This window comes from Canis lupus, chromosome 27 (assembly GCF_003254725.2).
Source record: "Canis lupus dingo isolate Sandy chromosome 27, ASM325472v2, whole genome shotgun sequence".
NCBI classification, from domain to species: Eukaryota; Metazoa; Chordata; class Mammalia; order Carnivora; family Canidae; genus Canis; species Canis lupus.
Genome location: NC_064269.1, coordinates 38740001 through 39196175, shown reverse-complemented (window position 1 = coordinate 39196175; position 456175 = coordinate 38740001). Strand labels below are relative to the sequence as shown.

At 46.7% G+C, this 456175-nt stretch overlaps 9 protein-coding genes and 3 long non-coding RNA genes across 20 annotated transcripts; 6 read left to right on the top strand and 6 right to left on the bottom strand.

The window, feature by feature from the left end:
* Positions 1–507: 507 nt before the first annotated feature.
* On the bottom strand, positions 508–137845 carry VWF (von Willebrand factor). Its single transcript, XM_035707072.2, is given in 53 exon segments — positions 508–844; positions 1290–1387; positions 5493–5532; positions 6043–6171; positions 6840–6938; positions 13087–13203; positions 13786–13826; positions 14545–14725; positions 15643–15753; positions 21238–21387; positions 23613–23818; positions 24820–24924; positions 26206–26280; positions 26713–26815; positions 32673–32872; positions 34661–35002; positions 35170–35362; positions 36564–36784; positions 41258–41435; positions 41963–42006; positions 42957–43121; positions 45931–46074; positions 46339–46479; positions 46578–46694; positions 48854–49859; positions 49861–50233; positions 52217–52352; positions 53032–53190; positions 54227–54383; positions 55837–55950; positions 56166–56306; positions 57416–57562; positions 59673–59807; positions 62158–62296; positions 63551–63654; positions 70926–71086; positions 74884–74978; positions 80766–81006; positions 84756–84971; positions 85660–85855; positions 89600–89700; positions 90775–90913; positions 91389–91525; positions 100045–100091; positions 100893–101004; positions 101876–101998; positions 103898–104114; positions 116889–117013; positions 124241–124449; positions 124736–124838; positions 135067–135231; positions 136715–136769; positions 137572–137845. Coding segments are annotated over 53 exon segments (8454 nt in total). The 5' UTR covers positions 137584–137845; the 3' UTR covers positions 508–655.
* Positions 137846–149047: 11202 nt separating this feature from the next.
* Positions 149048–199954, bottom strand: LOC112669076 (uncharacterized). Of its 4 annotated transcripts, none has more exons than XR_007406352.1 (7): positions 199853–199954; positions 179378–180771; positions 175945–176934; positions 157272–157319; positions 156704–156768; positions 152246–152314; positions 149048–151601 (listed from the first exon to the last, which is right to left on the bottom strand). It is a non-coding gene; the product is annotated as an uncharacterized LOC112669076 (long non-coding RNA). The 4 variants fall into 4 exon arrangements; XR_007406353.1 differs by having other exon boundaries at positions 179664–180771; XR_007406350.1 differs by having other exon boundaries at positions 150051–151601; positions 175945–180771.
* CD9 (CD9 molecule) lies at positions 198369–229762 on the top strand. The gene is made up of 8 exons (XM_025461924.3): positions 198369–198548; positions 217421–217523; positions 224388–224485; positions 225170–225244; positions 226930–227028; positions 227183–227272; positions 227928–228011; positions 229184–229762. Exons 1-8 carry the CDS (start codon positions 198483–198485, stop codon positions 229247–229249), a joined length of 681 nt encoding a protein of 226 aa, XP_025317709.1. The 5' UTR covers positions 198369–198482; the 3' UTR covers positions 229250–229762.
* Positions 225939–273983, bottom strand: LOC125753792 (uncharacterized). The gene is made up of 3 exons (XR_007406355.1): positions 273841–273983; positions 272050–272142; positions 225939–226163 (listed from the first exon to the last, which is right to left on the bottom strand). It is a non-coding gene; the product is annotated as an uncharacterized LOC125753792 (long non-coding RNA).
* On the top strand, positions 268504–272060 carry LOC118352571 (uncharacterized). The gene is made up of 3 exons (XR_004809853.2): positions 268504–269012; positions 269312–269383; positions 271274–272060. It is a non-coding gene; the product is annotated as an uncharacterized LOC118352571 (long non-coding RNA).
* Positions 273984–301499: 27516 nt separating the features above from the next.
* PLEKHG6 (pleckstrin homology and RhoGEF domain containing G6) lies at positions 301500–317418 on the top strand. Its single transcript, XM_025461925.3, is given in 18 exon segments — positions 301500–301621; positions 301926–302092; positions 302802–303008; positions 304309–304464; positions 304981–305145; positions 305477–305572; positions 305855–305905; positions 306294–306443; positions 307343–307406; positions 307409–307452; positions 307609–307758; positions 307954–308091; positions 308399–308518; positions 308915–309047; positions 309164–309279; positions 315427–315593; positions 316283–316975; positions 317184–317418. Coding segments are annotated over 16 exon segments (2370 nt in total). The 5' UTR covers positions 301500–301621; positions 301926–302092; positions 302802–302891; the 3' UTR covers positions 317194–317418.
* Positions 317419–317604: 186 nt separating this feature from the next.
* On the bottom strand, positions 317605–330485 carry TNFRSF1A (TNF receptor superfamily member 1A). 3 transcript variants are annotated; one of them, XM_025461927.3, is made up of 10 exons: positions 330165–330483; positions 322641–322794; positions 322251–322379; positions 321895–322044; positions 321574–321652; positions 319569–319642; positions 319331–319441; positions 318996–319024; positions 318561–318837; positions 317605–318450 (listed from the first exon to the last, which is right to left on the bottom strand). In XM_025461927.3, the coding sequence occupies exons 1-10, from the start codon at positions 330201–330203 to the stop codon at positions 318134–318136; spliced, it is 1359 nt and encodes a 452-aa protein (XP_025317712.3). In that variant the 5' UTR covers positions 330204–330483; the 3' UTR covers positions 317605–318133. The 3 variants fall into 3 exon arrangements, with proteins under 3 accessions (XP_025317712.3, XP_025317711.3, XP_048958922.1); XM_025461926.3 differs by lacking the exon at positions 330165–330483 and adding an exon at positions 329707–329879; XM_049102965.1 differs by lacking the exon at positions 321895–322044 and having other exon boundaries at positions 330165–330485.
* A 3616-nt stretch (positions 330486–334101) lies between these two features.
* Positions 334102–367317, bottom strand: SCNN1A (sodium channel epithelial 1 subunit alpha). The gene is given in 16 exon segments (XM_035707100.2): positions 334102–335518; positions 335860–335935; positions 336083–336138; positions 336309–336366; positions 336497–336575; positions 339864–339981; positions 340190–340288; positions 340715–340878; positions 341265–341368; positions 345348–345481; positions 345483–345539; positions 346601–346868; positions 357434–357793; positions 359985–360146; positions 364725–364834; positions 367159–367317. Coding segments are annotated over 13 exon segments (1950 nt in total). The 5' UTR covers positions 357790–357793; positions 359985–360146; positions 364725–364834; positions 367159–367317; the 3' UTR covers positions 334102–335137.
* LTBR (lymphotoxin beta receptor) lies at positions 366486–373633 on the top strand. The gene is made up of 10 exons (XM_035707101.2): positions 366486–366859; positions 366999–367095; positions 367317–367442; positions 367522–367674; positions 368045–368141; positions 368302–368393; positions 371286–371393; positions 371737–371762; positions 372321–372549; positions 372714–373633. The coding sequence occupies exons 1-10, from the start codon at positions 366764–366766 to the stop codon at positions 372953–372955; spliced, it is 1266 nt and encodes a 421-aa protein (XP_035562994.2). The 5' UTR covers positions 366486–366763; the 3' UTR covers positions 372956–373633.
* A 63007-nt stretch (positions 373634–436640) lies between these two features.
* On the top strand, positions 436641–439841 carry CD27 (CD27 molecule). Of its 2 annotated transcripts, none has more exons than XM_049102503.1 (6): positions 436641–437073; positions 437223–437354; positions 438238–438489; positions 438605–438694; positions 438951–439070; positions 439328–439841. In XM_049102503.1, exons 1-6 carry the CDS (start codon positions 436938–436940, stop codon positions 439450–439452), a joined length of 855 nt encoding a protein of 284 aa, XP_048958460.1. In that variant the 5' UTR covers positions 436641–436937; the 3' UTR covers positions 439453–439841. The 2 variants fall into 2 exon arrangements, with proteins under 2 accessions (XP_048958460.1, XP_048958461.1); XM_049102504.1 differs by having other exon boundaries at positions 436649–437073; positions 438238–438450.
* Positions 439829–448243, top strand: TAPBPL (TAP binding protein like). Of its 2 annotated transcripts, none has more exons than XM_025471874.3 (7): positions 439829–440519; positions 441293–441508; positions 441651–441908; positions 444109–444447; positions 445240–445542; positions 446743–446826; positions 447012–448243. In XM_025471874.3, the coding sequence occupies exons 1-6, from the start codon at positions 439979–439981 to the stop codon at positions 446820–446822; spliced, it is 1737 nt and encodes a 578-aa protein (XP_025327659.1). In that variant the 5' UTR covers positions 439829–439978; the 3' UTR covers positions 446823–446826; positions 447012–448243. The 2 variants fall into 2 exon arrangements, with proteins under 2 accessions (XP_025327659.1, XP_025327658.1); XM_025471873.3 differs by having other exon boundaries at positions 441290–441508.
* VAMP1 (vesicle associated membrane protein 1) lies at positions 448182–455357 on the bottom strand. Of its 2 annotated transcripts, none has more exons than XM_025471876.3 (5): positions 455174–455357; positions 451910–452036; positions 451546–451704; positions 450791–450842; positions 448182–450378 (listed from the first exon to the last, which is right to left on the bottom strand). In XM_025471876.3, the coding sequence occupies exons 1-5, from the start codon at positions 455197–455199 to the stop codon at positions 450362–450364; spliced, it is 381 nt and encodes a 126-aa protein (XP_025327661.1). In that variant the 5' UTR covers positions 455200–455357; the 3' UTR covers positions 448182–450361. The 2 variants fall into 2 exon arrangements, with proteins under 2 accessions (XP_025327661.1, XP_035563158.1); XM_035707265.2 differs by having other exon boundaries at positions 448182–448928.
* Between the last annotated feature and the right edge of the window lie 818 nt (positions 455358–456175).

Sequence of the window (456175 nt, the reverse complement as noted above, 5' to 3'; positions counted from 1 at the left end):
CTGGATGGGATGCTGGTCCTGCACCTGCCAGCACCTCATTTCCAGTTCCCTCAGTCCTCGGTACCTTACTTTCCCGTAGGGGCCACCAAGAGTACAGAGGAACTTAGGGAGCCCACGGCTCAGAGAAACCCTTGCACACCTGCTCAAGGTCACCACAAGGTCAGTCATGCTGGCAATAACCATGTCTGTCTTGGCAGGAGCCTGGCTCCAGGACCCACCCCTCTGCTCTGTTCAGAAGCCCCTCAATCCAGAGCTTGGAGAACCTTGTGTTCCTGAGCAAATCCCTTTCACTTTAGGAACTTGGGCTGACTTCAGAGGAGGCCTGCCCCACACAATGTGCTCCTCACCCCACGGAGGCAGACACCACTATTTCCCAGAGGTTGGCCATGTCTGGGGCTGGAGTTCTTTCAGAAAGAGCCTGTGCCTACTCCCTCAGAATCAGGTTTGGAACTCAGGCCCAAACTACCACTGTCACCTCAGCCTAGAAGACACAGAGAACCATCAGCCTTTTGCAAGGTGAAAGATTGACCTTTATTGTGGGATCAGGAAGCACAAGAGCAGAGCAGGAGGAGGACTGAGGAGGACTGAGCAGCACTCTGGCCAGTCCAGTGAGGTCGGGTAAGGCAGGCGACAGTAGGCATCCAGGGCAGTGGCCTCACTTGCTGCACTTCCTGGGGGAACACCTGCATTGCATGGCATTGAGGATCTCATGGTAGATGAGGGAGCCATTGGTGCAGCGCAGGGGCACCTGCATGGGCTCCGTCTGGGTGGGCGAGCAGCAGGAGCACTGGTCCTGCACATCCTCCATGTGGATGGAGTACACGGCTTTGCTGGCACATTTACCCTGTGACAGAGCATAGAGAGGTGGGGCATTGCCATGCTGAAGAATCCTGCTTGACAATTTGTAAAGCTAGATCTTAGGAAAGTCTGACTTATCCACTATCCTTATGGTCCTATTACACCCAAATCCTGCTAGCTGCAATTTCTATGCATGTTTGATCAGGAAACATAGTTCCCATCTTCCATTAAACGCTCTCCATTCTCTTTAAATGACTTGAATCTTTCTATGTTTTTTTCTTCTGCAGTCAAAAGGTCCCAGCACCTCACCCTCCCATAGGGTATTTTTTATATTAAAATTTTTTTTATTTGCTTAAAAAAATATGCTTCAAGTTCCTATCACTTCTCTCTGTGAATTTTCCAGGTGCTTCTAACATGTAACTAGAGGTGTGTCCAAGCAAGGAGACTCACCCGTCCCCACCCAGACCTCACTGAAGCCAGGGCCCCCTTACCTCACAGTAATGAATGTCCACCTCCTCTTCAGACTTACAGTCTCCCACTTTGACACGCTGCAGCTTGGCAATGATATCCTTGCATTCTGGCTCCTCACCTACAGGACAGGTGAGAGATGGGAACTGGGGCCTGGGTGAGATGCTATAGAATCCTCTCTGGCCCATTTCCCTCATTTTACTGGAAAAAGGTCAGTTTCGCAGTAACCAAATCACCAAAGCCAGCTTCGAGGAGGGGAGTTATCTTGGTTCACCTCAGATCCAGAGATACAGTTATAGCTGGATTTAACTCACTTAATGATACAGTTTTAATTGCAGGAGGAGCCTAGATCCGCTGTGCTTTGGTGATGGAGATCGATGAGACTTGCTTTTATGTAATTGTAGATTCTAAAGACCATAATGACTGGAGCAATCTCCTTAGACTTATAACTATATCCGGAAGCTAATGGACAATGAGGTAGCCAATAAATATAATTAATATCTATCTATCTTTGCCTTTGGAAAAGAGGAAAGGCAAATGTCATGGCCACACAAAGGGCTAAAAGGATCCCTAAAAGCCCTTATGGGGTTCTTCCTTTGGGAATAGTGGCCTCCAGACTCTGGCATGGCAGGGATTAGTGGCATTCAGATCTGAACCTCGACTTGGGCCACTGATAATTCTAAGATTTAATGCCAGCTCACCATTCGCCATCTGAACATTGGAAGTTTTCCATTTTTGAATGGCTCCCAGACTAAATCAACTCTAACTGCATATTAGCCTGCCTCCCAACTTTCAAATAACTTCATTTTACAGTGAAAGCCTGCCAACCACAAGAATGAATAAGGAAAACATATTTAGGCCAACATACTATATTCTTCTGCTGTAGGTTTAAATCCCTGAGCCTGGCTTCCTCTCCTTAGGAAGGGTCTCCACCTCCCAAAAGTACTGACCAACAAAGGCCCCTGGTTGCTTCCCTGCCAGTTTTGCAGATAACAGTCTCTTGACCAAATTCTGTGTGCAAAGTGCGCCCAGAGAGCATTCATCTCCTCTGACAGTTTCCTGACGTCACATTCTTAAACTTATGCAGACAGGAATCACAGAAAGAGTAGCCTTGGGAGCACGTCTCCTTAATCTGCCACCTGGTTACAGCAATTGCAAGGATTCTCAGATTGAGCCATCAGGAAAAGAATGAATGTCTGAGCACCAAAGGTATTCACGCTTTCACTCTTCCTTTCTTTATCCAATACCAAACATGGGCCCATGAACCCAAAATAAAGCAAGAACCAAAACACTAGACTCAAAACAAAACAAACAAAAAAAAAATATTAGCCCAGGCAAGTAATTCTAGATCTAGAGAACACAGCACAAACACTAGAAATCTGCAAGTTACTTGCACTCATGAACTCAAGAATGTGGGGTCAGACTGTTGTCAAATGGGCAGCCTTGTAGAGCTCTGGCCCCAAAAACACTGCTGTGAGCTCCCAGGGCCAACCAGCATAACATAATTGCAAGGCCACAAGGGGCCAAGACTGAAGAAGGGGAAGTTAATCAATGTAGATCAGTCTTCTGAACCCTTGAGAAGACTGTGTGTTCTCTGCATCTACAGCCCTCATGGCCCACGGGGGGAGCTGAAGTTAGCCAGCTGGTGGCTTCTCTTTCTCTGGAAGGTGGCTGTCTGACCATCAAAGAATACATGTATTCTTTGTGTATTGAGTGCCTGCTCTGTCAAGATTATCGATCAAGTGTGCCTTTTTTTCAAGGAGCTCTGGTTGGAAAAAGAAGATATTCTTTCACAGGACCATGAGCCACCCTCGCCTCTAGAAGGGGAGAAACAAGAGTTTGGAAAAAGCGAAGAGACTGCTTCATGGGGATTTGAATGGCAATTTGAGTAGAGGGCAGTCTAAGAACATTCAGGAAGGATGGCAGTCCCCTGCAGAGCTAAACTTAGTGACTGGTCAATGGTTAAGAACTATCTTTCCAGATCTATACTCTAAAAACTACAGAACACTTCTGAAAGAAATTGAGGAAGACAAAGAGATGGAAAAATATTCCATGCTCATGGATTGGAAGAATTAATATTGTAAAAATGTCTGTGCTACCCAGGGCAATTTACACGTTCAATGCAATCCCTATCAAAATACCATGGACTTTCTTCAGAGAGTTGGAACAAATAAGATTTGTATGGAATCAGAAAAGACCCCGAATAGCCAGGGGAATATTGAAAAAGAAAACCAGAGCCGGGGGCATCACAATGCCGGATTTCAAGTTGTACTACAAAGCTGTGATCATCAAGACAGTGTGGTACTGGCACAAGAACAGACACATAGATCAATGGAACAGAATAAAGAATCCAGAAATGGGCCCTCAACTCTATGGTCAACTAGTATTCGACAAAGCAGGGAAGACTATCCACTAGAAAAAGGACAGTCTCTTCAATAAATGGTGCTGGGAAAATTGGACAGCCACATGCAGAAGAATGAAACTGGACAATTCTCTTACACCAGACACAAAGATAAACTCAAAACGGTTGAAAGATCTAAACGTGAGACAAGAATCCATCATAATCCTAGAGGAGAACACAAGCAACACCCTTTTTGAACTTGGCCACAGCAACTTCTTGCAAGATACATCCATGAAGGCAAGGGAAACAAAAGCAAAAATGAACTATTGGGACTTAATCAGGATAAAAAGCTTCTGCACAGCACAGGAAGCAGTCAACAAAACTAAAAGACAACCTACAGAATGGGAGAAGATATTTGGAAATGACATATCAGATAAAGGGCTAGTATCCAAGATCTATAAAGAACTTATTATTGGGATCCCTGGGTAGCTCCATGGTTTAGCTCCTGCCTTCAGCCCAGGGCCTGATCCTGGAGTCCCGGGATCAAGTCCCACATCGGGCTCCCTGCATGGAGCCTGCTTCTCCCTCTGCCTGTGTCTGCCTCTCTCTGTGTGTCTCTCATGAATAAATAAATAAAATCTTTTTTTAAAAAAAAAGAACTTATTAATCTCAACAGCAAAGAAACAATCCAATCATGAAATGAGCAAAAGACATGAACAGAAAGTTCCCCAAAGAAGATATACACATGGCCAACAAGCACATGAGAAAATGTTCCGCATCACTTGCTATCAGGGAAATACAAATCAAAACCACCATGAGATACCACCTCACACCAGTGAGAATGGGGAAAATTAACAAGACAGGAAACAACAAATGTTGGAGTGTATGTGGAGAAGGGGGAACCCTCTTGCACTGTTGGTGGGAATGTGAATTGGTGCAGCCACTCTGGAAAAGTGTGTGGAGGTTCCTCAAAGAGTTAAAAATAGAGCTACCTTATGACCCAGCAATTGCACTGCTGTAGATTTACCCCAAAGATACAGATGCAGTGAAACACCAGGACACTGCACCCCAGTGTTTATAGCAGCAGTGTCCCCAGTAGCCAAACTGTGGAAGGAGCCTCAGTGTCCATAACAGATGAATGGATAAAGAAGATGTGGTCTATATATACGATGGAATATGACTCAGCCATCAGAAAAGACGAATACCCACCATTTGCTTCGACGTGGATGGAACCGGAGGGTATTACGCTGAGTGAAGTAAGTCAATCAGAAAAGGACAAACATATGGTTTCACTCATACGGGGGAATATAAAAAATAGTGAAAAGGATTAAAGGGGAAAGGAGAGAAAATGAGTGGGAAATATCAGAGAGGGTGACAAAACATGAGAGACTCCTAACTCTGGGAAATGAACAAGGGGTAGTGGAAGGGGAGGTGGACAGGAGGATGGGGTGACTGGGTGACAGACACTGAGCAGGGCACTTGATGGGATGAGTACTGGGTGTTATACTGTATCTTGGCAAATCGAACTCCAATAAAAAAATATACAGGGATCCCTGGATGGCTCAGCAGTTTAGTGCCTGCCTTCGACCCAGGGTGCAATCCTGGAGACCTGGAATCGAGTCCCACGTCAGGCTCCTTTCATGGAGCCTGCTTCTCCCTCTGCCTGTGTCTCTGCCTCTCTCTCTCTCTCTCTCTCTCTCTGTGTGTGTGTGTGTGTGTGTGTGTGTGTGTGTGTGTCTCATGAATACATAAATAAAATCTTTTTTAAAGATAACAAAATAAAAGAAAGATAGAACTATCTTTCCAGAACAAGCTTCCTCCAAAGGATAGTTCCTGGACTTGATCTGATGGATTTCAAAGGACAAGCTATTGGTAATATACTTACATGTGTCACAGCAGGTGCCTGGAATTTTCATGATTTTCCCCTAAGAAAACAGCAAAGTCCCAGATTAGTCACAGAAAAATATACAGCAGACAGCTTTTGGGTCACTCCAGGCTATTTCCTGGCTCTGGACTCACAGCGCCGAGCTTTGGTCCCCAGACATAAACTGTGGATTGCCATCACAAATGTGAACAGGCTGACCACCCTACCTGACCAAGCTGGAACAATTCTGATTATTCTGGATTCTCTCTCAGTTGTGTCACCAGGAGACTAGAAATCATTTGATCTCTCACCTTCCCATTCGAGGATCACAGATTCAGTCTCCCCCAAGGAAAGGTTTATCCATTGAAAACATCACATAGCACAGGGTTTTTGTCTCTCCAACAAGCTTTGATTTTGAAACCTCATTGATTTTTAAACTAGGTCAGGGGGCTCCCTTTGACACTGGAACATCATGTCAGAGAAGACTGCCTGCTGTTTCAGAGGACTCTGTTCTTAAAGTCAAAGATGAAGCTGTGAAGAGGAAAGTAGGGCCTGAGCTCCAACTACTCACTCCCTCAGCCAGACACTTGTGTTCATCGAAAGGTGGGCAACCCGTGACTCTCTTCTCCCAGATGTACTCTCCTCTTTCATTGACCTTGCAGAAGTGACTGTCACAGCCATCCTGGATAGTCTCATCACGCTGAAAACAAAGAGGGGGAATGGGTAGAGCAAATCTGAAGGCATTTTTTGGGTTGCAAAGACACTTCAAGCCACGACCCTGACTCCTTGAAGTTATTGAAACAATCTGGAGGACTACGAAACACAAATGAGACTGTATCTATAGTCTCCACACCCAGAGCACACAATGGAAGTGGAGTCTCCGTTTTACAACTTATTTTCTGTGAATAGGGCTGCATAAATGCAGAGAATCCCCCAAACTCTTCTGACCACCTAGAATCTTAAAAAATTAAGACATACTGAGGGTAAACTAGCACATCAATAACTGAACCAGAGATGAACCAGGGAGCCACCACCCAGCTAACAACTAATTTTCATTCTCATAGATCAGACTCAGTTTCACCCCGATTGCCCTTACAGTCTTATAGACAGTTGAGGCTGGAAAAAATCCTAAAAATCAATCAACTCCAAATCATGGACCTTATACCCACTCCACTCTTGTCAAGAAGAGTGAAAAAAAATAATAAATCAAAGAGAAAATTCTGTATCTTCTATAGGCTATCCATCTCTTGTCTGTAAAATCAGAAATAGGAGAGAATCTAATATTGACCCAAACTCGGTTCCTCTTTCTTGAAGAAGAGATGCCAATATAGGAAATCAGGTGGTGACATGAGTTCAACTTGCTCCCACCTTCAGTGTCATGATCTGTCCTCCTCTTAGCTGAATGGTGCAAGCTATAGGCAGACATCTCCCACAGCATTCACCTTGGTTCTTCTCTTCCTTATAACCCTGTATCCAGGAGAAAAATCAGCCTTGGTTAACCCCCCTGCCCAGAACACCCCAATCATACGTAGGCTTACTTTCCCAGCTTCTCATCTTTCCATCCAGCAGTTTTACCCAAAATTCACAAAGTTAACATTCAACTCTTGGCTAACCTTTGTCAGTTCTCAGTTCCCTAGATGGCATTCCTTCCCTCCACACATGTACATCTTGCTTATGTTCTAGTAATCAGAACTATTAAATTAGACCTCTCCCTTGAGCTCCAGACTTACAAATTCAATTGTTTGCTTGACAATTATCTTATCTATCCAAGACTTATACACAAAATGCAACTTGATTTTTGTCCCAAATTTCATCCTTCTCCTGTCCTGCCTTATCTTAGTAAATGGCTTCATTACCCAGTTGCTCAAAACCAGAAATCTGGGAGTCATCCTTGACTTCTTTCTTTTTCTCTTTCCCCCACCCCCATCATCAAATCATGCCAAAAATGTCTCTTTAACTCATCTTCTGCTTGTCATGACCAATGTCCTCTGTCATCATCATATCTATCATCATATACCACTAGACTCTGGTAATAGTCTTAATTTGTCTTCCTCCCTCCATTCTTGCCCTTGTACTGCTGGTCTCCACACATCTTCTAGAGTGACTTTCATATGAGTCTAGTCATGTCACTCCCTTGCTTAAAAACCATCCATGGAATTCTGGTTCCAGTAATGGCAGAGTAGCTTATATTGGACTGACCCTCTGTAGACAGAGATGATAAATTCTTGACAAAATATTTTAAACAATTGTGGAAAGGCACTGGATGACAAAAATAACATGAGTTTATCTCTAATGTAGAAGTAAACTATTTGACAACAGTAGCACAAATTATTGGGGGAGAGTATATCCTACATGAAATGTATATTATCAAACCAAGGTAGATTATGATAAATCAAGGATGTATATTGCAATCTCTAGAGTAACTTCTATTATCTCTGGCAAAATATTTTCTATCTTCATCTGTGATTTCTTCTTTGATTCACGGATTATTTTAATATATTTTATTTAAGTTCCAAATCAGATGGAGGGAATGTTTCTAAATACCTTCTTGTTACTAATTTCAATCAAATTTCATTGTGGGGGGCAGCCCGGGTGGCTCAGCAGTTCAGTGCCGCCTTCAGCCCAGGACGTGATCCTGGAGACCCAGGATGGAGTCCCACGTCGGGCTCCCTGCATGGAGCCTGCTTCTCCCTCTGCCTGTGTCTCTGCCTCTCTCTCTCTCTTCTCTGTGTATTCTCATGAATAAATAAAAATAAAATCTTTAAAAAATTTCATTGTGGTCTATAGAATATACTCTAAATGATTTCAAAATTTTTACATTTATTGATCTTTTTATGGCCCAGAATTTGGTCCAGATAAGTGAAAATTCCATATGTATTTGAGAAGAATGTGTGCTCTGCACTTTAGGAGCATAGTAGTTTATTAATTTAAATTAGGTCAAGTTGGTGTATACAGTTTTCCAAATCTTTTCTATCTATACTGATTTTTTTCTATTTGTTCTATCAATTACTGAGAAAAATCACATTAAAATTATGAAATAAGGTTATAGATAAGCCTATTTCTCCCTCTAGTTCTGTCAATTTGTGTTTCATATATTGGAAACTCTGGTACCAGATGCAAACATATTTAGGATTCTTGTGTCTTCATGATGAATCTACTCTTTTATAATTGTGAAATAACCTTCTTTATTTTTGGTAACATTCCTCATCTTACAGTCTATTTTGTTTGGTATTAATATATTCATCTTAGCATTCCTATTCTTAGCATTGACTGGTGTATCTTTTTCCACCCTTTTATTTTTAATCTCTCCATCTCTTTAAATTGAAAATGTATCTTGGGGGACTTGGCTGGCACAGTGGGTGGAGCATGTGATTCTTGATCTGAGGGTCATGAGTTCAAGCCCCATGCTGGGGGTAGAGCTTACTTTAAAAAATAACAATAATAAATAAATAAAATTAAAAGCACACTTCTTGTAAACAGCATACTAATTGGATCTTGTTTTTTTATCTAAGCCTGACAATCTCCATTTTTTATTGGGATTTTGTTTTGCTCATTTACATTTAATGTAATTATCGATATGGTTGGGTTTAAATCTACCATTTTGCTATTCATTTCACTTGTCTTCTCTGTTATTCATCCTTTTGTTGATTAATTTCTATATTATTTTGGGTTGTTTGTTTAAAATTTCATTTTCTCTCCCCTATTGGCCTTTTAGCTGCATTTTTTCATATTACTATTTTAGTGGTTACATAGGCTTATCCATTTGTCAAACTTCATCAAACTATATACTTAACATCCGTCCATTTTATTACAGGTAATCTATCCCCATTTTAAGAAATAATAATTTTACAAAAATTTTAAAAATAAAGTCACCAACTTGTTAACTCGTCATACTATAAAGGGGCAGCTGGGAGGGGGGACCAGCTCTCTATGGCATCCCACTGCATTTAGGATAAAATCCAATCTTCTTAGCATGTTCTACAATGCCCTGTATGTATGATTCTTTCCTAATTTTATGACCTTATCTTCTACCACCATACCCTGGCTTTTGACAATCTACCCGTGTGCACCTTCTAGGACCATGAACATGCCAACCTCCTCAACTGAGAGTCTTTGTGTATGTTATCCCTCCATCTGGAATGCTCTTCCCCATGCTTCATATAGCTAGTTCTTTCTCATTCTTCAGTAATCATTTCAAATACCATTCCTCAAAGAGGTCTTGCAAGATACCACACACACACACACACAAACATTCTTCATAACACTTAACACAATCTGAAATTTTCATTTGTTCTCCCTGAGAAGCATGTAAATTCAAACTAAATCTATGCTGTTGTCATTGTAGCCCCACACCTGGCTCTAAGTAGGCCTCCTACACTCACTGAGATGAGTTGAGCTGGGAACTCCTTGACTATGGCTTTAAGTGACAGCCCTTCATTTACATCTACACTGGAAAAAGCAACAGCTTCCAGACAATAAGATTTCACTGTCTTGCAAAAATGTCCCCAAAGAGACAACCGAGGGTGACCAACTTTTATCTTGCAAAGTAAGAGTATTTTCAACAATGTTAATAAAATAAAAACCAAAAAGCTACCATCAGCTGCTTCATCACTGCAGCTAAATTAAAGCTCTTTTAATGCAACCCAGCACTTTGGGAAAAAAAAAAAAAGAACATAATCTCACAACATTTTTAAAAAATAAGTTGAATTATATGAGAAACCAACTACAATGTCATTGTTTTTCTCATTTTGCCACATTTAGTAATAACCACTTAGAGACTCATTCATTCGGGTCCTGAGGTTTTCCTAACATGAATCTCTAGTCAGTCAGTTTGAAGCCTTCAGACAGAAAATGTGGGCTTCTCCGCCTTGCTCCTATGTTCATTGCACATGGGCTGAACACTCCTAACTCCTAATTGGCAGACAAGGTTAGGAGTCAGCTTGCTCAGAATGAATTTAAACAACTGGCTGCTCATAAACCAAGCTTCTGAACTCAATATATCGTCAGGCAGTAGGCTGTGTAGAAAGCACATGAGTGCAGAATCAGCACAGAATCAGGGATCCTGGGTCCCCACCACAGGTTCAATCTGGGAAGGACACTGCTGGAGTTTGAGGCCATCAGGTTGTTTTCACTGATGAGCTTTAAACTGTGTTTTCAAAAATGTACGATTCATGAAAGGTGTGGGGCTGAAGTAAAGGGGACAAAAAGAAAAGGATGGAATAACAGTATGAGTGAGTGTGGGTGGTTACAGTCAGGAGGAGGAAATTAAACAGGGCTTAAATCAGGCAGGATTTTTGTGGGAATGGAGATCTGGGTGTTTTTCTTTTCAGGGAAGTGTCAGAAGAAGAGACCTGGAAACACCCTTTGCTCAGCAGGCCCAAGGGGAGGGAAGTGGACAAAATCTTTACAAGGAAAAGCAAGTGGGCAGGGGACAAAGGGAGGAACAGGCTGCTAAGTGAAGCAGTGGAGACAAAACCCACATGCCAGAGAGGCAGAGCGCACAATTAAGCCATGAAAAAGGAAAGGCAGAGGGTGTTGTGGAGGGAGAAAGAACAGAAGAAAAAGAAGAGAGGGTGGAAGGTAATAGAGAGGGGCGATGATTTTGGAGTTGGGAACAAGGGAGGGGAGCAGAGGGGGAGCATGGCAGGACCCACTTGCTGGAGTAAACAAAGAAAACAGACCCTCTGCACATCCACTGCCCTACAAGGCCAGAATGCAGCTGCACCAGGTAAGAGGGCTTGTCTGAGCCACTGGTGGCCTAGTAAGATGCTGCTTAATGGGCTTTCCTCAGAACATCCAATCAGGAGCAGCCACTTCCTCTGCCTGCCAGTCAAGTTCCCTGCCTCACCTGTGTAGGTCTGAGCAGCCCAGTCAGTCTTGCTCATGTCCCATCCCACCCCTAACACTGCCCTGCCTGTGTCTCATAGCCCTTTTAGGTATAAGCACGGTCTCCCCTGGGAGGAAATGGGGACTCACCTGTCTAGTGACACTAACACTTTAGTCTGATGAGGCAGTTCAAGCAGACCTACCTAAGCTCAATTCACCACAGCTCCTCACCTGCAGGAGACCCCTCTGACCATCACAGCAGAGGAGCGTGGCAAGACCAGTTAAGGGTGCTGATCTAGAATGGAGACAACTGAGGCAGTTTTCAGCAAAAGTTGGGAGATACATGGAAGGAGGACGAATCTAGCAGTTCTCAAGAGGTAGGAAGTGGAGACACTGCCATGGGGGATATCATAATTTTTGGAGGAAAGGAGGGAGAATACCAAAAAGGGCCATGGATTTAAAAATACTGAAACCTAGATGTAGACTGGATTGATTCTAAGGCTGGATTTCTATGGTTGCAAGAGGAGCTTACGGTGCTACCTTCTGGGCACTAGAGGGCACTGTTAGAGAGGTAGCAGCCTGCCCTCCAGAAAGCGTTCCTTCCAGAGGCTGCTGGTGGGGACTTTTTCCTGCACTGATTGTAGTTCAGTGGGCATCCAAGGTGAAAAAGATGCCACAAACTCCACACAGCATTATTTCATTCTGTATTCAAGCCTAGATGTATTCTAGGGGAGCTGTTACATGCACATACACCATCCAAAACCCTAAAGCACCAACTGGGATTTAAAAAAATAAAAAAGCATGTATTGGCTTCGTTCTAATTGAGGCAGGAATGTTCTCTTGGAATCATTCTGTAAGAAATCGCTGTGTCTCCCATAGACCCATTCACTCCATATATATTTTATTAAGCCCCTACTTTGAGAGTGACTCTGCCAAGTGCCAGAAAGAACACACATGTAGAACACTCCATACGAAGGACCTGCTCAAGTGTTCTTCATCACAATCCTCCTGAAGTCCCCTCCTGCTCTGATTGACTTTGCTCCTACTCATATGAAGGACTCTTCCCAGATTCCGCCCCAGAGCCGACCTGCTCTCTGGCAAAGTTGAGGGGGAAAGCCTTCCATTTGCACCATCTAAAAGAGCTATTACTGTATTCTGTGCCTCTAGCTCCCGAGAAGCTCATCTGACCAATTGTGTTTTCAAGAAAAGCAGGAGCCCCCAACAAAGATGGGGATTTGAGGAAGAAGCATTGGTCCAGCTCTGTGGGGTGGGGCTGAGTCAGAATTTAAAACAGTGAAATGCAGTTTTAATCTATCCAACTAGAAATGACGATTCCACTTCTCAGAATCCACCCTCAGGAGGCTTTCAGAGTGAACATAGTCATTGTGGCCTGGCAGAAACAGGGTGAAAGATTTTAAGCCACCTCCATGCCCAATAATGAAAGTATAGGTTGAGGTACATCTGTCCCAAGGAATATTGCATAGAATTTTACACATAATAAGTGTCTGATAAATATTTGTTAACTAATTAATTTTTAAAGTTATCACAGAATGTAGTGATGCTTCTTAAAATGTAGTATAAAAAAATAAAGATCTATAAAAATGGTACTATAAGCCTTGTGTTTATTCTTTGAATTTACAAAGTAAGACTCTTCATGATAGTTGTTAAATATTGTCCACAATCAGAAAATAACAAAAGCTTTATTGATAGATCCTAGTGAGGTCCCAGTGCTTGGATCCCCCAAGTATCCTGGTACCTAGGGATCCTAGGTCCCTGACAACCCTCTTACCAGGGGGCATGCCTCACAGGTGGTCTTCCTGCACTCCAGCTTGAATCCAGAGATGACTCCCACCTGGACGGTGCAGCGGCAGGTTGTACACACATCAATCATCAGACTTTTCCCCGGCTGAAACCAGAGGCACCAGGGTCAGGCCTCCCAGAACCCTGACCCCCTGACCCTCCCACTCACCTCAGCAGTATACCTGAGGAGAAAGGAGGCCTGGCTGCCCACAGCCAAGATGAGCTACCACCCTGAAGCTCCTCCTGTGTCCAGTGGCCCACTCCCTTCCTGCCCTCCCACCTCAAGTATGGCAATAGTAAGTCAGAGCTTTTATGCCAGCAAGGGAGCCTGAGCAGGGGGAGAAGAGGATGGATTGAAGGGTGTGTCACACCATCAGAGTGCTCTTCTGCACACAGAAGAGATGCCGATGAGCCCGAGTAGGAGGCAGAAGGTGAGTCCCTAGAGAGTCAGCAAGACAGCAGGAGCCTGGGCACCAGGATGCCAGGGAAGCCAGGAGCCAATGGAAAGTGGAAAACATAATAATAAAAAAAAATAAGTAAATAAATAAATAATAAAAAAATAAAAAGGAAAATGGAGGGTAGGGCTCCCTGTTTCCTTTCCTTTCCACTTCAGAATGACTGAGCTGCCTGCCCTTCCCACAATGCCCCGAGGCCTCCCCCACAACTCGCCCAGTAGAAGAAGGCTTACCCCAATGATGGTACCATTGAGCAAGCAGGCCTCCAGGGGCTCTAGGGGAGAGACAAAAGTGCAGGGCTGATCCCTCAGGGTCTCCTCCTCCCCACCTGTGCCCCTCTCCTACATCTGCAGTCCCTCACCCCGCCCCACCCCCAGGAGCCGTGGGTCCTACTGCCAGGGCTACAGTGGCCATGCTTCCCCAGGCCTGCCAAGCAAGGGCAGACTGCCTGTGTCCTGCCACCCAGCCCACACTGAGACCTTTCTCCCCTGGTCCTCAAGGCAACAGCCTTGTTTCATGGTCCACACTTCAGGAGTGATGGGGAGGGCACTTGGGCTTCTGAAAGAGTGAACTCTGCTCTGGAAACTTCAAGTCCCAGAATCAAATCACACTAAGAACTCACAGCAGGTGGTAGAGAGAGTCGCTATTTTGTTGGTTGATTTGTTGGCAGGGTTGAGGTGGAAAGTTGGGAGTACCCCTTCCCAGTAGAGGCAATACAGTGAATGATCAAGAAGTCTGGAGTTGGTGAGTCTGCTACTCACTAACTCGCAGGAGCAAATGGAAGTAAAATGGTAGACAGTCACTGAGCACAGTGATGACCTTCAGGAGCCTGTGATTTTCTCTCATCTTATTTGCTTTCCCACAAAACCATTAGGAGCAGAAAGGAGAATTTGGATCCTGCCCATTTCCCTAGTTGCTTAAAAGGCAAAGAATTCAGGAGCCCTTGGTGGACAGATAGGCTTAGATGTAGGGCCCCTGGACACACGCCTTACCGCAGTGACAGGTGGGACAACACTCTGAGGTCTTACAGCTCAGCTGGAAGCCCGTGGGGCAGGTGGGGACATTCAGCTGGGGGCAGGAGACATTCCTCTGTTGCACAAAGACCTCTTCCTTCACTCGGACACACTCATTGATGAGGCAGGGGTTGTCAGGGGAGGCCCAGTGAGAGCCAACCTGTGGTTAGAGCACTGGAGTTGAGTAAGGCTGGGGCCGAGGGCCCAATGGGAGTGTGCTGTTCTCTCAGGGAGCCAATCTGGGCTCTGGGGATGAGCCCCAGCTTAACATCTAAGTACCACACATAGGGTAAGACCCACAGAGGGAATGAATGGGGCACATCCCAAGTCCTTCAGTGAGTCTGGGTCAAAGTCACCCTGACCACGATCCTAGCTCAGAGCCATGAGTTCTACAGACACTGTCTTCACAACTTTAGGGAAGCCTGGGGACACTCCCCTCCATCCTGGGCACTGGCTGTGAACTGAGTTCAGAGGCTCTAGGGCACTCTGACCAAGAAGCAGCAGCATGGGCTAACATAGAAGAGGTGTGGAAGGGAAACTCCACCCATTTCCCAGCCAGGGGCTACTTCCCACCTACTCTTCAAGGGGCTAGGGATGATGCCATCTGACCCCTACAGCCCAGCAATCTGTCCCTGGGGCTTCTGGGCCTGTGGATGAGTGGCCCAACACAGGGCACAACTGTACTTAGAGCCCATGGAGCTTTGGAACAGTGGTAGGCCTACAATGCCTGCAGGATGGTGAGGCCACCACCCCACACCAACCCCTCAGGGAAACCAGACCTCAGATTCGAAGGTAAACAGGAGGACACAAATCCCCCAGGAGTTCAGAGAACTCTTAGAGCAGGAACTGGACCTCTCCCCACATCTACCAAATGGGAAGTCTGAGACAATCTCAACTGTTCCTAAGGGGCAAAGTAATCCCAGGGGACATCTGGATAGTACCACAGCCAGATGCACTCCCTGTGGGGAAACCAAAAGGTGGGGAAAACGGTCAAAGCCAACACTGGACCACAGAATGGACAGCCACCCTGGTAAGGTCACTACCTTTCTTCCCACCCTGCCTGGGTCCCAGACGTACATTCTTCCAGTGAGACTGGGCGTCGCCCCGTGGTGAACCGATGACCACCTCACAGGCAGATGGCAGACACCTTCCACAGCACTCGCCTTCATGAAGGACATAAGTGAAGCCCTGAAAAATAAAAGGGACAAAGAGGAAGGACAGCCCAGCAACAAAGGCACAGGTGTTCTTATCTGCTCCATATGTGTCCTGAGCCTTGGGGCTTTGCAGACTGTTTGGAGTCAACACTTTCATCCCTGTCATCCACCAGTTTCAGGATCATGCTAAGAAGTGGTCAGGAGGCACCAACCCCTAAGTCTTATGCTAGCTGAAGAGACATAACCCTACTCTCTGAGAGCTTCCACTCTCAGACCAAGATCTAGCCCATGGGAGTATTAAAGACAGCCCAGAACTCACTCAGAAGCAGCTAGCTGGCATGATGTTTATCATGACAAATCTAGGGCTCCTCGCTGACTGGGGAAGAACAATCAGGATGCCTAGGATCTAGTCTCTGCTCTAATAGGGATAAACACCTATACAAGTTGAGCTTCTTGACCTCTCACCAATGTGCAGAGCTGGGTTTGCCCTGACTATTGCTTGATATTACCTAGTGGTTTATGGGGCATAGTAAGATAAGAAAGTACACAGATGGATATTTCCCAGAAATCCTGCCAGGGAGACCAGCATCCTATAAATAGGCCAGCCCCTCTTGCCTCTTGGAGGTTCCTCCCATCTGGCCAAAGCATTAGGCACTTGGACTGAAATCCTCCACAGAAACTCCGAAGCAATATACAAAGAACAGCCAAAACACTGCTGTGTGCATTCGTCCCAGGAGCCACAGAAAGAGAATCCAGAATCATGCTTCATCTTGGAGCTCTATCCTTGAGAGAGAAGGAATGACAGCAGCTGTTCAGGATGGGCGTGGATGCCAAGCCTGCTCTGTTCCACAGGAACACTCAAGAGCAGGGCCGAGTCAGGAGATGCACACAACGCTGGTGCCTCTCTCTGGGGAGAATGCAAGCACTCCAGAGACTTGGCTCAACTTTGCACCATCTACATGGGACCTACTTATATCCCCACCTGCGTCACAGCAGTGCCCACTGAGCCATCCCCAGTCTTTTATCAGCTGAGATTCTAGTCGTTTATTGTGCATCTATGATGTACTGGGGTACTTTGGAGGAGCCAACAAATTAGAAAAAAAAAATCTAGACACCCTCCACTACAAGCAGAATATACAAAGTGCCATAAAAGAAGCAACGTTTCAAGGGATCACAGAAGTGAGTCATTAATCCCTTTAAGGACCTAGTCAGTCTTGTGTGTCTCTCTCAGAGTGCTGGGTCATCTGGATTCGCATAATCTTCCTGTTTGCTGCTGCCTCCCTCCCCCATCACAGGCAAACATGTCCGTATGTTGCCTGACTCCCAGACCAGAGGCCTTGTTCCCAAAACCCCACCAACTTTGCATGCTCAAGTACTCTTAGCCATGCCTCCACTCCAAATTTCCTGGCTGCCATCTTTCTAAGATTACTTCCACACTTCCAATATCCCCATCTTCTTGCTGTGCAACCAAGGTTCATCCTGTATGTCATCTCTCCTTCTTTTCCCATACTCCTCCAAATCCTCTAGCTTATACCTGTTCAAAGTCTACATCTCACACCTTCTCCTTACTCTTCTCCAACCTGTTTCCTCTGGTTCTGCAATTTAAAACAGAACTAAGTAGGGGCAACTGGGTGGAACAGTCAGTTGAGCATCCACCTCTTGGTTTTGGTTTTGGTTTTGGCTCAGGTTGTGATCTCAGGGTTGTGGGATAAAGCCCCATGTCAGGCTCCATGCTCAGTGAGGAGTCTGCTTGGGATTCTCTCTCCTTCTCCCTCTGCCTCCCCTGCTCATTCTCTCTCTCTCTCTTAAATAAATAAATAAATAAATATTTGCAAAAAAGAATGGAACTAAGTACATCTAATATACACCTAATCTGAAGGCAGATGCCCCTGAGAATAAATTCCTGATGTGCCTAGTAACATAATCCTTGAAGCAATTGTCATAGCTGAAATGGAGGTAGGAGGCATAGGACTCTGGTCCCTTGTCTCTCGGCTGGATCAGACTGGTCCTTGCAATGCTGGTGTTGCCAGTATACTAGCCTATCAGAATGGGCACGGGGCCAGTAGTCAGGACACTCCCTGTCTACTGACTTCAAATGAGCTGTCATCCACCAGCTTGATCTCAAGCTTCATTGCCTGTGCTAGTCCTCTGCATCCTTTCTGGCAAGTGGGAAGACCAGCCCTACTTCCTCTTCCTTCTGGAAGAGAATCATGAAGATAAATGAAATGAAATGCATTTTATTCAGTCCCTCAGAACACAGTTCCTAAAATTCCATGAAGTAGTCTGATTCTGGAGTCTAAGAGTAGAGAATCTGGTGGTCATAAGCCTTCAAAGAAAAACTCCTCCAAGATTTATACAAAGGAGTGGGAATTTCTCGTTGTCAACATGAAAGCAAGGCCATATGCACAAAAGTCCACCTATAAAACTCCATGGGAAGCCAGCATTGCCCCTCTCTAGCTTTACATTTTTCTGACATGAAAAGCTGAGAACCACGGAGTTGGTTGGGGAAAGTCTATTTCTGCAGACTATGGCTTCAGAAAAGAAGAATCATAGGGCTGTGGTAATGTTATTCTTTTGGGGTAATGCTGTCCTATGTTTGCTTGATGTCACAACCTAGACAGTAAATGAATTCAGACATTGGGTAAGTGAGCCCAAATGTCTCTGGAGTCGGACCAGAGCTGATACTACCCTCTCTGAAGAATGAAGTCTGAAGCCATCTCTTCACTTCTCTTCAGCTTCACTGAAGCTCCCACCTCAACTCAACACATCATGGTACAGCCTCCCACATCCCTTCAGCTTTTATTAAAGCACTAGGCCCCCTTCTTCCCAGAAGGTGTAAATATTCAGTCTCTAAGATCAGCATGTCTCTAAAATAATTCCCTGGAGCAATCATGTAGTCAAGAGATCTAGACATGGTGCCACCTCCATCCATTCCCCTGACCTCCATACCCATAGTTTTTGTGAAATTGTCTCCAGCACCACCTCTAGACAGGTAGGTTTATAGCACAAGACCTGCACCCTCCCTAATAGTTGACTGGGACAGATGAGGACTGGACAGAGGACCCAATCCAGAGGCTGAGCTGAGCCCATCAATTTTCTTCCTGAGAAGTTACTCTATGGAATACAAAGATTGAGGAAGTCAGATTATACAGGGATGAACCCTGATCTGCAAAGCCATATTGAGTGGAAGCCAGATTCAATAAAGCCATGTGCAAATGAAATTTACGAGAAAACAAGACTTCCTCCCACCAGCAGTTGGCCTGTAGAGAAGCTGGAACAGATGGGCAGAGAGAAGCAGAGACAGGGGCTCATGGGATAAATGAAAAGAAATGTTCTATGATTGTGGTGCCCATTCACATCTCCTGCATTTCATATCTGAGACATTCTCTTTTTCATAAATCCCCTTTTGATTTTAGTTAGCTTGAGTGGAGTCTGTTCTTTGCAATCAAAACTTCCTACTGATACACAAAATATATTGGGTGCTGGGGCACCTGGTTGGTTCAGTTGGTTAAGTGTCCAACTTTTAATTTTGACTCAGGTCATGATCTCAAGGTTGTGAGATCGAGTCATGTGTCAGGCTCCGCACTCAACATGGTATCTGCTTGAGATTCTTTCCTTTTCCATCTGCCCCTCCACCCATTTGCTCTCATGCTCTCTCTCTCTCTCTCTCTCTCTCTCTCAAATAAATAAATAAATAAATAAAATCTTGGGGCGCCTGGGTGGCTCAGCTAGTTAAGCATCTGCCTTCGGCTCAGGTCATGATCCCAGGGTCCTGGGATCAAGCTCCATATTAGGTTCCCAGCTCAGTGGGGAGCCTGCTTCTCCCTCTCCTCCCTATTCTTGCTCTCTCTCACTATCTCTGTCTGTCTCTCTCTCAAATAAATAAATAAAATCTTTAAAAATAAATAAATAGATAAATAAAATATTTAAAAATATAGAGAGAGGGGGCTAGTTTTACAAAAATGACCTCTAAGCAGCACTCCCTTGCTTGATAGCAAGTTATTTCCATCACCTTCCATGGCCTGTGGGAGGAGATGCAGACCAACGGGTTTCCAAAACTTAGTGTTCCCAGTGGACATACCTGGATACCACTGCATCATCCTCTCCCAAGGGTGCCTCACAATTCCACTCCTCCTCAGTCACAGCAAGGCAGGTAGAGAGCAGATGAATTAAGCAGAGGCTCCCACTTCAAGATTCATAATTGGGCCCCCACTTCCATCAACAAACCACCCACTTCCAAACCAGCATCAAGAGCATTAGCTCCACTACTGTTATGAAGACAAGCACAAGATATATGTACTTGTCTGTCCTGGCTACTCCTCTTTTATCTTTTATCATCCTGATAACACTGAAGGAATAATAATAATAATAGTACTAAACCAGAATCTGACCCCAATTCTCCCTGTACATCATCACGCCCTTTTTTCTAGGATCCAATTATTTTATTTTATTTTATTTTATTTTATTTTATTTATTTATTTTATTTATATTTTATTTTATTTTATTTTATTTATTTTATTTTTTTATTTTATTTTTTTTATTATTTTATTTTATTTTATTTTATTTTATTTTTTTATTTTATTTTATTTTATGAGAAACAGCATGAGCCAGGAGGAGGAGCAGAAGCAGAGGGAGAAGCAGATACCCCGCTGAGCCGGGAGCTGGACTCCAACTCTAGCTCAATCCCAGGACTCTGGGATTGTGAACTTAGCCGAAGGCAGACACTTAACCGACAGAGGCACCCAAGCACCCCAAGGGTCTGATCAGTCTTAAATGTGCAAGAATAGGGATGGTTGGGTGGCTCAGCGGTTGAGCATCTGCCTTTGGTTCAGGGTGTGATCCTGGAGTTCCAGGATTGAGTCCCACATCAGTCTCCCTGCATGGAGCCTGCTTCTCCCTCTGCCTGTGTCTCTGCCTCTCTCTGTGTGTGTCTCTCATGAATAAATAAATAAAATCTTTTTTAAAAAATGTGCAAGAATAGAATGCCCCAGAACACACAGGGGCCTTAGGGGCAGGTACCACAAGAATTAGAGTTGAATTGAGCTATAGCAGTGATCATGTTTCCTGTCCCGCAAATTATTAATGTGGTCTGAAAAATCACCAATTTGTGTAGATACATTATAGGACATTGAAACTGGGGGAACCTCAGAAAAGTAAAAACATGTGTCTGTTCTAGGGGCAGGTTGAGGTGATATCTGAGGAGGAAGATATGGGGAAAAATCAGGTCCTCCTTTCTAGGTGTTATATCCAATTTCTGCTCAAACCAACTCCACAGCCCTCTGGACTCAAGACCATACAACAGACATGGCCATTGGCCAAGGACAGACTCACAGAAAGATAGAACAGCAATCCTCCCCTAATGCTGCCTTTCACCCAACCTCAGTCCTCTCCTTCCCCTCATCTCTGGCCCTGAACCAGAAATTACTCAAGGGGTCTCTTGCCCCTTCCCAGAACCCCCACTCCCCCACTCTCTCCCTTGCCTGCTCCAGGCAGTGCCCAGCCCCTCTGCTCCCCTTACCGACAGGCAGTTGTCCTCACAGGGCTTCTGGGAGCACTGGGCCACACGCAGGCCCATCACAGAGTCCTCCAAGTCCGTGCAGGTGCACACGTCACAGGCCTCCTCCCAGAACTGGCCCACAGGGTAGATGGTGCCTCGGTGGACACACACCTACAAACACAAGATTTCCATGAGCAAACTTATTCCAGTCATTGAAACAATAAGTAAGTGCCTACTATGTGTGGAACTTGCTTTAGGTGCTGAGAATACAGCAGTACATAAAACTAACATGGTCTCTGCCCACCTGGAGGGATGCTTATGAAGGAGATTTTGCCCTCTTCCCTTCCTTGCCCACCAGCCTTAGAGAGCCATTGCTGGTGTGTGCTGGTGAGTCCTTCTTGGACCACAGGCTCAGGAATAACTCACTTGGTGGCCTTAATCCAGGCTCATCGCTGTCTTAATTGCATTTAACTCCCTCCCATATCACACAGAAAACTGTTCCCTAGTCTTTAGACCCAGTAAAGTTCCTGGACTTAGCACCCATCCACACATAATGGGCTGAAGGTGAGTGGGGTCTATGAATAGGAGCCCCCCAGAAGCCTGCAGATGACAGGGAGCATAACAAGGAAAGACTCTGGGGCACAGAGAATGGGATATGTTTAAGAGACAAGGGGTCCTACTTGGAAGAACTGTAGGCTATAGAAGGGATATGGGAAATGGAGCTACAAAGGTTGATTGGGATCAGAATATGTAAAGCCTGGTATGCACATGGTACACAATACTCAGACTTTATTCTGTAGGAATGAGGCAGTAAGGAAGCTGTTTGATCAGGACACTTAATGACAGTTTTGACATTAATCCTGAATCTGCCCTCTGAAGCTGTGAACAGGTCTCCACTCTCATTCACATCATAGGAGTATAAGTATTTATAAGCCATTATCCTTTATCTGTTGGGTCTTCCAGCTGCTATATAATGACCTTACTAAATGAGACCCCTTGTTCTTCTATTAAGAAGACTGCTAGAAAAAAAAAAAAGAAGAAGAAGAAGAAGCCTGCTAGAAAATGTTACCAACCAGAATCTTACTTCTAGGAATCTATCTCAAAAGACAAATTTCCCAAACTACAAAATGACAGATGTATGAGGCTATTTGTTACAGCATTATTAGTAACTATATTACTATGCCACGATATGTTTCATGTACAAAAATAGTAAATTAAAAAGGAAGTAAAAGCAATCCCTAAAAATGTAAAACAAACCAAAATATCTGATTAACTAGATCAAAGCAGTGGCAAAATAACACAAGAAAAATAGTTATTTCAAATAACTTTAAAACTCAGGATTTTGGCCATATATCCCTAATGGGTTATATTTCTACACTAAAGAACTGCAAATAAATCTTAAACCTCTCTCAGTTGCCTTAAATTGTTGGCAATAATATTGGCATTGTTATTTTTGAGACTACTCTAGGCATGTTGTAATATAAAACAAATAACTAATTGTGTCAATTATGTTAAGAAACCAGTATTTACAACTTAGAAAAATAGTAGAAGTATAAGTCAAAGAAGTTAAGTAAAACCTTATAATTGAATTTGAATCCAAAATATTACTATGAGTGCATGAGCTTTGTTCTCTCTAAAAATATATTTCCAAGCTCTATTCACCAAAAAGGTCTGGAGGCAATGATAGCCTGCAAGCAGCAAGCATCCAGGGAAAGATAACCATGGCTCCTCCCTGTCATTCATTCCAGGGCTCACCATCAATCATGCCCAGGTCTTCCTGCTGCAATTCTGGCTCACGATAGGTCATCTTGGTGGATCTCTCCCCCAGAAGACGGCTATTTGCACATACCAGCTGTACTATCCCTTGACACTTTATTGTATTCTATTTATAGGCAATTGTCTTCCATATACTATCAAGATCATAAGTAGTCTGCATCTTACATTTCTCCCATAACACCTAACAAAGTCCCAGCTCTGCTAGAATATAGTTGTTACTCAGTAAACATTGGATGGATGGATGGATGGATGGATGAAAGGATGGATAGATGGATGGTTACATCGATGAGTTGATAGCAATAAACAAATGAATAAACTATTAACCAGTCGCTAAATAATTCATGCAATCTCATTAGTTCCTCAACTAACCTACAAAATAAGCTCTTTAATGGTAGGGCCCAGGTCTCATAGCTTGCTTGTAACCCTAGCACCTAGCCATGCCAAGAACATAGTATGTTCTCTCTAAATACCTCCCAAGCTAATTAGGCTGTGGTGAATGCTGACTGCTCAGCCACCATTAAAGTATTCGGGTTGGGCAGGAGGGGAAGGTTAGGTAGGCAAATATTTCATGAGAAGCAAATGTTTGGCCATCTTCCCAACCAGAACTAAGCAGCCCCCACCTTGTCAGGGAAGCAGGTTGTTGTGGTGCAGCCACAGTCGTTGGTGACAGCCGAGGCCAGGTACCCCAGCGGGCAGCTCACCGTGGAGTTGACACAGTTGCATGCACACTCATACTCATCACAGCACTGAGTCTTCCGAAGGGCCAGCGTCCGGTGCGGGGGACAAGAGGGCGGGGACTCCCGTCTGCATTCATCCTTCCTGCAGGCTGAGGGGCAGCACCAGGTGATGCCTCAGTCCAGCCACACTGGGCAGTGCATTCAGCCAGGGCTCATAAGTATTCAGCTATGATAATAAGATCCCAGGGAACTCCAGACCCAGAATATTAAATCAGAAATGCCCAAGAGCTGAGCTCAAGGACTATGGGATTTTCAATCATACCAAAAAGCAATTCGTCTGCAGAAAAAATAAGAACATCCATCAAAAGGAAAAATGTGAAGCTAGGACTTCTAGTAGAGGAGAAGTGAAGGCTGCCTGGTCTTCGCTCTATGAAGAAGGAAAGTCCTTCCAGCTGTGGATTCTCAGAGACCTCAAACAGAATCTCTAAGATCCAGATAAGCCTGGGCATGTGTGGGCAAGTATGCTTACAAGCTGGTAGCTTTTGTGATCCTATCCCCAGCTCAGTACCTAGAACAATACCCTATAGTTTTAGGTCCTCCAACAATGTTGAATGAAAGAATGCTAGCAACTCTGTCAAATCCACAGTATCATTTTACAAATGGCAATCCCATTCCTGTGTCCTTTCCCTCTTCCCAACTTCCTTCAAATACAAAGAGATCTCCTCTTACCCTCTAGGCCTTATATCTAGGAGCTCAAGTGAGACTCTAAATCAATAGGATAGGAACTCCACTTGATGTAAGGTGGGTATTCTCAAAGGCTGCATATGCAATTCTGTTCCTTGCCATTGTCTTACTTTTAGTCCAACTTATGCTGGCACTATACCCTTTGGTGGCTCAATAGTTAAACATAACGGAGGCAGGGGGCACCTACAGATTTGTATCCACTGATACAAATCAAGTAATCCGCACCTGGTACGCCTGCAGCAACATGTGGCTAGGAGGGCTCAATCCAGGTGTAATCTTACCACCCCCACCCCTGAATTCCAGATGTATGCAAAACCTAGACTTCAATGAATTATAATACAAGACACCTTCCCCAGGCTAGGAGAGAATGGTCGCGCCACCCTCTCCGCATCCACAGAGGCTTTACCACAGGTGAAGTTGGGTCTGCACTCGCCAGGATTGGTCAGGGTCATCTGGAGGCCATCTTCGCAGGGAGGCACCGGGGGCAGGTCACAGCTCACCAGGTCACACACTGAGGCCAGGAAAGAGAGATGCCCACTCAGAGGTCAGCAAGGGTACTATTGTGACCCAACATTCCTATTCCTATTCCTATTCCTATTCCTATTCCTATTCCTATTCCTATTCCTATTCCTATTCCTCCAGACTTCTACTGTTTTAGGTACATGGTAGGGATGAGATGAAGTTAGAGGTGGAGGTAGAGAAGGGGAGGAGTGATAGGTAGGTAGATAGACAGACAGATAAAGATAGATCCGATTCCTATGATAAGCTCGTGTTGATTACTCTTGTCACTGCTGGGATTTTCAGATCTCAGCCAAATCACTTGAACTCTCTGGGCCTCGGTCTCATCTTCTGCAAGGTGGGAAGGTCTACCTTCCAGGCTCAGTCTCAGGGTGTCATGAAATAATGGAGGCAAAGTGTCTGGCACATTGTAGAAGTTTAATCCCTTCTATAAAATGAGGGGCCTGAGGTAAATAATGCCCCCAGTTCTCTCTATTGTTAGCATGCTAAGACCTATTTTCCACAAGTTTTTCTCAAGCCACATCTCCTTCTATGTGGGACTTTATTCATGCCTTATAAATTTCATCAGCATACATAAATTTCTAGATGATTTCATTCTTTTTTAGACCCTGTAGACTATCCCTTGATCTATTTGCTCTCCCTCAAAGATTTGCATCACTGCCAACTTGACACGCCTGTGCTTTATGTCTCCATCCGTACAATTAATAAACACATTGGACAGGACAGCAACGGGGCACTGGAGATTTCCTCTCCTGTTAACCATAATTCCATCAGCTCTGGATTCATCTCATTACACTATTTATTCAGCCCATTACTCACCATGGAGTTTGCAAGCCTATAATGAAACCTTTTGACGAATAACTTGCTGAAATCAAGGTGCCCTGTGTGTGGCCTTCTCTATATCTAGTCTACTCTGAATTTATTGAAAAGGCACATGGGTTACTTTGGCATGGCTTTTTCTTCAGTAAATCTCTGCACTACTGCCCACCAGAGATTACCCCCATTCTTTTTGTTTGTTTGTTTGTTTAATGCTCTCAAACCTTACATTTAATAATTCACTGCAGAAGTTTCCTAGGAAGCAAATCCTACTTTCCAAAGGTGACTCTTGCTATTTGGTGGGGTAGGGCGGGGAGAGAGAGTCAGCCCTTACCCACCTCCTTTTGAGCACCCTGTGCCTGAGCCCACCCACACCTTTCTGCACCTGCCGCATGGGTCACCTGGGGCCAGGGCCAGGGTCAGGACCCTGGAGAAATGCCCAGGGCGGGACACATACCACACTCGTACTCCGGGCAGCACTGCTCTGCGTTCTGGCGGAGGCGGGCCACTTCACACGGGCCACAGGTGGGAGCTGACGGAGAATGCCACAGAAGGCAGAGAGATCAATAATGCTGCAGCATGCAGCCTGTAAAATGTTGCAGAATACCAGCACATGCCCTGCATGGGAGGCCTGCCAAGAATCAGGCCCAGGGGCCTCTGACAAATGAATCTCCTTGGTGTGTCCCGGTGGCCCCTCAAATGTGCCCTCCAGAAGACTCTGAGTCTGAAGGCCAAGCTGGGGTTGGAGAGGGGAGCAGGATGAACCTCTAATAGTGTCTACCCCCCAGGTACAGAAAAGGGGACCCCAAGTCCAGTAGGAAGGCTGGGGCAGCAGTGATGGAGGAAAAGATGTTTGTATCTGGCCCACCAGGTATGCAGACAGGATGGCCAGGGCCTCAAGGGATCCTTCTTCCTCCAAGAGCAGCAGGGAGAGGGGGTGAGGGGTGGCGGTTGGGGGGCTCACCTCTGGCTGTGGGGCAGGGCTGCAACGTACAGTTGACCTTCCGCCCACTGAGGCACGTGCAGATCTGGCAAGGCTGGTGGGCTGGGACCCAGGTTTCCAGGAACTGAAGGAAAACAAGGCTCAGGGAGGGCCCATGCCACCAGGGACACAAAGCCTAAGAGGTCATGGGGGTCATGCCCCCATCTCTGGCTCGGTCTCCCCTCAGGAGACACAAACCCCAATCCAGGCCTCCATCAGTCTCACATACAGGCTGAACACATACAGGCTGAAAGCAGTGTGAGGCTCTGAGAGCAAAGAGTCAGAGAAGCATCAGGGGTGCCCAGAGAGGTGGCCCCACTGCTTTGTAACCTCGGGGAATGACAAGCTATAGGCTGTAGAGGACCCTCCCTGCAGGAGGGCCATGAAGTCAGGGAGACCTGAACTCCAGTGTGGGGCGTCACTCCCCCTGGGACCAGTTTCCTCACCCACAAAGGGAGTGCACTGGGACCTGCCTTGTCCTGTAGACTGTGACCAGCACAGATGCGGGCTGCAGAGCCAGGACCCGGGATCCCTCTACACTCGGTGAGTCAAACGCAGAGTTAAAATTAAATTCACATTTAAATTGCCTGTCTCTGAATAAACGCATTCTTGTCCAGTAGCTCAAAGGCTTCTAAAATGTTCCCAGGTCAAAAGAGTCTTATTTATTCCGTCTGTTTCCACGGTCAGCAGTCAGCTGAGAAGAAAGGAGGTCAGAGGTCTCCAAGGAAATCACCCTTCCCCCACGCTGCTGGTCCTCCTCTGACCTCTCCCCCTTGACACCTTCCCAGCGCTCAGTATATAATACCAGCCAATCTCTAAAGAGCATAGGCTATGTACCACTGTTCTATGAGGGTTTTTTTTTCAAGATTTTATTTATTTGAGAGAGAGAGAGAGCAGAAGCTGGAGGGTATGGGGGCCATGGGGCAGAAGGAGAGGGAGAAGCAGGCTCCTCGCTGAACAGGGAGCAGGATGCAGACTTGATCCCAGTATCCCAGGATCACAACCTGAGCTGAAGGTACCCCCTTAATTGACTGAGCCACCGGGTGCCCCTGTTCTATGGGTTTTATACAAATGACTTGTTTAATTCTCATTGCAGCCCTCTGGTAAGGATATCTGTATTACTCCCACTTGTCAAATGAGAATGCTGAGGCCTCTGTTTAGGTCTCACCATCACAGCAGGCAGAGCCACCATACAAACACACAATCCATCTTTTTGACACCATGCTCCACTGCCTCCCAGCAATAACTGGCATTAAATATGTTCAAGATATCTTTCTAAGGGCTTTGCATTTATTCACTTTCTACCCTTACAATAACCATACCGGGGAGATATGGTGTCATTATCTATGCTTACAAATGCTGAATAGAGATACAGACAAGGAACGTGGTGACCAGGCAGTAAGTACATCCCAGGATTTGGACCTGGCAGTCCTGGCTCCAGACACCACGTGTTCTCTGTATGACAGCTGCCTCTTGTGGGTAATCACAGCATCTGCCATGGGCAGGTCACACTGCCAGTGCTGCGGGGGGTGGGGGGGGGAGGTTGTTCAGAATACTCAGTCCCAGCCCTCAACAGCTGCTGTTCATTGAGGAAATAAGACTCCTCGATGAAAAGTGGAATGAGACAAATGAATTGTGATCCATTTGCAGCAGGGCATATTACTCAGCCATGAAAACAAACTATGAAAACATGCAACATGGGGGAATCTCAAAAGCATTATGCAGAGTGAAAGAAGACAGGCAAAAATGGAGTACACACAGCCTGATCCCATTTATAGAAGACTCTAAAAAATGTAATACATCTCTAGTGTCAGGAAGCAAAGCAGCAGTTGCCTGGGGGTGGGAGATGGGGGCTAGGGATGCATTAAAAAGAGGCAACCTTGGCAGTTGCCAAGGAAATATTTGTTATCTCGACTGTGATGACAGCTTTATGGGTATGTGCATATGTCAAAATACATCAAATCTTACCCTTAAAAAGGTGCTGTTTACTGTATGGAAACTAGAGCTCAATAAAGCATTTTTTAAAAATGAAAAATACAAGAGCCACAGCAGGCGCACAAGAAATGTTCACAGGGGCTGGAGTGCTCCAAAAAGGCCTCACCAAGGTACACCTGTGCTGGAAGGGAAGGACTCAGGCAGAAGAAAAAAGAAATGGGAACAGAGGATGAAAAGTCCTGTGGACATCTAGATGATTCTAGAGGCCTTCTCTGTCAGCTTCGGGAGCTGGCGTTTAATATGGTAGGCAAAGAGCAGCCCTGAAGCTTTGTAAGCAGTACCCTGCCTCAAAGAGAGGAGTGTTGGATTAGGACATCCCTGGTGAGAGTGAGCAGGCTGGAGAAGACAGGAGCCAGCACCGGGAGATCAGTGCTCTCCTAGCGGCTGGGAAGGCCAGGGAGGGCACAGGGCGCAGGCCTCAGAGGAAGAAGAAGGGGGACACCTCACATCTCCGTAGGCCTCTCTCTGTCCTGCCTCTCTCCTGCTTTCTGCAAGGATGGTGATGCCAAGAAAATGGCAAATCAAGGGTTCTATATTTAGACCTTTAAATGGCAAACGTGATGGGATGTCAAAGGAGAGGATCATATTCTTTATATGTTTTGGGGGGATTTTGTGTCTTTTTAAATGTGAACTTTAGATATCTAAATTCAAGAAAAAATAATACAACTTTCCCACCATCCTGAGAGTGGACAATACCACAATAATGACCAAAATTAGGTATTAAGCCTCCCTTTCCTAGGGATTTTCATTTTTTTAGGAAGCTTTAAGGAGGCATGCCTGAGGCAAGGGACAGAATCTATGATCCCTGTAAAGGCCCTTTTGGCCTAATGCTAAGCTACAAGCACCAGCGGCCAGCTCTGCAGCCGCATCACCTGTCTAGTTATGCAGCAAGCACACCAGCAGGTGGCACCCCTGCACCAGGACAGGCCAATTCCAGCCAGTCCTGAATGGCCCACTGGGCTCCCGGCCAGCAGGGAGTATTTCCAGGGCAGAACAGGTATGAGACCTGGCGGGAGTTCTAAATTAAATGAAGACGACAAAATAACAGCCTACAGAGAATCTGAAAGGGAAAACTGAAGTCTTCAAAGCCCCAGGTCAGAGAAGGGACACAGCTAACGACCAAGCACCACCCACCACAGCCAAGGATCTGAGGGCAGATGCAGGAAAATGTAATTCCTGGGCCGCCACGGAACAGCAGAGACCAGGGAGGAAGCTCAGGCTCCAGGTGCTCCGTCCTGGGTGATGGAGGCGGTCCCTGCTGCCCACACAAGCCCCCAACCCAGAGAGGGACAGCCAGCCCGCAGCCCTGGATCCCCCCTGAGCCCGCCACAGAGGCTCATATGTTTACACTGCATTCTGTAAAGTAAACAAGGGCTATGGAAACCGGTAAATATTTTGCCCTTCCAAAGTTACCACCAGAGATTTATACTCTGGATTATTTCCCTGAAGAAAAGTTGTCTCAGCTTTATTTTTCAGTTAAGGAAATTTCATTTAATGGAAATGTTCTTCATGTTAGATTTTTATTCCTTTTCTGCTGTGAATGGGAAAGCTGAAATTGCAGGTGGCTGATAAGATGTCTATTTTCATCCATTTAAACCATATTTTCTGAAGTAAACTAAAACTGTGTTTGTTCCCTTCACAGTTTTTGATTAATTTTACTGTCACTTGGTTCTGAAATACGTTTATAAGACTGTCTCTATGTCCAAAATATTGCACTACTCAGAAGCACTCTCCACACAACTCAAATGCATATTCCAATGGGTTGGATGGAAGGTGAGGGGAGTGGGGAAGGAAAGTCGAGTTAGAGGGGGCAGGTGGAGACACGAAGATAAAATTCACAAGCTTCCAACTCTCAGCACCCTGCAGCCAAATGATACTCCTGGAGCCAGAAACATTTTACAAGCTCAAGCTTTCTTCTCATCGCAGAATGCCAAAGAAGAGGGCAGAGACCATTTCTGCCTCCCTCTGAGAGCACCTAGCACTACCAGCAAATGCAGGCTGAAATCACCACTGGGTGCTGGCACCACACATAAATAGTACCTACCCTTCAAGCCTATAGGAAGGGACCCCAAGAGCTGTGCAGATCAGAGAGAGTGATGTATGGTTTTATGGACTCGTTTTTGGAGAATATTACAGTACAGGCAGTTACTTCATTTGGCAATTGAAATACAGCAGTAGAGTGTGACTAGTCTTCCCTCCTAATTCATCTACTCCACAGTGAGAACAAATGGGGTCCACTGGGATAAAGCCCAATAACAAAACAGAGCAGATGAGAACCATCCAGTAATAACTGGATGAACGCCCATGCTTCCATGAATACGCAGCTCAAAGTTTAGCTCACAGTTCCATTGGGATTGAAGGCAGGGCTAGGACACTGTGGGATGCCCTGGTGTCATGGATAGGAACCACAGTTTTATCACCTCCTGCCATTCGAGCCTCAGTTTCCACTCAATGGCACATGTAATAACGACCCCACAGAGTTTGAGGGAGAATCAAAGGAAACAGTCCATTGCATGGCCTACGTTGTTCAGGACAGAATAGTGTAGTTACGGGAATAACTGTTTCCATCATTATCTAGATTGGTTAGCTAGCTTTACCTTGAGTCCTGCCAGTGTGATTAAATATAATGAGTCACTTCACCTGGTTCGCTTAGTGACAAAAGTCCTCCCTGGTGATAATGGAGATGTTAGGTCTGGGGTGTAGCCCCTGATCATAGAATACACTCACTCTCTTTTGCTAGAAGCCAAATCTGTTCTCCCTCTATCAGGTTCTGTAGCGTCACTGTCAAAGAGGAAGGGACAGGAGCACTGCACACATTCACGTGTGCACACACACTGCCCAGCTACTACAAATGTACATGTTGTCAACTTTGAAGCTATGATTGCCATCTTAGGCCAAGATGGGGGAGAGTCTGGTAAATATCCTTTCAAAATGTACTCAAAAACCTGTAAAGGGCTACAAAAATTGTTGACTCCACGATTCCCATGAAAATCAGCTCAAAGAACACCTAGCAAAAAGGCATTTTCACACATCAGAAAGAGCACATTCCAAAAAAAGAGAGAAAAAGAAAAAAAGAGAGAAAAAGAAAGAAAGAAAGAAAGAAAGAAAGAAAGAAAGAAAGAAAGAAAGAAGAAAGAAAGAACACGTTCTTTGGAGTTAGAGCCTTAAATATTGAGTCCAATTCGCAATTCTATCACTTAACAAACCATGTCCATGGGCAAAGTAAGCTGTCTAAGCTTTGGTTTTGTCTTAAAGATTTTTTTAAGTATTTATTAAAATGACATAAAACATCCTACTCTGTTCTGTAGAACCCTAGTCCAAGGGCATGCTACATATACATTCACTCACTCCACCACACATACAAGTCCCATGGTTAGATAAGTTTGAGAAGCAAAAACCCTCTTACACACTTGCACCACACATTAGCGCATTAAAAGCTCTAAAGAATCCTGCAATAAAGGAACTTGTCTAGCTAATGTTCTTTAACCTTTCTTGACCACAGGTAACTGTCAATATCCTGCAAAACAAACTTCCAAAAAATGTTGAGATAATGAATATATAATGCTTAGTACAATGCAAGGTACATAATATATTGTAATAATACTAGACACCACTATTAATATATTCTTTTCCTATCCCCTTCTGGGTTCCTGCAGCCTTCTATTTACATTAATATAATGATGGTAATAGAAGTAGTGGTAGTCATAATGTGTTATTAATACTTTGGTGTTTGCTTACATAGCTAATATATGACAGACCCAGGATTTGAACCAAGATGTGTCTGGCTCCAGAGTCATTATGCCTTATGCTTCCCTATTCTTCAGTGATCTCCTTAAGAGTTAACCCTGGCTGCCACAGTTGGAGGGGGCCAATCACTAGTGAACACTTCACCCTACTGACCTGAGAGAGAAGCAGCTCCATAGCAGGTGAAAGGCCAAGGCTCCTACCTGGTGCCGGACTCCATCCTCGCTGATGCACTGGGTACAGGCCTCCTCGGGGACACAGCTACCTTCCAGCATGACTTGGTTTGGGGGGCAGAAGCAGCCTTCCGAGGGTTGGTCCCCACAGGAGCTTGTATTGCCTTCACAGAGCCGAGGGCAGCCATGCTCACAGTGGTTGTACACCAGGGATGGTGGACATGACATAGCTACAGACAGAGAACAAGGTCACACTCAGTTCACACCAACCAGAGAGAAACAGAGGCATAGCTGCTTCAATGAGGTTAATCATTGAACAAACTTGCTCGGGCAGAAATGGCCAATTTCTACTAAATTTTATTCCTTCCATTTTCCATGGAAATAGACCTTTAAGCTAGGCACCTGACCACAAACTACAGACTACATTTCCCAACCTCCCCTGCAGCTAACTATAGTCACATGACTATAGTTCTGACCAAATAACTGTAGGTGCAAATGTAGACTCCAATAGCAGTTTCCAGAATTCTTTTTTTCAAGGACAGCTGTGCATGTCCTTTGTCCCTTCCCCTTTTTCCTCCATGCTGCTGTTTGGAACCTGGATGTAAGGATGAGAGCTCCATCTTAAACCATGAGAAAAAAAGCACACCCAAGTGAGAATGAGCAAAAACCTAGAATCCAGTTTGAAACCCAGACACAGCTGGAGCCACCTCCCTCTGACCAACTGTGTAACAGAGAATTTTACTTCTCTGTTACTTGAGCCAAATTTAATCCTAACTGATAATGTGATCCTGTGTGTCCTTAGGAAGTTTTATGGGTCTTTCTTTTGAATACAGGTGTATTAAATCCTTTAAAAATCGTCTTAAATTAAATAAGAAATCCACAGCTATGAAGAGTTGCATGAAGAAAAGCTACAAGATAATTCTCTTGTCCCACTCTGCCCACTCATGGTGCCAAGGCAGCCGGCAAGAACGTCTAAGGATTTAAAGCACCAAGCATTTCCCTGTAAATGCACAGTAAGTGGCCAGGGATAGACAAAAGATGGGAGTATCTAAGGATTTAAAGCACCAAGCATTTCCCGTAAATGCACAATAAGTAGCCAGGGGTAGACAAAGAAATTACTAAGTATAGAAGGACTGTGGGTAATTCAGGAAATTATCATTTGCCCCTTGATCAGTAGGCAGGTTGAAAAGGAGGTACTTCCATCTAATGGACTCAGAACACCAGAGCTGGAAGGAACCTAGGAGCTATCTAGTCCAACGATCTCATTCTGAGATGCAGAAAGCAAGGTCCAGATAGAAAATAGCTGATCAGACCCTAAGCTGAGACCAGAGTGCCCAAGTCCTCCAGCCATAAGTTAGAGCTGTGACAGCTGTATGATAATAAATTTTGAGACTCCAAGAGCTTGGAATTATTGACTTTCCTCCAGAGAACATCAGGGGTTATATTCAGTAATTGGGGGTGCTGAAGTTCAGTGCTCTTTTCGTGCCAGTGCCCTCTGAGGCAGGCATCACATCTGATTCACTGTGGTATCCCCTATACGTTGAATGATAAATAAATGCCAAGTCCAAATAGGGGAGCTGACCTTGGGCAGGTACCCCCACTAGTGATCCTATGGTATTTGTCATTAAGATGCTGCTTGGTATGTCAGAGGAAAATCCCACTCACACTTCAAAATCCTTCTCAGGCATGGCTTACTCTGAGCCTTTGCTAAACTTGGGGGAATGTCAAATTCAGAAATGTGACTGGTCATTCCGTACTTTGCTGATGCCTATGTGTGTACAATACATTAAAATAACATTTGTCTGAACTATTGAAATGCTCTTGTTTACACAGAAATTCCACACTCAAGTCACTGAGACATCTACCATCTTATTTTATCTTAACTGGGATCCTAGGTAATAGGGAAAGCAGGGATTTTATGCTTTACCACCCAGAAAAAGAATATGAGGCCCAAGAGGTTGAGCAAGCCCAATACTTTGTTGGTCTTCACACTGTAAGGGATGCATATGGAGACTCACCACAGAAATTGGCCCTCCTCCAGTCCACACAGACCCCTTTGGTCCGACAGAGGTGGGCATACAAGGCAATCGCCTCACACACTTTCTTCGGGTGGCAACTGTCGGGCTGGCACATGGCATAAAAGGTGGCTGGAGCGAGGACCTTGTGGCACTCGGCAAACAATTCTGAGAGGAGGACCTGGCAGTGGGAACTGCTGGAGACAGGACACTGCTCCTCAGGGACAGGCTGGCATGTCTTCCCAAGCTGCTGTACGGTCCATTCCTGGATGAGTGCCTTCCAGTCTGTGGTGACTGTCCCATCCCTCAGAATGAAGTCATTGGCTCCGTTCTCATCACAGATCCCTAGACAAATGAGGAAAGGCAAGATCAGTAGCCCCGGGTGCCTTCATATTGATGCAGGAGACCTGGCCAGTCTCCATCCCCACCAGTGTCTGAACCTTACAACCAACCGGACCCAGGAATATAAGCTGCCAAGAGTCCTGAGACTAGAGGAAAGGAGAATTTCTCACCACAGAGACCATATGTCTTCGAAGCAAAGGTCCTGGGGCTGAGCTGCAGCTGGAACTCATTGTTTTGGGGGGTGAATGTGAAGATGTGGCCAAGATGGTTGAATCTGACCTCATACATGATGGTCCCATAAACATTGACTTCCATGTCTCCACCCACATATGGGATGGAGACTAGTCTCCCATTCACTGTCATCTGCCCAAAGAAGAAAATGCCTCATCAGTAGTCATAGCAATAAGGAATCCTAGAATTTCACTCTTAGCTTCTCCCTGAGGTTACTGAAAGTCCCTCCACTTCTGCCACACTCAACTCCAGTGTCATCCACAAACTCTGATATTTGGCAGGAGCTCTTCTAAGATAAAGGGCTTTGCAGAGCTTGACAGAACAGATTATCAGAATCCTAAACAGATGGCCATGCTCCTGGAACCTGAAAGCCAAGGGGTTAAAGCTAGCCCTGAGTCTGTGTGCATTCAACAGGGAAGGACAACCCCTCCCGGAGAGGCTGTGAAAGCTGCTTTTTGCCAACTCAGGGCAATGTCTCCTGGAGCATCTCGTGGGACTATATTAAGTCCATTTATGGATGGATGGATGAATGGATGGATGGATGGATGGATGGATGGATGGATTTTTGGTCACTAGCTCTTTGGTGGCCCTACTATACATCATATCAAACATATTAAAAGATAATCATGTACCACAAGGAACATAATTTTTAATATTAAAAATTTTAGAAGGTTTTTTATTATTATTTTGAAGTTTTTGATTATGAGTTGCTCATTTAATATAGGCCTAGCTATGATTTTTTAGGAATTAGTGTGCATATATTCAGGAATTCTGATAAAATGAGAAGAGCTAACCTACAAGTTCTTTTCACATAATGAAATACTTAAGATTTCTAAACAAATAAAGAAGTTGGCATAATGTAACCTTTTGTAAACATTTAGTCAAACATTTATTTTTACCAGTTTTGCAGTTTTCTTTTTGAATTCTGGAGCCATACATCTCATTTAGGCCCTAAATATTTTCAAAAGCCCTAATTTAGGCCTAAAAATTTCTCCTTTGGAAAGTTCACATGCCTTAGGCACGGGGCTCAAAATGCCTGCTGGGTAAACAGCACTGGTGCCAAGCCTAATTTTCTTCCAGCATCAGAAACCAGCACTATGTCTGTGATTTGATGCTACCTAAAATTGATCCTTTCTTCCAAGTCTGGGCCCAGGACAACAAGAAATCGTGCCACGGGGGAGATGGAAATAAGTACTTCCTAAGAAAATTGGTACTCTGCTAATGAGGCAGAAGGCAGAGTCCCTAACAGACACATCTAAAACCAGCTGCCAGTAGAGGCTTCTTCGAGGTCCTGGTCCTGCTATGCATGGGACCTATAGAAAGTACTTCTCACCTGCATGTCACTGTGGAGCTCAACTGAGAGGCCGTCATGCTTCACCTCAATGGATTTCATGCAGGTCTCCTTCGCCCCAGGGCTGCAGGCACCATTATGGAGAATCACCTCCAGGTCCTGCTCCTTGTTTTGAAATAGGACATACGAACAGCTGCCAGTCAGCTTGAAATTCTGCCCATCAAAGGTCACGATGTGCCGGGTAGAGCTGCCCATGCACACACCTGGACAGGAGAGAGCAAAGCTTGGATGTGATGTGATCCAAACTCCCATACATGCAAAGAGGCCAATGTTATCAAGCTACCCGCAGAAAAATAGAGCTGAGAGCTGAATGGGCCTTTTGAGATCATGTAGTCTAACTTCCTCCTTTTTACACATTAGGAAACAAATTCCAAGAGATAGAGAGAGTAGCTTAGGTAATAACACTTGGCCAGTAAATATTTTTCTACAGAAGGTTTAGAAGGACAAGTATCACACAAAAACATGCAAAATTATAGAACCATACTTCTAAAAAATTTTAGTGTGCAAAGTGAATGATCTCCTCTACAGGGATGCCTTGGCCCAGGAAACAAAGTTAAGTTTCAGGGTTGTTATAACTTGATGAAATCATGAGGAGCTAAGCATATCATGAGCTTATGAGCTCATTGTAAAGAAAGTTCACCTAAAGACACATGTGTCCTCTTGGCTGCCAAGTTTCTAACGGTACAAGAGGCCATGTTGACTTGATCCTTTAAGAGATCACACAAGAGAAATATTTCTGACGCCAAAACAAATGATTGGGTCTCAGCACTTCCTTATTTGCCACTCATTCTTTCACATGATCAGCAAATTCTCGAGGTTCCTATTAAAACAGCACTTGGGAATACTAATCATCTTGCATCTGCATAAGATGATTCTGTAAAAATCCCCCCATGGAAGGTAGCACCACCATGTGTGATTTGAAAGCTAATCTTGGACCAAAATGAAGTTGGAGATAAGCTTTCTAGAGCAATCATGACCACAGCTGCGGTGGTAGGTAAATAAAAGCCCAAGAGGGCAGACTCAGTGGGTCAGTGGGAACACAAAAATGTCCCTCATTCATACCATGTCTAGACATCCTCCACCTACACGAGTGACCTGTAGGTCAGGCAGCATGGCCACTAACAAATGAAGGGGGCTGGAGGCACCAGTTTTCAGAGCTGAACCGCCTGCCAGGAGCTCGTCCCCTCAAAATCCTGAGTCCTGGAATAGTCAGTCACTTCCAAGTGGCAATACTGAACCCATGCAGCAAGTGGCCCCAACAATCCAGCTGTATAGAGCGTCAGGTCTTAAGGAGATCAGCCCCAACTGCTGTGAGGGTGTAACAAGTCACAGGCAAAGAAATGGGGTTAGCTCATGTGTGCAAGCCAGCAAGAGCAGCTCTGCCCACCATCGCATTGCCTTCCACAGGTAGTGAAGAGGCTACTTCAGAGCCAGGGAAACTCCAGATTGCATTCTGCTCAACCCCTTGCTGGTACTGTGATCTTGGATAAATGACTTCACTTCTGTGATCCTCTCCAATCTCCCCTGCTGTCTTTGAACTAACAGAAAGGATTTCTGGGCTACGTTTTTAAGCAAAAAAAGGCAAAGCTCATTTGTGAAGAAGGAGAAGCCTGAAATGAATGAGACTGGTTGCCTGCATGAACATAGGTGGAAATGAGTAGAAAGGATGGAGGAAAGGGGACACTGGAGTGATATCTGAGTAAACCTTTCTGTACATTCTCACATTTGGATCCATGTTAGACATTCACATACTGAAAACAAACAAATGAATAAAATCAGCAAGGATGGGAATGAGGGAAACCCAAAACAGGATACAGACAGAAACAAATTAAACTCATAGTAATGAAGAACATAACTGCACTGTAGGGAGGGGAGAAACTATCCTAAATAACTTTGGGGAGAAATGTATTATGTACTCAAAGACACATGTCAAAAAGAATTGTATCTGAATATCCCACTCTAGTTAGTGGATTTGTTTTCCATCCAAGCATTGGTTAGCAATTCTGAAACTACTTTATGTATATTCTGGGATTAAGCCAACAGAGAAATACATTGTGGATAATGAGAGCCAGGCTCTCCACTGTGTGAAAGATGGAGCTGAGGATGTCAAAAGAACCCTAGTCAAATTGAAAGGACTCCTAGTAGCCAAATCCAGGACCATCTGACCAAGATAACAAATAATGCCAGTAATTGATCACACTCCATAAAATAAAATAACCGATGAGTCTATTCATTGATACAAATAATTAACTGAATTAATAAATGACAGAAAAGGAAAAAGCTCTTCCTTTCAGTAGAATTCTAACTAGCAAATGTGGAGGAAAAGAAGGAAATAAAAAATCACTACTTGGCAAACACCACAATAAATATTGTTTCTGGTAGGGATCGTCAATGCATGGTAAACTTAATGGGTAAAAGCATATTTCCATAGCTCCAAAATATCTCTGTACATAATCATTATTCACTGCAAGGAGGAAAATAGTAACTTTACAGTGGGAAAATCTGGTAAATACCACCTAAACCAAGTCATCAAACTTAATATTACCTGTAATGAGGCAAATTGATACCATGTACCTGCTCTCGATAAACCAAAAAAGACAAGGTATGTCTTCTGGGGTATTCTTGGCAACATATATAACCTGAATCTAACCCAAATTGAGGGCTGTTCTACAAAATTACTAGCCAGAACTCTTCAAAAAAGGTCAAGGTCATAAAAATCAAAGAAATACTAAGGATCTGTTGCAGGTTTAAGGAGAATACAGAGACAAGAAAACATAATGTCACGTGTGATTCTGGGTTGAATCCTACCTCTGAACAAAGGACATTAGTGGGACAACTGAAAAAAAACTAAATAAGATTGTTATGGATGTATTTTATGGATGTTAATTCCTGATTTTAGTCATTACACTGTGATTATGTAAAATACCACAATCTGGGTAAAGATATACAGGAATTCTTGGTGCTATCTGTGCAACTTTTTTTGCAAATCTGAAATTATTCCAAATAAAAAGTTTTAAATGTTTTTAAATTTTTCAATCCTTAAAAATAGTCTAAATCTCATCCTCTGCTTCTGATAGAAGAGAATATAGAGAGTCAAGGGTATAAAAGGAGTCAAGAAGCATATTGAGGGACTGGATTTAAGAAGAAATTTGTTAGCATAGAGCTCCTATTGTGTTGTGAGTTTCACACCTCTAGTGCCCCACTGGGGACAAATGGGACACCCAAGCTTTATGAACATGACTTTCAAGAGGCCACTCCCAGAGATGGGTTTGCATCCCGTTTAGTTACAGAGAACCCTGGACCAGTGTCTGAAACATATCTGAAGAATGTAAAATAAAGAAGCTATTGCCATTGCCCAGAAGTGGCCAGACAGCAGGAGAGCAACTGCTGCAGTTTGGGGAAGCAGGTGCACTCTACTCCCAAGGTGGGGCTAAAGTGCCTGAGTCCTGGGGGTGGGGGTTGGGGGGAGAGATAGCACCTATGGAAGGAATTATGACCTGCCATTGTTCTAAAAGTGACCCTAAGAGACCTTCTACCTTAGGGTCAGGAGGACCCCAAAGAGAGAGAGAGAGCCTAAGAGGGATCGGATACAAAAAACCAGAAGCATGGCTAGAAGAAGGAGCCAGCCCAAGGATACATACTCCTTCTGCACCCCAAGAGTGAGTATCAGAGGAATATAGCAGGGGAACCTGTGAGACCTGCAAGGTAAAGCAGTTGCTCTAAATACCTGCCAGGCAAGGGGCACAGAGCTCTCTCACAGAAGCCCCAGTCCCACGAGAACCTTCGAAACGCCCTTCCATCCTCCCTGCTCATGCCCAAAACTGAAAGAGAAGCAGAACTCACCCCTGTCCTGGTGGCAGGCAGCCCAAATGGGGATTAGAGAGCTGTTTTGACCCTAACTGAAACTTTAGACTTTGATTATTACACAGGAGTAGGCACCTAATTAACAAGTTGAGACTTTGTTTTATAACTTACAGTAACCATAGAACTCTTTATGAATAAACAAAAATGACATGAGGTCTGGTAGCATTCTCATCCAGTCCAGGGAGATAATTTCTCCCATGAAATAAACTGTCAAGGGAGGGTGGGGCATAAAATACAGCTCTGCTTTTATCTCACTGGTTGTGTCCTTTCAACACAGTAATAATGCTGAGTAGGTATTGCCCGACGCAGCTATTTCTCCCAACCATAGGCAGAGAACTAACCTGCCCCCATGGATGAATGCCCTCCACACATCTGCACAAGATGGAGTTGACTACATCCTTCTCTTAAACCAGGCCACTGTGTTGATGTACCATGGCACCCAACTCCTATACAGCTCTAGGTATGAGAGGAGAGTTTTCTGGGGGTGTCACTCTCACTGCTATACTTTTCTAGCATAGACTCCTAAAGGTTGACTTGCTAACAGCCAGGCTGAGCACTGACCTCAGAAAATCAATTTTTCCTTCTGGTTATGTATTATCTGGGGAAGTGCTTTCCAAAGACACAGGAGGAGACAGCGATCCCTGGGACTAAATGAAAATACATCCAAGGACACAAGAGGGAGGGAAAGTGGATGAAGTAGCACTTTGCAGCTAGTGAGGAGAGAAAGGACCTCTTGGTCTACCACTCTGCACAGCCATGCTAAAAGCACTGCCCCTGCAACACCAACCAGGCTGGTGAAGCAATGGACTCACAGGGACAGGTCCAGCGGCAGCCACAGGTCTCCTCTACCCTGAGAGGGGGCTGGCCATTGGGGCACGAAGGCCTTGGCCCCCGGTCACAGTTGACCCGATGACTCTTCAGCAAGGTCTGGCCATCTGGCAGGCAAGTCACTGTGTGGCACTGGTCTGGCAAGGTCCAGACATCCCCGGGCTGCAAAAGAAAGAAGCAGATTCAGGCAGGCAGAGGCTGAGCCAGGCCAGCCTGAAGCCCATCAACTGGGCAACTGATCCCCTCCGAGGACACAGAGACTAGGATTTGGACATGGGCCCAAGCAGCAAGGATGCAGAGCACAAGATTTACAGGTGGAAACCATGCCCCCCTGGGCCCCCTCATACACAAAAGCACGATATAGTGGTAAGAGGGAGAACTGAACCAAGACCAAAAGAGGAACAAGGGGGAACAAGCACCCCAAATACTCATTTCTGATCTTTCCTTCAAAGTCAGCTGAGGGGTGCATGGGTGGTTCAGTCAGTTAAGCCTGAGCCTTCGGCTCAGGTCATGATCCCAGGGCCCTGGGATCAAGCCCTATATCGGGCCCCCTCTTCAGTGGGGAGCCTACTTCTCCCCCTCCTCCCCCAATCATGCTCTCTCGCTGTCTCTGTCTCTCTCTCTAATAAATAAATAAAATATTTTTAAAAATTATTTTATAAAAACAAAGTCAGCCAAAAGGAACTCACCCTCTTCTCATTCCCATCCTCATCCACGCAAACTCTATCAAACCCTGAAAGAGACACATATAAGATCTGAGGTCTCACCCATTAGGCAGAAGCTCCAAGCCCTTCACAATGTCTGCCTCAGGCTCATCCGTGAAGTGGACTTCACTCTGCAAAGGCTCTGTGGGAATTTAACCATGTGGATGCAGGTCCACCAGGTTAAGAGGTGGCCATTCTGTGGTTCTCCCCACATGTGCTTTGTGGTTCTTAAAAATTATGGTAATAACAACAATAAGAACACAGAAATCTCTCCAGTGCATGAAGCCTCTCATGGTCAGTATTTCCTTTTCCCATTTCATACATTGAATAGTGCCTAATGAGGGGAAGGGGGAGGAAATGAGGCAAGATCCCCCAAATTTGAAAGAGATCTTTAAGAGTCCCACCAGGAGAGCTATCTTCCAGCAGAAAAGGGCAATAGCTCTGTAGTAGGTTTTGACTCACAGCTAGTTACTTTAGGAAAATAAATAAAAACAGATAAAAAAAAAATCCTATGTGGTAAAAAAAAAAAAAAATTTCTCACTAAGTCAATTTAAACTCTGGTACTCTGATATCAGATTCTATGTTACTGGCTTTCTAAGGCCCTGTATCTGCATGCTAAGGGTGAATATATGACACAGGGAAGAAGACCATGGTCTGCAGCATGCTGGGGTTCCCTACTGCTGTCTTCCACTTCTTCATCCCAGATCACTCTGCAGGAGTAAGCATGGGTGCCTCTGCTAAAGTCTTGATGGACAGACAGGATGGAAGGAGAGCTATACACAAAGAACTTTCTGGTAGTCCCTTGAATGTTTGTAGTACAAATTTTCCATGAGCAGAAACCCGAAGGTCCTAGTCTATGTAACAATCTTCATCAAGGTCATAGTTTGTGCATGGCCACCCTCCAGTCTCTAGAATGAGTTTTGTTCTTGGGTTTTGTTTTTGTTTTTGGAGAGGGTAAGAAAGACATGATGAGACTCACCAGAGCACAGCTTGTGGAAGAAGGAATTTCCCAGGGTGGCCACGGTGGGGAGGTCTTCAATTCGCTGGAGCCTTACCATATTGGAGCCAGCCTTTGGGCCTGCCAAGCTGCTCAGCTGGGCCTCACTGTACCGATCCCCGATTCCAATGGGGAACACTGTCACTCCTAGAGTTAGCAGAGGAATTAGAAAGGGTCTGTGTCAGCCTGCTTTGGTCAGGTAGGCCCTCAATGGACAGGCCTGAAGCTGTACCCAGCATCTGCATAGAGCCTCATGTTTTCCAGATGGGTCTCATAAACCGACCCTGTGAGCAAGATATTAGTCAACCAATGTTAATGACACTGCTCTGTGTCAGATACTATTCTAAGCAACGGGGATACAGTGAGCTGAGCAGATGAAATCCTGTCTTTATGGACTTCGCATGGGCAGAGACAGACAAAAAACATAGAAATAAGTAAATGTCTAGTATTTCAAATGTGCATGAGGGCTTAGGAAAAAACAAAATGGGCTATGAGGATGGGAGTGCCCAGGGGTAGGAGTGGGAGTTACTGTTTCATGCAAGGGGACTGGAGAAGCATTTGATGAAGAGATGGTATCTGAGCAGAGGCCTGCAGTAAGGATTGAAGGAGCCATAAGGATATCCCAAGCAGAGGAAACAGTCTTGAGCACAAGCGCCCAAGCAAAAGTATCAGTGCTTGCTCCAGGGTGGTGGGAGCAGAGCAAACAAGAGAGGAGGGGGACACAGACCATGCAAAGCTTCATAGGCCATATAAAGACATAAAATGTATTCTGAATGAAGTGGGAAGCCAGCTAAGACTATAGAGCAGAAGAGTGACATGGGCTAATTTTTTTAAAGCTTTGTTTATTTATTTTAGTGGGGAAGGGACAGAGAGAGGGAGAGAGAATCCTCAAGCAGACTCTGCACTGGGCATGGAACCTGACACAGGGCTCTATCCCACGACCCTGAGATCATGACCTGAGCTGAAATTAAGAGTCAGGTCCTTAAACTAAGCCAACCACGTGCCCCTGGGCTGATCAATTTTTAAAGGGTCACTATAGCTGCCATGTTGATTATGAACTACAGGGGACAAAGGTGGCAGCTGGTCTACCTGGTTCCATCAGAAAGCTATTACAATGGTCCAGGTGGGAGACAAGTGTGGCCCTGGTGGACATGGTATGGCATGGTGGGATTCTCAATATATTCTGAAGATGGAGCAGTAGTCTGTTGATAGTTTGGACAGAGGCCTGAGAAAGAAAGAGGAATCACAGATGCCTTTGGCCTGAGCAACTGGAAGGATGGAACTGCCATTGTCTAAGATGGGAACAATTACGGAAGGAGATTCAGGTGTGAATTTGATTTACATTGAATTTATCTTTAGAACATCGAGGTGGAGCAGAAGCGAGAGATCCAGGCTGGAGAATTGGAATATTGTCAGTGGTGTATGAATGGATTTAGACCCATGACACTGAATGAGACCATCCAGGGGGTGAGTGTAAGTAGAGAAGAGAAAATGTCATAGGCCTGAGCCCAGAGAATGTACGTGCCCATTAGTAGATGAGAAACTGAGGCTTTGAACCATCAAATGACTTGCCCTAGGGCACATCTGTTTCCCCCAGACTGCAACTACTTCCCTTCCAGATGAAAGTCTTTCTTTGAACTCATGATACTGAAGAAGCATCTCCATCCTGAAATCCCACAATTCAGTTCTCTGGAAAGTTCTAGGAATGTGCAATTTGCCTAAGGTTAGAGCTGATTTTCTACCAGCAACTTTTCAGTTCTTGTAAGCTCATTGTATCATCCAAATGTATGTCTTTTCCCTTTTAGGGTCCTTTTCCCTAAAATAATCGATTTCATATACATGTCTCCTTCATTCATTCAGCAAATATTAGATGGCCACCTCTTTCATGCATCATGCACAGATGACATGAAAATAAGCAAGATGTTGCCCCTGCTCTCAAAGATCCTCAAGTTCTGCAAGATACTGCAAGATACAGAAACGTAACAAATAAATACAAGGGGACTTGCACATTTGGAGTTGTTCAGACATGATACAGAAAAGGGAGTGAATAACTCTCTTAGGAAGACATCACAGCAAAGACAACTCCAGAGCAGAGTTCTGAAGGATGAACAAGTCTCCAGGCGGCCATGCAGGGACTTAACATTGTTAAGCCCTCCCTGGGCATAATGCCACCTGCCCTCCCTGGGCATGATGCCACCCCCCCAGCTCACATTCTGTTGCTATTCACAGAACATGGGGTGCCATGTTTATTGGCATGCTTGGTCATGCCCACACTCATTCCTTTCCTAAAGCTGCATCCTTTCTCTTGTCCAATCTGCACCCCTCACCCATTAGGCCATTACCGGGAGAGGGCTCTGCACATGTGGAGGTCTGATGGTTCCCACAACCCTATACTGAGTCACTCTGTCCTCAGACGTGGTGAGAGCAGGGACAGAGCAAGAAAACCACCTCAGAAAGGAAAGGTGTAGGGATCCCTGGGTGGCGCAGCGGTTTGGCGCCTGCCTTTGGCCCAGGGTGCGATCCTGGAGACCCAGGATCGAATCCCACATCGGGCTCCCGGTGCATGGAGCCTGCTTCTCCCTCTGCCTGTGTCTCTGCATCTCTCTCTCTCTCTGTGACTATCATGAATAAATAAATAAAATCTTTAAAAAAAAAAAAAAAAGAAAGAAAGGAAAGGTGTAGAGGTCTGACCCACCCAGAACACAAAGGGAAAATGGGGAGAGATTACAGGCGACAGTTGAAAGCATGCAGACAAATGAAGGACAAACGTGTTTGGTTTGGTTTGGTTTCTAAGTAACACATGATTAGGCCACTCCCTGCTGTTTGAAACCAGGCCACAGGGGACTCTGAGGCATTCACTGCCATCCAAGCCACCCAAAAGCACCCCCCCCCACCCTCCCACTTTCAGTCCTCCAGTGGTTACAGAGAGTCTCGGGATCATATACTGCACACTTACGGTTGGATCTGGCGGCCTCGGCTGCAGCATCCACTGAATCCACGGAGACATCTGTGACTAGGATAACCACCGCTTTCGAGGCTCCGGGCCTGGCACCATGGACTTCTGAGGTGACATATCGCACGGCAAAGCTCAAAGCATCCCCTGAGAATGGAGAACAGACCACACCAAGTCAGTCCTAACTGCAGGAATGTTGGGCAGCCCGTCTCAGAAGAGATCCTTAGGTCATCTAAATGTAATGATTCAGAGACAGAGATACACACAGGTGAGATCCAGATGGAGCGTCTGGGCCCACACTTTACAGGAAAGGAAAGCAGCCCAAGGAACAAAGTGACTGGCCGAGGTTACTCAGTCAAGCATGCCAATAATTAAGACCTGACAAGGCTCCCGCTCATAGCACCAGGTTACCAATTTGGCTGGGGCCTCCCTCCTGCTGCATGAGGTCCACAAGGCTCAGTAAATGGACTTTCTCATAGGCTACATTCCAAGGCACATCGATAGTGGTGATGCTTCCATATTGCAGCACCGACACTTGAGTGAGCCGGGGCCCTAATGGGGGAGAAAGAACATGAGAATCCCACTCTGGATCAAGTGGAGCCCCCAGAAAGCATTCCTTCTCAACTTGCTCCTTCAAGTATATCACTCACCTATATTAGCTCTTGAAATGAAAGCCTTGGTGAAGCTCTTCATTTCATCAAAGTAAGAAGCTGGAATGCTGGAAGAGCCATCCAGGAGGAGGACCACATCCAGGGGCTGGCTGCAATCTGCAAATAGACCAGGAGAGTGAGCACACAGGTGCTGGCAGGGGGGCTGACCGCCAGGCCCACTGCAGCAGACACTGCATCCGAGGGTGAGCAGGAGGCTGCCGCAAAGGGGAGGATGTCTCCACTGGTCCTGCCTGGTGGTGACATGGGCCAGGGAGGAGCGACAGGGGCCCATGAGTGCCCCAGGTTTGGAGACATTGGGAAGACTCAGAATCCATCCAAAGGCTGCTTAAATGCCTACAGATGAAAGCAAGAGGCACCTGCTCCCTCAGTAACTGGAGGCTGCAACTCTTCTAGAATTGAGCAAAATATCAGAGTGACACAGCAGAGAGATAGGTGGCTAAAGGAGATGGAGTGGCAGCCGAGGGCTGGAGGACGAGCTCATGTGCTCTCACATCTTAGGGTGCTTAACGTGCCATGCATGATGGGTACTCATGGTAATGTTTGGGCAGAGTCCTGATCACAGCACAGAAACAACCTCTGGCCCAAAGACCATTCTGAGATTTGATAAGATGATGCTATTACTGCTGTCCTCAGCAGAAGCATCACAAAAATGTAAATCTGTGGCTCTGGTTAAAACAAAAACAAAGAAACAAATGCACTTAAAACAAGTGTGAGAATCAGGAGACATTAACAGAAAGTTAGTTATTCTGGTGTGTTAGTGTTTCATTTTCTCTGGGTAAGTACCCACTAGTGGAATAACTGGATTATATGGCAATTCTATTTTTAATTTTTTGAGTAACCTCCAATAGTCTTTTCCACCAGGTTGCCTTCCTGCCAACAGTACACAATGGTTCCTTTCTTCCTACGTCCTCTAAAAGATATATGCACTCCTATGTTTATTGCAGCATTATTTACAATAGCCAAGACATGGAAGCAGCCCAAGCGTCCATCCATAGATGAATGGATAAAGAAGAGGTGGTGTGTATATATACATACACAGACACACACAATGTACTATTACTCAGCCATAAAAAACAATGAAGTATTGCCATTTGCAACAACATGGATAGAGCTGAAGGGCAGACCTAATGCTAAGTGAAATAAGTCAGAGAAAGACAAATACCATGTGATTTTACTCATAAGTGGAATTTAAGAAACAAAAAATGAACAAAGAGAAAAGACACAAATGAAAAGAACAGACTCTTAACTATAAAGAGCACACTGGTGGTTGCCAAAGGAGAAGTGGGAGGGATGGGTGAAATAGGTGAAGAGGATTAAGAGAACACTTACCGTGATAAGCACTGAGAAATGTATATACAATTATTGAATCTCTATGTTGTACACCTGAAACTAATGTAACACTGTGTATTAATTACACTTTAGTGAAAAAAAAAATACAGCTCTTTGGGGAAAAGAAAAGTTATTCTGGGATGGTCCCAAACACACCAAGGAATTTCTTGAACAGGCCTATGCTCAAGAACTAAGACCTGATTGGACATTAGGATCAGTTAAGAAGGCAGTCACAGGAGCACTGGTGACAACCAGTTTTCGAGCACTTGGCTATGTGCTGAGTACTGTTCTAAACATTTTACAAGTACTACTGTTATCTCCATTTGGCAGAGGAGCAGAGATCTACACAGAAGTACTCACTCAAAATCACCCCAAAATTATTACCAAAAATAAATTGCTCCAAATTACCCAGGTAGTATGTGGCAGAGTTGAATTTCAAACTAAGGCAGTCCGGCTCCAGAATCTGAAGACTAACTCCACTACCTGTCACCTAACTTCCTGGCCTTGCCCCAAAGATCAACAGCTACTTAGAGTGATTTTATCTGCCCAGCATGGTCAGAGCTGAGAGTCACCAAATTTAACAGACTACCTCCAAAGCAAGGAGTGGGACTGGGTGGGGACGAGGCTGTGTGATAAAGCAGGACTTGTACTTTTCACTCTATATCCTTGGTATTGTTTACATTTTAACAATAGTCTTGCATAACCTTTGAATTTACAAGCCCATTCAATAAGAAAAGATCCTTTCCCTCATCTCCCACTCCTGCAAAGGATCATGGATGCATCTCCCTGGCTAGGAGGTGAGAAAACAAGGCACTCTAAAGACCGGGGTTTGACTAAAGGCAGAGCAGGGAAGCAGGATTAGAATCCAAGAACTGGATCTCTGCCAGCCACCAGCAGCCCTCACATCCGGCCAGGTGCCTGCATACCTGGGGTGGGGGAGAGGGTGGGGATCTGCAGCCCCTCTCCAGAGCAGCACCTCTGTAGCACCAGATCAGGAGCCTCTCGAGGGAGCATCTCAAAGTCATGGATGAGGATGGGGGCATTGGGCCAGCCAATCTTCTCCAGCTCCTGCACATTGGCATGTGGACCCACCCCGATGGGCACCACCTGGATGTCTCCAGGCATCCGCTTGATCTCATCAGAAGCGGGGTTTCCTGTGACCATGTAGACCAGGTTAGGTACCTGCTCCCGGTCCCCCTGGCTGACCGAGAAGCTGTGTTCGGACAGGTATTGCAGGGCCAGTCCAGTGTTGGTCCTGTTGCCACCCCGGTATCGGATATCCCGCACCTGCTGTAGGACCTCGCCCTTGGACTGCGCCTCGCTGAAGGTGTACTCCACGGTCACCATGTACGAGTACTGCAGCACTGTGACGTGGATCCTGTCCTGGCCCACGTCCATCCGCTGAATCACCTCCTCCATGAACTCCCTGCTTTTGTTAAAGTTGGCCTCACCAATTTTGTCTGACCCTTCCAGGACAAACACCACATCCAGGACCATGGAGTTCCTTTTGGGTCCTGGAGATGAAACCCCCAACAGCTCCGAACCCACCGTGACCTGGGCCATTGGGGGGTGCTGAGTAGGGGCAGGTGCTTCGGGGGCAAGGTCACAGAGGTAGTTGATAATCTCATCCCTTCGCTGCTCCAACTCATCCACACCACTGAACACAAAGGCCTTGTTCTCAGGGGCCTGCTTCTCTATGAGGTGGATCTGCTTAAGGCTGGCGTGGGGCCCGATGCCCACAGGGATGACAATGACTTTCTTCTTCTTCAGGCCCTGCACATAGCGGACCAAATTCCGGGCCAGCCTTGAGGGCTCCTGGCTGGCCATCAGGAGCAGGGCAATGCGAGACGCTTCCGGGCGGTCGATCTTGCCAAAGATCTGGAACAGCGTGTACTTTAAGACCTCACTGGTGGAGGCCACCTCGCTGCCCGCAGTACTTCACCTGGCTGGTGATGCGCCGCAGCTCTGAGGGTCGCTTCCGGTCCTTGAGCTCGATGTAGGCGTGGGAGCCGTCGTGGTACTCCACCACAGCCACGCGGATCCGCTTCTGGGAGATGTGCAGATGCTCCATCATACCCACCACAAAGACCTTCAGCACTTCAAACTCGTCCTCAGACAGCTTGGAGGAGCCATCCAGCAGGAAAACCAGGTCCAGAAGCCTGCTGCAGTGGAAGTCATGGAGGGGCGGCTCCGGCGTGTCCTCCACATACGAGGTGGTAGAGCCAATGGGGCCTTCTGTGGGGGGCACCACAAGACTTCCGGGTTCTCTGCAGGCCTGACAGGTGAAGTTGACACCATCACAATGACTGCAGTAGAGAGAGAAAACCAGAAATAGTTCAGAAAGAACCTCTGGGTGCATCTTGGCCTTATCTAGAACCATTCCACAGATTCCCATAGAACTGCCTGCCAGGTCTACCTAAACTGAGCTCTCATGGGTTACTTCCCACCCAAGGGACACATCATTTTTTAGCATATGTCCCCAGTTAGCACCCCTACTCATGCAGCAAAGGTCTCCCTTTATTCTAGAAGTCATAGTTCTAACCCATCGCAGCACCTGAGGAGAATCTCTCTTGCTTCTAAGCCCTCCACATAGCCTTTCAAAGTCAATGTCTTTTCAACCTACATCTCAGCAGCACACATATTTAATTATAATCCAAACTTTCTCCCAAGTGTCTCCAAAAATAAATATTGCTCTAAAATGTTGATGCTGACCAAGGCATTTGAATGTCCTATTGAAGATAAATGCTTTACCATATTTATTATACCAGAATTGAAGCTGAATACATTTTATATCATGTTTAATACATTGGGCCTTAAGGAAAGGAGAAAAAAAGTGGAGTGGAAACATTTTGTAAAGATGAACAAAGATTCAAAATCCCAATTTTATCCCAGAACAGAGTTGGAAACAGTATTCAGGAGGGTGCAAGATGTTAGGGCAAAAGACACTGGCTTGTTCATTCATTCCTCCAACAACCATGTGGTAAACACCTGTCTTCTGCCAGAGAGAGTCTAGGCCCTACACCCAACCCCAAGCACCCACCCCAAGTCTGTAGCAGAGCCCCTGCCCTCCTACAAATTCTGGCACTACCAGGCCAAGTTTCCAGTCCCTTCTGGTCACTCCACACCAGTGTCCTGGAAATGACAAAGTATGTCAGACCAGAGGTGAAATCAACTTGCCCTATGGTAGAGAGCCATAGAGCCTGGGACCTTCTCCTATTCGTATGCTCTGCCTTTGAAGCAACTTGCCTTCAGCACCCCCAGTAAAGCCAGGAAGCCATAGTGCCCTAAGGCCTGAGAAGTGTCCTCTGTGGCTTGCCTCCCAATCAACGTCCCCAGCCTGGAGTTACTGTCCACAGCTATCTGAAGCCATGGTATATACCCTGGTAGCTGCCCCTCCCCATGTGCCAGCAGGGGGAGATTGGGAGAGGGCTTTAAGCTCTCATGCCTGTGTGGCTCAGAATCCCAAGCCAGTGTTGGATTCACCTCTCTTAATTCCTTACAGTCTCTGTTTCAACATAGGGTAGGCAGGCAGGATCTTACTGGGAAGTTAATTTCTACTTCCCCATAGTCCACACGATTTATTGCTTCAATCCTTGGTTAACAATGCGTGAGTGACATACTTTCTAGTTTCCTGTGTTTGCTAGAAAATTTACCCCAGGCAGTGTTCCCCTTGTTTGTACAGATGGTGGCGGTGGGATCTGATGCTGGCAGCTGTGGCCACAGCCCTTCCCCAGAAAATTTAAGTTCTCAAGTTCAAGTTCCCATAAGGCTTGATCAGTGTCAGGGTGTGGTGTTAAACACGTCAACGTCTGAATATATGTTCCTTATTTGGGAGCAGAGCTTCAGAAAGCTCAGAGCTCACCCTTAGGACTCCTTCTCACCTCCTCAAAGGTCACCTCCCCAAAGGCCAGCTCCCAGATGCAATCCAGGGGAGAGCCCAGGGATGCAGCGATGAGTGTCTTCCCTCCCAATTATGAAAGTCCTGTCCTGGGACCTCAGTTGCGGCCTCAAGGTGTCTATGTCACACTGAGGAGTCAGAGTTCTGAGCAAAAAGGAAATTTGACTTCCAGAGGTACCTGTCCTAGACTAGATGCCATCTCCAGGGACAGTAAGAGATCACCTCCTTCCTTAAGTGAGAAAAGGCTAAAAACCTTGACCTCAAAAAAAAAAAAAAAAAAAAAAAAAAACCTGACCTCTTAAGAGGTGTTTTCTGAGGAAGCAATACACCTCTGAGCAGGACCCAGAGAAGATAGGATTTATCACTTTAAACACCAGGGGGCCTGTTTTACCAAATTTGGCAGTGCTCAGGGTCACTGGGGTTCAAGATGATTTTCTTTCCTGGGGCCAAGCGACGACCAGCCACCTCACACACAGGACAGTCTTCAGGGTCGATGCAGGTCTGCAAAAGCTCATCCAGGATTTTCCCTGCATGATAAATCCTCGTTAGGAAGCAAAACTCTCACCTTTGACACAAGGAAGGCTCGGTTTTAACTAACGGGACCTATCCCAGAATCTAGTCTGCCAGCCTCTCTCAAGGACCACCTCACCACTAAGGGAGCAATGTTCCTTCTTTGGGCTTGACTTATCCCTCAGCAAGACCGAGAGGGGGCTTTCCTTCACCCTACTTCACCACACCCGAGCCTCAGGACAGAGGAAATCTTATCTCCAGGGGTCTTTTCATGTTGCCCCAAGAATATATTTGATTACTCTCCATCTGTGCTATCCCACAGAGTAGCCAGTAACCACAGGTGACTAGTTAAATTTAAATGTGAACAGACACAAAACAAAATTGAAAATTCAATTCCTCAGACACGTGAACCACATTTCAGCAGAACGTTCCCATCCCTGTAGAAAGTTCTATCAGAAAGTGTTCCCAGTGATAAGCCCAAAATAGGCGAACACAAGCATCGTCCAGGAGCTCAACTTGACAAAATCACAGCTGGCCTGGCTTGGATGAAAGGGCACCTTGAAGCAGAGCCCAGGGTGGCAGAGATGGGAACAGAGCACCGCAGGGCAAGGCTGAAGTGGAGCACCAGAGGGAAGCACCCTTCCTGACACCCAGCCTAGCCCCCAGCCTGTCCTGCCCCAGGGGCAGGTGCCTTACCTGGAGGGCAGTGCGCATGGCAACCTTCAACACACTGTACAGGGCATGCCAGTGGCTCGGGGTGCTGGCACGTGATGGGACAGGCAGGGGCACAGCTGTTATAGCGCCACTCACACTCATACCCATTCTCGTGGAGATTCCGCTCCTCGCAATTCTGGGCTGTGTAGACAGAACACAACCAAGCTGTGCAACCCGAGAAGCCAGGACTGCACCAAAGTCCCCCCAAAGAGATGGTGGTGAGCCCCTTGGTGGTGATGGCCCTGGGGGAGGTGACGGTGATGGCAGGGAACTAAAGAGCTATGGGAATCACCAGTATTCGAGGCTGCCAGGGTTTTAAAGCACCTCACCAGGAACTGAATGGTTCTGAATCAGTTTTCCATATAAAAACAATCAGCTGGGGTGTCTGGGTGGCTCAGTTGGTTAAGCATCTGCCTTGAGACCAGTCGTGATCTCGGGGTCCTGGAATTGAGCCCTGCATCGGGCTCCCTGCTCAGTGGGGAGACTGCTTCTCCCTCTGCCCCTGCCCCCGCTCATGCTCTCTCGCTTGCTCTCTCTCTCTCCCAAATAAATAAATAAAACTTTTTAAAAATAAATAAATTGGGATGCCTGGGTAGGTCAGCGGTTGAGCATCTGCCTTTGGCTCAGGGCATGATCCCGGGATCCGGGATGGAGTCCCACATCGGGCTCCCTGCGAGGAGCCTGCTTCTCCCTCTGCCTGTGTCTCTGCCTCTCTCTCTGTGTCTCTCATGAATAGATAAATAAAATCTTTAAAAAATAAATTAATTTAATTAATTAACTAATTTTTAAAAAAACAATCATCTGCTCACAGCCAAGGAAGAAAGACTCCATAGAAAGGTATGCATTGCTCACTCACATTGGCAAATATAATAGTATCTAATTAAAGATACTGAATTTAATGAATATATTGACTTCCTTCTTCTCTTCATCACTGTTCTATCTTCTCCCTCTTCTGGAACTTCTCTACATATCAATGTCTTTAATCGCTGTCCCCTGTCCTTCCTCATTCATATCAATGTCCTAACTCCTTTCAGCTCTCAGCCATCCATCCCCACATAGAAGCTTTGCCTTCTTTCCCATGAAGGAATCCTCCTGCACTTCACTTTGAGGTCTTTAGGTCTAACTTCATGAAGGATGAGGGAGGGTGTCTGAGACCATGAGGGACATCAGGACTCACGACAGAATGTGGCTGTCCTCCAGGCTACCACCTTGCCATGCTGGGCACAGACATGGGCGTAAGCAGCAATGGTGTCACAGAAGCAGGTGCAGTCCCCAATGGACTCACAGGAGCAAGTGTCGTAGATGCAAATGTCCAGGAATGGCTCAGGGTCCACCTGCAAGGGAACCTCAGGGTGGCCTAGGCCTGGGCAGAACTTAGGAACTCTGGCTTTTGATCTGAGTGAAAATATTCTGGTGGTCAAAGTAGGGCAATGGGGGCCCCAGCATGGGAGGGGAAATGCTGGTCAGCAGCCCAAACAGGGAGTGGATACAAAGGCATAATTTCTAGGTTCTAATTTGGATTCCAATAAGAAAAGTTTAATAAAGGAGTGCCGCCGGCCTTTCACAGAAAGTAATGTGTCTTAGAATTTTCCAGAACCTTCTCTTTTATCCATCTTTCCACATACCTGCTCAGCCAGCCAGCCATCCCCATAACCCACTCCCAACCTCATGGGTGTTTCAATGTTTCTACATAAAGCAAACAGACATACATGCTGGTCACTTTCCTCCCTTGCCTCAATTCAGCAAAACAGAGGAGGAAAGGCATCAGGACTGCTCCTATTGCCTCACTGAAGGGCTGTGGGGCTATTCCACTGGCCAGCCTGGCCAGCCTGGGCCCTGCCCCTCAAGCTGACCCACCCACCACCCACATTCAACTATAGTAACCACTGCCCACCTTCCCCACCCTGACACATGCTGCTGCCCCCACTGGCCATTTCCAAGGTGGTTGTGGTAGGAATGAATCCAGACGTTAGGCAGATCATTGTTCCCAAGACATTCCAACAATCCTGATTTCCCTGGCTGCCTTGCTATCTGCATTCCTCCAACTCAGATGCCCAGGGTTTCCACCAAACCAGGCAATCCTGTGTAGTCTTCTGGACTAACCTCAGGGATTAAAAGTCATTGCATGGAGAGAAGGAGCCCTGAGGTACAGGAATTCATCCAGTCTCTTCCACATGTGGTGCTACAGAGCAGCGCATGTGTGTAGGTGGCTGGGTGCATGTACGTATAGAAATATATACATGTTGCCACACACACCCATACGTGTAGATATATTCATACAGAGATAGACAGAAAATGAATTGAACGTTGGGGAACTTTCTGTCACCATTTGAGATAAAGACCCAAAAAGAAGTCCCACAATGAGGATTCAAAATCCCTATAGAGTATAGGCTGAAAAAGAGTATCTGTCAGACAAGAACCTGGAGTTGAAGGGTTTTGTGAGAGCAGAGGGTGCTCAGGTCAGCATGCGGCAGTAACTGGAAGATGAGATCCCTGGCTCTGGTGTGGGAGGTGAGATAATCTGCGGGGGAAAGAGCCCTAACACTGAGGCCCAAAGAGAAGTGCTGGCAGATGGCCAGAAGAGCTACACCTTGCATAGAAGAAAAAATGATTCACCAGGCACTGCTCTCCTCATACCCTGTCCATTATGCTTTCTGTTTCCCAGCCCGAAGCCAAGGAAGGGAGTAAAGGGGTGACTTGATATAGATTCTTTCCCAGCCTCCAAGGTAGTATCCATTGGGCCAGCCCTTAGCACCTCTTCTGCCCCGTCTGCCCCACAGCCCTCACCAGCCTGTTGCAGTCCTGGAAAATATCACTGGTGAGGATCCTGCAGGAGGAATCCACCATCGTCTGCTTCATGATGTTGTTGTGGCAGACGGCAGGAGAGGAGTCCAGTGGTACCTGGGGAACAGAGCAAGAGGACACAGAAGGACCCCCCGACCAGTCAACCCAGAAGAATCCAAGAGACCCTCCTCGAGAGCCCTGCCACCACTGCAGTTCATACCACCTGACATCCCACACCGCACCCCACCCCTCCAGCCCCCATGAGACTGGTAGGGATGTTCCAGGAAGCAGACCTCCTGCTGGTTTGGGCTACATGGAGACCCCAGACATACTTTCTTGGTGTCGGCACACTGCGGGTTCACTTTCCAGGAATTCCCAAAGTCCACAGGGTCTTCTTCTATTTGGAGGCTGCTGCTGGTGAAATCATTGTTCTGGATGCCATCAAAATTCCCACACAGGCCACACACCTGCTCCTGACAGACAAGATGAGATCATGAGCATTGTAAACCTAGGGCCAAACTCTCTGATTCAGGGAAAGGAAGGTTCTGGGCGGCTGAGGATGCAGGCTCGTCAGAGGAAGGGGAGGCCAGGAAAGGGATGAAGATGGAGACCCAGAAACAGACCAGGGTCCCTGCCAAATTTTCTCCCAGGCTTCCTCACACATCCATCTTAAAGTTAAACAGAGGGCACTCACAAAGACAGGCAACCTGCCCATGTCCCACAATCCACCAAGGGCAGAGGTGGCAATCAGGCAGCCTTGGCCCTAGTAGCTCCAGGGCTCTATCTACCCAGTGACAAGCTGAGCAGAGAGAGGAGCTGCTTCAACATGACATCAGTAAGACTGTACAGGTCCAAAGAGAGAATGTTCTGATCCTACTTTACTGTGGACAGGCAAGCCCATTATCTGAACAAATGCAGCCTGTCCAGAACAGGCTGGCCAGCATTCTGCTGGATACTGAATGCCACCAAAGTTGACATAATATCCTATTTGTCCCTGTGTTCACTTACCACACATTCAACAAGCACTCATGTGCAGCTACAGGTCCTGAACACTGGCCTCCTTGCTCAAATACTCCAAACACCATCCACCAGAGGGCCTTTGCACATGCTCTGCCACCTGCCTAAATTCTCTTGTCTGGATATTTACATGCCTCCCTCTCTCCCTTCCCTGAAGACTCTGTTCATGCCCACTTTCCCGATGTGAGATTCATCGGACCAACCAATCTAAAATAACAGCCCCACTAGAATATGATCTCCACAGGGTTGCGGTGGGCAACACCACAGCTCCCCCAAAGATGTCCATGCCTTGATCCACACATGGCAAAAGGAACTGTTTGCAGGGTTGGGAGTGGGCCCCTGCCACCATCCTTCCTACATGCAGCTACTTTCAGGAAACCACCAAAGCTGACTCCATGCCTTGAATCCATAGTCTTATTTGTGTGGAGAGGGAGACCAGACTGGGACCACTCACCTTCCTCTGCAACTGTGGGCACAGGGCAGTGGGCTGTTTCTCAGGGAGCTGAAGAAGGTGGAAACAGCAAGTCACAGGCAAGATGAAGAGGAGACAGAGAAAACCACTTACCTGGTATGTCCGCTTCAGGGTCACAGAGATGCTCAGGCGGTGGTCCCAGACCACAGAGAGTGCCTTGCCCAGCAGCAGAATGACGTACTGACCAGACTCTACCACCTCAAAGTGAGTCTCATCCTTCATGGGTTTCTTCACATTCACCTGAAGGATGACAAAGCACAAGAAGAGGGAGAGTGCAGGGCAGGCATGCGTGATCAGCTCCTCCCTCTACCCCAAACCCCTGCCTGCCGCCACAGCCTTCCGGAACCACAGGTTATTTGCTTCCCCTGGTCAGAGCATGTCCCTTCGGGGCCAGGACCCTGTCTGGACATTTCTGGGTCCATCTTGCCTATCACTGGCCAAGAATCCTATGAGTAAGGGATGACCGCAGAGATGGCAGCAAAATCATAATTGTGAGATTCGAAGTACAGTGAGGCCAACTAGCCGAAGATAGCCATCACCTTACAAAAAGGATTTTTTGATACTTAATCATTAAATGCATGTGGTCCCCTAAATAATTTTAACATGAATACGATTTAAAGCCTACAACCTCTAGGCAATTCATTTAAAATCTGTTTATATAAATGAGTACTCTTCCCTTTCCTTCCCCCATCCCCTGCTCTCCAGAGTCCCTGTCATCAGGCGTCACAACTGACAGAACAGGAAGACTGAGGAACTTGGCCCTGGTGGCAGGAATCACGGATTTCAATTTCTAGAAAGACTCTGACCTGAGCCCTTGAATTGTCACCAGCACCTAACACTCGGAGCCCCCTTCTGCATGTTTGGCTGACTAATTTGTAAAATTGAAGTTGCTAAGAGCCTGTCATCCCCTCATAAAGATTCTCTCCTTAGTGACATACCACATGCAGAGCCAATCATAAGTGCACACCTCCTATTCGACATCACTACTGTCATCTGTCCTTTGAAATAGAGTTGACACTGCTGACTGACAGTCAATAATGGGGAATTCGCCCCATTATTCGCCTCATGCGGGCTGAGACCATGAGACAAAATGAAGATACCAGAACAGGTTTGAGCCCAGACCCTGGTCTCCCTAGTACAAGATGCTCAGACCAGCAGAAGCGAAACTATGGTGTCCAGACTATGTGATCCTCCAGATGCAGATTCTGGGGTCCCAGCCAGACCTGTGAGTCAGAATCCCAAGGTGGACCCCAGGATCAGAATCATTTTTTTTCCAGGATCAGAATCTTAAACAAGAGGCTAAGTGGTTCTCCTGTACCCTTCTGAGAACACTTCATAAACTCTTAGCATATAAGGACTAAATCTGTTTACTTTTCTTTTGAGCTCTTTTAAAAAGATTTTATCTGAAAAGAAAAACATAGAGTAAAAATCTCCCAAAACACCCTTACTTCCCAAAATAAATGTTTTTGTGTTACATATAATGTATATGTATGTATTTGTGTATATATTATATATGTATATATGTGTGTGTATAGATGATGGATATGTGTATATGTATATTTATTACATGTATATAACACATGTACATATGTATATATGTATACATGTACATATATATTTGTATATGATAGATAAGTATACATGTATATATGATATATGTGTGTACATATGTTTATATTATGTGTATATGTATGTGGTGTATGATATATACATGCTTTTATCTATTATATATGTTGTACACATACATATGGATATATGTATATCTGGTATATATCTGTATATTACATGTATATGTGATATATGCACATGCATGTATAAACGTGTGTATATGTCTATATTATATGTGTATGTGTATATAGAGAGATATATTATGCTGTGGTACATACACATATATGTATGTATGATACTGTGTGTATCATATATGTACATGTGTGCTGATGTGTGCATATATGTATATTTATATATGTATTGGATATAGATAGATATAGATATAGATATAGATATAGATATAGATATAGATATATGAAAGGGAAGGGCCTCCTGCCCTCCAATCCCCACTCCACCCTCCAGAGGTAAGCACTACGCTTTTACAGATAGTTACACACTTTTCTCCACATACCTCTCTGCACTTTATTTCACTAAAATGGGAATCCATCATCCATAGCCATCTGCAACTTGTTCTTCTCATAGAACATGTCAAGGTCAGATGATACAGCTGTACCTCATGCTCTTTAATGGCTGTACAATATTCCATCACACAAGTTCTAAACAACACTCAATGCCTGCTCTTAATCAGCTGACAGAAGAACAAAGGAGGTATGAGGGTGGAGGGAATAAGGCTGGCACTCACCTCCCCATCAAACAGTTCAATCTCTCCTCCTTCCACCAGGATGGTGACCCGCTTCTTGCATTTCACTGAGGGGTAGCTGCACCCCTCGTTCCCCACCAGGATCCGGAAGGTCCCAGGGTTACTGCCACAGTAATCCTGCGGAAAGGGGGTGCCAGGAGAGAAATATTATCCCTGCTACCTCTCCCCAGATCAGAAGATAAGCATCTCATCATCTCAGACCATTGAAGGATATGCGTTAAAGGATGTTACCATGTCCAGGCACATGTGTATACATGTGCATGTGTCTGTGTGAGACAGAGAGAATGAAATTGAGAGAGAAAGAGAATGAGATGAGGGTGGGGGGAGAAAGGACAGGTGTGTCATCTTCAGCCATTACATATGAACCATTGTCAGTGAGCACGAGGTAGAGAAGGAGGGAGAGAGGCAAAAGGGGAAAGGCCTGTGGTATGCTTTGCTAAACACAGCAGCCTAAAGACCCCCACCCAGACCTGTTAGTGCTCAGTCTTACCCAGCTAAGGACAGTCTGACCACATGGCACTCTGTGGCTCTCAATTCTGGTTGAATCCTTCTGGACTGCTGGCCCAGAAATATAACCAGAAGTCATTCAACACAGCTCTATGGGTGCTGAGCTGTTTGGGAATAGAGGATGAGGGAGTTCTGGTCCGTCTTGATCAATTGCATGGAAAATTAAGATAAAGGGGACACATTTCTAGCAAATATCTCTCCATGGTGGCTATTGCTGTGGTATGATAGGAGAAAAAAAAGACACTCAAAAAAAAAGTGTGAGCCTTGGCTCTGCCATTTATTGGCTACATTGAGCAAGTCACTGACACCCCCCCACACACACACACACACATACACACATACAATCTGCCCCTCTAAAAGACAGGATCAGCGAACTTAGTGGGATTTAGAGGTTAAATGGGTCTGTGTTGAGTTAATGGGATTGTGAAGGATAAATGAGGGAACAAAGGTATAGGAGCTTTATAAATGGTTCTTGTCATCAACTGAGATTTGGCTAAAAAAGATTCAAATCTTGATAATATCTCCTAAAGGAAGAAGGGAGAAAGGGGAGGATCCAGGGAAGAGTATCAGTAGGGCACAACAGGACTGGCTGTGAAGGAAAACGAGCAACCACAAAGAAGCACAATTTGAAAGGGACTCTAAAACTGGCCCACTTGGGAAAGCGTTGGCTGGGCAGGGGGAAAGCTGGAGAGCAGCAGATCTGACCAGCTCCTTTTCATTGCGCTAAATCAGTCTAGTCATGTTTTCTGGGTGCTCACATTTAAAATTGGCTGGATGGTTGGGCCCCAGGACTGGTGTCACCTCATCTTTTGCTACCAAGATTGGGAGGCAGATAATCAAAAGACGGGCTGCCACACATAATATGTACGAAAGCTCTAAAAGGGGGTACACACCACGTTCATAAGTGTCAGTAAAACCATGTCATGATGTGCATGACTTGTCTGTCTCCCCAGAATGCTGCATGCCTCTCTGGGGCCACACTGGGATATGGGAGATAGAGGCTTGGTTAGTGCCGATGCTCACTCCCAGCATGCTCTGTGCACAGCTGTTCAGTGCTGTCACTGATCCTGCCCCACTCCCAGCATGCTCTGCATACATGCATGCTCAGACACTCTCACTGCCTGACTCATGGAGCCCCTCAGCTCTGTCTCTGGGGCTGAGGCTTCTATGGGTTTGCGGTCCTCCCTTCAGACCATGCCAAGCCCCTGCCCCTCCTCCCGAGAATGGAGACAGAGAGACCACATTTGTTTTAAAGCTTCACAGAGTCAAGTTGTCTCACCCCCATAAGAAAAGCACTCATACCTCCTTGCTTACTCACTTTGGTGTCAACGAGCAAGAAAAGTTTACAGGAATCCACACAGTGGGGAGAGGAAGGCAGAGGGACTGGGGTCCTCACTCACCGGTTAGGATTTCCTGGGCAGTATGACTCCTCCCCCGCCCCGCCTTCTGAATTGTACTAGGTTAGGAATGGAAATGGTGGACGACAGGATCATAGGGCGGGAAGCCAACTCCAGGGACTATTCCCAGTGTCCCTTCGTCCTGGGCCACACACCAGGGCACTAGCAGGGAGGGTGAGGGGGCTCAGTCCAGTCCAGCCCTGGCTCCCCTCCCCACTGTGCATCCTGACTGATGCTGTGTCTGCCAAAAGCAACCAGTGTGTTTATCTAAGTCCATGTCAGTGCTAACTTGGGCTGATGATAGCCGGGCCCCTACACACGGCCCGGTCAACAAATGAGCTTCCACCCTGTAAGTCTCCATGTCAGCTGAAGGAAGACAGACCATAGCTCTGAGTTTCAGGCACCTCTTTTAGGAGCTGGAAAATTGCTCCAGTAGAAATGAGCTCCAGAGCTGTTTCTACAGAAGGAATAGCAGAATCTGACCCAGAAACCCCCAAAGGGCAGTCAGCACCTCCCAGTCCCACAGAGAGACAAACAGCACCCCTGCCCTCCATCCCTCTCACCTGCACCAGAACATACTGGCACTCCCCAGGGAACAGGTACTTGAGTCCGTCGAAGGTGAGGTAGTGCGCCATGCCGATGGCAGAGCAAGTGGCATCACACACATGGTCTGTGCAGTTCCACTTCCGGTCCCGACAGACACTAGGAACAGTAATGGCCAGGATGACCAGATGGGTAACATGAGGTGAGGGCTCTTCTGGGCATGGGGGAACGAGAGACAATGAAGGAATGCAGACCACTCTGGGGTGCCACCAGAGTGGCACCCTTCAGGAAGCCTCTAGAAGTGTAGGATGCCACCACCTATAGGGTGTGGATGGGGGGGGGCAGTTTGCAGTCATAAACTGTCACATTTTTAGAGCATAGGGTGAAGAAGGAGAGAGGGAAGCCACACTGCTCTCCTGTTCCAAGGGGGGAAGGGAGGCAATGAAGCAAACAGGTCACCCAAGGGGATCGGGCAGCCAGGAGAAGAGGTCCAGATCCTCTGAAGACCACCCACTATGGATTTGCTAAAGTTCAGCCTCCCTGGAAATTGCCTGAGTGGCCATGGGGTCTCTACAGAACAGAGACACTGAGGCTGAGAGCCTTCTAAGGTTAATGGGGAGAACAAGACACAACACCAGCAAAGTTCTGAGCTGGAAAAATAGTGATTAACCAGCAACTTCTGCCAGGAGAGATTTTGTGTGTACACAGCTATGTTTATTTTTTTTCACAGCTATGTTTAAATCTACAGTGATTTGCCCACTACCACAGCACCCCATCCCCCCCCCACCAGTCTGTAACCAGAGCTGACATCAGGAAGCCCACTCTGTGCGTCAGAAGTGGTAAGCTCAGACCTCAGGCCTGAGAGACAGCGAAGCCCCTTCCAGTTCCCAGCCCTTCCTGCCTCTGTCCACGTGCGCCTCTCCCTAAAGCTGTGCGCAACCCAGAAGTCACAGCATGGTGCGTGAGCAGAGCAAAAGGCCAATGAAGAGTAGCCACGGAGAAGGAAGGAGAAAACCAACCACCTGCAGAAGGTCCTTTTCAAACCATGCTGTGACAAGCACACTTGCAGTATGCTTAGGGGGCAGCAGAAGGCCAGAGAGGGACCCTTCAAAGCCTGTGCCTCTTGGCAGTTTGGCCGCATGTGTATTGATCAATACGGGCCAAGGTCCTTCTTGGAAACACTACTCTCCGGGAGAGTGTCTATGCAGGGTGAGCACAGGTGAGGACAAAGATTCTCCCCACTTTACAGATAGAGAAACAGAGGCACAGAGAAAAGGAAAGAATAACCACATTCCCACAGGGTGCTGGAGGCAAGTGTCAGAGGTCCTGTGGCCATGTTGGCCCCCGCATCCCCACTCCGGCTCACTCCACCCCAACGGCTCGGTCCCCAGGAAAGCCTCTCTCAGGCCTCACCAAGTGTTGCAGTCAATTTTCACGGTTTCTCCTGGGGCGTACTCTTGGCCTTGGTGGAAGCAGGGACATCTTTCCAGCGCCACACACCTGTTTTCATGCCGGACCTAAAGGAAAGGAATCCAAATGTCCTGGGGGCCACAGTGAGTGATCTGAAGCCCTGCTGGGAAGACAGCAGGTCATGATCCCAGGATCCGGGGATCAAGTTCCACATCAGGCTCCTCCCCACACAGAGCCTGCTTCTCTCTCTGCCTATGTCTCTGCCTCTCTCTGTGCATCTCTCATGAATAAATAAAATATTTTTTTAAATGCTGTGAGAAATACTGACCCTGTTTACAACAGGGAAAAACTGTATATACATATGGTCCCAATTATAGAACTATATATGTACCAAAACTATATACATATATATACATATATATACATATATGTCAAAAAAAGACTAGAAGGAAATACAGAAGTTCCAACCAACTGGAAGGGTGAAATAGAAGAAAAAGAGAATGTTAGTTTCTTCTTTGGTTTTTAAAATTGTTTTCCAAATGCTCATCAATGAGCATGTGTTGTTTACAATAAAAAAGATGGACAATATATTTTGTAAAATTTAAGTGCATTTAGTACAGTGGAGGTGAAGGTCGCATACTGGCCATAGGTAGGGATAGACCAAAGGGGAGTCTGGGGCATAGTCAAGCCCCACAAGCCCACTCCTCACCCCATCCCCTGAGATTCTGACACCCCCTCCACTGGGGTATGCTCTGCTTCCCTGCCCTCCACCCACGAAGGACGTGAGCATGTCACATTCCTCAGGTCTGTAGGGGCCAGGGGAAAAAAGAACTAAGACCCACCGGCCCTAGTAGGCTCAGCAAGAGCTATCCAAACCCACTCTGACCCTAGCATGTAAATATGCTTCTGTCCCAACTTCAGAAGGCAGCCCTGGACGTCCGCTCTGGGGATGGCCTAATGGTGGTCATCTAAAAGAGCTCTGGGTCACCTTCACGTGAACAGACCTTGGTTCCAGAGCTATCCAAGGAGTGAGAAGCTCCTGGTCTGTATGTCAGGATCTGTGTGCTCCAGTCACTCCCCAGACAAGTGTGAGTTCCCAGGGCTTGGAACTGGATAGAGCCCTGGGAACAGGGCAGGGACCATAGGCAAAAGTCGTGTGTGTGTGTGTGTGTGTGTGTGTGTGTGTGTGTGTGTGTTGGAAGGGGATGGGAAGAATAACCTCCGCTATGGTAACCACCACCTTCAGTCAACCCTAAGTCCTCAACTCCTAAGTGAAGGGGGAGGGTAGGAGACAGAATGAGGAAGAGGGGCAGGTCAGCCGGGCCCTGTTCTTCTAAGAAGGACCCAGTAGGGAAGATGGCAGCTTGGGAGGAACAGGGAGGGGGCGGCGAAGGTCTCCCTACCACAGCCTTCAGCAGCTGTTACAACTGGGGTTCATTTCCACATATCCACCCCCCATGCCAAGCTTCATCAGCTCTGACATGAGTCTGAGGCCTGCCACCTAGTGGCTAAGTAGTAAGAATGATGGATGCATCCGCTGGGGAAGCTTGTGCTCTCCAATGCCCACACCTCCAGCTGATGGAGACCAGGCTAGAAGTCTCCTTACTGGAAACATTATGTGAGACAAAAGTGATGCATGGGGATGGATTCCAGGAAACAGAGCCTTGCTAACCTCACCTGTCCTTAGCAGAACATGCACCACCCCTTCCCCTCCGGGCAGCCTGGTTGGAGGCTCCCACACCTCCTGGTCTGCACGCTGGATGTTTTTATACCTCTCTTTAGGATATTCAGCCTATTGACAAAAAGTCCTGCACACCCATAGCTCACATAGCCCTTCTCCTGGCCCAGAGGTGCGTCCCAGCTCTCCTCCAATGGACATAAATTTAAATCCCAGCATGATCGTGAGATAATGCCACCACTGCCACAGCTGCCACTTGCTATTTCTGCGCTCTCACTGATAAACTATATGGCTCCTCTCTGCCCTGACTTACTGATGGATTACAGTATTAAATTAGGACCTTGGTTCTGGATGAGGACTGCTATAAAGACAGGAGGGGTGTAGAGTTAAATCCATAAGCCAGAACTGGAGAGGGGACAAAGCATAACCTTTAAATGAAAAAAGAAGGTTTCCAGGCCATACCTTATTACCAGCTCTGACTTGGGAGAGAAGATCAAATAACACCAGCCCAGCCAAAAACACCCAGAGAGTCCTCAAGCATTAAAAAAAATCCCTGGAGATAAAAAGGATAAAGGTACAACACAGGGCATGAACAGGATCTAGATGAAGACTGGTCAGACACATAGGGTAAGCCAGGATAGCAGTCCCTACCTGGAGTTTGTGGAAAATCACTTAAACATCATGTTTAAAATGAAGAGAACCATCTCTGCCTAATGTTTGTCCCTTTGAGACATGAGAAGGATAAGATAAAGTTGATGAATGCCTTTCTAAGACTTCAGAAAAAACAGGCAGAAAGCATTGTCACTATTCATCAACTAGGGACATCTTGAGTTCATGTCAAGAACATGGTACTAGGTCTTGGGGCAGCCCCAAGAAAAATTATGAAACAGAAAAAAAATTTACTTTGTTACTCTTCTCTGAAAAGGCCCCATCCTCCCCCACCGCCCCCATACACGAACACCATACTGCCCCATTCTCCAAAATCTTTTTTGCCTTCCAACTATCATGTGTTCTCTCTACCCATCAATACTTCCAGCTCAATACAGCTGATTTCAACTAGATGTTTGCTAAGGTAGAAAGACACTGATTAAATAACTCATACTAAGCTGTGAATGACTTGCTATGAGGATTTATAAGGCTGTAGTCTTCTCTAAAACTCCTGCTTGTTAACCAAAATGAATTTGTGCTCATTATATGTCAGTAAGCCTGAGTAGGTGACAAATATTTATTATACTTTTGAGACAGAATGGCTTTTTGGGCCTTTTAAAATTACATCTCTTGGGATTTACAGTGCCCACATGGGAGGCCCACCCTGGATGGGCCCTGGAGCCCCGAACTCTACATTTCAAAAAGCAGTGCCAGAGTCTTTTTAGTCTTCATACTGGGCCAGTGAGAAAACTAGGCATCAAAGTACCAGAGAAAGGAACAGGTTTCCCAGTTGCCAAAGGCTTCCTAATAGTAACAGAACTGGATACCAGCTAGGAAAGTGTCACTACAAGATTTCAGAGGGTAAGTGAGCATCTCCCAGACAGGGGTACCACATTTTCCAAGACCACCTCAAGGAAGGGAGGGAGGCAAATAGGGATGAAGGAGCCCAGTCTGGGACTCAGGAAACCAGGGTTTCCACTATATCACTATGTAGCCTTGAGTGGTTCTGGTTCCTATCTTTCCTCAGACTCTTGTGTGAATAGAAGGGGTTGAAATCATGAGCCTTGGGGCACCAGGGTGGCTCAGTGGTTGAGCGTCTGCCTTTGGCTCAGTTCGTGATCCCAGGGTCCTGGGATCAAGTCCCACATCAGGCTCCCCGGAGAGAGCCTGCTTTTCCCTCTGCCTATGTCTCTGCCTCTCCTGAATAAATAAGTAAAATCTTTTAAAAAGAGAGAGAGAAATCATGAGTCTTTAGGGCTCTTACTCCACCACTGGATGATGCTCCTTCAGAATTAACACGGTGGCTGGATGAGCAAGCTGGGCAGTGGGTTGTGCTTTGCTGTCACCTTGTGGTGAAAGTGGGTAATATTCCAACAAAGGCAAATCCACTCCAGAATTTTTGTATTGAAGAAAAAGTCGGAAATTTTTCCGAAGCAACTCCCTTATTTTATTGGTCTCCTGGGCCTCTGAATGTGGACACTGAGGTCTTAAAATTGCTCCCAGCATGTGCTAATTTCCTATAGCATCTCTCCTTTCACAATATGATTCATGGTTTTCCTCCACAAGCTTCTAACAGCAGTCATCAAAGTACCACTTACTAAGCAACTCCCATGACCCTGCCACTGTCATCTCCCGTCCTCCCAACCACCCTTCTAACCCAGTTTTACAGATCAGAAAAGTCAGAGTCAAAGATTTTAAGCAACTTGCCACTCTGTTAAGTAAATGTCAGGAGCCAGGAGTCATACCTGAAAGGATGGGACTCCAACTCAATGCCTTTTCCATGCAGCTTCTTTTCCTGATAAACCAACCATTTATCAGGGCATCAACCCCTTATCAAACGTATTCCCCTACTGTGTTTCATGCAAGGAGACCTTTGCACCAGTGGTAGGAGCAGATGACGTGGCCAGAAAACCCCAGCTCTAAGCAGGTGCCAAGCCTAGCATAAACTGCAGAGAGGGGGGGACTCCCAATCTATTCCCAATGCTTTCAGGCAGATGCTGCTGTTGGCCTTGCAGTGGATGCCCAGAGATGCCTTGTACGGAGAGAGGCAATCCTCAACCAAGAGCAGCGCTGCTCAAAGCGTGGTCCACTACACCAGTGCCGATCTGTGATGATGTGAGGACACAAATGGAATAAGGCCTGGGAAAATCATACGGCAATTCGCCTGAGTCATACATCACATCTGTTAAATCTAATAAAAATAGGGCGGAGGTGAGCTCATATTTTGTATGTCTTTGCTTTTTTATTTCTTTTTTCTGATCATTCATTTCTATTGTATTTATAAAAGCTTTGGCTAAGACAGATTGAAATTTTAAGAAAACAGGCCCTGCACAGATCTCTCCTGGGGACCAGAGGAGAAGGAGGAGGTCAGCAGAGTCTCTGAGACTGAGCTTCGATTACTGATGAAAAGAATCAAAGCTATCCCTAAGATACTGTAAGCACTTTCACCTACAACCCCTTTGGGCCCACAGCCAACGCTGCAGGAATTATGAACAGGAATTATCCACCCATGACACAGATAAGGCAATCAAGGCTCAGAGAAAGAAGGTACGCTCACCCAAGGGCAAGTGAAGCCTGAACAGAGAGTGTAGCCCTGCCCTGTTCCTACTCAGGTGCTCTTTCTGCTCTCCTAGATCTGCCCCCAGCAAGAGCTCCTGCCCCACCCCACACCCACACCCACCCCGGCCCCCTTTCAAGTCCCCAGAATGCAGAATCCCCAACCTCTTCCCCCAAACCCTCAGGCCCGTGCCACGTCCTCACACCTCCCACAGGGGACAGGCTACACGGAGAAACACCCCTGGGTAGGATGTCTACAGCATCACACAGGCCCACACAGCTCCTTTGTCTTTGCATTGCGGCCAGGAACACGTGTCCGGTACAGCAGCCAGCACACTGCGCACTTCATAAATCACCAACTTTTCTGCTCTGCCGAATTTGGCCTCAACGATCAGCATCGTCATGAAGCAGTTGTGAAAATAATCCAATCTCTTAGACTCCAAGCTCTTGAGTTTAGAATCCCCTGCAGTTGAGGTTAGAGTCAGCTCATTGTGTGACAGATACCCAAAGACTGTCCTCAGAGTGTGTGCCAGAGGCTTCGGGATGCCAGTGAGCTCCCGACAGTGTGTCCACATCCTATGCATGGGGTTTCTCTCTCCACTGGGGATTTGGGACCGTGATGCAACTGTTGTGGTTATTGTCTAAGATGATCTGTACTGTTTGCTTCACTGGGGGGAAGAAAAAGGTTTATTTAAAAGAGTCTCTGATGTTGACATAATTCCCTGAGTGAAGCCCCTTTTCTTACCAGAGACTTGTCTGATGTCTGGAGAATTTCTCCTCCAGGTACAGTGAAAGGACAGTCAAATAAGAGCAATATAGAAGCTTCCTCTCCCCTATCTTATTTCTTGCCTCTCCCCAGCTCTGAGTCTCCCCTCCTTCTTTAGCATCCTTGAATAGCCACCTTCTGCAAACGCACCAAACAAGACCTTCCAGGTTGGGGGTGCTCCATGGCCAATCTCTAGTTCTCCCAGTAGAAAAGACAGTTCAGAATCATCAGAGGCAAAGGCAGAGGAGAACACCTCAGGGAAAGTGAACAGCTGGTCTCTCTATCCTTGAGGAAGGGTGGAAGAAAGGAGATAAATCACCTGCCCTGCACATACTCCAATGCACAGCCTGCCTGAGGGCCACCAGTGATAGGTCCCAGTTCCCCCCAGAGGATACGGGCAGCACCCACGGCCCAGGACCCCGCCCCCCAAGCCAAGGCCTGGACATCACTGACACCCTATAGGGTTGTGTGAGAGCCATCCTACTCCCTCCCATTTTGACCTCTACAACTCCTGCCCCAGCCCCACCCTACTCATTTTGGGTATGGAAAATCACAGGGAAAGCAAGAAGACATGATGCTTTTGAAAGATAAAAACCCAGAAGTTATAACCTGCAGTATAACAAGAATAACAACATGTATGCAGCAGTCGCAGAGTACCGAGCCCCCACATATACTGTTTCATCCCCTATATGCACACACCTATGATAAAGTTTAATTTACAAATCAGGCACAGTAAGAGATGAAGAGCAATAACTAAAAATAAAACAATTATAGGACTATAATAAGTTATATGACTGTGGTCTAAGTAGCTTACTGTATGGTACCCACTCACGCTTCTTCTGGTGCTGATGTGAGATGATAACATGCCTTTGTGATGAGATGATGTGAGAATAAGATGCCTTCGTTATGAGACAACAGAAGATGACTGAGACAAAGCGTTAGGCTATGACAGGTGTCTGCCTCTGGACCACAGTTGACGGTAGGTAGCTAGCCACGGGTAGGGGGACTGCTGTAATGTATTTAAACATAACCAGCCTACAAGCAGACTTGGGAGGGAGGCTAGGAGCCTGGGCACACTCAGATCACTGCCACCAGCAGCAATCCATAGCCGGGTGGTGGCAAACCGGCCTGTCTTGAACAATGCAAGGCACTCGGGGAGCTGCTGGCCACAGGCTGCATGTCAGCAGCCCCAGCCCCAGAATCACTGGATGTTAAGAGCTGGCCAAGACCTCTTGACTCACTTTATGGTTGAGGAAAAGAAGTCTCAAGAAGAGGAAGGGGAAAAAAAAAAAAAAGAAGAGGAAGGGACTTGGGGCTGGCCTTTATATGCAAATAATATGCAAATATGTGCCTGTGCCCTCTCCTCTTCCTGCATGTTCTTGGGAAAATCCCAGGGGAAATGCCTGTCTCCAGTTGTAAGTATTTTCTGGAAATAACACACTTTGCTTCCTATGGCACCTCTGTGCACTAAGTTCCTGTGTTTTTGTCAGACCACATCAGGTGGACTCCAGACACCTTCCCACCACCTCCCTTTCCAGCTCTGTCAGCTGAGTCAGCCCCAGGAGACTCCCCCCAACCCCTGCCCCCATCACCACCTCCACCAGCCACCACCCCCACCCCCTTACCATTCCTGGTTTTTCCTCTCTCTGCTCCAGAACCACCATATCCAAGTTGTGCCCGCAGGAAAATGCAAAGCTGCCCACCCCCACCCCGTGGCAGAGATGGCTTACCATGCCCTGCGGGCAGAGGCAGCCAGAGACACAGCCTGTGCTCATGCACTGCAGGTCATAGTTCTGGCAGGTTTTGGCACACTCCAGTCCTTCAGCCCTCGGGTTATCAGCGGGACACACCAACTTGACCATGGGGGGCCGACAGGACAGGCTCCTTTTGCCTTGTGGGTAGGAAAAAGTAAAGGAGTGAATGGATCTCCCTTCCACTCTCCTAGGTACCCCCACACCCACCCCATTGCAGTCAATCACTTCCAGAGACCCAGCTTCCCCCTTCCCTGGGATTAGGTGCTCCCCACCTCCCCGTGAGGCTGGATGGCCACCTCATCTACTCAACTGAGCCCCTGACCTTTGCCAATATTGAAGGCGCCTCTCCTGCTCTCCGCATCCCTATGTCAGCCCACGCTCCTCATGCCCCTTGAACCCACCGTAGCAGGTTGCATGGAATCAGGATGCACTGTGGGAATGTCCAGGCCTAGGCTTTAAAGGACCTGCATTGGGTGCTCAAAAGGAACCTCTGTGGCCCCAAATGGACTATTCATAAAATGGTCACAACTAATTTAGCCACAAAATCTTTAAGGGGGACTTTGCTCCCATGGCTCCCATCCTCTGTCCAGCCTCTAGCCACCCATCACTCTTTTTAAATTTGCTATACTCTGTCCCTTGGCACTCCTCCTTGCCCTCCCTGCTTTGTCATCCTCCATCTGATCTCCTCTATCGCCACTCTCTGATATGCTATCTATTTTACTTACTTGTTGATTGCCCGCACCCCTCTTCCCCCACACTAGAATATCAGAATATCTGTTCCATGAAAACAGAGGTTCTATCTCCTTTGTTCACAGACATATCATATTTCCTGACAATCAGGTATTGACAGCTGATTGAGTAAATGATGACAGCAGATGACTGATACAATACTTTCCTTTCAAAAACTTGGATTTAGAGAAATAAATGCACCTCACGGCATTTATATCTTACCATATAGAGCACTTATTATCTCCTGTGGACAAGCTCTAGCCTTATTTTTATACAGAAACTTTTGTTAGGAAAACGAAACCCTAAAAGACTAAGTGGATCTTCCAAATTGCACAAAAATTTTGGAGCTTCCTAACTTCAAAAATCAGCACCTTCCAGAGACCACAGGCTAGAAAACACCCAAAAGGATGGGGACACGAGCAACCACCAGGGAGAGGAGCAGAGGGACTAGGTGACCCTTGTGCCTGCTATGGACTGAATGTCCCTCCCCCAAAAATCATACTCTGACCCCAAAAGTAGTGGTGATAGGAAGTGAGCCCTTTGGGAAGTAAGAGGGCCATAAGGGTAGAGCTTTCACAGATGGGGCTAGGGCCCTAATGAAGACAGTCCCCCACAAGCTCATCAGCCCCTCTTGCCCTCTGAGGACACAGGAGAAGCCTGCAACCTACACCTGATCTTGCCGGCACCCTGAGCTTAGACTTCCAGCCTCTACAACTGCAAGACATTTACACTAAGAACACAGAAATACATTTCTGTATTTCTCACAGTGAAGCCACCTAGTCTGTGGTGTCTTGCTACGGCAGCCTGAATAGAAAAAGACAAGATTTTAAGTTCTGATTTCAATGTCTGAGCCACCCATGTGCTTGGGATCTCACCCCGGCTCAAGGCTGAGAGATGCTCCCCAATCAGTCACATAAGCAGCCTGACTTCTTACCTGGGCCAAACTGGAGAACGAATGTATAGCACACATATGGGTCACTGGGAGAGGTGGGGTGTTGAGAGAAGTGAAAGGCAGAGAGAAGTGGTCAAGCTGGAGGTTGAAATTGGCCCATTTATCTGCCTAAAGTCATCCCTCTCCTTCTGGGACAGTCCTTTCGAGGCACGGATCCCTCTGGAAGCCAATTAGTTCTCTCTGATTCATAAGCATGAATATGGTCCCATCAGTGCCAGGTCAGCCCCTTCTCCCTTCTGTGCCTTGTCCTTAACCAGTGTAGCTACTATTAGGACCTTAAACTGAGAACCAAGAGTCTCAACTCCCTTCTTTCAAATCCATCTGAAAAGCTTTCTAACCAGGTGTCCTTCTTGAAAGGAGTGGTCAATAAATTGATTCCAGACAGTGTCAGAAAAGATCTAGAAAAGACTTGTCAGTCTATTTACCCACTCCATGATATCTTTGTTAGAAAAGCAAAAATGTTGAAGAAGCCCAAGTTTGAATTGGGAAAGCTCCTAGAGCTTCATGGTGAAGGTAGTAGTTTTTCTGGAAAAACTACTGGGAATGAGACCGGTGCTAAAGTTGAATGAGCTGATGGATATAGCCACCAGTCCAAGAATCGGTTTAAAATTAAGACAGTTAATGGTGACAAATAAAAAATCTTATTTGTGATGTTTAAAAATAAATCATCAAATAAATAAATAAAAATCAACAGGTGTCCTTATCATTAAAGACCTAAATATGAGACCTGAAAGCATAAAAATACTTGAAGAGAGCACAGGCAGTGATCTCTCTGACATTGGCTGTAGTCACTTTTTTCTAGATATGTCCCCTGAGGCAAGAGAAACAAAAGTCAAAATAAACTATTGGGACTACATCAAAATAAAAAGCTCCTGCACAGTGAAGTAAACAATCAGCAAAAGTAAAAGGCAACCTATGGAATAGGAGAAGATATTTGCAAATGGCATATCTGATGAAGGGTTCGTATCCAAAATATATAAAGAGCTGACATAACTCAACACCCCAAAAAAACAAATAATCCAATTAAAATATGGACAGAAGACTTTTCTCCAAAAAAGACATCCAAATGCCCAACACACACATGAAAAGGTGCTCAACATCACTCATCGCCAGGGAAATACAAATCAAAACTCCAATGAGATATCACCTCCGCACACCAGTCAGAGTGGCTAAAATCAACAACATAAGAAACAACAAGTGTTGGTGGGGATGTGGAGAAAAAGGAACCCTCGTGCACTGTTGGTGGGAATTCAAACTGGTGAAGCCACTCTGGAAAACAGTATGGAAGTTCTTCAAAAAATTAAAAATAGAATTCCCATACAATCCAATAATTCCACTACATGGTATTTACCCAATGAATATGAAAGTGCTATTTCAAAAGGATACATGCACCCCTACATTTACTGCAGCATTATTTACAGTAGACTATGGTAACAGCCCACATGTCCATCCATAGATGAATGGATAAAGAAGCGGTGGTATATATGTACAATGGAATATTAGTCAGTCATAAAAAGAATGAAATCTAGCCATTTGCAACAACTCAGATGGAGCTAGAGAGTATAATGCCAAGCAAAATATGTTAGAGAAAGACAAATACCATATGATCTCACTCATATGTGAAATTTAAGAAAAAAAGGCAAAGGAGAAAAGAGAGAGACAAACCAAGAAACAGGCTCTTAACTATAGAGAACAAACAGCTGGTTACCAGAGGGGAAGGGGTGGGGATACAGGGAAAATAGTGGATGGGGATTAAAGAGTACATTTATCATGATGAAGAAAAATACATAAATTAAAATGATTAGATAGGTAAGTAGGTAGATGATAGATAGATAGACAGATAGATAGATGTCCTTATCAGCATGTCCCTGAGTAAAAAAGAGGCCAGTGAAGGAGGTGGTCTTCTCCACAATCAAGGAGACCAACTTACAGCTGCTCATTAGGTTAAGGTCACCATGGGCAAAACAGGAGTCTCACTGAGTCCATCTTGCAGATAACTTGATCTTTCTGCCTAAAATTCCTCCTTGCCTCAGTAATTTGGATATACACATGCCAAGGCATGTCAAGGCCTGAAAGTCACTCACACAAACACAAAAGTTGTGTCAATCCTGACCCAAGCCCAAATGCACGTGCACATCAGACAGAGCAGCTCCCCCCAACCCCCCCCAAAAAAAGACAAGAGCAACCCAGCTGGGAGATGAAGAAGAGTCCTTGCAGGGGGCGGGGGTGGGGGGGAGGGCGGGTAGTACTCACTGCGGTGAGACCGGGGGCTGCTGAGCACCGGGTTGGGCAGCAGGCTTCCCAGGCCTCCACTTGTGGTACAGTGCATGAAGCCATCCTCACAGTAGCTGCAGAGAGGAGGTCAGAGCCCAGCTTTGCAAGAGCAGTGACACTTGCCAGCTCTTTTTCCTCACCTCCCACTAACTCTCTGCCCCCTCCAACTTGGGGAAGTCCCATAACTCATTGAAAACACTGCCTGCTAAGGTTGCCAATGACCTCCATGTTACCGAACCTAATGGAATTTCTTCAGTTCTTTTCTCACCTGATCCCTTCCCACAGTATTCATCACTGTGACTCTTCTGTTCTTCTAGGGAAAGAAAAAAATCTTTCCTGGTTTTCTCCTACGTTCCTAGTTGTTCCTTCAAGCCCACCCCTCTGCTGGCTCCACACTCGGCTCTCTTTTGTCACTCCGTGCTGTCATCCACATCCCCAGCTGCTTTGACAGAGACGACTTGCACATTCACATTAGCAGCTGGGATCTCTCCCTTGAACCTGAGATCCATATATTCAAGCACTTACATGACAGCCATCTTGGTGTCTCAAAGACTCCAAACCCCGTATGTCCAAAACTGAAGTCATGACCACCCCACCACCACCACCAAAGCCAGTGCTCCTTCAGGGTCTGATACACTGCATAATACCACCATACATCCGGTTTCACAAACCAGCAAACGAGGGGTCAGCCTGATACCGCCTTCTCCCCACCCGCTATATCTGCCCATCACCCAGCCCTTGGACTTCATCTCCAAAATATCTCTATCTCCACTGCCATGAGCCACTCCACCTCTGACCTGGACAAGGCAAAAACTCCTAATGGATGATGTCCCTGCAACTATTATTGTACAAAACACACTTCTCTTGGAAGCCCAAATACCTTTTCAAAACCTAAAGCTGATTATGTCACATCCCTGCTCGGATTCCTTCAATAGCTTCCCCTCAGGAGGCCTTAGGATAGAGACCAAATCCCTAAGATGGCCTTCCAGGCCCCATGCACTCAAGCCCCTGCCTACTCTTCCTCTAGCCCATTTCAAGCACTCATAGACCATGTACTTCTCTCTTCCTCCCACCCTTGTGACTTTGCATGTATTAGAATTAATATTTAGTTAAGACCTTTTTCTGTCACTGGACTATAAAATCTAAGAGGGTAGAAGCCATGACTGGTCTTGCTCATTTTCTCCTCAGCAGACAGCTGCAAAAGGCTTTGCATAAAGTATTCAATATATTGCTAATCCCTATCCCCTTCCCTAACATGAGCAACTATTTTTATGATATCTGATCTCCTAAATGGCCCCCAGTGACCTCCTGGTGTTCACACTCTTGTGTCAACTATTGCACCAAGGTTGGTCTGTGTGACCAACAGTATGTGGCAACAGTGACATACCATATGTCACTTAAGATTAGGTTATGAAAGGCTACAGCTTCTGTCTTGGTGCTCTCTCTTGGATTATTCAGTCTAGGAAAACCAGTTCATGAGCAGCCCAATGGAGAGGTCCATGGGGCAAGAAACTGAATTAAGCCTTCTGCCGAGAGCCGTAAGAATGATCTGGGAATGCACCTTCCAGCACCAGTCAAGTCTCCAGATGACTGCAGCCCTAGCCAACAGTTTGACTACAACCTTATGAGCCAACCTGAGCTGAACCACCTGGCCACACTGCTCCTGGAGTCCTGACCTTTAGAAACTGGGTGAGATTATACATGTTCATTGTTTTAAGCTGCTAAATTTGGGGTTAATTTTTTATGCAGCAATAAATAAAGAAAACTAATATAATTTTATTCTGTTTCATGTATCTCTGCCTGAATATATTCTTATAAAATATGTGTTTATTTTGCACATGTGTATGTTTAAATTCTATAAGCAGTATTGTCTATCACACTCTGTTCTTCTGTTTTCTTTAGCAGCGTGTTTTAATATTCAGTCCTGCTGGGGCATTTGGGTGGCCCAGTCAGCTAAGCATCTGACTCTAGATTTCAGCTCAGGTGATGTCTCAGGGTCATGAGATTGAGCCCTGTGTTAGGCTCTGTGCTGAGCATGGAGTCTGCTTAAGATTCTCTCTCTCTCTCTCCCTCTGCCTCTCTACCTCCCATTCTCTCTCTCTCTCAAAAAAAAAAAAATTTCAATCCTGCGAATACATACCTACTTGCCTGGTGCTTCTAAGGCTGGATAACCCTCTATAGTATGCATCCATTACATTTTACATACATACCCTCCCAGGGATGGGCACGGATTGTCACCTGCTCCTCACCACTACAAACAAAACTGTGATTAACATCTTCAAACGTTGGGACTCCTGGGTGGCTCAGCGCTTGAGCATCTGTCTTTGGCTCAGGACATAATCCCAGAGTTCCAGGATCAAGTCCCACATCAGGCTCCCTGCAAGGCACCTGCTTCTCCCTCTCCCTATGTCTCTGCCTTCTCTCTGTCTCTCATGAATAAGTTAATAAAATCTTTTTAAAAAATCTTCAAACATGTGCTCTTAAGAGTCTGTGTGAGCATTTTTAAAAAACATTTTAGTTCTTTATTTGAGAGAGAGACCATGAGTGGAGTGGAGGGGCACAGGGAGAGGGAGAAGCTCAGCAGGGAACCTAATGCAGGGCTCTATTCCAGAACCCTGGAATCATGACCTGAGTAGATGCTTAATGACTGAGCCACTCAGGCGCCCCAGAGAATTTCTTTAGTATACATGCCCCAGAGCAGAGCTGTGGGAATAGCAAGTATGGATATCTAATTTAGTTTATACTGTGCCAATTGCTCTCTGGGGTGCAACTGACCTTCCCTTGAAGGAAGAGATGTCCCTTCCACATGAAAGAAAGCCAGGGGACTGGAGAGGGGAGAGGTAGACAGGGGCTTGAGTGCATGGGGCCTGGAAGGCCATCTTAGGGATTTGGTCTCTATCCTAAAGCTTCCTGAAGGGAAGGATATTAAGGATTCCAAGCAGGGGTATGTTATGTCATCATATGTGATTATGATCAGATTTAGGTTTTGGAAAGATACTGAGTTATCTGAACAAATATCTGTCCTACCAGCAGCAGACTGGGGGCCTCATATTCTGCAGCCCTGTCAACACTTGGCATTATCCAGATTTCAAATTTTTCCACTCTAATAGATATGAAGTAACATGCATAGTTTTAATTTGTATTTCTCTGATATAACGATTTTGAATATTTTTAATGTGGCTGCTGCTCAATCAAAATTTATTGAATGAGCAAGAGAATCAGCCCTTCCCTCTCTGGACACATGTAGAAGTTGTGCCCTCTGGTTTCTAATTAAAACATGATTTAAAGATATCCTCCCCCAAATGTCACAGTCTGTCTGTCATTTGGGCATAACCCAAAAGCTTGATTTTATTTTTAGAAAGAAAAAAAAGAAAATCCTTGCAGGTAGGTGTATAATCAACTTCTGACCCAGACCTTGGCTTGCAATAAAGCAGGCACTCTACTGTGATGCCTGTTTGATGACCAGACAACTGGCCTGAAGACACCTCATCTCCAACCTTTCCTGTGCCTCTGATATGCCTCCTGCCCTCCAAGTCACCCCAGCCTCGTATCCTCTGGCTTCCTTCCTCACCATACTACTTCAACATGAGGTCCACCATGACCATCTGATCACCAAATTCAACAGCCTCCTCTCCATGTAATGTGAAGAGTTCAAGAATCCCTGGGTTCACTTGCTAGGTGATTTAGGAAAGTGGTCATCTCTCTAAGCTTCAAATTCTTTACTAAAAAAGCAATGCTTGCCTCCTAACAGTGTTGTTTTAAGATCCCAGAAAGAAACACCCCAAAAATCACAGCTGGACAACTGCAGTAAAATGACCACTGGGCTGAGGCCCAACGCTCAAACCAAATGATGTTATTAATCCCCTGCTTCCTTCACTTCGACCATATGGCTCTGCCCTAGTTATGCCTTTTTGCTGGCCTTTTTCCTTTGGCCTCTCTCATAGGATCCTCTTTCTCTTCTCCTGGCCCTCTGATCATCCCCCAAGCTCTGGACTCAGTCTCCTTTTCTGCTCCTCGGCCCACACCCTTGGAGAGCTCTCTACTCTCATGACTATACCCACAAATCTTGTCCAGCATCAAGTTCCAACTGCACCCATCATTCTAGCAACCGTTTCCGTTGCTCACCAATATGCCCTCTTGGTAACTCAGTCATCTCAGCTAAGACCAAACTCATTATCTTCCCTCTACCAACAAGCAAGCAAGAGCCCTCTTGCTTTTCTGGTCCTCCCTTGCATACCAGTTCAGAGCCTCAGGGCCATCTTCAGCAACCTTCATTTCCCCCTGACCCTCTCCCCCCACACACACATGCCTCCAGACTGTTTACTTTCTCTCTGTTTAAAACCTCTCAAGTCCTCACCCTATCTTTCAAGGACCCTCAACATCCCTCCAGGCTTCTCTTCTCTTCCCACAACACACGCTCCCCCAGAGGACTTACCATGGGGACGAGTGAGGGAAGACTCCCTGTGTGCTTTAGCTCTGGGGCCTCAGCTCCACCCCAAAGCCCCCATCCCATGGGACTACCCCACACCCACTGCTAGAATCTTCCTCAAATCCCAAGCTACCTCCTGCACTGTCTTCTCCAGTTCCTTCCAATTGGAAGCAATCTGCCCACTTCAAATGAGTAGAGATTTTTAGGTCTACAAAATGGAAAATCTACCAAACAATAGTTATTTCATCTCAGCAAACATTAATTGTACTTATTTTCTGCCAGAAGAGTGTCAGGTGCTGGGAACCAGGGCCTAAGATATGGTTTCTACTCTTAGGGGAGGCCACAGTCCAGATGGGAGATAAAACACATTTTGCCAACATCCAAGTCCAATGACAACCACTATTTTACTCCAGGTGTCATCAACTCGCTTTGGGTACCAGAGATTGGGAAGGACTACAAATTCATCTCACTAAGTGAGGAGGAAAAGCTTCATGCCAAATGTGCAGACCTTGTTGGGACTTTGATTTGAACAAACCAATTATATATAAAAAGACATTTTGAGACAGTCAGGGAAAAGTGGAGATGGATGGAATATTAGGTGTTATCAGGAATTGTTGTAAATACTTAGCTTAATAATGATATTACTGTTAGGTTTGGTTTTTTTCAGTGCTTATCTGTTAGAAATACATAATGAAATATTTTCAAAGAAATGACATAATATCTGAGATTTTCTTTATTCCAGCCAAAGAGGGGAGAAGGGGATAAATAAGCATGGAAGAGTGTTAATAATCACTGAAGCTGGGGATGGATGCCTTAGGGCTTGTCACACTATTCTCTCTACTTTTATGACTGAAATAGTCCATAATCAGGTCTCCCTAATAGACTATCATCTTCCTTGGGACCCACACTGTGTCTTGTTCACCTTTAGATCACCACCCTCTAGGCTAGCACCCAGGGCAGAGCACATGCCAAGGAAGCATTTGCCCAACAAAACATGTTACCCATTTCTCCTGTGACCGTGACAGACCGTGAAACCAACTTGACCGGCAAAGGACCACACGAAGCATGTGGGATTGGAGCTGTTTTTCAGGGAAGTGCACGAAGCAGGTCAGGATAGCAATGCACCAGTAAGGCAAACCTGCTGTGGTCTGTTTTCACTGCCAGGAAGCCAAAGGGGAGGGGACAGGGAGCCCTCCCATTTACTGTTCTGGAAAGGGAAACTGAGACCTAGCACAGGCAAATGGGAAATCCTACTGGCAGTCTGCTCTAGTTTCCAGCGATGTAAGGAAATCATTCGAGCTGTGCAACTCAGGGCAAGTCACTTCCCTTCCTGGGCCTCAGTTTCCCAACCGTGAAATGAAGGACCCAGAAGACCATTTTCCTTACAAGCTCCGCCATTCCTGAGGTCCCTGGTCATGCTGCTCGCACTTACCACATGGTGTGATGGTCTGAGAAGATGTCTTCGGGCTGAAAGATCTCACCATCATAGTAACAGGGACACTGAGCCTTGGGCACACAATCTCCCCTCTCATCCAGGTACAGCCCTGGGGGGCAGAAGCAGCCTTCCAAGCAGACCTCATTGCAGTCCTCCTCCGGGTAAGAGAGGGAGCGACAGGTCATGTTGCAGGGGGTCCCACACTGCAGGTACACCTGGCCCTGGGGGCAGCTCAGCGCTATAAGAGAGGGTAGAGGAAGGAGGGCTTCAGTGGAAGCATGGAAACACGCCAATGCCAAGGACTGTGGTTCTAGGATTCGGGCTGCCACCCCCTGCAGCTGTGACCCCAATTATATCTCTATGATCACCACCTTTCTTTCCCACTATGAGCAAAACTGGATTTCATGCTCGCGGATGTCTATGATAATAATGGATGCACACAGTTTCCCCTCTGCTGAGCCAGAGGGCTCCTGCCTTAGCCATCTCTGAATCCTTAAAGCCTGGGATATGTAGAAATAGGGAGGATTTTGACACTATGAGTATTAAAAAGAACTGAGAGTGGCAGGCAAGGGCACTTCTCCCAGGATGAAGATAATTAATTTAGCACCTGCTGTATACCCTGCTCTTCACACAGCTTGTATACCTTTTATGCCTTTCATTGAGCTAGATCTCATAGCCCCCTTCCTAGAGGGAAGAAAATGCAAACATAAACTAAGTGACTGTCAAGATCATGCCTCCCAGGCAGAAGCAGAGGCAGGATGTGAACCCAGTTTTCCATGACCCAAAAGCTCATGCTCTCCACCATTATGCTCTAAAAAGGAAACCACCCCTTAGGAGCCATGCTTTCAAGGACAGCCACAGAGAGCAGAGCCACCCTTGTACCTGAGCTAGCAAAGTAGGCCACCCCGCCTCCCCACTAACCTCCCTCTCCCCCCTCCCCTCCTCTGGCGTCCCACAGAGAAATAGCACAGCACACACCAGCCAAGAGGATGGGTGGCAAACAGCAACACAGGGAAGCCAATGGGCTCTGTCTCCCAAATTCCTGGGTCCAAGCCCCAGTTCTGCCATTAGTTACAAAGTGACCTAGAGCAGTTTCCTTGCTGGACCAGACTAAAACCCACCCGGGGTTGTTGTGAAGGTTCAGTGCACCAACCAGGTCTGAGTAATGCCCAGCATGTGGCAAATCCTCCCTGCTACTTTATCGTGATGATGACTGGGGAAATAGTCCCAGCTCAGTGGGCTCCAGAAGGGAGGGATGGGCCAGAGACTGGGTCTTCCAGTGCCTACGAAGACCTGGCACTCCTGGATCCTGGTCTATTCCCATAGGCACCCCAAGGATGAAATTCCTTACGGGGGAGGTGGGGTGCAGGAAGCACTTTGCCCTTTCTGAAGGCTTTCCCATCGCTAATCAGCTGCTGTCCGAGAAGTGAGAACCTCACTCTGAGGACACTGTTCCTAAGACCACTGGAATCCTTCTGCTCTCTATTGGAATCCAGTTTTACAGTAGAAACCCAATGGCAGCACGTGTCATGGAAGCTGTAAAAGGAAGCTCAGGCCAGGAACCCCGGACACAGGGGTGGGAACATCTGGGAAGCCCCTGCAGCTCCCGGCCTCCTGCAACTGGTTCTGTGTTTGAGGGCAGCTGAGAAGAGAGGGGGCTCTGTAGCCATATTAGACATGGATTTTTCTCTGAACCAGCAGAGAGGTTGGGCGCAGTGAATGGGTATTCAGAGCAGGGTGGATTAAGATGGGGTGTGCTGGGCAATAAAGATGCAACTCACTTTTGATCCATCAAACCTATGAGAATAAGGTCACATTTAACCCATTAAGGAGCAGCTGGAGCTGAGAGATTTTTTTATCTGACAGACTGTCGTCCCTAGAGCTGGCTTAGAGCCATACTGGATTTCTCCTTTGGCCTTCTTCCCCAGAAGCAGCGGTGCACACCTCAGTTTAACAGGTGTTTATTGTGTGCCCACTGAGTCCTAGGGGCTGTGCTAGGCTCACAGATGCAGCAATGGTAAGACTTGGTGCCAGCCTGCAAGGAGCCCATGGTCTCGTCATGTTACAAGAAAAAAAATGTGTGTGCCTCTGCCTCATCGCCTCACAGCATCCCACAAAGTAGCTGCATGATCAGCCTTCACTCTGTGAGCATCCCCAGTTGGTATGACCTCTCCTTAAGGATGGAGTTAGTGGGTTAGGGAGCTCTGTTCATTTTTAAAGAGGAAAATGCCCACCTTCCTCGGGTTCAGGCAACTGGGGCCATCTGGGCAGCCTTTCTCTAGTTCACCTCCACAGAAGCCCATAGAGACAAAAATGCCTTCCCAGGATCCCCACAGTTTCTGCCTCCCTAACCAACTCCCAGTCCCTGTTCTCTCTTGTTCTGCTCCCAGTGGAGGTGAAGGAGGGCGGCTCTTTTGAGATTACAGAATATGTCAGTAAGCCCTCAGCTTCTGGGGGACAATGTCCTAAATTAGGAAACCCTTCAGATGCCCTAGCACACTGATAATGAAGATTCCCTAATACAGGTGGACAACCACCATAATATGGCAGACGACCATATTCATGAACAGTGTGCCATTCCTCCTCATTACTTTGCCCAATTTCTAAACAGCAAACCCCAATGAGGAAGCTAAATTGTGGAGGGCGAGATGAAGAGTTCAAGGCCATAGAGCTGGGAAGTCACAGTTCCAGCAAGGCCTCAGACTCCACTCCTCCAGCTGCTGGCCATGACACTGTGGCGTCCTGGACCCAGAGGGACAGGGAGGCACAACTGCATGCGTGCATAGACATGGTATGGACACTTTTGTCCTTACTTCTGCCTCTGCTCCTCTTGTTATGACATTGTTTAGACTCCAAACATGAGTTGGCTCATTGGGCCCCAACAGTGACACTTCTAGAGCCCTCGTCCTTTCTTTTCAAATACATGATATATTATAGACTTTCACCATTTCTCATAGCTCCTATTTTCCTGCTTCTGCTGGGATCACTAACATTTTCATTTCTGACCACATCTACTTCACCCTAAAAATCAGAGTATTTGTGATACCTCATCCCAGAATATCCTAATTTCCATCACTACCATTGTCTCACCATAGAACAGCTCTTTTCTGCCAAGATGGTGCCTTTTTAAAGCCCGGTCAAGTACACTGCCTCCAGAAAGCCTTCCTTGGTTGCCCCTGCATTAATCTAATTATCCTTTTATTGGGTGTGACAGCACCTAGTAGAGAAGCAGTTTCTACCTATGCCTCAAAATGGTAGAGGGTTCAGGCTCTACACCACTGGCTTTGCCTGACCATACTGGGCCACCCAGCACATGTTCCCAGAGCAGCAGCACCAACATCAAAGTGAGTGCCATGTAGCCGCTCAAGGGGCCAGAATGTTGAGCAGATACCAGCTCTGGTGGCAGAAATCTAACATGGCAGAGTGAGACTCCAAAGTCGGCTGTGGACAATGATGTCATCCAACTTGACATAACTTCATCAATGCCAAAGATTTGGGCCGGAAGTCCTCTGATGGTTGGCCTGGAGTTACAAGCGAAGGATTGGTAAGTGCGTTCCCCCACTGCCTTGGTGAGACCCTCCTGCGTGCAGAGGCCCTTGGGGATCTGGGACCCATTCACCCTGCAACCGGGCCAGACACGTATCGAACGCTAGGTGGCAGCAGCCACAGGCAATCTCTGCTTGCAGCGGCTGCTAGGTCCTTGGCGTCCAGGTAGGGGGGTGCTACTCGCGCTGCCAGAACAAGCCAGAAGAATCACACTGTCCTGTAGGGGAGCCAGTCCCCACCACCGTGTCCTGCTGGAGATGGGAGGGGAAAGTGGCTGCACATGGACAGTCCTCGTGACCCAGGCGCTCGGGCCCGGTTCCGAATGCACTAATGCAGAGACAGTGCTTAGAAAAGGACGAGCCGTGTGCAAGGGACCCGAGGAGGGCTCGGCTGGGCCGGGGTGGGGGGGGGGGGGTGCTGGCGGCCAGGGAGGGCACCCACCACAGAAGCCGGGCTCCCGCCACGCGATGTGCACGCCCCTCCGGGCACAGGCTGCGGCGTAGTTGGCCACGGCGCTGCAAAGACAGTCTCTGCCGTCGGAGCAGGAGCAGACGTCGTAGCGGCAGTTCTGCACGTAGGGCTGAGGACCCACCGCTCGGTGGCAGGGCTCGAACTTCGAGGACGTCAGCAGCGCGCACGCCTCCTCCGCAAACCTGGCTGTGGCGGGACAGAGCAGTGCGCAGGCGTGGCGGGGCGCACGCCCCGAGCCCCGCACCGGGCCCCGCCCTCGCCCCCCACCTGCCCCCGAGGGCCCCACGCGCCCCGCAGTGCCCCCACCGGCTCCTGCCTGGGCTGCGCTCCCTGCCAATCTGCCTGCCCCGTGCCTCTGGAAATCACCATGATTTTTCTTCTGCAGCCAATAAACTTTTCTAATTACGTTTGGCTTAAATGCAAATAAACTGCATTTCCAGAGCACCACAACGGCTGACAGAAAGGAGACCTAGTTCCAGGATGGGCTGAGTAAGGGGAGGAAATTAATGCGGAACTGAAATGCTGCTCCCGATACATCTGCAAATGGCCACCCCAGTGCATTTGTCTAACGATAATTTAATTCTGGGGCTGTGTGGCTGCTGCTCCAACAGACTGAGAAGATCCAGGGACAGGAAACACGGATCATTCTCCTTTCCCAGGGTTCAGCCCCCGGGGGGGGTGGGGGGCGGGATGCGCAGTCGAGGTACTTTGAAGCATAAATGATCCAGAGGCAGATCATCAAATGCTGACGGTAAAAGCGAAGTGCCCCTGTGCCCCCAACGTCGGTGCACCGTGCCTTGGGTCGCGCTGGAAGCCGGGAGACCTCGGGACGGAGGGGGCTCGGCGAGGTCCCCCTCCCCCCGGGCTTACGTACCCTGGCGCGGGTTGAGGCTGCAGGGATCGCGGTGCTGCTTCTGCAGGTTCTCGCAGGCCCCGAGCAGCTTCCAGGCGTTCCCGAAGTCCTCCACCAGGGGCTCCGCCAGGCCTGCGGGCGTCACGAAGTCGTCCCCCCGGTTGCCGTTGTAGTTCCCGCACAGGCCGCACGTCTTCCCCGCGTAGGCCGGGGACAGCTGCGGGGAGAGGCAGACCACCGTGGGGCCGCCGCCGAGGCAGCCGCAGCTTCCTGTCGCTAATGAGATGGTTTTAATAATAATAATAAAAAAAAAAAACCTCCCTGGGTGAAAAATAAAGACGAATTTAATAAACCGCAGCTAAGCCCAAGGCTGCAGGGCAGAGGGAGCTTACTGGGGTGTAAGCTTAGCATTAGAAACATGAGGCTCTTGTCATTAATTAAGAGTCAGAGAGCAGGGGCGTCTGGGTGGCTCGGTGGTTGAGCCTCTGCCCTCAGCTCAGGTCGTGATCCTGGGGACCTGGGATGGAGTCCCACATCCAGCTCCCCAGGGAACCGCTTCTCCCTCTGCCTGTGTCTCTCTGCCTCTCCCTGTGTCTCTGCCTCTCTGTGTCTCTTAGGAGTAAATAAATAAAATCTTAAAAAAAAAAAAAAATCAAAGAGCAGTCCTGCCAGAAGGGTGTGAGAGATCATGTAGCCTCTTACAGATAGGGACACAGATGGGGACACTGAGTCCCAGAGAGGGAAAGTGCCTGGCCTACGGTCACAGAGCAGGTGGCAGAGCTGGGACCAGCAGCCAGGTTGAGTCTCAGCCCAGCATGCTCTGTACCACCCTCACCTGTCAGGGAGATGCTGGAGCCTACCAGCTTTGCCACCCATGAGAATCAAGTGTGATGTCAGCACCTCTTGACCCCTTTACTGAACACTTGTATCTGTCACACATGCGGTTGTGTAGCAGCCTAAGTCCATGATAGTCCAAGTCTCAGAGCTCACATTTGGAGACAAAGGACAACACTTTCCCAGCTGGAGTTGACTCAGCCACTATAAGTCATTGGAGAGAAAAGACCATGAGCCAAGGAGGACTCTAGAGGGTGTGATCGTGATCGGAGGAGCCAGGGTCAGCAAGGTGTCTGGGGCAGCCTCCTGTGGGTGACCAAGACGGTTCCGAGGATCCAACTCCAGGCCACCAGCATCTGGTTTGTTCTCCATCATTCTGATCCCAAAGTGCACACTCACGGACAGCTTGGGGCATCAAACCTGCCTTTCACACTCTACAGCTGGGCCCCTCCACCTGTTTCTATTGAGAGGGCCCTGATCCAAAGATGGAGTCAGGGCTGGGACCCCAGAGTCCTAACTCCTGCTCTGCCGGTGATGAACATGGCCGGATGGCCTCCCGGGCTTGACACCATTGTGCACTAGGACTGGGCTCCGCATGGTCATCTCTAGGAGCCCCTTCCAGCTTCCAGCTATGACTTCACAGGATGCAGGATGAACCATCTAGTGGAAGGTTCTGGATCCATATAAAAATGCACCCAAGGAAATACCAATAAAAGAAAGAGAATAGGGCAGCCCAGGTGGCTCAGTGGTTTAGCGCCTGCCTTGGGCCCAGGGCGTGATCCTGGAGACCCAGGATCGAGTCCCACGTCGGGCTCCCGGCATGGAGCCTGCTTCCCCCTCTGCCTGTATCTCTGCCTCTCTCTCTATATATATATATCTGTGTGTGTGTGTGTGTGTGTGTGTGTGTGTGTGTCTCATGAATAAGTAAATAAAAATCTTTTTAAAAAGAGAGAATAATGTTTCCTTGTTTGCTTTACAAATTTCAGGTGTTGCCACACTAGGCCCTGAGGCCTTCCCTGCTGTCACTGTTTAAAATGTAAAAATGGGTGGCTCAGTGGTTGAGCACCTGATCAAGTCCCACATCAGGCTCCCCAGGCGCCCCACAGGGAGCCTACTTCTCCCTCTGCCTATGTCTCTGCCTCTCTCTCTCTGTGTCTCTCATGAATAAATAAAATCTTTAAAATAAATAAAATAAAATGTAAATCCTCTGACCCTGACACTTCTTATCGCTTTCGCTGCTTTATTTATCTCCTCAGGATTTATTACCTTCTAATATATGATATAATTTACTGGTTGGTTTTGCTTACTGTCTGTCTCCCCCAAGGGGAATGTAAGTGAAGCGAGGCAAGGATTCTTATCTGTTTTGTTTCACAGTTGTAACCTAGGCCTCTCAAATGGTGCCTGCAGACGTTCGCTAGATGTATGTTGAGTGAATGACTGAACGAATGATTAAGTTCATGAATGAATGACGTTCTCCTGAGGACACAGGCTGAAAGGTAATGCCAGAGGTCAAGGTCAGGCCCCAGCTGAGCAGTGAAATCCATGATGTCTTCCCTCTCCTCATCCATGCCTCAGCGCCCTCTTTTCTGCCCTCATTCCCAGACTGTGAGTGACCTCATGGCCCCCAAAGTCCCTCTGGTCACCCCTGGGGCCTGCTGTCACACTATCCTCCACTAAGATGTATCTTCCCCCATCCCTTCAGTCCCCTTGGCTTGACTCAAGAGCAACCTCAGCCTTCAGATCAAGAGCACCCTTTCTGTGATATGGGAAGTTACAGAGAAGGTGGAATGGATGATGGCAGGGTAGGGGGCACCCTCCCTGAAGACCAGGGCACAGCAGGTGAGGGAGTCAGAAGACCTAGTTCTGGTCCCCACTCTGTAAGCAAATGACCATGAGACCCAGGGTGAGTTCTTTCTTGCTTCAGAAAGGGATTTTATTTCTAATTGCAAATGAGGGGCTAACAAGAAACTCTCCCAAAATCTTCCTGCTGTGTGGTCTGTGGTCATAAGGTTGATTTTTTTCAGATAAGAGAGGAAAGTCACTAATATGGAACTCTCTCCAGGACTCTATGACAAGGGAAAGAATATGGTGTCATGAGGCAGAAGAAACCAGGATCTCATCAGGAATGCCCAGATGCCCACCACAGGATTATACCAAGGACTTATGGCACACAGGACCTGGGGCACCAGAGGGGATTCCCCAGAGATCCTAGGAATGATCTAGGGCAGCAGTTCTCCAAGTGTGGACTTGGGACCCATTGGGGTAGAGGGTGGACACCTTCTCAAGGTGTCCATGAGGCCAAAACTATTTTCCTAATCACACAACAACGTTATTTGACTTTTCCCCTCTCATTCTCTTATAAGTGTGCAGTGGAATTTTTGAGAGGCTACATGACACATGATGTTGCAAAGGATTGAACGCAGAAGTAGACGTGAGACTCCAGCTGTCTTCTATTAAGCCAGCCATTAAAGAAATTGGCAGACATGTAAAACAATGGTATTCTTCTCACTACTTGTTTTTGTTTCAGAAAACACGGCTATTTTTCAAGAAAAAATTCTGTTTATATTAACATGTAGTGGGTTTTTTATTGTCATTTTTTGCTTAGGGTTTTTTATTGCAGTGTCATTGACATATATTATTATATTAGTTTCAGGTGCAATAGGTTATCATTGTAATTTTAAGTGAATTCATAAATTTCATATATTAAGTCTCTGATTTAATTTCTAATATGATAAATACTGACAGCTATAACCTTCGTAAAAGATTGGGGTCTTCAGTAATTTTTAAGCATACCACGGCGTCTGAAGACCAAAACATGAGAGGCACTGGTCTAGCAGGAAAGGCCCTGCCCAGAGAGCTGGCCCGGCTCTGCTGCTCTGTCCACCCAGCCTGGAAGCCCCTGAGGTCCCGGAGCCCCAGAAGCCAGAAGCCCCGGGGCAAACCAGGGTCCTAGAGACAACAAACACCAGTCTTTCCGAAACAAGAGAGGCCTGTTCCTCCCTCTGGGGGCGCAGGGCCCAGGGAGGGAGGAATTCTTCTCCCACCACATAAAGCCACTCTGCCAGAGCACAAGAGGCACTTTGTAAGGCCCAGGCGGCAGGGAGGCAGCGTTTGGGAGGGCACCTACCGTCACCAGCAGCCTGCCCCGGCCGTCCCAATCCATCTGCAGGTCCTCCCCGTAGCTGAGGCGCACGGAGGCCATCACGGTGTGCTGGATGCGGAGGTCACCTGGAACAGGGCAGGGACAGGGTGTAGGCCCCGAAGCGAGAGGGCACGGTGGTGACAGGCCCATGTATCGTGGGGAGAGACGGAGTCTCTCACAAAGGACTGTAACAATGAAATCAAGGAGCTGGGGACAGATAGGGATGTCCATGAGACATAAGGGGGTTTCAGAAGGAAGGATAATCCAGGTGAGTTTAGTACAAACAGCCTTCCCTAGAAAGGAGCCCCGGTATCCCAGCTGTGCCTTGCCATTCACTCTACTGGCACAAGAGGGCGGCAGAGGCTCCTCTGCATCCTTGGTTTAGGAGCTGGCCCCCCACTGAAGCCCATTCCCCACCCCTGCCGCCCTTGCACACCACTTCTAGGCTGCACCATGCTGCATGCAGAGCTGAATGCAGCAGTTCTCACTGGAGACGAGGTAGGAGACATACCTCTTGCCCTGGAGGAAGGTACCTCCTGGGGAGACACACACAGCATTAAACACAAGTGGACCTGCTATGTGTAATGCCAGGATAATGGGCCACACGGTCCACGGAGGTCACAGGCAAGAAGGCAGAGGGCTCTGAGAGCCACTTTGAAGGTGAAGGTGGCAATTATGCTACCAAAAGGGTGTGGGGCTACCCAGCAAATTCACTGGATAGGTTTTTCCCACAGGTCACAGGGGTCGCCTGGCTTTGCCCCATGACAGGCTCTGGTCTGACCCACCACCAGCCACCCTCTAACTTCCCCGCATCAGCTTCTGCTCCTCTCCCACCTCAAAGCAGAACCAGAACTGTTGTGCCCAACCCTCAACTCATCCCTTTGGCTCAAACCAAATCTTCTTGGTCCCCTTTGCCCCTCTACCCTCTCTCCCTGGCCTGGAGCAAAGCTCCCTTGCCTCCAGACAGTTCCTCCACTCCCCCTCCTCCTTCAGGAAGCTTTCCTTCTTTGCAAGGATGCATGTTGAGAATAACCATCCCTCCACAGATAGCTCTCCTCACAGAAGAGGTGGGCAGTTAGCATGGCTGAGGGGCAGGGGCGGGGGCTCTGTGGGGTGAGTTTGACCAGCCCCAGGCCCCAGTGGCGGAGGAGGGAACGCACCTTGCAGGAGAGGAATCTGGATATCCTGGCCATCCATGGAGACTCCTCCCCCATGCTTCAGCTTCACAAGGCTGTTGTGATGTCCAGGCAGGCGGACGGTGACCGAGCGGGTGCAGACAGCATCCAGGTCATCGGCACACTGCCAAGAGGGGCGCCCAGGGTGATGTTACCACAAACCCCCTGCCCAGCGCCCCAGCCTGGGACCCACTTACTCAGAGAAAGAACACAAGCCCAGACAGCCCGAGGCCTCATTAGGAGAAACAATTCTATTCTCCCAGAATGGTCTCAGTGAGTAGGCCCCCCTGGAGGCATCCCACGACAAAGCCCTAAGCCCCACATCCCCAAGCCCTGCAGCTCCCCACACCCTTTCCCTAGCCAGGCCTGGTCTTTATTCTAGGCCTCTGGCTATCTTCCTGTTGCTTGGGCCAGTGGTTCCAAAGCAACACTAGGACTTCAATCCTCAAGGGGAGCCGTGTGCACCCTAGATTTCTCCCTCCTCGCTCCAGTCTCTGGAGGAGCGAGGTCTAGCACATAGCACAGCAGCTCATAAAGGAGCTAGGACCACCTTGCCCCCACCCCATCCCCACCTCCTGACTGGTGGCAGTCAAGCTCACCTGGACAGTCTCTATGACAACAGAGAAGGTGTGGTCCTGGCAGTCCTGGGCCAGCAGGTAGTGGCAGACCCCACTGAAGGTGAAGTACCTGTTGTCGAAGCTCTTGAAGTGGGACTGTCCTGTGACCAGACACTCGCCTGGAGGGACACAGAGGAAGGCGGTAAGCACAGGAGGAGGGGAAGGGCTCCCCTTGGGGTGGCAAAGGAGGGATGCATGGGCACACCGGGCACCTCCTGTGGAACGCCACAGGCATCCTTCCCCACACCAGTCTGAAAACAAGTTCGACGGGGGGACTCTAACTCAGGTCCCAGACCTCACACCACAAGAGCCCAGAGGTGGATCTTCAGCTCAATGCCTCACTTACCAAAAGGACAACCAAGAGAAGTGACAGCCACACACACAAGCCGCAGCTTGAGCTCCCAGTTCAGGGTGGCTCCCAGTCCTTCCCCACCGCCACCCCACAGGTTCTGGCTCTTGGGGGGAGGCCTTTCTCTGCACTGCTGTTGTGGGGGGCTCTGGGGCATGGCCTGACCCAGGAGAGGCCTCTGAGGCAAGCAGGCAGAAAGGCCAGCCCAGATGGAGAACTGGGTGGGGGGGGGGGTGAGACAGGCATTCTCCAGGCTCAGCAGGGCAGGGGCCAGGGCGCCATCCTCGCCCCGCAGCCGAGGGGTGGCTCTAAGGCCTTCTCATGGGCAAGTCAATGTTGTGACTTCAGTTGGGGCCAATGGGGGGCCAGGAGGCCATCTGCCCATGATCTCACCACCACCCAAGCCAGTTCCCTAGCTCAGGCTGACACATTCTGTGGGTGGGTACGAGGACTCCCCTTCATCATTCCCCATTGCAGAGCCCTCAGCTCACCCTCCACCTGACCCTGTTCCGTCCTCCCCCAGACCACAACCCAGCCGTGCGGCTGGCCCTGTGCACTTCCAACCAGTGACCACACATCCTGGAGAGTGTCCATGTGGGGTGGGGTGGGGGACCTCTGCCAAGGTCTCCAGGGATCCCCTATAGGCCCCACCCCAGCTCAGGGCAATCCCATCTCCAGAGACTACAATAGGCCCATTGAAGCTGAAGCGGGCATCTGGATCCCTTCCCAAACTCCTTCTATGTATTTCCTCCCATCTGGGCCTTCTACGTTTTAGAAAAATAAATATAGACACACACCATGGCCATTCTGTAAAAGTAGGGGGCCCTCCTTCCCACCCAGTCACCCTTGACCTCCAAACTGCAGACACCTGTTCTCCACAGCACTAATCCCGTCTAAACCTCAAGTTCCGCCTGAGAGGGTATTATAGCCAGTGCCACCTGGGCCCACCCCCCAGGGCTGATCAGGGGGTTCTCAGAGGCAGCAGAGAGATTCCAGCCGCTCATCTATCAAAGATAAGCTCCACAGGCCCCCTCCACCTGCCGCCTTAGGCCCACACTAGCACTGAAGGGCACGGCAGGCATAGCTTTGCATCCAGGTGTGGTCCTGCCTTCGGTGTGTGCTGGAAGGCAGGGCCAGGGAGAGGAGCCTCAGCGTACTATGAGTGTCCTCTGACTGTCCCCCCAGGGCAGCTGACCTCTTCCTGGGACAGGAAGCTACACTCAGCCCAGAAGAAATTAGGAGAAATTAGGGAGGCCCCAGATCATTGTCAGCATCACCCTCTGTGATAATAAAAAATATAGTCTTTATTCCTGGTTCCTGACACAGAGCTCCTAAAACCCTTGGAATATCCTGGGTGATAGGAGCATCTTTTGCTCTAATGAAACCACTCTTGGTGGGCCCCTGGGTAGTAGCTTCAGGGGGGCTTGCTCACCAGAAAGACCCAGGCAAGATGAGAGTTGGAACTTTCAGCACCCCGTGCCCCTCCCCCCAGCCTCCAGGGACAGGAGAGAGGCTGAGGATTGATGATCCATCATGCCTGTGTAATAAAACCTCCATTAAAACCCCTAAAGAAGAGGACTTGGCAAGCTTCTGGGTTCGTCAATGTATCCACAAGCAGGAGGGTGGCCACACCCCAGTTCCACAGGGACAGAAGCTCCTGTGCTCAGGACACTTCTGGTCTTTGCCCCATGCATCTCTTCATCTGGCTTTTGATTTGTATCCCTTATAATATCCTTCATAGCAAACCAGTAATAATAAGTAAAATGCCTGAGTTTTGTGAGCCACTCTCACAAATTACTGACCCTGAATCAGGCATTGTGGGAACCCCCAACTGGTAGCCAAGCCAGACAGATGGGGGCACCCTGAGAACCCTGTACTTATGATCAGCATCTGAAGTCAGGCTGTCTGAGGGGATCGAGCCCTTAACCTGCTGGGTCTGCACTGATTCCTGGTCGTTAGTGTCAGAATTGAACCATAGGACACCCAGTTGGTTTCCAGAAAGTCGAAGATTTGGTTAGCTTGGGGAAAAATCACACACATTTGGTGTCAGAAGTGTTGAAGTAGGAACAGCTTGTGTCTTCCCACTGTGTTGCCCCCAAAGGGGAGCAAGAGTGAGGAGTCACCATCCATGGAAGGCAGAGTAGCACAGGCAGGAAGGTGGGGGCAAGGGTCATCCCAGCTGATTGTAAATGTGCTGAAATTCCAAATCCATGGGGTCACAGGAAAGCCTTTCTAAAACAGCGACTTCTCAGAACCCACCATCATCCTGCAAACAGAGTGGGGTGGCCCTTTGTGTCTAATGTCTTGACCCGATGGCAATAAAGTGGGTGGGAATTCTTCCCCTGACCTTTCTCTGTTTTCTCAGGAGCGCTCTTATCTGAGTATGAAAGTGGACCTGCATCAGTTCTGACAAGGCCTAGGAAAAGATGGGTCAATGTACAAACATGTACAAACAAACATTCACAAGCAAAACTTTCAGAGCTAGAATCTAATTGTCTGATCTGATTTCCTGCTCTGACCCCCACTGACCTGTGTTCTGAAGTGCCTCAGGAATCAAGTCTAAATACTACATTTAGCTTATTGACTTGGTATAACTAAGGACGAAACTGAGAGCACAGGAAACCCAAGAACACAGATGGGGAAGTTGCTGGGCTAGGAGTTGGCCCCAGGAGCTAGAATTGACCAGAATAAAAGCTACAGGGCAAGTCACGCAGCCTCTGCCCGGAGCACGACAGTCAGGACATTCCCAGTTGGATAGTTGGTCAACCAGCAAAAGGCAGCTCCCCACAAACAGCTGGCCCACCACCCAATGGAGAAAGTGGGCAATGGAAGTGTGGTGAATCACTGAAGAGGTGATTCTTAAAATAGCATAAAAAGCAGAACAGGGGCAACTGGGTGTGTGGCTTAGTGGTTGAGGGTCTGCCTTTGGCTCAGGTCATGATCCCAGAGTCCTAGGATCAAGCCCCTCCTTCTTGCAGAGAGCCTGCCTCTCCCTCTGCCTATGTCTCTGCGTCTCTCTGTGTCTCTCATGAATAAATAAATAAAATCTTTAAAAATAAATAAATAAAAATAAAAGCAGAACAGCTAGAAATTAAAGCAGACCCAATAAGTGAATAAAGATCCGTCGTCTTGAAGAAAATGGAAAGAAATCTCTCATCTGATGGAAACACACTACCTCTTCTAAAATAAACCCTTTTGTTTGCAGTAAGTGAGTCCTCCACGGAGCTTCTCTGTTCAGCCCATCTGCTTCCATCCTGTTCTGGCAGCCTACAGAAATGCCAACCCCCAGGCCCTTAGCAAAGCAACACAGACTCCCCCAACGTAAGTTTGCACCAAAGCCTGCCTCTAAATCACAATAACATGATCTCCACCAAATGTGCAAGACTTTTTTTTTAAGATTGTATTTATTTATTGGACAGAGAGAAAGAGAGTCAGAGAACACGAGAGGGAGACGGGCAGAGGGAGAGGGAGAAGCAGGCTCCCTGCTGAGTAGGGAGTCTGATGTGGGACTCCGTCACGAGTCCTAAGATCATGACCTGAGCCAAAGTCAGACGCTTAACTGACTGAGCCATGCAGGTGCTTGCAAGGTGCATTTCTAAGTGCTTCATGAGTACATCTTGTTTACTGCTTCCATGAAGCAGTCATCATTACCCTTAGTTCACAGATGAGGAAAGTAAAACACAGAGGAAAACTCACCCAAAGGCTCAAGGTCCTCAGATACGGATTTGCATGTGGGCATTCTGTCTGGCTTCAGAGCCCAAAGCACTTGAGACCACCCAACACTGCCTCATGGGTTGGCTCCTGCAGTTTCTCATAAGCCTGATTTTGTGAGGGCCCAGCCTGAGTCATTCTGAGCCTTGGCATACACAGGCCTATTGCAAGGGGCATCTGTACAGCTGAGTCTGGATATAGAGACTGAGTGGAGAAAAGCCCTGGCTTCCTCTACTTCTATTTTTTTTTTTTTAAGATTCGTTTATTTATTTGAAAGAGAAATGGGGAGAGGGGCAAAGAGAGGGAGAGAGAATCTCAAGCAGACACCCTCCTGAGTGCAGAGCCTGGCACGGAGCTTGATCTCATGACTGTGAGATCATAACCGAGCCAAAACCAAGAGTCAGACTCGCAACCAACTGAGCCACCCAGATGCCTTTAAAAAATAATAATAATAAATTTATTTATTGAAGAGCCCTGGCTTCTAAAGGTGGTACACTGGCTTGTCCTGAAGGAGGACTGGTGTGACTCCAAAAAACCCAGTACTGGCTGGGGCAGGCTCCAGGAGAGTTTCCATGAACTTGGGCACTCAGATTCCCCAGGTGAGCCCAGCTACCTAGGAGTGCCTGCTCTCACTGGACAGGCATTGGCCCTGCTCATATAGCCAGTGTGCAAGTCTGTCTTCCCGAAGGCTTCAGAACAGACAGCTTAAATCCTAAAGGTGAATCACAGGGCTGGGTTAGAATGCATCAGAAGTTATCCAGAACCAGATGAGTAATAAGTTACACCAAGGCTCTCCCCTGCCCCACGGCCAAGCCTAAGGCAGGTCCAGACTCTGACTCTCCTGCCTGCCCCGATAGCCCCAGCCACACCACGTGCCCCACCAGCCCTCCCCATGCCAGACTCTTTTGGGTGCCTGCCTGTGTCTCAGTCCTTCCCTGATCCTGCTGAATGAGGCTGCAGGGGCTGCGGGGATGAAGACAGGCTAATGTTTATTGAGTGCTTACTTTGTGTCAGGTAACAGCTTCCTCCAGATGAAGCCGTTGTTATCACCCCTGTGTTACAGATTAGGAAACTGAGGCTGCAAATGATCAGACGGTTTGCTAGAAGTCACTTAGCTGGGCAATGGGACTGGAATTCCAGCCAGGCTGAGCAAGTCCACCGCCCAGGCCCCCAGGCCTCTGCTACGCCACCTGTCCATGTGCATAAGATGGGCAAATGAGAAACCCTCCACTCACACCTTTCCAGCTGCAGAAGAGAACCTTCCACACTCTTCCATCAGGAGTTTGAAATACTAACCAGGGCTTTATTTATTCGAGGAATAGTCCCTGTGGATAAGCATGATCCTCCCTCGTTGACCCTGCCCAAACATTTACAGTTCGATGGGAACCAAATTGGCAGAACTTTTCTGGGAAGTATGTGTTGCAGAGGAAAGGAAGAGGAAGAGAAGCTTGGGGTTACAGAAAGGGAAGTTTGGGGTAAACCACAGCTTTGCTTGGAGCTGCCCTAACTCCTAACAGGAACAGAGGAATACAGAGGGCAGTGAAGGCCTAAGGAGTATTTAAGCTCTAGCCCTCCCCATATATGCTCCATATCCTCCCCCTGATGCTCTTTTGGGCAATTTCTCTTCCCTCCCACTCCCCATCCACCACACTCCCTGAGCCAGGAAGCCTCTAAGATGCTCCCCACCATGGTCCCACCTCTTGTATTCATGACGTCGTGTGATCCCCTCACCTTGAACATGGACTGGATACTTTGACTTATTTCTAGTAGATATAATACAGCAGAAGTGAAGGATGTCATTTCAGAGATTGGGTTTTTAAAAGACCATGGCTTCTGTCTTGGCTGCTCTCCCTCACTCTCTCTGAGGTCACTCACGCTAGAAGAAGCTAGCTATCATGTCACGAGGCATCCCTTCACAAGAGGTCCACAAGGTGAGGCGCCAGGGCCTGCCAACCATCACATGACTGAGCTTCAAAGTCGCAACAGAGCCTTCAGATAAGACCACAGTGCAAGCCAAAGACTTGACTGCAACTTCATGAGAAATCTTGGGCCAGACTCAGCCATACCCAGGTTCCTGACATACAGAAACTGTAAGATAATGAATGTTTGCTGTTTGCTAAGTTTGAGGTAATTTGTTCCACAACAATAGACGACCAGTACACTCTCATCTTACTCCAGAGAATCAAAACCCCTCTCTATTTCTAAGATTCACAATATCAGCTCTTGCAGGGATTGTGGGCAAACCATAGCTTGCTCTTTGCTATGCTAGCAGAGTCAAGCATATCCCCTTCTAGAACCTTCCCATCAGAAGCTCTACCAGCAATTGTCACACTGGGGGCATAAGACAGCCCCCCTTACAACTGAATCACGGCAAGTTATGGAAATATGTCTATGTGCTACACGTAGAAATGGAGTGGGAGATGACCAACTAAACTCCAGAACTAGAAAAAGAGGGTCAGAGCTGAGGCTTTGAATATACAGAGGAAGAGCTTAGTGATTGTGTTGGCAAAATATCAAACCACTCAGTAGACTGCAGTAGAGTTGGAACTGGTTATATTTCCATCAAGGCATCGAGAAAATTTCTTACATCCTCGGCAAAACTATCTTCTAGGTTTTGAACTGAATACCAGAGGATTGTATTGTCTGCCCCAGACCAAGCATTCCATCATATGCATAGTGAGTGTTCAAATCATTGTTGGATGGATGGTTAGAAGAGCAATGGATGGACAGATAGAGGTTTGCATGGATGGCTGGTTGGTTGGTTGGTTGGTTGGTTGGTTGGTTGGACAGATAGATGGATAGGTAGAAGATACTCCATATAGAAAGTAGTTATTAAGAATTCCTAATCTGGGAGTGCCTTAGTTGTTTGAGTGCCTTAGTTGGTTGAACATTGGACTCATGATTTTGGCTCAGATCATGATCTCATGGGTTGTGGGATCATGCCCCAAACAGGGATCTGTGCTTGGTGGGGAGTCTGCTTGAGATTCTCTCTCTCCCTCTCCCTCTGCCTTTTCCCTACTCTCTCTCTGTCTCTCAAATAAATACATATCTTAAAAAAAAAAGAAAAGAAAAGAAAAGAAAGAATTCCTAATCTGGTAGTCTAACAAAAGACAATAAACAAATTCCTAATTCCATCCATTGTGGCTCACAGATCTTATACAATGAATGCTTATTATTTAGACATTAACTTTTTTTTAAGTCATTGGCAGCAACTTCATGTCTTTCGAAGGGTTGCTTAGGTTTTTCACAGGGTGGGATGATGTTAAATTGGAACATTAATATCCCTTGGAAGAACAATCTTTTGTTCTTCATGCTTCCTTTAAGAATTGCATAGAAGGTAAACTGGCTGGTAGACTAATTGACCTAGCCCTAATGCCCACTTTCCATCTAGTTCCAGAATTTTCCCAATGTGGTGAGCACTACGCAAGGTCCTAAGTGACCCTCCAGCCAACAGGCCCCAAATATGATCCCAGTACCCATGTTCAAGCCCCATCAGCCCACCAAAGCCAAATGGCCTCTTGGGGCTAAAGGGAGGGGAGCCCTTTAGCCGGCTGTTTGCCTTGCAGCTTTTTTATTGCACTCTATAACCCATGGGAACTCAAAAAATAGTATCCTGCATAAGAGCTGAGGCTGAGCTGGCCTTTAACTAAACATGGGACCTCTCCAGAGCCCATGAAGGATGGCAAAGACATACCTACAAAGGAATAGATCAAGGAAAGAGAGTAAACATAAGGGCAAAAGCAGCAATCAGATAGTTGTGAGTTTGAGTCCTGTCATTGTCTCTTACCAGCTGTGTGACATTGAGCAAGTTATGTAATCTCTGGCTCTGCTTCTTCTTTTGTAAACCTAGAATAAACTGTACCTGCCTCATAGGCCATGTGTAAAGTGTTTCCACAGAGCCTAACACATAGCAAACACCGTGTGAGTGATCACAAAGAGGAAAATTATCAGGAGAAGAGCCAGGGTTATTGGAGGGTGAGGCAGAAGGGAGCCTCAAATGGGCAAAGTTTGCAGCAAACAGAATAGATTTGGGGCCAAACAGAAGACCAAGTAAAGGGCAGAGATTATAAAGCAACTTTTCCTAAGAGATTTCCGGGGAGGGAGGGAGGTAGAAGAAATCATTTGGAGGTCTGATTTTCTTAGCTCGTAGGCCATTCTAAGATCTTCCTGTCAGACATTCCAGAAACTTCTCACTTTGAACATAAAGAATCACCTGGCCCTTCTTCCTCTTAATTTCCAAAGGATTTGCATCATCTTTGTTTAGTAGACTGTGACCCTCTGGTTCTTACAGCTCACTGAACCATAATCCTTTGAGCAAACAGGTGAGAAGAAAAGGACAATAAAACCTGAGCCCAGGTGCATTCTCGCCTTTCAGCTATGCAGGGTGTCCCTCTGCTGGCCCGTGAGGCGGGTAGCAGAGCTGGGATCCAAAGCCAGAGCTGTGGTCAGGGGGTTGTATCCAGCCTGTGCAGAGGCCGCCTTCTCTTTGCCTTGAGATTCGGCCCACCCAGTCTAGCAAGGGCAACATACCGTTAGTTCCCTTCCGAGAAGGGAGGAGAAGAGCGGAAGGTGGCCTACCTGGGCATTCTTCATTGCTGCAGATCCACAGGCTATTTCGGCAAATGCTATTGGGGAGAGAAGCACAGGTCATGGGTCATCGTGCAAACACAAGGGCACATGAACAGATCTAGAGCCCATCACAGATCCTACAGCCCCCAAAGGGAGAGATCTGGGGAAAAAAAGGAGCTGGTACTAGGGGGATCTTTATGAGGCTGAAGGTGAAGAGCACAGGGCTGTGGCCAGAGGGGTCTTGGAGCTAAGGCCAAGGGGAGAAACCCTGATGGAGAGATGAGAGGAAAACCTAGAGGACCCAATGTTCCTGAAAATCCACCCAGCCCCTGAGCAATGAAATTCCTACCCCCCCAGCTGCCCTCCCCACCTCCAACCCCCCACCTCACCCCCTATACAGCTAGGAGAAGAGAGGACTGCTGAAAGGTGTACCATGCAGACCCCCCACTGGGCAGCCCATGGAGGCTCCTGGAAGACAGCCCAGCAGGAAAAGACAGCAAAGGGAAGAGGCCTGGAGATGGAACAAGAGCACTTATGTCTTCAAGGAGAGAACGGCCTGTGGTGTGGTGGCTGTCATATAGCCCTTCTTCAGAAAGACGCATTAATTAAAGCGTAGTTTGGAGGGAAGCTAGAGACAATGTTTGCATGTAAATGGTCCTTTCCTCCCCGCCCCCTCCTCTCAGCCCATCCTTCCTCCTCCTCATTGATTGCCCCACCCTGGCATCTCAAACTCTTCTCCCTCCTGTCCCTCTGCCCAGACTGATCCTGTTGCACCTGCACCTGCCTCTCCTGCCATCCTCTTCTTATCCGCCCCCCACCGCAGTCCCTCCCAGACCACACAGCGCAGCCCCAGGTACCAGGTGTGGCAGTCCTGTAAGAGGGAGGCGCCCGGAGGGTACCGTTGCCCAGCATGCACACAGGAACACTCAGCACTTCCCACGCAGTGGCCTTCATCCAGGAGCTGGCCCTCTGGGTTCAAGGGCATCAAGACAAAGACTCAACTTATCATCATTACTCATCTCACAGCTACAGAATCCTTGTGGGTGATCACAGCTTTGGGCTTCTGCAGGAAGCTCAAAGAACCTGTTCTGTGATGTAGCTCCTTCCCATTAGTGGGGGAGGGGGATTATTCATCTCTCTTTTGGCAAAGAACTGGGGGAAAGAGCCTTGCCCAAGGTCCACCAGTGATGAAGGCATGAGCCTAGGCCGAGAGCTTCTCCCAGCACGCTTGAAGAACTTGTTGTATGACTCTTACCTTTCACATTAATGCAATGAAAAAGACAGCATTATTAATCTCCTGGCACAGATGACGAAAGGAGGCAAGAGTTGTGTTCAAGATCTTCCAGTGGGGAAGCCATTAGTCAAAACACACAGGCCTCACTCTCAGTAATTAAACAGCATTTTCCACCAAAGCCCACATGGCCCCTCCTGAGAAAAACTTTCTAGTGCAAAGTTCTTTTTCAGCTGAGGTCACATGGCAAACCCAGGAGACATTTTAAAATATCTTTCGCCCAGACCGGTTCCCTGACACTCAACTGAGGATTTGTTTCTGCTCAGATCAGGTCACGTGCTCCCCAAACAAAGTCACTGTCGGAGCCCAGCCTGTCCTTCTGTTTCCTAGACACATGCGCTTTCATGGATATAGTACAACGGGAAAACAGAAATTAAAAATAAACACCAGCTCCATCCCGATCAGTCGGTACAAAGACTTCTTAAAAATAAATAAAAGGCTTCTGATTTCAGCAATGGGCAACAAACACAAGTGGCCTTCATCTGGCTTCCCCAAGCCAAGGGCACTGAAAAGGTCTCGGATTTGTGAATAAAGTGAGAAGTTTGTTACCGGGGCAGCTGCAGCCATCTACACATTGCTCCTGACACACTTCTTTGACATGAAGGCTCTGGCAAGTTCTGGTGCAAGGGGACACGCACTCCTTGTACTCCATGCCAGCAGGGCATGCTGGTCCTGAAACGAAAGACCCAAGAATCTCCCAAGAGCAGCTCCTTCCCAGAGAGCACCTCATAAGCCACACCATACTCAGACCCTCTATGCTCTTTCGTCTAACCCCTTCTGTCTTCAGGGCTCCAGGGACCATCTCCACCCCAATGGCAACCCAATGGCCGACGTGCCCTCCAAGACCACAGTGCAACCACCCCTCCCTGAAGGAACATCTTCCTTCTTGTAGGGCTAAGACTCAGCAGGGTCACCTGGGACCACCCCTTCCCCCAGGTCATCTGTTTTCCACTAAAGGCTTGGTATTTTGTTGTTGTTGTTCCCCTATGCTCTGTCCTTTCACCTAAAACCCCCTCGAGGTAATACCAAACTCCTCTGGGTTAAAATAAATGTCCTCTTGGGGCCAAGCAAAGGGTAAGTGGTATCTTCCATCACATCCCTCCTCTGAAGGCTCCCCTTCCTCATAAAATTGGCCTCAGTCAAAGGCCCCAGCCCAGCACAGGGTACACACCATCCATGCCCACTTTCCCTGCATGGGTGACATGTTCCATATTTATTTTCTACTGTGCTGCAGGACTATCTTCAGAACCTTATCACCTAGGTGTCTGTCCTCCCACCGCTGGACCCAGCACCTCCTGGGCAAGAACTGGTTCCCCTCCTTTGTGTCTCAACCCTATGGCTGATTGATGCTTAGAGCAGCTCATGAACCGCAACATACCGATGATCTTTCCTGAGCTTCACAACATCAAACCATTGCTCTAAACCTCTTCTTCTCCAGGATGCCACCAGGCATCTCCCCCCACCCTATCTTCAAAGACCTAGAAAAACCAACAGCCACTCCATCTTACAGAGGAGAAACCAGCTGCTAATAGCCACCTTCTCACACCCCCACAGCAAAGATAAAAGCTCTAATTTATAAGCTGAAAAAACACACACTGAAAAACATGTGTGTGGTGTAAATATTTGGCTGGCTGTTCTGTCTCCATCAGCCAGAATGACCTGTGTAATTATTCCAGATTGTCCCTCTGCATGGCTTGTGATCCATGGAAAGTTTGGGGAGAGAGGAGTGTCCTTACAAGATAACCACCGAAGATCCTACATAATTACGATAATTTGGGTATGGTGACAGTGACTAGGGACCTAGGAAGATTGGGAGATCCAAACCACAGGTGTCACGAGGTCAGGTGGAGGTAAAGGAGAGCACTGCACTACCAGGAGGAGAAAAGGCTGGTTTAATAAAAGGGAAGGGCTCATATACTGAGAGCCCGCCAAGCTCTGCAAGATCACGCCGCCAGGGACAGTGTGGACAACTCCCTGCTCCTCATCAATTCAGACTAGCAGGCGGTGAAGACGTGACTTGAAATCAGGACAATTGAGATCTCCCCCAAAGGCAGGGAAAGGTTTTCCGAGTCCAGGGAATAGATTTCTGGAGGGAGTCACGGATGCTGAGGGAGGCTTGGCTTAGAACAGAGGCTAGTGGGGACACCTGGGTAGCTCAGCAGTGAGCATCTGCCTTCTGCCCAGGGCGTGATCCCCAGGGGCCTGGGATTGAGTCCCACACCAGGCTCCCTGCTGGGGAGCCTGCTTCTCCCTCTGCCTGTGTCTCTGCCTCTCTCTGTGTGTCTCTCATGAATAAATAAATAAAAATGAAATAAATAAAATTTAAAAAAGAACAGAGGCTGTTGGACAGGCCCAGGAAGGCCTTCCCAGCTATAGCCTTTAAGGGAAGGGATGCCCCCTGTGGGCCAGCCGTCCGTGATCAGGTGGCCCAGGCACAATCGGCCCTGTAGGCACTGGCCAGTTGGGGTGTGGCAAAGGTCCAGGATGGTGACACAGCCCAAGGGCTTCCCTGGGGACACCCCAGGACAGACAGCACTCAGCCCCAGCTGGGAGCGTGGGCCACTGACTTACGGCAGACGCTGTGGTCGGTCCAGCCGTACAAGACAATCCCCTGCTGGGCACAGGCCCGGGCGTACTCCAGGAGGACCGCACAAGGGCACTCCATCCCCTGGACACAGGTGCACAGAGTCCTTTCACACAGGGCGACAAAAGGCTCAGGGTCCACCAGCGGGTGGCAGCGGGCAAACACCGAGGCACTCTTCAGGAGCTGGCACTGCTCCCACAGGACCTGCAGGAACGAGAAGCCAGGCAGTGAGGACAGCACCCATGCAGCCCTGGCTCGACAGTGCGTTGGATTAGTGCCCTCCTGAATGTGGCTCCGTGGAGAGCCAGCCCCGCCAGGAAAACCAGGGAAGCTCCATCACATAGGCACCGGGTAGGTGCTTGTCAACATTTGTCAAATTAAACAGCTGTATCCATCAAAGCACAGATGTTGAACTCATGCTACAAGAAGTGGCTGGAGACTAAAGTTACTTCCCAGACTGAGCCCTGAACATGCAGAGCCCAGGGTCTCTGGACAGCAGCAGCAGGGGGGATCCTAGGCAAGCACAGAGCAGAAAGGTGCTGGGCACCGACCCAGGCCATCAAGGAATGGCCATCGGTGTCTGCTTCCCACTGACCTAGCCTCCTCTTCTCCCCGACTGGGTCTTCCCCACCATACAGGAGGAAATGGTACAAGGAGTTTCATAAAGCAAACACTGCTGAAATTCAAATTCAGTGTATCTGGGGTGGAGTTCAGGGATAGGTTTTCCAAATGTTCATTAGGTGATTCCTGGTGGCAGACGGGATCAGTTCTCATCAGCAAACACAAGCTAGGATTCTCAGAAATGTCCTGGAGATCCTCTGCCAGGTAAACACTCCTACATATTGTACTTGTAAACATCTCTGCATTCTGTGTTTTAATGATTCTAAATGCACATTTACTTTTTCTTTTTTTGCAATTTAAAATCTCTGAAGTTGGGAGTCACAGTTTTGGAAGTCATTCCCTGTGATCTCCTTATTTGCTGCAAATAAAAGTTTTCTTTACGTAACAAAATAAATCTCTGAAGTTGGAGTGCATCTTCCAACTGATATTACACTTCAATTGGCAGCAGCTGTTTTTCTTCTAGACTTGAGAATGGATTCTGGAATCCCCTCCTACAGATTTTTATTCAGCCACTTTAATAACCTGTAAGCCATCTAGCTGCTATAATAAATCCTTTTTATTCCAATTGTCTAAAGTGGAATCTCTTCTCTGCATCAGAATATTGACCAATACAAAACCCCAAAGAGAATCTATAGAATGCATAAAAGGATTAGTTTTTAATTTGTTTACTATATTTTTACAGGAAATCAGGTCACTGAGTTGAATAATCACTGACCCTGATAATAGGCCTCCTGCTGTGATTTCTCTCCCTCTCTCTCCATTATTTTCTGCTTTCTTCTCTCTGTTCCTCAGCTTTTCTTAGTGGCAGATGGAACAATGACATGTCTGGGACTTGACACAGTACAGTATTGTCACCACAGGTCCCCCCCCCGCCCACTGGGGCATCAGCCCTTTTATGCATAGACATGCTCCCTGAGCAGAGAGGTAGTGAACAGACTTCAAACCTTCAGTTAAGGGGGTGCCTGGCTGACTCAGTCCATAGAGCACGTGACTCTTGATCTCAGGGTCGTGAGTTTGAGCTGCACGATGGACATGGAGCCTACTTTTAAAAGTAAGTAAGTAAATAATAAAAACTTAAAAAAAAAAAAAAAAAACCTTCAGCCAAAAAGAAAGAAGTAGAAAGAAGTGCAAGAGCATTTAAATGGAAGGCTGAAAAAAATAAATAAAATAAAATAAAATTTAAAAATAAAATAAAATAAATGGAAGGCTGAGCCTTGAAGGATAAATCAGAGTAAATCAGTGTGAGTAAAGGGGACAGTAAAAAGGAGGGAAGAAACGATCTGTTTCGAAGGGAAGGAAATCGATCTGCTCAAACCGTACAGAAGGATGGCCAGAGCAACCAAGAGCCAGGGGTCAGGACTGAGGGGCTCTTTTGCATGGAGGGACCATGGAAAGCCCAGAGGGACAGCGGTCTGCTCCAGTGCGGCTCACCACCCACAAGAAGCGCCCTGGCCACACCAGGGATAAGCTGCGTCCTCGGGAAAATCCACGCCCTGCCCACAGGGACTCAGAGTCTGGCATCAGCACTAGGAAGCAGGCAGAATGTCACAGCTGCCCCAGTCCACAGCAGGCCTGGGTGTGGGGGCCTCAGAAGGAGGCCCAGGGCCCCGCGGGGTGCCCAAGCAGTCAGGTGTGGCTGCACCTGTCAGAAAAGCCACAGCAGCCTGGGCTGGGGGATTACAGACCTGCGGGCAAAGACCACAGCGAGCAGCTCCTCATCTCGGAAGCCAGCAGCTGAGAGCGGCTGCTCCCTCCACGACTCCACCTTTCTGGCTTACCTGCCATCAGGTTGGACACTCCACAGCCACCGCAGGCTGAAGCCCGGCCTGCCACCTCCTGGCGATGGGGACTGAGGCAAATCTCCGCACCTCGCTGGAGAGGGGTGTCCTTGAGTAACATGGGAATGATCCCAACAGGCACTTCGTGCCCTGAGCAAGCCATTGATGAATGAAGACCCACTGTAGTGGACCAGGGGACCCTGGCCACCGAGGTCTTGCCGTTTGCCACCCCGGGTATTTTACACAGGCGAACCCGAGGTTTCTGAAGAGCGTGCCAAGAAGAGTCCTGCCCTGGACTTATTATAACTTCACGGCTCCAGATCTGAGTTTTGCCTCTTCCACCTGTGTGACCTTGGGCTATTTTCTTAAGCCCTGCTCCTCTGTCAAATAGGGATGACAGTTCCTACATGATGAGATGGTAGAGTGGAGATTGAATGAAATCATACGGATAAAGGTTTCACCAAAAAAATGATGACTCCGTATCATATCATCACCGAGGATCTCCTGGCCACCAGAGAGGTCCCTCCCACTGTCCCTTCTGCAGTAGGCTTGTCCTCCAGAATGGCAGGCAGCTCAGCAGCAGGACAGAGGGCATCTTTGTCCTGTCCCCCTGTATCCGCCTGGGGGAGACTGGGCTAAATAGGGACAAATGGTTGCCATGATAACATGATCACTTTACTAGTATCTTAAGGACATTGCAGTGAACAGAGGGGCTGCTCTCATTAATCTTTTATTTGAGAGGCTCACACTGCTCCCAACCAAAGTGGGTTTCTTTCCAGCGGGGGGATGGAGGAGGGACCCACTCTTCTTTGCGATAGGCAGGTCTCAGACTCTCCTAAGGCTCAGAGGAGGACGCTGAGGCCTATGTCCAGTTCTTTCCATTCTGCTACATTGCCTACCCCATGAGATATGCCCCTTAGAAAGTGATGTTCCTGGACTCTGAAAGGGCATCCAAGAGTGTCCCCGGAGAGGGCCAGATGCTCAGGCCCTTGCCTACCTTTCTCTTTACTCACAACTTGGAACAAAAAAAAACAAAAAAAACAAAAAGCCAAAAAGGCAACACATGAGTTTTTTCTAGTGATGCTGCCATCACCTGGGCTGTAGGACAGTGGTCTGGCCATATCACAGGACACTCCCACAGGGACAGGGACCAGGCATCTAGGGTTCTCACCAGCACAGCACACCGTCAACCAGAGAAAAGAAGAGACCCAGGAATCCAGGCATCCCCTTCCACTTTGAGAGCACTATGGGGCAGAGTCCAGCATGGCCCATCTCCAGCTGGCCCAAATCTGTCTGTTCCCTGCTCAGAGGAAAAGTGGGACCAGTGCTCCAGCACATTTCCTGGGAGGTCCCTTGAGATATTAAATGGTTTACAGAAAGCTATAGCAAGAAGGGTGTTTTCTGCTTATTCGCCTGCAGGATGGGAGTGGATTTCTGCAGAAACAGCCACCTCCCTCCTTAGAACAATGCCTTTGGCCTTTATTTGTGCACCTGATAATCTGGCTAGGATTTCTTTCTCAACAGAGACAAACGGAAAAGTCTGTCTTCCCGTCTTGCTCTCTGGTCTTCCTCTGCTCTGCTCTGGCCTGAAATTGGCTTGTTGGGGTAACCACAGTCTGAGGGCCTCACGGTGGAGCATGGTGGCACATCTAGCTTGCTACCTCTGCCTCCCGGCCTTCCCTGCTCCACCGCAGGTAGCCCCGCAAGGCCAGGCCAGGTCCTGAGACAAATAAGTCTGAGATGGGGCCCACATCATGTCCTCTCAGACCCTGGGGAGAGATGTTGGCAGGTAGGAGGCAACCAAACCTTCACTCAACAAACACTGGACATGTGGCCTCAAGGTCTCTAGCATGTGCCCAAGTTAGTAAATAAGGCAAATCTGACTGTTCCCACCTCAGCTTAAAGGGCAAACTTCTAGCTCCTTAGATAGGCTGCAGGGCCAGCGTCTTCCAGGATCTGATCCTGCTACTCTCCAGCTCATCCCTCCACCCCTGCTCCCCATCTCACACATCATCAATGTCCCCAGAGCAAATGAAGTTGTTTCAGAACCACCTCGGCACCCGCTCCCACACACTGGCCCTGCATAAGCCTGCAACACCTTCAGAGAACATACAGCTCCTCAGAGAAAGGCAAGATAAACAGTCTTTCAGATTGGGAAACTGAGGCATGGAGAGAGGAAAGCATTCCTAGATCAGTAGTTCACAAAGTGTGGTTGGTCCAGAAAACCCCTATAGACTCCCAAAATCCTTCCAGGGCTCCAGAAGATCAAAACTATTTTTATAATAATACTAAGATGTTATTTGGCCTTTGGGCTCTCACTCTTTCATGAGTACACAGTGGAATTATCCAGAGGCTCCATGATGATAAGTGATCACACCACAGACTGACTACAGACACTGATGTGGGACTCCAGCTGATGTCTCTTAAGCAAGATAGCAAAGATATTTGCAAAACTGTGAAACAATGCCATTCTTCTCTCTACCCAATTTTCTGTTTGGAATTTTTACTTGCTTTTATTTAAAAGATACCATCTTGTTAAATATAATGTGTTCATTATTTTTAAATGAGTATGTTGTAAATGTCTCAGTTTTATGATCTAATATAGTACATATCAGAAGATAATCCAAATCCATCATCAATAGGTAATCCATAGAGAAATCTCTTTCACATCTTCTATTATTTTTAAGAGTGTCAGGGGGTCATCAGACTACGTAGTTCACAAACTACTGTAGAGAGGAGGGTTCGAAGCCTGATTCCAACCCACACGCCAGTCACCTGTCACCAGACCACAATTTACATGGTTTTCCTCCCTGCCCCCATCCTCCCCATCTGTTGGCTCACACCAGATTAGACAACTGTAATACAGCAGATAGAGCACAGGTTTTAGAAGCGTGGTTGTACTACAGTCCCAACCCCATCACTTCCAAGGTGTGTGTCTGCATTTCTGTTTCCTCCCCTATAAAGAAGCCAGCTGGGAGTAGCCACAACTAAGTTTTGCCCAGTAGGATATAAGCAGAAGGATCATGGGGTACGTTCCAGGCCACATCCCCTAAAGGACAGGGTACTTCTTTTTCAGCCCCTTCTCTTCCCACTGTTGGGATACGGTTGTGATGCCTGGGGCATGAGCTGCCATCTTGGGCCATGAAGTGGAAGCTCCATGCCAACAACAACAACAACAGAGAAACAAGACCAAAGGACCCTGGATCTGACACCAAGGCTTCCTGTGCTGGCCCTGGATGTCCCACCCGAGCTTCTTTAAACCAAGAGAGAAATGAACTTCTATGTCACGTAAGCCGTTGTTACTGTAGGTGGCCGGTCATTCACGGCAGGACCTAACCCTAACACAGACAGTGATACCTACAGAAGCTGGTTGCTGCAAAATAAAACTAAATGACCTGATACAAGAAAGGCAATCTAGGGCTTATAGTGATTGTCACTGGCCTGTTGTCAACAGCAGCCACACAGCTCGAGAATGGCTTCTCCTCAGTTCTCTGCTATACTGTTTGTGCAGGGACACGAGCGCCAGTCAGCTCATGTGCACCCTTCCAGCATGTCCCTGACTCCAGGGCCCAGCATCAGCTGCTTCTATCTTCCTTCATCTCTGTCTGTGCTGCCAGAGGCTGGCAGGAGGGTCCAGCCCCAGCTCTGTCACCCCATGACTTCACCCTGCCTGGGTGGCTGTGCAGACCCAACTGCAGCCCAACTTAATCACATTTGCAGTTCATTAAAGAAGTCCAGGCCTCTCCCCTGGAGATGCTGAGCTGGTTCGAAGGGGGTGGGAAGAGAAAAGCAGCACATATCCCCAGCCGCAGAGGGGCCAGGGGCCGGGGAGGAGAAAAAGCAGTGGCAGGAGATCTAAAGCTTAGCTATTGTGTTTGTTCCCAAACAGCTGACAAAGGAGAAGGGAGGGGGCATTCCTAGAACTGAAGTGAACAAAGGAAGGAGAAGCTAATATATAAAGTGCAAGATTGTTCATCCAAGCCCTGATCTTTCCAGCCCTGGGGTGGGTGCCCTGCTACTGCTACTGGAGGAGGTCTGGAGGCGCCTGGCGCCCGAACAGGTCCAGAGTGGTGGGTTTAAGAATTCATCCTCGTGGCAGGGCAAAGTTTGTCATTGGTCAGCCAGCAAAGGATGGATGGGGGAGGGCTGCTGATTCTATTTATATCTTCTGGCTGGCCTGGGACTCCCACCCACATTCCAAGATCTGGCTTACAAAGCCCCTGTGAAACTGGTCGATAGATTTCCACCAAATGGGTGTGGGGTTTTTTTTGGCAGAGTTAGACATTCCTCTATCTGAGATGATTGGGGTACAGCCCTCATGAGAAGTAGGGTAATAGTAGATGTGTCACAGAAGTCAGTCCCCATATCCCAAAGGAATTTCCTTACCCTCTACCCGGTCTCCTGGGAGCTATCTGAGCAATTGTCAGGGATCAGGGCAGGTCTCAGCAGGCTGGCAAGACAAGGGCCAAGCACCATCCCCAGACACTCTGGGCTCTGTCCAAGCCCTGAGATGGAACCACTCCACTCATCCTGTTCCCAGGAAGGAAAGATCCATCAGCTCCATGCTAGTAGCTGATCCCTTGAGCCACTATACCACTCACCATTCTTTTGGCAATTCTACTGACCCAGGATGGCATTTATGTTGTTCTTTTTCATGGCTGTTTAGCTTCCCATAGGTGTTTGTCCCTTGAACAAGACTGCAGGTCCAACCTGTGCAGTTTAGTGTCACCCAAGCCCCACAGAATGTCTCAATAAACACGTACGAATGGGCACTATTGGATTCTTGCCTCACCAGGGGGAAGGAAAAGGGAAAGAGAGCCACTTAAGGAATATTTTGTTAAAGGATTGTGAAATTGTTATGTTAGGAAGGCATTTGAACCGAAAGCTTGAGTACTAGGACCTCATCTGATCCTCCTCAAGGGTTTGTCAGATAAGTACTACTTGATGGGAGGGAGGGGGCAGGGGGAGATCTCTGAAACCCTGTGGCAGCCCCTGATCTCTGCTATAAGGCTAGATCCTGAAAGCACACTGGTCAAGGTCACCCCCATCCCACCACAAGCACACAGGCTCACTGCCCCTCTGAGTTATTATAAGCCTATGATTCCTGACATCGATGAATCATAGATGCAGACACCTGCCTGAGGCTGTTGCTGCCACTGGGCAATTGACCACTGGACGGCCGAATGATCAGTGGCATCCTCAGTCTTCTTAAGAAAGACTGGTCATCTTGAGGACCAACTCTGGGGAGGCATACAGAGACAATTCTTGGGCCTAGAGGCCTAAAAGTGGCCTCACATTCAGATTGCAACAGCAAAAGCAGGAGATGACCTTCCCAGTCAGGGTGGGAGCGGGGAGGTGATCCTGGCGGGGAGGATGGCTGCAGCAGTAGCATTTCCCAGTGGAAGCGAAGTCAAGGTCCTGGCCACTGAGAATAGGTCTGCAGGGGATCCCTGGGTGGCTCAGCTGTTTAGCACCTGCCTTCGGCCCAGGGTGTGATCTTGGAGTCCTGGGATCGAGTCCCAGGTCGGGCCCCTTGCATGGAGCCTGCTTCTCCCTCTGCCTGTGTCTCTGCCTCTCTCTCTGTGTCTATCATGAATAAATAAATAAAATCTTAAAAAAAAAAAAAAGAGTAGGTCTGCAGGTCACTCCAGTGCATGGTGGCAACATGTGGAGAGGTTATCCTTCCCACTGTAGACACCACACACGTATATGTACACTCTATGCACATGTCTAATGTTTATTATGGTAATTTTCCAACAGGCAGTGGTAAAGTGCCTTGAGGAAGAGGCATCTTTTTCTAATTAGCAAGAGCATTGGATGGACTAGCTGCAGCCTTGGGCTTCCTGTTGTAGTGAAGACTGAGGACAAGGACAGGATCCAGGATCCCTTTATAAAGTTCAGTCAGTATCCAGACCAACAGAATGGGAATTTAAAAAGAAAAAATATATAAGGCAACCTAAGAATCTTCTTAAAATGTTCATTGTGTAGTAGAGTTACTTGCAAATTAACATCAATTATCTGAGCATTTGGAGCTTGGGGCTTTTTATTACTAGGTCTGCACCCTGAGGTCCAGACTCCAGCAGTCCTGCCCTCTGTTTCAAAAGCTGGGGGGAAAAAAACCCCTGTAAATCTGCGTGCAATCAAACAAGCCATTATTTAGTCCCAGGAGAGAGGCTCAGGGGAGTTTTGTTGGCATAACAAGGAAACATTCATCCCCTAGGTATAAGTAATATGACCTGGATCAGAATAAGCTGACTCCTTGCTACCAGCTTGGAAAGAAGGGAAAGCACCAGAGAGTGGGGGCATAGATTTCTCTCAAGAAAGTTCTTAGGTCAATGTCATCTTCCCCCCAGAACCCTCTGCCACTGCAAATGGTCCTTCGAGCCACAAGGACAAGCACTTGTGAGTGCTGCCCATTTGCCAGACCTGACTTCTGAACCCTGGGGGAGCCCTGGGGACCCAGCAGGCCTCTGAACAGTTCCACTAATCACCTCCCAGGAGATGAGTCCTTGTGCTTCCTGGCCAATGAGCGCCGCTCCGGGCTTGGGTGAACACAACCCGATTGGCTGAGACAAAGCCAGGTCTGTCTGCTGAGGTAAACAACCTGACACTAGTTCTGAGCTTAAAGAAGCCCATGCCTTGGGAGGTCTGGGGTGCTGGCGGGTGTCAGCCCAGGCACTAAGAACTTGGTAACCAGTTTCTCAGGTTGCTCCCAGGACACTGGTTAGTAAGGACTTCATCGCACCCAGGAGACAAAGTGAGTAGCAAGCCTGCAGCTGGAGCCTCCTGCAAGTGCCCCTGGAGACAAACCAGGCTTCTCTCATGGATTCTTAGCCCCCACCCTGTTGTCTCCCTCCCCAAATGGGCCAGCCTGTATCAGGTTCTCCTTTGAAAATCCCCTCTTCCCCTCCCACGTCTTACAGATAAGTGAGGGGAGCCCTTTGTACTCCGAGGGCGGGGAGAATACTTGTCCAGCACTTACCCTGCGTGGTCTGCATTTGCAAAATACAGTGAGACAAAGCCCAGGCCCTCAGAAAGTCGATTCAGTATGAGAGGGCCTGGTGTGACCCGCAACCCCACCTCACCGTGGAGGCACCCCTGTCTTGAACCCTGCTCCTGCCTGAGAACACTGGAGGCCAGGACAGGGTGAACCACCTGCCAGCTGCAAAACAGTGAGTTAGGAAATAAAGACAGAAATGATCAAAATCTCTCTTCCTGCCCCTCACTGCATGTGATTCCTGGAGGACACTCAGTCTGAAATTCGCTTGGGTTACCAAGCAGCTCCAGAAGAAAATTTGGCTTCCCTCACCCACCCCTCAGCGTGGATGTGAGTAGGAACTTTCTCTCCTGGGATGCCTGGGGAGCTCAGTGGTTGAGTGTCTGCCTTTGGCTCAGGGCATGATCCTGGGGTCTGGGGACCGAGTCCCACATTGGGCTCCCTGCACAGAGCCTGCTTCTCCCTCTGCCTGTGTGTGTGTGTGTGTGTCTCATGAATAAATAAATAAAAGCTAAAAAAAAAACTTCTCTCCTTCTAACTTCATGCATGTGTCACTATCATGACAGCAGGAGGATGCCAGGAGTCAATAAATAATAATAATAATTAATAATAACAAGAACAGCTTATGCAATTGAGCCCGACCGCACCAAACACTCTACACATACTCTCCTTCTCTGATCCTTACAGTGACTCTGCATAGCAGTTACTCTCCCTATGTCTGTTGTGCGTATGGAGAAACTGAGCCTTAGACAAGGTAAGTGTCTCGCCCAGAGTTACAAAGCCAGGAAATGGCCTGATCCCAAACCCATATCCTTAGCATAATGCCAAGGCCCACAGATGAGAAAAAATCAAGGGGCAAGCACCAGATATTTCAAAAGTTTTCCTGGAAAGAAGAGTAAACTCCTCTTCCACACAACAACACCCTCCTCCCGGGTGTTAGAACTTGGTCGGCCTTAGCCGGTTGCCAGTACCGGGCTACATTCCAGGTGACACAGATGTTTACAGACAAGCCAGAAACCTAGTACCACTAAAATCTTGGAAACCCAAGAAAAAGAGGCATTTGGAATGTGCTTGTTTATGAACTGGAAATTGTGTTTACCATCTAGGCAGCTGGACTAAACATCAAGCTAGAATATTTTCCAATGCCTAACAAAGCCCTTGGTTTAGAAGATCAGATTGTTCCACGAAAATGGAAAACACGGCACAAATAACCAGCTAGTAAAGAAGGTCTCTTGTGCTAAGGTAGGAGAGAGTGTGTGTGTGTGTGTGTGTGTACACTTGTGTGTGTTATTTTGCTCCTGGAGGAGGAGAGGGCTAGAGTTTCTCTACTTCCCTGCAGAGCTGGGTAAATCGGACTTCTGAAAGCAGCTGATGGGGGATGGATACCATGGGGATAGTCCTAACCCCCAGACACATAACACCACTGACTCGGCATTTATCCATCCACTGAACGCTTATTAAGACTTACTGGAAACTGTCTCTCTAGCCCAATCCACTGAAACACACAGAGTTCTAGAGCTGAAAGGAACCCTAAGAATCCTGGAAACCATCTCCTGAGGGAAAACTCAAGGACCACAGGCAAAGATAATGAGTAGTCCGAGGCAAGGTGGCCAGAACAGCAGATAAGGGGGAGCCAGAGACGGAATTGATTCTGCTGCTTCTTAGCTGGTGACTCTGGGCAGGTACTTAGCCTCCTATGGTTTGGTTTTGCCATCTCTCTGCAGAACTGTAGAGGCCCACTGTGGCCTGTAGACGCCCATCAGGGCTGACACCCGTGGGCTGACCAGTGTGCTTGCTCCCTGGGTGGGGGCTGGGAGGTAGAGCTGCTCAGAAGCTGCTGGCTCGCAGGGGATATCTGAGCGGAATGGATGCCCTTCTAAGCCAAGGACTCACCCCCTCATGGTGAAGAGCGCTGGCTGGCAGGGGCTCGCAGCTGAGTCACTCTGCAGGCATTGCCCTCAGTCCAAGAGAACTGTCCCACTTCCCTACCCAAAGGAAGCCTACATCCAAAGTCTAACTGGTCAACCATTCAGGCTTGCCTAGCGGGGCCACTCTGACTTTCAGAGCTCCCTGAAGGATTGGCTGAGACCTCAGTTGTAAGTACATGGCCATTCATCTTCTCCACTGCCCAGCACTGCCTCTCTCACTCCCTTACAGACACTGCTCCTGATAGGTCCCCAGTTACTCCCTGCACAAGGGTGCTGACTTATAACACCTCCAAGAAACCTTATCCCCCAGGCAGTGAGTCACTACACACTGCCTCAGTAGGGCAATCCCTATGCTGACAGGGACCTAACTTCACCCTGGAGCCATGCTGCTTCTCCTCTCTCAGCCCCAACAGCCAGATCCCAAGGGGGAGAGGGGTCATCCACTGAGTGAGGTCTTTCCCCACCTAAAGCATCATCCTCTCAACACCCCACCCACCATGGCACAAGGCCTCTCCTACAGAAGATAGAGGTGGTGGGCAGTCCTGCCCCCTCCTCTCCAAGGGGAAGGTTCTGGTAGTGGGATGGTAAGGGGCAACTCTGTAGGGGAAGAAGCTGCTCATGAGCCACCGTGTGGTTAGAAATAGGGACCATGGGGTACCTGGGTGGCTCAGTGGTTGAGCATCTGCCATCAGCCCAGGTCATGATCCCAAGGTCCTGGAATCCAGTCCCACATTGGGCTCCCTGCAAGGAGCTTGCTTCTCCCTCTGCCTGTGTCTCTGCCTCTCCCTCTGTGTCTCTCATGAATAAATCAATAAAATCTTTTTTAAAGAAAGAAAGAGTCTCAGGACAGAGGCACACGCAGATGAGAAGGAGGCTATGTGACCACAGAGGTAGCAACTGGATTGATGTGGCCACAAGCCAAGGTATGACACAGTCACTAGGAGCTGGAAAAGGAAAGATTTTCCCCTAGAGCCTCCGGAGGGAGAGCAGCCCTACTGACATTTTGATTGTGGTACAGGGAAACTAAATTCAGACTTCTGGCCCCAGAACCATGAAAGAATATGTTTCCATTGTTGTAAGCCACTTACTTGAGACAAAGTGCCACCACAGCCTTGGGAAAGTGTTACCATGCCTGAGTTGAACACCTCAGGTCCACCCTGCCCATTTTTCCTCCTCAGCTTCTCCGACTATAAAGCAACCTTCTTCCTGCTGACATGCTGGTAAGACCTTGGGGCCTCACCCTCCTATTTACACTTTATAACAACCCTTCTTGAACTCCTTAAAAGTAATAGTTTCCTACTACAGAATTTCAGACAGCTAGCAGGAGATGATGGAGATATTTGGAGACTAGAGAGGGCACTAGAGTGTAAAACAGAAAATTCTAGTCGCTCACTATACCAACTCATTAGACAGACCCACTTTCAGAGTTCCAGGCCCAGAACAGCATTAGATTAGAGCCAACCAGACTCTGGCCATACTTGGTTTTCAGGAGAAAAGGGGCATGTGGGAACCCTTCTTTGAAGAACCAGAGGGACCCACAGAAAGTAGGCCCACTCTGTGCCTTGATGGAGGATCTGAGACTAGATGACATTCTATCTCTTGATCCTAGAAATCCCACTCCATTCAGACCACACCCAGCCTAGGCCCTACCCACCTGCTGCACTTCATCAGAGGAGACATTGCATGGGCTGCTGGGAGGGGACACCCGTTTGCACCGTTGTTCCCCACTGCTCAGGGCCCAGGAGTTGGCAAAGTCATAGGGGTCCGAAGTCAACGTCCCTGTGGAGAAAGTTTCAGGAATGAAATTAAGCCTGACCCAGGGTTTCTGAGTGAAAACTCTAGGTCTATCATCACCCAAATCAACCTTCCATTAGATTGGTACCTAGGTGTCTGGGGTGGGGAGTACCTTTCATGCAACCCTCAGCATAATACCACAGGACACAGGCATCAGAGCTCAGCCAGTGTGTGGCAAGGGGCAGCTGGATGGGTGGGCAGAGCGAGGAGACAACATGAAAGACAATGAGGAGCATGCCCATCCATGTGGTCTCCATGTCCTTGCATATCTTTCCCATCTAGACAGAATGTTCTCCACCACCTATTACCTTGACTATTTCCACTCATCTCATTCTTTGAGGTGCAGCTCCAGAGCTGCCGCTTCCAGGAAGCCCTCCTGAACTAGTCCTGAACTAGTTCTATTCCCTTCCCACTTCCCCAACCTGTGTTCCCTCAGCAACACCCCCCTATCTTTCCATCAAGACTCTTATTGTGTTAGTATTCTTTTTGTTTATATTCGTACTCCCTTCAACAGTGAGCTCCCTAATTCAGGCTGCAGGCTGTGTCTCTTATCTGTGACTTCTTATCTGGTGCTTTGTGGACACTCAAAATGTTTTTATAAGAATGGAAGCCGAGCCCCCAGTCACTGCATCCCCCACCCCCACCCCCCATCCCCAACCCTGTGCTCTCACAACATCTGTGCCTTAGGCCTATACCCTTCATGCCACTGTCAGCTCCCATAACAAAGGGAGGGCCTGCAGGCTTACATGCCAAAGGAGATTCTTTTTTTTTTTTTGCAAAGGAAATTCCTTTTTTTTTTTTTTTTAAGATTTTATTTATTTATTCATGAGAGACAGAGAGAGAGAGAGGCAGAGACACAGGCATAGGGAGAAACCATGCAAAGGAAATTCCTAATACCACTTTCTGAGTCTTCACTGCAAAGGGACTCATGGAGCATTCAGGCATATATATAGTCCTTTTGCATAACCAGGTCTAGAAGAGTGAAGCATGTTTCAAGGTCACATAATGTACTTGAGAATAGAAAACCAACTATCCTTGGGGAATATTTTGGATTACCTAAGTGGGCCTTCGATGCAATCACACATATCCTTATAAGAGGGAAGCAGGGGGAGGAGAGACAGAGACACACACAGAAAAGATGATGTGGTAACAGGCAGAGATGGGGATGATGCAACCATAAACCAAGGACTGTTTGCAGTAGTTGGAAAAGGCAAGGAACAGGTTCTCTCGTAGGGCCTCAGGAGGGGGTGCAGCCCTACCAACACCTCAATTTTAGACTTTTGGCCATGGGAGAAGCCAAAAGGAATTTAAATGTATGGAGTTTCTACTGTGTGCCAGGCATTATAATAAGTGCTCTCCGGGTTCTTAGTCACCATGCCACACAGGCTTGTCCACTTTCTAATATACCATGAGAACTCCAAAAACTTCAGATAATACCATCTTTGTATAGAGGCCATAAAACAAATATACTTAAAACTATTGTTAAAAAGAAGAAATTGAAACCTGATAAAAGGACAAGAAAATAAGAAAAAAACAATAGAGTTGAAGAAGGACCAGATTTACATTCTAAAGTTACAAATATAGTCAAGGAAATAGAAAATTCAATTGATGGGTTAGACATCATCTGGAGATTAGAGAGAGTTGAGGGAATTAGGGAGCTAGAAGATAGATCTAAGTAATGATATGCTGATGAGCCAGCTGCTGGAAAAAAGCAAAGTCCTGATTTTTAGGATTTGCTGATTTCAAACTACCAACAGGACAGTACTCGAATGTAGACATGGAAAAGACACACATAATCAGTTCTCACCAGCCAGCATGAACACACCACCCAAAAAGCAACAAACAGGAGTAGAGAGAAAAACATAAGTAAGGTAATGAGGAGGGAAAAGGGGATGGAATAAAAATATCCAACATATGTCTAACAGAAGGAGAGAAAATGACTGAAATTTTTCTAAATCTGATGGAAGATAGGAGTCCTCAGATTCAGGAATCACAGTCTCAGGCAAGATACTGAAATTAAAACCAGGGCACCTGGGTGGCTCAGTTGGTTGAGCATCTGCCTTCTACTTTAAGGTTTAAGTCATGATCCAAAGGTCCTGGAATCGAGCCCCTCATTGGGCCCCCTGCTCAGTGGGGTGTTTGCTTCTCCCTCCCCCCTGCCCTCCCCACTTGTGCTCTCTCTCTCTCTTCTCTCAAATACATAAGTAAAGTATTTTAAAAATATATAATAAAAATAAAACCAGGGCACCTAAGTGGCTCAGTGGTTGAGCATCTGCCTTTGGCTCAGGTCATGATCCCAGGATCCTGGGATCAAGTCCCAGCATTGGGCTCCCTCTAGGGAGCCGATTCTCCCTCTACCTATGTCTCTGCCTCTCTCTCCATGTCTCTCATGAATAAATAAATAAAATCTTTTTAAAAAGATATTTAAATAAAAATAAAACCTACATATAGATACAACATAGTAAAATTTCAGACTATCAAGAACAAAGAGGTGACTTGTATACAAAGCTAAAAGATATTATCTGCAATGAAATAACAACTGGACTGACAACCTACTTCTCAAGAGCAACAAGTACATCCTCAAAGTATGGTGAGAAATAACTGATGTCCTGGAATTCCATACCTAGCTAAAGTATCATATAAGAATGAGGGGGTATTAGTTCCAGTTATCACTATTACCACTACCAGACCCTGAATGAAGGGAGTACTGAGGGATGTTTTTTAGGAAAACAGAAATTGAACCTAGAAAAAAGAATAAGATACAAGGAAAAATCATGGGCAAAGAACCTATAAACATGAAGATGTATCTAAAGAAGCACTGATTGTGTAAAGCTATAATAAAAATGCTAAATTTAGTGGTATTCAAAGTGGAGGGGTCAGTGAGGTCCTGAGGAAAGAAGTAACATTTTAGGGACAACTGGGTGGCTCAGTTGGTTGGGCATCTATCTGCCTTTGGCTCAGGTCATGATTACAGGCTCCTGGGTTCGAGCCCCAAATCAGGCTCCCTGGTTGGTGGGAAGTCTGCCTCTCTCACTGCCTCTGCCCACCACTCTCCCTACTCATGCTCGCTCTCTCTCCCTCTGTCAAATACATAAATAAAATCTTTAAAAAAAAAAAAAAAGGAACACTTTAAAAGGGAGTAATAGTAAAAAGCACAAAATAAGATGGGTAATAGAAATCCAAATATATCAACACCACAACTGAATATAAAATGAATGAAAAGAGGCAAAACTTCCCAGTAAGAGGACAGGAAAGATTAGGTTACATTAAAATAACAAGGATGAGATATAGTGAGCTACTACTACACATCTATTAAAATCACTAAGACAAATGGTGTCAATGAATCAGAGCAACTGGAACTCATACATTGCTGGAAGAAATGCAGATGACACAGCCAACTTGAGAAACAGTTGGGAAGTTTATTACAAAATTAAACATATGCTTGGCATACCACCCACTAATACCACTCCTAACTATTTATCAGAGAAATTAAAGTATATGTCTACACAAAAGGCTGTACACAAATACCACCTCATATTTATTTACTATGATGGCAACTATTAACAAAAAACAAAAACAAAAAACAGAAAATAACAAATACTGATGAGGTTGTGAGAAACTGGAACCCTTGTGCCCTGTAGGTAGAATGTGAAATGGCAGAGCCACCATGGAAAGCAGTATGGGAGCTCCTCAAAGAACTAAGAATAGAATTGCCACATGATCCAGCAATTCCTCCTCTGGGTATCTACCCAAAAGAAGGCAAGGTCTTGAAAAAATATCTGTAACCCTCAGTTTGTTGCATTATTATTCACTCTGCCTAACATGAAAACAACTCAGGTGTCCATTACAATACAAATGGATAAGCAAAACATGATAGACACGTACAGCATACACTCGGGCTTAAAAATGAAGGAAATTCTGAGCTAAATGGGAGTAAGAGGTATGAACTAACGTTAAAAATAAATCAATCACAGAGATGAAAAGTACAGCATGGAGAAGAGTATAGTTAATAAGATTATAAAAGGTGGTTAGGTGACAGATGGGGACTACACTTATCTTTTTTTTTTTTTAAGATTTTATTTATTTATTCATGAGAGACACAGAAACAGAAGTAGAGACACAGGCAGAGGGAGCAGTTTCCATGCAGGAAGCCCCATGTGGGACTCTATCCCGGGTCTCCAGGATCACGCCCTGGGCCGAAGGTGGTGCTAAACTGCTGAGCCACCCGGGCTGCCCTACACTTATCTTGATGAGCACTGAGTAATTAATGTAAGGAAGTGTTGAATCACTATGTTGTCCACCTGAAACTAATATAATGCTGGATGTTAATTGTACTGCAATAAAAAAGAGACTTTCTTCCTAAGAGTTTATTGTTAATAATAGTGATAGTACTTCAGAATACCCCACTTACATGTACAATGTAAATAGGTAATATTTTACTTTCCAAGCAAATTTGTGAGCGTATGACCATTTACTTTGTGCCCCTTTGTGACTGGCACATCTGTGCCTCTGAAACAAAAGGCCTTAAGCACTTTTGTTAAATTGTTGACAAATAATCCCTTTATGCTGTTGTTCTCAAACCTGTTCTCTAGATGCTGGCATGTGTTATAAAATAAGGTGCAAATTTAGAACAATGCCTGTGTTGAAAGAAATGATTTAAACACCAAAAGAAAAAGGAAATTCTGACATATGCCATAACATAAGGATGGATTGTAAAGACATTATGCTAAGTGAGATAAGCCAGGCCCTTAAAGACAAATCCTCTATGATTCCACTAACATGAGGTACTTGGAGTTGTCAGAAGCATAGAGAAAGAACATAGAATGGTGGTGGCCAGGGGCTGGGGAAGAGGAGGGAAAAGGGGAAGTTATTGCTTAATGGGTATAGAGTTTCAGTTTTGCAAAAGAAAAAGAGTTCTGGAGACAGACACCGAAATTGGTTGCACCGTGGCATGAATATACTTAATGCCACTCAAGTGTGCGCCGAAAAATGAGTAAGATAGTAAATATTATTTTATGTGTGTTTACCACAATTTTTAAATTGGAGGGGGGAAAATGATTTTTTTAGAGGGAGGGAAGGGCAGAGGGAGAAGGAGAGAGAGAATCTAAAGCAGGCTGCCCCCAGCTCTCACAACCCTGAGATCATGACCTGAGCTAAAAATCAAGAGTTGGACTCTTAACCGACTAAGCCACCTAGGCACCCCCTACATGCATGTTTATACCAGCTTTATCCTTAATTGCCAAAGACTAGACACGACAAAACGTCCTTCAGCCAGTGAGTGGGTAAACACGTTGTTGTAGTTCTCCTCAACAACAAACAGGAACAATCTCCTGATACCTGCAACAACACAGATGTTGCCTGGTGGGTGATGTTCAATGAAAGAAGTCAGACCTAGAAGGCAAAATACTCTAAGTATGGCATGAATACAGTTACATGAATTTGGTGGAAAAAGAAAAAAAAAGAAAGCTATAGGAAAAGAGAAAAGGTCACTGGCTACCAAGACTAGAGGCTTGGGGAAAATTCACCTACAAAGGAGCACAAAACTCTCGAAAGAGGACACTGCCCCATAGTCTGTGGTGGTTACATGGCTCTCCACTTTTGTGGAGGCTCTTAGACCTGGAAGGGTGGCCTTTACTGTATGTAAATTACACCTCGATAAATCTGACTTTTAAAAATAATAATGAAAGCCAGCTATGTGCTTCTTTCATGCAGTATATCTGAAACAAACCCAACACGGACCGGTTGAGAATGTGAAAGAAGATACAATGAGCAAACACTAACCTGAAAACGGTGAGGTGCCTAAATATTAATGTCAGATTTTAAGGCATAAGGCATTGTTAAAAATGACCAGTCATTACCTAAAAGGAACAGTTCACTAAGATTCAACATTTCTAAAATCTAATTGCAACGGCTCAAAATAAAGCAAAACTGGATAGCTTTACATGAAGAAATTAACAAATTCATCCCCACTATAGAAAAATGTAATACAATTCTCTTAGTAATGGGTAGTTGAAGCCGACAAAAAGAAGTAAGTATATAGAATATTTGCATAGCACAATTAACGAACTTTTGAATTAAGTGTATATAGAACCCTGTACCAATCAGAGAATATATTATTTTGGAGCCTATGTAGAATTGCAAAACAGATCATGTAGGAGGCCAGAAACAAATCTCCCCAAATTTCTAAATTGGAAATCAAGGGGCACCTGGGTGGCTCAGTGGTTGAACGTCTGCCTTTGGCTCAAGGTGTGATCCTGGGGTCCTGGGATCGAGTCCCGCATCAGACTCCCTGCAGACAGCCTGCTTCTCCCTCTGCCTGTGTCTCTGCCTCCCTTTCTGTGTCTCTCATGAATAAATAAATAAAATCTTTAAACAAATAAGTAAATTGGAAATCAATGTAGTTACAAAAGATAACCAGAAATTCTAAACATCTGGAAATTTTGAACACACTTTGATAGGTTAAGAAAGAATTCCATGGAAAGTAGAAAATCCAAAGAACTAAATGAAAATGAAAATATCAAAATTGGTGTGGCTAAGACAGCATTTAGAGGAAAATTATGGCTTCAAAAATGTACATATCAGTCAATAAAAAGTTTGAGAAATCAGTGCTGGTGAAGACAAAAACAAATGATCTTACTATTTCTCAACATATACAGGGAAATGAAAGGAATGGCCAACCATTTCTCTAGATGCTTTGCCCCTTAATCAGAGGGTCTATTCGGTCATAAGGAAGAAGAATACCTCATGTACAGATGTTCAGCGTTGGTAAGGGAGCCTTGTTAACTAAATGTTTATGTAATTGAAATTATCCAAAGAAAATTAAAGATGAGTCGTGGTTTCACATTGTCCATATTACCTTCATGAGTACACACATAAACTGGCCTTTTTGGACAGTGTACCACCCTGTATAGGCTTCATCCATGAAGTTCTCTTGTTCTCAAGCAGGATGATCTGTTCAAACCATCCACCATCTACCAACCATCTACCCTGCCTAAGCTGCTAGGGTGAATTCAAAATTGAACCAAGTCAGCTTTGAGGGGCTCTAAAGTGTGGTTTGCCAGGGGGTCTAGGCAGTAGGGTGAAGTGCTAAGAGTTAAGGTTGGCAGGATAAACGTGACATGCCAGGGGGAGGAATGTCAGCAAAGGTTTGTAAGCAGTGAAATTATTAGCATAACCACAACTTTAGGGCAACGGCATCCCAGAACAGCCTACCTTCTTGAGTCCTGAAGTCATCCTCAGCAAAGATATTAAAGTTGCCACACAGCCCACAGGTCTTGTTGAAGTATCTGTCTGACAGCAGGACTTGAAAGTTGCCATTGCCATCAATTCTGGCCACAAAGCCGTAGGCCTCACTGGACAGCTTGTAGTAGCCAGCCTCGGCCTCTAGATACAGCCCATTGGAGGCGTAGGGCATGGAGATGCTGGAGGGACAAGGAGGAGCTCAGGAAGCGTGCTTCTCATGCATTTCCTCCATGTCCCTCCACCTTCCAACCCCAACCCCATGCTCCAGGGCTGGGACCTTGGTGCAAAGTCTCCTTGACCAGGAGTCGGGATATGGGGCTTTCACCCAGTCCTGCCACTCACTTTCCCTGGGCACATTTACTTCCTGTCTCTGGGCCCCGGCTCCCTCATCTGAAAAAACAAGGGGGGTTGCAAAGTGATCCCCAGGGTCCATATTAACCTGAACATTCTGGGCTTCTGACTTACCTTTGGGTCCCCTGCAGCATGGTACCATTGACAAACAAATGAATGTCGAAAAATTCTCCGAGATACACGGAGAGGCTCACTCTTTTGCCATTTTGGAAACCCCCTGAAAGAGAAAAGAGTCAGTAACTATGATTATTACCAAAAAAGCCGGGATATTTACCTCTAATCATCTGATGTACATCATTAATCCCATCTCATGGAGAACTCTCCCCAAGGACGTAACAAATGAACAACAACAAAAAAATCTTCCCCAAAATATAATTTACTCACTCATTTTTCCCTTCATCTAAAAATACTTATTGCACGCCTTCTGGATACATAGTCCACTAATAGTCTCTTCTATTTCTCAAAAGAAAACTGTAATAGCATGATCCCTGGGACGCTCAGTAGTTGAGCATCTGCCTTTGGATCAGGTCATGATTCTGGGGTCCTGGGATCGAGTCCCACATCAGGCTCCCCACAGGGACCCTGCTTCAACCTCTGCTTATGTCTCTGCCTCTCTCTCTGTCTTTCATGAATAAATAAATAAAATCTTTAAAAAAAAAGCATGACCCCTTCTTCTGGGAGCTTACCATCTAAGTAAGAGAAGGAGGCAGCAATTGACCATACTGTAAGGCAGTGAATAAAAGCAACATTGTGAATTAGCGGTAACAGGTACCCCAGGATAGAGTTATTTAATATGTCCTCTTAGGACAACCCAAATCAGAATCCCTGGGCTCTTGTTTAAAATGGAGACTCGTGAGTTCTGTCTCAGTTTACTGAATTTGATTCTCTAGGAGACGGTTAGAGATCCTGCGGGCAAAGTGCCTTGATCCACATGGGAAACTCAGGAAGGAGGCAATAAATGATTGATATTGCCATGAGATATGTGTGAATAGGCGAACACAAGAGAAAATCGTCTCTGAACAAGGGTTCAGCTGTGAGAGGCAAACCCAGAGGCCTGCAGAGGCCAGGGTGGGAGCAGTGACCTAAAAGCAGGGAAGCAAGCAGGAGCCCCATTTGGCACAGCACCATGGAGATTCATCCCACTGCGGGTCCCTGAGAACTGGAATCTCTAAAGATAACCGACTGGCCACAGAGAGTGAAGGAGCCAGAGGGAACAATGTAGAGTCTGAGTCTTAAGCCTCAGAGCTGGGAAGTTGCTAAAAATGAGAAAGAAAGATGAGGGGCAGCAGCAGACACAGAGATGGAAGATGCTGGAGAAGAGGGAGTCAAATATGGAGTTCGACGCCTGAGGGTCCTGCAGAAACGGGGCAAAGAACCCAGGCAAAAAGATAGGCTTGAAAATGAGGAAATATTCCCTCTCCTAGAAGAGTGTAGGCTCCAGTGGCTCAGCAAAAGAAGAGGCAAGAATGTCTGTGGAACTGGGGGCACCTCGGTGGCTCAGGTCATGATCCCAAGGTCCTGGGATTAAGCCCCACATCGGGCTCCCTGCTTGGCAAAGAGACTCCTTCTCCTTTTGCCCCCCTTCCTCGTGTGCTCTCTCTCTCTCTCTGAAATAAATTAAGTAATAATAATAATAATAATAATAATAATAATGGAATGTGGAACTAAGTGCAGGAGGTGGGAAGGTATGTTTGCATTAGATGGGCTGCTGCCATGGCTTGGGCCACTGACCAAATCAGAGAGAAAGAGTTCCCCAGCTGAGGCTTGAGCTGGACAGAGCTGCCGGAGGACAGCGATGAGCTATTGTAATGCACACGTGCACACACGCACACACACGTGCACATGCACCCATGCACTCACATATACACATGCACGCACGCACACACACATACACAAGCACGCACGCATACATGCGCGCACACATACACATGCACGCACGCACGCATGTACACATACACGTGCACGCAAGCACACACGCACGCACACACCAACCAGAAAATACAGTCGCTTCTGCTGAGATCTCGGTGAGGGAGTCACGGGTAAATAACTGGCCCATTCTAAGAGTAGATTCCTGAATGATCCACAGCCGCTCAGGGGCCCCCAGAGAAGGCCCCCAGACCACCTGCAGCCCACAAACCACGGTCTGCAGAGCTCCAGGCCACATTAAAGAGGGTGTTGTCCTGTTTCCCCGACGAGCTTGCCGGCTCTGCATTTTCACTTAGAACAGTTTTGCAGCAAGCAAATCTTTGAATAGTTAAGCAAACTTTCTGACGGCAAGAAATTAGCCAAAGATAAACAAACACAACCACCCAGAGAGGTGATCCGACAAAGGGAGCAAAGCACTAATGGCAGAATCTGAGCAGTGGGCATATGGATGGATGGTCGCCGTCTCAGTCTTTCAATGTTTCTACATGTTTGGACATTTCCAAGGTAAAATCTCGAGAAAACAAGCAAATGGGACAGCCTGGTGACAACCCTCCCCAGAGCCTTCCATGCCCCTGGGCCTTCGCAGTGGACCGAAGACCAGCTCCCTTCCCGGGCCTCCTCTGGAGCCGAGCCTACCCGACAGGGCACGGCTCCGTCTACCTCCTGCCTGCAGGAGAGGGTGCATGATGAGCCCAGGAAGCCGGAGGCTCTGGGTCCCTTATGACCGTAGAACCTGTCTCCTTATCAATGTGATTTTCCTTGCCCTCCATGGCCAGTGTCACAGAGCAGATGGACAGGCAGTCCTGTCCCTGCTTCACCGGGTTAACTTCAGCCAATATGTTGCCTCTGAGCCAAAGGCATCTCCTTCCTAGAAATGAGAGGAATCCCCATGTGCCTCTCCTGCAGGCTCTCCCATCCTCTCACGAGGATTCCAAAAGGCTCTGGAGAGCAAGTCAGCCAGGGAGCATGTAGCTGGAGGGTGGGTAGGAGACGCTCTGGATGCAACCAGGCAGCTTGGGGTGAGCCACCACCCTGCAGCTGTCAGAGCTTTCGAGGGTGTAGAATCACCCAAATAGTCGCTTGCTCCATGGAGGGCAGGTGCCCTAGGAAAGCCGAGCTCACTATCCCTGTAAGGGTGAAAGGCTCCCACTGTGTGGGGGTGCATGGGAGCCCCCACTCTTTGCAAATAAATAATAAAGGCAGCCTGTCCCCACTGATAGTGGGACTTGGATCCACCCAGGTGGCTACCCTCGGGATAACTTGCCCATCGTCACAGAGCCAGTGAATGGTGAGACAGTTGGGACTCTCAGACCAGGCGCTGGTTTAAGTATTTGAAGAGCTGGCTCTATGTGCCCAGGAAAGATCAACATTGGGAAGCCAGGGAGCATTGCTGAACAGAGACTGTGTGAGGCTGCGCCTGTCAGGGGAAGGGGGTGGCTGGCTGCCCAGGATCATCACTTGTCCAGGGGACAGTGCGAAGGGGGCGGGCACTACACTGTGAAGAGCCTGCAGGATTCCTGACACTGGACATCAGAGGGAGGCCCTAAGAGCAGTCACTCCACACCCAAAGCAGGTGGGCAGCAAGGAGATTTTTGGAAATGTGACCTGGAGAAGACTTCAATACAGAAAAACACACCATGGGGGTACCTGGCTGGCTCAGTTGGTAGAGCATGCAACTCCGGATCTGAGGGTCATGGGTTCAAGCTCCATGCTGGGTGTAGAGTTTACTTAAACATAAAAATCTTTAAGAGAGAGAGAGAGAGAAACAGTATGGCAGCAGGAAAACTCTTGGGGGATGGTCTAAACAGGTGGCTTTAAAAACCTTCTTGCTTATTCTCCCCTGGGTGGCTCAGTTGGTTAAGCAACCACTGAGGACAGGGTCCCAAGATCGACTCCTGCATCGGGCTGCCTGCTCAATGGGGAGCCTATTTCTCCTTCTTCCTCTGCCAACCCCCTGCTTGCGCTCTCCTACTCTATCTCTCTGTCAAATAAAAGCTTTTAAAAAAATAAAAAGACAAAACGTTTTTGCCCAGGAAGCAAAGTAAAAACGCAGTTTACTTCATGACCCAATATGCACACACCCATATGTTTCACATCCCTTACCCTTTCATGTGCCGTGCCCTCTGACACCTAAGGTTTTCTATTCTATTCCATTTAATTTCTTTAAATGCTGGTTACATCCATTAATTTTAAATCCATATGTTATGACTCACTTTGAAAAACACTGATGTAAAAAAAAAAAAAGAAAAGAAAAACACTGATGTAGAGATAGAGAAACTGAAGCCTAAATTGACAACATGGTTTGTCCACCCCAGCAAGAGTGACATTTGTGGCCAGGCACCTCTGTGTGGTGGGGCCTTCTGGTGTATGGCAGGCTAATTAGCAGGAACACCGACCTCCAGCCACTCAATGACAATAGCATCCACCCCCAAATTGTGACAATCCAAAATGTCTCCAGATCCTGCCAAATGTCCTCTAGGAGAAAAATCAACCAGGTTGAGAACCATTGGTTTATGCTGTTAACACGAGGCAGAGCCCATCCCCAGGTTTCCTGACTCCAAGTCTAAATCTCCTTTCGAAACACAAAGCTGCCTAACGGGGCCTCTGAGTGCTCTGGATTGAGTTAACCACTAATACAGGAGGGAACTCCGGATTAGCCTTATATTTTATTTGCTTCCTTCCCTCCCTGCAGAACGCAGGGGAGGATCTGATGATGTACAGCCATCAGGACAACGAGCTTATAAATTGCCAGTGAGCCCAGGAGGGACTCTGTAGACAAACAGGTTAGCGCTTCCTATAACCATTGAGAGAAATGGGCTGGGTGTCCCCCACAAGAGGCCAGAGCAAACCAGGGAAGTTCTCCCCATGGTGCTGTCTCTCGTCTGGCCTCATGAACTCAGTGACCGAGGGGACTAAGTGAGGGAGCAAGGCTTTCCCCCACATGTTGGATGGGACATGTACTGGGTAGCGAGCTGGCAGCTAGAACCAGGGTCAGATCTGGTGCTTTCCTGGACTTTAGAACGCGAAAATCACTAATGTGCATTTCTAACAAACACTCTACCTCCACGCCTGTGATTCTAATGCAGGTGATCATGTTACAAATGCCAAAAAACAGGGATCTGGTCTAATAGCGTCATTTACTAATATGGAAACTAAGGGTCCTCTGGGTAAGTGACTCAACACGGGTTGGTTGTTCTACGGCTCTCTCTGGGCTGGCTTGGAACCAGATCCTACAGCTTGCCTTGGGAAGAGCAGTCTCTGAGCAGTGGGCATCAGGACTCCAGTGGTCCCTGTGCCTGGTTCCTGGACCTGTGGGCCGCGGGACCTGTGGCCGTGGCCTGCCTGGACCTGCCCCGACCAAGAGCCAGGATCAAGGAAAGGCTCTTTCCCTTTGCACCAGGTGGTCCTTCATGCTTAGACATAAACACTTTACCCAGGATGTGAACAAGGTCCACAAGCCCTCTAGAGGAATGGAAATCTGTGATTTGGAAGCAAGGAAACAGGATGTCATTGGAGAACAATGGGGCAGAGGTGTATGTGAGGACAGACATGCACGTGTAAATTGGAAGTGTCATGTTAAGCGTGCCTGACCCTGGTGCCTGGTGCCTCGGGCCCTGGAAGCAGAAGTGCCAACCCACCCTCCCCAGCCCCAGCCTCCTCAGATTACTCCTCTCTTCCCAACACTCTCACCACCAGCAGCACCAAAAATACAAAAGTAACCACCCATTCTCTCTGATGTTAGCAGCATGAATTTTGGTGGGAATTAAATGAATCTGCGTTAAAGTGTGATTAACCCAGGACTGCCTGGGTGGCTTAGTCTGCTAAGTGGCTGCCTTTGGCTCAGGTCATGATCCCTGGGTCCTGGGATCGAGGCCCACATCAGACTCTCTGCTCCGTGGGGACTCTGTTTCTCCCTCTCCCTCTGCCCCTCTCCCTCACTCATGCTCTCTTGAACCATCTCTTTCTCAAATAGATAAATAAAATCTTTGAAGATTTGAAGCCTGCTTTAGGCCAATTACCTGCCAGAAAACTGACAGCTGACAAGTTGTTTTAAGAACAACACAGGGGCTCCTGGGTGGCTCAGAGGGTGAAGTGTCCACCTTCAGCTCAGGTCAGGACCCCAGGATCCTGGGATCGAGCCCTGCAGCTGGCTCCCTGCTCAGCAGAGGGTCTGCTTCTCCCTCTGCCTCTCCCCCTGCTTGTGCTCTCTCTCTCTCTGAAACCCCAAAAAGGATGGGCAGAAACGCCAGGCCTCAGACACAAACCCAAGCTAATGTCCCCCTGACCTTGACAGACACAGCCTCCAGGGCCCCGTGGCCCCATGGCCCACCATGTTCACGTCCAACAATTGGACACCCTGTGTTAAGGTGGCTACTTTCAATCACTAATATTGGGGTAACACTTCACACTTTCTCTCCCTTGATTCTCACAGTATCTCCATCTTAAAGATGAGGTGGTGGGAGCTAGGATGCATGCCCACTTCCCTAAGGACTCAGTGAACAGGGGGAGCCAAGACCAGTGCATGGTTTTCTGACTGTAACTGTGGCTCTTTCTAAGCTTCCTTTTCCACTGGGGGCAGAGCCACCACCTGCTAGGGGATGGAAAACAATCGGTCCCCACCCCCACGAGTGGTTGAGCCCAGAGCTGGACTGAGCCAGAGTGGTCAGGGGGCTTCCTGGAGGAGGTGACAGTGACAGCCTAAGTTTCCCTGCCTGTGAGGCGTACCCTGAATGGGGAGGGGTCCGGAGTGGGGTTTTAGATTTCATTACACCTTGTTTCAAATCCACCTCCAGGATAAGGAGTCCGCCGCTGGAGTCAAGACAGCAACCCCTAGTGTCTCCATATAGTCCCCCTTCCCAGAAAGTCTCCTGAAGCCAGAAGCCGCACAGTGGAGAGGGTGTCACTTGTCCTTCAAAATCTTTTCTCCTGTCACTCCTAATCCTCTATTCCCACTGATAGCCCAGACTCATCTTAGAGAAGGGGTCTTATGTAAGAGGCCTGTATGGAACCCCTCTATGATTTTTTTAAGATGTGTGGAACTAAGAACACATAGAAAGATCAGAAGATGGTTTCAATGTCAATTTCCTAGTTGTGATATTTGAGTATAGTTTTGCACAATGTTACCAATGAAGGGTAAACTGTTGTTGTGTTTTGTTTTTATAACTGCATTGAATCCACAATTAGCTGAAAATAAAAATGTTAATTTTTAAAAATAAATTAATCTTAGATATTATCTCCAGGACCTTTTGGATATTTTATGGAGATACAAGAAGCCACTCTGGGTTGTGGGTTGTGTTTTTTTTTTTTTTTTAATAGGGAAATTAAAAAGGAAGAAATGGTGTTTGCCTTGTGATGAGAACTTTTAAGACTTGCTCCCTTAGGAGCTTTGTACACCACATGGCAGTGTTAGCCCTGGTCATCATGTTGTACATCCCATCTCCAGGACTTATCTTAAAAATGGAGGGTTGTATTTTTTGACCACCTGTATCCAATCCCCCTTCACCCATTACCTGCCTCTGATAACCACAAATCTGATGTCTTCTTCTAAGAGTCTGGGTTTTGTTTTTCTTTTCTTTTCTAGATGCCACATAGAAGTGAGATCATACAGTATTTTTCTCTTATTTCATTTAGCATCATGCCCTGAAGATCATGTTGCTGTAACTACACTATGATTTTGAAGGTACAGAAATCCACTTAAAATAAACATTGGGGCCACCTGAGGCAGGAGGGGCTTGGTCCTGAGCCTCCCAGGGAAGGTGAGGGGTTGCTTTTTCTCCACAATTGCTCTCTTGAGTCACTACCCAGTTGCTGCCTCTAAAGCAAGGGGTGGGTGGAGGGTAAGTTCAGTATTCTGAATGACTTTCTCCATTTGTCGTGCGCTAAGGATATCTGTGGTCCTTTTCACATTCCTTGCCTGGTTATCATGGCCAAGACCACCCTACCTATTGCCTTTCTCACTTTCTGGACCATATTTGGCAAAGTAGCCTTTCCCTCTTCACTAGACTAGCTCCTCACTGCTGCTGAATCGAGGAACAAACTCCCTATCAGGCCGTCAGTCTCACCCCCTGACCCAGCCTTTCTTCCTGCTATTCCCCAGCCCCATGCTTCTCAAAGTCTCGTCCCCAAATCAGCAGCAGCAGCAGCAGGCAACTGGGAACTTATTGGAAATAAGCATTTCGGGATCCCTGGGTGGCGCAGCGGTTTGGCGCCTGCCTTTGGCCCAGGGCGCGATCCTGGAGACCCGGGATCGAATCCCACATCGGGCTCCGGTGCATGGAGCCTGCTTCTCCCTCTGCCTGTGTCTCTGCCTCTCTCTCTCTCTCTGTGACTATCATGAATAAATAAATAAAATCTTTAAAAAAAAAAAAAAAGGAAATAAGCATTTCAGGGGCACCTGGGCAGCTCAGTGGTTGAGCGTCTGCCTTTGGCTCAGGTCATGATCCCAGAGTCCTGAGATTGGGTCCGGCATCAGGCTCCCCATAGGGAGCCTGCTTCTCCCTCTGCCTATGTCTCTGCCTCTCTCTCTGAATAAATAAATAAAATCTTAAAAAAGAAAGAAATGAACATTTCAGTCCCTACTCCAGATCCACTGACTCAAAAACTCTGGTGATGGAGCCCAGCAACCTGTTTCTCACCAGCTCTTGCAGCGATCCTGACACAGGTTGTTTGAGAACCTGGTGCAAGCCACACTCACCTCCCCGTGGGGCTGCCGGGCTGCCGTGAGAGGTCATCCACCCCTCCAGCCTCCTCCCTGCACTCAGGCTGTCACCCCTGCATGCAGCACACACACACACACCCTGCTCTGTCCTTTCTGCCCAACAGAACCCCTCCCCCAAGGCTCCTCCCATGCCATGCTTTTCATGAAATCAGGGAGGCTCTTCAATACAACACGGCACCGGGCTTTGTGAACCCCCATGGTCAGGGCTGCCAGAGACCCCAGTGAGCCAAGCACCAGGAAACAAAGATGAGTGGGACATGGTCCTTCCTCCTCCTCATGGTGGAGGAGGAACAATTGCAGCCTAGTGAATTTGGGGCCACTGAATTCACACTGAGACAGAGTTTCTAGCAGAGGTAGGGCAGGTGGCGAAGGCATAAGGAGCAGCCAGAGAAGCAGGGGAGCCTCCTAGTTACAGCAGCTGTCAGACCACGCAGCAACCAGACAGCCCACCGTGCACTGAGCACCGAGGGCTGCATCCAGCCTGGGAGACCAGTGCAGTGACCGCCCCTAGAGCCCTCCTGCCTGCATCTGGGTAAGGGTCTGAGTGTTGACAAAAACATACCTTGACCAAACCTGAATTGGGCTCCTCTGAGCCCACCTCTCAGTTAGGTCCCCACCTTAGGCTTTGTCCTTGGTCTGATTAGTTCAGTTTAGTAAGAATCTTGCTGGGTCAGTTTATCAAAAATCCCTCATCCTTAATATCTGACCAGTTCCTCACACCCCTCCTCAATATCTTATCACCCCAGCCCGCCTTCAGCAAGAACCCTATCAGGCGGGCTTATCCAGATGTTTTCCCCGATGTGTTCCCCTTTGATTTTCCATCCACTGACACCACCACCACCACCACCCCGCCGCACCCAGCTCCTTGGCTGTAAGTCCCCACGTGGTCTTGTTATATTTGGAGTGGAGCCCTCATGTCTCTCCCCTACTGCACCCCCCTCATGGCAATGGCCCCTCCTGAATAAAGCCTTCCTGACTCTCTTTACCAACAGTCATGAAAAACTGCTTTAACAACATGGGTCTTCCATTGCCACATCATCTCCCCGAGGCTGCAGACTCTGTCTTTGCTAGGTTCTGCAGCATCCTCACTCACACGTCACACACATCTGATCCATTCCCAGTGTGAAGATCACTAAACCACAATCTTCCACCACCACCTCCAGCCCCACTCCTAGCCCTGGAGAGCACCCTCTCTCCTTAGTGCAGAAGAACATTGATGCATCCTGACAAGTGCAGATCAAAATCCAGCTCTTGCTTTTTTTAACTGTCAACCCTTGGCAGGATCATGCCACCTCCTCAGGCTGGACTTTTCATTTGTAAAACAGGGGGCTGCACCCATATGCACATCTCAGAACCACCGTGGGGTGCAGAGGTAATGCAGACACCATACCAGCACTCCTCCAGGAGCACATGAGGTGCTCAATCAACATCGCTAGGTACCCTGAATTCCACCAAGAATGTGGCAATGACCCCTCCCAAGTGCCAGGAACTCTGTGTGTTATGGAGCATCTTCTGGTTCATCGTTTTTCTTGATGTTTTACAGCTCCCAGAGCACCAGCTGGACACAAAGCAATGGACACAACCACTGGAAAGACATGAAGACTCTCTCCACCCCACCAGGCTCCCAAGAGAGAGACCTGGAGGGAAGCTCTAGGTTATAGAAAGGCCATTCCCGTCTGTGCTTCTGCAGGAATCTGCAAGCTCAGGCGCTGTCATCAGAATACCCCCACAGCCCTCGCCCTAGGGTTGAGCTTAGCTGACACCTGCTCTGGATCCCCCCACTTGAGTGCCCCGGACTCACCGATAAGTGAGATGGAGTGTTCCTGGCAGTCCCCAGCCAGGAGGTAACTGCAATCTCCCGCAAAGCTGTACATGCTCTCATCAAAGGTGTTGATGAAGTCACCTCCGAAGAGGCTACATCGGGCCATCGATGACCTTCCAACAGTCCCTTTTGTACAAAGTTTCCCTGGAGGGAGAGACTGCAGGTGAGCACATCTGGGATCATCAGCCCAACCCACTCCCGCCTTATAGAAATCAGGCTGTGTCGGATAAAAATTGGGCTGTAGGGAAGTACTTTCCATCCTAAACAAGACTAAAGTTGTTGCTTTAGGCCCTCAAAAATCACCGAGGAATCATAGCAATAATAAAGTAACAGCTCTACAGGATATCTATTTATTTTAAGACATTTAGTTACTGATTTAAAATGTTAATACATGCTTATCAGAGAAAACTTGAAGAATACAGAAGAAAAATACAAATAGGATAAAGTTATGTTACCAACATTCAGCAATAACTAGAGGTAACATATTAGTTTTCTCTTTCTATCTCACAGCATATATACAATTACAGATTTTTTACTTATTTGTAATTATCCCATACAAACTGTATAACCCGTCTGTTTCTCAATGGATTGTAAAGAATTTGTCATACCATTTTTGTATACTTGCAAAACATGATTTGTAGTGACTATAGTATATTTTGCATCTAAATATATACAGTGTGACTTCCTACTGTTAGCATTTTTCCAAATTTTTTTAACATAAGTAGATTGTAATGAGCATCCTTATACATAAATCTTCTAGTATATCTTGAACAGTTTATATTCAAATAAATTAGTATGTGTGTTCAACTCATAGAATCTATGAAGTGTTAGCTCCCTTAGGGCCACATGCTAACTCCCAGGAGTTAGCCACTCCTCCTGCCACTTCCCCACCGGCTGTGTGTGTGTGTGTGTGTGTGTGTGTGTTGTCATCAGGTATGGCACCAAAGAATAAATTTCTAAGTTTTCTGGATCCACTGGCAGAGGACTCCCCTAGTCAGAAGATGTAGAAGTTATGAAAAATGTACATTTTTCTCCACTCTACATTGTGAGCAGCAGGCTGGATGTTGCTGGCCCTGAGTGGTCTAAGTGGGGACAGAGAAGGGTCCCTCTTGCCATTCACAGACTCAGTATCTCAGCAAGGGAAATAAGGCAGTGTAGTCCAGTGAAAGAGTAGTGGCCTGGGACCAAGGAGAACTGACCTCTTAACTTTGCTTTATGTGACTTTGGAGCATTTGTTTTTCCTCTCTGACCCTCAGTCTCTTTGTCTGTACTCTGAGAGGTTCAACTAGATGACCTCAGCAATCTCTATCCAAGTCTTAGATTCCTTCTTCCCCAGCCTGCAGCCCCGTCATAGAGGACTGTTCTTGTGTGGCCCTTGTGCTTCTTAATTGTCCAATCAGAGTAGGCATTTGCAGGGACCTGCTCCTTGGGGAAAACAAGCCAGGGGCAGGGGGCTCTGAAGAAGCTTCAAGAGAGGAGTTAACCAGTGACTCTGGCAGGCCCAACACAAGCCTAACCCAGGGTGGCCACACAGGTGAGCTCCAGACACACCTGCTGATTCCTGAAAGGGAGTTATTCCAAATGGCCCTGAGACAGGAGTAAAGAATGGAAGCAATTTGGTACCTACCTGGCAAGATGAGGGCCAGAGCCAGCAGCACCCTCACAAGTCTGGTAGGACTCATCTGCCACGAAGCAGGAGAAATGATTAGTGATCACCGTCCTCGCAGAGAGCTACTGGTATGTACTACTGTCCGTGTGCAAAGTGGGAAGAATTTTTTTTTTTAAAAAGCAAGAAAAAAGATTGATCCTCACTGGCCCCTGTTTGCCCTTGAACATGGAGTGCTGGTCCCAAAAAAAAGCTCCCAGCCAGGACCAGGCCCAAGAATAAGAATCACTGTGAGCCAGATCCCAGATGCCTTTCCCCAAACCGTAGTCCCAGAGCCCAGACAGAGGAGGAAATCTCTGCCTCTCCTCTCTATGCCTCCAGGCCAGCCTAGCCCCTCATTACCCCGCACTCCTGCACCAGCTAGGAGCTGACACGCACCTAATTCCCTCCTGCCTCTTCATCCTTCCACGCCTGGCAGCAAACTGGAGAGAAGGAGCTATCTCATGCTTCTGCTCCCACCACAGGCACCCACACATGGAGAACGCTCAACAACCAGATTTGCGGGTCAGTCCCCAGCGCTATACCATGAGCACGTGGCCTAGTGCCAGCCCGGAGGAGCGGCTCAGGCAATGAGCTGATGAATGAACAGGAGTCTGGTAGCCCCAGGCCCAGGCAAGGCCCCCCATAGCGTGCCCCTCTCCGGAGAGAGACCGTTGACCCTGGCTGCAGAGCACACTCCAACCCCTTAGCGCCCCTGCCACAGCCCTCTCCTCTTGAAAACGTTGTTAAATGGGTACAGAATCTATCACCTGAGATTTGCTGGGCCGGGGTTCCTTTCCTACCCAATTCCTCATCCAACCAACCAAAAAGAGACAAACCCGATCTGTCATTCGCCTGTGAGAGGAACACTTCAACGTCAGGGATAGTCACGTCGTGGCCTCAGAGCAGGTGACCCTCTACAACCTCCCAACACACAGGTAGATCAAGCTGCTCCCAGAAGACACCCAGACGTGAGAGCAAAACCCATTCCAGGCTTGCCACATCAAGTATCACAAGCGGTAAGCCGGGCATGCACGGAAGCAGCCACAGGACACCCCAATGACAAGTGAAGAGCCGGCCTAAGGGTGGTCCCTGGCTTTGGATCACCCTCCAAACAAGCCCTTCCAGCCCCGGGACAGAGGACACCCCTTCTTCCCCAGGGGCTGAGACCAGTCCTGATCTTCCTCCCCCAACTCAGCCAGTCCTGCTCCCAAAAGACCAGACCTTTCCCTGCAAGCGGGGCCAACAGGTATCTCGAAGGTCCGCTGGGAAGGTGGCCGCACGACAGCGCCACCGGCCTAGGCCATGCTCCCAGCAGCTGAGGCCGACCCGGACGCTGCGCCTCTGGCCTGTCCCGCTGCTAAGTGACCCAGGGGCTGCACGCCCGCGGCCAGGGGAGATAAAGCCCAGTGGTGACGTCCACCAACCCCCTCCTTCCCCACCACAATAGCCCTGGGCCGCCACCGCAGGGATTGGCCTCCTGCTAATTACTAACAGGAAACAATGAACGGAAACGGTATTAGGAATACCTCCAAGCCGATAAGGCTTTGAAAAGTTTGGTGGGAGACCTCGGACAGCTGCCATAATGAGGGGCCTCGGCCTCCCCACGCCCCCCCGCACCCCAACCCTGGTCCTCCCCACGCAGAGACGTCCACACGCAGGGGATGACCGGGAAGGCTGGCTGTCCCCGGGGCAGGGGGAGAACCCGGACCCCCTCCAACGGCTCCTGGATCCGGCTTCCAAGGCCAGACACCGGGGAAGTTTGGAAAAACACCTCAACCTGAGCCAAATTAGCCGCTGTGTTTGCAGAGAGAAGAGAAATAATGCTTCCTGCCCATGCTGAGGTATGAATGATGCAGTCCTGGCCCTGACGAAAACAGGCCCTCCGCGTCCTGGTGGCCATTCGCCGCCGACTCCGTGAGGGGCCTGCTCCCAAGCCCAGGCCTTTGGAAAATGATGGCCCGGCGGGCTTCGTTCTCGTCCTCCCCGCAGACGCTTCCTCCCGCTGCTGGTGCCTGACTCCTCCTGGCCTCCCGCACACCCCCCACACACCGCCGCCCCACGCGCACGTGCACATACCAGACAGCCACCACACCCCACATGCACATACACATATGTGCATACCGCATATACACATATCACGTGCACGTATTTACACACACCACACCGCACGTGACACACCACATGCATAGCCACACATCACATACATACCACGTACACTACCTACACCACACACACATCACACACTCACACCATGTACACCACACGTGCACACACACCACATACATGCCTATCACACACATACCACATATATGCACATGCCACATACATACGCACTACATGCACATACCACATGTACCACACATACCACATATGCCACCCATACACATAGAGCATACACACAACACATACACCACACCCATACCCACATGACATCACATACACACTGCATACATACACTACCCACACCACACAAACACACATACCACCATATGCATATACACACAGCACACATACAACAAACATACACACATCATACACATACACCACATTACCACATACATACACGCACCCCACAGAATGCACACATAGCACATGCACATACACATACCATCCATACATATCACACACGCCATACACATATACACCACACACGCACACGCCACGCACACACACGCTATATGCACACATATATCATACATACCACACCACACATACCAGACATACCACACCCACATGTACCACACACTACATACATTACCCATACTTCACAAACACCCACACAACACCACACACAACACCACATGCACATATATACACATACCACATACATACATGTGCCACATACATACCACACACACATATACACCAATCTCCCATTTGTAAGAGCCTAATCTGCTAAACTCATTCCTGCTAAAAGAGGTAGCTGATAAAATAGAGGAGGAAGGTGACTCTCTCAGGGTGGGGATCCAGGCACTGTGACAGGCCGACTCAGAAACACTCAACAAAGGAGGCCCACCTCACTGCTTCTCATGTGTGGTTACCACTTACCCTAAGACTCTGGGGACCACCCATCCCCAAACACCCCCCTCCCCACACACGTGCCTCACACTCCACCACTCCCTCTACCACCCAGGAGAGGAGGATGAATGTTCCTGAGGAAGAAAATGGTGGTAGAGGTAGAATTCGTATGATAGAGTGGAAAAGATACTGAAGGATTTCCACTTCCAGCTGGGTTTTTTTTTTTTTTTTTTTTTTTTTTGGCTAGATAAACCTGGAAATCTGCCCACTGTGAAATATCTTTAAACATTGTGTTACATATGACAAATACTTTTTTAAAAATATTTTATTTACTCATGAGAAACACAGAGGGGGGGCAGATACAGGAGAAGCAGGCTCCACACAAGGACCCTGATGCAGGACTTGATCCCAGAACCCCAGATCACACCCTGAACCAAAGGCAGATGCTGAACCACTGAGCCACCCAGACATCCAGAAAAATACTTTTTAAAAAAATATTTATTTATTTATTCATGAGAGACACACAGAGAGAGGCAGAGACACAGGCAGAGGGAGAAGCAGGCTCCATGCAGGGAGCCTGATGTAGAACTCGATCCCAGGACCCCAGGATCATGAGCCGAAGGCAGGTGCTCAACCACTGAGCCACCCAGGCGCCTCCAAATACTTTTTAAACACACAGCTAACCTGGGAGCAGAATAATGGATATCTCCAAAGATCAAGGATCCCCATGAGCAGGAAATGGTACCAGTCTACAAGGTTAGTGAGTCCAGGTACCATCCAGGCTTGAGGCTAAGCTCTGCAAGAATACAAAATGAGGGATCCCTGGGTGGCACAGCGGTTTAGCGCCTGCCTTTGGCCCAGGGCGCGATCCTGGAGACCCGGGATCGAATCCCACGTCGGGCCCCCAGTGCATGGCTGCTTCTCCCTCTGCCTGTGTCTCTGCCTCTCTCTCTCTCTCTCTCTCTCTCTCTCTCTGTGTGACTATCATAAATAAATAAAAAATTAAAAAAAAAAAAAAAAAAGAATACAAAATGAGGCTCTGGGCCTGACCCAGGTAGAGCTCTGGGCAAGACCCCGGCATAAAACTGATATTTGAAAGGGAATCTTCCAAAGGATGGATCAGGAAAAGTCCCTGCCACCAACATGGAAAAGGATCTTGTCTATCTCCATTGGTTTTAGTGATGGGAAAATAAAGTCTTTCTCCAGAATCTGTAGCCATGGGCCCACACTCATGGAGTTTTTGGGTTCAAATTGTCATCACCACACAGTCCTGGAACTCCCGAGTTGAGAAGTTGACACAGAAGTAAGTCTTGGACCAATACCAGGGGCTCCCAGCAGAAACAAATAAATTAAATCTATCTAAAAATATAATCCTTTTCCCAGGTCCCATACGATATCCAGAGATAAAGCTCTCCAGAGGATTAACTCAAAATCACAACTGTTAAAACACTTGAGAAAACAATCCACCATGAGCAAGAATAGACAGTCACAACCAAAAGCAGGATTAGATCCACCAAGAACCTCAGATAATAAAATGATCAAACAGAGATGGAAAAAATCAAAGTGGTTAAAACTGTCATAGGCTAAAGATCAGGAATTGAACACATAAAGGAATCAAATTTGATACGAAGACAAAAGGAAGATTTGAGAAAGAACTTTTAGAAATGAGAATACATAGTAGATTCACTGAAAAATCAAAATACATTTCTGAAGAAAAAAACTGATGGAAGATAGAGCTGAGAAAATTATTCAAAAAGACAAATAGATGAACAAATGAGAGATGGGTTAAGAAACATAATAGAAAAAAAAAAAGAAGCATAATAGAATAAGAAAATCCAGAGAAGTGCTGAGAAACTGTCCTTTGGTATAGATGTCTATATGTCACGCCTTAGCTTGAATGCACCGCAGAAGCCAGTCCTGAGAGTGTTAGTGCAGATAATGTATCTGGGGAAAAAGAAACACCAGCAGGGAAGTGGGGACGTGACATGAGGAAGGGAGGCCAGGCAATAAAAGATATTTATTGAACAGCCATCATGTGGGCCATTTAACTTAATCCTGTGATAAAAGTATGGAGAAAGGGTGAGTCTCATGCTCAGAATTATCCCACTCCTGGATCAAGAGAGCAGGGGTATTTGTACACCTACCCACATCACTAATTGTCAGGGGCTGCTCCTGGATGGTATTAACCCCCCAGATTTGTGGCCCTCAGGCACAGTGGTGCAGACACTGGTGGGCTAGAAGAATCACACAAAGTTCAGGAGAGGCACTGCAGCATCTGTCCTGCCTAATTAAATTATCATTCAGAGTTAGCGGAAAGCAGAAACATTTTTCAGAAAAATGACAGTGTGTTTAACATTAGGTGACCTTTCTGAGAGAACTACTAAAGAAAGTGCTTCAGGAGGAAGGAAATTAAACCCAGAAAGAAAATGTCAGAAAAAAAAAAAGAAGAAAGAAAAAGAAAATGTCAGAAAAAAGGCAAATCAAGAAACTGGTAATACAGAGGTATATCTGAGCAGGCAGTGATTGCATAAAACATTAACAATAACAACGATTACTTAAAGAGTTAAAAAAAAAAAAAAAACGATAGAACCAAACTACCAGATAGCAATAGCACCTAAGACAAGGAGTGGGTGATGGGAGTGAAAGCATATCAAGATCCTTGAATTGCTCAGGAGACAGAAAGGGATAATAACTGTAGGCTTGGTTAAGGCTACCATGCATACTGGAATTTTAAGAGAGGCTACTAAAAATAGAATTAAATGTAAGTTTTCCAAACCAAGGAGGAAAAAACAGGAAATAAAACTAGATTGACCGGGGTGGGGGGGTGGGGGGACACATGAAAAGGGCAGGGCAAACAGCATGAATTAAGATAGCACAAAACATCCAAACATGGTTAATTAGCAGTAAAGAGAAGGATTATCATATTGGATTTTTTTTTAAAGGTTCACAACTCAGCAACATTCAAAAGACCTAAACCATAAAGACACAAAGACAGCAAGAAAAAAAGGCAAAAGATCATTGGTAACCAAGAGAAAGCTGGCTATACTACCATCAGGCAAAATTGACCTAGGATAAAAGTCATCTTTAGACATAAAGAGTATAAAAAGTTGGTAAAAAGTTGGTAAAAAGTTGAACTCATCAGGAAGAGATAATAATTATAGATTCACGTGCACTTCATAATATAAGCTCCAAATGCATTTTTTTAAATTATTGAATTATAAGGCAAAGTGAAAAAAAGCTTCAGGTAAAAGTAAACAATATTCACTTATACAAAACAAGTAATCAAAAACATCTTAGTAAGGGGCACCTGGATGGCTCAGTAAGTTAAGTGTCTGACCTTTGGTTTCAGCTCAGGTCATGATTTCAGGGTCATATCAGCCCCACATCTGGCTCTGTGCTCAGTGCAGAATCTGCTTATGATTCTCTGTCTCTCTGTCTCTCTCCCCTGCCCCGCACTGTCTGCCTCTCCTGCTCGTGTTCTCTCACATGTGCACTCTAAAATACATAAATTTTTTTAAATTCTTAGTAAACTGCTAAAAGAAGGGAATATTCTTGACCTAAGAAAGATAGTAAACTTCACAATTATGATACATTATAAGCCACTTTCCCTTTAACAACTGGAATATAAAGATGCCCAGTATCATTACTGCTTTCAACATTGGATCAGACGTTCAGGCCAGTACACTAAAAGAACTCAAGGATATATATGACTTTGAAGGGAAGAAGCAAAATAGTTATTATTTGAAGACATCACTGTCTGCATAGAAAAATTCCAAAGAGGACACCTGGGTGGCTCAGTGTTTGAGCATCTGCCTTCAGCTAAGGTCGTGATACTGGGGTCCTGGGATCGAGTTCTGCATCAGGCTCCCTGCATTTTCTCCCTCTGCCTATGTCTCTACCTCTCTCTGTGTGTCTCTCATGAATAAATAAAATCTAAAAAAAAAAAAAAGAATTCAGCAGTTTGCTGAAACAAGATGAATTTTCAAAACCTATTATGTTCCAATATAATTATAAAATGGAATTTTTAAAATGACTCTATCAGGAAAACAAACACTGTAAGGCACTTAAGAATGAATTCCAGGAAAAAAAATGAATGAATTCCAGGGGCACTTGGCCAATTGGTGGAGGATGCTACTCTCATGCAACTCTTAATCCCTAGGTCATGAGGTGAAGCCCCACGTTGGGTGTAGAGATTACTAAAAAAAAAAATAAACTTTTTAAAAAAAAAAAGAAAAACTAAAAAAAAAACTTTGAAAGAAAATAAAAGTAAACAATATAAGAAATAGATTGTTATTTTAAAAAAAGAAATTCCATAAAATATGTACCTTTATGCAGAAAATCATAAACTGTGTTACAAGACATAAAAGAAAAGGCAACAGGGAGACACACTGTGTTCATACTTATTAAGTCACAATAATGTAAAGATACCAGTTATCCTCAAATGAGTCTGTAAATTAAATGCAATTCCAATCAAAATGCAGCAAGATTTTTCATGAAATTGTACAAGCTGATCAAAATCCATATGGAAAGGAAAGATTAAGAATAATTCAGACAACTTCAAATTTAAAATTGTCAATAGTAAAAGAATAGGCTGGTATCAAAAAGATAAGATATAACAGGAGTTGGCGAGAATGAGGAGAGAGGAGACCCCTCCTGTGCTGTTGGTGGGAATGTAAATTGGTGCAACCACTATGGAAAACAGCAGAGAAGTTCTTCAAAAACCTATTAAAAAAGGGGGGGGGGGAAGAAATACCATATGATCCAGCAATCTCACTTGTAGGCATTTATTTGAAGGAAATGAAAACACAAATTCAAAAATAGATATGCGTATTCATTGCATCATTATTTACAATAGTCAAACCATGGAAGCAATCTAGTGTCCACTGATGAATGAATGGATAAAGAAGATGTGATATATATACACAAAGGAATATTTCTCATCCATGAGAGAGAAGGAAACCCTGTCTGTGACAGGGCATTATGCCAAGTGACATAAATCAGAGAAAGACAAATACTTTATGATCTCACATATGGATTCTAAAAGAAAACCTAATTTAAAAAGCAAGCTCAGGGGCACCTATGTGGCTCAGTCAGTTAAATGTCTGCCTTCGGCTCAGGTCATGATCCCAGGGTCCTGGGATCTAGCCCCACGTTTGGGCTCCCTGCTCAGCAGGGAGTCTGCTTCCCCCTCTCGGTCTGCTCCTCTCCCTGATCATGCTCACATGCTCTCTCTCTTTTTCTCTCTCTCTCTCTTAAATAAATAAATAAAATCTTAAAAAAAAAAAAAAAGGCAATCTGATAGATACAGAGAACAGACTGGTGATAGCCAGGTACAAAAGATGGGGGTGGGCAAAATGGGTGAAAGAGATCAAAAGATTTGAGTTTCCAGTTATTAAAAAATCATTAAGTCAAGGGGTATAATGTACAACATGGTGATTATAGTTAAGAATAGTGTATTGGGGGGACACCTGGGTGGCTCAATGGTTTAGCACCTGCCTTCAGCTCAGGGCATGATCCTGGAGTCCCAGGATCAAGTCCCACATCAGGCTCCCTGCATGGAGCCTGCTTCTCCCTCTGCCTGTGTCTCTGCCTCTCTCTCTCTCTCTGTCTCTCATGAATAAATAAATAAAATCAAAAAAAAAAAAAAGGAATACTGTATTGGATATTTGAAAGTTGCTGAAAGGGTAGATCTTAAAAGTTCTCATCACCAGAAAAAAAAAAAATTGTAACTATGGGCAATGTCAGATGTTAACTAGACTTATTGTGGTGATCATGTCATAATATATACAAATATCAAATCATTATATTGCATACTAGAACTAATATAATTGTATATGTCAATTATTTCTCAATTCTTTTTTTTTTTTTCTCAATTCTTTTAAAGTAAAAAAAAAAAAAGAAATAGACAAACGACCCAGGGGCACTCAGCAAGTAATACAGAAAGACAATTCACAGGAAAGGAAGAAACCCGTTTGGCCAGTAAACAGATGAAAAATCATTCAACACCGCTGGTCATCAGGAAAATCCAAAATAATACCACAATTAGTTATCTACCCATCAGATTGGCAAGGATGTGAGGCTACTGGAACTCCTATTTGCTGTTGTTAGGACAAATGGTGTATCACTTTGGAGAGAAATGTGGAAATAGCTATTATATTTAAAGATGCTCTCCCCTGTGACCCAGCAATTATACTCCTAAGCATATCCCCCGGAGAAACTTTCATCCAAGTGCACAAAGCAACTTGCACAGAATGCTTCCCTGCATCACTGAATGTAATCACAAAAATGTGTAAACAACCTAAACACACTTTAACAGCATGAATAAATAAACTGTGGTACATTCATCCTATGAAATGCCAAACAGCAGTCAACATCTTGATCTCAGGGATTCCTGGGTGGCGCAGCAGTTTAGCGCCTGCCTTCGGCCCGGGGCGTGATCCTGGCATCCCAGGATTGAGTCTCATGTCGGGCTCCCTGCATGGAGCCTGCTTCTCCCTCTGCCTGTGTCTCTGCCTCTGTGTGTCTCTCATGAATAAAAAAATAAAATCTTTAAAAAAAAAAAAAGAAAGAAAGAAAACAAAAATCTTGATCTCAGCTTAAGTCTTGACCTCAAGGTTGTGAGTTCAGCCCCATATCGGGGTCCACGCTGGGTGTGGAGCCTACTTTAAAAAAAATTATCTAGGCTGCGTGTACCAACATGTATAAATTCCAAAATAATGGTGAGCAAGAAATAAAAGCAGATATCCAAGGATCTCTACAGGATGATGACATATATGTAAAACTAAAGACCATGTAAAATAAAACTGTATACTATTGCTTATAAATATGTTTAATCACCAGTAAAGTACACATACATATTTATGGTGTGTTAACCAGTAAATTCAGGGTAGTGGCTGCGTCTAGGGAGAACAAAGATGGGATCCAGAGAGCAATACGTAAAGGGCTGTCCCTCTTTGTATATGTTTTATTTATTTAATCATTTCAAAAATATGAGACAAGTATGGAGCCATGTAGAGATCAAACCAAGCTGGCTGTATTATCAATGTATCCATTCTACTATATTATCCTTTCCAGTTTTCTGTATGGTTGAAATTTGCATTTCAAAGATAAAGCCCTGGGAGCCTGGGTGGCTCAGTCAGTTAAGAATCTGCCTTGGGCAGCCCCTGTGGCCCAGCGGTTTAGCGCCGCCTGCAGCCCAGGGCGTGATCCTGGAGACCCGGAATCGAGTCCCGTGTTGGACTCCCTGCATGGAGCCTGCTTCTCCCTCTGCCTGTGTCTCCGCCTCTCTCTCTCTGTGTGTGTGTCTCTATGAATAAATAAATAAAATCTTAAAAAAAAAAAAAAGAATCTGCCTTCAGCTCAGGTCATGATCTGGGGTCCTGGGATCAAGCCCCTTATCAGGCTACCTGCTCAGTGGCGAGTCTGCTTCTCCCTCTCCCTTTGCCTCTCCCCCTGCTTGTGTGCTCTCTCTCTCTCAAATAAATAAATAACTTTTAAAAAAATTCTTTTAAAAAAATAAAATAAAAAGATAAAGCCCTGAAGCCAGGAACCTTGGCATGTGGCTTTGCCCTTACAAGCAGCACAGTGACTGGCATCCTTGTACACACATTTTTGCACATGTGGCCTATTACCTTAAAAAAAATTCATAGCAGTAAAAAAAAAAATTGCTGGGTCAAAAGGCACAAAAATTGTTAAGATTTTTATGTATTCTGCCAAAAATTATACTAATTTACCCTTTCAAAACATCTTATTATTATTATTATGATCTGAATATATGTCCCCCAATATTCATATGTTGAAGCCCTCCCTACCACTGTGATGATATTGGGAGGTGGGCCCTTCAGTAGTTAGGGTTAAATGAGACCATGAAGTTGGGGCCCTTGATGACATTAGTGCTTATAAGAGAAGAAGAAGAGACACCTGAGTTTTCTCTCTCTGACATGTAAGGACACAGTGAGAAGGCAACTGCAAGACAGGATGCAGACCCTCACCAAGAACTGAATCCACTGGCAGCCTGATCTTGGACTTTCAGCCTCCAGAACCATGAGAAATAAGTATCTGTTGTTAAGGCCACCCACTCTGTTGGATTTTGTTATATCAAAGTACCATTAAAGAGTCAGGAGCCCGGGGCACCTTAGGTGGCTCAGTTGATTAAGCGTCACACTCTTGATTTCAGCTCAGGTCACCATCTCAAGATTGTGAGATCGAGCCCCTCATCAGGCTCTGCACTCAGCAAGGAGTCTGCTTGGGGTTCTCTCTCTCCCTCTTCCTCTGCCCCTCCCACCACTCTAAAAAAATAAATAAAATCTTTTTTAAAAAAGTCAGTAACCTGAGCTAAGGCAATTCTTTTTTATTATTTGGTCATTTAACTGGCAAAAATTGGTATAAGATTATTGTTTTAACATTATTCCTTCATTTTGGGGAAATATTCTTTCTTTTTTAAAAAGATTTTATTTATTTGAGAGAGAGAGAGCATGAGCAGAGGGTGAGGGGCAGAGGGAAAGAGAGAAGCAGACTCCCTGCTAAGTGCCATGCAGGGCTTGATCCCAGGACCCCAGGATCATGACCTGAGCAAGGCAGACAATGCTTAACCAGCCTTCTCAGGTACCCCAGGAAATATTTTCTAATATTCTTCATTTGTATTTCCTCCTTTGTGAATTTCTTGCGTCTTCAGCTCATTTTCAACTGAGTTGTTTGTCTTCTTGCTGATTTATTTAAGCTCTTTGTAGAGTAAGAATATTATTCTTGTTCTCATTAAATATTATGTTTAATGGTTTTTTGGTGGGGGAAGGGGGTGCTAGGTAACATAGTTCCAAAGTAAAAGTATAAAACAAAGTGTTGGAAAGGCTGCACCGTGAAAAATCAAACCTCCCTTCTTGCCAGTTGGATGATAATTGTCACTCTTTGCTGTGAACTGAGGGACTTTAGGACATGGGATTTTCGTTACTTAAAACCGGGACAGTTCTCACCAAACTGGGACAGTTGGTCACCTTACCAGCCCCATAGTTTCCTTCTCTGAGGCATTACTGCTACCAGTGACTTCGGTAGCCAAGAAATTCCAAAAATAGGACAAAGTTGTAAACATCTATCTTCTGGGGCACCTGGGTGGCTCAGTGGTTGAGCATTACCTTTGGCTAAGGTCATGATCCCAAGGTCTTGGAATCAAGTCCCACATCGGGAGCCTGCTTCTTCCTCTGCCTATATCTCTGCCTCTCCCTCTGTATCTCTCATGAATAAACAAATAAATAAATCTAGGGAAAAAAACACATTTATCTTCCAATCTTTCATGGGTACTATAATCTTAGTCCGCAAATGTGCATTCACAAGATATGCCACATCATTTTATTTTCTATAAATCAAGTTAAATGCAATGTTCTTTACAGGCAGGGTGATGTGAGAATCCAGGGGGTGCCATATGCTCAGAAAGCAAAGTCAAGGTTCTCAGATCTTAGCCCATCCCCTTGCACTTCCTCCTTCACAAGCCCACACAATCCCTTTAAAGACTAGCAGCCCAGCAACTTCCAGGCACTGTTAGCATGACCTCTGACTCCCCTGGCTACTGCTTAGCTCCGTCCTGAACCCCAAGTGTAGGCAAGGCAGGAGCAGCCATAGTGCAGGGACAGCAGCAGGGGAAGGTGGCAGGGTGAGCTCTAAAGCCCCTCCCTCCTCCCTTTCTGGAGGACACTCCTTCTGGGGCCTCATGCCCCCAGTCCGGCACACTTAACTGCCTCCTGAGCGCCCTCACTGTGCACCTGCCCACACTGGCGTCACTCCTAGACACCTCCTGTGCTCAGCTCACTCAGTCCCACTGACCGAAAGACCTTCCTCTCATCCCACTCCTCTTGCCTGCTATAGTCCTTCCACATCCCTCCCCTGGGGAGAAAGGATTTGTCATTTGGTGAACACCTCCCTAGTGCGGGCACTCTGCTTGGTGCTTCATACACACTCTTATACTTAATCCTCCTGTATTGGTTTCCTGGGGCTGCGGTGACAAATTGCCACAACTGCATGGCCTAAAAACAACAGAAATGAATTCTTTCATGGTTCTGTAGAAGTCTGAAGTCAAGGTGTCAGCAGGGCCACACTCCCTCTGAAGGCTCCCAGAGAGAGAACTTCCTTGCGTCTCAAAGCTTCTGGTGGTTCCAGACGTTTCTTCACTTGTGGCTGCCCCACATGGCCTTTGACTCTTCTTTCTGCCTGCCTCCCCTCTGTGTCTCTTGCCAGGACTCTTGTCATCACATCTAGGGCCCACATAAGTAACCTAGAATTATCTCATCTTGGGAACCCTAACCTAATTACATCTGCAAAGATATCTTTTTCTTTTCTTTTCTTTTCTTTTCTTTTTTTTTAAGATTTTTATTTTTAAGCTATCGCTACACACAGTGTGGGGCTTGAACCCACAACCCCGAGATCAAGAGTCACATTCTCTATCGACTGAGCCAGCCTGGAGCTCTGACCCTTTTCCCAAATAAGGTCGCATTCACAGGTTCAAGGAGTGAGAATGTGGACATACCTTTTGGGGAGCACCATACACTCCTATAAACCACTCCTCTTACCAAAGAGGATGCTAAGTAACTTGCAAAGGATCACGCTGCTTGGGGTATCTGAACCCACTTCCAGCTGATGCAAAGTCCTTGTTTCTTTGGCTACACCTGTAACTCTTCCAGGAGCTGATTTACCTTTCCTCACTCCCTCATCCCCCACTTTCCCAACTAGAAACCACTTTCCTGCCTTTGAGCCCCTTGACATTTCCAGTGGGACTCATCTTGTCGTGCACGTTCATCTTCAAGCCTTATCTTCTCCAGTCTTCGCTCTCCTAGAACAAGGACCATGCCTAACTCATCCTGGTGTCTCCTAGAGTGCTAGGCACGGAGCATGGCACATAGTAAGCACTCCATAAATGTTTGTTGAACTCCCCATGGTGTTTAATTTGCATATAATATTAAAAAGTAGCTTCAGAGCTGAAACTGCAGAGCGTTACTCAGTATCTGAGGAAGTTCTGAGCTGCTCTCCCATTTGTTAGCACAGAGGTTAAAAAAGAAAGCACTCACCACTCTGGCCAAAGGAAATTACACAAGGAAAGTCACATGATTGCTCTGCAACAGGACAGTCACATCAGACCAGGGTCATGCAATCATCTGGCATTCTGTGGCCATAACTGATAGGACACTCAGCACCGCCTATTTCTAAAATGACACTGGAATGTCTATTTTATGACACTCTCGACTGGAACACTAAAGACTATTTTCTCCAACCCAGGGGGAGCATAGTTGAATGCAGCAGGGACTCCTGATCTGCCCCACGGAGGGCTGTATAAACCGCCCTGGCATGGGGGGTAGGCCGCCAGAGTGAGGAGAACACTGGGGGCTGCCCCCCAACCCCTGACTCCACATAGCATCCCTAGAATTGGGCCATTCACTACAAGGACCATTACCTAAGGAAATCCCAAGTCAGAGGCCATGCCACCAAGTTTTACATGTGACAGTACAAGCCCTGTGATTTTACTAGGTATTTTACATAGTAAATGCAATTGATCAGTTAATAAATTTAAAAATTGTCTGGCTTTTCTGAGTTAATATTTCCAGTGAGGCTGTGGATTTTCCTGGGATCCTATAAATTCGATAAATTGTGCTTTTATACACAAGGATTCTAAAAATTCTTCCTGTATAAAAGTACATTATTTGAAATGAAAGGGATGCCTGGGTGACTCTGTGGTTGAGCGTCTGCCTTCGGCTCAGGGCGTAATCCTGGAGTCCTGGGACCAAGTCCTATATTGGGCTCCTTGCATAGAGACTTCTTCTCCTGTCTCTGCTTCTCTCTATGTCTCTCATGAATAAGTAAATAAAATCTAAAAAAAAAAGAAAGAAAAATTAAATGAGAGCTTTAGACCTAAGCCGACAGTCCTCAGTTATATGTTTGAGATACCTTCATATACAGTCCAGGGTTCTAACCACATTGGCCTAATGTTTCCACAGCCCAGAGCATGTCTCTCTGCCATGACTGTGTGACCTCTCCTTCCTCTGCCCTCATACTGTTCACGAGATATCTGTTGGCAATTTTTGTATTTTTTTTTTATAAAGTGTGATGTGTTGGTGCCTTATCTCGCTAATCAGACCATCAGTTCCATGAGAACAGGAATGGAATTTGGAAAGCAGCCTGCCTTCCAAGACTCCACCCTACCTCCAAACACAGGAGCATAACCCTTAACAAAAGTGACCCTCCAAATCACTAGCTCCAGTCACCCTGCCTCGCGTCATGGCTGTGTGCGAGGGGGTGTGGTATATGGGATGCACAAGTATCCCTCTCCGGGAGTGCTCTCTCTCCAGCAGTGCTCCCTAGGACAAAGAGCAGCCCTGAGGCTTTATACCACAGCAATAGAATTTATACCACAACTCCCAGAGGTTGCCCTGTAGCAATTTCTTAAATAAAAATATAGGAAGTGTGCTAAGAGCTTAGAAACCATGCTGGAGAGCCAAAGGAAAGAGCACTCACCTTATCCAGGATGATGGCCAAGGGAGACCAACACCTTCCCTAGCAGGAAGGGATGGAGTTTGAACTGACCTGGGTAGGGTAGGTAGAGATATTTTAACAACTTTAATCACTTACTTATTATTATAAAAGTAGCATGTGGCTAAGGTAGAAAAAAAAACAATGGACAAATAAAGATAAGAAAATAAAAATTGTCCATAATCCTTTGCAATGATGCGGATGGAACTAGAGGGTATTATGTTAACCAAAATGAGTCAGTGAAAGGTAAATACCATAGAATTTCACTCATATGTGGAATTTAAGAAACAAAACAGATGATCATAGGGGAAAGGAAGGAAAAATAAAATAAGATGAAAACAGAGAGGGAGACAAACCATAAGAGACTTTTAACTATAAGAAACAAACGGAGGGTCACTGGAGGGGCGGGGGTGGAGGGATGGGGCAGCGGGGTGATGGGCATTAAGGAGGGCATGTAATGAGCACTAGGTGCCATATGCAAGTGATGAATCACTAAACTCTACCTCAGAAACTAATAATACACTATATAATAATTAAAAGGAATTTAAATTTAATTTTTTTTAAAATCGTCCATTATCCTACTACACAGAATCATCATCAAGAGTTTAGCCTGTTGGGACTTCTGGATGGTTCAGCAGTTGAGCATCCACCTTCAGCTCAGGCCGTGATCATCAGTTGTGGGGATCAGGGATCGAGTCCCTCAAGGAACTGCCTATAGGGGATCTGCTTCTCCCTCTGCCTATGTCTGTGCCTCTCTCTCTGTGTCTCTCATGAACAAACAAATAAAATCTTTAAGAAAAAAAAAGAGTTTAGCATGTTACTTTCCTTTTTGAAAAATATATACATATAATTGTTAAATAAAATCTCTTCATACAGATAGTTTTGTAATCTGGTTTTTTGTTTTTGAATATCTCACGAATATTCAACTCATTAACATTTTGGGGTGTTTTGTTTTTGTTTTTGTTCCCTGAATAGTGTTTCACTTCACTTCCACAATTTATGTAACCAATTCCATATTGTTGGATATCTATTTAGGTTGGTTCAGCTTTTTCTTTTTATTAACAATGCTGCAGTGAGCAACTTTGAACCTGTATCTATGCATAAGCCTCAGGACTATTTCCATTGTATGAGATTCCCATGGAATTTCTGGTCAGTGGTCATCTACATTTTAAGGTCTTTGATGATAAGGCCAAACAAGACGTTGATAGATGGAAATGAGGTAAATGGGGATTTCAGATGCACAGGAAGAAATAAAAGCACAGAAGCAGGAAAGTTCTGTGCATGTTAAAATAAATAAATTGCTAAATAGGCTGGTAATTCGAGCAAGTAAAGGAGACTAGGAGGAGATAAGCCAAGAAAAAGTGGGAAGACAATCTGTCGAGAACCTTGAGCCAGGGTCAGAGGTTTGTGTTTATCCAGTAACCTCTGGGTGAGACACAGGAGCTGCAGTGGACATGGATTTTAGAGAAGCCAGATAAACAGACCTGTAAGGTGGCCAATGGACTCTTCCAGAAGATCCACAGTGAGAGCCAAAAGGGGGCCACAGGGCTTGAGCAGATACAGCCAGAGCAGTAGAGTAATGGCCCAAAGGTGTCCTCATCCTAATCCCCCAAACCTGTGAATGTCACCTTACATGGCAAAAAGGACTTTGCAGATGTGATTAAGTTTATGGTTTTGAGATGGGGAGATTATCCCGGATTGCCTGGTGAGCCCAATCTAATGGAAAAGGTTCTTACTCGAGAACCCAATAGGGTCAGAGTCAGGGAAGGAGATGTGATCACAGAAAGAGTTTGGAGTGGTAAGGGGCTGCAAGCCAAGGAAAGTAGGTAGACTCTGGAAGCCAGACAAGGCAAGGAACAGATTCTCCCCTAGAAACTATAGAAAGAACACAGCTCTGCTGTCTCCTTGATTTTGACCCACCTCAGACTTCTGACTTCCAGAACTATTTAAAAAAAAAAAAAAGTGTTATTTTAAGCCACTAAGTTTGTGACGATTTGTTACAACAGCAATATGAAACTTGGGCAGAGACCACAGGCTGTACAGCCCTGCTCTCATGAGATGTGTCTCAAGGCAGCCTTGCCCAATTAGTGTTGAGAGGACAACAAGGGCTATGAGGCTCCAGGAAGAGTAATCCCTGAAAGATGAACCAATGCAAATAGAGAATAGCACACATGAGGGACGCCTGGGTGGCTCAGTGGTTGAGCATCTGCCTTTGGCTCAGGTCGTGATCCTGGGGTCCTGGGATCGAGTCCTGTATCAGGCTCCCCACAGGAAGCCTAATTCTCCCTCTGCCTATGTCTCTGCCTCTCTCTCTCTCTCTCTGTGTCTCTCATAAATAAATAAAATCTTAAAAGAGAGAGAGAGAGAGAATAACACATGGGAAGCTGTGGCTGTTGGAGGAACTTCAGGCAATGCTATCCAGAGGTGGGGGGATACATGAGTCTACCTCTGCCTGCTTGCAAAGTAAATTCTCTAGAGTGTAACTGATACAAATGCAAAAGAACCTCAAGAGAGGAAAGACTTCCTATCAGGGCTCATATTCACCTTTTCTTTGTATATTTGGAGCATCTCTTCTGCCATGCAAACTCCTCAGGTAAGAGAACTTTCTCAGCAGTCCACTCCAAACAAACAAACACACCAGATTTTTCAAGCCAGGCTCCCAGCTCTCAGCATAAACTGCCAGCACCTGAAGGGAAGGCATCCTCCTCTACTTCCTTTTTCCTAGGGTTTCTGTGGGCAAAATAGTATGCTCACTTCCTTCCTCCATAGACATTATGATGGTGATGACGTGCTTGCAGCACAAGGTCAAAAAAATGGCATCAATTCAGACTAATCTTCTTGTGTTCTTGGTAACTATGACATGACATTATTATTTCCATAGAGTTTCAGAGACTTGAAGCACTGCATCTGGTGGAGTTTCTGGTTCTAGCAGTACAGGAGGATTCTTGAACCCAGAACCACTATCCCAGGCCCTGAAGTTCTCACTTGACAGGCAGAAAATTATACCAATTCTAAACCTGTATGCATCTTATAAAATACCTTCAAAAATACATAAGTCACTATGTCAAGCTCAGAGTCTTTCTCAATTATCTACAGGTCAAGTAGATCAAACTGGTAAAATGGAAAAAAATTTTTAAACAGATGTTAAACACATTAATTGCCCTCTTAGGCATTTATGCAGGAGAAATGGAAACAGGTTCACACTAAGTTCTAGACATGAATGTTCCAACAGCTTTATTTATAATAGACAAAAACTGGAAACAATCCAGATGTCCTTCATTGGGTTAATAAACACATGGTGGTCCATCCATACATGAAACACTGCTCAGCAATAAGGAAGAACAAACTATTGATATATACACAACATGTAAGTGAAAAAAGTCAACCCCAAAAGTTGACACACTATGTAATTCCATTTATATGAATAACAGAAACAGAGGATTAGGGGCAGAAGAGAAGTGTGGAAGGGGGTACATAAGGGAGGTGCCTGTGGTTCAAAGAGCAATGAGACAGATTTTTGTTGTGATGGCCTTACAATGACATGATGGTGGAGACACAAACCTACACATAATATAACTATACAGAACTAAATACACACATACACACACACACACACACACACACACAAATGAATACAAGTAAAATTAGTAAAGTCTGAAAAAAATGGGCGAATCATATCCACTTCAGTTTCCTGGAGCTAATATTCTACTATAGTTTTGCAAGATGTTACCACCAAGGGAAATTGCAAAGGATACAATGGATCTCTCCATATTATTCCTTACAATTACATACGAATCTATAATCTTCTCAAAATAAAAGTTAAAAATTAAAATTGTTTTTTAAAAAACACTACATAAGTTTGATCTAGGGGCATCGGGGTAGCTCAATTGGTCAAGAATCCAACTCTTGATTTCAGCTCAGGTCATGGTCTCAGGGTCGTGAGTTCAAGCCCCACATTGGCCTCCACACTGGGCATAGAGCCTACTTAAGAAAAGAATAAGAGAGAGAAAGAGACATTTTTAAATACTTAAAACCAAACAATATGAAGATACTCCGTATTAAGCAATATTCAAAGTGGATGCAGATGCAATGAAATGTGTTCTTTCATGCTTTCAGCTTGTAAAGCTAGTAGGAGTGTAGAAATGGCAACTTGGCAACACATGATGTACCAGACTCCTGTAACATGTTCATACTCCTGATCCAGTTAACTCCACTTCTAGGAATTAATTTAAGGAAACTACCTACAATGAGGAAAGAGATCTCCATCTCAGATAGTCACTGCAGCATTGTTTCTAATTGTCAAAATAAAATTGTAATCATCCTACATGTCCCAGTTTAGGAGATTAGTTGAATAACTTTTGGCACACACATGGGATGAATTATCACGTAGCCAGGAAAAACAGTATTGAAGAATAGTTATAAATGACATAGCAAGATACTTACAGACTAAAGTCAAGTGAAAGGAGATATGAATGTGCATATTCCGTATAATCTCAACCATGTAAAATCTATGGAGAAGAAAACACTGTAAAGAAATATCCTAACATGGAGCCCCTGACTGGCTTAGTCAGTAGAGCAACTGATCTACTGAAACTCTTGACCTTGGGTTCATGAGTTTGAGCCCCACATTGGGTGTGGAGATTGCTTAGGGATAAAGTCTTTTTTAAAAAATATGCTAATACATTTGCAGTTATCTCTGGGTGGCAAGAGGTTGTCATTTTCTTATTTAAATTTCTCCATATTGGAGCACCTAGGTGGCTCAGTGGTTCAGCATCTGCCTTCAGATCAGGGCGTGATCCCAGGATCCTGAGATCAAGTCCCACATCGGGCTCCCCACAGGGAGTTTGCTTCTCCCTCTGCCTGTGTCTCTGCCTCTCTCTGTAGGTCTCTCATGAATAAATACATAAAATCTATAAATACATAAATACATACAATGATCTTTACTTTTTTAGTGTTAAAAAAGGGAGCAAGGGAAAAGAAAACACAGAAAGTTAGTGAGAATTCAGCTTACCAAGTAACGTTGCAGATGAGAGGAGGAAGGCGAAGTCATCTGTGAATTCTGAGGAAAAAGGATAGGGCTCTTTATTCACCTAGATTCTCACTTCCCTAAAAAAAATGATTTTGGAAAAAAAAAAAAACTAAAAAATAAAGCACAGTGAAAAATTGCTTGATTTACTTTTTAATACCTCTTTACAACAAATCAAACCTATCAATGCTTCTGTTGGTAATAACCCCAAACTGGAAACAACCCAGATGTCCATCAACAGTAGAACAGATAAATACATTGTGTTTTGTTCACACAAGGGGTTATTATATAGCAGTGAAAATGATTTCCAACCACACCCTACAGTGTAGATGAATTTCACAACTCTAATGTTGAATGAAAAGACCCAGGTTCAATAAAGTACTCACTGGATATTCCATTTACATAGAATACAAACACTGGCAGAACTAGTCTAGGCTGTCAGAAGTTAGGAGAGTGGTTCCCCTTGGAGGAGCGGGTAGTGACTGGAAGGCAGGATGAGGGGACTTTCTGGAGGGCTGGTGATGTTCAATTTCTTAACCTAGATGCTGATGATGACACAAAGTGTCTAGTTTGTGATAAAGTACTGAACTGTGTACTTATAATCTGTGGATTTTCTTTATGAATATTGTACATCAATATGAGGTTTTCAAAATGAAAAAAAAAGTTATGGTGCTTGAAAGCATACTTGGAATTAATCTTCCCTTAATTGGATAAAAGTTCCTGAAAAGCTAGCAGGCTTCCTAGAATTTTTATTAATAATTCAAGTCTCCCGAGCAGTGTTCCAGACAGAGCAGCATCTTGGGCTCCTTGTTCCGAAACCCACTTCTTGCTCTGGCTGGCTGTTCTGTGGACCCAGATCTACTTACCTCTCCTGATGGACACAGAGGCATCCTCTACCTTATCGTTAATAAATTAGTTGCCATAATTTGATGTATAGAATATATATGGACATCAATAGGACATCACAAAGTGAGGCACAGCTTGGCTCAAAGGGAGGGGAAGAAAAGGTGCAAACATAGAGCTTATTCAGGCTGTTAAGAGGAAACAGCCCTTACTACTGGTTTCTCCTTGTTTGAGGATCCTAACCCTGGCACCTAAACCCAAAATCCCTGCTAACCTACCCTCCTGAACCCTACTCCACAATCACTAATATTTATTTGGTATCTGGGTGAGGCTCTGTGAAGACAAAGATGAGCAAAAACATGTCATTCTCTGACCTCATGGAGCTTATGGTCTAGGAAAAAGATTGACATGAATCTAAACAAATTAGGACTATAAACAGTGATAAGAGTTGTGTTGGTAAGATAGTGGTGATGGAGGCACACCTGTAATAGAGAATCCCAACCTAAACTGATGGGGGCAGAGGGTAGAGTGTTTGCAAATTGAGCTGAGCTGTAGGTTGAGTAGGAGTAAAACCAAGCAAAGGAGCTCTTTGGGCCATGGAACCAGAATGTGCAAAGGCCCAGTGACAGGGGGGAGCTTCCTACAAAGAAACTGAAAGACAGTTTGCATGGCTGGAACACAGAACACAAGGGGAAACATGGTAGGCAAAAGGTCTGGAGGGGTACAAATGTGCTGGATGTAATGTGAATCCTTTCTGTGGTCCTTTTTGGTTTTCAGAGCACTTTCACAGCATGACCTCCTCAGAGCCTTATACCACCACCACGAGTTAGAAAACAGGCAATACTGTTCCCAATTTGCAGATGAGGAAGTAAATTCTCAGTAAAGTGACTTGCCACCAGCTACACGGTGAGGAAGTGGAAAAGCCCATGTCCACTCCTTTCCCTCTGACTCTTGGTCCAGTGCTCTCTGCCCTACACCATCACTGCCTTCCCCTCTGCTTAGTCCAAGCTGAGACTTCTTCATGGCTCAGCCCTCAAATCCAAAAGCAAAGGCATCAGGTAAGGATGAGGATCTCAGGGATGGGCATTTTCGCTCAGACTCTCCCAACTGGCGCTGGCATCTGGACAGAGCTGAAGGGACCCAGAATGTCTGGCTGAGCCCTCCCTGGTTTATTATGAAACAGGCTGGAATCCTCTCAGCTCAGACTTCATTGATGGGAAAGAGCTTTGGGATGAGATGATTTGACCGGACCAAGCAATTCCTGCTTTTAATTCATTTAGTCTACATGTCCTAGCATTCTTTTGGAGACACAGAACATGCCTCTCCAGACCAGGCCATGCCCTCTCATAGGAGGCTTTTACCCACACATTCCTGAACCCTGGGAACTTGCCTTTGAGGTTTCCTGGAACACAATCATTACCTATACAAAGGGCTTCTCCCATACTACAAAGCATTTGTTGATTTAGAGAGAGAGAAAAAAAAAAAAAAAAAAAACAGGTCTCTTTTTACTTCCTCAAACTCTTCCTTCTGTCCTAAGTTTTTGACTTCTCTCTTTCTGTGAAACTAAATTACCTGCTATATTTGTGTAAACAACTTGATGTATCCTCAACTGTGGGCCTTGAACAAGCTGCAACCTCCCCCGCCCCCACCACACACACAAACACCCAAGTCATTCAAGGAGGATGGAGCCTCTTGCTCAAAGCAAAGACCACAGACATTTAGGATACTGCCCTTGTAGCAAGCAGACAGTGGGATCAAACCACATCCTTGATTTGAATGAATAACTGCTTATACTTAATCACAGAATTTCTGAAATGGAAGAAGCCACAGAGTCTCCACCTGCTCAGTACCCAGCCCTGAGAAAGTGATTAACCTTCTTGGCCCTCACTTTTCCCAAAGTAGTCAGACACGTGTGCATATGATTCTGTGTGTTTCATTTCCATGTGTGTTTCTAAATTTTTGGCCAATGTTAAAAATTCAGGATCTTTTACACTAAAATGTGGATTTCTAGTGTCAGTTGGAATGGAAGACTGGCAGGTTTTACATCACCGGGCCACATTCTCATAAGGGAAAAATCAGCTGGAAAGGAGCAATTTTTCCAAGTGAGCTTGGAAAAATTTAAGCACACTACCAACTCATGGATCAAAGAAGAAATCATCATGAAAAAAGTAAAGTTCAGTCTGTTATGATGCAATCCATGTTAATCCATTTATTAGTTATTATTATTACTATTAGTTTAATACAAAAGTTGCATCAGTTTCAGGCCAGGTCATGATATCAAGGTTGTGAGATCGAGGCCTCCATCAAGGTCTGTACCGGGCATGGAGACTGTTTAAGATTCTCTCTTTCCCTCTGCCCCTAACCCCCATGCTCTCTTTCTCTCGGGGGGGGGGGGGGGGGGGTGCTGAGTTTCAATAAAACAAGAGACCATATTTTTTTGGATGCTGAGAAATATTTCTTTGCATTCAGCTAGCTTCTCTCAGGGGTTCTAGCTCAGGGTCTCTCAGATGCTGGAGAGTCTGCTTTCCAGATGGCTCACCCACAATGCTAGTAAGTTGAATACTGTTTGTTGTCTGAAGGTCCCAGTGTCTTGTTGTGTTAACCTCTCCATAGGGATGATGAAATGTCCTCATGATATGATGATTGGCTTTCTCCAGTGCAAGTGATCCAAGAGAAAGCAAAATGAAAGACACATTGTCTTTTATGGCCTAACATTGACAGTCAAACTTTGTTATTTCCATAATATCTTATCAGTTACACAGGTCAGCCCCATTCAGTGGAGTAGACTATACAAGGGATGTGAACAGTGGGGGACAAGACTCATAAGAGGTCTATCTTGGAAGCTGGATACCATATAATTCTATGATGTTTATGAGAGACATACCTAAAACTATGGACATGGAAATATTTGAGGTTGGGGTGGCTGTATTAATATCAGACAAAATGAACTTTTGGAAAAAAAAAGCATTATTACAGATAGAGAATGAGATTAAATAATTATAAAAAGCTCAATTTATTAAGAAGATATGATTATTATTAACCTAGTAAAATAAACCATTAAATAGGCCCAAAATATATAAAATACAAAATTAATAGAACTCAGGGAGAGATTGACAAATTCTTTATCATGGAGAGATGTCAACATACCTCTCTCTGTTTCTGTTAGATCAAAAAGACAAAAAATTAGGAAAAAAAAGAAATTTGAACAATACAATCAATAAGTTTGATTTATCAGACGTATACTGAATTCTATACCCAACAATTAGGGATGACACATTTAGAACATTAACAACAATTGACCAAGTACTAAACTACAAAACAAGTCTCAACAAATTTTGAAGACTCAATATCAAGGTGTTTCTCAGCATAATACAATTAATTAGAAGTAAATAACAAAATATAATTATTTTTAAATTTCCATATGCTTGGAAAAATTTAAGCACACTACCAACTCATGGATCAAAGAAGAAATCATCATGAAAAAAGTAAAGTTCAGTCTGTTATGATGCAATCCATGTTAATCCATTTATTAGTTATTATTATTACTATTAGTTTAATACAAAAGTTGCATCAGTTCATATATTTAGAAGCAAACTTTCTTGCCATCAAAGAAAAAGTCTTTAAAGATATCTGTAAAAGCTGAAAAAAAATGTTTCATAATTGACATCCTTTCATGTGAATAGTTGCTAGTTTAGTGACTTCAAAACCTGATATTTTTTTCCCACTATGTTAAGGTATCTAGGGAAGCTGCAAATGTAAATCAAGGAGCAATGAAGACATTTCTTTAATCCTACCCCAATGTAGAAAAATACACATTAAAAAGTCTATATGCCATATCACATTTTTAGTTTTAATGAAACTAGTCACTATTAGAAACAAATGCCCTCAAGGACCTATTTCTCAACGCAGGACACAAATCCCAGTGGTCAATGCTATAGAGAAGTGACTTACTATGGTGTCAATAAAAGAGATAGTGCCAAAATTTAATCATATACGGGACTATAAGGGAAGCTAGGAAATAAAATATTTAGTTATGTGGCCAACTAAAAGTTGGTGCTCTGTTCAAGAAAGACTCAATCACTATTAGAGAATCATCAGTCAACTCCTCCATGAGGACCATAATAATATGACTCAATCACTATTAGAGAATCATCAGTCAACTCCTCCATGAGGACCTCCATAATATGACCTTGATACCAACACCAGACATGAGAAATGAAAAATGAGAAAAGAAAATCACTGGCCAGATTACTCATGAACATAGAGTAAAAAGTAAATGTAAAAAGTCCTAAACAAAACATTAGCAACTGAATCCAATAGTATATAAAAAAGATAATATAGTATGACCAAGTTTTACTTATTCCAGAAATTTAGGGGTGGTTTAGTATTTTAAAAATCCATTATTATGACACACAACACTAGCAAACTAAAGGATGAAAATAATAAAAATTCTGTAATTATGTATGGTGACAGATGTTAACTAGGCTTATTGTGGTAATCATTTCACAACATATATATATATATATATATATGTATATATATATATTAAATCATTTATTTTGTATACCTGAAACAATACATAACGTTGTATGTTAATTATATCTCAATATAAAATAATGAATTAATTAAGATGAGCATCTCCATTGATGCAGAAAAAGCATTTGGCAAATTTACTCAGCAATCTGGAAATAGAAGGAAATACCTTAAATTAAGAGTAACAGAAACCTCATCATTCTGATAAAAATATATAAGAATTATAAAATCATCCCCTTGAAAATAACAAACAAGATAGAATGCCCATTCTTAACTGCTTCTGTTTAAACTACACTGGGGAAATGCCTGGGTGGCTCAGTGGTTGGGCATCTGCCTTCGGCTCAGGTCGCGATCCCTGGGTCCTGGGATTGAGTCCAGCACTGGGCTCCCCGCAGGGAGCCTGCTTCTCCCTCTGTCTATGTCTCTGCCTCTCTCTCTATGTCTCTCATGAATAAAAAAATAAATAAGTATTTTAAATAAATAAATAAACTATACTGGAAATCCTGGCCAATGCAACAAAACAAGCAAAGTAAATTCAAGTCATCAAAAGCAAAAATAAAGAAACAATCCTATCATTAATCACATACGATGTAATTGTCTCAAAAGTATCTACAGACAAAATATTACAAATCCTTTGCAAGGCAACCAAATATGAGATCAATATTTGAAAATCTACTGCATTTATATACACTAGCAACAGAAAACACAGTTGTAAAAAAAGAAACTCATTTAACATAATTCAGGACTATAAGAACATAGTAACCGATTAAACAAAAGATATTTGATACATGTAGGGAAAAATAACTAAATATTACTAGAAGACATTAATTAAGACTTAAATAATTTGAGTTCTATCATGAATATTTAGATTCAATATCACAACAATATTAGTTCTCCCCAATTGAGATGTAGACCCAATACAATGCCAGTCAAAATCTCAATAAGCTTTTTGAGAACCTGAACATGCGGATCTATCTATTGATTGATCAATAGACTGCAATGGGCCAAAAATAATCAACATACTCCTTAAGAAAAAGAATGGAATGAGAGAGCTTACACTACATGATATAAAGACTCGTTATAAATCAATAGCATGTTAGACTGAATGGTGTTAATGTGGGTACAGACAAATTGATCAGAATACTTCTGTCAAGAGCCAAGAAACAGACTCACAGATATATAGAAATTTCATATTTGACAAAGGTTACATCCTAGATCAATTGGATGAAGTTGGACCTTTCAATGAGTATTGAAATAATCAGTTATGGATATGGAAGAGAAAATGAAATTGGATTCCTATCTCACACCATACTTAATAATCAATTCCCAATAGATTAAATATGAAAGATGAAACTTTAAATTTTTCAGAGTAGATCTATTAAGCATGTAAAAATACTAATCATAAGACAATTGATGTATTTAGCTATATTAAAATTCAAAAATTTTGTTTATCAAAAAACGAGATAGAAACTAGGAGAAAATATCTGTAAAGCGTATAACCAATATAGATCCAGTACCCAGAATATAAAGACCTTCTAAAATCATTAAGATAAATAACCCAGTTGCACAATGGCCAAAAGATAAAAATTAGGTGTTCCAAGGAAAAGAAAACCCAACTGATGAATGGAAAAGATGCTCAGCTTTATTGATAATTAAAGAAATGAGCTAATAAAATCCCCTTTTACATTAACTAGTTTGACAAAAATTTAAGTCTGCTATTACTAAGTGGTTGTTATAATGTAGACCAATGTGGACTTGTATATACTGCTTGTAGGATTGTAAATTGGCATAATCACTCCAAACACCATTTTCTTTTATGAACAACAATATTATTTATAACACAAAACTATGTACATACATTATGACTCCATTTTCAAAAGGTTTGAAAATAAGGAAAAGTAAATATTAAGTTTGTGGATACACACATATGTGATAAAGCTACTCTTAAAGACAAGGCAATAATAAACACAAAATTCAGGATAGTGGGAGGTAGGCAGATGCAACCATATTAATCATGTTCTAATTCTTGGGTGAGGCAGTGTGTTCAAAGATGTTCCTTTTGTTAATATGTTTCATAATATATTTTTTACATTTACTTTTTATACATAAAATTCTAAAAAAAAACAAACAAATATCCTTTAAAGAGAACACCACTTTATTAAGGAACAGATAAGGCCTTGTTACAAAAGGTAAAAGACTTAAGTTCTTTTTTTTTTTTTTTAAGATTTTATTTATTTATTCATGAGAGACACAGAGAGAGAGAGAGGCAGAGGGAGAAACAGACTCCATGCAGGGAGGATCACACCCTGGGCCGAAGGCAGCACTAAACCCCGGAGCCCCCAGGGCTGCCCCAAGACTTAAGTTCTTGAAGCAAAAATTTCAAAATTTGACTTGGGCTGTTAGAATGCGCTGGGAGCCTGGGCTGGCAAGACATGAAAGTGACTCAAGCCAGTGGGTGGAGGGTCATTCTGTACCCTGGGAAGTAGCAAAAGCTGGAGCTATCCTGGTGCCACATGGCTCACTGATTGAGTCTCAGGACTCAGGCACCCACTGGCAAAGTGTGAGGAACTGAGGGGGGAAGACGTGACAAGTGATGTGTAGACCGAGCTGTCCAGCCAGGCGAGGCTTGGGGTTGTAGCCAGCTCTGGACTGCATCCCAGAACTGATCACAGCCTGATTCCTGCTACAGCAAAGGAACAGGAACTAGCCAGAGCCACTGCACAGGCCTGAGCCTCAGGCAGGAACCAACTAGAATGTCCATCATTTTTGGATCAGGCTTCCTAGAAATACAGGAGCCCGGGACTAGACCAGGAGAAAAAAAAAGGATGAAGGAAAAAAATCTCACGGCAGGCTGGACATGACGGTTGCATGCCCTGCACCAGTTTAAAAGCACTCCCTGGCCGCTGGCGCTCTCTTCTCACTCACTCTATAAGCCTAAGGCTGACAGTACCATCTCATGTGTCTTACGATGCTATTTGAGGGCCCTGGACAAACGAACACTTCCCCACTTGTTGGTCAGTGCCTCTAATGCCATCAGTTTCTTAATTAAGATTTTCTCCCTCTATGTTCTTACAGCACCAAAGCTGCTTGTAACTGTCCTGTCTCCAACACATGTGATGATATAGTGATATAATTAAAAATATGTATTTCATCTTCATCTCAATTCCAGACAAGATCCTAAAATGCTTCTAATTTCGTGAGCGAGAGGATGATAGGAACACCTTTTGTTTTAATATTTGGTCTTAGTCCTTGGTTCCTGACACAAGAGCTTCTAAGACCCTTGGATTCTCCAGGGTGATAGCAATGCCTTTTGTATGCTAATGAGATTATTGTGGCTGGGGTCCCTACCTAGCTTTAGGACAGGGTGGAGGGAGTGGGGTTGGGAATGCTGGTTATAGAAAGACCCAGACCCTGGCATGACTGGAGGGTTAGAACTTTCGATCCCTGCCCCTAGGGAGGAGAGAGGGGTCAGAGGCTGAGTTAACTACCAGTGGCTGATGATTTAACCAGTCATGTCTGTGTAACGGAATTCCCATAAGAACTCTTAACAGTAGAGGTGAGAGAACCTACAGGTTGGCAAACAAACATGTCAAGCTGTGGGAGTGGCATACCCAGAGGGCATGGAAGCTTCCCCATACCTACCCTATGCATCTCTTCCATCTGGCTGTTCCTGAGTTATATCCTTTATAATAAATTGATAAATGCAAGTAAAGTGTTTTCCTGGATTCTGTGAAGCATGATAGCAAATTATCAAGCCAGAGGACAGGATTGGTCATGGGAACCTCCAATTTATAGCCTTTTGGTGAGAAGTACAGAAAGCCTGCAACTTGCAATTGACATCTAATGCAGGGTCATTTTTGTGAGGTTGAGTCCTTTAACTTGTGTGATCTCTTGCTAACTCTGTGTCACAGTGTAGTTAAATTGTAGGACACTCAAAAAAAGAAAAATTGTAAGACATTCAGTTGGTGTCAGAGAATTAGTTAATGTGGGGGGAAGAAATCCACCTACTTGGTATCAGAAGTGTTCTGTGGGTAGAAATAATCATAGTATATGTTCTACCTCATTTTAGGACTATATGTCTATAGATTACATTCCATTTTCTAAGCCATCAGCATTTTAAGATTGAGCTATATCTGACTTCTTCATATTCCCTGTTAGCTTCCTTACAAACTTATGTGTGAATATCTCAAGAAATATTGATAAATTTTAACTAAGCTTTTAAAATCTGATAAAGAAGGAAGATACTTGCAACTATTATTTTCAGCTTCTAACCCTTTAGTATAAATTAGTTTTCAGGATTTTTTTTATTAAGGTAGATTTTGATGAAGAAATTGAGACAAAGTTAAGCGGAAAAGATTTAATGAAGAGGTTTCTTGAAGCAAAAGGGAAAAACAATATGTGTACCCTCAGAGCCTCAGAGAGATAATTTTTTTAAAGATTTTATTTATTTATTCATGAGAGACACACAGAGAGAGAAAGGCAGAGATACAGGCAGAGGGAGAAGCAGGCTCCCTGCAGGGAAGCTGATATGTGACTAGATCCCAGGACCCTGGGATCACAACTTTAGCAGAAGGCAGACCCTCAACCACTGAGCCACTCAGGCAAAAATCAACTCTCGATGATTTAAAAAAAAAAAAAACATGATTCATTCAGGCCCTAAAATATTGTGGAGAGCTTAAAAATAACTAGCTCTCTATAGACTGATGTGGAAAGTTAACAGATATATTAAGTGGGAAAAAAACTTGCAAAAACACTTACATTGTGACTCTTATTTTTATTCAAACACAAAACAAAATAATTATATGCATCTGTTTGGAGCAATGAAACTATTCTGTATGATGCTGCAATGGTAGATACACGTTATAAACTTGTCAAAACCCATCAAGAAGGTATACACCAAGAATGAACCCTAATGTAAATTATGGACACTGGGTGATAAGATTGTGTCTGCATAGGCTTATCATTCATAGCAAATGTACTATTCTGCTGGGGGATGTTGATACTGGGGAAGGCTATATATATATATATATGAACAGGGAATCTATGGGAAATCTCTGTACCTTCTGCTCAATTTTGCTGTGAACTTAAAACTGCTCTAAAAAATAATGTCTGTTTTAAAAATGTTTAAAGAAAGAGCCAGAAAAACATCATAGAAAATTATATGCATCTTTGTTGTGAAAAAGGTTCTAAAAGATACAAAATCCTAAACAGTGATTATCTCTATGGCCACATTTCTCAACTCTAAGACCCAGATGACTCGAGGACATTGTCAAAAGTGTTAAAATTCCTACTGCGATGCAGTAGATTTGGTGTGACCTCTAAGATTTGGCATCTCAGACAAGCTCCCAGGCAGTGATAAGCTGGCTTGCGAGAGCTGATTGTTACATTTTCGGGAATTTTGCGACTCAATTATTAAATACAATCATTATTCAAAATTAAATTATAAAAGCTTATAATTAAATTATATTTCACAGAGACAGTAACTACTCACAACTCACTCCCTAATCATATTTTGTGTTTTACTCTTATCTATGCTCTTGAGGTTATACAGACAGACAGACTGCTGTATCTGCATGGCAGACATGCTTTACAATCTACTCTGGGCTACTCTGCCCAATTTTGCATTCAGTGACATCACAGTGGCAACATGAAAATGTAGCCATGTGTAGCCATGTGAGAGTATTTACACCACCATTAATCAGGTACAGATCAGGGCTATTTTTCCCAGAGAGTCAAATACTAACCATTTACCAGCATACCATTGCTGTCAGGCATACGGCACCAGTCTAGGGCATGGAACTGATGTGGAAGAGAAGTTTCAAGAGCAAGAGGAGGAAAAGGTACAGAACAAGGAGACCATGAACATTGTACACAAATTTTGGCACACTAAGGTTTCTTGTATTCCCAGCTTGTTCCTGGCATGTGGTGCTCAACCAGGCTTTGCCAGCTATAGGAACGAATGAACACCATGAACAAGAGTTTCTCCTGGGAAACACGGGATGACCCACTTCACTTCTCACAGGGCTGGGGATGAATGAGCTGGGTGTGTGCTCGTGGGGGCCTCTAGCAGGGGAAGCCCACAACTGGTCCTCCCACTACCTCCCACCTCAACATTTCCTGTATGATGTTAGTTCCCCGATCTGGTAGCCAGTATTTACTTAACTCTGCCTCTGGAGTTTAGCAATAACCATTCAGCAAGGAAAGGCCGAGGCTGCCCAAAGTACTGGCCAAGTGAACACCCAGCCAGGCCTGGGAGTGGACAGTGGGCGCCACAGGGGACTCCAGCAGCCATGGTCTGGAAGAGGCTGGTCCCACACGTGCATCCCTTCAGTCTGCCCTCCCACCACCACCCATGCCTCCCGGCCCTCCCCTGCCACCAGAACCCTCTCTCTAATCCCAGCTATCCCTCCTGCCCCTACCCCACCCTCTGACCACCCTGGACAAAGCTCCTGAGTAATGGAACCATCTATCCCTCCAACTCCTGCCTGACAGCTCCCTCCTCCCCAAACCAACTCTCCAGAACAGAGGGCAGAGCAGTGGCATGGCTACCCTGGTGTACCATCTGAGCAGACTGAGGCCAAGCACTCCGTCCTGGTCATCCTCCAAGTCCCAGGTCCAGTTACGTTCTCTGGACCCCTGGAGGAGGCAGCTCTGCCTCTGTGCTCTGTTAGAGCAACCCGTCCCGCACTCCCACTCCCCACCCAGTGAACATGCTAAGCCCCAGCTGTGCACTGGCATTGTTGTAGGCGACAGAGATCCAGAGTGCCAGACAGTCCTCCCAAAGAGCTTATACCTAGTGGCAGGAGGAAGTCAACGAGCAAGTGCCATGGACTGAATGTATGCTCCTAACACTCATAGGTTGAAACCCTAACCCCCAGGGTGATGGCATTTGGAGGTGGAGCCTTTGAAAGTAATTAGGCTTAAGATGGATCATAGAGTGGGGCCCTCAAGGTCAGACAGCACCTTTAGGAGCAGAGGAGGAGACACAAGATCTCCACGTCTGTGTGATACCAAGGAGCCCAAGGGAGGCTACAGAGAAGGCAAACCAGGAAGACAGCCCTCTCCATGAACTCAACCTACTGGCACCTAAAACAAATATAAATTGGTAATAAATGTCAGGAGGCAAACAAAGTAGGATAAGGCAGGTAGCAAGTGATGAGGCAAGTGATAGTTGTGGAGGGTAGTCAGGAGGTGCTCTCAGAGAAGGTGATGTGGGAGCAGAGAGCTGTGTGAGGGACAAGCCATGGAAAAAGTTCAGGAAAAAGTAGTCAAGGCCAAGAGAGCTACACACAAATGCCCTGAGGTGGAAGATGCCAGCTTTGCTGATGGCAGCCCCATGTGACCTGAGCAAGGGGCAGCGTGGTAGGAGCTGAGGCCAGAGACTTGAGGGCCCAGTCATATAGGGTTTTAGGGACCAATGAAAGGAACATAAGGTTTACTCTGAAAGAGATGAGGAACTTCTGGAAACTTTCGAGCAGAGAAATGACACGATCTGATTTATGGCCTAAGAAGGCCCTTCTGGGTGCTCCACTGAGAACAGACTATGGGTAAGAGGGTGAGGGTAAAAGCATACAAACTAGCTAGGAACTTTGGGTGGTGGCTTAGACCAGGAGACTAGGAATGCAAGGGTGGATTCTGGGTCTATTTTGAAAGTAGGTCTGACCAGTCGTGCTGATGAATTCTTTATAGGGTGTGAGAGAGGGGTTGAGGATGACTCCTGAGGCTTGTGACTTAAGTGGATTAAGTCTGCATTATATCATGCCTTGATATAGGGAACTGTCTTTTTCTTCCTCACTGTGTTCTCAGAGATATAGAGTGGGAGTGGATACAGTGCCTGGCCAGTTGATAAGGGAGAGAGGAAGGGAGGCAGGAAGAGAAGGGGATGTGAGGGAACGGGTAGACGCAGGAAGAGTATGTGTGCCATTAAGATCTCTAACGTCCTGCCTGGTAGTCAACAGTTCCCAGAATGACCCAAAGATGTCTGGCAACTTGCTGGGCCCTTCTCAAAGGTATTCTTTTTTTTTTTTTTTTTTTGTAACTCTCCGCCCTCTGTTCTTCATGTATTTATTTCACACACACACACACACACACACACACACACACACACACAAAACACAAGAAGGGGGAGCAGGAGAGGGAGAAGCAGGCTGCCTGCTGAGCAGGGAGCCAGACATGGGACTCCATCCCAGGACCCTGGGATCATGACCTGAGCCCAAAGCAGACACTTAACTGACTGAGCCATCCCTCAAGTGTATTCTTATAGCCACCTGCCCTCCCAAATTCCCAGCCCAACCCCTATCCTTAAATAAAAGCAATGCATTGGCAACTAGCCTGTTGAGACCTGCTTTTACTTCACCTTCGAGTTCACCTTCACATGGTTAAGCAGCAGATCTGACTGCTGTAACAGGCAATCCAAACAACCATGCTGCAAACGAGATAAAAAGCATTTCTCCCTCATGCATTACTCTCTACATAGTAGTTCAGGCTGCTACAGCAGCTCTGCACGGTGGAGACCCGGCACCATCCATGTTTGCTCTGCCAACCCGGGGGAATGGGACAGGGTTTGGAGGGGAGGTTACTGGCCATATCTCATGGTCTCAGACAGCTTGTCACCACATCCGGGCTCTGGAAGGAAGAGGAAGGAGTGGGGAGAGGAGGGGGCCAGAGAAGAGAGTGCTACCCTTTAAGAACATGTCTAGAAGTTACACCCAACACTTCTTTTTTTCTTCTTATTTTTTCATTTTTTAAATAAAGATTTATTTATTTATTTAAGAGAGAATGAGAGTGTGGGCAGGAAGAGGGGCAGAGGGAGAGGGAGAGAGAGAATCTTTAAGCAGACACCCTGCTGAGCATGGAGCCCCACGTAGGGCTCAATCCCAGGACCTTGAGATCATGACCTGAGCCAAAACCAAGAGCTGGTTGCTCAACCAACTGAGCCACCCAAGTGCCCAACTCCCATCACTTCTGCTCATACACCATTGGCCAGAATTTGGCTGAGTGGCTAAAAGGAGTCTGGGAAATAAAGACTTTATTCTGGGAAGTCATGTTTCCAAATAAAACCCAATGACTATGAAAGAAGGGAAGGAGAATGTGGGGCCAAGTAGCACTTCTGCTTTGTAGGTCTCCAAAGCAGTTCCATCTGACCTAAATATCAAGCTCCTGCTCCCTGCGTAAGCCTCTTGGGATAGGACCCAGGTCAACTCTTTTCATTTTTTTGTGCGGAATTTTTCAACATATGACCCATGCCCACCTGTAAAGCTGTACTCCATCTTTACAACACCCAGTGAGGTGGACATATAAAAGAACTGGAGGTAGACAAGCAGGAGTACTTGCACCAGGTCATGGGCTGATGAACATCTGGGGTCCGAGGTCAGACCATCTCTCCAGATTCCATGCTCTCACATCTCACTAACAGGGCACTTACTGGATAATTACTGTGATGTGAGGGAGAGGTGAGCCCTACCACTAATCCCATCACTACTGTAATAGTCCAGGAAAGGCACCTGCTAAAGATTTGTGTGACTTGATAGAACACAGACAAGGGTACCATTTTTGCTGAAGAAGAAAAATCCACCCACCTCTGTGCATCTGGGTATGTGACAAGAGACAGAGGAGGTAGAGCTAAGCAGCCAGGACAGATCCTGGGACTAGGCAGGATTCAGCCAACATCCCCAGTGTGGACAATCTCCTTGTCTACAACATCTGGGGTGATTGGTTAGTGGCTGAGCCACATAATCATTGACTATGTTTAATATCATTCCTCACGAGATCTGTTCTTGGTCAGTCCCAAAGTGTCATGTCACCTTGGAGAGCTCTCTCTGCCTCAAGTTACAGTTCTGCAAAAGAGAATGAGCCTATCATACTCCCACCAGCCACCCCCAGTCAGCTCTGAGGACACTGCTACAGCAGGAGAGGTGACAGCCCAGATTCTCCCCAGGCTCCTCTGGGACACCACCCAAGCCCACAGCATCTTCCACCCCAGCATGCTCCCTCCCATGCCCACAGCTCCTGCACCCCAATTTCCACTCCTGAAGCTACAACTCCCCACCCACTGGCCCACAGACCCAGATCACTACTACAATGCAGAGCAAGCTCAGAAGAACTGAGGGAAAATCACAGGCCTTAGAATAGTCTAAGAGACCTTCAGATGGTCTCTCAAGGCCTTTCTGCCACAATGGCGCTGGGTGGCAGAGCCTTGATGAGCACACAATGTGTGGAGCACTGCCTAAGTCTCTCAGCACGTCACTTAACCTAACTCAGAAGTCACTGGCTGGCCTTGGTGTCCCCTAGAGCTGTATGGCTTCAGCCAATCTCTGTGTCTCCATGTTCTCATCAGCAAAATGATGATAATTTTAGCCCTAATAGATTGGTTGTGATGATGAAATGAGTTACTACAGTTGATTCTTGGTATTCAAGGTAGTGATGTTCTGTGAAGTTGCTGAACATCAAATTGGCAAATATTCAACCGCTGCCCCTCGGGAAGTACAGGAAGGTTAGGCGCCTGTGAGCAGTCGCATTTCTATCAGCCCTTCAGTACATAACCTGGCTTTATGGGTTTCCGTTTGAAAATACATGATTTGACATCTGTTGTAGATTCTTTCCCGTGACCTCATAGCCGACAATACTACTACTCATGCCCAGATGAAGCTTTTCTAACACGCCTACTTTCCTCGTCAGGCAGGTTATAGCCTTTTGGAGCTTACCAGCCCTAGACAGCGCTTCAGCACTACACTTGGCAGACGTTTTTGTTGTTCTTTTTTTCATTTATTGAACTGTAATTGGTGTGCACTGTTATACTAGTTTCAGGTGCACTACGTGCTGATTCCATAAAATTCTGTACATTACTCAAGGGCGTACTGCGAGAAGTGCAGCCACCATATGTCACCGTACATTATTGCAATATTGTTGACTCTATTCCCAATGCTGGACTTTTCATCTCCATGACATTTATTTTGTAACTGGAAGTTTGTACCTCTTAATCCCTCTTCTCTGTGTCACCCATCCCCACTCACCCAGCTCCTCTCTGCAAACACCACTTTGTATTTAAGAGTCTGTTTGGTCTGTTTATTCATTTGTTTTGTTTTTAGATTCCACATATAAGTGAAATCATGTAATATTTGTCTTTCTCTGTCTGACTTATTTTACTTAGCCTACTACCCTCTAGATCCATCCATGTTGTTGCAAATAACAAAGTCTCATTTTTGGGTATATGGTATATTCCATTGTATGTATACACCACCTCTTCTTTATCCATTCAGCTACCAATGGATACTTGGGCTGCTTCCATACTTGGCAATTGTAAATAATGCTTCAGTGAACGTAGACTGTACATATCCTTTGGAATTAGTGTTTTCATTTTCTTTGGGCAAATATTCAGTAGTGGAATCACTGGCTCATATGGTAATCCTATTTTTATTTTTTTTATGAAACTCCATACTGTCTTTCACAGTGGCTGCTCTAGTTCACATTCCCACCAACAGTGCATGAGAGTTTCCCTTTCTCTACATCCTCTCCAACACTGTTATTTCTGGTCTTTTTTATTCCAGACATTCTGACAAGTGTGAAGTGATATCTCATTGTGGTTTTGATTTTCATTTCCCTGATGATGAGTGATGTTGAACATCTTTTCATATATCTGTTGGCCAGCTGGATTTCTTCTTTGGAAAAATAGTCTATTTAGGTCCTTTGTCCATTTTTAAATCAAATTGTTTGTTTGTTTTTTTAATATTGAGTTGTATAGGGTCTTTCTATATTGTGGATTTTAACCCCTTTATTGGCTATATCATTTACAAATATATTCTCCCATTCAGCAGGTTGCCTTTTTATTTTGCTGATGTTTTCCTTCTCTGTCCAAAGGCTTTTTATTTTAGTGTAGACTCAGTAGTTTGTGTTTTTGTTTCCTCTGTCCTGCAGAGATATATCTAGGAAAATGTTGCTAAGGCTAAGCTAATGCCAAACAGATTACTGCCTATGTTTTCTTTTAAGAGTTTTATGGTTTCAGGTCTCACATTCAGATTTTTTTTTCACATTCAGATTTTTAATTCCTTTTGAGTTTGTTCTGGTGTATGGTGTAAGACAGTGGTCAGTTTCATTCTTTTGCATGTAGCTGTCCAGTTTTCCCAACATTGAGGAGCATGTTAAACCATGAAATCACCAACAAAAAGCACAAAAACAAGAACAACATGGCACCATATAGGCCATGAAAAGGACAATAGGACCTGAAACAAGAGGGGAGAGCATTGCCTTGTTCAACCTCAGCTAGCAGCTCAAATGTCTCACTGCTAGGACTGTGAAATGACTGAAAACATCACTGAGTGTTGATTTGGGGGCTACACATAAATGTTAGTAAGTAGGTGAATTTGCAAAGATGGAATCCACAAGTAGTGAGGATAAACTATATAGAGAAAGTCTTTAGTATAGTGCCTGGTGTGTAGGAAGCATTTCATGAACAGTGTTACTTTCTACACTTTACAATGCCTGCTGAGACAAATATTGCTACTCTTATTTTATAGATGAGGAGAGAGAGTATCTGAGAGTTTGAAGGACTGACCCAAGCCACAGAGTTGGCAGTGATGGTGTCAGAACTTGAACCCAGGTGTATGCCCAGCCTAACTATTTTCTATGCTGCCTAGAACCGGGGGCCCCTGCTCCTTCCAGCCAGCCTCTGCACCAGCATACAGGCACTGGCTGAATATGATACACATGCAAGGCAGGCCCCTCCCACACAAACAGAATGCCTCATGTTTACACAAGAGCTTCCTTTCCCAAACCTCCTTAACTCTGAGATGCCTTAGGAACAAAGAGGTTGCTAAGCTTCCTGCCCTTCTGGCTGTGGCTCTCCCATGCCTTTTCTCCTCCCTGCCTCAGCACCTCCCACCGCACGCCAGCCACCAAGGCAGCCTGGCAGAAAAGCTTAGGGATGGGTAACTGGTTAAAGATCTTACCTGACCAAGAGCAGAAGTCCCAGGAGAAAGGAAAGCAAGAGAAGGTGATGTGGAGGTTGAGAGGCCTGGGCTCAGTGACCACCACAAGGCTCTCCACGGAATAGGGAGCAGAGTGGAGGCGGGGCAGGCAGAGGGGCAGGTGTGAGGGGCGTGACGGGCCAGCAGAACAGGCAATGAGAAAGGCCCCAGAGCCCACATCCCAGTGGGTCTTCAGCGAACCAGCACCCATCTGGACCAGTCAGATAACCCTGCCACCCTCCTGGGCCCAGGATTCTCTGAGTGGGCTTCAGATTCCCTCTGAAACCTGGAAGGGCATACCATCCTGCATTTCCATTTACCTGTTATGAGGGGTCGGGAAGCCATGGCCTGTCAGCCAAATCCAGCCTGTTTGTGTTCCACTCATGAGCTAAGAATGGTTTTGACACTCTTCAAAGTTTAAAGAGAGGGAGGAGGAAGAGGACAAGACATCATATGGCACCCACAAAGCCTAAAATATTTACTTTTTTGTAGGAAAAGTTTGCCAGCCCCGAACCAGATTGACCTAGCCATGGGGGGCCCTACACCCACCCCTCCCTAGCAGGTGGCATTGGGTATGTCATCTGAGCTCTATAAAGCTCAGCTTCCCCATCTGTAAAGTGGAGTCAGTAACCCTATGTCCCAGGGCTGTGAGAATTCAATCAGGCATAATCTGTGCTGTGCCCTCAGCCCAGAGCTCCTGAGCTCATAGTGTATGAGAGCTGATGGTGGCCATGGCAACAGTGGTGTGTGACACAGTGTGTGGTGGGAAAATGGGGGAAAGTGTCTCCCCCTGACCGACCTGGATTGTCCCCATGTCACAGACAAGTGGAGAAACTAGAACATGGGACAGTGATTCATCTGAGACCAAACAGCCATAAATAGGATGTCACCAGGACAGCTTTCCACAGACTCATGAATGCTCTTGCGGCCTCCTTCCACTGCTCCACTGCCCCTCCTCGTGCCTCCCACACCTTGTGCTTTGCAGCCCTGCCTGCCACCTTTCTCCAGTCTTCTGCCCTGGGTCCCTCTCTCGCAGGACTCCACTCTTCTCACTCTTCTCCACTCTCCCTTTCATTTAACAGGTAACTCCAGACCCCCAAGTATCCACAGATATTTATCTCTAATTGTGTAATGTCGGCACAGTGACAGGCATTGGGAGTTATGCTGAAAATCACAGATGGCCACTTCTGTCCAAAGCATCCTTTTATTTTCTCACGTTCCTCCCAACGTTGGGACCACAGTGTGGCAAGCCAGGGCCTTGGCTCTCAGATCAACTATGTAAATCCAGTCTCACATGCTCAGCTCATGACCTGGAACAGACAGATGAGTGTAAGTAAGCACATGACATGCTCACAGAATTCAGAGAAGCTCTGATCCAGCTGGCCCTCCAAGTCCTCTGAGTGTGGGGTTCACCTTTTCCCAGCCCCTGATGCCAAAAGAGGTCTGGTCTGTCAGTGTTCCCATAAGGGGGCCCAGGCCAATGCCATCTTTTATGACTACCAGTACCTATATTTTATAAAATGAGAAAGTGTCCAAACAAGGTTATGAAACTTGTGATCTATTTTAAATATTTACGCTGCAAAATTTACACTTTCATCTGAATAATGCAATCTTGTGGTGCTAATGTACAAAATAATTTCAGGATTTATAACAAATATTTACTTATCCTGAACTCTTAACACCAAATTGTCCAATGGCAAGATAGATAGCAGTTTTTTTTTAAGATTTTATTTATTTATTTATTTATTTATTTATTTATTTATTTATTCATAGAGACACACAGAGAGAGACAGAGAGGCAGAGACACAGGCAGAGGGAGAAGCAGGCTCCATGCAGGGAGCCTGACATGGGACTCGATCCAGGGTCCCCAGGATCACACCCCAGGCTTGCAGGTGGCACCGAACCGCTGCACCACCGGGGCTGCCCTAGATAGCAGTTTAAAGCTGAACAGCATGTACCTTTTTTGTTGTTCTGTCACCGTGTCTCTGTGTCTGCATCACTTATTGAGAGAGGAGGTCCTTGAAAATGAGAGCCACGCCACCCAAGCTCTTGCCTGTTTCTCTGGGAAATGCCTAGGTGGCTCTCCTACCACTGGGCCATGCTGAGTGGCTGCTCCAGTCCCAGTCCTGAACCTCTATTCTTCTCTTGCATCAAGCCTGCCTCAAAGGCTGTCGGCTTCCCCTTCTGGCCACATGCAAGTTCTTTTTCTGATGTAGGAGACCTGCCCCCACTCTGTTCTGCCCTCCTTCTCCTCCCCTTGCTTGTAGGAGAGTCGGCAGCTTCATCTCCTCTTAGTGCTCAAAAAATAACTCTTAAGTACAGTATTGGAAAGGGAGATTAAGTCTACAACAGAAAACAGTACCTCAGCCAGGTGATCAAGGTCAACACCAACAGTCACAGGTCATGTTGATAGTATATACCCTTCATATGTAGTAAACCAACAGTGACAGGTCATGTTGATAGCATGTATTCTTGCTACATAATGCAAAGGGCACTTTACCTCTGTGATCGTCCTCTCTAAAAGCCATAACCCCAGCCTAATCATGAGAAAAATATCAGATAAATTCTAATTTAGGAACATTCTACAAAATTCCTGACCGTACTCCTCAAAACTGTCATGGTCATCAAAAACAAGAAAAGTCTGAGAAACTGTCACAGCCAAAAGCAGCCTAAGGAGACATGACAGCTGAATGTAATGTGGCATCCTGGAGCAGAAAAGGGACATTAGGAAAAAAAAAGAAAGAAAGAAAGAAAGAAAGAAAGAAAGAAAGAAAGAAAGAAAGAAAGAAAGAAAGAAAGAAAGAAAGAAAGAAAGAAAGAAATCTGAATAGACTATGAAATTTACTTAATGATAATGTATGGATATTGGTTTTTTGATAGTGATGTATGTGCCCTACTAATACAGGAGGTCTGTAACAGAACAGGAGAGTACACAGGAATTCTCTGTACTACCTCTGCACAACAATTCTATAAATCTAGAAATGTTCTAAAATAAAAAGCTTTTTTAATAATAAGGGGGCACCTAGGCGGCTAAGTGGTTGAGCATCTGCCTTCTACTCGGAATGATCCCGGGGTCCTGGGACCAAGTCTTGCATTGGGCTCCCAGCAGGGAGCCTGCTTCTCCCTCTGCCTATGTCTCTGCTCTCTCTCTCTCTCTCTCTCTCTGTCTCTCATGAATAAATAAAATGAAATATTTTAAATAAAAAATAATAATAATAAAAGACTTCTATGTTTCAGTTGCCTTCTTAACAGGAAAGGGGCGATAACCATATCTATCTCATGGAACTATTGACAAAATTAGTATGTAAAGCTCTTAAGCAGAGCCTGAATTAGAAAATGTTTGCTATGACATTATTTTGTGGGGCCAAGAGATAATTTCTGGAAGGAGGGCTGCCCAACATGGGGAGAACTGCATGGTCAGAGGCCCTCCCACACGCCCCAGGTCACACCATGGAGATGGCCATCGCGTCCTCAAGAGGATGGAGTCCAGGAGAGGAAGGGGAAGCCGGCGTCTGGGAGACCTCCCATAAGTGACCAGGCTGGGGAGCCTCCTTGGAATGCGGGGCGGGAAGTACAGGGTGTTGCTGTGACTGCTACAAAGGCATCCGGGTCTCTGTGTTCATGACCCGGGGCACCTGTGAGCACAATGTCCGGAAGAGCTATTCCCGGCCCAGCCAACACACAGTGCCGCCTCCCTCGCCACCCACGTCACCCATGAGAGCTGCGCAACCGAACCCTGCTGAAGCACCCCACCTCCACCAGGAATGGTGGACTCAGCGAGGCCCCCAGATAAACCACTGGGTAACCTGGGCCTCCAGCGCCCCCACCAGCCAGGCCGCAGCAAGGCCCTCTCACGGGGCCAGAGCAGCAGGCCCTTCCTCTGAGCATTTATGGAGCACCCGCGGAGCAAGTCCCCAGGGGCACTGGCTTTCCCGACAGGTGGCGCAGAGCCCTGTGCAGGGCCTGAACTGGAAGTCGCAAGAGCTGGATGTGAATTCACCCTCATCTCAGATTAGCTGGAGGGCCTTCAGCGAGTCACCTCACTTCTCAGTGCCTTGGCTTCTTCTCTGTCTCTGTCGCTGGAAGAAATACCACCTGCCAGGAATGTTTCCGAGCCTGGGAGAAGCGCAGGAAATCGTGTGGAGGGAGGCGCTCCGTTAGCCCCAAAGCATGTGGCACTTTTGCCGACGCTGCACCTGCACCTGCAGAGCAGGACCTGCAGCTCTGAGTGTCTGCACTGGGAGCAGGAAGGGAGCAAGGTGTTTTGTACTTCCGAGGACTTGCACCTAGGGGGCGCACGGAGGGCTCAGGCCGTAGAACACGTGACTCTTGATCTCAGTGTGGTGTGTTGAGCCCTATGCTAGATGTGGAGGTTGCTTAAAAATAAAATCTTTAGGGCAGCCTGGTGGCTCAGCGGTTTAGTGCCTGCCTTCAGCCTAGGGCGTGATCCTGGAGACCCAGGGTCGAGTCCTGCATCGGGCTCCCTGCATGGAGCCTGCTTCTCCCTCTGCCTATCTCTCTATGTCTCATGAATAAATAAATAAAACCTTAAAAAAAAATAAGATAAAATCTTTAAAAACAAACAAAAACAGGAGCCCCTGAGTGGCTCATTCGGTTAAGCATCTGCCCTTGGATTCAGGTCATGAATTTGGGGTCCTGCATCCTGCTCCCTGCACAGCAGGGAGTCTGCTTCTCCCTTTCTCTCTCTCTCTCTCTCTCTCTCTCTCAGATGAATAAATAGAATCTTTAAACAAACAAAAACACAAAAACAAAAGAGAATTTGCACCTAGAAACCACTGGGGCTTACATGTGAGGACTGCCCTATTTGAATGATGACAAAACACAGGCCCAGAGTGCTGACGTGATTCACCCAAAGTCACAGGCTAGTGACACAGCAGCCATGGGATCCACTTTTCTTCTGATGTCGCCTCATCTCAGAGAGATAGGGTTTTGCTGTTGGCCTCCACTGCGCTCAGAGACAGGTTTCCTGAGTCTGCTCCTGGCATGTGGCTTGCTCGTTTGTCTCTCTGTGACTCCCGTTTTCCTCACCCGTAGTCTGGAGAGAATGAGCAAGAAGAACATTCGGTTCCACTGGAACAAAGCTCTATGGACCACCTGCTTTGTGTGTGAGGCACACCAATCAGTCTCTGCGGTACATACAAAAACAGAAAACACCTTAGTGCCTGCCCACAAGGAGGGCAATAATTAAATAGCAGTAATTAGTTATAGCAGTAGTTAAAACTTGGAAAACACCTTAGAGTTGTTTTTTCTTTTTCTCATTTTGCCTTCAAAATAGGCAGGTGTCACTGGCAGTGTTTCACAAACATGGACCTGAGATGGAAGGAGCTAGTTCAAGTGAGAAATTTTAATGTTCTCACCAAATCCCATTATACTTACCAAGAGGCACTATCTCTACATTTTTTTTGGAGGTTCCACGCCCAGTGTTCAAGCCCTCACATCCCTAAGATCAAGACCTGAGCTGAGATCAAAAGTCAGATGCTTCAGCTTCATCGTCTGAGCCACCCAGGTGCCCCAGAGGCACTATCTCTAAAAAACTAGGATCTAAAACAAAATTTGATGAGGGCTATTGTTTCATCTAGGACTTTCTCAGCTGCAAAGGACCAAAAAAGACAAAGAAAAAGTCAGAAACCCAATATGAGCTCACAAACTGAAACGCACAAGAGCAGGACTGGGCTGTTGGCAGTGTAGTCTGACTGGGGTTTATGTGACCACAAAACCCTGGTTTCTCTCCCTGTTTCAGCTCTGCTTTGATCTCCTCCCTGAGCTGGTGTCTTCTCAGGCCACCTACCAGGACAAAATGAAGACTGCAGACAGCAGTTGTAGTTGATGCTTCCAGGCTTAAGCCTGTGGGGGAGGAGCCCCCACTTTCTTCCAGACAGTCTCATTGGCTCCATTTGGAGTCCAGGCCCCTCCCACTCATAGCTAAGGCCTTGAAGACTGATGGTGCTTTGGCCAAGCCCACACAAAGCTTAAGTGCCAGGATAGGGAGAGGGTGGTTCTTAAAGCACAAGGGAGGTGCACAAAAGGATGAATGAACGGATGCTTAGTGGCCTATCGATGCACACATTAAAAGTGCATGAAACCCTGTCACCGACCTTAACTTGATTCAATGTCTTTGTCTCTGGTTCTTCCAACTGCCTCTGGTTGGATAACAGTTGCCCTCTTGGTATCTAAACAACAGCCTCCAAGATACTTACGTGTTTTCAAGATAGGAGAGGGTAAGCAAACACTCTAGAGTCCTGAATTTGGATTGGAAATAGCAGATTTTATGGCTTATTGTGCAGCAACTGTAGACCGAGATTTCCTATCTTCCAAGCAGGTCTCGGGACTCCATCCTTCCCTTCTGCTCACCTCCCCCATCTACCCAGGAAGTCACCAAAACTTGACTGTTCCGATTCAGAAATGCCTCCCAGTTCTGGCCTCTTCTCTCCATCCCACAGCCAGTGCCTCAATATCTGCCCAGCATCTCTCCCCTGGACTTGAAGTGTCTTAACCAGAAGCACTTGGGTAGCTCAGTCAGTGGAGTGTCTTTTTAAAAAAAATAAAATAAAATAAAGATTTATTTATGATAGAGAGAGAGAGAGGCAGAGACACAGGCAGAGGGAGAAGCAGACTCCATGCCGGGAGCTCGATGCGGGACTCTATCCCAGGACTCCAGGATCGCGCCCGGGCCAAAGGCAGGCACCAAACCACTGAGCCACCCAGGGATCCCCAGTCAGTGGAGTGTCTTGATTTGGGCTCTTGATTTGGGCTCAGGTCATGATCTCAGAGTATTCCCCACACCCACTCAGGCACATGCACATTCTCTCTCTCTCTCAAAAAAAAAAAAAAAAAGTGTCTTAACCAGCGCCCTTGACTCCATCTCTCCCCACCCTGGTCTTCACCATCACCAGGGCTATTTCCCCATCAAATGCTAGCTAAGCCAAACCCCTACTGCATCAGGTAGGCTGCTGGACAGAAGCAGAAGGAACACCCAAAGGGGTTTCTTTTCTTTTTTTTTTTTTTTTAAGATTTTACTTATTTATTCGTTTGAGACATAGAGAGAGAGAGAGAGAGAGGCAGACACAGGCAGACGGACAAGCAGGCTCCATGCAGGGAGCCCGACGTGGGACTCGATCCCAGGTCTCCAGGATCAGGCCCTGAGCAGAAGGCGGCGCTAAACCGCTGAGCCACCCAGGCTGCCCCCAAAGGGGTTTCTAAAGAGAGTTTAATGCAGGGTGAAGTGAACTGATCAGGGTGGAGATGCACCTGGGGACTAGCTGCCATGGGAAGCTTCCACTTTCTGGGCCTGAGGGGCAAAGAGAGGAAAGCCATGTACCAGAGCCAAGGAAAGCCAGAGCTATGGCCACTGCCTGAAATGTGACAAGGCGACGGGGGCGGGGAGGGGGGGTTAGGGGAAATAAGTACCCCAACCTATCACTCTTCCTGTCTTCCAACCACAGGGCCAGGGAGCCTAGGTGAAGCAGTGTATGGAGGAGAACAGGGTAGAGGATGACTGGACTAACAGGAAGTGGGGAAGAGAAGATAGCCAGCACACACACATGCAACCTAGATCCACTCCTTCTCCGTCTCAGGAGCAAGCCCAAGTTCGTGAGTCCTGTACACCAGGCACTCTGGCCACACTCTCTCCCTACAACAGCGGTTCCCATTAGTGCCTCCCACCACCCCCACGCCCAAGCTTATTACCCCAGACCTACAGTCCTTTCATGACTTCCCACCTTGCCAGGTGCTATTCCCTCTGCTCATCTTACACCTTCCCCACTTCCTACCCTCTCCCCTTTTTTACATGTCAAACTCCCATTCATCCTTCAAGACCTTCTCTGATGGCACCTCCTTCATGCAGCCTTTACCAAGTCCCACACTCAGAGTATCTCCTCAGCTCCCACATAGACTCCATCAGGGCAGTCATGGCCTTGTTCTGGGACAGTTTGCTTGTCTATCTCCTTGTTCAGGCCATGAGCTCCTTGAGGTTGGGGATTGAGTCTACTCATCTCTCCATCCTTGACTTAAACACAGCCCATAAATATTCATCGAATCTATGAATAAAAGATGAGGAGAGGCCTTCTGTTTCCTTCTAATTCTCACCCCCACCCCTCTTATTTTGCTCCCACAGCAGAGAGGCAGAGCAGGGCAGGAGTAAGAAAGAGAAAAGGAAATGTTTACTCCAATATCCACCCAGGGGTTTTCTCTCCCAATCGGGCTCCAGGCTCGGCCTGACATAATATGGGAAGTCTTTCTCCTTGGCCTTTCTATTACTGGACAAGTGCTAGGTTTGAGTTGAGTGGACCTAAGGGAACAGCTCTGTCTACCAGGCCCCTGCCTTACCCCCAGGACATTCTGTGGTAGCATCCACCCCACCAGGAGAGGCCCAACCATCCACTGTGGTCACAAAAGGGACTCTACTGCCCCTGTTCATTATAAGCACAGACATTTTGTCAAAGCATGTCTGACTGGGCCCAGGAGGTAGCAGGGTGGTGAAGCAACAAGGCTCATTCCTTCCCATTCTACAGAATTCATCCATTTACAATGTGTACTGAGTGCTCCAAAGAGCCAGGCACTGAGGACACAGCCCTGAATGAACACAAAAGGTCCCTGCCTCCTGGACCTACAGACTAGTAGGGGGGGAGAAGATGGGGGAGAAGATGTTGAACAAGTAACTGTTGAGACATTGTATGGGGACTATAGAGCAGGGGAGGAGGCAGCAGAGGAAAGGAGCAACCAAGAGAATAAATAGAATGAAAAAAAGCCAGAACCAGAAGAATCCTCACAAACCAGCTCCTCTTCTCCCTTCTCCCTAAATTCCAGAACTCAAGGGACGTGGAGAGGAAGCATTACTGGCCAGGAGTGGTATTGTATCCGTTTCCTGGGGCTGCCAGAACCTACCACAGAGGGGGGTGTGGGGTTGAGGAGGGTGCTAAACAGCAGGAACATATTGTGTCATGGCCCCAGGGGCCAGAAGTCTGAGATGAAGATGTGAGCAGGGCTGGTTCTTATGGACATTGTGAGGGACAGCGTCTCAGCCTCTCCCCCAGCCTCTGGTGGTCTGTGGGCCATCACTGCTGCTCCTTGGTCTGTAGGTGGTGTTCTCCCTGTGTCTTCACAATGTCTTCCCTTTGTCCGTGTCTCTTTCTCTTCACAGGGCCTTCATGAGTGTGTGTGTGTGTGTGTGTGTGTGTGTGTGTGTGTGTGAGAGAGAGAGAGAGAGAGAGAGAGAAATATATGCTAAAAAAATTTACCATTTCAAGATGCCTGGGTAGCTCAGTGGTTGAGCATCTGCCTTCGGCTTAGGTCATGATCCCAGGGTCCTGAGATCAAGTCCCACGTGGGGCTCCCGGCAGGGAGACTATCTCTCCCTCTGCCTGTGTCCCTGCCTCTCTCTGTGTCTTTCATAAATTAAAAAAAAAAAATCTTAAAAAAAAAAATTTACCATTTCAACCATTTTGAAGCATAGAGTTCAGTGGCATTAGGCACATTCACAATGTTGGGCAACCATCACTATCATCCATCCCAGAACTTTTGCATCTTCCCGAACTGAAACTGTCTGCATTAAACACTAACTCCCCATTCCCCACTCCCCTGGCCCCTGGGAGCCCCACTCTGTGGGCTGTCTCTATGGGTCTGACTGTTCTAGGTGCCTCATAAGTGGAATCATATGTTTGTCCTTTTGTGTCTGGCTGATTGCACTTAGCATGACATCTTTCAAATTCATCCATATCAGGACACCTGGGTGGCTCAGCAATTGAGCAGCTGCCTTGGGCTCAGGTCATGATCCCAGGGTCCTGGAATCAAATGCTGCATTGGACTCCCTGCAGGGAGCCTGCTTTTCCCTCTGCCTATGTCTCTGCCTCTCTGTGTGTGTCTCTCATGAATAAATAAAATCATAAAAAAAAAAGATTCATCCAAATCTGCATGGCATTCTTTTTAGGACAACACAATCATAGTGGATTAGACCACACTCTGCTCTAGTATCATCTTATTTTAACTTGACTGATTAATTGGCCTTATTGCCAATTGCAGTCACATTCTGAGGTACCTCAACATATGACTTGAAGGGGGGTGGGGGGACAATCAACCCATAGTAGGTATGCACTGACCAAGACAGAGATGGGGAATACAGAACAGGCATCTCTGACGGGCAGAGTGGGAGGGGTGGATGAGCAAGGTCTTTGTTTTGTTGACCTCTAACCCTCTATACTCCCTACTGGGGCCAGTTCCCTGGCTCATTTCCCCAGGCTGGCTGACTCACTACACAGGAAGGGATGGGCAGGAACAGCTGGCTGGTGAGCCAGGGACCTCTCACCTCTGGCCAGGCCTAGCAGGGCCTCCTGGGGAGTCCCACACACCAGCCCTCCCCACTCTGGGTCCCACCTGGATGGCGGGTGACCACTTAACCCTCAGAGGGAGGCCAAGGAGGCCCCTTTCTCCCTTGACAATGTCCTTATCCAGGGGCCCAGCTGTCCTAGCCCAGAGGCTTCTGCTGCAAGTCACATGCATCCACACATATTAAGCACTCCCTTCCTTTTCAACAAATATGTATTAAAACTCACTGAAGGCCTGGTATAGGCCCTAGAGATAGAATGGCAAATAAAAGGAACAGCTATTTTCCCTGTGAAGTTTACATTCAAGTGGAAGGAGACAAAGACAACAAATCAACCGTAGACTGAGGCAGGTGGTGAGGAGGGTGATGGAGGTAACAAAGCAGGGGAGGAGGGAACAGGTGGGCTGGGCTGGGCTGAGTCATTTGTAAAGTTGAGAAGCCATCCACTAGCAGAGATCCAAAAGAAGGAGGGATCCTGGGCATGAGATCCAGGCCCAGGCCTAGGGAAGAGCAAGTGCCCTTCCAGGCCCCAGGAGGAGTGCACCTGTTGACTCTTGAAACAGCCCAGAGTCTGGGGAGTGGGGACCTAGGGTGTTGGGAGAAGTACTCCATAGTCTGTGGGCCTTCAGGAATTGGGTTTTACCCTGAGGATGTAGGGATGAAAAAGCAATAAGAACAAACTGTCCCATGCCTTCAGGGAACTTCCAGTCTAGGTTTGGAAGTGGAGCATTCCCCAGACTTGAAGCTTGCCTTGAGAGGCTGGAATGCGGTCTGCCCAGTGGGTGCGGGGGGGGTGGGGGTGGAGTATGGGAAACACCGCAGGTCTCAATTTAGAAGCCTGGTTTTCTGTGTCATTGTTGGTTTAAGACTCTGTTCAGAAGGGGGTTGTTTGTTCATTTTAAATTTAAATTGGGAGGGAAAGTGCAGTAATCTCTGGGTTAACCACTTTGGCCTCTCCAGCCACAGCTAACCCTATGCCATGCAAGGCAGGACACAGCATGTGTGTCTGTGTGTGCGTGCATGCACACGCACGCATGCACGGGGGCAGCGTACAACACCCTCCCCAGCCAGCCCCTTGGGCCAAAAAGGAGATGGTATCTTCCTCTCATCATCTTCCCTTGTCCCCTCCAGCTTTAGTTTCCTGGGACTCTTCCTTTCTGCTGGAGGGAGAGACAGGGCAGGTACATGAGATGGAGGAAGGAGCTGGGGAGACACTTTTGGGCGTGTGTGTGCCAAAAACAGATGTGTACAAGCAAACAAGGTGATTGGGAGAGAGGAGTGTGGGCAGAGTCCTGGCAATGCTGTATGACCAGAGCACATTCCTGCGACGCCACAAATTTGGGAAAACAACTCGCAGATCTGGACAAGTTCACTTGGAGCGGGGAGCTGTGGCATGGCCCAGGGCCAGAGCTAAAAATAAGGAAGTATTTCCATGCTGAGTAAAAGCATTAGCATCTGTGGGTTCGTGTGGCATGGAGAGGAGTTTTGTCTGCCACCAGGCACTGTGAGGCCAGAGAAGAGGGGAGGGCTGGGCCCAGGGGGTGGGGAGGCTGCAACAGTGAGCAGGACAGTGCTTCCCCTAAGGAGAAAGAGAGTGCTCCCACTGAGAAGATTCTGGAGGCTGGCCCTAGGTCAGCACCCTGTACTCCCCAGTAGCCAGAGGGAGTGCAACAGTTAAGGAACCCAGAAGGTGTGGCCTGGAGCAGGAGAGAAGGGAGGCAGAATTTCTTGGACTTTACTATGTGTGGGATATTTTCTGTAGGGTTCCACAGTGATCCCAAAATGTAGGTGAGGGGGTGAGCTCACACAGCCTGACTCCTGGGTCATCAAGAGGGATCCCCAAAGTCCCCATCCCTCAGAGAAGCCACGCCGCATGCAAGTGAAATGGGAACCCACCAGGGTCCCATCATGCCCTCAACCCACCTTTCATGCAGGAAGCAGGGAACCTCAACTTTGGAAAAAGTGGGAGAGCAGTGGTGGGCACCACTCCCCTGGAGTACCCAGGGAAAGATCCTTGTTATAAATATTTATGTTAATAGTATAATTTTTTATATGTTTTTTTTTTTTTTTGGAGTTCGTTTTGCCAACATATCGTATATCACCCAGTGCTTATTAACAACTGTCCTTTTTTTGTGTAGGTTTACTGTTGCCAGGCACTGGGCTCAATGTTTTACATGTGCTATTGATTTAACCCTCAGAGCAACCCTATGAGATTAAGTGCTCTCATTACTTCCTTTTTACAGATAAGGAGACAGGCTCAGAGAGGCAATGGAACTTGCCCAAAATTGCACAGCGTGTATGTGGCAGAGCCAGGACTCCAGCCAGATCTGTCAGACTTCAGAGCCAGTGTGTAATGTGAGAAACTAATGCTGTTACGACCTGTCCTGATACAGAAATATCTCCAAGATATACAGTAGTAGTTTTCCATTGTTGCTGTAACAAATTACTACAGATTTAAACACACAGTTATTCTTTTGCATTTTCTAGAGGTCAGAAGTCTGACACATGGGTTTCACTGGGCTGAAAATCAAGGAGCCAGCAGGGCAGCATTCCTATTTCTGGGAGCTTTCAGGGAAAATTTGTTCCTTTGCTTTTTCCAGCTGCTAGAGGCCACCCTCATTCCTTGGCTGGTGGTTCCTTTCCTTCAGCATTAAAGCCAGCACTGTCCGGTCTTCCTGACATTTTGTCACATCTCCCTCAGACCACAGCCAGGACCACAGCTCTGATTTTAAGGATCCACGTGATGAGATGGGGTGCACTTGTATAATTGAAGATAAGCTCCCCATCTCAAAGCTCTTAACCTTAATCACACCTACAAAGTCCCTTTTGCCATGTAAAGTCACACATGCATGGGTTCTGGGGATTAGGACGTGGACATTTGAGGGAGGAGGCATTATTCTGCCTACTGCATATGATAAAGATGGAAAAAGGCAGGGATGCCTAGGTGGCTCAGCAGTTGAGCACCTGCCTTCGGGTCAGGGCCTGGTCCCGCATCAGGCTCCCTGTGAGGAGTCTGCTTCTCCCTCTTTCTGTGTCTCTGCCTCTCTCTGTGTCTCTCATGAATAAATAAATAAATAAATAGATAATCTAAAAAAAAAAAAAAGATGGGAAAAGGCAAATGCTCCAATAGCAAGGTGCCAAAAAATGGTGGGGAAAGGGAGTGAGTAATAATACATATCACTATTTGCATTAAAAAAAAAAGCCATAAAAACCAGTAGTGGTTATTGGGGAAGGACTAGAATGAAAGGGGATGGAGTGGTCAGATGGAGATGTATTTTGTCATTATGGAAGTGTTCAAACATACACTAGAGTATGGAGAGAACTATAATGAACCCATATGCCCATCACCGTCCATTAACAATTACCACCATTTTCCCATTCTTACATCATTTGCTTTCCCTCACTTTTGGGGAAGGGGCTGCTGAGGTGTTTAAAGCAAGCCCTAGACACCAGATTATTCTAGCCTTAAAATTTTTCAGGATGAATCTCTAATAAGAGAGAGGATTTTTCAAAAATATACTGCAACACCATCATCCTCCTAAAAAAATTAACAATATTTCCTTAATACCAATATTTCCTTAGTCAATAAATATCCCCAATCGCCTACAAATTATTTTCTTTTTCTTTTTTTTTCTTTTTTTTCTTTTTTTTTTTTTTAGTAATTGATCTGATTGAAGGAGGATTCCAACCAGGTCCACATGTTGCCCTTGGTTGATATGATTCCTTAATCTTTTTCTTTTTAATCAAAGGATTTGTTTTTTAGATTTTTATTTATTTATTCATGAGAGACACAGAAAGAGAGGCAGAGACATAGGCCCAGGGAGAAGCAGGCTCCCTGCGGGGAGCCCAACACCAGACTCATCGATTCCAGGACCCCGGGATCATGACCTGGGCCGAAGGCAGACACTCAACCGCTGAACCCACCGAGGTGTCCCAGTATGACTCCTTAATCTTAATCTAGAACAATTTCCAGCAGGGACACTTCTCCCTCTCTACTCTTTTGTATTTTTATTTTTTTCAATCATGTAAATGTTAAATTTTAGATGTTAAATCATCTAAAGTAAAATGTAGAGGGAAATACCAACCTAGTGCTCTGTGGAGTTAGCTCAAGCAGTGGGGACACAAGGGTAAAGGAGATGGTTGGGGGCGGCAAAGGACCCCCAAAGTTCCAGGTGGTAGATGGAGTCAGGGAACCCAGGAGTCTGGCGTTCTGGTGGGTTTCCTTCCTTGCTCGGTAGAGGTGGGGGTGGAGGGACACCAACTACACTCTAGCCTGGAGTAACCTGAGGAAAGCCCCTGAAGCCAAAGATGATACAATCATTCTAAATATGCATGGTGGTGAGAAACCACAGGAAGTCCACCATCCACCAAACTCAGCCAAGTGTTGTACCAAAGCATACCCAGACTGGGCAACTGTGGAGACAGGCAAAGCATGAAGCATAGACACAGCCAAATGAAACTGGAACTCAGATAAATGAGTTCAGGTCCTCCCTGGCCACCAGCCACCTGCACTGTCCTATGAAACTTGCCTGTGGACTTTGAGGAACCACAGCTGGGGGGGGCAGGAGAGTGGGTAGTAATATATTTTAGCATTTGTGTGCATTTACATAAAGGACCCATAAAATCCAACTGAGAGTCAAATGAGATCCTGGATGTGGAAGGAAGAGTGGCAATTTCCCCAGTTAATATTGCTCAACAGCCAGATCTCCAAATCCCACTCCTCCCCAGTTCCCCACATTATTTCTGACTCAACAGAGGGATTGCTGCAGGATGAATAAGAGTTTGCCATGAATAGGAAAGTTATCGGAGACAAAGGAAATGAATGACAGGGTCAAAGGCAACTGGACAGGAAGGAGGCAAGCAAATTCAGAGAATTAAAAGGAATGCAAAACACTAAATCATTGTGGGATCTTGGACTGGATACTGGAACAGGAAATGGACATTAGTGGAAAAATTGGTGAGATCAGAATAAAATCTGCAGTTCAGTTAATAGTGCTATACTCATATTAAGGTCTTCGTTTTGACAAATATACCATGGTCATGTAAGAGGTTAATATTAGGGGGAAGCTGTACTATTTTGGCAAATTATCTGTAAACTCAAAGACACTCTGGAATTTAAAAAAAAAAAAAAGCTATTAAGAAAGAGAAAGGAAAAAAAAGAAAAGTAGGGCAAAATGGCTAGAGCGTATAAGGTACTGGAAGTAGGGAAATGGGTGAGAGACATCAACACAGCCAGATTGCTGGGGGGCCTCCTATATCATGCAGTGGTATCCAGACTTTACAGTCTGCAGGCAGTGGCTCTGTGGCAACATTCTCCCGCTCTGAACCCTTCTCAGGTGGACACTTGTGAAAGCTTCTTACTGCCAGGTTCACCTTAACTATAATTCACCTGTCCATACCTGCCTGAACCCACGTACTAAGGTCCCATGTCTTACACACACACACACACACACACATACACTGCCACTCCAGGAAGAGCCTGTGTCCAGCCTCTGATCCTCCTCCTGAATCTAGAACTACCACTCAGAACAGAAGTCAGCAGCCATCCCCGCTCAGTATGGTAGAGAAAAAGCAGTAAGTCTCCTAGCTCCACAGCTGTGGCAAGGGAGGTTCAGAAAGACAGGCCAAGGTGCAAATACCACCTGTGGTCATCCCCTAAGATGCAGAGAGTCAGCTTGCTCTGAGGCATGAGGCACGTTCAAGATGAGGCCACCATGAGGCATCACATGCAGCCCCTTCACCCTCCTCTCCTGTGGAGAGGCAGGTTAGCACATGTACCCTGGAGCTGGGCTGCCTGAGTTCAAATCCTGCCTCTGCTGCTTCCTAGCAAGTTAATTAACCAACTCGTGCCTCAGTTTACCTGTTTGTAAAATAAAAATCGTAAGACTATCAACCTTATGATAGCTCATCTGTGAGCTAAATGAGTTTATATAGCAGGTAGAAGAACCCCTGGCACATCATATGTGCCCACCCAAGTGTTATTCTTTGGACTATTTTTTCACTGAGTATCCCTGGAATACCTACAGTGGGTACCACAGGAGCTGATAATCTCGTTGGGGAGATTTTTATTTTTTTAAGATGCATGAAGTGTGATATGATCATGCAGGACAATGTTTGAATAGTCTAGTGGATGATTCAGAAAGAAATCTCTTTTTTTTTAAGATTTTATTTATTTATTCATAGAGACAGAGAGAGAGAGAGGCAGAGACACAGGCAGAGGGAGAAGCAGGCATCATACAGAGAGCCTGACGTGGGACTCGATCCAGGGTCTCCAGGATCACGCCCTGGGCTGCAGGCGGCGCTAAACCACTGCGCCACCAGGGCTGCCCCAGAAAGAAATCTCTACAAGAGTACAGGAAGGGGGGAGAGCAGACTGAGGTGACCAAGGGTACCAGGGAATGGGGGGGCCCCACTGTCCTCAAAGCCCAATCAGCAGCATCCAGGGGAGGAGAGGAAGATGGGCCTGGGCCTGGAGCTGGGAGCTGGGGCTGAGGATGGTGGAAGTGGGAAATTAGACATAGATGCGTAGATGCAGGAGCACACACAGTACCCCAGATGTGTAAATATCCATCAGTTAAGACAAGAGGGCTTTTGTGATGATTTTAGAACTGGAGCATTAGCTTTGCATACGTTCAATCGATACATATTTATCAAGCACCTACTGTGTGTCAGGCACTGTTCAAGTAACATGGGACACATCTGCAAACAGGGCAGTCCAAACCACCCACTCCAGTAGAGTTTAAATTCCAGCAGGAGGAAGCAGACCATAGATGGGAAAAGTCTCCCCTGTGTTAGAAGATGAAAGTGCTAAGGAAAATGGTGTAAATGCAAAGGGAGTTGGGAGGTTTGGGAGCAGGAAACATGAGCAGGAAAGAAGAAAGCAAAGCTTTAGGAGTAAGACAAAAATATATTAAATATTCATTACCTCCAACTCCTTCCCACTCCCTAGTCTCTAAACAGGACAGATCCTGAGAAATACTTGACGCTTTACTGAGCTGCGGGAGTGGAATTAGAGTATACAAACTGGAAATGCCAAGTGAGGGCTCCACCATTCCATAGGGACAGAAGGCTTGGACACAAAGGGAGGAAGAAGCTGGGGCAGGGGACAAAGGCAGGGGTGGCTGTCACAGAAAGGGAGCTTGCAGAAAGATTCATTCAGAAAGGGTTTTTAATATTTATTTATTTATTTATTTATTTATGATTTTATTTATTTATTTGAGAGAGAGCATGCACACAAGCAGGGTGGAGGGGCAGTGAGAGAGGGAGAAGCAGACTCCCTGCTGAGCAGGGATTCCCAAAGCAGGGCTCGATCCCAGGACCCTAAGATCACGCACAACCAGAGCCAACTGAACCACCCAGGCGCTCCCACAAAGGGTTTTTAGAATGGCGTGCTCTGGCCTGCAACCTCTCTCTTCTCATCCAGCGCCCCATGGCATCCTCATGAACTGCCCACTATACGTGGGTGATCCCACGTTGACTATTCGTGTTTAATGCAGTGGAAAGGTACGGCTGGAGTAGAGCAACCCAGGGCAGCCCAAGCCCAGAGACAGTGCAAGGCAATGGGTGGAGCGATGTGTGCAGAGTGGACAAGTGAAGACAGGGGGTCAGGACAAGGGTAGGACAGTTGTTTGGGCTTAGGAAGAGTTCTGAGGGCCTGGCCTACAGGGGGGGAGGAATGAAGGCTGAGAAACCCACTGGGAGCTGGAAGCAGAAGACCTGAAGCCTTGATCTTTGGCTGTAAGTCACTATCTCCTGCCTTATGCTTGTTTCCTTATCTCTAAATTGGACAACTCTGCAGTCACGGCCAGGAGTGGTACAAGAGATACTTCACATTCGTGAAGCAGGTATGGGATTGGAGGGAGAAGCGGTCACAGGTGATGTGAATTTTGGAGCTAGTGGGTGAAAAGCATGGCTTCTGGAGCAGAGAGGCCCTCAAAGTCATGAACTCTGATCTGGATATTTATTTTGAAATTCCAATTGCTTCTGTAACAAGTTACCACACATTTAGTGGCTTAACATAACACATTATTTTACAGTCCTGAAGGCCTGAAGTCTAAAATGAGTTGTTCTGGGGCACCTGGGGGCTCAGCCAGTTAAGCATCTGCCTTCAGCTCAGGTCATGATCCCCAGGTCCTGGGATTGAGCCCCACTTTGGGCTCCCTGCTTGGAGGGAGCCTGCTTCTCCCTCTCCCTCTGCTGCTCCCTCTGCTTGTGCTAGTTTTCATACTCTCTCTCTCTCTTTCTCTCTCTCTCTAGTCAAATAAATAAAATCTTTAAATGAGTTGTTCTTTCAGGTAGCTTTAGGAGAAAATCAGGTTCCTTGTTGCTGCCAGCTTCTGGAAGCAGCTGCCTGCATTCCTTGGCACATGGCCGCATATCACTCAGACCTCTGCTTCTACCTTCACATTTCCTTCTCTACCTCTGACCTACCTGTCTCTTCTCATAAGGACTCCCAGGATCACACCTGCCCCACCTGCATAATCCAGGATAACCCCTCTATCTCACAATCCTTAACTTGACCACATGCATGAAATGCCCTCTGGTGTACAAGGTGACACATCCTCACACATTTGGGGGATTGGGATGTGAAGGGCCATTAAAGGAGAAATGCCTAATAGGCCCTCGGATAACACGATGAGTTTAGAGAGAGGCAGCTCCAAAGAGAAATGATGAGAGGGAGGGAGTGCCCACGGAGAGCTGAGAGGAGAGCACATGGCAGGGAGCAAAGCTTGAGGAAGGCCCACTCCTCCAGTTTTTCCACACAGGTTTTGGGGAGCGGGTCGGGGAGGGGGGGCGCTGACCCGCCAGCAAGGGATTGGCTGCTTCGGAGAACACAGAAGTTCATCAGGTGAAGTATACCTTAGAGGAGCTCACCACCAAAAGGAGAACACACAAGAGAACATGAGGAAAGTCAAGAGTCACACGTGAGGGAGATGCAAACAAGGTAATCCACGGAGGAAAAGACCGGGGCGTTCAAGGAAGGCTTCATGAAGGGACGGCATTTGAACTTAGTAAGAGAAGCAGGGAAGAAGTTTCTAGAAGTGAAGGGAGTGAACCAACATGGTACAGCACTGGGAAGGCGGAGGGAGAACTGTCTAGAAAGAAGGGATGGTCGGCAGGGTAAAATGCTGCAGCAGCAGGAGCAGGGAGAAAGCGAACCCCCAGAATGACCCCTGGTGGGGTGGCCAGGAGGGCGTTGGGGGCCAGTGAGAGTGCGGGTCCTGCGGTTGCCTCCCGCGGCTAGAGGGATGAGCACTCCCGGGGAGATGGGTGTGGCATTAGCCCGCCTGGCCCCCGACGGTTCAAATCTTACCACCAGGGGGCGCACAAAAGCCAAAGTGGACCCGCAGCCTGAATCCGGGTTTTTCCAGAAACAGGATGCCCTGAGGGAAGGGAGGGACCGTTCCCCACTCCCAGCACCACAAAGTCTGGAAGCCCTCTCTGCCTCCATGTGATCTCTGACTCAGGGGCTTACCCAGATTTTCCCCTTCCAGCTAAAGCAAACCATATTTTTTCCATCTCTCCCCTTCCTGGTTGTCTGTAGAACTAACTGCCTGTAATAAACACACTTTGGCTCAGAGGCACCATAGATCGTCAGAATGGACGGGACCCTGCCATCTCCTAATCCAAAATGCTCGTTCTACAGGTGAGGAGCTTGATGCCCAGAGAGAGGAAGCGACTTGTCCAAAATAAACCCATGGGTCGGATCAAGAATTCAGATCTCCACACTCACATTATAGGGACTCCCTTGATTGCTTGTAATTTGGAATTTAACTATAGCCCCCTCCATTATTTCTGGAGTATAAATAGGAACAGTAATAGTAACAATAGCTAACATTTCTAGCACACTTGTGTGTCAGGCACTGTACTAAGCCGTCTCAGTGGATTACCTCATTCAATATGCACATTACCCTAAGAAGTAGTTTCTATCATAAGCTTAAATATTTACTGAACTCCTCTCACCTATGTTGGTGAAAGGGCAGGGTGGGAGGAGTAGAGGAGAGAAGAATATAAAAAGATAAAATCCTCTTTCCTTAGATTCTAGATAGGCGGCCTCTGCCTGAGAGCAGCACAATGGGACATTGTCTGATTTTTCTACCACTCCCACACGCTGCCTGCCCCCACCATCCTCAGTGGACACTAGATTAGGGTGAGTGACAAAGCACTACCAAAATTCCTCCACTTGGCCACTCTTGGTATTATGCAACACGGAGGGGAACCCTGGTCTCTCTGCTTCTCCTTACTCATCACAGTAGGCTCCCAAGAAGCATTAGAACACGTGAATGGAGTTCCCCAGAATCCAGCTCCTGCTGTTCTGGCTGGGATCTCTCCTCCCCACCAACCCCTGCCCACACACACACACACACACACAGACACACACACTGTCCTCTCTTCTGGTTTGGCTGCACTCTCTAGCCTACACCCCCTCACCCCATCCTCTTCACTCTGTCTCTCACCTGACCCATTTTAGAGCCTCCTAACTACTCTCCACATGTCCTCACCTCACCTTTTGTGTCCCATGCTCCCCTCACACTACTCAGTTGTAGGGCCCCTGACATCACGTGACACCCGTCACCTTCCATGTAATCCCTCAAAGCTCTGTGCCAAGGTCTCAACAGACAAACAATCATCCTTATCCAAGGGGCTTGCCGCCTGCACCTCCTGCCCTCCCCCCACGCAACTACCTAAAATACAGGTAGCCATCAACCTAAATCACACAGCAGATGGAACTCGCTCCCTACCTGAACCCCTCAGGGGCCCCAGACCTCAGAGTGCAAAGTGTGCGAGGGGAGGCTCCCCGTCATGTCATCAGCTGGGTCTCCACCTCTACTTCCCACGGATCTCCCCCAACTATGAGCTCCAGCCCCAAGCTTTGCCCAAGATTCTCCTGTGAAGCGACTTTTCCTTTGGCTCAGCAGCATCACTTTCCAACCTGTGCCAGAGGCCCCTCCTTTGAGCTCCCTCAGCCCCAGCTCTATCTCTGTGACCCCGAACAGTACTCTCTCCCATTGTCTGGCTGCCTGAATCCCTCCACCAGTGGACACCCAGCTCCTGCCCCTAATGATGCCCCTTATGAACAGATGCTGAACAATGTTTTTGAATGAATCAATGAGACAACCGAGAGTGGTCATAAGCATTAATATAAGAGCCACAAAGTGCGACACCCTCCATTTCTGGTGGGTGAAATTTGAGTTATGTTCTTTTTTTGCTTCTTGGTATTTTCTGATGTTTCTTGCTTTTGTAAAGGAAACTTCATTTTGAAAAAAAAAAAAGATACAAAGGGGCTTGGGGACTTCAAAAGAAGAGGGAATCGTTTCATCCTTTGGTGAGAAACAGGAAAGGAATGTTTGAGGAGCCTCATAGTTTCTACAACTGAAGAGGGTAGGGCCAGGCAGCCAGAGGGCACACACCACATGCCACAGCGAGGGCTAGGCCACGCAGAGTCAGAGTCGGGGAGCTGAGGAGGGCGGCGTGGTCCAGGTAGAGCGGTGCTGGGCACGGACACAAGACAAAGGACAGAATGCAAGATGGGCAGTTTCGCCTTGGGTCATTGAACACTGGGGAGTTACAGAAAGTTGTTGAGCTGAGGAGAGCCGAGCTCAGAACTCAGCATCCAGAGGTGTAGAGCTCAGCATCGGAGGCCAAGGGGCAAGAGGGAGGGTGCTGTGGAGTAGAGGCAAGAGCAGGAGCCGGAGCCCGGCTACAAACGCTCTCTCCCCTCCGGGCACGCACACCCCAAGGCCCCGGAGCTCTCCAGGACCACCCGACACTCCCAGCCCTGTTACTGTTGGGTAATCACATTTGAAAAATTACTCCTACAAGCCTCCAACCCCTCTTCCCACCTGGACTGCCAGCTTCTGATTCCTGCTCCCCCGCACGACGTGCGAGCAAGGGTGGGCTCCGCCAAGCAAGTTTGCAAGGAGCCGCCTCAGGGAGGGGCAAGGCCAGGCGGCGTCCCTTCACGGGCAGCTCGGAGCACGGGGTCCCCATCCCGCGGCCAGCCTGCCTTGAGTGGGGGGACTGGACCCCAGTGACCCCGAGGGAGGGCTCCCAACGTGGGGGGCTCGGGCGGGAAGCCCAGAATCCGCAAGGCCCGCACCGAAGGGCGAGGCGCCCCAGAGCTCTTAGGTGAAGGCGGGGGGAGGGGAGCCCGGAGCGATCCCGGGGCGGCTGGGAGGAGGGGTCGGGCCGGCGGGGGGGGGGGGGGCGGAGGGGGTGGGGGGCCGGGCCGGCGGGGCGGGGGGGGGCCGGGCGGGAGTCGGGAGCCCCGGAAGCCGGGCGGGAGCGGCCTGGGGGCCGGGGCGGGGCAGGTGGGGCCGGGCCGGGCCGGCCGGGGGCGGGGTCCGCGGCACATGCGCACCGCGGCGGGCGCGCGCAGCGAGGAGGGCACTTTTTAAAAGTGCAGCCCCGAGGCCCGCCCGCAGCCGCCGCCGCCGCCGCCTCGGCCCCGAGTGTGGTGCCGCTCGTCCGCCGCGTCCCGGTCCCACGCCAGCCCGGCCCAGCCAGCCCGCCCGCGCCATGCCGGTCAAAGGAGGCACCAAGTGCATCAAATACCTGCTCTTCGGCTTTAACTTCGTCTTCTGGGTGAGTGAGGGCGAGCGGCCCGCGCGCTCCTCGGCGCCACCTGTCCGTCGGGGACCTGGCCGCGCCGGGGGACGCCGAGCGGGGGACACGGGGCGCCGCGGCCGCAGCTGCGCCCTCCCCGGGGCCGGGCCGGGCGGGGCGGGGCGGGCGGGGCGCGGGGCGGGGGGGGGCGCGGACCCCGTCTCGCTGAGGCTCTGCGCTGCGGCCCGCGGCTGCCCCTCGCCTCCCAGCCCCTCCGAGTGCAGGCGGGGGAAGGCGGCGGGAGAAGCGGAGCCCCTCGGGGCGGGGGGGGCAGGACGGCTCGAGACCTGGTGGGGTCCCGCGAGGGGGCGATGCGGGCGCTGGCGGGGAGGGTTCAGCCCAGAGCTGATGGCACGTCTGCAGGACCGAGGCCTGGGACCCCGACCTGAGTGAGAGTCGGGGACCCCCTCGACGGTCGAGGAGGTGCTTGCAGGCCGGGTTCTGAGCCGCCGTGGGAAAGTCGGAACTCCCTCGAAACTACCTGAAAGACTAGCTTGTCTGGATTTTTTTTTTTTTCCCCCAAAGGCGATAAGTATCTGAAGCGGAGAGAGCTCAGAGTTGGGGAGAGGCGAGGCAGCTGCCCGTTGGCGCTTTCAGTCCTGTGTTTCTCCATTTCCGGGGGGAAGATCAGGTGCCCTCGGCCCCCTGGCAGCCCGGGCCCTCCCGCCTCGCGGACACCCCCAGGCCAGCCCACCTAGGGGCTAGGCGCGGCCTGGGAGAGTGGCGGTTCCCCCGGAGAGGACGCCAGGCCAGGCCGGGAGCTGCCCGACTCCCACTGCTGGCCGTGCTCACCCCTCTCTGCAAATGCAAAGTCTGATGGAGGCAGTGCCAAAGGGGATGCCCCCTCGGCGCCTTCTCTTGGGGGGATTAAGAGACCACCCTGAGACAGAAAGAAGCAAGGAACAGGGGACCTGTGTGTCCTGAGTCTGAGGGCCACATCCCCTGCACACAGATGGACAGTGTTTGTTCCTCTGCAGTCAGGGAGTTTGGAATGGTAGCCCAGCCCCTATGCCACCAGGGAGATGGCTCTAGAAACGGGCATGCCACCAGAGCCTTGTAACAAAAACTATACGGTACTTGCTCCCCTGGCGCTGGTCACTGGGGTCCCCAGGAACCTCGGAGCAAACCTCTTGAGATTTTAATTCTCTCTCAGGAGCTGCCAGTAAGAGACTGACCTGCCCTTGCAAGAGTCACCATACACAACACGTGTTCTAGTGAGGATGGCACATAGACGTGCCCCTGCCCAACACTTGGCCTGTTTTAAGGAACCCACCCACCCCTACCTTGCCTCAGCGGTGGGCATTCTTTCCTCCTGGTGTTCCCACAAGCAGCCAGCCAGCCAGCTCACTCCCAGGCTTGGCTTCCTCCCCTCACCAACCTCTGGCACCAGAAAAGAATGTGAGAAGGCGGATAAGCCCCACCCCACCCCTGTCCTTTGGGGAGTCTTCTTCCTCTCTCCTCCCCAGCACAATCTCACCCACCAGTCTGTTGCATCGTCCTCATCTATCTGCCTAGGCTGCATCAGGCTTTCAGGCGGGGAAGGAACCACAGACTCCCATAGGCCCTCATACCCAACCCTCCACCCCCATCTGCCCTGTGGCACAGGCAACAGTCTGTTGGGAAGTTCCAGGGCTCCTCTGGTGTCTGCTCAGTCTTTTATTGTCTCCAGCCTACCACCCCACCCATACTCAAAGCTACCCCTGCCTGGGCTAGGCGCTGCTGGTCAGCTATGTCATCTAAAACGGACATGACTGAATCTGGAAATGTTTGGGTCCAGAATTAGGAATGACTTTAGTGATCATCCAGTCCGCCCCTCGTATCCACAGTGAGGAAACGGAGAACCAAAGAGGGGCCCAGAATCACAGAGACCGAACCACACTTGAGTCCCGCCCTCTTCGGTCTCCATCATGAAATCAACAAGGGGACCTGGTAATGGGCTGGTGTTGGGGAAGGAAGCTACGTTTTTCTGAAGTAACGATTGTTCAGTAGTCCTGTGTCAAGGTCCTTGTAGAAATGATAGAATAAAGGAGATAAGGATCCACTTGTGCAGCGTTTTACAGTCTGCAAAGGCCTTTTCCAAGTCCCATGATACAAGCCAGAGCTAGAAGCATTATCCCCATGGTACTGATGACCAGGAAACTAGTCGCCAGAGAGGTAAAGTGACTTATCCAGGGACATGTGGCAGGATAGCATCAGAAGTTTGAAGGGAGGTCTTACTAGCTTAAAGTCCAGTGTACTTCCCCTCCAGCCTGCTGCCATGGTCAGCTGGGTAGAAACAAGCTCTCAAAAATATCTTTAAAGGGAACCTGGTTGGATTGTTATGATGGCACCAGTTACCTTTTTCTCCCAAGACCAGGAATTTATACACTTGGCATTTGGGATCTGATGTGGGCCTTGAAAAACAGGAGTTGTGAGGCCAGTGGCTCATGAACAAAGGATGCTGAGATGGGTGGCCTAGCAGGACCCAGAGAGAAGAAGCCTACCTCAGTGGTAGTGGGATGATCAGGATGGAAAGATGGTATACCTCTGCCCCAGCCCTGGCCTCAGCCCTATGGGACCCTGGGTGACAGCTAAACCTACCCTCTCTGGCCTCCCCAAGTAGGGCCTCTGATGCTCACAGCCAGACCAGCAACCAGTCTATTCATCCAACATCCCCACAACTCTAACTTCCTGGCTCTCCGTTGTTTCTGTATTTTCTTCTAGACTGCCCTACCTACTCCACTGCCCACGCCCCCGCTCCCAAAAAACACAGTGGAAATCTGGACAAGAACCTGAGTATTGGTCTACCTCTGTCCTCTTGTCACTTGAACACCTTGGGGAGGTGGTTTGTGTGCTCCAGACCTCAGTTTGCTGATCTGTAAAACCAACGGGTTGAAACAAATGGTCGCAAACCGTCCCTTTCGGGACTTTGCCACACAATCCAAAATCTGAGTCAGGAGATGGGAATGCACAGGGGTTGTTACCAAGACTTGTCCTCAGAGCCTGGCATCATTGGGCCTTTACCTCCGGGGCCTGATTCTTGGTCTCTCTCCTGTGAACTTCACATTTCCCTCTGTCGCCCTGGGTGGGGCTGCTCTGGATGCAGCCTCCCCATCACCAGGCTGGAGCTGGTGTCTACCCCATGGAGCTGCTGTGGGTTAAATGACAGAGTGTGTGTGATGCCCTTGGCACAGTAGCCTCGCCCCAGACACCATAAACTTCCAGCTGTGGCCGATGTTACTCCACAGCTGGAAGTACATTTAGGCAGTGGGGAGGGTGGGAGCACTTCCCAGAGGAGGGTAGAAATTGAAACCAGGGATGTAGGCAGGAATCCACACTCCACACACATCCTCCTACCCCTTCCTTTGCTCCTCTTCCTGAATCGCTGCCAGCCTCATGATCCCCACCCTACCTCCGGGATTCCCACTTCAGGACACCCTCTCCATTTTATGTGTGGTACCATGTTTTGACAGTGGGGCAGCCCCACTTATGAAAATAAGCCACAGCGCAGAGAGACCCCAAGACCTCAGGCTCTGGGGTCAGGGCAGAGGATGTCCCCAGGGAAGTGGCAGGGGCTGCTTTCTCCAGAAGCTCTTGGCCTTGGTGGTTGGGCTGAGCCAGCAGTTGGGACTGTTGCCTAAAATGGCTCTCCACCTTTAGCACACAGACAGCAGGAGCCCTGGTAAAGCTGGCCGTGTTTGTACTGAGGCCGGCAGGTCTGGGGACAGGTGGGGTGAGGCGAGGCCAGGTGTCTACATCTGCTAAGGAAAATAGGACTGCTCCCCTCCCCAGAATCTTGATGGCTTGCCCCTCACTTTGTTCTGTAATGGTTGTCAACAACAAAGCTCTGACTCCTGATTTTGTGGGGAGTGGGGTTCCTCACTCTACCCCTTTCCTTTCAGAGTGGCCCATGGCACCATTCTGGACCTTACTCTTCTGTACTCAAAGGAAGAGGCCCTGGCATTTGAACCACTTTAGTAAGCAGCCCCACGGAGGGCCTTCCTTGCCAGAGCACCCAACTCAGCTAAATGAGTCGGTCTGTGGCTTCAGACCTCAGTCGGCCTCCGCACACCCTTCTGTATTAGATGTGAATCTTCTCTGTTAGACACAGAGCTGTGTGTCCCATGTTTGACTTGTGTGTTTGTTTTCCGGTACGATTCAATTTTATAAGGAGGTGTGGCTTTGGGTCGCACCGTTTGGAATTTCATAGTTACACTATGAACCTGCAAAAGCACCTTTTCTTCTAGAAAACAGGAGCCTTAACTGTTCTTTCCTGGGTATGGGTGCACCTGGCTGTGGGTCAGGATAAGGGACCTGAGGCCATGGGTTATCGTGACTTCTGTGGCCTGTTGTCCCGTTGGTAGACAAGGAGGATTCTCAACAGACCTGTGTCCGTTCAGCCAGGAAAAGAGTGATGTTTGAGGAGGTGTGTGCTTTTGTTCTGCGTTCCCCACTCTCCAGGTGGGGGGGGGTCAGTGGGACTGCTGTTGCCCCCCCCCCTCCCCCCCCGCAGGTCTTTTCCACCACAGAGGTGCAGAAGCAGTCTTTTCCATCTCTTCCATACTTCCTTGTTCCAGGGTTTTGAAACTCTGGGTAAGAGCCTGTTGGCCCCATGTTCTCAACTCCTCGGAAATGTCCTCTGCAACGGACAGATGGAAATCAGGAGACCAGAAGGGCTAATCTCAACAATACTTTTTTTTTTTTTTTTTTAATTTATGGTTTTGAAGTCTGACTGCAGATCACTTGCCTGTTGCATTCTGTGGAAAAAGTAATGCTGGTCCCGGGACATTTTCATTTTCCATCAAGTGATGGCATGCAGCTGTGGAAAGCAGTATCCTGTCTCCAGATGAGATAATTTTATAATAATTACATCTATCCGGTAATTCCAGCTCCCCTCCTCTACTGCCCCAACCACCTCCACCACCCCGAAAAAGTACTTAGTTCTGAATAGGTTTTTAAGTACTGTGTGCCATCGTCCTAGACTCATGGACCTTAACTTACTTTTTAAGGGAATTCTACAAAATCAGTAAGACCTGCCTCCAGAAAAATGATATGCCTTTTTTTTTTTTTTTTTTGGCTTTTTTCTGAAGGCCAATGAACACCTCATATTAGTTTTTCTCTCTTGGTCTCCAGGCAGCCTCTTCTCTGTTCTGAATCCCATGTTTCAGCCATGAGCAGTGGGTTGCCTCGCCACTACCCAGAGACTGGGGGTGATTTGAGAAAAGCTAAGTTCCCTGATGATCAAGAGCAGCCTAGCCTGGAGAGCTAGCCTCCCCACCCATACTTGCTCTGACTCTCAGCTTAATCATTGCCCAAGGAGTGGCTTTGACTCTCGATTAATTTAATGAGTGTTCTGTATTTCCAGTCCACATGAAGAATCTGACTTTATGAGCTTCTAGCTAAGTTTTGCTTCTTGGGTTAGGGTTTTCCCATAGCTTGGGTGATTTGTTTTTGTTTAGGAAGAACTGAGTTCTGACTTTCCCTCCGCCTCTTTCCCTACCAAATAGAGGCTAAAATCAGCCAACCTCTCCTGGCCTTCCCCTTGAGAACTTTAGAAAGGGAGGGGGGAGGTGTGGATTGTTTAGGGATTTGGGCTCCTGAGGAGATGATATTCAGTTTGATTGAGTAGCAAGGGTAGGTGAAGCCCTCTGATGGAGAGGGGCCTGGATTCATTTGATCCTAGCAAAGATCCCTGGGTAGAGAGGTATGAGGACTATTGATTTGGAGAAAAATCAGATATCTGGGTTTTTTGGTTTTTGTTTTTGAAGATCTGAATTTATTTATTTGAGAGAGAGGGAGAGCCAGTGAGAGAGCTCTGGGAGGGATAAGCAGGCTCCCTACTGGGAGCCGGATGCAGGCCTCTTAACAGACTAAGCCACCCAGGTACCCCAGAAATCTGGGTTTTAAAGGTCCTTCTTGTTCAGTCCACATGCCGGGCATTGTACAGGGATGCTGAAACAGTGACTTTTGCTGGCTCTGTTAGGAAAGTCAGCCTTCAAAGCTTAATCATGTTACTATTATGTTCAGTGTGTATTCCAGGCTCCAGTGAACACCTCTCAGGCCATCTTCTGGTCCTACTTTCCCCACTCCCACCATATTCTAGCTCTGACTCCCTAAGACAGATAATCCCTAAGAGACCTAGAAAGCTTATTTCAAACAAATTAGCTCCTCTCCTAGTGCTGAGGAGGGCCCACCTGTTAGTATGAGAAGCTGGCATTATCCTCTGGGGGCAGGTGGCTCCCAGGACTCCATAGCCGGGGCTCTAACACAGGCTTATGGTCATGCCCTTCACTGGCAGGATGGTGCTATGGGGAAAGGGCAGAGGTTCTGGCCTTCCCCTTGGGGCCATTCCTACAGGGGACACGAGGACGGTGGCCATTGGGCAGCCAGACTTGCACCAGTAGCTAAGATGGGATGAGAAGAAGATATGTTAAGTTACTCTGGGGAATCTGTTTCCCAGAACAGTGCTTGTGTCCACACTGACTTTCTGGCCAACGCAGCAAGGGTGTGGATGAGGTTCTTGGGCCAGAGGCCAGCAGGAAGAAATGCATTTTCAGTCTATCTCTGTCTGTCTGTCTGTCTCTCTCTCAACTCTCTCAACTCTGTCTGTCATGCAGCCGGGCTCAGAGAGAGACCAGGGTCAGGTTACACCTCCAGGCCAGGTGGCCATTGCAGGTGCCTTCCCAACCTGAGAAGGTAGAGCCCTCTGCTATTCCAGGTGGGCTCTCCTGGGACCTTTAAGAATAGAAGGTACAGTTTTGAAATGAGATCAGATATGGCCGGGAAGGAGACAGGACAAAAGTACAAAATTCTGACTCTGAAATTAACGACACTGATCAAAAAGACAGTTTAGCAGAGAGAAACTGGGCTTTGCAATCATACTGTCCGGGGTTCAAGTTCTTGCTCAGCTGTTTATTTGCTACGTGATCTCAGATGAGCTGCTGCTGTGTCCAAGTCTTCCCATCTAAAAGATGGAAGTAAATATTGCCTACTTTGTGGGTCTATTGTGAAAAAGAGTACAAGTGAAATGCTGCAGGCAGGGTGTGGGACATAGCAAGTATCAAAGTGCTGGCTGCCCAGGAGCACACAGTTAACCCTCGAACAGTGCACCAATCCCCACTCACTCAAAAATCTCTTTATAACTTCTGACTTCCCAAAAACTTAACTACTGATAGCCTACTGTTGACCAGAAGCCTTACCAATAACATAAACTGTCAATTAACACATACTCTGTATACTGTATTATATGCTACATTTTTACAATAAAGCAATCCAGAGAAATAAAAATGTTATTAAGAAAATCATAAGAGAAAACACATTTACAGGACTGTACTAAATTTATCCCCAAAATCTGCATATAAGTTGAAACCCGCCTTGTGCAAATGGCAGCTATAATTAAGAGACCTGAAATGAAGACAGAGATCATGGCAAAGGGATACGATAGATTATAGGTTGGACACAGCAGTTGGGAGACCTCAGCTCTTGCCCCTCCCCTGGCTTTGTGCTCAGAACACCCCATGATGGGGAAGGAGGGCCATTGAACTGAGCCGTGCTGGCTGTGCCTATTGCGAACACTGCCAATCCACACACCACATGGCATTGCTTAAAAGATATAAACAAAGGGGCATCTCCCACCACTCAGGGCCATGCAAGCAAGTGGTAACCAATCCCACAGATGGAATGAAAGCTAGCTGGTCCACATGGCTAAAGTGTATAAACAAAAGAGATAGAGAAAGCGTGTGTGTGTGTGTATGTGTGTGTGTATGTGTGTGTGTGTGTGTTTGTAATCGCCAGGCATCTTAGGCATACACAATGGAAAACAAATGTGTGGTATTCTGGAATTTAAAGGAAAACATCCCCAAAACAATCCCCCACATCAGATGATTTTGGTTAAGATCAAAATGCCTGTTTTCAGCAGAAAACAGATTTATGGGCTGGCTGATGTGTGCTCCATGTCTGGCAAGCAGGCCATGGAAACTTGCAATGAGTTTTCTTGTTTAGAAAGAGGTTATCTTGGGCAGAGGCCCTCCCTCTGGATCCTTCATCCCCAAACTACTTAATTCTAACATACCATATTAGCTAAAACTTTTCTCCTCTCTTGGTCAGAATAAGGGCTCTGGTGTTTTTTTTTTTTTTTTTTTTAAATTTTTATTTATTTATGATAGTCACACAGAGAGAGAGAGAGGCAGAGACACAGGCAGAGGGAGAAGCAGGCTCCATGCACCGGGAGCCCGACGTGGGATTCGATCCCGGGTCTTCAGGATCGCGCCCTGGGCCAAAGGCAGGCGCCAAACCGCTGCGCCACCCAGGGATCCCAGGGCTCTGGTTTTTAAATGATGCTGACTTTGTCTTTGGAAGGGAGGATTTCTCAACTCTTGAACTTGTTCAGACCAGGTCGCGGCCTCATTACCATAAAGGTGTGCTGAAAAAAAGCTTACAAGGCCCTTCATCCCTTGCCACACCCCAGAGAGGGGACCTCGCTAGCTCCCTTCCACCAAGAATGTGACAGGCAGTCAAATAACTGACCTCTGTGTGGCCAGTGCTATGCATGTGACAGAAGGAGAGAGCTGATGGCTAAGTTGCTCCATACCTGCTCTGTGACCTTGGGTAAGTTATTTTACCTCTCTGAGACCATTTCCTCATCTCCAACTGGGATGATCATAACTATTTCAAGAGATGATCATAACTATTTCAGTTCAGCCAGCCCTCTTAGATTCAGAAGGGGCAGCAGGACCTTACCATAGAAATCTAGCTCAAAAAAAAAAAAAAAAGAAATCTAGCTCCCTCATATTCCTCTTCTCCCTGGGAAATCCCACTGTTGCTCCTATAGAGCAGGTTCCCCTCTTAGCCGTACACCAGCCTGAGGCCAGGCTGGAATACATGTTGGCCCCAAAGAGCCACGCTTAGCAAACTGATGGCACTCATATGCTATAGCTGTTGAACCCCTCCACCCTGGAGCCCCTCCCCCGACACCCCCCCCCCCAAAGTACACAGAATCCCCAGAAAGTGAATCTCTGCAAGGTCAGCAGGCAACCTAAGCAGGTGCTCAGGACATTAGCAATGCAGGTATGCCCAAGCTTCATGGGAAAGACCAGCACTTTTTTTAACTTCTTCATATTTATTTTATGATTCTGATTTTTTTTTAATATTGAATTGTATAGGGGATGGGATAGGTGTCATCATTTTCTCAGTATTGAGGGCAGTAAGTGGTCGCAGGAGGCAGAAGTGTGCCTGCCCAGGGGCCTGGCTTCTCAGGGATGGTTGGGTTTGCTGTTGACCTCCTGGAGGGTCCACCCTGACGTATGGTAGAAGAGCAGCACATGGTGGCAGGGCGCTTTATGATGACCCAGGTGGTGGTTGGGGATGGGAGGAGTTGACTTGTCCTAAATGCAGATTCCTGGGGGAGGCAGCAAATGTTGACTCTGCTTATGCCTCACTTTCCTTATCTGATCAGTGAAGGTAATACCACCGAAGTCATTGGGTTGTTAAAAATTATGGCATTTTTTAAGATTATTTATGAGAAAGAGAGCATGTGGGGTGGGGAAGCAGGCTCCCCACTGAGCAGGGATCCCAGTGCCGGGTTCAATCCCAGGACCCTGAGATCATGACCTGAGCCTAAGGCAGAGGCTTAACTGACTGAGCCCCCCAGGTGCCCCAATGATGGCATATTTAATATCAAGCATATCACAGTGCCTGGCTCAGAGCAAGAGCTCAGACGTTCCTTTCGGCGGTTATGGCTGTTAGTTACTGTTACTACTGCCTCTCAGAACATTTCAGGGATTGAAGTGTCCTAAACACTCACATTCCCCCATGTCTCCTTGCTTCCGTTGCATCACACAGGATTGTTCCTGGCTGAAATGTTACCATGAAGCTCCATCCCTTTCAGAAGGTGAATTAGAGAACTCATCTTTCCACCTGTCCACAAAATGCCCATTTCAGAGATTCCTGCTGTGTGGGAGAGGTGGGTGAGGAGGGGGACCAGCTTTGCCCTTAGCTGCATGTGGCCCCAGCCTTGGTGCCATTTGGCAGAGGCCTCCCCTTCGTGGAGTTGAACTGGGAGTTTAACAGTAGCCATGGGAGAAGAAATCTCTGCCTCTAAACCAGGAAGGGTGGCCTCAACACCTCTCCTGTTCACTGTCCATGCTTCCCAAAAAGAGGTAGATCAAGAACTTTCTTGATACCTCGAGTGGGGCTGAGCCCAAGTCACCGTGGCTTCTGTGTAGACACTGTGCAGGAAGGAAAAAAGAAGGCAGAGCTGTCCCTGAAGGGAGCATTTTCCCTGTTACCTGGTGATGGGGGGGCTTGAAACCACCACCTCTCCCACCCTCAACAGAGGGGGAGGGGAAGGAGAGAGAAGGAACCCCAAGGAGAAGTGAGTGGCAGTGTGCTCCATCCCCCTTCGCCTTCCCCTAGACTGGAGCTAGTGCCCTGGGTCTAGAATCACATCACTGCAGCAGGCAGGTTAAGGTTTCAGGCAGAGCATCTTGCCAAATTCAGCACGTCCAGAGGCCCTTCTTATGCCCCAAGGAAAGTTCTCAGGGGTTTCCAGTCTTCCCATTCACCAGCTGGGCAGGGAGGGAGCACAGTGTCAGGAGGGATAGTAGCTCTGAGATGTCTTATGTGGTCTGACTCAGTGTGAGCGCTGCCTCTTGCTGGCTGTGTCTTTCTGAGAGAGTTGTTACTTAACCTCCTGGAACCTGTTTCATCTATAAAATAAAGGTGACGAGGGGATTAAATGAGATGGTGTAGGCCAGTCACTTCCTGTAATGTGGGACATGCATGGATTGATTCTCATGGGGAACAACAGCTCCTGGGATTACATTATTGATTATCCTTTCTCTAGCCTCTGAAGGAGTTGCTCACGGACAGAAAAGCCTGCCAGAGGTCAACCCAACACTCACCTACAATGCCATTACCCATCAGCCTCTGCATGTATTCTTTTAAAAAAATTCTTCCCCCTAAAATTTAGGGTTGGCTGAGGAGAAGAATCCGCTTGTACATAATGGCAGCCCAGCCTAGAGAAAACGCAGGTTGCAGAAATCTGGAGGAAGTTTTTACCAAGAGTTCCCTGCTGCAGAGGCTGTGGAAGGCATTTGGGCTTCTTGGGGAGGAGAGTTCACAGGGCTGAGCCTGTGCGAAACCTTACTTGGAAGCCAAACACAGGTTCTAACTTGACCCGTCTACTATGCCTTCCCAGGCTGACAGGGTTCAACTTGGAGTTGTCCAGCCGTGATCTCTTTCATACCTGTTGCTTCCTTCCGTGGACCTGTCCTGTATCTTCCCCCTTAGCTGTCCTTTTGTAGCAGTCTGGGGGTGGTCCTGTGGCTCTACAGCACCAGGGGGGACTGCTGAGACCACACTGTAAATTGCGGTGTAAATTGGAATGGAGAAATTCTTCCCTGTGGGAGCTGAGCCCAGCCAGATCGCTACCCCCACCCCACCCTCCCTCCATGGCTTCCTGCCCTTTAGCCCTGGCGTTTAGAAAGCTAGCCTCTGGGTTCAGAACTCCCCACCAGAGAAAGGTTCTCTATGCCTTCTCGATAGTTCAGTGTTTACATCAAGGCCTAGAGCATTGGTTCTCAAAACGTGAGCAGGCATTAGAATCATCTGGGGAGGATTGCTGGGCCGCACCCCACCTGTTCCTAGTTCAGTTAAGTCTAGGACAGGGATTGTAAATTTTTATGTCCAATGAATTCTCAGGTGCTACTGCAGCAGCTGGCCCGGGACCACATGGTGTGATCTGCTGGTCTAGAAACAAGTTTCCCAGTGGCCCAGCTTCTGGAGATCTGAGCACTGTCCCCAGATGGGTGGCTTGGTAAAAGCCTCAGAGCAGAAGCTGTCAAGAGGGCTGAGATGACTTCTAGGATGATCCTACTCCTGGAGAGACTTAGTCTCCAGGACTGTCGGTCTCCTCTGGGGTTTTTCTACTTGCCTCTAATAAAACTAAAGTTAATAACAAACCCTTGCTGATATCTTTAAATTCTGCTGGGAAGTAACATTTTACTAGTGATCCTTAGTGAAAGCAAAGTCATGGCAGTATTTCCTGCTCAGCAGAGCAGGGTTTGGCTTTTGTGGTGTCTCCACACAGTGGGCCTGGGTGCAGGAAGACTCTAGCCGCTGCTCACTGATGGGTGCCTTCGTCCTTCCAAAGATGACAGCGTCTGCCTTCATTTGGAGGTGGCAGAGGAGCGTGCCAGGAGAGGATCAGAAGAGGTGGTAGGGACTGGGTTCCTGTTTGTGCTTGCAGTGAGTGCCTGGCCCAGCCTCCTGACAGTGAATCAGCCTGTCCAAGGCTTGGCAGTCAGCGGTGAGCCAGGGTTACCATGGAGATGGGTGAGGCCCAAGCCCACAGGTCTGGGTGGCCTGACTTGTTTTTAAATGTTGAAGCCTGCGTGAACATAGAGGCCCTTATCTCCACTTCTGAGGCTTTCTTAAAACGTGACTGGTATTTTGGGGCCCAGAAAATGTTGGTAGGGGAAACTCACATCCTTGCTATTGGGTCTGTTACTGACTTCTGGGTGCCACCTGGGTGCCTACAGGTCTCCCAAGCTTGGTACCTTTTACAAAAGATTTTTATCTTTTTATCTTTTATAAGGGACTTCTGGGTGGTTCCATCAGTGAAGCTTTTGCCTTCGGCTCAGGTCATGATCCCAGGGTTCTGGGATCGAGCCCCGCATCTGGCTTCCTGCTGAAGGGGGAATCTGCTACTCCCTTTCTCTCTGCCCACTGTTCCCCTGTTTGTGTACTCGCTCTCTCTCTCTCTCTCTCTCTGTCAAATAAATAAATAAAATCTTAAAAAACTTAAAATATCCTTCTGAAGACTTATTTTCTGGCATATCTTTCTGAAGGAAGTAAAGAGGTAAAATCCCCTTCCTCTCTGGTCTGCTCCATGAATACCTCCTTCCCGTGGAGGTAATTCAAATTACCATTCCTGCCTCATCCTAGCAGAGCTCTGGGAGGCATGTATGGGTGTGGGGAAGGTAAATTTATCCATCGTCCCTCCACTACAGGGCACTCTCACAGACCCACAGAAACCAGAACCTGTGTCCTTAAATTGCCCTGCTCCCTCCTGCCCAGCCACCTCCTCAGATCTTAAAGGGACACAACAGACAGCCACCAAGTGCCAGGAATCGCCCTTCTGTCGTCTTTTGTCTTTCTCAAGGTTTATTGTTGTCCTTTTCCTTACAGAATCTGGCTGGCTATGCCACATCGTGGTTTTCAGAGGGCTGTACATGCATTACCTCATTTAATCCTCCCCTTTCAACCCTGGTTCGGGGAAGCCAAGGAAAGTGCTTAGTGTCAAACAGCACCTAGGTGGCAGACCAGAGTTAGATCCAGAGTCCACTGCCTGCCACTAATCCAGGACTTCTCGGCAGAAGTGTGCCAGAGACTCTCCTGGCAGGATGGGGGACTGAGACAGATGCACACATATAGAATTCCCTCCGGGGACTCCGACACCCACCGCATGTAGACCAGGCCCTGAGTGGCACAGGTGGCAGAGCCAGGGCCTCCTACTCCTTGCTCTGTCATTCTTTCTGTAATGCCACCTGCCCCTTCCGGAAGAATGTTGTAGCATCTCCTTGAGCACAGGTTCACCAAAGTAACAAAAACGGGCATTGTTTTCCAGAGGGACAATGAAAAGGAAGCAGGAGAGCAAGTACCCCTCCTTCCCCTGCCCCTGTTGTCCTACTGCTGCCTACCTCCAACCCCACCAAAGTGCAGGTGTGACTACTGAAAGTCTGAGGCCAGCCTCAGAAACCAGGTGTGGAGAATGATCCACTCTGCCTCTTCTGGGCTTCCTAAGGCAGTTGGTTAGAGAAATCATAATGAGTATTTTGTCCTTGAAAGAAAGTTTGACCAGTCAGGTCATATTACAGAAGGAAAGAGGGGGCCTCGCCAAGACCACCCAGTTTGTTTGCCATGAGAAGATTTTTTCTTTGAAGTGGGATCTGTCCAAGGCAAACAGGGCCCTTTCCACCTGAGGGGTGGGATGCAGTGCTACCTGCACGTGCGCACACACGTACACACACGCACTGTTCCTTATTGTCATATCTTTGTGCAGGTTTTGTTCAAGCGTTTCCGATAGTGGAGCTGAATATATGTAAATACTTCCTCAGTTTCTAACTAGAACTAGTTTTGCAAACTTGGCATAGGGTCCAGAGCAACCAGGTGCCCCTAAGTGGCATTACGTTTTGATTTGTTTTCAATCCTCCTTTGGGATTAAAAGACATTTCCCATAACTCCAGGTGTGTTTTAGTGTAAGATTTCTGGGCCTGAAGAAAAAAAAAAAAAAAAGATTTCTGGGCCTAGCCCTCCAGTCAGGTTTATGGTGTGACTCACTGGAGTGTTCATCTTGGCGTGGGTGCCCTTAGCAAGTCATGCTTTCGGTGGTGGCCGAGGAGATGACCAGGGCCCAAGTGGGGGCCCTGCCAGGTGTTCATGTTCCCTGAAACTGGCATAAGCCGTGGGGGACTGGGTTACCTGTGCGCTCAGCAAAGATGGGAGTGTCAAACTGGATTTTTTTTGTGGCGCAAGGACAGTGACTCATGGCTTTTTCATAAACTCTCATTTTCAAAAGACTTCACATGGATTTGTCCTCAGTCTCACTGCAGTATTCATCACATGCCCTCATGGGTCTTTCTCAGCATTTTCTCTGGACAAGTTACTGTTCTTGGCAGTTTCTGCCTATGGTGGTGAGACAGTAGAAGTTGGATCTGAATGAAAAGCCAGATGGGAGAGGAGGCTTGTTGAAGTAAAGAGGACCGGAGAGAGAGAGAGAGAGGATTTTCGTGGGAGTTTGAGATTCTGTCCCATTGAAGTAATCCTCTCATTTATTGGATAAATATTTGTTGATTGATTGATTGATGCTTTGTTCACCGATTTATCATTACTCACTATCGTGACCGAGATGTGGATAGAGCAGGGGACTAGAAGGACTGAGAAGCAGCCAGGCACTGAAGGAGCTTGTGCTCTAGTGAGACCTGACCCCAGCACACCTATGAGAGGGAAGGGCACTGGAGAGAACACCTTCAAAGCTCATGGGATTGTGTTCCCTTAGGGGGAGACTGAGGACATCTTGATGGGGAAGCAGCAGGCCTAGGTGGCCAAGACTGTCTTCCAGGAGGGAGGGCTGGCGTGAGCAGAGGTGAGAACACATGAGACTTATTTGGGAACCTGAGTGATACCATCTAAGGGGCAGCTGAGGAAGATGTGGGGTCAGGGTTCAGCAGAGTCATGCTGCTGAGACCTCAGGAAACCTGAAGACACAGTTAATGCCTTAAAACTTAAAACTGAGTGACTGACCTAAGCCACGTAAGACTCTTGGGCAATGGCTGCGCTCCCACATGGAGGGCGGGAGGCAGGCTTGGTGTGTCATACGGTGACTACTTTCTGGGGACCTGGAGGCTGTAAGCCACCAGCTAAGGTGCAGGTATCAGAACATTCAGCAGCCAGGAGCAGTAAGCCTAGAGGAAGAGAAAGTTTCTGTTTGGAATTTTGGATAGAAAGACCTGGAAGCTTCGGAGAAGTCCCAAATACACACACACACACACACACACACATACACGTATGTATATGTAAATATTCTTAGTTTTAGAACAGTTTCAGATCTACAGAAAAGTTGCAAAGAGAGTATAGAGAGCCTCTTTATCCCCCACCATTCCCCCTATGGTTAATACCTCTACTACCGCACTCCATGTGTCATGACTAAGAAACCAACGTGGTACATTACTGTTAACTAGGCTCATTCGGCTCTCACTTGTTTATCAGTCAGGTCCTCTTTCTGTGCCAGGGTCCCATCCACGAGACCCATGTGACAATTACTATGTCTTCATCGCTGATCTGGGACACTTGTCTTCCCTGGTGTCTCAGAGATGACCTTAGCAGTTCTGAGAAGTGCTGGCCAAGTATTTTGTAGAATGTGCTCAATTTAGGTTTTTCTCATGGTTATCTTCTAAGAAAAAAACCAACACATGTGAAGAATTTAAGAATTCCCAATAGAACAATGAGGGGTAGCTATCCTTTTTCTCTGCACTCTGTCGGATGGATAGGACACCATTTTTGGCCTGAAGGCAAAGGAGCTTTTCTCAGCAAAACCAAGATTTTCTCTTTGGCTTCCTTTGGGAAAGGAGGTCACCAGATAGACTCCATCGTGCCTCAGGCGGGGAATAGAGGCTCTGGACTTTGCACTTCCATCCCCACCACACAGGTTGTGGTCTTGAGCAGATCACTCTTTTTCGGGGGTGGGGGAGGAGTGAGCTAGAGTTGGCCAACAGACCTGCTCCATCAGACCTGCTCAGATCCCTGCATTGTTGCACGAGCAAGATGGCAGCTGTGGTAACTGTACAGGCCAGTGTTCTGGCCACATGTCAGCTCATTAACCTGGGAGGAAACCGGTACCCTCTTGGCCTTCCAGACCCCTGTTTTCTTGTTTTATGGAGTCCCTTCGTAATGGACTCAGTGCCCCTTTTTCCAGAGTTATGGCTCTCTCTGGTTCTTGTCATTTATTTTCTCCCGGTATTCCAAGTTCCTAGGGGTGAGAGCCAGGTGGGGGTGGGCTGGGCACCCCTCCATGCCACACCAAAAAGCGAATTCTTGGAGGATAGATAGTGCCCCCTGTACAACCATGAGCCATTATTAGGTGGTGCCAGTTCTGTGTGGCCCTGTGACCCCGGGCCATCCATGGAGACCCAGCCAACCGATGCAATTTCTCCAATAGTGTTAGAAAAAAAATAGGGCAGCTCATGACTTACGTATCTTCCTCTCAGGCCAATTAACTCAGTAATTCAATCCAGAAAGGCAGCAGGGCTCGCTCTGATTTTTGTAAGCCATGTGCTCCCCGGCCTGCCCGAGCCTTCTACTTTGGTGTCTTGATCCTTCCTCCCCCACCTCCCTTTGGTGAGTTTATAGGCATAAGAAACTGAGGTCAATGACTGCTTTTTCCATTTCTCCAGAGCCAGCTGCTGCTTCTTCATTTTAGTGAAGTTCTGTGGCTTTGATGCTAAGATGATGCTAGGTTTTGGGTGGGATCCAAACGTGTGGGACCTCCCCACCCCAAGGGAGACCTGAAGTCTTTCTTCTGATTCCAGTTCTCCAGCACAATGTTCTGCTTGCCACCACCTTGCCTAGACCAGATAATTGGCTGGACTTCTACACATTGGCCTAGGCTCCTTAAAATTATAAAATGGAAGAGGCCAAACCATGGTGGGTTTTATTTGGGTACCCCATTGTTATCCATGGAATCATTCCCAGAGAGAAATGATTGAGTCTAACTAAGAAAGCATAGAGCTAGAGGCCTCTCTTAGGCCCCAGGTATTCTCAGCAAGATGAGGGCAGGAGGGAGGACCAAGGACAAGGTTTGTGGCCAAGTGCTGACTGAAACTGAGACCTCCCTCCAGTGCACGTGAAGCCCCTGCCTACGGTATTCTCAGGTTAACACCATCACATCCACAATGAGGCCAGCGGCCACAGTCTCCTTGCCCAGGGGTCTCACTGGGCTTCCATATGGTGTAGGGAGAGGAGAAAGTATTGCCTTTTTCTGTTAACTCTCCAGGACCCCAGGGGAGCTAGGCAGGGCCTGCCTACCACTGTCAAGTCTCACTTAATGCGGGCTTGTCCTGAACTCAGCATACGGGGATGTCCCACATATGGGCCCAACTGGGCCCAAAGGTGGCACTCCCAAGTCTCAAACACACAGTCCGAACTGGGTACCCAGGCTAGAAATGAGAGAGAGACCCTACTTCTCCCCTAAAGGGCCATGTCTGCTGTCTTTGATGAGGCCAGGAGACCCTCATTCACCAGCAAGTCTTGTGTGAATCAGAAGAAAAGCCTGGCATCTAGGAGTTTTTCCTTTCCTCACTGTGTAGAAACGAGGCATCTGGTGTCACATACTTCTTACCGGACGTTTGGTGTTGCCTTCCACCAGATGGGAGCTAAGAGGTCTCGGGAGATAGTGAATGACTGTCCTCCGTGGGGAGGAGAGTGACACTGGTGACCTGAGGGCTGATCAAGTTATTCTCACAATGCCCACTTGGTACCTCCTTCAGAAATACTTCTCACATCACCTCCTTTATTTTGAGCCATACTTAAAAAGCAAGGAAGGCCGCATCTCACCATTCCTGTTGTACAGATTGGAAAACTGAGGCAGTGGAACTCTGAGCCAGGAATTCCAGAGCCTGGCTGTGGAATCGCATCGCTGGAGGTGTGAGCAAGGATTTGACCCTACTATAAACAGAGGCCCTGTCGCCACAGTCGCTACCTCCACCTGACACACTACACCCACCGCCAAGCCCCCAGCAAAACGAAAGGAGCAAACAATTAGAGAGAGACCTAGCCACCCCATGGGCTGTCCCAGCTCCCAGGGCAGAGGACCAGGCCCCCTGAGGAGCAGTGCTCTGACATATGGTGCCTCTGGCAAGAAGGGGGGTCCCAGAGCCACTCTCTCACTCACTTGTCCCACGTGTGAGTCACACGTGCACTGCAGCCTGAGTCCACCTCAAGCAAGTCCTGGTCCCAGTGAGAGGCAGTAGGGGTGGAGGACAACTCGGTAGGGGTCTGCCTGCACAGGCTCCTAGATCAACAATGCCGGGCCAGGATTTGTCCCATTGGTTCTGTTCCTTAGCGGCCAAGTCTGCCCTAGGGTCTAGTATCAACTTGCCCACCTACGAAATGGAATTTTTGGAAGATTGGGGGATCACTCAGACGTGTGGTGTCTGGATGTGTACAGGGATCGCTTGTACAGAAGTGGACAGCGAGAGACAGAGGCAGAGGCCAAGGGTGGTCCCAGAGCCCTTTGCAAGTCTCCCCTCCCGTGCTGTGGCACTGTGCTCCCCCTGGCAGCCAGGACTAATGCCCACGTCTGGTCTGTCTTACAGCTTGCTGGGATTGCAGTCCTTGCCGTTGGACTATGGCTCCGGTTCGACTCTCAGACCAAGAGCATCTTTGAGCAAGACACCCAGCCTTCTAGCTTCTACACAGGTGAGGTGGTTGGGGGGTGGGGGTACTTGGTACTTCCTCTAACTGTAGACATTCTGTATTGATCCAGGGATTGGCCTTGGGAAAGACTTTTGCTCTGGCCACATTGGCCTGTCATGTCCCTTTCAAGCTTTGCTTTGTGTAGTCGCGCCCAGGAATTTGCATTTGACTGATGTGGTTTCTTTTATCATGCTGACTAAGTCTGGCATTCTGACCGTCCCCCCAATAGGAAGTTGGCTCTGCCAAAGTTGCTGCCACTCTTGAGGGTTTAAGAACCTCTGTGCTTGTCCCTGACTCTGTCTTAATGTATATAGTCTTCTTAAACTTGCTCGTTTTCCTTAATTCAAAAAAGTTTGTCCTGGGGATCCAGAGTGCCAGGACTAGGAGAGGCAAAACCTCCCCACTGTGCAGATAGGGGTGCTGAGACCCAAAACACCTGCCTCCTGGATAAAACCGTCAAAAGGAAGAAGAGACTGGCAGAGATGCCAGCCCAGCAGACCCCTGGGCTGGTAACTGCCTTGGGTATTTGGTCTTATTTGTTTGTTTTCCAGGGTGCTTTTGCTTTAGGGCAAATGTTTCCAACTTAAATACAAATAGATTTAGCAGCTTACAAGTGGCTCCTGGGCATCTTTTTATCTTTTCTAGAATTATTCTGTCCTTTCCACTCTCCTCCAAGGCTCACCAAATGCAATTCCTCAGTTTCTAGTCAACTCACAAAATCCGTAGCTGTCTTTTCTGTTTTGGGGACAGGAAACATTTCATTTACGAGAAACGAGCAGACCCCTATTTTTAGGATGATGTTGCCTTGTCATCAGCTCAAAGTGTAAGTTTGGTTACTTCCTTCCTACGCACCAAAGAAGTTATTTAAAAAAAAAAAAGAAAAGAAAAGGAAAAGTTGGAGAGTACAGTCTAGAGAGAGTCCTCCCCCAGGCCTTCTGGAAGGACACAGCGGCTGGCAGGCGCACAGACCCCCTACCCGCCTCCCAGAGGCCACTTAAGCCAGGCCTGCGGGCCTGCGTTAGCCCTCTTGGCTGCCTTGGCTGCATGCGCCTAGGCCCTGTGGAAGTTTCCCTGCTTGTGCTGCCTGTTGCTATTGTTTTGGGGTGTTTTTTTAGGGTGTGTCCCTCTATTTCCAGAAAGAAAGTGAGGGGAAAAAAACACAAGCATGTTTTTTGAAAAAAACAGACACACACACACACACACACGCGCACACACACACACACAAGCATGCACGCATGAAGTTTTTAGAGAGCAGGTTTCCAGCGTGCCCTGACTTGTTTTAGCAACAGCATTTTTGCAGGGCTGTAGCAACGAGGGCCTGGAATGCTGCCCTATGCACAGGGAGCAGCATAAGGGTGCTGTGCTGAGGGGGAGCTGTGAACCATCTGGAGGAGAGAGGAGAGTAGATCTGTGCAGGAGTGTGGACTCGAGTGGCAGTGGTCAGGGCCGGGTGCCCTGGGAAGAGCCAGGCCTCCTGCTCCACCTGCCATAGTTCTCCACAAGGTGCCTGGCTGCACCCATGCCAACAGACCAGCTTCTATCTTTTGTTTTCTAGGACCCTGGCCAATTCCCCATGTTTTTAGATGTAGGAGGCAAGAACCTCATTGGCGAGTGGAGGAATCATGAGGAAGGGTCTTCTTTGTGTGTAACTCACTGTCTCACACATATTGTTATGTGATATAATCCTCATAATTCTTTAGGGTACATGGAATGATTCCCATCTTATATTCGAAGAAATGAAGGCTTAAAAGTTAAAGAACTTGCCCGATTTCATACCTGGCAAGAGACAGGGCTGGGATTTGAACCCAGGCCTATGAAAGCTGCTTCTCGGATTATCCATGCTAGATTGTGGGGAGGACTCCACTCCCCACGTAGGAAGAGAAACTATCTCCGCTGACTGGATGTTCCCCATTGGGGGTTGGGAGTGGGCAGGGTCAGGGAGGAGGCTCCTTTGGCCTTTGACCTCACCCAAATTGTAGTTAGGGGAAGGAGCCCCCAGCACTGGTGGCCCTAGCTGGCCGATGACAGGTGGGGAAGTCCTGCAAGGTGGCAGGAAAGTGATGAGCACGGTGGTTAAAGAGCCACAGCCTGCCTCTGGGAATCACAGGATGCACAATGGCCAGTGGTCCCACCCAAAGTGACCAGTGGCCACTGTCCCCTTAGCTCTAACAGAGGAACATTGACACTCCACTTCCCTAGGAAAGGGCTTAGCTTTGGAGACTGTTCTGCTTGCAGAAGCCCCAGCAAAGTAGGGCAATGCAAGTGACACTAGAGCATCAGTCAACAAGTGACCACTTGGGTGTGGCTGGGCCATGCACTTCACTGAGTGCGCTGGGAAAGTGAATCATCGTCATTCATGGGCAAAGGGCCAAGGAGGCTTCATTCTCTGTATCCCCTTCCCCCTTGAGCTGTGACACCAGCCTTTGTACTGGCCTGTGGCCCCTCCTCTGGCAGGGTTCCAGCCCCGCCCCTGCTGATACTCTGGGTATCATGGGGTGACCGTACCTTGCACTGGGGCCCTAACCACCTGCAGGGCAGCCCACAGGCCAGCCTGACCACACAACTGACCCTTCAGAAAACTTGAAAGACCCAGGGGTGTCTTTTCTCCAGAGGGGGTGATGGCTTTTAAAATAGAGAAAGAATGCATAACCAGGCAGAAGAAGCAAGTGAAAAAAAAGAAACTTTTCCAACATTCAGAACAGTCGCTAGTGAATCCAGAACAGCTGACAGCCTTATATGGGCCTTCTCCAATTCAGGCCCTGGGAGATTCAGCCCATCAGCAGTATCCATAATCCCAGGCCACAAACATGTTGGGGAACTTCATTTTCTTGGTCCCAGGCCAGCAGCCCTTCTTAACTCCTTGGTGTCCTTCCAGAACCATAGCCACCGAGTGAGGGCATCTGGGGGCTCCAGCCAGAAGTCAGGCATGTCCACCCCTCCCTAGGACTATCCCTCTTTTTATGACAAGGTGCCTGGTAATTTCTAGGATACATGGCTTTTGCCCTCAGCGAGCTTGTGGCCTAGGGCAGCCTGTTTATTTGCTCAGTGCCCAGTTCTCCCCATCCTGACACTGACAGAGCTTACACACTTACACCTCTCTGAGACAGAAGAGTACCATGCTAGGCAAACTCGAGTCCACCCGTGGTGCTTGTTAGTGGGAACAGCCATCGATGGGAGGGAGCCGGACCAAGAGAGAGCCACAGGAGAACGGCGCAGGGTTCCTCTGAGCCCTTGATTGAGTATTTTGGAGACAATAAATTCTTGTAAGTTGCAAGATGGGGCTGAGATGGTGACACGAGGCGGATGTATCACTCTGGAGCTGAAGCCCAAAGCCCTGCCTGATGCACCAGTGAAAAGAATGCTCAGTTTTGTGTATAAAGGACACCCTGGCATATGCTTCTGCTCCACCAAAGGCTTTTCTTCTCTGCCTAGGCCTATAATGTCAGCCTGAAAAAAGAATAAACAGGCCCTTAAGCAAATTAATACAGTAATCCCAGAGAAGGCTCCGTGACGAATAACTTTTTCCATGAGTCAGACAGAAAGCTAACATTCACTTGTTTTATAAAGGGGAACGCTTTGTCATTTATCATTGCCAGCCTTTGCTAACAAGCTCAGGATGTAGGCTGGAGGAGCCTTTCCAGAGGGAAGGCCTGCATGACCCTGCTAAGATGCAGTCAGGCCCGCCAGTGCTTCCATGGCTTCCAGGGGGGCTGCTTGCAGATGAGCTGCCCTCTGGCTTGATGGCCACTGCTCAGATCCCTGTAAACAGCTGCCAGGGAATAGCTTACCTTCATCTCCAACTGGAAAGAGTGAAGCCAAGACACCCCAGATCTGCAGCTACCTGAGCAAGATTTATTTTATTTTATTTTTTTAAGATTGTATTCATTTATTTGACAGAGCAAGAGAAAACAAGCAGGGGGAGCAGCAGAGGGAGAAGGAGAAACAGACTCCCCACTGAGCAAGGAGCTCCATGTGGGGCTCGTTCCCAGGCCCTCAGGATCATGACCTGAGCCAAAGGGGGTCATGCTTTGCTTAACCGACTGAGCCACCCAGGCGCCCTACTGAAGCAAGATTTTTTTTTTTTTTTAAAGATTTTATTTATTTATTCATGATAGTCACACAGAGAGAGACAGAGAGGCAGAGACACAGGCAGAGGGAGAAGCAGGCTCCATGCACCGGGAGCCCGACGTGGGATTCGATCCCGGGTCTCCAGGATCGTGCCCTGGGCCAAAGGCAGGCGCCAAACCGCTGCGCCACCCAGGGATCCCATGAAGCAAGATTTAAAACCAACAACCATTGTCCTACAATCTTCATCTGCTGAGCCCAAGAATGAATAATTACCATTAATCAAGATGTCCATAAGGAGGAGAATCTCTCTCTCTCTCTCTCTGTGCATGGGAAATGTTTTTTCCTTTAGTAGCTTACTACTGCTGCTGACCCAGCTCCCCTGCCTTCTGCTAGGGCTGTCCTGGCTTATGAGCCGAGGTCTGGACTTACAGAAAACATGTCTGTCTGTTCATTCCTACTCGACTCAATTCCATGTGTTTGTAAATCCTTTTGATCTCTTAATACCTCCTATTTATTTAGCGCCTGCTATGGAGCTCAAAGGAGTGACCTCATCCTTCGTTGTCTTGCCCCGATGAGATGGGGAGAAACCGGGGCCACCTGACTGCCGCGGCTGGCCAGCGTCCCTGTGGCAGAGCCTGGAGCCAAGTGGGGCTGCCCCTCCAGCACCTGTGCAGTGCATAGGGCTGCACTGCCCACCCGAGTCCCACCTGAGGCCCTGCAGTATTGGACGGCCCCGGAGGATAGGACTTGACTTGGGGACAACCTCCATTTGTCCCCTTGCCCAATCTGGGCCAGGCATGCACGAGAACAATACCCATATTCATACAGCATAGGGGTTTGCCAGAAAGCCCACGTGACTTGACATCACGACAGATGTGGGGGGAAAGGAGAGAGACACAAATGCTCCCTTGTGTGCGCTCTGCTCGGGCTGCCCGTGAGCCTCAGCTGCAGGCGGGCCACAGAGTTTGTTGCCTGCAAAGCCCCGGCTCTGGACTGGGGGTGCAGATGTGGCACAGTGAAGTCACTGTAGCACCTGCCAAGGTTCTCACTGCACACTATCCTGTTGTGCATTGTGTGGAAACATCACAGACACTCCCCATTTCAGCTTGCACTTCAGGGAAGTCTCCCCAGGCCCAGTTGATAGGGGGAGGGATCAGCAAGTATATAAAAATGCATCACTGTGGCTCTGAATGCTTGTCATCCATCCTCCGTATTATTCAGATTAACAGCAGCTAGCATTTGTTGTGCACGTTTGGGTCCTATCCCTTAGTCTTCACGACGATGCCTAAGGCAGACGCCTAAGGCAGGCATCGTCACCATCCCCATTATGCAGATAGAAAATTATCACACAGAGAGATGAAGTGTCTTTCCCAGGGTCACAGAGCTGCTCTCAGACCAGGACATGCTCTCAGCCATGTGACAGGGACATGCTCTCCGACAAATGACAGGAGCCCCCCTTCCCAGGGTTGAACAGAACACGCCTGCAACATAGGGAGGCTCAGGGCTTCTCTGCCAGGTTCCCCACGGGGCTTGAGTGCTGGGGAGCAGGACAGCTGTGGCTTCTCAAGAATACAACCACAAGGCGGGCCCCTCTGGGTATTCCCTGGGGGGTGATGATGGAATGACGAGGGCCAGGCTCTACGTGTTCCCCTCCAGGGTTTGACATCGAGTGGGGCCTAGGCAGCAGTCACTGCCCTTCTCACCACCACCTCCCCCTCAGTCACTCAGATTGAGGATTTCGGAACAGTGTACTCACCCTCCCTTTAAAGGCAGAGCCTTTTCACCCTCCCTCCTGGAGGAAACTAATCAAAATGAATCGCAACTTTAAGATCCCTTCAGTGCCCTTTATGGGATGCTTTAAAATTTCTAGCCACCAAGCTCCCATTTTACTGATAAAGAGACCACCAAGGCCCAGAGGGGGAAAGCCATCTTACCAGGATCACACAGCTCTTAGTCACAGAGTTGAGATCAAAGCAATGGTCTTCTGACACCAGGCTTGAGTTCTCTGCACTGGAGCAAGTACTCACTCACCTACTCACTCACTGCAAGCGGGGCAGGGAAGCATCCCTCCCGGGAGTGAGACAGAGCTGGCCCATCCTGAGCATGGTGTACTACCCCTTCCTACTGAAAACTTGCTCTGACAGAGTCATCTTCTTCTTCTTTTTTTTTTTTTTTTAAGTTTTATTTATTTACTTATTCATGAGAGACACAGAGAGAGAGGCAGAGACACAGGCAGAGGGAGAAGTAGGCCCCCCTCAGGGAGCCCGATGTGGGACTCAATCCCAGAAGCCCTGAGCCAAAGGCAAGACTGTTCAACCACAGAGCCACCCAGGTGCCCCTGACAGAGTCTTCTGTTGAGTAGAGGCCAGCAGGAGGCTCATCAGTGTCCCAGGAAGTTAGCCCCAGTTTGGAGGGTCTATTTTAATTAGTGTCAGTGGATTCGTGTTGCTGGAAACATCTGACAGACTGGATCAGTTTGTGTCCTGCATGAGATCTGGGGATTTGCGTGGATCTCTTTTTCCTGGATAGGGGGTCATGAGCACCTTCTAGGAAGGCGTGGGTAAAATAGGAATGAGGGCTTGATGCGGTGGGGTCCTAGAAGAGAGATCGTTGGGAAGGAGACCTAAGAGCAGATGTGGAGGAGGCTGTTTGTCGGGATAAGACACTTTTTCCCTGAGAGAGGGGCAATAAGGATGGGGGTGCGACACAGGTTCTCACAGAAGGGGAAAAGGAATTCCAGGTCCTATCCGGGCTTCCACACAATGACTCCATGCCTTGCCCTCTGTCCTCTCCCCTCAGGAGTTTATATTCTGATTGGAGCCGGTGCCCTCATGATGCTGGTGGGTTTCCTGGGCTGCTGTGGGGCCGTGCAAGAGTCCCAGTGCATGCTGGGGTTGGTGAGTACCCCTTCCACCCCCCTCAGCCACTCTGACCCCAGGCCTCAGGCCCGAGATCTCACAGAACAGGAGGGGTGGGGTGGGGTGGGGTGGGGTGAAGGAGGGTACCCTGAGGGCTTGAGCTCTCCTCAGCTTCTCCCCTGCAGTGAGGCCTTGCTCCTCTTCCTTTCTGGAGCTGCCTCTGTCTTATCCCTTCCGTAGGCGACTAAATGCCAGGACTTTATTTTCCCCTCTTTCGAGGACCACATTTGCTTTATTTCCCTGAATCCACAGGTACCTTTGCCTTCTCTTATTTTAAAATTTGCTGTGATTTTCTTTGAATTCCAAAGTGTATTCCCTTTGTTTCCTCAGCTCCCTATGGCTTTTGTGAGTGAGCAATGGCATTTTGTCACTGACTCGTAATTAACACCCAAGATATAGCAATTTTGGGGTCGGCCATGCCCTTTTCTTTCCTCCTGAGGAATCTCTTCCTATTACCGCTATCACTCCTCACCTTGGCGTAATGCTCACAGTCCTGTGAACATCTTCCTCGTCCCTGCCAGGCTGCTCATTTGTGTCACCAGATGCCATACCCCACCCCACCCCCCGCCCCGAGACTTGTTCTTTGGTCTCCAGAATACCATGTGGTTGCTCTCATTGGCTGACTGGGATTTCTCTTCATCCCACCCCTTCTTTGCCTTCTAGTTCTTTGGCTTCCTCTTGGTGATATTTGCGATCGAGATAGCTGCAGCCATCTGGGGATATTCCCACAAAGATGAGGTAGGTTTCTCCCATGAGATCTCTTGGGAGTGATCAACAGTTTTGGGAATTGGGGAGGTGGGAGTGATGAGGGTGGTAGGGTGTCCCAGCTGGCCACTCTGGGCCACTCAGCTTGCATCCATCAAACGTTCCTCTTACTTCACCACATTCCCACATGAGCTCCCCCAGGGACAGGGGAGGTGGGTGTTGTGCCGAGCACTGCTTCCGGTTTCCTGAGTGGTGCTGGTGCATAGTAGGTGTTCAGGAAACATTCACTGGGCCTGTCTCACACCTCAGCAGCTCTGCCCCCATCTCCTCTGGAAGGATGGCTTAGTGTGGGCTGGACCCTGTTGCTTCACCTCGTCTATGAGTATAAGCCACCGCAAGCTGAGTGCTGGCCAGACCCCCATGTAGGTCCACAGATGGGCAAGCTGTGATCCCTGCTTTAAAAACTGCCACCTACCTGTGGGAGAAAGCTATGCTTTTGATGAGTGTCATAAAAGTCCTTTATTAAAAAAAAAAAAGTCCTTTATATCCAGAAATTCCATGAGGTCTAAGAAGGTGGCATGCTAAAGGGAAATCTCTTCTGGCCTCCTAGAGAAGCAGGCATTGACCTACACCATGGATAGCAGATAGGATTTCAGGAGGAAAGTTGGTGGGAGACTGAATACTTTATTTATTTATTTATTTATTTATTTTTAAGATTTTACTTATTTGAGAGAGCATGTGAGCATGAGCAGGGGGCAGGTGGCAAAGGGAAAAGGAGAAGTAGTTCCCCACTGAGCAGGGAGTGCGTACTTTAAAGACAGCTGAATGTGGGCTGCCACAGGGAGCCACTGAAGAGTTGTGGGCCAGGATGGGCCGTCAGAAGAGTGTTTTAGGAAGGGCTATCTTGGCATGTTCGGCAGTAGGGAGTGCAGGGAGTCTAGATTCAGGAACCCTGTTGAGAAAGAAAGAGATTTTTAACTATTCAGATATAAATGCTGGAGCTGTAGACATAGGAATAGATGCTAGTGGAAGCCTGCTGAAAGAGAGATTATGGATGTTGGTCAGTTAATTGGGGGCAAGGGACAGGAGTTTGTTAAACCAGGTTGCACACAGGTACCCAAATGCAGAACAATTGTCCGTCATATTTTGGTAGCTAATACTTATTCCAAATTTACTCTGTACCAGGCACTGTGCTAAGAGCTTAACATGCAATATTTCCTGTAAATCCTTACAGTCACCTGTGAGGCACAGACTGCTGTAATTTCCAGTTTACATATGCAGAAACAGAGGTACAGAGAGGTCTGGTAATTTGCCAAAAGTCACACAGCCTCTAAGTGAAGAAGAGAGGATGGAACCCTGAGAAACTAGCTGGGTCAGAAGTAGGATTTTAGTGGTGGTGGTGGTGGTGTTACTACTGCTTAGATGGAGGAGAGTCCATTTTGTTCACAAGTAGATGGGAAGGAGCCATGTTGGGTGGAAGAGACCAGCCAGAGGTGTAAAGGAAGGGAATATGGTCAGAGTGGTTCCTAGGGATGTGGGTGGAGACGAGAAAGTCCCGGGGGCGCTGGGAGGGGCCTGACCAGTCTGGTGGCTTCAGTCTGCTCCATGATGTTTTTTGAGCACAGGAATCTGTTGGCTGAGTACGCACCAGATGGAACAGGTGACATTTATTTGTTTAAGAAAATCACATCTGCCCCTCTCTTGTCTGTCCATCATAGGTGATTAAGGAAGTCCAGGAGTTTTACAAGGACACCTACAGCAAGCTGAAGTCCAAGGACGAGCCCCAACGGGACACCCTGAAGGCCATCCACTACGCGGTACGTCACCCTCCCAAACACTCCCACCCTGCTGGCCTTCCTTTGGGACGCGCGGGCACACAGGTTATACTTGGTGTGCCAGGCATGTCCATGTCTGTCCCAGTCATCTGTTTTATTCATTTGTTTCCTCCCATCCCTGCCCTTCCCTCTGCAGTTGAACTGCTGTGGTTTGGTTGGTGGAGTGGAACAGTTTATCTCCGACATCTGCCCCCAAAAGGATGTGCTGTCATCCATCACAGTGAAGGTAAACTCTCGTGCCCCTGCCCACTTGCTCTGGACAAGTCCCACAAGAGTTGAGGTGAAATCTTACCCTCTTGTTCTGGGACGACAGGCTTCTGAGGGCTTCAGAAGTACTTTGCTTACCTATGAACAGGCCCCACGGTAGCCATCTCTTTGCTTCCCAGCCCGGAGGCCTCTGTTTCCCCAAGGGCAGCAAAACAAGGACCAGACCAGGGAAATAACAAAGTGCTTGGGCTGCCTTCAGTGCCCACTGCTTCCTTCTGTTCCATGTCCCCCAGCCCTCAAGCCATCAGGACGGGTGTGCTCTGAATTCTGGAGTCTCACTTTTTAGACGTACAAATAGCTCATGATTGTAAGCTAGAGCTAATGTCCAGACTCCAGAATAATAGGAAATAACCCAATGGCCTGATAAGAGCTAGACCCCAAAGCAGGGGCTTACTCTCCTTGCTTCCCTTATTTCTTACCCAGACTTTAGATACCCACTTCCGTGTCCCTCACTTCTCCTTTCCATCCCCCAGCCAGCACGCTTGGGCACTCCTGTCCCTAGCCCTTTCTCTGGGACTCCTGGTGCTCCTTATGTGAAACAGGTACTATGGGAGGGAGGAGATGTGCCGGAACAGGGACTGTATATGACCTAAGTCTTGGTTTGCCCCCCTCAGCCCTGCCCTGAGGCCATAAAAGAGGTCTTTCAAAACAAATTCCACATCATTGGTGCGGTGGGCATCGGGATTGCCGTAGTGATGGTGAGTATTGAGGATGTTGGGAGGGAATGATTGTCTTAGCAGTTAACATCTATTAAGCACACGCTCTGGCCAGGCACTGTTTTAATTAATCAGTTCATTTATCAACTAATTTAATCCTCCTCATACCTATAAGGTGGGAGCTATTGGTATTCCTCATTTATAGGGTAGGGAGTCAAGAGATGGAGAGGTTGAGTTGATCAGGGCCTCTGAGCTCATGGGTGAAGCATCTGGGATTTGAGCTCTGTGCATCTCCAGAACACATTGTCTTAACTGTTAAGGTTCAGGGGTAAATATCAGGTGATGCTGGTGCTGCTGGTCCACGGACCATGCTTTGAGTAGCGAGGGTATAGATCCCCCAGACCTGTTATTATCCTGGGATAATCTTCAGGACATGTATTCCTTATGTGCCTGCTTTTCTTTTCCAGAGAAAGTAGTTCAGTAAAAGTTACATGGGTGGGAGTTGTTTCTCACACATAAACACATACACACACACACACACACACACATATACCCATAGTCTGAAAGGCATCCAAAGGTAGATGGCCAGAAGGAAGATTCCAGGCTTCAGATGATTTAATGTCCTGCTAATCAGCCCCTCAAAACCATTAAGGGCAAACAAGGTTCCCTGGGGTCACCACCCCCACCTCCTTGCCCCAAGAGGGAGTGATAAGAACCCTGTGAGGGACTTGGCCCTCTGCCCAGGTAAGACTATCCCAAAAGTGAAAATTGCTTCCTCTCTGAGTGATTATTTACACCTAAGAAAAGCTTGAGGCCGCTTACAGTAAAAGACCTAACGGTACCTTTTAAAATAGAATATAAAACACAGACGCACACAAAGATGCAAAGGACAAGCCTGTGTGGATCATTGGAATATCTAGCATGTGAGCATTAAATTAGCTCTGAGCTTATTTGTCACACTCTGGATATGTCTTCAGGGAGGTGGCTTGTGCAGTTTACATGAGCAAGTGACCACAGACCCACCGTATCCCACCAGTCAGTGACTCTTCCCATTACCCAGCCTTCATCTTTCCTACTTGGGCACCCTTCAACGTGCCTGGCCGCATGGTCACTATTCTTTCTGTTTGTCTTGGCCGGAATGACTCACATTGTTCCTCCCTCAACCTTCCCTCAGCAAAACTGCCCTGTTCCTCATGTCCCTTTCTGTCTTCTAGATATTTGGCATGATCTTCAGTATGATCCTGTGCTGTGCTATCCGCAGGAGCCGAGAGATGGTCTAGAGTCAGCTTGCACCCCTGAGCAGGAAAGTCCACCCCTAAAGATTGTTGGTTATTTTCTTGGGGTTTTGTTTTTTTGTGTGTTTTTGGATATTTTTTTGGGGGGGGTTGGGGTTTTTTGTTTTGTTTTGTTTTTTTGGTGTGTTGTTTTTGTTTGTTGATTTTTTTTTTTTTTTTGCCACTAACCTTAGTATTCATTCTGCATTTCTAAACAAAAAGGTTATTCCATGTTTGTCTTTTTAATGCTTTATTCAATATTGGTATTTTTAGTTGAGAGATTTGGGGATTTGGTTGGCTTTAGTTTATATTTTTTTGGTTGTTTGTTTTTGCTGATTATGTTAAGCAGAAATCCTGCAATGAAAGGTACTATATTTGCTAGACTCTAGACAAGAGATATTGTACATAAAGAGAATTTTTTTTTGTCTTTAAATAGATAAAAAAAATGTCTATCAAATTTAATCAGGTTGTAACTTATGTTGAAGACAATTTGATACATAATAAATGATGATGACAATATCCTGGACTGGTTTTTGGTTTTTGCTTCCTTTATTTTTTTAGAGCTATTTATTTTTCAGATGTCTTCCAACTGCTATTTGCTCTAACTGCATTTATATGAGAAATAGATTGGAAAGCTGGTCTCCCTACTAGATTAATGAAGAAAGCGAGAGATGAAGGGATTTTGATCCAAGGTCACACAATTTGTTAATAGAGAATACACACCAGATCCCAGCCCTTGACTTTTTCTTGTAGCATTGGGTTGTATCTTGGGAAGACAATAGTAAAGGCAAGCTCCCTGATGGCAGGGACTTTGTTTTATTCATTGCTGAACCCCCAGCACCTGGAACCTTATGTCTAGCGCATCAAAAGTGCTTAATAAGTATTTGTCATCAATTAATATTTGTTGGTTGAATAAATGGCGGTGTACCTATCAGCATTTGATCAGGGAAGCAGAATATTACGTGTTAAATATTGTATATATTATAATTTACATTTTATATATGTGTATATGTGTAATTTGCTACAGGGGTTTGACGTTGTACAATCATTAGAGTGGTAACGCAGTCTCTTTAAGACAATTGTCTTTGCGTCTGACCATGGAACTTGAAGCCCACAGGAAAGACATTGGGAAAGACAGAAGGATATAGTTTGAGACAGCAATAGGCCAGAACTCAAGCACGGAACTAGCACCCATGAAGACAGACAAATCTGTGTCAATTCTTGTTCCTCTGATGGTCATGTGGGTCCTGCAGAAGCCAGAACCCTATGGAGTGGAGTTAAACACACACTGGCCAGGAGCTGAAGAAGCTGACATGAGCCCGCAAAAGAGCAACAGTTTTGTGTGAGCTGCAAAATGCTGCTTCCATTGCCTTTCCAGGCTGAGGAAGGGGGAAAACCAAGGTTAACATGCTTGCATCACATTGCTATTCTGTGGCCCCAAGAGCCTTATTAATCTGAGCATTTAAGGGCTAATTGTACTGTTTTAATATGGAAATAACAGATCAACTGTTCTTTTTATGAAAGTGTGAATGAGCCTATCTTAAGTCAGGCATCACAGTCCCTGATTAGTTCTAATATCTGCCCTGTTCATGACTGCTAGCTCCCTCTAGGAAAAGCAGGTCCCATCTACATGCTTTTCCACTCTGCCTCTTTGCCAAAGAGTGGATGGGGTCAGAGTATAACAGATTGCTACTATTAAATCAAGGAATACCTCGGGTTTGTACCCTGTCTAAACAGTTTTCATAAATAATGGGCCAATTGGCTGGCTGAAGTGACAACTTAAGAACACAAGTGGTATCTCCTGGAACCCAAGAGTGAAAACACAGTTGAGCCATAGGAAGTTGCTAGAACCATGGACCAGGAACCCCTGCAGCTCTGCACTTCTGAGTGCTGTGTTTTATTCTCCAAAGAGACCACTTATCTCTGCTACTCACATGGCTTGGAAAAAGGGCTGGTCTTCAACCCCCAAGTTTACACAGACAACCTCCAGTAGCCTCACTTGAATTTTCAGGAGAAATCTGTCCCAATTTTCAGTACAATATCTATACCTGACTCCTCAGTGGGAAGGTGAGTGGAGGGGTGCCTGTCATAAACAGTTAGCCACCCTCTGACCTATGGACTACCTGAGACCAGAAGAGGAGGGATCATTGAAAACTAGAGCCAGGGATCCCTGGGTGGCGCAGCGGTTTGGCACCTGCCTTTGGCCCAGGGCGCGATCCTGGAGACCCGGGATCGAATCCCACATCAGGCTCCCGGTGCATGGAGCCTGCTTCTCCCTCTGCCTGTGTCTCTGCCTCTCTCTCTCTCTCTCTCTCTGTGACTATCATAAATAAATAAAAATTACAAAAAAAAAGAAAAGAAAACTAGAGCCAGTTGGCCCATGCTGTTCTCCGTCTAGCCCAATGAGCTCACCCTGACTCATGGTAGATGAGTCTAGTTGAAGCTCTGCATCTAAGGCAAAACCAAAGTAGGCCACAGCTCTCAGGGCCTGAAGGGCTTTTGGAACAAAGGCCTTAGGAAGTTCTAGGTCACAAAAAGGCAGTAATAGATTGCCAATACCAATAATAGCTGCGGGTCCAGAAAGCACCTCCTTGGGCAGAAGAATGGATACATAGCTGGGTGTATTGGCTTCTTGGTTCAACAATAAAAGGCAGTGCTGAGGCAATAAATTTGAACCTAAACAAGTGGATAGTAAGAGTGATTAAAGATTGTTACTTTACCTGGTGCCCTTCAAGGACTGCCTAGGGTGGAGCTGAGAGGTACAAGGGTAGAGGCAAGACCCCAGGCATCCCAGCATTCCTTCCATGCTGCTGCCATTTCCCTGGGGAAGGGGTTTTAACTAGTGCATTAGGACACTCCCAAAGGGCACTGTATTTTTCTTTCACTGAAAATAAGAGCATCTCATGAGCTGCTTGGGCACAGGATGGGGTAGTATGGGTGGTCTTATAGCATGATCAGACAGATCTATAACTGGGTGAGCACTCCCATATAAGGAGAGAGATCCATTGCTGGGTGGGTGGCCCTGCTTTGCCCTATCCAGTCAGTGTTATAAATAGTTTGGAATATGGGGCACCTGGGTGGCTCAGTGGTTGAGTACCTTTGGCTCAGGTCATGATCCCGCAGTCCTGGGATCAAGGTCTGCATCAAGCTCATCTTGGGGAATCTGCTTCTCCCTTTGCCTGTGTCTCTGCCTCTGCCTCTGTGTGTCTCTCATGAACAAATAAATTAAATATTTAAATAAATATTATTTTTAGTATAGGAATAGTATAGGTTTCACAAAGCTCTGAAGAATACCCAGTAATCTGAGTAACAGAATTATAGTTCAAAGAGATCACAGGATCTGGAATAATGGATTATGACACCCAAAGGATGTATCTTACCAGAAATAAATAAATAAAATCAAGCAGTCTACATAATATGTTTTTTTTTAATTTTTATTTATTTATGATAGTCACAGAGAGAGAAAGAGAGAGAGACAGAGAAATAGGCAGAGGGAGAAGCAGGCTCCATGCACCGGGAGCCCGACGTGGGATTCGATCCCGGGTCTCCAGGATCGCGCCCTGGGCCAAAGGCAGGCGCCAAACCGCTGCGCCACCCAGGGATCCCTACATAATATGTTTTAACACAGCTCCTCATCCTTACACTTGTAGCTGAGTAATAAGTTAACCACATGTTTGGCTGGCTAGATAATAGGGTTTTTTCCTTTATACATGAAGTCTGGAAGCAATCACAGGTGTTGATTTAGCAGCTAGGCCCTCGCAAAGATGACATCTGTGATTCTCTTGGCTTCTCCCCCTGTCACAAGGTAGCTGCCACAGCTCCAATCATCTCTACATTCACAGCAGGAAATAGGGGACAAGGTAAAATGCTCACTACAAGTATCCCTTTTATCTAAAATGTAAAAGCTTCCCCCAAAAGACTGGAAGGTGACTTAGATTTGTACATCATGGACCAAAATCTGTCACAAGAGTACTCAGTTACAAAGATGGTGAGAGCATGAGTATTAATTATTCCAATCTATGAAGAAGATGGGAAGGGACAAATGAGTTGTGTTTTACTCCATTTTAAAGTTGGAGGACTTGAAGTTTGAAGTATTTGCCCCCAAATTGTACAGTTAACATATTGGATACAGATTTGAACCCAGTTCCATCTTCAGTTTTATTGCACATTTCCCAAGTGGTGCCTCCAGGATTAATATCATAGGAAGAAATTTAACAGGAACATACTGTTTGATTAGAAGAACTCCTTACATAAATGCAGGATGGAGAAAGAATTTCATTTGAAAAAGAGACCAGGGGGACACCTGGGTGGCTCAGCAGTTGAGCGTCTGCCTTTGCCTCAGGGCGTAATCCCTGTCCTGGGATCAAGTCCCATCAGGCTCCCTGCGAGGAGCCTGCCTCTCCCTCTGTCTATGTCTCTGCCTCTCTATGTCTCTCACAAATAAATAAAATCTTAAAAAAAAAAAAATATATATATATATATATATATATGTATATATATATATATATATAGGCAGCTCGAGTGGCTCAGCGGTTTAGCGCTGCCTTCAGCCCGGGGCCTGATCCTGAAGACCTGGGATTGAGTCCCACGTCGGACTCCCTGCATGGAGCCTGCTTCTCCCTCTACCTGTGTCTCTGCCTCTCTCTCTCTCTCTGTGTCTCTCATAAATAAAACCTTAAAAAAAATGAAAATGAAAAAGAGACAAGGAAATGTAGCTCACCACAAATTTAAAAGAAGCCAAAACTGTGAGATGAGGTTGTCATGGGTTCCATCCAGAGAGGCAGGTAGGGATGGAGATAATAAAACCACAACAGGGGCAGCAGTCAGGCCCCAGGGCAATATGTTGCTCTAATCTGAGGCATCTCCTCAAAAAGTAAGGGAGCCAACTACAAAGACCTGGAGGTAAGGGAGACCTTATTGGGGAGGGGCCTAAAACCATGCCATCCAAGAGAAGAGTGAAGGACCAAGGGATTCTAACCTGGGTAGGATGGAGGGAACCAGCAACACAACACTCTTAGTTTTCAAATATCTAAAGGGATGTAAGGTGGATCAGGGACATAATGTCCCAGAGGCCACAATGAGAACTCAGGATAGAATTCACAGAGAAGAAATGTTGGCTTAATACAAAGAAAACTCCGTAGAACCTGGGGTTGTTGAACAGAGTAGTGGGCTCCAAAGTGTGAAGGAGGCTCCAGGAGAAGCTGGAGATGGGGTGTGCCAAATCCTGCAACAATGGGGCCTTGAGGAACTCCTACATCCCTCCCATCTCTAAGATAGTATACAGAATGTAAGTCTCCAAGCAAATAGAGTTGGGGCAGAAGAATTTCCTTTGCCCTTCAAGGTCCTTCCAGCTGGACTAAGAATTAAATTGACATGAGACAGATGAATAGGAGAAAGCCACATTTAATAGCAGACATACAGGGAATCCACACAGACATGGACATGCCATCAGACAACATGATACTTGTATGAGCTAAGGAGAGGGGTAAGGGTCTGAGGATCCAAAGGGGAGAAAGACCAGGAAGGTGAAAGATGTTTGGAAAACAAAGGTTGCCCTATGTAGATAAGTGTCTTAGGTAAAGAGGACTCTGTTTAATAGTTCACTTCATGGTATAAACAGTCAGTTGAGGGGGAGGGGGAGAGCTTTTCCTGAATCTGCTGGGTTTTGATTGCTTTTAACTCAAAATATTGTTCATGCCAAAGTAGCCCATCTTGGTGCTGCCAGCCCTCGGCCCCTCCATCAGGAAACCAGTGTTCTCTATGTAGGTGTTTTTCTTTTCGTTATTCGCGGGGAGGGGGAAAAGGGGGACTGGTGGACCTCTCATAAAGATTATAGTAATAGAACCGTGAATATTTTCATGGGCAACCTGCAAATATTTCAAAATAGCATTTGATATCTGAAACTGTTGCATTTTTTCCATACTCAGTGCCATTGTTGGGCTCTTCAAGATGCAAGGAAAAGAGCACCTCATTCCTTAAATAATAGGGTTTGTTAAAAGGATATTCAACAGCTCAGCAGCCAAACCACAACTTCTGCATTTCTGCACTTCTAGCCTGGATAGTGCAACAGACCTAGCAGAGACCTGAGATGGGCTCATCATGGCTCTGCATATGCATCTCTGCTTCTCCCTGCATCTCACATTCAAGCTTCCAGAAAGAAGCATCATCATTGGCATCTCTTGTCAAGACACCCATCCCTGGTTCTATGGTTGTGGCCAAGGGAGTAGTGTTAATGTTCAGGATGCCCTTTGGATGGCCTTCCAAGCACAGGCTATTAGGCAGAAAAGACTCCCAGGGACAACTTTTCTGATCAGAGCTAACTGGCTCAAGGATACCTAGGTCAGCCACCCTGGATGAGCCCTGCTCGTCCTCTTTACCCCAAGGGGATCTGCAATGGAATTCTCAGAGTCAAATGCCTATTGAGGATGTTCTCCTTAAGCAAGTGTGACCACGCTCCAAGAGAAATAGGATTATATGTGTGGGTCTCTGAAAAAGGGAAGTTACAGAGAGGGTCTGTGAACATGGAAAGTTAATGGCAGAAGTAGCTACAGGTTTGTTAGTCCCAAGCCAGAGATCATCAGAAGGTAAGGACTTCTACCCCACCAAGCTAAGTTCTCTCCTCTTCCCCTCAGCCCACCCCACCCGCCCTCAGTTTTAATGCTGGCTTGGAGAGGCCTGAAAAGCTAATGTAATAGTTTTTACTCAAGCATTGGCCAGCAGACCCCTGGAGAGCTAATTCAATTTCTTCACTTTTAAATTAGATTTCACCAAACCATCTGCTTCCCCGTAGCAATGCAGACAGGATCAGATCTTATCCCAGTGTAGAATCTCTACTATGCTGCAGGGCTCTAGGAGCCAGAGCTGCCCTGGCCAAGCAAGGCAGTGAGGGACCCAGGGGGCTATTCCAACACACCCTGCAAGGATAGTCACTGGTACCTACAGAGCTCATAGCAGACTTTGGGTGGTCCAACTGATCCTTAGCACTGCCCTGGGAGTTAGGGAAACATGAGGAATATTCTCTATTCTTAACACATAGGCCAAAGAAATGTTAACAAATTCTATATTCTTAACATTGAGGGCCAAAGAAAAGAGGCAGTGACTTGCCCAGGACCACAAAGCTCAGTCAAGCCTAGAGAAGCCCTTTGGCTATGGGGGAAGTTCAGAGGGAGACACTGAAACAGATCTATGGTGTAGCATTCAACTAGCATGGTCTTGAGCCTTGGTTTCTTCATGCTTAAGTAGCAGCTGATAAAGCATATCTCACAAGGATGTTTTGAAAATTGAAAGTGTTAAAAAAAAGTGAGCTACCAAGCTGTGAAAAGACATAGAGGAACCTTAAATGCATATTGCTAAGTGAAAGAAGCTAATCTGAAAAGGCTACATTCTATGTGATTCCAACTATATGACATTCTGGAAAAGGCAAAACTAAGGAGACAATAAAAAGATCGGTGGTTGCCAAGGGTTAGGAAGGGGGAGAGGATGAATAGGTGGAGCACAGTGGATTTTTAGGATTTTTAGGGCAGTGAAGGATAGTGTATGTAGATACATGGCATAATACATTTGTCAAAACCCATGGAATGTACAATGTCAAGGTGAGCTACAGTAACCCAAGGTAAACTATGGCCTTTGGGTGATGACGATATGTCAGCATTGGTTCATCCGTTGTGACAAATGTACCACATTGATGCCAATGTTAAAGGTTATATGTGTTCATGGTGTGGGAGGTTATATTGTATGTATTGGGGAGGAGGAGGTATTTGGGAACTTTGTATTTTCCAGTCAATGTTACTGTGAACCTAAAACTGCTCTTACAAAGTCTATTAATTTAAAACAATTTTTAAATGTTAATGTGTATGTAACAGGATAATAACATGGAGGTTTCAACTCAGGCATCAAGATACATTAGATGTAAGATTCCACAGTGCAGTGCCAGGTAAACATTTTCTATGGATCCATCTACTTCTACTTGTTGTTTCTTGTGTTTTTTATTTTAGCTACTCTGACAAGCGTGAAGTGATATCTCATTGTAATTTTGACTTGCATTTCCCTGATGGGGAGTGATGTTGAGCACCTTTTCATGAGTCTGTTGGCCATCTGGATGTCTTCTTTGGAGATGCCTGTTCATATCTTCTGCCCATTTTTAAATTGGATTATTTGGATTTTGGCTGTTGTAACAGTTCTTTATATATTTTGGGTACTAACCCTGTACTGGATATGTCATTTGCAAGTCTCTTCCCCCATTCCATTAGTTGCTTTTTAGTTTTGTTGATTGCTTCCCTCACTGCATAGAAGCTTTTTATTTTGATGTAGTCCCAATAATTTATTTTTGCTTTTATTTCCCTTGCCTCAGAAGACATATCTAGAAAAATGTTGCTACAGCCAACGTCAGAGAGATTACTGCCTGTGCTCTCTTCTAGATTTTTTATGGTTTCAGGTGTCACATTTAAGTCTTTAATCCATTTTGAATTTATTTTTGTGTAAGGTGAAAAAAAAGTGGTCCAGTTTCATTCTTTTGCATGTAGCTATCCAATTTTCCCAAAACCATTTGTCTTTTTCCCATTGTAAATTCATTCCTCCTTTGTCATAGATTAATTGGCCATATAATTGTGGGTTTATTTCTGTGTTTTCTGTCCTATTCTATTGATCTACGTGTTTATTTTTATGCCAGTACCATCCTGTTATAATTATTACCATTTTGTAATATAACTTGAACCTGGATTTGTGATACCTGAAGTTTCGTCTTTCTTTTTCAAATTGCTTTGGCTATTCAAGGTCTTTTGTGGTTTCATACAAATTTTAGGATTGTTTGTTCTAGCTCTGTGAAAAATACTGTTGATGTTTTGATAAGGATCCCATTAAGTCTGTATGTAGATTGCTTTGGGTAGTAAAGACATTTTGACAATATTTGTTCTTCCAACCCATGAACGTGGTATGTCTTTCCCTTTCTTTGCATCGTCTTGAAATTCTTTCATGAATGTTTTATAGCTTTCAGAGTACAAGTCTTTCACCTCTTTGGTTAAGTTTATTCCTACCTATTTTATTGGTTTTGGTGCAATCATAAATGGGATTGTTTTCTTAATTTCACTTCCTGCTGCTGCTTTATTATTAGAAATGCAACAGATTTCTGTACATTATTTTGTATCCTACAACTTTACTGAATTAATTTATCAGTTCTAGTAGTTTTTTGGTGGAATCTTTAGGGTTTTCTATATACAGTATCATATCTTTTTCCTTGCCAATTTGGATACCTTCAGAGTAATGATTCTTTTTTTTTTTTTTTCTTTTTTTTTTATTCATGAGAGATACAGAGAGAGGCAGAGACACAGGCAGAGGCAGAAGCAGGCTCCTTGCGGGGAATCTGATGCAGGACTCGATCCTAGACCCTGGGATCACGACCTGAGCCGAAGACAGACAGATGCTCAACCACCCAGGCACACCCAGAGTACCGATTTTGACATATGGGATGAGACAGCTTTGATCAAGGTTGATAGTAAAGTTATAGCTTTGTTTACAGTGCAGTAAAGGTGGTGTAATTTTTGAAGCTTCTGGCCAAAAGTGTGGAACACATGAAACAAAGTCTGTTAAAAAGCATTAGAGAAAAGAAGGTGGAGAAGGAGGAGGTCAATGGGAGAAAGGGGGAGGAGGAAGTAAAGGGAAAAGGAGGAGGTGGGGAGGAAAGAAGAAGGGAAGAAAAAAGGAAGGGAGAGTGGAGGGGAGGGGAAGGAAGAGGAAGAGAGAGAGAGAAAGAGGAGAAAGGATGGGAGTAAGAGAAGGGAGAAGGAGCAAGAGTACATGACTCCAGTGAAACAGTGAGGAGTGGAGTCAACAACAGACAACTGTTCTAACATTTGGACAGAAGCCAGAGCATTTACCTAGCTACCTTGCTTTGGTTTGGAAATAAAGAGGAGCAACCTCTCTTTGGTCCACTTTTCTTCCTCTTTAAAGAAGTTATCAGTAATTAAATGAACCAGAGAATGAAGATGAAATGTAAAGATGATATTCAACAAATTGAAGTTAGGAATCTTCTGAATCTCTTGAAAATAAACCCAACCCCATGATGTCAAGAGGGACCCAGGGAGAATATCTTCTCAACTCTTCCACCATGTCTCCTGCCCCCACTGGCCCTAGAAAAATCTAGACTCAAATTCAGTGGCCGCCACCCGTTGTATCAGGCTGCCTCTCCTCATTTCCTTCTGGACCAGAGTGGAGTCCCTCATCTCCTCCTCACTTCCAGATCCTATTGATGATGCTGATGTGATGAAAGGTGTATTCATAGTTTGGTCCATGAATGATTTATTAGGTGCCCTCTGGGTTTAAAGCAGAGGCAGAGAAGGAAGGTCATAGTACTCAGCTAAGTACAAATCTCTTCCAGGGAGACCAGTACCTTATTAAACCCTGCCTTAAAAATAAATAAATAAATAAATAAACCCTGCCTTACATAAGCATATGTTATATTCTTTTCTCCATATAATTGACCATAATATTTAATATAATTTAAATTTTTTTAATTATGGCTGGTTGGGTATCATTAAATAACAAATGTATAATCAAAATCTGACCAAGAAGACAGAATTTTAATAGGTAATTCATCAGAAAGAATTGAATACAGAGAGTTGGTTAGACACATCTTTTCTGAAAAAAAGAAAAAGGGAACACAGAAGTAAGGGGTGGGGGAACAGAGGGAGGAGGTAAGGCTATAGACTCTAGAAGCTCAGAGGAGAGGCCATGTCCCCACTGCTGTTGGCACCCCAAGGGCTACGGGGAGACTGATTCTATGCCTCTGATAATTGGCCTGGGATATCTAAAACCTTCTCCAACTGGGAGCTCAGAAAATGCAGTTAGGTGAGCAGAGGTGAGCAAGTAAGAAAGGAAATGCTGGCCACACTCCTTTCCAACACAAGGAAAGCAGCCATAACTTTAATTGGAAGCTTTGACTATCACCTGTGACTAAACCTTATAATTCTGGAATGAAGATTGTGTTTTGCAACTCAAAGTCACTTTAAGACTTTACCCCGAAAGTCATCAGGATAGTCACAAGACTGCCACACATCCATCCTGGACAAAGATGAACGCTTCCACTGAACACAATTTAAGGACAGGGCAAAACATGGGGTGCCTGTGTGGCTCAGTCAGTTAAGCATCTTCCTTTGGCTCAGGTCATGATCCCAAGGTCCTGGGATTGAGCCCTGTATCAGGCTCCCTGCTCAGCGGGGAGCCTGCTTCTCCCTCTCCCTCTGTGTGCTCTCTCTCTCTCTCTCTCTCTCTCTCTCCATTTATTTTAAATAAATAAAATACTAATAAAAAAAGAACAGAGTGAGACAAAAGAGAGTGGCTGTAAGGTTACATGGGCCCTGCTTGTTGGACCTTTTTTTTTTTTTAAGATTTTATTTATTTATTCATGAGAGAGACACAGAGAGAGGCAGAGACACAGGCAGAGGGAGAAGCAGGCTCCATGCCGGGAGCCCAACGTGGGACTCGATCCAGGGACTCCAGGATCACGCCCTGAGCCAAAGGCAGATGCTTAACCACTGAGCCACCTGGGCGTCCCCTTGTTGGACCTATTAAGTGCAAAATATAAAGTATCTAGCATGTAGTAGCTGCATAATGAGTGGCCTTGTTATTACTGAATCCAAGGGCTCTGACTCCTCCCACAATGTTACTCAAGAATGTTAGATCCTCACCTCAATGAAAGACTACAAAACCCTCAGATACCAACTGTGCTAGGACCAGGGCCTTCTGAAAGTGGCCCTGCGAGCCCACTCTGGGTAGCATGGACACAGCTCATTGGGATCTGCTTCTCTGAGTTGGAGGGATTGCCCCAGACTCAGCTTTCCACAACTTAACATCCCATGGATCTAAGATCAGCAGGTGCCAGGTCACCCCCTATTGCCAACAGTGAGCACCCAAATCTAGACTGGCTGGCCCCAAGCGGCCTGTGGGTGTTTCCACTGACAAGGTTGCTTTTTTTGTATCTGCCCCTAAAAAGGGCCAGGGTCTCTTCATTAGAACATGACAACTTGGTGTTGCTGACCCTGGGCTTGTAAATTTTCTTTTTCCCCACCCCTCAATAAATAAAGCCCGTTGGTCCTTTATCCATGTTATGGAATATTGTGGGATTCATCCTAAATCCCAATGCTTAAATGGCAGGGACTCAGATAGAGCCTACCTGCATGACAGTGCAACTCCACTCTGGGGAACACAAAACAAATCCGGCACAGACAGGTGAGGCTCCTTGTATTCTGGTCTCATTCTCTCTACTAAATGCAGGGCTTACCCCAACTGGGTCCCCTTTGAATTAGCTTTTTTACCTTAATACACACTGTGCCGACCTCCACCCTAAAGGCCCCTCTCTCCCTCCTTCACCAGGTCCCTCCCTCCTGGAGGGCCAGCCCAGACCCTCATTAACCCCATCATCCTAGCTTCAGGCAGAGAGGGCCCGCTGATTGTCAATGTCCATACTCCCCTCTTGGAGGATGCAGTTGTTCCTGGAAGGGGCTGCCCTTGTCTCCTTGTACCCACTTCTAGCCAGTGAAATAAAAATACAAGTGATGAGTATAACTTCCAGCCTCCAGCATTTAAGAAGCAAGTGTGCCTTCCCCACCCCCACCTACCAGCTAAACTCCAAGGACAGAGAGGAAGGAAGAAAGGATCTTGGGTCCCTGAACCACCACACAAAAGGCCACCTTGTTGGGTTGATACAATGCCAGTAACACAGGGAAAAATAATTTGTATTGCATTAAACCCAAATTTCCAGGTTTACCTGCAATAGCCTCTAGCTTACAGCTTTGGCTGCCATGGACCTTCCACAGCCCTCAGAACCAAGGCCACCTGATGCCAAACTCTACCTTAACTGGTTAAGCCGCTTTGGGATGCAAATTTCAGGAAACTGAACTCAAAAATCTTAACCAAGAAGGAATTTACACACAAGGAATTCAGAGGTAGAACAGCTCCATGGTTGACCATCCTCAACACAGAGGCTTTCACCCTAGAGTTTATCCCTTCATGGTCACAAGGTGGCTGTAACCAACCTAAGGCTTCATCCCCTTCCACAACATCTATATTTAAAGGATAGAAAAGAAAATATTTTGTCAGCATGTCTTTTTCTTTTTTTTTTTTTTTAAGATTTAATTTATTTATCCATGAGAGACACACAGAGAGAGAGAGAGGCAGAGACACAAGCAGATTGAGAAGCAGGCTCTGTGCAGGGAGCCCGATATGGAACTCAATCCCCAGACTCCAGGATCATGTCCTGGGCCAAAGGCAGGCGCCAAACCGCTAAGCCACCCAGGGATCCCCAGCATGTCTTTTTTTCTTTTTAAGAACATGACAATTATTCCCTAAATTCCCTCAGAAGACATCCTCTCACATCTCATTGGCCAAAATTGATTACACTCATTCTTTTTTTTTTCCAATACTTCTACTTTTTAAATTTTTTCTTAATTTTTAAAAAATATTTTATATATTAATTCATGAGAGACACAGAGAGAGAGAGGCAGAGACATATGCAGAGAGAGAAGCAGGCTCCTTGCAGGGAGCCTGATGTGGGACTCGATCCCAGGACCCGGGATCACGACCTGAGCCGCAGGCAGACACTCAACCACTGAGCCACCCAGGCATCCCTCTAAAAAATGTTTATTTTTATTTATTTATTTTTTTTTTTTTTTTATGATAGTCACACACACAGAGAGAGAGGCAGAGACACAGGCAGAGGGAGAAGCAGGCTCCATGCACCGGGAGCCCGACGTGGGATTCGATCCCGGGTCTTCAGGATCGCGCCCTGGGCCAAAGGCAGGCGCTAAACCACTGCGCTACCCAGGGATCCCTAAAAAATGTTTAATTTAAGTACAGTTGACACACAATGTCACATTAGTTTCAAGTGTACCACATAGTGGTTCAACAAGTCTCTATGTCACACAATGCTCACCATGAGAGTAGCTACCATCTGTCACCATAAAAGGCTAGGACAATACCATTGACTATGTTCCCTACACTGTGCCTTTCCTCCTTGTGACTTACTCACTCCCTAACTGGAAGCCTGTACTTCTCGCTCACCTTCACTCATTTTATTCCTCCTCCCACCTCTCTCTTTGATTACATACTCATTGTTTTTTTTTTTTTTTTTTAAGATTGTATTTATTTATTCATAGAGACACAGAGAGAGAGAGAGACAGGCAGACAGAGGGAGAAGCAGGCTCCATGCAGGGAGCCCGACGTGGGACTCCATCCCGGGTCTCCAGGATTACGACCCGGACTGAGGGCGGCGCCAAATCAGTGAGCCACCCGGGCTGCCCAACACACTCATTGTTAAATCAAGGCAAGTGGAGTGGAATTACAGTAAGTGGGTCAGAGGAAGCAAGACTCATTTCCCAGGGCCTAGGCTGGGAGGGATGGCAGCCTCATCTGGGGCACATGGCCTCTGGACACCTGGAGTAGGGTAGGATCTGGTGATTAGGTAGGCCCTAACACTGTGAGCCAGATTCATATATGTCCCATACTGTCCTTTTATTATCTCAACCTGGACGGGAGACCTGGATTCTGAAGCTACCAAGATCTTATAGGGATAGTGCTAGAGACACTTTTCACCAGATACTAAAAACTTCAAGAAATGATGAGGAGTGACCAAAGAGTTTATAAATGACTACAGTGAGGTGATCCTTAATCCTTGCTCTAATTCTTTCCTGCATTATGACCCAAGCCTCAGTTTTGTCATTTGTTAAATGTGGAGAATCTCTAAGGTCTCAAGTCCCCATGATTATAACTTCTTGAGGCCAAAGCCCAGCATTCATTCTTTCCCTATAATCCCAATATAGCTCTGGGTACAAGGGTGGCATTCAGTGGAAACAGTAGCCATTCAAGAATTTTGATATTGGGACATATGGATGGCTCCTTAGTCAGCTAAGCCTCTGACTCTAGATCTCAGCTCAAGTCATGATCTCAGGGTCATAAGTTCAAGCCCCATGCTGGGCTCTGCACTGGGTGTGGAGCCTACTTTTAAAAACTAATTAATTCAAGGGATGCCTGGGTGGCTCAGTGGTTGAGCATTTGCCTTCTGCTCAGGGCGTGATCCCAGGGTCCTGGGATCAAGTCCCACAATAGGCTCCTCACGGGGAAACTGCTTCTCCCTCTGCCTGTCTCTGCCTCTCTCTTTGTATCTCTCATGAATAAATAAATAAAATATTTTTTAAAAAAATAAATAATAAAAATAAATAATTTTCAATTAATTAAAAAATAAAAATCAAAGAATGTTGATGTTTACATTTCAACTCTATGAAAGAACCTGCGGATTGAGTTATCATAAGAAATATATATTTGGGGGGCATCTGGGTGGTTCAGTTAGTTGAGTGCCTGCCTTCTGCTCTGGTCATGATCTCAGGGTCCTGGGATTAAGCCCTACATCAGGCTCCCTGCTTAGCAGGGAGTCTGCTGCTCCCTCCGCCTCTGCCCTTCACCAGCCCCCACCCTGTTTGTGCTCTCTCTCCCTCTCTCTCTCTCTCTCTCTCTCAAATAAATAAATAATCTTAAAAAAAGAAAAAGAGGGATCCCTGGGTGGCGCAGCGGTTTGGCGCCTGCCTTTGGCCCAGGGCACAATCCTGGAGACCCGGGATCCAATCCCACGTCGGGCTCCCGGTGCATGGAGCCTGCTTCTCCCTCTGCCTGTGTCTCTGCCTCTCTCTCTGTGTGTGACTATCATAAATAAATAAAATTTTTAAAAAAATTTAAAAAAAAAGAAAAAGAAATATATATTTGGCATTCTTTCCATTTCTGGCATTGACCTCCTTCAGGAACCTCCTTGGAATTTCTTTAGTGATAAGAACAATAATGATGTCTTGATATTCATAGTAAACTCCTTTCAACCACACCTGCAGTTATATTAATGAGGTTACTTTTGGAACAGCATGCAAGGGTGGGAGCTGGGTGTTAGGAGAGTCAACCATGTGATTGGAGGGTTGGAACTTTCAGTACCACCCCCTTGACAATGGGGGAGAGCAGAAGGGCTAGAGGTTGAATTCATCTCCAGTGGCCAATGATTTCATCAATTTACCTATGTAATGAAGCTTCCATTAAAAACCTGAAGGATAGGGTTCAGAGGGCTTCCACATTGGTAGAAAAGACCATTTCCATTGGCTACTGTGTCAGGCAGGCCCTAAACTCCATGGGGACAGAAGTCCCATGTATCTCTTCAACTGGCTGATTCCTATCCTTTAACATCCTTTGTAATAGCCAGTCATCTAGGAAATAAAGTGGTTTCCTAAGTTCTGTAAGGGTACCTCCCACTTATAACCAGTCAGTCAGAGGTACAAATAACAATCTGGGCTTGTGATTGGGGTCTGAAGCAAAGAGAGGCAGTCTTGCAGGACTGAGGCCTCAGCCTGTGGCACCTGATGCTGTCTCTGGATAATGTCAGAATTGAATGGAATTGTAGGACACCCCACTGGTGTCAGAGAATTACTTGGTGTAGGGAAAAAAACCACACATCAGCATTGGTGTCAGAATAGTAGAATCCAACCTCCATGAAATGTAGTGATACATACTTGCACTGAAGCATGAAATCTGAATTTCATGCTGTGAGGATGGTCTGTAAGAGTGAATAAATCAACTGTTGAGGGTGGCCACAGGGTTGCATTGCAAAGCCTTCACTGGGAAAACAGACCTGAATTCAAATTCTAGCTCTGCCACTGAGTGATCTTGGCCAAGTCATTTAACCTCTGAACTCCCAGCTCTCTTCCTTAAAACGAGGCAGAATTTGTACCTTGCAGGATTACTATAGAGCACGGAGAGGGGCTCAGGAAATGATGGCTAACCTTGATGGTGTATTGCTGTTATCACTAATGAGCATGCTCAGAGGGATGAGTGAGGAATCTGGCCCCTGGAGTTGTGACCCAGGAGTTAGGAGCAGATTGCTAGGACTACTGAGGCAGGTTGGAATGTGCTGGTGGGGAAAAAAGAGCCAGCAGGCTCTGGGCTGGGAAAGCACAGATAAGGATTAGAACTAGAAGTCTTACAGAAAGGAGCAAGCACCACTCAATTACAATCATCTACAGACTCCCAGGACATTTCTTGAAGAGTTTGGACCCTGGTAAAGTATCTTTCTAGTACTACCTCTATAAAGTCTTCGTGATTTCAGGACTCACAATAAAATCCGCCCAACTATCTTGACTGTCAGTTGTCTGACCTCCTCACCCACTCTCATGGCCTTCAAACTTATTTGTCCATGACCCAACCATACATGTGACTCAGTATAACACCCATCATACATAAAAACCCACATCCACATATACACAAATGAAATAAAGTTTTATAATATGATACTTAGCCTTGCTACATGCATGGTCCTCTGCTATTTCCTATTCTGTTCTACTTCATTTTTGTAGATGGGCTAACTTAATTTTATGATTCTCTAATGGGCAATGTCTCTCAGTTTGAAAAACACTGCCCTAGAACATTCATTACTTCACTCCGAGTTTTGGAAATCAAAAGGCTGAAGAGAAACCAACAAAGGAGATTGAGGTGAAGTAACTAATGAGGCAAAAGAACAGAAAACCTTCATCCACTCAATCCAGGTATCACACTCTTTAATCTCTCTCCATCACTGAAACTCATTGTCTCTCATAGTCCAGAAGCAATAAATTCCCAACACCACCCAGAGCCTCCTAAGCATTGATCATACCGCCTTCTCCCTGACTCTCACCCCTCATGATGTAGAGTTCCGTAACTTACTCTTTATCTGGTTTAGATTACACAGCTCCTGATAATAATAATCTATGAGTTGCTTTTATTCAAGAATTAGCTGTCCACCCTGTACCAAGTACTGTTCTAGGTGCTAGAAACACAGCAGTAAAGAAAACAAAGGCCCTGCCAGGAAAGAGCTTTTTATTGGGAGGAGGCAGACGATAAGCAAAGGCACTGAAGCTATTTCAGTATAACAGCCAGGATGCCCACAGGTCCCAGGGTTAGCACAGAGGCCAGTAAGGCTGGAGCAGAGTGAGCAAAGGAGTAACAGAAGGGGAGGTCAGAAGGAAGCAAGAGGCCAGGTGGTCTCATAGGCCATTCCAAGGATGGCAGGTTTTCCTCTGAATGAGATGGGTAGTCGCTGCAGGATTTGAGTAGAGCAGAGGGAGTGCTTTGATCTGATTCATGTCTTAAAGATTTCTCTCTGGTTGGAGAATGGATGGTAGGAAAACCAAGGAGGAGGATGCAGGTTAGGATAGTATTGGATTAATCCAGGTCAGAGCTGATGGTGGCTCTTCCACCAAGGAAGTAGGAAAGGAGACAGTGAGAAGTGGGTATCATTTGGAAGGGGAACCTAGTGGAATTTGCTGATGGGATAAAGTCAAAGATAACTCCAAGGTTTTGGGCCTGAGAAGTCTTAAATATGGAGCTGTCTTCTACCAATACGGGAAGACCTTAGGAGGAAGTCTAGGGAATGAAGGATTCAGGAGTTGAATTTTAGATACAAGAGTTAGAAATCCAAATAGAGAAAGACAGTCAGAAGTTCAATACCTGAAGTTTGGGAGGGGGATCTGGGAAGCAGCCAAACTGGGAGACATTAGCATATACTTGATATGAAAGCCAAGAGCCTGCATGAGAGGACCTACGAATAAGTGACAATAGGAAAGAGAAGAGATCCAAGGACAGGGCCAGGAGGTCAGGCAGGCAAGGAGAAAGGGGCCAAGGAAACCAGGAAGAAGCAGCCAGTGAGAGGAGGGGAGAAATAAGAGTGTAGGATCCAGGAATGCCAGCAGAGAAACTGCTCCCAAAAGGAAGAAATGATGACTCTGGTCCAAGGCTGCTGGTGGGTCTGGTTAAATGAGGATGGAGAGGCTCAGCTTCATCAGTAATCAGGGCAGTGAAAATGAAGGCCACAGGAAGTACCATTGATATCATTCAACTTTCATTCTCTGAATGAAAGCCAGTCTTCAGAAGGACCTGCAAACTCTGGTGTACAGCTGAGATCCTCATCATTTTCCTTCTGGCTCAGGACAAGCAGGTGCACAGGTGCGTGCCTCCACTTCCTGTCCCTTCTACCTGGAGAGCTCGTCCCCCAATATATACAGGCACCTTCCCCACTGTTCTTCACATGCCAGCTCCTCAGTCAGGACTTCCCAGACAGTCCTCCTTACTGTGATCTATCTCCCTTAACCTGTCTGCTGTCTTTCCATAGCCCCTATCACCCTGATTTTCCTCCCCTGACGAGAATAAAAGCTCCTGGGAGGTGGAATGTTGTTTTGTTCTAGTGCCTGGCAAGGTGCCCGGCACTGAGGCCACCTCCAGTATAGGCAAGGCAAGGCAGTCCTGGGCAAAGATTCCTTTTCTGGGCCACTGTCTAGATAAACAGTTTGAGTCACATAAAATCAACATGTTGGCACCATTCCGGCAACTCAATCTTCTGTGATCCCACACCTGTCAACAGAAGCGAGCTGACTCTAGGCTGTTCTCCTGGAACTGAGGTCTGGCTATAGAGCCCCCCAAGGGCCCCTGGGCATGAGTCCCAGAGCTCCTTGGGTCAAGTTCATGTGTAGGGTAGAGAGGGTCAGAGGGCACACTGGAGTGGGAAGCAGGGCAGTGGAGACTGGGCCCGGGTCTAAACGTGGTACTGCCCAGTGAACAGAATGTATCACTAAAAATTATTCAGTGAATACCCTGAACTTGATTTTTTCCATCCCTCTTCTTCTGTCCAAACACTGGCTCCCCACCCCAGAGTACAGGTTACCAGCTCACATAGAGAGGTAGACACAGAGAACAGCAGAAGGGCCCCTGTCCGTGCCCAGGGCTGGGTCATTTGGAGGTGTCATTCAGGGAAGCAGAGCATCTCAGCATCCACGTATGAGCTTTCTGGCCTCCAGGGCTCAGGCTATCAACCTACAGCACTCACATAGGTGATGCAGTCACTCTGCCTTCGTTAGGGACCTTAGCTGGAAGCACAGATCAAATCTCCCAATGGTGTCTAGTGAGGAAGCCAGGTTGGAGGATAGGTGGGGGCACCCAGTGAGGCCCCACTCCTCTTAGGGGCCAGAGGCTCTAGAGGGCAGGGCCAGCCTCTCTGCTCCCTGGACCTTGACCTGAACCTGGGGATCTCTTGCAAAGTGCATGTCATATCTTACCTTCCTAGTCCTCTGAGCAGCCCCCATGACGAAAGGGTTGTGATCCCTCTTTGTACAAATGGAGAAACTAAGATTCAGAAATTTTAAGTCATTGGCCCAAATTGACACAGTAAATGATGGAGATGGAGTCAGGACTTAGGCATGTCCGTTTGCCTCCCAAACTCACAGCACCAGCATCCCATACCCCACATTTTTCAGGAATACAAAGCCCACCAGAGCCTGGAAATCTGACCTCTATAGAGCTTCACGTGTAGACTTCAAAGCCCATAGCAGGGAACAGGGCAAGATTCCTAGGAGGCATCGAAGGGGCTCTGAATACATGAGCCCCAGACGGAGAGGGACACTGTGGACTTCAAGGTGGGTGTGCACCTGAGCAGAGTCTGTCAGGTGCCGTTTCAGACCAAACCCTCCTGCCCTCTGGTCAGGGTGCTTACTCACTGTGGACAAGTCACAGGGGATGACAAAACGCAGAGTTCTATGGGATCAGAGCCTGGAGCCTTCTGCCATGGTAGACTGGGGACCTGTCCTCACAGCAGAGTTTCACCTGCCACAAGCTAGACAGGTAGAGGTGACCTTCTCAGCTGGCCAGTCCTGGAAAGGGCAGTGCCAGGGTTGGCCTCAGACACTGTCTCATCCCAGCTCCTGTGGGAGAAAGAGCCAGACCCCAACCAGCACAAGAGCACAAGGCAGCGCTGACTCTCAGAGAATTCTCAGAAAGCATTTGCCCGCTCCCAGGACCCCCTGAGCCAGGCCTGGAGCCAAAATGAACACTCACGGTGAAAGACGGTGGAATTCCCCTGTGAAAGAAAATGTGGGGGCACCTGGGTGGCTTGGTGGATTAAGTGTCTGACTTCAGCTCAGGTCATGATTTTAGGGTGCTGGGATCGAGTCCCACGTCAGGTCCCTACTCAGTGGAGAGTCGGCTTCTCCCTCTCCCTCTGCCCTTCCCTGCCCTCTCCCTGCTCCTGTGTGCTCTCTCTCTCAAATAAATAAATAAAATCTTAAAAAGAAAGAAAGAAAGAGAAATGTGAGGGAGTTAATTTTATTTCTGAGAGGAAGAGGATAGTGACAACAGAGGGCAGAGGAAGGAAGACGAGGAAGGGGGAATGCCCAACAACAGAGCTGGAGCCGGGCCTATAGAAATGGCCACACGAGGCCTGTAGGAGAACACGTGGTCTAAGACCCAATTTGTAGTCCTCCCTGCTGCCCTGTAAATTCTCTCCATCTCCCCAGGCCATCAGGGAAACCTGCCACACAGACACTTCACGGTCATGTGGGGAGGTGAAGAGGTGAGTTTTGAAAAAAAAAAAAGAAAAAAAAAAAGAAAAAAGTTGCAAGGTTGACAAACAGGATCTGCCCAGGCAGTCGTGATAAGATCGCTGCCTGCCAGGACCCAGGGCCAAATGACAGAGAAAGGATTCCCGCCTCCACCCCCTGCAATCCGAGAAATCTTGAGGAAGACGCTGGACTTTCCACAATGGGGATGAGAGAACAAGCCAATCTGATCCTGGTATTGAGAGGTTGGATGACTCAGCTGCCCCGCTGCCACCTTTCTGGTAAAAGTGTGTTCATACTTTCCATCTGGGTCGAACGTGACTACACACATATCTCTGCTCTGGTCACCAGGGTACTGGTTTTCAAAGTATCTCACCCAGAAAGCATTCTTGGGTCCAGTTGTGTAGGAGATGACTCCTTGATGACTGCAGGCCACCACAGCTCTGTGGCCCTGAGTTAACCTTGTTACTTCTCTGAGTCTTCATTCTCTCATCATCAATTAGGGATCCCAATAACTACCTCCCAGGTCATAGGGATTAGAGAGAAAGGCTCTGTGATGGTTAGTTCTATGTACCAACTTGGCTTGACCGCAGCCCCCGATATTTGATTAAAGATTATTCTGGGTGTTTCTGTGATGCTATTTTTGGGTGAGATTTACATTAAAATTGCTGGCCTTTGAGTAAAGCGGATTGCCCTCCTTTATATGGGTGGGCCTCATCCAATCAATTGAAGGCCTGCATAGAATAAGACTGACCTCCTTGAGCAAGAAGAATTTCAGCAGATGGCCCAACCTTTGCTCTTTCCTGGCTCTTTACCCTGAGAACCCACTGTGCATGTTTTGGACTTGTCAGCCTCCATAATCACATGAGCCAATTTCCTAAAACAAATTACTTTCTCTTGGTAGATGATAGATAGATAAATAGATAGATAGATAGATAGATAGATAGATAGATAGATAGATAGATCTAGATAGATATACATATGTACATATGTATATGAAGAGCCCTAAACACCCTCCCCATACCCAGCGTGCTATAAGAGTGTGGTCAGAGTCTCTGCCCCCAGGGCTGCTGTGAAACTGAAAGGAGACCAGCATTGCACAAAAGTTGGGGCTTATCAGCTCTGGGTCTTATCACTTCTTCTTGCCTCCCTGCTGGTGAGATGCAGAGTTCATGTGATTCTGAAGCAGCTTTAAAGAGACCATGGTAGGGAGGTACCTAGTGGCTCAGGGATTGAGCATCTGTCTTTGCCTCAGGGTCCTGGGATCAAGTCCCACATCGGGCTCCCTCAGAGAGCCTGCTTCTCCCTCTACCTATGTCTCTGCCTCTCTCTGTGTGTCTCTTATGAATAAATAAATAAAATCTTAAAAAAAAAAAAAAAAGACCGTCGTAGACTGTCATGAAGGCTGTTTCATCTGCATAAACTTCCCTAATTGCTCCTCTGGTGAGCAGGGGCATGCTTTCTCATGGGGATAGGATTGCTGGATGTAGGAAGATCACCATCTTTTTCCTCTAAGAGAGATGCTCCCTGCTGTGTTAAATGTGTACAATCTGAGAGGTATACCTCAAGCTAAAGAGGCTTAAATATGGAAGTACCTGGGATGCCTGGGTGGCTCAGTGGTTGAGCATCTGCCTTGGGCTCAGGTCATGATCCTGGGATCTGGGATCGAGTCCTGCATGGGGCTCCTGCATGGAGCCTGCTTCTCCCTCTGCCTGTGTCTCTGCCTCTCTAAAGAGAGGCTTTACCTCTCTCACGAATAAATAATAAAAACTTTTAAAAATATATGGAAGTGCCTTTGGAAACACCCTGGCCACTGCTCTTCTTTTGCAAATGGAGAACAGAGGCACAGAAGGAGAGGCTATTTGCATAGGACAGCTAGGGACAGAACCAGGGGCAGAGCCCTGGCCCACTGGCATCATGCTGAGTGGTTTCAGGTAACTTGTGTCACTGAGAAACAGATCAAGGAACTTTCTCCAGATCACAGTGCAGTAAGTAGTGGAGCTGAGATTTGAACCCAGGTCCACTACATTTTGAAACCCACTTGCCCCCAGGACAGCAAACTGAGATTAACTGCAGTTTCAATTTCTCCAGGAGTGGAATTTTAAATCAGTCAATCTGGGATTTTCCAGTCAGCTCCAATGGGGTCATCTATCACAAGGGCCCTCTCCATCCCTGAAAAGAAGAGGAGGAAATCCACCTAATGAGACCCCCTGCCCTTCCCCCTACAGGAAGACGACCTGGGGGGTGCCTGGCTGGCTCAGTCAGTAGAGCAGGCGACTTTTCTTTCTTTTTTTTTTTTTAAGATTATTCATGAGAGACACAGGCAGAGGGAGAAGCAGGCTCCCTGCAGGGAGCCCGATGTGGGACTGGATCCCCAAACCCAGGATCATGCCCTGAACCAAAGGGAGATGCTCAACCGCTGAGTCACCTAGGTGTCCCGAGTAGGCGACTCTTGATCCCTTGTGAGTTCCAGCCCCATGTTGTGGCTCTATTTATTTAAAAAATAAATAAAGGAAGGAAGATGACCTGGCCTGAAACAATCTTTACTTTTGCTAGTAACATTCTTGCCCCACCCTCCTTTCTAATTAAAAACCCTGCATTTTGTACAACTCCTGGGAGCTCCCCTCTGCTTGCTAGATGGGACACTGCCAAATTCCTAAAACACTTCATAAAGCCAATTAGACCTTCAAATTTACTTGGTTGGATTTTGTTTTTTAGCAGAGGTCACTGACCTTGCACAAATCAGTTTACTAGACCATTTCCCACAGGAGGCAGGTAGTGACATGGCTAAGCACACATGCTCTGAAGGCCATCGGCCTGGCTTTGAAACCAGAATTACTTACTTGCTATGAGGGGATCGCACACGGTGTGATCACACTTAACCTCTCCAAGTCTCAGTTTCCTTGTCTGTAAAATGGGCAAGTAGTAGTACCTACCTCTTTGGATCATTATGAGGATTCAAAAGATCAGTACATGAAAGTGTTTAGAACAGCACCTGACACATAGAGCTCCATAAATATTCAATCAAGAAAGGAGGAGAGAGAATGGATCTGGGGGTAGGGGGAGGTACCAAGTGTAAGCTAATCTTTCAAAAAGTTTGGACTCTGAAGTGGCAGAGCAAAACAGTGGAAGGTGATGAGGGATTAAGGTAGGGTTTACTTTTTTAAGACAAGAAGAATCTGAACATGTTTAAGAGCTGATTGGAAGGAGCCAGAGGAGAGAGAGTTTGAAGATTTGAGGAGTACAGAGGAGCCAGGTTCAGGTGCCCAAGAGAGGGTGGGAGGGAAGTGCCTATAAATGAGTAGGTGGGTGAGGATGGAAGGCCCAAGAGGCCTCCTGTTTACTCCCTGAAGCAGAGATGACACCACCAATTCAAAATGAGGAGGTGCGTGGGAGGGAAGCAGAGAAGATCCAACCACTTCCAACTCAATCAGGCTAAGGATAACCCCTCACCTCATAGGACTTGACAATTTACAGGACTGTTTCTCACCTTCTCCTGGGTCTACCCCACGACAACCCCAAGAAATATTCCTGTTATCCCTTTGCAGGAAGGAATCAGCCTGAGAGGGGCTAAGGCCCCAGCTTGGTAGTAGGACACTAGGCCTAAAGCCAGGTTTTCTGAGTGGGGCCCCTGCACTCTGTCCTTCAGGTCTTGGTGGTGGTGCATGCACACACACACACACACACACACACACACACACATAAAAACCCCCCACAACCCCCACCCCTACCCTGGCAGAGCATGCAAATGAGCCAGGACCACCTTGTTTACTCTAATGAGGGGAGAAGCTAGTTAACCATTCACAAAAAAACAAGGTGCAGGACAATGGGAATAGGATGCTAACATTTATGTCATAAGAGGGGGAGAAAGAATCTGTATGTGACTGTGTTTGCTTATATGTGCATAAAGCACTTCTGGAAGGAGGCCAAAAATTCTACAACAGTTACCTCAGGGGAGGGAGCCGCCAGACTGGAAGGAGGGAGAATTTTCCTTAGATCCCCTTCTGTGCCTTTTGAATTCTAAAATAGTTAAATAGGGACACCTGGGTGGCTCAGAGGTTGAGTGGCTGACTTGGTTCAGGGCATGATCCTGGAGCCCCCTGCAGGGATCTCCTCCTTCTGTCTGTCTCTGCCTCTCTCTCTCTTTCTCTCTGTCTTTCATGAATAAACAAAATATTTTTAAAAAACAAAATAAAATAGGTAAATAAGTAAATCTATGCTTTAAAATACAAACCATACTTTGACTATGATGAGTAACATACCACTCAAAACACACCCCACCACTAAGCTATGCCACCATGTCACAACTAGAAATTCACTCTCCCGCCTCATGGTCCTTCAGGCCTGGCCCTTCCTTTCCCTCTTGGCTTCTGGTCCAAATCTTACCCCTGCATCAGGCTCTGGCCCTGAGGCCTCCCTATGAACTGCAGGAACCAGTGACTCAAGTGTGGGTGGCCACAGGCCACAGGCGCAGGCTTTGTGAATGTGACAGGGCAGCCCACATGGGGCTCTGCCATCAGGGACTGTCCTCGTGCACCTCTTCTGGTTGCCACAATCACTCTCACTCAGTAGATCTAACACCGAGGGAATTCTCGTAAGAAACGGACAGCAAGAAGGGTCTGAGGATTCCAGAACAGCCATACCATGGGCCTTCTAATTCAGGAAGGGGAACAGTGCTCAGAACCCAGGGCACTTCAGAGCCCAGATCACCTCTCCAGTGAGCCGCCACTTTACTCCTTCTAGGCATTTTCCTGCTTATGTCCCCTTTCTGGCAGCCCATCACCAGCGCTCCCAGGTGGGCACAGCCCTGACCCTAAAGCCCCATCCCAGGCCCCTGGTTCAGCATGGTTTCTCCCAGAAGGCCTGAGGGCACGGTGGTCACATGGTACATCCAGAAGTCTCCAGGACACCTCCAGGCTGGCCTGGCCTCACCTGACCCCCAGCCCTGCCTCTCTTGGATGTGCTCCTGTGAACAGTGGCATGGATACCTTCCCGAGTCTAAGCGCCAGGAGAAATAGCTCCAATATTTGCTACAAGAGAAAAGGTCCAGATTTATAAATACTTGACTACAAAGAGCCCACACATGCATACCCTTGCCTCCACTCTCCTCCACCACAGCCTCTGGTGGCCACCCCCACTTGCCACCTTTGCCAGGCCTCAGCAGTCAGGAAAATATCTGGAGATTTTGGACACTCCCTGCACATAAAAATAAAGAAAAATAAATCACAGAAGCAGCATGGGATTTTACATCAGAAAGATCTCAATGTTACATCTCTGTCACTTCCTAGCTATCTGATCTGTGGTCACTTAACCTCACTGAGCCTCAGTCTCTTCATCTGCGAAGAGGAAGCAACAAAATCGAATTCACAGGATTGACAGGAGAGTTAAAATAAAGGACAGGTGTGACAAAACACATGGTAGATGCTCCATTAGTGACTCTTACTCCTCCTTTGCATGCACGTTTCCTCTTCCGTCCACTCTGCAATAAATGGGCTTGGCTTAGGTTGACCAGAGTCCATTTCTTTTGGCTGCTGCTGAGAACACAGACTCAGAGAGCCTGTGACCCCTTCTTGCTCTCACTTCCCAGCCCCTACATAGCTCTATACTGGGGGGACGTTTGTCATGTTTTCTCGCTACGCAACAATTTGAATACCCTCCCTGGGTTGAGGAATTCCCCTTTTCCCAAGGTATAAGTCAGAAAACTTGCTTTACAAGCCTCCTTTGCAGCTAGGTACAAAGGCATGTGACCCATGCCCCACCAACCAGAGGTAAGTAGATGAATTTAACTTGTAGGTGAAAATAGAGCAGAAGGACACAGCTACCACAGGGGATGCATGGCCTGGTGATGGAGGAGGTGGAGGCTCGGCATTTGGGGGCTGCTGGAGAGTGTCAGGGGAGCCAGTACAAACAGGATGAGATGTACTACCTGTGACCAGGGAGGGTGGCAGGCCTTCCTGATGTAGTCATAGAGTCTGGGTAGCCTACAAACTAGTTTCCCTGGTCTTCCCCAAGGTTCCCCAGGAATCAAATATCCCAAAACAAATGTCTCTTCCGACCACAACAGGAATGACTTCTATATTTGCTACTAGATATGCAACTAAGGACACTGATTGTTTTTTTTTTTTTTCAGCCTTATCAAGGTGTAATTGACATATAAAGTTGTGAGATAGTTAAAGTGTAGATCATCGTGGTGATTCGATATACATATGCACTGTGGTTCGATATACATACGCATTCTAGTTCACTAACACCTCCACCCCACATACTCACATATTTATCCTTCCTTCCATTCTATCTTCTTTACTTTTTTTTTTTAAGATTTCATTTATTTATTCATGAGAGACACAGAGAGAGAGAGAGAGAGAGAGAGACATAGGCAGAGAGAGAAGCAGACTTCCTGCAAGGAGCCTGTTGCAGGACTTGATCCCAGGACCCCAAGATCACAATCTGAGCCGAAAGCAGACACTCAACCACTGAGTTACCCACTGAGTCCCCCCTCTTCTTTTCTTTTCTTGGTGAGAACATTTCAGTTCTACTCCTAACAATTTCAGTTATACAACATATTATAGTTACTTATAGTCACCATGCTATACATTACATCCTCAGACCTTATCCATGTCATAGCTGAAAGTTTATGTCTTTCTAACCTCTCCTTTTACCTCTCTTTTTACTAACTTCTCCCTATGTCCCCCAGCCTCCAGCTCCTGGCAACCACTTTTCTACATTGTCTCTGTGAGTTTGACTTCGTTTTCTTTTTAAGATTCCACATATATCATGTAGTATTTGTCTGTCTTTGTCTAGCTTATTTCACTTAGTATAATGCCCTTAAGATCCATCCATGCTGTTACAAACAGTAGGACTTCCCTCTTTCTCATGACTGAATAATATTCCTCTGTGTATATGTACACAAGCACACACACACACACACACACACACATCCCATCTTCTTTATCCTTTCACACAGGGATGGACATTTAGGTGGCTACCATACCTTGGCTGTTATAAATAATGCTACAATGAACATGGGAGTGCAGATATCTCTTCAATATCTTGTTTTCCTTTCCTTTAGATGAATACTCAGAAATGGGATTTCTAGATCATAAGGTAATTCTATTTTTAAGTTTTGAGGAACCTCCATACTGTTTTCCACAGTAGCTGCACCAATATATTCCCAGCAACAGGGCACAAGGATTCTCTTTCTCCACATCTTCATTGACACTTATTCTTGTTTTTGGTTTTGTTTTGTTTTGTTTTGATGAAAGCCATTCTTATAGGTGTGATGTGACATCTCATTATGGTTTTGAGTGGCATTTCCTTGATAACTGGTGATGTTGAGCACCTTTTCATGTACTTGCTGGCCATCGATATGCCTTTTTTAGAAAAATACTGAATAGTTTCTCTGGCCATTTTTAATCCAATTAGGAGTTTTTTGTGTGTGGGTTTTGTTTGTTTGTTTGCTATTGAATTGTATGAGTTCTTTATATATTTTACATACTAACCTCTTAGCAGGTATGATTTGCAAATATTTTCTCCCATTCCATAGATTAACTTTTTATTTTATTGATGGCTTCCTTTGCTGTGCAGAAGCTTTTGCATTTGATGCAATTCCTCTTGTTTATTTTTGCTTTTGTTGCCTTTGCTTTGGTGTCAAATAAAAAAAAAATCATTGCCAAGGATGATATCAAGGAGCTTACCTGCTATATGTTTTTTCTGGAAATTTTATGGTTTCAGGTCTAAATTACATCCAAATGTATTTGAAGATACATTCAAATCTTGAAGTTATTTTTAGTTGCTTTTTGTGTATGATGTGAGTTAGGGATCCAGTTTCATTCTTTTGCATGTGGCTGTCCAGTTTTCCCAGCACCATTTACTGAAGAAACTATCTTTTCCTCAATGCGTATTCTTGGCTTCTTTGCCATAAATTAATTGACTAAATATGTGTGGATTTATTTCTGGGTTCTTTATTCTTTTTTTTTTGGCTCTTTATTCTGTTTGATTGATCTGTGTGCCCATTTTATGCCAATACCAAACTGTTCTGATTACTGGGGCTCTGCAATATAGTTTGAAATTAGGAAACATGATGCTTAGAGCTTCATTTTTCCTTCTCAAGATTGCTTTGGTTATGCAGGGTCTTTTGTGGCTCCATACAAATTTTAGGATTGTTTTTTCTATTTCTGTAAAAAATTCATTAGAATTTTGATAAGGATTGCTTTAGGTAGTATGAACATTTTAACAATATTAATTCTTCCATACATGAACATGAACTATCCTTCCATTTACTGGTGGCTTCTTTAATGTCTTTGATCAACATCTTAAAATTTTCAATGTACAGATCTTTCACTCCTTGATCAAATTTATCCCTTGGCATTTTATCCTTTTTGATGTGATTGTAAATGAGAGTGTTTTCTTTTCTTTTGGGGTAGGTGGGCAGAGGAAGAGAAAGAGAATCTTAAGCAGACTCCACACCCAGCATGGAACCCAACACAAGGCTTGATCACAACCCGTAGATTATGACCTGAGCAAAAATCAAGATTTGGATGCTTAACCAACTGACCTACCCATGCAAATCACAAATAGAAGTGTTCTCTTAATTTCTCTTTCTGGTAGTTCTTTATTAGCATATAGAAACTTAACTGATTTTTGTACAATTGACCCTTGAACAATGCAGGAGTTAGAGGTGTTAACCCTCCACACAGTTGAAAATCCTTGTATAACTTTTAACTCCGCCAAAACTTGACTCCTCATAGCCTAGTGTTGATCAGAAGCCTCACCAATAACATAAATAATTAACACATAATTTGTATATGTATTATTTTCTGTATTCTTATAATAAAGTAGGATAGAGAAAAGAAAATGCTATTAAGAAAATCATAGAGAAAAAAAGAAAATCATAGAGAAGAGAAAATACATTTATAGTACATTAGAAAGTACATTTACAGTATTTATTTAGGGGGAAAAAAACCCACATATAAGCAGATCCGTACAGTTCAAACCCATGTTGTTCAAGGGTCAGTGGTATATTGATTTTGTATCCTACAACTTTACTGAATTTGTTTATTAGTTCTAACTGTTTTTTGGTGGCGTGGAGTCTTTAGGATTTTCTATATATAATATCATGTCATCTGCAGTTAAGACAGTTTTACTTCTTCCTTTCTAATTTGGATACCTTTTATTTTGTTTTCTTGCCTAGCTGCTCTGCTAGGAATTCTAGCACTGCATTGAATAAATGTGTTATGAGTGAGCACTCTTGTCTCATTTGTGATCTCAGAGAGAAAACCTTTCAGTTTTCACTGTTGAGTATGATGTTAGTTGTGGGCTTGTCATACATGGCCAATATTGTTTTGAAGTTTGTTCCCTCTATACCTAGTTCATTAAGAGTTTTTATCATAAATGGATGCAGAATTTTGTCAAATGCCTTTTCTGCATTTATTGAGATAATCATAATGATTTTATTTTTCATTTTGTTAATGTGGAATATCACATTGATTTTCAGATGTTGAATCCTCTTTGCATCTCTGGAATACATCACACTTGATCACTGTGTATGATCCTTTTAATGTATTGCTCAGTTTAGTTTGCTAATATTTTGTTGAGCACTTTTGTATCTATGTTCATCAGGGATATTGACTTGCAATTTTCTTTTCTTATAGTGTACTTATCTGATTTTGATATAAAAGTAATGCTGCCTTACAAAATGAATTTGGAAGTGCTCCTTTTCTTCTATGTTTTGGAAGAGTTTGAGAAGGATTGGCATTAATTCTTCTCTAAATGTTTGTTACAATTCACCAGTGATGCCATCTGATCCTGGATTTTTCTTTGTTGGGAGGTCTTTGATTATCAGTTCAATCATCTTCCTAGTATTTGGTCTGTTCAGATTGTCTGTTTTGGAGCACCTGGGTGGCTCGGTTGGGCATCCAACTCTTGATTTCAGCTCAGGTCATTATCTCAGGATTGTGGGATCGAGCCTGCTTGAGATTCTCTTTCTCCCTCTCCCTCTGCCCCTCTCTCAAAAAAATAATCTTTAAAATAAATATTGTCAAAACAAATGGTGGGTATTTGTCATTTCTAATGGCTGAGTAATATTCCATTGTACCCACCATTTGCTTCAACGTGGATGGAACTGGAGGGTATTATGCTGAGTGAAAAAAGTCAATCGGAGAAGGACAAACATTATATGGTCTCATTCATTTGGGGAATATAAATAATAGTGAAAGGGAATAGAAGGAAAGGGAGAAGAAATGGGTAGGAAATATCAGAAAGGGAGACAGAACATGAAGACTCCTAACTCTAGGAAACGAACTAGGGGTGGTGGAAGGGGAGGAGGGCGGGAGGTGGGGGTGAAAGGGTGATGGGCACTGAGGGGGGCGCTTGACGGGATGAGCACTGGGTGTTATTCTGTATGTTGGTAAATTGAACACCAATAAAAAATAAATTTATTATTAAAAATTTTAAATACAAAATGTATTTAAAAAGCCAAAAAATAAAATATTTACATGAATGTATAAATAATAAAATAATAAAATAAAATAAAATAAAATAAAATAAAATAAAATAAAGATTGTCCATTTCTTCATGATTCAGTCTTGGTAGGTTGTATGTTTCTAGGAATTTAGCCATTTCTTCTAGGTTGTCCAATTCATTGGCATATAATTGTTCATAGTAGTGTCTTATGGTCTTCTGTATTTGTATGATCATTTGTTTTAGTTGTAATGTCTCCTCTTCCATTTATAATTTTATTTTATTTGAGTCCTCTCTCTTTTTTGTGGAGTGTTTTTGATATTCATGTATTTGTGAATTTTCCAATTTTCTTCTTTTAATTCATTCTAATATCATACTATTGTGGTTAGAAAAGATGCTTGAGGTTATTTTAATCTTCTAAAATTTATGAAAACCTGTTTTGTGCCCTAGCATGTAATCTATCCTGGAGAATGTTTCACATGCACTTGAGAAGAATGTGTATTCTGTTGCTACTGGATAGAATGATGTAAATGTCTGTGGGGTCTATCTGGTCTAACATGTAATTTAGGTGCTATGCTTCCGTATTGATTTTTTGTCTGGATGTTTTGTCCATTGTTGAAAATGAGGTAGTGAAGTCCCCTATTTTTATGATATTGCTGTCTATTTCTCCCTTTGGGTCTGTTAATATTTGCTTTATATACTTGGGTACTTCCAGTGACCCCCTTTATTATTATATAATGGCCCTCTTTGGCTTAATGTCTATTTTTGTCTATGCCTGCTTTCTTTTGGTTCCCATTTGCATGGGATATCTTTTTCCATCCCTTCACTTTCAGTTTAAGTGTGATCACTTGATCACACTTAAACCTAAGGTGAGTCTCTTGGAGGCAGCATGTAGCTAGATCTTATTTTTTTTATTACTCCACTCTATCTCTTTTGATTAGAAAATTTTTCCCATTTACATTTAAAGTAATTATTGATAAGTAAGAACTTATTGTCATTTTGTTAATTGCTTTCTAGCTATAATTGTAATTGTTTTGCCTCTTTCTTCTTCTCTTGCTCACTTTCTTTGTGATTTGGTGATATTTTATAGTGGTATGCTTAGAGACCTTTCTCTTTGTCTTTTGTGTATTTTACTATAGAGTTTTGCTTTGTGATTACCATGAAGCTTACATTAAACATCTTATAACACTCTATTTTAAGCTGATAGCAACTTAAGTAAGGTTAGGCACATATTAAAGCTCTACACTTTTTTTCTCCCTTCACACACATTTTATGTTTTTAATGTTACAATTTACATCTTTTTGCTTTGTGTACCCATTCACAAGTTGTTGTTATAGTTTTTAATACTTTTACCTTTTAAGCTTCATACTACATTTATAAGTGATTAACCCACCATCATTACATTAGAGTATCCTGAATTTAACTATATGCTTACCTGTACCAGTAAGATTTATACTTTCTTATGTTTTCCTGTTGCTAATTGGAATCCTTTCATTTTAGCTGTGTTTTTTTTTTAAGATTTTATTTATTGAGAGAGATAGGTATAGCATGAGCTGGGGGGTGCAGAGGGAGAGGGAAAAAGAAGATCTCAAGTAGACTCTGCAGTGAGCACAGAGCCTGACATGGGGCTTGATCCATACCAAAATCAAGAGTCAGATGCACAGCCAACCTAGCCATCCAGGTACCCTCTTTCATTTCAGCTTTAAAAAATCCCTTTAACATTTCTTGTAAAGTTAGCCTAGTGGTGATGGGGAGCTTTCGTTTGTCTGGAAAACTCTCTCCTTCAATTCTAAAGGACATTGTTGCTGGGTACAGTATTCTTGGTTGGCAGGTTGTTTTTTTTTTTTTTTTTCTTTCAGGACTTTGAATATACATGCCACTTTTTTTTTTTTAAGATTTTATTTATTTATTCACGAGAGACACGGAGAAAGAGAGAGGCAGAGACACAGGCAGAGAGAGAAGCAGGCTCTATACAGGGAGCCTGATGTGGGACTCGATCCCGGGACTCCAGGATCATGCCCTGGGCTGAAGGCAGACAGACGTTCAACCGCTGAGCCACCCAGGCATTCCTACATGCCACTTTATTTTGGCATGAAAATTTTCTGCTGAAAGATCTTCTCATAGTCCTATGGGGTTCCCTATGTAACAGTTTTTTTTTTTTTCTTCTTTTGCTGCTTTTAAGAGTCTCCTCTTGTTTTTAACTTTTGATGACTCAATTATAATGTATCTTATTGTGGGTCTCTTTGGAATCTTCTTGTTTGGAACTCTCTGGACTTCCTGGATCTGAATGTCTGTTTCTCTCCCTAGGTTAGGGAATTTTTCAGCCATTATTTCTTTGAATATTTCTACCCCTTTCTCTTTGTCTTTTCCTCCTGGGGCTTCTTTTTTAAGGTTTATTTATTTTTATTTGAGAGAGAGAGTGGGGGGCAAGGGGCAGAGGGAGAGAGAGAGCATCTTTTTTTTTTCATTTTTATTTGAATTCAATTTAGATAACATATACTGTATTGTTAGTTTCGGGGGTAGAATTTAGTGATTCATCAGTTGCATATAACACCCAATGCTCATTATATCAAGGGCCCTCCTTTGTGCCCATCACCTAAGTATCCCATCCTCTCACCCACCTCCCCTCCAGCAACTCTCAGTTTGTTGCCTACAGTTAAGAGTCTCTTATGGTGTGCCTCCCTTTCTGTTTTCATCTTATTTTTCCTCTCTTCTCCTTGGTTCATCTGTTTTGTTTCTTAAATTCCAAATATAAGGGGCACTATGTCTCTGCCTCTCTGTCTCTCTCATGAATAAATAAAATCTTTTTTTAATTCCAAATATGAGTGAAATCATATGGTGTTTGTCTTTCTCTGACTGACTTGTTTTGCTTAGCATAATACCCTCTGGTTATATCCACATCATTGCAAATGGCAAGATTTCATTCTTTTTGATAGTTGAATAATGTCCCATCATATAAATGTATATACATGTGTGTGTGTGTGTGTGTATCCCATTATATATGTATATATGTATACATATAGCCAAAATATGAAAAGAGCCCAGATGTCCATCAACAGATGAATGGATAAATAAGATGTGATATATCACATATTTTGGCTATTGTGCACATTGCTGCTATAAACATTGGGGTGCATATGCCCCTCCAAATCACTATATTTGTATCCTTTTGATAAATACCTAATAGTGCAATTGCTGGGTTATAGGGTAGTTCTATTTTTAACTTTTTGAGAAAACTCCATACTGTTTTCCAGAATGCCTGCACAATTTTGCATTCCCACCAAGAGTATAAGAGGGTTCCCCTTGAGAATCTTTTAAGGAGATTCCACAGAGCCCAACATGGGGCTTGATTTCACTACCCTGATATCACGACCTGAGTGGAAATCAGGAGTTAAATGCTCAACTGATTGTGCAACCAGGTCCTGCCTCCTTCCTGGGACTTCTATAATGGTATCCCATAAGTCTCTTCAGCTATCTTTACTTTTTCATTCTTTTCTTTTCTGATTAAATGAATTTCACTGTCTCTCAGTTTGCTTATCCTTTCTTTCACTTGATCTAGTCTGCTACTGAACCTCTCCTCAATTTTAGTTCAGTAATTGTATTCTCAGTTCTATGATTTATGTTTGGTGCTTCCATATATTTCCTATATCTTTGTTAAAATTCTCACTTTGTTCATGCATTGTTCTCCTGACCTTAGTGAACAACACCTTTATGGCTATTTTTTGGACTCTTTATACAAAAAAATCTCTTATCTCTATTTTATTAAGTTCTATTTCTGGAGTTTTACCTTGTTTTTCTGTTCACAACATATTCCTCTGTTTCTCCACTTTTCTTGACTCTTTTTTTTTTTTTTTTAGTTTTTCTTATTAATTTATTCATGAGAGACATAGAGAAAGAGGCAGAGACATAAGTAGAGGGAGAAGTAGGCTCCCTGAATGGAGCCTGATATAGGACTGGAGCCCAGGACCCTGAAATCATGACCTGAGCCAAAGGTAGACGCTCAACTACTGAGCCACCCAAGCACCCCTTTTCTTGACTCTTTGCATTGGTTTCTACACATTAGATAAAACAGCCTTCACTTCTAGTCTTGAAGGATTGGTATCATGTAGGAGGAGATGAACCTTATTGTTCAGTCCATCCTGAGCCCTTAGTTGTCTCTCAAAACTACGTGATTGTTAAGCCACCTTTTTTGTTCTTAGTGGCTCCCAGCAGTTTAGCATGTACCAAGACCTGTCAGTGTCCCAGAGGGGAGGATCTTATCACTTAAATGCAAGCTTATTAGAAGCTGGACCCTTAGGCAGTAGCTTTTAAAGTAGGCAAATAGATCTCCTTCAGAGAAAGACTGAGAAATGAATATTTTTATCTGCTCCCTCTGAGCCCTAGGACAATAGCTGGTTAAGAACTGTTTCTTTTGTGTGGGAAATATCAGAAAGGGAGACAGAACGTAAAGACTGCTAACTCTGGGAAACAAACTAGGGGTGGTAGAAGGGGAGGAGGGCGGGGGGTGGGAGTGAATGGGTGACGGGCACTGGGTGTTATTCTGTATGTTAGTAAATTGAACACCAATAAAATAATAATAATAATAATAATAATAATAAAAAGAACTGTTTCTTTTTGGGACGCCTGGGTGGCTCAGTTGGTTTAGCATCCAACTCTTGATTTTGGCTTAGATCATGATCTTGGGGGTCCTCGAATTGAATCCCACATCACGCTCCATGCTCAGCAGGGAGTCTGCTTGAGGATTCTCTCCCTCTCCCTCCACCCCTCTTCTCTCTCCAAAATTAATATATTTTTTTAAAAGAACAATTTTCTTTCTTTCTTTCTTCTTTCTTTCTTTCTTTCTTTTTTCTTTTCTTTTCTTTTCTTTTCTTTACTTTACTTTTCTTTTCTTTCTTTTCTTTTCTTTTGCCACAATCCTGTGAGATCCACAAACACAAGCTTTGCTAGCCACCAGAGCCAAGTGATCAAGGGCTGCATCCTCTAACTAGCAGCTGCAAAAGCCAGAGCACCAAACAGGTGCACAAGCTCTCCCAAGGAGATATAGGTTACCTGGAGTAGGCCAGAAGGTGAACATGGAGAAAACTCTGCCAGCCTCCCCACATCTGCTTTCTGGGAGGATCACAAGTTAGCCCCTAGATGTGTGTTAAATTAGAAGGCTGCCCCTTAGGCAGCAAATTTTAAAGTATGCAAACATGCCTCTTTCTGGGAAATACAGAGGTAGACATTTCTGTCTGCTCTCTCTACTCTGAGTCCTGGAGGGCATCTCATTAAGAACCATTTCTTTGTTTGCTATACCCTTGTGGGTCCTGTAGATACAAGCCCCATTGTTTTTCCTAGCTAGGTATTTGGGGACCCTGGCCCTCAAGTGGAAATCTTAAAAGTTAGGGCATAAGATACTGGGTCCATGCCTTTGCTCCTCAAGAGAAATTGGGAGTTGTGAATTCTTTCCCAACTGTATGTTGCTATGCCATGGTAGGGGTAAGGGTTATGGCAAGATTGTGTCCCAGACTTTCCTACCCATTTTGAGGTGGGTATTTTCTCATCCATCCAATGTATAGAAGTCACTGATTTGATTCCTGGATTTCTTTCAGAGGAAACTGCTCCAAGTGTAGCTATAGATTAGGTGAGTCCATGGGAGGAGGTGAATTTGGGAGCCTCCTATGTTGCCATCTTGGACCAGACAATACCTGGTTGTTTTTAATACAGTCTGTTACACTGCATTAAATTTCACCAGTGTGGAATTGATTCTAAAATATCCACTTTAAAGACTCTTAGGAGAGGGGCCACTGGGTGGCTCAGTGGTTGAGCATCTGCCTTTGGGCTCAAGTCATGATCCCAGGGTCCTGAGATTAAGTCCTGCATCAGACTCCCCACAGGGAGCCTGCTTCTCCCTCTGCCTGAGTCTCTGCCTCTCTGTGTATGTCTTTCATGATTTTTTTTTTTTTAAAGACTCCTAGGAGCAACATTTGTTGCATTTATTAGGAGTTTTTGTTTTCCTTATCAACAGTCCATGAGATCAGATATACTAAGGAAACAGGAGGAGATTTGGCTACTTTGAGCAAGGGGAACAGAGGAAGTCTGTACTGGGTTAGAGGGTTCAGTGGGGTTCAGTGGGGCCTAAAAGCTGGTGTGAGAGACCCTAAAATGTAGGTCAGACACAGGAAAGGAAGCAAGAAGAGCAAGAAGACGTCATGGCAAACCACTTCCCCCTTGCTCACTCTGCTCCAAACACACTGTTGTGTCTTATAGGTGCCAGGCAGAGTCCAGATATAGAGCCCTTGCTCTGGCTCTTCCTTTTATGTATATCACTCTCTCCTTCCAGTAGCTGCCTAGATCCTCACCACTCCTTCAGGTCTGCTCAAATATCAACTTCTGTCTCACTCTCTTTTTTTAAAGATTTTTAATTTTTTATTTATTTTTAAAAAGATTTTATTTATTTATGAGAGACACACAGAGACAGACAGAGACATAGGCAGAGGGAGAACCAGGCTCCCTTTGGAAAGCTTGATATGGGACTCAATCCCAGGACTCTGGGATCACGCCTGAGCCAAAGGCAGATGCTCAACCACTGAGCCACCCAGGCATCCCTAAGATTTTTTGTTATTTATTTGACAGACAGAGTAAGAGACAGAGAGATCATGAGCAGGTGGGAAGGGTAGAGGGAGAAGCAGACTCCTTGCTGAGTAGAAAACCCAATGGGAAGGCTCAATCCTAGGACCCTAGGATCATGACCTGAGCCAAAGGCAGACACTTAACTGACTGAGCCACCCAGGTGCCCAAATGTCAACTTCTCAGTAACGCTCACCCCAAATACCCTACATAAAATTTCAATAACACCTGCCCCAGCACCTTTTATCTCCTTTATCCTGCTCCCTCTTTTTTAAAAAGATTTATTCATTTATTTGAGAGAGAGATGGGGGATGGGGAGGGCAGAGGGAGAAGGAGAGAGAAACCCAAGCAGACTCTGTGCTGAGTGTGGACCCTGACTTGGGGTTCAGTCCCACATCCTTGAGATCAGATCTGAGCTGAAACCAAGAATCAGATGCTTAACCAACTGTGCCACCCAGGCACCTCTCCTTATCCTGCTCTTTTTATTTTTCTATGGCATTCATCATCTTCAACATTATACATACATATAATTTATTGTCTGTCTCTCTGCCTGAGGGGGATCTTTGTCTATTTCATTCATTAATATATCCCAAGCACCTAGAATTGTGCCTGGAACACAGTAGGCACTCAGGAAACAATCACTAGGGGCACCTGGGGGCTCAGTCAATTAAGCATCTGCCTTTGGCTCAGGTCATGTCCCAGAGTCCTGGGATGGAGCCCTGCATTGAGCCCCACATCAGGTTCCCTGCTCAGCAGGGAGCATGCTTCTCCCTCTTCCTCTGCCCCTCCCCCTACTAGGGCTCTCTCTCTCTCTCTCTCTCTCTCTCTGTAAAATAAATAAAATCTTAAAAAAAAAAAAACAAGGAAACATTCACTGAATGGTGAACAAATTTATACACCAGATATTTAGATATTTAAGACACCAGACCCTATGCCACCCATGTTTACACAATGAAGACAGACACAGTCCTTGAATTTATGAAAATTACTGTAAAGCGTGTTATCTGATGAAACTAAGACACGTAGAGAAATGAATGACTAGATAACGTGCTCACCTTGCTAGAAAGTGTGGCCTCTTTACAGATAGACATTTTAATCCAGAGGAATGGCCCTCTGATTTAAGGATTTTAGCCTGGCTATTTCTGAGCAAGACAGTCATCTGGGTATGTCTCAAATTACACAGAGGAGACTACCACACCCACACAGCCACCCTGCCAGAGCCCTGACCACAAAGGAGTCCTGAGACTACCACCTACCTTCCTCATTGTTGAGACATTCTCTGTATCTGCCAAGATCTCAGCAAACCAGAAATGCATCCAAAGAGGGTAACTGTGAAGAGTTTAATGCAGGGGCTAACCATAGAGGGCCAGGCAGGGTTGAAGGAAACCATTGAGGGATGGTAAAGCACTCTGGGGCTGGCAAGAGCTGGAAGCCACTGCCCCTCCGAGGTATGGAGAAGCACGGGGAAGGGAGCAGGAGCCAGCCAGGCCTGGAGCTTCAGAGGAGGGCTACCTAATAGGAACTGGGGCATTCAGGAGAGGAATAAAGCCACTGCCCATCAGCAGCCCAGTGGTAAGTGAGCCAGGGGGATGAGTGCCCATCCCATTCTCCTCTCATCCTCCAGGTCCTGAGGCGCCTCCCATGGGCTGACGAGAAGCCAGAGGGCAGAGGAACCCACTAGAGGAGATCCACAGTGGTAAAGCTTCTGGGGTGCAGAGCAAGTGGAGAAGGGTGGGGAGCAGGTATGGAGGGGCAAACGGAATATCTATCATACTCTCTTTGTCTTCCTTTGGTCAGGCTGGGAAACTGAAGCACAAGCAGCTAAACCTGGGGAATCTGTACTCCATATGAGGCACGGGCTTGAGGCTTTAGAGTAGTGAGGAAAAGGCACAACACACATTATTCAGTCCTGAGAAGAAAGCAAACAGCTGTGTGCTTTTCTGAGCATCACCACAGCAACCACTGCACTGCCTTCCAGACCTAAGCCCTGGGAATGGCTGGAAGTCACTTTTTCCATCACCCACCCATTCCATTCCTGTCCCTCTTTCCTTCCTCCTCAGTTCCAGAGTAACTTCCCTTGTTGCATCCATTCCCAAAGAGAGTTTTTAAGAGAACAATGGATGGCAGCTCTGGGAGGGATGGGGGGCACTGGGGGGGGGGACTTTGGGTTGGGACAAATGATGTTATGTTGGGAGGAAATAACAATGAGGTGGCACAGGGGGTGACAGAGAACCCAGTGTGAAGGAGAGCTGGTTATGGGGGAGTTATCTATGAGGGGTGACCTGGCAACCTAACATGTTTAAACTGTTGTCAATAAGCAACTTTTACTGTGTTGGCAACATAAACACGTATCAAACTGTGGCTGCCCTGCCTCTGCACCCTGCCGGTGAGATGGGAGGAAGGAGGCTTTCATTCATCCTTCCTTGTCAGTGCACCGAAAATGATTACCAGTGAGCAGCAGGTTCTAGAGGGGCATGGCAACAGGTCTCCCTTCAGAGACTACTAGAAGAAGGATGTGCCTTTTTGCTTAAAAAAAGGAAGGGAAGGAACCATAGCCTTGTCTGACAACTGCTTATGACACCCTTTTGTGACGCTGGTGCCTAAGAGGCCTCCATGTCCAGGTCAATCCTGCTGAGCTTCGTTACTATAGAAATCAGGGCAACAAGGGGTGGCCTGTAAATGCAATACTTCTCCCTCAGGCCTCTCCTCATCCCAGCTCTGCATCTCTCACAGCATATTTCCCTGCATCCTCCCCTCCCTCCATCCAATTCCAACCTGTCCTTCTAGACTTGGCTGGTTGTAATTCTTTATCTACATCAAGGATTTAAGCTCTGGTCATTAATGCTACACTCTCTCTGAAATTCCAAAGCATGCAGTGGTTATAGTACTGAGTTTTCACCCACCATTACCCACTTCTTTTTTGATGTGGATTGCCTGACTTGCTAACAAAAAGTCTAGAACCCTTTCACATCTAATTCCATTCCTGGTACACAGGGTAGGCTCTCAGTCAGTGCACTCCAATTCAATGAGGACAAGAGGCAAACTTCTAGGATATACCATTAATATCAGCTGCTGACAACATGAGTATTCCCTATGAAAGGGTATATATTACCCCTTACTCTGCCAACCAGGTATGAGAAAGCTCAGTTTATCCAACTCAATGAATACAGATGACATTGGCATCATGATTGACTTGTAGTTACCAAAGCACACCTTTGTAGACTATCTCATTTGAACCACACAGAAACTTTGTGACCATTTGACAGATACAGAATTTGAGGGTCGGAGAGGTTAAGTAATATGACTCAGGACACATAATTAGTTCAACACACAGGTCCCTAGTCTCCTAGCCTAACACCTACTATAGTATGTGCACCTAGGATCCGGTTTAACACTTAGTATCCAGGGGCGTCTGAGTGGCTCAGTCAGTTAAGTGTCTGACTCTCAATCTCAGCTCAGGTCATGATCTCAGGGTTGTGAGATGGAGCCCCACATCAGGCTCTGCACTGGGAGTCGAGCCTGCTTAAGATTCTCTCTCTCTCTCTCTGCCCCTTCTCACCCTCTGTTTCTCTCAAAAACAAAAAAGGCAGAGATTGACAATATTACACCCAGTATCCAAAGACAAGCAAAAAAAGGCTATCAAGCTGGGAGCTGACAGATACAACTCTACTCCAGATTGGAATACAACACTGAAAGAGAGAGATAAACAATGTGACCCAGGAGGAGGGAAAGTCATCACTCTGCCCAACTCACATGTCTTGATAACACAATCTACTGGAAATTGGGGGAAAGAAGACAAATATGAAGATTCACTAAGGTCTTTGGGCTGCCAGCATGTTGGTCTGAGCTCTCAGAGCCCAAGGGTCCCAACCCCAGCTGAGAAGCTCAGAGGCATGACCGCCCTGCCCAGGACCTGCAAGAAGTGAACCCCACTATGTGGGTGAAAAGGCTGGTGCCTGGTAAAGAAACAAATCCTATAAACCTGAGGCAGAGGCCCAGAGAGGTTGAGAAGGGACATGACTCCAAAGGAGTGATACAGATGCTTCCATTGAAAGAATCTGGGACACTGCTCAAAGTCAGTTGCAAAAAAAATGGGTTTGGAAGATGAGGGAATGGGGTCACTGGGCATTAAGGAGGGCACAGTGATGTGATGGGCGCTGGGTATGATATGCAACTGATGAACTGCTGAGCTCTACATGGGAAACTAATGATATATTGGCTAATTGAGTTTAAATTTTAAATTTTTCTTAAAGAAAAATGAAAATAAAAAAGAAGAAATTGGGCAAACAGGGCTACACAAGAAAATTGTAGGAGCCGTCTCGTAAAATTACAGGTTCCTAGCGCCACCTTGACACTACTCACTCGGTCCTTGGAGCCGTGGTTTTCGATCTCAGCTGCACACCAGAATCGTCCCTATTGCCCAGGCTGACTCCTGGGTGTATCCAGTGGGAGTCCCTAGAGGGAAGAACCCAGGCTTTCTTCAAGTCCTGAAGGATACTCATCGAGCAGCAGCGTACGACCAAGTTTGAGAATCTCTGCTCTCCCATGGGTGAGGGGTCTGTGTGCTTATCATGCTCCCTAACTGATTCTAATGGGCCTTGAGTCCACCTCACTCTGCTGGCAAGTATTTGGGAAACTCTGCTAAAGGTAACTTCGCTTAAAGCCACAGCGTGGCCTACGAAACCAGCAGGGCTAATGGTGGCGGCCAGAGGCCAGGTCCTGGGACAACACGGATGATCAGCAGTGGGACAGGAGAGCCCCGCGCCCCGCCCCGCCTCCTGCGCTCGCTCTCCCGGCGCCGTCCTCCACCTGCAGCCGGGACCCAGGGGCGCCTATTCCCTCCCGCTTCCTGGGAGCAGGGCTGCGCGGGGCTGTCCCGGGGAGCAGGGCAGGCTCTGGGCAGGCGCCGGGACCCCGGGCGGCCCAGGCCGGGCCCCCTTCTTGGAGCAGGTGCCCCCGGGGGCCGAGGACCCCGCGCCGCAGGGCCCAGGCGAGCACCCGCGCCTCCCTCCCGAAGCTCTGGCCCCGGCCCCGCCCCGGAGCCCCGGGCCGCACCCCGCGGGAGCCCCGAGAGCGCCGGGCCGAGCACAGGGGGCACCGGCCGGGGGCGGCAGCTGACTCCTCCTCCCACCGCCGCGGTGAGTCACCCGCGGGAGCCGCCGCCCCCCGCCGCGGGCTCTGGTCCCGGAGGCCGGCCCGGGGCGCCCCCTCGCGGCCACACGGGGAGGTGCCGCCCGCGTCTCGCCCCTGCCACGCTCCCGCCGCCCGCCCCGCCCGCGCGCTCTCTCTCTCTCTCTCTCTCTCTCTCGCCCTCTCTTTTTCTCTCTCCTTCTTGCCGCTGGGCAGGGACCTCTCTCCTCCCCTGTCTCTTCTTCCTCTCATTTTCTCTCTCTCCTCTTTCTCTCTCTCTCATCTCTCATTCTCTCACAGTGCATTGTCGTTTCAAAAGATGAGTTTGGGGCCCCCGGGGGGCTCAGCGGTTGAGCATCCACCTTCTGTCAGGGCGTGACCCGGGGTCCCGGCATCGAGTCCCACATCAGCTCCCCCATGGAGCCTGCTTCTCCCTCTGCCTGTGTCTCTGCCTCTCTCTCTGCATCTCTCTGTGTCTCTCATGAATAAATAAATAAAATCTTAAAAAAAAAAAAAAGATGAATTTCTGCACCCTCTCGGGGACCCCAAGCCAATGCCACATTGGAGCAGGAAGCCGAGAGGTCCTCCCCACCCACCCCAACCTCCAAGAGGAAAGACCAGACCCTTAGCTTCCAGGGAGAAGACCAATGACCTAGGCTACCACCTACCACTCCTATTCACCTCTGTCCCCACATGGGATGTGGGCCCAGAGAACAGTGAGCCTGTCTGGCTAACCCCCACCCCCACCCCCCCACTCCCCCACTCTGCCAATGCAAATCGCAGGATTTTCACCCAGTAGACCCTCCATGAAAATGTACCAAATGAATGAATGGGTGAGGGAGTTTGGAGGTCAGGGGAAGGGGCAGGCAAAAGAAAGCAGGGGTCCCCACCCACTCCTCCAGCTACACTTATTCCTAGAAATCTCACAAGACTTCCTCATCAATGGGCCGCCTCCTCCTGCTTCATCCCCAAGGAACTGAAGCACTACCGGGAGCAGCCCCCCTCCCCCAATTGCCCACTCACCATGTCAAGCCCAGGGGGATCCCACGCCTGGCCCCCAGGGTCCTGAGCGCCAGCCCTCAGCCTGACACAACTACCCATTTCCCCTTCCTGATGGAGTCTGGTCATCAAACAGCAAAGAATTCTCTGGAGATGAACAGGGGACTGATGATAGAGGCCAGCCTTTACTCATTACGTGTACCAAACATCTTGCTAAGACTTTTACGTGCTTTATTTTATTTACATTTTAAATAAATAAATTTTATTAAAGCCACCTGGTGGAAGTAGGTGCTCTTATGTGTCCATCCTCAAAGAAAGAGATAAAGAGTTAATAGCATAATGACAATTTGTAGAGAACTTAATTATTTAGGCAACACTTTCATTTAATTCCACAACAATCCAAGGAATGAGGGATCATTCCCCTGCTTTACAGATCAGCCAACAGGACAGGTCTTTAAAAAAGTAAATGATTTATTCAAGGTCACACAGCTCCAGCCCTCGGACACTGAGCCTTGGTGCTTTTTCCATCACTTCTTCCTACCTCCAAGCAACAAAAGTGACTCACTCTCTTAATGCACTCCACATCCAGATTCCAGCACCCATGAGTAATGTACTCTGCTGGTAGCTTTTGCATAAAAAACAAACCTAAACAGGGGCACCTGGGTGCCTCAGTCTATTAAGGGGCTGACTTGATTTGGGCCCAGGTCATGTTCTCAGGGTCATGAGATCCAGCCCCACATCCAACTGCCTGCTCAGCGTGAAGTCTGCTTGTCCCTCTTCCTTTCCCCCTTAGTCCCCATTCATTCTCTCTCTCTCTCTCTCTCTCTCTGTCTCAAGTAAATAAATAAATAAAATATTTGGGGGGGGGGCGGGAAACTAAACAAATCGTCCTGCTAAGGACCCAGCTCCTGGGGACCAGGATTTCTTTTTCTCTGTTATATTCCCTGTCACCTCTGCAATGCCTAGAACAGTCTACATATCTGAGGCTCTGTAGAATTATGTGGAATGAATTAAGTCTCTACACCAGATGAGGCCAAACAGCCCCTAGCAGACTTCAAAAAAATTGGAAGATAGCGAAATGAAGCATTGGGAAGTGGGGGACAATTCTGCTCCCAAACGTCTCCAGGAAGAAAGGACACTTTCTAGGGCTCTGTCAGCTGCCAGTCTTCATGCCTCATGCCCTGTCAAGGTCAGAATTTTCTTCTTCAGATCTAGCCTTGAACATGCTCTCGCTCACATTCCCCACATACTTTAGGGGCCAGAAGTGAGGTTGGTGGCCTTCTGGCTTTTCATGGCTGCTTCCAGAAGTTATGTCCCAACAACCACCCCTGACATCCCTTATAAACATCCTTGAAGAATTTGGGCATCCAGCTCTAGTACCCTGTCCTCCCTCTTGCTGTCATCTGGCCTCCTGGCCACTCCCCTCCCTTCCTTGAAGACTTAGCTCCTGGTCCGCATCTAGTTCTCCACCCATCTCCTCCAGTTCCTTCAGGCAGCATCAACATCCACACATATGACCTGTTATCCTGGGCCTCTTCCTTCCTGATGACAATCCTCCCCCTTCAACTTCCCATTACTGAGCCATACCTTGGATCTTATCATGTACCTGAAACTGCCCCGCCTCCCCAGGCACCTGTCCCATCATCCCAGTTCCGGTCACCTGCTCAAGGACTTCCTGTAAACCAGTCCTTTGGTGTCATAGAGATTTCCAGCCTGTCGCCCCTCCTCTGGCTTTTCTTCCCTCCCCACCAGCAGACGGTTAATGGATCGTCATTGGTCACTCCCTTGCACAAATCCTCAATCCCCTTTCCTCCCTCACATCATAATCACCTAACAAAATCTCAGCCCCAGATGAACTTCTCCAGGCCACACAGTCAAGCTTTGCTGGAGAGCACACATCAATCAGGCAGATGACATTGCTATGATCTCTTGCTTACCACCCTCCAGCGGACCCCAGTGGCAGCCAGCGATCCTAAGACATTTCTTTCTTTTTTCTTTTTTTTAAGATTTTATTTATTTATTCATGAGAGACACACACAGAGAGAGAGAGGCAGAGACACAGGGAGAGGGAGAAGCAGGCTCCATGTAGGGAGCCCGATGTGGGACTCGATCCTGGGTCTCCAGGATCACACCCCAGGCTGCAGGCGGCGCTAAACCGCTGCGCCACCAGGGCTGCCCCCTAAGACATTTCTGAAGCAAGCTTTCTCTCCCACTCTCCTTGTCCCACAAAACTGTTCTTGGCCCCCTGTCCCTCCCAAATTTCACCTGACAGCTTTCTTCTCACTTCTCCAGAACACAGAGCCATCACACAAGAGCTTTCCCAACTTTCTATGACCAAATTCACCCACCTACACCAGACCCCATCTCCTTTCCTCTCCTGACACCCCAGAGAATGGGTCCCTTCTCCCAGAGACCAATAGTCCACAGGAGCCCTGGATCCCATCCTCTCGACTTCTCCTCTTACCCCACTCTGCCACCCCCATCATTCCCTCCAACACTGACTGAGCCCCAGTTTTCTTTATTTTTTACTTTTATTGAAGTACAGTTGACACACATTATATTAGTTTCAGGTGTACAACATGTAATCCTACATTTCTATACATTATGAAATGCTCACTACCATAAGCATAGTTACCATCTATCACCATACAAAGTTATAATATTATTGCTTATGTTCCCTATGCTGTTCACCCCCATGATTTATTTATTTTATAATTAGAAGTTTGTACCTCTTAATCCCCTTCATATGCTCCACCCATTCTCCACATCTTCCCCTCTGGCAACCACCAGTTTGCCCTCTGTATTTATGAGTCTGTTTCTCCTTTTTTGTTTATTTGTTTTGTTTTTAAGATTCCATATATCGGGGGCACCTGGGTGGCTCAGTTAGTTAAGTGTCTGCCTTTTGGCTCCGGGTCCTGAGATCAAGCCCCACACTGGGCACTGTGCTCAACAGGGAGACTTATTCTCCCTCTCCTTCTCCCTTTGTTCTCTCTCTCTCTCTCTCTCTCTCTCTCACATGTGCATGTGCGACATGCTCAAATAAACAAATAAAATCTTAAAAAAGAAAGATTCCACATGTAAGTGAGATCATATGGTACTTGCCTTTCTGTCTGATTTATTTCACTTAGCATAACACCCTCTAGGCCCATGCCAATGTCATTGCAAATGGCAAGATATCATTCTTTTTTATGGCTGAGTAATATCCCATTGTCTATCTACCACACCTTTATCCAGTTCATCTTTCAATGGACACTTAGGTTGTTTCCTTATCTTGGCCATTGTAAATAATGCTGCAGTAGACATGGGATGCCTATATATCTTTTTGAATTAGTGTTTTCATTTTCTTTGAGTAAATACCCAACAGTGGAATTATGGGATCATAATGCTATTTCTATTTTTAAACTTTTAAGGAACTTTCATACTGTTTTCCATAGTGGAATGCATTTTAAAAGCCAAAACAACTACCAAAAACTCTGTTCTTTTTCCATATCCCTCTTGCTCAGGACTGCCCATTTCTCTGTCCATCTTTAGAGCCTAACTTCTCTCTTTTTTTTTTTTTTTCTTAAAGGTTTTATTTATTTATTCATGAGACAGACAGACAGAGAGAGAGAGAGAGAGAGAGAGAGGCAGAGACACAGGCAGGGGGAGAAGCAGGCTCCATGCAGGGAGCCTGACGTGGGACTGGATCCCGGGTCTCCAGGATCAGGCCCTGGGCCAAAGACGGCGCCAAACTGCGGAGCCACCTGGGCTGCCCTAGAGCCTAAACTCTTTTTTTTTTTTTTTTAGATTTTATTTATTTATTCTTGAGAGACACAGAGAAAGAGAGGCAGAGACAATGGCAGAGGGAGAAGCAGGCTCCATGCAGGGATTCTGATGTGGGACTCGATCCCAGGCCTCCAGGATCATGCCCTGGGCCGAAGGCAGTGCCAAACCGCTGAGCCACCCAAGGATCCCAGAGCCTAACTTCTTGATAGCACTGTCTGCATGCTCGCACACCTGTTCTCCCTTCTGCTGGCCTCTGCCCCTAGCTTGGGCTGGAACTGCTCTAGTCCATGTGACCAACAGATCCATGTGGCCCAGGCCAGGGGTACACTGCTTCTCTGCCTTCTCACTGTTGTCAGGTTTAATCTGATCAATCGAGAGGCCAGGCAAAAGTTGGTCTAGACAGGCTTTTAATGGGATGCACTCTGGGGCAGGGTTCCCTGGCTCGCAGGGGGCGGGGGGGGGGGGGGGGGTGTGCAGGGGGGTAAAGAGTTGTGTGTCTGCAGGGGATGATTGGTATTAGGTGGATTACTGGTGAAATCGGCCTGGGGCAATAACTGCCCGTGCCCTTATATGGGGTCTGGGTAAGTATGGTTCAGGTTTCCTGCATAGGTCCAGTCTCCCCCTGATTACGTGTCCTTGGGCAGTCTGCTGGTGATGAGAAAGTTCTGAGGTGGGGGCAACAAGCAGGAAGGTCTGCCACGATTTTGTTGGTGCCTCCCGATCCCCCTTGATCCCCCCGGCCCAAAAACTGTCACGGCAGCGACCACCCCGTAATGGATCACTCCCTCCTCCTGGCCCCTAGGCCCTATACTTCCTCCTTCTCCTTCTAGTCCTCAGCTTTTGCCTCCTCCAGCCAACTGTAAACATCAAAGTCTGGTCCTAGGCCCCCAATGTCTCCAATTTGCTCTGCCCTGGCCATCCTTACCATCCCCATGCCCTCCGATACTATCTATGTCACAGAGACTCCCAGAGTTTATTTCCTGCCCACAAGGCTCATACCCAACTGTCTACTTGACGTGGCCCCTTGTAGGACTCCCAGGACTTTAAAAATGGAACAACACAGTCCACTATTCCCCATCAGCAGGCCTGCCCTCTCAGGACCGGCTACCCGGTTGCTGACTGGGACCACATAACATCCTTACACTTTTGATGGTCTCCAGTGCTTCTCCATCCCAGACATAGTAAAATTACTCTTTTGAAATTTGTGTCAGACTCATGTATTATCATTTCTAAAACATGAATTAGAAAGAAAAGTAAAACAATTGAAAGCAGGGTATTGCAGAGATATTTGTACACTCACGCTCACAGCAGCTTGACTCACATAGCCAAAAGGTGGAAACAACGAAGTGTCCATGGACAGATGACTTAGGTAAACAAAATGTGGCATACATACAATGGAATAGTATTCAGCCTCAAAAAGGAAGGAGATTCTGACACATGCTACAACATGGATGAATCTTGAGGACATAATGCTAAGTGAAATGAGCCAGTCACCCAAAAATACAGTATACTTGTGTACCGTATGATTCCACTTACATGGCAATCCCTGGAGTAGTCAAATTCGCAGAAAGAAAATAGAGTGGTGAGTCTGAGAAGTGGGAGCAGGGGGAGAGTGGTTATTTAATGGGTGGAGAGTCTTAGTTTTGGGAAATGAAAAGACTTCTAGAATTGCACAGTATGAATGTACTTAAGCTACTTGAGCTGTAAACTTACAAAGCAGTTAAGATGGTAAATTTTATGTGTTTATTTTTACAATTAAAAATAAAATAAGAAAAATATAAATTAGCTGGCCTTTCTCCCCTGTTTTAAATCCTACAATGGCTTCTCATTTCCCTGAGAATATTGAGGTAGTTTGTTTTTTGGAGTAGCATTGGTGAGGTCCAGAGGCAACAGCAAAGAAAGAATTCTTGAGACGTCTGGTGTAAAAATAGGTGGTTTTATTAATGCATGGGGAAAGGACCCACGGACAGAAAGAGCTGCTTCCTCCAGGGGCTGTGAGGGGTGGCTGATTATAGACTTGGGAGTTGGGGAAGGTATGGAGAAGGGAAGCTTTTGAAAGAATTTTCTTTTTTTAAGATTTTATTAATTTATTCATAAAAGACACAGAGAGAGAGAGGCAGAGACATAGGCAGAGGGAGAAGCAGGCTCCATGCAGGGAGCCCCTTGTGGGACTTAATCCGGGGATCCTAGGATCACGTCCTGGGCCAAAGGCAGACGCTTAACCACTGAGCCACCCAGGCATCCCGAGTATTTTATTTTATTTTATTTATTTTATTTTATTTTATTTATTTTATTTTATTTACTTATTCATAAGAGACACAAAGAGAGAGGCAGATTCATAGGCAGAGGAAGATGCAGACTCCATCCAGGGAGCCGAATGTGGGACTCGATCCTGGGACTCCAGGATCACGACCGAGAGGAAGGCAGACGCTCAAGTGCTGAGCCACCCAGGTCTCTCTCTCCCTCTCTTTTTAAGATCGTATTTGCTTATTCGCGAGAGAGGCAGAGACACGGGCAGAGGGAGAAGCAGGCTCCCCGCAAGGAGGCCGATGCGGACCCATCCCGGGACCCGGGTCACGCCTGGGACGGACGGCAGACGCTCGGCCGCTGAGCCGCCCAAGGATCCTTTGAAAGAATATTCATATGCTAAAGAGGACCTCCAGGCCAGTGGAGGCCTTGCCATTGTCAAGTTAAGGCTGTTTTTCCCTCTAGGGAGGCAAGAGAGTAGGGAGCTTCCTGAAGGAGTGTCGCACAGGGCCCACCCAGGAGTGGGGGGCGGGGGTTGCAGGCAGCTTCTGCTTTGTCCTCAGCTCGCCTTCTGCTCCGTCAACAGAGAGAGAGAGAGAGAGAGAGAGAGAGAGAGAGAGAGAGAGAACTTGGGGGGGGGGCGGAGCGCGTGTGCTGGGGGAGGGCATGAGCTGGGGAGGGTACGCGCAGGAGGAGGGGCAAGCAGACGCCCCGCTGAGCAGGGAGCCCGAGGGCGGGGTGTGGCGGGGCTGGATCCCAGGACCCCGAGCAGGACTTGAGCCTAAGGCAGATGCTTAACCCACTGAACTGCCCCCTTCTATCCTTTACTCTTAGCTGATCGCTGTTTCCACAGGCCTCCCCTAGCCATCCTACCTGAAGATTCCCCCCCCCCTTTTTTTTAAGATTTTATTTATCCATGAGACACACAGAGAGAGGCAGAGACACAGGCAGCGGGAGAAGCAGGCTCCATGCGGGGAGCCCGATACTCGATCCCAGGACCCCGGGATCACGCCCTGAGCCAAAGGCAGATGCTCAACCACCCAGATGTCTCTCCCCCTTTCTATGTAGCTGTCCTCTTCTGAAGCGTTTCCTTCAGAGCACTTTTCTTATTTTGCAATTGCCTGCATGTATGTTGACTCTTTCCCTGCTAACGTGACCACCACTACCAGCACCTCCTCCAGGCACTAAGCTTCAGGAAAGCAGGGAGCAAGTCTGTCCCATTTCCCCCTCTACCCTCGACACCCAGCACACCACTGGACACATGCCAGTATTCCTGTATGTTTGTTTGCTGGTGAGCAAGTCTCTCTTGCTTTTTTTTTTTTTTTTTTTTTTTTCTGGGAATAGCAACATCGCAGTGAGAGTCAACCACTCCTGGAATTAAATCCCAGCTTCCCCACTAGGTAGCCGTGTGGTCTGGAGCAAAGTACTTTCACCTCTTTGAACTTCAGGTTCTTTATGTGGCAAGGTGGTTCCGAGGATTATGTTAAATAACATGTATTAAATGCTTGCCCCTGGTAGATGTCAACAGATTAGTACCTAACATCATGCATTCTATACCGTCAGGGGGATGCATTACATTCTATGCCTTCAACGGGATAGTATTGCTTTTGGGGTTGGTGGGGGTGGGAGGGAAAATGTCACAAGTCCTTTCGAAAGTTTTAACACTATAAAACTTTCCTCTAACCAAAATATACAGCTCATCCCAGGCACACATATTTTATATATAAATTCTAGATGTTCACCGACCATCAGAGGCCTGACCACAGTCACCAGGTGAAGAACCTTTACTATACAGGGGCGCCTGGGTGGCTCAGCCGCTCAGTGGGTTAAGCCTCTGCCTTTGGCTCAGGTCATGGTGGGAGGCTTGGGATCTAATCCTGCATGGGCTCTCTGCTGTGCACCCTCCCTCTGTGTGTCACTCCCCCTGCTTGTGCACTCTCTCTGTCAAATAAATGAATAAAATCTTTAAAAAAGGAAAACTTTACTATGAAGGAGGAAGACCAAATGAATACGATTAAATTGCTGAAGCTTGGATAGCGCTCAAGAATGCCTGGAGCAAACGATTCTAAACGGACTCGCTGAACAAGGCTGGCGTCCCTAGGTGTCCAGCGCCCCCTCGTGGTGGGCTGTACCGCCGGCGGGGGACTCCCGGGCCCGCCGAGGAAGGCAGGGTTCCTTGGGATTATGCTCCACCCTGGGAGTCTACCCTCAACACTTCACGTGGCCTCTGTCTCCCTATTTATCCTTCAATCACCTCCCTCGCAGCTCATCTAATAGGAATTAAAAATCTCTTGGAGGGGCACCTGGGTGGCTCAGTAGTTGAGCATCTGCCTTTGGCTCAGGGTGTGATCCTGGGGTCCTGGGATTGAGTCCCATATAGGGCTCCCTGCAAAGACAGCCTGCTTCTCCCTCTGCTTATATGTATCTCTGCCTTTCTCTGTGTCTCAAATAAATAAATAAATAAACAAACAAACAAACAAACAAATAAATTCTCTTAAAAATATAAAAATAAAGTAAAAATAAAAATCTCTTGGAGCAGTAGAATGTTTCCAACGACAGTTTTATCAACTGTAAATTGGTAGGTTCAGGGGAGAACAGTGATAAATGATTTTGTTCCTTCTGTTTCACAGATTTGAAACATGACATTACTTATGGCTGTCATAGACATCTCATTATGTTAATAAGTATTACACTCCTGAAGATTTCAGGACTGCTGTAACTAAAGGGACCAGCTTATGCATGTTTTTGTTTATGTTTTAAAATATACTCTCTGTATTCATACTGTTGTGCTATGTTATATCCCCAAATTATAAAAAGTCATTAATGGTTCAAAAGTGCTTTATGGAGTCATAAAAGCAGCAATGATGATAGCAACATAAATCTGACAACTCAGAACAATGTCATCCATGCTCAGTGAGCAGGATTTCAGTGGGCATATAATATGTGTGCATATATTGAGACAAAGGAAAATGTTAAGAGTGATTATTTTGCACATCAAGCAAAAAAAAAACTTCCAGAGAGGAGCTACCTGGAAACTATGTTTTACTGACTGTACACTCCTTGTCCCCAATGCATTATCATCTATGAAATGTCAAATAGTGGCTCAAAGTCATTAAAATTTGTCATGGCCAGAGCCTACAGATTTTTCTTTTTCAAAATAAGCACAAAATAGCATTTCCCAGATAAAAATTTAATTTTGCTCTAAAGACAAAAGAACGCATCAGAAATATGGCACATCACTCAAAGTTGTCCTCCCCCCTCAGAGTGAATACAGGTCCAAGTCCCACAACAATAGACAAAGCAGTGTGAGATGAATGACCTAAATACTTAGAGAGCAGCTTTATCAAAGGCCACGGATGCAGATCATGTAGCTGGCAGACAGGGTGCTACACAGACTGTAAAATCGCTGTTGGAATGGGGACAACATTGATGATGGCAAAATAGCGAAGTTTTGTTCTGTTTCTTTCTAAAAATCTCTCCTACAAGAGAAAAATAGTTTGTGTTATTAGAGATTGTTTTGTGAATGAAAGGGACGCATTGGCATCAGTACAGATGGAGCACTGGTTTGGGGAGCAAGAAGGCAGGAGGTTGAAGATGTAATGAAAGAAGCTTTACCTTCCTGTGCTTTAGTTTTTTTTCCCTCTAAATAATTGGAAATGGGGGGCTCCTGGGGGGCTCAGTTGGTTAAGCATCTGCCTTCGGCTCAGGTCGTGACCCCGGGGTCCTGGGGTGGAGCCCTGCACTGGGCTCCCTCCTCAGTGGGGAACCTGCTTCTCCCTCTCCCTCTGCCCCTCCCTGTTTGTGCTCTCTCTTTCTCTCGCTCTCTCTCTCTCTGAAATAAACAACAAAAAAAATAACTAGAATCCTTAAAAAATAAACATTGGAAATGATGATGATCAGTAGTAGTAATAATAATAATACCTATTTCATACAGTTGGGGTAAGGATTAGTGGAGAAATACATAGGAAGGGCTTACTTAGTACAATGATTGGCAGATATGGAGTGCTCAGTAAAGATTAGTTTTGTTGGTCACTAGTATTGAAGGTCAGTTTGAAACATTTTAATTCACAGAGAACCTCTGAGAGTCTTCAGTATGCCTCCTGAATGCAATTCAGTGTTGAAGGAAATAGAAACATTTCCCGGTGATTCATAATGCAGTCACCAAGGATACATTCTTTCCAATGTGTTCAGGTAGAAATGAGCAGCACAGAAGAGAAACTGCTTCCTTCTCCCAAAGCCTAGAAAGTACTCTGACTCTGTGGGGCAAAGGTGCTCACATGAATTAGTTTTGTTCTAGTTTAACTTCTTTATTGAGATGTAATTCACAGAACATAAAATTTGCCATTTTAAAGTGTACCCTCCAAAGGTTTTAGTATATGTACTATGTTGTGCAAACATCACTACTAATTTCAGAACACCTCTATCACCGCACAAAGAAACCCCACACCTATTAGCAGTTAGTCCAAATTCCTTGCCTTCACCAACCCCCTGGCAACTGCTAATCTACTTTGTGCCTCTATGGATTTGCCTACTCTGGACATTTTTTTATCAATGGAATCATACAGTATTTGGTCTTTTGGGGTTGGCTTCTTTCAATTAGCATACTGTTTTCAAAGTTCTCCCATGTTGTAGCATGTATCAATATTTCATTCCTTTCTATAGCTGAATAATATCCCATTATATGGCTATATCACATTTTGCTTCTCCATTAGTAACTTGACAAACTTTGTGTTGGTTCTATTTTTGGCTATTGTAACACTGCGATGAATATTCATAAAGTTTTTGTGTGAATGTGTAATCAGTTTTTTAGGCATATACACCTAGGAATGGAATCGCTGGGTCATATGATAATTCTATAACCTTTTCAGGCATCCCATTAGTTCTTTTTTTATTTATTTTTATTTTTTTTAATTTTTATTTATGATAGGCACACAGTGAGAGAGAGAGAGGCAGAGACACAGGCAGAGGGAGAAGCAGGCTCCACGCACCGGGAGCCCGACGTGGGATTCGATTCCGGGTCTCCAGGATCGCGCCCTGGGCCAAAGGCAGGCGCCAAACAGCTGCGCCACCCAGGATTCCCCCCATTAGTTCTTTTATTTAGATCTTTGATTCATTTTGAGTTAAGATTTGTGTATGATATGAGATAGAAGTCCAAATTCATGGGACACCTGAGTGGCTCAGCAATTGAGTGTCTGCCTTCAGCTCAGGTCGTGATCCTGGGGTCCAGGGATTGAGTCCCACATTGGGCTCCTTTCAGGGAGCCTGCTTCTCCCTCTGCCTCTGTCTCTGCCTCTCTCTCTGTCTCTCATGAATAAATAAAATCTTAAAAAAAAAAAAAGAAAGAAAGAAATCCTTCTTCCACATTCTTTTGCATGTGGATATCCACATATCCCAGCATCATTTGTTGAAAAAGTTTTTCCCTGCTGAATGGTCTTCCTATCTTTGTCAAAAATCAATTAACTGTAAATATCTGAGTTTGTTTCTGGACTCTTAATTCTATTCAATTAGTCTATATGTCTATCCTTACACCAGTACCACACTGTCATGATTATTATTAGTTTTGAAATTGGGAAGTGTGAGTCTTTCAATTTTTTTTTTTCAAGATTGTTTCAGGTTATTCTTGGTCCCTTGTGACTCTATATGAAATTTAGGATCAGCTTGCCCATTTCTGGGGGAAAAAAAGCAGTTTTGACAGAGATTGCTTTGAATCTGGAGACCAATTTGGCAAGTATTGCCATCTTAATGATGTTAAATTTTTCAGACAGTGAACACAAGATGTTCTTAGATTTGCATAGACGATCTTTAATTTAACAGTATTTCAGAATGTACAAGTCTTGACTTTTTTTGTTAAATTTATCCCTAAGTGTTTTATTATTTTGATGCTATTATAATGAAAATTGTTTTCTTAATTTCCCTTTCAGATTGTTCATTGCTACTGTATTGAAACACAACTGGTTTTTGTATATTGATCCTGTATCCTGTAACTTTGCTGAATTTATTTATGAGCTGTATGTAATTGGTGTTTTGTAAATTCTTTAGGGTCTTCTATATATAGGATCATTTCATCTGCCAATAAAGATAGTTTACTGCTTCCTTTTCATTACATGAGTTTTTGAAATGCAAGGTGACACTTCATGACATTGATAATGCCAACAAAGAATATTTCTCCAATTGCAAATGGCCTACTCACATAATGTACTTTAGTGATATGTCAGAACCTATCACTCAAGACCAAAATCTCACCATGTTGGGGATACAATATCAGGATGTCTCAAAACTAGAACTCTGGCACAGTAGCAGCATCAAAGTTTTACTATTTCCCAATATTTGCTTTACTTGAGAAAGAAATAAAAAATATGCTATTGGGTGTATTTAAAACCACTTTGATAAAATGGAAAACTTTGTGTGTGTGTGTGTGTTTTAAAAGATTTTACTAAAAAAATAAAAAATAAAAAAAATAAAAGATTTTACTTATTTATTCATGAGAGACACAGAGAGAGAGGCAGAGACATAGGCAGAAGGAGAAGAAGGCTCCCAGTGGGGAGCCTGATGCGGGACTTGATCTCCTCCCCCCCACCCCATCATGTGCTGAGCCAAAGGCAGACCCTCAACCACTGAGCCACCCAGGTGCCTTGGAAAGCTTTATGTTATGTATATTACCACACACACACATACACACACACACACACAGTCTTGAGATTGTACATCATGATAAGAAGTTGCTTTCCAATGTTGAACAGAGCCAAGAATTAGATAAGGAATCCATTTGCCCCCAACTTCTAGGTTAAAACAGTCAATATTCCAACTTTTGTACATAATGTGCTTACAGACCTAGGTCCTGGTAGTTTGACCAACCATTTTCATTGAAAATGTTCTCCACAGTTCTGAGTCTGAGTTTAATCTGCTTACCAAGGACTGTCTGATGAAGCACTTGATGCCATTCCTTCCATTTTTCTAACTTGGTAGAAATGGTTATAAAAAAAAAAAAAAAAAAAAAAAACAGGGGCGCCTAGGTAGCTCAGTCAGTTAAGCATCTGCCTTCGGCTCAGGTCATGATCCCAGGGTCCTGGGATCAAGCCCCACATTGGGTTCTCTGCTTGGCAGAGAGCCTATTTCTCCCTCTCCTTCTGCCTGCCACTCCTTCTGCTTGTTCTCTCTCTGTCAAATGAGTAAATGAAATCTTTTTTTTTTTTTTAAAGATTTTATTTATTTATTCATGATAGTCACACAGAGAGAGAGACAGAGAGGCAGAGACACAGGCAGAGGGAGAAGCAGGCTCCATGCAGGGAGCCTGACGTGGGATTCGATCCCGGGTCTCCAGGATCGCGCCCTGGGCCAAAGGCAGGCGCCAAACCGCTGCGCCACCCAGGGATCCCAGTAAATGAAATCTTAAAAACAAACAAACAAACAAACAAACAAACAAAAAAACCCATACTGGATACAAGATCTGAGCCATGGCTCAAAAAATATACTGGATACCGGATACCAAGCTGAATATAGATACTTTAGTGAAGATCACGAATATATCTCTTTCATTGAGTTAAAACAAAGCCATTGATGTTACTTTGTAAGTGCTTTATTACATTATTTTAAAATTTGTGATGATTTTTTAAGTGTATAAAAAATTTAGGTACTTGTGTGTACCAGACATCCATTAATGGATGCCAAAGTTTGAGAAACACTGATTAAGTAAAAAGAACATTGGGCTGGGAGCCAAGAGGGCTAGATTCTAGTCCTAGTTTTGACCTTGGCTTTGTTAATTAGCTTCTGTTAGCCCTAGTCTCCCCATTTAGAATAGACTGGTATTCTTTGTTGTCCTGGCTTCCTCCCAGGAGTTCTGTGAAAAGCAAATTAACAATGGATAAACAAGCGCTTTGTAACCTGTAAGACTATGCAAATGTATGAGATGAGATAATCTTTTAAAATCTATATTTTGGTTTTCCCTTCTTTCGGTTCCTTTGTGTACATCTCCAGCAGTTGTCAAATAGACCATTCCTCTTGGCTTTGCATTTGTAAATCTGGCCTATCCACCACAATAGGGAATGAACCCTGCTTGTCCCTGGTGAAGGTTGCCCAAGGTCTCCCAAATCCTGCTCTGACTCTTCTGTGTCCCAAGATTCCTTGTCTCTCCATTTCCTGAGTCCTCCCATAAGTATTTGGAGAAGACAGGAGCTGCACAGTTCTCTGTCACACACTGTATGTACCCCCACACCTGACTACAGAGATCTGTTCCTAACCCCTAGCTCCATACCCCAGCCTCTCTTTCATTTTCTCCCAAGGAAACTGAGATTCTGTAGACACACATTCTCCCCACCAATCACCTCTGCTATATCCTGGACAAAGCTGCTGCGGTGCTGAGCCAGACAAGCGAGAGAATAGCCCCACCTGCACTCCCCACTCTCCAGGACTAGATTTATGCTTTATTGTTGGTGGCAACCATGGAAACCACAGATGACTGTGAGTCAGAGGGTAATAAACAGGATTCTTTACTAACAGAAGTTGCCTGGAACAACCCTGGGAGGGCAGGGCCCTAGATTTCTGGTTTGGACTCTGAGAACTTCCTAGAACAGCAGAGCTCCCATCGGATATTCGGGAAGGCTAACAAGCACAGATAAATCATTTGAAATTCTTCTGGAGTTTCTTCTCAAGACCCCCAATATCCCCTTGAACTTTGCGTTTCCCCATCCTGAGCTTCTTCTTCTTCTTCTTTTTTTTTTTTAAGATTTTATTTATTTATGAGAAACACAGAGAGGCAGAGACATACACAAGAGGGAGAAGCAGGCTCCCTGCCAGGAGCCTGATGTGGGACTCCATCCCAGGAACCCAGAATCACATCCTGAGCCAAAGGCAGATGCTTAACCACTGAGCCACCCAGGTGTCTCTCCAACTTGAGCTTCTTTCCATTCCTCAAACTCATCATGCTGTCTCTTGGCTCCTGACTTTCCTACCTGAGCTTCCTGCTGCTGGAAATGCTCTTCTTTTTACTCAGAAAGCACCTATTCATCCTTTAGGTATCAGGTCCCTTAAATGTCAGGGCCTTCCCAGAACCCCAGAAAACATGGAATCTTATTTCTCACTCACTTGAATAAGGTCTGGAGATACAGGGTGCTCTCCATGGAATCCTCGAGGTTTCAGGCTCCTTCCCACTCTGCCAGCCCTACAGGTGAGTCCCTCAGCCTCATGATCCAGGATGGCAGTATCTGCTCCAGACAGCAGAAGGGAGACAGGAACAAGGGCTTGTGCTGGCTGCCGTGTAAAACAGGTCATTAAATCTGCCAACAGGTACTCAGCACCATTGGAAGGCAATTGCTTTCCACCAGCTCAAATTCCCTGTCCCTCCTTCCTAAGACACTCCTGCCTGCAGCCAAGGCCTCTGCCAATTCTCTTGTCCCACCTGTCTATTGGCATGCACCACTGTCTTGCCACTCTAGAAAAGAAAGGTAGACCTCTCACCAGCTGTGGTCTCACCACCAACAGCAGGCTATGGGGCGCGTTGTGGAGAATTTTAAAACAGTGATCAACCAAAAGCCAGCTGCTCTTTATCACCTCAACCAGCAATTCTAAATATCAGTGGAAAAACATTCCTTTCCTGAGAAAACATTTTGTTGGTCTAAGTTCTAAATCTAAACTAGTGCTGTAGTTATCACTGGCTTTCAACAATAGATTAGCAAGTTAGCATTTTTTTAATGTGTTTTTTAGGAAACATTATATTCTACAGAGAATTTCAATTCTGGAAATTCCAGTTATACAACCCCCCTCCCCCACCGACTCCTGATTCAGGCCCAGTGGGCCCCTTTTGGATCATACGGCCCCTTCATGCTAGGTCAGCACATCCATCTGGGCAAACTACTTATCTCTGCGTTTAAACAGGAGATTCAAAGGAAGGAATGACAGCACTGAGGATGTAAAGACAAAAGAAGTAAATTGAGTTATTTTGCACCTGTCTACTTAGACTTCTTATTTGTGTTTGAAATTTAAACAGTGAAAAGAAGGACAGATTCCAAGTGGGAATTTTTTTGTTTAGTAAGAGTAGGCATGAAATGGAATCATTTCATTTCACAATTACTGCAGAAAATAATTTTGTCTAAAAGAGGAGAAAGGTGTTTAAAAATAATCCATGCCATTGTCAAACACCTCAGCCTCAGCCTCTCATCCCTCCCGATTTTTATTAAGATATAATGCTTAGAGTGGAAAAGCTTGGTGCCCGCCCCCCCCCTGCAAAAAACGGATGCCAAAATATGGGTTTTGGTGAATCTCTTTGTAATCAACACAAACCTATGATAGGTCTTCATGCCTTCTCTATTATCATGTGTATATTTTTGTTACAGGCACAGTGCAAAATTAAAAGGAAGATATCATGGCCTACGTTTAGATGTTCTGGATTCAGTTATAGTATCATGCAGGGCAGCAGGGTGGCAGTATTAATTTCTATGTGCCCCGAGTTGTCCCAGAATGCCTAAGTGCTGAAGGAGAATCCTTTGAGCACAAAGCAATGAAATACTAAAGGCATTTAGTCATGCAGACGCCAAACTCATAGCAGAGCTCCATGCCCGATCTATCCATCTTAACTATGCGTGATTCCTAAGGGTGCCTAGCTGGCTCAGTCGGTAGAGCCTGGGCCTCTTGATCTCAGGGTTGTGAGTTCCAGCCCCACGCTGGGTGTAGAGAGTACTTAAAAATCTAATGATGGGGCGCCTGGGGGACTCAGTTCGTTGCCCAATTATTGATTTCCACTCAGGTCATGATCTCAGGCTCCTGGGATCAAGCCCCACTTTGCGACAGGTTCCTCAGTCAAGCAGGGAGTCTACTTGAGGATTCTCTCCCTCTTGCCCCTCCTCTCTTTCTCTCTCTCTCTCTCAAATAAATACATCTTAAAAAAAAATCTATTTGTGATTCCTAAAAAAAAGGATCTGGTCAATGCTGACCTGCTATGAAGCGCACTCCGTGCCTTCACTGAGCCACCAGCGGTTAAAGAGTGGCCAGCCAGCTCTGTCAGTCATCTGATCTGGGTCGCTTCTCCTTTGCACATTCCTTCAAGGAGGAGGAAGTGAAAAGTTTCAGATTTACTTTCAACAGCTGAACACAACATCTTTATTTATTTATTTATTTATTTATTTATTTATTTATTTAATTTATTTTTACATCTTTAAATAAAAAGCATATATCAAAGGCACTTCAGTGTTTTATATTTTTGTAAACATTTATTGACTTCTAGAAAAAATTTTCAGTAACTTTTGCCCCCAAATTATTGGATGATGGTAAGTCATGATCTTTTCTTTTTTTTAATTTGGGCAGGAGTCTCCCACTTGCTGTCAATTATCAGTCACTTCTCAGCTCATTTGTTTATCCCAACCATGTTTCTATTAGATTAATTTAATAACATCTGTGATGTGATCTCCTATAAATAATGCATTCAACAACAATCATTAATACATCTCTCATAAGTGTCCAATTTACTGGTAAGCCATATTGTCTTGTTAATTTGCTCAGAATCTTCATTATTTCAGCAATAAATAATTATGTGTCCATTGATGCATTCTATTTACATTATACACATAAATTGCATTTAAAATACATCAGGTAAAGTTCTAAGTACCTTATAATATTAACTCATTGGGTCCTCATCACAACCTATATGTGACAGATATTATTATCTATAATAATATATAACATATATTATTATATATTGAGGTACAGAGAAATAACTTGCCCAAGGCCAGACAGCTACTAAGTAGCAGAACCAGGCTTCCAATACAGGCTGCCTGATTCCATTCATGAGCTAAACAACTGCACTATGCTGCCTCTATAAAAAAATTTAAGTCAGGGGGAAGCTCTGTCCATCTTACTTAGGAAGGAAAGTACAATCCCAATAAACTTTTAAGTTTAATGTGAATTTGAAATATATTTCTATTTGATCAATTTTATACTATAATTCTGATGTGAAGAGTATGAGAGAGAGCAAACAGGGCAAAATATTCATAACTGATAAATCTAAGGAAAGTGTATATAAGAAGTCATTGTATTATTTTGCAACTTTAAAAAGATGTCTTAAAATAAGTTAAAATAAAAGTGAATTTTTTTTATGTTAATAATACATTAAAAGTTGCATTTAAAACTATAAGGAAAAAATTTAAGCTTAAAAATATGCAAGGGGGTATATAGTTTTCCAAAATTCTTTTGGTAGTGGGAACAAGCACAAAGTTTGAAGACAATAGTCTTAACAAGGAACATTTCAGGAAACTGCCATGTGATTCTTCCCATTCCACCTCATTGGCCATAACTCACCACATGGTCATTTCCGGCCCCTCCCACGGGTGAGTTCTGGGAAATCAGACTGTAAGATAAAGATATGAAATGGAAGAGGTTTATTGGAGGCACTCTTGGCCTCAACTCCTGTGGAGGACAAATGAAACAGGCCTAGGCTGGGGAAGAAGTAGGGAGACAACACAGTTGCAAGAAAAGCCTTAGTTGATCCCACAGGCAGCTCTGGAGCAACGATGACCCTGCAGAGTTGGCCCAAATTGGAACAAGAGGGCTGGAACTTTATACTTCCACATCAGACAGTCACGATATAGGCTGTCCCAGAGGAGAGGGCAGAAACTTGAGTAAGGCAGCTCTTCAGCTGAAACAAACCATGAAAGGGGAAACTCAGCTGCAAGCTGTCAACAGTGTCCACTGCATCCCCATTTTACAGATAAGGAAGTTGAAGTACATGGAGACTAAATAGCTTGCCCAAGGTCACAGAGCTGGTAAATGGTTGTATCAATTCTCTATTGTCATGTTAATGCTGCGTAACAAATGTCCACAAAACCTCTAATAACAGGCTAATAGTAATTAGTTTTGTGCATGAGTCTATCGGTAGGCTAAGAGACTCTGCTGATTTGGGCCAGACTAAACTCACTTCTGGGCTCACTCAGGCATTTGCAGTCATGGATCAGGGGACTCATGGTGTAAAGCAGCCTCAGCTGGGATGACTCGACTCTACTCTGCATGGTCTCTCATCCTCCAGGAGGCTACCCCGGGCTTATTCTCATGATGGTGGGAAGGTTCCCAGAGAGAATGAAAGTGCACAAAGCCTTTTGAGGCCTATGCCTGGAACTAGTGCATCGTTATTTCTGTCACTCTATTGGCCAAAGCAAATCACCAGGCTGAGCCCAGAGGGAGTGTGGGAGGGTGCTCTTGGATGGCAGAGAGCCACAGAGGCATGAAAACCCTGGGGCTGATCTGCCAGAGTGATGGAGCAAGGAGGCAAACTTCAGAGACCTCTCTTAACCTTATTTCCCAGCAACCTCCCTATCCAATATTTTGTAGTATCTATTTTAAGTTCCTTCATTTCATGTACCCAGCATGTTGGTAGGCACTATGGAGAGACAAGGTCTTACTTTCAAGGAGCCTACGGTCTCGTTAAGGAGATGAGACACCACCCTGGAAGGCTTGGTGACAGTAAAGGCAAGACAAATGGTACGGGGACGTATGGGGATGAAACAACGGGAATCAAAGGTAGGCAAGGGCACTGTGCACTGGAAACATGAGGAAGGCCGGATGGAGGTTTATTTGAGTCTTGCACAATGTTCAGCACTGAGTCAGCCGGTGAATAAGAAGGCACAAATAACTCCACTTCCTCCTCCCTCTGCCAGGTACCAAAGGAGGGGGAGAATAAGAGACGGAATTGGGGCTCCATCCCAGGACCCTGGGATCAGGACTTGAGTTGTAGACAGACAGCAGACACTTAACCAACTGAGCCACCCAGGCATGGGAAAGTCAGTTTCTAACTCCCCTCTCCATTGTGTCATCAACTCATTAAGGTTTCCTTCCACCTCCCTCGGGCATGCATTCAGTGCTCAGCATGCCAAGGACAATCCTATTCAACTCATATGGGTTTACTGCCCCCCTTTAGAGAATGGTAGGCTCTGAAAAATCATTGGTTTTACTGAGCAGAAGGGTGGACAGAGTTGCAGATGGCAAGATGAGAATGAATGGCTTTGTAAAGGGAATGAAGTGGAGCTAGGGAGGGAAGGGCAGGCAGAGGGGTTGGAAGGAGACAAAAGAAGATGAGAGAGGTTTGAAAAGATACCATGAGGAGGGTTCTTTTGGGGACAGGGAATAACTGTGCAAAGATGCTTCTTTTTAGGAAATGTTGCTGCGTGGTAAGCCACAAGACCCTGTGCTCCAAGTCAGCAGCCTTTAGCAAGGGCCAATGTTACTTCTCAAGGCTTTGGGAGTTAGATTTCTGTTTCTTTGAATGCTGAGATGACCTTGAGGATTGAAACAAGACAGTGGGTTTTCCTTGGTTTTCTTGCAATGTGGCAAGCTACACAGAACAACCCATTTATTTTCTCAAAGGAGAGTGGCAAAAGGTGCAGGCTTTGGAGAGAGACAAATGTGAATTCAAATCCTGGTCATCTGAAGCATGTTACGTAATCTCTCTGAGCCTGTTTCTTTATTTGTTCCAGGAGGGTAATATCTAACTCAAGAATTTTTGCAAGGATTACATAAAATGAAACATGTCAAGTGCTTAATTATGCCTGCACCTATAATTGCTTTTTAAAACATTAGCTGTTATTATTAATAATTATCCTAAAATTTAGTATCATTATCTTCATTTACATATAAGGATGAAGATATAAAGAAGTCAAGTCCTCTTGCCCCAGAAACTCTGGTGAAGGGCTTGCCTTTGAACAAAGACGCTGACATTGAACAAAGAGCAGGAAGGAATGCATGAGGCTATGACAGAAGGTCGTTCAAGCAGAAAGAGAGGATTAATGCAAAATTAGGGTGGAGACCAATGTAAAGTGGGGGTAAAGTCAGAGGAAGACATCTTTCCTAAATGCACACAGAGGTCTCTTGCTTGGAGGCTAGTGGTTGAACCAACCCCCAGCTCTAAAGCCTTGTTAGATGTGGGGATAAGATCCCAGTCATTCCACATGCTGGCTTTGTGACCTTAGCCAAGTTACTTGACCTCCGAGATTCAGCCTTGCATCTATCAAATGGGACTATCCCAGTCATACCTGTTTCATTGGGTTGTAGTAAGGGAATATTGATTAATCTACACTGGGGCATCCAGCACAGTACCTGGCACACAGACCTAGGTGCCTATCCACATAAACCACCTAAACTGAGAGAACTAGTGTCTCTGAAGGATAGTCTCTAAAATGACCCAAATTCAATTATCTGAAAAGGGATTCATGCAGAAGGACAGTTCTGGGAGTAGGAGGAAATTATCTTAAGTTTGAGCAGGAGGTATTTGGGTCAGAGATGAGAAGGAACTTCCTGAAAATCTGGGTTGTCAAATGAAATTAGAAATAATGATCTAGGACTGGGATCCCTGGGTGGCGCAGCGGTTTGGTGCCTGCCCTTGGCCCGGGGCGTGATCCTGGAGACCCGGGATCGAATCCCACATTGGGCTCCCGGTGCATGGAGCCTGCTTCTTCCTCTGCCTGTGTCTCTGCCTCTCTCTCTCTCTGTGACTATCATATATTTAAAAAAATAAAAATTAAAAAAAATGATCTAGGACTGTGGTGCTGGCATCTACTCAAAGAGTAAAATATCTGCCCGTGCTTCTGATCTGCACAAGATGTATCATAATGAGATGGGACGAAACAGCCAACCATCCTGGGCACATGAGCCTCAAAATACATGTGCTATGAGCAAGGCCTTTCCGTAATCCGAGACTAAGTAATGAGGGCCACAGAGCTAGAAGTTGAGCATGGCAGGGAGCGAAGCTGTACTAACTTGGAGAACATTTACAAAGACCAACTGGAGCCTTATGCTTCACAATTACAAGTACTTTTGAGTTAACCTCAGGCTGAAGAGGTGGAGACCCATTGTCAGTATGGACCCTAAGGAGGAAATCAAATGACTCCACTAATCAAAACCACTTGAACAAAGGCACAGACATTGGGAGCAGCATTGCTGGAGGTTATCAGGTAGCAGCAGGGGCCATCTGCCAAAGTCATTAGCCGGTGTTCTTGCCTGAAGAGGCATGTTGGGTTGCAAGAACACATGGGTCCCATTCAAGTGGGAAGGGCAAGGCTTGGGAGTGTGTCCACTCCTGGTCGCAGAAACCAAGTCATAGGGTTTCCAGGGAATGCCACTAGGGGAGACCATGGCCCCCAGGTGCAATGGAGCAAAGATAGGAAGCTGGGAAATAACTCTCTAGATAGTATCTAGAGATTATTCTCTAGATATAATCTCTAGATATTATTCACTTTTTTAAAAAAGATTTTATTTATTTATTCATGAGAAACAGAGAGACAGAGAGGTAGAGGCACAGGCAGAGGGAGAAGCAGGCTCCATGCAGGGAGCCCGATGTGGAACTCCCTCCTGGGTCTCCAGAATCATGCCCTGGGCCGAGGGTGGCACTAAACCACTGAGCCACCCAGGTTGCCCTAGATATTATTCACTTTTGATACATTCTTATCATTCTTTTAAAACTTTTTTAAAAGATTTTATTTTTATTTTACTTGAGAGAGAGAGAGTTCGCACACACTCAAAAGGCAGAGAGGTGGAGAGAGAGGAACAAGCAGACTCTGCACTAAGCATAGAGCCCATCACAGAGCTAGATCTCAAGACTCTGACCTGAGCCAAAATCAAGAGTTGGACGCTTTACTGACTGAGCCATTCTGGAGGAGCCTTGGCTGCCTAGGAAGACAGAGGAATCAGGGACATGCCCACAGGTGGAGAGCCCCGTGTTATCGCCTTCGCTTTACCTGCTAAGGAATCTGCTGGGGATCTTGAACCACGAAGCCCTATTGGTCTGGCTGAGTCTACAGCCACCTCTGGGGACTGATCATGTCAAGATCAGGAGGAGGCACAGTAAGAACATAGACCCAGACATTCAGACACTTGACTCCAAGGTTTGCTCTAGGAAATCTCAAGAGGGTAAATCTACCTTTGGAGACCTCAGCTCCTCTTCTGCTCACTCTCCTCCTTCAGCTTCCACCAAAGGCAAAAGCTCCACCCAGGCTCTCACAATGCCCCAGTCTTGGCTTTATGTGAGAAAAGTATCTGATGAACCAACAGAAGGCAGAGGGAGCGCTGCCTCCTCACATGGCACATGTTGCTAAACCATCTTGGGGTTCTTTCTCCTGAGCCCCCATCATCCACAGGATCCTTCTTGGCATAATATTCTAGGGAGACCACTACTAATCTATCAGCAGTGATGTGCAAGGTAAAACTTACACGGTGTATTCGTCCTAACGGGGCTGAAACTTTTAGCGGGAGCATCAAGGAAGTGCTGAAGCTACGGTGAAAGAGCAGGAATGCCAAACTGAAGTTATGGAAGAGTCCTGGATATTTAAAAAAAAAAAAAAGGTGGCTCCTTTGATCAGGGATGGAGAGATTACAGACTAGGCAAGTCCACCCACAAGTCTATTTTTTTTTAAAGATTTTATTTATTTATTCATGAGAGACACACAGAGAGAGGCAGAGATCCAGGCAGAGGGAAAAGCAGGCTCCCCACAGGGAGCTTGATGCAGGACTCGACCCAGGACCGTGGGATCATGACCTGAGCTGAAGGTAGACACTCAGCCGCTGAGCCCCCTATAAGTTGAATCTATTTGGATCCTCTAGCGAATCAATGCAGTTCAATCCCACAGACACTGGCTACCTGTCCTCTCCCAGGTCTTGCCCTCAAGGAGCTTGGTGTCTAGTGAGGGACATGGGCATATGGATTAACAACAGTACTGGATCCCTGGGTGGCGCAGCGGTTTGGCGCCTGCCTTTGGCCCAGGGCGCGATCCTGGAGACCCGGGATCGAATCCCACATCAGGCTCCCGGTGCATGGAGCCTGCTTCTCCCTCTGCCTGTGTCTCTGCCTCTCTCTCTCTCTCTCTCTGTGACTATCATAAATAAATAAAAATTAAAAAAAAAAGAAAAAAAAACAGTACTGGGCAGGGTGTGAGTGGTGTGTTTTTAAGAAACACAGTGGCCAAGGCCATTGAAAGCAGGAAGGAAAGTGATCCCTCTGGTTGGGAGACTAGCAGGAAATGGTTCATGAAGGAAGCAGCCCCCTGGGAAGGTCCCTGAAAGGGGCAGAAATGGAGATGGGGGAATGGGGGGCAAGAACATGCCAGCTGAGGAGAAGGGCTCATGCCCTTGAACAAAGTCATGGAATCCGGGCCACTGAGGCAGACTCAGAGACTGGGCACACTTCCTGGGATGGAGTAGGGAAGAAGGAAGTGGAAGGCAGGGAGTGTAATTGGGGTCATATTGAAGAGGTCCTTGAATGCCAGAAAGAGGGTTTGTCCTCCTTAGCCACCACCCAAAGATCAGCTGCTTGGAGGGTAGGATATCCCCAGGCAGCCACCACAGCTGACTTTCAGGACACCTTTGGGAAAGCCTGCCCTTCTCCCTGACTTTTTTTAAAGATTATTTTATTTTGTTGAGAGAGAGAGAGCACGTGTGTGCAAGCACAAGTGGGGGTGGGGGACGGAGGAAGAAGCAGACTCCCCACTGAGCACAGGGCCTCACATGATGCAGGGCTCAATCCCAGGACCCTGGGATCATGACCTGAGCCAAAGACAGATGCTTAACCGACTGAGCCACTCAGGCACCACCACCACTCCACCCCCCCCCCCCATTTCTTTTTAAACATGCTCCTCCACATGCCAGTGTCTTTGTTCACACCGTTCCCTCCTCTAGCAATGCCCTTTCCTCTTCTCTGGGGATCAAACTCCTACTCAGCCTTCAAGACCCATACAAAGTTCGTCTCCTCTGTGAAGATTCCCTGGCTCTTCCATGCAGCTGCTAGTCCATCCACAGTGCTCCTGGAGCTCCTGGCTCATTCCTTGTATGTATGACTCGCAGATCAGTGTTCTCTTCACCGTCCGTCTCTCTCTCCACTGGTCTGTAGCCTCCTGGAAGCCAGGGACTGTCTCTTACACTAGGAAGGGGACAATATATTCCTCATACTGGGAATATGTGTTCTATACACTCCTAGTACCTTCTTGTACAGACAAAGCCTGTCAGTAAGTGTGGAAGGAAGGCGGGGGCGGGGGGGGGGCGTGGGAGAGCGGGGTGGAGAAGGGAAATAGGGCAACAGTTCTGGTCAGAGGCACTGGCAGGTGCCCAGTGGCTGGGCCTCCTGGTGATTAGCTGCCTCAGGTGCCCTGGTGCCTCCCAGCTCAAGGCCTCAGGCTCCCTTCCTCTCCTTGACCCTGGGCCAAGGAGGATGCCCCTGTGAGCACTTCATTAACCCAGATGGCCCCAGAGACAGACACCTTCTCATCAACTGTGGGGTGGAGCCGGGAAATACCCTGGTGAAGGGCACCCACACTAAAGGAGAAACTGACTCAGGCTCAGAGGACGGAGAGGACTCAGGCTAGAGCTGCAAGGAAAGTCTGGGCTGGCCAGTAGGACAGACACGCATCCAGGTGCCCCTCTCAGGGCCAAGGACAAGGTGCTCCCCAGGGCCCCACAGTAGAGGCCACCCTTCAAGCCCCTGGCTCTCTGGGCTTCATTCAGCTCCCTGAGCTGTGTTCCCCCTCAGCCTGTCAGAAGCTGGGGCTCGCTGAGGGGAGGCTTGTGAGGGCAAGGATCTGACAAGGCTAGATCCCAGGAGTCCCGCCTCCTGGCCCACCCACAGCAGTGTGCCCAGCCACACCTCCAGCTTTCAGACTCCAGCTTTGCCTGGGAACCTCTCCTCCCAGAGAGGCTGAAGACAGGCCCCCGGGGAAGTGGTGGGTGGAGATTGGATCTCAGACTGGAGGGAAGTGAAAGGGTTAACTCTCCCTGCATCCCCTAGGCCAGTCCAGCCGGCTCACCCCAGAGCGCTGTAAGTCCAGGCCTGTCACTGGTGTTCTCTCAACTTCCATTTTGCTCTTACTCCTCCTTCCACCTCCTTCTGGGAGATTCTGGGAGGAGAAGCCAGGGGCCCCTTGGCACCAGCTCTCTCTGGGGTGTCATTTAATGTTGCCGGTAATCACCATCTTCTGGTTTATCAGCTCCCTCTCCCTCCTGGCTACTCTTGTCACCCCTGAATCTCTATTCCCGCCCCCCCTCAATCTCTCTCTCTCTTACACACACACACACACACACACACACACACACACAGGCTGTGAATGGAAGACAAAAAGGCTTTTCTTCACTAGGGCTCCTGCTCCATTCGACTCCTCTCCCTAAAATCCATGCTGATCCACTGGAGGCAGAAAGCAGGAGGTAGGATGCAGGATGCTGGAGGCACTCTTCTGAAACAACCGAGCAATCACATAACAGCAAGCTCAGAAAAAAGAGAATTTTGGAGGGAAAATATGAGGAGGGCAGACAAAATTAGAAACCATTCAATGATAAAGATTTCTCTGCCAAACAAAATGGAGTCATCAGAGTCCAAGTGAGGATTCAAACATGTGCAATCCCTAATGCGCATAATGTGGTAGATGGGAGGGACGCCTGGTGGCTCAGCGGTTGAGCGTCCGCCTTTGGCTCCAGGCGGGATCCCGGGGTCCTGTACCAGGTTCCCCGCAGGGAGCCTGCTTCTCCCTCTGCCTGTGTCTCTGTGTGTCTCTCATGAATAAGTAAATAAAATCTTAAATAAAGAAGTGTGGCAGACAGGAGAGGTGGCTGGAGACCCTTTTCCCTAGGACTAATAATGAGATTATGCATTTGAAAGTGTTTCATAAATTCCAGAGTGCTCTACAAACGGAAGGAGTCAAATCAATCACCGCGCAGCTGATTAGTGGGAGGAAGACCACAGCCGGGGGGAGGGAAGGAGGCACCCAGGCCTGCCCAGCCCACACCACTACTGACTTTGGCTTTGGGACCCTGAGATTACAACGATGCCCCATCCGTGGACACTCCTGATTACCAATATCCAGCGCTTCTGTCAGGTGATGTGTCAAGATTTAGGGATGAGAAAATGTGGTCCATTCATGTCATGCGCAGAAAGGGCCCTTCCAGTGTCTATGTCAGCAGCCGCTGTAGGTCCTGGGATGGCACTTTGGAGAAGCCTAAACCGTGCCTGTCTTGCAGGGAAGTGTGAGGACGCCCCCATCTGATACCCTCGTCCCTCTCACCCCTAGTCTTCAGGAGCGGGCGAAGTGTTGGGTCAGGCCTCAGCCTGGCACCCGGCGCCATCCCTGGAGCAAAGGCAAAGTCCAGAGATAGCCTTCCACCCGGTGGCCAGGGCGGGCATGTGAGAGATAAGGGTCACACTTTGGACTCGGCCAGAGATTCGGCGTTGAGGGCCCCCAGGGTCCCGTGGCCCGTGCCCTCCTCTGCTGGCAGGGGAGGAGCGGGGAGCTGGCCACCCACCGCACCTGCAGACAAGGCGGACACCACAGGTCCCCGGCTCGTCAGCCTCACCTCCTCCCGCGACGCCCAGCCTCCCACTTGTGCCTCAGTACTCGGGCGCCGGCAAGGGTCTGGCCCCAGGGGAGGACGCGAGGGGCGCGCGGTTCGGGCCTTGCGCACAGGCCAGGCGGCGGGCGAGTTCGGCGGCGAAGGCGGGAGGGGAACGGGGCCCTGCGCAGCGAGCTCTCCCGGTCGGGCGGCGGGGAGGCGGCGGCTGCGCCCCGGGCACCGGGCCCGGGTCCCCCAGGGCCGCAGCGGCGCCGGCGGGGAGCGGCGGGGTCCCCGGCCCGCGGCGAGGGGGCGGGGCCGCCGGCTGTCCCCGCCCCTCTCCCGCCACCTGCCCTCCCGGCCCGGCCCTTCGCTGCCCGGGTCCCGCGGGCCTCTCGGTCCCAGACCCAGGCCGCGCCGCGGGGCGGGCATCGCGGGGGAGCCGGCGGCGACCGGGAGCCCCGCGGGCGGGGGGCGGCAGCGCGGGCGGCGGGCGCCGGGACACCTGCGGGCCCAGGTGAGCGGCTGCGGGGGCCGGGCTGGCGGGGCGGGGCGGGCGGGCGGGGCGGGGGCGAGAGCGAAGGGAAGCCGCGGTCCCAGGGGAGGGAGACGCAGAGGGAGGCAGCCAGCCCTCGGAGGGAGAATTATCGGGAGGGGGTCAGGGAGACCATGAACGTTTTCCTCTTTGGTTCCTAAATCAGAGAAACGTAAGGAAAGGGCTGAGCAGGGTCCTCAGGCCCCTCCAAAGGGGGACAAGCACCTGCTCAGGAGGCCTCTGCTCTCCAAGCCCTGCCCACTCAAAGGGCGGGTCCTCTACCCAGGTTTAGGGCGAAGGGATGGAGCCCCCCACCTGGCTCCCAGCTCCGTGGAGTGTTCCCAAAGCCTGGGGAAGACCAAACATAGCCTGCTGTCACTTGGCTCGTCGCTAAGCCCCGCGGCCTCATAGCTGTCCTCCCTCTCCTCCCTGTCTGTGGCCAGGAGGGTCCAGGTAAGGGGTGGGCAAACTTTCGGTAAAGGGCCAGATAGTGGATATTTTAGACTTGAAGTCTACAGGAACAATCTCTATCACCACTAGGAAGAGAACAGTGGTAGACAGTTGGAAAGGAGTAAATGTGGCTGTGTTCCAGGAAAACTCTATTTATCGTCCCCAAAATTTGAATTTTATATACTTTCCATGCGTTATGGGATATTCTTCTTTTGATGTTTTCCAATTATTTAAACACATAAAAAACATTCTTAGCTTCGGAGCTGTATAAAAATAGTGGGCAGGTGGTGCTGTCTCCAGATGCTCCCCACCCCATGGCCTCCCTGCAGCTTTACTCTAGGCTTCAGGGAGGGTGTGGCTAGGTACCAAGGGAATACCCCTGTGGGAAGAGGGGACATCCAGGAAGCCCTGGGGACCTGCCTGTGACCTTTGCTCCCAGCTACTCTTAGGACTGCAGCATCCTTTGAGGCTCATGAGGGAGCTTGTACCCCAAATGTGCATACATGGGAGGAAGAAGGCATAGCTCCCAGGGGCTTTCTACCCAGCGTGCGGGGTCATACCCTACCCCCATTAAGTCACAGATAGGCAGCTCTGCTCCCAGATAAGTGACAAGGCCTTGGCTCTTCCTCCCCATCCCCCACCCCATCATCCTTCCCTCCTCCCTCCCCCTGATCAAGGCTGGCCCTTCCATTCCTTTATTTTCTCTTTGCAGCCTCAGGGGATCCTTCTCTCCTGGACATTGAAGCTATGACCCTTCAGAGGTGACCTGGGAGAGAAGAGATGCAGACCTTTGCTCCTCCAGATGAGAGTCCCTTTCGAGGACTTGTGGCCTCCCGCATTGAGACCTATGGGGGCCGGCATCAGGCCTCCAACCAGAGTTTTCCTGGCAGGTCCCTATTTCCGAGGAGGTCCTGGGCTGGTGAGTCCAGATTGCCCCAAAAGTGACCTGGTTGGAGCAGAAGGGAGGATATGGGGTCTCTGGAAGCCCTGCTCTGTTCTTATCCCTCACCCCTGCTTTTTTTCCTGGGTTTCAAGGGAGAGGAGGGCAGTGTTGGGCCAGGCTCCCAGGACTCCACACCCATCCCTGGCAGATGGAGCAGGTGAGGCAGAGAGCCAGGAGAAGCCAGGCCCTCCCTCAGAGGAGGTGCTGTTAGACAGGTCTGAGGCCTGGAGCTGGGCAGAATGGGGGGGGGGGGGGTTGCTGAGAGGGAAAGCGAACCACTCTGCTGGGGTGGGCACCTCCCAGATTCCCGCCTCTACATGGGAGGAGCCTGTGAGCTCCCAGAGACCTGCTCCCTCTGAGTCAACACTGAAGGAAGAGCAAAGGTTAGGGTGTCCCTATTCTACAAGTGGGGAGGAGTGGAGGGGCCTGCCTTGGCTTCTCTGTGGCTCCACCCTCCTGGCTCACCTCAAATACTGACCAAGGAAAGAAGTGTGGAGGCCACATAGTCTTTCCCTCTGCCTCCAAGCTTCCTCTCCACCTTGGGGACTGTTCTGCTTCCAGCTGGGGGTATCCCCTACCTTCCTAGAAGAGGATTTGGCCCTGGGAGATGGGCAGGACAGTTGGGGACTCTCCCAGGATGAGGACAGGAAGGGAGACTAGGAAGTATGTGGTGTTAGTCAGGCCACAGGCAGATCAAGGAATGTGACCAGGCCTGCCCAGGAGACTTGTGGCCGTGGTCTGTCTCTCATGCAGAAGCGCAGCCACTCCCAACTGGAAAGGACAGGGCTCCATGCCCCCCGGGGAGGAGGCCACACATGTGTGTGCCCTTATCCCCACATGAGAGGGAAGCCACTCCCAGTGGGGGGAAGCTGTGAGGGACTCAGAACGCAGTGTGCACTGTGTGTTGTGTGTGCAAGCCTACAGTACGAGGAGCACATGTGTGAGGGGGCGGATGCTGGAGGATTATCCACAGCAGGGCTCAGGTGTGTAAGTGCCCATGCCCCTGGTCTAGGGGCCCCCACTTCCAGCTCCGGGCCCACTGGGGGAGCCAAGATGGTGCTCCCCTGCCCAGCTCAGCGTGGCCTCCCTGGCAGCAGCTGCTGTGACTCAGGGCAGGAGTGGCTCAGCCCAAACTGGTTTGAGGTGAGAAGTGAGCCAGCCCCACTTGCAGCGGTAGGGGACACCATCTGGAGTCGAGCCTGGCCCTCACTACCTCTCTGAGACTTCTGGAGGAAGGGAGGTGCCCCAAGAGCTTACCCCTCTCTCCGTCCTCCAGGATCCCAGTGGTCGACGCCTCCAGGGCTACGTCCCCTTTGCCAAGGGTTCTGGCCACATCCGAAGCGTGTCTCCCCTGAAGTTGCGAGAACCAGAGCCCGAGAAGAAGCATGGAGGCCATTTTGGGGCTGGCCCACCACACTCCCCCAAAGTCAAGGTAAGGGGTCCCTCTTCTCCCATCCTCATGCTCACAGCCTGAGCTGTAGTGTCCTCCACAGATGATCAGGGTGGAGAGAATGGCCAGCCCTTCCAAGAAGCTGGATTCAGGTTCTGTGTAGAGATCCTCTCAGGGATGCATCTCTAAGCCATGCTGCCTCATAAAAGTGTCCATTTTATAGGCAAATGTCAAAATGTTGCCTGAGACCACTGGTTCCCTAGCCCTCTCTAGTCTCTACCTGAAGATCCCTCTGAAGGGGTCTATCTCAGAAGAGCCCTGGAAAGTATCTCTCTGGTCAGGGAGCCTAGGTCAGACTCCTCTGCCAGACCAAGGTGCCTCTCTATTCATGTTCCAGCAACACCCTTTCCCCTATACCCCAGGCTTCCGTGTCCCCACTCACAGTGCTACTTGCCACCTCCCATTCCCAGACACACATGTGCGTGGACAGCCATCCCCAGGCCAGGGGTCTGAATGCCCAGGAAACGGCCAGGACTGATCCCTTTTCGGCTCCCCCAGGAAGTCACCAATGCCCACCAGCTGGAGATGAGGCTGCATACATTCAGCATGTTTGGGATGCCCCGCCTGCCCCCTGAGGACCGGCGATACTGGGAGATAGGAGAGGGCAGCGACAATGGCCTGGTCATTGAGAAGTCCTGGAAGGAGCTGGTTCCTGGGCACAAGGTGGGCCTGGAACACAGTGTCTGTCCCTGTGGTGTTGTAGATGCACGTATACACCTCAGGCCCGGAAGAAGGAAAGGCCTGAAGAAATGGGTTGGAGACATCTTGCTCTAGGTTCAGCTCCTGGTTCTGCTGCTTACTAGTGACACCTGGATGGAGACAGGAAACCTCTCTCTGGGCCTCAGTTGCTTCATCTGTAAAATGGGGATAACATCACCTACACACTTGAGGATTAAAAGGTCATCTATGAAGTAGATTCTAGTAGCATTTGACAGGTGGTAGCTGCCATTCTTTTTATCACACCCCTACTGAACCAGCACTATCCCCACCCCAGGAGATGAGCCGGGAGCTTTGCCACCAACAGGAAGCCATTTGGGAACTGCTGACCACCGAGCTGACCTACGTGCGGAAGCTCAAGATCATGACCGATGTGAGCTTCCCTCAGCTCCAGACCAGGCCCCTGCTTCAGCCATCCACCCACCTCCTTTGCTTTGTCCCCCACTCCCCCAGGGCAGGAAGGGAGGGCCACGGAGGAGTGTGGGGAGAAGGGGGGAGACAGGCAACCAAGAGATCCCCCCATTTGAGACCTGCTGGGGATCTTTGGGAAGCTGGTTAGCAGTGGTCAAGCCAGAGGTGGGGACACATAGAAGGGCTAGGTTAGGGTCCCAAGAGGAGGTCAAGCACTGAAACCCTTATCTTTCCCTGCCTCCAGCTCCTTGTCTCCGGCCTGCTGAACTTGCAGCGAGTGGAACTGCTAACCGAGGTAAGTGGGTGCTCAGGAGAATCCAGCACATCCCAAGCTCTGAGGCCATGGAGGGGAGTGGGATCCCAGAGAGCCCCACAGGCTGCTCTGTCCAAATTCCCATGGCCCCGTTTTCTAGGACACCCAGTGCCCTCCTACTCCCCTTCCTGCTCTAGACCCCAAGCAGGCTGGCCTCTGCTATTTTCCAGGACTCAGCAAGAGCTCAGCTGAAGTGCCAGAGGAGTAGAAGGGAAAGCCCCAGCCCCTTAGATCTCTCAGCTCCCTTGCAGGCTTCATCCCTGACCCCACCCTCTGCCAGCCAAGTTTATGGGTCCTCACCTGTCCATAGCCAGGGCTGCCTGACAGTGACCTCCCAAGGCTTGTGGCTAAGTTCTGCTCCCTCCTCCAGGTGTCAGCTGAGACCTTGTTTGGAAATATCCCCAGCCTGATTCGAGTCCACAAGAGCTTTTGGGAGGAGGTGCTGGGGCCCACCCTGGAGGAAACTCGAACCTCAGGCCGGCCTCTGGACCCTGTCAGCCTGCAAAATGGCTTCTTGACGGTGAGACCTGACAAAGGGCCATATCTGGCTGGGGCAGGCCTGGGAGATCCCAGAGAAGTCCTGTCTGCAGGGCATGCCTATTCCATTTGACTTGAGGGAGTCTGAGGGCATAGCCCCCATCCCAGAATATTGTCTCACCTCCTGCCCTTCTTTCCATAGATATGACCTCTGTCCCAAAGGTTCTTTGGTCTTTTAGTGACTCTTTTGAAATGAAATGCAGCTATCTCAGGGAAGGGTTATACCTAATCTCTTAACTACAAAATCTTACTTCTTAGCCAGAGGTCCATTGCCAAACAGCTGGGAGAAGACTGGAGCCTAAGCAAGGCATCCCCTGGGTGACTAGGGGAGGGGGATGCAAAAGGTTATAGGGCACCCAGAGCATGGAGAAATGTGGTAAGAGGCCTAGAATCAGACTTTCTTCCACAATTTTACCCAGCTGGGAAACTATGGGCCTTGCAGAGCTGGAATGGGGTACAGAGGTGGAAGGGATAGTCTCCTGGAGCCACAGGCAGTCCTTTTCCACAGGATCAGGGCTTCTGGGCAAACCTCAGGTCACTACCCACCACCTGTGTGAAATGGGACCTGCAGTGTCCAGCTCTGAAAACATTCCAGCTGAATTATTGATGATGAGAGAGTACGTCCAGAGCGGCAGGGCACAGCAGGGGTTATGCATGGGGGCTCAGAGGGTGGCAGGGCCTGCCACCCTGGGACCTCAGTTTCTCCCTGGAATCCAGAGAGAGGAACTGGCAGTCCCAGGGGATAGCGTCATGGGGGGTAGGGATTGGTGCGAGCTGAACTAAGTGTCAGTGAGAGGCTCTCTCCGCCCTGCTCCCTCTGTTCTGTAACTGGAGGCTGGATTTCATGATCTTCTTCCCCTGCCTGCCATATCTGTCCCTCAGTTCAGCCAGCGGTTCCAGCCCTATGTCCAATACTGCCTACAAGTGAAGCGGACCATGGCATACGCCCGGAGCAGCAAGACAATAATCCTCTCTTCCATGCCTTTGTGCAGGTGGGAAAGAGGGAGCCTGGGAAAGGGGCTGGGGTGGATCCTAGACAACCAGGTCATCCCTGATCTCCAGCTGGGTCCAAGGCTGAGTCCATCACTAGAATGGGGGAGCAGGGGGACTTGCAGACCCCTTACCCCCCTGCCCTCCCCTGCTGGCAGTGGTGTGAGAAGCACAAGCGCTCCGGAAGGCAGATGCTGGGTGACCTGCTCATCAAGCCCCACCAGCGCATCACCAAGTACCCCCTGCTGCTCCAGGCTGTGCTTAAGAGGAGTCCTGAGGCACATGCCCGAGAGGCCCTGAACACCATGGTAGGTGGCCTGGCAGGGCCATGCCCTTGGGAGCTGGGGACTGATGTGTGGGAACTGATTTCCAGGAAGTCTTAAAGGTCTCTTTCTTCATATGCACGTGGCACTGGCTAGCCGCCTGTGTTGTCATTGATTGGGTTACATGTACAGGGTAAGGAGCTGAGCTCTTCCTCCTTTCGTACCCCGCCTGTCACATAGATTGCTGCTGTGGAGTCATTCCTGCGACACATCAATCAACAGGTTCGCCAGGGCGAAGAGCAGGAGAGCCTGGTGGCCGCAGCCCAGCGCATCGGACCCTATGAAGTGCTGGAGCCGTCCAGTGAGGAGGTGGAGAAGGTGAGGGAGGGCAGAGGGAAGGAGGCTCAGAAAAAGCAAGACCCGCAGGGAAACAGATTAGCAGAGGCCTGGAGGGTTCGGGACAGAGGTGCCACAGAAGGGCCTTGCCCAGCATTCTTTCCCCATGAGGAGAGCCTAAGAGGTGAAGTTCCAAAGAGTGAGAAGGAAGTACTGGATGTTTCCTCTCCCTCCAAGAGGGCTAGGATGAGAGGAGGAGTTTCTGGTGACAGAACATAGAACCACTGTGGCTGGGAGAGGGAGGCAACCCTACCCAGCCCCACGATCCACCCTACCCCATGTCCCTCAGAACCTGCGTCCATTCTGCACCCTGGACCTGATGTCCCCCATGCTAGGAGTTGCTTCTGAGCACATCAGGCAGCTGCTGCTGGAGGGACCCGTGCGAGTGAAGGAGGGGCGAGAAGGGAAGGTAAGGGGTGTGAGGAAGGTTGGAGAAGATGAGAGGTAGATTGAAGAGAAGGGAGGGATGCTGGGAGACAGAAGAAGAGTTAGAAATGCTGGGAGTGGGCAAAGAGCTGTGTTTGTATGTCTGTGTGTGTGTCTGTGTCTATGTGTGTTGGGAAGACAACATGGCATGGCTGAGCTCTGGTTGTTTGTATGTCCCTGAATCAGCCATGTTCCCTGCCTACAAAGGGAGAGGTGGGACCAAAGTGCCACCCCTTCCAGCTATTAGCATTCCACGGTTCTGAACTTGTCCCTTGTGCACGTGCAGACCCATGCATGCACACCACACAGGAGCCTGATCTGTGTCCCACCCTTCCCCTGCTCCAGCTGACCCTTTCTCTCTCCTGCACATGCTTCCCAGCTGGATGTGTACCTCTTCCTCTTCTCTGATGTGCTCCTGGTGACCAAACCCCAGCGCAAGGCAGACAGAGCCAAGGTTATTCGCCCCCCACTCATGCTGGAGAAGCTTGTGTGCCAACCACTACGAGACCCTAGTATGTCTCTCCTATGGGGAACTTTCCTTCTCCTTTCCCCTTGGCAAGGGGAAGGAGCAGTCAGGATGGGCATCAAATAAGGTCTAGCCCTTGAGCAGACCTTCTCCTCCACCCAGACAGCTTCCTGGTGATCCATCTCACTGACTTCCAGTGTGTCTCCAGTGCCTTCATTGTGCACTGCCCCAGTGCTACAGACTGTGCCCAATGGCTAAAGAAGACCCAGCAGGCCCAGGTATGTGAAAACCAGAGGTGGGAAGGGGTGGAGGGGTCCTCAGAGGTCAGAAATGGGAGCACTAGAGGGAAAGAGGAAGAGAAAGAGGCTGGGGTGGATGCAGGTTCAGCCTGGCCCAGCCTCTCAGGAGGGAGACACAGCCTTAACCATCCACAAGGGGATGAAGGAAAGCCTTTGGCCAGCTACCGTGCCAGTCACTGGGAGAGCCCAAGATGGCATCCCCTAAAGGTTTTAATGCCCTGAAACAATGATCTTCTGAATGTCATCTTCCATTCAACATTCATGGAGTGCTAGGGAATCAGGAAATAATAAAGCACCATTCTTCCCCCTCAGGGAACATGCACTGCAGCCAAGCTAGACAAATTAGGATACAAATATTAGAAACATGTACACAGAATGGAACGATGACCAAGAAGAGAGTAATTCATTCTGTCTAGTGGGTTGGTTGGGAAAGGGACAGTGCTGAGGGAAGTATGCTGAGACACCTTCACAGAGAGGCTATCGTCTGAGCATCATTTGTGGGAACAATATAGGAGTTCATTAGGGGAACAAGGATGGGAAAGAAGGGTATTCCAAATGGAGAAGCAGAACGTTCAAATGCAAGAAACATGAAACATCGTGTGTATTGAGAGAACTGTTGGCTTAGTAGTTCATATTACCAGGATATAAAGTCCAAAGGCAGGCATAGTGGCAGAGAGGCTGGGAGGTAGGTACTCTCAGATCATGCCTGCTACTGGATGCTTTGCTAAGGAACTTGAACTTTGTCCTATAGATGACAAGGAGCAAGTGAAGGTATTTAATGGGGCAGATTTATATGATAAAGGCTAGAGGAATTCAAAAGATCCAAATGGAGCTGTACTAGTTACCACAAACTTAATGGCTTAAAGCAACAGAAACTTATTCTCTCACAGTTCTGGAAGCCAGAAGTTGGAAATCAGAGTGTTAGCAAGCCCACATTTCCTCTCCAAGACTCTAGAGGAGAATCCATCTTTGCCTCTTCCAGCTTCTGGTGGCTTCCTTACCTTGTGATTGTGTCACTGCAGTCTCTGCCTCTGTCTTCATGTGGCCTTCCTCTCATATGTCTCTGTGTCCAAATCTCCCACTCAGTCTCTTGTGCAGACACCAGTCATTAGATATAGAGTCCACCCTAAATCCAGGATGATCTCATCTTGAGATCCTTAACTGACAAAGTTTGCACATCTGCAAAGACCCAAATAAGGTCACATTCACAGGTTCTGGAGGTAAGTACCTAGACATATCTTTCTGAGGCTTCTGTTCAACCCATCATGGAGCAGAATGGTCAAAGATTAAAGATTTGGATTGGCCTTTCAAGGACAGGGAAGACTCTGAGCAGAAAAATCAAGGGAGCAATTGGGTTGGATTATTTTGGGGACAATGACCACATCTGTCTAAGTCTGAAGCAAAGGGTTTGTGTGAGCAAATGAGAGGGCAGGTTCTACAGGACCCCCAGGAGCTACAGAAGAGTGTGGACAGGAAGGCTGAATTGAACGGATTGACAAGAAAGAGCCACCATTGATTCTTGAGCAAGGGAATACCATGATTAAATCAGTGTGTTCTTGAATTGAGAGCTGGCAGGGTGATAGGTGGGCTGGGGGAGGGAGAGATTGGTGGCAGGAGATTTACTATACCAGTTTGGGTGTGAAATATTGAGGTTTAGTGCCGTCTTCTTAGGTACATGTTGCAAAAAGGGGGGAACATGTAGGGGGTGGGTGTAGAGAAAAGAATTAAAGAGGAAGAGACAGGTGAGCCCTTGGGAAGCTGTGATTAAAAGCCTATATTGAAAGCAGGAAAAGCCAGGTTCAGACATCAGGTCTACCTCTTCCTAGCCAGATGACCTTAGGTGAGTTATGTGGCCTCTCTAAGCTTCCATTTCTTCATCTGCAGTGGACACAAATGATAACAGTCCTTGCCTCATAGAGAAGAGTCAAAGAAGTCATTCTGATAAAGCAGGCAGCATACTGCCACTCTAGGTAAATACTCCCTGATACAGGTCACAGGTTAGAGAGAACAGAGGATAATCTCCTTCCCAGAGTTCCCATTTGAAAGATTGCTTTGGCAATGGAACCCCTGAGTAAAGTGAAATTACAAAGAGAGAAACCTTTTGGATTAGTTGTGGCTTCCTGGGAGGGGTGGGTCTAGGGTAATGATGTAGTGGGAGATAGCCAAGTGGAGGTATCTTAGGGGCTTTGGGAAGTATAGAAACAGCCCTGGGGTTCAGGTGGAGACAAAAGATGAATTATGAAAGTTGCTAAGAGAATAGATCTTAAAAGTTCTCAGCCAGGAGAAAAAAAAAATTATAAAATGTAGGGTGACAGATGTTACCTGGACTTACCGAAGTGATTATTTTGTAATATATACAAATATTGGATCATTAATGTGTACATCTGAAACTAATAAAATGTCAATTATACCTCAATTACAAAAAAGAAGGTATTGTGAACAAAGAAAGAAATCTTAATTAAGATTAATCTTAATCTAATCTAAATCTTAGAGTACTTCTAAAGAATGCAACTTCATTATTATTTTAACAGTTTATTTTTTAAAGATTTTATTTATTTATTCATGACAGACGTGGAGAGAGAGAGGCAGAGACACAGGCAGAGGGAGAAGCAGGCTCCACGCAGGGAGCCCGATGTGGGACTCGATCCAGGCATTCTGGGATCATGCCCTGAGCTGAAGGCAGATGCTCAGTCACTGATCCACCCAGGTGTCCCTTATTTTAACAATTTAAATCAAATTAGTGGTTCTCGTGGGGCTTGCTTTAATGAATAGATAATAATAATTTGTCATTGGCACATTAGAAGCCCTAATGCTTCTGAACCTTGTGAAAATAGTTTTGATCTTTAAATGATCTAAAGCATTCTTCCTGCAATCTTATCTATAATATCATATCATAATGTGGAGAGCCTGTTTAAGAAAAGGAAATCCAGAGTTTAGTCTCTGTTTAAATAGTGTAGGAAAGGGGCTCTAGTAAGGCCCCCTCTGCTGCCCTGGGGAGCCTTGTGGCTTGTTTAGTTATTCAAGGAAGTGGCAATCCTGCAGGGCTGAAAGACACAAGATCTTGAGGTTCTATCTTTCGTTCCTCTTTCTTTCTTTTTTTTTATGGCAAAATCCTCATATTTATTTTTTACTCTCCAAATTTATAGTTTTTAATACATTTAGAGCTCCCAGGATACCACTACAAAGCTTAGGATTTTATTCAAACTAATTTACCTCCAGAAGTCTCACTCCTACTTAACAGGTGAAAAGAGGTCACTTCTGATACATAACCAAGCAGTACACAAGCTCCCTGTCCTCATTTAGCAAAACAAAGAACAAAGAAACTGAAATTAGTGTATCCTGCTATTGTCTCACACCAAATTCTTATAGAAAACTGTTCTCTATTGTCATCAGTCTTTGTAAATTGATAAGGGCAGTAGAATATCTGTTGGTCCCCTTGATAGAGCAACCGCCCAGGAGTGGGACTATTTCTTTCTCCCCCTCACAGAAATGTAGGTGTAGATTTATTCCCCACAGGTCTAACCTGGGCAGCTTAAACTTTCAGAAAAAAAAAAATTAGCTTCTCTAGGGAAAACAGACTAAATCCTGGGAAATTTAGTCTGTTTAGGAACTGGGAAGAGGAAAAAGGAACGAGTGATGGGAATAGAAAAAGCTGTCAGAGATGGAGGTAAAAAAAAAAAAATGACCAGAGAGAGGCTGAAGCAGGCAGCTGAGGGAATATCCAGAGCCCAGCTCTTATGTGTTATCTGTGATTCTTACAGGAGTTATGTCACCTCTCCAACCCCAGTCCCCATCTGGGGAATTGCAGTGATAGTGGCACTACCATGCAGAAGAGATGGGATAATTATTGATGCTGCTTGGCGTGAGGCCCAGCACTTAATAGGCGCTCCATAAATGTTTGTTATTGTCATCATTAAAAGAAAGTGGTGGTCAGTGGCACCTAGGCAGGGTTGGGTACTGCCTGGGAAAAGGCCTCATAGCTGCTGTTCAGAGTCTGTAGACACCTTGAGAGATCCATATTAGTCTTCTTAGGAGCTTTGGGAGGAGCAGATGAATCTAGGAGCAACCTCAGAGGCAGAAGTGGGAAGAAGAGGCATTTCCTGTCAAGACTTCTGTTCTCCACCAGGGCAAAGGAAGAAGAATCCTTCTGGAGGATTCCTTCTGGGGGAACCCTCCCTTCCTCTTCTTGGCTTTGTGGAGGGGTCACATTTTGGCTCAGGCACCAATTTCCTCTTCCCTTCCCAACTTGTCTCTCTTCTTACCCAAGCTGAGAACATCCTCCCAGGGTTGCTAGAGAGGCTTTGAGGTGTCTGGGAGGACCCAGCCCCATTCCCTGGTTCCTGAGGTCCCCTTCCTCCCTTCTTTTTCCTTCAGTTGGACCAGGGGTAAGTTTAATGGAGATACTTGTATTATCCCACCCCTTCCTTCCAGCTCTTTCCCTCCACACACCATCCCTATCCTGGACTTCCCAAACACTCAGTTGAACTTGGGTCATGTGGGGCCAAGGGCATGGCATCTGAGCCAGACAAGCAGGCTGCTCCAGCTCCACCCTGGCCCCAAGAACAACTCCACCCACTGTCCTTACTAATTGTTCTATCCCACATTGGAGACAAGGGAGGAGGTCACAGGACCTGGCCTCGCAGTGTGCTGGTTTCCTATACTCAGGCCCTATCACCCCTTGCTCCTGCCAAATCACTAGTCTTCTGAGACTGCTAAGAATTTTTGCACTGCTTTGTCACTCACAACAGTGAGGGCCTGGAGACCCAGAGAAAGGAAACTTGCAATATAAACTTGATGTCATTTTCCTGTCCCTGTTTATCCATTTCTCCAACATGTCTCCTATCCTGCCCCAGCTACCTCTTGTGTTTCTGGAGAGGCTTTGGGAAAGTCCAAATGTCTAGTATTTGCTGGTTCGTATACCTCAAGCTGGGGAGATCATCAAAATATATAGCAACAAGTATGGCATGGTCATCATCCAATCAGAGTGGAGCATCTTAGGGGTAGGCAGGTGTCCTAGAGGTCCCCTGCTGTGCCACATATTATCCCTGTAGCTGCTGGATCTTGAGGAATCAGGTAGTCCTAGAGAAGGGAGGTAGGAGGCTCAGATAGCAGCCCTTTGCTTACCAGTTGTGGAAGTACTCCAATATTTTAACAGTGATACGGCCATACCAGTGAGTACTGATATCAGAGCTGCCCATAGCTGCCACCAGTACCTCGATTTTGCTCAGCCTCTGCCTTCAACCTCTTTGCAGGTTCTGCTGCCTTCCCTACCCCCTCCCAAGCAAATGTCATCCTTTAGCAACACTTTGCCCTTTAAGGCTGCCCTTCAGAAAACAGTGCAGTTGGTGAACCAGGACTCAAAGAGAAGGCCCAGTGCCAGTTCCACTTCTCTTCCCATGGGACCTTGAGCAAAAGCCTTTGTTTCTCTAAGTCTTGTTTTCTCATCTGTAAAATGGGCCAATATCTATGCTGTCCACCCTGCAGGGTGATGGTGTGTATCAAATGTCCACATGCATGTGGAGGTGCCCTGTAAGCCACTTCTCAGATGTCACTACTTTATTCTGAGGGCACCTGTGTGAAAATGTTGAGGGAAGAAGATAAAAATATGGTGTATCCTCTCTCCATTCCTCTTGCAATGGTCTTGCTTTCATCTCTGAAGGATAGCAGAGGAGAAAGCCTGGCCCCACCCTCCCTGGTGGCAGGAGGAGTAACTTGAGGCCCAGAACCATTCAGAACACTTCCATCACCATCATCAGGGAGGGCTTCCTGAAGGAGGGGACAGACTGGATGGAGGGCTTGCAGAGGGGGCATGAGAAGCAGGAAGAACTGTACAAGCAGGAGAAGGGGCCTTCTGTTCACCCCAGCCACCCCCAGGGCCAGGTCACTGTCTTTTGCTCCATTCCCCCTGTCTTTGGCTTCATTGACCTTGGCAGTTACTTATTCCGAGTCTCCATTTTTCTGTGGTAAAGAAGGAGTAACAAATTCTGTCTGCCTCATAGGCTTCATGGTATATTCATATCTGTGAAGATCAAATGAAATGATGTATGTAAAGCACATAGCACCTGTCTGGTACACAGCAAGTCTCAAACAAATGAGAGCTGTTAATGAAAGTATGCCCCCTCCCAGGCCACGCTGCAAAAGCTGAAGGCAGAGGAGTATGTCCAACAGAAGAGGGAGCTCCTGGCTCTCTATCGGGACCAGGACCAGGACCAGGACCAGGAGTCCTCAGGCACCAGGCCCTCCTCGCCTTCCCCGCCTTCCCCGGAGGGCTCTCAGAGCAGCGCAGAGGGGAGGTAAGACCCATGGGGACCACAAGTCTCTCAAAGTAGGGGAGCTGAGGGCAGGAAGAGAAGAGGAACCCACAGGCAGAGAAGTGTCATCACACCTTTGGGGGGCATTGGGAATAGATTGAGGAACCTAGGTTATGGGTTGGAGTAGAACAGGTTGGCCCCAGGCACACGAAAGGCCTATGGGACAGCCTAGGGGGTTAGCCAGTCTGCCGTTGTCTGGGTGAGGGACACAGACACAAGAGACGTGAGCTCCCTGAGAAGAGCAGGCTCTCCAGGCCAGGAATGGAGAGGGAAAGCCAGTATGGATTTGCAGAATACTTCACTGCAGGGCCCCAGGAGGTCCAAATCCCTGGAGTCAGAGGTTCGTTCACAGGAACACAGATATGCAGCAGCACGGTTAAGTAGAAAAAAGATCCATCACTTGGGGATAACCTGAAGGGAGCTCAGGAACCTCTCAGCAAATACCTGAGCACCTGCTTGATACAAGGTCCTAGCCCAAGTGCTGTGGCTAAAACGCCTTAGAGGGGCTCACGGTCTAGCCAGCAAGATGAGAAAATAATCATGCAGTGTGAAGGTGATGCCAAAGTTAAGTTTGGAGGAGGGGCCATTTCTGGATGGGATGAGACTTCCTAGACTTGAAGTTGATCCCTCAGCACCAGACTCTGACCATTTACTCTTACTATTACTTGTAGGACTCCTGAGTTTTCAACCATCATCCCCCAACTGGTGGTGACAGAAGACACAGATGAAGACTCTCCCTCGGTCCCAGATGATACCTCAGACTCTGGCTACGGCACCCTGATCTCAGGCTCCCCCAAGGGGCCCCACTATGTGAGCCGTCTACGCCCACAGGCCCTTCGGCGTGACCCTCGCCTCACCTTCTCCACCCTGGACCTCCGAGATGTTCCTTTGCGCCCTCGGCCTGCCAACCCCCAAGCTCCCCAACGCCGAAGCGCCCCTGAACTGCCAAGGCAAGTTATCCGAAGAGGAAGCAGCCTTCCCAGGGGAGATACACCAACCTGGTCTGAAGAAGAAGATGGGACCTCAGTGGGCGGGAATGTGGTAGTGGAAACCTTGCATAGGGCGCAACTCTGGGGACAGCACCCTCCATCCCCAACCCACACTGACTCTGCTGGGGAAAGCCCCTGGGAGTCCTCAGGGGATGAGGAAGAAGTGTCCCACTTTGTGGGACCTGACTGCACCCCCTCCCCCCGCCCTCTCCGGGCTGAGGATATGCTCAGAGAGATCCGGGAAGAACTGGCCAGCCAAAGGATTGAGGGCCTCCAGGAGCCTGGGAACAGCAGGCCTCGGAAGCTGACCCGAGGCCAACTGCAGAGGATGCGTGGGCCCTACATCATACAACTGGACACCCCCCTGTCCACATCGTAAGTGCTGAAAGGAAGGTGGCCTGGGAGGGAGCAAAGAGGGCTGGTATGGAGTGGGAAGGGGTGTCAGAGTAGGATGTTGGTGGGGACTGAGTCAGGATAGGAGGGCACTACCAGCACGGGGGGGATGGCAAGGAAGGGCGCTTAGCCTCACTCTTCACCCCACATCTGACTTGACCTAACACCCACATAATACCTTTCTTTTCAGAGAGGTGTGAGGAACGCTCAGGACCTTTGGCATTTCTCCCCAGAGGAAATCTCTGCCCCCAAGAGTGCTGGTCACCACCCCACCCCTGGACTCTACCTCAAGGACCACACTCCCCACTAAGAAGCCTGGCTCAGGCTCTCCGCCTCTTCTGCTCTGAGAGCTTTGGGGTCAAGTGCTGTACATTTTTGTACCACAGACCGGCCAGAGCTCCCCATAAAGTTGTGCATAAAAATGACTGCCTGGTCATTGCTGGACGAGGGTGGGAAGAAAGAGAACCTGGTGGGGAGGGGGGTCACAGAGTGAGCACAGGCTACTCCTCGGTCAGCTGGCATCGTGGTGGCGGGGTGTCTGGCTCAAGCTCAGGGCTTCTCCCATCCCACGCCATCAGGAGCCTCCCACACCCACCACTCAGAAGCAGCCCTTCCAGGAGCACTTTAATTCCAAAGTTTTAGTGTATTTACAAAAGTCCACTGCTCCAGCTGGCGGCCCCATTGTTCTGTGCTTGCCCCTGCCTTGGAACCGTTCAGCTTCCTCTGTGCTTGTCCAAGCAGTGGCAGAAGGGCAATCAGTTTCCATTAGTGTAACATCATTGATACAAAGATTGCTTATGTACTGTGAAAAAGGCCCAGGTGCCCCCCAGAGGCCCCTCAGCCGCCTCTCTGGGTTCTCTAAGCCCAAAATGGGTGGGGGGTCAGGGCGCCTCCTATCTCTGCAGCCACAAGCTTGGGCTCCTGGCACACTCAACCTCTCTCGGGATCACACGCGCGCGCACACGCACACACACACACCTGCCACGCACACAAGGCTGAGCCTCCGGAAGGGCTCCAGCTGCTGAGAAAACCTATGTACACTCAAAGAGTAGCACCAAGTAGGTGGCTGCCCAGCACGCCTGCCCCGCCACGGCCGGGTCCAGAAGAAGGGGCCTTGCCCGGAGGCCGCGGTCCTCGGCCTCATCGAGGGAGGCGGGGCGCCGGCGAGAGGGCGGCGGGGGCACACAGCGCCTCCTCGATGTCCTCCAGGCAGCCGAGCAGCTCCATCTCGCGGAGCACGCGGCCCAGCAGCTCCAGCGTGGCCTCGCGCCGCGGGGTGCGCCGCCGCCAGGCCGCCAGCATGCTGTAGTGCGCCTCCCGCAGGCAGCGCCCGTTCTGCAGCTCCAGCCGCTCGATCTCGTGCTCGCTCAGCCCCAGCCGCCGCACGAACTCCTTCCAGCGCGACGGGGGCACGCCGTCCACCACCGCATACAGCGTCGCGGGGTCCGCGGGGTCCGCTGCGGGCGGGCGGGCGGGCGGGCGGGCGGTGAGCCTCCCGCGCCCGCGCCCCTCCCCTCCCGTCCTCGCCCTCCAGGCGCCCGGCCCTCTGCACCTGCTAGGAGCTCACCTTCTGTGCGCGGAGTGGCGGTGCCGTCCTCCCACTTCTGAACAGGGGTGGGGATGGGGGTGGAGGCTGGAGCCGAGGTGAGGATGGGGCCAGCCCCCTGGCACGGTGGGGCCATCTCTCTGGAGACTGGTGCAGCCCTGCCGTTAGGCCAGTCAGTAGGGGTGAAGGTGGGACTGGGGGTGAGGATGGACCTGGGGGTGCAGGTGGGGTTGGGGACGGGACTGAAGCCCGTGGTGGGACTGAAGCCCGGAACTGAGGCCCGGGACTCAGGCTCCCCCTAAAAGAGAGAAGGCACAGCATTAGCGGAGAAGAGGAACCCTCCATTCTGGAGAGGGGTTGGGGCTACAGGCAGGTAGGGGTGGCCGAGGGCCATTTGGGTATGATTATAATGGACAACCGGGGAAGATTGGGGCTACGGTCCGAGTTTCATCTTACCTCTTTCGTCGGTGTTGGTTTCCCACAAACTAAGAAAAAAGAAACAAAGCGTCACAAATTTCACTTCCTCTCTCAGCCCTGCGCCCATCCTGGGGCTGGCGGCGAGGACTTGTGGTGACATGCTTCAGGGCCAAAGCGGCCCCAGGGACCAGAGAAGCACTGATGCAGTGTGACCTCCCACAAGCCATCAGGGCTACCTCCTGCCAACAGGGTTCTTGGCAGAGAACTGAGGGGACACTCCTCATTTCCCTCTGTGCTGGTCCATCATGCCACCCCACCTCTTCCCACCTCCCCACCAGCACGCTGGGCCCCCCTCCCCCCCAACCACCACTCACCAATGGAGAAGAGCCTGGGCTTCTGCCGTTGGTAGCGACACATTAAACCGATGGAGAAGGATAAAACGCAAATACCAAAGAGGATCACCAGGGGCAACAGCACGGTGGAGCCTACAGACAAGGCAGGCTGTGGTCAGAAGGCAGCCGCGGCAGGAGGCAGTGGGGCTGGCTGGCTGAGTAGAGGGGCAGGGATGAGGACAGGGCAGGTGAGCCTGGGAACCGGGTTATTTCTCCTCACCTGGGTCCTGGGGGACCTTGACTGTTTCCACGGGGGGTAGGCACAACTTCCCGCACTCTGTGTTTTTCTTACAGCTAAAAGAAGAGATGGCATAGGTGGATAGGAGCCCTCCCATAAGAGGAAGACAGGGTGGAAAGACAAAGAAAAAAGAAAAAAAAAAAAAAACCTCCACATTGTTGGAAATTCCTTGCTCTGCAAATATTTTTAGGTATCTCTTGGTATAATAGAAATTAAACCTCTCCTGGGAAATGAAACCTGTCCTGATGCAGGGGAATGAAACACAAGTTAATCACAAAATCATTTAACTTTAGAACTGGAAATGATCTTGAGGAGGCTGTGTAGAAAAAAATCAAAGCAATCAGAGGCAGAGCATGCATTCCAGCCCATTCATTGGCTGGCAGTATGACTCCAAACAAGTCATTTACCTGTGGAGGCTTCAGTTTGCTCATCAGTAAAATAAGGTTCCTACCCACCTGTCAGAATAGAGGAGTAGGTGAGATCAGTCTGCCTGACATACAGTATGTGCTCAGAAAATGGTAACTATCACTGAATTGTTTCACTGATGAGAATCCCATGGTAGAGAGAGGTTGGAGAGCTTTTTCTTGAGATAACGGTACTAGTGGGATGCTTGGGTGGCTCAGTGGTTGAGCCTTTGTCTCAGGTCGTGATCCCCAGGTCCTGGGATTGAGTCCCGCATCTGTCTATGGCTATGTCTCTGCCTCTCTCTGTGTCTCTCATGAATAAATAAATATATTTTTTAAAAAGATAACACTGCTAGTGACAATCCCTGACTTTGAGAGAAGGGTCAAACATGTGTGTGAAAAATTTTGAAATACATATTGTTGGGGGGCAGCCAAAGAGCATTCTAGAACAAGCACATCTTCCCCTGTTAGGAGTTGTCACTGGGCAGCATGGAGTGATGAGAATTCTTGGGGGGTTAGAAGGAACTCAGGAAAGTGAACTCTCAGGAGGTATCTGAAACAGGAAGAGGCACTTTTGCCTATCTTACAAGTTCTTGGTGAGAACCACAGTGGAGGGGCAGCCCTGGTGGCTCAGCGGTTTAGCGCCACCTTCAGCTTGGGGTGTGATCCTGGAGACCTGGGATCAAGTCCCACATGGGGCTCCCTGCATGGGGAGGGATGTCTCTGCCTCTCTCTCCCTCTGGGTCTCTCATGAATAAATAAGTAAAATCTTAAAAAAAAAAAAAAAAAAGAGAGAGAGAGAGAGAGAGAACCACATGGAATCAGTGTAAAAGCTCTTTGAAGTAACAGAGAGGACTTAGTAGAAAAAGAAAACAAATAGTTTGGTGTCAGGCACTTTGTAGCTATACAGCTTGCCAAGTGGGTGTCATTATCCTTATTTTAAAGGTGAGAAAACTAAGGCTCAGAGATGTTAAGTAACTTGCCCAAGGTCACACAGCCAATAAGTGGCCCAGCTGAGATTTAAACCCAGGTCACTTGAATGTTAGAGCCCTGAAATTTCCTTCTTTGCAAGTATGTGTGCAAGAACAAGCTCTGTAGAGCCAAAAGAGGTGAGGAGGCCTGAACAGAGACTGGGGGAGAAATACCATATCACAGCAAAGATGCCATCAGTAATAAGAAGCACCATTATTTACATGCCACTACACACACACACACACACACACACACACACACACACACACAGAGTTGCTAGCTAAACCATGACACATCAATTGTTAGAAGCAGTCTGATTTCAGAAATGTGAAAATGTGCATCCTAGAATCATCAAACTACAGCATACCCTGTCATCCCCAAATCCAAATCTCTAAAAGAACTGGAAGTCCATGAGCCTCTCTCCCCAAAGACTTCTTCAGATTTTAGAAGCAAGTCAGAGGTGGAGGGAACTCTGCTGTTTTGTCACTAAGAGCCGGAGCATCCTGGGGTGTCTCCCGTGCCCTGCTGGTGGCTCTCACCTGCAGCCACCCCATCCCACCCAAGCCCCCTCCCACTCAATCCAGTGCCCAGCAGCTGGCAGAGATACTCACTTCACACAAGAGACGCATTCATGCTCTCTTAGAAAGAACCCCGCGTGGCAGGTGCATATGGTGTTCTGCTTCTCTTGGCCTGTGGGGAGAGATTACAGCACAGCTAAGGGAGGACTGCCCTGCACCCCAAGGATGACGGGGAAAACCAGGAAGGGCAGAGGGTGGATGGCCAGAGTGGAGGTGGTCCCACAGACTTCAGGGGAGTGGGAAGGAGGGGAAGAGTTGCGTCAGGGGGCTGGGGCACAGAGGTGGAGAGCTTCTTCCTGAGATGGGGACACCCTAGGGCAGAGAGGGGGCTGGGGTTGGGAGAGCCATGCTCACAGGAGATCTGCACCGTGCCATTGAGGCAGAGGCTGCAGTTATTGCACTGGAAAAGGGTTTCACTCCAATAAAACCGGTACTGGTTCTTCCTGCAGCCACACACCGTGTCCCGGTACACAGTACAAGGAGAAATCTCCACCTGGTTCATTTCTGGAGTGGGGAGGAGATGGGGTATGAGCCCTTGACCCACTGCAGCGTGTGTGCCTTTCTCTGTACACACATCTCCACCCATGCACTCATGCATGCACACGCAGTCCCACTCACACCCACCAGCAGAGCTCTGTCTGCCCACACACAGAGACAGGCACGCAAGCTGCCCTAACAGTTTAGAGCCCTTGCAACCTCCTGAGACTCACCTTTTCGGCATTTGGAGCAGCTAAGACATTGTCTGAGGTGGTTCTCTGAAGCTGTAAAAGTTCCGTTTTCACATTCCCTGCAGTCTGTGTCCAGCCCTGGGCCTGGACAGTCATTGTACAGGTAGGTCCCTGTGATGGGGGGGGCAGGGTTAGGTGGCAGTGAGAGCTCAAGGAAGGAGCCCCAGGCTAGAAAGAACAGTTGGGGCCATCTTCCACCCAAGTCTCTAAGAGGAAAGATGGGAGGAAATCCCAGCCCAAGAGAGGCAGCAAAGTTAGGAGACTGGAGGTGGAAGACACCCCCCCACCCCAGGTTCTAGAACTTCTGGAAAAGGCAAAGGAAGAAGCAGGACCCCATAACTGAGCAGATTCACTGTTACCGCTTTCTCCTACCTTTGTGGCACTTCGTACAGCAAATGGAATCGTCTTGAGGGTGAATATATTTTCCCTGGGGACACAGAATAGCTCTCTTCACCCTGTTCCGGGGGTGAGGAACAAGTGCAGTAACGCTTATGGGGTATATTTCCAACAACAGAGCCAGGAGCACCTGGGGAAAGAATCAGAGGAGATCCCATCAGGAGAGGGAGGGTGGGAGCCTTAGAGGTGGCAAGTCCAAAGCCTTCCCAGCTCAAGTCCCTTCTCAGTGAAACATTCTCCCCAGGCCACTCCTGCTCACTCTTGATGTTCCTCCTCTGAGCTTAGCTGGCTGGCCCCATGGAATCTGGTGCTTAATCCTTCCCTCCTACGAATTTTTGTTCCTCCAAGTCAAGGCTAGTAGACCCCAGGCCTGGGCTATATTTTATCCTTATTTCCCCATATCGGCTAATAGTGCTAGACACAGGGCAGGTGTTTAAGGAATGTTTTTGTTTTGTGTTTTTGGGAACTGGCTGTTTACCTCAATTATGGCCCTTCTTTCCAACAGGAGCCCTAAGGCTTCAGGTGGTGTTTCTCCATCGGGGTGCTATGTTGACAGTGTATTCACTTTGTGAACATTCACAGGTGAACAGTTAGGAGTTAGGATCTGTCTACTTTCCTGGATTGTGTTATACCAGTTAAAAGGTTTTTTTATAAAATCAGATTGGTGTGGAAGTAAGTGATGTCTCTGTGGGCACCATTCCTGGGGAGTGGGTAGAAAGGAAGGATTTCTTTTTTTTAAAGATTTTATTTACTTATTCATGAGATACATACAGAGAGAGGCAGAGACACAGGCAGAGGCAGAAGCAGGCTCCATGTAGGGAGCCCGATGCTGAACTTGACCCCAGGACCCTGGGGATCATAACCTGAGCCAAAGGTAGATGCTCAACCACTGAGCCACTCAGGTGTCCTGAAGGGTTTCTTTATAAATCTCTATCAGAACCTCATTTAGGATTATGCCCTCAGGCTCCATGCCTTATCCCCTTCCACCAGGAAATCTGCACAAAGGCCCCAGGTTGGCCAGGGGCAAAAGGGGAGGGGGTAAAAGGGAAAGTTCTGGACCAGGAATGAGGTAGATGATAAAGTTTTTCAGGCAGGCAGGAGTGGACAAAGGCATATGTAGTTTATACCAACTAAAGCTGGCCAGGGGGCACTGGTCCTGCTCAGAGGACTATCGAGTCAAGAGCTGAGGGTGGATCAGGGAGCCCTGTGGCCCTCTGCACGGGCATTCTGGGAGGCACACTTTATACCGTTGGGGCAACCCCACCAGCAACTGAACCACCTGCTCTGTTCTGGCTTCTGAGCCCCAGACAGCAAAGCCAGGAGTCAGTGTCTAGCTCCAACCCAGACTTTGCCCCTTGGGCTCCTGTCAGCCTCTTTCTGGCTTTCCCTGGGTCCTGATTTGTTTTGCCCTCTGCTATGAGAGCCACTTTATGTAAAGATAAGAGGATGTCCTCGAAGTGTGTTCAACCCTGGGGAGCAGCATGCTAATCTGATCACAGAAACCCCAGCATGGGACAGGAGGGCATGGCAGCCCACAGCCCAGTAGGCAGGGTGGGCAGGTGGGTCCCACTCTGAGGCACTCTCTGGGGGATGCTGCCGCCTGGAAGCTGGAGCCTCAGCCACAAACAGAAGCCACCCTGGGAAACAGCAGCAAACCGCCTCCCCTACCCAGATGGCAGCATCATCCTTGGCCCACTCCAGCACTGTCACCTCCCCCCCAACAAGACTGAGGTGTCCAAGGCAACAGGAAGAGTTTGGGGTGGTAATGGGAAGAGCTTCTCAATCCTGAAAGTGTGGATCCTATGCCTGAAGAAGGGCTCTCTGCGCCTAAGTTTGCTGGCACTTGGAATTCCACGCAGCCCCCCCCACCACCACCTCGGGGGCAAAGTGGACCAGCGGAGAAGGTCGAAGGTCGGGAAGTAAAACTGGAGGCTCCAGTTCTGGGACAGCCTTGGTGGGAGGGGGCAGCTTTTCAGGGACCCCTGGCCTGTGAGGAGTAAATGTCCCAGGAGGGAGGGAGGCTTTCTCAATCCTTGTGTCTCCCTCCCTCTCCAGCACTTTGGGGGTTAAGTCGGATCCGGGAAAGGGAAAAAGCTTTTCCCGGCAGCTCCGCCCAGTGACTCAGGCCAGGGAGGGAGGGCAGCTAGGGGAAGGGAGAGAGAACCAGCAGCTTCCCCAGCTCCTCAAGGGTCATGAGTCAGCAGAACGACTGAGGGGACCAGCCAGCCATTAAGACCCCATCTGAGCCCTCTGTCCTGGGGGCCAGGCTCTCCCTCCAATCCCCACTCAGAGCATACTTCCTCCCCCGCCCCTCCTCCTCAAGAGAGCCAGGCAAGAGACCCCTGTTCCACTTGGCACACATGTTTTGGGAAACGGCTCCCTCTCCCATTCCATCCCAAAGGGAAATCTCCTCAACCCTTGGCTTCTTCCTATCAGGTCACTACCCACCCCTCCCTGAGGGGCCTCTCAGCTCCTTCCCGCCCCTCAGCATCCTTCCTTTAAGACCAGGCCCTGCCCTCGCTCCTCCTCTGGGTTTAACCAGCCCCCCTGACACTCCCCATTTCCAAAAGAAGGCAAACCAAGGCTGCCCTCCCACTCGGGGTTCACTGCATTCCCACAGCCTGGCTGGTTCTGGCCAGTTGGGGTGGGTTCGGGGACCTCCCTGGGGTCCCCCAACAACCCTTAGGAAATAAGGCCAGTTCTGGGCTTCCACAGCCCTACCCCCACCAAGTCCACTGGCAGTACAGGAGAAATTCCAGAGCCCTGAAAGGCCCACTTTCCAGGAGTGAGGAAACAGGCCAAGAAGGGATGGAGGACAGCATTTCCCAGATCCCTCATAGCCCTTAGCAGTGCTCCAGCCAGCCCTCTCTGACTCCTAGTAGCCAGGGCCTCAGGCCCCCACCAGCTGGCTCTAGGGGGCGGGTCCTCAGCAGCTGCGTCTTCCAGCTAAATTAGGAGGTGAGCTCTGAGCCCAAAGACACTAGCCAGCCTGCACCTGCCATCTGGAGCAGGGGAAAGGCAGGAAACTGGGAGGTGCCTGTGGAGACACAGTTGAGGGGGTGGCCTGGCACCCCTCCGACTCCCCCACAACTTCCGCCTGGGGAGACTTTCAAGTGTGACTTCCTGTGTTGAGGCTGCAGAGGGGGCGGAGAAGCAGAGAGCAGAGAGCGACCCTGTGGTCTAACCCTGACCCGGCACCTCAAGACCTTAGCTGTGCCCTTCCCCTGCATTAATTTGTTCATTAAATTAAGATGTGTTTGTTCTTTTAATGTCAAAATCTTTGGGGAGCTCAGGATAGCTTCTCCTCCAAGAGCTCAGCTGAGACCCCACCTCCCTGCCCCGAAGCCCTCCATTATTAACACCACTTCCTCCGCACAAGCTCATTAGCTGCTCAGCCTCCTGTGAACTTCAATAACGTGAATTAACTGTATCTACTTTCAGCTTTCACTATAATATAATTATCCTGGGTGAGTAGATATGATTTCCCACAAATGACCATAGACTCTATGAGATGAGCAATCTGAGAGACTGTGTGGTCAGAGATAGTGTCTTATCCTCCTGGGTATCTTCTCAGCCCCTAGAACGAGAGGAGCCAAATAAATACAGATTGATTGGCCAATCTGATGACTTATCTATGTTCCACTCCAGTTAAAGCTAATGATTCCCAGAGGGAAGTAGTTAGCGCCCCCTTATAGGAACAAACTTATCTCCTCTCCCTCCCCATTAGAGGGGGTGGAGGAAGAGTTCTCAAATCATACCCACTCCTTCCCACCCACACACACATACACACACTCCCCCACTGGAGAGTCTGACCAGTGTTCCTCTCCTTTTGAGCATCACTGGTGACTGCATGCAGCAGATATGAATGATATGAAGGCAGATTAGAGTTTGAAAAGCCCTGCTCTAGCCTGTTAGGTGTGCACTTCATCTGGCTCTGACCCTTAACATGCCCCCAAACTCAACTGGTCAATCTCCTGGTCTAGACAAATATCATAGTTCCGGTACTGAGAACTTTGCCACCCTTCTCGTCTCAAGGCCCCATCCCAGTCCTGAGGCCATCGGGTCTGTCAGTTCACCTCATCAGTCCTTCTTCGGAGGACAGGATCTCTTGGTCCTGTCCGTATCCATGGGCTGCCTCACTCTTAGATTATTGCAACTGTCTCCCCGCTGACTGCCCAGCTGCCAGCCTCTTTCCTGCTCCAATCCATCCTACACACTTTCTTATCTGTGTTCATGCTTCAACTTGCACCCACAGGTTGGATGGGAATCTTCCTCTCCAGAGCCTGACCTCAAACATCATTTCCACAGGTCACTCCTTCCCTGAATGAGTACTTGCAGAGGCACCTCACTACTATTCTGAACATGTTCCCAGATGCCATGGGCCCTCAGAAAACTGTGTCTGAATGAATGAATGAATGAATGAATGAATGAATTCCTCTACCTGGGACCACACTCAAGATTCTCCTTCATCCCCTCCCCAACACCCTTCAATTTTCTCATTTCTTCTTGTTCTTCAACATGCTCCTTCCACTTCCAGCAACAACGTTCAGCTTCCTGCCACCACCAACCCCAACACAAAACCCCACCTCTCCATTCCCCTACTCTCCCTCAAACCAGTCTCCCTTTTTTCTAGGCATTTTTCCAATGAGTGACTTCGAATCTCAGCTCCAAATCCACTTATCTGTGAGGTTTTTCTCTTCCTCATTCATCTGACCAATGCCTGTTCCTTGATTCATTCAACAAAGAGTTAGGAAGCACCATCTAGGCACCAGGTCCCATATGGCTTCTAGGGGTTTAGAGCGAATACACAGCCCACGCTGTCAAGTTCTCAGCTGGGTCAGAGACAATCCACTGTAGGCTCTGCACTCTAGGCAGAGGGTGCTCCTGGAGCCCCGACACCACGGTTGAGGTCTGCTAAGCAAGAAAAGGCAGCTCATTCCCTTCCCTGGTCTGTCTCCCATTGGTGTTCCAGGGCACCGCATCAAAACACTTTTGTGGGTCTTCCCCTCCAGACTGTTCTGAAATCTTTTTTTTTTTTTTTTTTTTTTTTTGCTGTAAGATGTCTTACAGACCATAAGCTCTTTGAGGCACAACAAAACCCTATAAGCTTTACTACCCTCTCTCCAGTATTCTTCCCCCTATCCACCCACACACGGTATACTAGAGTGCTCAGTATTAATGGTGAACAATTGAAAAGCTCAGACTTTGCATATCTTCTGTTTCCCCTCCAGCTCCAGGCTTAGCTTGGGTCCCTTCACAGTCACACTCCCACATGGGCTGGAGCCTCCTCCCCAGCCCCCAGACGCTTTCCTTTATCAATTCAGACTACCCATACCCTATGTTTTCCAAACACAGTAGCCACCAAGTAATTACTACTAATACTAACAATACAAATCTAACATTTATTGTTTTCTATTTGCTATACCTTATTCGTCTACTAGACTGTAGACTCCATGGGGGCAGAGATTTTGCTTGCTACTGTAATCCCACTTAAAATAATGTCTAGCACAGACCCAGCATTTAATAAGTTGAATACTTAATACATAGTTGACCCTTGAACAATGCAGGTGTTAGGAGCACCAGCCCGCCCCACTTAGTGAAAAGTCTACATATAATTTTTGACTCCTCTAAAACATAACTACAAATACCCTACTGTTGACTGGATGTCTTACCAATAGCATAAACAATGGATTAGCACACATTTTGCATGTTATGTGTATCGTATGCTGTATTCTTACAATAAAGAAGGCTGGAGAAATGAAAATGTTATTAAGAAAATCAGGGATCCCTGGGTGGCGCAGCAGTTTGGCGCCTGCCTTTGGCCCAGGGCGCGATCCTGGAGACCCGGGATCGAATCCCACATCAGGCTCCCTGCATGGAGCCTGCTTCTCCCTCTGCCTGTGTCTCTGCCTCTCTCTCTCTCTCTGTATGACTATCATAAATAAATAATAATAAAAAATGTTTAAAAAAAAAAGAAAATCATAAAAATAAAATATACTTATAATACTGTATGTAGTGGGAAAAAACCTGCATATAAGTGGAACGGCATGGTTCAAACCCATGTTGTTCAAAGGTCAACTGTCTCTCAATCTATTTCATCTTCGAAATGACATTATGAGGTTGTGATTATTACCTACATTTTAGAAATAAAGAAGCTAAGACGTGGAAGCCACCCAGGTTCAGGTGGCTAGTCTGTGAGGGAGCTAGGATTTGAATCCAAGGGATCTACCCCCAAAAGAGAGAAGAGAAGTAAAGTAAGCCCAGGCCACTGGATGGGGGCAGAGGGAGCCTGGGAGAAGTACAGTCTTGAGAGAAGTCAAGAGACAGGGGGCTGGGGAGACAGGAGGTGGGACAGTGAAAAGAACAGTGAGACCCAGATGGAGACAGGTGCTGCCTGGGGAATCAGAGTCTAGAAATGTGGACTCAGCAGAGAAGAGAGGGAGGAACCAGGGAAAAAAGTCTCAAAAGAGACTCATGGAGAAACCGACAGAAAAGGAGTGAATGCTTAGGAGAGACAGGACAAGATCCAGAGGAGAGGAGAGTGCGGGGAGGACGTGGGCCAGGGAAGGGCAAGGACCCCGAAGAAACGGGCCAGTGCAGGCCAGGAACATCCACCCAGGTAGGGGGAGAGAGGAACCCAGGGTATGGCACAGGAGATCAAGGAAGCATTGAAACAAGGCTGAGGCATAAGAAAGGGACATTTTCCAGTGACGAAAACAACTTTCTACTAACTTCCCTAAACCCAGCTGTAAAAGAAGAAACCAAGAGATTGTTGTCCAGGCCTGAGGGGAGGGGGCTGGAAGGGCCAGGACCCAGGGGGCACAGGGCCAGGACCAGGTGGAGGTGGTGCTGGCTGCTAGAGAGGGTCCCCAGTCCAACACAGGCCACCCATCTAAAAGCTGAGCCAGAGGCACAGTGTGGGGAGCGCCTCCAGGTGGGCGTCCTGGCTCTCCACGGGGTTGCCCTGCCCCTGTCCAGTTCCCACCGGACACCCAAATACCCGCCTCCACACAGACACACAGACGCAGCATCCCAAACTTACCCACCAATCCATCTCTGCTCCCGGCCTCAGTTTCCCCCTTCCCTAGCATCCAGCTCCTCCCCTCCGCCGGGGTCCGCGCTGGCCAGCGGATGGAGGACACCACTCCGAACCATCTGGCCTCCGAGAGGCAGAGGGCTGGCCGGCCTTCCCGCACTCCTTCCTCACTCTCCCGAATCGGCCCCACCCCTCCCTCAGCGAGCACCTGCCCCCACATTCCCAGCCAATCCCTAGCCCCAGCTGACTTCCTTGGCTGGCCTCGGCTGGCCTTTCACCCTCTCCCTTGCCTCCGACTCAGGGCCGCCGGCCGACTGGGGAACCCCAGCTCCCGGCCGCGCTGGAAGTGGGGCCACGCCGGCCCGAGGTCCGGACGGGCGGCGAGGGCCCACTCCTGCGGGGCGGCGCCCTCTCCACCCGCCCCTACCCCGCACCCCCAGCCCTCGTCCCGTCCCGGGGCTCACCAGTGGCAGCAGCAGGCCAGGCACGGTGGGGAGGCCCATGTCCGGCCAGCCGTGGCCTCTCACTCCCCCATCGGGGCTCAGGCAGGGGCGGCGGCGGGGTCCGGGATGCGCGGGCCCGGCGGGTCCCAAGAGGAGCCCGGGCGGCGGGCAGGGGAGCCCGGGTGCGGACTGGAGAGACGGTCCCGGGACCTCCAACCCCAAAGGCCAGAGCTGGAGGCTGAGTCCCGAGAACTGGGAGAAAATTAAAGCAGAGAGCAGAGAGAAGGTGGGAGGGAAGGGAGAGAGTGGCAGATGGGGTGTCGCAACTGCGGGACAGGAAGAGCCTGGGGGAGGAGGAGGGAGGAGGCGGGGGAGGGGGGGCGAAGGGCTGTAACCCTTTGGAGCTCAGTCGGAGGCGCCTGCAGCCCTGGCTCTGGCGGCAGCCTGGGGCCCCCAGCCCAGCAATCCGACCCCTCCAGCCCCGACCGGAGGAGCGAACAGCCCCCCACCCCACCCACCCAAGACCTTTCCCACGTGACCAGCAGTAGACTGGCTCAGGGCTTTGGAATCTAATTCACTGGGTTCCAGTTCAGAATCCTCTACTTTTTTAGCTGTCTGGTCCTGGACCAACGACCTACAGACAGCCTGTGAGTCTGTTTTTCAGTTTCCCAGTTGGAGAGAACCTAGCTCGTGGGGTGGCTGTGAAGATTTCCTGAGACAGGTGTCTGACCTGTGACAGGCACTCAGTGGTCGGTAGTAAGTCCTCCCTTTGCTCCAGAGTTCTCCACTGACACCCTAATCTCCCACTCTCTTGGGTATTTATCCCTCCAACCCAGACTCAAAGTAAACGCTAACCCTGGCTTTCTGCCCTGACTGGGGCCCTGACACCCTCCCACCAGTCTGGTGCTCATCTACTCTGCCTGGCCAGGGCCCCCAGCTGCTGATGCTGGCTCTGCCACAAAAAGTTGAGGGACTTTCGGCAAAACCTCCACCAAGCCTCATTTATTTATTTATTTTTAAGATTTTATTTATTTATTCATGAGAGACACAGAGAGAGAGGCAGAGGGAGAAGCAGGCTCTCTACCTGGAGCCTGATGTGGGACTCGATCCCAGGACCCCAGGATCACGACCTGAACCAAAGGCAGAAGTTCAACGACTGCGTCACCCAGGTGCCCCACCAAGCCTCATTTATTAGGTGAGGGTAACATTGCCTGGCCCACCTACATGGGGAAGATGATGTCATAAGGATTAATGAGATCATATCTGTGAAAATGCTTTGGAAATTACAGCTATCTGGATCACGTTACTAGTACATTCTGTGCCCCTTTACCAGATATTCCGATATATCAATCCAAATTGACCTTAGATGTAATCTACCACAACCCTTTGTTTTATAAGAAAATTGAGCCCTGAAATCCCCAAACCCTAACTTCAGTTGAGTGCCCGTTTTGCCACTTTTCTGTCTGTCCCCTTGAGTCAGATACCATACTCTGGGTATTTCATGCCACCCCCATTTGTGCAGAATATCTCCCAGATGAGTCCTACAATAAGGGTACAACAAGGGTACAAGGGTGCCCAAATATCCTCTGGGCACAATGACTTTCACAATACCCAGCCCAGGCCTGAGGTCCCCCAGCCACTGAGGTTGCTAGAGATGCAGGGAGAGGTCTTTGTAACTTGGAATCAGAGCACCTGGTCCCTTCTCCCCTTGATCTACCAGCTGACCCCACATATTGGACTCCACCCTCCCTGGCCTCCCCTCTTGGATCCCAAAGGCAGGGCATCTGTAGATAAGAATGGAGCTCGGATGCCCTCCATCCCTGGCTGACTTCAGCCCATCCTCCAGCTTCTGAAAATAGAAGTGTTTACCATATATTAAGCATTCAATAAGCGGTAGTAATGTTAGGAGTTGCACAATTAATAGTATTCACAATTAATAACAACTTTAATATCCTGTTTTTAATGTTACGAGGAATTTTTAATAGTCTGTGCCAACTGTCAAAGCCATTACATACATAGCCTGGCACAAAAAGAGAGTTTCTTTCATTGTTTAGGATAAATGTGCACGTACTTTAAATTTTGAAAAATGTGGCATTAAATTGTTCAATAAAATTCTGTCTTAGGGACACCTGGGTGGCTCAGAAATTAAGTGTCTTCCTTTGGCTCAGGTCGTGATCCTGGGGTCCTGGGATCAAGTCCTGCAGTGGGCCTTCCACAGGGAGCCTGCTTCTCCTTCTGCCTTATGTCTCTGCCTCTCTGTGTGTCTCTCATGAATAAAATCTTTCTTAAAAATTAAGTCTTAAAAAAATGGTGAGAGGTAGGTGTTTGTAGGAATATGAAAGGCTAACTAGTCTCATGGAGGAGGTGAAAAGGTGGCCATGACCCCTTCCAGGGAAGCAGAAATAATGGGAGGGAATTGCAGAGATGGAGACATAAGAGAGGGGTGAACTAGGAGGTGAAGGAATGACTGTTAGGGCTTGTGGAGCAACAGGTGACGAGAACAGAGCACAGGTTCCCCTCTTCCTCCATCACGTGTCACATCACACACACACACACACACACACACACACACACACGTAGCAGCAGATAGAAAGGACTCTGGACTCCAAGTCTGGGTGCAGGGGTTCTAGCCCCAGCCCTGTCATCTGATTCCATGTCTCACAGGGAGGCAGGATGTGTCATAAGTAGCAGGACACCTGGCTCCAGGCTAGTTCTGTAAGAATTATGAGCTTGGGCTAGTTACTTCAATCAGATAAGAAAAAAAGGCAACCTGAAGCCTTTCTTCTCAGACTCACATTCTGACTCCTAATCCTGGGGTCCAGGGGTATGTAGAGATAAAAGATTAAGAAAGATAAAGATATATAGGGAAAAGATGAAGAGACAGCACAGAATGGAAATGCAGTGGGCCGGAAGAAACTCCAGTGGGCCTGGGGTTGTGAGGGTGGAGAGCAGACAGCTGTCATTCATAACAGAGCCAGCTTCGTCCTGCTGAGGATGGGGAGGGACAAGGCCCAGACTGGGCCGCGGCAGAGAGCAGACCAGGACAGGCTGGACACAAGGGCTCGGACAGGGGAGTCTGTTGTGACACCACCATTTCCCCTCATGGGCTCAAATCAGAAGTCCTCATGTCAGTTTCTGGTTACAACTTTTTCTACTTCTCCACTCCCTTCAGCACCTCCCCCTTTCTCACCAGGATTCCCATCGCCCCTCTCTCCGGACAGGAAGATTGTAATGAAGAGGGGATGAGACCAAGGCAGCAGGGAGGTGTCCTCAAAGATGAGGAGGAAGAGTGACTTCCGGGTTGCAGGTCTGAGGCTAGCATGGAGGAAGGAACCAGGATTCCAAAAAACTGGGGTTCCACTCACACATCTCCGTTTCTCCTTTAATAAAAGCAGGAGGGTTGGTGCTGTTGTCCTCTCTGCAATGATGAGAGAATCAGAATATACCAGGTTTTGAGGTTCTAGAAGAAACTGGCCCTAGTCTCCTCCTCCTCTCCCCCCACCCCCAACTGTGGGTCAGTTGGTAGGGAGGTGGGCAGGTGAGGGCGTTATCTTGCAACTGGGTGTAGAGTGGCACTTAGCAATTGAAGAGGTGGATGTCTGGTGATGGTAAGTAAAGTTAGGGAGGGAAAGAAAGTTCAAACAGTAGACAGGGGTGAGTCATCGCAAGCGCTCCCCAGTAGGTGTCCTGAGGGGAGCAGCACCATGGCATCGCCCTCCTACCCGAGCATGGTGATGAACATCTAGCAGATGCTCAGTAATGCCCATGGGGGAGCCGGCAGTACAGTTCATCTCTGCCAACACCCCTGAAGAATGGTTGCTTCCATAGTGAAGCCAAGGGTATGAAAGTCTGTTGCCCTCTCCCCACTGTGGGACCTCCAAGGAGCTTGGGCGGTGACCCAGAGGCTTGCATCCATTCCCTACCCCCTGGACAGTATCCCCGTACAGCTCTCCAGACATTCTTTATGCAGCAAACATTTATTGAGCACCTGCCTACTTGCTCTAAGAGGGACACTGGGCTAGTCCCTGAGGATATATAAACAAACAAGACTCTGTCCCTGACCACAAGGAGCGCACAGTCTAGTTGGGGAGGGAGACACAAATGAACAAGAAAGCATAATGAAACATCCGCACTCCAATAGATGTTATGCCGTGCAGTGGAAGTCCAGGGGAGTGGGAAGTGATCAAATCTGGGGAAGATAAAGAGGAGCAGAAGTCTTCACACAGAAGTAGTGGTGTCTGAGCAGGGTCCTAAGGGATGCACAAGAATTCTCCAGATGGTGTGCAAAGCTTCCAGGCTGAGGAAATAACTTAAGCAAATACGCAGAGGTATGAAGGACACAGAGACACTGGGGTATGGCTCTGTGGGGGCACAGAGTAGAGGAGGCTGGAAGAGTCCTGGAGCCAACTAGGAATGGCCAAGCCTTCACTAGACTGGTCTGCTCCAGGCCCTGCCCTGGGAAGGGGAATTGCCCAAGTACTAGCAGAGGGGGCTTTTGGGTGGGGTTCCCCACTCAAGTTCAAGAAGAGGAGCAATCGTGTCATGGAAAACAGCATGGCCAGGCCTGGGATTGGCTTTAGTCATCTTTGGGTAGGAAACCTGCACGTGCCTTTGTGCACACCTGCTTGTGCTTTGTTTCAGTCACCAGTGGTTTCCTAGGAAGGTTCCTTGTCCAACCTCCGAGTTTGGCTTGGCTGATCCAAGGGAAAAGCAGATTTGTTTGCACTGGGGAAGGGGAATCAGAGTCTTCTAGAGGCAGGACCAGAGGGTACAGGGCAGAAGGGTACGGAGCAATTCTGGGCAGGTTCCTTGGCCCCTGTTCGCCAGACAATTTCTGCAGCCCCTTATCCATCCTGCCTCCCTCCCCTCACACCAAAGGCAGTTGGGCAGCTCTGAGAGGAAGTCCCCAAACTTTCTTTAATTCTGCCAAGACTGGTCCCCTCCCACCAGGGGAAGCGCCTGCCTTGGGTGGAGAGGGACAGTCTCTTTCCTGCTCAGGGCTTCCCCAGAGTATAGGCAGAGGAGTGGGCCCCCGCCAAGCTGGATGGAGATGGGCAGGGGCCCAGAGTGGCATAGGCAGGGGGAGGGGCTGTCAAGGCTGGGGAAATAGCAGGGCCTGGCAGGGATGAGGACAGGGATGTGGAGTGGGGGCAGAAATGGGAGGGGAAGGAGGAAGCTGGAGTGGAGGCCACCTCCTGGGCACCCCTGCCCCCTCGGCCTGGAGACCAGTATCGGCTTCGGAACCTCCGGAGCAGCATGAGGAATGTGATGACCAGGAGATCAAAGATGAGCTCAGCCATCTCCACCACAGACAGCACCGAGGAGCCGAACCACAGGCTCCACTGGCTGCCCAGGTTGGACAGGAGGGTGACCATCTGTGAGGAGGAAGGGCACAGTGACCCCTAGGGCAGAGGCTCTGGGTGGGCTCTGGAAGAGGAGCCCCATCCCTCCTTCCATGAGGCCCTTACTACACCCCCATCATCTTCTGTCTAAGTCATACCCATCGGGCACACCTTTCCCTCCCAACATGCTCAGAGAGACTTCATCACCCAGCCAAGCTCCCCTTCTTTCGACCTTCTCAACCTCCCCTGTGCCCCCCTCATCTTTCCTTGTTCCCCCTACCTTCCAGGCCCAGACCTCCGCAGTCCCACAGAGGGACCCCCTTGTCTTCCCTGACAGCCACCCGCTAAGACCTTCAAGAGAATTGCAGACATACCGTGACAGAGGGAGACTCCGAATTGGTTTTGTATTTCAGCTCCTTGAAGAAGATGTTGAGTTTGGCGACTCCGTTTCTTGGAGTCGAAACGAGGGGAGGAAGAAATGTTGATAGATTAATTTCTCAGACCCTCACAAACACCCTTCTCCAATCACATCCTCTTCCTAGATTGGTTTTCCCTCCCAAGGATTCCCCTCCCTGGCCAGATCAGGGTAGGATGTACCTTTTGTTGTTGATGGTGTAATTGTTCTGTCGGGATAGCATCTGGAAGATCCAGTCCTGGCACAGAATGGGTGTGTCAATAGGGTCACCCCATATTCTTCGGGCTTATGGGGTTGGGTGTGGGATTAAACACAACCCTACACATACCCAGAGAAGACCATGGTGTTACACACACACACACACACACACACACACACGTCCCCTATCCCGCCCCTTCCCCACTTTACCTGGGATGTCACTGAGGGCCATCGTGAATAACCGGCAGAGAGCTGGTAGCTGGTCACACTGGGGATGGAGAAAGGAGCAAGAGTGGGAGTGAGGTTCTCCCACTCAAAGGTTTAGCCAAGGACCCTGTCTTCTACCCAGCCAAGTAGCCAGCTGCCCAATCTGTACCTCAGGGGAAGGAGACACTCACCTACATGGTTTCCTGCACTTGGTGAAACAGCCCAGGTGGTCTGAGGAAAAGGCATCCTGGAGCTTATAGTAACAGTAACCTGTGGGTGCAGAGAGGTGCCCATTTTCCTGGGGCACCTCAACTTTCTCCACCCTAGACCCAAGAGATCTCCCAAGATATGTAGGTTCCCACGTCACAAGTAGCATTATAGTGATGCTTCCTGAGTGGCAGCACCAAAAAAAAAAACCAAACCAAAAAATGACCTAGGACACATCTATGTAAAGATGAGTAGGATATGGACAAAAATCTAAAATCGAAAAGAAAACTGGGAACAGTTGTCATGTAAGAAAAATGAGCTTAGGGGCACCTGGGTGGCTCGGTCAGTTAAGTATCTGCCTTTGGCTCAGGTCATGATCTCAGGGTCTGAGATCAAGCCCTGTGTCAGGCTTCCCTGCTCTGTGAAGAGTCTGCTTCTCCCTCTCCCTCTACTGTTCCCTCTGCTTGCGCTCTCTGTCAAATAAATAAATAAAATCTTAAAAAAAAAAAAAAAAAGAAAAATGAGCTTAAACCACAAGATGCCATCTCACACCCACCAGGATGGCCACTAAAAAGATAAATAAGTAAGTACTGGTGAGGATGTGAAGCAACTAGAACCCTCCCACATTGCTGCTGGGACTGTGAAATGGTCTGGCCACTTTGGAAAAGAGGTGGGCAGTTCCTCAAAATGTCGAACACGGAGTTACGATATGACCCAGAAACACCCCTCGTAGGTATATACCCAAGAGAACTGAAAACACATGTTCACACACAAAATAGAAACAGGAAATAGAAACAACCCAAATGTCTATCAACTGATGAATGTGTAAACACAAGAGGTGGATCTGTACACTGGAATATTACTCAGCCATGAAAAGGAACAGAGTACTGACAGATGCCACAAGGTGGACGACTCTTGAAAATGCTGTGCTAAACACAAGAAGCCAGTCACAAAGGACCACACAGTATAGGGTTCCATCCATATGAAATGTCCAGAATAGGCAAACGTGTGGAGACACAAAGTTAATTAGTGGTTTCCAGGGGTGAGGCAAGGGGCTGTGGGTGCAGGGCATGGGGAGCTCAGAGACTGCTAATGGGTAATAAGTTTCTTTGGGGAGCGATGGAAATGTTTAAAGGTTGACTGTGGCTGCTGCACAGCTCCATGATTACACTGAAAACTAAAACTATACTAAAATCAAATTGTGCACTTTAAGTGGGTGAATTACCTGAAATAGAAATTACCCCAATAAAATCGTTACCTAAAAAAGAGGGGCGATGACTCTATGAATCCCCCCTCTCCCCTATTTGTCAAGTTCTTTTTTTTTTATTTTACAGATTTTATTTATTTATTCATGAGAGACACAGAGAGAGAGAGAGAGAGGCATAGACACAGGCAGGGGGAGAAGCAGGCTCCATGCAGGGAACCTGATGTGGGACTTGATCCCAGGACTCCAGGATCACATCCTGGGCTGAAGGCAGGGGCTAAACGGCTGAGCCACCCAGGGATCCTCTATTTGTCAAGTTCTAAGTAAGGGTACAGTGTCATTCTTGCTACTTTTAGTTGTCCAGTCTAGAAGTCCTCCATTTCTGACCCAAATCCCTCTACCTGCCAGGACTGGGTGTCTGGAATGGTAAAGCCTGGGGGAGCAGCTGGGCCCTTTCCCCTGGGGACTCAGGAGTCCTTAGGAAGCAGCAGACTGTGTCCCCCAGACACTCTCCCCCATCCTCAAGGCCTCTCAGCAACGAGCATTGTTATTTTTCTCTCACAGATCCTCAAACTTGCAGCCACTTAGAAATCATTGTTTGAGGGCAGCGAGGAACAGCAGTGGGTGGGGAGTCCCTGCTCTGCAAGCCCGAGGGGGTACATCACATCATGGCTTCCCCCTGGGCCTCAGCTTGTTCATCTGAGAAAGGAGATGGGGAAGCCAGATGGCCCCTGACTTCTCCCCACCTCCGATGAGCTCTGACCTAGGGTAGGAGAGATGAGAACAGGAGGCTGGGTGTACCAAGTGCTGGCAGGGGAGAGATGCACACGGAGCAGATCCTGGGAAGGGAGGAGCAGAAAGATCCACAGGGACAGAACCCAGAGGGCAGACACAAATCCCCGGGGTCTGCCCTGCCCCCTTGTATACGTGGAGGCTCCTCTCCTCCAGCAGTGGCCACCAGCCTGGGCCCAGGGGGATCCCAGAAGAAGGACCTTGGGAGGAATGGTCAGCTGCACCAGGTAAGAGCATGTGTGCCATGACTGCCAAGACTCTACTTTCTAGTTTCTTCTTTTTAAAAATATTTTATTTATACATGAGAGACACAGAGAGAGGCAGAAACAGGCTCCCTAAGGGGGAGCCTGATGTGGGACTCGATCCCAGGACTCTGGGATCACGACCTGAGCCAAAGGCAGATGCTCAAGCACTGAGCCACCCAGGCATCCCTACTTTCTAGTTTCTTGTTTGGGATTATCTTTCTCCCTCAGCCTCCTAGTACAGAGTTTTCATGCAGCATAACTCAGCTATAGCGGGAAGGAAGAGGGATGTGTCCACTCCTAAACCAGGATTTCAGTACTCTCTAAATTTTTTTGATTGTGCCTTCCTGTAGGTAAAAAAAAATTCTTAAACTGGCGGCACCTGGGTTGCTCAGTCAGTTAAGCGTCTGACACTTGGTTTCAGCTCAGGTGGCGATCTCACTGTTGTGAGACTGAGCCCCAGGTTGGGCTCTGCACTCAGCATGGAGTCTGCTTGGGTTCCTCTCTCCCTCTCCCTCTGCCCCTCTCCCCATGCTCTCTTTCACTCTCTCTCTCTCAAATAAATAAATAAATCTTAATTTTAAAAGTCCTAAATTATTATCTCTGACATACTGTATTTGATTCATAAATGTCATACTTGCTACTATAGAATTGATCCATTAGGTCCATTATAAAATATATATAAAATAGAAGAGGTTAGGGAATTAGATAGCTACATAGAACTTCTAGGATTTTCTTCTGCTGCCCAGTGAGCTGTCTCGTGCCTTGCCCAGCGCCTGGTGAGACAAGGAAGCTACAGGCAGAGTGTGGAGTGAACAAGGGAGATTTTCCTCACATGCTTTTCCTTCCTTATGCTGCAAGTTATTTTTAAATAGGGTCATTCTTTATAAACACAGAAGCCAAAACACAGAGAGAAGCTGGGAGGGAGGAACAGGGATAGAGGAGAGAGAGAGAGAGAGAGAGAGAGAGTGAGAGGAAACTGAGCGGTGAGTCTAATGGCTGGAACACAGGAGAGAGAGACAATTAGCATCCCAGGAGTCCCAGAGAGGAGCACTCCAGCTCTAAGAAAGTCCTGGGGCCCAGGTGTGGGCCAGGGGCTCCCTGCGGTCTCACCCCAGGAATTATGCTTCCTGTAGTCACAGAACTCCGCATTCTTGGGCAATGGGTAGAAGATGTAGGCACAGCCACACTGTTTGATCATGTTCTCCTGGAAGCAGGAGCGGATACACACCTGGAGGAGAGGGAAATGACGGGAAAGGCGGTTCAGGCCCACCCTCCCTCCTGCATTGCCCAGAAGACACAGGGGAGGGAAGGACAAACAATTCTCCGCACCCCTCTCTCCACCTGCCTCTCTCTCTCACACACACACACCTCTAACTTTTGACTGTCCAACAGTGCTGGCCCGGGAAACAGCTGCCACAGAAACAGGCCAGTCTCACCTGCTGTGTGTACTTGGAACGATAGAGGTTCTCCACAGGGACTTCGCTGCCATTCTTGGTGCAGTCACCATAGTTGCCTCCAAGTCTGTCCAGGGCTTCCTGAGAACCCATGTGCACAAGGAAGTCAGAGATCAGAGGTCAGAGCATGTGGCCAGGGCCCCTTTCTGAACTGTCTACCCTCAGCCCAGGGGGTTTATATCTCCTACCCCCCAACCTCTCCTGTCTGCCTTGCCATGTCAAAACACCCTCCAAGGGCCCCCCAATGTGCCTATCCCAGTGCTACTCCCAAGGACACGGGCTCCAGGGCAGCCCTGGAACCCTAGACATGTCCTGGAAACTTCTCAACACTCCCATCCCAGGTCCCTCCTAAGGTCCCTAATGCTGCCAGCCCCCTACCACCGATTCTACTCCTGAAGACCTGCCCCAGACACACCCTACATGATCTCCCTCTATAGTCTTCAGGCTGTCATGTCACCTCCCCTGGCCTCTCCAACCAGCAGCTCTCCTCCCAGGCAGCACCCTTGCCTTCCTCATGCTGATGGAGGTCTCCATGCCAGGCCGTAAGTTAAAGCCGCCATCGTCCATGAAGGCAGGCTCATCCTGCCCATGCACCATTACCCTGGCCCCAGTCACCGTGGACAGCAGCGGGATGAAGTCATTCTGCTCTGTGCGCAGTGTCAGGGACAGGCCTGGGGGTGCAGAGGGAGCAGAGCAGGGAAAGTCTGGGACAAGTGTTCGGGGACAGACATCCCCTCTCCCACCTGCCTATTCTCTACGGCCCCAGGAGAGGGCAAGACCAGGAAGACCCAAATAGGGGTTTGGCAACCCCTGAGCTGGATTCGGGGTTGGGTAGGCAGAACTGGGACAGGATTCCTCTCACATGTGAAGTGGGCTCTGCGGTGCCTGCGGGGAACAAAGACCAGAGAGGATTGCAATTCTGGGATCGAGTGAGGCATGTTGCGGGGAGGACCAGAGGCACATGGCATCTCTAGGACGTGAGCACGAAGTAGGGGAGCAGGGCATGGGGAAGCACTGAGGAAGAGGTCAGGGACCTTGGGAATGAGGAGTTGCTCACCATTTTTGATCCCAGGCATAGAAGACATCCAGAGGTTAGAGTTGTTCTTGCCATTGAAAGTGTAGCAGTTCCCATACATTGGGTGGTGAAAGTGAGAGTAATTCCTATCCAGGAGAAAGTAGGGTCACAAAGGAAAGCATAGGGGGTCAGAGAGAGCAGGAGTTTCAGTGACCTTTGTTTCCTGATCACTTACAATGTGCCAACATAGCCCCGGGAGCTTTATCCACCTCCCTCAGCCACTCCAACCAACAGCCTGTGAAGGTATCATCCCCATATTCTAAAAGAGAAAGCCAGGGCTCAGAGAGGTCAAGGAACAACCTAAAGTCACACAAACAGTGATGACCAACTTGGGACACAAACACAGGCCATCTACCTTCTAGCCCAGTCTCCTCCCACCAGGCCACCTGACCTCACTGGCCTTGTGACCTCTCTTGAGTCGCTGTGTTGCATTATGAAGACTTCGACAGTGTCCCTAGCTTCTCACATGTCTAAATCTTAGTTCCCCATTTGGACTGTGATCTCCTTGAGGACAGGGGTCACATCTTATTCATCTCTGTATCATCTCTGGGTTGACTGCATAGTTCCTGGCATACAGGCAATACAGGAGGTAGTTAATAAATAGTGGTTGAACAAATGAAGCAGAGAAATGGGAGAGAACAGAGTTAGAGGAGACAGTGAGACCAGTAGTGAACATGGAGCTGAGAGGAGGAAGGTCAGATCTCAGGGTGGGGTGATGAGAGGGGTCTGCTGAGATGGCCTTGAGCAAGTCATTTTCTGTATGCTTATTCTCTTCATCTGTCAAATGAGGAGAATGGAAGTAGGTGATTTGGAATATTCCACTGGCCTTAAAGAACAAAGGCCCAGAGATGTGGAGTGCTGGTGCCCATTCTGGGAAGTTCCAGGAAGCCAGCATTTCCAGAGCAAAGGCTGGATTCAGGGAGGGATGGAAGAGAAGTCTCCAAAAGCAAACAGAGGCCCATCCTGAAGGGCCCGTGAGCCCTGTTCAGGGGACAGACAGGTACAATGTGATGGATGCACACCATGGTCTCCATGTAGGAGGTGGAATCAACAGATTAGATGGAACAACATGGATGGACCTTAAAAACAGAGCTTAGTAAAAAAAAAAAAAAAGAAAAAAGAAAAGAAAAGAAAAAAAGAGGTGAAATGAGACACCACCACTTGTCACACACACATTTTGCTAAAACACATATAAAGAGATACACATTCAGTATAATGGGAGAATATATGGGAAGCAATACAATGTGATGGTTAAGAGCACAGACTCCAGGGGCTCCTGGGTGGCTCAGTCAGTTAAGCATCTGCCTTCGGCTCGGGTCATGGTTCCAGGCCCTGTGTCGGGCTCCCTGCTCTGCAAGGAGTCTGTTTCTCCCTCTCCCTCAGCCTGCGACTCCTCCTGCTTGTGTTCTCTCTCTCTGTCAAGTAAATAAATAAAATCTTAAAAAAAGGTGGGGGGGGGGGCACAGACTCCCAAACTACCCACACTTGAACCCTAGCTTTAACAAGCATTAGCTGTGGGACCAACCAAGTTACTTAATCTCTCTGTACTACAGTTTCCTCTTCTGCAAAATGGGGAGGATAACAGTATTTACCTCACAGGTGTGTTGTAACAATAAAATCGCACTTTGAACAGGGCTTAGCACTTAGAGCTACGTAAGTTTGCTATTAAGATTATAAGCATCCATTAAGCTGACTAAAGTCAAAAAGACAAGAGCAAGTGAAGGATGGGGAGAATTTAGAACCCTCATACACTGAGGGGGGAATGTAAAAATGGGACGACAGTCACTTGGAAAACAGTCTGACAGTTCCTCAAAATGTTAAATACAGAATTACCCTATGACCCAGAATTCCACTCCCAGGTGTATGTGTCAGAGAAGTAAAAACATACATCCCTCCAAAAATTTGTACAGGAATGTTCATAATAACATTATTCATAATAGTCAAGAAGAAGTGGAAACAACCCATATGTCTATCAACTGAGGAACAGATACATCAGATGTGGGCTAGCCATACAATGGAATGGAATATTATCCAGCCATAAAAAGAATAAGTGCTGGGGCGCCTGGGTGACTCAGTGTCTGGCTCTTGACTTCAGCTCAAGTTGTGATCTCATGGGTTGTGGGATCAAGCCCCATGTCAGCCTCCACACTTAGTAGGGAATCTGCCTGAAGATTCTCTCTCCCTCTCCCTCTGCCCCTCCCCCATCTCTCTCAAATAGATAATCTTAAAAAAAGAGAGAGAGAGAGAGAGAGGGAAAGAATAAAGTGCTGATGCATGCTACAACATGGATGGGTCTTAAAAACATTGTGCTGGGTGAAAGAAGCCAGAGACAAAAGGCCACATAGAGGATGACTCCATTTATATGAAATGTCCATGATAGGCAATCGGTAATAGAAAGTAGACTTCCGGTTTCCAGCGCTTGGGCAGGGTTGAGGGGTTAGAATATGAAGTGACTGCTAGTAGGTGCAGGACTTCTTTTTGGGGTGAGGAAAATGTTCTAAAATTAGATAGCGCTTGCACAATTCTGTGAATATACTAAAAATCACTGAATGGTATACATTTAAAGGATGGATTTTATGGTGTGTTGTATCTCAATCAAGCTGTTATTAGAGAAAAGATTCCAGAGAGAAGCCATTATTGTGAGTTTCAGCTCGATTCCAAAGGCCATGAGAGACCACGGAGTATTTTAAGCTAATTGGGAGAATTGCAGAATAAAGACAGGATTTGGAGTCAGAAAGACAATGGGAGGTAAGGAGATTATAATAAGCCAGGTGAGAAATGACGAGGCTCTGAGCCAAGGAAGTGATTTAACCGTCAAGACAGCCATGAACTATGGACTTTCCGTTGATGGGGAGGTAGGAGCACAGGGCTGGGAAGGTGACATTTAGAGATACTTGAGGCAGGTGTGAGCTTCCCAGCAGGTAGCTCCGGTCTTCAAACAAACATGAAGACTAGAGACAGAAACAAAACCGTGTGCTGGCCTGAGTGTGTGTGTGTGAGGTGAGGGTGGAGGCAGAAGCAGGTGACACCTGGCCCTGCTGCCATTCCGTAGTGACATGAGAGGGAAGGGCCCCTAGAGAGTGGAGATGCTGCCTTAGTACCCTTTCTCAGCCAGGCAGAGGCAGAGAGATGGCGCCTGAAAATGTGAACATCAAGGAACAGAAAGGGAAGGCAGGGGTAGGAGGGGCCGTAGGCTACGGCCTTAGAGAGCTGCCAGCTGCCACAACTTCTTTGCAAGGAGATTATGACGAGTTCTATCAGAGGGAATGCCTGGTGGGCGGTGCAACGCAGTGGGAAGGATCCTTAGCCAGGGCTGGCCTGGTGGTCTAGGGGAAGCCACATTCACTTGTTTGAATTTGTTTGAGTTCAAGAACAATGAGACCCACTTCTCACTACAGTTTACAAAATGCCCTCACACTTATCACACGAACTTGGAGACAGGTGTAATCAATATTTTCTTCCCTTGAGTAGAAGTGCCAAAAGGCACTTATTATACATTTTTCCCTTTCAATGTATCCCAAATGCCTAGAACAGTGACTGGCACATAGCCGAGACAGTAAACAGTATTTGTTGAATGAACATTGAACGAATCTCATTTTCTTCCCATTTTGCAAAGAAACAGGCTACGAAGAGTGATGTGAAATGCCCGGAGTCACCTGGCTGGGAAGTTATAGAGCCAGAGCAAGAACTCAAATTCACTCCCTCATTCAATCCATGCTATTTCCACCAAACCATTATTCATCTGAGAGGATGACCTTCCAGGCACTTTGGAGTTTGGTGCTAGTGACAAAGAGGCCTTAGAAAGATGGAGATGCAGGCTTCCAGCCATTGGAGTCTCAAAGCCAGACTTCAACTCCAGCCTTCCCAGGGCATCCATATATTAGGCTGCCTCACTCAGACCCAGCCCTGCAGGATAACCCATGGGACAGAGGTCTGGACCTGAAGTAGATGCTTCCCCCTGCTCCCTGCACTGAGCATTTCCTGGGTGCTGCCCATAAGAGCCTCAGGCTGGCTTTGGGAAGGAGACCCCGTGGGGAGCACACCACCAGGCGGGAGAGGACTCACGCTTGATTGCAGGAGGCCTGGTTGAAGCGGCAGGCAAAGATGAAGTTGTCCAGCATGTCCTCCCCCGAGGATAGAGAAGTGTCTGGCAGTCTTGAAAGAATGTTGATGTAGTGGAAGCGGTACCACTCCCTGACCTGCATCCACCCCTGACGAATAAGTCTGGTAAAAGCAGTCCGATTTGTTCTGGTTGCACTAGACACAGAAACCACAGAGTGTCAGGGGGCCAGGAGCAGGGGACAGGCTGCAGGGCAGGCTGAGGTCAAAGAAGGAGTGGTCTGGGGTCCTGAGGACTGATACACAGGGGTGGGTGCCAGAAGTGGGGCAGAACAGGAGGCACAGAGAAGTTGGAACCCAGAGGAGAGAGGACCAGGAAAGCATGGGCTTGAGGGGGGGGGGGGGGTCTGCCAAGGAGACCCAGAGCTGTACACACCTTGTGGGTCATTTATACAGCCTCTGCAAGAGGGTGGGGCAACCCTCCATCTCCCCCATTTTACTGATGGGAAGACAGAGGAATCAAGAGGTTTGCCCCAGCAACTGAGCGAGGACAGCACCCCGGTCTCCTGGTTGTATAGTCCACTCTCCCCAAAGAGGGTCTCTCTTCTTTCCTCTGGTATGCTCCCACTTCCGCTTATTCTCCCTTATTTTTTTATTAAAACTGTTTTTTTAAAGTCTCTCTTTCTCGGGGCACCTGGATGGCTCAGGGGTGGGGCATCTATCTGCCTTTGGCTCAGGGCGTGATCCCGGGGTCCCTGGATCGAGTCCCACATCGGACTCCCTGCATGGAGCCTGCTTCTCCCACTGCCTCTGTGTGTGTCTCACGACTAAATAAATAAAGTCTTTTTAAAAAAAAATAAAGTATCTCTTTTTCCTGTCTCCTTATTCTCTTAGGCCGGCAGAGCCCCAGTTCCCTACCGGTGGTCCCCACGGGGTCCCACCAGTGGAGGCTGACGATTCGGAAACGTGCTTTCTCCACAGCGGATGTGACTTGGGCCCCTGGGAGGCTCCCACAGAGGCCCTGGCCAGGAGGCCCCACGTGCCCGCGCACACAGAGCTGATATTTCGTTCTGTAACTACTGTATTTTGCCAGCGGGGCGAGGAGGTCCCGCCCCCCGTTGCTAGGCAGCAGAGGCGGAGTCCGGAAAGGGAGCGCAGTCCCGGGCGCGGGCGGAACTGCAGGGCCCGGACGCCGAGGCGGGGCTCGGGGGCGGGGCCGGGGCTCGGGGGCGGGGCCGGGGCCGGGGGCGGGGCCTCACCAGCTGGAAGCCGATCTTCCAGTCCTTCCTGTTCACTTGGGGGTTATTGTCCTGCACGCTGGAGGCGGCGCTGCGGGCTCGGCGGGCCCCGGAGGGCGGGGCCGGGACCCGCAGGCGCTGCAGGGGGTGCGGCCAGGGCTCCCGGAGGTCGCGACGGCCGCGGGGGTGGGCCCCCAGGGTATTGGAGGAGTTGTATTTGTACAGGTCGTAGAGCGTCTGCTCGGTGATGCGGTCCAGCTCCTCCAGCTCCTCTTTAACCTGCGTGTACCTGGAAGCGGCGATGGAAGACGCTCGGGCTGGGGGTCGGCCTCGCGCGAGTCCCCGGCCCCTCAGGGCCTCAGTTTCCTCGCCTGAAGCCGGTGAGGTCGGCTCATCGTGGAGAAGCCCGCGAGGAATAGCTCTGGTGTCTGCAGGGCCTCTCGGAGGGCGGGGGGGCGTGGGAGTATAGACAAGGTGATCCGCGGGGGCAGGGGAGGCGACGGTGAGCCCCGGCGGTGACGGCATTTATTGCGGCCTGTTTATCCGAAACGAGAGGCGAGAGGCGCCCTCCTCCCGCCCCCCACCCCGCCCAGGCCGGGAAGGGAACCCGGAACTCGCCTGCCCCTGCCCAAGGCGGGAGAGGGTGTGGCCTGGTCCTGCGCCGCCGTGGGGTCATCCCGCCCGGGGCTCCTCAGCCTCCCCCCGGGTAGGCTTTTGGGCCCGCCTGCCACCTGGCTGACACCTTCTAAATTAGAGGTGCCTCGCTGCACTTCTAGAATTTAGCCTGGAACTCTGAAACTATAGATGCTGCACGGCCCCTCCCCATCGAAGACTCAGTTTTAATAAGTGATGGGTGGGGCCCAAACACCAGAAGTTAAACACTGTCCAGTGTAAATCATCACATTCCTTCTCGGTGCAGGCCCTATTACCATCTCCATCGTGAAAATCCGTCGTAGCAGTGCCTTATGGCTGGAATCTACCAAAACGAAACAAACAACCACACCTAGAACTCTTAAATCCATCAAGGTGGTAGGATACAAAAACCAATGCACAAAAATTAACAGTATTTCTACAAAACAGCAACAAAAAGATGGAAAATTGAGATCACAGAACAATACCATAAACAACATCAAGAACTAGGAATAAATTTAATGAAAGACTGGCAAGAACTTTATCCCGAAAATCATGCTGAGAGAACTCAAAGACCAGAACAAATGGAGAGTTACATGAGTTCATGAGTCAGAAATTCTGTGTAGTTCTCATGTCTTCCAAATTGGTCTGGAGATTCAACACAATCCCTATCAACTTTTCAGCAGACATTTTGAAGAAACTGACAGGCTGATTCTAAGATGTATGTGGAAATGGAAAGAATGTAGAGTGGACGAAACAATTTTGTTTTTATTTATTTTTAAGTGATCTCTACACCCAAGATGGGGCTCAAACCCAGAACCCTGAAATCAAGAGTCACATACTCTTCTTCTAACTGAGCCAGCCATGCACCCCTCAAAACAATTTTGGAAAAGAACACAGTTGGAGTACTTTACCTCACTTCAAGACTCACTGTGAAGCCACAGTCATCAAAACAGTGTAATGCTTATGTAATGCTTATGTAAGGGTAGGCGATAGATTCGTGGAACACAATAAAGTCCAGAAATAAACTTACAGTATGCAGTCAACTGAGTTTTGACCAAAACACCAATTCAATGGGGAAAATAATTTTTTCAAACAGATGGTGCTGGAACAACCATCTGCTGTATTGAGAAGATTTTTTAAAAAGGAAACTCAACTTCTACCTCAGTTTATACACAAATATTAAGTCAGTTTGGATCATAGACCTAAACATAAATTTCAGAACCAGAAATATTCCAGAAGAAAACATGAGGAAAAAAAAAAAAAGAAGAAGAAGAAGAAGAAAACATCAGGGATACCTGGGTAGCTTAGTGGTTTAGCATCTGCCTTCAGCTCAGGTCATGATCCTGGTGTCCTGGGATCAGGTCCTGCATTGGGACCCTTGCGGGAACCTGCTTCTCCCTCTGCCTATGTCTCCACCTCTCTCTCTCTGTGTCTCTCAAGGATAAATAAGTAAAATCTTAAAAAAAAAAAAAAAGATTCAAGAAAACATCGAAGATATCTTCATGACCTTGAGGTAAGAAAATATTTTTGGAATAAAAAATATCTAAGGAAGCAACTGATGAATGACTAAACTCTCTCTGAAACTAGTAATATATTTTATGTTAATTAATTGAATTTAAATAAAATAAAACCTTAGGAAGAACTTATCCTGAAATATAGACCTCTTAGAAATCAGCAAAAAGACAAATTGTTTTTAAATGAACCAAAAATAAAACAAAACAAAAAAATAATAAAAGTAAAAAGGCACCAAAAGATATATATAAATAATCACTAAACACAAGAAAAGGTGCTCAATGTAATTAGTCCTGGGGAAATGTAAAATAAAACCATAATGGTTGATTCACTATGGTATATACCTGAAACTGACAGAATATTGTCCATCAACTAAACTTCAATGAAAAATACAAATTTTTAAAAAGGCAGACTTCTGAAAAAAAAAAAAAAAAAAGAATGAGGTACCACTTAACATCCATTAGAAAAGCTAAACCTAGGGGTGCCTGAGTGGTTCAGTCCATTAGGCATAAGACTTGGTTTTCAGCTCACCTCTTGATCTCAGGTCCTGAGTTCAAGCTTTGCATTGGGCTCCATGCTGGGCATGGAGCCTACTTTAAAAAAATACAAAACCAAAAAACCGGCTAAACCTAAAAGATTGACAAGGTCGAATGCTGGTGGGAATGGAGAGCAGCTGGAGTTGCAGCTGGTGAGAATGGCGAGCAGCTGGAGTTACAGCTGGTGGGAGCCCTAAAATGGCACAGCCAAGGGACATTTGGTAGCTTCTTATAAAGTTAAACATGTTTCTACCTTATGACCCAGCAATTTCACTTCTGGATATTTTACTCGAGTCCACTCCTAGCTGTTTATTCAAGCATAATGAAAATATAAAGACTTGTACTTGAACGTTCATAGCACCTTTATTCATAATAACCAAAAGGTTTGAAAGGCCTTTATTCATAATAGCCAAAAGGCTTCAAGCCAAAGGCTTGAAATAGCCAAAGGCTTGATGGAGTGGTCCATCAGTACCACTCAGCAAAAAAGGAGGCTGATACAGGCAAAAAGCATGAGAGAATTATAGAAACATTAAGTTCAGTGAAATGAGTGAGTTGAGCCAGACACATGCAGAAAAACACCAAAATTCACATTGTGTGATATCCTTCATAGGAAGCCTGAGAACAGGTCAAACTAATTGATGATGATGAAAGTCAAAGAATGACCATGGGAGATGGAGAATGGACTTCAGAATGGACTTCCATTACCTGGGCCACCACGTAATGGAAATGTTCAGGATCTTGATTGGCAAACCTCAGTGAGGACTTAAGATTTGTGCGCGGTATTATTTGTCAATCATACCTCAATTAAAGAAAAAGTCCAGGGGTGCCTGGGTGGCTCAGTTGGTTGAGTGACTCTTGATTTCAGTTCAGGTCATGATGGTGGTGAGATCAAGGCCCCCCCCCCCCCATATCAGGCTCTGTGCTAGGCATGGAACCTGCTTTAGATTCTCTTTTCCTCTGCCCCTCCCCTCACTCACACTTTCTCTTTCTGTCTCTCAAAAAAAGAAAGAACGAAAGAAAGAGAGAGGGGAAGGGAGGGGGGGAAGGGAGGGAGGGAAGGAGGGAGGAAGAAGAAAAGAAAAAAGAAAAAAAAGAAAAGAAAAAAGAAAAGAAAAAAAGAAAAGAAAGAAAAGAAAAGAAAAGAAAAGAAAAGAAAGAAAAGAAAAAAAAAAGAAAAGAAAAAAAAGAAAAGAAAAGAAAAGAAAAGAAAAGAAAAGAAAAAAGTCAAATACCTGTGTGTGGCAGGCACTGCCAGAGATTCAGGTTTCGTGGGAAAGGGCGGGCCCCAAATAAGGTTGTTTTACAAGAACCCCAGGGGCCCTAATGTGCAGCTACATTAACCAGTCTCTAGGCCATACCCTCACTGTCTCCTCCACTTGGCTCTGTTTCTCTCTCCTTCATAAAGTCTAGCTGGCAAGGGCCCAGGTATCAGCTCCGGCTACCCCTGCATCCCCTCAGAAAAAGTAGCTCAGGACAAAGGTATGTGTTTGACATTCCCAGATACTTGCTTATGATTGGTAATTAAAAGGACGGCAGAGAGATGCCGGGGTGGCTTAGAGGTTGAGCGTCTGCCTTCGGCTCAGGGTACGATCCTCCCTGCATTGGGCTCCCACAAGGAGCCTGCTTCTCTGCCTGTGTCTCTGCCTCTCTCCCTGTGTCTCTCATGAATAAATAAATAAAATCTTTTAAAATAAAATAAGAGGGTGGCAGAAAACGGCTGGTCTTTATTGAGCACTTACTCTGAGCCAGGCACTGTGGTATCAGAATTCAAATGATTTCATGTAATCTTCAGTGTAATTCAGCAAACTATTAGCCACTGTAAGCGAATACTATTGTCCTTCCTTTTTACTGGTGAAAAACCTTAGGCAGGTGACTAGTTCAAGGTTACAGAGCCAGGAACCATGTCAGAAAGCACTCGATCCATCACGCTGCCTTCCACTCTGTTCCTGCTGGCTCTGGCTATTTCAAGAGGTTGGCAAGTTGCCCCAGAAGGAGCACTGGAGCCAGAATTAACTGGGTGTGGGTCCTGGTATTCCAGCTACATACTTCTAGCTGGGCAATGTTGGTGAGTAACTCACCCTTTCTGAATCCCGCCTCAGTTTCCCCATCTGTGAAATGGGCATAACACTAGATCTGCATACCACCTGAAACTCTCAGGAGGTTCAGTGAGAAACACAAAATGAAGAGGCCATTGAATATCAGGAAGACGCGGACAGAAGCCTGAATGAAGCCCAGGAAACTCAACTTCTTTCTCCTGGTCACATAGGAAGAATCCAGGTGTCCCACACTGGCTGGAGTTGTTTTCACATGAGCCACCACATGTCTAGCTGAGCATTCCCTTTCCACATCACCCTCAGCTGCCTCGGGCTCCTCTGTGCACCTCCCTCATCCTCATCACCGACTCAGAGTTGGTCCATCACCTTCTCTAGCTACATTGCTCCTCCCTACAGACCAACCTCACAGGCTGTCCCTATGCCAGTTTTCCCCTCACTGGCCCCCTCCTATTCAGCTCCTGCCTACCTCTTCCTGATAGGCCTCTGAGGGGACTCCACCTCCCACCTCCCACCTCCCACCTCCAGAAGAGGCCAGGCTCCATACAAAACAGGCTCCCCTCACCCAAGGTCAGCTTCTCCCCTTCTGGTGGGGGAGCCTTAAGGAAGGGAGCATTCCCATATCACCCCTCCAGAAAACAAATCTCTCCCTGCCCCTTTCGGTTGACACCTAGAACTAAGAAAAGTGCCACCGGGTAAAACCCACTAATGATAACAGATCTTCTGCAAACAGCAGGGCCCTGGTAAGAGACCTAGGGCTGGAGAGGTGAGAAAGAATGCAAACATGGGGCTTCAGCAAGACAGTGCAGTCCTTCTTATCTTGACCTCCTACCCTGTCATGGCCACTACCCCCACTCCCATGTGCGCTGGCAGACAGCCCTACGCTGGAGGGTGGGCCAACCCTCACACGATTCAGTCAGGCAGGCATTAGTATCTCCATTTGACGATTGAGGGAACTAAGAACCATCCATCAACGGGGCAACTTCTCCAGGGCCACTTAGCAAGGAAGTATCTGAACCAAGATTTGAACCCAGGCCTGTCTGACTTCCTGCTCCCTGCTTTTCCCACTACTCCCACTCCGGACTCAGAACCACCCGAGAATGGGCAGCACCATCTCCTCTCCCTGCCACTGGTCACCTCCCCTCCAGCCTCTCTTCTCTGCTTGGGACAGACTAGCAGAAGCAGGGAGATGGAGAGACTTAGGGGTCTGTACCCCAGCCACCTCCCTGTGTGCATCTCCTCCCTCCCCCATTCCCCTCAGTAGCCCTCACAGGAAAGCCCTTCTTACCGGGCAGCCTTGGATTTGCCCAGCCTTGGATTTGCCCTTGGATTTGTCCATCCCACCCGCCAGGAGGACCCTTGTAAAGCATTCTCAGCCAGCAGTCCGAAGCACTAGGCAGGATGAGCCCTGGAAACTCAGTAGCTTCCTCTCTAGCCAGGGTGCCTCTGAGGCCCTACTCCCCTCCCTCCCTCCTCCAGAGACCACCAAGAAGCCCTGACTTCCCTTTCTTTGGCACCTTCCTCAGCCTCATTCTCCCCCATGTCTCAGCACCTCCAGCCTGCCTCCCAGGGGGCTATGGACAAATAGCCCTTAGGGACCCACACTCACAGCCTCTGGGAGCTCAGCCTTCACCACACTGTGTTCACAGGCAGGTGCCCTTGGGCAGCCTCTCAGCTGTGAGCCTCCCTGAAGACAGAGTCAGCCCCTCCAGAGTCAACTCCAAGCTCTCAGATTGCAGGTTCAATTCAGTCCCGGCTGCAACGTTTTAGGAGCAATCGATGTTCACAAACTAATGCTTGTTCCGAGGATGGACAGCCTGGATGGTGAAAGCTCTAGAAACCATTTCATCCAAGGAACTAAGCTCTAATCAGCTCTCCAGGCATAGTCTGAGCCTTGCCCATTGTTTTGATGCCTTGGAGAAGCTACTTCTCCTCTCTGCCTCTGCTTCATCCCCTGTAAAATGGGACTATTCATAGTTGTTATGGGGAGTGAATGAGCAAATACATGAAAAGTCCCGAGGACAAATATCTGGCAGAGGAGGCACTGTACAACCACTGCTGTTTTATTATCATTATTCTTGATGGAGAAGAGCAGGCCACAGAGACACAGGAGCACTGCCTGCCACTTACCCACCATGTAACTCTGTGGCCTTAAAAAAAGTAGAGCCTAGGGGCGCCTGCGTGGCTCAGTGGTTGAATGTTTGCCTTTGGCTCAGCCCCATGATCCTGGGGTCCTGGGATTGAGTCCTGCATTGGGGTTCCGCAGGGAGCCTGCTTCTCCCTCTGCCTTGCCTATGTCTCTGCCTCTCTCTATGTGTCTCTCACGAAAAATAAATAAAATCTTTTAAAAAATAAATAAAAAATAAAAATAAATTAAAAAGCAGAGCCTACCAGCAGATTCCAATTCTGGCTCCTCCACATAACAGTGGGGCAACCTGCAAAGCCTACAGGCTTTCTACGTTCTCATCTTTCTGCAGGGGAAGGGTGGGGAGAGGAATCACCTTCCTTATCTAACAAGCTTGTTAAAAGGATCAGACTCCAATAGTGGGTTTTGCAAGCTCCTCGGCAGGTGCTGCTGCCCTAGGCATACCTGAACTCTAGGCCATTGGATGAAGGAGATGGTTTTAGGGTTTCTTCAAAGAGACAGAACCAGGGTCAGAGGCTAGACATCCTAACAGGGTCAATAGTAGCTCTACCTAAGGAAGAACTTTCTAAGGACAGCTGCTACGGAGGTGAGGAGGGGCCTGACGTGAGAAGGAGTGCATCCTTCTCGTGCTGGGCAGAGGCGGGCCTGCCAGCCCTGCCACCGCAGAGCCTGCTCTCCAGACCTCGAGGGGTTAGGGACAGAGGGTCCAGCTCAGAGCCCTCCCCACCCCACTCCTGCACCATGCCTCTGCTTTGCCATCTTAGGAAGGGAATTCTGTGACCTCCTTTGCTGTCTGAGAATCTCGAAATCTTCCTGAGGTCTCGCCTCAGTCTCTCCCAGAATTGGATGAAAAATATGTTCTCAGGCTCAGTTTTCCTCAGATGTGGATATGAAAAAAACCCTTCACTGGCGAAAAAAGAAATGGATTGCACTGGCCGACCCTTCACATTGACTTTTTTGAACTTCCCTTTTTAGTGTGGAAGGCCCTTGCCCCCTCTCCCAGAAATTCCAAAGCAGCCCAGAAGGGCTCCATCTCTGCTGGCCGTGGACCACCTACTGCCAGCTGTGGGCATCCCTACTCTGACTTTGCGTCTTTCCTGTTATTGCAGCAGCTCTCCTATCCTATCCACTGATTTCCACCTCTTCCCTGCTGCTTCCCTGTAGGGATCACTCATCTAGCCCATCTCCTGCACCTGCTGCCAGCCCGCAGCAGTGATTCACACCCAGGTCACCACTCACCAGGCTGCATTAACCTGTCCACCCCCCCATCTCCCTCCCTGAGCAGGAGCCAAGCACCCTGGATCCCTCTCTCCAGCACTCCTGAGTATCCCTCATCTCACTGCTGCTCTTTCCTACACCCCCACCCAGCATGCCCCACCAGCAGCCTGAACCCCCGTGGCACCTTCACCCAGCCCCTCCTTAAAGTGCAGAGGAAGAAAGAGCTTTGAAATCAAACACATTCAGCTTGTGACTCAGCTGCTAACCTGAGATGCAGTGGCTGCTAGGTGGGGTGGCTGGGTGATTGTTCACCTGTGTGAGCTTGGGCAGGTGACCTAATCTCTCTGGGCCTCAGTCTCCTCATATATAAAACAGGACTAATACTAGTACCTACTTCAGATGTCTCTTGTGATAATTAAATAACTTCATATAAAATGTAACCTATCCGGTGCACATTTAGTGCCATGAAGTGTTAGCTATCATTGTTGTTATTTCTTTATTATTTGCTATGTGACCTTGCTCAAATTATTTCACCTCCCTTTCCAAATGGAAATAATAATCATTTCTTATTCATGGAATTGGCAGGATTCAATGAGACAGTGCTTATAAAGCAGTAGGGGCAGCATGTGGTGTTCAACATCGTTCCTGTGCTAGGGGACATTCCCTGACTCCCCTCCTGTCCTGAGTGTGCGCTCCTCTGCTAAGCCCTGCAGCTGCCAGTCATGCAGGTGAGATTCTTTCTGTGTGGACACCTCCCTCCCAGCCTGTAGCTCTGGTCTCATTCCCTGGGGCCTTTTCCTGGACTGCCCATGACCCTGGACCCTGCAGGACCTCAGTTTATCTACAGGCAGGTGTCAACAGATGGAGCCCTGCCCTCTCTGTCTCCCACTCATGTCTCCCAAGCACAAATATTTATGGAGAGCCTGCTACCCAGCCTGTAGTCCCTCCCACCTGCCTGCCTTCCCCTCCCTGCTGGCTCAGGGTGGTCCCAGTGTCCCACCCCTCCACCATGGTCCAAAGGGGTGAAGAGGAATAAGTGGAGGAAAGATCAGGGCAGGGAAGCAGCAGAGTGTCAAGAGGAAGAGAAGCAAAGGCCCAGGGCACCAGGAAAGAAAAATGAGCGGGGGTTGGGGGAGAGAAAGGAGAGCCTGGAAATGAGATGTAAATATTTGACTACAAACTTCATATATTCCATGTCCCGCACCTGGGGTATTAAGAAGAGGCAAGGGTCTGTAATCAGACAGAGGGTGAGCCGCAACTCAGTCCCTATCTCGGTGACCTTGTGACTTGACTGTCTTTGCCTTGGTTTCCTCCAATGTAAAATAGAGATAATAGTCCCTGCCTCTTGGGGCTGCTGAGAGAGTTAGGGGTGCTACAGAGTACTTAGCAGCATCTGGTGCATGAAGCAGCTTCTCAGAAAGTGGGTCTTTGGCCAGGAGGGCATATGGAGGCCAATCCCTGAAATGGCCAGCAGTGTTTTCTCTGCAGCACAGGACGTCCTAACCCTTATTAGGCCCATGACACACCCCTGGACACAATAGAATGCATGGGGGGCCTCCGCCCCTGGTATGTGACCAATCTCCATCATCCGTAATCGCACATATACCTAGTGTTTGCTCACACACACACACACACACACATACGGTCACACCCGCAGGCACTCAGAAATCTTACACTCCCTGAAGGCAGAGACTGTGCCTCTCACAGTCTTTATTATACTGACCACCCTGTCCTCCTGCTGCTTTGGTTTTTTCGTTTGTTTTGTGTTTTGGTCCTCCTGTTATTTGTGCCGCCTGTCTCTACTTTATTTTATCTTCCAGCCCCCAGAACCTAGCGAAGTACCTGGCCTTCAGTGAAGAAGGAATGAACGATGAATGATCTCATTTGCCGAGTGCCTAGCACCGTGTCAGGCATGCTTCAAGTGCCCCAAAGGTGTTGCATGACCGAGTGAATACAAATCAAAAGGATATATGAACACCTAACCCTGCCCTCCTTTCTTCTCCATGGTTACCGTCCCCTCTGGCTTCCAAGAGAAAAGTTGGCAAAGGGCACTGATGAAACCCAAAACTGTTGGACACACCTGAGCACTTAAAGGTCAGGCACCCAGGCAGGTTAGCTGTACAGCCCAGCAGGGGTCAACTGGGGCTTTGGGAGGAACCACTGGAATGGGGGGGGGCAGGGTCTGCTTTCTATCCTATCCTGGTCTCCTTCTGGCTCTACCCCCAGCCTTAGTGCTCTCAGACTGCTTTGCCACCACCCCCACCTTGTTTTCTCTGAAACAAACTCCCCTTCTACACCAAGACCAACACACTTGGGAGGGGGGCAGTCCCTGCCAGCTCCCATCCCCCACCCACCACCACAGCACCTGCAACCCCTTCACCTCTTCATCACATTCTTCTCTCAGGGTGGAGGAGGCCTGTTTTCGCCCTCCTTTTGCTTCGGGGAAGGGATGGGAATGATCTCTATCCTGCCCTTTGGAGTTTATCGGCATCTCACTTCATCAGCACTCCTTCCCACTTGTGAGAGGCAGAAGGGAAGGGAGAAGGGAAGAGGAGGGCTACGTTGGCCCAACAACCAACCACACTCTGGATAAGCCATGCGAGGAGGGCCCCCCACCCCCACCCCCGCTGGCCAGAGCCGCCAGCCCGGTCCCCATCTCGCCACCTCCTACCCCTCTCCAGGTCTGCGGGTCTACAGGTCTGCCTCCTGTGTCCCAGGTACCCTGGGAGGTGGCAGAGAGATTGGTGGATGGACTGACCTGTAGGGGTTGAGGGTGCAGATGGTGACAGCAGGGAAGACAAGCTTGTCGGAGTTGAGGTTGATGTTGAGGCTGACGGGGTAGCTGAAGTACTCCCCGAACAGCTGGCCGAACTGCCAATACATCATGATGAAGGCGCAGAGCCACAGCACGGCCCAGAAGGCCGTCTTCATGCGGTTGTGCTTGGAGCACACCAGGCGGATTGCACCATGGATGGTGGTGTTGTTGCAGAAGAACTGGAAGAGGTCCCGGTAGGAGCGGTGGAACTCGATCAGGGCCTCCTCCTCCTCTGTGGGCTGCTGGGGGGCCGCGGGTTTGGGGCCCAGCCCCTCCTCCTCTCGACACTCTCCTTTCATGAGCCTTGGGGAGCAGGGGTCATGGAGGGTCGGGGTCAGTGCTGCATTCTGAGCTCTGGTGCCTCTCCCATTATCACCTCGACCCAGAGGGAGGCTACTGGCCAGGCCCCCATCCCGCCTGGAGCCCACCCTTCTCCGCCCCTCCCTCGCTCCCTCCACCTTCCCAGAGCTGGCTGACCTGCTGGAGTCCGGGCAGAAGAGCTGCTGCTGGGCTTCCCTGGGAAGCCACCCTTTGGGGTTCTGTCCCAGCACCTCCCTGTCTGTCTCCTCAGCTGTCAGTCTCCTTCCTGCAAGACCTGTGTCCCAGCTCAGGTTCTCTCTCTCTCTCTCTGTTTTCTGCTTTTCTTTGGGTCTCTTTCTCAGCTCTCTTCTTCCTGGCCTGTCTCCTGTCTGTGTGCCAGGCTCTCTGATCCTGCCTCTCTTCCTCTTTCTCCCTGAGTCACCCCCTTTCAGTCTAGGTGGGCTCTTCTCCTGCGTCCCTGGCCCTCGCCTTCAGCTGTGTCCTGACTCCCTCTCTGTCCCAGGGACAGAAGGGCTCCAGGAGGTCTGGGCTGCCTCCTGCTCCCAGCTCCCAGGTTGTGGCTGGACTGGGACTGGTTCCTTTCCAGTTGAATCTGGCAGCCGAGCCTCTCCTCCCCCTCACCTGACAGGTGCAGCGGGCAGTCTGGGGAGCCCGCCCGCCAGGCTGGGATGGAAGCGACAGAAGCCTCATTAGCATCTCAATTAAAGGTGAGCAGGGCAGGAGGAGGGGCCAAGGAGGAGTCAGAGCTGAGAGTTCTCCAAGGGGAGGAGAACTCCTGAGGGCAGATGCCCAGGGAGCTCAGGGCTGGAGGGGGCGAGAGGCCTCCCCCCAACCAAAAGTAATGGCAAGGGGCTGACAGACCAGGAGGCCAGAGACAGTCTGACAGGGCAGGGCCAGAGATCTTGGACAAGAAGAGGAATCCTAAACACCAAGCTGGGAGCCTAAAACAAAGAAACAGAGCCCAAATGAGAGGGACTAAGATTGGGGGGAGACCAGGAGAACAGGGAAGGCAGATAAAGGGAGACCCACAGAGGAGGACAGGATGGAGGCCTGGGAGGGGAGGGCAGAGTTGCTGGAGGGGCAGAGGGGTGGGGACCAGGCCTTTGAAGTGGAGGGAGCCAGCCTTGAAGGGAATCTCCCCTCCCTGGCAGGAGATCAAGGGGGAAGAAGCCCCAAGTGGGCTTCCAGGAGCTGGGGCCCCTCCCTGAGGACTCCTTCCAAAGGCACCCGAGGGTCAGCCTCACCCCCAGGTCTTGTAGAAGAAGAAGGGGTATCTGCAAGCCTCCTCCCTGCTCAATAAACTGGGAACACCTCCTGGCCCCACTGGGCTCTGGAGTACAGAGCGCCCCTCAGCCCACCCTCCCTGCTCCATCCTCTGCCCTCCTGACTCCCCACTCCCACCCTCTACCTTGTCCAGGCCAGGGAGGGACGCAGGTGCAGGTGAAGCTGAAGCTTGGGCGGGGCCCTGGGACATTCTGTTCTTTTTTATACCACACCATAGGCTGCCAGGCCAGGAATGTGTAATGTCCCCTATTGTGGTCACGGGGTTGCAGGAATGTGGTCACTGAGAGGCAGCACAGGGGCCAGGCAGGGCACTTGGGCACAGACCTGGATGGAGCCCAAGGAGCATTAGGGACAGCAGGCCCTGAGGGAACAGGGAGGGATGTGGGCAGCATGGGTGTCAGGGAGGGAGAAGTTGGGCACAGTTCAAGGCTACACCAGCCCTGGAAGGAAGGAAGGAAAAGCTCACTGGTAGGGGCTGTGTTTCTCCCTCCAAAATCTCTGCTCCAGACTTAATCCAGCAAGAGGATAAAGAGTGAAGTGTAAGCAGTGAGGACACAGAAAGGGAAGGGTCAGGGAGAAAGCCCAGAGACATATCCCAAGGAGGCACAGCCATACAACCCAGGCCCTGAGCCTCAGGGGAGAGAGGTGGTGTCCGCCACGGTGCCCCCCACGCACCCACCCACCACAGGCCGCTTCCTGGCTTCCAGCTTCCAGTGCCTCCTGGGAGGAACAGTCCTGGGACATGCAGATACAGGCCCTGCCAGAGCACTGATGAAGACTCAGTGGAAGAAGATAGGCAGGCAACATGAGATTAGGACTCTAGTGGCAGAGATAAGAACTAAGTACTGAGAGAACCCCTGGTTGGCCGGGAGAGGGGGGAGGCACTCACCCTGAGACTCAGAAAGACTTCCTGGAGGAGGTAACATCGCAGCTGCCTCTTGAGGAACACCAAAGAGTGTGCCAGGCAAATAAGAAGGAAGCAGGGTACTTCCAAATTGGGGGTGCAGCCAGGTTATGGAGCTTCCTCTTGAGGCCAGAGGTCTCTTGTGGCCTTTTAAAGTGAGAGCTGCTGTCAACCAGGATTCCAAATTGGGTCCCCTCCCTTCCTTTGATCCCTGCTGCGGACACCCCTCCTAGAAAGGGAAAGCCTGGGTTTTCCTTCATTTTCTAGATGAAGAAACTGACCCTCCACAAAAGAAACCAGTTTTCAAACAAAATAGAAGCTAAGTGAAACACAAAATCATAGTTCTTCTCTTTTGGGGTTGTCTACTGAGGGCATTTGCCATTTATTTCCCATGATGTACCAGCCAGAGACTCACGGGGAGTTGGAGCCCCCTTGCACCTCGTTTTGAAAGCTAGGGAGGTTCACACACAGAGTCCATGGGCTCATTAGCAATCTGGGTCCTGGGTTATCTCCCTGACTCTGAAAATCTCTCGACACCGTCCCCTCACATTCCCACGGGACCCAGACACTCCTAGAACCTCCATTCTCCCTGGAACCAGGTCCCTAAACAAGGAACCATCCTACCTACAAATAGGGTATATGACACCCTGCTCCTTTCATCTGAAAGGTTCACAGAGGCACTGCCCTGTCTTCTGTATTAGCTAGCTGGTGTCTGAAATCCAACCATAGCTTAAAGCAGCACAGCACACAGTCTTAATCTCAAAGGCTCTGTAAGAAGAATTGCAAGGACTGGTCTGGGCTGAGCTCGAGCGTGTGGTGTCCCTATAACTGCTGTCAGGGTACAGGATGGCAGCACATGCTTACAGGAAGTGTCCTTCTAGATCTGGAATGGGCCAGATCGAGTTTGTTGTGAGGAACATAGAAATCTAAGACCTGCTCTTCTGCTTCAGTCATGGCTCCATTTTATTTTTTTTATTTTATTTTATTTATTTTTTTTTTTTCATGGCTCCATTTTAAATAGTATCTTTGAAAGTGCAGAAATCATGCCCAAATACATTGTTGTCACAACGTAACTTTCCAACAATACAGAAATATACAGACCAACAAAAGCTCCCCTTTGTCCCATTTCTTACCCACCCCTCGGCCCAAGGAGAGCCGTCATAATCTGTATGTCCATCTGGATCTTTTGTGTGCTTTTATAGACCTATATGTATTTCTTTAAACTTACACTTTTTTTCATAAATGGGACCATGTCATAGGTATTCTGTGACTCCCATTTTTGCCTTTAAATTATGAGACTTTGTTGTGGTTTTCTTCTTTTAAAGATTTTATGTATTTATTTGACAGAGAGAGAGCACAAGCAGGGGGAGTGGCAGGGAGAGCATAAAGCAGGATCCCAGGACCCTAGGATCATGACCTGAGCTGAAGGCAGATGCTTAACATACTGAGTCACCCAGGCACCCCTAAACTATGTGACTTTGAAAAAGCAACTTTATCTCTCAGGGCCCCCATATTCTCATCTAAAAAGTGAAATGGCAGCAGGGAGGAAAGGTGAGCCAGCCCAGATGGTCCTACAGGCCCCTTCCAGTTGACTTAACACAGGAGGGAGCCAAGGCCTGGAGAAGCAAAGTGACTTGCCCACAGACAACAAGGAGTTAGTAGTGAGGCCCAATGAAGAGCTGAGCCTCTTCTTTTTCCACGCTCAATGCTGCTCCCCTGACTTCCAGAGAAACGGAGTCTTGTTCCTTGGGGGACCTAGGGCCTTGCTGTACTTGTTTTGGAAGTTCCCCTAGCCTCTCCCTGTTTCTTCTCTCCTAGCACTAGCCATCCCCTGACCCTGTGGGGTTGCCATAAAATGTGCAAAGGCAACAGGGAGAGAAGAAAAACAGAGGGTCTGCAAAGGGATGAGCGTTGTAAGTTGGAAGGGTCTTCCTGCTCCTTGCTCTCTGGGGAATAGGACATGATGGAAATAATGCCCTTCCACTCCCAGAAAGCCTTGTTGAGAATTCTATGGTGGCACTTATCACCGTATACTATTATTATCCTGGCATGTGTGTGTGTGTGTGTGTGTGTGTGTGTACCTGTGTGTATCCATGTGCGTGCATATGCACAGGCCATACTATGAGTTCTCTGAGAACAGGTGCTAGTCTTATTCATCTTGGTGGCCCACTGTCCAGTGGTCACTGTTTGTTGACCTACTCTGCAGAAGACAGCAAAATTAACATCTTCAGACTCAAAGTTTATCTTTGGCAGAGAATGATGTGGCTATGAGAAAGCATCTCCATCCAACATCCTGATTTCTGCTGACAACTCATTAATTTGTAATCTATTAATTTATCTACATTTCCTTCACTTTTTCCATTTCAGCCTCTATTCTTTCTAGCATAAAAAAATGAGTCACTCAATTAAATGCAACTCTTTATTCTCACTACTTAGAGCTAATTAGCCTTTCAACACTGGACTGCCCACCGTGGAAAACAGGGATCCTTCTATCTAGACTTAATATGGTGTCCTTAACCTAAAAGGATGCACCAGAAAATTCCTCCTTGCCACTCCTACTCCAGTCTCCTGGCAGGAGACTTAGAAGTTCACCATTAGAAGTTTATTCCTTGGGACACCTGGCTGGCTCAGCAGTTGAGCATCTGCCTTTGGCTCAGGGCACGATCCTGGAGTCCCAGGATCAAGTCCCACATCAGGCTTCCTGCGTGGAACCTGCTTCTCCCTCTACCTATGTCCCTGCCTCTCTCTCTGTGTCTCTCATGAATAAATAATAAAATCTTAAAAAAAATCTCATGAATAAATAAATAAAATCTTAAAAAAAAAAAAAAAGAAGTTTATTCCTTTGGGTCAAGACCCGATTTCTCTACCAATAATTCTTGGGATTATTGGAAAGGATGGTCACCAGTGAAAATGCCAACACACTGGGGAAGGAAGGCCCTCACCCATGATAAGTCTCTCAGTGTTTCCCAAGCCCTTTTTAAGGATACCAGTTGGCTAAGAGCAGTGTGGGGAAGAGGAAACCGAGAGAGTATCTAAAAGAATCCATTCCCACCAACCCCCTTTTGGGATTCTTCCTGGACCTCTGGGAAGAAAAATCTCTCACCAGTAACCTTGAAAGTAGGCCTGGGAGAAGAGCCCCACTCCCAAACATTCTGGGAATCTATGGGGTACACTAGTCCACACCTGGTACTGCCCAATGGAAATCAGTAAAACTTGAAGGAAGCTGGCAAAGAACACAAAGGAAAGAAACCAAGACAATGACCTGCCCATAAAGAATTCATGGATCCGCCTGTGAGTTTCCTTTATCCTCTGGAGGAGATTGGGTAGGCATAATAACTACTTATTGGTAAGTTTTGTCAATCATGGTCCAGCTTAGAAACAAGAAACACTCCAAGTCTTTCAAATGGAAGAAATTTAGCCCAGGGAATTGGTACACGGGTGATGAAGAAGATAAGAAGCCAACGGGGGACAGCAAGACAACCCAGAAAGCTACAAAGCAGGAGGCCAGTCCATTCTATCTCTAGGGCTGGAAAGCCAGCAGGGTCATGTAGCCTTATAGACCCAGAGGCCTCCTGAGCCATTCAAAGGGAAGTCAATAGTGGGGGCTCCCTGAGAGGAGACAGGATTATGAAAGGAAAGAAGGAAGAAGCACAACCAACCACAGGTGATGTCCCATGTCCCACAGCAAAGAGAAAGGGGAGAAAGAACCTAGGTCTTCCTATTGGCTGAACCTACCCAGAAGCTGGAGGAAAAGGGAATCCGGGAAATGTAGTTCCCAATAGTGATCCAGAACAGAGCAAACTAGAGAACAGATGTGCAAGCAAACCAGTAGGTGACTGTCAAAGAAGAAGAAGAAGAGAAGGAGAAGGAGAAGGAGAAGGAGAAGGAGAAGGAGAAGGAGAAGGAGAAGGAGAAGGAGAAGGAGAAGGAGAAGGAGAAGGAGAAGGAGAAGGAGAAGGAGGGATCCCTGGGTGGCGCAGTGGTTTAGCGCCTGCCTTTGGCCCAGGGCACGATCCTGGAGACCCAGGATCGAATCCCACATCGGGCTCCCGGTGCATGGAGCCTGCTTCTCCCTCTGCCTATGTCTCTGCCTCTCTCTCTCTCTCTCTCTCTCTCTCTCTGTGTGTGACTATCATAAATAAATAAATAAATAAAATAAATAAAAAATTAAAAAAAAAAAAAGAAGGAGAAGGAGAAGAGGCCCAGAGAGGGGATTAAAGTCCACATCTTAAGACTCTTCTTTAGGATCCAGAGAGTCCTTGAAGGTGAACTGACAGCATAAGACTGGCAGCAGGAAGGAGTTCAGCCACCTGGGCTTAAAAAAGACCTGAGATAGTGCTTACCTGTGAAGCAGGAACCTTTTGAAATGCAAGAAGTGTTCTAGGGAGATACGCAAGAACATACAAAAGTGAAAATTCACCAATCTGTGTATATAAGATTAGCATACTTTATGCATTTCATTGTTTGTAAGTTATACCTCAATTAAAAAAAAATGGAGTTCCTAGCATTTTAATAAAATCCTGCAATATTTTCAAATGAAAATGATACATGCTGGGGTCTCCTTCCAAAGATTTAAAGAAAGATTAGAAGAACAGAGGAGGGCTGTATGGAAGAGAGAAGACTGGCCATGAGCCGAAGCTACAGTTCACGATGTTATTTTCTTCCCTTCTGTATAGGTATATGTTACGTGAAAATTTCCATAATAAAAAGTAAAAAGAGGGGCACCTGGGTGACTCAGGGGCTGAGCATCTGCCTTTGGCTCAGGTCGTGATCCCAGGGTTCTGGATCGAGTTCCTCATCAGGCTCTCCTCAGGGAGTGCCCTGTGTCTCTGCCTCTGTCATGAATAAATAAATAAAATCTTTTAAAAATAAAAAATAATAGAAAGAGAAAAGAGGTTCTAGGGACCCTACACACACACATACACCTTCATGCACTGAAGGGCTCAGTGGTGAGTCCAATCCCAGCCCCCAATTCCCTTGACCCAGAAAGAGCAGGAGCCCTGAGTGGTGCATGCGGCTCTGAAATTTCGTCCCTTTCTGGGCAGCCCTGGACCACTCATATAAACACTGGCCCGCAGACTACAGATCTGAGTACAGTACAGTACAGATCTGTACCAGGGGAGGACAGCAAAAGGCCTAAACTCAGGCAGGCCCTTCACTCTGTTGTGAGCCTCCTCCCCAGACACACTCCTACACTAGGACTTCCCAGCTCCTCCACCAAGAGGCTGTCCAGCCAGTCAGACCAACCAACTCCTGAAAGGATGAGTACAGAAGAGGAGGCAGCATGATTGCCTGAATGAGCTCAGGACCCGGGAATCAGGAACTCTGGAGTCTAGGCTGGTTCCACATACATTGACTATGTGACGTGGACAAGGCATCACCATTTACTCCATAACTATGTACTGGACACTTGGAATGGGCCAGACTGGGCTAAGCACAGGGACCCAGACTTAAGGATTCAGTCCAGGTCATTGCAGAGCTCCCAGCCTGGTGGGGTGGGAGGCAAAAAGCAATAGGTCACAGACTGCATTGGGGGTGGGGGGGGTGGCTGTGTGGCCTGGGGTGGGGGTGCTTCTCGGAGCCCTGGTGGACCTCCAGCACAGATGGGAGCTAGCCAAGAGCACAGAATCTTGAGGACTGGAGAGCCTGGCATAAGGGGACACGGGGGGTGCTGTTCATGGGTCGCAGGGAAATGATGGGAAGAAAGGGGGCAGGGACGAGGCCAAGTCCCCCTGGAATCCTGTTCTCCTCTATGTGGTCCCCTCAGCCTCTGTCTTCTCATCCTTGAGGGGAGGGGGCTGGATAGGAGGGATCTCAGCCTCCTCCAGTTCAGAGGGATTCAGAGGCTCCTGGGTGAGGAAGCTGGGAAGGAGGGCTGTGGCTGCCCAGCTCCCCGCAGCCACCCCTACTGGTCTTTGGGAACTGGGTCTACCCTTCCTCCCTGTCATCTAAGCATTGGGGATCAGGGGCCACCGCCCTCTCTGCAATGTCTTGTAGGTGACCTGTGCCCCCTTATGTGTGTACCAGGATGGGTCAAGGATGGGGAGGGCCGGCTGACTTGTTATTCCTTTGTAGCTTATCTTTAAAAAGCACACAACAGGGCAGGAACCCCCAGGAGTCCAGACGGATGCCAGCTTGGGACTTCTGTTTCCTAGAAGCTGCGTGGCTGACTGGCTGTGGTCCTCTGCGGGTCCCGCACTCTCTGTGTCCGTGGGTCACAGGCCCTCCACTTTCAGATCTGGCACCCAGCTGGACACAGCTTTGTCCGTCTGTCTCTGTTCCAAGTCAGCTCTGACCTGCTCTCCAGGGCTCATCTGAGCCTTGCCCACTGGCTCCGCTGCCCCCTCCCCACCTAGCCTGGCTCCGTGGTCCTCCCCTCCAGGCCAGACTTCCGAAGAAGGGAGGAGGCCCGGTTCCGGCCCTGCTGCCCTCACGTGCTTTCCCGGCCGCCCCCTCCCGCCCTGCATCGGGGCAGCCAAGCCTGTTCCTCTTCCCCGATTGCGACAGCTGCCTCTGCTCCCAGAGCTCCCTGTCCCCGCCCCGAAGGCCGGCTCGCTCCACTCCCACTTCCTGAGCCTGGCGCTGGAGCCCTGGAGGCCAGGCCAGGCCCGGCCGCTGGGCCCCCAGGGCACGTCAGCCCAGCCCTGTCCCAGGCCCTGGGCTCAGGAGGTTGCTGCCACCGCTGCCCAGGACTTGCAGGCCTCCCAGCTTCCTCCCAGGCCTCCACCCGTCTGGCCGACTGGCCGACTGGCCGACTGGCCGCCATGCGCCTGCCATGGGCCGCCTCCCCCTGCGGCCTGGCCTGGGGGCCACTCATCGTGGGCCTCTGCGGTCTCCTGGCAGCATCCCAGGCCCGACCGGTAAGGGAGGGGCCCATGCAGGTGGGTGGCGGCCGGCTGGGGAGGGGCAGAGGGGTCTGGGCAGCCCTCCCTCTAGTCCCTCTGCCCTCCCCAGCTGACTCCTGAATAATTCACCCCTGCTCCCCATCTCCCCTCGAAGGACCTCCCCTACCACACGGAGAACCAAACCTGCCAGGACCGGGAGAAGGAATACTACGAGCCCAAGCATCAGGTCTGCTGCTCCCGCTGCCCCCCAGGTGAGAGGCAAGGGCCAGAGGAAGCCAGGGATGGGAGATGAGTTGCAGGGGACTCCGGCCCACCTCTCTGCCTTGGAGGGAAGGCAGACACCATCTCCCAGGAAAACCAGCTGGCCATCCTTCATGTGCGGTTGTCGAGAGGACAGGGTACCCCAGCAAGCAGCAGAGGCAAGGGGGGACCCTGCTCCCCTGACACTCCAGCTGCCCCACTCACGTTCTAGGCACACATGTCTCAGTGGAATGCAGCCGCAGCCAGGACACAGTGTGTGCCATGTGCCCCGAAAATTCCTACAACGAGCACTGGAACCATCTCTCCATCTGCCAGCTGTGCCGCCCCTGTGACCAGAGTGAGTGGCATTGTGCCTGGGGAGGCTGGGATCTCCTGGCATGCAGCCTCTCCGCTGAGCTCTTCTGTCTCCCCACCAGTGCTGGGCTTTGAGGAGACCGTGCCTTGCACCAGCAGACAGAAAACCCAGTGCCGCTGCCAGCCGGGAATGTTCTGCGTACACTGGGACACTGAGTGTGTACACTGCGAGCCACTCTCTGACTGCCCGCCTGGCACCGAAGCTGAGCTGACAGGTCAGAGGTCACTGTGGCCAGGGGGCAGGGAGGATGCTGGGTCCCCGTGATCCTGAAGGGGGCAGGGCGCATAGTGCTGGGTCTGTGGGGTGCCCCAAGGTAGTTCTCGTTGGTATATAGAGCCCCCCTCTCACCGCCCCCTCCCGTGAAAGGCTCACAGCAGGGGTGTGCAGAGACTTGGAACTGGGAACAGATGCCTCAGGAGCTATTCTATTATTATCTCTCAGCTCTGGGGAGGCCCCTTGGGCAAGAGGGAGACCAGAATGAGGTAGGCAGGCAGGAAGGGGCCCTCCAGTGGGAGCAAAGGAAACTCATGGAGAGACTCCCCTTAGCCACTCACCCTGGCTGGCCCTTGTTTTTCTCTTGCCAGATGAAGTCGGGGTGGCTAACAGTAACTGTGTTCCCTGCAAAGCAGGGCATTTCCAGAATACCTCCTCCCCCAGGGCCCGCTGCCAGCCCCACACAAGGTGAGTGCGCCCCCGCCCCATACCCCTACCACCCCAGAAGTCCCAGATGCTGACCCCCTACCCCCCCCCCACCCGCCCCAGCTATGCTCACCGTCCAAGGGCTCGCCTTGCCACTTCCAGCCCTGTGTGCACCTGAGTCGGGCCTCTCTATCCTCCACAGGTGTGAAGAGCAGGGTCTGGTGGAGGCAGTTCCAGGCACTGCCAAGTCTGACACCAGCTGCAGAAATCCACTAGAGCACTCTGAGACGCCAGGTGAGGGGCCTGGGCCTGAGGAGCACATGGAGGGGGTGGGTGGGAGGACTGTGGGAAGATGCCTTAATTCCTCCCATCTAAGAAAATGGGGAAAAGATGAATCCTTCTCCCTCAGAATTGGGGCAAGCAGAGAAGTTCCCTAAAGAAAACTCGGAGTATCCCTAGGCCAGCTTAATATACACAAATACATATACTCTTTTTAAGTTATGTATTATAACTTGTAAGTTGCATATAATATCATGCCAAGGACCACTCCTACACTGATATGTGATTGTAACTGACATCATTGTCATCATTTTGGACATGCCCCCATCATATAATCTACTTTACTAGACTGAAAATCTCTCCCTCTCTCTCTCCTTTTTTTAAAGATTTTATTTATTTATTCATGAGTGATAGAGAGCCAGAGACATAGGCAGAGGGAGAAACAGGCTCCCCACGGGGAGCCCAATGTGAGACTCAATCCCCAGACTCAGAATCACGCCCTTAGCTGAAGGCAGACGCTCAACCACTGAGCTACCCAGGTGTCCCTGAAAATCTCTTTATTAGATTACACACTTTCATTATGAGAGAGTTCATCCCACATTTGACTCTTGTTTTGTTTTGTTTTTTTCTTTCTGTGAAGTTACTGGTTTCCTAGCCTAACAGATGATTAAGGGATATTTCTAATGACTGTGAACATTATTCGTTGGGAGAAAGTTTATTACCTTTTTTAAATTACCAAATATTTATAATAATAGCTTTCATGTAGTGAGAGTTAGTGTGTCAGGCACTCTGCCAGCACTTGACAATCACTAACTCATTTAATCTTGCTTAATGACCCTAGAAAGTACAACTGACCCTTGGACAATACTGGCTTTAACTGCGTGGGCCCACTTACATGTGGCTTTTTTTTCAATAAATACAGCACAGTTCTATAAATATATTTTCTCTTATGATTTTCTTAATAACATTTTCTTTGCTCTCACTTTAACACAGTATACAAATACATGACATACAAAATATGTGCTACTCAACCATGTTACTGGTAGGGCTTCTGGCCAACAGTAGACTATTTGTTGTTAAGACTTTTTGGGAATCAATAGTTATACATGGATTTTCAACTGCACACGGGTCAGTGCTCCTAACCCCCATGTTGTTCAAGGGTCAACTGTAGTTCTATTATTATCCTCACTGAGGGGAGGAGGCTCAGCAGAGTTTATGTGACTTGCCCCAGATCACCCACGTGGTAATTGGTATTATGAAGATCTCTTCTCGGTTCTTTCTTATTCCAGACCCCATGCCAGAATGCACGCACACCTCTAGAAAATTAGAAAATTCATGGGGAGCCTGGGTGGCTCAGCTGGTTAATTGTCTGCCTTTGGCTTAGGCTCAGGTCAGGATCCTGGAATCCTGGGATCCAGCCCCAAGCTCAGTGGGGAGCCTGCTTCTCCCTCTGCACCCCCCCCCCGCCCCGCCCCCATGCTCATGCTCTCTCTGTCTCTTGCTGGCACTCGCTCACTCTCTCTCTCTCTCTCATAATAATAAAGATCTTTAAAAGAGAAAAAAAAAGAAAAAAGAAAAAAGAAAACTCAGAGAAACAAAACTAAAAATCATCCACAGGATCATCACTTAGCATTATCCAACTCTTAATATTTTTTAATATATCCTCCAGACATTTTTCTATGTATGTCTACACATCTAATTGTTTTTCCAGAAGTAGAGTCATTTGAATATTTTGTAACTTGATTTTTCATTCAAGTATATCAAATCTTTTTCCATGTCCTTTTGTTACTTTTTAATGATGTATCAAATACAATTGGCACTCTAGAGCTGGAATTTTAGATCATATGTACCTCACCCCTTCATTTTATTTTTGAATAAATTGATGCTCCAAGAGGTAGAATGACTTACATAGTCATCTACTTGGGCCAGGACCCAGACGTCTCTGACCCCAGGTCCAGTTTTTTCCCATGCCTCCCACTCTGCCCTCCCTCAGGCCCCAGATTTAGGTGGATCAAAAGGACAAGCTCCCAGTATGCACATGTCCAAGTGTTCCTGACTTTGCCTAGGCACACTTAATGGGTGCTGTAGACTCTGCTATGAAAGACAGGAATTAGGGCTTCAGGGTGGCTCCGTGGTTGAGCGTCTGCTTTTGGTTCAGGTCGTGATCCCAAGGGCCCTGGGATGGAGTCCCACATCAGGCTCCCTTCGGGGAGCCTGCTTCTCCCTCTGCCTATGTCTCTGCCTCTCTCTGTGTCTCTTATGAATAAATAAATTAAATCTTTAAAAGAAAGACAGACAGACAGGAATTATCCACTGCTACATACCAGAACCTGAGAACCCCAACTCCCAGCCTCCCTTCCGACTCCCTGCCCCGGAACCTGCCCTGAGCAAGGGGGTGGAGACCTTGCAGTCCCTCCTCTCCCACCCCCATAAACACCCCCACAGAGACAGAGGGGCAATCCCAGCTCCTACAGTGGCCTCTCTCTAAGATGGTCATGTCCACAGAAACATGTCCCTATGCTGAGTCTGCTTACAAACCCAAGGCCCAGCGTTCCTGCCCCGCCACCCACCCCAGCAAACCTCTTCCAGCCCTGGAAAGCCACCTATGCACACTCCTGTTCTCACCCACAGGCCACCAGAACCACCCCCAAAAAACCTCCATCCATGACAGAGTTTCTGCTGGCTGCCAGGAGGTCCTCCCCAAGTCCAACTTGGCTCCTCTTCTCTGTAACCCAAGGACAGCTTCTCTAACTGCCTTTAGGAACCACAGTGGGTCTAGATGGGAAAAGCTGTGCTCCCCTTTTCTCTGGGTCACCCAGAGAACTAGAAAGCCGGTCCTTAGCTTCCCTCCTGCCTCTGCCCCTCCCACCCCATGTCACCACGGCTCTCTGTCTGCTATCCCCCCAGGAACTGTGATGGTGCTGGCTATCCTGCTGCCACTGGCCTCTTTCCTCTTCCTCACCACGGTCCTGGCCTGCACCTGGAAGAACCACCCCTCTCTCTGCAGGAAGCTGGGTAGGAAGGAGCTGGGTGCCAGCAGGGCAGTGGGCCTGGCCAGCTGGCTGTCCCCACCTGAATGAGGGAGGGAGTTTGGGGTGGGAGGAACAGTCAGCTTCCCCAGTGCCAACCCTTCGGCCCATCCACACCCCGAAGACTCGAGATGCTCGCCCCCAGCACGGACATTCTGTCCACCCTGTCCTTCTTTTGTAGGCTGGAAATAAGGACAATGATAGCTCGTTCCTTCTGGGAACCCAGGTGGGGGGCAAACGTCACAGCAGGGTGTGAAGGGTGAAAGCCCCAGCAGCGGCCCAGGCATACTATACTGGGGGCCTGACCCTCATTTCATTTTCTATTACAGGATCCCTGCTCAAAAGGCGTCCAGAGGTAACGGGGAAGGCTGAGGAGGCATAAGGAGGGGCGGGCAGGCATAAGTGAACAGGGTGGGGTAGGCAGGATAAGAGTGTGCAGGCTTCAGCATCCATTCAACTAATAACTGATTGAGCCTACCATGTGCCAGGCACCATTCTGGGCACCATGGATATAGCAGTGAGTGAAACAAAGTACCTGCCCTCCCAGAGTTATAGGCCAGGGGAGCAAGAATAAAGTTAAATAAATCAGGGGGTGATAGTGGCTAATAAAACACGGTAGGGGGACAGTGGCAAAGGGTGGGGGTATATTTTTCTTAGAGTGGGCAGAGAGGGCCTCTCTGATGAACTAATATTTGAGCAGAGAGCTGAAGAAATAAGGGAGCCAACCATCACAATATCTAGGGGAAAGTGTCGGGAGGAGGGACATCGAGTGCAAAGGCCCTGTGGCAGGGAGCATAAAGTGGAATAGAGGAGAACAGTGAGCTGCCTAAGCATGGAGTGGGGTGTGGGGATTAAAGAAAGATGGGGGTCTGAGGCCCACATCATTGGTTGGTTCTCTGCCTTTCTCCTACAGGGAGAGGAATCAAATACTGCTGACGGAAGCTGGGAGCCTCCTAGGGTCAACCCACATTTCCCGGACCTGGTAAAGCCTCTTCTACCCTTCTCTGGAGACTTGGCCTCAGCCTCAGCCAGACTCCCAGCACCCCCAAGTCTGGAGGAAGAGATGCTACAGCAGCAGAGTCCTCTCAGCCAGGCCAGAGAGCTGGAGCCTGAGCTCCCAGAACAAGGCCAGGTGGCCCACGGTAAGCCTAGGGCAGGTGGCAGGGAGAAGAGGGGGCAGGGAAGGAAAGGTGGGAAGGGAGGGACAGTGGGCAGGAGAAGAATGTGAGCCAGACAGAAATGAGAAGACTAAAAGAGAGTAAGACTAAACACCATCAGCCCCTCTCACTCTGCCTCCCTCCCACAGGTACCAATGGCATTCACGTCACCGGCGGGTCTGTGACTGTGACTGGCAACATCTACATCTACAATGGGCCAGTACTGGGGGGAGCACGAGGCCCTGGAGACCCCCCTGCTTCCCCAGAGCCTCCATACCCCACCCCTGAAGAGGGTGCCCCTGGCCCTCCTGGGCTCTCTACACCCTACCAGGAGGATGGCAAAGCTTGGCACCTGGCTGAAACAGAGACCCTGGGGTGCCATGCCCTCTAACAGGGACAAGGACCCAACTTGACACCCATGCCTCTTAGTGTCTGGGAAAAGCCAGGAGAAGGCAGGTGCGAGAACACCTTACCCCTGAGGCTGCCCTACCCACATGGGATTGACAGAGGGCCTGGGCAGGGCCCCTGAGAGGCAGACCCCAAGGGGCCAGGTCTCAGACGCGTCTCCGAGAGCAGGGCTGGCCACTAGCTGGGCATGTACCTGCTACCAGACTCTTGCCACCATCTGAGCAGGCCTGAGACTTCATTGCAGACCCTTCTGCCCGCTGGGGCTGCGGCAGCTCAGCTTCCAGCACGGACAGGACATATGATGCTAACTGCTGCCCATCATGACACTCTGAACTCTCAGTGTGGCGCAGAAGGATGCCAGCCACGTGGTCACTTGCAAGGACATCAGTGGGACCTCCAGCAGACTCGTGATGTTCATCCCCCAGCTTCAGAGGCCCTTTGAGAGCCCACACTTCACATGGACTGAAGTAGACCCTTGCATGAAGACAGAGTTACGTGGAGGACCACCCCTCCCCTCTCCTCCCAGACAAGAAAAGGAGTCATTAAACACTGGGGATTTGGATACAGTTACTAGGGAGAAGGGAGAGTTTTGGAGGGGAGGAAAACAGCAAGTGTATTTATAAATTGTAACCACATGCAAATAAAGAGGAGATAAGACCTAGATCACTTATTTTCTACGGATTCACATAAAAACACCATTCCAGGGCTGACAAGGTAACAGCCAGTGTTCTAAAGCCTTTGCAATATTAACCTAGGCGATCTTTACCACATCTCCCTGGGATAGAGACTTTTACTATTCTTGTTGAACAAATGGGGAAACTGAGCCACAGAGAGGGCAAGTCACTTGCCCAGTTCAGCTGCCAATGGCAAAGCTGGATTGGCACCCAGTCCGTCAGGCCCCAGAGCCTCTTAGATAAAAACTTCACACACCACACCCTTACAGAACTCTGAACAGGTAAAAACAACAGCAACAACAAAAAGGGCTGGTTTTTTCAAATAATCAGACTTCTTCATGTCCTGTGGGCATTCAGTCGTGGCCAACTCTCACACCGCCAACCACAATGCAAAGTGAAAGCATGCTCTTTCCACAAGGTTGATCAAAGGGAAAGATGTGCACTTTAGACATAAAATATGAGAGATCACACTCACATTCAGACAGTGAAGAGATCCAGGCCGATCTCCTTCAACTAAGAAGGGGCACCTATGATTTTTACTTGTTTATTATTCTTTTTTGTCTTATTTTTTTTTCTCCAGAAAAAGAACTTTAAATCTTCTCAAGCTCTTTGATTAGGATTAGGAAATGTTTGGGCCTCAGAATTTATCAGCCTCGCCGCCTGGTAGAGACAACCTGAACGTGAAGGATTGTGAGGAAAGCCACAGGCAGCCGCCTTCTCCTTCCATAAAAGGCCACCATCTGGGTCTGATGTTAAGAACTCTGTCACTGGGGCTCATCAAGATGGTGTGGCTATAAAACACATGCTGCAGGAGCCGTCCGATCCATCTGAGTGGTTGGGTTATTTAAGGCTGACCATGAGAGTATTAGATCCAAACTCCTTTATTAAGAAGTAAGCCTTGGGTTGTCTGGGTGGCTCAGTCATTTAAGCATCTGCCTTTGCTCAGGTCAGGATCCCAGGGTCCTGGGATGGAGCTGCAGTCCTGCGATTGAGTCGGGGTCCTGAGATCGAGCCCCTCGTCAGTCTCTCTGCTCAGTGGGGCGTCTGCTTCTCCCTCTGCCCCTCCTCCTGTTCATTTTCTCTCTCTCTCTCAAAAAAAAAAAAAATCCTAAAAATATTGCTTTAAAAAAAAGAAGTTATAGTGAACTGCATCTTTAGAGTTAATCCCTCCACTCTTCCAGTATGCCAGACCGAGACCACATGAATCCTTAATCATTGTTCCAATGCATTTAGATAAAAAAAAATTTCTACAATTTCCCGCAAAATAAAAGGAGGAAACCTTTTTTTTTTAAGGAAATGGTGCCAAGGCCCAGTCCCAGGTGACACCCTTCACATCTAGGATGATACCAGCCTGTGGTAATTTGTTAGGGCTGCCCTCACAAAGCACTGCAAGCTGGAAGGCTTCAAGAACAGAAAATTATTTTCTCACAGTTCTGGAGGCCAGTAGTCCAAGATCAAGGTGTCAGCAGGTTGGTTTCTTCTGAGGCCTCTCTCCTTGGTTTGCCAATAGCTGTCTTCCCCCTGTGTCTTCAGATGGTCTTATCTCCTATATGTCAGTGTCCTAATCTTTTTTTTTTTTTTTTTTTATAAGAGAGGAAGAGAGAGCAGAGGAAGAGGGACAAGCAGACTCTGCACTGAGCACCAGCCCAATGCTGGGCTCCATCTCAGATCATGACCTGAACTGAACCCAAGAGTCAGATGCTAAACCGACTAAGCCACCCAGGCACTCCCTTGATTGTTGTCTTCAAAAGAAACGGGATACCTGAGTGGCTCAGTGGTTTAGCGCCTGTGTTCCACCCAGGGCGTGATCCTGGGGACCCAGGATTGAGTCCCACATCAGACTCCCTGCATGGAGCCTGCTTCTCCCTCTGCCTGTGTCTCTCTCTCTCTCTCTCTCTCTGTATCTCTCATGAATAAATAAATAAAATCTTGAAAGAAAGAAAGAACCAGATACAAGAGTAGCTGATAATGGGACAATTAAGTCGAATCCAGCTAACCCCCCATATGTTATCTTTGAGAACGCCACTCCTATATCACATGGAGGACAAAGCCAACACTGAGTCCAACCAATGACAGCATAGGTGCAGAGAGGCCAGTAAGGAAGCTAAGAAATGATGCTTGAGCTGTGGCAGCCATCTTGCTATCATGAGAAGGGGCCACAGAGATAAAAAGCCAATCCTCTGAGAATGGAAGAAAAAAAAGAATATGGTTCATGAGACATTCTTTTTTTTGTGTAAATCAGTGTAAGTTTTCTTTTTCTTTTTTAGTTTTAACTTCATTTTCTTTCTTTGGGTGGGTAATTTATTCATATAGCTCAAAATTCAGAAAATATCAAACAGTAAATGGTGAAATGTTTCTCTTCCACTCCTGACACTCAACCACCAAAGTACCCTCCCTGGAAGCAATCAATGTTACTGTTTCTGATGCTTTTCCAGAAGTCATTGACAAATATATACAAATACTACAAATATATATATATATATATATATATATATATATCCTCCTTTTTTTCCACAAATGGCAGCACATTCTCTGTATATCCTTCCCCTTGCCTTTTTCATTTATCAAAATACCTTGGCCATAATCAGTATCAAAAAGCTCCCTCCTTAATTTGTGTATCTGAGTCTGTATAGTATCCCATTACATGGCTGCCCCATTTAACTAGATCTCTTTGAGGCTTTTTAATTAATTTCCAACCTTTACCACTAAAACCAATTCCAGGGGTGACTGGGTGGTTCAGTTGGTTGAGTGTCCAACTCTTGTTTCAGCTCAAGTTATGATCTCAGGATTGTGAGATACAACCTTGAGTTGGGCTCTATGCTCAGCAGAGAGTCTGCTTGAGATTCTCTTTCTCCCTCTTCCTCTGCCCCTCCCCAACTTGCATGCATTCTCTCTCTCAAATAAATAAATAAATAAATAAATAAATAAATAAATAAATCTCTTTTAAAAAAAGGTTCCACAATAATACTATATGTCATTTTGTACATGTGGGAGTATTGCTATCAAAAAAATTGCTAGAGGGACGCCTGGGTGGCTGGTTTGGCGCCTGCCTTCAGCCCAGGGTGTGATCCTGGAGACCCAGGATTGAGACCCACAACGTCAGGCTCCCTGCATGGAGCCTACCTCTCTCTCTCTGCCTCTCTCTCTGACTGTGTCTCTGCCTCTCTCTCTCTGTATCTCTCATGAATAAATAAACAAAATCTTAAAAAAAAAATTTGCTAGAGAGGCGCCTGGGTGGGTCAGTCAATGAAGTGTCTGCTTTCAGCTCAGGTCATGATCTCCAGGTCCTGGGATTGAGCCCCACTTTGGTGGCAGACACCCTGCTCAGCAGGGAATCTGCTTCTCTTTCTCCCTCTACCCCTCCCCCTGGCTCATTCTCTCTCTCTCTCAAATAAATACATAAAAATCTTTTTTAAAATTGCTAGAAAGAAAATTGGGAGTCAATGGGACACCTGGGTGGCTCAGCAGTTGAGCATCTGCCTTCAGCTCAGGATGTGATCCCAGGGTTCTGGGATAGAGTCCCGCATCGGGCTCCCTGCATGGAGCCTGCTTCTCCTCCCTTTGCCTGTGTCTCTGCCTCTCTCTCTGTGTGTCTCTCATGAATAAATAAAAAATATCATAAAATAAAATAAAATAAAATAAAACAAAATAAAGGGTCAAAATGTAGGTATATTTTGTTTTGGTAAATATTGCCAAATTGCCCTCCATAGAGACTGAACATTAGCTATTTTTTTAAAAACTTTTTTTTAAAATTTTATTTACTTATTCATGAGAGACATAGAGAGTGAGAGAGAGAGGCAGAAACACAGGCAGAGGGAGAAGCATGCTCCATGCAGGGAGCCCGACGTGGGACTCGATCCTGGGTCTCCAGGATCACACCCTGGGCTGAAGGCAGGCGCTAAACCACTGAGCCACTCAGGGATCCCTATTTTTTAAGAGTGTCCATTTCCATATGCAAACACCAACTTTGGTGTGTTATCAAACATTTTGAGTTTTGCTAATCTGAAAGGTGAAAAAGGTTATATCAGTGTAATTTTTATTTGCATTTCTTATAGTGACTGAACTTTTTCATCTTATTACGAGTAAATATTTTCATTATGTTAAAGAGTCATTTGTAGTTTAATCTCCACTGTCTGTTCATCTCCCTTATCATTTTTTTTAAGATTTTATTTATTTATTCATGAGAGACACAGATTGAGAGAGAGGTAGAGACAGCAGGCAGAGGGAGAAGCAGGCTCCATGCAGGGAGCCTGACATGGGACTCGATTCCGGGTCTCCAGGATCACACCCCGGGCTGCAGGCGGCACCAAACCGCTGTGCCACTGGGGCTGCCCTCCTTATCATTTTTCTTTTTTTTTTTTTAATTTTTTTAAATTTTATTTATGATAGTCACAGAGAGAGAGAGAGAGAGAGAGAGAGAGAGGCAGAGACACAGGCAGAGGGAGAAGCAGGCTCCATGCACCGGGAGCCTGATGTGGGATTCGATCCCGGGTCTCCAGGATCGCGCCCTGGGCCAAAGGCAGGCGCCAAACCGCTGCGCCACCCAGGGATCCCCCCTCCTTACCATTTTTCTATTGGATAATTTCCACATGTTATCTTGCTACCCCTGAAATCACCTATTAAACAATGGGGTTTTTTCTTCATTAATTGGAAACACTGCCATTTTCATAAACCAAATATGTGTAACTTGAATTTACTTCTGGATTTTCAGGTCTCCTCTTATGATCTGTCTTTTTTACCTGCCAGCACCCACAGTTTTTCAATTAATTTAGCTTTATATTTTAATATCTATTAGAGGTCCTTTTTCAGAATGTTTCCAGAATTTCTTTTTTTTTAGTTCAATTTGCCAGCATATAGTACATCATTAATTTCAAATGTAGTTTTCAATAATTCATCAGTTGCATATAGCACCCAGTGCTCATCACATCACATGCCCTCCTTAGTGCCCATCGCCCAATTACCTCATTCTCCCATTCATCTCTATGTTTTCTTATTTCTTTTTCCAAATGAACTTTAAGATCAGCATCTTTAGTACCTTTCCCCCCAAAAAAACTTCTATTGGTATTCATATTAAGATTGCACCAGATTTATAGATTATTCAGAGAGAGCTAACATCTTCCTCATGCTAGCCTTCCTTTCAAGAACATGATGACTTTCTGTGTATTGATTCCTTGTGTGTCTCAGTAGTGTTTTAATGTTTAATTTAAAAAATATGTATAGATCTTGAGTATTTCTTGTTAAGCTCATTCTTAGGTGTTTTATCTTTGTAAATGCTACAGAAACAGGATCTTTTCTGACTTAATTTTTTTTACCTGGCTATCTACTGAATTCTCTTATCATCTTTAATAGTTGATTATTTTAGATTATCATCTTTAAATCCTATGAAATTAATCTCTACTGCCTAGTTTTTATATATCTAATACATTTTAATCTTGTCTAAATACATTGCCTAGTACCTTCTGAACAATGTTAAATGGTCATAGCATTAATGAACATTACTGTCTTGATCCTGATTTTAATGGGAATACTTTTAGTATTTCCCCATTCAGCAAGGATTGTAATATATATGTTTATTTTATTATGCTAAGAAAATATCCATCACTTACTGTTTCACCGAGGTTTTAAATTAACAACGGATATTGAATTTTTATGAGAAGTAAACAAATGTCATTTAAGCCTTTGCAGAGTTGATTGCACTACTTTTCTCCTTAAATCTACCAACCTGATGAATTATCTAAATCAGTTTCCTAATACTAAACTATCTTTACTTTTCTGGAAAAACCTACACTTTATCTTGTTGTATTTTTCTTTTAATGTACCTCTGGGATCCTGTTTGCTAATATTTTATCTCAGATTCTCATTAATAAACTGGGCCCTAATATTGGTCTGTTTTATGTTCCTCATAACCTTATAATTATATTTAAATTTCTGACATAACAGTTCACCTTATTTTTTTTTTAATTTTTATTTATTTATGATAGTCACAGAGAGAGAGAGGCAGAGACTCAGGCAGAGGGAGAAGCAGGCTCCATGCACCGGGAGCCCGATGTGGGATTCGATCCCGGGTCTCCAGGATCGCGCCCTGGGCCAAAGGCAGGCGCCAAACCGCTGTGCCACCCAGGGATCCCTAACAGTTCACCTTAAAGGAATTATACCTTAGAGTTAATTTAGTGTAATATCTAGAACTACAAACCTTTCACCTCCACCAACCCAGTATCAACACATCCCCCATCCATGCTTCTGCTCAGCACAGAGTTATATAGTTCCGTGTTAGATCTTCTTCTAGGTATCTGTTCACTTTTTAAAAATATTTCTATTTATTTATTCATGAGAGACACAGAGAGAGAGAGAGGCAGAGACACAGGCAGAGGGAGAAGTAGGCCCCATGCAGGGAGCCTGACATGGGACTCGATCCCAGGTCTTCAGGATCAGGCCCTGGGCTGAAGGCTGCACTAAACTGCTGAGCCACCTGGGCTGCCCTCTGTTCATTTTTATGTACTTACCATGAAAAGCTTTATTTGTTCCAAGTAGTATACTTCTGAGATCCTCAAATTATGAACTGACCTGGAAACACCTGTTTGATAAAGAAACTTATCATAAATAAAATTAAAAAAAAAAAAAAAGGGATCCCTGGGTGGCGCAGCGGTTTGGCGCCTGCCTTTGGCCCAGGGCGCGATCCTGGAGACCCGGGATCGAATCCCACATCGGGCTCCCGGTGCATGGAGCCTGCTTCTCCCTCTGCCTACGTCTCTGCCTCTCTCTCTCTCTGTGTGTGTGACTATCATAAATAAAATTAAAAAAAAAAAAAAAGAAACTTGTCCAGTCAAATAGGGCAATTTGTGCAGAAGCCTTTCTGGAGCAACAAGACTTCAAAAGGCAATTATTGTTATACTCAAGGCTTAAAGGCTCCCTTTGGGACTAGTCCATTTGTAAAAGCTCTATCAGCATTGTCCAACAAGAACTTCCTGTAATGATAAAAATTATTATCTGTGCTGTCCAGTATGATGGCTGCTAGCCCCCATGTGGCTAGTGAGCACTTGACATGTGATTAGGGCAATGGAGGAACAGAATTTTATTTTTTAAATATTTATTTGAGAGAGAGAGAGACACAGAGCAGGAGGGGGACAGAGCAAGAGGGAGAGAGTCTCAAGCAGACGCCACTCAGCCCAGAACCGGGATGCAGGGCTCTATCTTGGGACCCTGAGATCATGACCTGAACAGAAACCAAGAGTTGGTTGCTCAACCAACTGCATTACCCAGGTGCCCCTGGAGAAACTGAATTTTAAATTTAACTTAATTTTATATTTAAATAGCTACATGTGGCTAGTGGCTACTGTACAGGACAGCACAGTTCTAAGTGATCTGTGGAGAAACATGATTCAGTGAGCCTGTGGTTACCAACAGCTGGAAAGGTATAAAGAGCTCAGGCATTGAGGTATCATGCATTCATCAAATTTCCAATATTTACCTGCTATGCACCTACTATGTACTAAACATTGCTCTAGGTATCAAAGATACAAAGCTAAACAAACAATAAAGGCACACTCCTGCTCTCAATAGATGAGTCAGATGATCAAAATAAATCAGCAAGAATAAGTATTATGCTGAAAACTGAAACAGGGAAAGTGAGAGTCACTATGTAGCTACTTTAGATTGAGTGGTCATGGAAGTCATTTTGAGGAGGTAACATCTGAGCTGAATACGCAGAAGGAACCAATCATAGGAAGATCAAGAGGAAGTTCCAGAGGGATCAGCTAGTGTAAAAGTCCCTAGGACTTTGGGACATTAGAGGAGTTAAGAGATTACAGTGCAATCTCTTTTCATGTTAGAAAGGATCAATTTGGCTGCTATATGGAGAATAGAAAAATAGAGCATTATTATCTGTAATAATCCAGTGGATAATGAATAAAGAATGGGAGCAGAAAGACCAGATAGAAGGCTCCTGCAAGACAGATGGAGAAAGTACACAGTTTAGAGATATCCCTTGGAGATACAGAGTCAACAGGATTTGTTGATGATCTTGGGTTTATTAAACTAATCCAAGCCTCACTTTCAAAATTAGCATTCAGTAAACATTAGATGAATATAAACTACATACTGGACATCTGAAGATACAACAACAAACAAGATGAATCTGGTATCTAGCCTTCTGAAACTTGAAAAATAATTACAGTGAAGTAAGTGCTATAAAGGAGAAACACACCATGTAATCAGAGACCTAATCTAAGCTTGAGGATCAGGATATGATTCCCTAAGGAAATTCAAGATGTGACCTGCAGAATAATTAAGGTTAGCTAAGGGAAGTGGGGAGGAGAGAATTCTCCTGATGGAAGAATGGTGCATGCAAAGGCTCCATGATAGGAAGAATAGTTTGGCTGGAGCTTGGGAACAAAGAGATGAAGCTGGAGAAGTAGTAGGAAGCAGATCGCTTTGACTTATAAACTATAATAAGGATTTTGGACTTTATTTTTTTAATTTATTTATTTATTCATGAGAGACACCAAGAGAGAAAGAGAGACAGAGAGAGAGGCAGAGACACAGGCAGAGGGAGAAGCAAGCTCCATGCAGGAAGCCCGATGTGGGACTCAATCCCAGGACTCCAAGATCACGCCCTGAGCCAAAGGCAGATGCTCAACCACTGAGCCACCCAGGCGTCTCAAGGATTTTGGACTTTAAAGGCAATAGCAAACCACTTAAGTTTTTTTCACTATAGTTTTTATTCTTCTTTATTTCACATTTTATTAAGTCATAAGATACAGGGGGCACCTGGGTGGCTCAGTCAGTTTAGTGTCTGCCTTCAACTCAGGCCATGATCTCAGGGTCCTGGGATTGAGCCCAGCATCAGGCTCCCTGCTGAGCAGAGAGTCTGCTTCTCCTTCCTCTGCCCCTCTCCCTGCTTGTGCTCTCTCTCTCTCTCTCTTTCTCTCTCAAAAAAATAAGCAAAATCTTTTTTTTTTAAGTCATAAGATATGTATGGTAAAGTATGTAAAGTGTACTGATCTTAAGTACAGCCTGGAGAAGTGTTACACATGGATAGACTTGTGTTGCCATTCCAGAAGATAAAGTACATTCTCAGTACCCTTAGAAGACTTCATGCCCCTCCCCTCTCAGTAATCCTTACTGCTTATGTCTCAGTTAACATTCTGGGAGATATGTAACATATCTGAGATACAGGATATCTCCAGAGATATTCACTATTTAATTTATGACTTATGCTCATCAATTATTCTAGTAAGCTGCCTATACTTGAACTACATATAAACGGAATCATACTGTATTTGCCTTTTTGTGTCTGACTTCTTTTAATCAATATCATGTTTTTGAGATGTATCCTTGTTATTGCTAGCGTTAATAGTTTGGTTTCTCTTTAAAATTTTGCCATGCAGGGGCACCTCAGTGGCTCAGTTAGTTAAGCATCAAACTCTTGATTTCAGCTCAGGTCATGATCTCAGAGTCTTGAGATCAAGCCTCAAATTGGGCTCTATGCAATAGAGCCTATTTGGGATTCTCTCTCTTTCCCTTGCCCCTGCTCACACTTTGTCATTCTCTCTCTCTTAAAAAAAAAAAAAATGCCATGTGGTATTCTACTATACGAATACACCTAAATTTGTCCATGCTCTTGCTTCTTTTTTTTTTTTTTAAGATTTTATTTATTTATTTGAGAGAAAGAGAGTGCAAGCAGGCAGAGGGGCAGAGGAGGAGCAAGAGAAGCAGACTTCCCACTGAGCAGGGAGCCCAAGGCAAGGCAAGAGGAGGCTCGATCCCAGGACCCTGAGATTATAACCTGAGCCGAAGTCAGATGCTCAACTGACCAAGCCACACACACCCCTCTCTTGGTTCTTTCTAATTTAAGGGTTGTTTCAAATTTTTAGCAATTCCGAATAAAATTACCACAAATATTTATTTTACAGACATATGCACTCATTTCTCTTAAGTACGTACCTAGAAATAGAACTGGTAAATCATAAGATGGAAATATGTATAGTTTTATTTAATACTGCTAAAACATTTCTAAAATGATGGAAGTAATTTACAATCCCACCTGCAATGCATGAGGGTTCCATTGTTTCACATATTTACCAAAACTTGAGATTGTCAGTTAATATTAGCCACTTGAATGAGTGCATTTCTCCCTGTGGGATTTCTTTCCTCATTAAATTATTTACTTTGGAATAATTTTAGAATTACAGAAAAGTTGCAAAGACAGTACACAAAGTTTTGATATCCTTCATCCAGCCTCTCTTATTTTAATATCGTATACTCATGATTCGTTAGTTAAAATTAAGAAATTAACTCTGTTGAAATACTAATTAAGCTATGGACTATATTCAGATTGCACCAATTTTCCCCTAATGTCCTTTTTACTTGTCCAGGATCCAATCCGAAATACTACATTGACTTTAGTGGTCATGACCCTTTAGTCTTCTCTGATCTGTGACAATTTCTTTCCTTATTTTTCCCTTGGTAGTTTTGAAGGGTGCTAATCAATTGCTCTACAAAATGTCCTTCAGTTTGCATTTGTCTGTTTTCTCATGATTAGAAACTGCCTAACTGTCCTCCAAAGTGACAATAGTATATCCTTTTGTATCTCCACCTGCAATGAGAGTTCCTTTTGCTCAATTACATTCGGTGGTGGTGGTAGTGATTTTTAGCAATTCTGGGAGGTGAACAGTGGTACCTAATTGTGATTTTATTTTATTTTATTTTATTTATTTTATTTTTTTAAAGATTTTATTTATTCATTCATGAGAAACACACACAGAGAGAGGCAGAGACACAGGCAGAGGGAGAAGCAGGCCCCATGCAGGGAGCCTGATGTGGGACTCCATCCGGGATCTCCAGGGTCACGCCCTGGGCCTAAGGCAGGTGCTAAACCGCTGAGCCACCCGGGCTGCCCCCTTAATTGTGATTTTAATTTGCATTTCTCTAATGACATATGTTGACCATCTTTTCACATGCTTATTTGCCATCTGTATATCTTATGTGCTGAAGTGTCTTTTTAAATCTTTCACACATTTTTAAATTGGGTCATTTGTCTTCTCATCCAGTTTTAAGAATTCTTTATGTATTCTGGAAAAAGTCCATCATCATCAGATAATCGATCTGCATATATTTTCTCCTGGCCTGTGATTTGGCTATTTATTCTCTTAACATATCTGTCACAGAGCAAGGTTTTAAAATTTTGATATGGCCCACTTTATCAATTTTTTTCTTTTATGGATTGCATTTTTAAATAATCTCTACCCCCAAAGTGGGGCTCAAACCCACAACCCCAAGATCAAAAATGGAGTAGTTCACCAACTGAGCCAGCTAGGCACCCTGTGGGTTGCATTTTTGATGTAGTACCTGAAATCTTATCACCAAACCCAAGGTTCACATAGATTTTTTCCTGTGTTTTTTACTAGATATTTTGTCATTTCATTTTTAAAATCTAAGCTTATGAGCCATTACTTTTTGTGTACATATGAGGTATGTGTTGAAGTTTGTTTTTTGTTTTTGCATACAAATGTCTAGTTGTTCCAGCAACATTTGTTGAAAAGATTGTTCTTTCTGTCTTGAATTTCCTTTGTATCTTTGTCAAAACTTAATTGGTAATATTTGTGTGGGTTTATTTCTGGGCTCTCTATTGGTACTGCAGGCCTACGTGTCTACCCTTTTGCTAATACCACATTATCTTGATGACTGTAGTTTCCTAACAAGTCTTGACATTCAATAGTGTAATTTCTCCTGCAACTGTTTTTTTTTTTAGTTCTTTTCAGTTCCTTTTCTTTTCCAAATAAATTTTAGAATCCATTTGCCAATTTCTATCAAAAAATAAAAAAGTCCTGCTGTGATTTTGATTGAGGATACACTGAGTCTATAAATCAAACTGGGGAGAAGTGACATCCATACAATATTGAATTTTCCAATCCACGAGCACAGTATATCTCATCATTTATTTACATCTTTGTTGATTTATTTTATTAGTGTTTTGTAGTTTTCAGTATACATATCCTTCCCATACTTTGTTATGTGTGTGTATATATATATATATATATATGTATATATATATATTCTAAAGATTTTATTTATTTATTCATCAGAGACACAGGGGGAGAGAGAGAGAGAGAGAGAGAGGTAGAGACGCAGGCAGAGGGAGAAGCAGGCTCCATGCTGGGAGCCTGCCAGGGGACTTGATCCCTGGTCCCCAGGATCACACCCTGGGCTGAAGGCAGTGCTAAACCTCTGAGCCACTCAGACTGCCCCATACTTTGTTATATTTATGCTTAAATATTTAAGTGGGGTTAGGAGGTGAGGGGACTATTATAAATTGTATTTTTTAATTCAAATTTCAGTTGTCTATTGCTAATACATGGAAATATGATTGACTTTTGTATATTGGACTTATATCCTACAAACTTGCTAAACTTACTTATTAGTTCTAGGAGTATTTTTGTAGATCCTTTGGGACTTTTACACAGACAATTATGTCATGTCAAACAAAGACAGTTTTATTTCTTCTTTTCCAATCTGTAAAACTTTTATTTTCTTGCCTTATTACACTGGCCAGGACTTCCAGTATATTGAATAGGTGTTCTGGTCACAGATTCCTTACAGCAAAATGATCCTACCTGTCAGAGCATTTATATTTATAGAACAAACACAGCAATAGTACCAACAAAATATGCCTAACATTTGGACAAGCCACTACAGAATAGGGATAGAAGAAAAGAACACATTTTAAAGAGCCATTATATACATCTTACTTTCTTGTACTAATTTGATTACTCTTTTTTTCCCCCTTAATCTACTGCAATTTGTACTTCAGGGTAAGTTTTTTTTTTTAATTTATTTATTTATGATAGTCACACACACAGAGAGAGAGAGAGGGGCAGAGACACAGGCAGAGGGAGAAGCAGGCTCCATGCACCGGGAGCCCGATGTGGGATTCGATCCCGGGTCTCCAGGATCGCGCCCTGGGCCAAAGGCAGGCGCCAAACCGCTGCGCCACCCAGGGATCAGGGTAAGTTTTATGGGACTCTTTCACATAGAAATTTAGCTAATAGTTAGCTAAATCCAGTTCTTCAGGCCAGTCATTTTCCATAGATATTATATCCTGAGGAGGCTTTAATTCAATCCCCAAATACATTTGATCATCAGTATCAGTATGACCACAAGACTTATTTGCATGATAGTTGAATTTTACCAACATCACTATGTCACAGTATGATCATATTACAATTTGCTTTCATTACAGAACAAATCAGTAAGAATTACAGAGGTATTTGCTTTGCCTTCCCAACAGTAACTACTTTTGCCCATATACCAGATATTATTAAGAACAGACATTGCCTCAATTGGCTATTAGGTTATTTCTGGGTTCCAAGTTAAATGGGGACAAAGCCAGTCATCCCACCTCATCTCACAGGCTTTCTGAGACTGGTTTCCATTCCACAAGTGGTATTTAAAATGGTTTCTAGGGATCCCTGGGTGGCGCAGCGGTTTGGCGCCTGCCTTTGGCCCGGGGCGCGATCCTGGAGACCCGGGATCGAATCCCACGTCGGGCTCCTGGTGCATGGAGCCTGCTTCTCCCTCTGCCTGTGTCTCTGCCTCTCTCTCTCTCTCTCTCTCTCTGTGACTATCATAAATAAATTTTAAAAAATTTTTAAAAAATGGTTTCTATCTCTACCACCTATACTACAAGATACAATTTATTTCTGCCTATTTTGAGGTAGACAAGTGCTTCCAAGGAACTTCCCTAAGTTTGCCATAAGATTCCATAATCTTCCATAAGATTCCCATAGGTGTGCCCCTTTAGCCTCCCTCAAAGCTAGGACTGAAGGCCATTACCTCACAACCACTTTAACCTCCTTTAGCCTGTGTTAAAATAGTTAGGGGACTCTATTGGGCCAGGGTGCAAGTCTTTCTATTGCTGTGTTCTAGCATTATCTAGCATTATTTATTAAGTCAGCCTGACTCACTTTGCTAAAGCCTTGTTATCCTTCCAGGCTGACTCCCATCATTTGCCTTCCTCCTCAAGAAAGCTCCCTGTAAACTGCTTTCAGATTAGTCTAATTAATAAATCTTTCTCTCTATCACTCCTTATGAAAAACAAATTCCAGGGGGTGCCTAGGTGGCTCAGTTGGTTAAGCTCTGCCTTTGGCTCAGGTCATGATCCCAGGCTCCTGAGATGGAGCCCCATGTCAGGGCTCTCTGCTCAGCAGGGAGTTTGCTTCTCTCTCTCCCTCTGCCTGCCACTCCCCCTGCTTCTGTGCTCTCTCTCTGTCTCTGCATCAAATAAATAAATAAAATCTAAAAACAAAAAAAAATTCCATTTGCCACAAGATATGTAGACTGGCACTTAGTTCCTTTTCTGTCTATAGTGCTATTTAATCCACCATTTGTGTTGTTGTCATTGTATGCTAATGGTACAAGTGCAGTTAGGAAACAAGCTTTATACCCAAAAATGTTAGGTCTCCTATGCTGTAGTTAGATGAGTGGTAGTCACACCTAGATGTAATTTAGTCTGACTATGCCACAAGGCCTCCCACAGCCTTCCTTGTCTCAGGGTGGGGCCGTTCTCCAAGGGAACTAGAACCCATCACATGATGCCCCACTACTTGAATCCCTTCGGGGCCCATTATATTTCCCTACTTTGCTTAATAGCTTTCTATCCACAAAAACTAGGGTGATAAAGGGGCGTCTAGGTGGCTCAGTCAGTTAGGCATCTGCCTTCAGCTCAGGTCACTGACCTTGGAGTCCTGGGATCAAGCCCCATGTCTGGCTCCCTGTTCGGTGGGGAGTTTGCTTCTCCCTCTGCCTCTTCTCCCACTTGGGCTTTCTCTCTCTCTCTCAATCTTTCTCTCTCAGAAGTAAATAAAATCTTTTAAAAAAAGGGTGGTAAGTATTTATGTATGCAATCATTATATATTGTCAATTATAACCAGGACCTAAGAATTTGATCATCAAGATCTAGTTATACAACCATCTGTCTGTTGGGAGCCATATACCACACAGTCCAAAAGGAAGTAGTTCTCAGAAATTTCTTCCCAAGCAATATTCTTTGTAATAGATGTAGCCTGAAAGATAGGACTTAAAAGATAGTGGCACATCATTAGAGTCCGATTTATTTATTAACAATTGGTCTAGGGATCCCTGGGTGGCGCAGCGGTTTGGCGCCTGCCTTTGGCCCAGGGCGCGATCCTGGAGACCCGGGATCGAATCCCACATCGGGCTCCCGGTGCATGGAGCCTGCTTCTCCCTCTGCCTGTGTCTCTGCCTCTCTCTCTCTCTGTAACTATCATAAATAAATAAAAAAATTAAAAGAAAAAAAAAAAAAAACAATTGGTCTAGCTCACCATCATATCATATGAGCAGAATGTCTCCAGAACAATACCCACTCAGGTTTGTAGTCTACCATTTGCCCTTGCTGGTGTCAACCTAAATAAAAGAGGTAAAATAAATCCAGTTCAAATTACCAGAAATTGAGTTTATTCAGGAATAGCAGATGAATTGCAATTTGGGAAACATATGTTGTAGCAAGCTATAGGCAGGTCCACTGACTGCTTGGGGTGGGCTGTATTTTTGGGCAAGAAGTACAAAGAGGGGGAAGCCCAGCCGGAGTCTAAGCAGAAAATTCATTGGCTTGAATATGGGGAGAGAGGGATGCCTGGGTGGCTCAGCGGTTGGGTGTCTGCCTTCGGCTAGGGGCATGATCCTGGGGTCCCAGGATCAAGTCAGGCTCCCTGCAGGGAGCCTGCTTCTCCCTCTGCGTATGTCTCTGCCTCTCTCTCTCTGATGAATAAATAAATAAAATCTTTTTTAAAAAAAAATATGGGGAGAGATTCTTTATTCATTGGATGTTCATTGGTCAGGAGATAAGTCTCAGTCTTCCATAAATCAGGCATTTAATCAAAATCAGACTCTTGGTTCTGTTCTGAGGGCACATGTGTGAGGATCTATCTCCATTTCATATCCTCTGGTTCCATTTTATTTTATTTTATTTTATTTTTTATTTATTTATTTATTTTTATGATAGTCACAGAGAGAGAGAGAGAGAGAGGCAGAGACACAGGCAGAGGGAGAAGCAGGCTCCAGGCACCATGAGCCTGATGTGGGATTCGATCCTGGGTCTCCAGGATCACGCCCTGGGCCAAAGGCAGGCGCCAAACCGCGGCACCACCCAGGGATCCCTGGTTCCATTTTAGACTAAAGTCCTTTCACATCAGGTTATAAAAGCAGGGGTTCTCTCAGCAAACATATAGCTTTACCCTTTCCAGGCATCTGGTATAATTGTGCTGAAAGATAATAGTATTCTCTTGCTCTGAGCCTCTCTCAAGGTATGACTACTATATTAGATTCCTCTTTTGCGTAAACCACTTATTCATTCCCTTACCCTCAACCATTATTTCTCCTTCTTTCCATTTATGTTTACTTAAACATTTTTATCTTTGGGAAGGACACTGGGTTTGGCCACTTCACTGGTCCAGATTGCTTGTCAGCAATAGTAGTTTAGCAAGCTCCTCTGTCAGTCCATTCCCATTCCTATAGAGAAGGGTGATACAAGTGCAGAGATAGTGGGCTGTCTTGACCACTAGGCAACACATCAGTATCCACTGTTAACCCAGCTTTGCCAGATGTGGTCAAGGCACAGTCCACCCTATCGGGCCCTTAAGAATTCTGGCATAAAGGTTTAAAGGTATAGTTAATCCCTGCTCCTGGTTTCTACAGCTGCATCCCTGGTCCTGGTACTACTGCATCAGGCAGGAAAAAAGAAACTATGGTGATATGGGGAACTATATAGTCACACCAACATCCTCCCCACCCCCTTTTCCACAGGTCACCAAGAGAATTAGAGGATCTATCCAAGGGGACTGCCCATAGCTCCCCCTCACATTAAGCGTGAGTACACACTCAGGAAGGCAGGTAAACCAGCCCCTTATGCCTTTATCTCCCCTGCTTTCAAGCAGCAAATGTTTCAACATTTCTCTACTGGACAGTTACCCTGAGAATGATATGTGACGTGATTTACTTATTTGATGTGATATCTTTTTGCTTTCCATTGGACCCTAAGGGCCATAAAGTGTATCCCTTGGTCTAAAGAAATGTCTCTCAGTGGCACAAATTGGCAGTGTCTTCTGTGCCAATCCTTTAAGAGTATTTTTAATGTTTGGGTCTACTATCAAGTATGCAAAGCCTAGTCCAGCATAGCTATTCCTGTTAGGACCTATTTATAATCCCCTGGGGCTACCAGCATTGGTCCAATGTAGTCCACACACCAACTATGTGCAGGGCTTCCCCACTGCCCCTGGGGCACCTCTCCCAGAGCCATCTGCAGTCTCTCTCTTGTTGGTATTTTGTGCCTTAGAGAGTGCAAGAGGAAGATGTCTAGATTCAGCCCACTTACGTACTGCTGCAGGATCTACATGTCCAATCATCTCATAAAGCTAGGTGGCCACCTCAAGGGAGTGCTCTAAAAGGTCTACTTCATGGTGTCAATCACCTTCTAAATCTGGAAGGGAGTTCTCCAGGTGGGCATCAGCATGCCCTGCTTCAATGTGCCCTTTAAATTCCCAGAGTGATTTCCACATGGCCACATCCTTTTCAGACATCCCCTTAATAGTCCAGTTTTCCTTTGCCCTTCTACCATGAGCATATGGCCAGGCACCGGCTACTGCCCATGAGTCTGTAAAAACCCAAACACAGGGGCTTTTAACCAATGTTCAGTTCTTTCATCACTACTAGGAAACAGCATGCAGTTGAGCCCGTTGAGAGATGACCCTCTTTTATCAGTCTCTCCATCTGATCGTCTTAACACAGCAGCTTTTCAAGCAGAATATGGGCCATTCATCTCAAACCCATCATCAATTTCCATCGCAACTTTCATTTCATTCCATCAACTGCCGTATCTGCATATCCTCCTAATCTCATCCTAAGCCCTGTTAAGACTCCACCACCAGGTTTTGGATTCCCAGTACACTGGGCTCCTGCATTAAGGAACATCTTGTTATATGTCAAGGGTAATGGGCAAGTGGATATCCTGGTCATCACAAAGCCACAAAGCTAGTCCTATATGGCTTGTATGTGAACCACAGCAGCTGCTTCATCTGGGGTGTTCCACTTGGTATTTTTAAGGGAAGTTGGGTAGACCATCTTCTCAGGGTAAACATACTTTCCAGTGTTTTTTATCCAGTCCCACACTGGCCATTCCATCTAATATCCTGTGCATTTCTGGATCGTGTTTCATCCATCTGTGATTGTTCCACAGTGAACTGCAGGTCCTGTTTCAACCCAAACATGCTCTGCCAATCTGCAGCATTCAAAACAAAAGATGCAGCCCCCAAATTAATTACTCTCACAATCCATTCAGGTAAAAATTCTTCAGGGAGCCAATGATACGCATATCCAAAATAAGACAACTCCTTCACACTACACTCCTGGTTTTAGTCGTTTCTTAGTTTTGTCCTCCCATCTCAACAACCTTCATGGTAAGCGGAGGCCTTAGAGTATAATTTCCCTCTTTACAGGCAGCTCTGAGGCTAGTAGCTGAAGCTAATGGTCCAGCATCAAAGTCTGACCTACCACTTTCTTTTACTTAACTTCAGCTATTACAGATAATAACCAAGGGAGTGTATATTTAGCATGCTTCTCATTATTTTGCATTTCTTTATATATCTAATGAGCCAACTCCTTGAGAATCAGGTCTACCACCATTTCTAAATTCTATCAGTGACTAATTTCAGCACAGCTGCAGTTTCAGACAATGAGAGACTAGGTGGCTGTCCAGGGATCAAAGGTTCCTTATTCCCTCCCCTTTCTCTTGCCAAGCCATAAGTTTCTGTGAGCTCTGGATGTTTTACCAAATCCCACTTCTCTGAAGCCAATTAATAGGATCTGTTTCTACTCACAACACATGTGACACCGAATGTATGGGTTTTCCACAGCAAGAAATTCTCCAATTCTCTGCAGATACCAACTTAGTGTCCTACAATTTAGCTCAATTTTGACACTAGCTACACAGAGCTAGTAGGTTACCTACACTTCCATCCAACTTGCCTACACATCAGCGGTTCCCAAGACCTCTTCTTCAACTACAATAATTTGCTGTAACATCTTAATGGAACTCAAGGGTGAATACTTTAGTAACAGGTTTATTACAAAGGATATTATAAAGAATACAAATGAGCAGCCAGAGAAATAGGTACCTAGGGCAAGTTTTGTAACAGTCCAGAGCACTGTCCAGGAACTTCTGCCCCATGGAGCATGGGGTGCACCAGGATCCCAGCTCATGAATGCATTCACCAATCTGGAAGCTCTCTGAATCCCATAGTTTAGGGATTTTTACTGCAGCTTCATCACTTAAACAGAATTGATTACTAACTCAATCTCCAGCCTCCTTCCCTTCCTGAAGGGTGGGTGGATAGGGCTGAAAGTTCCAAACTTCTAATAATGGCTTCATCCTTCTGGTGACCAGCTCCCATCCTGAAGCTATCCAGGAGCCCACCGAGAGTCGCCACATGAAAACAAAACACCCTTGAGAGGTGCTGCCAGTAGGAAGAGGGCCACAGCTTGCTCCAGATCCGGTCGGGTGTGCACACCGGCAGCAGGCACTGTGACCTGTGACTCCTGCCCGGGGCGGGGTCTGTCTGGAGCAGGATCCCCACGCTGTTTCCTGTTCTCTACCCTGCAGGGCTGCAGCTCCCTCATGCCCTGCAGAGCCAGCCTGACCCAGACTCCAGCTTTGGAAGAGCTATGGAAAAATCAAGAAGTGAAGGTGCTGCCGGAAAAGGCCACAAGAAAAAGAGTACATGGTGTCCTTACAGCTGAAAAATCCAAGATTGAGGCAGAAATCAAGAACAAGATGCAGCAGAAATCACAAAGAACAGCAGAACTTCCTGACAATGAAAATCCAGCTGCCTGTGGCTGCTCCCATGACAATGGGATATACAGTGAAAATCGGTAATTACGAATGGGATCAGCAGATAAATTTGTGAAAATCTACATTACCTTAAATGGAGTTCATCACGTTCCCACTGAGAATGTGCAAGTGCATTTCACAGAGAGGTCATTTGATCTTTTGGTGAAGAATCTAAATAGGAAGGGATGCCTGGGTGGTTCAGTGGTTGAGTGTCTGCCTTGGCTCATCCTGGGGTCCTGGAATCAAGTCCCACAGCAGGCTCCTCACAAGGAGCTTGCTTCTCCCTCCACCTATGTCTCTGCCTTTCTATCTGTGTCTCTCATGAATAAATAAATAAAATAGAAAGAAAGAAAGAAAGAAAGAAAGAAAGAAAGAAAGAAAGAAAGAAAGAAAGAAAGAAAGAAAAAATAATCTTGCACTCTTGTGTGAAATGTAAAATAGCAAGTCTTACTTAATGATAATGCCACATTGTGTTTTTGTTTGTTCAGCTAAGAGGTAGAAAACACAAGTTATTGTTTGCCTGTAAGTTTCTGACATTAACTCTGACCAATATAAGTAAAAATAAAACCAGAATTTTTGCATAAATAAATAAATAAAAATAAAACAAAAGACATTCCTATCACTCAAGAAATTACAAGGGTTTTAGAAGCTATGTGTCAGGAACTGAGAGCAGAAACCAAATACATATTTTTTATTATGTCACAGGAATGGTAAGAGAAGACATCTTTGCTTTATTCCCAATCTTCACTCAATCTGTCACTATTAGATTTAGTGTTTTCTGCACATTATTAGGTTAAAGAAGTCCCCCTCTGTTCTTTGTTTGCTGAAAGTTTTTATCATGAACGAATATTTAATTTTGTCAAATGCTTTTTTAGCATCTATTGAGATGATCACATGGTTTTTCCTATTTTGTCTGTTAATATGATGTATTACATTGATTTTTGAATGTTGAATCAAACTTGCATTCATTTGGTCATGAAGAATTATCCTATTTAAAAACAAAAAAAAGAGGGTGATCCCTGGGTGGTGCAGCGGTTTAGCGTCTGCCTTTGGCCCAGGGCGCCGTCCTGGAATCCCAGGATCAAGTCCCAGGATCGAGTCCCGCATCGGGCTCCCGGCATGGAGCCTGCTTCTCCCTGCCTGTGTCTCTACCTCTCTCTCTCTCTCTCTATCATGAATAAATAAATAAAATCTTAAAAAAAAAAAAGGTTGTTTTATTTATTTGAGAGAGAGAGCACGAGCAGGGGAAGGGTCCAAGGGAGAGGGAGAAACGGACTCCCTACTGAGCAGGGAACCCAACACGGGCTCCATCCCAGGACCCTGAGATCATGACCTGAGCCAAAGTTAGATACTTAATCAACTGAGCCATGCAGGTGCCGCTCTTATCTTTTTTATGTTACTGAATTTGATTTGCTAATATTTTGTTGAGGAATTTTGCATCTATGTTCATGAAGAATATTGATATTAGTAGTTTTATGTTCCCATAACATCTTTGTCTGATTTTGGTATTATGGCAATGCTAGTTTTATAAAATTAGCTAGGAAGTGTTTCCTCTTCTATTTTCTGGAATAGACTATTTCTTCCTTAAGTGCTTGTTATAATTTATCAGGGAGTTAATCTCAGCCTGGAGTTCTATTCATTAGAAAATTTTTAACTACAAATTCAATGTTTTCAGGTTATCTATTTTCCCTCAAGTAAGTTTTGGAAGTTTGTGTCTTTCAAGGATTCAGTTCATTAAATTTGTGGCTATAAAGCCGTCCCTGGTTTTCTTTTATTACATTTGTGAGTTCAGTACGGATGATCCCTCTTTCATTGCTGTTATTGGTAATTTGTGCCCTCTCTCTCTCCTCTTTTTTTCCCCTTTACTCAGTCCAGTTAGTTATCATGTTTATTGATCTTTTCAGAGAACCAGTTTTTTGGTTGGATCAGTTTTTCCCCCATTTTTTTTTTATGACATTGATTTCTACCCTAATCTTTAATTCTTTCCTTCTGTTTGCTTTTGGTTTAATTTGCTCTTTTTTCTTTAAGGTTAGAGTTTACGTTATTCCTTTTAGATATTTCTTCTTTTATAATATATATGTTTCATGCTATAAATTTCCCTCAAAACACAGCTTTAGCATCATTCCACAAATTTCAATATGTTGTGTTTTAATTTTCATTTTGCTCAAAGACTTCTTCTTTGACCTGTAGGTGATTCCATAGAGTGTGGTTTAGTTTCCTATTATCTGCAGACTTTCCAGATACTGTTCTGTGATTCCATTATGATTTGAGAAGATGTTTTGTATGATTTACATTATTTTAAATGTGATAAAAGTTCATTTTGTGGCACAGAATATATTCTATCTTGGCTAATGGTCCATGTGCATCTGAGAAAAATTTATATTCTGCTGCTGTGGAGCAGAGTGTTCGATAAATGTCAATTCAGTTAGGCCAAGTTGATTGATAGTGCTATTCAGGTATCTATATCCTTACAGATTTTCTGCTTATTCTAACAATTACTGAGAGAGAAGTGTTGAAATTTTCATTAAAATTGTAAATTTTTCTATTTCTCCCTTAGATCTTTTAGTTTTACTTCATATATTTTGAAGCTCTACTGTTAGGTGCATATACATTTAAGATTCTATGTCTTCTTGGAGAAATGACTGCTTCATCAATATATTATGTCCCTCTTTATCCCTGATAAAGGATATCCCTGAGCTGGTCTTATTTTGAAGTCTACTCTATGTAAAATTAATATAAACATCCCAGTTTTCTTTTGATTAGTGTTTTTATGGTAAATCTTTCTCTATTCTTTTACTTTTAACCTATTGAGCACTCTCTATTTAAAGTGAATTTGTAGGGACACCTGGGGGGCTCAGCAGTTGCGCATCTGCCTTCCGCTCAGGTCGTGATCCTGGGGTCTAGTGATTGAGTCCTGCATCGGGCTCCCTGCCAGGCGCCTGCTTCTCCCTCTGCCTGTGTCTCTGTCTCTCTTCTTTATCTTTCACGAATAAATAACTAGAATATTTTTTTAAATAAAATAAAATAAAGTGAATTTCTAGTACAGCACATAGTTGGGTCTTGCTTTCTAACCTCTTTTAAGTGATATGTTTAGAGTATCTAAAGTGATTATTCACATCTAAAGTGATTATTGATAGAGTTAGGTTAAGATATGCCATCTTGTTTGCTGTTTTTCTTTTGTTTGTTTTTGTTTTGGGGGGTTGAGTTTTTCTGTTTGCTTTATCTATTTGTTAATAAATTTGATTATATTAAAATGTAAAAATTCTGTCCACTGAAAGACAATATAAACACAGGATACAATGGGTGAAGATATTTACAATTCATATGACTGACAAAGAATTTTAAAAAATATATATATTTCAGTAAAAAAAAGACACATGATCTGACAGAAAAATAGGCCAAGAATAAGAACAGGCAACTCACTAATGAAGAAAACCACCCCCCAAAAAAAATTAAATAAATAAATAAATATAAATTAATAAAAATAAAAAGATGTCCAGCCACAGACTCTTAACTACAGAGAACAGTCATCAGTCAGGAGATGGGTGGAAAGATGTGTTAAATAGGTGATGGGGATTAAAGAATGTGTTTGTAGTGATGAGCACCAGGTGTTGTTTGAAGTATTGGCTCACTGTATTTTATACCTGAAACTAATATTATACTGTATGTTAGCTAACTGGAATTTAAATTAGAACTTAAAAAAAAAAAAAAAGATGCTCAACCTCACCAGTAGCCATGAAAATACATATTAAAATAGCAAGGTACTATTTCACACATAGAGATTTTTTTTTTAAGATTTCATTTATTTCTTCATGAGAGACACAGAGAGAGAGGCAGAGAGAGAGGCAGGCTCCATGCAGGGAGCCCGATGTGGGACTCAATCCGGGGACCCCAGGATCACACCCTGGGCCTAAGGTGCTTAAGGTGCTTAACCCCTGAGCCACCTAGGCATCCCTCACACATAGAGATTTAGCAAAAATTTAAAAATCTGATGAAATCAAGAATTGGTGAGGATTTGAAGCAAGCAGCACTTTCATGCATAACTAATGGAAAAATAAATTGAAATCATTTTGAAGAGGAATTTGGCCATATCTTGCTAAGCAGAAGATATATATTCTGACATATGGTTCACATTTCACATCTAAGTATATTATCTAGAGAAACTCTTGTTCACATGTGCAAAGAAACATATAAAAGAAAGTTGACTTGGGCTTTGTTTTCTAATAGCTGAAAAAGTGAGGTGCACCTGGCTGTCTCGTCGGAAAATTGCACAACTCTTGATCTCAGGGTCGTGAGTTCAAGCACCACATTGAGTGTAGAAAGAGAGGTGTCAAAATAAAACTAGTTGCTAAAAAGATACATAGAATTTAATACCATTTATATGAAATTAAGAAATAAGCAAAATATCATATAAGTACATTGTAGAAAAATTATTAAAATGTGCAAGGAAATGATGAAACCAAATTCAAAATATTAACTTCTTCTAGGGAAAAATAATATCAAAGGGCCTTAATTTTACATGCAATGTTTCACTTTTTAAGCAGAACCATGGTTATATGTATGATTATATTATTCCTTATACTTTTTTCTTTCTTTTTTTTTTAGAGAAAGAGAGAGAGAGCATGGTTAGGGAGGGGCAGAGGGAGAGGGAAAGAGAGAATCTTTTTTTTAAATTTAAATTCAATTAATTAACATATAATGTATTATTGGTTTTAGAGGTAGAGCTCAGTGCCCTCCTTAATGCCTATCACCCAATTACCCCATGTCCCCACTCTACATCCCCTCCAGTGACCCTCTCCAGTTTCTTTCCTATGATTAAGAGTCTCCTGGAGTGTGGGGGGGTGGGGGGCAGACACCTGGGTGACTCAGTCAGTTAAGCGTCTGCCTTCAACTCAGGTCATGATCCCAGGGTCCTGGAATGGAACCCTGGGTCAGGCTCCCTGCTCAGGGGGAAGTCTGCTTCTCCTTCTCCTCCCTGCTCACGCTCTCTATCTCTGTGTCTCTCTCTCAAATAAATAAATAAAATCTTAAAAAAAAATAAGAGTCTCATACAGTTTGTCTCCCTCTCTGATTCCATCTTGTCTTATTTTTTCCTCTCTTCCCCTAAGATCCAGAAAGAGGGAATCTTAACCAGGCTTCATTCTCAGTGTAGAGCTCAATATGAGGCTCCATCTCACAACCCTGAAACCAGGACCTGGAAGCCAAAATCAAGAGTCAGATACTTAACCAGCTGAGACATCCAAGCACCCCAATTACCTATGCTTTTATATGCCAGAAATATTTCATTAAAAATAAATTTTAATGAAAAATATTTCATTAAAAAATAATTTTTAAGAAAAAAATTTTTTAAGGAAACCAGTAGAGAACTTCCAGTTCCCAGTATTTACAGACTAGCTTTTTCAGTTCAGACCTCTGGCTGAAAGCAACCAAAAATAATGGATACTTTTTATAAATCATGGTAAAAGCACCACAGAGATGACAGGATCATAAGGAATTACCCAGAAGGGACAGTAAGAATCCAGACCTTGAGATAGCAAAAGCTTAAACCTCACTTCACCAAAAAGGAAATCCAAATGGCTAATCAATGCATAAAAAGGTGCTCAGTTTCTTTAGACACCAGAGAAATACAAATAAAACCACACCCACTAGATTGGCAAAAATTCAAAACTCTGAAAGTACATTGTATGAAATATTGATAAGTGTGTGGAGCAACCAGAACTCCCATATACTGTCCAAGAAGAATAAATTGGTTCAATTGCTTTTGAAATCAGTTTGGGGGGATCCCTGGGTGGCTCAGCGATTTGGCGCCTGCCTTTGGCCCAGGGCGTGATCCTGGAGTCCCGGGATCGAGTCCCACGTCAGGCTCCTGGCATGGAGCCTGCTTCTCCCTCCTCCTGTGTCTCTGCCTCTTTCTCTCTCTCTGTCTATCACAAATAAAAATAAATAAATAAATCTTAAAAAAAAAAGAAATCAGTTTGGCATTATCTAGCAAAGCTGACAATAATCTGTGGCCCACCAATTCCACTCTCAGGTATAGACTAAGAGAGATGCATGCATATTATTACAAAGATTCCTATACAGTGGGGTCGACAGAAGCAGTGTTTTAATCCTAGTTCCAAAAACTGGCAATAAATCCAATGTCATCATCATAAACAATTCATAATCATAAACATTGTGTGTTTAGTCACACAATGGAACATTATATAGTAGTGAAAATGGATGCACTAGAGTGAAACATGGCAATAAGCATGAATGTCATAAACATCCTATTGAGAAAAAGAAGCAAGACAGAAAAGAAAACATACAGTGTGATTCCATTCATTTTTCCATTTAAAAAATTGAACTACAGGGGCGGCCCTGGTGGCTCAGCAGTTTAGCGCCGCCTTCGGCCCAGGGCCTGATCCTGGAGACCCACCCAGGATTGAGTCCCGTGTCAGGCTTCCTGCATGGAGCCTGCTTCTCCCTCTGCCTGTGTCTCTGCCTCTCTCTCTCTCTTTGTGTCTCATGAATAAATAAGTAAAATCTTTTTTAAAAATTGAACTACATTGTTTAGGGATATATACATAAGTGGTGAAATTAATGTAACTAAAAGCAAAGAAATGATCATCACCAAAGACCATGTAAGTGATTGCTCTAGGAAGGAGAAGGTTGATTATGATTGGAGAGGGGCACAGAGATGACTTCTGAGCTTTCAATGATGCTCCATCTTTTGATGTAGATGGTAATTACATAGTCATTTCACTTCGTAAGTATTCACTAAACTATACATACACATTTATGCAATTTTAGGCTGGGATGTATATTTCAAACATAAAGTAAAATAAAGGAGGATGGGGCTGGATTAAGTATGGCAAAGGATCTGAAAGATTCTATTTTGAACATTTTGAGTGTAAGATATCTGTAAGACAATCAAATGTTAGTCCCAGATAGGTTGGAGACATAAATTTTAGAGTCCTAGATATATAGATGACAAATGAAGAATAAGAGTAGACTGCCTACAAGGTGTATGAGGGTAACGAGAGAAGGGGTCCTAGACAAGAACCTGCAGAACTCCCACATTTAATGCCAGGTAGAGGCAGAAGAGCTGGCAAAGGAGACTGAGAAAGAACAGCCAAAGAAGGAGGAAGAAACCAAGGAAAAAAATGTTTCAAAAAGAAAAGAGTGGTCAATTGTTGCTGAGGGGATAAATAAGATAGAAAAGTGTCTGCTGGATGTATTAAAGTGTAGTCATTGACCTTAGCAAGAGTAGATCCAGTAAAGAGATGGGGATGAAGGATGGATGGGAGGTAAGCAGGGCTACCACATGGTAGACCTATGGAAGGCATCTTTCAAATTATGCCCCAGGAGCCACCATTTACACAGACTATAGAATAATGGTGTCCTTGGAGCTGTGCAATGCCTGCCAAGACCCTGGAGAAAAAAATGGAGCCCATGAGTAGAGTGATTTAAGAGCATTACCCTTAAGGTCCAGCAGCTGTGCTCAAACACTGGTTTCAACACTTATTAACAATTTGAAGTTGGTCAATGACTCAAACTTTTTACACACCAGGATCCAAATCTATAAAAATAATACCAATGCAATAGGACTATCGTAAGAAGTGAGTACAATAATCTACATAGAATGTTCAACACATTAATAAGCATTCAATCAATGTAAATTCTTATTTTCTGTAGTACTTAGACAAACTCTTTCAAGAAGTATGTCCATCATGGGAAGAGAAAAATGACAATAACTGCAGGGGGAGATGGAATTGAAGGGAGGTACTGTTGGGTTGGGTTGGGTTTAATTGAACTTAATTTCATTAATTAACTTTGTTACTTAAAGCTTAGGTTTACAGAAAAATTGCACAGGAAGTACAGAGAGTGTCCATATATTCTTTCTCCCCCTCCACATACAGCTTCCCCTACTACTAACATCTTGTATTAGTGTGGTACACTTGTTACAGCTAATGATTCAAACTGATACATTGTTAATAACTAAAGTTTATAGCTTACATTAGAGTTCACTCTGTGTTGTGCTGTTCTGTGGGTTTGAGGTATAAGGTCATGTATCCATCATTAAAGTATCATACAAAGTAGTTTCACTGCCCTAAAAATCCCCTATGATTCACCTCTTCATCCCTCCCTCCCCCAAAACCACTGACAACACTTGATCTTTTTACTATCTCTATAGTTTTGCTTTTTCTAGAATGTCATGGTTGGAATCACACAATTGATAATCTTCTTAAACTGGCTTCTTTCCCTTAACAATATGCATTAAGGTTAGTCCCTGTTCTTTTGTGGCTCAGTGGCTTATTTCTCTTTTTGTAGAATATTTCATGATCTAGGTGTACCACAATTTTTAATCCACTTACCTATAGAAGAATGTCTTGGTTACCTCTAAGCTTTGGCAATAATGAATAAAGCTGCTAAAACATACATGTGCAAGTTTTTGTGGAGACCTAAGTTTTCAACTCATTTGGACAAATACTGAAGTTGACAATTGCCAGATCTTATGATAAGACTATGTTTAGCTTTGTAAGAAATTGCCAAACTGGGATCTCTGGGAGGCTCAGCGGTTTGGCGCCTACCTTTTGCCCAGGACATGATCCTGGAGTCCCGGGACCGAGTCCCACTTTGGGCTCCCTGCATGGAGCCTGCTTCTCGCTCTGCCTGTGTCTCTGCCTCTCTCTCTGTGTGTGTCTCTCATCAATAAATAAATAAAATCTTTGAAAAAAAAAAAGAAATTGCCAAACTGTCCTCCACATTGGTTATGCCATTTTGTATTCCCATCAGCAATGAATGAGAATTCCTGTTGTTCCCTTTACTCACTGGAGATTGGTGTTTGGGATTTTAGCCATTCTAATAGGTGTGCAATAATATTTTGTTTTCATTTGCAATTCCTTAATGACATGAGATTTAGTATCTTTTAATATGCTTATTTGCCATCTGTACATCTTCTTTGGCGAGTTGTCTGTTCAGATCTTTTTGCCCATTTGGGGGTCCCATTTTTATTTTTTTAAAGATTGAGTGATTGATTGATTGATTTAACAGAGAGAGAGAGAGACAGCACAAGCAGAGGGAGCGGCAGAGAGAAAGTGGGGAGGCTCCTGGCTGAGCAAGGAGCCCAAAGTGGGGCTCCATCCCAAGATCCTAGAATCATGACCTGAGCCAAAAAGCAAGACCCCCAACAGACTGAACCACCCAGGCGCCCCTTAGGGGCCCATTCTTAAATTGAGTGGCTTATTTTCATATTGTTGAGTTTAAAGAGTTATTTGTATATTTTTAACACAAGTTCTTTATTAGATTTGTGTCTTGCCTATGTTTTCTCAGTCTGTGGCTTATCTTTTTGTTCTTTTAACAGCATCTTTCATAGAGTAGAAGCTTTTCATTTTAATGGAGTCTAATTTACCATTTTTTTCTTTCACAAATACTACTTTTGCTATTGTATTTAAAAAGTCATTGCCAGGGGCTCCTGGGTGGCTTACTGGTTGAGCATCTGCCTGTGGCTCAGGTCATGATTCTGGGGTCCTGGAATCGAGTCCTGCATCAGGCTCCCCACAAGGAGTCTGCTTCTCCTTCTGCCTATGTCCCTGCCTCTCGCTGTATGTCTCTCATGAATGAATAAATAAATAAATATTTTTAAAAATAAAATTAAATAAAAAATAAAAAGTCATTACCAAGTTCAAGGATTCCTAAATTTTTCTCCTATATTATCTTCTAGTGGTTTTATAGTTTTGCATTTTACTTTTTTTTTTTTTTTTTTGCATCTTACATTTAGGTCTATGATCCATTTTGAGTTAATTTTTGTGAAAAGTATAAGGTCTATTCTAGACTCTTTTTTTTTTTTTTTTTTGTAGGTCTGGTTGTTCCAGCACCATTTGTTGAAAAGACTATCTTTTCTCCACTGACTGTCTTTGGTCTTTTGCCAAAGATCAGTTGATTATATTTCTGTGCACCTACTTCTGGGCTATTTTGTATCTATTCCTTTTGCCCATCCCATAACTATCTTGATTACTGTAGCTTTATAGTAAGTCTTGAAACAGGTAGTTTCAGTCTTCTTCCACCTTATTGTTCTCCTTCAATACTAAATTGGCTATTCTGGGTCTTTTTTTTTTTTTTTTTTTTTTTTTTTTTAGTAAAAAACACCCAACACAAATCACAACCATGAAATCAAGAGTCACATGCTCTTCTAACTGAGCCAGCCAGATTTTATTTATTTATTCATGAGAGACACAGAGAGAGGGAGAGAAAGGCAGAGACACAGGCAGAGGGAGAAGCAGGCTCCATGCCAGAAGCCCGACGTGGGACTAGATCCTGGGAGTCCGGGATCACGCCCTGGGCCAAAGGCAGACACCAAACCACCAAGCCACCCAGGTGTCCCAAGTCTTTTTAAACTTTAGATTGGTTTGTAAATATACATAAAATAACTTGCTGGGATTTGGGTTAGATAATGTTGAATCTACAGATCAAGTTGAGAAGAACTGTTATCTTGACAATATTGAATGGAAGGTATTTTTTTAAGGTGAGGAGAAACTTGAGCATATTTAAAAGTTTTGGGGAAGGAGCCAGTAGAGAAGAGGTTGAAACCTCAAAACGGAGGGAATCATCAATATATGATTTTTGAGCAGGCTGCAAAAAGTGGGGTTTGGGGTGCATATGGAGGAATTGATAGGAGGAGGGACCTATGTCCATTGTAAAGGAGGACAGGGAGTGAGGATATGCGTAAATGCAGGTGTGTATGTATATTTGGTAGTGTTTAGTTTTTTGGTAAAGATGGATGCTAAGTCAGCTGTTGAGAGCAAGAGGATGAGGTAGGAGTTGGAAGTTTGAATGGAGGAAGTGCGAGTAGTCATTGCATGGAGGGAAAGAGCATGATAGCCAGAAGGATGGAGCTGGATCACCAGCAGGTAGTGCTGAGAGCTCAGTTGGTGACCATAAACTTGAAGTACCCATATATGCTGACATGTGAGACTGCTCAGTGGTACTCAGAGACCCAGTCGTATGCATAGAGAAGGAAATAGTTCAGTCCATCTAGGGCTAGAGTGTTTCTGCAAAAGTGTGATTAAAGCTCAGAGAGACAAAGGATTTTATAAAATCCACAAAAGAGTGACAGAAGTAATGGTGGACTATTGGATCTAAGATGGACAGGGAAGTGAAAATGGAAGGAGCAAATGCCTGAAAATCAAGTGGAGAGGCAGTGGACTGGTTGTCCTGAATGTAGACCAGGCGCTGTGGGAGTAGTTGAGCAAGAATTGGAGGTTATGGTCAAAGAGTTTCCTTCTCTGCAAAGTGGGGGAAATAAGAGTTGTAGTGACAATTAAATGTGACAGAATCAGGATCTCTGGGTGGCTCAGCAGTTTGGCACCTGTCTTCAGCCCAGGGCTTGATCCTGGAGTCCTGGGATCGGGTCCCATGTCGGGCTCCTTGTGTGGAGCCTACTTCTCCCTCTGCCTCTCTGTGTCTCTCATGAATAAATAAATTTTTTAAAAAATAATAATAATAAATAAAATAAATGTGACAGAATGTGTGCTTTCTAAACACTTAAACACTACACCGATGTTTGTTTGTTCTTATGCTAGATGATAAACTTGAAGATAGGAACCATGTCTCAGACATTTCTCTTGCTAGCGTAGTGCCTAATGTCAAATACATGCTTAATGAACCTATGAGTGTTAGAAGGATGAGCAAGTGAGCTGAGTTTCCTTTAAGATTTAGGCCCTGCCAGAATTTTGGACTTTCTAGTCCAGAAAACAGCTGGTCCTTCAATATTCTTGTACACAGACTAGTCAAAGTCTAACACTGAGGTTAAAAGATCACACTGTTCTGATAACGGCAAAGTAGCTGGTATTGAAATACAGTAGTCTCCTCTTATCTGAGGTTTCACTTTCTGTGGTTTCAGTTACCTCTGCTCAACCACAGACCAGAAACAGATGATCCTTCATCTGACATATCCTCAGAAGGTAGCCTAACGCTGTATCACAATGCCAACATCATTCACTTCACCTCATCTCATCACAGAGGCATTTTATCATCTTACACTATCACAAGGAGAGTGAGAAGAATACAAGATGTGTTGTGTTGTGTGTGTGTGTGTACATGTGAAAGAGACTACAGTCATATAACTTTCATTATAATATGTTGTCGTTACATTTGTTCTATTTTATTATTGTTATTAACCTCTGTGCTTAATTCATAAATTAAACTTTATCATAGCTATGTACATGTAGGAAAAAGCAAAGCATATATAGGTTTAATACTATCTGTGCTTTCATATATCCCCCACAGATAAGGGGGGGGCTACTGTATATATTTATAAACTCTGAATAAAATATAAAAAATAATTGTTTGAAGACATTGGAGAGTGACCAAAAGGGTACAAACTGGAAGATAGTTAGTGATTTTAAAAAGGACAATATGCTGAGTGGGCTCTATATTTATCTGGCTTTTACAGGTTTTCATGATGTGCATGGTGGGGGGAGGAGGGTGGATAGAGCTCAAGAAGAAACTGGCACTCTTATTAATGTGTCCACAGCAACAAGAAGAAAATACAACATGGGTAAAGCAAGAAAATATTATGCTAAGTCAAAGAAGTCAGTCTCATAGAGGACTTTATATTGTAAGATTTCATCTATATGAAATGTTGAGAATAAGCAAATCCATAGAAACAGGAAGGAGAGGGACACCTGGGTGGCTCAGTCAATTAAGCATCTGCCTCTAGCTCTGATCATGATCCCAGGGTTCTAAGATTGAGCCCGCCATCAGGCTCCCTGCTCCTCCCCCTGCTGCTTAAATGCTCTCTCACTCGTTCTCTGTCAAATAAATAAATAAATTCTTTAAAAGAAAGAAAGAGGAAGTAGCTTAGCTATTGCTTAGGGCTGGAAGGGTTTGCGGGAAAATGAGGGATGATGGCTCAGGAGTATGGGCATTCTTTTGGGGGTAATAATGGAAATGTTCTAAAATTGACTGTAGTGGGGATCCCTGGGTAGCTCAGTGGTTTGGCGCCTGCCTTCAGCCCAGGGCATGATCCTGGAGTCCCGGGATCGAGTCCTATCGGGCTCCCCGCATGGAGCCTGCTTTTCCCTCTGCCTGTGTCTCTGCCTCTCTCTCTCTCTCTCTCTCTGTCTCTCATGAATAAATGAATAAAATCTTTAAAAACTAAACAATTTTTTAAATTTAAATAAAATAAAATAGACTGTAGCAATGGGTGCATATTCCTCAAGAATGACAAGAGGGGTGCCTGGGTGGCTCAGTCAGTTAAACGTCCAGCTCTTGGTTTGGGCTCAGGTACTGATCTCATGGTGCTGAGATTGAATCCTGTATCAGGTTCCATGCTCAGTGCAGAGTCTGCTTGAGATTCTCTCTCTCCTTCTGCCCTTCCCACTTGTGCTGTCTCTGAAATAAGTAAATAAGTCTTTTTTAAAAAATATATGGGTATAGTCATACAATGGGATATTATTTGGCAATGAAAAGGAATGAAGTACTAATAGATGGTATAACACAGATAAATCCCAGAAGCATTACATTAAGTGAATGAAGCCAATCACAAAGGACCACATATCATATGATTCTATTTATACGAAATGTGCACAGTAGGCAAATCCATAAAGTAATTAGTGGTTGCCTAGACCTGCGTTAATGGGGGAAATAGGGAGTGACTGCTAATGGCCACATGGTTTCTTTTGGGGGATGATGAAAATGCTCTAAAATTGTAGGCATGGCTGCACAACTCTGTGAATATGCTAAACACCATCAACTTGCACACTTCAAATAGGTGAACTGTATGATATGTGAATTATATCGCCAAAAGGGTTAAAAAAAAAAAAAAGGCTGAGCCAAATCACACATCACATCAACTGCAGACAAGGGAGGGCCCATAGTTCAGAGCCTGCAGAAGAGTTGGGTTGACTTCTTCTGCAGAATGGGGGGTTGACTAGGGTAGGAGGCCTGCTAATGCCTCTCCCAAAGGGGGTACTACAGAGCAGAAGCAGCACCATGGTACTCAACCCCAAGGGTTGGCAATAGCCATATTAATATCCCAGAGCCCTGAATGTGTCCAACTTGAGAGTCACCCCAAATCAGTGTATCAGCACCATTCTGGTAGCAGGGATCCATACAGGACCATGTCTGGTCTAACGGCACCTTGCCCAGATGGCACTGCCAGGCTCACTGGTCCAAGGCATTGCAGCAGAACTTAAAATTCTTGAGAAAGGCACTCCAAAGCACAAGGCCCCCTAAGTACTGTGGGACCCTGGACAGTCTTGTTTCTGTCTAAGGGCAGTACTGCAAAACTTAAACTCAACCATATTATAAGTGCATTAAATGTAAATCAATTAAACACTCCATGTAAAAGATTATCAGACTGGATTTTAAAAACTAATCCCAAATTATATCCTTTTTATAAGAGACACACTCAAAATAGACACAGACTGGTTGACAATAAAGGATGGAAAAAAATATATACCATGCACACACTGAAAGTAAGAAAGCCAGTCTCAATATAAGTATTACAGAGATTTTTTCAAACTAATTTCATAACTATAAAAAAGTCAATTCACTAAAAAGAATTAAGTATGAATACTTAAGAATTGATAAAACTAAATGTGTATACATCTTAAAACAGAACTTCAAAATAAATGAAACAAAAATATTACAGGAAGAAGTAGACAATCCTAGTTGAAGATTTAAAAATTCTTCTCTCAGTAACTGATAGACTGTGTAGACAAAAAAATCAGGAAAGATGTAGGAGATTTGAACACTAGCAACCAACCTGACCTAACTTAAATTCATCACACACTCCACCCAATAACAAAAGACTATGCATTCTTCTTCTTCTTCTTCTTTTTTCTGTTTTGGAAAGATTTTATTTATTCATTTGAGAGACAGAGAGAGAGAGAGTGAGAGAGAGTGAGTGGGGTGAGGGGCAGAGAGAGAAGCAGATGCCCCGCTGAGCAGGGAGCCTGAAATGGGGCCCAATCCCAGGACCCTGCAACCATGACCTGAGCCAAAGGCAGATGCTTAACTGACTGAGTCACCCAGGTGTCCCTGCATTCTTTTCAAGTACACATGCAACTTTCACTAAAATATACCACAGGCTCGTCTTTAAGCAAATCTCAACCATTTTAAAAGATTATCTTTTGGGGTACCTGGGTTATCAACTTGTAATTTCAGCTTTGGTCATGATCTCATGGGTTGTGAGATTGAGCAGGGAGTCTGCTTGAGATTATCTCTCTCCCCCTCCGTCTCCCCCTCCTCCCCCACCTCATTCTCTCTCCCTCTAAAATAAATGAAAATAAGAGATTGTTATCCAACTTTAACAGAATAAAATTAGAAATAATAATATCAAAAAAATCCCCTAATAATTGAAAAGCGAAACACTTCTAAATAATCCAAAGGTATTTATGAAATACCATTATACACCCAGCGGTGTATACAGAATTGTGGGTGGGGTTTTTTGTTTTGTTTTTGATGAGGTTTTATCATTCACATATTTACTCCATAATCAAAAGAAATCATAATTTAAAGCCATACATTTTTTAAAGGCAAACGAGAATTTGTATCACTGCTACATTAATAAAACACAAGGCTAATAACACAGCCTGGCTAAAATTTTAAAAGCTGACAACCACAAATACTAGCAAGTAGGTAGAAGAACTGGAATGTTCATGAAATTGCTAACGCAAGTCTGAAATGTTACAACTACTTTGGAAAACTCTTTTGGAGTTTCTTAGAAGGCTAAATATACACCTACCCTATGACCAAAAAATTCCACTCCTAAGTATTTATTTAAGAAAAATAATAACATATATCCAAAACACTTGTATAAGAATGTTCACAGGAGCTTTGACACTATTAGCCAAAAACTGGAAACAACACACATTTCCACCAAGAAGTGAGTGCATAAAAAAAAAAAAAAAAAAAAAAAAAAGAAGTGAGTGCATAAACAAATTGTCATATATTCACATGATGGAATACACTCAACAGTAAAAGGATATTATGGGTACAGGAGCAACACAGATGAATCTCAGAATCATTCCATTGGGCAAAAAAGTTAGATAAAAACAATGATTCCATTTACATGAAATTCTAGAACAGGCGGAACTAATCTGTGATGATAAAAATTAGAACAATCATTGTATTTGGTGGAGTGGGGGAGACACATTGGAAATGGGCACACAGGAACCTCCTAGGGTAATGGCAATATTCCATAACTTGATTAGAATGGTGTAACACGTGCATACGCAATTGCCAAGATTTATCAAACTGTACATTTAATATCTGTTTTATTACACATACATTACACTTCAAAACACATGTCACTACTTGCTACTTCTTTAAAACAAAACAAAACAAAAAAAAGCTCTTTTCAAATACCCCTGCATCCTGCCACATTGCACATCTTCTCAGAAAATGCTATCAGAGACAAAGAATGTACATTTATCATTGGGGCATCATGAGTTAGGGATCTTACAAATTAATTAGCCAGAAGTAGTTGGATTTAGCTGGCATAGGCTAAGATGCCATGGGTAGTCCAATACCTCCTAGTGGGAGACCATTTTTGAAGAGGAAGATAGTCCAGAGAGCACCAAACTGCTGCAAACTTGGGAAGCAGCGATAAGACTGAATAAGGTCTGGGGTGCCTGGGTGGCTCAGTGGGTTAAATGTCTGCCTTCAGCTCAGGTCATGATCTCAGGGTCCTGGGATCGAGCCTTGCATCAGGCTCCCTGTTCAGCAGGGAGTCTGCTTCTGCCTCTCCCTCTGCTTCCCAACACCCATGTTGATTCTCATTGTCTCTCTTTCTCAAATAAATAAATAAAATCTTAAAAATAAAATAAGAAAAGATTGGATAAGGTCTGGCTTTGGAAAGAGAACCTGGGTAAGAGCTTGGAGAGAGGTGATACAAAGGGTCAAGGAGGATCTGTTTTGGTGGGCAAGACCTCCACGGGGGTAGACTCAAGAAAGGGGGAGCAGGATTCTTAGTTGGTATGGGTTCAGATGGAATATGGACAAAGGCAAACATGACTGGGCCTTCATGGCAATCATAGGCCTAGGGAGGCTCTCTGAGTAGTGTCCAGCTTCTGCAGCCTCCATTCATGCCTTGGCCCTCACCTGACACTTGCAGTTCCAACCCAGCACCCTGGCACTGAACCCAACATCACCAAGGCCAGAAGCTGGCCTGAGAACAGTCTCTACTTCATTTTCTAATCTCTGACTCTGCCTCCCACCCAAAACTTGCTACTGAGGCAAAGCCTCTTACTTGGACTGTGTCCTGAAAACCAAAATCACAACCCCAGTCCTTCTTCCAAGGCCTGACCCTGGACCAGAGCCAGTAGCCAGTAGCCAGTAGTGATAGTTGTGGTTTGGGATAGTACTGTTGCTATAATAGACCTAGTAATTAGAGTAGCAGTGATTATTAATGCTGTCATTGTTATTATGGTAGCATTAGTAGCTAACATTTAATGATGCTTAACTATATGCCAACCTCTGTGCTGAATGTTTAAATGTTTTATCTTATTTAATCCTAACAGATGCCCCCATCTTACACCAGGGAGGAGATAGAAACTGTAAAATACTCTACCGTAACTTTATTTGTTGTTGCATAAGTAAGACCTATTCATTATAGGAAAAAATTGGAAGATTCAGGTTAGCAAAAAATTTATAAAATAGAAGTCAACCAGCATCACATTTTTCTGTTAATCACTACTAGGGCACCTGGGTAGCTCAGTGGTTAAGCATCTGCCTTTGGCTCAGGTTGTGATCCTGGGGGTCCTGGGATCTAGTGCTGCATCAGGCTCCCTGCAGAGAGCCTGCTTCTCCCTCTGCCTGTCTCTCCCTCTCTCTGTGTGTCTCTCATGAATTAAAAAAAAAAAAAAAGTTAATCACTACCATACCCTACCAGATATAAATTCTTTAATATCTTTATAAAGACAGTATTATGCAGTATGTAGCTTAATCTGCTCATTTCATTCAATAATGAACTGACCTTTCCCCCTATTAATAAATATACATTTAAAACATATTATGGCTCAGTGGTTGAGTATCTGCCTTTGGCCCAGGTTGTGATCCTGGGATCCTGGGATCAAGTCTCACATCAGGCTCCCCATGGGGAGCCTGCTTCTCCTTCTGCTTGTGTCTCTGCCTCTCTCTCTGTGTGTCTCTCATGAATAAATAAATGAAATCTTTTTAAAAAAACATTATTTTAGGGGGGCACCTGGGTGGCACATTCAGTTGAGAGTCCGACTCTTGATTTGGGCTCAGATCATGATCTCAGGGAGCTGGGATCAAGCAAGCCCCCCATCGGGCTCTGTGCTCAGTGTAGAGTTTGTTTGAGATTCTCTTTTCCTTCTGCCCCTCCCTCCCACGCTCTCTCTGTCTCTGTCTCTCTCTAAAATAAATGAATAAAATCTTTTTTAAAAATGAAACATCTTTTTAATGCCTACCTTATATTCCATCATTTTTAATACACTAACCCAATCTCTTATTGTTGGACATTTAGATTATTTCCCTTTTTTTTTGGTCAATGTTTAATGTTTTGCATTGCTTTGTTTTTATGTTACTTCCTTTTGTTTTTAATGTTTAATGTTTTAATTTTTTAATGTTTTAATGTTACAAAATATTTTTCACAGACCATCCTTATAGTTTTGAAAGTATCTTCAGTTATTTCCTTAGGATTGGTTCTTAGAACTGGAGCTGTTGAGTTAGAGTGTGGGCATTTTTAAGGCTTTGGAGTCAGACAGCTTTGACCTTGAATTCTGTTCACTGGCCTGCCCCTCGGTCTGTGGCAAAGCACTCCTGGGTGCTGAACTTATGCCCTGTGCTCCTTCTCCTCCTGTTTGCTCCTAATCACATTTTGCTGTTCTTATTCTCCATCTGTAGGTCTTGTGTTCTTCCCTGATTGCAAACCCTGACACCAAGGCCTGTGCATATTCCTGTGTGCTGCCCAGCACCCAGCACAGAGCTCAGTGTCTACCCAGACACAGTTCAGTGTTGTAGAAAGATCAGTGGTCTGGAAGGAAGGCACTCAGGTCCCATTCCCAGCATGACCATTACTAGCTATGGTGAGGGACAAAGCCCTTGAGTACCTTGATACTCACCTGTTGGGACTCATCACCTCTCATCTATACTTTTACACTAGTAATTCTGAACTAATGCTTCTCAGAGCTGATAGTTCTCAGAACATACCTTGTTCTCCTATATGTCCGTGCCTTTGCCCACATCTTAGGACTGGAGACCCATATTGTGCCTCTGTGCAAAATAGGAAAAGGCACCTCTTCCTCACAGTGGAGTACAGGCTAGATTTTAGGCCCCACTCATCCCTTGGTCTGGTGCCATATTGCATTGACCAATCTGGTTACTATGTCTGAAGCCTGTAACAAACACAGCTAGCCTACCTAGCAACCCCCCATTCATCCATCAAGTTGCAAGCTCAAGCGCTACCTCCTCTGTAAAGTCATCTTACTCTTAGCAGATATAATCGATTTGGGTGGTTTTTTGTTTTGTTTTGTTTTTGTTAAGCTTCCTCTGTTTTTTTTTAATAGCCTCTATTAAAATAATTAACTTAAATAATTATGGCCATTTGTCTATATACTTCTCTATCTCATTAGATTATTCTCAGCGTTTTCCTCTTTTATTCCTCCTACAAAGCCCAGTCCCTGACACATAAGAAATGACTGGTAAGCTTGAATGACGAATAAATGAAAGAGTGACATTTTACCTCTCTGGTCCTGGTGTTGCTTGTCTGAGAAAAAAAGGAATCAAAATAACAGATGCCAGAAGTTCCTACCAACTCTAAACTTCTCTTTACCAATATACATTAAGTAAATATCTGTTGAGCAAATGAATAGCACCAAACCAAAAGAAAATGGCTTTAAGGATGAATTTAAAGAATCATGGATGAATATGTTTTAGTTTTATTCTAGAATCAGGCCACTGTGAGTTTTTTTTTTTTTAAGATTTTATTTACTTACTCATGAGAGACACACAGAGAGAGAGGCAGAGACATGGGCAGAGGGAGAAGTAGGCTCCATACAGGGAGCCCAATGTGGGACTCGATCCAGTGTCTCCTGGATCACGCCCTGGGCTGAAGAGAGGCGCTAAACCGCTGAGCCACCTGGGCTGCCCCACTGTGAGTTTTTGAATGTCTTAAATATTTTGCCTTGCCTCCAGAAGACTTTCAGAGACTTTCAGACGTCTGAAATAGAGTTAAGACTTGTTTTAGGAAACCCTTCTAGAGAGTGGCTTGCCTTCCGCTCATTATGTGAGTCATTTATTTTTGTTATTTCTCTTTCTCAGATACTTTCACAAAAGGAACGTCTGCTTCTCAACACAAGGAAGCTCCTTGTACATCTTGAGGCTAGTGATGTTACTTCTCTCATGAGAAGAAGTTTTACCATGTCCTTTCTCCATCTCTAGATGTCTTGTCCTTATGCGGACATTGTCAATCTCCACAGAATGATAGCAAATCTATTTGAAGGCATCAAGCCTCCAAAACACTGACAGAATTAGGAATCTAGAATAGAGGTTTTTACAAACTACAGGCATCCCTGGATCCCTGAAGAGTTCACTAGCTCCCCAAAATCCTACTCGCATATGCTTGTACATTTTCTAAAGGAAAATCCACATCTTTCTTTGGGTCCTCAGAGGAGCCCCTTGACCCCAAAAGAGCTAAGTAAAAGCCATGGTCTACAGCCTGGGCTAAAATAGGCTGGAAAGTACAGGGGCTTCTAAGATCAGATAATGTTCTGGCACATTCTTCGGAGTTATATTAAAGACAAAATCCTCAACAGCTACAGACTGGAATCTTTGGTACTAAGTCCCTCCCTTCATATCAGTTGACTTCATTTGGTGGCTTCCCCAAACCTCTAGGATTCACTGAAGCCCAGCCTGCTCTGCAGACACAGGAAAGCTTTGGGGAGATATTGGATGACTGGCACCTGTGTCCTTATGTTGTAATAGTAACGGCCTTGGAGACAGAAGATTGGGTTCCTTCCTGTGAGGGCATGGGACTCTCAGAAGACCAGAATCACTGTTCCACCACAAGGTGGCACCCAAAGCCCAGACAGATGGGACAACAATCATCCTGCATTTGCTCAAATTTGACTGTGGGACTCAAGAGCAGTTTCTCAGGCACCAAGCCAAAGCTTGAGCTCTTGTTATACAATTGGTCCACAAAGCCTTTTACCCACACCCAGTATCCCACAAGGGGCCTCATTGCTCTTTTTCAAAAGTTTGTGTGTGGTTCTTGCTGGCTTCAGTCCTTTTCCTAGAGGTGACCCTGAACCCTACATTCCTCCCTGGGGTCTACCATGGATGTGTAATATAGATGATGAAGATCCTGATCCTGGGTGTACACAGTGCACATGCTTCTATCTCCATGCCCTGGAGGACTCCTGAGGCTTTGCAGGGTCCTAATCCAGTGCTCAGAATAGGCCTTAATGTGATTTCCAGGTTGTAAGCACAGCCTTGTAAGGAATGCAGGTAGGATGTCATTAAAACATCTCCACAGTTGTGATCCACTCGGACAAGAATAAGGAAAGGAGTAATATTTATTCAGGCCAAAGTGAAGAGTCACCAAGAGTAGCTGCAGCTTGAAGGGGGATCCCAGACTGCCATATACTCCAGTGAAGGTACAACTTGGATACAGAAAGCAGGATGCAAATCTAAATCCATCAGAAGACTATGAACTTAAAAAAAAAAAAAAGAAGACTATGAACTTAGAGGAAATCAAAATATCAAATTTATAAATGGAGTTTAAAACATTTACTTCGTGTACTCAGTCAAGGAGACTGACCTAGATGTTTGTGGGCACCAGGTCTGGCATCCTAACCACAAATTTCTGGCAAATAGACAACTTTAACCTTCTTGAGATACTAATCACAGATCATGGTCATACATTGTACAGATGAGATAGGAAAACTGCTCCCTTAAGTGGAGATATGTCCTTTGAACTCCAAGAAGGTTTGGAACGAACATGGTGGCTTTGTACAACATCAGCTTAGCGAAGATGAAGCCACATTTTTCTAATGGTTCGAGGTTAGGGTTGGCCACAAGAGATTGGGAAGGTGGAAAGGCAGAATCAAAGCAGCAGCCATGGGCAGCCCCGGTGGCCCAGGGGTTTAGCGCCACATTCGGCCCGGGGGTGTGATCCTGGAGACCCGGGATTGAGTCCTGCGTTGGGCTCCCTGCATAGGGCCTGTTCTCCCTCTGCCTGTGTCTCTGCCTCTCTCTCTCTCTCTCTCTCTCTCTCTCTGTCGTGAATAAATAAATATTAAACAACAAACAAAGCAGCAGCCATGATGCTGTAAAGGTCAGCTTGGGGTGCTAGGATGGCTGCAGCTCTACACATCATTGCAGCTCTGCTGGTTCACTTTGTGGGCATGGGGAGCAGCCAGTCCTGCAGGGCCTCCAGGTCCTGTCAGATCTCTTCCTTCAGACTCTAACTCCTGGCCAGGCATCACCAGGTCCCTCTGCAGACAGCCCAGATCATCAAGGTTGGGGGTAATGAAGGACAGATAGATTCCACTTCATCCTTACTGTCCTCACTTCACATCCAGCATGGCTTCCCCACTGACCTATGCTGATCTCAGGCCTACCACAGATGCAGAGGCAACAGACCTCCATAGACCCCTTCACCAGTTCCTTATTCCATATCACTCGTAGTGGTTTTTCTTCTCTAGTTAGACTAAACCAAAAGTGATGGAGCAAATCAAACTCATGCTAAGTTGTAAATAAGTTAATCATTGGGAAAAATCTGTGTAATTTTGGTATTTAAAGCTTTTGTAGTGCTTAAAAGAATTTAACATAGTAGAATTATAAGATTAGCTTCATTGTTCTATTAAAAAATGTATAATTGATATGTGGAATCCAAAAAAACAAAACAAAACTCTGGTTCATTGTTACAGAGGGAAGGGGGTTCGGGGGACGGCAAAATAAGTGAAGGGGATCAAGAAGTACAAACTTTCAGCTTTAAAATAAGTCATGGGGATGTGATATACAGCATAAGAAATACAGCAATAATACTGTATTAATTTTGTATGGTGACAAATGGTAACTCGATTCCACTGTTTATACAAAGGCTGAATACTATGTTGTACACCTGAAACTAATAATATTATATGTCAGTTATACTTCAATATAAATAAATAAAATAATTATATGGAAAAATCAGAGGAGAAAATATAATTTGTAAGTGATAACAATAAAATTTTTAAATAAAAAATGTGTAACTGATTTTCAGTTAGTAATTCTAAATTGAAGCATGTAAAAGGTGTTGATAGAAAACAATTATAATGTGTGAGGGAACTTATAATTCACTATATCTAAACATTGATAAGTCTTCCAAAAATATTTAAGCATTTAAGGAAGTTTTTTCTTGTTAGGGTCAATAAGTTTGTCCAGTCATGCATCTAAGTACTCAAAAAGAAAATCAAATATTTGATATTTAGATATACAATTTAAAATATTTAAAAGGATTCAGTGGGCTATAGTTGTAAGTGGAATTGATTGTTATTGGAATTTAGATTGTTAAACTCAAGTTAATCAAATGTTAATTTTAAAAAGTGAAGATATTGGGGGGACTCGGGGAAGATGGCAGAGTAGGAAGCACCAGGAATCTGATTCCTCTCCTACACAACAACACCACTGGGAGAATTAGTCTGATATAACCGTTTTAGAGTCTGTTGAAGGCCTAGAACTTCCAGGGAGAGATTGGGATGGTAAATTATGATGAATTTTGCTTGATTTCAGCTATTATTACAGTAGCAATCACCCATTCCCTATCGTTAGGCACATGTCAGACAGCTGTGCTCATGTTCCTGGAGAAGCTTGCACACAGCCTGGGAGAGCCAGGCTGGGCAGAAAGGATACTGTCTTCTAAATATCAGCAATCTATGCTCTGATGGCTGATTGCTGCTTCTGATCACAGAGATACAGATAAAGAGGCAGGAGGCTATTGTTTTTGCACCTCCCCCAGTTGTTGCTGGGTCCACCCTCTGTGGCTGAAATGATTTTGAGGGCCAGTGTCTTTTCCCCCCTCTTTATTTTTTACTTTTTCCCCTTTCAGGAGTGAGACACTAAGAAATAGGACATTCAAAAACAACTGCATATATGGGGAAAACTAGAAAGTGACAATGTATGCCCAGGGAAACACCCAAAAAAGACCTGAGAAGACTTTAAGTTTATACTTCAGGCTGATATTCAGTTCAGAGAGAGCTAGCAACAATCAAAAAACAAAAACAATAACAACAATAAAACAGATCTTGAGGAAGGGGGAGAATCTGATTTCCAGAATTACCACATTATTAGATTCAAATGTCCAGTGTTCAACAACAACAACAAAAAAATCACAAGGCATATAAAGGCACAGGAAAGTATAGCTCATTCAAATAAAAAATAAAAAAAAAAAAAAAACAAAGAAATCAACAGAAACTATCCATGAAAAAACCTAATGGCAGATATACTAGACAAAGACTTTAAAACAAATGTCTTTTAAAATGCTTAAAGAGGGATCTCTGGGTGGCGCAGCGGTTTGGCGCCTGCCTTTGGCCCAGGGCGCGATCCTGGAGACCCGGAATCGAATCCCACATCGGGCTCCCGGTGCATGAAGCCTGCTTCTCCCTCTGCCTCTCTCTCTCTCTCTCTCTCTGTGTGACTATCATAAATTTAAAAAATAATAATAATAAATAAAATAAAATAAAATGCTTAAAGAACTAAAGATGTGGAGAAAGTCAAGAAAATACAGTGTTGAATAAAATGGAAATCTGTGTTTCTGTGTTATTTAAACTGCTACAGGTTCAAACTAAAGTGTTATGACTTTGGGATGTTAAATGTAAACACCATTATTTCACTACAATATTTCATTATTTCACTACAAAAAATCAACTAAGCACAAAAGAAGAAATGCAGGAAATGAGGGACAAAAAGCTATAAGGCATATGGAACATATAGCACAATGACCAAAGTACACCCTCTTATCAGTAATTATTTTAAAAGTAAATGGATTAAAGTCTCTAATCAAAAAACAGATTGGTGGGCAGCTCCGGTGGCTCAGCAGTTTAGCGCCGCCTTCAGTCCGGGACTCTGGTATCCAGTCCCGCGCCAGGCTCCCTGCATGGAGCCTGCTTCTCCCTCTGCCTGTGTCTCTGCCTCTCTCTCTCTCTCTCAATCTCTCAATCTCTCTCTCTCTCATGAATAAATAAATAAATAATATTTAAAAAAACAGATTGGTAGAATGACTAAAAACACATGATCCAACTATATGCTGTGTATAACAGAATCACTTGATATCCAAAGATACAAACAGATTGAAAGTGAGAGAACAGAAAAAGATATTCCATGGAAATAGTAACCAAAAGAGAACAAGGATGGCTACACTAATATCAGACAAAATAGACTTTAAATCAGAAAAGGTTACAAAAGATAAAGGACCCTACATGTTAATAAAAAGTTCAATACTGCAAGAAGATGGGGCATGTGAATGGCTCAGTCAGTTGAGCATCTGACTTCTGATCTCAGCTCAGGTCTCAATCTCAGGATTGTGAGTTCAAGCCCCAAATTAGGCTCCATGCCCAGCCTAATATATATATATATATATATATATATATATATATATATATATATATATATCTTAATATTTATATATTAAGAAGTATATATGAAGAAGTATATATCAAGTATAAATCACTTAAATATATATAAATATATATTTATATATATATTTCTTAATATTTATATATTAAGAAGTATATATCGAGAAGATATAACAATTAAAAACATTTACATACCTAACAACAGACCATCAAAATATAAGAAGCAAAAACTGGCAGAATTGAAGGGAGAAATAGTTCTACAATGATAGTTGGAGATTTCAATAGCTCATTCACAATAATGTGTAGAAAAAACAGACAGAAAAGTAAAGAAACAGAAGATTGACACAACACTATAAACCAACTAGAACTAACAGACATGTATAGAACACCCTGCCCAACAATAATAGCATACACGTTCTTTGAAAATGTGCATGGAACATTTTCCAGAATAGACTGACTATATGTTAGGCTGCAAACTAAGTCTCAATAGATTTTAAAAGGCAAATATCATACTGGGGTACCTGGGTAACTCAGTTGGTTAAGCAACTGACTCTAGGTTTCAGCTGAGGTCATGATCTCAGGGTCATGAGATCCAGCCCCTGAGATGGGCTCCATCTTTAGTATGGAGTCTGCTTGGGACTCTTTCTCCCTCTCCTTTTGCCCCTCCCCACTACTCTCTCTCTCTCTCTCTCTCTCAAATAAATAAATAAATCTTAAGAAAAAATGGTAGATATCATATAAATTATCTTCTCTGACTACAATAGGATGAAAACTGGCAAATTCACAAAATTATGGAAATTAAGCTGTGACCCCAAGGGTGCCAGACACCAGGCGTTTCCCTCTCTCTCTTTTGTGGGGCTGGAGCCTTAAGACTTCAGGCTCTGGAGGGGGGTGGACAGATGTGGGTTCTTTTTTTTTTAAGATTTTATTTATTTATTCATGAGAGACAGAGAGAGAGGCAGAGACATAGGCTCCATGCAGGGAGCCCAACGTGGGACTTGATCCTGGGTCTCCAGGATCACACCCTGGGCCAAAGTCAGCACTAAACCGCTGAGCCACCCGGGCTGCCCTAAACAACACACTTTAAAAAAAAAAAAAAAAAAAAAACACTTTTAAACAACCAAATTATCAAAGAAGAAACCACAAGGGCAATCAGAAACTATTTAGAGGGGCACCTGGGTGGCTCAGTTAGTTAAGCATCAACTCTTAGTTTCACTCAGGTCATGATCTCAGGGTCCTGGGATCAAGTCCAGCATCAAGCTCTGTGCTCAATGGGGAGTTTGCTTGAGGCTTTCTCTCCCTTTCCCTCTGCCCCTCCTCCTTTCAAAAAAAGAAAATACTTAGAGATAAATGCAAATAAAAACCCAGGATACCAAAACTTTTTTTTTCTTTTTGGCTTTAAATATTTATTTAGGGGAGAAAACATCCACACTTCTACTTAATTAAGAGAAATAGTTTTAGAGACTAGACTAGAGGTATTTTTTTTAACGCTTATCATGCCATGAATTCATAGGGAATAGGTTCCAGCTGCTCAGACTCCTTTCCATCAGTTCTCACAAAGTGTGCTTTTCTGGGTGTAGCAGGCTGGCATTTCAGTTAAACCCAAGTACCTTTCTCTTTGACATCCTTCTTTTTCTGATCATTTTCCTTCACATGCTTCAGGAAGCTATCTTGGCTCTTAGAGCGCTTAGTATACTCAACATGTACATTCATTTTCATAGAAGGAATCATACCCTTAATGTGTTTGTTTTAGTTTTGCCATAGTAACATTTGTGGGGCATTAATTTTTCAACAGTGCCCATTCCCTTGATGTCTACAATATCACACTTCTTGCAGATTCACATGTATGTGACCAAAGGACCAACTCCATGTTTTCCAAAACGCCTGGAGAACATACAGTGGATATCTCTCATCTTTCCCTTTACATTGGTCATTCGGGCAAACTACCAGAAGATGGTGGTTCTAGCCAAAAGGATCACACCAAAACTTCTGGGATGCAATGAATGTGATATAAAAGGGTAAATTTATAGCTGTTAACACTCATATTAAAAAGAAAGTAAGGAAAATCTCAAATCAACAACCCAACTTACAACTTAAGTAACTAGAAAAAGAAAACAAAACTAAACCCAAAGCTAGCAGAAGAGAGGAAATAACAAAGATTAGAGCAGAGATAAACTAAATGAAAATATAAAAATAATAGAGAAAATCAATGAAACCAAAATGCAGTTCTCAAAAAGCCCCCCAATGGACAAACCTTTAGTTAGATGGACTAAGGGAGAAAACTCAAATTACTAAAATCCGAAATGAAAGTGGAGTATTACTACCTATTCAACAGAAATAAAAAGAATTACAAGAGAGTACTATGAACAAGTGTATACCAACAAGTTGGATTACCCAGATGAAAAAAATAAATTCTTAGAAACACAAGACTTGTCAAAACTAAATCACAGAGAACTAGAATATCTGAATATAACTAGTAAGAAGATTGAATCTGTAATAAAAATCTCCCCTCCCCCCCACAAAAAAATCTCCCAACAAAGAAAAGGCCTGGACCCAATGACTTCATTGATGAATTTTACCAAACATTTAAAGAATAATTAATACCAATCTTTTTCAAATTTTGTTTTAAATATTTAAGAGGAAGAAACACTTCTTAACTCATTCTATGATGCTAACATTACCCTGACACCAAAGCCAGACAAAGACATTATAAGAAAAAATAACTATGGAGCAATATCCTTTGTGAACACTGATGCAAAAATAATTCTCAACAAATAAAATTCAACAGCATAATAAAAGGAGTATACATCATGACCAGGTGGGATTTATTCCTGGGATGCAGAGATGATTCAACATATGAAAAGCAATCAATGTGATATGCCACGTCAACAGAATAAGGGAGAAAAACATATGATCATCTCGATGCAGAGGAAGTACTTGACAAAAAACAACCCCCTTTTATGATAAAAACTAGAAATAGAAGGGAACTACCTCAACATAATACAATCCATATATGAAAAACCCACACAAATACAATACTCAATGGCAAAAGATTGAAAGCTTTTCTTCTAAGATAAGGGATTACCTTAAAAATGCCCACTTTGGGGGATCTCTGGGTAGCTCAGGGGTTTAGCTCCTGACTTCAGCCCAGGGCGTGATCCTAGAGTCCTGAGATCAAGTCCCACATCGGGCTCTCTGTCTGGAGCCTGCTTCTCCCTCTGCCTGTGTCTCTGCCTCTCTCTCTCTCTCTCTCTCTTTCTCTCTCATGAATAAATAAATAAAATATTTTTTTAAAAATGCTCACTTTTACCACTTCTATTCAACATAATACTGGAAGTTTTAGCCAGAGCAATTAGACAAGAAAAAAAATAAAAGGCATCTAAACTGGAAAAAAAGAAGTAAAGTAATCTGTTTGCAGATGACATGATCTTACATGTAGACAACCCTAAAAACTACACAGACACAAAACTGTTAGAACTAATTAATTCAGTAAAATAGCAGGATTCAAAGTCAACACACAAAAATAAACTGGAGAATTCACACTTGCTGATTTCAAACCTTATTACAAAGCTACAGTAAATAAAACAGTGTAGTACTGGCATAAAGACAAACATATTGACCAATGGAACAGAATAGATAGCCCAGATAAATCTTTGTGCATTTATATATATTTATATTTATATGTCAAATGATTTTGACAAGGGTACCAAGACTATTCAATGGGGAAAGAACAGTCTTTTCTACAAATGGTACTGGGATAACTGATATCCACATGCTCGGCAATAATTTCTTAGGTATGACATCAAAAGCACAGATAATAAAAGAAATAAACACATCGAACTTCATACAGTCACAAAAAGATAAATATGTATGATTCCACTTACAAAGGTACTTAGAATGGTCAAAATCATAAAGACAAAAAGTAGAATGGTGGTTGCCAGGGGTTGGAAGAAGGGAAGAATAGAGAGCTTTTGTTTAATGGGTATAGAGTTCCAGTTTTACAAGATGAAAAAGATTAGAAGGGAGGATAATGGATGGTAATAGTTGTACAACAATGTGAACGTCTTTTTTTTTTTAAAGATTTTATTTATTCATGAGAGACACAGAGAGAGAGGCAGAGACAGGCAGAGGGAGAAGCAGGCTCCATGCAGGGAGCCCTATGTGGGACCCCATCCCAGGATTCCGGGATCAAACCCTGAACCAAAGGCAGACTCTGCTCAATAGCTGAGCCACTCAGGCATCCCTGTGAATGTCTTTAATACCATCAAACTGCATACTTAACAGGATCATAAATTTTGTTACGTGTTCTTTACCCCAAAACAACACATGCTCCCCAAAAGTGAAGATCATTGTCTTTGTTTTACTGTAATAAAACAAAAAAAAAACTATAGACTGAAATTAAAGAAAAGCAATAAGTAAGATTTTCAAATTTATTAGATTCAAAATAGAATAACAAAAATTATAATTTGAACTTAAAAACCATAAGAAAAAAGAAAAAAGCATAAGAAAAATTATATTTTGAAATTAATTATTTTTTTAATTTTTATTTATTTATGATAGTCACCCACAGAGAGAGAGAGAGGCAGAGACACAGGCAGAGAGAGAAGCAGGCTCCATGCACCGGGAGCCTGACGTGGGATTCGATCCCGGGTCTCCAGGATCGCGCCCTGGGCCAAAGGCAGGCGCCAAACCGCTGCGCCACTCAGGGATCCCGAAATTAATTACTTTAATAAACTAATATTTGTTTAAAATTCTAGTAACTATGCTTAGCCTTTTTTCTGTGCCTTCAAATATAAAAATATACAAACTTGCAATGACTTACTTCTTGCAACTGTCCCTAGCCAGCCTGTCCCATTTCTTTGGCATGAAATGTGATGGAGTTTCCTCCCCAGAAACTTCCACATTGCCTGTCTTCAAGCTCACATTGCTACCTCTGAGCTCTAGTAAAGGAAAGATTTGTCCCATATGCCTTCCATATACCTCTCCTGAAGGATTTCTCTATCCTTTCCCTTCCATTATGAGCTCTTCCTCAGGAATCCTGAGCTCTCCCACTGCTCCAACCCCAAGAAGGAAAGGAACTTGATAATCAACTCATACTCCAAGGAACATTTACTAACACCTTCTGCATCAAACCCTGTACGAGGTGTGCCCCCAAGTTACCACAATTAACTGCTCACATCCACCCTGTGAGGCAAACATCGGCATCCTCATGTTACAGTGGAAACAGACTCATAGCTTAAGTAACTGGCCCAGCTAGCAAGTGATCAAGCAGAGAGATGGCCTTGGACATAGTCTAGACAGCACAGATCTACCCTGACTGATCCTCCACTTCTCAGATTTTCACCATCTGGTTGATGCTTATACACCTTACCCAAAAGATTCCTCTGACAGCCTCCCACTGCAAGTATTCAGGATCCTGCCTGCACTTATCACCCTCAACATTCCTCTATGGGCAAGGTGCTCACCAAAGGAGAGAAGATTCTGGCCCAATTTGCAGGTAAGAGAGGCTACCAAAATCCCTGCTCTTCAAGAATAACTGCAGTAGGGCCCCTAAAAACCATGAAGGAGAGAAGGGTCAAGAGAAGCATCTGTGAGAGAGGCGGAAGCCTCTGCCACTAACCCACTCTCTTCTTCTCCAGTCAAGGAAGCCTTCAGAAGCAAAAGGGGAATGGGAAAGATGAGTCAGATATATTTCCCTTTGCATCACAGAATCTAACTCTCCATCTGTGACTTCAGATAAGTTCCAAGTAAGCCCAAGCCACAGCCCACAGGGTGTGATAGCAACACACCTACACTACAAGGCATCCCCTTCCAAATCCGGAGAAAACAACTGCCTCTTTCAAAAGTCAACATGTTACATGAACAATGAACAATTAAAAAATGAAACTAAGAAAATTATTTCATTTATAACATCATGAAAAAGGAAAGATACTTGGGAATAAATTTAAAGAAGAAAGTGGGGCAGCCCGGGTGGCTCAGCGGTTTAACGCCGCCTTTAGCCCAGGGCATGATCCTGGAGACCCTGGATCGAGTCCCACATCAGGCTCCCTGCATGGAGTCTGTTTCTCCCTCTGCCCCTGTCTCTGCCTCTCTCTCTCTCTCTCTGTCTCTCATGAATAAATAAATGAATAATCTTAAAAAAATAATAAAGAAGAAAGTGTAAGACTTGTACACCGAAAACCACAAAATGTTGAAAGACGTTAATGGAGACCTAAATAAGTGAAAAGTATTCTTTGTTCATGGATTGAAGGACTTACTATTATTGTTAAAATGACGGTACTCCCCCAAACTAATATACAGTTCCAATCCATTACTGATCAAAATTCCAACTGCCTTGTTCTGCAGCAGTAGACAAGCTAATTCTAAATTCCTATGGAAATGCAAGAGACACAGAATAGCCAAAATCATCTTGAACAATAAGGAAAAGTTGGAGGACTCACATTTCCTGATTTCAAAACTTACTACAAAGATACAATGGTTAGGATTGCCTGGGTAGCTCAGTCTGTCAATTGTCTGCCTTCGGCTAGGGTCGTGATCCCAGGATCCTGGGATCAAGCCCCACATCGGGCTCCTTATCCGCTTCTCCCTCTCCCACTCCTGCATGTGCTCTCTCTCTCTCCCCCTGTCAAGTAGATAAATAAAATCTTAAAAAAAAAAAAAGCTACAATGGTTAGATCAATGTGGTACTGACATAAAGACAAATATTTAGATCAATACAATAAATTCAAGAGTCCAGAAATCAATCTATATACCTATAGTCAATTGATTTTAACAAAGATGCCAATGCCATTCAATGTGAAAATAATAGTCTTTTTAACAAATGGTGCTAGAACAATGTATATTCACAGGCAAATGAAGGAACTTGGCCCCCTACCTCAAATCACACACAAAAATTAATTCAAAATTGGGATCCCTGGGTGGCGCAGCGGTTTGGCACCTGCCTTTGGCCCAGGGCGCGATTCTGGAGACCCAGGATCGAATCCCACATCGGGCTCCCGGTGCATGGAGCCTGCTTCTCCCTCTGCCTGTGTCTCTGCCTCTCTCTCTCTCTCTCTGTGACTATCATAAATAAATAAATAATTTAAAAAAACTTAATTCAAAATTGAGAAAAAATAAAGTAAGAGCTAAAAATCATAAAAATGTTAGAAAAAAACAGATAAAAATCTGTGTGATCTTGGCTTAGACAACAAATTTCAGATAACACCAAAATCAAAAGAAAAATATGGCAACAAAAGAAATTGTACTTTATTAAAATTTAAAACATTATTTTTTTTTTAATTTTTATTTATTTATGATAGTCACAGAGAGAGAGAGAGAGGCAGAGACACAGGCAGAGGGAGAAGCAGGCTCCCTGCACCGGGAGCCCGATGTGGGATTCGATCCTGGGTCTCCAGGATCGCGCCCTGGGCCAAAGGCAGGCGCCAAACCGCTGCGCCACCCAGGGATCCCTAAAACATTATTTTATGTATCAAGGATACTATCATGAAAATGAAAAAAACCCATAGAATAGAGAAAATATTTACAAAGCATATGCCAAATAAAAGTCTAGTATCCAGAATATTTACTCTTTTTTAAAATATTTTTTAAAAATTTATTTATTCATGAGAGACACAGAGAGAGGCAGAGACACAGGTAGAGGGAGAAACAGGCTCCTTGCAGGGAGCCTGATGTGAGACTGGATCCCAGACCACAGGATCATGTCCTGAGCCAAAAGCAGACACTCAACCGCTGAGCTACCCACGTACCCCTGAAGAACTCTTACAACTTGGGGTGAATGGGTAGCTCAGTCAGTTGAGCAGTTGAGGGACCAAGTCTTGGTTTTTGGCTCAAGTCACGATCTCATGGTCAAGGGATGGTGCCCTGCCTCAGGCCCTGCACTCAGCTAGAGATTCTCTCCCCTTCTGCCCCTCCCCAAACTCATGCATGTGCTTTCTCTCTCAATTAAACAAATCTTTAAAAATAGAACTCTTAGGGACGCCTGGATGGCTCAGCCGTTAAGCTCTGCTTTCAGCTCAGGGAGTGATTCTGGAGTTCAGGGATTGAGTCCCACATTGGGATCCCTGAGGGGAGCCTGCTCCTCCTCCCTCTGCCTATGTCTCTGCGTCTCTCATGAATAAATAAATAAAATCTTTAATCTTTATGAATAAATAAATAAATAAATAAATAGAACTCTTACAACAAAACAAAAAAAGACAAATAACCTAATTTAAACATGGACAAAGGAATAAACATTTCTCAAAGAAGATATACAAATGGCCAGTAAGCACATGAAAAAAATGTCTAGCACCATTAGTGTTAGGGAAATGCATATCAAAACCATAATGAGATTCCCCTCCAGTCTAACTATGATGGCTATATTTTTTTAATGGAAATTAACATGTGTTGGTAAGCATGCAGAGAAACTGGAATTTTCATGTACCATTGATGGGAATGTAAAATAGTTCAGTTTCTGTGGGAAACAGTCTATCAGTTCCTCAAGAAGTTAGAGTTACCATATGACCCAGCAACTTCACTCATAGTTGTATACTGTATGTGTAAGGTTCAAATTTTGATAGCAGCATTATTCGTAATAGTCAAAAAGTGTAAACAACCCAAAAGTCCATCAACTGATAAATGGATAAACAAAATGTGGTATATCTATCAACGGATTATTCAGCCATAAAAAGGAATGAAGGACAGCCCGGGTGGCGCAGCGGTTTAGAGCCGCCTACAGCCCAGGGCGTGATCCTGGAGACCCTGGCTCGCGTCCCACATCAGGCTCTCTGTATGATGCCTGCTTCTCCCTCTGCCTGTGTCTCTGTCTCTCTCTCTCTCTGTCTCTATGAATAAATAAATAAAATCTTAAAAAGAAAAAGAAAGAAATGAAGTACTGATGATATATGCTACAACATGGATAAACCTTGAAGATATTATGCTATAGTAAAAGAAACCAGATACAAATGGTCATGTCTTATATGACTCCATTTACATGAAATATTGAGAATAGGCAAATCTATAGAGACAGGAAACAGTGTAAGTAGGGGTGGGGGAAGGCAGCTAGGGGAGGGAAAAAGTGAAACTGCCAATGGGTGTGAAGTTTCCTTTAATTCAAGAGATAGGAATGTTCTCGAATTAGATACTGGTGATATTTGCCCAACTTTGTGAAAATGCTAAAAAACACTGAATTGTACGTTATAAAACTGGTTAAAATGTTGAATTTTAGTTCAACTTTAAAAGAATCAACATGCACCAAGGAGCCCTTCAGTTTGGGCTTGGGGTCACTGTAGGGTTTTAGGGAGGAATCTAGTACTGAAGCAAAGGAAACTAAGGGTCAGACATGTCTCAACTTCCATCTCACAAATGAGCTAAGGAATACCACCCATGAGCAGGTCTGCAGTCTCCTAAGGCTTATTAAGGGACAGGACAGGAATGACCAGCCTTGCCACAAGGAAGCTATTCTCAGCCCTAGGCAAACATCTGAAGGGTTCCACAGGATTGGCAGAGGCCCTGCAGGTGAGGTCACACAGCCGAGGATTCTGTAAAGAGCCAAGAGTGGACTTTAGAACACTGGTGGTGACACAAGGATAAAGATGTCACAAAAGAGGAGATCCACGCCACCAATGATGTGGCTCACTGGCTTTCAAAAGAACATACACTGAAACAACAATGAGACAGCATTTTCCCCCAATTAGATTGTCTAAAATGATTTGCTAATATGAAATTTGGCAGGATGTGAAGAAATGTGTCCTCATTCCACTGCTGGTCGGCGTGAGTTGGTAGAGCTGCTTTGGAGAGCAACTTGCCAGTATCTATTAAAGTGAATAGGATGCATACTCTGTGACTCAGTGGTCCCAATGCCCAATGTTTATTCTAAAGGCACACTCCCATATGTATGAGGAGGTAGGAAATGTCTATGCAACACCACTTGTAATAATGAAATGTTGGGGGAAAAAAACAGAAGTATGGTAAACAGGAGAATGGCTAAAAAGCCTATGTACATCCATTGTCTATTTAACAAAATGAGTAGTTCCATAAGTATAACATAAAACGCGGGATCCCTGGGTGGCTCAGCGGTTCAGCACCTGCTTTTGGCCCAGAGTGTGATCCTGGAGTCCTGGGATTGAGTCCCACATCGGGCTCCCTGCATGGAGCCTGCTTCTCTGCCTGTCTCTCTCTCTCTCTCTCCCTCTCTCTCTTTCTCTCTTTCTGTGTGTGTTTATCATGAATAAATAAATAAATATTATTTAAAAAACATAAAATGATCTCCAAGGTATGTTACTGGATTTAAAAAGCAAAAAGCAAATTCTAGAAAGTTATATATCTTTATGAAAAAAAAAAAAAAACAAAATATTTTGGGCTGAGGCCTTTGGAGATTTCTTAGGAGCAGACTGAGATGAACTCTTTATCTGGACAAAGATAGGCCTTAAAAAGTAATTGCAGGAAGAACATGGAATTGCCAGGCTTGGGGCTGTTTGATTCCAAGAAATAATTTTCTTTTTTTAAGATTTTATTGATTTTCTCAAGATGTTTTTATTTTTTAAAAGATTTTATTTATTTAAGAGAGAGACAGAGAGAGTGAGAGACAGAGCACGAACAAGGTGAGGGATAGAGGGAGAATCAGACTCCCCACTGAGCAGGGAGCTTGATGCGGGACTGGATCCCAGAACCCTGGAATCATGACCTGAGTCGAAGGCAGACTCTTAACCTACTGAGGCACCCAAGCACCCCTGACAGTTAATTCTCTAATGACTGAGAGAACCAACGCATGATTTGTTCCTTTGGCTTAATCTCTTACTCTGCGTTAGGAGAATTACTATAGGCTTGTGTAATATTTTCTTTAGAGAACAGATATAATGTGCCATGCCCTAGATACGAAAGGAAAAGTTAAAATTAGATGTCCTCACTGTCAATGACCTCAGGTATAAAAGAGGGGGATAAGCCCTTGCCAGGGAGAAGTCGTGACCACATGCTGCACGTGGGGATTTTCATCCCCTTCCCGGGAGACAGGTGGTCTTCCCTGCTCTGACAAATTCAAGCAGAGGGTTCTCACGGTAGGAGAGGGGCTGAGATCATAGTAAGAAACACCTGATTATTGCTCAATAATATTTTAGGTAGAAAATAAAAGAGACTGAAAAAAAGAGAAAAAAGAAAAGAGACTTTGCTGGAAAGATCCGCTTGATTCTTTGCTGACAGATGTCTGTCTCTGGAGGTTCTGCTCTTCCATTCTCTCCTATATAAAAAGAACCTGTTTGTTACCATACAGCCTAACAAAGGAAGGGGATCGTTCCTCATTTGTGGTCATGAACATCCCTAAACTAATGAAACATACAACATATAATTTATTTGTTTGTTTAGAAAAAGTTCTGGAAGGGTCCCTGGGTGGCTCCGCTGATTAAGCGATTGCCTTCAGCTCAGGTCATGGTCTCAGAGTCCTGGGATCAAGTCCCACATCCAGCTCCATGCTCAGCAGGGACCCTACTTCTCCTTCTCCCTCTCCTCATCCCCCTGCTTGTGCTCTCTTGCTCATGCTGTCTTTCAAATAAATAAATAAAATCTTTAAAAAGAAAAAGTTCTGGAAGAATACTCACTAATCTGCAACAGTGATTACCTCTGAGGAAGCAGAGAAAGGAACGGGACTGGGAGAGAAGACTGATCAAAGGGACTTTGAATCCTATCTAGAATTGTTCAATTTTTTTTTCCATTTTCACTTCTAACTTTAAAAAAAAAAAAAAGATGAGATAAAGTTGAGGAAAACAATATTATTTATTTATTTATTTATTTATTTATTATTTATTTATTTATTTTTAAGGATTTTATTTATTTATTCATGAGACACACAGAGAGAGAGGCAGAGACACAGGGAGAGGGAGAAGCAGGCTCCATGCAGGGAGCCCGATGTGGGACTTGATCCCAGGACCCTGGGATCACGCTGTGAGTCAAAAGCAGATGCTCAACCACTGAGCCACCCAGGAGTCCCAAGGAAAACAATAAAGATAATGTTATTTTTACTTGTTTATAACATAAAGATCTTTTTGCTCCCACTAAAATATTAATCTATAACAAAATTTTATACAACATAACAATATTTAGTAATAATATATTTTCATAAAATCTTGCTTCAGCATAGCCAAAACAGTTCTTAGAGGGAAATTTATAGTCTTAAATGCATGCATTATAAAAGATAAATTTAAATGAATCAACTAAGCACCAAATTCAAGAAGTTAGTAAAAGCACCTGGTTCACTCAATTAGGAGAGCATACAACTCTTGACCTTGGGGTCATAAGTTTGAGCCCCTCATTGGGTATACGGATCACTTAAATAAATAAAACTTGTAAAAAAAAAAAAAAAAGAAGTTAGAAAAAGAATGGCAGAATGTACCCAAAGAAAGAAAAAGAAAAAAAATCTTTTTGCTCCTCAAAGGAGATAATTTTAAAATTACTCCAGAGAGTAAAATGAAACAGAAAACAAAGAAATAATGGGAAAACACAGTGAAATAAAAAACTAGTTCTTTGATGTAAGTCATAATTAGATGTATTTCATGAAAATATATCAGAAAAAGTGAGGAAATTATAAACAATATTAGAAATGAAAAAGGGAAAATAACTATAGATCTAGTGGTGATTTAAACATTTACACCCATAAATGTGAAGCAGATTAAATAGTCTCCCAGAAAAATATGATCTACCAAACTGACTCTAGAAGAAACTGAAAACCTGAATGAAATCATCAGTGTAAAGCCTATACTCAAAATACACATAAATTCTCCCAAGCTTTCAAGGAACAGATTACCTCTATTTTATATCATCTCTATATAAGAAAAACTATTAAGGCTCAAGAAGAGAAGTGGCCAAGGAAAAAAAATAGAGTGACATCTAGAAACCTAAACCAAAGGAAGAAACAATTCTCCAGTAGGTGGAGAGCTGTCATCCCACACAGCTCAGCAAAACTTCCTGGCTGAAGCACTTCACCCCTTAGGGGACAGGCATCATTATTGCACTCTGTCTCTGCCCTTCTTGGTGCTGCAGTAATGACCATTCTAATAACTTTACGTTTGTCTTTGAGATTAGTTGATCCATTTCTGATTCTCTCACTGATGTACTGATTCCACGAGGGCAGAAACCACATGCTTATTTTTTTTCACCTTTGTGACCCATTACTTAGCTGGTATCTGGCACAGAATGGATATGCGACAAATTCTTATTGAATGAGGAGTGGAATTTAGGAGGTCAGTGTGGCTTTGGGTCCCCTGAAATGTCAAACTTATAATTGTGGTTGGAACTATTAAGGAATAAGGCTGAGGACAGACCACCCAGTATTTAGTGAGTACCTTAAAGTGCTAGGCAATATTAGGAGCTGGAGTTGAGATACTGAAAAGTAGTCAAAGTTTGAAAGAAATGTCCACTGGGGCGCCTGGGTGGCTCAGTCCAGTAAGTGTCTGCCTTCAGCTCAGGTCATGATGTTAGGGTCCGGGGATAGAGCCTTGCATCAGGCTCCTTGCTTAGCGGGAAGCCTGCTTCTTCTTCTGCCTCTCCCCACTTCTAGTGCTCTCTTGCTCTCTCTCTTGCTCTCATTCTATCATAAATAAATAAATAAATAAATAAATAAATAAATAAATAAATAAATAAATAAAATCAGAAATAAAGAAAGAAATGCCCATGAAAACTCAGTCCTCTGTGAGATCCGGCCAGGAGTCCCATGAATGCAAATTACAGAACTGGGAAGTGAGCTCACCCTACTGTCCTGCCCACTTGGTCTCTTAAAGACTCGCTGGGAAGGAGGACCTAAAGCAGGGAGGTATAGGGGTAGGGAATGGAGTGGGAGGGACAGAGAAGGCTAGAAAAACTGAGGGATTTGTTGATCAAGAACAGTGATTTTTTTTATTTATTTTATTTTTTTAAGATTTGTGTGTGTGTGTGTGTGTGTGTGTGCTTGTGTATTTCGAGTGTAAGCAGAGCAGGGAGCCCAATGTAGGGCTCGATTCCAGGACCCTGAGATCATGACCTGAGCCAAAGATGGATGCCTAACCTACTGAGCCACCCAGGTGCCCCAGGAACAGTGATGTCTGACATCTGTGTTATGTAACAGAACTTCCTTCTAAGGAAGGATCTTGGAGAGAGTCCTGTTCCACTCAATACTTTGACTGGTTATAGTTTTCTTTCTTTTTTTTTTTTTAAGATTTTACTTATTTATTCATGAGAGACACAGAAAGAGTGGCAGAGACACAGAGGGAGAAGCAGGCTCCTCGCAGGAAGCCCGATGCAGGACTTGATCCCTGGACCCTGGACCCAGGATTGCGCCCTGAGCCAAAGGCAGACTCAATTGCAGAGCCACCCAGGCACCCAGAAATCCCATAGATTTCTGAAGAGCCAAGACCAATTCCGGGACGAGGGGCTGAAGACAGATGGGGTATGCTGCCTGACAGTCTGTGACAGGAAAGGGTGGGGTTGGGGCAGTGCCAGCGAGACTCAGTGCCTTTGCTGCCTTATGAGGTAGCGAGACCACCCATAAATCTCTGGGGCAGGAAGGACGGTTGAAAACAAGAATACCTAAAATTCAATTTTAAGTTGTAACCTTTTGATATGTAAACGTTTCTTAAGCAAAAGTTTAGCCACACCTAACAGCCTTCTGTTTACTATTGGTTTGGAGGAAAATTCAAGAAAGCCTGTATAGGGCAGGAACCTGTGTCAGGGCAGAGGTAAGGGAAGAGCCAGGAGCACAAAGGCAAGAACTGGACTTGAGCTGAGTGGGAACAAGAGATGGCCATAACAGCTGGACCACCAGAGTTGGTGCCAGTTGACAGCTCTGCCTCCTCCTCACTCTGTCCAGGGCCTGTCCTGCTTGAAAGGTGAGGAGTGTCTTACCTAGATATCAAGAAGTAGGGTGGCCCCAGCTGCCATCTGGGCTATGGTCACTGTTCCAGTTTGAGGGTTTAGTCAGGCCCTCAGAAATAAAGAAAATCATCAAAAGAGATGTGCTTCCGTGGGCCTGTCTCTGGAGATGCAGGAGGAGGAGGGAGGAGTTGAGAAGAAAAGATCTCTGTGCCAGCAGGTGTGGAGAGAAACTGCACCCCAAAAGAGAATGTGGTAAAGGAAGATTCCGAGGGAGAGGTCAGCAGGTTGCACTCGCAGACCTGTAGACAAGATGAAGGCACTACCCAGGGAGCCAGTCCAGGTTCCATTCACCTAGAGCAAAGTGAGGTCCAGAAAGCTGGGTTTCCTCCTCTGGGCCACAGTACTCCAGGAGAGCCAGACAGACCCTGCTCCTGCCCTTTCCCCCACGAAGAGGGATGATGGGCCCTAGCATAGAGCACCGAAGCCTCCCTCGCATGGGTGAGTAGCCGTGAGATTGTGAAAGTTGCCAGTCCTCTCTGGGTCCTCCAGTTCCCCCTTCTGCAAGTTCTCCCTAAAGGTCCCAACTCCTCCTTGCTCTTGTGTGGTGTCCTCCAACCCCACAGGCCCCCACTTCCCATGCCCAGGTTTAAGACTCATAGTGAAGGGGCACCTGGGGGCCTCAGTCAGTTAAGTGTCCACAACCCATAGGTTTCAGCTCAGTTCATGATCTCAGGGGTTGTGGGATGGAGCCCCTCATGGGGCTCCACACTCAGTGGGGAGTCTGCTTGAAGATTCTCTCCCTTTGTGCTTCTCCCTCTCTCTCAAATAAATAAATCCTTTTTTAGACTTTTGTTTTTAATTTATTCATAAGAGACACAGAGAGGCAGAGATATAGGCAGAGGGAGAAGCAGGCTCCCTGTGGGGACCCAATGAGGGACTCGATTCCAGGACCCCAGGATCACGACCTGAGCCAAAGGCAGTTGCTCAACCACTGAGCCACCCAGGTGCCTCAATAACTAAATTAAAAAAAAAAAAAAAAGATTCACAGTGAAAAGAATGACCATATCTGGGGATGGGACAGGACTGTTAGTGACAGCACAATCCTCAGATGACAAGGTTGTCTCTCTGAGGTTGGAATTCAGGCACCCTGCCTGCAAGGGAGAAGAGGTTGTGTAGAAATAATTCTTCAGATCACACTCACATGTGGTTTCCCACGTGTGAGGACCCTCTTGAAGAGAAGAGGGGCCTGGAGGAAAGCAGGGGGATGGAAAATATGAAGAGAAAGGAAACCAGAGTGAGTGAGAGAACAGAGCTAACAGGTGAGGTCACAGGAGTGTGACATTTTATGAGCAGTGTGGAAACAACGCCAAAGCCCCCGAATGAAAAGGGGCCTGGAGAAATAAACTGTGGGTTCAAAGAGAGAAAAGTCCAACAAGTTCCAATATCCCCAGATCAGCCTTCCCAGGAGAACAGCAGAAACAGGCAAGCAATTACCCGGGGAATCTCATCCCAAGTGCCAAGGCTGGGAAGAATGAAATCGGTAGTGAGGTGACAAGGGAAGGCCCAGAGGGACAGTGATACCCACCCCATGGGCTGGCAGGAGGATGAAATGAGATTGCATGTGATCTCCTAGCTGAGAGGAGGACACGGGTGTAAGTCCCTTGTATGCAATTCTGAACAATTATGTAGCAAAGTCTTTTGGCCATAAAACCAGACCTCATTCGATGCAAGGGTTAGTTACGGTCCTTATGAAACCCACTTAGCTTCAATGGTTCATTCTTTTTTAAAAATTAAAAAATATATATATTGGGCAGCCCGGGGGGCTCAGCGGTTTAGCGCCACCCTCAGCCCAGGATGTGATCCTGGAGAACCAGGATCAAGTTCCACGTCAGGCTCCTTGCAGGGAACCTGCTTCTTCCCTCGGCCTGCCTCTCTCTCTCTCTCTCTCTCTCTCTCTCTCTTTGTGTCTTTCATGAATAAATAAATAAAATCTTAAAATATATTTTTTTTTTGAGAGAGAGAGAGCATGAGCTGGGGGGAGGAGCAGAGGGAACCTGACCCAGTACTCTAATCCCAGGACACCAGAGTCATGAGCTGAGCTAAAGGCAGATGCTTAACTGACTGAGCCACCCAGGTGCCCCAATATTCTTTTGCTGCAGAAATGTTGTGCTTGATTGTGAGTGCTATGCCAGCCCCGTGAGGGCATTTTGCAGGGCTAGTTTCTCCCCCAAATCTGAAAAATCCTGAATTCTAAAACCTATCTGACCCCAAGAGTTTCAGATAAAAGTTGGTAGACCTGTACTGAGGTCCCCCTCCTTCTCTAAACTCTTATTAGTTTGTAAACTGTGAACAGGGGGCAACGTGGGCATCTCTGTGCACAAGCGTGTGAAGGGGAGAGGTAGTGACCCATGCAACCAACATTCTGTAAAAGAGACGGGCATGAGTGGGTTATGTTCTTAGTGAGCACAAGAGCCAGATGGAGGGCAGCCCGGGTGGCTCAGTGGCTTGGTGCCACCTTCAGCCCGGGGTGTGATCCTGAGGTCCCGGGATCAAGTCCCACGTTGGGCTCCCTGCATGGAGCCTGCTTCTCACTCTGCCTGTGTCTCTGCCTCTCTCTCTCTGTCTCATGAATAAATAAATAAAATCTTTAAAAAAAAAAAAAAAAGAGCCAGATGGAAACCGGGAGAGGCCGGCATGTTGGAGGTGATGGATGCCTTTGAAGAGCAGCAGATCTTCTGACAAAGCTTGCCCTTTAATACTCTTGCTGGCACCCAGCACACAGAAAAGGGGGAGGGGGTGGAAGTCGCTGTTCTGAGAAAAAAAAAAAAACAGGCACAATAGAGCTTCAGCTGCCATCAAAGGTCGCCTTACCACCTGAAGCCAACTTCTGAAGAGGGCCTGCAGCTGCTGCCCAGGAGGTACAGAGAGTAGGTACCAGCACCCAGCTGGACGTGCCAGCTCCACCAAGGCCAGCAGTCTGCAACTGGGGTGCAAAAAGAGCTCCCCTGAGTGAGAACCATGGCCCGGCCACCTCCCTGCTGGCTGTGGATTCTGGGGACCCTGGCGGGGCTCTCAGCCACCCCAGCCCCCAAGCGCTGTCCAGAGAAACACTACCAGGTCCAGGGAGAACGGTGCTGCCAGATGTGTAAGCCAGGTAAGAGAGGAGGCCTCGCCAGGAGTTTGGGGGTAGGGGGGGAGCAGAGAGTGTGTCTGAGCTCAAGCAAGGAGAGGAATCCTGTCCTGCCCTGAAGACGGCAGAGAAGTGGCCTTCCTTGCCCCTTGACCCTAGACCTCTGCTCACAGGAACTTTCCTCGTGAAAGACTGTGAAAGGCATGGAGAGGCTGCTCAGTGTGATCCCTGCATACCGGGGGCCTCCTTCTCACCAGACCACCACGCCCGGCGCCACTGTGAGAGCTGTCGGCATTGTAACTCTGGTGAGATGGGCAAGCCTCCGGGGGAGCAAGGTGGCAGAGCTGGGTGTGGAGAAGCAAAAAGGAGGGGGTCAGAGCTTGTCACTTCGAGGCTACTGCAAGTGGAGGCAATGCTGGGAAATGGGGTGACCTGGGCATATGCCCTGGGGAGAACTCTAGTGTTACAGCGAAGGGGAAAGCAGAATTTGGGGGGCTGCTGGAATGGGTGTATAACTCAGATCATGACAAGAAGGGGTAAGTGAAAAAAACAGGAGGGGAAGTGGCCCTAGGTCCCTAGATTTCAGATAAGCGACCCCTTATTGATGAACTGGCTGCATCTGAAGCATGCATTTGTTTGGACCCCGGAGTACATCTTTCTTAGGATATAACAATACCAGCCGGTGGGAAGTATCTTTCTTCTTTTCACACAAAAGCCAGTTTAGGAAAATGAGTATGTGTGTGTGGCCCATGTTTTTGTTTATTTTAGAATTTTATCTCTTATAAAATGAAGAAGTGCAATGTCTGCAGCTGTGTTATGGATTCTTTTATTATTTCTCCAGCTTAGCTAGAATTTCAGAAACCATGTGCCAGCCTACATAGAGTAGCAGACTTTCAAGTGGCCCCTTTGCACAAATGTTCCCCCTCAGGACCCTTATGAGGACTCTGTAACTGAACTACTACACTGCTTACCTATGAATGAATTTTCTAAAAGGTCTCAGTGTTCCCTTTAATGACCCTAGTAATAGAGGCAGAGGCACTAGGTGACAGGGAGCGAGGGGCAGGAGTCCCTCACTGTGGGTCTGGGTTGGGAGCTCAGGGCAGGATTTAGCAAGTGCACTTTGCAGGTCTCTGAGGCCTGAGCTGCTTGTGTGTCCCCTGTCCCCCCCACCCCGCCCTCTGTCACCAGGTCTTCTTATTCGAAACTGCACTCTCACGGCAAATGCGGAGTGTGACTGCCCCAAGGGCTGGAAGTGCAGGGACAAGCAGTGTACGGAATGTGATCCTCCTTCAAACCCCTTACTGATACCTCATCCGTCTCCAGCCCGGGGCCCACACTTGCAACCCACCCACTTACCTTACGCCAAAATTAAGTTCCAGGCAACGCTTTGTCCAGTGACAGGTATAGTAAGGCTCTCGCCACAATCACCACCCTCCCCAAGTAAGTTGCCTGGCCAGCCAGTCAGCCCTCCCATCTCATTGTGCGTCTTAGGCCTCAGGCCTTCCTTAGGCCTAGGAGATTCCCCAGCTCCTGCTCAGTCTGTTTCTTTTTCCAGAGATGCAGGAGACCAGCACAGTCCGGCAGGTGCAGACCCTGGCTGACTTCAGGTGGCTGCCTGCCCCAGCTCTCTCCACCCACTGGCCACGTGAGTTTTCTCTCCCTGTTCTCTACCCCCAGAGAGACTGCATACAGGAGAGGGAAGCCAGCCAGAAAGCTCCTAGGAGGAGAGTTTAGAAGGGGGAGAAGCAGAGTCTACGGGTTAGGAAAGAACTGAGTCCAGTGGTAGCAGTAGGGGAGGGGATGGGCGACAGTTGGGAGGGGAGGTGACAATGGGCCTAGGCTGAGGGGAGTCAAGGCCTAGGCTCTCTCCAAAAACCCTGTGTGGCCTCTGCCTGTCACAGCCCAAAGGTCTCTGTGCAGCTCAGATTGCATCCGCATCTTTGTGATCCTCTCTGGAATGTTTCTTGCTTTCACCATGATCGGAGCTCTGTTCTTCCACCAACAAAGAAAATACAGGCTAAGTAAGAGACAACATACAGGTTTCCAGTCCTGTCCCTGTTCCCTACCCTACCATCCCAGGCCCCCTGCCCATGCCTGGAACCTCAGGGAAGCTTTCCTTACTCCATCTTTCCCAACGCTGGCTCCCACCTTCTCTGTCTTCCCTCTTAGCTGGCAACCCCCTGACAGCTAAGCTGACCCTCCTTGGCTCATCTCCACTCCTGTCACCACCCCCCCACCCTCACTGCCAGTGAAGGTTCATCTGATTCTCCTCCCGCAGACAAAGAAGAATACCCAGTGGTGCCTGTGGAGCCTTGTCCTTACAGCTGCCCCAGGGAGGAAGAGGGTGGCGCCATCCCCATTCAGGAAGATTACCGAAAACCAGAACCCGCTTCCTACTGCTGAGCTTGTGCACCACGGAGAGGGGTGGGCAGGTCATCAGTACAATAAAACCTCAGCCTCTATCCCACCCCAGTGGCCATCCAGGGGGAACAAGACTGCCCCACCACCCCCGTCCCCAGTTTCAGTACCATCCTGTTATCAGAACCCTTTCCTATGTGCAGACTTGAGAAAGTGCCTTTTGGAGATTGTCAGTGAAAAGGACACATGGGGATGAGGTGGAAGGTGGGACACAGGGACTCAAGTGTGTCTTGGCCCACCCACTTTCACTCCTGCCCTGCACCAGAGGGCTATGGCCTTAGCTGGAGAACACAGTTTCCCCTACGAAACACCATGTGCTGTATCACTGACCTAGAAACTCCGCAAAATAAAGTGACAGCCAGCCACACACAGAAGCTCTCCCAGCGGTGCTCTCTCTGAAATCCATTCTCCAGGTGCAGGCCACTCCCGGCCTCCTCCTCCAGATCAGAGATCTGAAGGAGGAGCTTTCTCCAGTGCAGACTAGTGGTGAGGGCCCCGCCCAAGTCAGGGAATGGGAACTGCAAGTGGTGTGGCACCCACAGAAAATGAAGAGAGTCCCCAGGCTACTGGGGATCCTGCATCTGGCTTCAGTCTCCCCCTTATTTCAGCTCCACTTTCTTGGGTGGGGAGCAAAAGGGTATATGCCGTCAAGTCAGGTCTTAAGCAGAAGGGGGAGGAGGGTGGGAGCCATGGGGCGGTAGGGCGGGGTGAGGCGACAAAAAGGAGAACAATGAAGAGGACTCTGGAACGAGCACCTAATGGCTTCACTGACAGGCAAGGCAGCCACGATGATAGCCAAAGTGAAAGCGAAAGTGGGCTGAGGACTGAAGAGAAAGCAACAGGCCGGCAGGGGTGGTTTGGAGAGACTCCTCTTCCGCAGCTCAGAGGCACCAGTCAGCAGGAGCTGGTGCAAAAAGGCGGTTGGGGAGAGGGGCAGGAGCAGAGTGGTGGCTGCTGCTCTGCTTGGCTGTCCAGGGCGGCCCCCATGGGCCCAGAGAAGGGGTGGTACCTGCTGCTCTGCTTGGCTCTGTCCAGTGCGGCTGCAGACCCAGGTGAGTGCGGGGTGCTGGCTGGGGAGGGGAAATGTTGGGCCCAGGGCAGATGTGATAGCCACCCACCCCAAGATTCCTGAGATGCCAGAAGGGGAGAAGGTTGTGGGGAAGGGCCGGGGATGGCCTCCAATTGCCTCCTAAGCCCAACTGGAAAAAAGGCTGGCAAAGTAAGGCACCAGTAGGGAGAAGGAAGACTGTGGGAAAGGCCAGATGAAGAAAAAGTGTGTTCTCCTGGGTGGATGTGGTGGTGGGCCTACTGAAGAGGACAATGCCTGGGAGCAGACACCCAAGAAGGAAGGGTTCCTGGCTAGGAAATCCCTGGAGGAGGTGAGCCCTGAACGTGGAAGAGAGGAAGGCCACCTTAATGGCAAAAAGCAGAGGAGACTCAGTGGGCTGGCTGGGAAATGGAGAAGATGGCTGCCAATGCCCCTTGCCACACAAGTGTCCTGTCTCCCCTCCCAGTGGCAATTCTTTATTTGCTTTTGCTGAGAATGCCTTTGCCCAAAGAGAGTTTTTCCTGTGACAGTTGTAGTAAAATAAAAACAAACTCTTCTGAGCAAGGCAAATCCAGGATTTTCAATAATTCATACCAAGTATGTACCTAGAGTAGCAGGTGCTTCCCAGAAGGCTGGTTTGGAGGTGACAAGAGTGGGACACAGAGCCAGCTAAGACCCTAGAAGACTCCATGACTCCACAGTTGGGGTGGGTGACGACGAGCACAGGAGCAACTCTCTGGGCAAGAGGGTGCTCACCCCATCTTTAACCTGCAGCAGAAAGGCAGTGGCAAGCAGTGGATGTGGTCCTAGACTGCTTCCTGGTGGAGGAAGGTAGGAACCCTGGAGGTTTTGCCGGCAGTAGGAATATGGTGAAGGCCTTGCTCGTGCTGAGGCAGGTACCAGTGCTGGATGATGGCTCCCTGGAAGGCTTCACCGATTTCCAAGGGGGCACACTGGCTAAAGACAACCCATCCATTACCTTCGAGGCCTCAGGTAAGAGCCCCCCACCCTGTGTCCCAATCTTTCTGGGCTCCCTCTGCGAGACAGCCCAGTTCCCAAGTACACTCGCTGCACCTGCTTTCCATGGGCCCAAGTGTCCTCAATCCAACCAAATCTGTGTCCTCTCCTCCCCCAGTGAACTTGGTACAGATTCCCCAGGCTGAGGCCTTGCTCCATGCTGACTGCAACGGGAAGGAGGTGACGTGTGAGATCTCCTACTATTTTCTCCAGGCCACTGAGAAGGCAGCTTGGTTCATCACCAACGTGCAGGTATCTGGAGAGGGACCTGATATCTCCATGGTGATGAAGACTCCCAGGGATGCTGAAAATGGGGCTGTCTTGCACCCCACACTGAACCTGCCCTTGAGCCCCCGTGGGACAGTACAGACTGCCGGTGAGAAGATTAAAAGTAGCAGAAAGGAAATTTTGGGTTTTTTCAAGTAGTCAGCTATGGGGGAATAGGAGGAAAAGGAAGGGAACAAGTACACCTCTGTCCATATCAGTCATTTCAAGGTGTCCCCTAGCCTTGGCCCCTTCTCTGAAAGACCCAAATAATTGGATTTGAATGATTTTCACCTCCCTCATCTGAGGAAATGACATGTGATGCTCTATTCACATATGCTGTCCCTAGCAGTCTTATTAAGCCATGCACAGTTGTATCCCAGTGAAAGCCAGCCTGGTCTGGTGTTTCAGGATGGTTAGAGCAAGGCACAGGGATACAAGTTTGTTCATTATCTCTTGTTAGTAAAATCTGGCCCTTACACTCTCCCACCCAGCACATACCAGAGGGTATAGGAAATTGAGATCATGATGATAGGTTTCTCTAGAATTGATCAAATCCAGTATTTTGCCTCCAAAAAGAGACAACCAAGTCCAGCGATTAGGGGGCTACCCTCCTGTCCATAGAAAGCCCCAGAACACTCGAAGCTTTCTGTGGTACAACCTAAATTTATCCTGCCACATCAGGAAAGAGGGGTTCTCATGTCTGTCCAGTATCAACCATAATGAATACTTGTATACCATTCACCTAGATTAACCAGTTATTAATATTTTGCCACATCCACTCTCTTGATAGATGAAAGGATAGAATAACCCCCACCCCGAACTAACAGAAAGTTGCAGATATCTCAACACTTCACCCCAAAAGTTTCCATGTATGGCATGTATTTGTTTAAAACACAACATTTAGGGATCCCTGGGTGGCGCAGCGGTTTGGCGCCTGCCTTTGGCCCAGGGCGCGATCCTGGAGACCCGGGATCGAATCCCACGTCGGGCTCCCGGTGCATGGAGCCTGCTTCTCCCTCTGCCTGTGTCTCTGCCTCTCTCTCTCTCTCTCTCTCTGTGACTATCATAAATAAATAAAAATTGAAAAAAAATAAAAATAAAAATAAAAAAAACACAACATTTAAAAAAAGAAAACGTTTATAACCAAAGACAAGGATGTTTCCTTCATAATCACAAAACCATCACCCCAGCAGCAAACCAAAGTGGGGAGCAATCTACAATGGTGCAGACAATAAGGGGCTACAGTGTGTAAAGAATTCAAGAACATATTTTCACCATTACACTATCACCATATTGGCCATTTTGAATATTACCAGTGATAAAATATTCCTCCCTGCCAAGGAGGGTATGCCACCAAGCATCAGACTGAAGAAATTTTCAAATTGATACAGTAGTACTGTCAAAATTCAGACTTCTCCAGTTGCCCTAATAATGTTCTTTGTAGCTTTCTGGGTTGCTTTGGTTTTTTTTTTTTTTTTTAAGGCCAGGATTCAAACAAGGATCATGCATTATATTTAGCTGTCCTGTGCCTTTAGCTTCCTTAAGTCCAGAACATTCTTTTCCTGGCAAGGACACTTTGAGGGTGCATGCCCACTGTCTCATAAAATATCCCACTATTTGGATGTGTCTGATTGTCTTCCTCATTAGATTCAAATCAGCACATTTGGCACAAATACTGCTACTGTGTGTTTTTTAAAACTCTTACTCCTGGGGCACCTGGGTAGCTCAATGGTTGAGCATCTGCCTTTGGCTCAGGTCGTGACCCCAGGGTCCTGGGATCGAGCCCCACATAAGGCCACAAGGAGCCTGCTTCTCTGTCTCTGTGTGTCTTTCATGAAATAATAAATAAAATATATTTTTTAAAAAACCCTCTTACTCCTAGTCTTCACAGCAGCCTTGCCTTAAGCAGATGACCTTGGCAACCCTTAGTGACTTGCCCAAGGTCACAGAGCTAATAAGTGGAAGAAACAGGGTTCCAAAGTTTTTTCTGCTATTCCAGTGGTCTGACCTGAGAGTCAACAGTAACTCATAATTTTGCATATGTACTTTTTTGGTGAGAAGTCCATAGCTTTTGTCAGATTGTCCAGGATTAAGTGACTCCAGAATTCTCAGGATTATCATGTGTGCCAGGCTGCCTTCCCAGAGCACTATTTCTTTGTGTTCCATCTAGTGGGAATTGAACTCAACTGGCCTCATTGTCCAGAGGAGGAGGCAGGGGCAGGTGTATGCCTACAACATGTCCATAGCTAGGGATCAGGGGGACTCAAGGAGGAAGTAGCCCACAATCACCCTTCTTTTTCTCACTACAGTGGAGCTCCAAGTGACAACACAGACCCCATCCCTGAGTTTGCTGCTGGGGTCCTCAGCCTCCCTGCACTGTGGCTTCTCCATGGCACCGGGCTTGGTCCTGACCAGTGTGGAATGGCGGCGGCAACATAAGGGCAGCGGCCAGATGGTGTACAGGTGGACCAAAGGGCAGCAGCACGCCAAGCGGGAGGGCGCCATCCTGGAGCCTGAGCAGCTACTCCTGGCCGGGGACGCCTCCCTCACCCTCCCTAGCCTCACTCTGAAGGACGAGGGGACCTACATTTGTCAGATCACCACCTCTCTGTACCAAGCTCAACAAAACATCCATTTCCACATCCAAGGTGAGGCCATACTCAGTTCTCCAGGGAGAGGGTAAGGGATATGCCTATGAGAGTGGTTTTCAGGACAGAGTCCAACACAAGGGCAATTTCTTGAGAGGCAGAATGCATTGCCACGACCTAACTGCCACCTCCATTCTAGAAGCACAGACTGTTCCCTGTCAGACTCCAGGATAATTCCACCAAGCAGTCTACCAATCCAGGATTCTGCTGCCCTGTCCTGGCTGGCTGGCTCCCAAGTACCCCAGTCCTCTGGACCACATCCTGGGGAGGAGCAGCAGCAAACCGAGGGGCCATGGGGGCCGTCAGATTGGCAGGAGTATTCCATTACTGATGTCCTTGAAAATCACCAGCTAATAGTGATTTTTTTTTAGAGATTTTATTTATTTATTCATGAGAGACACAGAGAGAGAGGCAGAGACATAGGCAGAGGCAGAAGCAAGCTCCTTGCAGGGAGCCCGATGTAGGACTCGATCCCCAGACACCAGGATCATGCCCCATGCCAAAGGCAGATGCTCAACCATTGAGCTACCCAGGCATCCCAAGCTAATAGTGATGTTAAGAAGCTAACTTTTACTTGGTTTTACTAAGTTTTACTATTGTTTTTCAATTACCTGTGGAAGACGTGCCCCCTTCTGGCCTGCAACCAGGGTGGACCCCTTCCACCCCCTCCTTGGCTCTCCACTAAAGGGTTAATTCCAGCTTCCACACCAGCAAGAAAAGAAAGCAGGCTTTGGGCAACTCTGCTATCAGGTTAGATCCCTCTGGAAACTCACTCCTCATTCTTTCTTCCAGCTTCCCCCAAAGTACGACTGAGCTTGGCGAACAAAGCTGTGCCAGCCACCCTCGTCTGCAACATCGCTGGCTATTATCCTCTGGACATGACTGTGAAGTGGACCCGAGAAGAGCTAGGTGGAGCCCCAGTTCCGGTCTCTGGTGCCTCCTTCTCTGGCCTCCGGCAAAGCTCAGACGGCACCTACAGCATCTCCTCCTTCCTGACCGCAGAACCAGGCCCTGAGGGCACCACTTACACCTGTCAGATCACCCACATCTCCCTGGAACAGCCCCTCAGTGTCAGCACCTGGATTGCCCCACCAGGTACTAGGAGTGCCGTCCTTTCTCAACTTCTATACTTGGGGCTCCTCGCTCTCCTGCCCCCAGCTCGTCTCTGGCCTTGTTCTGCTTCCCACAGCACTCTGTTCCGTTTCTACTTCTTATTTCCTGAGATGACAGTCCCCATAGCTGCCACTACATCCTGAGACTCCATTACACCCCAGGTTCCAGGGTGCCAGGCAATATACTGAGAGCTGGAGACCAAGGGTGAATTGTTCCTGCCCTCAAGGAGCTTAGTCAGCTTGGAGGGATGGACTAGGCAGTCAGGGAGGATGGCCTGGAGGAGACACGCCAGCTAAGCAAGCTGAATGTGAAGGCCAAATTATAGTCTCAGGAACATTTGGGGAACTGCACAGCTAGAGCCAAGGGTGTGTGGGAAAAGAAGCAGCTCTGAAACTTGAATAATTACATTTATTGGGCATTTACATGAATCAAGTGCTTTACTGAGCACTTAGCTGTATGACTGCATGTATTATTATCACGACCCCCATTTTATTGATGAGCAAACTGGCACTTACAGATGTTAGGGAATTTGCCCAAGGTCACCTGCCTAGCAAATGGTAAGAGAGAAAATATGAAATATGGGCAGCTTGACTCCCCTACAGCCTTACATCCTTTACTGCTTTTAGTGGGCAGATCACAATGGGCCTGCAAGCTGGAATTTCATCCTGAAGTCACAGAATATCATTGAAAGGTTTTAAACAAGACCCGCAAACATCCAGGAGCATTGGGCATTATTTGGCGGCTTGCCAGCCTGCAAGCTTCCCAAAATCTGGGGTTTTGTCTCAGCTTACATCATTCCCCAGCTAGCTGCAAAATTCCAGTTTACCTGTCAACAACTAATCTAACCTAAGTCTCTCTTGCAAAGCAATTAAAAATGTTCCAAGCAAAAAAAAAAAAAAAAAAAAATGTTCCAAGCAGGGGAAGAGGCAGGAAATTCTGTGTGGAGGAACACACAAACATCTGACAACTTTTAACAAGTACGAATACTAGTGTGTGTAGTTCCTGGGTGAAAGCAGAACATTTGTTGCTATGAGCTCCTTAACCAGGGATGGGGACACTTGCACATTCCCTCTCTTCCTCTCTCAGCTTTGTCCCTCTTGCTGGGGCAGGTGTGGGCTCGGGCTTGGGCTCAGACATAATTCCCACCTACTGATCTCTGCCCACACTGATCTCAACCTAAAGAGCAGGAAACAACCTTTGGAGTCCTATTTGCCAGCGGCCTCTTCCTTCTTGCACTGTTGTTCCTGGGACTTCAAAGATGACAAGGTAAACACCTGCTTGCCCTCAGCCCTGCCCCTACCCCTCCTCAGTTGTGAATCAGCCAGCTCTAGCCACCTCCCCACCTAGATGAGGATGAAGCCCAAGTGTCCTGAGTTCCAGCAGTCCCCACAGCCCTACTTTGGGAATTACCCCAACTGAAACCAACCTCCTTCTCTCTTGTCTTCTCCTAGCTACCTCACCAAGATCTGCCAATACTCTTAAGTGGTAACCACTCTCCTGCCTCAGGATAAAAGAAGAGTAGTCACGTTCTCCCAGAAGGACTCTAGCCAAGTCTCAGAGCTCAAAAAGACTCCAAGAAAGGCATGAAGAAGGCACAGATCATGGGTACTCTGTCTCTGTGTAGGTCTCTGCCTTTTTTCATTGTGTCCCTGGGCTGAACACAATGTGAAGGGGTGAGAGGGTGGTAGGAAAGCAGAATGTCTGGGTGGAGGTTAAAAATGAGCCTGTGGTAGGAAAAGAAAATGAGAGGAGATTAAGGAGTAAGCGGGTAAGTCATGAGCTCATGGTTCATGAGACAGAGCCCCGCAGTGGGTTCCACGCTTAGCAGTGAGTCTGCTTGAAGATTCTCTCTCCCTCTGCCCCTTCCCCAACTCATGCTCCTGCTCTCTTTCTAAATTTTTTTTTTAAAGGAACAAGTAAGGGACAGTGGGGCAAAGGTAGGGATTGGGCCATAACACATAAGCATTTGAACCCTAGTCAAGTAAAAGTCCCTTGTGTCCTCAGAAACAAAGCTTTTCTACTTTCCTGTCTTTTCCCCACACTGGACCCAACTAAGCCCTGTACCCAGGCCTACTCCCACCAACTTGCAGTGTTCAAGGCATGAAATGAAGGTGCTCAGAGGAAGCCCTGGGGCACCATGCTGTGCTCTGTGTAACCTTGAGCTGCAATTAAGGTCATGCCCTTTTGGACAGCTACTGAGTATTTCAGGATACCTACAGGGTCCTCACTCCCTCAACTGCAGGTAAGGCTGCTGGGGAGCTGGGTGTGTTGGTGGAGGCCTCATCTGGGTACCCCCTAGGTCAGGCTGGGCAGCCTGAGGACCCGTGAAGGAGGTACATGGGTGGTGTCTGAGAAATCCTGTAGCGGTTTGTGATGTGATGTTTCAGACATGCACTCAGCTTCCTGTCATCACTTCCTCTCGCTAGCACCTGGGAGAGCTGGGCTGTGCCAGGTACGAAGACAGGGCAGAGACCACTTCCTCTGCCAACACAGATCTTTCATCTTGAGTACCATGCGGCACATGTGAGCCTTCCGGCCTTGAGCAACATCACACTGTAGAAGGAAAACCACCCCTCCCCCACCCGCCTCAGTTACTCCAACCCAAACAACAACCAAGTCAGTTTAGTGGTAGGAATTTATATTTTTTGCCTTTGTGCAGAATACATGAAATTGGTAAATATGCCACATGCCTTTGGTGGAAGTACAACTGTTCTTATTCTATACAAGTATGAGGTCGGGGGTAGGAAAAAACACGGAGGTGATGACAGACACACAGTGGAAACCCCACATCGCCTCATGGCAAACCAAGGAAGAAGGGGATGTAGGAAGCTCAGCTTCATTTGACTGCAAAGTCCCGGAGTTTGGGTACACGTCTGCTCATGCACATGGGTGGCAGGAGGGAAGAGGGACACGGCAAAGACACAGAAGAGGGCATGGGGTGGGGTAAGAAAGAAAGTAGAAGGGTGAGCATCCCCAAGAGAACAAAGCCAACTACATCTGGGGAGCCACAAAGGGACAGAGACCCAGGAAAAAATTCCCATGTTGGGGCTGGGTGGGCCAAGAGGGTGAATTTGCTCCAGGCTTGGGACACATCGAGGACAGTGGTGGTTCTTCTCCAGCGGTGACCCCCCTGCATTAGGCAAGGAGGAGCCCAGAGGAGAGTGGAGACCTTCGAGGGGGGCCGTTGGGAGGGTATACTGACTGCTTTCTTCCAGCTCTTCGGCCCTGCCCTGGGGCAGGACGAAGGGAATGTGGGAAGCAGGGGCGAAGGGAGAGGAAGCATGGTTCTGCGCAATGAAATGCTGCTGCATGGAAAGTGAACATCCAGACCCAGCCTGGCCTGGCCTCAGCCTCTTTTTGCTTGTGGGCTAGAAGACAAGAGGACTAAGGGGTGATGGATGTTCCCCCTTCCTGCTCCCAGCCACCTTCCTCCCCTCAAATTTGGGTCTCTCCCACTCCACAACCTATCCTGAAGCCCAGCTGTGTCTCCCATCCTCAGGTCCCACTGTCTGCCCCCACAAACCATGCAGAGAGGAAAGGCAAGGAGGCAAAGTGGAAATCAGAATGTGGTGGTTTAGAAGGGGAACACAATGCAGGAAGAATAGACAGGTGGCTCTAGATGCCCCATGACAGCACAGCAGTGCACAAACACACCTGTCCACAGACCATCCCGCCTCCCTGCCAAGACCAGGGTGGCAGGGATCCTAGACTTCTCTGAATACTCAGATTCGGCCAGCCTCAGGAAGGACCTCCTGCCTCAACCCTGTCTTTGGTGAGTACATGGGAACAGTATAGAGGAGAGGAATCCCTGAGAGCCCAAGGATCCTCAATTCTAACACCTCACACTTTATCAACGGGAAGGGAGGAGCAGGACCGTCCCCAATGAGCTGGCAAGAAGTGGCTTCCTCCAACCTTGTTTTTTCAAATTAGGCCCTTGACTCGTTGTCTGTCTATAGTTAACGTTCGTTCTCTATCTATGCCAACAACTAAAACTAACTGAGAGCCCCCAGTTATGGCCATTTGAAATTATCTAATGCTCTCCTGAACAATACAGAATGCCACAGAAAATGTAGACGAGAGACAGCCCCTTGTAGTTATGAGATTATGGGGCTGCTTCCAGGATGGGAATGAAGCCAGTACTTTTGCAATTAACGTGTTCTATAGGTCTCCAGAAAACAAAGCAAAAGGCTGTAAGATCCCCAACAGACATAGAAATTCTTGGACTAACAGATTAGAAATAACTGCAAAAACAGGTTTAACTTTCTTAAAGGGCAATGCCCAGAACCAAGTTGGACTTTGAGCCCACTCCAGGATCCTCTTCCAGCCTGGCCTAGGAGAAGAGCCCCAAGTGACCAGGGCAGCCCTGGGCTGCTGTTCCAGCTGTCCCTAGCCACCTCCTGCCAGTGCCCTGGCCTTTCCTGGTGACACCATGGGCATCAACACCCTTGTTCTCCCCCGATCTTGGCACCTTCTTGGGCATGTCACCCCCGCTATACCCCCTCCTCTTCTCTTGGCCTCCAGCTCTTTTTGGCCCTGGGGAACTTAAAAGCATATAAGAAGGGGGTAGGGAGGTACCAGCTAATGCTCTTTGGGAAGTTACTTCAAGACTGTGCCACGAGCAGCAACTCTAGCATTGAGGGACACAGTGCAAATGAAAGCAACAGAAAAGGAAGACTGGGCAATGGAGAAGCCAGGACAGGGTGGAGGAAGGTATATGGGGACGTTTGTTGAGAGAGCAAACAGAAGGAGATGGACGTAAGTCTGGATGGCGATGGAGAACAGGGAAGGGGGTGGCACATTCTCAAGTAAAAAAGTAGACTGGACACAGGAATCAGGAAGTCCCAGATGGAGAAGAGAAAGAGACAGGAGAGAACAAGACGGCAAATTACATCAAGTTACTAGACATCTGGGCCTTTCCGTTGCAGGTGTCCCATCCCCGTGGTCTCCCTCTGACCCAAGCCAGTGACAAACAGCACAGCCCCGCTTCCTCAGAACAGGAGGGGCCATCTTCCCATGGCATCTTGCAGGGGAGCAGGCTCGTCCATCAAAGAAGTCCCCTGTCTTTGCCCGTCCTCCCTCCCGAACCAGGTGATGGTTCCACAGCAGCGATCTCCATACCTCAGTCAGAGCAGCCCCACTCCCCAGGCAGGCAGGCAGGCAGGCAGGGCTGGGAGAAGACTCCAGGACCTTCCCACCTGTTCACCCCACCAGCAACCTCAGCGATACTTACTTACAATGACTACCACGATGATGGCACAGATAGCTCCCAGCATGATCATCATCTGAGGAAACATTGACCAAAAAATGGGCCCTTGGATTCGGGGAAGAGGAGAGAGATGTTCCCACTAGGGGTGTGGTAAAAGAACCTCCTCTGTCCTTGGGACAGTGGAAGAAGCCACAAATCACCCAGGATACATGCAGGTCTCTTGGGGAGGGCTCAACCCTCCTGTTCCCCATGGAACAGCCACCCTTGCACCAGAGCTGAGGCTTCCCAAAAACATGACAGCATCTGCAGCTTGCTCCATTTTGCTTCTCTCCTATTGCCTGAAGGCTCTGAAAGGAATGTCAGCAGAGATGCAGACTTGGGATCTTTAGTCAGTTGCTTCATTTTTCTTCGCGAAGCATTCAGCTCATTCCTAAAAGCTGCAGGTATTTAAATAGATACCTCCCTACCCTAGCCATTGTGTCCATGTTGGCTGTGTGTGGGGAAGGGCTATGCGAGATCTTCCCATGGTCTTTGGGAAAAAGCAGCCTAAATGACCACTGTTCAGGGTATGGCTGGCACCCAGTTAGTGGTTCTGAATACTCTAGCCTACCCTGGTGGGCAATTCCGGGTAATGCATGTCAAGAAGACTCAGATTTCCTCTCCAGGGTTCTGCAGGGCCTGAGATCCTGTGCCACCTTGGGTTAGGAAGGTAGAACTTGAGGATTTTCTTGCCTTCTTTAGGCCCAAGAAAGGAAGCCAGAGAGGACAAGAGAACTCACCTTGCAGTTTTTCCACCAATACTTCCTCTTTAGCTTGGCAGCACTACTCTCAAATTGTGATGCTCCCACCTGCAAGGCATCCGCTCGGTCATCTAGCTGTGACAGTATCTCATCCCTCTTCAGGACCTTGTCCACATTGACACGCATGATGTCCACCACCTGGGGGTGAGGGATGCAGAAACAAAGCTAGTAAGCTTCCTGGCTCGAGACAGGGGTAAATACAACGGAATCTCAAGTCTGGCCCTGTGTAACTCAGGGACACCTTGCTTCTCAGAGATTTCCCCCTGTATTTATTAAATAAATAAATAAATAAGTTTCTAAACTTCTACTATCTGGAAACTCAGAGAAAAAGTTCTCCACTTACTTCCTCCACTTGTGCCTGGGTTTGCTGTAGTCGTCTGTTACTGGTTGTATTAGGAGGAGGGCCAGGGGGACCACCTCCAGGGGCAGTCCCTTCTGCCCCTTCAGTGGGTGGCTGAGCTGGGGCAGACCTGTGGAGAGAAGTGGACCAAGTACACAAAGTAACTAAGACAAGAAAGGAACCACATGCATTCTCGCCCCGTATCACAAATGTAATGGTAATTAGGCTATATGCAACTAGAAGGGATTCTAACTTCTTGGTGACACCAAGTAGGGAGATGCAGCATAGACGAAGAAGCAAAAGGTGAAAGATCTTGTAATAACATTTAGATGGGGTTCAGGAACATCCTGGGTGGCTTCATGAGATCCTGTTTGGAGCTATCCTTTGACCAAATTCAAACATCCTCTGGCACAATGGCTACAGGGACAAATATGCCAGCCTTGAACTAAATGGCACTTTCCTGACTCTGAAAAAGAAGCCTTTCACATGAAGTCAAACTGGAAAACTCCTATCCAGATTAGGAGAAATCCATACAAAAGACTAAAGCCTACAGACAGAACATCTCTTTTATGCAAGCCTAAAGACAAGCAAGTTGACAGACTCTGTTTAAAGGAAACCGGTTATTAGTTGTTTCCCACAGTGATTAGTATATTGGGGCTACTGTAAGAACAACTTGGAGAATCACCAAAGGCAAGGCTTCTAAAGGTAGAGTAGAGACAGAACTATTTGCTTGCTTTGTTTTTGGCAGAGAAGAGTGTTTCACTTAGATAGAATTGGGGCCTAAAGTAATTGTGTTAGTTATGAAACTGTTCCAAGAGCATAGACAGGATGCAAGAATATAGATAATGGTCCTCAATGTACAGCATCATAGACATCCTGTCCTTTCCTTTTCTAGATTTGGTATCAAGTCTCAGGAGGCTCCCCTAGTTCTTTATATCCCAGAGAGAAATCTTGGTTTACACTACTACACACAGAGATTGTTCTTTTTTCTTTTTTTTTAAGATTTTATTTATTTATTCAAGATACAGAGACACAGAGAGAGAGGCAGAGACATGGGCAGAGGGAAAAGCAGGCTCCCTGTGCGGTGCCTGATGTGGGACTCGATTCCAGGACCCCGGGATCACAACCTGAGCCGAAGGCAGCCGCTCAACCACTGAACCACCCAGGCACCTCTGTTCTTTCTTTCCCTTACACTTAGATGGCATTAATCTAGTATGGGGTCTTCAAGATAAACTCCTTTCCGTGTCCCAACACACGGAGGCTAAATTCATCTCTTAAAGAATTCCCAGAAGTCTAACCTAAGGCATGAGATTTTTCTCTACCAAGAAAGAACCTACCGACAGAGGAAGATCTCTCAAACTTAATGGAGAATAGAAGTTACAGTAAGAACTCTTCAAATAGAAGCAAAATCTTACAAAACATACCTCATAGGAGCAGTCCAAGAGTAAATGCATTAGGAATTAATCACAAGTCACCAAAAAGGAAATGCCTTGACTACTCACAATAGAAGTAATACCCAGAAAATTCTCCCTCCCTAAGTGAATTTCTTTTGGTCTAAAATGATAGGGAATGGGCAGCCCAGGTGGCTCAGTGGTTTAGTACCACCTTCGGCCCAGGGCCTGATCCTGGAGACCTGGGATTGAGTCTCACGTCAGGCTCCCTGCATGGAGCCTGCTTCTCCCTCTGCCTGTGTCTCTGCCTCTGTGTGTGTGTGTGTGTGTGTGTCTTGTGAATAAATAAATAAAAATCTTTAAATAAAATAATACTAATAATAAAAATGATGGGGAATAACTCCTCAAAGAGGCTTTCCTAGCAGATTATAACCAACCCACCCTCATTCAAAAAATCACTTTCTTATTTCCTTCTAAAGCACTGGAGGAAGCAAAGGAAAGAAAGATACAGAGCCATGGAAGCCACAAGACTCTTGTGTTACCACTGCACTAAGCAATGTAGTTCTCTGAAGGTGGAAACGTCAGTGAGTAGGTAGCAGCCAGTATTTGGTCTTGGAAGCAGTCCAAGATGGTGGCCCCAATGACAAGATTAAGGTCAGAGATCTCGTGATGCCCTGCTAGTCACCATGCTTTCTCCATTTCCTTCAGTTCATCCCACATGCCAGCTCCCTGCTGTTGGGAACCTGTCTGTCCCCCTCTTCCCCAAAATGTGTGTGGCAGGGGAATGGAATCTTAGGGCTTGGCCAAAATGCATAGACTATCACATACAGTTAAAACTGTAGAAACCAAATAGAGAAAAAGTGAAATGGTTATAAAGCATTCGAAGGGACCATTTCACTTATTATTTGTTGGGAGTTGGGAACACTCAGCAATAAAATATCCAGGGGTAATCATAACCCATGTGTCACATAAGTAAATCTTCCCCCTTTTTTGTCACTATGAGAAGCAACACAAATATTTCTAGAACCAAGACAGGACTCCAGGCAGTAAGAAGAAAGAAAACTCTCTATTAAATATTTGGTGGTCCTGACAGGGAAATCCTTCCTTTGTCCGGCCACCGTTCTCCCCTCAGGATCTCCGGATGCGGGTTGTGTTGAAAACTAAAACTGAATTGTTGGGGGAAGGCAGAGTTCCTCAGTTCGATTTCTCTTCCAGGTACTTGGCTAAGACCCGATGACAGGGAAAACACCTCCTATACAGGTGGCCTGGAGATGAATGGCTGCTTGGGATCACATGCCACTGCCCTGGAGTCTCTCAGAGCTGCTCACCTGGCGCCAAAGGGCTGTCAGCTAAGTTCCTGGATCTTTGCTCACCGCCGAGAGGGGTGGGGGAGTAGGGAACGCGGCACCGTTGGGGCGAGGGGCACACACAAATCCGGAGAGGGCAGCGCAGCTCAAGTTACTAAGTGGTATGCGCACCCACTACAGCTCCCAGAGGCCCTACAGATTCGATCAGACAACAAGAAAGGGTCTCGAACCCCCCCTCCCCCCATACCTCGCCCTGCCCCGGGCTTCGGTGCTACCCAGACCCGAACGGGACGCCCCGCGGGCGAGAGGAGAGCGTGGCACGAAGGTGGGACCCCCGCGCCCCCGCCCCGCCCGCCCCGCCCCGCCCGTGGGGTGCCGGCCGTGGCTGCGGCAGGAACGGGGCGCTGCCCCCGCTGCCCAGGGGCGGCGCGGTCTGGGGGCGGCGCGCGGCGGTGGCTCCCGCATGGCCGCAGCTGCTGCAATGCGCCATTTTCCGTCCCGCAGCGGCCGGCGCCAGGGGCGGGAGCTGGCGAGGAGGCGCCGAGCCCCCCGCACCCGAGTCCACTCACATTTCTGTGACAGAGGACGGGTCCATCTTGTGTCCTGAGGCTGCGGCCAGATGCCTGGCCGGGAAAACGCTGCGGCGGAAGCCCGCGGAGCCGCCGAGTCCCGCGCCCAGCGGACCACCCGGAGCTCTAGCCGCGGTGCAAGGGAGCGCAGCTGCCGCGCGGGTCCCGCTCTTTATCAGCGTCGGCCACGCCCCCCGGTAACGTGGACGATCCCACCGCCCAATCGACGCACAGGACAGGTGCGCGTCCAGAAGCCCAGTCCGACCGAGGCCGCGCCCGCCCGGCCCCTGCAAGTTGGCCAATCCCCGCTCTCCTCCCACAGCCGACCCCCGAAAGCAGCGGTTTACGGGGGGGATCGTTCCGTGACCACAACTATAGTTGGCTTGGCTTCCAGTCTAACTAGGCGGCGGGGCTGGCTGGAAACAGGCGCCAGCCTCCTGGAGGGGCGGTGCCAACAGTTTGATTTAGGGCTCTGGGTACCTGCCAGCCAATCACTGAGCAGGTCCTGAAGCCCAGGCCCGCCCACCGCCCCCGGCGCCCGCAGCTCCGGCCAATCACAGCCGGGGCCGGCCCCAGCTCATCTCCGCGCAGACCCCGAAGTGCTAGGTGGAGAGCGGGTCCCGCGGTCTGCCCACAGCCCCGCGCGCAGACCCGGCTGGCGGCCCGTCCTGCCTTCCCGCTTCTCACAAACAGCTCGGGGGTGCAGAATCCATCCTGGCAGAGCCGCTGGCTCTCGCGACCCAGTACCGGGCGCTGGGTTCGGTCCCTCCAGAGCAATCCACGAAGGCTTCATTCGTCCTTTTCCTTCGACACAGCCGGCTCCTCACGCAGTGTATTCTAAATCGAACTCCCCCTGCAAGCCCGCGCCTCCTCTTCCCCCCACGAGGTCACCGCAACGACTCAGCTACCCAAACCAAAGACCTGGAAATCATTCCAGATTTCCTTACCCGTTCATCTCTACGCCTCCTCTGATAATTCACCAAGTCGAGCCGATTTTTCCTT

Bases quoted from the DNA above. Each gene is read 5' to 3' on its own strand.
- CD9 (XM_025461924.3), top strand. From the start codon at position 198,483: ATGCCGGTCAAAGGAGGCACCAAGTGCATCAAATACCTGCTCTTCGGC. The intron at 198,549-217,420 runs GTGAGTGAGGGC...TCTGTCTTACAG, and splicing joins GCTTTAACTTCGTCTTCTGG to CTTGCTGGGATTGCAGTCCT. The intron at 225,245-226,929 runs GTAGGTTTCTCC...TGTCCATCATAG, and splicing joins GATATTCCCACAAAGATGAG to GTGATTAAGGAAGTCCAGGA.
- TNFRSF1A (XM_025461927.3), bottom strand. From the start codon at position 330,203: ATGGGCCTCCCCACCGTGCCTGGCCTGCTGCTGCCACTG. The intron at 319,643-321,573 runs GTGAGTATCTCT...CTCTTCTTTTAG, and splicing joins GAATGCGTCTCTTGTGTGAA to CTGTAAGAAAAACACAGAGT. The intron at 319,442-319,568 runs GTGAGGAGAAAT...CCTTGTCTGTAG, and splicing joins CAAGGTCCCCCAGGACCCAG to GCTCCACCGTGCTGTTGCCC.
- LTBR (XM_035707101.2), top strand. From the start codon at position 366,764: ATGCGCCTGCCATGGGCCGCCTCCCCCTGCGGCCTGGCCTGGGGGCCA. The intron at 366,860-366,998 runs GTAAGGGAGGGG...CTCCCCTCGAAG, and splicing joins CAGCATCCCAGGCCCGACCG to GACCTCCCCTACCACACGGA. The intron at 367,443-367,521 runs GTGAGTGGCATT...TCTCCCCACCAG, and splicing joins GTGCCGCCCCTGTGACCAGA to TGCTGGGCTTTGAGGAGACC.
- CD27 (XM_049102503.1), top strand. From the start codon at position 436,938: ATGGCCCGGCCACCTCCCTGCTGGCTGTGGATTCTGGGGACCCTGGCG. The intron at 437,355-438,237 runs GTGAGATGGGCA...CTCTGTCACCAG, and splicing joins CTGTCGGCATTGTAACTCTG to GTCTTCTTATTCGAAACTGC. The intron at 439,071-439,327 runs GTAAGAGACAAC...CTCCTCCCGCAG, and splicing joins ACAAAGAAAATACAGGCTAA to ACAAAGAAGAATACCCAGTG.
- TAPBPL (XM_025471873.3), top strand. From the start codon at position 439,979: ATGGGAACTGCAAGTGGTGTGGCACCCACAGAAAATGAAGAGAGTCCC. The intron at 441,909-444,108 runs GTGAGAAGATTA...TTCTCACTACAG, and splicing joins TGGGACAGTACAGACTGCCG to TGGAGCTCCAAGTGACAACA. The intron at 444,448-445,239 runs GTGAGGCCATAC...TCTTTCTTCCAG, and splicing joins CATCCATTTCCACATCCAAG to CTTCCCCCAAAGTACGACTG.
- VAMP1 (XM_035707265.2), bottom strand. From the start codon at position 455,199: ATGGACCCGTCCTCTGTCACAGAAAT. The intron at 452,037-455,173 runs GTGAGTGGACTC...TTCTCTCCACAG, and splicing joins CCGTCCTCTGTCACAGAAAT to GTCTGCCCCAGCTCAGCCAC. The intron at 448,929-450,790 runs GTAAGTATCGCT...CTTGTCTTCTAG, and splicing joins CATCGTGGTAGTCATTGTAA to CCCACAAGCAAAAAGAGGCT.